Source organism: Gopherus evgoodei, chromosome 5 (genome assembly GCF_007399415.2).
Source record: "Gopherus evgoodei ecotype Sinaloan lineage chromosome 5, rGopEvg1_v1.p, whole genome shotgun sequence".
In the NCBI taxonomy this organism is placed as follows: domain Eukaryota; kingdom Metazoa; phylum Chordata; order Testudines; family Testudinidae; genus Gopherus; species Gopherus evgoodei.
The window spans coordinates 5,360,180-5,936,895 of NC_044326.1; the positions used below are offsets into that span (position 1 = coordinate 5,360,180).

At 48.3% G+C, this 576,716-nt stretch overlaps 4 protein-coding genes across 11 annotated transcripts; 2 read left to right on the forward strand and 2 right to left on the reverse strand.

Moving 5' to 3' along the window:
• Positions 1-1,668: 1,668 nt before the first annotated feature.
• Positions 1,669-56,397, reverse strand: FBXO41 (F-box protein 41). 2 transcript variants are annotated; one of them, XM_030565199.1, is made up of 13 exons: positions 55,791-56,397; positions 35,710-36,701; positions 28,290-28,500; positions 27,326-27,405; positions 24,275-24,630; positions 21,172-21,413; positions 20,274-20,389; positions 17,231-17,383; positions 12,621-12,716; positions 11,092-11,210; positions 10,473-10,631; positions 9,082-9,197; positions 1,669-7,724 (listed from the first exon to the last, which is right to left on the reverse strand). In XM_030565199.1, the coding sequence occupies exons 2-13, from the start codon at positions 36,444-36,446 to the stop codon at positions 7,662-7,664; spliced, it is 2,448 nt and encodes an 815-aa protein (XP_030421059.1). In that variant the 5' UTR covers positions 36,447-36,701; positions 55,791-56,397; the 3' UTR covers positions 1,669-7,661. The 2 variants fall into 2 exon arrangements, with proteins under 2 accessions (XP_030421059.1, XP_030421060.1); XM_030565200.1 differs by lacking the exon at positions 55,791-56,397 and having other exon boundaries at positions 35,710-36,744.
• Positions 56,398-91,455: 35,058 nt separating this feature from the next.
• Positions 91,456-94,214, reverse strand: EGR4 (early growth response 4). Its single transcript, XM_030563981.1, has 2 exons — positions 93,913-94,214; positions 91,456-93,515 (listed from the first exon to the last, which is right to left on the reverse strand). The coding sequence occupies exons 1-2, from the start codon at positions 94,067-94,069 to the stop codon at positions 92,191-92,193; spliced, it is 1,482 nt and encodes a 493-aa protein (XP_030419841.1). The 5' UTR covers positions 94,070-94,214; the 3' UTR covers positions 91,456-92,190.
• A 63,632-nt stretch (positions 94,215-157,846) lies between these two features.
• ALMS1 (ALMS1 centrosome and basal body associated protein) lies at positions 157,847-302,880 on the forward strand. Of its 7 annotated transcripts, none has more exons than XM_030563827.1 (20): positions 157,851-158,009; positions 190,491-190,625; positions 195,711-195,906; positions 203,945-204,065; positions 209,283-211,578; positions 215,686-215,845; positions 218,255-219,523; positions 226,929-227,059; positions 244,227-245,988; positions 253,763-253,888; positions 256,183-256,353; positions 258,747-259,912; positions 269,985-270,102; positions 271,693-271,941; positions 273,322-273,488; positions 274,720-274,900; positions 276,353-276,416; positions 279,091-279,177; positions 280,861-280,960; positions 302,599-302,880. In XM_030563827.1, the coding sequence occupies exons 1-20, from the start codon at positions 157,974-157,976 to the stop codon at positions 302,641-302,643; spliced, it is 8,580 nt and encodes a 2,859-aa protein (XP_030419687.1). In that variant the 5' UTR covers positions 157,851-157,973; the 3' UTR covers positions 302,644-302,880. The 7 variants fall into 7 exon arrangements, with proteins under 7 accessions (XP_030419693.1, XP_030419687.1, XP_030419692.1 ...); XM_030563832.1 differs by having other exon boundaries at positions 258,747-259,693; positions 273,241-273,488; XM_030563826.1 differs by having other exon boundaries at positions 157,852-158,009; positions 273,241-273,488.
• A 23,137-nt stretch (positions 302,881-326,017) lies between these two features.
• Positions 326,018-400,893, forward strand: ADAM33 (ADAM metallopeptidase domain 33). Its single transcript, XM_030563388.1, has 23 exons — positions 326,018-326,141; positions 330,729-330,811; positions 347,884-347,960; positions 363,272-363,347; positions 370,037-370,113; positions 373,361-373,547; positions 374,173-374,238; positions 381,040-381,111; positions 381,688-381,854; positions 381,968-382,052; positions 382,830-382,972; positions 385,124-385,301; positions 385,893-385,982; positions 386,536-386,731; positions 388,087-388,195; positions 390,002-390,206; positions 391,258-391,335; positions 392,298-392,406; positions 393,087-393,234; positions 394,129-394,231; positions 396,749-396,982; positions 397,634-397,788; positions 399,763-400,893. The coding sequence occupies exons 1-23, from the start codon at positions 326,018-326,020 to the stop codon at positions 399,812-399,814; spliced, it is 2,814 nt and encodes a 937-aa protein (XP_030419248.1). The 3' UTR covers positions 399,815-400,893.
• Positions 400,894-576,716: the final 175,823 nt, after the last annotated feature.

Consider the following 576,716-nt stretch of genomic DNA (forward strand, 5'->3'; position numbering starts at 1 on the left):
CTGAAATCATGTCGTGACTCAGGTCTGAGTTGGCCATAAACAGCCATCGCTTGGATAAGAGAACAGCAACAGGGAGAGACACATACTCCTCCAGGGTACATGGGGAGGGAGCGCGAATCCAGAACTGAGAGAAACCTGCTGGCTTCCTGGTGCTGCCTTCCATCCCCCGTCCCTTGCAGTGTTTGGGGGGCAGGGAGAAGAGAGGAAGGCAGCTGCAAATCTGAGTTTCATTGTTACAGTTTAGGGCAATTGACAAGGGTCTGTGTACTGCATAAAACAAGATTCCCTGCCCAGACCTTTAGCGGATTGGCCTGCTTGCTTCATTGTTCCTATTCCTCAGCCTCCCTGTATTTCCCAGTGCTTTCTGCAGGGGCTTTTTTTAGGGCTGGGTTGCCAAAAAAGAAACAACAAACAGAGAGAGAGAGAGTGTGTGTGTGTGTGCGTGCGCACGCGCGCACCACCATAGGATTTAAAAAATCATAAATTTCATGATTTTGATTATTTAAATCTGAAATGTCCCGGTGTTGGAACTGTAGGGGTTCTGACCCAGCAGGGAGTTCTCATGGTGGTGGGGTTTGCAAAGTTATCGTAGGGGGGTCATGGTACTGCCACTCTTACTTCTGTGCTGCTGCTGACAGCGGCGCTGCCCTCAGAACTGGGCAGCTGGAGAGCGGCAGCTGCTGGCCAGGAGTCCAGCTCTGAAGACAGCGCCGCCGCCAGCAGCAGCACAGAAGTAAGGGTGCCAGGAGATGGTATTACACCACTGGTGGTGCCAGCAGCCACCGCTCTCCGGCCACCCAGATCGGAAGGCAGTGCAGAAGTAAGGGTGGCAATACCACAACCCCCCTAAAACAACCTTGCAACCCCCCGCCGGCGACTTCCTTTTGGGTCAGGATCCCCGGTTTGAGAAACGCTGCTCTCTTCTGTGAAATCTGTCTAGTACAGGGTAAAAGTACCCAAAAGACCAGATTTCACAGTCCGTGACGCACTACACACACACGTACTCTGACCTACCTGGCGGACCAAGCACTTTGCTACACAAGCTTGGCTAGGACTCAGACCCACAGTTAGGCCATGTCTACCTAGCGAGCTTCCAGTGGCAGGACTGTACCGATGCAGCTGTGCCACAGTAAGAACGGCCGTACTGAGTCAGACCAAATATCCATCTAGCCCAGTATCCTGTCTTCTGACAGTGGCCAGTGCCAGGTGCCACACAAGGAATGAACAGAACAGGTAATCACCAAGTGATCCATTCCCTGTCGTCCATTCCCAGCTTCTGGCAAACAGAGGTAGGGACACCATCCCTTCCCATCCTGGCTGATAGCCATTGATGGACCTGTCCTCCATGAACTTATCTCGTTCTTTTTTGAACCCTGTTATAGTCTTGGCCTTCACAGCATCCTCTGGCAAAGAGTTCCACAGGTTGACTGTGCGTTGTGTGAGGAAATACTTCCTCTTGTTTGTTTTAAACCTGCTGCCTATTACTTTCATTTGGTGACTCCTAGTTCCTGTGTTCTAAGAAGAGTAAATAACATTTCCTTATTTACTTTCTCCATACCTGTCATGATTTTATAGACCTCTATCATATCCTCCATTAGCCATTAGCCATTTCTTTTCTAAGCTGAAAAGTCCCAGTCTTATTAATCTCTCTTCACATGACCCCTGATCATTTTTGTTGCCCTTCTCTGTACCTTTTCCAATTCCAATATATCTTTTTTGAGATGGGGTGACTACATCTGCAGGAACTGAAAACCACGTTCCTTGCAGGTTCCCCCAGCTTCTCCACCTTTCATCCCAACTGTGTCCGCTCCATTGAGGGAGCAGGGTGGCCACATGTTTAGGGAGAAAAACATAGCAAGTTGTAGTAGTAGGAGACAACTGATCTTCTATGTTTCCTGCCTTCCTGTAAGTGAAGCCTTGATGTAAGAAGCCAGGACCTGCCACTTGTGAAATAGGCCCTATCCCTGTAAATAAGACCCCGCCCCTCATTGCAAATAGTCCACTGTGTAGGAACTGCAGGAATCCCAGATGAACACAAATCCTCCCTTGGAATATGCAGCCAGAAGGGACCCCCTGCAGCAGGATTGCTGACAGCTCAGGAATAATGTTGCACCACGTGGCTTAAAGCTACCTTGTGTCATGAGTGTCTGGGCCTCCAATCCTGGCCCTGCAAAGCCTGAGAGGCAAAGAAGGTGCCTGCCCCACAATCCAGGGAGGTTTTTGAGTTTTAGCATCATAGAGCAGGTCTCCCCTGCCCTCACCGGGCAGCTTTCCCATGTTCCTCTGAGTCTGTGGCACCAGCTGGGGACAAAGCGCCTCCTCTTCCCCCACTCACAGGAAGGGAGGATTTTGCACCTGGGGCCTGGTACAATGGCTGCTCTGGGAAATGATGGTGGGTGAAAAGCCCTGACTGACCATAAACAACTAGAGAGCGTTCACATAAAGGGGTCTGGCTGGTCTGGAGCCCAATCCCATAACTAGATCCCTGTGCACTGCAGGTGGGCAGGGCAGTGCCCAGTTACTCTTCCCTCGTGGAGCTTCTCACCCCGAGCGCACAGACTCGGTCCGGAGAGTCACAGCCCCCAACACACCTCTCCCATTGTTGCTCAATCCAGCAACTATGTACCACTCTCCGCCCCCTCTGCTCCCACCTGTGGGCTTGTCTACACAGGGAAGCTGGGGTGTGAATTCAGTCAGTTTGCATCAACCCACAAGATCTGGGGTGGACAGGAACAGTTCCACTGCACACAATCCAGGGTTCCCTGGCCCTTTTCACACTACACACATATCCTGTGAAGCAACAGGCCCGAGAGCTGGACTTTCCCAGAAAAATCCCTTCAGCGACAAGGGAATTTACAGTGCCAGGCCGAATGTGGTGCCCACGTCTTCACAATCCAGCAGTCCTTAGCCCTTGTAGCCAATGGGGCTTTGCCTTGAGGAAGGACTGCAGGATTGGGGCTCAGACACCCAAGTGCAAGTTGCTGGGGAATTATGCTTCTGGGACAAGAACTAGCCAACACAGAGCTGATTTACCAGTTGCTTACAATGGCACCGGACAGAGGATAGTTCCACATTACCCAGCAATGTCTCCGGATGCAACAGTCCAAATCACTTCTGCATGGCGGGGGCATGGCAGCTGCCGCACTGGCGTGTCATTATGCCGGCTATGTGCCGGGAGGCACAATTGCCAAGGAAAGGCACAGGGGAGGAGCCCCTTTACTGTCTCGTTGTGGAGCCAGCAGATGGGTGAGCAACAGGATATTTGAAATGGGGGAAAAACTAATCAGTGACTGTGACCATTGACTTTACCAACCCTGTCAATGAAGACCAGCCACACCCCATGACTTCACTACACCCTATGTAGTTAGCATACCATTAAACACACAGATTGCCAGGTCGGCACAGACGGCTGCTCTGCTTAGCCCAATACCCTGTTTCTGACATTAATAAACCTACACCTAACACTTCCAAGGAGGAGGGGACTTCCCAGCCCTTGGCCTCCCCCAAACATCCCGTTCGCTTGTGCAATGCCACCATAGGGCAGGGGGGAGGTGGATTTCTTCCAGACCCCAGCGGGGGAGCCGGCTTATTTCCCGAAGTAGCCATTTGTTTGTGAAGATCCCCACGGTGGAGCCATCCAAAGCTCTCAGAGCTGCAGAGTGCACGGCAAAGGGCTTGCCATGGTGTGGTTAGCAAAGGATCCTGTAAACCATGGGAAAAAGAAAGGCGAAGAAAAATGCCTTCCCAGACAAGGAAGTGGTTACGATCAAACCTCGCATTGCTTTCCCCTCGGAGTATCAGGCCACTGACGCAGCTGCCTAAAACTGTGAGTAAAGCTAAGTTTGCGTGCAAGTCTTTGCAAGATCAGGGATTTAGTAGCCTAGACCTTAGATACCCTATTTTTGGCCTTGATGTTCAGAGCCAAGGAACAGCTCGTCAGCGCTGAAGGGAATTTCTCTGGTTTTCCCTGCCTTGGCAAATTCAGTTCAGCAGTTCCCATCCAAACTGCAGTGGGATCTCTTCGCAGGTTTAGGGCACTCAGCTTCGGGGTTCCAAACTAGGCCCCCCCTCTAACAATGGAACAGCAGAGTCGTCCTGCCACATCCCATTCTCTGACTCTCTCTCTGCCTCTGCAGCGGTGAGTCCCTCAGGCTAACTACACAAACCGTTAGAAAAAAAGTGGGCTCTCTTTGAAGTATTTGTACCATGCAACTCAGCACATGATCAGTAATGTTCCTTAGCTACTGGCTATGATGCTTTTCGACTTCAAAACACTGCAGACATTACTGTAGCTGATCAGAAGTTATATAAACGGTGTGGCTTATGTTTCATCTTCTATGCCCAAAAGAGTGGCTCATTTGGGGTGTGTGTGCGTGCGCACATGTGTTTTCTTAATTAAAGGATTGCCCCAGAACACGAAGGCACAAGTCTGAAGAAGGTCTCGAGCCCATGACCTGTTCGTTTTCTAGGTGGGGGAAGATGGCACAGCGAAGTAACAAATTCAAACCACGTTACCATGATTCACAAAAGCCAAGTGAGAGGTGGAAGGGATGTGTGTCACACACAGATGAACCACACGCCACTGTACTGTGATCCACAAGCAGAAAATACTATAAAAAAAAGTCTGGCTTTTCAAAACCAGGAAATAACATTTTCAAAGAATTTTCGGCTCCCCTCCTCCCCCCATTCCACCCAAACCAGGAAAGAAATTTGCCACAGAACCTACCTAACTCTCCCGACCTCAGATGGGCAGGCTTCCCATGTGCTATTGGAAAAAGCTTGAATAGTATTGGAGGCAGAAAAATAAATTGTGCTAGCAGCAAGAATCTTCAGTCTTCAGACGTGACTCTCAAATAGGATAGTCTTTTAGCATAGTGTATAAACATGCTGAGTATATAATTTTCCTTTAAAGTCTTTTTTGTTTTGCTTACAGAAATAAATACTTACTTTGCTTCTTTTACGGTCATTCCATAGTCTCTGCACAATGTCAGAAGGTGACATCTCAGTTTACAGGGCTTGTAGCCACTGGTCTGACTTGTGCTAAAAGGTAGCAAAATGTGGCTTTTCGGAGGCTATGTTGTTTTCCTTTCCCCTGTATTGTAGCTTCTCTCTTTTTGCTGGTTGTGGCATCCTTTTCCTCCCTCTGCCTGTGGATTTGCTTAAAAGTCCTCACTCATTCCCCCATATTCCTTCCGATGCGGAGAGGGCAGTAAAACTAGAGTTCAACAATATGGCCAATTGTTCTTTTTCAAGAGGTCCAAGGTGACTACAAATCCCAGCATGCAATGGGTCCCACTTGATGCGACTAAGGGGTGGGATAGTGCACCGCATACTGGGACTGGTAATCTCCTCTTGTTGCCTCTCTGGCTCCATTTTATGCACATTGTGCGTAGCTCCCATGCTCCTGGAAAGCTACCATCAGCTTGGGGGTCCCTGATCTAGAGCTGCATGTTACAAAAGCAAACCCTAACTAACTCACCCCGCTTTCAGAGGAGACAAATTAAATCCAGCAGTGGGCTCGAGCCCCCTAATGACAGGATCTGGATTTCAAACACCCTTAGTTAATGGGCCCCTCAATCGGGGAGTTCGGTTCAGCCCGTTACGAAGGGAAAGCCTATTTGCAAAATTCAGAGCTGGATCTAATTTTGGATTTTGAAAGCCTGCCCCTGAAGGGCGGGGGGGGGGGGGGCGTGTCGGAGTTACCAGGGGTGAGGTGGTTTGGGTTGGTCTTGGATTAACTCCTAGATTCCTCCCTCTCCACACACTTTTCTTCAGAGATTGGCACTTTCATGACACATCAGTGTATAGGAGACTGTCCTGGATCCCACCCACTGCAAGAGGGCCAGCTTGTCCTGCTGGCTCAGAAGTCCTCCGACCATCTCTTCGTTCCTATGAAGGGGAACCAGAGAAGGTGCCACACCTATTGGTCGCCTGACGAAGGGCGGATGGAGGAGGAAGGTGCCTCTGATGTTTGGAACCGCCACCTCACCCACGTCATCCTGAGAGAGACTCAACTTCAGGCGAGTCCCACACTCGGTGGCTGATGGCTTCTCGATACTGGCAACCCAGAGTGGATGATGAGTGCCACCTCCACGACCCAGGTCAGCTAGTTTCTCTGCCTCTGGAGGGCAGGCCAGGGGAAGAGCACCATGGGCACAACACGGTGCTTTCACCACTGGCTAACACACCCTCTCTCGCTGGGGCAAGGAAGCAGGCTTCTCGATCACGGCTCAAACGTTGATTGCAGTTGAGTGGGGGCTTGTTGCTTTTTAAAGATCAGAGCTATTGCATCGCCCCGGTGATGGCAGTGCTCCTACAGGCGTCACCTTGTGGCATGGAAAGCTGTTGGCTGCTCTCTCTGGAGGTGGAGTGTGAAGAAACATAAATCCTCAAGAAGCCATTTCCTTTGGAAGGAGCGAGTTCTCCTGTCCAGTAATAAGATCAACTTTTGCAAAAAGAACAGGTTTGGTTCAAACTGGTGCTCATGTGTAACAAATACATCAAGGACTGCATCACTGATCAAGGCAGGGGGCTTTGTTACCTACAGAACTGTAGATCTTTGGAGATCGGAATTTCAGCTATTTAAAGCTGATTGGGGAGAGACGTGCCATGGCAGAGGTCTGTCTGTATTCCGAACAGCAACACTGACTCTTCTCCCAGGCACTAGTCCATCTCTGTGCCAACCGCGGGCAATCTACCCCAGAACGAGCTGCCTTGAGGAAGATGGATGCCTTCCCCTGGGATGAGCCAGGGAATGCTTGTGGTGCTTGTGACGGCACAGCTGATGCCACGTGATTCCCCTGATGAAATGGTTTATTGCCTTCGCAGGAAGGGAATTTGGCTTCCTCACTGGGTGAAGAGGAGACGAGGCTGGATTGGTGTCCTAGGCGGAGGAGTTAGCTCCGTGTTGCCAGCTAGCTTCCCAAAGCACCCCAAGGGTCACGAGAAGGAGGAGCTTTGTATTTTGTGGCTGCGGTGGTTGTGCTGTTGCGGCTGCTGGCTTGAGGGAGGCACTTACCCCCGTTGGGTAAATTTAAAAAAAAGAGTGTAAAATATACAGTAATACTGGGCCTTGGTTCACCTGGTGGCACTGCCCCTGCACCCTTAAAATGGAGCTCGTATGGGAGCCTGGATTCAGTCGAGCCACACATCAAGAAAGGCCATGCAGGGAGCGCCGACTTCCCCAGCGCTGTTCACCGATCCCGAGGGCGAGACCGTCAACGTACTTAGTCTTAGACTCATCCACTCCGGTGGCAAGGAGGGGGAAGCTGTGCTTGGTTGAGTCACGTGCCGAGTCACTGAGATCCCCAGCTCCCGCTAAACGAAAGCGGGGTTCAGAGAAAGAAATGTCCCCAACGCAAAGCTCCTTGGCAACAGGGTGTCCGGCCTAGTTCCTCAGGCAGAAAGTGAGCGGCCGGGCCCTCTCCGGCAAGCCGAGAAGCTACTTTGTAGCACCGTCACGTCTGCGATATGTTACATACCTTGCCCCAGCGAGGAACCTTCCAGTCACTTCCAGTCACTAAGGCCTGCACGAGTTGTGTGCATTGGCTGGCTCTTCTGTGGCTCCGGGTTTCAAACAAAGGGCGGACGGTGGGTTTGGTTTCATGGTCTCTGTTGCTCAGGTGGACAGAGGAGGACACGTATCATTGTTCCCTGCAGGGCTAACAGCCTCCTTCCACCTTAATGTGTAAAATCTTTGAGAAGCCGGGTCTTTTCCTCAGGGCCTGGAAGAGAAGAGCGGGAGGGTTAACTGCACGGACAGCAGAACGTAGGCATGCACTTGGCTAATACTAATGCAGAGCGAATTAATTGTATGGTGCTCTTCACCTGTCGCTCTTAAAGCACTACAAAGGAAGGGGCATATCAGGCCAAATTCAGAGCGGGGGTAACTCCACTCACACCAATGCAGCTGACAGCAGCTCAGAATTTGTCCCCATGGACTTTACTATGTAAGAAATAGATTTTCAGTGGAAAGAGAATGAACTTAAACCCAATTTTCTCTCTGCAGCGTGAAGGAACCTCATCCTACCCACAACCTCTTCCATTGTATTGGGCTCTGGGCCCTGGGTGGCACCTGATAAGGACTGGACCCAAGTTGTAGCATCTCCGTTGACTTCCCCGGTGGAATGTTCAGTGTGACCGTTTGTTTGGAATGGTTACTCTGGTATTTGCCTCTGTAGCTCATTAGCACTAGAATGTAAATATTTGGACTCCCCAAGGAGAAAGAGAGAATGAAAAAATAACCTAGAAAGACAAAGAGAAAACTCCCCCAAGAACCCAGTGCGGGAGCCCACGTCTTTCACTGCGGGGTATGAATAATTCCCCTTGATTTACACAGATCAGCTAGACCCCTGCGGTACCAGAGCTGAAAGGTAAACACCTGCACCTCCAAATAAATCCTACCAGGGGAAGATCCTATCCAGCACTGGTGGCTTGCACAGGAGCAACCCTCAAACCCTGCCCTGCAATCAAACAGTCTTCCCAAAGATCAGCCAGGGGCTGAAAGGTGGAAGGAAATCCTGGTTTGCCCTCCTCACCAGCCCTTTCGTTGGATCTCATCCCGGGGCAAGCACAAAGGCCGGGGAACAAGCCTGGCCCAGCAGAACATTACCTGCCCCTCATGTGCAATACGCCAAGCCAAGGATGGGCCCAGAGTGACTCAGTTCTCTGTTCCGCATGCTCAGATCCACAAGCAAGTGCAGAGGGAAGAATGGGGCCATCTATTACACATTTCTTAACCTTGTTGCTAATAAGGCCTTAGATCGCTGCTGCTGAAATCACTCAGGAGGTAAACAGCCCGGCTCTCAATTATAGTCGCTTCCCTGTATGCTCCTAAGGCAGAGCAGAGCGGGTGGAAATGCCCCCTAAGTATCGCCCTGTGCAGGAGTCTCCCCAGCTGGTGCACAGCTGTCAGAAGGACTCTCTTCTGGCCGCGTGCCCAGCGAGTTGGGGCCATTCTGTGCTTTCCACAGCCAGGCGGGGACCTTGGGAATTGGAGCAGCCCTGAGGCCTCTGTCAATGACCTCAGTCTATCGACTTTGAGCACAGGAGTCCGTGCTCAGTCGCCCAGTCACCCTTTACCTGGAGTTTGTTCACCATCTCCTCAAACATCTTCCTGGCTTCAGGGCTGTTGGGCTCCTTGAAGTAGTCCACAATGCCCACCTGCACCACAATGGACTTGAGGTTCCGGCAGACACCTGGGGCAACAGAGAGATGGCTGGGGTGCGTGACGTGCGGGGGCAGTGCCCAGGTACCGTGCTGATCACAGCCTGTGACGGTCAGTACGGCCACAGGGATTTCCGGGGCACAGGCCCTATTCACAGTCAGTGGCGCTCGTGCTGTGTCACAAGGGAGACCGAGCCTTGTAAGAAGGAATGGCCCAGCCCATCTGTGCCTCATTAACAGCCTCTGGATAGGGCCCGATAGGGCTCTATGAAGAGCCAGAGAGGAACAGGAAGAAGCTGTGGCAGGGTGAAGCCGCAGGTGAGTCGGGGACTTCCCAAGTCCAGGGAGGGCTGGGAGTGGCTTGGCAAAAGCAGGGAAGAACCAGGTTGAAGCAGGAAGGCTGGGATCCTCTCCCGAGAGAATCCCGGGGCAAAACACTCCAGGTGGGAAGGCTGGGGACGGGTCGAGGGGAGACGAGGCTCCCTTTCTGGGAGAGGCCCCCGCACTGAGTGTTGTTGTGAATTATGTATAAAGATATTAGACCCAGGAGGGGAACGTTTTAAAGATTCTGCACTGGTGGAGTTTATTTAAGAAGCTCAGGAGAGGGTAAACTGAGGCAGGGCACCTGCTGAGCAACCGCTGGCCATGAGGGGATGGTCACGGTGTTACCTGCCTCTAACTGAGTCATGAGCATTTGAAAACCCCACCCTTGAGATAGAAAAGGCCCTCTCTTGACCTGTCCTATCCCCCTAGGTATTTATCCCAGGCCTGATCCTGCCCCCTACAAGGTTTTCGCCTGCTGTCCACTCCAGTTTACAATGACTCTAAAAATGGTGGCTCCCACCATGTCCCCAGCAGACTTTTACACCTCTCACCGTTGGGAAGCATTTCTGAATATTCCACCTACAATTTCATCCCAGGATGCTTGGCAAAACCGTTTCAACCATTCTCCCCACCGCGCTGAGCCGGCCAAGGCTGGAAGTGACACCTCGCCTGCGTAACACTGCTGGGGATCTGCAGCAGTGAAGATCTCTGGTCGAGGACCAGATTGTGACCTCCATTACAACAGGGTAAATCTGGTGTAACTCCACGGACAAATTAGTAGAATGACTCCAGATTTCTACCAGTGTAAACGGAAGCAGAATCTGGCCCATAGCCTAGGACACCAGCACGGGGCTGCAACTCTCCAGTGACTATTTAAGCAGGATGGGTTGTTTTGCCCGTTAGCTGCTCCGACAACAGTCCTGCAGCAGGGCTGTGGCTGGGAGTTAAAGCGAGGCTCTGCGGAGCCGGCAGTCGCTACTCACTGTTGAAGTGCAGCAGGGCTTTGGGGGTGACAGGCGTGGAGGTCAGCACCAGCATCTCCAGGCCCTTCAGGCCCTCCCGACACACCTCCGCCGCCACCTCCTGGTTAATTTCCGTCACGTGGTCGAGTTCCAGCACCTGCAGCCGCATGCAATTCCGAGCTGGCGAGACGAAGAATACAGAGTCGGCTCGGTCAGCGCTCCCGGGAGTGGCAGCGCTTAGCAAGGAGAAGCAGCCTGGGGGTGGGATGCGGGGTCTGGCCTGAAGCTGCCTGAACATTTTGTGGTTGGGAACATGAAGGATATGATGGGAAGGGAGGTGGGGCCTGTGTGTTGGCAAATGGGGATCGGAGACGGGACCTGTGTGGCGAGGAGGCGGGGCCTATGTAACACTCTCTCTTAAGACATAGTCCACACTATGAAATGTTTGAGACTCGCCCCGCCCCCAAGCTGAATGCAGCGAGTGGAAATTTTGTGGTGCCCAGGGGAATATCAGAGAACTCCCCCAATACGGACACATCACGCGACATACACATCAACTTTCCCCGCACGAGGCCACGTCCTGTGCCCGTATCACATTCTACCTCTGCTTCACAGCAAGAGAGCGTCGACTTGCACCTACCTAAAGAAACCAGTCCCTGGATTCCGCAGCCAGCGCCGCCAACACCCAGTGCTCTTAAATGCGGCCAGCATCGGCCGATCATCTGAAGGCAGCGGTTGCTGAAACGTGTCGGCTGCTGGCTGCAGAGGAAGGGGGAAAAAATGAGAAATTGATAAATTATTCCAGTTACTGTAAGGTCACTGAAACACAGTCCTCCAGCATCCGGAAGAGAACTCATGGCCTTCTGCTTCAGAATGCAGGCTGCTACCATTAGAACTAAGGAAGTAACACTAGTCATAGCCTGTAGCAATAGGTCTTATACCCTGTGTGTGTTTGTCACACTAGAAGGCAATGCATGTTCACAGGGCCTGGTGTCCCTTCCAGCAGAGGTACTGGGTACTTCCGTGGCCCATTTCTAAAGTTCTTGTCCACCTACCCAGCCACTGAAAAAAGTAATTTCCACTCGTCTTGACCTGGGTGTGCCATAAGTCAGGTAGCATTAGGGTACGTAATGGTAGTGCCTAACATCTACTAGGGCAAAAGAAAGGGAAGATTCTCAACTGTACGGAAAAGAGGAGGTGAATAGCCTGACCTGATTTCTACCTCCCCTGAACTGTGCTGTTATCTAAGTCATGCACCTATTAGCACTTAGAGACTTGTTCTGTACTTTGTAGAGTGGGGAGACCTCCAGAATCTTAATGCCTGAAGATCACAGGCTTTAAAAGTGAGAGAAATTACAGTCACCTATTAAACAGCGAGACTCAACACCCTTCTGGAAACACACAAGCCCTTCGGGGCTGCTATTACATAAGCAGCAAAGAGCTCTGGCAGCGGTTTGATGTTCAGGATTGCCAGGCCTTTCATCTCAGATGCATCAGGATCCTTTGCATCAGCGTTAGATGCAGTTGCAGGTGCCTAAGACTTTTTAGCCTTTATATCTAGAGACAGGGCTGAGCTTAGGGTGACCAGACATCCCGATAAAATTGGGACTGTCCTGATTTTCAGGCATTTGTCTCGCGTCCCGATCGATGTTTGGTCGGGACGCAATTTGTCCCGATATTTGGCGCTCCTGTTTTGTTTTGTTTTGTTCTGCTGGCGGGACTCTGCTTTCCCCCCACCCCCCCCATCTCTGCCAGCAGGACTCCGGGACACAATTTTTTTTTTGCTTCGCTGGTGGGACTGCCCCCCACCCCCCATGTGTCCCGATATTTTCTTCATCCCATCTGGTCACCCCAGCTGAGCTCCCCATCCCAATGTCCTCTGAGTTCGGGTCCAGGATTTTGGTTCAGCCCAGAGGGCCCAGCTATGACATTTGGATCTGGAACCCAACTTCTTCCAAGTCCTGAGGTGGAGCGGGGATGGGAAGAGGTGGGGTGGGGGCAGGGCTTGGGGTTCAGCAGGGCTTGAGCACTCCTGGGGAAAATTAGAAGCCAGCTTGGGCGTCCATGGAAAAATTTAAATCAAAATCGGGGTCCTCAGGTTGCTAACGTTTGAGAACCACTGCTCTAGACTATCCCTCTGCTGAGCGGGTGATTCGGTGTTACTCTTACCAAGGGTGCAGCGGTGCCACTTGTAGCGAGATGATGTCCCTGCAGCCTGCTCCCAATGCCCAGATGACTTCATGGCCCACAGGGTCTGTACAGCTCCTGGAACAAGACAAAGAACCTGCTTTAATATTCTCCAGCAGAGACGCAGCCCAAGAAGTTCTTTGAAATCTTATGGTGCCAAAGGGTGGAATTGCCTAATGTAGCGTCAGCTAATCTTCATAGCCCTTGCATCTGGCAGGGGGTTGTGTCTGGAAATCCAGGCCTGGAGAACAGCAGAAGGTTAATGCTCCATATTCTTTCTGGGAAAAAAAACCAACCAACCACCACCACCATCTCTTATTCTTCAGGCCATTTGCAGGAACCAAGTTCTTATCTTTTAATGGGAGAAGATGGGGGGACCATCAGGGTGACCAAAGTAAGTTTCACCTTACATTTGGCCCATGCACACGTGGCATCACCAGAAGGAAAGAAGAGGAATTTAGCCCTGGCTTGAGTGTTTCACAGACTGAGATCCCACATCCAGGCACTGAGCTGGGACAGTATGGGCAGCCATGTGCAAACTTCCTCTCCCTGTCCTAGCAGTGTGCTTCAATCCTGAGCGCTTTTGTGAGTGAGCAGGGAACTGGAGGGTGGGGTTGGGGAGGAGACCATATCCGAAGGCCCATGGGGGTGCCCAGCTCTCATTGGGAGCCAATAGGAGGTGGGCATCTCACTCCCATTTGTCTCGCCCTCCGAGTCGTACGAACTGTCACAGGTCTAGCCAAGTGTCCCTTCGTGGCTACTCACTCCCCACACTGCAGCTGCTGGATCACGTGTATTTTAAGTCTCCAGGATCTGAACAAAGTCCAGTCAATTCCCCGGGCTTGGGGTCCCTAGGCATACACTGTGTGTGCAGTTCCTCTCTCCAGCATCCGCTCCTGGAGTTAACACCTCATTGTCTCCTTGCCCAGCCCCTATAATCAGTGTCAACTCCTCAGACGCCCACCCCCTGCACCCGAGCTTAAACATCCCCTCAGCCAGAACTCCCGCCAAGGTCAAGGGGCATGTGCCATGCAATGTGCAGGCACAAGATCCCAAAACACTCTTGCTCTTTACTTAAGCTTGAGAAATATGGAGAGAATCCAGATCATGTAGAACATAACACACCTCCTGCAGTGCCCGCTCTCTAGCTCACCTGCCCCTTGGGAGACTGTCTGTATCCAGGTAGGCAGAGGTCCCCTGACTCATCAGGCTGCTCAGAAACTCCCCTCACCTTGAGCTAGTGAAATTGGCCAAAGACAAAGACCCTGAATAGATCAGTTCCTTTCCAACTGCCTGCGTCTCTCTCTCTGAGACAGTCTCCCCCCTGCGATTCCTTTTACAATCTCCTGCTTTCATCACCTTCACTTTGTCCTCCGTAGGGAATTTCCACTGTCTAACCCCCAGCCTGCAGACCAACTTGCCTAAACTGGTCTCCCCACTCAGGCATCCTCTTTAGCATAACTATTGTGTGCTCATGACAACTGTCCATTGTCAGCCCTGTGCCACTGCCCACTGGCATTTCAGTCCAATATGGAGGTTAAAAGGCAACAGAGAAGGTAACTAGCTCCCACATTGAAAATGAAGTTGGCAGCTGGGTAAAGATGTATAGAGAGTTCATAATCTCCCATGTATAATTTATGAATTCTGATTGCCCAAATCTCCATGCAATCCTTGGCTCTTTGAGCCTGCCAGCAAGGGTGTTAAGTAGTCCTAATGGGTTGGGTCTCTCTAGAGCTTACTCTAGGGTGACCATTTCCATGTTCCTGGAATACTGGACATTCTGGCACTTGCGGGAACAGTGGGGACCTGCCCCTGCCTGCACAACCTCGTACGCAGAGTGTGTGTGAGGTCATGCCAAAGGGGGTGGAGCAGTGTGCTATTCAAAATGGCGCCCTCCGGTCCAATACTGGTCAAAACTACATCCAACAAGGGATAAACGTCTCTGAGAAAGGACTGTCCAGAGTGAAGCCAGACTAGCAATCCAGACCAACAAACCAGCAGCCTCTCATGGTGTTACCAAGCCCCAGCGCCACCCAGTCCCACAGAGCAATGGGAACCCCTGAGGATCAAGCCCATCCTTCTAATTTTGAATGACCCACTTCTAAACTTCAAGCAAACCTAAAAATAAGCCAATGATGTTATCTTGAGAGCTCGTACGTCTCCACAAAGCCGCCTGCCAAGATTCCCTTACGAGTTCGGCTCGTCCTTAATTAAAACATATGAGTCATGGTGACAGGTGAACAAGCTGCCAAGCACCTCGAGTGCACATGAATATCTGAGGCTGCTGGAGCCATTAAAAGTGAGGAAGGACACATCAGCAGATAAATTAAACAACAGACCGTCATCTCGCATCCCACACTCATTCATCTGCGTGCCCAGGCTCTGAATCAGGGTCTAACGCATTTTGCACAATGGGATTGGTGCTGGAAGAGGATCCGGAGGGAATGTAGCCAGCGCTGCCATCCCAGTGGGTTGGATGTAACGTATCTCTCTCGACAGCTGCATTTTAACGCTGGAAATACTTGTAAGCTCTTCGAAGCGAGAGTCGCTGCTTGCAAGATGTATGTGCAGTGCCGAGCACAACGGGACACCCTTTCAGTGGGGCCCTTTAGGTGCTACCATAATACACAGAGATTATAACAGTACTCGAGGGCAATGGGGAAACTAGATAGATCAGGAATCGGTAATGGGTGACACAGCCTTTCGCTCCTAGCCATAGCAGTTTGTGTCTTGTGACCGAGAGGCAGCGTGATCTGGGGGTGAGGCTAAAGGGCTGAAAACTCAGACATTCTTGGCTCTGCTTGCAGCTGGCAGTGAGATAGCGCATGGTAAGGGGGGATTACCCCACAAAACACATGTGGCCATCTCCACCACAGGCCAGGTCTTCTCTTTCCTGATCCAGAGAGATGCAGTCACCTAGACCAGACGAGGAAGGAACGAGATGACATCTCCCTCTCCATGGCTACATCCTGAGCTGGGAACCCAAGGTTCCTGCTCCATGCTGTATTAATTTCCTTTCTCATTTTACTCCTCCTACTCTTTGCCTTCTGTCTAATCAGAGCCCAACTAAGCCAGCCAGGGCAGATCTAACCTCACAATTTTCTGCGACCAGCGTGGGAGACCCCTGAGCAGCCAGGTCCTGGTAAAGAAAGTGCCCTACAGACTGGGCAGACAAAAGGAAAGGAACCTGCCAGGTATATTCCAAAGCCAGTGTCCAGGACCGTGTGCTCTGTGGTGCGCTTCGCCTGCCAGCAACTGAACTGCAAACCAGAGAAAGAAGCTGCCTTTTCTCTCTTCCCTTTTCATATACATTTGACTTAAGAAGGAGACAGCATCAGATGCCAGCAACAGAGCCCAAGAGCTGCTGCTCAGAACCAATTTCCTTTGCCCTCCAAACAGGAGAGCTGATGCCGTTCAAGTGATTGTCAAGTTAGGAGGATTTTTCTCTTTAAAAGATTCTTCCCAAGTACAGGGAGATGAAGGAAGGACAGGCCTGTGGTTCAGTTGTCAGCCTGATGCTCAGAACACTTGGGTTTGATTCCTAGCTCCGCCCCAGATTTCTTATGTGACCTTGGGAAAATCACGTATTCTCTGGTTTTTAAGAGGTTTTTAAGGTCAGGCTTGACAAAGCCCTGGCTGGGATGATTTAGTTGGGGTTGGTCCTGCTTTGAGCAGGGAGTTGGACTAGATGACCTCCTGAGGTCCCTTCCAGCCCTGATATTCTGTGATTCTATGAATCTCTTGCTGGTCTAGGTGCCACTAGAGGGGAAACAGAGTGCCACAGCAAGCAGGCCTGGGTGACACCGTGTCCACCCTCCCAGGGCTCTCCCCAGTCAGGGACAATGCGTGCATGGGTAGGGTGGTGCCCTGCAATTGCCCACACCATGGATAAAGAGGCCGGGAAGCCTCTGTTGGTCTGGCACTAGACAGCACGCCTACGGTAGGAAGGACCTAGAATGCCATCCCTGTCTCTGAGACTGACCAGAGCCAGACATCCCCAATACCACCAAACCCTCAGCTCCCAACCCCCCCTGCACAATCTCTTCAGAGGCTCATTGTCTGCTGCACCAGGAAGCACCTGGCACTTGAGAGAGGAACAAGATTTGGAGGGCAACTAACAGACGGCCCGGCTTGGAGAGGTGGGGCTTCAAAGGGGGCGAGTGCCAGCTAATCCAGGGCACTGGAGCCTCCTGCCACTGACCAGAACAGGGTAAGGAAGTTTGCATCCCCAGATGTCTAGGGCTGGGTCTGTGTATCAGGGCAGGGGGCCCAGTCTGACCCAGTTATCCAGGAGTAGGTCCCACAGACTGGGCCTAGTGCTGGGGATGCTGGAAGCCTCAGGGACATCGACTGGATTCCACGTGGTCTGGGCAGGCTCAGCCTTTCCCAGCTCCTGGCTACCTCAACCCCCATCTGCACAAGAGCAGCAGGACAGACACCAAGCAGGAGCCTGAGGACAAAGCCACCAAGTCCCAAGGTCATGGCCCTTTCCACGCCCAGCTCAGTGAGATGCTCTGAGCGGCAGGCAGCCCGCCTCCCTCCAGCACATGCCCCACGGCTAGGTCCGGTGGGCCCAGGACTCGTGCACGTACCGATAGGTGACGGCTTGAAGCGCCCGGCAGTAGCAGCTGGCCAGCCAGAGGGAGCGATCTGTCAGGATGTTGGGGCAGTGTGAAATCCGCAGGATGAGCAAGTTCCCGCCCGTGGCCTTCAACAAGGACTCCAGCCCGGCTTCGAGGCAGCCCCTGAGGAGACGGAACCAGCGGGGAAGGGGGAGAGAGAGCTCAGCAGCAGCGCTCACTGCTACCCCTGCTCTCAAAGGGCAACGTGGGAAACGTAGCCCCGAAAGCCCAGTGGCCAGGCCAGAGAGCAGCTGCGGGGAGGAAAGGTCGAGCCCCATTCCCTGGGACACTTCACCCGGGACTGAGAAAAAGCCACAAGGAGCAGCCCTGCCCCGGCCAAGGGCATGGACTAGAGTCCAGAGCCTCAATGGTATTCGGGTGCTGAACTCCCAGGGATTTCAGTGGAAATTAGCTGCCAAAGTACCTTTGAGGAGCCAGGCCTGGACGACATAGCTTGCCCCCACCTGTCAGTGCAGCCATGCTGCGATGAAGGCCACCTCCTCTTCCTCAGCCTTGCTCGTCACATTTGCTTTGGGTGGCAGGGGCCCAGGCCAGGCAACCCTACGCAGGTGTTCCTTCTCCCACGCCCTGTCCGCCTGACCCAGGCTCGCGGAATACCAAGGGCAGATCCAGACCCCACAGGAAGGGTCTCAAGCACCCTGGATTAGTCTGGGTGATGGATTTTCTCCTTCTTCCTTCTCCTGCCTCATTGCAGGCTGTTTCTCTCCATCCTCACCTTTCCCACTCCTCTTCTCCCATCCCAAGACGTCCTGGAGGCAGGTCACTAGCACCCTCACCCCGGCTGGAGACAAACACCGCCGAGGTCTCATTGACCTCCGCTACACGGATCTAAGACTGGCCTTTACCGACCTTCCATCAAACCTGTCCCCCAGTCCTGCCTCCACCATCCCAGCCTGTCCCCGGCCAGCTCTGTGCCCTTCAAGCCCAGCTTTGTTCAGATAAATAGCACAGCAAACATCCCCAGCTCCTGCCAGCGGGAGTTTCAGTCCTGCCCAGCAATGGAGTGTAAGCAGAGTCAGGATGAGCTCTACCCTGACATCTGGTGGTGAATTATGGGGAGTGTGGAAAGGAATTTCAGGTATTTGCATTGGCACACCCACCCCACCCAGCATAGCCCATGCCAGCCTGGGATGGTTATTTTGACAGCTCTGGGATCCCCAATTTCTTTGTTATTGGGGCAGGAGGAATAAAGTGTTGTCACCCTGATTATGTGAATGAGGAACTATGCGACTGCTTTATGACAGAGATGTCTCAACATCAATTAAGTAGCACTTGCTAGACAAGGGACATGGGTGCCAAAACCCAGTGAACCGAGAGAGGTTGGGGATTGGTGTGTGTACCTGATAGTATGGGCCCCTTTTGAGGACCTGGAACACCAATTGCACATCCTCCTCTCTCCACTGTTAAAAAGAGTAGAGCTAATTTTGAATCCATTAGGAGTCTATCTAAAGGCTGCTGAGCTGAATTCATGTTGGGCCAATGGTGCACCAGCACCTGGGCTCCCCTACTACAAGCTGAAATCACTGAGTGCTGTGTTAACTAGTGGGGGAGCCTGAAGATCTATTGCTAAGCGGCTGGCAGAGCGGAGCAGTTTGCATCACGTTGGAGCAGCCCATGGAACAGTGAGTGGAACAGAGCGGTTTGTGGGAGTGGCTCACAGGTTGGCTGGAGGAGTGGCACAGCTGGTGGAGTAGAGCTGGTCATGGTGAAGGCTGCAGCAGAACTCCATGGACAGGCAGAGCAGTTGGCCTCCTGGCCCACGTATGGTGCCCCTTAATACCCTTTGTACGCTCCCCCATTTCCACTCAGGCTGGGGATGGAGGGGGAGGGGAACTCTGCAGATAAACTTCTGAACTCTGGGGTGGCACTAATCAGAAACAGAGTCTTTTAGGTTGTTGGACTTTGGGGTGATTGGACTTAAGATCCTAAGGGGGAAAGGACATTGCCAAACGTACTTGGAGGTGGGGTTTTTTTGCTTAGGGTTTGTGTTATAATTCTGTTTGTGGTGTTTCTTCAGCATGATGCTGCATTGTTTCCCTTCTTTATTAAAAGGATTTTGCTACACTCGGACTCCGTGCTTGCGAGTGGGGAAGTATTGCCTCCTAGAGGCGCCCGGGGGGAGGGTAGTATGTAATTGTCCTGCTCCAAACCAGTCAGTACTATCCAAATAAGGGAAACATAAGATTTTACACTTACCAATCAAGTATTAACACGCAAAAGTCTTTGTCTAAATGTGTATAAAAGGTTTGTAAAATTTGTGTAAGACAAAGTCTTTTGTACCAAGGTACAGGCTCTCCTTTTTCTGCAAAATAAAGCATTTTTCCTTATCCCTGTCAGGCTGTTAATTGGCTCTCAGCTAGGCAAACCCAATATTTTGGTAACAGTATGTGAGTGTCCCAGGTCACTGGTTGGGGGCTCAAGCCGGTTTTGCATTGTGTTACTGAAACGGAAACCCTGGATACTGAACCCGGCCCTTGTTGCTGCCAACTCAGAGGGGCAGAAGGGTTACAGGAGTATTAACAGTGGGGGGACCCTAGTATTTTGGATGAGTAGAGACTGCATTTCTGATAGCAACCAAAGCACTAAAGGGGTTCTCAACTGTGGGTGGGGACCACCCTGCCTGTTCTGTATCAGTCCATGAGAGGTGGTTCCCAGGGGTCCCACAGAGGTACTGGGATGGGAATGGGGGCTCTGGTATAGAAGAGACTGAGATGCACCAGCACTAAGCAATCCCAGGGACTGGAACCAAAGCACTGAGAACCGGAAGTCTCTTCAGGGCAGGAGCCCTTGTAGCTTGGAAGCTATTAACGTTCTCCCAGTGGAGCATTAAATGGACAAGCTAGAGATACAGCAGCAGTGATGTCACTATGGGACAACAGAAACCCAGGTATTAAAAGCTCAGCGACGCTGCCCGTGTTGGCCAATGAGCTCCTTATGGAAACCAAGAGATTGGCTATGGAGGTGGAAAGGGGAGTGTCTCGTGGGGGCTCACCGGGTGCTTTTCACATACTCCTCCTTGCTCTCCTTCTTCCCTCTCAGCCGTGGCTTGAGGTTCTGCAGCGTGAGGGAGTGCGTCTGGGTGCACCATTGCGACAGCATGCCCAGGAACTGCAGGGGAAAGCCAGACCCACACCCGGTGACAAAGTGACACGCGCCAGGACAGGAGAACCTGCAACCAGGAGAGACAGCGCCAGACTCTCCCCCTGCCCCCGGGGGGGGGATGGTGGGGCCAGAGCACCACTCACACACACACACTCAAGCACAGGGTGTGTCTACACTGCAAACAAATACCCGGTCCCCCATGGCGCCAAGTCCCAGCGCTCCGGTTGCAAGGCTAAAAATAGCAGAGTAGACATTCCCAGTCGGGCCGGAGCCTGGGCTCTGAAACCCGGCAAAGAGGGAGATTCAGTCTGAGCCGGAATATCTACACTACAGCCAGGCTGGGAGACTCAGTGCCGTGGGGTTTTCTTTGCAGCGTGGCTGTATCCATAGAGGGAGAGGTGTGCATGTTCTCAGCTGTCAACGAAGACCTTGGAGATAGCAGCCCCAAACAACACACACAAACAGCTGCCATCACAGACTGGTGCAGAGGACAACACGCACAAACACACATGTACATCTACATCGCTGTGCACACACCAACCGAAGGGGGTTTTTTGGTAAATGAAAACGTTTCAGCTACTGGAAAAACCCGGTTTTCATGTATTAAAAAATGTCCAGCCCAATTCTGACAGAAAACCGGGGCTCAGAAACGAAGGGCAGGGCTGCATTAGCCCCTAAGAAATGGGCCCCACACTGCTGCCCTCTTTGATGTTTCCATGGGCCCGGCTCTGCCTCAGGGCGTTCCCTGGGGGCCCTGGCTGGAACCCCACGGCTGACTGGCCCTTTACCTTCGATGAAACCCTGGAGTTCTCCAGCAGCACCCGGGTCCACACGGCAGGGTGGCGTGCCACGAATTTCCAGTCCTTGCAGACCTCGGCAGCCTTCAGCAGGGTCTTGGTGTCGAGGTAGGTGAAGATGCAGAAGAGAGCAGCTCGCATCTTGAGAATCTCCGGGCTGATCACCTCGTTGGAGCGGGACGGGCTGCCTCTCTCAGGCCGGACGACCTTCCCGCCGCCCCCCTCAGACCTGGCTGTGTGACAAACACCATCAGCGGGGGCATTGTGCAGGGAGGGGGGGATAATACAGGACAGTGGCTGGGGGCTAGGGGTGGCGTTTGTGGATATGGTTTTCCCAGGCGTTTAACAGCTCCTTGTGCCTCAATGTGAGTTCAAAACGATAACCCTTCACCCTCTTCTAGCACCTTCCCTCTGGGGATCCTGAAACATTTTATAAATAACAACAGATGTCCCAGGAGTTTGGTCTGTATCGTTATCCCCATTTGAACAAGGGGGAAACTGAGGCACAGAGTGGTGCAGTGACTTGCCGAAGGTCAAAGAGAACAACAGAACCCAGGAGTCCTGAATCCCAGCCCCCCTCATCACCCCGGGAATGGAACCCAGGAGTCCTGAATCCCAGTCTGTCCCCTTCTCAGGATGGAATCAAGGAGTCCTGAGTCCCAGCCCCACCCCCTTCTCAGAAATAGAACCCAGGAGTCCTGAACCTCAACAACCTCTAATCTACCCACAAATGGAATCAAGAATCCTGAATTCCAGTCAGCTCCCCGCCCCACAGGAAAGGAACCCAGGAATCTGGATTCCCAGTCGGCCCTCTCCTGCCCAAGGAATGGAACCAGGAGTCCACTTCCGTCCCTCCATGAAAGCAGCTGGGTAGGCCAGCTGGCCCCCGCACTGCCCCACCACAGGCCTCAACCTCAGCCAGGGGCATCTTCTCCCGTGCTGAGAGGCTAGTTCATTTTCCAGCTCACCCTGGGTTGCTGCGGCAGCCAACCGATGTGCCCAGGGCCGAGGGGAGGAAGGAGGCCAAATATGCAGGAGAGGGATAGCTCAGTGGTTTGAGCATTGGCCTACTAAACCCAGAGTGGTAAGTTCAATCCTTGAGGGGGCCATATAGGGATCTGGGGCAAAAATCAGTACTTGGTCCTGCTAGTGAAGGCAGGGGGCTGGACTCAATGACCTTCAAAGTCCCTTCCAGCTCTATGAGATTGGTACATCACCTGTTGAATGGAGCCAAAATGTGACCCCTACCCCTGCAACTCATCTCACTCAAGCCATGAGTGAACCAGGCTGGGGTTTAGATCTGGGATATGGCCGTGAAAATGCACCCTCTGCTTTTATCGACCACCCTGGCCCGTCCTCCTCCTCCCTGGCAGACAGGGCCTGGCTAGTGCGGGTACCGTACCAAGCACATCTCCCACTGAGGGGAGACCCCAGGCCATTTCGTAGACCTGGTGTAATCACAATTCCAGTGGCCCAAATGGAGTGACAACTGTTTACACGGGCTCTGAATCTGGCCTCGTGTCTCAGCATTAGCTCTAATGGCCTGGACCCCCCTCAATCGTCCCCTAACAGACTTTGGATGTGCAAGAAAAAACATTCCTGATGCCCCAGCTTGTTGTGTTTTAGCTGCTCCATTGCCACGGTAACCAAGTTCACCTCTCTGGCAGAATGGTGTTGAAAAAGCCAGAGCTCTGATTTACAATGCTAACACCTCCCATTCCCTCTCTCGTCCAGGAGAATCCTGCCCACGCTCTCTAGATCACTTCACTCAGCCCTGTGCAGCCAGTTCTGGGGTGGAACATAGCAGCTGCTTAGTAGCATGCCACTATCGTCTGGGACATCCTGTTTTAGGCAGGAGGACTGACTAGATGATGGGGACGGACCCTTTTGGTTTGTGAAGATGTGAAGAAGAGCATTGTGTCTTGCGGAAGCTGCAGGGGGAACTAAACGAGGCAGAACGTAATTATGGGGATTTGTGTCATTTTTATGGAAAGAGCCAGGGGACCTTTAACAACCACAAAGGGGTAGAAACATTGGGGGAAAGGAATAGCTCAGTGGTTTGAGCATTGGCCTGCTAAACCCAGCGTTGTGAGTTCAGTCCTTGAAAGGACCATTTAGGGATTGAAGGCAAAAATTTGTCTGGGGGACTGGTTCTGCTTTGAGCAGCGGGTGGGACTAGATACCTTCCAACCCTCATATTCTATGATTGCTGGTCTGGATCCAGGCCAGGGTCCATCTAGATCACCAGCTCCAGCTGCCTTAGAGGAAGGCATAAGAACCCAACACAGCTGATATGGGATAATCTGCCCCAGGAAAGGTCTTGTCCTGGTCTCTAATTGCCAGAGATCACTTTAAGCCCCAGGAGGTCTAGCATCTCTTCCAGTGTTTTTATCATTAGTTATGCAAGGTCTGGACATTCCCAATAGCCATATCCATCTTTGCAACTTGCTAAATTCTTGACTTTATATCAATCCATGGGGTGGCCTCAGCCAGAGACCATGTGCAGCCCAATCTCCCTTCTCTAGGGCAGGGATCATTTTATAGACTTTTATCTGGTCTCCTCCTATTCATCTTCTTTCTCAAGTAACAGTCCCATATTTTTCCAGGCCCTCAACCATTCTGGTCACCCTTCTCTGACCCCCTCCAACTCTGCACTATCCAGTGTGAGATGGGGTGCCCAGCCCTGCACCCAGTCTCCAGATGAGGCCGCCCCATTGATTTGGAGAAAGGCATTCGAATATTTTCCCTGTTATTCTCCACCCCACTCCTGCTTCATCCCATGGTCTTGGTTGTGATTTTTGGCTTCAGTGGCAAGTCGAGCAGAGGTTTTCACTGAGCTGCCCAGGTCCATTACAAGAGCAGACACAGTCCATCGAGTAGCTTAATGTGCATGACTTTGGAGCTCGGTTTTCCATCTCCCCAGGCGCCATTGCCTTCCCATCCTTCACCAGGCTGGAGGTGCAGCGTTCAGAGGGAAGAGCGCCACCTACTGAACTGTCACCACCACTGCGGGGGTTTCCCAGCCAACTGTGGGTCAGAGTCACCCCTATGTCCAGGCAATGGGGTTCCCCTCACCACCGGAATGGAGACTCACCCATCAGCCTGCAGCTGTTGAGGGGCCTCGCCAGGTTCGCCTCCGGTGGGATGCGGGGGTCCTGTTCCCACACCTCGGCCTCCGACTCGGTTGTCCTGGAGCCCACATCTGAGATGTCCCCCTCCTCCCCCTCGGTGCTGTTGCGGTACGGCCTGCGGTGCCAGTTCTGGATGGCCTGCCTCCGGAGCCCCGAGCTGTGGGCTGCTGCGGGCCGCTCGAAACCACTGTCCACGCCCCGGCTCTGCCCGCCATGGTAGAGGTGCCTGTCGGTGTTCTCCTCCGGCTGGTACAGCTCAGCGCCATCGCTCTCATAGCAGCCAGAGCTCTGGGAGATGGCCTTCACTCGGCTGGAGGCCCTGCGGGGATATGCAGCCATGAGCAGGGTGGCAGGGAACTGGATCCAGAGCTCCAGGAACAGTAGGGGGGCCGTGCACTCCACACCCAAAAGTCCTGCTTACAGAAGAGCCCCCTGTTTATTTCAAGGACATGGAGGGGTCTCTGCATCTCGATGGCGAAGATGTGGCTAGGGGATTGCTCATCTGGAGCACGCAGGGCTAGCAGCCGCCCGTCAGATGCTCCCAGCCTGCAACTTCCCTGAGTTTCTAGAACAGTTTGCCTAAAGCCGCTCGACATTCCCCCACCTGGCACTGGGGGAGCCCCCAGGCCTACGAGGCAGCCGGCCCTTTGCAGCAGGTGGCGAGGAGGCCAGCTGATTAGCTGTAGAGAAGTCAGGCTCGGGGCAGCCTGGGAGGCATGAACCTGGTTTAATTGGGACTTCATTAAAACAGAGGTTGTGCTGCATTTGGTTCCTCTAGCCCCCTGCCCCTGCCTCGTCTACACTGTGATCACAGGGCGTGAATGCGGCTCAGCTTTCATCTCCCTAGCCTGGAGCAGGGAAGCCGTGGCAACCTGCACTTCAGCATGGGTCACCTGGAACCCTGGATAGGTACTGGTGGGACTCACCCATGCTGAAGGCTGCGGCCAGTAGCTGGGCTAGCATCTACACAAAGGGCTGTCATGCCCTGTGGTCACAGTGCAGACAGACCCAGGGAGGGTGGGGATGGGGTCTAGATGGCACTTCCCATAAATCAGCCATTTGCAGGACAGACAACGAGGAGAAAGCGGGCACCTGGCCAGTCCATACTGTAGCTCCAGGGAATGTGAGGGGGATACCTAGGAGGCGGAGTCTAGGATAAAGGGCTAAACTCCCCTTAACACTCCCATGCTTACAATAGCCAAACGTAAAGAGCTAGTGGGCCAAACCCATCTCTGGGGTAATGCCACTAAATCAAGAGAGTTGTGTTAGCGATGAATCTACCGCCATAGGGCAAAAAGATGCACCGCCAGCTATTTGAATGTACAGTAGGTTTTGCTTAATAGCAACCCGGATATGGACAACTCCCGGTTAACAGCAGCATCCCATCCCAGTGACTTTAAAGTTCATGGGATTCGGATATCGGTATGCACTTACTAGCAGCACTTTGTGGAGGAAAGGTCCCAACTGCAGGCAGTCTTGCAAGGCTGCAGCCGGTGAAAGAAGTGCTGGGATGTGCCTTACTTGCCTGCGGCCGGTGCTCAGCATGTCCTGGAGCTTCCTCTGGGGCTGCAGCCCTGCAAACCTGCCTGCATACAGGACCACACAGGAGTTAAGGGGCTGCGAGGGGAGGCTGTGGACAAGGCAGTAGCAGGGAGAGAGGCTGCTGCAGCCTGGGTGCCAGAGCTGCATGGTATCTCTGCCTGCACTCTGCCAGGAGGCTGCACCCAGGGAAGGAAATGCTGGGACGTGCTGAGCCGTGACCCTCAGAGAGGGGGTACTGGACAGCTCTGTGGGGTCCCTAGCTCCTCTGCTTCCTCTAGAAAGCCCTGGCATCTGGCATGCAGCCCCTGTTGCTGCCCTGCCTGGATGCAGGTTGGCAAGGCGGCAGCCAGGGATGGCACAGCCCAGCACTTCTTTCCCTGGCTGCAGCCTCGCAAACCTGCCTTCACTCACTGGCGGCCGTCGGATAACGGCAACTTTCTGCTGGCAACAGAGGGGGCGGTAATGAGCGGAATCCACTGCATTTAAAACGATCTGACAGGACAGTCAGTCCTAGAGCGAGAGCCGGCAAACTGAGTGTCCTGTTCTCTCTCTCTCTCTCATTCCCAACACCTGAGACAATGGGAACCACCTCTCCTGCTGGTACCTGGGGTCACCCACTTAACAGGGCTGAAAGCCCAGATCTCAGAGACCAGCCCCAGCTGGGGTGTGAGCAGAAAAGTCTGCTCTTCCAGCTACACCGTTACATTAAACCTTTCAGAGACACCACCATGATTCAAATGCAACTTCAGCCTCACGTCTGGGGTAAATGCACCTTAGCCGCTTGGAAACACACTATCAAAAGAGGCCGGATGTCAAAACATCTCCATCCTGGTCTAGTAAAGATTTCTGACAGCCTAGTGTTACACCTTGGTGCTTCCCACAAGATCACAAGGAGAGAAGAGAAGAATCAACCCACCCAGCTATCCTGATTCCTTCAGATCTCTGACTTCAAAGCATTTATACAACTCAGGTTGGCAAACCGGTCGAGATCAGTTTTACAGACGTGTCCTGCTGTGACATTCCTCCCCACCCTACAATGGACTGGGCAGACCCACAGCCACCCAGGTCCAAGTTTGAAAGAAAATAAAGATAGATTAAAAGGAAAACAATGCCGTCCTTCATGCTACTCCGACTAGCTGTGAACCTGGGAAGGCTTAGCACGCGCAAAGAAGCTAGAAAGCAGAATTTCAGGCTGTCGCAGAAGACAGTTTCTGGGTGGACATTCACCAGCCGCCAGCAGAGAATTCCACTGGAAAGAAACCACAAGCTTCCTCCACGTCCTAGGGACCACCAATAAAAGACACTCAGCCAGCCCCACCGTCTGCTGGAGAGGATATGAGCCAGGAATTGCACATACATGGATGACATAGGCACTGATCCGGGCCCAGCCCTGTTTCATGCTGGGAAAGGCTCCCCCGTGGGAAAAGGATGCTGGGCAAAAGACAAGGCCAAGACGTATGGAGATTGCTTACCCAGTGCTAGAGGACGATCTCTGATTGGACTCCGGGTAGGAGCTGTGGAGAGCTGCCCCGGGGCCAGCGTGCCTGTCCCTCTGGAGCGAAAGGAAGGAAGAAAAGGAGACCAGACACTGAAACTCACTCAGTTAGGGAAAAGCCATCTGGCTAAAGCCTCCCCTGGGGGATAACCTGACTGACTGCGTGTGGACATGCCAGGCACTGAGAGGTGACACTGATGTAATGACGCCAATATCAGTAGATCACCAGGACGCAATGCAGCATCTCCAGCAAAATAGCTCCTTGGCCAGCTGTGCCATATGGGCAAACAGCCCTGGCACAACTCCCAGCACACCTTGGAGTCTGCTCTTCAGTCCAAAGATGCAGGATGAGACCAACAAAACCTCCCATTTATACAGCACCTTGCACTTTACAGGCTGGGCTTGACTTGCCCTTCAAATGTGGCCACTTCTGGGGTGGACTGTGCATGCTATTGTGCACCAAGAGCACTACACAGAAATGGGGACTGAAGAGCAAATTGCCCCCCCCCCAAATCCACATATTTTTTTTCTTAACATTGAAGATTGTTCCTTAGGTTGGAAATTGTGGGCAGAGCCTGGGGCTAACAGCCCTGCTCTAGCAAGAGCACTAGGGGAGCTTTTAACAGTAGCTACGTCGGGATGGAAGGGACTAGTGGTCAACTAGTCCACTGCATCAGTCTCCTCAAGTAGCGATGGGACAGAGGCCTCCCATGAACCACCACCACCACCCCCCTAGTCCCAGAACAACAATTTCCATTGTGGTCTCCCATCCAACCACTGATCTCACTCAATGTTGCTTAGCTTGCAATGCAAGCAGCCCTTACTCCACAATAGCACAGGTGGGAGAGATAAGGCTGGCAAATGCACCCAGGGAGGAGCATGGCTTCCCATAGGGCATGGCAAGCAACAGACACAATTGGCCCGACGCTAAAAGGAGATACCGGTCTGCTGGCGCCCTTGGAGCCGGGCACGCTGCACCTTCCCAGGCTGCCGTTGGGGGTGGTGCTGCAGCTGCTGCTTATGATCTGGAGCTGCTTCTCCGCCCGGTCGGCCCGGTCCAGGAGCTCCTCGATGAACTGCTGCAGCCGCACCTTGGCGTTGGCCTCGCGGGCCGCCGTCTCCTTGAGGAACTGGTCTATCTGGACGACCTCCCTGGTGCAGGAGAGACAGCAAGAGGCAGAGGTGAAAACGCAGTAAGGCCCCCCTTCCCACAGCAGATCCTGCCGCCCTCTGCCACACGGCAGCTCGCAAAGCTCTAGGAGCCCGGGAAGTATCGCCAGCCCTGTTTGAATGACCAGGAAACTGAGGCACAAAGGTTAGTGGTCTGATTTCCAGAGGTGCCAAGCCTCTGCCACCTCCAACCCTCCACCCACAAACCCACCCCAACCCTTCCCTTGGCCTACCTCATCATATAACCCTGCCCATGATCCCACCCCACCCAACCTCCTCCCACCCTGATCCCCTTCAAGCTTTGCCCCACATCCCTGCACCAGTTCTAGTTCCCTGGGGTCCAGCTGGGAGAGGAGAAGGGAAGGGAAGGGAAGGGGATAGTATACTGAGGTACATTTCCAAGGGATTTAAGCTGTACATCCCCAGTGCAGGAGTCACCCAGCTCCCTGGATTCTTCGGGCCTGAGGCTAAGAAGTACAGAGAAGTTAGGGCTCCCACTGGTGCTGGCAGGAGTCACAAGTGCTCAGCGCTTGAGTCTAAATGAACCGGCCAATCTCATTGTCTATGTGTTGTGGGAATCCTCTCCCTCTGCGCTCAGCAGCAGTCGATCGTCCAGCCAGGGATGACGAGAGGCGCCCAAGACAGATTGCGTTAAGTGGGGACGAGTTGCCCTGGCGGCGTCTCTCCTGAACTATATCCCTGTTCTCTCTCCGCTTACCCGTTTAACCCGACACCTTAATGGGGTTAATCCCACCGACTGCCATTCATCCTCTCACAGGCCGGCCTTGCTGGGCCCGGGGCACCAGGAAGATACTGGCCAGCTTTATCTTTTGTGCCAAGTTCAGACAGGCAGGGAACACGAGGTGCACGTAAACTTTGGACTCTTACCCTGGGGCCAACTCTGCCCTGCCAGTGACCTTAACCATCCCTCTTCAGGGTTTATCACTGAGGGAAGAGGTGCTGTCATGCTATTTTCCTTCTGATGCATTTAGATAGACTATTACAACCCCTGCTTTAGGGAAGGAAAGACCAAGGTACAAAGTGGTGAAATTACTTGCCCACCAAGTCTCAGTTAGACGCAGGTATCCTGGTGCCTTGTCCTGTGTTGTAGCCACGAGCTCACCCAGGAGATCTGCAACGGAGCTGGAGGTGGGATCCGGAGCTCCTAGCAGACTGGATTTCTCGGGCGGGATCATCTCGGCCAGGGTTGAAAGTAACTTAAAGGACTTACTGGTATGCAGGGCTGGGGTCCTAGGGGGGGCAGTGGCGGCGCAACCAGAAGGGGGCAGAGCCAGGAGACTTCTCTAGCCAGATCAGCTGTGTTGGGAGGGGCTGACATGGAGGACATTCAGCATCAGATAGGTCACTTCTGTCAACCAGAGGCACTTGGCTGGAACAGAGGGCTCGGAAAACGAGACCTGCTACTTCCCACTGAAGCATCTCTGGCTGCTGAGCCCTGGATCCTGCTCCGTTTAATAGCAGAGCAACAGGAATCATGGGGGTCACTTCACACCTCGCAGATGGGGCCAGGGCCACTGGGAAAGCTGTTCACAGATTCTGCCTAATAGCCCCCTATGGGCCTAATCCTGCCCCCCTGCCCTTTGGACCCTAGCTAGCGGTGTCCCTCACTCGCCAATAAACAGAGTCGGGGCTTGGATCGCCCGGGCCTCAGCTACTCCGGTAGCCTGGTGCCACCACTAATGTCACAACCCGGCAGGAGCCAAACCCATCTCTGACGCCCACTGCACGAGCCCTGGCAGGAAATTCTGGCATCAGGTAGAGGGTGAAAACAGCAGCTGGAGCAAAGGAACTCTGGAGATGCCAGTTTATAAAAATGCTACAGTCGGAGTCATCTATTGCATCCACACCCACCCAGCACGATCTCCTGCAGCAACGGCCCCCCGCACACTACAGCGACCACGGGAGGCTTTGGGGTTATGACTGGAAAAAGATCCCAGGGTTGTTTGCACATCAGGGCTGGATGGGTCAGAGGCTTCATGAAAAGCGACAGGGCGTTTCCAGGCTAGGTCACTGGGTCAAATCCAGCCTAGCTCAGCAGTGCCCAACAATTGCAGGTGGACTCTGAATTGAGTCAGTCTCGGTCCGGTTCCTAGGGGAGCTGCTTTCCCCACCTGTGGAGGCAGAGCCATGCTCCCTACCCCAGAGTGGGGCCAGCCTGGCTGTGTTGTACCGACAGCGCTATCCCGCGGTACGGCTGGGAAGCTGTCGTATTTGGGCTCTGACTACCCTGGGTATTTATATTAAAAGGAGGGTGGAGAGCCCATCTCTTTGCAAATGCCCTTTTAAATTATCTAAGCACAGACAGGAGCTGAGCAATGGGATATGTTCTCAGAGCCCCACCAGCCTCCCCGTGCCCTGTAGTATGCACCTCGCCTCTCTTTGGGGCTTGTTCCTTTTAGCTGCGCTGCAGCTGTAGGACAGCCTTCCACGGCCAGCAGCAGCCCTGCTGCAAAGGGAGCACAGAGGCTCGGTGCCAGCCCGATGGGGTCTCTCCGAGCCAGTTGCCAGGTGGGGGTGTTTGGCTTATAGCAGGGTGGGCCTGGCAAAATGCAAGTACTGGGGCAGAGGCTGTCTCTTAGTTCTGTACTTGGCTGGTGCCTAGCTCCTACGTGCTACGATCATGGATCATTACAGGGTTTGGTGACTCAGTGTTGAGCGGCCACATAGTGACACCTGCACCAGGACATCAGCCAGGAAGAAGCCTCCACCCGCGGAGGGCAACTCTCTCTCTCTCTTTCTGCTAGCAGCAAAGTGCTCCCTGCCCTGACGTGCAGCTCGTCACGCAGCCCCACACAAGTGTACTGTGATGCACGCCACAACCCAAGCAGCAGCACATCATTGTGTCGTGCCACTAATAGCTTCCCACCACGACTGCGCCTTGCGGCCTCATGGACGTGCTCCAGTGGACGTCCCCCAGGAGGAAGACTGGGAATCAGCCTTGGCGTCTGAATGGAAATTTACAATAAAATCCCAAAGCCCAGAAACAGACCAGCTTCATCTCAGTATCCAACGCAATTACCGCTGTGTGCATAGATCACTGAAAAATACACACCTGCCACCCACACGCCGCACTGCAGAATCCTGGAAAAACTCGCCTGTGACAGGAGCTTTTTGTAATAGGAAATGCACCAGCAGAAACACAGCATGTAAAGACACTTGCACCCCCTTTAGCAAAACCCATTTTTTGTCCCCTCTGAATAAATACCTTCCTGGAGTTGTCACGCTAGAACATCTGAGGGACCCTGGAGAGGAGCCTGCAGCTCAGACTTGAGCTAGATTGGATGCATTGGAGTGATGCTACACGACTGAGTAACCCCCCTGGACTTAATGGGACTCCTTAGATGTGCATTTGCAGAAACAGGGCCAAGGTGAGCAATGAGGGCTTGCCACACGCGCCAAGATTATTAGTGGTGTTATTTATGATTTACTCTGCAACAGCACCTAGGAGCCCCAGTAATGGGGTCCTGTTGCACTGCTAGGCGCTGTACATTTTAATTGCTATTAGGCAGGTGTATTACGGTAGTGCCTACGAGCCCCAGCAACGGACCGGGACCTAGTGGTGTGAGGTGCTGTACAAACACAAGCCAAAGAGATGATCTCTGTCCATTACAGTCTAAGGACAAGGCCAGAGTCCCGCAGGTTTGTATTTGGGGGTTGATGAGGTGGAATAGGGGAGAGTCAAAGGGGATGGGAGGAAGAGGGAGCAGGGCTGTCATAATTTAGATGCATCAGGTGATTATTAATTAGTATTATTTTTCTTCCCACCAAATCAAAGAACAGGGCCCCTTTGTGCTAGGTGCGGTACAAACATCAGAGAAAGAGGTTCCCTGCCCCAAGGAGCCTGCAGAGTCTCCGAAAAAGAACTAGGCAAAGAACCAATGAACTCTTCACGTGGGAGTGGACTGAAGATCTGAGGTTAAAAATGCATTCACAGTACGCCCACAGTGTAAGTGGGGAAAAAGTGTGTGTGCATGGGTGGGGGAGGCACAGCTGGCACGCACACGCAGATCAGCTGGCAGAGAAAATAGAGAAATAGGTTAAATCTAGCCAAAGGGGTTAATGGGAGTCTCAAGGCCATTCACAATCATGTTAGGGAGAAACAAGGGCCAGGGAGAACCCAGAGCCACTCAGAAACGAGGAGGAGGCTGAAATTAATGACCTGAAACTGGTGAGGGTGTCGAGCCCTTTTTGTAAATGTGTCATTCCCCAAAAAGAAGTAGGAGCAATTGGGAAGAATATTGATATTAATCGGGTCAGGAAATATTTGGAACACGGCCCATACAGTAACTTCTGGCCCAGCTGCCATGCATCTTGGGGAAGTGGCTGAGGAGCTCTCTGCACTGCTGACAATCACTGGGGGGAAATCCTGGGTGACTGAGACCAGAAGATGGGAAAATCAAATGGAGCGTTGATATTCAAACAGTGGAAGAAGAGAGACCTTGATGATTACTGCCTCATCTGTCCACATTTATTCTTAGTGAAACGATTGAACAAATAACCACAGTAAAAACAGATCCCGAGTATGCAGGATAAACAGACCGGCGAGCCATAAGCAGCATTGAGAGGTTACAAGGAATAAATCAAGCCCAACAACCTTGACTGGTGCTTTTTTTTATAGAATTATAAATTTATCAGAGTTTGGGAATGCAGCCGATGTAACATACTGGGATTTTAGTCAAACATTTTATACCTTGGCTGGGGAAATCTTACTTGAAAAATTAATTTAAACTGGCAGGGATTTGAACACTGTTGCATGGATGGAAAATTGGCTGAAAGGCCATAAACAAAGGGTAATGATATATGGCAGTGTAGCAGATGAAAGGCAGGATGTCAGAGTAAGGTAGAAGTAGTGGCTGATGTCCCATCTTATTTGACATCTCCATTAATGATGTGGAAGGGAGAGTAGATGTCACATTAGTTAAATCCACAGAGGATCCTAAATAAGAGGCATTGTGACATCCGTAAGGACAAAGAACTAACACAAAAGGACCTATCAGGTTAAGTCCTCAGCTTGTGTAAATCAATGTAGCTCCTCTGAAGTCAATGAAGTTACTTTGATTTACGCCAGCTGAGATCTGGCCCCTGGAGAAGCTGGAGATATGGACAGAAAATACAAGGGAAGACATCTGGGGGGAAATAATCCAAAGGACAGACCTTTGTTAGGAGGGTGAAATCTGGAAAGCAGCTATGCTGAAGCAGCCTTCAGGTGGGAAGGGGAAAGCAGAACAGACCTGAGTTTGTGATGCAGTACAGCAACGGCAACATCAACACAAATGGTGGACTCCCTTGGCCCTATGCACAGAGACATCTCATTTCAGCACAGGGATGTCATGACAGCTCACTGGAAACCTTTTGCCAGCATTTGTATTTCAATGAAAACTGCCTTTCGGAAGAAATGGACATAGTGCAGGAAAATGTCTAGCATCAGCAATGTTTTTTCAGGTTTTCATAGCAAACGTTTCCGATTCGGACAACTGAAAAGCAAAAGCAAATCAGGTTTGGCTTTTTGAGCTGTCCATTTTTCTCTGAAACGCTCACTGTTTTTCCACCGACGTTTCGGTGCCACCGAATATGTTTCAGAAAAATGTAGGAGTGGAAGGGGTCTCCTGGGCCATCAAGTCCAGTCCATGTTTTCCCAGGCAACCCTGTCACATCATCCCCTTCAGAAACTTACCAAGCTCCATCTTAACCCTCATTAGGTTCCCCCCACTGCCTGCTCCTATTGGGAATCTGTTCCAAAACCACCCTCCTCGCATGGCTAGAAACACTTTTCTAATTTCCAGCCTTAACCTACTCATGGCCAATTAATTCCCATTTGGTCTTGTGCCCACCACTCTCCTTTAGCTGAAATGACTCTTCTCCCTCCCTGGTATGTATCCCTCCGGATTTCATTTTCTTCTACATTATTCACAAGAAATAAAACACATTTCCCAACTAGCTCTGGAGCAGGGGTAGGCAACTTATGGCACGGGTGCCGAAGGCGGCACGCGAGCTGATTTTCAGTGGCACTCACACTGCCTGGGTCCTGGCCACCGGTCCGGGGGGCTCTGCATTTTAATTTAATTTTAAATGAAGCTTCTTATACATTTTACAAACCTTATTTACTTTACATACAACAATAGTTTAGTTATATATTATAGATGTATAGAAAGAGATCTTCTAAAAACGTTAAAATGTCTGACTGGCACGCGAAACCTTTAATTAGAGTGACTATATGAAGACTGGGCACAGCACTTCTGAAAGGCTGCCGACCCCTGCTCTAGAGGGAATACTCCTTCACTGCAGGGGGCGCTGTGACCACCTCTGGAATATTGTATTGCATGGTGGGCATCATGGTGCCCAAGCTGGGGGCGGAGGGGGGGAGAAGAGTTCAGAGAAGTGTAACAAAAACCATCATGAGGCTGGAAGGACTGACTGAAGGGAAGAGAGGAAACAGATCTAGTGCGGCTAATGATTCTGGGCAGGGGACCAGATAGCCCAGGACTTGCAAGACTCGAAACACCCAGAAGGGGAAGCAGATGCGAGGGCTAATGACGGGAGTTATGGGAGGAAAATAGGAAGGCTTCAATCAAGGAAGTCCTGCTTGTCAGGGAGACAGATCAAGCTGTGAAATAGCCTCAAAAGAGCGGAAGCCACATTGCTTGGGACATTTTAAAACTCGAGTGGACTGAACGCTAGACAACCTCCCAAAATGGACCAACCCTGGACTGGCTGCGAGGTATGGGCTGGACGATCTCTTCGGTCCTTTGCATCTCTAATGTCCGAGCATCAGAGTCTCAGTGGGTTTAAATGGGAATACAACGAGGAATGGACATTTATATGGCTAACAAAGTAGGCCCAGTTCTAACAATTAGTGCTAACAGTCTGGAAGGGGTACGACAACGTTAAGCTTGGTAAAGCCAGTCTAGATCCCAAAGGTCTAGTACGGCACGTCCTACATTCCTCGAGAGCACGGCTTATTGTCAATAGGGCGGTGCTGACGGACAGCAGCTGAGCAGCTGGCCTGTATTTCTGTGACAATCACACCCCCCCTCCCGAGAGTGGAAACATACACACACAGAATCACACGTGAGCACAGAGACATGTGCACTGCTGCGGAAACATGAGAACACACGGAAGCACGTTAGGTTAGGTTAGGTTCCCTGCATGGAAGATGGGGCAGAAACTCACTGTTCTTTGCGGGTCAGCTCCTGCTCCTTCTGCACCAGGTCCTGCTTGAGGGAAGCCAGCATCTCCACGCTGACGTCAACCTGGCGGGAGAGCTCCATCGCCCTGTCCTCCAGCTCCTGCTTCTCCCGGCTCAGCCTCACGCTCTCCTGCTTGGCCTTCTCCAGCTCTGAGCTCTTCCGGTCCAGCTCCACCTGCAGCCGGCCCACTTGTGAGGCGATCTTCTGCTCCACTTCTTCCGTTAGCTTCTCCAGCCGCTTGTCCACCTCCAGCTTCTCGAAGGCCCGAATCTTCAGGCGGGTCAGGCCTTCCTCATAGGCAGCGTCCACAGCGGCGGCGGCGGCAGCAGCGGCAGCAGCAGGAGGGGTGGTGGCTGAGCTCATGGCCTTGCGGGTGAAGATCTCAGTCAGCGGGATCTCGATCTCGTGCACGTAGCAGGACGCAGAGGAGGAGACGGGCTCCAGCTCGTCGGCCGAGATGAGGTCACAGGCAAAGCGCTGCTCCTTGCTCTGGAAGGAGGTGCTCTCGAAGATGTCCCGGCGGGCGGCTGGGGTCAGCAGGGTGGCATCGGATGCCAAGGGGAAGACGGTGGCATCGCAGATGCTGTTGGTCTTGGAGAGGATATAGAGAGTCTCATAGGTGTGGTTGTACTCCAGGTGGGCCCGCAGCGAGGAGAGGCTCCGGAAACGCTTGTGTTCCCCGCAGCGTGGACAGCGGTAAGGCAGGTCCAGAGAGGCCATCCCTCAGCCAGAGCTGCTCCGCCTGCCACACACCCCTCCGCAGGACGGAAGCAGGGCCGCTGTCATGGTGCAGGCCAGGGGGCGGCGGGGGCACAGGGAGGGGCGCCAGCGCTGGGGGGAAGAGGGCACCGTGGGGCGGGGTGCTGGCTCCTTAAGGGCATTTCCAGTTAAGGGCCGAGAGGCAGACGTGGCGAGCGGGCAGGTGGTGAGCCTGAGGGAGGTTGGTGCACCATCAGGCGACGCCGGCACTGGGCACTGAAAGAGAAAAACAACATCAGCGGTTCATGGGCAGTGCTTTCACCTTCCCTCCCCCCACAACCCATTTCCTTCACCCCCACAGCTACCACTTCTTGTTCCCTTCCCTTCCCCCAGGACCCCTTAGCTCTCCCCACCCGCCCCCACAAACACCTGTCCTTCCTATTCCCCTGCCTCGGGATCTCTCTCCTTCCCCAGCTCCAATCCTGGGTGACTTTGCCCATAGTGTGTAAAGGGACAGCTCTCTCCCCCGCACGCTGGAGGTTTTTAAGCCCCACTCTGTCTGTGAATGTTCGCCTGAGATGGTTTTCCAGAGGACCTGCTCTAGTCAAACTGGGAATTGTTCTCTGACCTGCAGGAGGTCAGACTAGCTGACTGCAATAGCCCCTTCTGCCCTCGAGTTCAGCCAGCCAAATGCTGCTCCCCACTCGGGGGCATCAAACCCCTCCCTTGCGCCTGCCTCATCAGGTGGCTGCGATGCCACTTACAGAAGGCAAAGACAGCAGGTTCAGATGTAGTCGCTAGAACCCATGAAGCCAACATCACGCTCCTATGCACATGAGACCTGGGGTATGTCTACACTACGGGATTATTCCGATTTTACATAAACCGGTTTTGTAAAACAGATTGTATAAAGTCGAGTGCACGCGGCCACACTAAGCACATTAATTTGGCGATGTGCGTCCATGGTCCGAGGCTAGCATCGATTTCTGGAGCGTTGCACTGTAGGTAGCTATCCTGTAGCTATCCCATAGTTCCCGCAGCCTCCCCCGCCCATTGGAATTCTGGGTTGAGACCCCAATGCATGATGGTGCAAAAACAGTGTCACGGGTGATTCTGAGTAAATGTCGTCACTCATTCCTTCCTCCGTGAAAGCAATGGCAGACAATCATTTCGCGCCCTTTTCCCCTGGATTGCCCTGGCAGACGCCACAGCACGGCAACCATGGAGCCCGTTCAGCTTTTTTTTTTTTTTTTTACTGTCACCGTATGTCTACTGGATGTTGCTAACAGAGCCAGTACTGCAGCGCTACACAGCAGCATTCATTTGCCTTTGCAAGATAGCAGAGACGGTAATCAGTTGTTCTGTACCGTCTGCCATGCCATTGTAAATTGGCGATGAGATGACAGTTATCAGTCGTTCTGTACCGTCTGCTGCTGTCATGGGTGCCCTTGGCTGAGGTCGGCCGGAGGCGCAAAGACAAAACTGGGAATGACTCCCCGAGTCAATCCCTCCTTTATGGTATCTAAAAATAGAGTCAGTCCTGCCGAGAATATGGGGCAAGTGTACTAGAGAACTAGTCTACCAGAGAACCAGAGAGCACAGCCGCTCCATGTCAGATCCCACAGAAAAGATGAGCTACATGCCAATCTCGGGGGTGCCCCTGCAACAACCCCAACTGTTGCTTCCCTGCTCCCCCAACCCTCCTGGGCTACCGTTGCAGCGTCCCCCCATTTGTGTGATGAAATAATAAAGAATGCAGGAATAAGAAACACTTGTTAGTGAGATAAAATGAGGGGGAGGCAGCCTCCAGCTGCTAAGATAGTCCAGGCAGGACATTAAGCGGTGCAGGGAAGAGGAGCCCAGCATCCCGCTGCTATGATAGTCCAGGCAGTACAGAATCTTTTCTTTACACATGAAAGGGAGGGGGCTGATGGAGCTCAGCCCCCAGTTGCTATGATGAAGACAGTTACCAGCCGTTCTGTACCATCTACTGGGAATGACCGGGAGTCATTCCTATTTTTACCCAGGCGCCCCAGGCCGACCTCACCTGAGGCCAGCCAGTAGCACTCACGGGATGATGACAAGCATGGCTACTAGTCGTACTGCACTGTACTGTCTGCCACCGGGGAGGGGAGGAGGGGGAGAGGATACTGCTGTTCACTGCCGCAGCATCGCGTCTACCAGCAGCATGCAGTAGACATAGGTTGACATTGAAAAAAGTCAAGAAATGATTTTTTTCCCTTTTCTTTCACAGGGGGAAGGGGGATAAATTAACGAGCTATACCCTGAACCACCCCGGACAATGTGTTTGACCCTACAGGCATTGGGAGCTCAGCCAAGAATGCAAATATTTTTCGGAGACTGCTGGGGACTGTGGGATAGCTGGAGTCCTCAGACCCCACTCCCTCCCTCCATGAGCGTCCATTTGATTCTTTGGCTTTCCGTTACGCTTGTCACGCAGCACTGGGCTGTGGACTCTGTATCATAGCCTGGAGATTTTTTTCAAATGCTTTGGCATTTCATCTTCTGTAATGCAGCTGTGAAAGACGCTTAAGGAAATTGAGGCTCAGGTGATCTTCAGTGGGATTCTGCCGGTTCCTAGAGAAGGACAACAAAGGTGTGACAAGATTATGGCGATCAACAGATGGCTCAGGCAGTGGTGCTATAAAGAGGGCTTTGGGATGTACGGCCACTAGGAAGCATTTATGGACAGAAGACTGTTCTCTCGGGATGGACTTCACCTGAGTGACGAGGGAAATAGACTTCTAGGGTGGAGGCTCGCCAAACTGATTAAGAGAGCTTTAAACTAGGAATTTGGGGGAGATGGTTGGGAGATGTCCAGGTGATCTCCACGCCGGAATTTCTTCTTGAGAGGGAAGAAAACAAAGTAAGAGGGGATACAGCCGTGGACAGAAGAATTGACATAAGGAGGAAGGGTAGTGTAGATAGCAGTCTAACAGGTGATGCTGGTGGTAGAATGTCTGTGCCTAACTAGGTAAAGAATGTCAGTGAAGCCAAACGGCAAAAATTAAGATGCCTGTAAACTAATGCGAGGAGCCTAGGTAACAAAATGGAGGAACTAGAACTACTGGTGCAGGAAGTGAAACCAGATATTGTAGGGATAACAGAAACATGGTGGAATAATAGTCATGACTGGAGTACAGGTATTGAAGGCTATGTGCTGTTTAGGAAAGACAGAAATAAAGGCAAAGGTGGTGGAGTAGTATTGTATATCAATGAGGAGGTAGACTGTAAAGAAATAAGAAGTGATGGAATGGATAAGACAGAGTCTGTCTGGGCAAAAATCACACTGGGAAAGAAAGCTACTAGAGCCTCCCTTGAGATAGTGCTTGGGGTGTGCTACAGACCACTGGGATCTGATTTGGATATGGATAGAGACCTCTTTAATGTTTTTAATGAAGTAAACACTAATGGGAATTGTGTGATCATAGGAGACTTCAACTTCCCAGATACAGACTGGAGAACAAGTGCTAGCAAGAATAATAGGGCTCAGATTTTTCTGGATGTGATAGCTGATGGATTCCTTCACCAAGTAGTTGAAGAACCAACAAGAGAGGATGCCATTTTAGATTTGGTTTTGGTGAGCAGTGAGGACCTCATAGAAGAAATGGTTGTAGGGGACAACCTTGGTTCGAGTGATCATGAGCTAATTCAGTTCAAACTAGATGGAAGGATAAACAAAAATAGATCTGGGACTAGGGTTTTTGACTTCTCAAGGGCTAACTTTAAAGAATTAAGAAAATTAGTTAGGGAAGTGGATTGGACTGAAGAACTTGTGGATCTAAATGCGGAGGAGGCCTGGAATTACTTTAAGTCGCAGCTGCAGAAACTATCGGAAGCCTACATCCCAAGAAAAGGGAAAAAAACCATAGGCAGGAGTTGTAGACCAAGCTGGATGAGCAAGCATCTCAGAGAGGAGATTAAGAAAAAGCAGAAAGCCTACAAGGAGTGGAAGAAGGGTGGGATTAGCAAGGAAAGCTACCTTACTGAGGTCAGAACATGTAGGGATAAAGTGAGAAAGGCTAAAAGCCATGTAGAGTTGGACCTTGCAAAGGGAATTAAAACCAATAGTAAAAGGTTCTATAGCCATATAAATAAGAAGAAAACAAAGAAAGAAGAAGTGGGACCGCTAAACACTGAGGATGGAATGGAAGTTAAGGATATCCTAGGCATGGCCCAATATCTAAATAAATATTTTGCCTCAGTCTTTAATAAGGCTAATGAGGAGCTTAGGGATAATGGAAGGATGACAAACGGGAATGAGGATATGGAGGTGGATATTACCACATCTGAGGTAGAAGCCAAACTTGAACAGCTTAATGGGACAAAATCAGAGGGCCCAGATAATCTTCATCCGAGAATATTAAAGGAACAGGCACATGAAATTGCAAGCCCATTAGCAAGAATTTTTAATGAAACGGTAAACTCAGGGATTGTACTGTATGACTGGAGAATTGCTAACACAGTTCCTATCTTTAAGAAAGGGAAAAAATGTGATCTGAGTAACTATAGCCCTGTTAGTTTGACATCTGTAGTATGTAAGGTCTTGGAAAAAAATTTGAAGGAGAAAGTAGTTAAGGACATTGAGGTCAATAGTAATTGGGACAAATTACAACATGGTTTTACGAAAGGTAGATCGTGCCAAACCAACCTGATCTCCTTCTTTGAGAAGGTGACAGATTATTTAGACAAAGGAAATGCAGTGGATCTAATTTACCTCGATTTCAGTAAGGCATTTGACACGGTTCCACATGGGGAATTATTAGTTAAATTGGAAAAGATGGGGATCAATATGAAAATTGAAAGGTGGATAAGGAACTGGTTAAACAGGAGACTCCAATGGGTCGTACTGAAGGGTGAACTGTCAGGCTGGAAGGAGGTTACTAGTGGAGTTCCTCAAGGATCGTTTTTGGGACCAAGCTTATTTAACCTTTTTATTACTGACCTTGGCACAAAAAGCGGGAATGTGCTAATAAAGTTTGCGGATGACACAAAGCTGGGAGGTATTGCTAACACAGAGAAGGACTGGGATATCACACAGGAAGATCTGGATGACCTTGTGAACTGGAGTAATAGTAATAGGATGAAATTTAATAGTGAAAAGTGCAAGGTCATGCACTTAGGGATTAATAATAAGAATTTTAGTTAAAAATTGGGGACACATCAGTTGGAAGCAACAGAGGAGGAGAAGGACCGTGGAGTATTGGTTGATCACAGGATGACTATGAGCTGCCAATGTGATATGGCCGTTAAAAAAGCTAACGCAGTTTTAGGATGCATCAGGGGAGGTATTTCCAGCAAAGATAAGGAGGTGTTAGTACCATTATATAAGGCACTGGTGAGACCTCATCTGGAATATTGTGTGCAGTTCTGGTCTCTCATGTTTAAGAAGGATGAATTCAAACTGGAACAGGTTCAGAGACGGGCTACTAGGATGATCTGAGGAATGGAAAACCTGCCTTATGAAAGGAGACTCAAAGAGCTTGGCTTGTTTAGCCTAACCAAAAGAAGGGTGAGGGGGGATATGCTTGCTCTTTATAAATATATCAGAGGGATTAATATTAGGGAGGGAGAGGAATTATTTAAGCTTAGTACCAGTGTAGACACAAGAACAAATGGATATAAACTGGACACTAGGAACTTTAGACTTGAAATTAGACGAAGGTTTCTAACCATTAGAGGAGTGAAGTTCTGGAACAGCCTTCCAAGGGAAGTAGTGGGGGCAAAAGACATATCTGGCTTTAAGACTAAGCTTGATAAGTTTATAGAAGGGATGGTATGATGGGATAGCTTAATTTTGGCAATTAATCTTTGATTATCAGCAGGTAAGTAAGCTCAGTGGTCTGTGATGGGATGTTAGATAGGATGGGATCTGAGTTACTGCAGAGAATTCTTTCCTGGGTGCTGGCTGGTGAGTCTTGCCCACATGCTCAGGGTTTAGCTGATCGCCATATTTGGGGTCGGGAAGGAATTTTCCTCCCGGGGCAGATTGGCAGAGGCCCTGGAGGTTTTTCGCCTTCCTCTGCAGCGTGGGGCATGGGTCACTTGCTGGTGGATTCTCTGCAGCTTGAGGTCTTCAAACCACAATTTGAAGATTTCAATAACTCAGACATAGGTTAGGGTTTGTTATAGAAGTGGATGGGTAGGATTCTGTGGCCTGCTTTGTGCAGGAGGTCAGACTAGATGATCATATTGGTCCCTTCTGACCCTAAAGTCTATGAGTCTATAAGATTTGTCTCCCCATACAGCGATCAGATCCAGTATCTCCCATACGGTCCATGCTGGAGCTCTTTTTGGATTTGGGACTGCATCACCACCCATGCTGATCAGAACTCCATGCTGGGCAAACAGGAAATGAAATTCAAAAGTTTGCGGGGCTTTTCCTGTCTACCTGGCCACTGTATCCAAGTTCAGATTGCTGTCCAGAGCGGTCACAATAGTGCACTGAGGGATACCGCCCAGAGGCCAATACCGTCGATTTGTGGCCACACTAACCCTAATCCGATACGGTAATACCAATTTCAGTGCTACTCCTCTCGTCGGGGAGGAGTACAGAAACCGGTTTAAAGAGCCCTTTATATCGATATAAAGGGCCTCGTTATGCGGACGGGTGCAGCGTTAAATCGGCTTAACCCTGCTAAAATCGGTTTAAACGTGTAGTGTAGACCAGGCCTCAGAGGAGGAACAAATGGTAGAGAAGAGAAAGATGGAACGCCTGTGACAACAGTGCCCGGGAGGAGGGGAAGTGCTGTCTCAGAGTGGGCTCTGTCTCCATCAGATTCAACGCCAAGGATGAATTTGACCGAAGGTGATCCAGGGACGACCACCAGGTACCAACAAATGGAAATCTCTGGCAATCTGCAATGGAGGGTCCAAGAGAAGGGCTTTCATAAAGTAATCTCTGTCCCTCAGCACAAAACCAGCACACAAGGTGGTACAGCTGTTGTGGGCCAAGATTGAGATGTATTGATAGAGTAAGTTGTGTGGGGAACACAGGGGCTGGAATAGCAGCTGGCTGAGAGTCAGGAGCGAGGGACATTGGAAGAGCTGAGTGGGGCCCCCATGAGGGGCTGCAAATAGGAGGAAGGGGCATTGGCAGAGTTTTGGGTGGGGAGCCCAGGGCTGGGACAGCAAGGGGCTGCAGGTTTGGATTGAGGGGCATTGGCAGAGCTGTGTGTGTGGGAAAAACACGATTTCCTGAGGATAATGAGGCAACTGTTACCACCCCTGCTGAGGATCTGTAAGGAAAACATTATTTACCAAACTAAATGCTTCTTCCCTTTCGAATGAGGGAGGAAAGGAAGGGAATTTAATCAAGTGTGAAATTGACATCTGCCTTGGGCAAACATACCAGACCCCCCCTTGATCCTCGTTAACTAACGGTAGGGAAGCCTCGGTGTAGATAGCTATCCAAAACCAGTCAGAACTGATCATGCGCCGACACCGGAAAATGCATTCGTTATTCAGCTTGGCTTCTCCTGCGCGGCTTATTATTTTGGGCACCAGAGGGATTTTCTTTGTGACGGCAGCCTTGAAATTAGTGACGGGAATGACCTCTTGGATCACCTAGTCCATCCCCTTCAGCAGGACCATCCCCTGCAATTCTACTCTGTGGTACCGTCTCCTGTGCACCTTCACCCAGGCCAGCGGCAAGTGTCCCAGACAAATGGGACTTCCGCCATTTCCACTGGGGGACCATTGCACTGTCTGATAGACACCAGAGCCAGGCTATCCAGCTTCCTGCTCTTCAGCTGAAATTTCCCTATGCTTGATTTCCCCACATGGCACTTTGCAATTGCCCGACTCCCTTTTCCCTTCCGCTGGGTGCACACAAGTCATATTTATTCTTCTGAGCCGTCTGATTCTTTAGCTAAGTGCAGGATGACAAAATACCCAATGCCCATGGTGAACACTGACCATTTATTCCTGCTGTTTGCTCATCTGTCTCAGCCCATGGTTGCATCAGCCGCAGGCCCCAACTGACAAGGTAAGTGAGGCAAACACTGCCTAGCAATAGTTGTTACATTTACCTCTTTAGAAATGGGGGAACCTTGGTTACTTATTTAGCCTATGCGATACGCTGCTTCTCCTGTACCTTAGTCTTCTCCTTCAGTGGCTAGCACCCCGACACACAAAGAGGCTGTATTTGTGCACACGGGCATTGGGGATATATCTAATATGCTGGAATGAATGGTAGCACTCCTGAAAAGCCCTGGAGTGAAAGCCCTGGAGACCAGAATCCTCCATTTCTGATATAACATGGGCAGTGACAATGCCAGCTCCCTGTGTGCACACACATAGCCCCTTACCCTGACATGGTGGGAACACCTCTAGGAGTCTGGAGAACTTAGTCTCCATGGGTCTTTGAGTCTCCTGCTGCAAGGGTCAGCGCCATGCCCCAGTTTGACCTGAGCACGAGCCAGCTGTCTCTTATATGATCCCACACCACCTTCAGCCCCAGAAAACAGCCAGAGACTGTACCGGCTGCGTCTGTGGGCAGGCTTGTTATTAGAGGCGAGGGCTGAAACGCACAGAAGCAGCAGGTTGATTTGCCCAAGCTGCACTCCGCCTGCAGGGCCCGGGAAAGCGTTAAACCATTCTGACTAGCAGAAAACAATGTGCATGGGCATGACGTGGAAATCTCAGGGGACAACGGATAGGCCCTGACAGGGAGCCAGCACAAACAGAGGGCCGCTCTCATTGTGCATCTAACACACAACTGGCATCTCTCCTCTCTGTGCGCTTCATCGTCCACCCACCAGGCTGGAGGGAATCTGGGAGTCAGGGGCTGCACAAAGGCCCGAAAGGACCATTGTCATCATCTAGTCTGACCGTCTGCATAACACAGGCCTCAAAACCTTCCCCAGAGATTCCTGTCTGAGCTATAATCACCATCGTTTCTGCTGCTAGGGCATTCCCCAGGACTCAAACCCAGGACCTCTGGCATCACAAGCAAGAGGCAGACCCCTAGGCCAGGCATTAGAAGAAGCCCATAACTCAAGCACAGTCAGGGGTATAGTGACATACGCAGCAGATGTTCTCAGGAGCTTGCTGAGGACAGGACGCAAATTCTCAGGCCTTGGGTATTGTTCAGGTTCAAGGACTGGAGCACATTGCCCTGAGCAACCTAGTGACCCTAGCAAGTTATCCACTGAAATCATTGGGACTGCCTGCCATTGAGGGTTGCCCAATCTATGTTGGCCTTTTGAGAAGTACCTTTCTAGTCATGCAACCCCACTGGAATCCAAGAAGTTTCCCTGTGATCTCATTCCAGGTTGAGCTCTTGAGAACTGACTCTTGCAGGGTAATCCCCACTCCAACTTGAGTCAGCGGAAAAACTCCCATTGACTAAAATGGAAGCAGAATCAGGCTGCAGATTAGGTTTTCACGACAGAAAGAACAGTTCTCCTCATGCCGGTTTTGCATTAGACCAAGGTCTATGGTCTTGGAGATTTTCTCCTTCTCCGACTATAACACTTGCCTGTTGGAACTCATCCCTGTGCAGGGGACTAACACACGAGTCCATTCGCAGAACTGGGCAGGGCACAGTTTACTCATCTCACAAAATTAGTTGAGATATTCCATAATATTGACAAATTTTTCCACCCTGAGTTGGGACAAAAAGTAAAAATCTCAAAATTTTGTACAAACCAACAAAAAATTGGATTCAGGGTCAATGGCAGAGGTGTCGGCTTTTGTTTTTGCCAGGGGGTGATCCTCTCCACCCACTTCCCCTGTGTGAGCAGTGGGCGGGGCCTTAGGGGGAAGAGGCCGAGCAGGGCAGGGCCTCAGGGCAGAGCATGGGCAGGGGGATGAGGTCGTGTCCAGGTGCCGGGGCCCACAAAAGATTAATCCAGCCCTGAAGGTGCTGTGCACCATCTATTTTTTTCAGGGAGCCCTGGAGCACCCACTGAGTCGGCTCCTATGGAAATGTTTCATTTTGATTTTGACCTTTTTTATATTTAAAACCATTTTTCCCGCACTCTAAATTCACTAACATCTCAAAACAAAAAGCCAGTTTGACTCAAAATCCCCACAAGTTTTTGTTTCAAAACCATTAAAGCAGGGGCGTGTTTCACCGCTTCTGAAATATTCCCCCCGTCCCTATATCTTTGTGAGTCGGGAAATTCGTTAACGGCGACCCTGTGTCACGGAGAGTGTTGGTTTTGATGAATTGGCATTTTTGGCACAATATGGTTCATCGAAAAATTGACAGTCTGCTCTCTCACATAGGCATCAACTTTCTTCTTTCCAGGTGGGTGCTCCGCATGAGATCCCTCTTCCCCCAAGGCCCCACCCTCATTCCGCCTCTTCCTGCCCTCACTCTGCCCCCTCTCATCAGCGGTTCCCACCTGCTGCCGAACAGGGGAGGGTGCTGAGTACCCACCATTGCTTTCGTGTGTTTGCGCCTGCCCTGGAGCAAGCCGAAGTCAGCGCCTATGATCTCTCAGCCCCACTTTGAACTCGAGTGGGTTTGAGGTGGAGAGTCCTGGTCTGGGATTCTCTGGCCTGTCCTAGGCACAAGCTCAGAGTAGAGGATCACAGTGGGTCCTTCTGGCCTTTGTGCATCCTTCGTTGCGAAGTGCGAGTTTCACGTTCTACCCCCTTGTACAATGCTGTATTTAGAGGGGGATTCCTGCTTGACCCCTCCCATGATCATCAGAGGCTTGACACAGGCTGATTACACTCAGCCTGCACAGCCACCAATGTTGCTGTTGACACCGAGCCATCCGGAAGGTCTCACATCTTCAAGAAGCAACCAGCCTCTTAAGATGAAGCATTATCCCTCAATGTACATTTCCAGAGCCCCTTGCTTCTCAAAAAGAAAAGCCAAAGCACTTTGCAAACTGACCAGAAATCACTCTGCCCTCCAAGGAAATGAAGCCTCATCTGGGGTGGAGCACAGCCTCTGTCGTACATAAGGGTTTAGGACAGAGTGTGAAGGAGAAACGGCCAGATTCTCTGCTGCAGCAAAGGCGTGCTTAGCACTGCAGAGAGCGTCGTCGTCAGGGAGTTGGCTACAGATTTTCTAACCAGCCTTAGGCTGGAGCAACGTGGGTACAATCGGCACAGGTATGCTCCAAAAGGAAGCAAGGCAGAGCGCTACTTTGTTTCTGTGTCCATATAACATTGCTGGATTACATGCTACTCAGTTTGGCTGGCACAGGCTTAACTAGGGAAATCCATCTCATTGAGACATCTCTCGGGAAAGCTACAATATTCGATTGCTGCTTAGTAGGGACGGTGACTCCACCTAATGGGGATGCCGTTACGTGATTTTCTGGTACTAAGATCCACGTGAGTCTCTCTTCTGTGCCTGCTCTTCCCTAACAGAAGATTTCAGACCCTACACAGTGATGACACAACCTGGAGTGGATGACCTACTGCCCCTCTGTCTAAGCTATTTCCTTCAATACTATTCTGCAGCAGGGAATTTCAGAGGGTGTGACAGCGACTGTTGGAGTTAAGGTTGCACAAGCATTTCCATCTTAACCTTTGGGACTCCTTATGACCAGGTGTTACTTATGCCCAGACCTAAATTTTGGAAAATTTTACCTTTCAAGCTGAAATTTTTGACCGGCTGTAATGCTGTCAAACCTCCAGGGCAGGGTACAAGATAGAAATCTTGGTAGGAAATCACCATCCCTGTGAATGGGCTAAGCATCCTGGTGAACGCTGGGTTTGATTGGAGGGAGTTATGACCAGGGTGTTTTCTAGACAGAGTCGGCTCACCGGGCCCATAAAACGTGCTATTCAGTAAAGCTACTCGGAGCATATTCACCTGCTCAGGCAGTACAAATATTGTGAGATGAGGAGCAGGGCAGCTGGTAAGGATTACAAGAAGAGGGGCTCCCTACTACAGAGCTTGCTGGATGTGAAAGATGGTGTCCAGCCAGAGAGCATGAAATTGCTAAATGTGGAGTTGGTTTTGGTTTTTGTTGTTGTAAACCTAGGTGAAGTAGGAAGATAGCCTGAAGATAGTTCAGGCCTCGTATCAGAGGCTTGAGGCCTGAACTAACATAGTGGTCAAAGCTTTGCTGATATAAAGCAAAGTCAGGTTGTGAGCAAGAGGCAGGCCCTGATCACAGGGGCTGATCTTACAGAAATACACATTCCTAAGTAGTGCTAGGCACAGAGCACTCCCGCAAACACATTCCAGAAGGGTGGTCCCAGAACATCTCAATACCAACTCATGCCCCAAAGAGAACAGGAATACTCTGACCTATCTTAAAGATAAGGGCAGGATGACAGCCTGATGGATGGAGATGTTTTGATCAAACCAACACGTACAAGGTAATGTTAACAATGTCAGAGGGTGGCACCTAGCCATGTCAGAGGGGCAATAGGTAACTTATTTGTATCGATGTATAAAGAGTTATCTCAGAGGGAGTGTCTTTGCCTGGCCTAGGGGGGAACAGAAAGTCCTGCCGTTCACTGAGCTGGTCCATTGTTAGGAGCATTCATGTATTAGTGGTCCGGCAGAATTTGCAAGTTACTAGCACCATGCTCAATCGACAATAAACCTGGCCATTTGCCTTCATCCCTTAATGGCTCTTGTGGTCATTGGGCAGTTCAATCAAGGTCTGCCACCTGCACAGAGCTGGGATGGCACAAAGAGAGAACACACACACACACAGCCAAACATCTGACTACACTAGGAAATTCCATGAAAAAACTCCATTAAGAGAATGCTAAGGCTGTATGGGTGAGCATTCAAAGTCAGGAAACACCATGGTGAAAGTGGTAGGCTCCCCCTTAGTGTTGCCCCCTCTTATTTTAGGGGTTTTCTCAGGTATCCATCACTCCGGTATCTAAGTTTGTGGGGGGAGTGCTGAACGAAGGGATTGAACCCATCTCTATCCCAGCCAGGACTCTTGGGTGATGTGGTGGTCAAAACCAATGGCGAAAATACCTGAGGATTGGGAGTTTCAGCAGCATTCAAATCATTCCAGGGAGGAACGGGGAAGAAGCTGGATTTGTTCCCCTTGGAACAGGCATGAGTTCTCCTCCCCCAGAAGCCACTGATCCCCCACAATCCATTTGGCTCCTGGGGAATCTGCCAGATAGCAGTGGTCGGCTCCTGGGAGCCCTTGCTTATGTCTTCCCAACAGCTCAGCTTCGCTGGAGGAGTGTGCCAAATGGATGCAACATTGCGGGGGCAAAGGTTGGAGTACAGTGTGGGTGCCTGGCCTTGCCCCAGCTCAGCCACAGACTGAGCGGATTTGCCCGCCCGGGACAAGAGCTCTGGGATGGGGTTGAAAACTGGGCTGAGGATCCCCGCAGCTTGGCAAATATTGTGGGAATGCCTGGGCACATTGGCATCTCGCCACAAACGCCAACAAAGCTCCTGCAGCAGAGCTCCAGGCTTTCTGCCTTGTGCCAGAGGCCAGGTCTTCGGAAGATGCACTCCCAGCTGCTGTCCCTCAGTCACATGGCTTTGCCTTGTTCCCCACCCCAAATATCATCCACAGAGCAGGAGCGGGGACCCGGCACCACACGCCCCGTCACTGCCAGGGCTCATTATGGCAAGAGGCACTGGTGATTGCATGGCTCACAAAGCTCTGGGAGACCGAAGGGTGCGGTGACACCCAGTTAACAGCACTGCCGGGATACGCCAATCACCGGCCCCCTGCCTACGACAAAAGGGGTCGTGAATCCACCCTGGAGGGGTTTTGTTGAGTGTTGTGTGCCCACATACGGGAAAGCAGAACACACAAAACTGAGGCCTGGTCTATACTTAAATGTAGGTGCTCAGGGGGGTGAATAATCCACACCCCTGAGTGTTGCAGCTATTCAACCTAGATGTGTGCCAGAGTAGATGCTTCCATCCACCTAGCAGCTCCCACATTGATGGAAAACCCCACCCATCGGAGTAGATTGTGTCTAAGCTATAGAGTGATGTCCTAGTTATGCTGCTATAGTCTTTGTATCATAGGCCTGGCCCGAGAGAGAGACAGTGGCAGGAAGAAAGCCAAGTAGCAATATGTATGCATGGTGTGACCCTTGGGGAGCCTCGAGGAAAGTTCTAAGTCTGGTGCTGGCTAACGAGGCTTGGGGCCATCAGCAAAGAAGCTGTCCCTTGGGTTTTTCTGGGTCCTCCTGCATTTGGAGAAGCAGGACTTTGGCCATTCCTTATAAATAACCAAGACTGCGAGAAAATACCATCCATTTCTACTTCCTGCTGCAACAACCTACTAGACCTCACATTTTTGGTTAGCCGCTCAGCTCAGGAAGGGTAACCCTCTCATCCGCTGTAGTATTTAGAGACCCCAGCTGAGATCAGGGCCCCGTTGTGCTACAGGCACAGAGTAAGAGACGCTCCCTGCCCCGAGGGCTTCACAATCTAAACAGATCAGACTGGAAAAGGGTGGGAGAAAGGAAGCATCATGACCCACTTTACAGACGGGGAACTGAGGCACAAAGAGATTCAATGAACTGGCCAAGGTCACAGCAGTGTTTTGGAGAACTAGAGAGCATTCGGAGAGGGGTAACAAGAAGAATCAAGGGCTTGAGGAAACCCTCTTGTGAGGAGCGATTGAAAACACTGGGACTTGTTACTTTGAAACAAATAAGATGGAGACATGAGAAGAGTCTATGGCTACATCTTCACTACCTGCCCTATTGGCGGGTAGCAATCGATTGCTCGAGGATTGATATATCGTGTCTCATCTAGACGCGATATATCGATCCCCGAACGCGCTTATATCGATTCCGGAACTCCACCAACCTGAATGGAGCTGCGGAGTCAACATGGGGAGCCGCGGACATCGATCCCGTGCCGTGAGGACGGTGAGTAATTTGATCTTAGATACTTCGACTTCAGCTATGTTATTCACGTAGCTGAAGTTGTGTATCTGAGATGGATTTTCCCCCGTAGTGTAGACCAGCCCTATACAATAGTTCAGAGAAGGGAGATCAGGAGCTTCTGTTCTCTCTGACATGAACAAGGGAACAGTCAAATACAATACAATAAAAGGTGGTCACATTCAAAGCCAAACATAATGTGTAATTAGACTGTGGAACTCATTGCCACAAGGTGTAACAAAATTTAACCAGATTCACAAAGGGATGGGACATTTACATGGATAACAACTCTGGACATTCTTGTTATAATTAATACTAAACATTTTGGAAGGGATATTAGACCTCATGCTTCTGGATTTAAGCCAATCTCTAGCTATTAAAGATCAGGGTGATGCCTTATGTGGGGAGCAGATTATCCTACATCTGCCACTGTGGGGTTCTTACACCTTCCTCTGAGGCATCTGGTTCTGGCCTCTATCAGAGCCAGGCTAGTGGACAGGATGGACTCGGGGCTCTGATCAAGTCAGGACATTTGTCAGGCAAAGGCAGGATGTGGACCCAGACCTTCTGTGTCCCAGTCTGGTGCCTTAACCACAGACTCATCCCTTCTACTCAGAGTCTGTTGAATATCCTCCAGATAGACCCACTGCACAGCACCTAATGTAAACCCAACCAGCAATTCGGGAATGTCTCCAATATTAAAAACAAAACAGAAGCAGAAAAACAAGCCACAGATGACAGAAAAGGCACAGGCCTAGACTATCCCCCAGATCCGAATTCCTGCAGACTTCAGAGAGTCCCAGATCCACAGCCATATTCTGTGGCTTGAGCACCTCTCAACTTAACACCATTAAGGAGAGGGAGGAGGGACTCCCCCTCCGAATACCCAGCCTAGTGAGCTGTCTTTTATGATTCACAATAAAGAAAAAAATTACAAGGAGCCAGTTTTTCATCCTACCCCATTTGGGGGCCTTTACAGGGTGTTAACAGCACTGGCTCAGTTGTTTATTATAGACAATAATACGCTGGAGCTAGACCCGAACAGCAGCCAAGAACAATCTATTCCCTTCCTCAGCCCTCCCCTAGATGGGAAGGTGAACCTACGTTAACCAACCCCCAGGCTCACCTCGTCACTGATGGGGGAGCACTCACACATCAACAGCTCCCTTCCCGCCTTACACGGAGTTACAAGAGATTTGCTTCTTCAATTCAGCGTCTGTCGCCTTGAGGCCCTGGGCCAGACACACCACCCGGTGCATGAAGGACAACCTCAGCAGGCAGAACCCAGATGGCTGAGCAGTGGAAAAGGTACCCATTCTAGAGCGGAGATATCCAGAGCCAGGGATATGGGACCCCATGGACTATGGTACCCATGGAAGACGGGTGGAAGTCAGTGGTCTCTCTCCTGTGGCAAAGCCTTGCTCAAGTACAGCTTCCTCTGTGAGTATAGGGCAGGGGGGCACAAGCTGTACCCACAGGGACAAAGGGTGTCCAGACGATTCCCTCAGGAACTCATGCAAGTTTTTAGCGTGCTGCCCAGTTCCATTGCAAGCTCCCGATCCTGGCCCCAGCACTCCGGCTGAGTAACCTGGTGGGATGCTAGAACTGGCACTGTGGCCACAGAGCAACAGCTTTGCCCCAGCCTGGCCTTCCTCCAGCATGACCACCCCCCTGGCCTCCGGTTCCAGGGTATTCAGGAGTCACAGAGCCCAAGGATGGGATGCCAGTGGCCAGCCTCCGCTTTCCCGGCCCATGGAACCGCATTAGCTCCATGGTGGATGCGAGGGTGGAGAGGGTTTTTACCACTGTGCCGTTAGTCGAAGGCACTCAGGGCACTTTGTGAATGAAGGTTTGTCCTTGATCCCTCTGTATCCTAGGATGTTCCATACTCCATACTCCTGACCAGGATTTTGAGACGACCAAAGCCTCGGACAATCCACCCCAGGTGTTACCCAGAGGCAGGGCCGGCTCCAGGCACCAGCTTAGCAAGCAGGTGCTTGGGGCGGCCACTCCGGAGACGGGCAGCAGGTCCAGGTATTTGGCGGCAATTTAGCACTCCCGCTCAGAGCGAAGGATCCCCCGCTGAATTGCTGCAGATCGCGATCTCTGCTTTTTTTTTTTTTTTTTTTTGCTGCTTGGGGCGGCAAAACCCCTGGAGCCGGCCCTGCCCAGAGGCCAGGACTTCAGGAGTTTAGCCAGGGCGACTCATCCAGTTAAGTTTCCTTATATGATGGGCAGTCAACAGACAGATTGCGGCCAAATCAGAATTGCCAGACACAGCTGAACAGACCCCAAAATCTTTTTTATTTAATTATTATCATCATTGTTATTTTATAATTATTTTCTCTGGAACCTGGACCTTGACCAAGGACTTTGGACCGCGACAAAAACTAATTGCCTATCCCTGCCTCAGATGTATTTCCCAAGAGCCTGCAAAGTCCCTCCCAGACACTGCTGACAACCCACTATTTCTAAGAAAGTCCCTGAGGTTCTGGAAAAACACCCGGCTCCATGTTTATTCCCTCTTGGTAACTCCAGATCAGATGTGTTCCCTTTCAAAGCCAGAAAAGGATCGTTCTAACTGCTGGTGCCAGCACCACCCAGCACACCAAGGCTCAGCAAATCCCACCGAGCCCTCTCCAGGGCCCACGCCAGTGCCAGCAAGGACGATTTTGCAACTGGAAATGGGCCAGCCATTATGCTGGCTTTGTTTGAGCAGGGCTGACCGGAGTGACAACCCCGCTGTGTCAGTCCAGTGAGCAGGTACGAGTGGAAGGTGCAGCTGGGGCCATGTCTTTCCAAACGTGCCAGCACTTCCACCTGGACTCTGCTCCCAGCTCACAACTTGCAGCCGGCCAAAGAGTGAGGGGTGAGATGAAAACACCCAAGGCACCAAATTCCATTCTGGATCTACACAGACTCGAAGCCCAAGGCTCCCATTTATCAGTCTTAACTGCTTTCTCCTGCCTTCATCTGCGCTGCACTTGTTTAACCAAGGGACGCCCTGGGAATTCTAGCTTGTTAAATCACCATAAGAATCTTTCACCAAAAAGCCACTCTGCTGATGTGAGCTGCCCTCTCTCTCTCAACCCCCCATTTCATTAAAGCAATTGTTTGAGAACTCCATTGATCTCAGTCTCATCTTATTTACGGACTCTCTCTCCCGTGCTGTGGACATGTCTGTCTCCCAAACAGTTTCCCATGGCGATGGACAGATACCAAGGCCGCATAAGTTTCCATGTGACAACCTGAGTTTCATCGTTAATTTTGGGAAATATGTAGCACAGCACCATTCAGACCGGATTCTGGGGATACTGCACTAAGTGATTTTACTTTGGCTCGGTGAATGCTTTGGAAAAATGGGACTGGGTCTCCCACAGAAGTCATGAGGCTTGGGAGATCCATTTTTAGTGAAAACCATCCAGGGAAAGAAATACCCCTATCATTTACGCTGGAAGAATTTATAGCACCCCGCCCCCCAGATATTTGTATTGTCCAAGTTGGACGCTTACATTCTGGTCCTTCACCAGCTTGGTTTTAGATTTTGCGGGAGTTACACAAATCAGCTATTCTACATTTTAATATAGTACTATCACAAGTTACTGCTTGCTACAGTCTGCTGATGTGACTCCATGACAAACAATAACAGTGCCTATAACTTTATTGTAATAGTGTCTTTCATACTTCCAGACGCTTTTTGGCTTTAATCTCCTCCTACATTAGGGTAGCTCCATCAGCACCAAGGGAGTTTTTACTGATTTATGCTGGTGTAACTGGAGGGCAGAATCTGGCCCTTTTTCTGTATCTTGAGAGATGACAAGATGCGGGTGCTCCCCTCCTATGGGTGACATGCACAGATGGTCATCAGCAAGTGAGATTTACATCGTGACCATAAAAGCTGTCTCTTCATAACATGAACAATGCTCCGGATTTAATAGAATCAAGACCAGAGTCATTCCTACCATTAACATCATCGACAATGCGTTACCGTGCATGCATGCAGATTGAGCTCACTACCCGGGGAAAAGCTGGTTTGAAAATGAAATTGACACCAGTATTATTCTATCAATTATTCGGTCTTACAAATCGGTTATGTTTTTAAATTAACTACCAGCGAAGCAGAGAATCATGCAAACCATCCATCTAGAAATGACTGCCTGGTTATTTATTTATTTTTTACAAGCAGAATGGGGGTGGAGGGGAAGGAAGAAAAGATCTTGCTTCATACATCCAGCATGCGATTGCTACTGGTTACCCCAGCCTCTGTTTACCTCCATTTCTTCCCACCTTCTGGAGGCTCTAGCAAAAAGCAGCAGCATCTTCGCTGTTTCATTGCAACCCAGCGCAAACCACCCCTGTGTCAGCGCACATACAGGGTGTGTGTGTGCAATAAACGTGTGTGCTGATCTAATCTGAAAATGAAATCCTCGAGCCTCAGTCTCCCTTTCCGGTGCATTTCTCCCGCACATGTAACGTGCCGATTTCCCATCCACTCCGCCAAGACATTTTAAACAAACTGGGGATCGGTGCGTTCCTTACCTGCTAGCGGGTGCGCTGCCCCCCGCCTCCGGCCACGCTCCGCTCCGAGGGGGGATGCAGCCAGGAGCCCCCCGAATTCTCCCCGGGGAGCCGGGCTCGCTGGTGCGCGGCGGCGGATGATGCCAATGCCCGGGACGCTGCTCAATCCATACCTGTCCCCGGCTCCTCCAGAGAGGGCAGCAATCCCCCAGCCGCCGGAACCGAGAGAGGGTGGGACTGGGGCCCGCCAGAGGGAGGGGACCGCTGGCTAGGGCTGTCCTGCCCCCCGCCTTTGTTGGTGGGCGCTGGAAGCCTGGCCGCATCCGAGGGGCTGCGGGGCCAGACGCGCACACACACCCCCGGGAGGAGGAGGAGGAGGAGGCGGCGTGTGATGAATTCAGCAGCGCCCAGCTCGCTGCGGAGAAACCTCCATTTCCAGGCGAGCAGCGGCAGCTGGGCGAGAGGAGCCGGGGCAGGGGAGACCCCAGGGCCGGGGAAGCAGAGCTCTGTGATTGCACCTGACTCCCAGCCGCTCCCACGCTGGACTGCGCTTGTGCCCCGGGGAGCGCCGGGGAGGAGGATGCAGCCGCCGCCGCATCCCTGCCGGTTCTGCAGCCGGAGTCTGCCTCGTGTGCTCCTCTCTCCCCCCGGCCTGCCTCTCCGAGCTCTGCCTCCGCCTGCTGCAGCGCGCTCCCGCCGCCCCTCGATCACCCCCCCGCAGGGGCGCCCTGCCTCCCTCCCTCCATCCGCCTTGACAAGCCACATGGGCCCCCAGGCGAGGGAGCGTCTGCAAACTCGCCAGGCCATGCTCGAGGAAGGTGAAATCCCCCCCCCCCCTTTGCAAGGTCCCTTGGCTCTGGGGCTGCGGGGGTGCCTGGCGAGGGGGGGGTGCAGGGGTGAGGAGGTGACACCCAAGGTGCCTGGCTGGGATCCCCTGCAACTTGGAACGGCACCTGCCGGGTTATTTTGTATTTGGTCTAGCTGCCAATCACCCTGCTTTAAATGTCTGGTTCTTATTCATTTACCCGTGTCCGCCTCCCTTGCCCACGTGCGGCTTTGCCTGATCTAAGCGAAGCCTGACCCCGGTAAAACACTGCGTGGTTAGGTCATAATGAAGGGATCAATAATGCAACACGCTCCATCTCCCAACTCAGGGAACCGCTGCCCAGGGAAGGAAAGTGCCAGGGAAGAGTTAAGTAGCTTTGTGGCCCTGCAGTGGACAGCACGGGGGTGCCCTCTGTTAGATGAAGTGTGTGTCATAGGGCCCATATTGCTCTAACTTACTGGAGATTCTCAAATTACAGTTGTCATGGGCTGCACATCACACAGTAGCCAGGGCTCAGATCCCCCTGTGCACAAGCACAGGAACCCTGCTACTTGAGCTGAGGAGAATCTCCCTTGCTCTTAATAGTGTAGGGGGCTATGGCACACTGTTCTGGTTCCCTCCAGTAGATGGCAGCGAGACAAACACAGGTCACTACAGTGATACAATTTAACCCTTCCCTCTCCAAAGCACTTCACAGACATTCATTTATTTTTGGTGCTTTTGACCCACAGAAGGGTTTTTACCACCACTCGCTCATTCACCTTCACCCACCCTGCAAAGTGTGATCAGCATGATAAACCCCTCTGGGCAAGCACCAGGGCTTTTCTAGTTCGGTATAAAGCACGGAGCACACCTGTGACACGGGATGAATCCAGAATGAGGACAATAACGGTCATTTATAATAGCCACAGTGCTCAGCATTTGAGGCCTAGGGGCCCAGGCACTGAGTTGGGTGTCAGGAGACCTGGTACCTCATCCTGGTTCTGCCGCTGTGACTTTGGTCAAGCAGGGCCGGCTCCAGGCACCAGCGTAGGAAGCAGGTGCTTGGGGTAGCCAATTTAAAGGGGTGGCACAACCAGGTCTTCGGCGGCGGGTCCCTCATTCCGTCTCTTCCTGTTTGAGCTGCCGCTTTTTTTTTTTTTTTTTTTTGCCGCTTGGGGCCTCAGAAAAGCTGGAGCTGGCCCTGTGGGCAAGTCACTTCTCCTCTCTCTGCTTTGGTGTCCCCATCCCACCCGTGTCTATTCAGACTGTGAGCTCTGTGGGGCTAAGTCTGTCTCTGACTGTGTCAGTCCAGCAGCGAGCACAAGGGGGTCCTGATCTCGGATGGGGCTTTCAGCTGCTGCTGTAATGCAAATAATCAACACCACAAACCCGCAGAGGGAGCGTGGCTTGAGCAGCCTGCATGAGAAAGCAGCGGTATAGGAGGTGTTCCAGCAGCCATAGGGAATTGAGACCACAGACAGCGGCTTCACACCCACCAAGGGGCGTCCTACATCAGGTCAGCTCTTGATTTTCAGAGGCCTCTGCTTGAGCTGAAACTCACTTGTGATGTAATTGACATGGGGGTTTATATAGAGGAGGGGATAGTCAACTCCTTTACACAATCCTTGCCTTCCATCTAAGTGGCGTATAACTTCCACACTGGGGCCATGTGGCTTTCTCCGGCTCTGCATCTCCCAGGTCTGCCGCGTCAATCGCTAAACTGCTTGCTCCGCTTGATGGCCTCAAGACCTTTGGGTGGCTCCGCGTTTTTCCTGGGATTTAGCCAATAAGCAAACCCTGTTCTGTTCCCCATGCACCTGGCAGCCAGAGAACCAGGGGTCTGCTCCTGATGCATGAGGATCTTCAGAAAGAAATGACAACAAAGCCCATTTGATTGGGGGGAAACCCCCACCCCACCTCTCTTTCTCAACGTGAAACCCTCTCGCTCTTTGCAAGAGCGCCAGACCAAATCACTGCCCGGCCTCAGGGTTCCCAACAGAAGCAGTGGCCAAGCTCCTATCGGCTTCAATATTTTCCAGCTGCCCTGATTGCTGGCTTCATACAGCATGTTGCCCCCCTGTGGATAGCTTTTGCAGTGAGGCCAAAGACAGAACCAGCAGCCAGCCCTGGAGAGAGAACTGCACAGAACCCTCCTCATCCCTAGACATGGCCCCTACGTTTCAAGGTGGTAGCAGGGTGCATTGTGGGACGCTTGTATGGCCAGGGCCGTGTTGTGCCTGTTCTGGGCATAAACAGTGATCTTTGGCTTCCAGGGCTGCCCATCATAAGGTGCAAAGCTGGAGGTGAGGGGGGTTTACCTGGGCCCTGGCCCAACCACTTTTTGGCCAGGCCAAATCTGTGTGGTGCTGTGAACCCACACATTGGGTGGGGTGTATGTGTGTGTGGCCTCTCTGCCTCCCCCTTGCCCCAACTTTAAATAGCATCCAGCAGCCCCTGCTGCCCACACATCCGCAAAGGAGCATGGTCGTGGGGTCCAAAGGATGCCCGACCTGTCTTGTTCCCCCTTAAATCAATGCACAATCTCAGTCCCGCCCCCAGCAGCACAAACCACTAGTGGCCCAGCTGTGTCTGACTCAGCAGTCGGGGTCTATATTCTTTCCACTCCAGTGAAGGATTTCTTCCCTGCTGCTTCCCAGAGTGATGAAGCAGCATCGATTTCCTTCTCTGTCACCATCGGTTCGGGATGGTGCAACATGCCAGTAATGGGCAGTGTGAAGCACTGACACCTCTCCAAATCTGCTAAGAGATATCAGCCCCATCCCTACAGCCTTTGCTAAGGCATTAGAGTGCAGCCTGATGTAGGGCTAGGAGATGTGGCCTGGTATCATGAGCCCACCTCATGATGGTGGCTAAGCCAGTGCTGTCTGCTGGGCCAGAATCCCAGGCAGGAGACGGGCACCAAGCGACAGACTAGCTCTGTAGGAGTAGCAAGCCAGAACCTGCAATGTCACTCAAACAATTCTCTGGGGCCAACTTCCTGGTTTAAATAATTGATGTGGACCAATCAGGCAGCTGCAGGTGTCTGTCACTCTGGCCTTTTCAGGTGGTACCTCCTGCCATGTCTACCCCTCCAGGAACTGGTGGGTGATGTTTTACCTAACTGCCCAGTGGCAATGAAGAGGTGTCATTTGCCTAGGGAGGGCAATAATTATCTTACATCTCTACAGTGCCTTTTATCACACAAGACGCTATCCCAAAATGCTTTGCGGTGGGGATGGATCAAGATGCCCCAGTGCAGCCACTTCTGGGGTGGTTATTCTGAGCCAGAAGCACTGCACAAGAAGCAGATTGTTTAGGAGGGTCTATGAAGGAGAACGCCTCCCTTTGAAACATTAGGAGGGAGTTTTTAGGTAGATATTTTAATGAAAACCAAGGCTCTGATCAATTGTGGTTGTTAAAAGACCTCTGGCGAGTTTTGCAACATTTCCAGCCTGGGTAATGGCATTTCACCTGCAAAAAATCCCACTCTGGTCTTAGTTTGGAGAACTTATAATTCACTACCCCAGGGTGACACTGGCCCTTTAAGAGGGAACAAGGTTCAGTGTAAATGTGACTGATCAGCACCAACCAATTAGATTTAACAGAGGGCACCTGGGCCATAGTGGGGAGGGAGACTTGGTAAAACAGAACTGGCCGGCCCATGTCAGGGAAAGGGGAGACCTGCCAGAGGCAGAAGAGGGTTCCTAGAAGAAGGCTGGAGAAGGGTTTGCTGGCTGACCTCCAAGCTGGAGAGCCAAGGCTGAAAGTGGAGAAGCAGTGCAGCTGCTGACTTCTCCATGCTGGAGACCTGCTCCCAGAAGAACAGTGAGAGGGCCTAGGGGAGAGAGAGATGCTCCCCCGGCGAGGCTGATCCCCCAGCAGGGAGGCTGTGGGGGTTTCTGCTGGGAAGCGAAGGGTGGTACCCCAGTTGGAAGGGCTGGGGGATAGCTGTCCTACCAGGAGAGGATTGAGGAAGTACCTAGAAGGCACCAGAGCATGGTTTGTGCCACATGGACTAACTAGCATAGGACTTCAAGGACTACGTGTCCTGGCATGCTAGGTGGGCTGTGGTTTGGAGCTTCGGTTATGGACTACTTGGGTCATGTTGCAATACATCGGCCCCAAGGACGGGTAGGGCTGAGACAAGACAGCTTGTATAGTGTAACTGGGTTCTCTGAAGGAGGGAAACTGAGGCAGACATATCGGTTGTGCTGCAGCCTGCTCTTCATGAGGATACCTCAGGCAGGGCTGGTGCAAGGATATTTTGCACCCTAGGCAAAACTTCCACCTTGCCCCCGCCCACTCCCGAGCATCGCTTATTAAAAACTTTAAAAATGAATGCTGCATAATGTGGCATTGTTCATTAGAATTAATATACGTTCGGCTTGAAAATGTATTAATTTAATTATTTAGTCTACATATTTAATGAAAATAAATGAATAACCTGACAGGGTTGACATTGTTATTGTTTTCACTTTGCACAATATAGCATGGATCTTAAAATAAATCACATACCTTATCCACAATGCACTGTCACAAAGTAACACGTTAGAATTTATTTTTCCGCGCTTTCAGTTTAACAAATTTAGAAACAAGTTCCTCCAAGTTAATGCTGCAAGCAATGACATGTTCTATTGACAAGGTCAAGAGCCCAGCAAGTCTTTGTTGCAACATTGATGTTCACATGTATATTTTTATCAACTTGAGCTTCGAGAAGCTTTGCCACCACTGGCCACAGAAACTGGGAGAGTCAAGAGGATGCAAAGAGCAATAACTGTGTTGGAGACACTATCTGTCAGTTTATTTGTGCATATGAAGTTCAGTACAACTTGCGGTGATGCACTCTTTTGGACTCGTCGTGCAATAGCTTGCAATTCATTGCACAAGTCAAAGGCATCGATATCTTTGGATTCACCATGTTGCAAAGCTTGCTCCAGATTCAAGCAATGTTCCATAATTTGCTTTGGTGTTGTCTTTTGCAAACTGTAAACATCATATAGGAAGCCAAATACTGAACTAATTTGCTGCATCAGTGTGAATCTTTCTTCAGCTGAAGGTATTGCTGTGTTCATGACTGCAATGTAAAAGTTCACTTTGAATTTTTCTTTCAGATTATAAATAGGTTCGTCATCTGCTTCATATGTGGACTGCTTCCTCTTTTTTCTAATATGGATTGGATCTGGTTCAAAAAGTGCCGGTACATCCAACTCCTCTGCAAGTTCACCTGCTTCTACCAGTGTTTTCTCAACGTCTGCATCACTTCTGTGGCCTGCAAGAAACTTCTTGGTTTCTCCAAGCCTCAAGTCACAGTGCAATTGCAACAGGGCAATGGGAGCGTGTCGCCGGTCCGTCCTGCGCCCAGGCTGGGGAGTTGAATGCTGGGATCTCGCTCTGGCGGGGGAGCGAGGGGCAGGCAGAACTGTGAGGCAGAGTGTGCATGGCCCTCACACCAAAGCAGGGTTCGGAGGGTAGAAAGCTGAGCCACAGGAAGGTGGGTTAAAGCGGCTTAGCCGCCCCTCCATGCAAGAGAGCCCACAGAGCTGCCAGCTGTGGCCTCCCTCCCTTCTCTCCCCAGGGAGCAGAGCCTCTGCCCTGGAAAACCTGCAGCCTGCTCTCTGAGGAGCATGCCATGCAAGCCGGCCCCAACTGCACTGCACTGGCAGCACAGCTCAGCCCCAGCTAGGGTGACCAGAGAGCAAATGTGAAAAATCGGGACAGGGGCTGGGGGTAATAGGAGCCTATATAAGAAAAAGACCCAAAAATCTCTCTCTCTCTCTCTCTCTCTCTCTCTCTCTCTCTCTCTCTCTCTCTCTCTCTCACACACACACACACACACACACACACACACACACACACACACACACACACACCCCGCAAGCTGCTCCATTCTTCTTCTGGCTCTTGCTGTGCAATCTACTACAAGACAGAGGAGCTACTACTGTAATAATGTACCTACCAACACAGCAATCTGTACAATGACTGAGTCACAGTCAAAAGACTTCACATGGCAGGAGTCAGAGAGCAATTGGGACTTCCCTGGTTTTCTAAATGGCAGGAGACAGGAGTCAGAGAGCAACTCACTGGGAGCTGGTTCTTCTCACCTCCTCCTCCCTGTGGTCTGCGATCTACTCAAAGAATTTCTCTTGTTTCCTAAATGGCAGTAGTTGGAGAGCAATTCATTGGGAGCGTCATTCTTATCACCTCCCTATAGTCTGCGATCTATTCAAAGGACTTCCCTAATCGTTGGCTTTGTAAATGGCAGGAGAGCAATTCATTGAGAGCCTAGTTCTTACCTACGTCTTCCCTACAGTCTGCGATCTGCAGCCTGAGCCTGCATCTATTTTTAGGCACGGGCTTTTTAGCGCCCCCCAGATCTCGGCGTCCTAGGCAGCTGCCTAACTTGCCTAGTGCTTCCACCGACCCTGACCTCAGGCAGTGCTACCAACGCCTCAAACTCGAAATCATGCTGTGCCACCATTAAGTAGCTGTTGCATCCCACCCCAGAAGTGGGTGCATTTCAGCAGTGGGTGCGGTGTTTCCTGCACATGCAATGACACAGAGCCAAATTCTACCTTCAGTTACACCTTGCCAGCCCCAATGAAAAGCACTGTAGAAGCAGAAGGGGCGATTGGCAATTATCATGATGTCGCATTGCAGCATTGCAACATGAAAATTCTGGCCAATGGACAAAGAGAGGAAGGCAGCATTCTTGGCATGGAGGGGGCAGCTAATGGGGGACAGAGGACGCTTGGATGAGAGAGGGGCATGCAATGCTCCTATGTGATACAGAGACACGTCACGCGCTGTACGACTGGCTGGTGGTTTTGCAGAGCTTTTCAGGTTTGGCATCAATAATGGATGGGTTTCCTGAGGGGTATTAATAAGGGCTCATGCATCATGCATGACAAACTTCGCAGGGAAAGAGTGATGATTGTTTACTGCTATGAAAGAGACGGGCGGCCTGTGGTTTTAACAGCGCAGCCATACCTGTCTCACCCACGGCTGGGATCTTGCCACCTCACTTATGTTAAGCACCAATGGGCCTGATCTGCACCTGCATGGGAGACCGGGAAAGAAAAACCAGCTGCTGCCGTGAGTGACAGAGCAGGTGGCATTCTTCTCCTGCCAGTGCTGAAGTACTGCCCCCGGGTGGTGCTAGCGGGTGCTGTGCTGCTGGAGGCACACCTTGCAGGTGAGACATTACAACTAAGATCCTGACCACTGGTGCCATGGCTCTTTCTGCAAGACCAGAGGGGTTCACTGGGATCCTGGCTGAATTCCATTCCACCCCCTCATTCTCCCGGCTGGCTGAACGGGATGCAGGATTCTTCGCTCCTGGGTTTAACCTGTGGCTGGAGGGTGACTAGTATATAAGAAGGGAAACTGGGGCAACTTCTTGAGGCTTGTCAAGGGAAGGGGGTTGGATCTCTTCTGTTCTGGGTTTTATGCTCCCCTTGGTATCTGAGCATGGTGCGTGGAGGGCCTTGGGCAGCTGGGCTTGGGCTTCGTCAGGCACGTCCCCGTGTCTGGAGAGGGGACGGGCTGGGCCCGTGGTCCATAGGAGAAGAATTGTGTAAAGCTCACACACCGCGCTGGGGTTGAGGGGACGGTTCCAGGGGTGATTGGGACACATGTAAAGATGTTGCACAGCAGTGGGGGCTGCAGGTCAGCACTGAGAGGTCCTGTCAGGGAGGTACCCAGCACAGGAATAGCAGGGAGGGGGCCTGCAGGTCAGCACTGAGAGGTCCTGTCAGGGAGGTACCCAGCACAGGAATAGCGGGGAGGGGGCCCTGCAGGTCAGCACTGAGAGGTCCTGTCAGGGAGGTACCCAGCACAGGAATAGAGGGGGGGGCCTGCAGGTCAGCACTGAGGGGTCCTTTCAGAAAGGTACCCAGCACAGGAATAGCGGGGGGAGGGGGGCTTGCAGGTCAGCACTGATGGGTCCTGGCAGGGAGGTACCCAGCACAGGAATAGCAGGGGGGGGGGGGAGCCTGCAGGTCAGCACTGATGGGTCCTGGCAGGGAGGTACCCAGCACAGGAATAGCGGGGGGTGGGGGTGGGGCTTCAGGTCAGCACTGAAGGGTCCTGGCAGAGCGGTGGGGGAGCTGTTGGACATATTTTGATGGAATAAAGGTGCCTTATGAGTCAAAGGTGTTAACGTGACCCTGTCACTGTCCAGCATTAAGCTGTGTTAATGGGGGGTTGGGATCCAGAGAGCTCAGCCTGCTGAGCACCATGGCAAACACACCATTAAACCTCCTTTAGAATCCTTCATTAAAGATAAAGCTAAAGGAGGGTGAACAGTTAAAGTCGTTTTACCAGCAACCAGCTTTCGTTTTACCGCAACCTGTGGGTCCTTCCCTTTTCCCGTCTAACCCCTGCTGGACTGGCTCGGCGGCGGTATTGAAGATGGAGTAAGTGTACTTTGGGGCGAAAAGAGAAGCAGCCGGTTGAGAGAGGCTGAAGCTGCTGCTGTTCTAGTGCAATCCTCTTTCCTAGAAGACAGACAAGATGAACACACACTAAAGGGCAAAGAACCGAACAGCAGAGAGAGAACACATCTTCCATCTCTGGCGCTGAGGTTCACTTGCAACCTCACTGCTGGAAAAACAGGCCTGACACATGGTTTTATCAGCCACGCCGAGCCCTGGCAAACTTGTACCAGTGTTGGGCTATTCAGGGCATTGTTTTTAGCTGCTTCGCTGGTCAGGGGCTTACGGTGGTGCTGTCAATAGACAGTCTTGGCTGGCTAGGCCAAAGTCTTAACCAGAAGGCAAAAGGAGAGAGAGAGAGGGAAGGGAAGAGCTAAAGTGGGAAAAGAAAAGGACACGTGGGGCTTGGGGGAAGGATGTGTGTGACAGTCTTACATCCCAGGTGATTGGGATTTAGCCCATAAGGTGGTGATGTCACCCGAGTCCCGCTCTTGGCCCGGTCTGGTCAGGATGTCACTCAGGATCAGGATGTCAAAGACCCATGGTAAATCCCAGCCATGATGGCAAAGCCTGGGGCAGCGTTGCTGGCAGACAGCTTCTCCTCTTCTTGATTTCTGCTCCCTCCTCCCCCAAAGGCCTTTTCTTTCAAGGCCTCCAAAAGGGAGCGACGGGCAGAACAGTCCATCCCCTTGTTAGTTTGTGCACCAATTAGGCCTCATTTCTGACACTAGGTTTGGTCCGTTGATTTCCAGTCCCACACGTCTCGTATTTACCAGGCGTGATCTTAACCCAGCCTTTGAGTTCTGTCAGGAGGCCTCTTTGGACCCCCTTCTGACAACAAATATTACTACATGACCCCAGGGGAGGGAGGGACTGAAGCCTGAGCCCACCTGAGCCCCACTGTCATGGGTGGCGGGGCCGGGGCCAAAGCCGAAGCCCAAGGGCTGTAGGCCCGGGGAGGGGCTTGTAATCTGAGCCCCACTGCCCAGGGCTGAAACCCTCAGGCTTCAGTCCCGGGTGATGGGGCTTGGACTTCAGCTTTGGCCCCAGGCCCCAGCAAGTCTAATGGCAGCCCCATTAAAATGGGGTCCTGACCCACAGTTTGAGAACTGCTGGACTACTTCAGTCTGTCCCTCTGTCTCCCTTTGGTAGCTTTTTCCATCAGCGTTGATGGTTACAGGCTAATGGGACACTTCACCATCCTCACAGGTGAGCTCACAATCAGGGTCAGTTTACAGGTCCGAGGATTACAACAGAGCCCAGCGCTTGACCCAGGGGCCTGGGCACAGCCACAGGGGAAGCTTGCGTGGGGCCTGCACTGGTCTGCACTGGGTGCAATACGCAGAAGCTTTTCCAGTTCCCGTGTCACGGGAAAATCCCCCATCTACATGGGTCACCTGATGGATTTGGGGCACCAGTGTGCCCAGGAATAGCTGTGATAGCTGTTCACGAGCTCCTTGCAGTCCTGGCCGGGGGTCTCGGCTCTATTATCCACATCCCTTCCTCTTCCCACAGTGTGAGATACATTAGAGTCACACCCTCTGCTGCATCGCATTGGGAAGGCATTGGGATAATGCCGACACTCGGATAATAGGGTTTTGAATCAATGGAAGAGGGTGTGCATGTGAGATACATGAATGCATCTCTCTAGAAGACAGGTGACCTCTAATGAATTCATCCGGGATCTGATCACATTCAGATGATTTGGCTTTAGGCTGTAAAGGCCAATGCTCTCCCCGGCAGCTATTTCTTTGGGGGGAATATTTTCTTTGCAAAAAAACCCGTCGTTCTGCCAGTGGCAAGAATGCCACAACCCGGGCATGACAGCCCATCGCAAGCGGTTCTCTTGCCTGGATTGGGGCATTCTTGCATGGGTAGAATGGCTTTTTTGCAGGCCCCTCCAGGCTCCCTTTGGAAAGGACTGTGGATCCCCAGCACCTCTGGGCCCTGTGGTGGGGGGAGGATTTCACCCTCTTCTGTGCTTCTGCATCACCCCGTGGCTCCAGGGAGAAGGGGAAGCACTGGCGTCTCTCCGCCAGGCTCCCTTCTAGACACAGCCTCAGGGGGCTTTCCTCGTTCCCTTTGCCTGCACAGATGAAACATTCATCTGCTGCTGTAATACACCCATGTCGCACAAGAGGGCCAGGAAGAGACTGACCTTTCAGGTTAGCAGAGCACCATGCCAAGGCCACCCCCCCCCCCGATTACTGACCCCTGTCATGTGACTGGGCCTATCCACAGACTCCAGAGGTTCCTGTCACAATCCCCAGAAGTGGGTGCTCTGGATTTATCTCCTTTACGGGGCTCTCCAGCACCGGGATTGGCACGTGGCTGCTGTTCCTGTTCTGTGTGTAGCCAGAAGAACACAGTCTCTAGGGCTGCCAGGGGCACTACAGTCAGTTTTTGAAACAGTTAAACAAATGAGATCCATTTTGCTCTGTCCTTCCTTGACTAAGCTACCAGCACATCCCCTGCATTCCCCCTAGACCGGCCGTAGGACGCACAGGCCTTGAAAATGCATCCACAAAGGGAGGAAATGGGGTGGAAATGTTTACAGGGATGCAAATAACTTAGTTGTGGCCTAGGGAGAAACTTGTATGTGTGAAAAAGGTGACAATCCAGCTGGCTTAGAGTAACTTCAAACCCACTAGAAAATCAGAGGTTTCCAAGCTGGACTTAGATTTCAACCTAATTTGCTTTGCACGTTGTAATGGAAATTGGTCTGTAGAAAATGACAGCGTCTGGTGATGAACTTGTTATGAAAATTGCTGTATCAGGGAATGACTTTATGTGGATATGGAATCTACCAATTGCTGACATGGGCTGAAGCATGTACCTAACAGTGAGGGACAATGGAGAGTCGTTGGTGTTAATGATTGTGCTTTCCACCAAACAACCGGTATGCTAAGGAGTTTGGCTGGAGCCCAAGAAGCTACTTCCTTCAGCTTGTCTGCAGGGAGATGGTGAAGTTGAGAGTGGAAAAACAGCAGCAGCAGAATAAAGGAACCAGGTGCTGGTAGAAGGAACATACATAAACTGGGAAAACTCACTGAGATAGTGTAACGAGACCTTTGTGTCACTATGGGACCCCTGCACCCACAAAATCAGCCAGAGACGACTTCTGGGTGCAATCACCAGTGCCTTCTATTTACAGACCACTCCAAACTAGCAACCTGTGGGGAACAGCTAGCTTCTCCAGCAAGCAGGAATAGGAATAAGGATCCCTGACCCTCACTGCCTGCCTGCCTGCCTGCCAGCGCTATATAGCCCCCCCGTTAATGAGGCTCGCAGGCGCTTCCCTTCTATCAGTTAGGCATGGCATACTCAGCCAGCCCCAATTAATACTTCTTAATTGGAGCAGGGCTAACAGAGAGTTGGCTTAGGACCTCCTGGCCTGCACACTGTTACAGTTGGGAAAAGGAAGTTTGGGGCAAGCGAGTGGAAGCAGGAGGTCTGGTTTAACGGCAGACCGGCCTTTGTCAGAGGAAAGCTAGCTGGGCTGGAAAGACTCCATGGTTTGCAAGAGAAGTTATGAGCTCCAGGGGAAGGACCCAGGCCATCCCAGAGGGCTCTCCAGAGTGGCAAGGAACCTGAGGCAAGGAAATACAGGTAGGTTCATTTGTTCTTTGTATAGATCTGTGTCTCTCTTGAGCTGTGAAGTAAAGAGCAATGGTGCCTTGCCTCTGTGTGTGGCCACTGGCTGTCACCACCACGTGGGAGAGTTCTGCTGTGAGCCCGGAGCCTGCACATGGCTGGAGTGCCGGGAGAAGGTGTGGGTAAGCTATGGGGACCCTAAAGGGGCAGTGCTAGTCCCAGGAGCTAGGCATTTGGACTGTGGAGTCTCTGCTTTCAGAAGGGGGTGCTAGACACAGGATCCACGCCCCGAGAGGGCACCTAGAGATCCCAAGCCAAGGGCAGTGTCTGGGCTCTCTTCCTATGCCAGAGGCTCAGAGCACACAGACACAGCAATGTGGTGAGTGTCCAGTGGCAAAGCTCGGCCAGATCCGTGACATGCATAGACTTGGGAGAACTCGATTTTTGACTGGTTTATCATTTGGACTGATAATATTCATGTTTGGTTTTAAGCATTTTTTTTTCTATTTTTATTTTCACAGTTGCAGGAAATTAGGGGATCAGAGTGTGGGGAGGCCAGGCAGTCATTATTTAATGACTGTAGATGTTGTGATTAGAAAAGTTAACCCTTTAAAACACAAACGGTCACGCTTACATATCAAATTATGCAAAGTAACTAGCCTTAACTCAATGTCTAAGTTCTCAAGCATCATGTTTCCGACTTTCCCTCTCTGTACGTTTTGATTATTATCAGTGGAGATGGTTTTTTGCCTCCGTTCACGTGTGTGCAGTGAAATCAACATTGACCAATAGAAATCTTTCCAAGCCTACGCTTTGTGTGTCCGACACCTTCTAAGGGCTCCTGCACCATCCATTGCTGTTGGCTAAGAGAGGTTTCTCTTAGCGTTAGTAGTTGGGGAGTTGGAGTTGAAAGACCAGAGTTCTAGCCCCACCTCCACAGACACATGGTACTGGGACCCAAAAGCTCTTCAGTTTTGGCCCAGGGTCTGTTACCTGTGTGGATAAATCAGTTTATCCTGTGCCTCAGTTTCCCCCAATAATACTTGCACATATCACCGGGTGTCACTAGTATTACTCAGTTATTGTTTGCAAAGCCAAAGCCCTGTATGAGGGTTAAAGGTTAATAACCATGCAGTACAACCTTACTACTAAATTCTTGGCAGCCTTTAGCTTCTCCATGCTTCTCTTTCTCCCCATTAGCTGAAATCCAAAGGTCAGTTCATAATATAAAAGCTGCTTCCTAACATTAACTGTCCTATGGCAATCAAGGTTGTATCTGGTTATATCCTCCACCCCTCACACTTTGTGTATCACTTGTCATCTTGGTTATTATAGGTGGGGCTGGTAGAACTGCCTATCATTAAAGTTGCCTGACATTGGCTGTTATAAGACCCTGTTTTCAGTTGCTTGTAACTTTGCCAAACTGTAACTGTTTGGGCTGAAATCTTCCATGCTGGGTGTCTGCCTCAGGCTGAACTTTGTTGGAAAACTTTGCCCAAAACGGTTAAGCCATTTCTGAGAAGGAGGCTATGGAAAATATGGCTTGCCCATGTTAAACTCTGGTGAACTTTTCTTTGAACAGATCTAGCGAGCTCATTCAGTGTACATCCTGTGTGCTGAATGAGGCCGAGGTCCGGGAGTAGGGGTGGGGAGTCTGTGGTCATGTAATTAACAACTGCATCATATTGTATACGCACAAGGGGGCCAAATTAAGGTTGCAACCTTAATTCTGGCTTTTCCTAACTTTTGGGTGTTTGACTTGGCCACCTTAATGTTTTTTAATGTAGTTTTTTGTGTGTGTAATAAATTGATCTAGGTAGAGATTGTGACTTATACAACACCCAGCACCCAAGGGTCCTAGACCCAAGCTTCTGGGCATTACAGAAGTATCAGTATTAAATAAGAGATGCAAAGTGATTGTTTTAAGCACTAATCTCTTTTTAATACTTAAGTGCTACTCTATTAAGCATGAAAGAATGATCTATCCCATCTACTTGGATGCTACATATAGCAGGTATAAACCATTGGCATCTGGTCAGTCTCATTAGCCACACTGGCACTGGCACAGCTCTTGGGATCGTGATTAATTCACAGAGAGATATAAGCCCTGAAAGCAGTGCAGCTGAGTTAAGGCTGTAGATGCAGTGGAGGTTTCCTGCAGCTTCGTGTACACCAGGGGTCGGCAACCTTTCAGAAGCGGTGTGCCGAGTCTTCATTTATTCACTCTGATTTAAGGTTTCATGTGCAAGTAATACATTTTAATGTTTTAGAAGGTCTCTTTCTGTAAGTCTATAATATATAACTAAACTATTGTTTTATGTAAAGTAAATAAGGTTTTTAAAATGTTTAAGAAGCTTAATTTAAAATTAAACTAAAATGCAGAGGCCCCTGCACCAGTGGCCAGGACCCAGGCAGGTAAGTGCCACTGAAAATTAGCTTGCATGCCACCTTCGGCGCCTGTGCCATAGGTTGCCTACCCCTGGTGTACACAAATATCCATAGCAGGGTGTGAAATCCCAGCTGAGGGTACCATCCATGCAGTAACTGACTTATCACTAAGATCTCAGGGCTTGAAGGGACGGGCCCTGGACATGTTGAAGGAGAGTGAATGGGCTAAACTGGGAAACTAGATTTTGCTTCTTTAAATTCCCCCAGCTGTTTCAGCTGGATACTACATTCTTCTGAGTTTCCCGTCCAAAACCGTTGTTCGGGACTGCTGTGTAGTACTAACCAGCTGCTACCTTTCACCACAGAGCAGGCTGAGTTATTGCCCTGAGTGGAGACCTCACTCCCAATCTCCATCACCTCCACTGGCTCCCTGTATAGCTCAGGTTTCAGCTCAAAATTGTTCTTCTTTGTTTTTTGTAAATCCCTGAATTCATTTACTCAATTTTATCTCCTGGCCCTTGTCCCTGACTGCTCCCCTCCATGTTCTCTCTCTTTTTCCGCTCTGGCCTCCTCCCATTACACGTTCTCATGACTTTTGGTGCAATCACCTTTTCTTCAGCTCTTGGCTTCTGGGACACCGTCCCCATATCTCTCTTGTCGAGCTTCCATCTCATTTGAAAGTAACTCTTTTCTCCGACAGTTCCTCATTTATTTCCACTAGATAGTATGACTGATGTGGGGAAAGAGTTTGCAATGAAAGAGGTTCATCATCAGCGTTGCATTGTATAGAAGAGAAACAGATTTTGGAGGCACGGTAGTGACATAGGAAGTGCTAATTTAAGCTCTTTGACTTCCCATTAGAAGCTTTGATCCTCAAACCACACACCGGTGGAAGGCAACTTGGGTGAAAGAGATCGTAGGTTTCATGATCCTAAGGAAAGGAAGAAGTGAGAGCAGCAGAATAAAGACAATTAACAAACTCCAATCTGATTGGTTAGGTTCCATGGGAAGAAAATCTAAGGAGGAAAAATGAGCTCAGGAGAGTTGGCAGTTTCTTGAAGGTGAAACTATCTCGATGTAAAGAAAAGATGGGAAGAATAGAACGAGGCCAACAGTGCTGTGTCAGCAGCTCTTTAATGATGTGAAAATCAAAAAGGAATCCTACAAGCAGTGGAAATATGGACAAATTGCTAAGGATGAGTGCAAAAGCCTAGCACAAGTATGTAGGGGCAAAATCAGAAAAGCTAAACCTTGCAACGAGTTACACCAAGTAAGAGACATAAAAGGCAATAAGAAGAGGTTCTTTAAATACATTAGGAGCAAGAGAAAGACAAAGGAAAGTGTAGGCCCTCTACTCAGCAGGGGAGAGCTAATAACGGATGGCATCCAGAAGGCTGAGGTATTTAATGCCCATTTTGTAGTCTTCACTGAAAAGGTTAATTGTGACCAGATGCATAGCACAATTAATACTAAAAACAAAGGAAAAAGCTTGCAGGCCCGAATGGAGAAGATATAGGCTAAAGATTATTTAAATAAAGTTAGGTGTATTAAATTCATCAGGGCTCGATAAAAATAAACTTAGCGTATTTAAGGAACTAGCTGAAACAATCTTGAAACCATTAGCAATTTTCTTTGAGAACTCATGGAGGACAGGTGAGATCCCAGAGAACTGGCAAACTGCAAACATACTCCCTATCTTTAAAAAGGGGAAAAAAGAGGACCTGGGGAATTACAGATCACACAGCCTAACTTTGATATGTGGAAAGATACTGGAACAAATTATCCATTTGTAAGCACCTAGAGCGGGGTGGGCAAACTGACCTATCGGGAAAGGTTAATTAAAAATTGACATGTTTAGTCTTGAGAAGAGAAGATTAGTGGGGCCTAATAACAGCCTTCAACTATATTAATGGCTGTTACAAAGAGAATAGCTATCTCTTCTTCTCCATGTCCATCAAGGATAGGAGAAGAAGGAATTGGCTTAGTTTGCAGCAGGGGAGACTTTGGTTAGATATTAGGAAAATCTTTACCTACAAGGCACTGGTGAATTGCGTCCACCTGTTGTATTGCGTCCAGTCTGGGTCCCCTGACTACAGAAGGGATGTGGAAAAATTGGACAGAGTCCAGTGAAGGGCAACAAAAATGATTAGGGGGCTGGGGCACATGACTTACAAGGAGAGGCTGAGGGAACTGGGATTATTCAGTCTGCAGAAAAGAAGAATGAGCCTCTGATAGCAGCCTTCAACTACCTGAAGGGGGGTTCCAAAGAGGATGGAGCTTGGCTGTTCTCAGTGGTGGCAGATGACAGAACAAGAAGTAATGGTCTCAAGTTGCAGTGGGGGAGGTCTAGTCTGGATATTAGGAAACACTATTTCACTAGGAGGGTGGTGGAAGCACTGGAATGGGTTACCTAGGGAGGTGGTAGAATCTTCTTCCTTAGAAGTTTTTAAGGCCCGGCTTGGCAAAGCCCTGGCTGGGATGATTTAGTTGGTGTTGGTCCTGCTTTGAGCAGGGGGTTGGACAAGATGACCTCCTGAGGTCCCTTCCAACCCTGATCCTCTATGATTAAGCACTGGAATAGGTTATCAAGGGAGGTTGTGGAGTCCCCAAAACTGGAGGTTTTTAAGAACAGAGATTGCAAGATCAGGGCCTGACTTTTGATCTGAGCATGGGATTTATTAGAAGGTTCTGGTGCACAATGTAGGGCAGAGAAGGATTTTTCCATCGCGTTTCATAACTCTAGGATGCTTGGTTTTCACATTGGTTCATCAAAAATTAGCAGTTTAATGAGTCACTGGAGCATACTTTTTTTTTTATTCTTGGCATCTGATTTTTTTCAGCGCACCATTCCCTTTCAAATGTCCCAGCTGGCCCATGTGTCGCTTTGTCCACTCACTTGATCTTAGGGTACTCTGTAAGCTACTGAGTTAAAGAGAAACAAAAATAACCATGGTTATTAACTGGATCCCTGTCAAGGGAACTAATGTGTAAAGATATGAAACCAGCATTTAACTATATGCTCACAAGTTAGCCAACAATTAAAGATCTATACACACAAGTCAACTGGTATTTAAAGTAATTAAAAATCATTAATGTATATTTAATGTTGCTAAGTAGCAGTCCAAATCATTATTCATCTGTCGAACTGGGGGGAAAACCATTTGTTTGCATTGTAGAATACCTCACAACTTCACAAGATCGCTAATGGAATTATGCACTTTTACAACTTGTCAAAGCAATTGCTGTTATCAAAACAATGAGAAGACTGGTGACACCTTAAAAACTAACAGATTTATTTGGGCATAAGTTTTCGTGGGTAAAAACTCCACTTCTTCAGATTGTTTTTGTGGATATAGACTGACATGGCTACCCCTCTGATACTTGGCTCTTTTTATAAGACACTCTTGTGCGTCGCATGGTACATTTTGTAAATTTCCTGTTTTTTATTTATCTAGAGACTTACTGCAAAGTATCTGTCTAATATCTTTGTGAAGATAAATGTGGGCACAGTATTACAAAAACTTATGCATGTGGATAAAGCGAGTACCTAGATTTTTAGCAGGGTTGGATCCTAAAAATATTGGGTGACATCCTAGCCAACTGAAATCAGTGCTGTTGGCTTCGTAGGGCCAGTATTTTACCTATTACATGCAAATATGTTAAGATGTGTTTGTTCACTTTGCTCTTCTTAAAGGGCACCTGCAAAGGAAATAAACTGGGATGGGATTGTGTCCTGTCTCCACTAAGAGCAGGATTGTGGGTGCATGGTTTATTGCAGGAGAACTGTGATTTTGATCCTCTTTTTAAGCAAAGGATTTTGACAATGGAATTTCCATGTCTGGCTCAAGGAGCATTGATGGGCTTATATGTCACTAAGCAGCATTTGAATAATTCTGGGATTAGAGCGTGTTTATAGTAAAGAATGATATTGAAGGGATTAATACCACATCACTAACCATCTTCTGCTACCTGTGTGTCATTTCTATCCCTCGTTTTTAAGGCTGGTGTTGAGTCATGCATGGAAGGTCTGGTTGGGTGACTGCTCTTCTTAAATGTGCACAAAGATTGGTCTTTTCTTTGGTTGCGGCGGCTTCCCATCAGCCAGAACGACAGACATAGGACATTGGACATAGACTATTCCACACAGATCAATGCTCGGGTGACTTCTTGATAGAACGGCCTGCAGAGGGAGCTCTACGCAGGCAGCGAGTTCAGAGTCACATGGCCTGTGCATTGAGGCTCCAACCACCAGATGACTAAGCAGACCGCTCTCCCCTTCCGAGGATTGGCAGAAGTTCAGCAGTATCTAACCTAAATCTCTCTTGCTGCAGATTAAGCCCATTGCTTCTTGTTTTACCTCCAGTGAACATAGAACAATTGATCACTGTGATGCAGGCTTCCATGGAAGTTCCTCAGGGCAGAGCCATTAGAGGTTCTTGCTCTGCATAACCTCTAGTGCCAGTGACTTCAGCCTGTCTGGGGCAAATCATAGAATTATAGAACTAGAAGAGACCTCAAGAGATCACCTAGTCCAGTCCCCTGGACTCAAGGCAGGACTAAGTATTATCTAGACCATCCCTGACAGGTGTTTGGAGTTTTTTAAGAGCAGGTTGGACAATGATGGAGATTCCACAACCTCCCCAGGCAATTTATTCCAGTGCTTAACCACCCTGACAGTTAGGAAATTTTTCCTAATGTCCAACCGAAACCGCCCTTGCTGCAATTTAAGTCCATTGTTTCTTGTCCTAGCCTCAGAGGTTAAGAAGAACCATTTTTCTCCCTCCTCCTTGTAACAACCTTTTATGTACTTGAAAACTGTTACCATGTGCCCTCTCAGTCTTCTCTTCTCCAGGCTAAACAAACCCAATTTTTTTCAGTCTTCCCTCATAGGCCATGTTTTCTGGACCTTTAATCATTTTTGTTGCTCTTCTCTGGACTTGCTCCACATCTTTCCTGAAATGTGGCTCCTGGAACGGGACACAATACTCCAGTTGAGGCCTAATCAGCACGGAGTAGAGTGGAAGAATGACTTCTCGTGTCTTGCTTACAACACTCCTGCTCATACATCCCAGAATGATGTTTGCTTTTTTTTGCAACCGTGTTACACTGTTGACTCATATTTAGCTTGCGATCCATTATGACCCCCAGATCCCTTTCCGCAGTACTCCTTCCTAGGCAGTCATTGCCCATTTTGTATGTGTGCAACTGATTGTTCCTTCCTAAGTGGAGGACTTTGCATTTGTCCTTTTTGAATTTCATCCTATTTACTTCAGACCATTTCTCCAGTTTGTCCAGATCATTTTGAATTTTAATCCTAAACTCCAAAGCACTCGCAGCCCCTCCCAGCTTAGTATCGTCCACAAACTTTATAAGTGTACTCTCTGTGCCATTATCTAAATCATTGATGAAGATATTGAACAGAACCGGACCCAGAACCAGTCCCTGTGGGACCCCACTCATTATGCCCTTCCAGCGTGACTGTGAATGAAGATCTCTAGCGTACTTCTATAGCATCAGCGGGCCCTTTACTGCCAGCGCGCTGCTCCTGAGTGTGCCATGCATAGAGAGTACAAACACCTGCAGGGATTGCCTCCTGTAATAATCCCTGCCGCAGGGAGCTGCTCCTCTGCCACACACAGGGTCATGTTGCTCTTTGTCCCTGCACTGAGAATGGTTCTGGGAGAGGTGAGACCAACTGCGTCTCCCCTCGTCAGAACCTGCCGGTGACCACCGCACCTAGGGCAGTCCTGAATTTGTGACTCTGCTGTGGTGGCCTCTATGCATCCCCCAGTTGGGATGATGATGATGTTGTTGTTGTGGTTGTTTGTATTATTGCAGCACATAGGAGCCTCAGTCAAGGACTAGTTTGCAAACTAACAACACCTGGCATTTTCCCTGTGGCCCCAGTGTTGCCAAGTCTTGCAACTTTTATCTCAAGTCTTGTGTTATTTGGTGTCTTTCTTGAAGTCCCAGCTCCTGGAGTCATGTCATTACATCAGAATCTTGGCTTTCCTTCAAAGAAAAAGAAAGGTAGTTCCTAGCCTTCTTTGTGATAGAGAGAACCATGAAATTACCCTCCCTTGCCCTTCCAGATCAAAAACCCAGAGACAAATAACCCCCCAAAACCCCCAAATTGATGTTTTTTTTAAATCTCATGCAATACTGCAGCCCTCCCACCACAAGGCACGCAGGTAATGTAATGAGCCTCATATTCTAGATGGGGAAATCAAATTACCGAGAAGCTCAGTTAAGGTCAGACAGAGGATTGGAGCTCCTAGCTTCCAAGCCTGTGCTCAGACTTCTAGACTACATCTCTTCCAAGGAGCAAGCTTCTGGGAACTATTCAGTATCACAAGTGTTCAAAACTCAGGAGTCCAGGCCCAGAAAATCATGAGTTTTTTTAGTAAAAAAAATAATCAGTGTAGGGTCTGTTTTGTGACCTTCTCGGGCCTTTAGGATTCCTGTTTTCCAGATTTTCTCTGCAAACAGGAGGGTTAGAAATGTGATGTGGTTTTTTATTTTTTTTTTTTTTACATAAAACAAAAGCTGAGATCCTCACACAGTCACATGATTCCAGGAGCTGGGGCTTTATGGAAAACATAAAATAGTATGTGACTCCATAGTGTTGGCCACGCTGGTTCCGCAGGGCTGACTCCTGGACAGGAATCCTGTGATCCTGTCTTTCTCCTGCCTCGGCAAGGAGGAATCTGTCTCTTTACCACTGGAATTTGATGGGTTTCCTTAAAGGGCTCACTGAGTGGAGGATGCTACGAACGCTGCTTCCTCTCTGCCCCTTCCCCCCCGCCCTGGGTGCCCACCCTTGGGTATGATCTCTCCTCCTGATCTCTCTTGCTAGGCGGGAGTGGATGGTGCATCATGGCCTGCAGATGGCTCTCATGCTCTGCTGGGCAACAGCTGCTCGCAACCAGACTGGGAGGCCTCTTGTGGGAATGATGCACCAAGTTAAAACAACAAAAAGATGGAGGGGGGGAAGATTTGGTCCAAGGAGAGATCAGAGCCTTGGTATGTCTCCTGAAGCACAGGCTAGATGATCATAATGGTCCTTTCTGGCCTTAACATCAATGACTCTTCCCCTTCACCCACGTTTGGGGGCTGATAGCCGGAAGGTTACTCCCTCCCTAAGCCCATGTATGGCATGGGTGGAAGGCTGGCATCCAGTTCTGGGCTATGATTAGCCCCTACCTCTGCACCCAGCGTGACTAGCATTGTATGTGGTGGACGAGATGGGAAGAGCAGGGGTTATATGTTCTAAGTCTTGAGTTTCCACCAGTCCTGATGGCACAGGCCAGTCCTGCATCCTCCCAGCGCAGCTCAGCTCGTGAGCCGATGCTGTAACGGTTGTAGGCCCTGCTCGTCAGCACGCCATGGTGATGTGGCACATGCCGTGGGGCCAGCAGAGCCCTGCTGTGGGGATGCTGAAGTCCCAGTGCTTTGTTTCCCAAAGCAACATTTGATGTTTGCCGTGGAGCAGTGACTTCTGTGTGCTGTTCATTCCTCGGTTGTCCCACCTAGGTCATGAGGTGGTGACAACATGCCCTGAAGGGGGCGACATTTCGCAACTCAGCACCACGCTGCATCGTGACAAGGTTTATCGTGTCACAGTGTCACGATGCAGTGACATTAATATTATTGCATGCTAACTTCCCTGAAGCCAAAGGCAGCTGTGTTGACAGACCTTTCCTAACCATGAGCCCCACCCACCTACCTGGTTCTCGCTACCTGTAGGGATACAGAGCTGTAAAGGCATAAGGACAATAAGCGATGATGTGACAGATTTATGTTACCAATCTGCCTGGGGCATCAGGTGATCAGGCTAAGGCCACGGGATCTTTAGGGGAGGAGATGACTAAAAACACACCAAGTGACTAAATTTTAAAGTTTTGTTAATAAAATAACAGCAGAGAGTGCTGAAGTTTCCTCACGTCTCTCAGAGGAAGGAAGAAAGCGTTCGTGCCCCAAGCCCTAACCCATTTTCATACTCACACCCGTGCTACCCGAGGCTGGCCAAGCCTGGGTGTAACGTAAGAAGAAGAGGGGGAAGGGTGGACAGGAGTTCTTGTCCCGTGCACGGGTCGCCCAGGGCCCTTTGTTGATCTCCGACTTGTTTTGGCTCTCAGGAGGGTTTTTAAGTCCTGGGTTTTTTGGGAGGTGTTTTGTTCACGGACCTCTGCTCCTGGTGCTCTTTGTACCAGTCCAGATCTGCTTTCTGTGGCCTTCTCAGCTTTCCCAAAACACACTGGCTCCAGGGACACGAAACCTTGTTTCCCCCCCGCACACACACACCTCCTGTTGGCCTTCGCTGTCTCACTTTTTTTGCACTCTTTGCAGTCCTGCTCAGCTTAGTTCTCCTTTTCTCATGGCTGGCTGGGGTTGGGTAAGATGTGAATGCAGCTGCAGAGTTATCGTCGTGACCTTGAACTGGGGCCAGCATCTTATCTTCAGACTGGGAGCTAGCTGATGTCGAGTTAACCTGTTCTCTGCTCTCTTCCTCCTTTGGCCTCTTGCAACCTTCAAAGGAATCTTCCACTCCACACTCACACCTTTAACCCTTCCCAAAATGCCTTGCGATGCTTGCAACAGCATTAGCAACGTACAATGCTGATCTGCCTCCCCAGGGGACCTGAGGGAGGGGGCCATTGGGTTGTGACAATGGTTGCCGAACAGCTTAAGGTCAACTGGAGACAGTTCTGTCAGAACTTCTAATGCTACCCTGCTTCCGCTCAGAAGCATTTCACTTCAGGAAAGCTTTGGTGGACATGGCAGATGATCCATCTCCCTGCTCTGGGAGCCAGTTAGAGAGGACCAGTGGAAGGATTTAAAGTTTTTATGGCCCCTGAGAGCAGTTGCTTGCTCTCTCTAAGGACTCTCATTGGCTGCTAGAATTACTGGGCTGGTGGGTCATCTAATCAATGTTGGCTCTTTCTAGGATCACAGAACTGGCCAGACTGGATCAGACCCAGGGTCTGTCAAGTTCAGAATCTGGTCAGTACCTGATTCTTGGACCTCCCCATGAAGCAACTTTGTATCAGAGAATTACGGAATACCATGTCCTTAGAGGAATGATGAAAAGTCATAGGAGACAGCGTGATGTGGTGGTTAGAAACTGAGTCACCAGATCTGGGTTCTCTCTCATGCTCTGCCACTGGTGCTGTGAGCTTGGGCAAGTCAGTTAACTTCGCCACCTCAGTTTGCCCAAATGGATTTGATCGTAGCTCCCCCTTTTGAGATCCTTGCATGGAAGGTACACTGAGCCTGGCTTTCATTTAAGCCAGGACCAAGCTGGCAGAATTTCCCTGCTTTCCTGAGTGTGAGTCTCTTCCTGAAAGTTATTTTTATGCCTAGAGTTTGTGTGAATGTGTGCGGCACATAATGAGCCGCGTTCGGTTGTTATGGGAACTACGGTTCTAAAAATGTAAAAAGAAAACAAGCAGGGCACATGAGGGGCGGGGGGTGGAAGAGATCTTGTAGTTAACTGCTTTAATAATACAATAATAATAATACTTAGCACATCAGCTGGGAATCACAAAGCACTTTCCGAGGCCAGGTCAGTGTCATTTCACAGAGAGGGAAAATCTAACACGTGGACTGACTCACCCAGGAAGCCAAGGACAGGGCCAGGCACTGAAGCCAGCTCATCTGACTCCCAGCCCCAACCAACCAGGCTTCAGCCAGTCGCCTTTGGCATCAGGAAAGAATTTCTTCCTCCCAATGCACAATTGGTCACATGGATTTTGGAGGGATTTTTTGCTCTCCTCTAAAGCATCAGGGACTGGCCCCATCTGGAGATGGGGCACTGGAAAGGTGAGTGTGAGGTGGTACAGAGCATCCTTTCTAGATGCCGGGCTAGAGCATCCTGCTCCTGTGCTCAGGGTCCAACTGATGGGGCTGGGAAGGAATTTGTCCCAGCTCAGATTGGCAGGGAGCTTGGAGGTTTTGCCTTTCTCTGCAGCATGGGGCATGGCTTGCCTGATGGGATCATCAGGGCTGATCTCTCACCCCCTTTGCAGGGGACTCTGGCAGTGGTGGCACCTCCGTCCTTCCTGTTCTCTGCCTGTGACTCACCTTTTTGTCCCATGGAATGGACCTGGGACTGCACAGCCTCCTCTCCCCACAGACCCAACAACTCAGGTGTCCTCCAAGCAGGAGAGTGTTGGCCGCAGGGAGCCGCCATGATCAGATGTGAACTCACAGTAGCAACAAGATTCATAGTTTCCAAGGCCAGAAGAGACCCTTGTGATCATCTAGTCTGACCTTCTGTATACACAGGCTATAGGACATCACCAAAATAATTCCTAGAGCAGATCTTTTAGAAAAACTTCCAATCTTGATTTAAAAATTGTCAGTGATGGAGAATCCACTGCAATTCTTGGTTAATTACCCTCACTGTTAAAAATATATGCCTTATTTCCAGTCTGAATGTGTCTAGCTTTGACTTCTAGCCATTGGAAGATGTTGTATCTCTCTCTGCTAGATTGAAGAGACCATTATTAAATGTTTGTTCCCCAGGTAGGTGCTTACAGACTGTGATCAAGTGACTCTTTTACATTCTCTTGGTTAAGCTCCTTGAATCTATCGCTATAAGGCAGGTTTTCTAATCCTTTAATTATTCTTGTGGCTCTTCTTTGAACCCTCTCCAATTTGTTAACATCCTTCTTGAATTGTAACACCCAGAACTGGACATAGGATTCCAAGAGCTTTTATAGATTCTAGGACTGGAAGGGACCTCATGAGGTCATCGAGTCCAGTCCTCTGTCCTCATGGTAGGACCAAATACTGTCTCGACCATCCCTGATAGACATTTATCTAACCTACTCTTAAATATCTCCAGAGATGGAGATTCCACAACCTCCCTAGGCAATTTATTCCAATGTTTAACCACCCTGACAGTTAGGAACTTTTTCCTAATGTCCAACCTAAACCTCCCTTGCTGCAGTTTAAGCCCATTGCTTCTTGTTAGAGGCTAAGGTGAACAAATTTTCTCCCTCCTCCTTATGACGCCCTTTTAGATACCTGAAAACTGCTATCAGGTCCCCTCTCAGTCTTCTCTTTTCCAGACTAAACAAACCCAATTCTTTCAGCCTTCCTTCATAGGTCATGTTCTCAAGACCTTTAATCATTCTTGTTGCTCTTCTCTGGACCCTCTCCAATTTCTCCACATCTTTCTTGAAATGCGGTGCCCAGAACTGGACACAATACTCCAGTTGAGGCCTAACCAGCGCAGAGTAGAGTGGAAGAATGACTTCTCGTGTCTTGCTCACAACATACCTGTCAATGCATCCCAGAATCACATTTGCTTTTATTTGCAACAGCATCACACTGACTCTTGTTTAGCTTATGGTCCACTATAACCCCTAGATCCCTTTCTGCCGTACTCCTTCCTAGACAGTCTCTTCCCATTCTGTATGTGTGAAACTGATTGTTCCTTCCTAAGTGGAGTACTTTGCATTCGTCTTTATTGAACTTTATCCGGTTTACCTCAGACCATTTCTCCAGTTTGGTCCAGATCATTTTGAATTTTGACCCTGTCCTCCAAAGCAGTTGCAATCCCTCCCAGTTTGGTGGTATCTGCAAACTCGATAAGCGTACTTTCTATGCCAACATCTAAGTTGTTGATGAAGATACTGAACAGAGCCAGTCCCAAAACAGACCCCTGCAGAACCCCACTTGTTATACCTTTCCAGCAGGATTGGGAGCCATTAATAACTACTCTCTGAGTACGGTTATCCAGCCAGTTATGCACCCACCTTATAGTAGCCCCATCTAAGTTGAATTTGTCTAGTTTATCGATAAGAATATCGTGCAAGACCGTATCAAATGCCTTACTAAAGTCTAGGTATAGCACATCCACCGCTTCTCCCTTATCCACAAGACTTGTCATCCTATCAAAGAAAGCTATGAAATTGGTTTGACATGATTTGTTCTTTACAAATCCGTGCTGGCTATTCCCTGTCACCTTACCACCTTCCAAGTGTTTGCAGATTATTTCCTTAATTACGTGCTCCATTATCTTCCCTGGCACAGAAGTTAAACTAATTGGCCTCCCCCGTCATACAAGGGGAGAGGGGCAGGCAAGGGGAATAGGTAGGCCTGCTTTCATAGCAGGGGGATCTGGGTTAAGTGCTGACTAGACTATGTCAGAGGAAACTAGCTGGGCTGGAAAGACTCTGTGATTTGGAAGAGAAGTCCTGAGCTGCAAGGGAAGGATCCTGGCCACCTCAGAGGACTGTGCCCAAGCCCGGAGGACTCTCTAGGCTGGTGAGGAACCTGAGGCAGGAAGACACATGTGGGGGTGTGTGGGTGTGTGATTTTGTAGAGATCTGTGGACTCCTCATGCTACTATGTAAAGAGCAGTGGTGTTTAGCATTCTATGGCAAGTCTGTCTCTGGCTGGCTTTTGTTCTCTCATGTCCCAAAGAGACAAACCATGAACCAGGAGGCTCCTCCTGTCGGTGGGATGTTGGGGACCATGCCAGAGCTGCTGGGTGGCCCGGGGGAGACCATGCCAGAGCTGCTGGGTGGCCCGGGGGAGACCGTACCAGTTTCAGGGCCTGGGCAATTAGATCATGGGCATCCCCACTGCCAAGAGTGGTGTCAGACACCAGTGCGGGCCTAGAGTCAGCGACAGTGCCTAACTCCACCCAGTCCCAGCAAGCTGAGGGCACCTGGCATTCATTGCTTGGCTCCCTCACAGCAGTCTGGAAAATGTCCAGCAGGGGGAGCTCGACCATATCTGTGACAGGGATTTTCATTTAACCCTTTCAGATACCGCCCCTCCCACATGACTCTGCCCCAAATACTCAACCTCTGCGTAAGTCTTGATGTCGGATCTACTTTCTTCTGTATCTTCTAATTGCTAATGTGCCTCAGATGCACAATACCATTAACGGTGAAGAACCGACAGGGGGTCTGGCCTGGTAAAGTACCTTATCTTTCTATGGTTTGGTACTAGGGTGACCAGAGAGCAAGTGTGAAAAATTGGGACAGAGGGTGGAGGGTAATAGGAGCATACATAAGAAAAAGACCCCCAAATTGGGACTCTTCCTATAAAATCAGGATATCTGGTCACCCTATTTGATGCTGCCATCATCCCTGGAGTAGCTGAGTGCCTTCCACGTTAGGGTGGCAACAGCAAAGCTATTCATGGACTACCTGGCTCTTCTTCCCTTTGGGGTCATTGAGAACTCTGCTGGGGGCAGGAGGTAGGGAGTTTTGGGAGGCAAGTGACAAGAATCATCCTTGCTCTGGTAGAACAGCTGTATTGAAGAGGAAGGTCTAAAGCTAATGAGATGCTGGATTCACTGACCTCTCCTATAAATTCATGCCTCAGCCAGAGCCCCTTGCCAGGGAATGTTTTGTTCCCTGCTCTCAAGTGCTCCACTCAGGGCTGTAAGACCAGTCAGGGGCCCCGTGTGCTTATGATCTAGTAGAAACAGCTAGTGGGGTGCAGCAGGAATGGTTCAGTTCTACACGTGCATCTGTTTCCTGGGTCACTTGTTTTGGGCCTCCAGGGAGGTGTGAGTCTTTGGGGCTTAGTTCCAGCACCAGCCTGTGTCAGACACATTGGTACAGAAGAACAATGAGGGGCCTAGAACAGCTTCCCTACGAGGGGAGATTAAGACTGGGACTTTTCAGCTTGGAAAAGAGACGACTAAGTGGGAGATATGATAGAGGTCTATAAAATCATGACTGGTGCTGAGAAAGTAAATCAGGAAGTGTTATTTACTCCTTCTCAGAACACAAGAAATAGAAGTCATCAAATGAAATTAATGGGCAGCAGGTTTAAAACAAACAAAAGGAAGTATTTCTTCACACAGCGCACAGTCAACTCATGGAACTCCTTGCCAGAAGATGTTATGAAGGCCAAGACTATAACAGGGTTCTAAAAAGAACTAGATAATTTCATAGAGATCAGTCCATCAATGGCTATTAGCCAGGATGGGCAGGGATGGTGTCCCTAGCCTCTGTTTGCCCGGAGCTGGGAATGGGCGACAGGGGATGAATCACTTGGTGATTGCTTGCTCTGTTCATTCCTGTGCGGCACCTGGCTTTGGAGGATCTCTGTGGAAAGGAGTGAGCCTAAGATGGGCAAAGTTAAAATCCCACTCACGTTGTGGAATCCTTCCCTAATGTGTTTGAAACCTCCTTGGCATCTATTGGAAAGTGTCTCAGAAGAGGCTTCTAAACAAGGCCCACTGCCTGGATACTGCTAGAACTTCTGTAACGCCTTGGATGCTTTCAAAGGAAGGCTAAGTGTGCACGGAAAGTCTGCTGCATCCCTTCCTATTCTCCATGGACGTGAATGAAATTGAGTGGGATTGATGCTGGATATTTGAAATTCAGGAAGAGAGAGCTCATTTCTATTCACCCTGCATCAGCTGAGAAGAAAATTGGAAGGGAAATTAAAGAGAAGGAAATAATATGAGCTGCAGACACTGAATATTTTTTTGCCCTGTTGTGATGAAGTGGGGGATTTTCTTGTTTTTCCAATGGTTTGCATGCAGTGGGGGTGGGACTCAGTTTCCCTAGGTGTTACTGTTTTAACAAGGTGAGGGGAGAGGGAGTTTGTTACAGAGGACCGGAGAGAGAACTTGGGACCGCAGCCAATGGCCTGGAAGACGGATACCTCAGCAAATGGTGTCCTGATGACCTGGTGGCCCAGCTCAGGAATCACAGCCAGCTCTGGTCACTGGGAGGACAATGAGCTGTAAAGAGAGGGCCCCAGTGACCTAACCAGCCGGTTCTAGCTAGAGGGAGCCAGAGAACAGAAGAGGGGAGAGGAGGCCCAGGTGACCCTGTTTACCTAGAGAGAAGACAATGGACAGAGGCGGGGCTTGGGACTGGAGGTGGAAGGGCCTAACCCCAAAAGAGAGAGTGGACCCCCAGGAAAAGGGCTGTCTTACTGAAAGGGGCACCACCCCCCACGGACCCCACGGGGCCAAGAGTGGGCACAATCTGTGAGTCCGTGACACCTGTGTGCCAACTCTTTGAAGGAACAATCGGCTCAGACTTTCCATCGGAGATGTAGCTATCTTCTTCAATGCCTAGGCATCTCTGTACCCACAGTACCTGGGGCTGGGACTTTGGTGGAGCTCGTAAGAAAAGCAACACTGCCCTTATGGCCGACCTTATGGTGAGCAGGTACTGCCAGTTGAATGCCAATGGGTGCTGCCTTTTGGGTGAGTTATAACACTGACATCCTTATTGTGTGTATTGCAGTAGCTCCTAGAGTCTCTAACCATGCTGGAGCGCCCAGGGTGCTGAACATAGAGCAGTATTCAGTCCCTGCCCCAAGGAGCAATCGAAACAGACAAAGCCCAGGAACTAACCCATGTGAGCAGCCCTGAGAGAGGTGAAACCACTGACAAGACGACACATCGGTTTTAACGCCAGGTAAACTCCCTCAGGCCAACCCCGGGCGGGGTCAGCACTGACCTTGTCTAGCTACTGTTGGTAAAACTCAAGTGCCTTTTCTCAGCTGTGTTTTTACCACCCGATGCCTCACAACCGTTCGTTACCCTGAAGTAAAACACACACCTGCTTTAGCCGTGAAGGCAGGACCACAGGGGGAGAGAGGAGAAGGGTGACCTGCCTTGTTTCACTCAAGCACACTGACGCTAGCAGGGCATCGATTCAAGATCTACAGTGACCTAGCCTCGCGCTTTACCATCCAGCTGTCGCCAGGCAAGAGCCCAGGGCACTCTTTGCATTGACCCAGGTGACCTAGCCAACTGGCCAATGAAATTCTGCTTGACTTAGCCCCCCCATTGATGTTCAATCACAGGTATTTTCCTTAACATCCCCCTCTGATACCCGACACAGCACGTTTTTATCTGGGTGTCCCGAGAGCTCCTCCATGGTTGAGCTGGGCCCTGTCTCTCTCTGGGATCCTGCCAGGTGAAGGGAGCTGTACAAATGCAATGCAATGTTAACTATAACCCCATCCTTTGCATATAGGGGCAAGACACTCACCCACAGCACTTGCACCAATTTATCTGCCACTATGGGGCATTGTGGGTTGACTTCTGAAAGGCAGCAACAGTCAATGTAAGCAACTCAGTCTCTACACTGACCATGCATTGACCTAACTACATCGACATTGACGCTACTGTAGTGGGTGAGTTCCATGGCTGGGAGCAACATTTTAGTGTAGACGCTTACAGAATTAGGTCGACATAAGGCAGCTTACATCAGCCTAACTCTGTAGTGTAGACCAGACCTTAGGCGCTGCAGCTGCTATTGTCTGATGATAATTAACATCTCTCCAAATCTATTTATAGGTCCTCTGGGTTAGAAAAGGACGTGAAGAAAAAGATGTCTAGTTGGAACTGAAGGGGGAATTTAACGATAACCCCTAGCTCATAGCTAGCACTCTTCATCAGCAGATTTCAAAGTATATTACAAAGGAGGTCAGTATCATTACCCCCATTTTACAGAAGAGGAAACTGAGGCACAGAGTGGGGCAGTGACTTGCAGCAAACCCATAGCAGAGCCAGGAACAGAAGCAAGGTCTCCTGAGTTCCAGGCCAGTGCTCCATCCACTAGGCCACACCACCTCCTCAGACTCACCCAAACTCACCCAATGGCAGGGGTTACAATGCTGCATGTAAAAAGTACTAGGTGATCTGTAATGGCCAAAAGTGGCCGCTCCATAAGGGTGCCCATTTTATAGGTAGATCAAAGCCTGCCTGCACTACAGATCTTTCTGATCTGTTAAGAGTGGAAACTTGGAGCATTGTTCCTGGAAAGAATCTCTAAATACAGCCAAGAATGAAATAAAACAGAATGTTAAATCCAACAAGCTTCTTGTAAGGAGGGCTCCTAGGCTGAGTCAGAATAGCCCTGAGCTTGGAGATCTGCAGACGGAAAACAAATGTAATGGCACAGGGAAATTCTTAATACTAGAAAACCCTCAAGTCAGGTACTTTGTCACTAGTTCCCTTTGCGGGGCCAAGTTCAAGGTAATCGCCTCTAGTTGGTCCCTTAGGGATGGACAGCTCCATCTCTGCAGGACGCTGATGGGGAATAGGGCTCCATGCTGCCCAGGCAATACTCCATCCCTACCCAGCACCCTCCTCCCCTTCTGCTGTACAATCACACCAGTTCTGCTGCCTAGGAGGAGGGGCTGAATTCGACCCCTTGTGCACTGAGCCAGTCTGACAGGGCCAGTTGTGGTGGTGGTTATGTGATGACGACACCTGGTGCTGGGCTAAGACATGCTTGATGGAAGAAAGATGGCTTGGGGGGTTAATGGAGCACAGACTCACCACCGTGGCGCCTCCTGCCGGTTACTCTGGGAATTAGCTTCATTCTAGCCATGGAGCACCCTCTGTGGGTGGTGTCCCACCCATTGCCTGCTCTGCTGTGTTGTCTGGGACCCACATTGCTCCCTGGCTTGTGGTGTCCTCTTTTTGACACAGCCCTCCAGGGGTGCCCCTGCTCTATTTTCCCCCCTTCCCCGAGGTATCAGCAGTCCTCAGTCTACACCTGCCTTTGTGGCCACCTGCCACCCCAAAGTCTAGTCCCTTGCCTCAGGGACAAGGCACAGTCCATCAGCCATCATCCTCCAAGGTAAGGTGTGGTGTAAGGAGTGAGGGAAGGATCCAGGCCCACCCGCTACTCTGGGTCCCAAACCAGGGACCCTATAGCAGCAACCTCCAACTGCCTTCCCTCAATCCCCTCTTCTCCCTGTGTGTCCTGGGCCACTTCCCCTTGGCCTGTGCACCTTCTTGGCCCTTTTCATCAGGGGCCACCGCCTGGCAGGTAACAGGCTGGAGCTCACTCTCTGTTCCCCTGAGCCCGCTCAGCACTGATCTAGGCTAGGTGCTCTGTCTACAGGGAACCAGTCCTTCTCTCTGCTTGTCAGGAAGAGACTGACATTGCTGCTGCTTTGTGGCCTTTATATAGGGCCCTGTCTGGCCCTGAGAGGCTGCCTTTCTGCCCTTCTCTGATTGGCCAGGTTCTGCACAGGCTCCCTCCAGCCTGCTTTAACCCCTCATCTGCCAAAGTGGGGCAACTGCCCCACTACAGGGGGCTAGGCCATTAGCCTGGGTTTTGGAGACCTGAGTTTGATTCCCTGTGGGACCTTGGGCAGTGCCTCAGTTCCCCAGCTGGGGATAACAGCCCTGCCCTCCTGGGAGGATGCTCAACTACAATGGTAACAGGTGCCATATAAAGAGCCACCAGCAGCTCCATGCATGGACCGAACTAGAGCAACCAGCCTAGAGGGGAAAGACCTTGTATCACTATGCCAGTGCCATGGGTGGGACTGCCCCATGGCTTTGGAGAATTGAAAGCCATTGGTGCCAGGGCAAAGTGCCAGGTTTTCCTCCCATTGAAGGTCTAGGGACAAAGAAGGCTGATTCACACCAAAGGGCAGGAGCTCATTGAGGACTTTGCAGGAGGCCCGGGCAGGGTGAGTGTTCACATGTCCTTCCTCTCTTGGGGAGATTTAAATCAATACGGATGATCCTGGAGCTGACAGAAGCAGGCAGCAATGCCACATGTTAAAAGAGTAAATAGGTGTTTAATCAACTTTTTTTCCAATTGTGTGAGTTCCTGACATTTCTCACCAGCCCCTCCCATCTTATTTGCTCTGGTTCCTCCTTGGCAACAAGAGGAATGGAGCCAGGCAGACCCTAGCTAATGCTGGGGCCACTCTGTTGATCAGCAACTGGAGAGGCTGCAAGCAGTGTTATCCTGGGGGTGCAGGAGGGGTTCTAAACAGAAAGCCCCACAGCAGCCTTACTGCAGCGAAATGGTCTGTGCTCATCCCCACCCCATCAATCTCAGGAGAGGCCACACCCGCTCGCTAGCGCATGGCTGTCCAAGAAAGGGGAATTCGCACTCTTCAGACTCTGCTCCCTCCCACACAGGTGAGGCAGAGCAACAAGCAGTCTATGAGGTTTTGCCCTGTGGGCAGGGCCAAGCCACCAGCAGACTATGCATTTCTGGCCCTCTGGATGGGGCTGGGTAGTAAGCAGCCTAGGGAGCTCAGACCCTCAGGCAGAGTGGAGCAACAACAGTCTACAGGGCTCTGTCCCTCTGGTAGGGTAGAGCTATAAGCCACCTATAGGGCCCCAATGCCTCTGGCAAGGCATAGCTATAAGCAGTCTAAGGCACTCAGGAAGTCAGAGGACAAATGCAGGTCTCTTGGCCTAAGGCAGGCAGCCACCTCAAGGGCAGGGTGGCCACAAGGAGGAGGGGGCCTCGGGCCCACCCTACTTCACGGGGTCCCAGCCCAGGGCCCTGACAATGGCAGAGGGCTCCCCCGCTGGGTCAGCTAGGATCCCACCACAACACACTGATCAGTGTTCTGGCTACACAACTGGACTATCATCTGGTGTCTGTGGGCTACTACACTGCAGCGGAGTTGTAGGAATCTCAGCTCACTGGGCATCCTCCATCTCCTGCTCCCATTGACTGGTCGACCCAGCAGTCCTTCAGGGTCCTCGGTGTTGCTGGGCTAGCCCTCAGGCATGGGACTTGGCAAAGCCTGGGGCATGGCTGTCTCCTTCACATCTCCCCTCCAGCTGAGCTGCAGGGCCCACCTTTTAAGCTTCCTCTCCCACCCCTCTGCTTTTGGGCAGGGCAGACACATTGGTTGTCCTGCTCCACACACCAGGGGGTGGATAGGGTTCCTCCCAGTCAGTCTTAGTGGAAGGCCACGTCCCCTCACTACATGCAGCCACTGGAGGACTTGGCAAAGATCTAGGGTCCTTTGGGAGTATGAGCCAAAGCCCACAAAATGCTATGGGAAGATACTCAGGGACTTCACTGAGCTTTAGCTCCCACTCTGGCAGGGAGCTCAGGCACCCTACTTGTGGCCATCAGAAGCAGACCTTTAATGATGTAATGTTGCCCACAGCTTACGGAGTGACCCTGGTACATTCATGCCCTTTGTGTTCAGTACTGGCTGACGGCTCGCTCATTTCATATTCCTTTCTAGGCAATCCCAAGGGGAATAACACGAGTCTCCTTGTAAAACAAGGATTTTGTTTAGAGGTTGCCTCAGGTACAGGAGACATAGCTCAGAGTTAAGCTAGGGAAACTGTTCTATTCCTGGTTCTGCCACTGACGGGATGTGTGACCATAGGCAAGTTCTTAACTCCCCTGGGGTAGATACTGCTGCCTTCAGCACGCTAATGAGTGCTCACTGATTTCAATGGGCCACTGTGAGGAGTTGGTGCAGCACAGCTATCAGAACCGAATCAGACAGGATTCGGTTCCTATCTCTGTAGGATACTGAGCCATCTTTGTAAGGTCATGGGAGATCTAGAGATCAGAAGTATTATTGACACGCAACATTATAGGATTTGTAAAGAAAAAATGCAAAGAGGATTTCTAGAGTAGAACAAACTTTAATTGCAAAAATAAACACAGCTTTGTAATAGTCCTGATGGGTCCACCCCCCGTAAATATTTTTCTCTGTAAAAAGCAGAACCTCCCACCCATAGTTCTGTACAAAACATTCTGAACCAAAGTTGGTAAAACACCTGTCTTCAATTATTAACGCGTCAGTAAATCATGTTGATCGCATCCATTTGGTTCTGCCCCCTCTGCGCCCCCCCAACAGAGACTCCTCATGTCGAAACTGCACCAGAACATTTCTTACAATGGATTGTTCAGGGAGTCCAGTAAAGTGCTTGGCAAGGTAAATCGGATTCAGTTCATTAAAAATGCAGCCTGCGTCTTGTTCTTCGTCTAAAACGTGGGCGGGGTTTCTTTCTGCACGTTTCCTTTTTCTGGAAACTGAAGTTAAAACTGCGGTTTGCAAATGTCCTTTGCCCCGCGCAGCTCCCCGGCTAGCTGGAGCTGTCCACTCGGCGTGGTGCTGAAACCGCGTGACTGCCTGGAGCGCGGATTATTCCTCTGCTTTCTCCTTCACTTCCGAGAGCTCTTGGTTTCCTCCAGCAGGGACTGTGCACATAGGAGTGTGCATCGCCCCTGGATCCCCTCGTAACAGGTGCGGTGCCTTTCACTTATGTACATCGAAAGCGCCTTCTCTCCTGGGCAGAAGGAATCGCCAGATGGAGCGATCCCTGCACGCCACCAGTTGTCATGGTCTTCGCCACTGCCACCCAGGAGCCATTTGGAGGTGGATTCTCCAGCCTGATCCCTTCAGCGAGGTGGGACCGGGCTCACCCCAGAAAACGACATCGATCGGGGCTCCCAGCTGGGCTTCAGAGGGTCCCAAATGACAGCCCCACCGCATAGAAGCCGAGGCCTTTGAGCTTCTCCTCGGCCCTCGCTTTCTGCTTCAAATGGACTTTGATGTGTCTCTTCTTCTCGTCGCTCCTGGCAAACCGGCGGCCGCAGATGTCGCAGGAGAAGGGCTTCTCGCCGGTGTGCGTCCGGATGTGGGTGGTGAGGTGGTCGCTGCGGCTGAAATTCCGCAGGCAGATGCGGCACTGGAAAGGCTTGTGGCCGGTGTGGATCCGCAGGTGCCTGTTGAGCTCGTCCGACCTGGCGAAGCTCCTGATGCAGTTCTCCACCGGGCAGGCGAAGGACTTCTCGTGCGGCTTAGGGCAGAAGCATTTGGAGGAGCATTTGGTCCTGCGGGTTCTCTTCTTTGGCTCGCTTAGGATGTTGGGGTTGGCCGAGGAGGTGGCGGGATGGGCCAGAAAGTCTGCGCTAGGGACTGACGGGGACTGGTGGCGGTGGAGGAGCTCGGCTGGGTTCATTAAGCTTGGCATGGCCTCAGGTTGGGCCAAGGAGGAGTCGAAGTCTTGCACTAACTGCGGTGGGAGGTTATGGAGCTTGGCCTCACCGAAGTCGCTGGGGATCTGCCCCTGGCTGCCGAGATTCTGGAAACTTTCTGGCTCGCAACTGAAACCTAAGTTGTTGCTATAGGTCCCCGAGGCTTCAGCCAGGCTGCTGAGCTCTGACTGGCAGCTGACGGACAACACGTTTTCCATTTTGGATCCGAGGGGGTGGAAGATGGCCTGGCTACTTTCCGGGGGCTGGAAGACCTCGGAGGACTGGTAGCCATCTGGCAAGTAGTTCTGAGGTTGAGCGAGTGGCTCCCATTGGGCGCAGGAAACCTTAAATTTGTCCAGGGCTGGAGCCATGGGGGGAATCTTAATGTCCTGCTTGTTTTCCAACAGTTTTGCCTCAAAGAGACACTGCCCGGAGCTGCCTACGCTCGGGGAGGCTGGGACTTGGGGCGCATTCTCCAGGGCGGGGAAGGCGGGGTAGCCCTGCTCAGCAAAGGGGGGCTGGACAGAGAGATTCAGTTCCGGCTGGCAGGTGGAGTAAAGGTCCAGGTGGTTCTGAATGGCTTCGGGGACCGAGTAGAGAGAGTCCAGTTGCCTCTGGTGGCCTTCGGAGCCAGGGAACGGAGAAAGGCCCAGGATGCCCGACATGAGGTTGAAGAGGGATTCTTGGGGCTGCTCCGGCATGGCCTTGATGAGAAAGCTGCCCGTGTAGCTGAGCGCGGGGGCCGGCTGGCTGCCTAGGAAGAAGTAATCCGCCGTTTCCCCATTTATTGTGGAGCCCATGAATTCTCCTGGGAATTAAAAGGGGAAACAGAAGCTGGTTAGAGACGCTGCTCGGCTGGGGGGCGGGGAATACAGAAGGGGCTGCATAAGGAGCGGGGCTAGACCGGTCCATGCAGGAGCTCACAGCCCAGCTGTATGGCCCTCCCGTGTTGTATAACAAATCGCGGCGTCTGCCCCGCGCGGCTTCCCTCCCAAAGCGGTGCCACGGCAGAGCACCGTGCCCCCAGCCCGATTCCCACCCCCCGAGAGCTCCGCGGAAGGCCCTGCCCAGGCTCTGGATCATCCCCAAGGGCCACTCTCGCGAAGCAGGAGCCCTGCTCCTCTTTCAGCGCCGGGCTTGGAAGCCGGGTTCCCCCCGCAATCCTGCTTGGCTACAATTTGAAGGTGGGGAGGGGCGTCTCTTACCTCCGAGGAAATCGGCCTCCGCCTCCCTTTGCTGCCCCGCCAGAAGTTGCTGCTCCTGCGGGGCTGAGCCCGGGTGCTCCCCCGCTGGCAGCTCGCAGCTCTCCTGGCACTTGGCATACAGCGAGTCCTGGCAGGAGAAATCCATCACGCTCAACATCTCCGGTGAGCCCAGGCTCGGGGAGGAAGGGGGGTGGGACCGGAGGGGAAGTCCCCAGCTCTGCAGCCCCTCTGCCCCGCTCCCGATCGCTGCTCCAGCCCCTGCGCGCCGCGGCGGTCTCCTTCCCAGGCCGGTGCCCGGCTGCCTCGGGGCATGTGCGCTCGGCCTGCCGCGCTGGGGCTTGGCAGGTGCTCCCGGCTCGCAGCGCTGCGGCGCCTTTTATACCTGCAGCGCGGCTGCCTCTGATCTTCCGCCGCGCCGCGCCGCTTCCTTTTCTGGAGTCCCCACTGAGGCGGGCTGTGACGTAAATGCCCATACATGGACTCAGGATGTAGGCTAGGGAGTCCCAATAAGGAAATCTCTCCTTGTGACGTTTTGCCAGCTCTTCTCCTCCCCCCTCCCCCCTTTTCTTTCCCTGCCTTTCCATAATAAGGATAACAACAGGATCCGGCAGCAGCCTGGGCGCTCTGATCAGGCCGTGCCAACCGCCCCAAAGGCTGGGAATTCTGCTCAGCCGAGCTGGGCTTGCCGCCCCCCAGGAAAGGAAAAGTGAGACCCCCCCCACAGCCTCCCCCCTGGAGACCCGGCACGTGAGTGGCAGGAGGCGCAGGGCGAATTCTTTCCCAGCTGGAACAGCTGGAGCGGGGGTTCCCTGAGGGAGGCGACGCCAAAGGCTGCTGGGGGATCCCAGCTTGGCTTTCAGCTCATTCAGAGGAGGGAGAGAGAAATGTAGGCTCGGCAGCTGTAGATGTGAATCACAGCTCCGCCAAGTGGGTGTGTTTATGGCTGGAGATAATGGAGAGCGGTATTTGTATATGGACACACACACACACTTAGAGCTTTCAGAGAATCTCAGGGCTGGCAGGGACCTCAGGAGGTATCGAGTCCAACCCCCTGCTCAAAGCAGGACCAGTCCCCAACTAAATCATAGCCACACCTCCAATGGCGGCTTTCAGACACACGTGCACATGGAACTAACCACCTATTCCGTGTACACACTGGCGGTGCATTCATACATACGGGGGTCCCCAATGTTACACGCACACAAAGGTGGTGCCATGCTTAGGATGTGATGCTCAACACCCAGTGAGTAAAGGGCTCAGCACCTCTCCGAATTGGGTCCTGAGGGAATAGACTTTCCAATGGGTAATTATGCAATTCCTTAAAGGCTTTGGCTTTCCTCCCAATGTGGGCAGCTGTTATTCCAGATATACATCACCCTGGGCTCCTATTCACCTTATGCTATTTCCCCCCTGCCATGTGTATGTATTTTGTTTCTCTTGTTCCTTGTAGAAGCATGAAAGATGTTGGGTTTGTTATCCCCTCCTTCTGCCCTTCCTGAGGGGGATTTTTGCATTAAGCTAAGCCTCTGCTGGCATTCTGCATTGGCTTTGATTTAGTGGAGGAGGGATTGTGCCTGCTGTATTGTCATTTGATTAACATCTACCAAGCAGATACCCAATGCACAAAAACATCTCAATCATTTCCCCTAATTTGCTTTCATTCCCCAGCCCAGCAAAGAGTTCATTGCTTCCCTGCTGTCTGGTTTGAAGCCTGTGTGTATCTGGGTCAGGGATCCAGATGCACAGTCAGAATATACAGTGGAAGGGGGATAGTTTAAAATAAGATCACTGGGCTAGTAGTGACTCAAGGAGCCTGATCACATTTCCATCACCTCTGGCTTCCTCTCAGTCACAGGTAATGAACAGCTCAGAGCACTGCTGCTTATCTGGGGCACTTGTTGGGCCTGAGCTGTTCGCAGTCCTTAATGGATTTAACCTCATAACACAGGGAAATGCTTTAGCTCCATTTTACAGATAGGGAAGTAGAGCAACTAGCCCAAGCCTATGGCCTAGAGCAGAGCAGGGACTTGGACTAAGGGCTATTACAGCTTGGGCAGATGCCCTAAGCCTGTAACCACTAAGCAATCAGTCCTCCCTTCGGAGCACTAGCCCCTCTAACCTGACGAGTTTTCCACCTGAGGGGAAAGAAGAAGACAGGGTGTATATTCCACCAGTTGGGTTAGATTATTTAAGGAGCCCATACAGTAATAATACCAATAATAATAATACTTAACACTTATTTTCCTCTTGATCCTGCAAATCCTTGTGCATGCAGCAGGTTGAGCAAGGTATTTGCACTCCAGTGGCAGTCTGGACGATAGGGACAGGTGGATACAAATAAGGTGAAATATTAGGTTTAAATCACTGGCATTGATCTTTAGTATATGACAGGCTCCCTGCCTGCTGTCTCCTTCACTCCCAAGGTAAATGGGACCAGGTGGGAGAAAGGATTCTGATTGGAGCTAGGCAGCCAGTAACGTGAAGGTCCCTTGCATTTCCTATCCTGCTCATATACCTGGCATTGCTCTGCATCTGCCCAGCACAGGATCAAATCCAGCCTCTCTGAGATGTTGTGTGCAGGATCCAGCCCTAAGTCTACCCCTTCCCTTCTCACACCCATCACAGCTGTTGTGTGACAGCAGGGTTCTGGGCAGGGCTGAGATTCTCTCGCCAAGCTCTGGTGTTTTACTGTGCCACTTCCCAGGCAGATGCGCCAGACACACGGGGCAGTGCAGTGGGGGAATTCGGTCACATGTGCCACATACTAAGTGGGTCAAAAAAATGCCTGTGGAAAGTTTTAAGAGATCAAATTTTAAAAGAAGAAGATAAGAACGGTCATACTGGGTCAGACCAAAGGTCCATCTAGCCCAGTATCCTGTCTCCCAACAGCGGCCAATGCCAGGTGCCCCATAATGATTTATCTTTATATAGCACAATAATCATCCCTGGCTTTTCATCAGTGGATCTCAAAGCACTTGAAAAAAGAAGTGCGTATTGTTATCCCCATTTTATAAATGAGGAAACTGAGGCACAGAGCGGTGAGGTGAATACACCTGACAAGCCAATGTCAGAGCACGTTCTCTGGGAGAGGAAGTCCCTACCTGTGCTTGATGTCTGCAGCACATGCCATAGCCAGCATTTCAGACTGGGCCATATCTGGTGCAATGCACTGCATGCAATGACGTTATCTGCAGGGTGAAGCCGTGTTGTGGAATGGTAACACTGGGCGACTGGAAACCAGGGCTCCTCAGTACCATTCCTGGCTCTTCCAGTGACTCACAGCGTGACCCTTGGGCAAGTACTTTTAAATGTGCCCGATCGCGCTTACCCCCTTTGCAGGGAGTTGGTAATGTTCACATTTGTAAAGCGCATCGAGCTCTTTGGCTGAAAGCTGCTATAAAAGTGCAGAGAAGTGTGACATTCGAGTGGTCGTTCAGCAGACGGTTGGACCTACTTCTGGATCAATTCTCCAGCCTGGTGTTAGGGGGCAAGATGGTGGAGGAGGTAACATATTTTAATTAAATGAGATGTAAAAGCAAAGTCCCAACCACTCGTGGCCATTTATATTCACACATGTAAGGCTGTCAGCTGCAGAGGCCTGGCCAATATTCTGCATCCTTAATTGTGCCCACTGCATTTACAGCTGGTCATGGCATTCTTCATCACTTCCTCTACTAAACTGCTGCTTAGTGTTGCATCACGCTGTTATATAGCTGCCATTTTCCACCCTAGCGGTGGTGAGTTCAGTGATTGCTTCTTGCAAAAGCTACATAATCATAGAATCCTAGAATATCAGGGTTGGAAGAGTCCTCAGGAGGTCATCTAGTCCAACCCCCTGCTCAAAGCAGGACCAATCCCCAACTAAATCATCCCAGCCAGGGCTTTGGCAAGCTGAGCCTTAAAAACCTCTAAGGAAGGAGATTCCACCACCTCCCTAGGGAACCCATTCCAGTGCTTCATCACCCTCCTAGTGAAATAGGGTTTCCTAATATCCAAACTAGACCTCCCCCTGCTGCAACTTGAGACCATTGCTCCTTGTTCTGTCATCTGCCACCACTGAGAACAGCCGAGCTCCATCCTCTTTGGAACCCCCTTTCAGGTAGTTGAAGGCTGCTATCAAATCCCTCCTCACTCTTCTATTCTGCTAACTAAACAATCCCAGTTCCCTCAGCCTCTTTCATAAGTCATGTGCCCCAGCCTCCTGATCATTTTCATTGCCCTCCGCTGGACTCTCTCCAATTTGTCCACATCCTTTGTGTGTGGGGGGGCCCAAAACTAGACACAATACTCCAGACGTGGCTTCATCAGTGCTGAATAAAGGGGAATAATCACTTCCCTCGATCTGCTGGCAATGCCCCTACTTATACAGCCCAAAATGCCGTTAGCCTTCTTGGGAACAAGGGTATACTGCTGACTCACATCCAGCTTCTCGTCCACTCTAATCCCCAGGTCCTCTTCTGCAGAACTGCCGCTTAGCCAGTTGATCCCCAGCCTTTAGCAGTGCATGGGATACTTCTGGCCTAAGTGCAGGACTCTGCACCTGTCCTGGTTGAACCTCATCAGATTTCTTTTGTCTAGGTCACTCTATTCCTACCCTCCAGGATATCTACCTCTTCCCTCAGCTTAATGTCATCCACAAACTTGCTGAAGGTGCAATCAGCCAGATCCCATCAGCCAGATCATTAATAAAGATGTTGAACAAAACCGGCCACGGGACCCACCCTTGGGGCACTCCGCTTGATACAGGCTGCCAACTGGACATCGAGCCATTGATCACTACCCGTTGAGTCTGACAATCAAGCCAGCTTTCTATCCACCTTATAGTCCATTCATCCAGCCCATACTTCTTTAACTTGCTGGCAAGAATACTGTGGGAGTCTGTATCAAAAGCTTTGCTAAAGTCAAGGTATATCATCATATCCACCGCTTTCCCCATATCCAAAGAGCCAGTTATCACATCATAGAAGGCAATTAGGTTGGTCAGGCATGACTTGCCCTTGGTGAATCCATGCTGACTGTTCCTGATCACCTTCCTCTCCTCCAAGTGCTTCAAAATTGATCCCTTGAGGACCTGCTCCATGATTTTTCTAGGGACTGAGGCGAGGCTGGCTGGCCTGTAGTTCCCCAGATTCTCCTTCTTCCCTTTTTTAAAAGATGGGCACTATATTTTCTTTTTTCCAAGTGTCCGGGACTTTCTCTGATTGCCACGAGTTTTCAAAGAATGAACAATGGAATGAACAATGGCTCTTCAATGACATCAGCCAACTCAATCCGTACCCTCGGATGCAGTGCATCTAGCCCCATGGACTTGTGTGTGTCCAGCATTTCTAAATAGTTCTTAACCTGTTCTTTCACTCCTGAGGCCTACTTATCTCCTCCCCATACTGTGCTGCCCAGTGCAGCAGTCTGGGAGCTGACCTTGTCTGTGAAGACCAAGGCAAAAAAAAGCATGGAGTACTTTAGCTTTTTCCACATTCTCTCTTACTAGGTTGCCTCCCCCATTCAGTAAGGGTCCCACACTTTCCCTGACCTTCTTCTTGTTCTAACATACTGTAGAAACCCTTCTTGTTACCCTTCACATCGCTTGCTAGCTGCAACTCCAGCTGTACTTTGGTCTTCTTGATTACACCCCTGCATGCTTGAGCAATATTTTTATACTCCTCCCTAGTCATCTGTCCAATTTTCCACTTCTTGTAAGCTTCCTTTTTGTGTTTAAGCTCACTGAATATTTCTCTGTTAAACTAAGCTGGTTGCCTGCCATATTTGCTATTCTTTCTGCACATCAGGGATGGTTTGTTCCTGCACCCTCAATAAGGCTTCTGTAAAATACAGCCAATTCTCCTGGCCTCCTTTCCCCCTCCTCCTCCTTTCCTGCCCATCAGATCCCTAAAGGAGTCAAAGTCTGCTTTCCAGAAGTCCAGGGTTCGTATTCTGCTGCTCTCCTTTCTTCCTTGTGTCAGGATCCTGAACTTGACCATCTCATGGTCACTGCTGTACAGGTTGCCACCCACTTTTTCTTCCCCTACCAATTCTTCCCCGTTTGTGAGCCGCAGGTCAAGAGAAGCATGACCGCTAGTTGGTTTCTTCAGTACTCGCACAAGGAAGTTGTCCCCCAAAAACTGAATTGTCTGTGAACCACTGTATTGCTCTCCCAGCAGATGTCAGGGTGATTCAAGTCCCCCATGAGAATCAGGGCCTGTGATCTAGAAACTTCTGTTAGTTGTTTGAAGAAAGCCTTGTCCACCTCATCCTCCTGGTCTGGTGGTCCATAGCAGACACCCACCACAACATCACCTGTTGCTCTCATGTCTAAACAACCTAAAGACTCTCAACTGGCTTTTCTCCAGTTTCACATTGGAGCTCTGAACAATCATACTGCTCTCTTACATACAGTGCAACTCCTCCACCATTTCTCCCCTGCCCGTTCTTCCTGAACAGTTTATACCCATCTATGACAGTGCTCCAGTCATGTGAGTTACTTCACCGAGTCTCTGTTATTCCAATCACATCATAGTTCCTTGACTGTGCCAGGACTTCCAATTCTTCCTGCTTCTTTCCCAGGCTTCTTGCATTCATATACAGGCACCTAAGATAACTAGCCCGTTGCCCTACTTTCTCAGTATGAATCAAGAGGCCTCCCCTGTTGCACCCTCCTCCTTGCATTTCCTCCCAGTATCCCACTTCCCCACTTACCTCAGAGCTTAGGTCTCCATCCCCTGGTGAACCTAATTTAAAGCCCTCCTTGCTAGGTTAGCAAGCCTGCCTGTGAAGATACTCCTCCTTCTCTTCATTAGCTGGATACCATCTCTTCCTAGCGATCCTTCTTCCTGGAACAACATCCCATGGTCGAAGAATCCAAAGCCCTCTCTCCAGCACCACCTGTGCAACCACATATTTACCTCCACAATTTGATGGTCCCTACCTGGCCTTTCCCTTCAACAGGGAGGATGGATGAGAACATGACTTGTGCTTCAAACTCCTTTATCCTTCTTCCCAAACCCACTCAAGGTCATTCTTGGCAGTATCATTGGTGCCCACATGGAGAAGTAAGAAGGGGTAGCGGTCTGAGAGCTTGATCAGTTTCTGCAGACACTCCGTCACATCCTGGATTCTAGCTCCAGGCAAGCAGCACACTTCTCAAGTTTCCCGGTGTGGATGACAGATGGATGACTCCATCTCCCTTAGGAGGGAGTCCCTGACTATCACCACCCGCCTCCTCCTCTGGGGAGAGGTGCTCGTGGAACCCCCATCCCTAGGACAAGGCATCCCATGCGTTCCATTTGATGGGGTCTCCTTCTAATCCCTTCCCTCAGATAACTCTTCTAAACCATTCTCCGCCATAGTATCTGTGCAGAGAGACTGAAAACGGTTTCTTACCTCTATCTGCATAACATTTGTGGATCCTTCAGGATGGAGGAGGCTGGAGAAACTAAGGGCCAAACCTTGCACATTCTAAAACCCAGCTATGATAAGGGAAATTTGGTGTCTTCCCTCTAAAACCGAAGTCTTCCAACCTTTCCAGCCTGGGGAGGAGTATTGCAAATCCTCGCACAGAATCTCCTCCCCGTGCATTCACCCAGTCTCCTTTATGGTGTTCTCTCTAATCTTTGATGATCTTGTGGACCAATAGCATGGACGTCCTGGGTGTCAGCAGACCATATTTTGAGAACCACTGTTCTAGGAGGAAACTGAGCAGTTTAACCCTAAGACATTCAAGAGCTTAGTGACTATCTGGTTTACCCACTTTGTTGTTATTGGGGCATTTTTACTGGGGCTCTAGCACTGTCTACATGGTGCTGGGGGTTAGTTTGGCTTAACTATGTCTGTCAGGGGTGTGGATTTTTCACACCCATGAGAGATGTAGCTGCGGTGCTGTAACTTTTCAGTGTAGCCCAGCCCTTAGGTAGGCCTTGACAGCATGGAAAATTTTACCAGACATACAGGTATAGTTACACAGGTGTAGTCATACCAGTATAGCCTTCTCATGTGGACCACTTCCCAAGCAACCTAAATTATAGCAAGGCCTTCTTATGCCAGAATAAGAGTGTCCACACAGAAGACTATACCAGTGTAACTAGATTGATTTAAATTCACACCTTAGGTTATACTAAAACAACTTTCTTATATCAGAGGGGTAGCCATGTTAGTCTGTATCCACAAAAACAAGGAGGAGTCCAGTGGCACCTTAAAGACTAACAGATTTATTTGGTAAAAAACCCACCTATTCAGACGCATGGAGTGAAAATTACAGATACAGGCATAAATATATATTGGCATATGAAGAGAAGGGAGTTACTTACAAGTGGAGACAAACTTTTCCATGTAGACAAAGCCCTAGAGGGAGGTATGCTATGAATCTGCTGCTTTCAAACCCACTTCTAGTGTTTCCATACCGCTATCAATTTCACAGCTTTAGAATAGAGCCTAGTTCAGTGGCTGAATGAGAGAGTCACCTAGATAAGGGGGTCTGTGCTTGTTTCAGTTTAGAAATCATGACCCCTTCCTTCTCATAGGGATTCAACACAGATTAACGCAATGAACTCCAAGCCTGGCTAGAAATCTCTGTCATAGGTTGCTGCGGGAGAGCAAAGGGAGCAAGAGGGAGGGAGCAGCCCCCAGCAGCCTGGAAGCCTGGAACAAACTTGCTAAAGGAGCCAACCAGAGACACCTGATGCAAGGACGGAGCCTCAAGCTGCTGGTTCCTCCTAAGAGAGCTGAAGTGGTTCCCGGTGCGTGGGGAAGGGGCTGGTTCTGAGAAGCTGTAATGGAGTTAGCTTGGGGGAAGGCACCTGCAAGCTGCCAGGAGAGGCTCTGTGAAGGGACCTTTTTCTGCTCCCCAGAGTCTGAGGTACGAGTCGGGCCCTGGGACAGATTTCTGGGGACTCTGTGAGCAATGAGGGAAGTTCCTTCTTTGGAACTTTGTAAATGAAGACAAGCAGATGCCAAGAAGGGCTGTGATTGAAGGAGAAAGGCTGTGGGGTTTGTGTAAGGAGCCCTGAAGAAGGGGAAAATAGGGGCAGGGTGCTGCAAAGACCCCCTGGCCCTGAGGGGGTGCTTGGGTGATAGTCACCCTGTTACAGTTGCCCCTGCTTTACCAGGAGCATGGACGAAGGACAGGTTCTGGTTCCTGTGGGTCACATTGCTACAAATGGCTAAAACAACGTGTGTGAGGTAATCAGAAGAAAATGTGGACAGGAGGTTTCCTGTTGATCACAGCCAGGCTCTGCTGCAGCTCAGTGGCACGTGCCCAGGTTCTCACCGAGGGCACTTGGCTTACTAATGCCTGGGATAACCTTCCCAGGAAGAAACATGTCCTGAAAAATAAGAGAGAAACTTGCACTCAGGGCTGGATTCTGCCCCCTGTTAGCCCATGAAATCCCGGAGAAGCCCAGGATTTTGCCCTGGGTTTTTTGTACTCTCCTTGCCTGTCCTTAGAACACTGCAGGTATCACTGTCACCTTTAAAAACCAAATATGGAAATATCTCTACATTAAGAGATGGCCTGGAAAACCCTGAGTACAGCTCTAGGATTTCTAATGTGCCAGGCCCTGATCCTGCAAACAGATGCATTACTGAGCAGCCAGGATTTCATAGACTCTGACGCCAGAAATGATCTTTGTGATCATTTAGGCTGACCTCCTGAGTCCAGGAATCAGGCAGGTGCCTCACCCACTTAGACTATGATTATATTGCACACTGCTGGCGGTGATGCATAGGGTAGGTGTAGCTACATGTGGTGAAAACCAGGCTGTGATCACCACACTGTGGGGTGTAGCTACACGTGGCAGTGAAAGGCTCTGGCTGGGAGAGGCAATGTGGAAAGAGTCTGGCAGCATCCTGCAGGGGGGAAAGGCACCGGCAGTGGGGAGCCGCTGGAGCCTTTTCCCGCTGCTGGAGCCTTTCCCTGTGGCAGGGAAAGACACTGTCAGCAGGACACTGCACTGCTAAAAGCAGCATTGCAGTGGAGGCACTGCGTGAGTGCATAGAGAGTCTTTTAGGTACATGCCCTAAAGGTTCAGGTGTGTCTTCACTCACCTAAGCCAGGCATCAGTATCTCACTGCAGTTTATGCCCAGGGGGCTGTGCAGTGTATGTACATTCCCTGCTGCCATAAGAAGCGTGCTGTGTAGATGTACCCATAATCCCTCTCTGGAGCAGGTCTGGGTATAGGCTGAGCAGGGCTCTGGCTCCCTTCCTCTATTTGCTAGCCAGAGTAGCTACAGCAGCAGGAAGTAATTTACTGATGTTCTAGGCACGTAGTAAATTCCTACACTCAGGAACAAGCAGGGAACAGAGACAGACTTGTGAGTTCAAGTCTTCTGCCACTACCCTAGGGTAGGTGCAGCTTACATCCCCCACTCCCCCTTGCTTGGGCCTGTGCCCAAAGTCACAATCTAGTCTCTGTGTGCATCTCTGGGACTCAAGACTGTTGCAATCATAGAATATCAGGGGTGGAAGGGACCTCAGGAAGTATCTAGTCCAACCCGCTGCTCAAAGCAGGACTAATCCCCAGACAGATTTTTGCCCCAGATTCCTAAATGGTCCCCCTCAAGGATTGAACTCACAACCCTGAGTTTAGCAGGCCAATGCTCAAACCACTGAGCTATCCCTCCCCAATCCTGAGTTAGTAGCCAGGCAGCTGTCATCTAGAATTGACTTTCAAGATCTCAGTCCCTAGGAGGTTTCCTACTTCCTCCACAGTAAGCCATGCTGTAGTAAGTGTTCACTTGGTCCACCTACTTTCTGGACACTTGCCAAACTGCCCAGCTATTCAAATTGCATTGCCAGCAACCTGCTGAAGAGGCTGGAGAAGGGCAGCCCCTGGGAAATGAGAGATTCCCACAAGCCGGGAGAATGCTGGTTAATACAGCGTATCTTCTCCATTGAAAGAAAGCATGGCATGAGTTCTGCTGAGGGTGTTTGTCGTTCGGTCTCTCTCTCTATGGAGATGCTGATGTGGCTCCCATTCCTGGAATATCTGAGCACCCCATAAACATTTCTGCCTATACCCTCATGCTCGTAGAGAAAAGGTGGGTTTGAGATTAAGGCCCTAGCCTGGGACTCGGGTGGTCTGGGTTCAGCTTTTGATTCTGCCATAGTCTCCCATGTGACCTTGGTAAATCACTCAAACTCTCCATGGTTCATTGCTTTAAAATGGAAGTGTGTGTGTGTGTGTGTGTGTGTGATTTAGAAGTATCAGCCTGTTAACAGCCTCATGGACTTCACATTAACTGGCTATTCTATTGGCTGGCAGGCCTCCATCTGTAAAATGGGCACATTAATACTCTCTTCACCCACCCTTCTTCTGTTTTGCCTGCTTAGACTGCACACTGCCAGGGCAGGGACTGTGTCTTACTCGGAGTATATACAGCCCCTAGCACAATGGGATCCCGGTCTCACTTGGCACCTGTAGCCACCACCTTACTAATAATAACAACATGGTGTTGGCAGCTCTCGCCATTTCCTCCCAAGTCGGGATTTCAGCCATGGTGGGAACCAGCCTGGCCACAGTGTGAGAACCTCCAGGCCTCTCGGGAATTTCTGTCCTGCCTGAGGGGAGGACCTCACTCTGGTTGGCTGCCTTCCTCACTGCCCCGTCTCCTATGGCAGTGTGCAGCCAATCAGGACTGCTGCAGGAGGCCAGCAGAGTGCTCCCTCCTGCCTGGGGGAACTGAGACAAAGTTTGGGAGTGGGGAGCAGGGAGGAGGGAACAGAAAGAGCCCAGCGGCTCAAGACGTCTCCTCTGCTCCTCCCTGCAGCGCCTGGCCTGAGAGGAGGGAGATGAGAGTGAGGAATCCTGGGAGCTGCTGGGATAGGCAGGTTTAATAGTTGGGCTGGGCAAATGTGAGGACTGGAAGGGGGCAGAAGTGATGTTGCGGGGGATGATAAATGAAGCGGGGGAGGGGGTAGCTCCATTTTATGGACAGCCAGCCAGCCTGTTAGCCATGAAATCTCTCTTGGTAGCTGTTCTCTACTTGCTTACCTGTAACGGGTTAAAAAGCCTGACTGCATGCATAGGTAAAAGGAAGTGAGTGTGCACCTGGCCAAAAGAGCCAATGGGAAGGCTAGAACTTGTTAAAATTGAAATAAGACTCCCCTTTTGTCTGTCTGTTGTTCTCCAGAGACAGGAGACAGAGCAGGGACTAGGCTGAACTATGCTGTAAAAAGCTTTTTGCCAGGTATGGAAATCATCAGCTCATACCTAGAAACCACTCATTTAAAACCTCAGATATGTAAGTAGATCAGGAAATGTCTAGGAAGATGTGATTTGGTTTATCTTTTTAATTTTTTTTATGGTTTGTGGGCTCCTCTGGGCTAACCCCCAAATGCTTTTGTTTTGCTTGTAACCATTAAGCTGGACCTCAAAAAAAAATTCTTGATGCTTAATTATTGTATTTGCTCTTCTTAAATCTAGCAATAGCACAAGTTCCAAATATATTTTCTTTCTTTTTGTCTTTAATAAAATTTACCTTTTTTAAGACCAGGATTGGGTTTTTGTGTGCTAAGAATTTTGTGCACATGTTGTTTAATTAGCTGGTGGCAACAGCTGATTTCCTTTGTTTTCTTTCTCAGCTCTTCCCCGAATGGGAGGAGGGGGTGAAAAGGCTTCAGGGTGCCCCCACAGGGAGGAATTCCCAAGTGTGCCTTCCTGGGTTTTTTTGCATTTGGGTGGTGGCAGCATCTACCCATCCAAGGTCAGAGAGAAGCTGTAAGCTTGGGAGTTTAATACAAGCCTGGAGTGGCCAGTATTAATTGTTAGCATTCTTGCAGGCCCCCACCTTCTGCACTAGAAGTGCCAGAGTGGGGAATCAGCATTGACAAGGGGTGTCCCATAATTAATTGCTGGGCTGGGGATGGGCCGATGCAGAATTAACGAGGGCAAAGCCAGGGCTGGGAGAGCAGTTGGAAACTCCATGCCATTGGGCAGCTGCGAGAGCCCCTGCAGCGAACTGCCCTCACTCGGGTAAATGTGGGGAGCTGTTGACTTCGTCACTCGTCTGCCCTGGGGAGGCAGAAAGGGCAGAGGGGAAGTGAAACAGCAAAAAAAAGAAAAGGGGAGAGGGGGAAAAAAAAGCAAAACACACCGTACAATTCTTGTAATAAGAAATCTCCCAGCTTTGGGGGCAATCGTGATTGTTCGGGGTCTGCCTTGTGGGTTTTGAACTTTGAGGGTAGGTCGTACTGCTAACTTCACCCCTCCTGAGTCCCAGGTCCTGACCCCCAAGACTGTCCTTCCTCACTGCTTACAACAAGCCTCCAGCACCCTAACAGCCATTTAAGAAATTAGCCCAGCCAGTGTGATGCCCAGTTATTGACTGTGTAGGCCCTGCTATAAACCACTGTTGTTAGCCTCTCCTTGCAGCACGAGTCACTGGACAGGAGTGATTGCCAGGGCCCCACAAACCTCTTCACTGTCTGAGGATTGCGGGGCAGGAGGGCTTCACTCCACACCCAGCAATGGAGCCGTGGGATGTTACTACACCCTTGCAGCACTGTGCCTCTTAAAGAGACACTAACTCTGCATGAGTTAGCTCTGAAACGAGTGTAAAAAGAGCCATAGGAGCTAAATAATAACAATACTCAGCTCTGTTATAGTCTCACCTGTAGATCCCAAAGGACTTCATCAGAGAAAGCAAGTATCGTTATCCCTGTTTCTCAGATGGAGAAACTGAGGCACAGAGCGGGGATGTAATTTGCCAAGGCCACACAGCTGACCGGACCGTGCCTCCTGGGCCATGGCCTGTCATTTTGTTCTGTGTTTGTACAAAATCTAGCCCAACAGGGTCCAAGTCCATGTCTGGGTGTGACTTTTGGGGATCACCCAGGCCACTAAGAGGTTCCGTCACCACCTACCTTGCAACGTTGGATGACTTAAAGCTACATTGTGATGGCTCGGAGCTTTGACACCAGTAGTCAGCCTACAAGCGTAAAGGTCTCACCCTGGCTTCCACCAGCCCAGTTACTCCTTGCAGGGCGACCCCAGTAGCCCTTCTGGTCCTGTCTCCCCAATTCCCTCTATCTTGAGTTCTTAAATACCAGACACTCGAATTTTTCCCCTCTAGCTCCCAGAAGGTGTGAAAACAGCCCCCTCCTTAGTTCACTTTGGCACACACACTTTGCACACTAGAGACCGCTTGGAGTAAAAATAAACACAAAGTTTATTTAATAGGAAAATCGCAGATTCAGAGATGAAATAGTGAGAGAGAGCAAACGCAGACAAGTTACACAGAAAACAAACAGACAGATGCAACCTCAGGCTCTAATTCCTTTTTCAGATATCTGTTACCTATTGCCTCTGACCAATTTCCCTGTGTGACACTGGCAACCCAGCCCAACCTGTGTCTGACCCATAACAACTTAACAAGAGGCATCACAATTGTATCAGGATAATTCTCGTGCACGTGAATTTCAGTGTACTAGCCCAGTGGCTCTCAATCTTTCAGGATGACTGTAGCCCTTTCAGGACTCTGATTTGTCTTGTGTATCCCAAGTTTCACCTCACTTAAAAATGACTGGCTTACAAAATCAGACATAACAATACAAAAATGTCCCAGCACGCTAGTACTGAAAAATTGCTGACTTTCTTATTTTTACCATATAATTATAAAATAAAATGATTGCAATATAAATATTGGACTTGTATTTCAGCATATAGTATATACAGAGCAGAATAAAAGAAGTCATTGTATGAAATTTGAGTTTGTACTGACTTCACTAGAACTTTTTATGTAGCCTGTTAATAAAACTAGGCTAATATCTAGATGAGTTGATGTAACCTCTGGAAGACCTCTGCATACCCCTGGGGAACATGCGTACATGTACCCCTGGTTGAGAACCACTGTACTATACCAGCAATCATTAACCCATTCATTTGTAGTAATAGAAATCAAGGATAGATGCTGAGTGTATTTGTCCGTGTTTACCTATCTCCTGTTAGAAGTTTTATCAGTGTAACCAAATTAGCTTTTAGATGCTAAATCCTTTTCATGTCTTAATTGCCTTATATTATGTATGTGACTGGGTTCAGTTAACCTTAAGATCAAAGATTTGAGATACTGCAGGAAACTAATAGTGTTACCTACATTGTCTTCAGCTTAACTATCTCTGTTTATAATGGAGGACCAGCTAATTGCTTTGTGTAACTAGTTTACCTGTTTCAGAGTAACAGCCGTGTTAGTCTGTATCCGCAAAAAGAACAGGAATACTTGCAGCACCTTAAAGACTAACAAATTTATTTGAGCAAAACTTAAGCTCAAATAAATTTGTTAGTCTCTAAAGTGCCACAAGTACTCCTGTTCTAGTTTACCTGTGTATGCATAGGAAATAGAAGTTTAACTTCAAAGCAAAGGTCCACAAACTATTTGCCTTGTCTATTCTTCCTCAGAGGAAAGCCCTGCTGTGACAATTCCTGTGAAGAGGCTTATCCGTCTGCTCGAGAGCTATAAATACTGAACCTTGGGCATGATCCTTTTGCCTCTAGTCTGCTGAACTTTGCACAGGGAAAGTTTAAGCGGTCGGACTGAACTCTTCCAAGTCGTTATTTGGAATACCCTGGAAAATGCATGGAAAGACTCTATCAGACTTTACTTCTAAGCTGCATTTGGATTCTGTCCTGTTGGGAGAATTCCAAAGAGACTTGTGCAAGCTGGCAGAGGTAACAGCACTGCTGTGATTCTGATCTATGAACATTGAAACTCAGTTGTTTGTATATGATTCTTTAACCATTCCATAACTCTTATCTTTTCTTTTCTTAATAAATCTTTAGTTAGTTTATTAAGGATTGGCTGGCAGCACGATATTTGGATAGGAACTGAAATCTAGATTGACCTGAGGATGAGTGTCCGATCCTTTGGGTTTGGTGAATAGGGTTTTCAGTAACCTAGCACTATCTGACCTGTTTGCCTAGATGTGAGCCAAGGGCTGGAAGGACTAAAGGAAGCAGTATTTGGCTTCTTGTTAACCAATGTGCTACAACAGCTCTTTTGTTACTGGCTTGGTGAATCTAATTATAGATTAAACCTCCGGTTTTGGGGATTTTCTATCTAGGTCATGACCTCAGTTGTCTGGGATCAGGGTACCTTAGAGACCACATTTCAACAGTTTTGGGCACTCTCTATCAGTGTTATAGAGGATGGACAATTTATGAATTTATCCTGTATAAGCTTTATATAGAGTAAAACGGATTTATTTGGGGTTTGGATCCCATTGGGAACTAGGTGTCTGGATGCTGGAGATAGGGTAACCAGCCAAGCTGTTTTCAGTTAAGTCTGCAGCTTTGGAGGCATGGGTCAGACCCTGCTGTGTTGTAGCAGGCTAGCGTGCCTGGCTCAACAAGGCAGGGTTCTGGAGTCCCAAGCTGGCAGGGAAAACAGGCTCAGAGGTAATTTCAGCGCATCAGGTGACAGTCCCAAGGAAGTCTCTATGGCCAAACCCACCATACTTGGTGCTAGTATCCTCTGGGTGGGGAGGCAGCCCCTCCTACTTGGCTGCCCACCACCCTGTTGCGAGGTAGTGCTGAAGTTGTGATGCCGCAGTTACACTTTTTTGCACACGTATACAAGCCTACATTCCTAATTAGCCTGTATACGTATCTCCTAATGACCACCACATTCATAACATTTCCAGCTTTCATAAAAGACCTACATTTATCATACATAATCACATTGTGTACAACCAGTTGATTCAATTGCTTATTCAGTAGGGGTTCAGCCCCCTTGTTTCCCCCTTGGGGTTCTAGACCTTGATTGTCACATTAGGGCTGCTAGGCATCACAGAGCCAGGACTAGAACCAGTCTCCTAGTGCCAAATTCCAGTCCCTTCTGCAATGTTTTGTTAAGAAACCTGGCAAGCACTTTTTGCCCACACTTGCCTTCACAATCATACCTTCTCTGCTATATCCAAGTTTCCAGTTTAACAAAAGCCTCAAGCAACGTGGTATGAGTGACAAACCTGAAAGCTCCCCCCATGGAGAACTATCCTGGTTTGTGCATTCTTTCCTCAGAATCATAGATACAGTAGGGAATGCAGTTCTTGATCATCCGTGCAATGTAGTTCTTGTTTCATCTGGGCATTTTGATTCCTTGTCTCAGAACATAAGCTTCCATACTTGATTTTTCAGTGTGTGGGTTATGTTTACCGCACAGTGCAATCACTGGAATGACAGGGGACATGTCCATAAAAGTCTCAATAGGCAGCACTGGGAATACTACATGAAGAAGTGAGTGTGGACGGTAGACACCTGAAGGTCTGATCATCATCCCACTTTGCATTTACATAGCACTTCTCATCCAAAGATCTCAAAGCACTTTCCAAAGGTAGGACTTACATGCCCAAAGGCCCACAGAGCCACAGAGTCATGAAGAGAACCAACTTCCCTGACTCTCAGCCTCTGTCTTCTTAATAACAGTCATTTGCAGCAGGCAAATGAGCATACATTGCAAGAGGCAGTAATGGCTGTTTGCTTGCAGACGTGCAGCTAATCTGCATGTGTATGTGGCTAGATGGGCTCCTGTCTGGCAATCTGCATGTAAACTGAGGATTGGCGTGCACACATCTGTTAGTGCATATCTAGCTGGCCCACTGAGTGCCAGTGTGCAGAAACCATAGACATGTAGGGCTTGAAGGGCCCTTTCAGAGGTTCTCTAGCCCGGCCCCCTGAGCTGAGGCAGGCACCAAATAAACCTAGACCACCTCTGACTGGTGTTTGTTTAGCCTGTTCTTAACTTCCAGTGACGGAGATTCCACAACCTTCCTTGGAAGCCTATTCCAGAGTTTAACTACCCTGAGAGTTAGAAAGTTTTCCCTAATATCCAACATGCACCTTGCTGCCAATTAAGCCCATTACTTCTTGACTTGTATTCAGGGGACAAAGTGAGCTGCTGATTCCCATCCCCTTTATAACAGTCCTTAACATATTTGAAGACTTATCCGGTCCCCCCATTGGTCTTCTCTTTGCAAGACTAAACGTGCCCCGTTTTTTAACCTTTCCTCAGAGGTGACGTTTTCTAAAACTTTTATCATTTTTGTTGCTCTCCTCTGGACTCTCTCAATTTGTCCACATCCTTCTTAAAGGGTGGCACCCAAAACTGGACACAGAACTCCAGCTGGGGTCTCACCAATGCCAAACAAGGCATAACAGTATGAATAATGGTTTTGAGCATTGGAGAACAGGTGGGGTTTGAATGCTGTTTAAAAAAGGCTAATCAATGACATGGAGAAGGAATGCACCTGAGAACTGGTGCTGCAGCATATGCTTCATAGGCCGTTGAAAACACATTTTGTTCAGATCCAAGCTGCTTTTATGGCTAGATAGGGTAGAAAACAAACGCAGCCCCAGTCTGCAGGGGCTTTTCCTCAGAGGCCAGAGCTTGGTGTGAGCTAGGAATGGAAGTTGAGATACTCCGAAGTACTCCCCAGGCTGAGGATCAACCCAATCAAAGGAGCCCATTGTGACAAGACACAGGAAGGAGTGTGGTCTCTAAGGTACCCTGATCCCAGACAACTGAGGTCATGACCTGACCAATCCAGCTAGTTCACCTGGAACTGAATTGGTGGTTGATGAAGAGCCCGAGTACATAAGTTACCTTATACAGCATCAGTCTAATGATATGCTTTATTGTAGCAGGGCTAGGGGTTAACTCCTGGGATCCTGTGACCACTGAGAATTGAGCTGTGAGGACATTAAGATTCCTTTTCCACCTTGACTACATTACTGTTATTTTAACTCTATGAGTCTCCACCAGAGAACACAGGAGAATTATATGTATAGGGTTGAATATGAGTAACTGACAAATATAAAAGGACCCAAGTTATAAAGAACAATAAAAGAAATAATCACAAGGATAGGCATAGTCGGTCCAGCGCTACTTGGCTCCAGTTGTTCCTCTCCTGCACAACTCGAGGGGGGGGAACTGCTCCTCTTCACCAAAAGCCCACATCAGTGGGGCCCCCATACTGCCCCTGTCTCTGTACATTTCTCCATGGGATCCCTGGGAGAGATGGTGAGACCTAGGTCAGGGGGCACAGCCTAGGCTAATGAGATCTTATGGGCTAGGCCAGCACTAACCAAACATGCTTGCAAGGCTTCCTCTGCCTGGATGAAGGAAGTGTAGGAAGGAAAAGTACCCATGAAGGAGGGGCTGGTAACTAGGGTGAGGCTGCTGTGCCTGGGAGACAGCAGGCTACAGGGACAGATCCATAAAGAAGAAGGCTACTCTCGCAGCCCCTGATACCCTGAGACTGTATGGACCAGGTACAGAGCAGGGGTTACCAACAGGAGGGGGCTTAGAGACACACCCTAACCCTGATCAATGACCCTAGAGCCTGCCGATAAGCTGGGCCCCAAAGGGGCCATCAAGAGACTGCTGAAGAGACTGACTATCTTTGTCTTTCTTTCCCCCTTGACTCTGATTCTCTGTCTCCTAGGAAGGGGAAGGAATCTTTTTTTGTTTCTATTGTTTGGAGAATCCTTTGTGTGCCACAAGCAGGGGAAAGACTCCGCAAGCAGCCCAAATCATGGTCTGGTGGGGACGCAAGAGAGTCCCTTCGCGCCACAACCCTGCAAAGGCTCATCAACAGGGTGCTGATAACACTCAACTATATATCTCGGTCTACTACCATGACTACTTGTAGCAGGGTGGAGTGCCCTCCCTCTGACGCTGACAGGGAGGACCCACTCCAAGCCACTGCACTACTCCAGTGTCGGAGTGTCTACAGGAAATTAGCTCTTCGATGAAGAGTATCTGGCTCAGGCTGCACCCAGGCAAGACCCAAGTGATGCTGGTTGAAAAGGGGAAACCCTTTGAAGAGTTGGCAAGGATGTTGTCTTCACCTTCTAGCTAAGTCTCACAGCCCTCATGTGTCAAAGTGGGGAGAAGCCTCAGGGACCTATTTCACTCCTCATTAAGCCTGGATAATTAGATATCTTCCATTTTCCAAAATCCCTACTTTTATCTCCAGTTCATAAAAAAGCTTTGTTCCTTCCTCCTGGATGAGGCCCTGGACCCCAGTGATCCATGCATTTGTCACCTCCACGCAGGATTACTGTATCGTATTTGAAGTTGAATAAGACAATGAACAGGCTCCAGCTAGCAAAGAATGCACCTGTCTGCCTTCTCCATGGTTCAGGCCACTTGTGCACATGAGGTCTGGGCTCAAGTCCTTCTACTGACTCCCAAACAACTTCTGATGTCAGTTTGAGGCCTTGAACCTAATTTTCAAAACAATTCACGGCTCCATCCCTGGCAAACTGTTGACAACTATGGTCATGATATTTCACTCTTTCTGCCAGTGGTCCCGTGCAGATATTGAAGAGAAGCTGAGCTAGTGGGGATCCTTGTGGGACCCTGTAGATGGAGGCCTTCGGAGAGGAGGAGCAATTACTCATCACCTCTCTCTCTGAGTTCTGCTAGACAGGAATGAATTTTGATCTAGGAACCACCGCAACACCTGTGCTTCTGAAGGGCAGTGCAGAGCACAAAGGCCACAGTGACGCTTCCGAGATCTGTGGGCAAATATTTCTGTTAACAGGCCCCAGCTATGGAACAATCTTCCAGAGATCAGGCGCACCCAGAGACTGACCATCTTTAGGAAATGTTGCAAAACCTTCCTCTTTGAGAAAACTTTTCCACCATGACAGTTGCAATCCAAACACTCCTTTTATTCCTACCCACCTCAAACTGCCCTCTCCCCAAACCCAACCAACCAACAACAACAAAAACAACTTACCCTGACCAGAGTTTTGACCCCCAAAAGGGAGAAGTGCCAGAGACTCTATAAAGTCCACTAGGGATTTGACTATTGCTATTGATTTTACATGCAAAGTGCCCAGATACCATGGTGAAGCGCAGCAGTATAAAATTCTAAGGTAGGCAGATAACAATTCTATCTCTGATAAAGCCTTTGAAATTGACTCTCAATCCCACATGTCTCTCGCCAGCCTGGGATTTCACTTCAGCTCCCAACAAATGATTCCCCCCACCTGACTGCACAACTCCTCAGGAAAACTTCCAGAATGTACATCCTGGGAGTTTCCATGACAACTGGCATGTGGCCAGCCTCGCATTCTCTGATTTCAGGGAGAAGCGAAACAGGAGAAAGTGGTAAACAAATAAACTCAGCTTTTTTGTCTGGCGCTCCAGCCCCTGTTAAAGTTAAGGAATCCGTCGTCCAGAAAACTGATGCCAGGGTAGGATTGTTTCTGAATAGAAGCTTTTCCTGAAGTTGTCCAGGAGGTGTCAGCAGATTTAAGAATCACTTGTGTCTAGATGAACTGTCTTTTTAAAAGCTATGATCTAGTTCAACCACAACTTATTGGACTTGGTGGAAAGCTCACTAGGTGAAACTCTGTGCCCTGTGTTCTGCAAAAGGTCAGCCTAGATCAGTGGTTCTCAACCTATTTACCATTGTGGGCCGCATATGCATCTTTCTATGTGTAATGCAGGCTATATCCACATACTATATATATATATATATATATATATATATATATATATATATATATATATATATATATATATATATATATATATATATACACACACTACCTGTGTGACCCTGAGGATGTCAAAGCTGTGTGCTGATTGGGCTTTCGGTTGAGAACCACTGGACTAGATGATCATCTATTTTAGAGTCATATATGGCCTCCCATCACCCTAGTATCTTAGTCCTCAGATGATTATAATCGATGGATCTGTTCTGCTGTGTCTCTTTTTTACCCCAGCTGGCAGCATGAGTCATATGCTATTCAGGGGGGAGTAGAATACACTGGATTTACACGTTCCCTCATGCTCTGATCCTTTGGCTACTACAGGGGTGGCCACCCTGAGTCTGAGAAGGAGCCAGAATTTACCAGTGTACCTTGCCAAAGAGCCACAGTAATACGTCAGCAGTCCCCCATCAACTCCCCGTTCCCAGCACCTCCCACTCACCAGCAGCCCCGCCGATCAGCACCTCTTCCTCCCTCCCCGCACCTCCTGGTCAGCTGTTTTGTGGCGTGCAGGAGGCTCTGGGGAAAGGGGGCAGGAGCGAGGGCACAACAGGCTCAGGGGCGGGGGTGGAGTGGGGGCAGGGCCTGTGGCAGAGCCAGGGGTTGAGCAGTGAGCTCCCCCTGGCCCATTGGAAAGTTGGCACCTGTAGCACCAGCCCTGGAGTCGGTGCCTATACAAGAAGCCACATATTAACTTCTGAAGAGTCGCATGTGGCTCCAGAACCACAGGTTGGCCACCCCGGGCTACTAACTGTAATTTAGCCAAGGAAAAGGACAGTCTGAAAGCCATTGCATAATAGGATGGAAGTCAGGCTTGCCTCACATCCTGGCTTGTATGACCTCATTGACCCCTAAAACTAGGCCCAACCAGAAATCTATTTCTGTGCTCTTTTCTCTCCCTCCCCCCAATAATCAAATCAATAATAAAGACAAAGTGCTAACGTAACAAGGGCTCAGAGAAGCCGACGGAGGAGAGAAGAAGCATTTCTAATCCCCCCTTAATTACCACCTCTGTTCTCAACATTTTTAGCATGTACTTTTTGCATTTAATGGGCAGAGGCAGAAAAATTAATCATGGCCATAATAAGCATAGACCTCAGCACACAATTGCCAGTACCAAAATGGTTCTGCAGTGCAGCATGTGGGCATAATTTTCTTAATGAGCTGGGCGGAGAGGTTGGTTTCCAGGGGCCGTGTGGTAGATTTCTTTTTAAAATCTATTTTCTTCTAAGGGCTATAGTTTGAAAGATTACATTTTACTTAAAGGGCCAGAGCCGATGGTACCCTCGGGCATCTCAGAGCCGCCAGTAACTCAGCTTAACCAGCCTGTTACACTGAGTCGATGGCGACTTTGCATTGCCAGCGTGCCACAAAGCAGCCGGAATGGACTGGTGATCTGGCCCAACGTGCAGGGCAGGCTAGATCCAACACTACCTGAACCCAACAGGCCCTGAGGGGGCGCACACTCTGTAAGTAACAAACTTGCGGCCCTCAGTCTCAGAACCTGGGGCAGCTGACTTGGGCTCGCGGGGCTTGGGTTGCAGGGCTATCAAATTGTAGGGTAGCCATACGGGCGGGGGCTGGAGCCCAGGCTCTGAGACCCTCCCTGCCTGCAGGGTCTCAGAGATTGAATGGCTACACTGCAATTAAATAGTTCTGCAGCCAGAGCCCTGAGAGCCCGAGTCAGCCCCTGCTTGTCACAGTTCTTGTATTGAAGGTAGACGTACCCTTACACTCTGAATGTGTCTCTGTAAGAATGGCATCCTTGGGCTCCATATTTATCATCATCTCTCCAGGGTTGCAATTCATTAGTTTATTATTTGCATGATCATAGCACTTAGGTACCCCAGTCACAGAGTCAGAATCGTAGGACTGGAAGGGCCCTCGAGAGATCATCTACTCCAGTCCCCTACACTCAGGGCAGGGTTAAGGATTATCCTGTGCCAAGACCCTGTTAGCTAGGCACTGTACAAACACAGATAAAAAAGACCACCCCTACCCCAAAGAGCTAATCATCTAAGTATAAGACAAGAGATGGCAGCAGGATACAGAGAGACGAGGGAATACAAGGAACCAAGGAGACAACGGTGGTCAGCATGATCAGCTGTGGTCTCAGCACAGCAACAGCCTGGCCATTGTGCAGGTTTTTGTAGGCCTGCCAGCATCCTGCTCAAACCTGCTCACTTTACACATAAAAAGATGGTTGTCCAGATTCTCTGGGCCAGCTTAGCTCTGCCCAGTGTAATGCCACAGGAGAAGCCAGGACTGTCTCTCCCACTCCTGGGACTGGGGGGGGGGGTAGTTTGAACCTCTCCCCACCCCCAGATACAACACAGGGCTCTTTCTTTCTTGCAACAAGTGCACCACACATGACTTTCTGATGGTTGCTGAGTCAGTGTATGTAAACAGGGGTTCCTGTTACTAAATCTAAGACACTTATCTGGTGCCGCTTACTGTAGTATCTGAGCACCTCACAATCTTTAATGCATTTATTCTCACAGTGCCTTTGTGAGGCAGGGCAGTTCTGTTATCCCCATTGTACAGATGGGGGACTGAGGCATAGAGGGCTGCATGGCCACGAGGAGTTAGGCTCCTAACGTCTATCGAAATCCTAGTGAGCATTCAGCCCAGAGAAGCTAAGGCTCAAAGGGGAGCTCAATGGAAGTTTAGAGTCTAAACACTTCTGAGGCCCTTGGCATCATGCCTTTCCCTAGGTGGCACAGGAAGCCTGTTGGAAAGCAGTGAACGGAACCAGGGTCACCCACGTCTTAAGCCACTGGATCAACTTTCCTCTCCAGTCCCATCAGGGCTGGATTAACCTTTTAAATATATATCTGTGGGCCCCCATGAGGGCAATGGAGCATAGCACGGGAAGATCGGTCCCCGGAGCGAGGGGCCGGCCAGGGACATGGTATGGCAGGGGGGCCCCACTCTGCCCAGCTCGGTGCGAGGGCGCTGGTTTTTTTGCCAGATGGACAACGTCCTGCCCGGCCCTGTGCTGCCACCTTCCTGTTGGGGGTGGGTGCTGCCACACAGCAGCCCTGCCCAACACCCCCCAACTCCCTATGGTCAGAGCCCCCCCAGACTCACTATGCCCAGCATCCCCTCCACCCAAGAACTTGCCCACAGCCCCACCACAGCTGCCCAGCACACCCCCGAGCCTCCATTCCCTAGTGCCCCAACACACACATCTTCCTTGTCCCCTCACAGCCCAGCACCTGCCCCCCAGACATCCACTCCCCCAGGCCCTGACTCCCGGCCACACTCACTGGTCCTGCTGGGAGGCAACTGTGTCTTCCGGGCTGGTCCCAGGGCGGGGAATCGCTCCAGCCCCTCGGAAGTGGCACGATCAGCCAGACCAGGACCTGCCCTGGCTGGGCTCCCTCAGGACCCACCTGCCTGGAGGAGCCCAGCCAAGCCCCAACCACGGTCCCCTTCCCCTGCCCCCCGTCCCTCCCCGACTGCTGAGACTGGCCAGGCTTCTGCATCGGTCCCAGGCGGCTCAGCCCTGGGGAGACAGGTGGGGTCCCACAGGTGGTGGGAAGCAGAGCCTGCCCGGAGCTGGGGGTACACTGGGGTCCTGCCAGAGGGCACAGAGGAGCCCGTGGCTGGCCAGTGGGCGGGCTGAGAGGAGCAAGTGGTGGGCTAGGGGAGCCAGCATGGTCTCGAGGCGCAGTGCAAGCAGAGCAGGACAGGGCCTCTTCTGAGCATGGGCCCAGTTCCATGGCACCACTGGCGCCATTGTAAACCCGGTACTGCGTCCCAGGCCTCTTCTCCACTTGTACTTGCTCACAACAACTTCATTCTGCTGCTGCAGAGGTGTCGGGAGAGGGGACTTGCAAGATCCAGGTGTTGATCAGCACCTGATCCCAGATAAAGCTATTCAATAGACTCAGTTCTGAGCATCCCCTGCTTCCTTTACCAGCTTGTGGCTTCTTTTCAGGCCTGCTTCCAAAATTCTGGAGAGACGCTCTCCAGAGCCATTCATCAGAGGAGCATGAAGATGTATTCACTCTCCTTTCATTGAAATAAAACCATCAGCCCTCAAAGTTCGTTTCTAGGCTATCAATTCTTCCTCCCCCGTGAATGTAAAGGCTATCATTGTTAGGTGCTACAGAAGGCAAATCCATCCATCAAGTTCTGATTTGTTCCATATAGTAACAGTAGTCAAGATTCAGAGCTAAAAATAAAAGTTAAATTATAGTTATTAATTCATCATTGGTATTAATAATATTAATAAAAGATAAGCATATTCATGCCTCTATGCCTTTCACCAGAGGGCTAAAGTGCATGGGAATTCATGGATCTCTTCTGGTTAAATAGTACATTTCCTTAGCACATGGTGAGACAAAAAGTTTGATTTTAATCTAAGGCTTTTGTCTACACTATGGGGGGGTTCAGTAAATTGACCTAAGTTATGCTACTCCAGTTACGTCAATAACATAGCTGCAGTCGACGTAGCTTAGGTCGACTTGCTGTGGTGTATTTACCTTAATCTTCTCATTTCGGTGGAGTACCAGAGTTGATTGGAGAATGTTCCATGGTCGATGTAGTGGATCTTCACTAGACCCACTAAATCGACCCCCACTACCTTGACTGTAGCAGTGTCAATTCCCAGATATGGCCTAAAATGTAGATATGGCCTAAAATGTAATTTAATTACGGTCCCTTTAATTCCAGATTTAGAATAGCAAAATTTGTGCTTTCAGCAGAAGGGGACGTAGTGTTATGCTTAGGTACAAACAGAAGAAGTGTTCCTTCCAAACATATGTGTTAGAAATAGTCAGGAATTTTCCAGAATGATTTTTTGATGGAAAATGCAATTTCCACGGAAAATTTGATTTTGCTGATATATTTTGTTTTTCTACTAGGAAAGTCAAAACAAAATCTTTTGTTTTGGGTTGGGTTGACCCCAAAACATCTTGGTTTGTTGATTTGAACTGAAATGTTTAGTTTTGAGTTAAGTTCAACATTAAATTCTGCATCGGCCTATGGTGCTGCAGAGGTTCATGGGAGTTGTAGTTTGGGTGCCTCATGACCCTATTCTCCCCTATGGCTCTATGGCTGGAGTACATCTCTCATGGTGTTTCCAATGTTTTGTTCTGACATTTCTGCATTATATATATATATTTTTGTTCTATGAAAAATGCTGAGATTTCAACTTTTCATCCCGAATCAAGATGAAAACATAGGTTGAAATATTGGAATTTCCCATAGGATAGAAATTCTGATTTGTGCAATTCCAGTTTTTGCTTCTTCTGTGCAATTCCGATTTTTGCTCCGTGTGTGTGTGTGTGTGTGTGTGTGTGTGTGTGTGTGTGTAAACCCTTTAGACCTAATTGGGAAATTCCTGTTGGAATGATTTTCTGATGCAACATGCCATTTTCACATACTTGAAATTTTGATTTTGTCATAAATTTTTGATTTTCCATTGGGAAAATCAAGATAAAATCTTTCTTTTTGGGTCAGTTCAACTCAAATTGGAATATTTCATTTTTTTAACTGACCAGAAACATTTAGTTTCTAATCAGTTTAAACAAAACACTAAACTGCGCTCTTTATAAGCACATTATCTTATGGGAGTTGTAGTTTGGGTCCCCAATCCGTTCTATGGATTGGGCTCCCTGGAAGACCACATATTCCTAAAATGCAATGCAGATTGCCCTCTGACCCCGCTGCATGGGAGCAGTGTGGAAATCAGATGGCTCTGGGTGCATTATGGGAGATGTAGTCAGGCCAGGGAGCCTGGCCCATGAGGAAGAATGGGGGCATCAGGCTCCTGAACTACAACTCCGATGAGACAATGCAGTGATGGAAAAATGCAGTTTAATATCGAACTGACTCAAAACGAAGCTACCCCTTCCTCTGAAGCATCTGGTGCTGGCCAATGTCCGAGTGAGAATTCTTGATCCAGCCTGACAGTATTATGTTTTGCCACACACAAAGAGCTGCCATATATACTTCCAGTCAGAATGACCTTTGTTTCACACCAGAAGAAAAGCAAGACAAATCTAGCTTTATGGAGAGAAAACTTGGTCTGTTTCTCCTCTGTAACAGGCTGCATCAATCTCTGGGCAGATGTTTCCAGTTGAACAGGAGATCCCTGGAAAAGCAAAGGTGCAGCACATAGAAAACAAAGTCTCACCAGCTCCATGCAGCACACTGTCTGAGCCTGTGTGATGAGAGTTTACTAGGATTAACTAGAGATGGGATCAGATCCTACGGTGACAGGCGGCATTTAAAAAACTTAAAATAGATGGGATTGAGTTGCAAAGGGAGGACAGGGATCTAAACTTTCAAGGATGTTCAGATACATGTCTTTGGTTTTGGCTTATCTCTGAAGTTAACCAAGTTTACATCCCTCTGCGTCTGCTAAATCAGGTATCTTATTCTATCAGGACTGGGTGACCTGTCCCTCTAAAGGCACGTGTTTGCAGGATGGTAAATTCTCAATTAACCTTTTGCAAATTCACCTGAATCCTGGAGTCCAAGTATTACTCACTAGGGGATTAGTCTCTTCCCTGACTCCTGAGGATTCTATTCACTATTGCTCTACCCTGACTCCAGTGCTCATATCCACCCTTACCTCCTTTCTTGTCTCTCTGGCCTGGCAGGTTTTTTTCAGACTTTTCAGTTGTCAGCAGTGGAGGGATCCAGAGGAGGAAGGCAGCTGTCAGTAATGCACTCCCAGCATCCCTCTTGTAAATATCAGAGTGGCTCCTAGTGGGTTGCTTGCATAAGCAGTGCTGCAATTTACTCTTCCTCCACTGTAAGCAGGCCCAGTACAATCCCTTCTCTGCAGATTTGTATGGAAAATGATCCTATGCCGGTACTCTGCATTCTAGCTTTTTGCTTTAGCCTCCAGATTATGATTATATTGCACTTCTCAGCTCTAGCAAGGCAATTTGCTCTCAGAAACCCTTGCTCCCCATCCCCCATGTTCTCTTCTGTCTCAAGATGGGCTGATATCTTCAGGTCTCTGGGTTTCCTCTGCTTCCTGTCTTACCTGACCTGCTATGTACAGTAGTTGCTCTGGCCGCGAACGCTCCCTGTGCTTTTTTCTCCTTTCTTCCCACCATCACCCAGGACTATTCCTTGACTTTAGCAAAGCTTTTGATATGGTCTCCCATAGTACTCTTGCCAGCAAGTTAAAGAAGTATGGGCTGGATGAATGGACTATAAGGTGGATAGAAAGCTGGCTAGATCGTCAGGCTCAATGGGTAGTGATCAACAGCTCCATGTCTAGTTGGCAGCCGGTTTCAAGCGGAGTGCCCCAAGGGTTGGTCCTGGGGCTGGTTTTGTTCCATATCTTCATTAATGATCTGGAGGATGGCATGGGCTGCACTCTCAGCAAGTTTGCAGATGCCACTAAACTGGGAGGAGTGGTATACACGCTGGAGGGTAGGGATAGGATACAGAGGGACCTAGACAAATTAGAGGACTGGGCCAAAAGAAACCTGATGAGGTTCAACAAGGACAAGTGCAGAGTCCTGCACTTAGGACGGAAGAATCCCAATCACTGTTACAGACTAGGGACCGAATGGCTAGGAAGCAGTTCTGCAGAAAAGGACCTAGGGGTTACAGTGGACGAGAAGCTGGATCTGAGTCAACAGCAGTATGCCCTTGTTGCCAAGAAGGCTAACGGCATTTTGGGCTGTATAAGTAGGGGCATTGCCAGCAGATCGAGGGATACGATCATTCCCCTCTATTCGACATTGGTGAGGCCTCATCTGGAGTACTGTGTCCAGTTTTGGGCCCCACACTACAAGAAGGATGTGGGAAAATTGGAAAGAGTCCAGTGGTGGGCAACAAAAATGGTTAGGGGGCTGGAGCACATGATTTATGAGGAGAAACTGAGGGAACTGGGATTATTTAGTCTGCAGAAGAGAAGAATGAGGCGGGATTTGATAGCTGCTTTCAACTACCTGAAAGGGGTTTCCAAAGAGGATGGATCTAGACTGTTCTCAGTGGTAGCAGATGACAGAACAAGGAGTAATGGTCTCAAGTTGCAGTGGGGAAGGTTTAGGTTGGATATTAGGAAACACTTTTTCACTCAGAGATTGGTGAAGTACCGGAATGTGTAACCTAGGGAGGTGGTGGAATCTCCTTCCTTATAGGTTTTTAAGGTCAGGCTTGAAAAAGCCCTGGCTGGGATGATTTAGTTGGGAATTGGTCCTGCTTTGAGCAGGGGGTTGGACTAGATACCTCCTGAGGTCCCTTCCAACTCTGATATTCTATGATTCTATGATTCTATGACTAGGGTGACCAGATGTCCTGATTTTATAGGGACAGTCCTGATATTGGGGGCTTTTTCTTATATAGGCTCCTATTACCCCCCACCCACTGTCCTGATTTTTCACACTTGCTATGTGACCACCCTACCCATGACCTTTTCTCCAGTTTCCCAAAGCTTCCCCACCCTCACATAGCTTTTGCTGCTCCTAGATCTCCTCTTGATCTGTTGGTGCTATAGCTGGCCGACTGTAGTTCTTTGTAGAAGTCAACCCTCAATTGGGGCGATAACATAAATTACTTGGCTTAAACACAGGTATAAAGAAGTATGGTAGTTTAGAAAATAATAATAATATAATCTGAGGCACATAACACTGTGGTTTGCAGGCTTCTACTAGGAATGCATAGCACTTCGCATCAGTAGAGCTCACAGTACTTCACAAAGGGGAGAATGGGTCAGTGTCCTCTTTGGAAAGATGGGGAAACTGAGGCACGGGTGCTTACCGAAACTCACAGAAAGAGTCAGTGGCATCGTGAGAAACAGAATCCAGGTCTCATGATCCCCAAGTCTATGGACTATGCACATGGCCATGCTCCCTTCATGATTCATAGCCCTGCGGTGGGTTGCTAAACAGGTTCTGGCCTCATGCCTGTTGTTATCAAAGACTGCTTGTATGGCCATCTCATTGCAGAGAGAATCCTAACAGTGGGGAAAAGTCACCTGGAGCTACAGAGAGTTAAACAAAACCCTGGAGCTGGCTGATGCAGCACTAATAGGAAACTGAAGAGCATCTTTTCCTCTATGCCCATAACTGGTTTTGAGGCGGAAACAGCAGGCCAGGGGTCAATGGGATTCCAGATTTGCACCAAAGCATAATTTGGCCCACTGTGTCTCAATGAAAAATAAAAAAAATAAAATAACTGGCATAAAGGATAAACCGCCTGCCAGGAGAGTGCACTGTTTCCATAGAAACCCCCAACAATAGAATCTGACGCTAATCCAACAATCACTAGAATAATACTGTAGCCTCTGTGTTATAAATGTGCTCAGTCTCTCCTTCTAAGAGAAGGCTGTAATAGCCTGAGACAATGCAGAACACAAGGGTCAGGGATGGCTGTCTCGTCACAGGAGGTAGGACAGTCAGCGATGACAGATGCATGTTTGGCTTTCACAGGTCTCTCCTTCACTGCACCGCTTCAGGACTAAAACAGAAAAGAGAGCTTAGGCTGGTTCAAGGCCTCCTGGGGAAAAATAGTTTGATCCTGAACTCAGATAGTTCCAAAATTAGTTAAACTCTTTCTGCCCTAGCCCTTTAAAATTCCTCCTGCCCTGCATAGGGACTTCCACTAAAATAACACAGCTCCTGCTCAAAAATGAACTCTCCCTTCCGGTATGGGCGGGAGATGTTTAAAAGGGCAAGGACAAAACCTGTATTATCAATCCCACATGTTTAAAAATCCTGGAATGAGACACCCCAAAATCATGAGATTGACTTAAAAATCACTCTATTTTTATAAACCATTTTTAGTTGCCTTCTGCTTTTTGAGCTCTTAGGATACATATTCCACTCTGAAGCCATGAGGATGAGAAAGTTACCTTTTAAATAAGTGCAGAGATTATCCTGTAATCACAGGACTCCAGGAGCTGGGACTTTATGAAAAAAATATCGTGAGACTCACCAGAAAAATCACAGGAGTTGACAAGGCAGGTATTCACCCATGAAAGCTCATGCTCCAAAACGTCTGTTAGTCTATAAGGTGCCACAAGACTCTTTGCTGCTTTTACAGATCCAGACTAACATGGCTACCCCTCTGATACTTAACAAGCAACTGAGTGATTCTCAGGAGCGGGACAGGGCTAGAGAGCCCTTCATACCTGGCTGAACGCTCAAACCCAGGCCCTCAGCTATTGCAGTTCTGGGTGTGGTATTTTGCCATCCAGACATTCATGCCCCATCCATCCCTTAGTCTGCATATTCCCTTGTACGACTGGTAGACAGATTTTATGCAATTAGTAATTTTTTAGTCCCTTATGGTGGGCCTCTGACACAAGTTTTTATGTTTCAGGGCCTCATCTTACTACACGGCGGGTGTGCCAAAGGGGGAGGAGCAAAGCGGGACACTTGGGGGAGGGGGTGGAACGGGGCGGAGCAGGGGTGGGAAGAGGTGGGGCCAGGGCTAGGGGGAAGAGATGGATTGGGGGCAGGGCCTGGGGCAGAGCAGGGGTTGAGCATCCCCCAGCAACTAAGAAAGACAGAGCCTCTGGTTCTGTGAGCCCCTGTTTGCTGTGAGTTTGGTGATCTCGGTCTATTTCCAAGTGGACAGGTAACCAGATTCCTGGAGAGAAAGGCTGACCATTAGTTAAGGCACTTGACTGGGATGCAGGACAGCCAGGTTCACTTCCCATTTTAGCCAGAGGCTTCCTACCAGCCTCTGGGCAAGTCATTTAATCTCTCTGTGCCTTAGCTCCCCCTCTCCCACCCTATGTTTGTCTCAGCTGTGTCGGCTCCAAACTCTTCTGGGCAGGGGCTGTCTCTACAGCACTCAGCCTGTTGGGGCCCTGATCTTGGTTGAGGCCTCTAGCTGCTACTGTAATACAGACAATAACATTGGTCCTGCTTTGAGCAGGGGGTTGGACTAGATGACCTTCTGAGGTCCCTTCCAATCCTGATATTCTGTGATTCTATTCCGTGGTTGTTACGGTAACACCCAAGAACCAACAGAGAATGAGCTCCATTGCGTGGAAGCCCAGGGCTGAATAGTTATGGTGATAGTGGGGAGAAGGAAGCACCAAAGGCAGTCCCCACAGAGCAGGGTGGGGGCACCTGGTGGAGATACTTGTCTCGGCCACAGGCTTTAGCAGTTCTGGTGCACACAAAGGGCTTTGGCTGAGATGGGCTGTTATCCCAGCAAAATGACTCGATGTGTGAAATGAATATGGCAGGAGTGTGTGGAAGGAGACAAACACATTGTCCTGCACTTGTTTGCAGGGTTGCTAATTATTGATTGTATTTCAGGCTGCTTCCCCTGTTGCTGTCAGACAAATGGGGTGGGGTTGGGGTTGTGGACTGTCCTTCCAGGCTGAGTTGTCTGAACGACAGATACAATACAGTACCTGGGTTTCTTTAGATGCATTTTTGCAAGGGAAGCATGAAACCAGATTGCAAATCAGATCCCTAGCCAATCACACCCAGTACCTTGACTGTGCAGGAGGCGAATAGTCAGAGGAAGGGGAAGGTTCCTTATTATGAGCTAGATCCTCAGCTGGTGTAGATTGGTATCTCTCCATTGACTTCAATACAACAAGGCCAATTTACACCAGTTGTGGGTCTGGCCTTAGGCAGTTGTGCAGTCACTGTTCAGCCATGCAAGTGATCAGTGCATAAATGTTACAAACAACTGCGAGAGGCCCTCAGTGCTCTTGTGATGCACAGCGGGAGTGGCAGTTTCCCTGGCCCCCTTCTTTTTGGCCAGCGCTTGCACAAGTATCCAGGCAGCTGCTGCCTTCCCCATCCCATCCTTGAGCAACGGCATCACCCCTCTTCCTTATCACTAGACCTCTCCCCTGGCACCTGGTGTCCCTCTTCTCAGTCTTTGAGGCAGGGCAGGTAAGGCAAGGCTGGGGGAGGGAAAGAAGACTCCAGAAGCCCAGTCACTAGCATCTGCAACATTATCACCCAGTGGTGAAAGTCTGTTGTGTTGGCGGTGGGGGAACCCTGGCCCTTCCTGCTCCACTGGATTCCAGCCCAGGGCCTTGTGACCATCAGGTCTGATATGTGGCGTGGGGTGGAAGCCCCCCAAGCCTGCTCCCTGGGTTACTCCCTACCGTGGCCTCTCCCCCTCCAGAGTCACAGCAGAGTCTGCTGATGGACTCACCAAGTGGGGGGTTCTCCCTGGCAGTGATCCGGAGGCTCTTCTCTATCCATCACGGCCCATCGTTCTCCGTCTCCATGGGGGACTTCAGCAACTTGGCAGCAAGTTCTGGTCTGGTCGGTGTGGAGCTGACACAGTCTCTCTGCAGCAGCCACCAGTGCAGGACTGCTCTCTTGCTCTATCCACTTTGACTGAACTAAGCTGTCCCCTTTTGAGCTCTGCCTCCACGGCCAGCATGCCCAGCTGGTGCAGCTGGGCAGGGCCTTCCGGGCCCAGAGCTGCTCCTTAACCCTTGGTTCTCCAGTGTGGGGCTTATACACCCCATCACAGAGGGCTTGGCCAAAGTGCAAATGCAAACAGGCTTCCTCCTGCAGCCAGAACTCAAAGGCAAAATAGGGCTCCTTGCAACCTGGATCCTTTCCCCAGGACTAATCTTGATTTGTCCAAGTTCTCAGAAAGAATGACTCAATGTCACCCTTCTCATGGAGAAACCTACTCTAGCTAAGCACTGGGAGATCTCTGCCCCAACTCCTCCTTACCCTGCTGGATCCCCTGTGATCAATATCTGAGCCTTAACCCACTTCCCCTCAACCACCAGGTGGGATCTGTATGCCTGGCCACAGTCTCACATTGTGCAAATGAATATTGACCTAAGGGGAGATCCTGTCCTACATGCTGATCTGTTCAGCAGGATTCTCTTCCATAGGGATTGGCACACAAGTCTAGACTCCCTCTGATCTCATAGAATATCATGGTTGGAAAAGCCCTCAGGAGGTCATCTAATCCAACCCCCCAACAGATTTTTTGCCCCAGATCCCTAAGTGGGCCACTCAAGGATTGAACTCACAACCCTGGGTTTAGCAGGCCAATGTGCAAACCATTGAGCTTTCCCTCCTCAGGGTACAGGGCCAGAATTTTCAAAGGAAGGTGTGAGAACCCCCAGCCAATAGTTTGCCTAAGTGGTTGTCTTCTGCTCTAAAACAGGAGGGATTAGAGCCCTAATTTTTTGAAAAGAAAAATGTAATGTAACGTGACTCTGGATGGTCTCGTTATCCACATCAACATCTCATCGTTTTCTGATTCCTCCAAAGCTCTGTGACATCCTGCACCAATGAATTCCACAGGTTAATTATGCACTGAATAAAAAAAGTGTTTTCATGGTATCAGTTGGAAATGTGCTTCCTTTCAGTGTCCCCTTGTTGTCGTATAATGGGGAGGAACGAACAGGTGTCTGTTGTCCCTCCTCTAGCCTGCCTCTATCAGTCCTCTCCTCTCTAAACAGGTTCAGTCTTTTTCAGCCTCTCTGCACTTCGTAGTTTTTCCAGGCTCACTTTGACTGGCCCACTCTGAATCCCTTCCACATCTGCTATATCTCTTTTGCACCAGGGTGAACAGAGCTGCACACAGTCTTAGAGGGAAGGCACCCTAGTGAGTTATATTTTCAGTATTGTTTCCAACACACCTTCCTTTAGACACCACATCAGACACAATGGCTTCCCAGAGTATCACGACGGGCAGCAGAGTTTTGAGCAAAGCTCTCGGTTGCCTGTCTGTCTTCCTTTGTACAGAAAGGAGGCTGCAGTTGTCCTGGATTCTTAGGCTGAGGTCCTGCAAAGAGCTCTGCATTGGCAGACCTATGCACAGCCCCACTGGTTTTTTAGTGGGCTCTGTGTGCCCAAATAGAGCTCTTGGCAGGATTGGGACTTTTGTGGAGGGCCAAGCATGGAGAAAGTGGCAGATCCAGTAGCTCCCAGGTTGGTAGCAGGGGTTAAATATTGCTGCAGCAGCACAGCCATTGGAAGTTAGACACATGGCACTTCTTGTTACAGCCAATGTAATCCACAGAGGATGTGACTCTATTTCAGCCTCAGTTAGAAAACACTGTTTCTTTAGCAGCTCTTGCTTTTAGCTCTGGAGGTCCCTAGTTCAATTCCTGGTGGACATTTGATACATATTTACAGGCCACTGCAGTAAGGAAAGTATGACCTGGTGTTCATTACAGTTTCTATGCACCTTTCCCTTATTGGGTTACAGAGGGAGGTGGTGGAATCTCCTTCCTTAGAGGTTTTTAAGGTCAAGCTTGGCAAAGCCCTGGCTGGGATGATTTAGTTGGGGATTGGTCCTATTTTGAGCAGGGGGTTGGACTAGATGACCTCCTGAGGTCCCTTCCAGTCCTGAGATTCTATTATTCTATGAGTCAATGGTGAGTGTTCACAGTTGGCTTGATGAGGTCTTGAGGTGACAGGGAGGATGTGTCATTGGCCAAGGCTCCAGTCTCTTTCTCTGGGCGTGTTGGGTGTTCTTGCTCTATTTATTATTGGAGGGATTGTGCTGTAATAGCTGGTATTATGTACAGAAGAACCTCAGAGTTACGAAAACCTCGGGAATGATAGAAAGCTTACAACTTACTACAGTTTTGAAACTTTGCAGAACAAAACTGCTGCTTTTAACCATCTTAACTGAAATGAAACTAGCAGAGAAACTGTTTCCTTACCTTGTTTAATCTTTTTTTTTGTAAACTTTCCTTTTATTTTGTAGTATTTTAGGTTTTAACACAGCAATCCACTGTATTTGCTGTCTCTTTTGCTGCCTCATTGCGTACTTCCAGTTTCAAATGAGGTGTGGTTTACTGGTGTGTTTGTAATTCTGAGGTTCTATTGTACCTGCAAACTTACAGGGTGCAAGGAAGGTCTTGTGGCTAAACCATTGAACAGGGAATTCGGAGACCTTTATCCTGTTCCTGGCTCTACCAGTGACTGCCTGCGTGACCTTTTAACCGCTGTGTGGTTCGGTTTCCCTAACTGCGGAAAGGGATAGTTATACAGCAACACAATTGCATATGGAGCTTGATCCAAAGCTCTCTGCAATCAATGAAAGACTCTCATTGGCTTCAATGGCCTGTGGCTCGGATCCAGCAAAGCACTTAAGCATGTGCTTAAAACCTAAAGGGACTTGTCATATACTTTAATGCTTTGCTGGAGCCCTCAGCACCTTGCAGGAGCAAGTCCTTACACAGCAAATGAAGGGGACAGTCCCTTCACTGAAGAACTTACCGAAGTTTAGACATACACACTGACCATAGGGAGGGTGGAGAAAGGGAGGGCAACAGACTGGGAGTGCGCGTCTAGGAACCTATCCTGTCATCCAGTCCTGTGAGGAAATGCTAAATGAGTCTTGGGAGGAGGGATAGCTCAGTGGGTTGAGCACTGGCCTGCTAAACCCAGGGTTAGGACCCCAATCCTTGAGGGGGCCATTTAGGGATCTGTGGCAAAAAATCTGTCAGGATGGTATTTGGTCCTGCTAGTGAAGGCCAGGAACTAGACTTAATGACCTTTCAAGGTCCCTTCCAGCTCTATGAGATAGGTATATCTCCATTTTTTTAACTCACTCTTTGCAGGTGAGGCTCATTAAGCCCACTAGAGCTACAACAGAAATGAAAGTAATCCTTGAGCTGGAGAGATATTGGATCAGAGGCAGAGAGGACCCAGAGCCTGGTCCTGAGTAAACCGGAGGAAGGAACTCTAAAAACCACCAAGATCATGGAGAAAGTTTAGGCTGAGCTTTGTCTGATTGTTAATTTCTTTGTTAATAAAGCCAAACCCCAGGAAGAGAGTAGGCCAGGGCTTCAACTTGGGCTCATTTTAAACCAGGTTGGAAAAGCACCTGCTCATAGTGACAAAAATAAAACTATGGTGATGATTGGGTTTGCTAGGTAAGCACCTTGAGGCTGGGGTTCAATCTGGTATTAGCATAATGACCTGATCGACAGAGACATTGTGTGGTTTAATTCATTAATGGTGAAGAAGCACTGTGAGGTGAAGTGGCGTGGCTAAGGTCACACACAGAGTTAGGGCTTGTCTACGCCAACATTTGGCTTGTGGCAAGCGGGGGTGTGAATCTACCCTGCCGCAGACAAACGTGTGGACCCTGCTGGTGCACTTTAACCGTCTGTTAATGCACTTTGATCTAGTCCTTTTTGAAACAGGACCGAATCAAAGCACATAACTAGCTGTTAATCACATCAGTAGGGTGCAGGCTGGTGGGGGGTAGATTCACTAGCACCCAAGCTTGCTGTCAACTAAATGTTCCGGTAGACAAGCCCTTAGTCATCTCCAGAGCTGACACTACAACCTAGAGGTGAAATCCTGCCTCCATTGAAGTCAATGGGCACTTTAACACTGAGTTTAACGGAGTCAGGATTTCACCCCAGGTCTCCTGTCTCCCGCTGTTGTACATTGTTGTTGTGTAAAGCTATTGTGTGGTTATTCTGACAGCTACCTAGTCTGAGAGTAGTAATCTTTATGCATCTGCCTATATCTCTATCATCTAGAGCAGTGGCTCTCAAACTTTTTTACTGGTGACTCCTTTCACATGGCAAGACTCTGAGTGCGACCCCCCCCATACATTAAAGACACTTTTTAATATATTTAACACCATTATAAATGCAGGATGCAAAGCGGGGTTTGAGGTGGAGGCTGACAGCTCGTGACCCCCCCCATGTAATAACCTCGTGACCCCCTGAGGTGTCCCGACCCCTAGTTTGAGAACTCCAGATCTAGAAGGCCACAAAAGAGCGTTGCAGGTTATAGGCTACATTCTGTGCTGCTTTGTACCCAGTGCAACCTGATTCATGATTGCCTTTCAGCCTGTGTGTGTGTGTGTGCGTGCGTGTGTGTGCGAGCTCAACCAGCTCCATTGTGGAGCATGTTAGATTTTCTTCAATCTAAACAGCACACAGTGATTTTTTTTTCTTTTGTGAAGGTCTATTCAATTGGTTATAATATAAGCTCTAATAAACACACACACACACACACACACACACACACACACACACACACACACACACACACACACACACACACACAATCTCTGCTAACGTACATTTCAGAGCACAATGACATTTACTGGAAGGAGGGAATTGGTAAATTTTTGAAGAGTGTCTGAAAGGAGATTACGTTTTGCTGGCATTGTTGTGACTTTTTAGGGTGATAATTTAGGCAATGCCCAGAACATACATTGCATCATCAAATGTGGCTCCCCACCTTCTTTTCATTCTTCTCTGTGATTATAACCCCTCATTGGAACTGCTCCAGCTTCCTCGGTATTCACTGTACACGGTGATTAATATTAGTTGATACTTTTCTGATGTGTGAGAAAACAATCAGTTTTGTAAATGCCAAACTCTTGCCCGAGCTGAGTTGGGAATATTTTCTTCCGTTTGTCAGATTTCACCATATATGTTATCAGGATCGCCACAGAGTCATTTTCTTTATTTCTGCAGCCATGAATTAAACTCTGGAGCCATGAAATAAGCTGCATTTCGTTTGCGCCTTTGACTTTCTCACCTGCACTTTGCCTCTCAATCCATCTCTCTGCTGGACTATTTTTCTTCTTGTAAAATGTTACCCCACAAAAATATGTCCTACGTATCCCCATAGTATGGGATCCTCCCACCCCCTTTCTGAAAATTATATTGACCCAATGTCTAGGGCTGACAAATTTCAACCCTAGATACTGACCTGATTTAAGATCCTATAGCCCACAAACCAGACATTTTTGTCTTATCTTACTAGAGAGCTGGGATTCCAATTTTTCTAGGGTTTTGTATTTAGTTGCGACAGGATACATCTTGCAATATCAAACCTTAAAATCTTGATGTATTCATATACAGAAAAGCTATTTCAGATCAATCTAGAAGTTTTAAAATATCGGTGTGATGTACAGGCCCCTGGGTGACATCATTGAACCAAGGAACACCTGCTTCAGATAAAGGGAGACAAAAAATAGTGCTGTTAAAATGATTTAAAATTCCAAGGGCAAAGTCCAGTTAATGGAAAGACTCCGACTGACATCAGTGGGATTTGAATCAAGCCATAAAACAAGGGCAGACATGGGCTATCATTTGTTCTGCAGGCAGCTGTATGGTAATCCTGTAGCCAGCAAGTGTAACTGGAAAAGCTGTCTTTTGCTACAACCTCAGAGGAGGCAATCCCTTCATATAACTTTGCATCTAAAAATAAAGATGTGTGTCAGCACCACAGATTTGTGCTGAATCAGCCAAAATGATTCAGAACAGTTGGCAAAAGGGAGATGTTCGTTACTATGAAAGATCAAGAAGTGAATGTTGGCATACTGTGGGCACGTCGAGGAGAAATGGAGACCATTGAGGGAAGACGGTGATGCAGTGGAAAAGCAGCAAAGAAGGGGGCGGAAGTGAATGGCAAAGCTGCTTAGATAATGATAAAGTAGAGTCTGGACTATACATGGCTGCAGGCAACACAAACAAGTCACTGGTACTGGCAGATCAGGGCATGACATTGTCTGTGCTCAGAGCACAGGGACAGGGGACAAGGACACACTGGCAAACAAGGATGCATGCTCCTGTGTGTCACAGTACCCCTACAGAGGTCATACTCTAAGAGAACTGAATCCGGGGTGTCTGGATCTAAAAGCATGAGCGTCTCACTGCTTGACTTAGAAGAAGAGCTGTGGTAGCTTTGGAGGCAGTACCATCTCATAAACCTCTGTGTCCTAGTCACTAGAGGGGGACAAAGAACCACACGGCATTAGCATGGATCACATTTGCACACCACACTTGTTGAGTTCTCTACTTAGTAGGGTGAATTGACTGCTGTGCAGAGGGCCAGCACCTGGCCAAATGGGCCCTTTAAGTCCTGTTTGAAGACTTAAGTGCTGCACAGGTATTACGCTGGCCCTCTACATGGGGCTGAATTTTACCTTCTTGACACTTCTGCCTAATAAAGAAAAACACTCAGTGGATGGCTTGGGAGACTGGCAGGACATCTGTCAATTCTAGGTTGCTGATTCATACCCAGTCCCAGATTGGGAGTGTGACCTGTAGGGCAGGTACCTTTGTGAAAAGATTTATCTTTCATAGACTACGGCCATGAATATGTGTTGGGGTTGGAGGAAGGCCTGGTGACAACAAAATACTCATGAATTGACAATAAAATGCACTTTTACTTACTCATCTTGCTGTATTTTTTCTGTAAGAGAAAGGGGAGGGGAAATGGGGGAGGAAGCAGAGCGGCTAAGAAGAAAAAAGAAAACAAAAATGAATCACTCCCCAAATGTGTGTCATTAGCTGGGGGTGGGCTCCACCTTTGCTCCTGAACTTCTCCTGACATTTTACCCAGCACCTGGTTGGGATTCTGGGGATGGCATCTTCTGGCACTTCTGGATGCTACAGCCGCAAAGGCCATGTTGTGGGGTTTTATTTTGTTCTGGCAACTAAAAACTCCGTAATGATTCATCTTTAAAACAATCAACAACAACAACATTTGAGAACAAACAGATTACAGATATTTGGCATAGCAAATAGAACAGACGAGCTGGGTTTTTTTAAAGACATAACTGGGCCAGATTCTGTGCTGATATAAATTGGCAAAGTTCCATTAAAGTCAATAGAAGTGTTACCAATACACCATCACAGAATTTGGACCAGAATTTTTTAAAGGCCTGATCCTGAAAACACTCCTTGTTATCTAGCTTCAAGAGATATAGTAGTAAGCGCTACGGCCAGTAGCCGGCATTCTCAGGGTTTAGCCCCGAATTGGTAGCAGTTAATTCTGAAATGATGGCTCAAGCCAGCTGCGTGCTATGATCCATGCAGTGTAAAACTGTTTTATATTTAATTTGGAGGGCTCTGCACGTCCTGTGCACTTATGTGGAAGGGAAAAGTGGTAAATTGCAAGAGAAGGATGATCTTGGGGTTAACCGTTATAGCCTGGCCAGCTGTGTTAGAGGACTGGGTTCTCTCCCAGGCTATGCTACAGATTTGCTGTGTGGCCTTAGACAAGTCATTTCACCTCCGTTGCTCCATCTCTGAAAAGGTGATGAGGCTAGTAATAGTCTATCTGAGTTCCTACCTGCTTCAAGGGGCTGTTAGGTTCAATTAATTCATATTTATTAAGATCTGCAGATGGAAGGTGCTAGGCACATGAAATTACAATTTTTATTAAAAGATTTTGAGAAGGTTGCTGGGTGGCACAAGAGATTGTTAACAGGCTATAGCATATTTTACTTCTAGTGTGGTAGGCTGAATCCAGCCCTAATGGATAGCATATCTGAAAGGTATATCATCCGATGGCTATCAGAGGCATAAGAAGGGGACAAAGTTTCATGGTCTCAGTGCAGACAAGAATCCATATTGCAAAACCTACCAGAACTAATTGATAACCTGGAGTGAGGAGGACTGGCTGATCTAGGACTGAATGTAAATGGAGTCTGCTTCCCCATAGTGAATGTCTTTGCAGCAGCCATTAGGCGCTTCGGTGAGGCAGTGCATGGAAAGCTTACAGGGCAGTGCTGCCTATGTCTGGACCTTTTGTGGAGAACTCTAGTCTTCAGGGCTGTCACTTGGCAGCAAAAATCACCTAACGTTTTTACAGAAAATGAGAGGCAAACTGTTTGCAAATTTCTCTGGGAAAAACACTCCAAATTTATCATGCTAGAGATTCAACAGGAAGCCCTCTTCCCTGGGTCAGTGCTGAGCCAAATCCTTCAGCCTATGGCTGGTGATCAGTAGCGCCCCAATGGCACCCTTTGCAAGGGAAGGCATGTCCCAGCCAAACTGCAACTTGGGTAATTATATTCTGCCTCCCTTAGATTGTAATGGCCTCAGGGCAGGGGATGTCTCTTTTCTGTATTTGTACAACACCAAACATAATGGGCCCTAGATCCTGACTGGGGTCTTTGAGTGTTACCAAAGTTACTGTTACTACTAAAATCCCCTTCTGTGTGTTTCAGCTGAATAAAATTTACTTTTCACTCCCTTCCATAAACTGTCCTGTTGTGTTTCTGTGCTCTGTTAAAAGGCTGCTACATTGCACTCCAGAGGTGGCTGCATTTCTGTGGCGAGGCAGGTGGAGTGATTGTCTAGTGCTTGGAAAGAACTTTGGGATAGATACAGGAGTAGAATGAAAGGATCTGCATAGAAAGCACCCATTAATAATAAAACAATCATAACCTCTCTTCAAGGAGAGTCCATTTTTCTGCTTAACAATGTGGAACTGACCAACCAGGAAAGCTGGATGCTACAAAAAAATACACCTGCTTTTGATAGTCATCTCTTGCTTTGATAATATCCTGCAATTCTTGTTGAAAATTCTTCAGATGTCTGTTATTTGCTACACACTTCAATTTAATTGCTCTGTTTAATTTATTATGCTATTACATTCTAAAATAGATAACCCATTTGGCAGAGTTTATTCCTAAAATAATCAGGCTTGGTAACATGATTAAGAGCAAAATCAATTAATGCTTCTGCTACTAGCCAGTCAACTGAAGAATGTGTGTTTAAATAGAAAGCTTCTCCTGTGTCTCTGATTTTTGCAAAGCATTAAAACATAGATCATTTAAATAAATCCATCCAAATATAGGGACATTTATAAAAAAAGTCCTTAAAATGAAGAAGAAACAGAATGTAAGAAATGCAAATTCATAGATATTCATTGCATGACTAATGCAGCAGTGATCAATTTAGACTGTTTAGAAGCCAAATATCAAGGATTCTATGTAATATCTGACTATCGGTGATCATATAATAAACATGAGTGATGGTTATGATGAGTAGGATTTTGCTTATATGCTAAACTTATATTACTAAGTTTAGATCTTTCCTTTCTTAAAATACAAAAATTGCTTAGTCCAATTAACACAGTTACCTATCCAACTCTGAAAATGGGTTACCTTGCTATGTCGTTAATCTAAGTTTGGGGCTTTTTAATTGTACCATTAAATCATGTAAGGATGCACAGTCAGCTAAAATTGAGGTTACAGGTATGGATTTTAAACCTTCCACTGCCTAGTGAAAAAGGCTTTGCAAATGGTTTTAGAATGATTATCATGATTAACACTTGCATAAGGCCCATTCACATGCTCATTGATGTCAATGGCCAGACTTTCAATTAAGTCACTGGTGCAGGATCGGGCCTTAGCGGTTTACATCTTCAGAGTGCTTTACAGACTAAAGCCTTGATCTTGAAACAGATTCCATGCAGGCGGATCCGTACACCTGCATGGAGTCCCATAGATTTTCATAGATTCCAAGGCCAGAAGGGACCATTGTGATCCTCTAGTCCAGGGGTTCTCAAACTGGGGGTCAGGACTCCTGAGAGGGTCATGAGATTATTACAAGGCGGATCGCAAGCTGTCAGCCTCCATCCCAAACCCCACTTTACCTCCAGCATTTATAATGGTGTTAAAGATATAAAAAGGTGTTTTTAATTTCTATGGGGGTTTGCACTCAGAGGCTTGCTATGAAAGGGGTCACCAGTACTTAAGTTTGAGAACCACTGCTCTAGACTGACCTCCTGTATAACAAGAGAACTGCCCCACAATAATTCCTAGACCAGAGCTTTTCGAACAACATCCAATCTTGATTTAAACATTGCCCACGATAGAGAATCCAGCATCACCCTTGGCAATTTGTTCCAGTGGTTATTTACTCTCACAGTGAACAATTTACATCTTATTTCCAGTCTGAATTTGTCTAGCTTCAATTTCCAGCCATTGGATCATATTATACCTTTCCCCATCAAATTGAACAGTCGATTATTAATTGTTTTTTCCCTATGTAGATACTTACAGATTGTGATCAAATCACCTCTTAACCTTCTCTTTGTTAAGCTAAATAGATTAAGCTCTTTGAGTCTATCATTCTAGGGCATGTTTTCCAATTCTTTAATGATTCTCATGGTTCTTCTCTGAACCCTGTCCAATTTGTTAGCATGTTTCTAGAATGATGAGCACCAGAACTAGATGTAGTATTCCAGCAGCAGTTGCACCAATGCCAAATATTGAGGTAAAACAATCCCTCTTTTCTTACTGAAGATTCCTATGTTTATAAATCCCAGGATCACATTAAGTATTTTGGTCACAGAGTCACACTGGCAGCTCATAAGAATGGCTATAATGGGTCAGACCAACTGTCCATCTAGCCCAGTGTCTTCAGAAAGTGGCCAATGCCAGCCGCTTTAGAGGGAATGAACAGAACGGGGTAACTATTAAGTGATCAGTCCCCTGTCATTCAGTCCCAGGTTCTGGCAGTCAGAGGTTTAAAGACTTTTGGGGGCACCCAGAGCACAAGGTTGCAACCCTAACTATCTTGGCAAATAACCATTGCTGGACCTATCCTCCATGAATTTATCTAATTCTTTTTGGAACCCAGTTATACTTTTGGCCTTCACAACATCTCCTACATAAGAACATAAAAATATAAGAACAGCCACACTGGGTCAGACCAAAGGTCCATCTAGCCCAGTATCCTGTCTTCCGACAGTGGCCAGTGCCAGGTGCCCCAGAGGGAAAGAACAGAACAGGTAATCAAGTGTTACATTCCCTGTTGCCCATTCCCAGCTTCTGGCAAACAGAGGCTAGGAGCATCATCCCGGGCCATCCTGGCCAATAGCCATTGATGAATTCCACAGGTCACTATGTGTTGTGTGAAGAAGTACTTTCTTATGTTTGTTTTCAAACCTTCTGTCTATAAATTTTATTGAGTGACCCCTGGTTCTTCTGTTATGTGAAGGGATAAATAACACTTTATCACTTTATCCACACCATTCATGATTGCATAGACCTCTATCATATCCCCCCTTGACTATCTCTTTTTTAAGCTGAAAAGTCCAGGTCTTTTTAATCTCTTCTTATATGGAAACTGTTCCATATCCCTCATCACTTTTGTTGCCCTTTTCTGTACCTTTCCTAATTCTTCTATTTAAAATTATACACACACACACACACACACACAAAAGAATTGGAAAAGGTACAGAAAAGGGAAATATATATATATTTATATATATTTGAGACGGGGTCCAGAACTGTATGCAGTAGTCCAGGTATGGGCATACAATGGATTTATGTACTGGCTGTATGATATGTTTGGCAGATTACCCACCACAACCTCCAAATCTTTTCCAGTGTCACTGCTTCCCAGGATAAAGTCCTCCATCGAGTAAGTATGCCCAATATTCTTTGTCCTTAGATGTATATATTTACATTTAGCTATATTAAAAACATTGTTTGCTCATGTCCAGTTTACTAAGCAATCCAGATTACACTGAACCAGTGACCTGTCCTCTTCGCTATTTACCACTCCCCTAATTTGTGTCATCTGCAAACTTTATCAGTGAAAGCTTTGTGTTTTCTTCCAGGTCATAGATAATGTTAAATGGCATAGATCCAAGAATGAATCTCCATGGGACCCCTAAAAGACATACTGTTTGATAATGATTCCCCATTTACAATTACATTGTGAAGCCTATCAGTTAGCCAATTTTTAATCCAGTTAACGTGTGCCTTGTTAATCTTATATCTGTCTAGTGTTTTAAACAAAATGTCATGTAGTACCAAGTCAAATGCCTTAGAGAAACCTAAATATGTAACATCAACACTATTATATTTACCCCCAAAAACTTGTAGTCTCATCAGAAAAAGATATCAAATTAATTATACAGGTTCTATTTTCCATACATCAATGTTGGTTTCCATTAATTACGTTACCCTCCTTTAACTCTTTATTAATGAAGTATCAGCACCTCCATTATCTTGTCTGGGCTCAATGTCAGGTTGACAGGCCTATAATTACCCAGGTGTACCAGTTTATCCTTTTTAATAATTGGCATACTAGCTTTCTTCCAGTCTTCTGGAACTTCCCCAGTACTCTAAGACTTATTGAAAATCAGCATTAATGGTTCAGTGAGCTTCTCAGCCAGCTCTTTAAAAACTCTTGGATGCAAGTTATCTGGACCTGCTGATTTAAAAATATCTAACTTTAGTTGCATCTGTTTTCCATTCTGTTAGTTTCTCTGGAATATGTTAGAGTGTTATCATCACCATACGATGAGACTATAAGATCTGTTTTTTCCTCAGATACAGAAAATAAATATTTATTTCACACTTCTGTCTTTTCTGCATTATTATTAATAATTCTGCCAATTCCATCTAGTAAAGGACCAATGCCATTGTCAGGACTCTTTTTGTTCCTAATATATTTTAAAAACTCCTTCTTATTGTTCTTAACTCTGATGGCCATATATTTCTCCTTGTGTCCTTTTGCTTCTCTTATCAATTTTCTACAATTCCTATCAACTTCCTCTTTCTTCTTTTTTTATATATATTATCTTTTTACAGGTGCCATTACTTTCCATCTAAACCAGGTCAATGCAAGGTGTGTTGTTTTAAATTAAAGTGATTTTAATCATTATTTAAATCAGCAAGGAGGAAAGCTTGATTTAAATAATTGCTTTTAATTTTGTTTTGTATTTGTACTTTTTAGCTATTTCTCTAAAGAAAGGTTTATTCTCATTGTTTGGTAACAATTAAAGCATGTTAATTTGCAACTAAATACAGGCTTTACACTAAATTTAGTTCTTTTTGCTAAGCAAGAGGATTCACTGTATCTATACACATTTATTTAAGCAATTATATAGATTAACATACCCTTATCCAGACTATTTTTTTTACATTTTGTATTATGTTAGAAAATGGTGAATGATACATTTCTTATTTACTAGATGATTCATTTTTTACTCATGATTTGTGTCAGACTGTTTGGATGGAAATTGGAATTGAATTAAAACTGCACAAAAACAGATTTTAAAATTGGTTTTTATTAGTTAAGTAACACTATTTGAAATGTGTTGGAAGCATAAGGAAAAAAGCTGTCAGCCCTGATTTACATTTAAAACAAACTGGTTTAACAGACAAATAAAGTAGTAACCGTAGTTAGTGAATTGAACTGTTGTTTCTGGTCATCATGGCCTTCAAGACATTAGAATTTGTAGATCTCATGCTCTTTCTAGTAGTTTTATTGTTAGATTGGAAGAAGAAAACAAGCATTTCCTATTTCCAATTGATTTATTAACTTTGAACTAGTTATTGAACTGAACTAGTTGAATAAACTGAAACGAACCTGCAGAATATGCTACCGCTGTCAAAAGCTAGTTTAACACTTCAACAAAGGCCATGACTACACTTACTGGGGATCGATGCAGCAGGGGTCAATGCAGCAGTCTAGTGAAGACCCACTAAATCAACCGCAGAGCACTCTTCAGTCAACTCAGGTACTCCACCAGAACAAGAAGAATAAGGTAAGTTGACAGGAAAGCATCTCCCATCAAAGCAGCGTGATGTAGACACTGAAGTAAGTCCACCTAAGCTACGCTGACTCCAGCTATGTTATTGACATAGCTGGAGTAGCATAACTTGGGTCAACTTACCGCGGCAGTGTAGACACGGCCAAACTATGGTTGCAGGTGCTTAGCTAGTGACTTCCAGCAGGTCAGTAGTTTGACTTTCTTTAAAACGTTGGCAGCAAACATTTACTTAATATAATTTTTTTATTTAATTCAAATCAAGTTTAGGCATTAGCATAGGTTGTCATAAACCTATTTAAAATTAAATTTAAAGTTTTTTAAAAAAAATATATTTCATTTCAATTTAAAAACATCCAATTTAAATAAAAATTTGATTTTTTTAATGATTTTTTTTATCCCTCGTGCTTCAAGGGCTTGCAAAGGGTTAGTCTACATGGAATCTTCTGCAGGATCAGGTCCTAACTAATGAAGGGATGAGTTCTGCAAGGTGGTAAAATCAATGGCCGTTGATTGCAGAGTAGGACATGTGGTCTTTAATTCACATAGCTTGGATGGCAGTGCCCGATGTTAGTGCCCTGCATTGGAGCATACCATTGAAGAAGACAAATTGAAAAGATAAGTACTATGCCAGCATCCATGGTCATGGCCTGAGAATTCATCCCTCTACCCATTGATTAGCAGGAAAACTTCGCAAACAGTTAAATAATTATTTCACAGACAGTTAAATCATCCCAGCACAATCAAGCCCATTGTGTTCAAAACCACCAACACAATTGGCACAAATCAGCTCTTGCTGGCAGCCTTATTCAGCCAAAGATCTAATGGGTTATGGAGACCAAACAACCCTCCTAACCTTTCGAGGTCCATGTAGTTCAAAGTTGAAGCATATTGACTGGGTATCATAGAATCACAGAACTGGAAGGGACCTTGAGAGGTCATCTAGTTTAGTCCCCTGCACTCGTGGCAGGACTAATTAGCTAGATCATCCCTGACAGGTGTTTGTCTAACTTGCTGTTAAAACATCTCCAATAATGGAGATTCCACAACCTCCCCAGGCAATTTATTTCAGTGCTTAACCACCCTGATAGTTAGGAAGTTTTTCCTAATGTCCAACCTAAACCTCCCTTGCTGCAATTTAAACCCATTGCTTCTTGTCCTAGCCTCAGAGGTTAAGAAAAACCATTTTTCTTCCTCCTCCTTGTAACAACCTTTTACATACTTGAAAAAACTACTGTCATGTCCCCTCTCAGTCTTCTCTTTTCCAGTCTAAACAAATCCAATTTTTTCAATCTTCCCTCATAAGTCATGTTTTCTAGACCTTTAATAATCTTTGTTGCTCTTTTCTGGATTCTCTTCAATTTGTTCACATCCTTCCTGAAATGTGGCTCCCAGAACTGGACACAATAGTCCCGTTTAGTCCTAATCAGCATGGAGCAGGGTGGAAGAATTACTTCTTCTGTCTTGCTTACAATACTTCTGCTAATACATCCCAGAATGACGTTTCCTTTCTTTGCAACAGTGTTACACTGTTGACTCATATTTAGCTTGTGGTCCACTAGGACCCCCAGATCTCTTTCCGCAGTACTCCTTTCTAGGCAGTCATTTCCCGTTTTGTATGTGTGCAACAGATTGTTCCTTCCAAAGTGGAGGACTTTGCATTTGTCCTTATTGAATTGCATCCTATTTACTTCAGACCATTTCTCCAGTTTGTCCAGATCATTTTGAATTGTAATCCTATCCTCCAGAGCACTTGCAACTGCTCCCAGCTTGGTATCATCCACAAACTTTATAAGTGTACTCTCTATGCCATTATGTAAATCACTGATGAAGATATTGAACAGAACCAGACCCAGAACTGATTCCTGCGGGACCCCACCCATTATGGCCTTCCAGCATGACTGTAAACCACTGATAATTACTCTCTGGGAATGGTTTTCCAACCAGTTTTGCACCCACCTTATAGTAGCTACAGCTAGATTGCATTTTCCCAGTTTGTTTATGAGGTCATGTGAGACAGTATCAAAAGCCTTACTAAAGTCAAGATATACCATGTCTACCACTTCCCCCCATCCACAAGGCTTGTTACCCTGTCAAAGAAAGCTATCAGGTTGGTTTGACAAGATTTGTTTTTGACAAATCCATGCTGACTGTTACTTATCACCTTATTATCTTCTAGATGTTTGCAAATTGATTGCTTCATTATTTGCTCCATTATCTTTCCGGGTACAGAAGTTAAGCTGACTGGTAGATCATGGCAGATGCTTGCACAGCTGTTGCTATCCTTATTCTCTGGGTAAAGGAATGACTTCATCTTCCAGATCTGCCAATCAGACAGCTTTCACACCTTCTAAATTCACTTATTTTTTCTTTTTTTAAACTTAGCACATAACCCAAAGAATGCCATGTTTTAGCTTAACAGGAGGTTTAGTAAGGCAACTGATTTACCAATTCACAGGCTATTCCCTAGAGACGCTTGCCAGAAATGTCAGTTTTGAGTTGTGAACCTCTGGTTTCATTATGGAAAAACGTATACCTTTACACATTATCTCAGCAGGAAAATCCACAATTAGTTTTACATTTTCCATAAGGAACTTTCCCCAATTCATGTGAAATCTAGAGAAAAGCTCTATAAATCCATCATAATTTCCTAACACTTTCTGCTTAAGCATTAGACATGTTGTGTGGGCAGATTTAATAGGCTTTTACAAGCATCCTGCTGAGGATAAGGATTGCATAACGTGTGACTCAAGATATCTGTCACTGGAACACTCACTGGAGCTGTGTTATCAGATGTTTGTTGGAATGCCAAAGAAGGCAAGGCTTTGGAGCCAGCAGATCGGTATGCACACTTGGTCACTGGGAAAAATCTCTATAGAATCTCTTTTGCATGCAGTCGGGCGTTAATATTTTCAATTCCCAGTGCTTGCATGAGGCCTCACCTGATTTCTAGCCATTAAAATCCAATATTTTGCCTTTTTATAACACCTGTTACCCATGAAGAAATCCAAAGCTTTGCAAATGTTAATTCTCACAATATGAATGTGAGGGAGAGATTAGACCTCCCTACATACAGTAAACTGAGACACAGAGTAATGAAGTGAATGACTTAATTCCCCATAGTGAATCATTAATAAAGCTCAGAATAGAACCTAGGGGATTTGGCCCCTGCCCTGTGCTGTGATCACTAGGCTACACTACTGCAGTACATTTTCATTTATACTGGACAATGCTTTTTCGTTCATGTCTGAGAATAAAGGAAAACTCTTCAGAGAGCAAATTGTCTGTCATGATTTGTAAATACTGGAGATGCTTTGACCAATTTTAAGATGGAAGGTAACTTTACTTCTCAGACATTCTGCTAAATTCCCGCATGAGGTTTTTATTTTATTTTTTTATGAGCACAATAAAAGCAAGAAAATGTCTGAGAATCAAGTGTCTGGCATTCGAGTCCTCCCTTTTGTCTTGACAGGTATCTCTGATCACTGTTAAAACTGTAAGTCGGTATTCTATAGTAATGTCCCAAAATAATTACCTCTTGGATGCATACCTCACATGAACATACAAGGCCTTTGTCACCCTCAGACTGGATTGCTGTGATGTGCTCAAGATCATTCAGAAACTTCAGCTTGTGCTCACTAAAGTTGTCTGCTTGCTTACCATGTTTTTTCTCATATGGAGCATATTATGCCTGGGCTCTGATCATTGCATTGGCTTCCAGTTTGTTTATAGCTGTAATTTAAGGTGTTGACAATGCTCTATTAAGCCCTATATGGGTGTTGGGTCTGGCTATCTAGTGCCTTGAGCTCCATCTTTCATAGATTCAAGGCCATTGTGATCATCTAGTCTGACCTGCTGCATAACACAGACCATAGAAGTTCACCAAAATAATTCCTAGGAGGAGATCTTTTAGAATGATAATCAATCTTGATTTGTAAATTGTCCATGATGGAGAATCCACCTCAACCCTTGGTAAGTTGTTCCAACTGTTAATTGTTCTCACCATTAAAAATATATGCCATAGTTCTAGTCTGATTTGTCTAGCTTCAACTTCTAGCCACTGGATTGTGTTAGATCTGTCTCTGCTAGATTGAAGAGCCTGTTATTAAATATTTGTTCTCCTTGTAGGGGTACTTATAGATTGTGATCAAGTCACATTTTAACCTTCTCTTTAAGTTAAATAGTTTGAGCTCCTTGAGTCTATCACTATAAGGCATGTTTTCTAATCTTTTAATCATTCTCATGGACTTTTCTTGAATACTTTCCAATTTATCAACATCCTTCTTGAACTGTGGACACAGTATTCCAGCAGTGGTCACACTGGTGACAAATACAGACGTAAAACAGTCTTTCTGCTCCTATTTGAGGTTCCCCTTGTGACATACTATACCTTGGGGGAGTGTCTTGTCACCTCCATATTCCTCATTTGTATATAATTGTGATATTGCATATAAAGCATGCCATGTGAGGTATCAGGGGAAAGGTTATGATCAGCTGAAAGTCACTGTTCTATCTAAATATGTGTATCATTAATGTATATGAAGTTATGAGAATTATGTTGCATGGATGTCACTAGAACATGCTGTAAGTTGGGGAATCAGGCAGATATTAGCTCCCCAGAGACAACAGCAAGGAAAGTAACCAATGCCTAGGCAGGGTGTCAAACCACCCATCAACTGCCATTGTCCAGCAAAGGAGCTAAAATTCAATGACTCACCTGCATGGGGCCACACCAGAGGAATTGCTCAACCTTGCCTTGGGATTCAGCAATGGCTACCAGACCTGCCTGGACTTGTGTTCTCCAAGCACATGGTACTGAGGATATAAAACAGAACACAGGGGGGCCATGCTTGGCCTTTCTCGTGCCCCGACCTGTGCTGCAAGCAACAAGAACACTCTGAAAACTCCAACAGAGGGAACTGGCCTAGGTTTCAGGGATGAAACCTGTGTACTATGGACTGCAATATCCAGCGGGGTGAGAAAAACTGCTTCATCTAGATGTTGCCCAGTCTAATAGGCTTATATTTTCTTTTCTTTTGGTGACTGACTTTTTGCCTATCACTTATAACCACATAAAATCTATCTTTTGTAGTCAATAAATTTGTTTAACTGTTTATCTTTAGCGGTGAGTTTGACTGAAGTGTTTGGTAAGGGTGCTTGCTCAAGTTTCCAAAAGCTAGTGTATATCCACTTTCCACTGATGAAGTGGTGAACCAATTAATTAATTTGCACTATTCATCTTGAGCTCATCACATCAGCCACACCATCAGAGGCTCGCTCAGCTGCACGTCTACCAATGTGATATATGCCATCATGTGCCAGCAATGCCCCTCTGCCATGTACATTGGCCAAACCGGACAATCTCTACGCAAAAGAATAAACGGACACAAATCAGACGTGAAGAATTATAACATTCAAAAGCCAGTCGGAGAACACTTCAACCTCCCTGGTCACTCAATTACAGACCCAAAAGTCACAATACTTTAACAAAAACACTTCAAAAACAAACTCCAATGAGAAACTGCTGAATTGGAATTAATTTGCAAAAAGGAAATCATTAAATTAAGCTTGAATAAAGACTGGGAGTGGATGGGTCATTACACAAAGTAAAACTATTTCCCCATGCTAATTTTCCCCCTAGTTACTCACATCTTCTTGTCAACTCTTGGAAATGGGCCATCCCGATTATCACTACAAAAGGTTTTTTTCCTCCTGCTGATAATCGCCCACCTTAATTGATTAGTCTCATTATAGTTGGTATGGCAACACCCATTTTTTCATGTTCTCTGTGTATATATATATATCTTCCTACTGTATTTTCCATTGCATGCATCCGATGAAATGGGTTTTAGCCCATGACAGCTTATGCTCAAATAAATGTGTTAGTCTCTAAGGTGCCACAAGTACTCCTTGTTCTTAAAAGCAAAAGGTTTATTTATTAAAAAAAAAAGAAAGAAAGAAAGGTGAAAGTTAAAATTGGTTAAAGGAATCAAATACATACAACAATTGCAAAATTCTTGGATCAGACTTGTAGCAATGATGGGATAAATTGCTGGTTTGTTAGTCTCTGGTTGCTTCCAAATCACTGCAAGGTCCTCACTCCCTTGGTTAGAATGTTCTCAGGGAAAGTTCATAGTCCATAGGTTTGAGCAGGAAAGAGGCAAAATGGAGATGTTTCAAGGGCCTTTTATAGCTTCTGACAAGTGAAGGGAATCCCATTGTTCTCATTGTGGAAAATTACAGGCAACAAGATGGTGTTTGGAATGACATGGCCAAGTCACATGTTTAGGAATGATTTCGCTTAGTCATAGCAGAAGCCATTACCCATACTCCAGTTAGAACATTCACAGGAAAGTCAATTAAATGCCGATTTCAGTAAGACATTTGATGCGGTTCCACATGGGGAATTATTAGTTAAATTGGAAAAAATGGGGATCAATATGAAAATTGAAAGGTGGATAAGGAACTGGTTAAAGGGGAGACTACAAGGAGTCGTACTGAAAGGTGAACTGTCAGGCTGGAAGGAGGTTACTAGTGGAGTTCCTCAGGGATCAGTTTTGGGACCAATCTTATTTAACCTTTTTATTACTGACCTTGGCACAAAAAGTGGGAATGTGCTAATAAAGTTTGCGGATGACACAAAGCTGGGGGTATTGCTAACACAGAGAAGGTCCGGGATATCCTACAGGAAGATCTGGATGACCTTGTAAACTGGAGTAATAGTAATAGGATGAAATTTAATAATAAAAAGTGCAAGGTCATGCATTTAGGGAGTAATAGCAAGAATTTTAGTTATAAATTGGGGACACATCAGCTGGAAGTAACGGAGGAGGAGAAGGACCTCGGGGTATTGGTTGATCACAGAATGACTATGAGCCGCCAATGTGATATGGCCATTAGAAAAGCTAATGGAGTTTTAGGATGCATCAGGTGAGGTGTTTCCAGCAAAGATAAGGAGGTGTTAGTACCGTTATATAAGGCGTTGGTGAGACCCCATCTGGAATACTGTGTGCAGTTCTGGTCTCCCATGTTTATGAAGAATGAATTCAAACTGGAACAGGTTCAGAGACGGGCTACTAGGATGATCCAAGGAATGGAAAACCTGCCTTATGAAAGGAGACTCAAAGAGCTTGGCTTGTTTAGTCTAGCCAAAAGAAGGCTGAGGGGGGATATGACTGCTCTTTATAAATATATCAGAGGGATAAATATTAGGGAGGAAGAGGAATTATTTAAGCTTAGTACCAATGTGGACACAAAAACAAATGGATATAAACTGGACATTAGGAAGTTTAGACTTGAAATTAGCAAAGTTTTCTAACCATTAGAGGAGTGAAGTTCTGGAACAGCCTTCCAAGGGGAGTAGTGGGGGCAAAAGACCTATCTGGCTTTAAGACTAAGCTTGATAAATTTATGGAGGGGATGGTATGATGGGATAGCCTAATTTTGGCAATTAATTTGGCAATTTACCTTTGAGTATCAGCAGGTAAGTATGCCCAGTGGTCTGTGATGGGATGTTAGATGGGATGGGATCTGAGTTACTACAGAGAATTCTTTCCTGGGTGTTGGCTGGTGAGTCTTGCCCACATGCTCAGGGTTTAACGGATTGCCATATTTGGGGTCGGGAAGGAATTTTCCTCCAGGGCAGATTGGCAGAGGCCCTGGAGGTTTTTTGCCTTCCTCTGCAGCATGGGGCACAGGTCACTTGCTGGAGGATTCTCTGCAGCTTAGGGTATTCAAACCACAATTTGAGGACTTCAATAACTCAGACATAGGTTAGGGGTTTGTTATTGAAGTGGATGGGTGAGATTCTGTGGCCTGCATTGTGCAGGAGGTCAGACTAGATGATAACAATGGTCTCTTCTGACCTTAAAGTCTATGAGTCTATGAGTCTAAGTGTAGATAGACATATTCCATGGTCCATTGTGAGTTAAGTGTTCTTTGATGGGCCATTTTCTTGAATAGTTCCTTCACAATGTGCTGGCTAAACACCTTGTTGGTGTTTCCACATGAGCAAAAAAAGTGGAATACAGGTACATAATTAATACTCATAATGTCAGATACAAAAATGATACATGCATACAAATAGCATAATCATATTCAGCAAATCATAACCTTTCCATAGACACCTTACGTGACACATTTTGTATAAGATTTGTTGCAGTTATATAACAGTGGTTGCAGCAATGATCTACATGGCCATATTTTAATCACATAACGTCACACTGATTTTTATTGAAAATCCGGTTTATAGTCTGGTTGGAGTAGGGCTGGCAGGCTTCCTACCTGGCTCCATGTGGCTCCCTGGGCAGAGGAGCGGACACCAAGGTTTCAGAGTGTGGGAGCGGGTGCGGGGCACGGGCTCTGGGAGAGAGTTTGGGTGTGGGAGGGGGCTTGAGTCAAGGGGTTGAGGTCTGGGAGGGGGTGTGGGCTGTTGGCTCTGGGAGAGAGTTGGGGTATGGGAAGGGGCTCGGGGAAGACAGTTGGGGTGTGGGAGCGGGTATGGGATGCCAGATCCGGGAGACGCTCACCTCAGGACTTTAAATAGGTTATTTAATTTACCTAATTTTCACTAATTATGTCAATGAAAAGTTTTGCTTCAAAATCATTGGCACAGTAAGGAGACCCATTTCAAATGACAGTAAAACCTTTGTTATCTGGGATGTTTGGGGAATGCGGGTGCCGGTAAGTAAAAAATTCCGGTTTACTAAAATGGAGGGAGTTTGGGCATGGGAGAGGGCTCAGGGCTGGGGTGCAGGAGGGGATGCAGGGTGCGGGCTCTGGGAGGGAGTTTGGGAGCAAAGTGGGCTCAGTGGATGATCCCAATAAAATACACGATGATGTCTCCTGCAGACAGAGCTGTGGTCCCAATGTCTGCAATGACTTTGCCAGTCTCTTGCACCCAGCAGCACAGCCCCCGGGTCCCCGCAGGATCAAGCCCTTAATACTGTGCATGATCTATTGTGCCGCATTTATTAAGCTTGATCTCAAAAATTAGATTTTACCCTGATTCTTTCTTTATATAGAAAAGCAGCCTTTAACTCAAGGTTTTTGATAGCAGCTCATGGATTCACCATATGTATATTTTTTATTTAAATATTTTAAAGGATTACAATATCAAGACCCCAAAAAAGGATGTTACAGTAAGTGAGACACAAGAGGATGAGAGCCTGGATGAAAATTTTAGCTGTGGGGTTGGAGACGAAAGGCCAAATTTTAGGGATGCTATGCAGAAAGAATCTGCAAGATGTAGGCCTGGTCTACATTATACAGTTAGGTCGATGTAAGGCAGCTTACATTGACCCTAATAATGTCTGTGTCCACGCTACCAGGTCTATTCTGCTAATGTAACTCATCTGCTACGTCGACTTAATTACTCCACCTTTGCGAGAGGCATAGCTCTTAAATCAAAGTTGTTAGGTTGACGAAGAGGCAGTGTAGATGGTGTGTTGCTTATGTTGACTTTACTGGCTTCCACAATGCGCCACTGTGACCGCTATGGTGGACGTTTTCAACCCTGCTGCTCAGCAGCCAGGTACACAGGAAACAGCCCCTCCCGTTAAAGCCCCAGGAACATTTGAATTCCCCTTTCCTGTTTGTTCAGTATGGAGCGGTCACCAGCATGGCTGATCATGGAAACTCAACGTTCCAATATGCAGCCATGGTGACTGAGTGATTAAGGTGTTGGACTTGAAATCCCGTGGGGTTTCCCTGCACAGGTTCAAATTCTGCTCACCGTAAAGGCTGGATTTCAAACACACTCAACGTCCTAAAAATGCTTTGACCTGGAATACAGAGGAGGTGGTGGATCTTATTGGTCTGTGGGGAGAAAAGTCTGTGCAGGCACAGCTCCAGTCCAGCCGTAGTAATGTAGTCATTTATGAAAAGATTGCATGGATTGGGGGCACAAGAGCTACAGCAGGGACACTCAGCAGTGCCACATGAAAATCAAATAGCTTTGGCAGGCATACCAGCAGACCAGGGAGGTGAACAGTTGTTCTGGTTCCTTGCTGCAGATATGCCACTTCTACAATGAGCCTCAGTGATGACCTCACGACCCCCAAGAGCATGGACACCTATGAGGAGTGGGAGTCCCTAGCCATCACAGTCAACACTGAGGAGGAACTCTTGGATGAGGAAGAGGAGAAGGGAAGACAGGTGGGCCAGCAGTGGGCCGGCTCCTGCCAGCCGGGGTCCCAGCTGCCAGCCCCGCTCAGGTCCGAGCCATAGAAACACTGTCCCCTAGACCTGATTATCAGTGATTTCAGCTGTAGTCAAGTATCAGAGGGTAGCCGTGTTAGTCTGGATTTGTAAAAAGCAACAAAGAGTCCCGTGGCACTTTATAGACTAACAGATGTATTGGAGCATAAGCTTTCGTGGATGAATACCCACTTCGTCAGACGCATGTAGTGGTCACTTTACAAAACAAAAGACTATCTATGGAGCCTAATCAGCTCTGTCTTTTAACAGTGGAGAGGGGCAAGCACATATAGTGCTTGTGACTCAGGCAGACCATCAAGCAAAATACCTGTCCCCACTCTCTCTCTTGATGCCCTCAATCAGCACAAGCTAAGTACAGTTCTACTGCCCTTTACGCATACAATAAGAACAACAACATCCCCCCCATCCAAGTGATTTGTAACTAATTCCAGCCAAAATCTATCACTTGGGCAACACAGCTCTGTTTGCAGGATTCCTAAGTTGATTAGGTGTGAATGTAAATACAATCTGGTCCTGAAGCCTTTCCCCCAGCCCTACCTAATCACTAGCTGCCAGGGAGAGCTAATTTAGATTTTGCTTACGAATCATCATTTGACATTAGTAGGCTGGCCAACATCACCAAAATGAATGCACTGACATTGTCATAAAAAACAACAGCTGTATAAGGAAGCTAGTCTATGTTCATACTTTTCAAATCACCAGTAACTGCACACCACACCATAATAACTCTAGCTCAGGAACCAATACATGCAACAAACCTCGATGCCAACTCTGCCCACATATCTACACCAGCGACACCATCACAGGGCCTAACCAGATCAGCCACACCATCACTGGTTCATTCACCTGCACATCCACCAATGTAATATACGCCATCATATGCCAGCAATGCCCCTCTGCTATGTACATCGGCCAAACTGGACAGTCTCTACGGAAAAGGATAAATGGACATAAATCAGACATTAGGAATGGCAATATACAAAAACCTGTAGGAGAGCACTTCAACCTCCCTGGCCACACTACTGCAGACCTTAAGGTGGCCATCCTGCAGCAAAAAAACTTCAGGAACAGACTTCAAAGAGAAACTGCTGAGCTTCAGTTCATCTGCAAATTTGACACCATCAGCTCAGGATTGAACAAAGACTGTGAATGGCTTGCCAACTACAGAACCAGTTTCTCCTCTCTTGGTTTTCACACCTCAACTGCTAGAACAGGGCCTCATCCTCCCTGATTGAACTGACCTCGTTATCTCTAGCTTGCTTGCTAGCATATATATACCTGCCCCTGGAAATTTCCACCACATGCATCTGAAGAAGTGGGTATTCCACGAAAGCTCATGCTCCAAAACATCTGTTAGTCTATAAGGTGCCACAGGATTCTTTGCTGTTTTTACAGATCCAGACTAACATGGCTACCCCTCTGATACTTCCAATCTATTATACTTTTTCAGACACACATATTTTATAATCACTAAATTGTCAACACTGCATGTAACTAGTTCACAAAACTGGGGAGGGGGAGTGTTGGGGAAATTCGGGGTGGGTGGGTGTAGGGATATCCCTGACGGTTACGTTCTTCTGCGATTTTTTGTAAAAATTTTCTGTGGAGAAAAAAAATTGACATTTAATAAAATTTAAAAAATAGTTGCCCCCCCTTGGATTCATCCTGTTAAGAAGTGCCGCCCTGTGGCACCATCATAACACAGGGCGAAGGCAGGCACAGTGTCACTGCCAGGGTGACACTGGGCATTACACAGCCCCCAGGCCGGGTGCACCAAGGCTTTGCAAAGGGGACAGATGCTCATTGGCAAGCACCTGGAAAGGCCGACGCAGGGCCGTCCTTAGGCACAGGCAGAATAGGCAGCCGCGTAGGGCCTCACTCTGCCTGGGGGCACCACTCTGCAGGCAGCCCAGACAGTGTAGAACAGGGCTGCTGGGTCCTAGAGAGAGCCCAATGCAGCACAGTCTGAGGAATGGGATTGGCTGCTGGGGTCTCTGGGAAGGGGAGGGGGTGGGGGTTGGGGAAGGAGCTCACCTGTGAGTGTGACTCTCCCCCCGGCTGAGGTCAGGTGAGGCAGGCTCTGTGGCTCTGGAACCAGTATCCTTTGTTGTCCCCCATAACATCCATTCTTCTCCCCCTGCCCCATGGAACATCCCCTCCTTTCTCCCTCCTCCCCAGGAGCAGCCCTCTCTCTCTCCTCCCTCCCCTCCATCAGGGCTGGGTTGGGTGAGTGTGACGAACTGGGAATGTTCCTAATGTTTTCTCTGAGTACTGTGTTGGTGCCTCAGTGTCCCCATGGCAGTTCTTAAGTATCTGGCAGAGCAAAGGGCCAGTGCACCTAAATGCCTGTCACTCTGTCTCCTAGCAATTGATGGCCTGGGCCCCTCCTCTGCAAAGGTGCCAGCTGAAGGTGTTGGAGACAAAGGGATCAGGTGACCTCATGGCCCGGGAAAGGGGCTGAGCAGAGAGGAGGGACTGGAAGGGGTTGTTAGGCTGGAGCTGGCTGAGGGGAGATGTGCGGGTCTGGCTCACTGCCCCCAGAATGGACCCGGCAGAGGGGTCCGGTTCGCTGTATCTACAAGCTCTGTTTTAGACCCTGTTCCTGTCATCGAATAAACCTCTGTTCTACTGGCTGGCTGAGAGTCACGTCTGACTGCAAAGTGGGGGTGCAGGACCCTGTGGTTTCCCCAGGACCCCGCCTGGGTGGGCTCGCTGTGGGAAGAGCCTGGAGGGGCAGAGGATGCTGAATGCTCCAAGGAGAGACCCAGGAGGTGAAGATAAATGAGCTTCTTGCCCTGAACAAGTCTGCTCCAAGGGAGAGGAGGCTCCCCAAAGTTCTGACTGGCTTGGTGGGGAGCAGTTCCAGAGCATCGCCCGGGGACTCCGTGACAGTGAGGTGCTGCGGGGGAGGGGAGGCTGGCTGCCTGCTGAGGAATGAAAGTGAAAGTAACTCACTTCCTGGGCAGCGAGCCAGGATTGGAGTGTCACACAGGGCTGGGTTGGGGTTAGCCAGATGTGTGAAAAATCAGGACAAGGGGTTGGGGTAGATATCCCTATTTTATAGGGCCATTCCTGATATTTGGGGTCTTTTTCTTATATAGGCTCCTTTTAACACCCCCCCCCCCCGCTTGTCCTGATTTTTCACACTTGCTGTCTGGTCACTCTAAGTGGGGGTAGTTGGTGCCTATATAAGACAAAGCCCCAAATATCAGGACTGGCCCTATAAAGTCAGGACATCTGGATCTGGCCACCCTAGCTGGGGAGCGCCTCTCCCCGGGCTGGCAGCTGCCAGCGATTCGTCTCATCCGGGGGGAGCTGCACAGGGCAAGATGAGCTGCTGTGGCTCCATGGGTGACCTGTCTGAGATCAGATGCTGTGCTAACTTCACCATGGTCCGTAAGGCTGGTGGTGGTGCCCATTGGCGTGTGATTGCACCTGAGGGTTTGCTGCTGCTGTTGCCACTCTGCACCCCAAGAGGTGGATTTTGGGGTCTATTGCAGCTGTTGGACCAGCAGGCTGGGGGGTGAACCAAGCATCAAAGCAGTACTGTGTTGCCATTTAGATTGTCATTTAACAACTTTGTTTGCCAAAAATTCTTGCTAACAATCCTGAATCCAATTTCTATATATATATATATATATATATATTTAAAAATCAATATCTTAGCCAAAAACAGAAAATTAAGTTGTTGACAATTATTAGTGACAGGTTTTGTTTGAGGCAGGGAGTGGGCCAGTTTTCATCAGAGAAACAAAAAATGTTGACTGACTTTCCTATAGCCTGTTACTCCTGATAAGAAGCCTCCAACAACTGTAATATGCTCATCTCCTTACTAGTGTATAAAGCAGGGGTCGGCAACCTATGGCACACGTGTCAAAGGTGGCAGGTGAGCTGATTTTTGATGGTATGCAGCAGCAGGCTGAGCGGCTCAGCCCATCACTGCTCTGGGGTTCCAGCTGCTGCCCTACTGTCAGCTGGGATACCAGCCATCGGCCCCACTCAGCACCTGCTGCTGGCCTGGGGACCCCCAAGGAACCCCAGGCTGGCAGTGGACTGAGCAGGCCAGCTGAACCACTCAACCTGCTGTCAGCCTGGGGTTCCATTCACTCAGCTGGCAGCGGGCTGAGTGGGCTGGTGGCGGGCTGAACAGGGCCGGTGGGGGGTTGTGTGGCTCAGTCTGCTGCCAGTCTGGGGTGCCAGCAGCACTCAGCCTACTGCTACTCCGGGGTTCCGGCTGCCGGCCCCTTGCCAGTCAGGAGCTCAGCTGCCAGCCCCACTCTGCCTCCTGCCAGCCTGGGTGAGCAGAATCCCAGGCTGGTAGCAGGCTGTGGGGGGGTTGGTGGCCGGGATCCTGGCTGGCAGGAGTTGGTGGTCAGAACCCCAGACCAGCAGCGGGCTGAGCAGGGCCTGGGATCCTTGTCTAGGGTTCCAGCCACCAGTTCACTGCTGGTTTGGGGTTTCATTTACTCAGCTGGCAGTGGCCTGAGCAGCACCGGTGGCCAAGACCTCAGATAATAACAATAGTTTATTTATATAATATAGACATAGAGAGAAACCTTCTACAAACATTAAAATGTATTACTGGCACGAGAAACCGTAAATTACAGTGAACTTGGCACACCACTTCTGAAAGGTTGCCGACCCCTGGTATAGAGTGACCATATGTTGTACTAAGATTCTCCTGCTTTTTTTTTTTCCCTGTGAGTCAGTATAACTTTTGCCAGCCCAGAATTTGGGCAGCCAATGTTTTACGTTTTCACAATGTTTTCTCCAACTTTCATAAAGTAAATGAGTTAAAAAGGCCAGAGACACTTCTTTGTGAAGAATCTGTACAGCAGATCATGCCCATAGACGATCCAGAAAAGAAATTTGAGGTTGAATTTTTTAATGTTGTGATGGATAAAGCAGTATCTGCTGTTGATGAAAGGTTTAATACCTTGCAAGTACACCATGAACAGTTTGGATTTTTGTATGACATAACTAAATTCAACGAAATAGGAAAACAAGAGCAACTAATGACAAAGTGCAAGAACCTAGAGAGCCTCCTTAAGCACGGTGATAGTTTTGATTTAAATGGACTTGAAATGTACGAAGAATTGAGTACACTGTCATCAATGTTGCCACATGCAAAATCGGTGATGGACATTGTACAGTTTATTCATACCTGCAAACTTGTTGACATATATCCTAATGTGTACATTGCCACTCGTATTCTCCTGACAATTCCTGTAACAGTAGCATCAGGAGAACGGAGTTTCTCAAAACTAAAGCTCATTAAAAACTATCTCCGCTCTACCATGAGTCAGGAACGCTTAACTGGTCTTGCTATTCTTGCAATCGAACAAGACACGACTTTGTCTTTGTCATACGATGACGTTATTACTGATTTTGCAGCCAAAAAAGCCAGAAAGATTGCTTTTAATTAAAAACAAATATTTGTTTCAATACGTCATATAAATTTCCAATAAATTTTTGATAAATTAAAAAAATATATTATTTGCATCAGTCATATCAGAATTTTTTCTATAGTGCTGCTTCTTTAGTGCTAGTCCATCAGCATTAGTGTGCTTAATTAAGTTAAACTGGTTTTAATAACGTGAATGTGGCAAGTTTTCCAATACTGTAAGCTTATGTTTGTGTTTGTGTTGCTAAGAGCAGATCAGGCACAGGGGCACCAGTTTAATAATCTCGCCTAGGGCAACATAAATCCTAAGGCCGGCTCTGGGCCGACGAGGCTAGCGCCCTGCGCGCAGGACCATCAGCAGGCAAGTAAGACATGGGCACTGCTACTGGATGCTGCTGCCTTTCTTGACATCCGGGCATTTCAACAGCAGCAGCACCAGCCACCGCCGCCTAAGCACCTAGATTGTCTCAGCAGCGCGCGCGCACGCTCAGTCCTTCCTCGGGGAAGGAACCCTCTCGCGCCCTCGCGCGCGCGCCCAACGGCTCTTCCTCGCTCTCTTTCCTCAACGGCCGCCGCCGCCGCTCGCGCCGCTAGTCCCCGCCCTTCCCTTCCTCCGAGCGAGTCCCTAACAACGGGCTGGGGAGGTGGCTGCGCATGCGCAGCTGGTTGCCGCCTCCTTGCCTCTGTGTGGCCCTAGCAGCGGGCCGCTGCGTGAGGGGAGACGGAGCAGCATGGAGCTGGACGAGGAGCGGCCGGGACAGGCTCCTGTGAGTACCCGGGGTGCCAGGCTTGGCCACCTCAGGGCCCTGCTGGCCTGGGGCAGGGCAGTGGTCTCTGGGCTGGGGGCCGTGGCTTGGGGGGGGGCTGCACACAACACAACACAACACAACACACATCCGCCAGCGTCGCTGCCGTCCATCACCTGGAAGCGCTTGTCTCCCCTCCCCCCCCCATTCCTATGTGACAGGGCATCCTATAGCGCCTCTGACCTGAGCACTGGCCTCATGCTGCCCCCCGCTCAGCGAGGCTGCTGGGAGCTGGGCCGCTGTGGGGGCGTGGCGCCTCCCGGCCCAGCACGAGGCGGCGGGCTCCCTGGTGGTGCCCAGATGCCCTGCTGATGGGCCTGTGGGAAGTGTGGCACCCGCAGCCTTAAGGCGGGTGGATCAGGGAGGCCGTCCTTGCAACAGCATTATAACCAGTAGTCGCAGCATGGCCAAAATGCAACTGCTGGTTTTGGGCACCTCCGTCTTTGGGCACCCAACTTGCGATTTCGGAGGCCTGGTTTCCAGAGGTGCAGAGCACCCACGACTCAAGCTGAAGTCAGTGGGGTTCAGAACTGCAGCAAATTGGGCCTGAGGTGTCTCAGATTGGGCACCCATAATCAATAGGTGCTGTTGGAAACTTCAGCGTGTATGTATGTGGATGGGTACATCCACTTTTATTACTGTATGAGATTGTTATTGGATAGAAACTTACACTGCAAAGAAAAAATTTAAATGACACCTTAGGTTGCTGCAACCCAAAAAACTTTTAAAAATCTAATTTGCTTTTGACTGTCATGGTATTTTACATTTGATGTTCCTTTCAGCTTGGTCAAGGAAAATAGATATGTGAATTTCACTTTCTGTCTCTCGTGCACTTAAAAGGAACACGTAGGGCCCTGTTCTGCAAAGCAGTCAAAAATTTATGCACCCGAGTAGTTGCATGCCTGTGGATTCTGCAGGGTGATGTTTAAGTAGAGTGACCAGATGTCCCGATTTTATGGGGATAGTCCCGATTTTGGGGACTTTTTCTTATTTAGGGTCCTATTACCCTCCACCCCATCCCAATTTTTCACATTTGCTGTCTGGTCACCCTATGTTTAAGTTCTGAAGAAAACATTTTTCTCTTAATATTTGGTTTTGTAACTTTTTAAAAACAGAATCCAAATTTGGATCCTAAGGTATCTGACCAATGTCCCTTTAATTTTAATCCCAGTGTAAACTTTGGGTCTGGGGGAGAGAGGAATGAGCATTTGCCTAAAGAAAGAGGACAACTAGGGTAGGATGCAAAGCATTATTTTTTAATTTAAGTGTGAGTGATATAAATAAACTGAATAAGTTATAGGCTTGTTTGATTGTGTAAAAAGGACAATGAACTCCAGGCATGTCAGTATTTATTGTTGGAGTTATGATTTGAAAGACAAGCAATTGGAGGCTCTTTGAATGGGAGTAAAAATAACCAGCTATATCGGTCTGTCTGAAACAGGTAGTTTTAAAGTTGTAGGCAGTTTCTTTTATTGTTTGCTTGTATCTGGAACAAGCAGAGATAAAATAGGTAAATTATTGGTTCTGGTTACCCACTGTTAACTGCCACAGTCCTACAGTATATACCAGTGATTAGCAGTAAGTTTCTAGAAAACTATAGGTAATCTTCTAAAAGTAGAGATCAGAATGCTTCAGCTTGGATTAATACAGCAGCAGTCCATTTTCTAGAGTGAGAGCTCAGTGCTAAACCTAGAGTGAAATGCAGGGTCCATTTATTCAGAACTCCTTATTCAGTCAACGTGGTTTTTTTTTTTTTCTCTCTTTTAAAGTTAGTACGTTTGGAAATCAGTGAGTATGGAGCACTGAATAAACCTTCTGGTCATACTTTGAGCATCAGTGTATTAAAGCAGTCAGCCATAGACAACCACAGAGTGAAGTAGATCGGGGTCTGGCAAAGAACACAGGCCAGTAAAGATAGGCAAAATTGTTGTGGGGCAGAAATATGTAACTTTTCACCTGTTACTTTGGGAGCCTTCCCTAAACTATTCCTCCTAGAATGCACAGTGGGTTGTAATCTTAACTGTGGAAGTACTGCTGCCACATATTTTTCTTTTAAGACGTGAAATGATGCTCTTACAGCAGTTAGAGCAGGGTTTGTCAAACGGGGTTGCCGCTTGTGGAGGGAAAGCGCCGGGCGGGCCCGGCCGCTGTGTTTACCTTCCCCGTCCGCAGGTCCGGCCGATCGTGGCTCCCACTGGCTGTGGATCGCTGCTCCGGGCCAATGGGAGCTGCTGGAAGCGGCAGCCAGTAAGTTCCTCGGCCCGCGTCGCTTCCAACAGCTCCCACTGGCCCGGAGCAGCGATCCGCGGCCAGTGGGAGCCACGATCGGCCAGACCTGTGGACGGGGCAGGTAAACACACTGGCCCGGCCCGCCGGGGGCTTTCCCTACACAAGCGGTGACCCCTGTTTGAGAAACCCTGAGTTAGAATGTCAGTGTATATTGTGTATATTTCTGGCACTGAATAAATATTTAGTATATGTGTTAAGGGCATGCTGACTGTGGCTTAATACATTACGAATTATCTGTTTCACTTGAGACATGATACAGGGACCTTGAGTTAATTGATTAATTGACAGCTCTAATAATAATATTTCACAATTTATGTAATGCTTAAGCCACTTGTTGGCCATAGTCTTCAGGCCATAAACAAAGGGGAAAGAGAACTAACTCATATACATAAATACTTAATAAAAAAACAACAACCTTGTTTAAGCAGTGTCTCCTAACATCTCTGAGTATAAAGAACAGTGTTCACTATGATTCTGTTTGCTGCTTTGTGAAGTTACTGTATCAAGAGGTTAGGAGCTGTGCTGATGGGTTATTTAGAGCAGCAGTTCTCAAATTTTGGGGCGGACCACTCAAGAAAGGTGCAGGAATGTGTGAAGGGAGATGTGAGCTGTGTGCCTTTCTTTTTTTTTTTTTTTTTTTTAAAAGCTCTGGTTGTCAGCCCTGGATGACTGGGGCTCATGCAGAATGGCCATGCACACCCAGGAGGTGGGGATAAAGGCGACAGCCAACGACCCACTGCCTTGGGGCTGACAGCCGGAGCCCCGCCACCCAGGCTACCCCCATGCCCAGTCCATTACCTGGAGGCAGCAGGGCTCTGGCTGTCAGCCCCAGGGGGCAGCAGCAGCACAGAAGTATGGGTGGCAATGGGGCACTAAGTCGTCTGTGAAAAGTGATATTGACAAATATCACTTTTCACATTACCACCCTTATTTTTGTACTGCTGCGTTACACTGCAGTGCAGCCATGTAGGTGGAAGCAAAGTAATTTCTCTGCATGTGTATATAATCTGCATAATTTTGGATGAAAGGTATCCCTGGGAAGCTGACTGCTAGCAGGCCTTTAGCACCTATTACCAGAGAGGATAGGTAAAGCACTTTTGTAAAGATTTGATTTAAACATTTATTTTAAGTTTAATTATAAATATATATAAATTCATAACATATTACCATAACCTATAACAAATTTAAAAAAAAGTCAAGCTATTTTCAGTAATAAATGGTATAAAAGTGCAACTAACTTCTTCTTTTACCCCAAAGGACAGTTATTAGCATAGAATCATAGAATATTAGGGTTGGAAGAGACCTCAGGAGGTCATCTAGTCCAATCCCCTGCTCAAAGCAGGACCAATACCAACTAAATCATCCCAGCCAAGGCTTTGTCAAGCCGGACCTTAAAAACCTCTAAGGATGGAGATTCCACCACTTCCCTAGGTAACCCATTCCAGTGCTTCACCACTCTCTTAGTGAAACAGTATTTCCTAGTATTCAGCCTAGACCTCCTCCACTGCAACTTGAGACCACTGCTTCTTGTTCTGTCATCTGCCACCACTGAGAACAGCCTAGCTCCATCCTTTTTGGACCCCCTCTTCAGATAGTTGAAGGCTGCCATCAAGAGACTGCCAAACAAGGTTTTTTCCCCCCTTCTAAATATTCTCTCCAGCTAAAGGGAAACACTATCTTTGTAGTCTTCTGGAAGAGGAGAGATGACTCCTGACAAACTGCCTGCAACTTGATGAGGGCCCTCATCCTTCCTCAGTCTTCTGAGGCCTGTTTGCCACCCCTATATTTTCTTGAGTTAACAGTTGCCTGCTCCTTCATGTTCATTCTTCAGAAAGGGGCTGTTCTCCCCTATCCACAAAGATCTTTTTCCTATAGCAGTGGGATTCTGACCTAGTCTACTACTTAAATTAGATCCATGCTCAAGGGTGTGAAAACTTTTGCACCCTGAGTGCTGTGGTTAGGTTGACCTAACCCCTGATGTAGATGCAGCTTCTGTTGATCTAGCTCAGGGGTTGGCAACCTATGGCATGCGTGCCACAGACGGCACGTAAGCCAATTTTTAATGGCATGCTGGAGCCTGCCCGGACTCCAGCATGCCATTAAAAATCCTGCCCAGCCTCACCCGCTCTCCTCTGCTCTCTGCTCCCTGTGTGGGAGCAGGGAGCAGAAGCATAGCCGTGCGCACGGGGTGGGCAAATGGCCCCACTCTCCCGGCATGGCAAGCTGCAGGGTCCGTGCTTCCGGGTCGGATTGCCGGCCGAGCGCAGCAAGCTGCCGGCCCCACCCCCACCTTCTCTCCTCCCCTGGAGTCCTGCTTCCGCGTGCAGCACTCTGGGGGTTGGGGCTGTGTATTCCCACGGGGCAGAGTTTGACTCTGCAGGGAGGCAGACATGCTCCCTGCTCAATCGGAGCTCTGCCGCCGCCGTGCGCAGCGCTCTGAGGGGCGGGGCTGTGCTCTCCGGTGGAGCAGTGTGTCTGGCTCTGCGTGGAGCCTAAAGGTAAAGGACCCAGGGCTGGGAGGGTTGGATGGGGGCAGTCAGGGGGCAGGGAGCAGGGTGGGTTGGATGGGGAGGTGGGGTCCCGGGGGGGGTTAGGGGCGGGGGTCTCTGGAGGGGGCAGTCAGGGAACAGGGGGAGTTGGATGGGGCATGGGAGTCCTGGGGTTTGTGAGGGGGCAGGGGGTGGATAGGGGTCAGGGCAGTCAGGGGAGGGAGCAAGGAGGGTCCAAGGGGGGCAGTTAGGCTGGGGGGGTCTCTGGAGGGGGTGGTCAGGGGACAAGGAGCTGGGGGGGTTGTATGAGTTGGGAGTTCTGGGGGTCTTGTCAGGGGGCGGGGAGTGGTTGGATAGGCATGGGAGCCCCGGGGGTCTGGCTGGGGACGGGGGTGTCGATAAGGGTCGGGGCAGTCAGGGGCCAGGTAGGGGATAGGGTCCAGTCTGAGGACAAGGAACAGGGAGGCTTAGATAATGGGTGGGGTCCTGGGGGGCAGTTGAGGGCAGAGGTCCCAGGACAGGATAGTCAGTGGACAAGGAGCAGTGGGGTTGGGAGTTCTTAGGGGGGCAGTCACCCAGCCCTCTCCCCTGAGCCCTGACCCCCCCACACACCACGCCCTCTGCCCTGAGCCCCGCACAATCCCCAGGCCCCTGCCCTGAGCCCTGTACCTTTCTCATACACACCCAGCCCTCTGTTTGACTCCTTCATTTCCCCCCCCCCACAACCCTAGTCCTAACACCGGCACCCGCACCCATACCCAGCCCCCCCTTTGCCCTGACACCTATACCCCCCCACATACCCAGCGCCCAGCCCTCACTCCAGCCCCTGGGTCCCGGCCCCACACAGCCTGCTGTTGGTCTTGGGTTCTGGCTGACGGATCTTTGCCAGCCAGGGTCCTGGCCGCAGGCCTTGCTCAGCCCTCCGTCAGCCTAGGTGAACAGAAACCCAGACCAGCAGCGGGCTGAGTGGGTTGGCAGCGTAAGATCAACATTTTAATTTCATTTTAAAGGAAGCTTCTTAAACATTTTGAAAGCCTTGTTTATTTTACAATACAACACTGGTTTAGTTATATAATACACAGACTTATAGAGAGAGACCTTCTAAAAAACATTAAAATGTATTACCGGCATCCAAAGCCATAAATTAGAGTGAATAAATGAAGACTCGGCACACCACTTCTGAAAGGTTGCCAACCCCTGATCTAGCTATTGCCTCTTGGAGAAGTGAGTTTATTAAAGTGAGAGAAAAATCCCTTTCGTTGATGTAGGATGTGTCTACAGTATAACCCTGTGGCAGCACAGATGCACTGCTGTGCTGTAGTGTAGACATACCGTCTGACTCCATGTGGTGTGAGTTCTGTACTGCACTACTATATATATGCAGGTTTTCCCAGATCACTGCCTATCTGCTCTTCCCTATTGAGCAGGATTTTCCACAGCCTAGCCATAGCTGAAGCATATTTAGAAAGTTTACTCAAATTCTTGATTATGTCAACTTTTAATTTTTTTTTAAAGCATTAAATAGAGTTAGTAGTTTTATGCTCAGATCTAAATGGGCTTCTTTTTAAACTGCAAACTTCTGATAGGTTTAGTCCTCATTGAGGACAAGTTTATGATGTGTACTACAAATTGAAATCATATAAATGGAAATGAAACACATTGATTCAGTGATCACACATTCAAAAAACATACATGCAGGGTGTCTATTTGAATTGAATTAAACATGAAAAGATATGGGCATGTGTAGGGATTGCAGGATTGGTCCCTCCCTGTATTTGTGTTCAAATCTGACACTGTACATACATATATATTTGCAGTAAATGCTCAAAATTTGCATTTATCTGAATGTGATTGTGTTTGTGGTTTCACAATTAATATGTCCTTACATAGTACATGAATTCATTCTTTTCTCCCTCCCCCAGGCCTAAGGAAATAAAACACAAAATATTACATGAATGCATTATTTCATTATAATAAAGCATAAAATTAATCCCATCTGCAGTAATGCAATATTTTACCTAAATCAAGGGACATACTTCCATAATTTATAGGAATGATAACTTTGGATTTTTAGATGTATGTGGTTTAAAAATCCAACCATAGCACTATGCATTTAATAAAGGCAAACTAAATTGAGTTCTTTTAGAGTCTTTCCTGATTTTTTTGATGTTCTGGGAGATGCACTTGTTTACTGTTTGAAATTTGAACACTTCACCTGGGAACTGCATTCTGGCTAGGTCCCTATAGCTTTCTCTCTTTGTTGTGCTCATTTCTGTTTGTGATTCATTCAGTAGACTCTGATTCAGGACAAGGATATATACAGTTTGTTTTATTACCTAACCTAATTTAAATTGTTTCCCTGGTGCTATTTTTCCTTTTACAAATCTAGTGGACACTAAAGATTTCCAACAGAAGTTACTCTCCTTAGCGTTGCATCCGAGGGTGCTAATGGAGTTGGCGGATGTGATTGCAGAGCCATTGGCCATTATCTTTGAAAACTCATGGTGATCGGGGGAGGTCCCAGATGACTGGAAAAAGGCAAATGTAGTGCCCATCTTTAAAAAAAAGGAAGGAGGAGGATCCGGGGAACTACAGGCCAGTCAGCCACACCTCAGTCCCTGGAAAAATCATGGAGCAGGTCCTCAAGGAATCAATTCTGAAGCATTTAGAGGAGAGGAAAGTGATCAGGAACAGTCAGCATGGATTCACCAAGGGCAGATCATGCCTGACTAATCTAATTGCCTTCTATGAAGAGATTACAGGCCTCCGTGCCCCTTCACCATGAGCCAGCTGGACGACTGCGCCAAGAAAACACCTATACATGCTCGTGCTCTACACCCTTCACTTCCTCACACTCGCATCCTGACCCAACAGAAAGTGGCGGGACCTCCTGCCACCTTTCGAGGGTGAGGCACCCTAGTGGGCCAGCCTATATTATCCCCTGTGAGCCTCAGGACCAGGGTAGATCAGTTGGCAGCTCCTTCATGGGGGCATGAGCATGGGCATGTATCTGGCGCGGTTTACTCGTGTCCCAGACACCTACCCCTTCTGTGGCGTGAGGGAGACCCCGGCACACGTTTACCTGGAGTGCGCCAGGTTGCAGCCCCTATTCTGGCTCCTCTTAGACATCCTGTTACGTTTTTGGTTGCACTTTTCCCATCACCTTCTTATTTATGCACTCCCTATTCATGGCCCCACGAAGTCACAGGACCTCCTAGTCAGCCTCCTCCTAGCCCTGGCTAAAATGGCCATCTATAAAACCAGGGCGAGTAGGTTGGCCGATGGGGTCTCCTGTGACTGTGGTACTTATTTCCAATCCTCCGTCCAGAGTTCCTCTGGGCGGCATCCACTGGTTCCCTTGACGCCTTCGAGGAGCAGTGGGTGCTGTCCGGGGTTCTCTGCTCGGTGTACCAGTCAGGTTCCCTTAGTTTGATCCTTTGACCACACTCCTGTTGCTGGTATTTCATTAGTTGTCTCCTGGAATCATTTGGTTTCCAGGCCCAGGCAGTAAGCGGGCACTTCCTGGGTCCCAGTAGGATGAGGCAATAACTGGGTCTGTGGAGGAGGGGAAAGCAGTGGATGTGTTGTTCCTTGACTTTAGCAAAGCTTTTGTTACGGTCTCCCACAGTATTCTTGCCTGCAAGTTTAAAGTAGTATGGGCTGGATGAATGGACTATAAGGTGGATAGAAAGCTGGTTAGGTCATCGCACTCAATGCATAGTGATCAATGGTTCCATGTCTAGTTGGCAGCCGATATCAAGCGGAGTGCCCCAAGGGTCGGTCCTGGGGCCGGTTTTGTTCAATATCTTCATTAATGATCTGGAGGATGGTGTGAACTGCAGTCTCAGCAAGTTTGCAGATGACACTACACTGGGAGGAGGGGTAGATACACTGGAGGGTAGGGATAGGATACAGAAGGACCTAGACAAATTAGAGGATTGGGCCAAAAGAAGCCTGATGAGGTTCAGCAAGGACAAGTGCAGAGTCCCACACTTAGGATGGAAGAATCCCATGCACTGCTACAGACTGGGGACCGAATGGCTAAGCCGCAGTGCTGCAGAAAAGGACCGAGGGGTTACAGTGGATGAGAAGCTGGATATGAGTTGACAGTGTGCCCTTGTTACCAAGAAGGCTAGTGGCATTTTGGTGTGTATAAGTAGGGGCATTGCCAGCAGATCAAGGGATGTGATCATTCCCCTCTATTTGACAGTGGTGAGGCCTCTTCTGGAGTACTGTGTCCAATTTTGGGCCCCACACTACAAGAAGGATGTGGAAAAATTGGAAAGAGTCCAGCGTAGGACAACAAAAATGATTAGGGGGCTGCAGCACATGACTTATGAGGAAAGGCTGAAGGAACTGGGATGGTTTAGTCTGCAGAAGAGAGGAATGAGGGGGGATTTAATGGCTGCTTTCAACTACCTGAAAGAGGTTTCCAAAGAGGATGGATCTAGACTTTTCTCAGTGGTACCAGATGATAGAAGGAGGAATAATGGTCTCAAGTTGCAATGGGGGAGGTTTAGGTTGGATATTAGGGAAACCTTTTTCACTAGGAGGGTGGTGAAAAACTGGAATGGGTTACCTAGGGAAGTGGTGGAATCTCCTTCCTTATAGGTTTTTAAGGTCAGGCTTGACAAAGCCCTGGCTGGGATGATTTAGTTGGGAATTGTTCTTGCTTTGAGCAGGGGGTTGGACTAGATAATCTCCTGAGGTCCCTTCCAACCCTGATATTCTATGATTCTAATCATCACAGATGTGATGAGGTAGTTAAGTTACTCAGCCCTTGCTTTTTTTCCTCAATGTATATTTAGTGGAGAGAACTGGAAATCATGAAAACTTGACAGTTTTTCTTCTCCACACTTGATCTGAACGAACCCTCAGATGATTATTCTAGTCTAAATTTATTTTCTGCCTGTAATTGTTTTGTGCATCACAGCTAAGATGACATTAGCTTTACACACTACTGGTATCAAATGGTAGAGCTTCTTGATCACTTATATTACTTTAGTGTTGCTCTCTGGTATCTTTTGAAACAACCAGAATGTTATCTTGCCTGTTTCTTTTGATTTCTCCAGCTGCTACCCTATGAGATTCTAGTTAATTAGCCTACTAGGGTGGGAGGCTTCTCAGGAAAAGCCTAATGCTTCAGAAAGAAGTAGTGATTCAGTAGGTGGCGCTCTTCTCTCTGAGTCAGTATTAATTCAATTTCCCAAACTTGATTACTCTCATTTTTTTAAAGCATCCCTGTCTCAGTGTGATGTGGCTTTATTCTCTTCTCATTCGAGTCCTTCTTTAAAGCACATTTTTCAAAAAGGGCTCTGGTTTATGAGCCTTCTACAGAAAAGCGTTACCAAACAGGTAACTAGAAATCATAAACATTGAAGTTAAAGTGAAAGGGGATGGGAGCAGGAAATCCAAACAGAAACTGTGGTATTAGCAAGATCGGTGGAGGATGGCATTGTTCTGTCAAATTAGTTTTTGCTCCTCCCTCCCCTCCCCTTAGGGTGACCAGATAACAAATGTAAAAAATCGGGATGGGGTGGGGAGTAATAGGTGCCTATATAAGAAAAAGCCCCCCAAAATCTATAAAATATGGACATCTAGTCACCCTACCTCCCCTCCCCTTCCCTACTTTCTTTGTATGTTTTGTATTTAAATTGGGGATTTTCAAATTGTTTCACAGTGTGGATCATATCTTAATCGAGAATCACAGAGTCACAGAATTGTGGGACTGGAAGAGATTTCTAGAGGTCATCTAGACCAGTCCCCTGCACTGATGGCAGGGCTAAGTATTATCTAGACCAGTGCTTCTCAAGCTATCTTTTTTTCCAGTGTGCCAGGGATCGGTGCCCTATTATTATCCTATTTGACCCTCCTATGAGGGAAGTTGCTGCGGACCGGCAGCCAATGGCTTGCGGGCTGGCACCAGTCCATGGACCACCACTTTGAGAAGCACTGATCTAGACCATCCCTGACAGGTGTTTGTCTAACCTGCTCTTAAAAATCTCCAAAGATGGAGATTCCACAACCCCCCTAGGCAATTTATTCCAGTGCTTAACTACCCTGACAGTTAGTACATTTTTCCTAATATCCAACCTACACCGCCCTTGCTGCAATTTAAGCCCATTACTTCTTGTCCTAGCCTCAGAGATTAAGGGGAACAATTTTTCTTCCTCCTCGTAACAACCTTTTCTGTACATGAAAATGGTTAGCATGTCCCCTCTCTGTCTTCTCTTCTCCAGAGTAAACAAACTCAGTTCCTACATAGGCCATGTTTTCAAGACCTTTAATCATTTTTGTTTCTCTTCTCTGGACTTTCTCCAGTTTGTCCACATATTTCTTGAAATATGATGCCAAGAACTGGATGCAGTACCAGAACCAGAACTGATCCCTGTGTGACTCCACTTGATATGCCCTTCCAGCTTGACTGTGAACCACTGATAATTACTCTCTGGGAACACTTTTCCAACCAGTTATGCACCCACCTTATAGTAGCTCCATCTAGCTTGTATTTCCCTAGTTTGTTTATGAGAAAGTCATGAGAGACAGTATCAAAAGCCTTACTGAAGTCAAGATATACCACATCTACTGCTTCCCCCTATCCACAAGGCTTGTTAACCTTTCAAAGAAAGTTATTAGGTTGGTTTGATGTGATTTGTTCTAGAGAAATCCATACTTACTGTTACTTATCACCTTATTATCTTCTAGGTGTTTGCAAATGGATTGTGTAATTATTTGCTCCATTATCTTTCCAGGGACTGAAGTTAAGCTGATGGGTGTGTGTTTCCCCGGGCTCTCCTTATTTCCCTTTTTATAGATTGGCACTATATTTGCCATTTTCCAGTCTTATGGAATCTCTTGCATCTTCCATGAGTTTTTGAAGATAATCGCTAATGGCTCAGATATCTACTCAGTCACCTCCTTGAGTATTCTAGGATGTATTTCATCAGGCCCCGGTGACTTGGAGACATCTAACTTGTCTATGTAATTTTTAACTTGTTCTTTCCCAACTTTAACCTCTAATCCTACCTCATTTTCACTGTTATTCACTGTGTTTAATGTCCAATGAAAAACTGACTTGTGAACACCTTTTCTCTTATTCATCATTGAGCAGTCCGCTTCTCCCATTCATAATCATATAACATCACTTACGTAAACAGTTATATATACAGCAATTGGTACATGCAATATTAAAGTTAAGGAACTCTTTTGTACACTTCAGCTATCTTTAATGCAGTAAGTAATTTTGTTCTTTTTGAAAAAAGTTAATCACTTTATTGTCTTCTGCTCCTTTGATCTCCCCTTCCCATCTTATACTTTCATCTCTGTTTGCCTGCTCCCAGGCTTTTCTACTGGCTTGTCCCCCTCACCTGCACTTCTATGGCAAAAAGACAGACTGCTTTTTAGAAATGCAAATAAGGAATACAGTAGTATCTAGTAGTTAGTTCTGTTGACTTTCAGTACCCAGATCTAAGTTCTAATGCTGGCTCTCACATAGTGTCACATTAGGCAAGTCATTTAACTTCCTTGTGCCTCAGTTTCCTGATCTGTAAGATAAGGATAATACTCATTCATACCCCACAAAGTGTATTGTGAAGCCTAATGTCTGTGAAACACTTTGAGATCCTTGGATGTAAGGCTCTGTGTAAGTATTCTTTAATAATACATTAAGACAAGACATTAATAATAATCTCATTCCTCAAGTTAAAGCAGGGGTCTCAAACTCAATTTGCCTTAGGGCCAGTGCCAGTCCTCAAATCCTCCCAGTGGACCAATAATGTCACTGAAGATAGTGTTCAGAAAAGAAAACATTTATATTGTATTTTTTATTTTGATTTTCTTAGAAATAATAAAGCTGTCATACAACTTCATATAATTCTTTGCCTACTAGAGAGTTTTTGGTGTTTGCCAGACACCTGGTAATGTTTCAGTTCTGTCAGTTTGTTGATGTTTGGCCTCCGTGATTGAGCAATTGAAATTTTCAGGATTGGAGCAAGGTGTGCATCAGATAGTTGTGTTCGGTATTTTAACTTGTTTATATTCATTGTGGAAAAAAGTGATGCTGCCTCCATGGCTGACTCTGCCCCGGCAATTAATAATGCTGCCTTCATGGCTGACTCTGTCTGGCAACTAATGATATCATCTCTGTCCCTCTCCCCCACCCAATGGGAGCCACGGAGGGCGTTGTCTACAGCAGACATTGTCTGCGGCATGTCTGCCTGCCCTCTGCAGGCTGCAGTGGGGAGGTTCTTGGGCCACAGATGGCCCACAGGCTGGGAGTTTGAGACCCCCGAGTTAAAGCTTCTAAAATTATCACCTTCTTTAGTTTTGGGCCTCTTATAGGCTACTATGGGTATTTGTAGTAAGCAAATAATAATTCACTGAGCTTTCTCCTCAGTTTCCACTTCCATGAGGAAGCAGCATGTATAAAATTCTAAGCATCAAAGTAAACAATACAATATCTGATATTAGCTGACAAACATGTCAGTTTTCTGTGGTGCATCTATCTCTGATTAAGCTTCACTCTATTTTTTTTTCCGCACTGTACAGGATCAGATTATCCTATTCCAAGTTTCATACCATTTCTTTGAGATTAGTGTGTTTTGAGGGAATAATGTACCTGGGGAATAAAAATTTCAGTTACTTCAGTTTTTGCACCAAAGGGAGAACTCAGATATGCTTCATCTTTCTATATTCTCTTTGTTTTTTATGTTGGTTTTGTTTTTGCATTATTTTGGGGCTGTCAGAGTTTTGGGGTAATTGTACCTTTGATCCTCCTATTGTCCCCTGGTTTGGTCTGCACAAAGAATGCCCTTTCAGGCTCCTACCCATATCCCTCTCTCTCCTGACCACAAATTTAGGCTTGAAGTCCCTTTGCATGTTGCTGTGATTCTCCCAGCAGGTCTGACTGAGGCCTGATCTACACTAATGAGATAAGTTGATGTAAGTTACGCTAGTCAAGTTACATAAGATACATAACTTAAGTCAACCTAGCTTACAGCTGTGTCTGCACTGTGCTATGTTGATGGAAGATGCTCTCCCATTGACTTACTGCGTCTTCACCAGACCTGCTACATTGATGCCTGCTGCATCGATCACAGCAGCGCTGATTTAGCCTGTAGTGAAGACAAACCCCAAAGTCCAGCACCTGTGCTTTGTTTTTTGTCCAAGGGCTATGAACAGTGTGCCAGCAGTTACAAATAACCAAACAGCTCTTTCAGAACAGAGTACATTTATTTTAGGATAAAAGCCTTACAGAGAAAACATATACAAAAATAAAAGGTCTAATCATGTATTTGAACTTACCAGTGGCATACGCTGCCAGGTTTAATTCATTTAAATCATGACTGAAATCACCAAGTGGAAAACCTTGATTTTTTTTTTTAAAATCAACTTTTCCATTAGTACTTCAGTTATTTTCTCTGAAAGATGCATTCTCATTGGTTGATCTAATCATTAAAACTTGTTGATTTACTAAATATAGCCTGTATACAAGATTTGGTAATCTTTTTGCTACATAGGTGGGCACATTGTAACTAATATATATTTATATAAGCAATTATATATCTTAATATTTTCAGATTCTTACTGTACATTTTTAGTGGGTTAGAAAATGGTGAATGATACATTGCTTATTCATTAATTTGTGTCAAGCTACATTAGGATAGTTACTGGAATTTAATTAAACACACAAAACAGCATATAACATTTAAGGTTTTGTTTTATATAAATAAATGTTTTGAATACATAAACTTCTCTTATCAAAACATGTTTCCTATTTGCAACTAAATATTTTCTTAAAGGAACAAAGTAGTCAATTGCAGTCCATGAATTAAACTGATTATTTCAAGTCAGCGTGGAAAAATTTTCAAATATGACTAAGTGAAAGTAACTGGAGCTTACTACGATTCCACTCGCCTCAGTCTCTTGAAAATGAGACAGTATTCTAAGTTACTTAGGCTGTTCTTCAAATTTTTAAACCTAGTAGATCTCATCCTCTCCTTCTTCCTTTCTATTCATAGACTGGAAGAGAGAGACAAGTTCTTCTTTGAGTGCTGGTCCCTATGTGTATTACACTGTGGGTATGCATGTGCTCCACACACCCTGAGGCCTTGTCTACACTACAAAGTTGCAGCGCTGGTGAGGGGGTTACAGCGCTGCAACCTAGGATGTGTACACACCTGCAGGGCATTACCAGTGCTGCAACTCCCTGTTTGCAGTGCTGGCCGTACACCCAGTCGTGCCTCGGGTGTAGAGGACCCAGTGCTGGATCACCAGCGCTGGTCATCAGGTGTAGACACCAGCGTTTTTGTTGACCTCCGTGGAATAAGCACGTATCCCAGCATACCTGAGGAAGCCTCTCTGGTAATTAAGCAAACTCCACTGCCCTCCAAGCAGGTCTCCTTCCCCGTGGTGTGCTCTGGCGTTCCCCGACCCCCCCTCTAAGCAGGTCTCCTTCCCTGCGGTGTGCTCTGGCGTTCCCCGACCCCCCCTCCAAGCAGGTCTCCTTCCCCACGGTGTGCAACAGCGCTGCAGCGTGGCCACATCTAACACCACTTGCAGCGCTGGTTGCTGTAAGTGTGGCCACTCTGCAGCGCTGGCCCTATACAGCTGTACTAATACAGCTGTAACAACCAGCGATGCAAAATTGTAGATGTAGAGATACCCTGAGTGAGAGAATTCCTGAAAGCCGTGTATGTTGGTCTGCACATTTGCCCCTACTCTCCTCATGCCCCTAATTGAGGAAATAAAGGGTGGAGTGGACTGACTACCTGTCCAGTTCTTTCTTACCACTGCATGGTCTGTGTCAGAGCTTTGTCTTCATTTATTCTTCTGTCTTTAAATACATGTGTACCTATTTTGTAAATAGTTTTAGAATTTTATCTGGTAATTTTTAGCTACGTTTTTATGGATGGATGGATCGATAAATAGTTTACCTCTCATGGGGAATCCCCATGTTCCTCCTCCTACTTCCCTCAGTACCCTGTTATGGGTACTGGAATATGCCCAGGACTAGGCTTCAAAATCTGTGCTTCCTGTCCATGCTCCTTGATCAGCAGCCATCAGCGCTGCCTGTACTGCCTCGGGGAAGCGTATGTCATATCAAGGTGCATGTTCTTTCCCCAGCCATACCTGTGAAGGGTGGGAACTTTGCCTCAAGAAGCACTTGATAAGACTATGATGCTGCATTTGGCTCCAGGTCAGGGGACAACTCCTTCCCTCCTCTGTCCACCACCCCCAATACATCAGTCTGACTCAGTAAGGAATGTATCTCCTGCCATGAGGTCCAGCTTAGGAGTGAGGGAACCTACACCCATAAATCCCCCTTTGGGGTTTCGTTGGGAGGGTAGGGAGCATTTTCATAAACATGATAGCAAATCCTCCTCTAAATCCACTTCAATAAAGTTGTATTTAGTTCTGCCTAAGTTAAACAAGTCTTCCTGCTCAGCCCATGAGGACTTAGACCGTCCCAAGTCTCAGGGTCGCAACAAGAAAACCCACAAATCCAGGGCTCTATCAGTACTATGCTGTGCTCTGGTGGCAGCACTACCTGCGGCACTCACTAAGCCTAAGCTCCAAGAACCAACAGCACTGACAAAAAGGCAACTATCGAGAGCCTCAGCCACCGACGGTACCAGCTCTGCCTTGCCCTAGTGTGGTACAAACAATAACTGCTCCAGTCCCTTTGGTTAGGGCAAAGAGGATCTCTTGCACGCCATGGAGAATAGAATGTGATGCTCCACCTGATGACATTTTTGCTGTCCTGGATCCTCAATCTCCACCTTCATCAGGTCCATCCCTTGCAAGACAGATCCTGACCACACCAGAAGATGCAGCTTATGGAAGGAGTCTGGCTTCTAGTCCATTATCGAGCATTGGTTTCCCTCCAGTGTAGCCACTGGTATGGTCGATGGATACAGCATTGGGGACTGTGGGAACCGAACCACCTTGCAGAGTTGGCATGATCTACTAGGGGGTCAGCCCTCCTTTCCTCTCCAGGAGGTCAGCCAGAGCTTCCTCCTGACCCCATGGAAGATGAAGAGTTTGAGTCAGATCCGGCAGTTCCGCTAGCACTGATGAGATTGTCTTTGTCATCTCCTGATGAAGCAGTTGTCTCAGTGTCTCCATCTCCCCCTGATGACCCAAGGCAATTCCAGGAACTGTTACATGGGATTGCAGGAGAGCTACAGATTTCCCTTGAGGAAGTTCAGGATCCCAAAAACAAACACACAGACGTCCGCTATTCCTTTGTTTCCAGCCAAGTAGCACTTCTTGCTAGTGATGCTATTTTGGAACTAGCTAGAACAGTCTGTCATACCCCTGCTACTTGTGCCACTACCCATGCTATTTTGTCTCAGCCAAAGGGGTGGAATTTCTTTTTTCTCATCTTGCTCCTAATTCTTTGGTCATGCAGGCTGTTGTTGAAAGATTTAGACAGCAGCACCCTAGTTCTACTCAATAAAGAGTGTAAATGACTCGACTTATTGGGCAGGAAGATATTCACTTCTACTTTCCTTCATAGAATAGAATCATAGAATATCAGGGTTGGAAGGGACCTTAGGAGGTCATCTAGTCCAACCCGCTGCTCAAAGCAGGACCAATCCCCAACTGAATCATCCCAGCCAGGGCTTTGTCAAGCCTGACTTTAAAAACCTCTAAGGAAGGAGATTCCACCACCTCCATAGGTAACCCATTCCAGTGTTTCACCACCCTCCTAGTGAAACAGTTTTTTCCTAATATCCAATCTAAACCTCCCCCACTGGAGTTTGAGACCATTACTCCTTGTTCTGTCATCTGCTACCACTGAGAACAGTCTAGATCAATCCTCTTTGGAACCCCTTTTCAGATAGTTGAAAGCAGATATCAAATCTCCCCTAATTCTTCTCTTCTGCAGACTAAACAATCCCAGTTCCCTCAGCCTCTCCTCATAAGTCATGTGCTGCAGCCCCCTAATCATTTTTGTTGTCCTCCGCTGGACTCTTTCCAATTTTTCCATGCCATTCTCCAAATCATTAACGAAGATATTGAACAAAACCAGCCCCAGGACCGACCCTTGGGGCACTCTGCCTGATTTTTGGGGCACTCCGCTTCAGTTTTGAATTGCCAGTCACCAAGCACTGATGGCTAGACATGACTGCCTGAACTATTCTAAATTCACAGACTTCATTCCGCAAGAGGAGAGCCCAGTTTCAGGCTCTCATTGAGAAAGGCAAGTTGGTTGCCAAGAGTGCTTTTCAATCAGTGGTGGATACAGTAAGTACATCTTCTAGGGCAATGTCTGCTGCTATTGTGCTGTGAATCATTTCTTTATGCTTCAGGGTTTCTCAGGGAGGTCAAGAACTACTCTGGAGGACCTGTCTTTTGATGAAACTGATCTGCCCAACCAGAAAAGAGAGATGAGTCTGTACATACTTTAAAGGACTCCAGGGCCGCTTTCTGCTCCCTGGAAATATATACACCTGCACTGAAGAGAGATTCCCACAGCAACCATACAAACCTAGGCCAATGGCTCAACAATTTTACCATCAATGATCTTATGAGGCACCTCATAAAAGGCAAAGCGTTCAGAAGTCCCATTTCCCTGTACCTTCTGTGGCAACATTAGCATCCTGATTCCAACCTCCATCAAAATGATCATGCCAGTACCTTCCAATTTGCACACAACCTTTGAGTCATCTAGCACTCTCTTTTTTTTCCCACCTCTGGAAGTAACAGCAGACAAGTGGATACTAATCATCATCTATTCTGGCTATGCAATCGAATTTATCTCCCTTGCCCCTCTAAACTCCTAACTCCGCTCCTTTTCAGAGGCTATTCTCACGAGTAGATTCTCAAACAAGAAGTAGAATCCCTCTTGCAGGAAGGAACAATAGAACAGATACCCCTTCAGTGCCAACCTTCGATATGAGAGATGAGTATTTTTCATGTGGACATTCACCTCATTCGCAAACACTTCCTCAGATTCATGGTGGGCCCAGACCATTTTCAATACAGAGTTCTCCCATTCAGCCTTGCTCCTGCCCCCCTCCCCCTAGTCTTTACGTGGTGGCTTCACAGTCTTTCCCTATCTTGGTGAGTGGCTTCTTGTTGCCAGGATACATCAAGAAACGCACAAAGCCATTTTGTCAGCGTTCCAAATTCTCTCTTTTCTAGGTGCCAGCATAAATCTGGAAAAGTTTGTTCTCACTCCAGTGCAGACTTTAGAATTTATGATGTATCCCTAAATTAAATCATGGCAAGGGCCTGTCTGCCCAGGAACAGATTCCACATGATGAATGCCTTCATAGATCAGATCATGAGCCCTCGAACATCAATTAGAATTTTTCTCTCTTCTGGGACATATGGCTTCAAGTACTTATGTCATGCTATTTGCCAGACTGTCTTTGTTGTCTGAAAGCATAGCTTCAGGCAGTGTACTCACCAGGCAAGCAATCCAGGAATGCCGTAGTAACTGTGTCCAGCAAAGTAACTTCATCTCTACTATGGTATGCAATCATTATGGATTTGTCTCGTTTAGCACAGGGCATTTGGACTTCCTGAGAGACCAGAATGCACATCAACATTCTGGAATGATAGGCTTTGCAAGCTTCCTGGACTGCCTTTCTCCCATTCATTCAAAGTCACCATGTCTTCATCATATTGGATAGTATGACGACTGTCTTTTACATCAACAAGGACAGAGGAGCAAGATCCATTTCCCTGTGTGCACAAGCAATCACTCTGTGGAACTGGTGCATCAGCAATTAAATCACCCTCTTGGAAACTTATTTTCCAGGGAATCAGAAAATGCTGTACGACTCTCAGGAGACGCTTTGCTATCGACCACGAGTGAGAATTGCACAATTCAGTAGTAGACAGTATTTTTGCTCTCTGGGGAATCCCCACAAGAGATCTGTTTGCCTAGCCGAAGAAAAAAGTTTAACATATCCTGCTCCAGAAAGATTCTGAAGTCTTCACTCTCAGGGCAGCACTTTCTTCCTCCTGTGGTCAGACCATCTGAACTATGCTTTCCCCCCTTTACCACTCCTACCTCAGGTCTTACAGAAAATTCGTCAAGATAAGGCACGAGTCATCCTCATCACCCCCAACTGGCCCAGATAGTTTTGGCACCCAAATTCTACTCATGTCATCTTGGTTGCTGATCAACATGCAGTCCACACAGCTGAAGAAGAAAGGAGATCTCATTCCCTCGACATGCGATAAGTCCTAGCCTTTTGCTTACAAAGCCAATCCGAAAATCTCTGATTGTTTATTGCCATAGCGGAAAGAGTTTGAGGTCAAGCTATAGTCTCTCAGAGGATCTCTAAATGGATATTGGACTGTATACTCGGCTGTAAGCTGTCTAACATTCTTCCCCCTCATGGGGCAAGAGCTCATTCCACAAGGGCACCAGCGATGTCAGTGGCTTTGCTCTAAGAAGTACTTCTGCTTGACATTTGCAGAGGAGCTAAGTGGAGTTCCATTCAAACGTTTTGGAAGGCACTATGCTTTAGTGAAGACTAAATGCTGATGCATACTCTGGTATGGCAGTCCTTCAAATGGCTCTGCCACCTGCATCCTCGCACTTACCTCCTACTTGAGTACAGCTTGTTGGTCACCCCCAGAGGAATACATATAAAGGACCAGCACTTGAAGAAGAAGGAGAGAAAGTTACTTACCTTTGTAACTGGTGGCAATTCAAGATATGTGGTCCCTATCTGCATTCCACTACCCACCATCCTTTTCCTCTGCTTTGGATCATTCTTTGATTTGCTGTTTAGAAGGAAATGGAGAGGTGGTCAGTCCACTATGCCCTTTGTCTTCTCTGTTGGAAGTACAAAGAGAGCAGACCAATGGACATTGCTGTCAAGAATTCTCCAACTCTGGAATGTATTCATATCTATAGTAGAATTCCAATAGAGACCACACATCTCAAAGAACTTCCAGTTACAAAGTAAGTAATTTCTATTTTCCTGCTTTTTCAACTCCCAATCGATTTCTCAACTTTGAGTGAATTAATCCACATGAAGAAAATGTTTGTTCTGTGCCTGCAGAAGAGGCTACTGCTGTCAAAAGCTGGTTTAGCATTTCATCAAATTCTGATTCCAGGTGCTTAGTTAGTGACTTCCACCAAATCAGTGGTGTGACTTTCTTTAAAATATCATCAATAAACGTGCTGCTTGAATGGTTCACCTCTAGCCCTGAAATTTATTATGGTTAGCATGATTGATGAGTTATTTAGATGTCCATTAGTCATAGCAGCAACATCTTCTTTAGCAATTGAGCATTTGCCCTGGTACTTTGGGTTGGAAATATTGGCAAAAATATGTGATGGTGTAAGTGCTTCTTTTCTTCCTGCAATTTACCTTATTGTTGGGCATTTTGTTCTTCAATATCTCTTGAAGTTCTTTCCAGATTTCAGTGGCTTCAGCAGTACAGCAGCAATCTCTGTGCAGTTTGTCCAAGGCTATGGAAATAAGTTTCAGTATATTCAGCATGTCTTCTACATTTCTCTTCAGTCCCATGTTGACTACTTTGGCTCTGATAGTTCATCTATTTTGTCATGGTTTTCTTCAAAAATTTTCATCAGAATAGACCAGTTCTTCATAAATATCAAAACAGTCAGCCACTAAATTCGATTGTACATCTTAGGGGAGAAATAGTTTGGATCCTCCGGCTTTCTTCAGTGATGCTGAAGCACAGTGGTTGTTTACAGAAGTTTTAACAATTTCAACATTTTTCTTGATTTCTGGAGTTTTACTTAAGCCTTTGACTAAAAGATGCAGCAAATGAGCACTGCACATGTAAGTTTCAGGTTCCCTCCATTATCATAGTCTAGATTGTTTCTCTTTGCTACATTTGCAATATTGTCTGTGACAAAGCTATGCACTTGACACTTGAATTTTGCTCAGTTTGTTCGAGCTTTTATTGCTGCTATTTTAAGTATTCTGCTGTATAGGCATTTCCTGATTTGTCAGTTGTTTCTGTATGATTGACAACCCCATCTTCCGTTGTCACACTAGCGTCCATTACTGAACTGGATCATTGTGTACATTGCTCCATTCATCAAGATTCAGATTAACGAATTTCCCCTTGTGTGTTTTGCACTGTCACAGGGTAGGTCCTCCCTATCAAGGAGGTGTTGAGTTGTGGGGGAATTGAAGTAGAACAGGGGTGGAGCCAAAATAGCATAGTCTTCCTATCCACCACAGCAGCCCTGGCTCCTAAGGTGATGTGGCCTAATGGTGAAGGTCAGTGCAGTAGACCTGTGGTAAGGGTTCATGGACCAATGGCCTGAGTCGCTGGGGCTATCCTTCTAGGTAGGGCAGTGCAGCCTAACGGCTGGAATCAATAGAACTACCTTTTGTAGCAGGGCAGTGCTGCCTAGTGGCCAGAGTCAATAAAGCCACTGTTTGTACCAGAGCAGTGTGGTCTAGTGGCCAGAGCGGGGTGGGCGGCAGCTGGGGCAGGGATATCTGCCACCAACTCAGTGGGGATCCTTCTGAAACCCACTGAGTCAATGCCCGGTATCTCAACTAGAGCAATGCTTAGTCCCACTGGGCTACTTCTTCCCCTTCTTCTGTGGCTGGTAGTCTCGGAGTTTCTGCAGTCTCTCCTCTATCTGTGGCATTGGGTGGCTGGGGTTCAACTGGAGCTGCAGCGTGGATGGCCTCTGAGTCCTAGAGTGCCGGCAGTCTCTCTGCAGGAGCCTGCAATGCACCTCTGCTTCCTTTGGCGGTCAGCCCAGACTGAGCTGAGCTGCTCCCTTTGATATCCTGGTTCCAGGTGCAGTATGCCCAGCGGGGACAAGGGGTATGGCCTCCTTGGTCCACAGAGTGTGATTAACCCTGGCAGAACCAGTGCGTGTTAGGTACGCCTGATCACATGCACACTTTCCTTCTCATAAACTGTATCCAGCACCCTTCTAGCAGTGTCTGCTCTGTCAGGTGGAATGTAGCCTTGTTGTAAGGATTGAACTATATAAATGAAATGTTTGTTCTGAACAAGATGAAAGGGAGTATTTTTTGCATAAACGAACTGATAAATCTGTTTGTCTATGGAATCTTGCTGAAATTTACTGGTTCTGATTACGAACTCATCCATGGCTTTATTGGATGATGATGAAGAAGAAAATCTTTTTTTTTTTTTTTTTTTTTTTTTTTTTTTTTTTGGTACAGGTAATTTACTGTAATATTTATAAAGCTTGACCTCAAAAGTAAGATGTTTTCCCCCTGATTCTTTCTTTATATAGAAAAGCAGCCTTTCACTCAAGGTTTTTGATAGAGGCTCATGGATTCAGCATACATATTTTTTTTATTTAAATATTTTAAGGGTTTGTAACAAGTTTAGTCCCTTAACATATTTTGTTTAAATTCAGATTTGCTTTTACAAAGAAAAATGTATTATTTAAATACCAGTTAAAAAATCTGATTAAAAAAGAAATCATAAATTTTAACCACTCTGCTTTAGTTGTGTTGAACTGGAATGTTTCCATTTTCAAAACTTTTCCAATGGGGATGGATGAAAAAATGAATTGATGATCTCGGTCCAATTCTTAATGGACAGTTCTCCCAAAAGGAGGAGAAGAAACAAAAAAAAAAAGGATGAAGAGGGGAACTTACTCCCACTTGTTGGAAGAAGGCAATGAATGAGTAGGCTTTGGAGACTCCTACCTTGCATTGATTTCAGTGGAAGTTAGGAGCCCATCTACCTTTGTGGATCTGGCCCTGAATTCTCTTTTTTCCTACAGTTGATTCTTCCCTGGTTATGGGTGGGGGGAATGTGGAGGAAAGAAATCTGCAGTGTCACTACTTAATCTATAGACAAAGGACCCCAGTCTTCAAGGCTGGCAGGCTGACACACTTATAAATAATAAAATAATTTCAAAAAGTAACAAATTTCACTAGAGGCATAGGACGTTTAAACTAAACGGAGCATCACAACCACTGCTCTTTTGTTCCATCTTACTCTATTCATTACATGCATCTTTAACACATGCCTTGTTACTGATCTGTTCTAGTACCATTCAGAACACCCAGCTAATTAGCTATACTTAACATATCTAAATAAAATCAATATCTATCACATTTAATCCTTCGTTAATTTGTACTATTTTGCTCATGTCTCATTACACATTTTTGATTAGCCTCCTAAGGGCAGTGTGTGTCCCATACTCAAGACTGTTCATTTCAAGTGGGATTAATAAAACTCCCCTGTACTGAAGATGTATATTATAATACCAAATTGTAACCTTTTCAGAATCTAAATTTTAAGTAAAAGGCCCCTTATTTAATTATCAGACAGCTGCTGAAATGTGTTTTTATTCAAAACCATTGTCAAGTACCCTAGTGTTCCTTCTTCTAATGCAGGGGTAGGCAACCTATGGCATGCGTGCCGAAGGCGGCACACAAGCTGATTTTCAGTGGCACTCACATTGCCCAGGTCCTGGCCACCGGTCCTGGGGGGCTCTGCATTTTAATTTAATTTTAAACATTTTAAAAACTTTATTTACTTTACATAAACCAATAGTTTAGTTATATATTATAGGCTTATAGAAAGAGTTCTTCAAAAAATGTAAAAAATGTATTACTGGTACGCAAAACCTTAAATTAGAGTGAATAAATGAAGACTCGGCACACCACTTCTGAAAGGTTGCTGACCCCTGTTCTAATGACTGATTAATATGAATAATGGAACATATACATACAGGATGAAATTAATTTCCTCTGCCCTAGCACAAATCCCAAGCAAACTGCGATGTAGGGGTGTTTGGAATGGACTTCAGCCCCAACTAATAGTAGCCAAAGCATGGAGCAGATTCTCATTGTATCTGTTGCTATGCTTCCGGCATCTGGACTGAACAGGAGCTGTGACCATTGCACACCCTGCCATGCAGAGATTCATGGCCACCGGTCTATTTAATTGTGGATTCAGTGGCCTTGTCCTGGTCTACCCCTGAAGTCCTTATGCGTGGGTTACACAGAATAATCACTCCACTGGTTTCAGAGGGTAGAGAGTCACCCTGTTCACCTGCTTTGTAGCTGCCCTTCCCTGTGCCGCAGAACAGCTGCTGCAACAACTGTTCTGCTGTGTTACCAGTTTTAAGTGGCCCCTGTTGTTATGAGTGAATTTCATCCACACTGCAGTAATGCTTTAGAGAATGATTTTATTGCATAGATTGCCTGCTGTCAGTTGAGCATATGAAAGTTTGATTTAAAAAAACTGTTCAATAATGTCTATGAATGCTTAAAAGTTTAAATAAACATTTTCATCTTGTTTTGAGTGACCTGAATAATTTTCGTAGAAGCTGTATGCCTTTATTTGAGCAACATTGTTCCATGCACAAGCAATAGGTAGCACAGCACAGGTTTTCAAAATGATACTATTAGCCTTTTACAAATACTGATGCTTTTAAACTGGTTTCAATCAACAGCTTTGGAACAGCTATTTTCAAGGGGGAGACCCCTGTGTTGTACACCCACAGTTGTTCAGTACCAAGGAACAACCATGTCATGTATATATTTCAGTGATCTGATTTCCTGGAAGACTGGAGGAAGGCAAACTGTGTGGAAATTTTGGCTCTATTGTTATGCCTCCAGAGATAAGATTTCTGAAATTAATTTGTGAAGTGGCTTTTTTTTTAACTGGTGCTGAAGAAATGTGGGTGTATGGTGCTGGTGGCATCTCTCTTTAAAATTAGCCATTTGGGCAAGCTGGCTTTTGTTAAAGGGGCCACTGAGCACTTAAAGACCCAAATTAAATTTGCCATTCTTAAAAGTGAAGTGGGTTGTGATTTACATCCCAGGAGAGTGAACTCTTCCATTTATTCACAGACAGGATGTGGGGTGTAGATGCTCAAGTTTCCCAATGTTGTTTGCCATTGTGTCTCAACACTAACCTGAGGCAAACACCATTAAGGGCGAGAGGGGAATTCACTCTTTATGATCCATTCAGACTTCATTGTGTCAGTTGAAACTATGGCCAACGATGTAATGAGAGTCTAATGTATTGGTGGCTTTTGTGATACAGATCTCTGTCCATTGGGATCTAGTCTGAGACGCTAAACTCATTTCATGTAGACCAGCAGACAGCCACTGGATAGCTACAAACTTAATTTGTTAGCAGTTTGAGGCATATCTGAATGTGTGATCTACAGTTGAAAGGATCTTTATGCCATTATTGATCCCTGAATGCCTTTCATCAAGGTTGCCTCATCTTTATGCCTGAATCGATGGCTTGCCAGGAGCATGAGAATCATATAACTTGTGTATGCACTTACATATTTTTATTAAAAATAAACAGAACCGTCAAATGTGTTTGAACTTGAAATTCTTTTTTAGATGAACTGAAAATACTTGTTATGAATGCCAATTTGAGAGAAATTAAAATGTAAACAAACAATGTAAGTGAAAAATAGATTCCACTTTAAAGTTTTTCCAGATCTAATAAATATAAGATGCAATTAGTTATGTAAGTAAGAACATGTTTATTTAATGAGTTCCAACCTAAGTCTCCTTTTAAGCTTGATTTTTGTTCTACTGCATTTATTACATGAAAATCAGTTTATTTTTTTTTTCATTTTAAGCATCAGTTAGGGTAAATTCTCAACCTTTGTATTAGATTAACTCTTATTTTATAACTATAGAATCTAAATTATTGAATTTCATGTATTTGTCTTTGATGACAAATCTTCATTCTGGAGTGGGGTCTGCCAAGATTAAATGCCTTATCTCACATGTTGGGGTACAGAGACCCTCTGTGAAATTGCCGTCGCATTCTTTGCCATTCATATGGAGTGGAAATGGCGAATACCCCACAGTGTGTGCAGATCTATGCAACTAAGTACAACTTTCCAAGTGAAGACCAGGAATAGATTATGTATGACTATAGAAATGTCTATAAAAATGATTCACTGGAAGATTTTTAGTTATATTGTGCCCCTAAAAAAATTATTGTAATTCTTCTACAAGGAAGGATCTCGTATGTAGTAGTTTTCGTGTCTCATTGGTTCTACTCCTTTACCAATGTATTCCCTGTTTCAGTAAAACCTGAGTTATGAACACCCTGAATGGATGTTGTTCGTAACTCTGAACAAAATGTTATGGTGGTTCTTTCAAAAGTCTACAACTGAACATAGACTTAATACAGCTTTGAAACTTTGCTATTTAAAGAAGAATGCTGCTTTTAATGATCTTAATTTAAATGAAACAAGCACAGAAATAGTTTCCTTACTTTGTCAGTTCTGTGTTTTATACTTTCCCTTTATTTTTTTTAGTAGTTTACATTTAATACCGTCTCTGCTGCTGCCTGATTGCATACGTCTAGTTCCAAACGAGGTGTGTGGTTAACTGGTCAGTTCATAACTCTGGTGTTCGTAACTCTGAGGTTCTACTTTACTTCATTATTAAATATTCCCTGACACACACACTTTATTAAAGGCCAATTAAGTGTGAAGCAGGTTAGAAAAGCTGTATGTAAGCAGGCCCTGGCAGTGCCACTCTGCAGGCAGTTTCAGACAGAGGTACTCCTTTACCTGGTCTGTCTCAACATGTCATGTGTCATGGAGTAGGTGGGTGGGAGAGAGAGGACTTCTCCCTGAAGCTGCCTGAGGAATGGAGCTAGGAGACCTGCTCTACAGCTATCTTCTTTAGACAGCAAAGCACAGGTGGAGAGAATGAGCATAGACCTGACAATCCAAAGATGGCGTGGGGGTATGGCATTATTACAAGGTTTATGGTTGAGGGTGGGGTGATGGGCAGAGATGACCTCCTTGAAATACTCTGGTGGTGGTGTGAAATATGGAATGAGCAGTGATCGGTGGTTAAGGAGGATGGCAACGCCATGCATAATTCCCTGTTGCTGCACTCCCTCGAACCCTCAGTTAGTACTTCTAACACTCAATCGGGGTGCTCCATGCTATGCTGAAGCTGTGAAGTATGGGTTCTCTCTTTTTTTGAAGATCATTGCCTGCTGCCGAGGAGGCCTGTATCTGATGGAGCTGAGGAGTTACATCACTGAAGTCAGAGTGAGGAGATGGGAATGGCTGTGGCAGGCTATGGAGAAGAGAAAATAGGGGAATATTGGGAATTTGGAAAGACATCCCTTCACTGACCCCAAGTGTGGATAGGGGACATGTTTCATCTTCCACAAGCAGGAATCTCATTCCTGCAAGTTTTTTTGGAGCTTTTGTTCCTCAGAAAACAGCCAAAGGGGGTTGTTGGAGGGGAAATCTGCTTCAGTAGTGGAGTTCATGGTGTCACTCTAGAGTTGTGTTCGGTTGCTGCTGTTCCCATCTCTGCAGGTACAGTCAGAGGAGCCAGGGCGAAGAGAAGAACAGCATCTGAATATGGCTCCAGAGCAAAGCTGTGAACTCCACTGCAGAGTCATTTACAAGCCTTTTCTCCTTGGTTATAACTGACTGTCTTAGTGTGGAGGTGTTTATCCTCCTCATCTTCCCCTAGCCTATTTACCATAAATTTTAATTAAGAGACTAGGTCTGTTTCATCCCTGGAATAATTCTTTACTGGGGTTACTCCAGAGGTGAATTTGGCCCTGAATGTTTACATAAAGTATAAGGTTCTGTAGGAGTTGCAATTTTCCCCATCTTTCTGGGACTTTCTTTAGAGGTTTTTTCACAAGGGTACTTTGTAAGATTCCACAAGGTCATTGAGAGCTTGTATTTGTATTTTTGTCTTACCAATATGAAGCATCTGCTCTTCTGTCCCCTGATATATCAAGTGACTTTTTTTGTTCCTACTGTCAGTTGCAGAGAAAAGTCAGGCTTGCTCGAACCTGAATAAGTTAGTAAATGCTACTACAGAGCTTCACTGTCCCTCCCTACCTTTAGGCTGAAATGTTATGTGGCAGACTTACTTACCTCTTCAGAAGCAAAGACAGTCACTTCAGATATTGAAAGAGAAATTGAAGCCACAAAAGAACACGCAAGTCATCCCTGTCCATATGACCAGTAGCTCTAAATTAACGTTGTTTTTGAGAACTGTTTCACAGACATTTAATGTAAATGAACTGCTCTCAGAATCGGTGCAACATATCTGCATTATCTTTTCCAGGACTTAGGTCAGCCAGAACTCCTGCTTTGAGATTGAGCTTACTAGCGAGAGAATCAGATTCAAACAGTACTATTTCCTTTTTGTTTTGGGAACATAGATAGTCTACATGGCGTGCTGCATCAGAAACAATTTATATTGCATCTTTTCACGGTAGCTCACACTCATTCAGCTAGTGCCAGGGGTTTGGTGGCATGGTGCTGTTGGTGAACAGTTTCTTCTCCTACTCTTGAGGATGGGATGAATTCTTGTTTCACTGCTGAGCCTTGAAATGACCACTTTACATTTTGCGGTTTCTTTGCAGCCCTGGGTACCAGTTGTCACTCATCTGGCAGCCCTATTACTCAAGCCCTGGCTCAGCCTGAATATCACACATTTGGCTAAATCCAGCAGTTCTCAAGCTGTGGATTGGGACCCCATTTTAATGGGATCTCCAGGGCAGGCATTAGACTTGCTGAGCCCTGGGTCCGAAGCCTGAGCCCTACTGCCTGGGGCCAAAGCCCGAGGGGCTTCAGCCCTGGGTGGCGGGGCTTAGGCTTAGGCTTCGGCTTCAGCCCCGGGCAGTGGGGCTCAGTTTACAGGCTCACTGCTTGGAGCTGAAGCCCTTGAGCTATGGCTTTGGCCACCTCCTGCCCGTGCTGTGGGGCTCTGGAGGGCTCAAGCTTTGATTCCCCCTTCTGGGGTTGTGTAATAACTTTTTGTTGTCAGAAGGGGATCACGGTGCAATGAAGTTTGAGAACCGCTGGGCTAAGCAATGGGCAGGAGCTGCATTTGTGCATTCTGGAAACTAGAGACCACCGGGGCATAGGGCATTTGGACAGCCTTGGATGCATGTGTGCTTCCTCTCTGGTTACTGACACTGATGGATTGAAGCAGCAGCAGCAACAAAAGGAGTTGCTGGCAGTGTCTGGTGGGGACAGTAGGTGAGGGATCTCTGTACTAACCCCAAGTTTCTGTCTCCCAGCTAAACCTCAAATCCCTTATCTTAGTCCCAGAGAGACCTCAGCCAGACTTTAAACCCCCAGAGACATCCCCTGCTCCTCCACTGGGAGTGCCTTCTTCTAATCCCCAGTCCTTCAAAGAGATCCCAGCTGGACCCCAAACAACTGGTGTCCAGGCAGAATCTTGCTTCCCAGACAGACCCTAGCTCCCCTCCCAGATGTCTTCTATCAACCAACACTAGTTCTCCCAGATGTCTCAGCCCCTCCCTAACCTAGAAAGAACTCAGCAACACCTAGTCAGCCGACATGCACTTCAGCTACCACTCTCCAGCAGCACTTCTCCTATCCTACCTGAGCAGCCCAATACACTCTGTCTGGATCGGCTTGGGTTTGATGCTTCTCTTCTGGACTAGTGCTTTTCTTGTTTTAGGGAGCAATTTTGTTTCAGTTGAATCTCTGTATAATACTGTCATAAACAGATGGTTAAGGGTTAATGCCTCTTTTACTTGTAAATGGTTAAAAAGTTCACCTAGCCTAGCTAACACCTGATCAGAGGAACCAATGGGGGAACAAGATGTTTCAAAAGGAAGGAGGGAAGTTTTCCTCCTGAGAGTTTCAACTGGAGTGAAAAAGATCCAGGAACCTGCCTCTTATCAGAGTAGTAAGTTTTAGAAAGGAATAAATAGGTTTATGTTTATTTCTTTGTAACCTGTCTTATGAAAAAGAGGTAGAATCAAATTGGGTATTTTTTTGTGTGTGTATCTAAATTTGTGCCCGGGGGAACATCCTCTGTGTTTTGAATCTGTTGTCTGTGAGAGTAGCTGGTATGCTAATCTCTCCCAAAGGGTTTTCTTTTACCTTTCTTTTCTTTAATTAAAAGCCTTTTCTTAATACCTGATTGATTTTTCCTTGTTTTAAGATCCAAGGGATTGGATCTGGACTCACCAGGGAATTGGTGAAGGAGTCTCTCAAGGCTACCCAGGGAGGGGAAGGTTTTGGGGGGACAGGGAATGATCCAGACACTGAAATTCTGGATGGGAGCAGTGGTACCAGATCTAAGCTAGTAATTAAGCTTAGAAGTGTCCATGCCGGTCCCCACATCTGTACCCTAAAGTTCAGAGTGGGGAAGGAACCTTGACATGTTTCCCTGCTCTGCCTGAGCTATCTTGGTTTGCGAGGTTAAAAAAAACCACCCACAGCTTTTAACTGGACTTCTCAGAATGAGAAGAAACCAGAAAAACTGGTTTGTAACTTGTTGTTTGCAAACTGTTAATTACCCTCCAGCTGAGCCCAGCTGGAAATCCTTTCTAACAAAGCCTTGTTAAAAAAACTTTTATCTGTTTGCCTTCAGGGTCTCTCTTCTTCACTGCTTCCCCAGCATCTTAAAGGAGGAAAAAAAAAATCTGGCTTTTGGTTCCTAAAAAATCCCTCACTGCTGCTCACCTTGGATCTAAAAACAAGGGAAAAAATCAATCAGGTATTAAGAAAAGGCTTTTAATTAAAGAAAAGAAAGGTAAAAGAAAACCCTTTGGGAGAGATTAGCATACCAGCTACTCTCACAGACAACAGATTCAAAACACAGAGGATGTTCCCCTGGGCACAAATTTAGATACACACAAAAAAAAATACCCAATATGATTCTACCTCTATTTGCATAAGACAGGTTACAAAGAAATAAATATAAACTTATTTATTCCTTTCTAAAACTTACTACTCTGATAAGAGGTAGGTTCCTGGATCTTTTTCACTCTGGCTGAAACTCTCAGACAGAAAACTTCCCTCCTTCCTTTTGAAACATCTTGTTCCCCCATTGGTTCCTCTGGTCAGGTGTTAGCTAGGCTAGGTGAACTTTTTAACCCTTTACAAGTAAAAGAGGCATTAACCCTTAACCATCTGTTTGACAAATACACTGCAGGTTTCATTTTACACTTTCATGCTGGTGTGATTGGAACTGGCTGCCTTGCCTGTGAAGCTGGCTCCAGGATTCGCTAGGAGCTTAGACAACTGCAGAGATTCCCTCTTTATGCTCGGTATACTGTAGAGAAAAAATGTCACTCCTACCACAAAATAGCTTCATCTGGTGCCTCATTAAGGCAAAAGCCCTGTGACAGCCATTTTTGCAGGTGCAAGTCAAACTTATTTTTCCCCAAGAAATACCATAAACATTTTTCAGGGTCCGAAGTTACATATATAAACTGATCTGCAGTCACTTGATGGATTTATATAGCTCCTTTCTTTAATTTTTTTTAATTTGACTTACACCATTGGTATAAATCCAAAGAATAACACTTAACATTCAATTCATCCAGCATATCTGTTACCCTGACTCTGGCAGGGCCCAGTACCTGATGCTGCTGAGAAAGGAGAGTGCTCCCTGTGAATTGCACAATGCTGCATGAATGGGGAAAAAGAAACTCCTGACTCATGCAAGTGATCATCTTATGCACAGAACATGATATTTCACTACTATTTTAGCATGTAAAATTAGAAGTGTTATGCGCAAATTAACTTCCCCCTTTTCACCTCCAGCTACAGCATGTGATTCTTATCTCATTAATTTGGGCCAGCAACTATCTGTTTTTACTGATATTGCATAGTACATTAAAACTTAAATGGCTCTGTATCTTGGAGGATCATGAAAATCAATTTTTACTTCTTTCTTTTAAAAAATGATTTTAGCCTATTGCTACAACACCACCACGTCCTGGATGGAAGGAGGAGTTGTTAAGCCAAAGCAGCAGTGGAACCCAGATTTCAGCTGCCAGCGGGATCTCCTTGGGAGAAGCAATACGACAGAGATCTGCCATTAATCAGGTATTTCAAATATACATTTAGTAGATTCTTGTTTATCCAGATAGAATCAGACAAGGAGTTCACTTACCTGAAATTCAGTGTATCAAAGTGAGAGATTTGTAATGCAATTGATACATGTTGGGAATACAGCCAAAGGCTGTGATTCTGCAAACATTTATGCATGTTTTTAATTTCACATAATGTTAGTGATCCCATTGAAACATGGTCCTTTTCATTGTGTAAAATGTAGCACATGCATAAATATTTGCAGGATAGAGACCCAGTTTTGGCTATTGGGGGTTTTCTGATGAGAAAATGGTTGATTTTTAGTTGTCTTAAATTAGTTTGTACGTCAAGCACAATGGTTTTTAAGTGTTTGTTGAGTGCCTAGTATAATCTTGATTGATGCCTCCAGATGTTCCACAGTACAAATAATGAGAATATTAGTTTCCTTACTTACAGCTTTTATTTCTCACAAAGGGGGGGCATCCACTGGTCTAAATATTACTTTAGGGTTAGACTTACTCGTTCTACCACAGTTTGTTACATTAACAGTTCAAACACAGCACTGGCTTGATGAGATTAAAGATAAAACAAGTTTATTAACAAAAGAAGATAGGATTTTAAGTGAATTCAAGTATAATCAAGATAGAAATGGCTACAAGCAGGGCCGGCTCTAGTTTTTTTGCCGCCTCAAGCAAAAAAAAAAAAAAAAATTGGCCGCCCCCCCCCCTTTTTTTGTTTTGGTGGCTTTTACACATGTGTGCACAGCCTCTGATTTGCGTTGTTTTCCACTCTGCTCAGCAATGGCTGCTGATGGCTCTGTAACCTCATCCCAAGGGCATCTCTTAGACTCAAAAGAAAGATGGGGCTTGTATTCATCACTTGGTTTATTGGGGGCAACTTGTCTCGTTATAGGAGAATTTCTTTTGCATTTGCTCTTCTTTCAGCGCGTGCCCCTCCAACTTCAACTTCACTTCCCACCCACACTGGAAGCGAGATCAGAGAGTTTCACTCCTTAAAGTCTAAAAACCACCAGTCTCTCTTTCCCCGCTTCTCCCTCCTTTTGGTAAAAGGCTCCTGGTGTCTTTCCCTTTCACCTTAATTGGAAGGAATGTCCCCTGACCCCCTGGTTCCCGCTTTCCCATCACCACCCTCCTTCCAGTGACCTGCTCCTGTAGCAAATGCCTCACATGTCTAGGGTTGGGAAATATCCTACGGATCAAAAGGGAAGTAGATGTGTGGGGGGGGGGGGGCGGGCGGGGAGGAAATTAGGACAACAGGGTTTGGGGGCGCCACTCGATCTATCCCAGAGCATTGCAAAAACCTCACCTGGACAGCTCAGCTCCTGAATCTCTCTCTCCTCTTCCCCAACACTAGCAGGGTTTGCATCCAAGCAGCTGTGAATTACACTTACTGCTGGGGATGGTTTTCTGTTTGTTGTTTTTACCCCAGATAGACAATAATCCACACGAGTTACTGGATCATCCTTTGCTAGCAGGGCTGCACTTAAAGGCGCTTGGGTTTGGGACCCCCCCTTCCCCTCTGTGGCTCGGATCGCTCTGCACAAAGACCAGAGGAAAGCAGCGGCAGATCCTCAGCTGGTGTGAATTGACATTGACTTCAGCTCTGACCATTCCCACCACCTGAGGAGCTGCCCCCAAAGGTGTTTCTCAGCTACACCTAGCACGTGTGACACGGGTCCGGGACTATCTCCATCCAGGACTGGCTCTACAGTTTTCGCCGCCCCAAGCAGCGCACCGAATTGCCGCTCTTGGGCTGCGGGGGCAGTCCGTGTGCCCTTAGGGCGGCAGGTGCGTTTCCGCGGTGGCAATTCGGCGCACTGCTCGGGGCAAAACAACAGAGATTGCCGCCCCTTGAAAATTGCCGCCCCAGGCACCAGCTTGGAATGCTGGTGCCTGGAGCAGGCCCTGGCTACAAGCAGATGAAAGGGAAAAACACGCATCTAGCAAGATTTGGTCCAAGGCTTTGTTAAGATGGCCCTTCTCACCCACAGTCTTCCAGCAAGATGGTGACTGACCCTTTCCTTGGTTAGGATAGCTACCAGAGGCTCAGAGGTGCTGGTGCCTTTGTCTTCATGGGTGAAAGCGAGAGAGAGAGCTGGGTGTATTATGCCCCTTTCTTTTGTAGTCTAGTGAATCTTTGAAGTGGATTCTTCGGAAGATGACCTCTCAAAGCCAAGTTCATTCAAACAGTGAGGAAGGCAACATGGAGTCTGGTGATTAAGGAGGCACCATGCTCTTTCTCCCCACTTGTGTTTGCTAAAATGCAAATTTGATCTGCTGTGCTTCCCCTGCTGTCTTACTGGCCCTGTTTCCTACTTATATGTAAATTGAGGTAAATACACAGTACTTTGTTTAGTACAGATCTGATTAACAACCTTTGGCTATGTAGTGTAGTTGTAGCTATGCAGGGCTGTGTGGTTTTGAACATGTGCTAATAACATCATACAGGGGGATTTAATAACTTTACATATAACGTTGCCATATATATATAATCATATTATTGACCAGTGAGTTATTAATTTTGAAATGATATCTCACAAGGCGTATTTTGTACAAAGATGATTACAGTAGTCTGTAGGATGTGAATACAGGGATGTTTTCAATCACATGGGAACTTTAACTAGCCTCTAACAAGAAAGAATCCAGGTAGTTCCCCAAGGCCATATAATCTTGCATCACTTACTGCCGTCCTACCTGATTTACACTGCAAACTTAACATTGCTTTCAAATAAAATATATCCAAAACTATATGCAAGGGTCAGTAACAAATGATTAGAAATTGATCTCTTGAATAAGAACAAAGATTTATAATCCCCTAGTAATTTATTTTGACCTTTTGCATATATTTTTTTCAAATTTTATTTGGAGGCAGAGTTCAGCTTGTGTGGGTGATATTGAGTGATGAGAGACTTGTGGTAATGGAGGAAATGACTGGATACTTCAACTGTTCATTTGCAGATTTTGTAACTTAAAAAAAAAGTATTTTTGTGTAGAAAGTATATTTTGAGGGGAGAATTAGCTGGACTTCTTTGAAAGAAATTTTCAACCTTAAATTTTTTTTTGGCAAAAGTTTTTGGTTTACAAAATTCCCTGAATTCTTAAAATAAAAAGTGCCAATGTTGCTTAAATTGGGTTGGCATACAAGATTTGCTGGAGGGGACCTTTGCTTGGTCAGGTAATATGTTGCCCAACAAAGCAGGGTGCTGTCCTCTAAATGTTTGCAAATCTATAAGAGGTATGCAGGTGGAGGGAATTGAACCTTAGTGGAATATGGAGATGTTGGACATTGGAGAGGATTGGAGGCTTTTATCCAGATGGAAAACTTTAAGAAAACTTCTTGTTCCTCTCTCCCTTGTATCCTCAGGGTCCCTGTGCACACTCAATATTTTGCTCCTCCCACTTTTCTTAAACAGTGGACCTGGCAGTAAGGGGTTGAAGGCTAAGTTCCCTGTAAGCTGTGTGGCCAAGCAGCAGACTATCAAGGGCCATACAGGCAGAGAGAGAGGTGCCTCTTCCCTTGGCCCCAGCCCTGGAGCTGCTGCGGCTGGGGAGAGGCACCTCTTCCCCCGGCCCTGGGCTGCTGCAGCGAGAGATGGCTGGGGGGAGTCCTCTCTCCCCGCTGCAGCCCCAGGGCAGCCTGCCCCCAAACCCCTCATCTCTTGCCCTGCCCCAGAGCCCCTCAGCCCCAGCTGGAGCCCTCTCCCTCCCCATCCCAACCCTCTGCCTCAGCTCTGAGCCCCCTCTGACACCCCAAACCCCTCATCCCCAGCCCCACCCCAGAGCTTGCACTCCCAGCCAGAGCCCTCACCCCCCCACACCCCAACCCTCTGCCTCAGCCGTGAGCTCCCCCCACACACTCCAAACCTCTCGACCCCAGCCCTGCCACACATCAACTCCTTATTGGTGCGCATAACAACATTCATTCTGCACATGAATGCAAAAAATTAGAAGGAACATTAGTTGAAAGCCTGCCTTAACCCCTTTCCCTCCTCTGCAATTCATGTTGCCTTCAGTCTTAGCCCTATGGAGGGTCTGTCTTCTACCAAGTACAATGCTCACTGCATGCTTTAGTAATTATGAATACACATTGTTGTGACTTTTTGTCAAAGACTTTTGGTGCCTTCTCTTACCCACACTTGAAGAGTAGGACATTCACCTTGTAATCCTTGATTGTGCTGTTGGGAGATCCTTTTGAAAATGTGACATCCCAAAAGGGATTTCCTTCTATTAAAGAATCATCCTGAAAGGGACTTGATCAGCCTTGACTGGTACAAGGGCCATATTTGTGTAATGCTGTTGAATCACATTCAAAGTTTATATCCAAGTGAAGTCTGTTTTTAATGCACTAGTGATATTGCATACTTCTGTTTACCACATTTGGATTTAACTGTCGTACTTTGGTTGGGGCCTTTATTTATACTTGAGTAGATAGGATTATATTCAAGACATTTAAACAGAAGAACAGTCTGTTTATACTATAAAATACATTTTAATGCAATAATAATGTAAGCAGAGTCAGAATGAGCTCTACCCTGACATCTGATGGTGAGCTGTGGAAAAGGACTTCAGAGGCTGATTGCATTTGCCTGGGCACACTCATCCTGTCTAGCGAGATGGGTTTGCTTACCCAAATGGTCACTTTGGCTGCTGTAGGATCCCCAGCCTCTCTCAATTCACTGGGCTTTGGAACCCATGTCCCTTGCCTAGTGAGTGCTACTGAGTTGAGGGCGAGTCCCTCTATCATAAAATGCCAAGTACAGTTCTACTGTCCTTGATTCACATAACCAGGATAACAACACTTTATTATTCCTGCGCCAATAACAAAGAGACTGGGGATCCCACAGCAGCCAAAGTGACCATTTGGGCAAGCAGTCCCATCATGCTAGGCGGAGTGGGTGTGCCCAGGCAAATGAGATCAGCCACTGAGGTCCTTTTCCACAGCTCACCTCCAGATGTTAGGGTAGAGCTCATTCTGACTCTGCTTACAATAATACAAATAGCTTATTATTAAACTTTTGATTTTGGAAACAAAAGTAAGACTAATTTAAAATTAAAGAGTTTTTCTTCCACATTGTTTTAGGGAATGGAGTCATGGTATCAACTTCCAGCAGAAATGGATGTCAGCCATCTAGCGACAACATCAGGGATGAGGCTGGGCCTGACTGGTGGTGGAAATGACTTGACAGAGTTCCCTACTCTGGAGGAAGGCTTGTTGACTCCGACAGAAGAGCTTGGAAGGCGGCATACAGGCGACATGACACACACTCCGCTATTGGGTATGTTGAATAATCATTTAACAAGATAAGCTTAGTTGCTTACTGAGCATTCACAGTCCTTAGCATGGATTTAATTTATTACAGTTCTGATCAATGGTTTTTCAAAACACGTCCTATGTAGTTTTGTAGTCAAGGTCCGTCTTTGGAATGAGGAACCTGACCACTTGTATCTTACTTTTAGCTAGAGAACCTGTTTTCTTTAGTGTTTGAGCACAGTTCCAGTCTTGGTAACTATAATTAGAAAGGCAGGAATAGCATAGTTCAGTGAACTCAAAGTTGGTGGTTCCTGACTAGATGATATAATGGTTCCTGCAAGCCTTAAAAACGTATGAGTTGTAATCCTGCTTCTGCAAGCGGCTTGCACTGTGACGTTGGGCAAGTCACTTAATCTCTTTGCCTCACTGTCTCCACTTGCAAAGGGGGAGTAATACTTAGCAAGGTTGAAGATGAAGTAGTCCAGTTTGTATAGTGTTTTGATAATGTAAACCACTAAGTGATAAGTGTATATAATCACCTATGTAAAAAATCCTTCTCTTCTGAAGTGGATATAGTATTCTTCATTTTCTCTGAAGCTGTCGTGCAGTGTTGTAATACGTTTCGCTGGTGGGAAAAATAATCTCCATGTATAGTTTGTAAAGTGTTTTTGAAACTTTTGCTGAAAGGTGCTGTATAAACATAGGTCGTTATCATGCTTCAGCAAGGTCAATGACTTAATGTTGCACAATAATTTTATTTTCAGTTATAAAAGTCATCTGAATAATACTTATTTCTGAAGAATTTTAGCTAGAAATACCTTATCATGGTAAGACTTACTCAAATCTTTTTATTTGAATATATTTTTCAATTATATGAGATTCCTCTTGGATTTACAGTGAAAGCTTTGTTATCTGGCATGTCAGGGGAATGGGGAGTGCCAGTAAGTCAAAAATTCCAGTTAACTAAGAGGGAGGGAGTTTGAGTGTGGGAGGGGGCTTGGGGCAGAGGGTTGGGGCGTGGGAGGGGTTTTGGGGTGCTGGATCCAGGCAGCACTCACCTCTAGTGACCAAGGCATATCCTATTGCTAGTAACTCAGTCAGTGCACGCATGCAATCAGAGAGGCTACTGTGGTAGAAGAATGCATTCAAATGAATTACTTAAATGAATTAAACCTGTTTAGGGGGCAGCGTCCCATCAGAAATCATGCAGTGATTATGAAGGATGTAAAGGAGTACATTCAATGAAAAAAATATATTGTGCTAGTGGGTAGAGGGACATTTATCATGATTGGGTGATGTTAAAAGAATCCACTTTTGTGATATTCCAAGGATCTAAAAGTGCTTAGTTCAGTAAAATTAGCTCTCATGGTGCAAACTCAGCCTGCCCTTGCATACATGGAGAGGTTGTCTACACTGAGAAAATGCATCATCTTAGACTATGACCTTGAGGAGCGGTGGTAAATAATGCAATGATGAACACAACTTAGCACTCATTGTCAACAAGTACAGTTTTGTTTAACATTGTATCTGTTGGTCTTGCTTAACTGTAGAGTACAGAGCTCAATTTTGATGTGATATTGAGGACTCTAGAGGTACTTTAGGAAGCAGAGAATGAAAAACTGTGTAGAGAATGATACAGTACACGTTAAGCGGTAGCTCAACACACAAGCTTGAATTTTCTAAATTGTTTTATTACGGGGAAATATTGGTTCTAACAACATTGGCTTTCTCTTTTTTAAAACTATTTTGAATCTGTAACTCTGCTTTGCAGCTTCCTTTTAAATTCCATATTGAAATTTGTATTGAGATCACTGGATCTACATATAGAACAAAGTGACAAAGCCAAGAAAGTTCTGTTTTGTTTTTGCCTTTCTCTTTAATCTTCCATGAACAGCAATTTTAATTATGGCATTCAGATTTGTCAGTAGACTGTAAGATAAAGTAGCATGCCCATGTTTGCTTGCTCGGTAAATTCAACTGTGAGAAGGCTTTTGACCTTTAGAGTGACAGCAGGAAGAATTACTGTTTTGACACAAGATGCTCAAAGAGTGTTGCGCTGACGTCACTTGCTGCTTTGAGCATCATGCACCTGCTTTTCTGCCCACAAAGCCTAGGGTACATCTTGGTGTAATGATCCCTTAAGTCATCATAAGCAGCCAGAATATGATAGTGATGATTCTTCTGTTCCTGATGTAAGTAAGTGATCAAAAATGTGATGTTTCAGGCAGCATAAAATTAGAAAACCTTAAAAAATGCTGAAGGGAGAGGAAGGTGCATTTTCTAAAACTGATAGGACTGTATTTGTGTAAGGAATTAGTTCTGTATCCTTAAACCCTTAGAACACTGGCTTAATGCAACATTTGGGGAGTGTTTAGCTGGCCAGCTTCTTTGGTTTCCAGTTAGCCTCTAGGGGGCACTATATTGAGGAAGGAAGGGTTTGGGCTGCTGCAAGATGGGTCTAAGATCAGTCTAGAGTAAATTTAACTGGCTCCTCTTCCTTTTTGCTGAGAATTTCTCCTTCCTTTGCCACTTGTTCTCCAGCTTGCCTCCCTGACCCACTCAGTTGTTTGCTGCTGGTCACTGACCGCTGCCACCACTCCTCTAAGACTGGACACCTAGGGGGGAAATGGGGCGCATTGGTCAATCAGCCCAGGAAAGAACTGACATGGAGTGAAGAGTCACTCCATGCCAGGAGCAGGCCAGTAGCTCAGAGTTGGCAGATTGTGTGAGTGTGTGGGGGAGAGGCAGGAGGGAGAGAGAGAGAGAGAGAGAGAGGGGGAAGTTGAGGATTTAGAGGTAGGGAGAACAAGACAGAGTTTACTCCTCTGTTTAAAACAACTGTTTAGATAGAGTAGTTCATTTTCTCCACTGCCGATCTCTTGCTCCTCTCATAATAATAAATGGAGATGCCTCAAGGTAAAGCCAATTTAAAGAAAATGAAAGGTTATTCCTGTTGGTAGAGTTAATAATTGGTCACAATAACTGTAAAGCCAGGGAAACAGACATGTACAGTGTGATGCTTTGGGACATTTCTTGTGTTCCCCACACACTGATCCTCTGCTGTCATTACATGCCCTTTGCCGTTTTCCACTGCCATTTATTCCACATCACCTCCCCCTTCTCACATACTTGTCTTGCCTTCTTTCATGCTACCTTTTACACCTGGCATTCTATGCTATCAAAGAGCCCCAAGCACATACCCACTGTACTTCTAAATGCTATCTCAAAAACTCCTACATTCACACACAGCAAACCATGGTAGAAAAATTGGTATTTCCTAACATTATACTGAAAATTAGGGTGAGAGAGAGAATGGAGGGGGCAGGGGATAGAACTTTGCTCTGAGGCATGGACTGAGGTGTTCAGTGTCTTGTACCATTGTAGAGACAGCTGCAGAGATAGAATGAATTCTTTGAAATTGCTTTGTGATCACATTATTATTCTGGCTGATGGGAAGAATGACCCATATTCCGTGCCGCCTTTGGTCTACGATTTTGTGGCTGTGGAATTATGTCAGTCCGTGTAATAATCTCCCCACTGCATAATGGAGCCACGCTCGCTTCCACTTCCTCCGTCCCCAAAATTGAAATCCCTGCATCAATTCTAAAATGTATTGTGATGGATTGTAACCCCCAGGGTGCAGTCTGGGAGCTGGGGGAACTACTGTGGGCTGTAACCCTCCAGCTGGGCTTCCCCTTTTCTCACACTGCTGGAGACTGAGCCAGCCTCACCATGCCCTTTTATCATAAGAACATAAGAACGGCCATACTGGGTCAGACCAAAGGTCCATCTAGCCAAGTATCCTGTCTTCCGACTGGCCAATGCCAGATGCCCCAGAGCGAATGAACAGAACAGGTACTCATTAAACACCCTATACCGAAAACCCACCGACCGCTATGCCTACCTTCATGCCTCCAGCTTCCATCCTGTACACACCACATGATCCATCGTCTACAGCCAAGCGCTGAGATATAACCGCATTTGCTCCAACTCCTCAGACCGAGACCAACACCTACAAGATCTTCACCAAGCATTCTCAAAGCTACAATACCCACATGAGGAAATATGGAAACAAATCAACAGAGCCAAACATGTACCCAGAAGCCTCCTGCTGCAAGACAAGCCCAAGAAAGAAACCAACAGAACTCCACTGGCCATCACCTACAGTCCTCAGCTAAAACCTCTCCAATGCATCATCAGTGATCTACAGCCCATCCTGGACAACGACCCTCGCTTTCACAGGCCTTGGGAGGCAGGCCAGTCCTCGCCCACAGACAACCCGCCAACCTTAAGCATATTCTCACCAACAACCACACACCGCACCATAGTAACTCTAACTCAGGAACCAATACATGCAACAAACCTTGATGCCAACTCTGTTCTCACATTTACACTAGTGACACTATCACAGGACCTAACCAGATCAGCCACGACATCACCGGTTCATTCACCTGCACGTCCACCAATGTAATATACGCCATCATGTGCCAGCAGTGCCACTCTGCTATGTACATTGGCCAAACTGGACAATCCCTACGTAAGAGGATTAATGGACACAAGTCAGATATTAGGAATGGCAATATACAAAAACCCTGTAGGAAAACACTTCAGCCTCCCTGGACACACAATAACAGATTTAAAGGTAGACATCCTGCAACAAAAAAATGTCAGGACCAGACTCCAGAGAGAAACTACTGAACTTCAGTTCATTTGCAGATTTGACACCATTAGCTCAGGGTTAAACAAAGACTGTGAATGGCTAGCCAACTACAAAAGCAGTTTCTCCTCCCTTGGTTTTCACACCTCAGCTGCTAGAAGAGGGCCTCATCCTCCCTGATTGAACTGACCTAGTTATCTCCAGACTGATTCTGGCCTGCATATTTATACCTGCCTCTGGAAATTTCCACCACATGTGTCTGATGAAGTGAGTATTCACACACGAAAGCTTATGCTCCAATACGTCTGTTAGTCTATAATGTGCCACAGGACTCTTTGTTGCTTTTTACAAACCCAGGCTAACATGGCTACCCCTCTGATAGGAAATCATCAAGTGATCCATCCTCTGTCACCCATTCCCAGCTTCTGGCAAAAAACCCAACACTACAGCAGGTGGCGCCACACACCCAACTGAGCTACCTGAGTGCTTTACCTAAGCCACTCAAAGACAGCCAGCCAATTTCCCAGCTCCCCAGGTTTGCACTCCCTGCTGTAGTATAACCCAGAATTATACTGTCTTACGCTGCACAGGAATCTGGACAATGTAAGATCATTAATATAGTTCACCTTCCCCTCTCTGAGAAAGATACGCACAGCAAGCTTGTGTTAACCAAGCTGAGATTTTCCCAGACATTTCACTCAAAATACACTGGTTAAGATAAAGCATAAAACAAGTTTAACAACTACAGAAAGATAGATTTTAAGTGATAATACGTGATAGCAAACAGATCAAAGCAGATTATCTAGCAAATAAACAAAACTGCAAACTAAGCCTAAAATACTAGATAGGATTTGAATCAGTAATCTCTCACCCTGACTGATGATACAAGCATCAGCCTGACTGATGATACAATCAGGTTCGTAATGTTTTTATTTTTTGTTTTTTTTTTCCAGGTGGATTTTTATAATTTAATACTTTGGAAATGCCAGAGGTCTGCTCACCTATCGTAATATTAGATGGTCGATATTGCCTGTATCAAAGTGGGTGTGTGCTTGTAAAAGGCCCCTGCTGATATACTGTATAAATAAGTAATCTTTGTGAAATTTCTGTTTTGCTTCTTGTGATATAAAACATCCATACCTACTTTTGTTGATAATTAATGAAAAATAATTTATAAGTGCAATGTGTTTTTTCATACTGGGTAAACTGACCCTTGGCATATCATGTAAAGCAAGGAACTGTGCCAGAGAAATCAACACTTACTGCTACAGAGTATAACCGTGCTTGGCACAGTAACAGATGTTAACGCTAGCACATTCTGTGGGCTCTGATTATTTTATGCTATTACACAGAGGTTCAGAGATCCCATTTCTTGTACAAAGGGATCAAGATGCAAATAAGTCTAAAACTCAACATCATAAAGGTTAGAGATGGAGAAGATCTATTAGGTCACTTGGCTTTAAATACAAGTAGAGAGACAACTAACCCAGATAGCACTCTATGGCCAGATGTGTTCTGATTGAGAGGGGAAGGGAAACCAGCAGTCTACTAAGTCCATCTAAAAATATGTGATTTGGTACTATTTTTTATAAACTCACTATTGTGTTAGTCCAAAGAGTTGCCTTTACTCATGGTGATGTCTACATGGCAGGTGGGAGGTGTGATTCACAGCCCGGGTAGACAGACTTGTGGTAGCTCAGCTAGAGCTAGTGCACTAAAAATAACAGTGTGGATATTGCAGCGCTGGTGGTGACTGATGCTAGCTGCCCAAGCTCCGACCTAGGTAGCTAGTATGAACTCCTGTCAGTGGCATAACCTCCATGCTGCTGTTTTTAGGACATTGGTTTGAGTTGAGCTAGCACAAGTCTGTCTACCTATGTTGAGAATCACACTTCCCAGCTGCTGTTGAAACATAGCCTCAGTGGCCCTCTTCCCATTAAATCAATATTGGGGTAACTGGACTGCTGTAGCTGCTGCCTCTATTTAACATTTATAATTTATTTTCAGTAGCTGCTTTGATGTACTAGGTACTTTCCAAACACTTAAGGGATGATCTTTACAGAGCTCATAATCTAAGGACAGACAGGGATTAGGGAAAGGGGAATAAATGGTAATTTACATACAACTCAGCTCAGTCCGCTAAGTGGTATGGCATAAGTGGATATTTTAAAATGATTCAAATGTGGATTGTACAGAGTCTTTGTAGATAAGCTCAGGGAATTCATACATACCATGGGGCTTCCTGGACATAATTATATGAGAAGCTGGCAAATGGGTGAACAAGGCTGGGGAGTGTTGGAGCTGAGATGATGGGGGAAACGTGAAGCTTGACAATGGAGGACAAATAGGAGGAGTCAAAATATATAGCACTTTGAACTTGGTGACAAAAAGCTTAAATTTGATGCAAGAGTGGACTGGTACCAGTAGAATGAGTCAGATGGGAGTGACCATATAGTCAAATCAACAGTCAAGGAAGATGACTTTTTGAATGAGGTATACAGTCTGGGTCCACACATGATCATTGACAATCCCATGGCACTTTTACAATTGTAAGGGCATTAGCTTTGCTGTCTGAGCCAAATTCCAGTATGAGTAATTATACTCTTCTCTAATTAATTCCCCCTGCAATTGTAGCCATGGTTTACTTTCCTTTCCAAAAATGTATTATTGTGATGGTGTGCTCTGTCAAGCCAGAGTTTCTCCAGAAGTGGGTGCATATTAGTTTTGGGTGAGTGATCTGATCCTTTGGTGTGCAATATGTACAGCATTTTGAAATCTTTCAAATTGAAGACTGTATCAATATAAGTTTAAATATTGTTTGTCAAACTCGGTTTTTTCTTGTAATTTAGGTCCTAAAACAGAGACATAGGTGCTATTTTTCTGCAGGTTAGTGGGATCTTGACTGTCCTGTGTTGCTCAGTAAAGCAAAGCATCAGCCTTCCATAGGGACTGATCTGGTAAAGTGCTGAGCCCTTTCACCAGGAATTGAGGGGGCTTGGCAATTAGCTGAATTGGACCTTTGACCAGGATATTGAAGCTGCATTGACAATTGGGCATGCTGGGTGGGTAGGTAGATTGATTTATGAGTACTTTTCTAGCTCTGCTTTCTAAGATTCTAAACATCTGATTTCTGAAATTCCATCATCTACATAGCTGGATGTCTGTATAAAGAATCATAATGTGATCTTCCATACCAGCTTCTTTGAAATGTGTATTATTTCTTTTTGATTCACCTACTTCAGTCACTAGAATTGCTGGATTTATGTAATTTTTTTACCATAATTGGCATTTTTTAGCCTTGCAAACTATGCCAGATGGCAGGGCAGTTGGTTTAGTAAGGGGTTGCTTAGCAAGCCATGACTATTGCATTATTACCACATCATCATGATATTTTTACTCTTAACAGAAATTCAGGATAGTCGCTTCTCTCCCTGTCTCCCACTACTGATGACGTATTCAGCGCAAGGTCAGAAGTTTTTGGACGATACCCTGTGTCAGCAAACTGAGCTGGATTTTGCTCCTCTAAGGTTGGTTGAAGTTACTGTGTGTTGTTTGAATTCTCTGCATTATATGTTCTCTGTGTGCCTGTGATTCAAAGAATTTCCAGGTACAGTAGAATCTACTTATTAGCAACCCCTCTGTTGCTAGCAAAAAGATGCCATTATCTGGAGATTGCCAATAAGTGGAAGGCAGGTTTGTGAGGTTGCAGCTGGGGAAGGAAGTGCTGGGCTGTGCCATCCCTGCCTACTAGCCAGTGGTAGGGTAAGAGGCTGCAGCCCAGATGTTAGGGCTTTCTACAGGAAGTGGGGGTGCTAAGGACCCCACAGAGCAGGGGTGCCATTTCAGATTTTTTTGGGGGGGTGAGGGGGAGAGGCAACTTTAACTGTGATTCCAGGGGCTATTTAGGCACCTGAAAACTCTCATGTTTTTGCAGATAACAGCTTAGAAATGATCTCACAGGAGAGCTGTATCTAATTCCTATATAAAGAACATTAAATAAATATTAGACTCTAATACTAACATGTTCTGACATCTTGTGTGAACTCACTTAAGGGACATTGATTAGGTTTAAAATTTTAATGTATATTCTTACTTTGTTACTAACTCTTGAATACAACCATTGTAGAAAAATCTAGCTTACTTTCTATCACTTTTTTGCAGTTCACCAAGTTTGGAATAGATCATTTAATTTTTGGAAACATTCTACTAGGGCAAGGCCCCATGAGTTGAAATTGCACCTAGCAGGGGTATTACCCTACTACAAATAATAGACTAGAAACAGGAGTGAAACTGACACTTTCAACTCACTTTTACACTATTGCGAATCCCAAATATTAAAAAATCATGAATCAGGCTCACCAAAAATCATGAGATTGGCTTTAAAATCATCATATTATGTAAAAATAATAGATTTGGTGTTATTTTTATTTGCCTGCTGCTTTTTGAGCCTTTTGGGTGCACTGGGGTCACATTTTTGAAGCTTTCTCCACAGTCATGAGGGCTAGAAACTTCATTTTTCTTACAAATGGTGGCTGAAATCATCACATATCCACTTGACTTTATGGTAAATAGTAATGATTATGAAACATGTAACAAAATCATGAGAGGTGGCAACACTACTTTCACTTCAGTTTAAAGGTTAGTTACTTTCCGGAAGGCTCTTAAACACAACACTACAGTGATTTAGTTGCAGTTCTCACAGGAGAATATTTAAAATCAAACCCCAAGAAAATTCCATGTTTTAAAGTTGAGAAAAAAATTGAGACTTCTGAGATATGTCAAGGCCACTGCAGGCAGGAAAATAAAATAAATAGGCACAGATCTTCTGGGTGATTCTTCCTCTGAAGTAAAGTTAGATGGTCACATCTTCTAGTTCTTAAGTAAAATTTCAATTGCCATCAGCGCCACCACTCACAGATATTAGCATCAAAGTGAACATGTGATAACGTGTTCAATAACTATACACTTCAAACTTAAATATTTGAGCCATCTTATCCAGAGTTACACATCCTATACACACTGACCCAGAGACTACATTTTCTGGCATATTCTGAACAGTGCTGAGCACACAGATGGTGCCCAGTGAATAATACAAATCATGACAATAATCGTCAACTTTATGGACTGTGAATGCAATTTCTGTTCTTTGTTCTGGAATTGGCCTGGATACAGCTGAAACCTTAAGAATTTGAGGCATAAACATATCTGATCCTCATACAACACTTGCTCATTCCTTTCTTTTCTCGAACCTAGAACAAAAAATGACAAAACAAAATAGTTTTCAGTTAAAATCTAAAATTGCACAGCATGCATTGCTCTACAACCCAGCATGGGGCAGAACCTGCCCCCCCTTGACAGTTAAGTTCTTTCCTCTCATCTGACTCTCATTCTCTGTCTTTTCTTCATCCTTCCTATCCGCTGTGCTGCTTTTCATGTGGTCAACCATGCCATCCTCCCCAATTGCCTGAGACCAGTTGCTGGAGTCTCAGAGAACTATCCTTCTTGCTTTCGTTCCCATCTATCAGAGTTCTCTTTTTTTGCAGCATGCAGCAGAGAGAGAGGCTGGTCCAGTGGATAGGGAGTTAGCCCTGAGATACCTGGGTTCTAATCCCCCCATGGACTTCTTGTATGACCTCAGGCCAGTGCACTATGGACAGAGTTTCAAAGATTTTTAGGAACCCAAAGATGCAACTAGGCATCTGTGGGGTTTTTAAAGCGCTTAACCCGCTAGGCGCTTTTGAAAATCCCACTAGGTGCCTAAATACCTATGAAAATCTGTCTTTTTGTCAATGTGCCTCAGTGCCCCGTCTGTACAATGGTAATAACAGCACTACTCTACCTCACTGAGGGGTTGTGATGTGAGGCTCTCAGATACTATAATGATGGGGCCACATAAGTACCACAGGTAGAGTGGGAACTTCTCTATACCACTTCTGGCCCCTTCTTTTCACCTATGCCCCTCACATCTCCCTCTTTTCTTAATGTAAACTTGGCTCAGAGGGCTTGGCTGTATTTCTTCTGAGTCCCCTGCAGACTCAGGGTGGCAACACCCCACAGCCCCTGCAGTAGGATTCCTAACGACTTCCAGATCTTTAATTACCAGCCCTTACTCGTCTTAATCACCCTGTCTCTGTTTGGCTTTCTGTCCCAGGCGCACAAGCTGGGAGAAGCACCTCTCTGCAGAGCTCACATTCCACACTAACGCTGTGCAGTTAAGAGCTCTGCCTGGGAGCACACCCTATAGGAAACTCAGAGGTGGGCAGGAGCACCCCCATATTCCGCCCCTAAATAGTGCCCCTGCCACAGTTCTACCTGGTACCTCTCCCTGCACTCTCCAGGGATTGGGAGTCAGCATGACCCAGTGCTTCCTTCCCTATGTACAGTCCTTCATCAGGGTGCAACCTGGAGAGGGCAGAGAGAGATCCTGTGCAACTCTGGCACATGGGCTGCAGTCCCACTTCCACCATTGTCCTGCCCACAGCATCTCCTTGCAGCCCACATCTCCTTACCTCCTGTGCAGTCCTGTGCACAGACTGGTTTGCAGGGCTGCAGCACCAGAAGGAAGCTCCGGGAGGTGCTGAGCACTGGTTGCGGGCAAGTTTGTGGGACTGCAGGCCAGGGAGACACATCCCAGTGTTTCTTTTGCTGGGTGCAGCCTTGCAAATCTGCCTATAGTTTGGGGCCTATAGTTTCTTCCACAAAGTGTTGTTAATAAACACATGCTGTTGCCAATAACTGAATCCCATGAACATTAAAGTCAATGGGACAGGACTAGTTCCTTGCAAAATGTTGCTATTAACCAGAAGTTGTTAGTATCCAGGTTGCTATTAAGTAGAATTTGCTGCAGATAGTTTGTATTAATGGCATAATGAATTAAAGTGATAACATTAGTAGGTGGACAGGACAGAAATTGGATAAAAGCTGATTAAATATCCTTAAGTTCTTCTTTGAGTAGTTGTTCATATCGATTCCAATCACGTGTGTGCGTGCATGTGCATGTTGGCTGGAAGATTTTTCCCTTAGCAGTATCTGTCGGATTGGCCAGGGTGCCCCCTGGAGTGGCGCCCTCATGGCTCCTAATATATAGCCCTGCCAACCCACCACCCCTTCAGTTCCTTCTTACCACCAGTGACAATGGCTGGAACTTCCCTTGGCTCTTGCTCAGCAAGTTCTCTTCGCTTTTCTGTGTCTATAGTTCTCAGTTAGTTTGTAGTACCAGTTAAAAGATTAGTACAGTATAGCTGTTGGGGTTTTATTCCCTGCCTCTTCGGCCCAGCTCCGTGGCATGCCATGGTCCCTGGGTTTTAAGAATTGCGTGGCTTGTGGCAAGCGCATGCCTAAGAGTGACCTGCACTCATCGTGTCTTAGGTGCCTGGGGAAGACCCATTAGAAAGATCGCTGTAAGATCTGCCGCGAGTTCCTCCCAGGAACACGTAAAGAATGGCAACAGCGCCTGAAGGCGATCCTCATGGAGGCAGCTTTGTGCCCCCAGCCCGATTCGGGCACGAGAGATCCGACTCTCTTGGCGTCGTCCTTGATGCGGAGCGCCATGGCGCCATCTACATCTTCGGCGCCAAAGAAGGACACCAGAGGCACCTGGCACTGTCATGGCTCCTTTTGGCACCTGTCAGACAGTAGGTACCGCTCCCATTCGCCAGTGCCTCAAAAGAAGAGAAAGCTGGATGACCGCTCTGCTCCGGCTAAACCTCGAGAAGTGAAATCCCAGGTGGGCCACTCCTTGGCATCTCCTTCCAGATCGACTCCTGCCCGGGTGAGGTAGTTGAGTCCAGCCCTACCTCAATCCCCAGCACTTACTTGGCAACTTCAGCTCCTGTCCATGCCGGAAGCCTATCAAGCTGCCAGAGATCTCCTCCACCTGACGGCACTGTTTTCGCCTGCTAGGGAGGAATCCTCCTTGCCGATGGAGCCCCATCCTCCGGTGCATTCCAAAGGGAAGCCTTCGCTCCCCTTTGCCTTGCCCGTTGTCTTCTACACCCTCCGATAGAGAGCTTTCCTGCTCCCTGAGCTCTCGATGTTGGAGGAATTGTCCTTGCAATGTTGTCAATATTTAGGTTACATGATACGAGAATCCAGGCATCAAGAAGAAAAAAGTATGTTGTATCCCAGTGTCACGTGTTACTGTTTCACTACTGGTTAATAACATGTGAGTTTAGACTTTGTGGATTCAGCTGGAATTGATCTTCCAATGAATTTTGAATAACTATTGTATGCCCAGTGGAGTGAAGCTCATAGAAGAATGATTATCAAAAGCAAATAAGGCATCTAATAATTCAGGGTGAAGACAAAAATGTAAGAAATCTGCAGAAGTCCCTTACTATTGCACCCTGGCGTTCATTTCAGGCCTGGCCTATTTTATATCCTTGTTTAAAAAAACATTTGAAATCCTAAATTGGATGATTTTTAAAACAAATACTGTGTAGGGTATTCATTTTTTTAAAAATATGGTTTAAAAAAAGTAGTTATCTTTCCAGACCGTTATTTATGGAGATATAGTAATCATTTTTTAATGTAAATTATCCTGTCTTTAAGTATTTAAAATATCTGCTTGATCTATTTGGGTAATACCTTCAGATGTATGTGTTGCTAAATCCTAGTTGTTTGCTCTCATGTAGAAGTCCTGCCTTTTAGTTTGTTTCTTTTAGGCAGAAAATGTGGGTGTTGAAAATAAATGTTACCAGAGAAACATTTACTTTTTTTCTTTTTCTTTTTCTTTTCTCTTCCAGAGGAACCCCTGATGTTTCTGATGCTTCTGAGCAGCATGCAGAGCCACTGCAGATCAGTGAAGCTGTGCAGTTGGCAGATACTGAAATACCTTCAGACTTAGTCAGTGGCTGCTTCACCCTGTCTGAGCACCCACTTGCAGTCAGCACTGTAGAACCTTGTGATGTCAGCTGCACCAGCTATCTGTCTCAGCACCCCATGTGTTTTTCTGGACAGATACCTGTGGAGAGGAAGGAGAAGGCTGAAGAACAAAATTATAAACTTGATATTAACAATAAGTCTTTCATCCCTAATAGAGATGAAAATGTAACAGATCCAAGTAGAAAAATGCTGCTAAACAAGCCAGAAACACTACAGCATCTAGAAGTATTTACTACAAAGGAAGCTACTAGTGGTTTTGTAAATAATGATCCCTTCTTTTTAGACAGCAATGTGCCAGCTCCTCTCCTCCTTGATCTTCTGGAAAAAGAAATAGGATTATCGAGCCATGGTGGGTTCTCATCTTCAGAAAGCTCTTCATGCAAGAGTATATCAGCTAGGGACCCAGGGAAAAATGAAACATTGCAGCGAGTAGGAAATGTTGAGCTTTCTGACAGGGAGTCAGAAATGTTTGTAAGAGAATCACATCAGAAACTGGAAGAAGAAAAGTGTGTTCCTGAGCTTGGCTCCTCCAAGATGTTTTCTGATGTTTCAAGGAGAGACCCTTTTAAAAATTCCAATGCCCCAGATGTGTTTTCTGCAAACCCTTCAGAAATGTTCATGTTGTCCGAGGGACATAGTTCAGATTTGAATGACTCTGGCAGATCGTGGTTCTCTGGTGTTACCATGAAGCCCCGGGGAGCCATTCTAGATGAGCAGCAAAAACAACTGTTTTCTAAAATGTCCGGGAAACAGAAAGAGGAGCCTCTCTCTGCTATGTCCAAAACTAGTGTCAAGGACAGCGCATCTGACCAGCCAGTCACAGCTAGTGTAGAATCTGGTGGAACATGCAGTGAGAAAAATACTGTTGTGGAAATCCCGTCTGGAGTTAACGGAAGTGAATTAACTCTTTCAGACTTCACCATAGAAAGGGGACATAAAAATACAGGCATTTCACCTTTATTTAATCTTCCTGTAGACAATGGTTCATTCTTTGGACAATTAGCTCAACCAATCTATCAGTCCACCCCAGGGATATATGTAAGCGGAAGTGAGAAGCAGGAAGTACCTGGTAAGCCCCTTCCAATCAGATCAAATCTTCAGGCTTCTCTTACTTGTTTAAATGAAGAAACTTCTAGGAACTCATCTACAAATACACTTGTTTCTTCTGCTGAGAAGCATCATGCATCTCAGAGTGGACAGGAAATTAGCAGTGAAAGTTGTGAGTCTTTAAGAATAATGTATCCTCGTGCTGGAAGAATCCAGTCTCTCCCTACCCTTAATTTCATGGAAAAGGTAGGAGCTTGGAATGTGAACCAGCCGATGGAGAAGATACCTGATACTTTGGCTTTATGTGGCTTGAGTGGAGTTTCTCCAAGGAAGAAAGCCTACAGTGCAATTGCTGATTCCTTAAACCGTATTTTATCAAAGCAGAGCAGCAGCAGTGGTAACCTCAAGAGCGGTTTAGCCTTTGGAGGGACAAGCTCAATGACCAGTTTGCATTCCTGTGATAAAAAGTCAGCACATGCTTCACCACTTGCCAGGTCTCAGTCTGACAATTCAGTACATATAATCGGCAGAGAGGCCTCACAGATAAAAGTTGTTCAGGCAACAAACCCAGATGAAGTTGTTCAGTCCACGGAAGAAAAGAGCAGAGTTTCTGGAATGCCTGAAATCAGAAAAAGTAGTGCTCAGTTAGAAGACTCCACAACCTCACAGTTTACAGCTGTTCTTGTCACTACTGAGTCCAGTAGTGGTGGTGATGATGACGACAATAATAGCATAGGTCAAAATTCAGATCAAAATGTCTTCATTTCCAGTGAAAGAGTTGCTCAACTTCTCAGAGAGGAGGAATGCTCTCCAAGTGATGGGCAAGAGAAACACAATGGTCTTGAAAATAATACCAGACAGTCACGCGATCCAGAACTCTCTACTAGCCAGATCAGTATGGATCATTTCAATGACATTTCTCCAGATAGCTTAAACCTCCTGGCTAGTTCACAGGCAAGTAGCCATGTTGACTTGACCGCTGCAAGCTCCTCTTTAATAGTTGCCAGGGATTTTTTCACCAGTTTAGATGGGGATAATGTCATTCCTTTGTGGGCTCCTGCTTTGAAAACTCCAGATAAAAAAGAGAGAAATATTGAAGAAAGAATACCGGTAAGAGATTGCTTGTAATTTTGCCACTTCTCTTTAGGTTTAATCATAGGATGACTGAGCAGCCTCAACTTATGTTAAAAGCAATAGAAGTTGAAGGTGCTTGGAACATCATAAGAAAGGGCGCATTGTATGGAGAGACTGGTGTAGTTATAGAAGCTTTTATTATCCTGTGTGTGGTAAGAATATTTGGTGCCACAGCTACAGACTTCTTCAGCTTAGATCTTAGCTAATATGATGAAGATTCTATATAAGGTAACTGAACCAAGTAATTTTAAAGGGCTCCTTCACTGAAGATACCTTTAAAATATATACTGCTAAAATCCTCTAAACCCACTTTCGGCTACACTGTTTTCTTATACTCTTTCTGCAGTCGGGGTAAAATGTATTACTGACGAAGATGGCCGTGGCACCATTGAAATAGAGTTGTGCCTGTTAATGACAGTAGTGAATTTGTCCCATAATGTTGAATTAGTATTTTAATTACTCATTGTTGATATGGAAGTAGTACACTTTTAGGATGTATTTCAAGACAGTGGAAATGCCTGGGCAATGGGTTTAGAGTGAATGTTCCATGCGTAGAGGGTAACATGAAGGCAGGAGTGGGAAAAGGATATGTATGGCATGTAAAGACTTGTGACAGTGTCTGAATGTAGAAGGTAAGGATAAAAGCAAAAGGAGACAAGGTCAGTGATCTCGGCTGGGGCTAAGTGAAGCAGAGCCTTGAAATAAAGGACAAGGTGCTAGAATTTTTGTTTGCAGTGCATCGGCAAGCCATTTCTGACCTTCCAGTCTCTTCCATGTAAGCAGACTATGATGTCCCAAATGTCAGGTTTTGATTCCACCACAGACTCTGGGGGGAAGCTAGGCTGCAAGAGAGAACTTTTCACACACCCGCACATCTTCAATAAGAGCAAAAGCAACACAGAAAATTCCTGGCGAAGCAGATGGCTTCTTCTATAAATATTCTTTCCTTTTAAGTTTGCCCCAGTGTAAAAGTCTTAAACAGCTGATGATTAACAAACACATATATATATAAAAAAAAAGATTCTTACATAAAAACCAATGGGATCTTATTTTGCTAATCCATTCTTTCCTCCCTCTCTTTTCAGAGTGGCTAGATATAGGATGGCTGCCAGATTAGGTGGGAGCCATGTTAACACTTGCCTTTGGTGCTAGCTGATGAGTGTTAGTGAAAATTAAATGCAGATGTATGTTAATAATGGACTTTAATTCAGAATAAGGGGCTTTTCCTCTTGCAAAATTATTTCTCTAATAACAGTTTAGTCTTTGGAATCAGACTTTGACTTTTATTTTCCTTGAAAATTCTTGACATTTACACCGCAAAAATAATCTTAGAACAGCTTTTGTGTGCATATAAGGCTATTCTCAGTTGCCTAGGAAGATAAAGATTGAAAGAAAGATTTGTGAAATTCATTAAAGGTAAGAATCAGAGACTACAAACTATCTCTGTTATAAACAGAATTAGCTTTTCCCCTTTAATATTAGTTTTGAGGAATTCTCTTCTCGTAAATCACTGACAGGACTCAGGAGATTTGATCATGCATTTGGCTATTAATATGTACGTCTATAATACAATAATAGAAATAGAGATGGAAAAGTCATTTAGTTCATTCCCCAGCCAGTGCAGAATGTATAATACAGATGAGGTGAAATTTAAACCATTCTTATGAGAAGGAATCAGATAAGGCTTTGCTTAACTAGCAAGTATCTTCATTGGTGTTGCAGACTTAGTGAGAGAGGGGGAATCATTTTCCTAACTGATCTGGGGAGGTCCCTTGAATTTATGTTATAGTAGCACATTCAGAATGATTGTTTTTTCTTTTTTCCCTTCATTTGGGGTAGGAGCTGGAATGACAAGGCAACTTGATTTCTCCACTAATCTTTAGGTTGAATAGGGAAGAAAATTGGTCAGTTCCTCTTCAATTTGAATTCAGTGTGAGAAGGGAAAGAGTCACTGATCTGATAAAACCACTTGGAACGGTGTAGAGCTGCAGACAAGAGATTAGACCTTGGGTGTTCACAAAATGTTATAGGGGGTTCTTGGGGGAAAAAAATCCCTAATGGCGGACAGGGCTGTCCCTAGGGACCTCGGGCAGCACAGGGCCAGCAGCCCGGAATCCCAGGGACTTCCAAGAGCTATGCAGATCAAAGCAAGCATATCCATCCAACTTCAAGACTCCTTAAAAGAAATGGAAAGTGAAGTGGATATTTTCTGCTGTTTTTAAAATTAAATAGGCTGCTAGTGTTGTTTTTAAATTTATTATGAAGTTTAAGCTTTGTTTTAACGTGTGTTGTTTGCCTGGATGGCTCAAAACCCAAATGTTTGTGTAGGAGGAACTCTGTATTTGAGTTGGCTTCTTAAATACCTTCATACTGTGTCACATCTGATACTCCTTGATGAAACATAGGAGCCTTGTCTTATAACCGACTTAGTCAAAGTGATAAAAGCTACTTAAGTGAGATCTTGGAAGAATGTTGCCATTTTCATAATGTAATAAAATTAATCTGTAATGATAATAATTAATAAATAGTGTGTAATAAGCATGTCATTAAAAAATTGTATTTCCAAGAATACTGCTTTGATAATTTATGCTCAGGTGAGGGAGTAAATCCCTAGACATATTCATTTTTAGGAGGGGGTTCGTGAGGCGTGACATTTTAGGGAAAGCAGTTCATGTGTTGTTAAAGTTTTTGGGAACCACTGGATTAGACAAACGTGAAATATCAAGCCAACAGATATACAAAAAGGTTTATTAAAAAAACCCCAACGCAGTTTCTTCAAAAAGCTTTTATATGTTCTAAAGAACAGATCTAAGTGATGCTTTTGAAGAAACTTTTCAGGAATCACAACAGGCATGCTGCTGGTTCGATGTAAAAATGGGGTTATCTCAAGTGCTCTCTTTAGATTTAAACTGTTCTTGTTTAGTAGGGACAGAACATAAGACATCATGAAGAAAGAGATAGATAAGAAGACAGAAAATATCATATTGCCTCTATATAAATCCATGGTACGCCCACATCTTGAATACTACATGCAGATGTGGTCTCCCCGTCTCAAAAGAGATATTTTGGAAAAGGTACAGAAAGGGGCAACAGAAATGATTACGGGTATGGAACAGCTTCCATGTGATGGGAGATTAATAAGACTGGGATTTTTCTGCTTGGAAAAGAGATGAGTAAGGGGGGGATATGATAGAGGTCTATAAAATCATGACTGGTGTGGAGAAAGTAAATAAGGAAGTGTTAGTTACTCCTCACAACACACAAGAACTAGGGGGGTCACCAAATGAAATTAATAGGCAGTAGGCTTTAAAAAACCCAAAAGGAAGTATTTCCTTGCTAGTACAAGCTTGTACCATGTAATGCTTTCACAACTGCTTTGTCCAATAAGACATTTAAACAGTTCCAGCAATGGGGCTTCCATCACTTTCCTTTAGAGACAGTCCCATGGTATAATTGGCCTTAAATGTTAAGGAATTTTTCCTGATGCCCTGCCCAAGTTTTATGGTATTTTTTGGACAGGAGAAGGGTATGTTCCCCTGTGCCATGTTCTCATTTTGGTAGAAAGGGCTATTAAACCAAAGCCTCATTTTTTCCTTCCAAATTTTAATTAGTGACCATTTTAAAGGAATACACCTCTACCCCGATATAACGTGACCTGATATAACACAAATGTGGATATAATGCGGTAAAGCAGTGCTCCAGGGGGGTGGAGCTGCTTGCTCTGGCACATCAAAGCAAGTTCGATATAGCACAGTTTCACCTAAAATGCGATAAGATTTTTTGGCTCCCAAGGACAGCGTTATATCGGGGTAGAGGTGTACTATCAAGGGAAGGAGGCCTAAAGTTAAGGCCAAGTGGAAGGATGACTTGACATGTAATAAATCCAATGGTCTGGGTTTGTTGTTGGTACATCCACTGGAGAATAGGTTGAAACAAACTTTTCAAGGGCAGGGGAATGTTTAAAATGAAAACTTTGTGTGTTTTGGAGATGCTGGTTGGGGTAAGTTTAAAATCTGAGTTCCTTTGTAATAGTACCATATATATTCATTGCGTTCTTTGTTCCATGTCCCCCCTTTGTGTCAGATGTATCTTCGTAATCTTGGAATTGATCAGTCACCTTCAGCTATACTGACTCCATTTGTACCCAGAGGACCAATCAGAGAGGTTGAATTTTCCCCATCAGAGCTCAGAACATTGAAGGAATCAACTGACACCTTAACAAAGCATGTCCAGCTATCTGAAGGTATGGGGAAAGGTGGAGGCATGTTGCAAGAATCTTAGAGAACAGAACACTTCATGCACTTGGTTATTTCTCCTCAGTGAGGGATGTTTCCATTGCAATTACCAGCTTTCTGCCTCCAGTAGTTTTGAAATAAGAGCTGTTCACAAAAATGTTATAATGATATTTTCATAATGAGAAAAGTGTGTGACGAGTTGGATCACAGAACCCCCTTGGGAGCTGCCACCCAATGTGCCAAGACTACCTGTATCCCTGCTTTCCCTGCCAGCTCGGACCCCAGCACCCTGTCTTGCTGAGCCAGACACTTCCATCTGCTCCAACAAAGACCCAGAGTCTGAATTACTTGCCCCAAAGCTGCAGGCTTTATCTGAAAGCAGCTAACAGAAGTGTTCCTGTCTTTAACACTCAGATGCCCAACTCCCAGTGGGGTCTAAACACAAATAAATCCATTTTACCTTGTATAAAGCTTATACAGGGTAAACTCATAAATTGTACACCCTCTGTAACACTGATAGAGAGATATGCACAGTTGTTTGCTCCCCCAGGTATTAATACATACTCTGGGTTAATTAATAAGTAAAAAGTGATTTTATTAAATACAGAAAGTAGGATTTAAGTGGTTCCAAGTAGTAACAGACAGAACAAAGTAAGTCACCAAGCAAAATAAAATAAAATGCGCAAATCTATGTCTAATCAAACTGAATACAGATAATCTCACCCTCAGAGATGCTTCAGTACGTTTTTTTTTTCCCCTCAGACTGGTCCTCTTCCAGGCCTGGGCACAATTCTTTCCCCTGGTACAGCTCTTGTTCCACCTCAGGTGGTAGCTAGAGGATTCTTCATGATGGCTCCTCTCTTCCCTTTGTTCTGTTCCACTCCTTTATGTATCTTTTGCATAAGGCGGGAATCCTTTGTCGCTCTCTGGGTTCCCACTCCCTCCTTCTCAATGGAAAGACACCAGGTTAAAGATGGATTCCAGTCACTGTCACCCTGATTCCATCAGACATGATGATCACATGTCACTGCAAGATTTCATTGCCGACTTGCCAGAACACACACATACAGGAAGACTTACAGGTAGACATAGCCCATCTGCAGACAATTGTCCTGGTTAATGGGAGTCATAAAGATTCCAAGCCACCATTAGTGTCCCACACTTTGCATAATTACAATAGGCCCTCTGAGTTATATTTCATATTTCTAGTTTCAGATACAAGAGTGGTACATTTATACAAATAGGATGGTCACACTCTGTAGATTATAAGCTTTGTAATGATACTATACAAGAGACCTTTTTCGTGAAGCATATTCCAGTTACATTATATTCACTCATTAGCATATTTTTATAAAACCGTATAGATTGCAACATCACAAAGTGTATCTTTGTTTTTCTCTTTCTCAAGTTTCTCTGGTGCAATATGTGACCAGGGTACAGGTAGACAGTCAGACTGAGTTATCTAAATACAACCAATTCAGAGGCCCAAAATTGGGGATATAGCCAGGAGTGAGTCTACCTCAACACACAAATTGTTCAGAATTAATAAATACATGATTCTATGACCTAGCAGGCAGAGATTTGGCGCAATCAAATTTTTCAATTGCTCTGCTCTGGCTCCACTCCTGCTCTGGGCACAAACCTACTGTTCCGCACTCCAGCTCTGGCCTCCGCTCCAAAGCCCTGCTAGCAGGTGGGACAAATGAAAGCACATTCAGCTAGATCTAAGGCAACTTCCGTAGCATGCTTTCACAGTGAATTGTTTGTTGAAATATACATTGCTGCTGGTTAGAGAACTGTATAAGTCTTCATGCAACATTTCCTCCTTGATCTGGCATCCAGATCTCATACCCAATTCAGGAGAGCAGTCTTACAATCTCTCAGACCAACTCCTTGAAGGTCACTACTGCTTATCTTCCCAGGAGGTTCTGCATTGAGTTGATTTGTCTTTCTGAGCCAAGGTGGCTGGATGCAACTCTCTCCCATGCATATATCAACCAGGCACTCTGTTTTTATTTTACTTTATTATTTTTTAAAGTATCATGAGTGTTTTTCTACATATCCATGGGATGTCAAATCCGATGAGTACTTTCACTTTATTGCTGTACAAAGAATATACATCAAATTAGAATATCTCAGCATTATGAACATCAATGTCCAGTTATTTGAAACAGTTTCCTGAGTGTACATAAATCCTAGAAGTTTGTACAAAAGGATCAAAAGGCTGTATTTCAATAAACAGTGATCATAAACAGTTTTTATAGAAGCCATATTCTTGTATATTTTCTTATATAGGTTCTTATATATTTTCTGGAATAATCATTTTTTTAGAAGGCCTTTGGAACAAGGCAGATATTCTACACTGAGGTGAATGTTTCCCATAACCCTTAATTAATCTTCTTCTTCTTTTTTGGTAGGTTCTCTGTCTGCAATTGACATTACACAGATAAGCTTTAATTCTGATGGTTCCACGCTCAGCATGTCTATACCAATGGGTTCAGATGCTGACCCTGATACTCCATTATCCACCGAGCTCTCACCTCAGCTCTCAAGATCTTCCAAAGACAGACCAATGAGTCAATGCAGTATTGCCTACCAACAGCTGGAGCTACCTGGCCCACACCCGACCAAAGGCAGCTCAGAATCTTCAGCTGTCTCAAAATCTGTTGAACTGAGCCAGATGCTCCATGCAGTTCCAGCTGGCTCTGACTTTGAAGAGGGTAACACACTTGTTTCAAAACATGTTCAAAAGCTGATAGATAAATTTGAGTCTAGGGATATTGGCCTCAACCTAGAGAAGTTGTCCGCTAGTCCTTTCGCTGGAGATGCAGATGTAATGGATGTCAGTGGAGAACCACTGTCTTCAAATGTAGATGCCTCTGTTAATTATTTAAACAAGGATCAAGGAAGTGATTCCTTCATTGGATCCAACACATTGAAAGAGATCCAGAAGCTTTTAGCAGAGGCAGAAAATATAGCTCCGACTCAGTTTGACCCTGTCCCTTCCGTTACCCCTTTCCAAGAAGTCAGCCACTCTTTGTCAGTGCCAATTGAAAAAGATGGTTCTGAAGATTCCAGATTACTAAAGGACATCAGTCCAGCACTTCAGAGAATATTATCATGGGATGAGTCCTTGACCAGAAGAAGCATGCAAGAAGATAGTTCACTAATGAAGACCATGAATTCCTGCAGGCACAGTTTAAAATGGGAAAGTTCTCTTGCTATTGATTTACCCACTAAGGAAGAAATTGTGGAAGAGACGACTAGACCAACACAGCAGGGAGCTATGGAAGTATGTGGGGTAGCAAAATCCATAGGGAGGTCAGAACCAGAGGGTTGCAGTAGTGCAACAGTAGATATAAACCTGCCTGCTCTCATGGCTGTTACAAAGAGTAATACAAGTAGTGAATCAAGCATTGAAAGGGTTTTAGAATTGCAGAATCCTTCTGCCATGGAGCCCTTAGGCAGCATCACCAGTGACCTTGGGGATTTTCAGCATGCCTTGGCTAAAACTAAATCTAGTGTGGCTGGCAACAAAGAGAGAGATGGCAATCGAGAGAGCGATGACAGTAGCAGTGTAGATTCACTGGCTGCCCGTGTCAAAAGTCTTCTGAAAAATGAATCCCCTGTGCTACATGCAACACAAATACTAAAAAGTGCAGAGGAAGAGGAGAGAAAAGCTCGTGGTAAGAAGCAAATCACTATCTAAACTGACTTGAGGGGTTTTATGCAAGATATGAGAACACTGAAACCTACTTTGATGCAGAGCTGCCCCGGGGGAGGGAGGGTGGCAAGTGGGGCAATTTGCCCCAGACCCCGGGCTCCGCAGGAGCCCCCACGAGAATGGCTGAGGCTCCCTCCCTGGCCCCAGCCCGACCTGACCCCGCCTCCGCCCCCTCCCCCTCCCAAAGCCTCAACTCATTCAGGAGCGTCCCTGGACAGCTGCAGCGTGGCTCCAGCAGGGCCTGAGCTTCTCGCTCAGAGCTGCATGGTAAGGGGGCGGGGCTACGAGCTCCAGGCTGAGCGGAGGGAGCTCAGGCCCCACCGGAGCCATGCTGCAGCTGTCCAGTGACGTTCCTGGATGTGCTGAGGCTCCAGGTGGGAGGGGAACGAGGGGGTGGGATAAGGGGCAGGGAGTCCTGGGGACAATCAGGGGACAAAGAGAGGGCAGAGGTTGGGAGAGGCGGCCAGGGACAGGGAGTAGGGGAGGGGTTGGACTGTGGACGTTTGGTGGCTCTGTCAGGACTCAGCGGGGAGGGATGGATAGGGGTCGGGCCAGTCAGGGGACAGGAAGCAGGGGTGGGGTCCCGGGGTGTTGGTTGGTGGGGTCTCTGGGGGACGATGAGGGGACAAGGAGCAGGATGGGTCGGGGATTCTGAGGGGGAGCGGGCAGTCGAGGCAGGAAGTGGGTGGGAGTTGGATAGGGGGCAGGGCCAGGCTGTTTGGGAGGCACAGCCTTCCCTACCCTAAAGCTCATTTAGCAGTTTGAGGCTTGCAGAAGAGCCAAGCTGTTAATTTTTCCATTAGGGCTACCATCCCCTTCACTTCTCAAATGCCAAATTATAGTCTATATTTAATTTCAGTGCCATAGGGAGATTCATGTCAGGGGAGGGTAGCTTCATTTAAAATTAGCCACTGGGGGAGGGATCACATGAGAAGAGCAATATCCTTCCCAACCCGACTCATAGACTCTAGGACTGGAAGGGACCTCGAGAGGTCATCGAGTCCAGTCCCCTGCCCTCATGGCAGGACCAAATACTGTCTAGACCATCCCTAACAGACATTTATCTAACCTACTCTTAAATATCTCCAGAGATGGAGATTCCACAACCTCCCTAGGCAATTTATTCCAGTGTTTAACTACCCTGACAGTTAGGAACTTTTTCCTAATGTCCAACCTAAATCTCCCTTGCTGCAGTTTAAGCCCATTGCTTCTTGTTCTATCATTGGAGGCTAAGGTGAACAAGCTTTCTCCCTCCTCCTGATGACACCCTTTTAGATACCTGAAAACTGCTATCATGTCCCCTCTCAGTCTTCTCTTTTCCAAACTAAACAAACCCAGTTCCTTCAGCCTTCCTTCATAGGTCATGTTCTCAAGACCTTTAATCATTCTTGTTGCTCTTCTCTGGACCCTCTCCAATTTCTCCACATCTTTCTTGAAATGCGGTGCCCAGAAGTGGACACAGTACTCCAGTTGAGGCCTAACCAGCGCAGAGTAAAGCGGAAGAATGACTTCTCGTGTCTTGTTTACAACACACCTGTTAATGCATCCCAGAATCATGTTTGCTTTTTTTGCAACAGTATCACACTGTTGACTCATATTAAGCTTGTGGTCTACTATGACCCCTAGATCTCTTTCTGCCATACTCCTTCTTAGACAATCTCTTCCCATTCTGTATGTGTGAAACTGATTGTTCCTTCCTAGGTGGAGCACTTTGCATTTATCTTTATTGAACTTCATCCTGTTTACCTCAGACCATTTCTCCAATTTGTCCAGATCATTTTGAATTTTGACCCTGTCCTCCAAAGCAGTTGCAATCCCTCCCAGTTTGGTATCGTCCGCAAACTTAATAAGCGTACTTTCTATGCCAACATCTAAATTGTTGATGAAGATATTGAACAGAACCGGTCCCAAAACAGACCCCTGCGGAACCCCACTTGTTATACCTTTCCAGCAGGATTGAGAGCCATTAACAACTACTCTCTGAGTACGGTTATCCTGCCAGTTATGCACCCACCTTATAGTAGCCCCATCTAAATTGTACTTTCCTAGTTTATAAGAATATCATGCGAGACTGTATCAAATGCCTTACTAAAGTCTAGGTATATCACATCCACCGCTTCTCCCTTATCCACAAGGCTCGTTATCCTATCAAAGAACGCTATCAGATTAGTTTGACACGATTTGTTCTTTACAAATCCATGCTGGCTATTCCCTATCACCTTACCACCTTCCAAGTGTTTGCAGATGATTTCTTGGATTACCTGCTCCATTATCTTCCCTGGCACAGAAGTTAAACTAACTGGTCTGTAGTTTCCTGGGTTGTTTTTATTTCCCTTTTTATAGATGGGCACTATATTTGCCCCCTTCCAGTCTTCTGGAATCTCCCTCGTCTCCCATGATTTCCCAAAGATAATAGCTAGAGGCTCAGATACCTCTTCTATTAACTCCTTGAGTATTCTAGGATACATTTCATCAGGCCCTGGTGACTTGCAGGCATCTAACTTTTCTAAGTGATTTTTTACTTGCTCTTTTTTTATTTTCTCTTCTAAACCTACCCTCTTCCCGTAAGCATTCACTATACTAGATATTCCTTCAGACTTCTCAGTGAAGACTGAAACAAAGAAGTCATTAAGCATCTCTGCCATTTCCAAGTCTCCCGTTACTGTTTCCCCCTCCTCATTGAGCAGTGGGCCTACCCTGTCCTTAGTCTTCCTCTTGCTTCTAATGTATTGATAAAAAGTCTTCTTGTTTCCCTTTATTCCCATAGCTAGTTTTAGCTCATTTTGTGCCTTTGCCTTTCTAATCTTGCCTCTGCATTCCTGTGTTATTTGCTTATATTCATCCTTTGTGATCTGACCTAGTTTCCATTTTTTATATGACGCCTTTTTATTTTGTAGGTCACGCAAGATCTCAAGGGTAAGCCAAGGTGGTCTTTTGCCACATTTTCTATCTTTCCTAACCATCGGAATAACTTGCTTTTGGGCCCTTAATAGCGTCCCTTTGAAAAACTGCCAACTTTCCTCAGTTGTTTTTCCCCTTAGTCTTAATTCCCATGGGACCTTACCTATCAGCTCTCTGAGCTTACCAAAATCCGCCTTCCTGAAATCCATTGTCTCTATTTTGCTGTACTCCCTTCTACCCTTCCTTAGAATTGCAAATTCTATGATTTCATGATCACTTTCACCCAAGCTTCCTTCTACTTTCAAATTCTCAACAAGTTCCTCCCTATTTGTTAAAATCAAGTCTAGAACAGCTTCCCCCCTAGTAGCTTTTTCAACTTTCTGAAACAAAAAGTTGTCTGCAATGCAGTCCAGGAACTTATTGGATAGTCTGTGCCCCGCGGTGTTATTTTCCCAACATATGTCTGGATAGTTGAAGTCCCCCATCACCACCAAATCTTGGGTTTTGGATGATTTTGTTAGTTGTTTGAATAAAGCCCCATCCACCTCTTCCACCTGATTAGGTGGCCTGTAGTAGACTCCGAGCATGACATCACCCGTGTTTTTTACCCCTTTTTAGCCTAACCCAGAGACTCTCAACACTTCCGTCTCCTATGTCCATCTCCACCTCAGTCCAAGTGTGTGCATTTTTAATATATAAGGCAATACCTCCTCCCTTTTTCCCCTGTCTATCCTTCCTGAGCAAACTATACCCATCCACACCAACATTCCAGTCATGTGTATTATCCCACCAAGTTTCAGTAATGCCAATAATGTCATAGTTGTATTTATTTATTAGCACTTCCAGTTCTTCCTGCTTATTACCCATACTTCTTGCATTTGTATATAGGCATCTAAGATACTGGTTTGATCTTGCCTCCCAGCTTCGCCCTGACCCTCCTTTCTCTCTGCCATTATAGCCCATGCTCCTTCCTGTTTCCAACCCATCTCCCAGGTCTTGTTCCCCACTTACCTGTGGGCTTTGCTCACCTGTCCCCGTCGAACCTAGTTTAAAGCCCTCCTTACTAGGTTAGCCAGTCTGTGCGCAAATAAGGCCTTTCCCCTCTTCGAAAGGTGAACGCCATCTGTTCCTAGCAGTCCTTCCTCGAATAGCATCCCGTGGTCGAGGAAGCCAAAGCCCTCCTGGCGACACCATCTTCGCAGCCAGGCATTCACCTCCACGATGCATCTGTCTCTGCCCGGACCCCTACCTTCGACAGGAAGAATCGAAGAGAATACCACCTGCGCTCCAAACTCCTTAACCCGTGCTCCCAGAGCCCTGTAGTCACTCTTGATCTGCTCAGTGTCACACCTCGGGAGGGCCCTCCCCCTGCATTCCCTGAGGCTTCAGAGGGGTTAATTCAGTGGTTCTCAAACCTTTGTACTGGTGACCCCTTTCACATAGCAAACCTTTGAGTGCGACCCCCCGCCCTTATAAATTAAAAACACTTTTTTATATATTTAACACTATTATAAATGCTGGAGGCAAAGCGGGGTTTGAGGTTGGAGGCTGACAGCTCGCGACCCCCAGTAATAACCTCGTGACCCTCTGTGGGGTCACAACCCCCAGTTTGAGAACCCCTGGGTTATTTAATTTTAGCACCCTGTGTCCATTCACATACATGTGCTATTTTGAGCATTTCAGTTTTCACAACATAGGCTCATCCCAGATTCTGGAACAAGCTCTGATGCTCAGTTCGTGGATTATGTACATAAGAACAGGAGTACTTGTGGCACCTTAGAGACTAACCAATTTATTTCAGCATAAGCCTTCGTGGGCTACCGAAGAAGTGAGCTGTAGCGCATGAAAGCTTATGCTGAAATAAGTTGGCTAGTCTCTAAGGTGCCACAAGTACTCCTGTTCTTTTTGCGGATACAGACTAACATGGTTGCTACTCTGAAATATGTACATAAGCTATCCTAAAGACAAACCCACAGTAACCGTCTCCAGTTTATGAGGGACCCCATGGAGCCAGTCTCTAGGAAACAGATAAATGCATGGAGGTTAAGTCCATTAATGGCTATTAGCCAAGATGGGTAAGGAATGGTGTCCCTAGCCTCTGTTTGTCAGAGAGTGGAGATGGATGGCAGGAGAGAGATCACTTGTTAGGTTTACTCCCTCTGGGGCACTTGGCATTGGCCATTGTCAGTAGACAGGATACTGGACTGGATGGACCTTTGGTTTAACCCAGTATGGCTGTTCTTATATTCTAACCTAAATGAACCCAAAGTTATGGAGACAGATATGAGTCAAGAAAGCCAGCAGAGTATCAGAAACCTGGAAAAATCTCTGACTGGATGGGTTCAGGCGTTTGATCACAAGCTGAGATGGTTCAAAAGCTTTGGATTTTTTTTAAGCAGAATTTTTTTTATTGTTTCTTTAAACAATCAAACTCAGCAAGCAGCAAATATTTGGCCACACATTTCTGAAACCCCAAACCATATTCAGGTTTTGGCAGACTAATTTCAGCTTTGCAATTAAAAAAAACCACAACAAATTTTGAAGGAAAGCAGACATTGTCCGTGATTTTTTTCTGCTTTTTAAAAACCCTTAGTTTTCGATCCAAAAAAAGTTTTGATGGAAAATATTTGTCCAACCCCTTTAAGGAGCTTTAGTGCCTTTTAGCACTAGCTAATTCTGAGTACCAGTGATACCTTGTAAAGAAGTTTTCTCAAAATTGGGTTTGTGCCGAGATGCAGAAGGTTTATTTTTCCCAGGGCCGCACGTGGAGGGGAGCAAGTGGGGCAATTTGCCACCAGGAGAATATAGTATTGTATAGTATTGCAATTTTTTTTATGGAAGGGCCCCTTGAATCCTCTGGGTGGCCCTACTTTGATGAATATAATAGAGGCTGCTTTAAAAATTCTTTTGGGATGCAGCAAATGGGTAATGGGATATATGGAGCCTTCCATTTTGGTGTCACTATTTTAAATTAGGCATTGGTGATGGTGAGCAAATCTTTACCCTCTGAGATTCAAGTATCCTTATCGCAATTTGCACTAATTGGCACCTTGGTTGACTGTCTGGTCAGAGCGGCCAAAGACTGAATGGCTATGAAAACTATTACTTTTTCATACCTAGAAAGGCCATTCCAGGTCAGGATTGAGTTACACAGGCACAGTGATGTGGGGAAGCTTGAATCAACTCTGTCCTGTGGGTATGTGAGACTTGTGTCCAGAGTTGTTGATCCTGCAGTCTTCTTACAGATTAATAGCTTTGGACTCTGTCCCGTCGTAGAATAAACTATAGTATTACGTAGATTTAAAATTATATGCCAAACTCCATGTAATTAAAACACTGAATTTGCCAGGTAAAACTGCCATATTAGTAACCTATAGAGGAAGAAGGTCTTCCAAAACCAGTTGAAAATAGTCATGCATTTGCTATTGAGGTTACTTTTCATGTAGTTTAAAGTTGAAGGAGACTTCCCCCTCTTCCCGGAAATTGAGGTAATTAACCTTGAATATATAAGTGTCAAAATAATTCATAAACAGCACCAAATTGTTGATACTAGACCATCGGGCTTGATCAATGTAACTTGTGATTGGAACTCTTAACATGGTTATTGATTCTGTATAGCTTTAAATGAAACTATCTCATATGCCTGTTTTCTGTTTGTATAGATAGATATTCTTGGTATCTTAGGTTAAAAGACATTTGGGAGGAAAATGTTACTTGATTTAGGATCTAGAGATGGTTGGGATATGAGGAGTAGGCAGTGGGTGCATGTGAAAGTGTATGGGAAAAAGAGTGATATCCCTTAAAGGGATAGACAGGAGCCTGCAGCCTGGGGATAAATAACAAGACCCTGCCTTGGCCTATGGGCTGAGTTATGTAAACAGGAAGCAGAGCTAGGGGGAAAGAAGGGAGAAGGGTGAAGAAGCCAGGCAGGCTGCACTGGGTGGCAGTTGCTCCTTTAGGTGTCTAGAGACAAACTTGGCCTGAGTCTGAGACTTGGGTGTGTACTGTGAGTTTGGGAGCCCAGAACCTGGGCTTGATGAATTTATTGTTGTGATTGCTGGACTGAGAACTGTTAGATGTAATGATACCTGGGCTGAAGCCTTATTAAAATGTAGTTAATGTGTGTTGGATTCTTCTTGCTCTGGGTTGTTAAAGTGGAAGCTATTGCTGCTCCACTTGGGAAAATTACAGCTGGGGCCAACTTGCAGTGTCACATTAAGTTGCAAGGGTGTGCTCAGAGAGTACCTGCACCTTTTCAGTGCATCATTCAGGTAAGTTCTCACTTACTGTCATTAGAAGGTGTCATAATAGTCAATTTAAATTTAGTCCTATTCCTAGTCATTGTATGATATTTCTGATACTAATGTATGTTCCCACCCAATCCTGATAATTAGTGTATAGCACACTTCTGTCTGTAAATTAAAATGGCAGCATAAAGGGATTGGCTTTCTGTTTTATGTTCTCAGCATGGGTGAAGCTGAAGCTGACTAGCCAGCCTCAGGGTTCTGTGCCTGATCTGAACGAAGAGGACAGGCAGAGAATAGACGAGATCAAGACGGAGCTGCTTCTGAGCGCCAGGAAGTCTGTGTTAGCCAAGGTATAAAGGAGATAAGAAATCTAATCTAGGGGAAATTTTGGAAAGGGACAAATGCTACAGATTTTTTATTTTGGTGTGGTGATTGTCTTATATCCACTGATTCAGTGTATTTTACAGTGATATCTCACCACCAGTGATGATTTACCATATAAGTGGTGGTGACATTTAAGGAAATGTAATTCTCCATGTAGCTTGAAATGTACAGGAAATACTGTGATAAATTTGATGATAACTTGCCATTTACTGAATTGTCACTGCCGTATATTCTGTTTAGAAAATTTCTGATTCATATATTTCAGTATACTGCATCCTGACTGGAATTTGAGTAAGCTTGACAGAATATATTGTCTCCAATCTGTCCTTGAATTTCTATTTGTTTGTCTGAACTAGTGTTAGCCATTCCATGAGTAACTTGGAACCATGAGTGGCTGCCTCCGTGTCCGAGATCTTGATGGATCATTTAATGGAAAGTTTGCAAGCAAAAACGGCAGAATGGGTGAAAGTATGGAGATGTTTGTCTGAAAAGCTAACAAATGGGTTGATAAGGTTTGCTTGTTGACAGAATGGAGGAGGCCAAGTTGATATGAGAATGGACAAGAAATGACAAGTAGGGAGGGGCAGAATTGGAGACAGCCTTTGAGGTGAGCACAAGAAACTTTAATAAAAATCTGTGCTGATGACTTGTCCCTCACCTGCTGTCTCCCCCAGAAAAGCTCACATCTTTCAATAGGCAATAAAGGAGCATAGCTACAGTTACCTTTTTCTGCTTTCTGATAAATGTTCCTGGGCCTGAGATCTCCAGTGGAAAAGGGAGCCATGGTGGGGGGAAAAAACACACAGCTGATATAAAAATAATTGTGTCCTAAACTAAAGAATGTGTTGGGTAATATTATCTGTGTGTGTTTTATAGTTCATTAACTGTTAACAGTGGGGATGATGCAGGGAACATTAACCTGGAAAAACTTGTTTTTCTGGTAACTCTTGAAGTTTTTCTGATTTTGATATAAACTTTATATGAAGAAACTGAAGAAATAAAATTCCAGACTTTCTCATAAATATAGAGGAAAGAGTCCTCTGTGCCTCAAACTAAAGGTCAAGAGGGGAATCGTGCAGCTGTACAAAATAATTAGAGGGGACATATGGATGGATGATAAAAGATCTGTTTACTACCATACGCAAGTCCAAAACTAGAGGTATTAGGTTGATTTCTTCAAGGCACTGATTCAGCAAAGTACTTAAATAACAAAGTGCTTTGTTAAAATGTGGCTTAAAACACTGGCATAGAATAACAGTGTAGTTTTTTTGTTGTTTTTGTTTTTGTTTTTTAAATCACAATTCTCTCTGAAAAATTTTATCTGGTATTTCACGTAACACCTAAGTCTACTGTAACTAACAGATCCAAAAGACCAAATATTTTCTGTACTTAATGCATTTGGCTGCACTCTGCACAATCAGTTTCAGTGCTTTCACTTATATTCAGTTAGTTTATTCTCACTATTGTCTATGTGGATCCTTCATACAGCAGCAGATGAGAGAGAAATAGTTTGTTTAAAAAAAAAAAAGATGACAGTGTGATTGTAAAACACAAAAATTGTCATGGAGAGTCAGGCAGGTGTCGCCTACAACTTTCAGCTTACTTTGTGAAATTTACGAGATTTCATATTAGCAGTGTTCTCGCTGGATATATGCATGCCTCCATAAGGTCATGAGTAAGGGAGGGAATGTGCAATGAATTTCTCTCTTATATTTTCTTCAGACTCATCTTGCCAAGATGTAAATCTGACTGGGCAAGGGGGCTCACAAGCAGTTTACAAGCAGTTTTTAAGTGTGAAAATGTTGGTGAAAATAGTAGATGGGGGAAGGTTGCTTTTTGCAATTCTAGAGGAGTGATGTTTCCTCACTGGCTTCAACAATGCTGCAGTTTGCGTGTGTGGTGTTTTTTTGTTTTTGTTTTTTTTTGCACAGCTCTATATTTGATCTATACATCTAATGATGTGATATTCACTCCAGAGACAGTACTGGAAGTAGCCACCTTGTTCCCTGCACTCTGAACCTCTGCTACTTTGTCAGAGTACTGTTGCTCTGTTCTACACTGAGAAATACATACAGGTTGGTTTTGAAACAGAGAAACCAGTCTAGAGAGAAGATTATGAAAGAGAAGTAGAAACAGGTTCTTTAAAAAGATATTGGTTATTATAGGAAAAACTGAAGGTTTGCAGAAAGGGTATATGGAACCTAGAAAGCATAAAATATCTAGAGATAGCAGAACAGACAGATTCTTTTATTCTTCTGGATTTACTTTCGTTATATTAATATTCCCATTGCAAAGCTCTGTAAGTGGATGTTTACAATTCAGCAATAAATATTCATTACAGCTAAAACGTCTCTTGCTAGGCCAGGTTGTGCTTTAAAAGCAAGGCCCTGAGTTGAGGATGGTACAGAGCTTCCCTGTGCTAGGGAGAGCTCAGAGAGTCATAAAGCAACCTGGAGCTCCCCAGCATGCAGGGAGAGTGTACATACTTGTACTACCCTTTGAGTATTATGTGCATCCAACTGCGACCAAGGCGGGGAGAGATCCTAGAAGGGAGACCATGGCCTTGCATCCTCCCAAACATTTTGGTGTGGCTTGTGCCCCAAGCGATGGTAATAGCACACAGTCTCTGTGTTTAGGAGAAGGCTGGCACTGCAATTGTTGCTGGTCCCTGTGACGCTTCCTGGGGGTACCCAGGGTTTTAAGGCATAGACTCATAGACTCTAGGACTGGAAGGGACCTCGAGAGGTCATCGAGTCCAGTCCCCTGTCCTCATGGCAGGACCACATACTGTCTAGACCATCCCTAATAGACATTTATCTAACCTACTCTTAAATATCTCCAGAGATGGAGATTCCACAACTTCCCTAGGCAATCTATTCCAGTGTTTAACTACCCTGACAGTTAGGAACTTTTTCCTAATGTCCAACCTAAATCTCCCTTGCTGCAGTTTAAGCCCATTGCTTCTTGTTCTATCATTGGAGGCTAAGGTGAACAAGTTTTCTCCCTCCTCCTGATGACGCCCTTTTAGATACCTGAAAACTGCTATCATGTCCCCTCTCAGTCTTCTCTTTTCCAAACTAAACAAACCCAATTGTTTCAGCCTTCCTTCATAGGTCATGTTCTCAAGACCTTTAATCATTCTTGCTGCTCTTCTCTGGACCCTCTCCAATTTCTCCACATCTTTCTTGAAATGCGGTGCCCAGAACTGGACACAATACTCCAGTTGAGGCCTAACCAGCGCAGAGTAAAGCGGAAGAATGACTTCTCGTGTCTTGTTTACAACACACCTGTTAATGCATCCCAGAATCATGTTTGCTTTTTTTGCAACAGTATCACACTGTTGACTCATATTAAGCTTGTGGTCCACTATGACCCCTAGATCTCTTTCTGCCATACTCCTTCCTAGACAGTCTCTTCCCATTCTGTATGTGTGAAACTGATTGTTCCTTCCTAAGTGGAGCACTTTGCATTTATCTTTATTGAACTTCATCCTGTTTACCTCAGACCATCTTGTTACCACCTGCCTTTAGAGTGAGGAAGCTTTGCCCATGCCTTCTGGGGTCAGCTCCCCAACTCCATGGGCCAGCCTTAGGTCTACGAAGGCCCTGCTGCTTCTCTACAGATTAGCACACTTCAAACACCCGAGTCTTCCAAGCATCGCCCTCAAGTGTCCAGCCCCTGTTCCACTGGACGCTCTCAGTATTCACAGATCAGCTGCTTCCAAAGAAACAGTACACCTGTGCTTACCAGGTACACCTCAGATCACTGCTCTGCTTAACACGCACCACTTATACTTTATTTCTCAGTAAACGTATATAAGCTTATGTACAAATCAGAGATTCAAGTATTATCAAGTAGTAGTATTGGAAACATATATGGCTACATATGAAATAAAATTATAACATGCATTCTAGAACCTAGACTTAATTAACAAGATATTTTCATGTCTAAACTATTGCTCACCAGTGCTTTACACCTAGGCTTGTTGTGACCCTTCTTTCATGAGATACAATATGCTGTCAGTTTGCCTCCTCGGTGAAGGATCATGTGCTTCTTTGCATTCCCTGACATACCAGTTTAATCCTTTTGGGTGTCCTGTTTATGACTAAAATCATTTTCCCCCACACTCCGTTTTTTTTTTTTCCCTGTAGATTTTCTCTTGTAGATTGTGAAATCTTTTGACTGGTATTTGGCTCAGTATGCGAAAGGCATCCTTTTTTGAGGCATACAATACTCTCGTGTCTAGACAGAGAGAGAAGCGTCTGTTATCTCCTGTTGGAAGAGAACATGTAATGTCAGGTGGTGACATGCCTCAGACAGGTTCTGTTCAGGCATCTGTTCAGGTAGATGTCTGTCTCTCTGTTTGGTCATTGTGTGTTGCACAAGGTATGTCTGTTTACATACAGAGTCAGCAGCTAACCAAGACTGCAAAATCGACAAGTAGATCGATGTGCAGGAAGGAATACGGTGCAGGAGTGTGTCCAGTTTATGAATGAAGATAAGAGACTGTTTTGATATATCTGGGGTTTCAAAGAGATGCCCAGTATTCTTTACCTACATGACAAGCTGGAAGCACATTCTGTCTCATGAAAAAAGGATCATAGCCAGGCCAGGCTGAAAAATGTTGGAAGGCCTTTAGAGTGAAGTTTGCTTGATACGACATAGAAGTATCTAGTTAAATAAGTATAGGTTATAGAATGCATGTTATGATTTTATTTTATATGTAACCATTTGTTTTCAATATTTGTATTTGCTATCATTTGAATCTCTTCTCTTTATTAAATAAACTTTTGCTTGTTTTCACTATGAACATATCTAAGTGCTGTGTGTAAAATGGAGCAGTGATCTGACATGAAACTAGTAGCTGGAGTGTACTCCTTCTTTGGAAGCAGTGAATCTGTGAATACTGTGAGTGTCCAGTGGAGCCGAGTCTGGATACTCCAGGGAGATGCTCAGGGATTGGAGTGTGCCTATCGCTAACCTGCAGAGGGATATTGGAGCCTGCATATGTTGAGAGTGGAGTATATGTCAGGGGTAGGCAACCTATGGCATGCGTGACAAAGGTGGCACACGAGCTGATTTTGCGTGGCACTCATGCTGCCTGGGTCCTGGCCACCGGTCCAGGGGGCTCTGCATTTTAATTTAATTTTAAATGAAGTCTTCTTAAACATTTTAAAAACCTTATTTACTTTGCATACAACAATCGTTTAGTTATATATTATAGACTTCTAGAAAGAGACCTTCTAAAAACGTTAAAATAATACTGGCATGTGAAACCTTAAATTTATTAGAGTGAATAAATGAAGACTCGGTACCCCACTTCTGAAAGGTTGCCAAACCCTGATATATGTGTTGCCCATGGATGATGGAGTTAGGGAGCTGATCTCCAGTAGGCACAAACAAGGCTTCTTCACGCTGAGGGCAGGTAGTAACAAAGTGCCTCACAATCCTGGGTACCCTGGGAAATGTCACAACAGTGGATTCCACTTTCAGCAGATTCTGGCAAATTTGGCCCCATCCTATGCAATGACCTAGGTAAGGGACTTCGGCTGTACCTATGTTACATTTTGACTGTAAGATTTGCATCTTTGACCTTCTTCAGGACAATCCCAAGTGGTTTTTATGATCTGTCCAGAAGATGGCGCTGTCATCTATGTAGGCTAAAGCAAAATCCTGGACCTAGCTAACATCTGGTTAACAAGCCTCTGAAATATGGCTCCTGCATTAATTAACCAAAAGGGCAACACTTGGGACTCTTTTTAAGTTCAGAATCAGTCATGGAGGCGTGTGTTTTTTTTCTGCTCTTCACTGTCTAAGGGAATATTATAGCACCCTTTTGTTAATCCATGGTGCTCAGGAACTTTGCCCTGCTAGAGTGTCTAGCATGTCATTGATTTTGGGCCTAGAGTATGCATCAGGAATAGTGATAGCATGAAGCTTTCTATAACCAACAAAAATCTTAGACCCATTTATTTTTAGGAACCATAACAACTGGAGATGCCCAGGGATTGTTTGACTCTGCAATTATTTCCATTTCCAGCATGCTTGCTATCTCCTTACTTACCTGCTCCTGCATTTTACCAATCATCCAGCATGCTCTGGTGAGTGCAGGCTGTGCTCCTACAGTGTTAATCTTATAGACCATCTTGTGAGTCAGGCCTGGCCTGCTGGAAAATATCTGCTGATGACTTTGCTGCACAGCCTTAATCTCTTGATTTTTTTCAGTCCTGGTTAACCCTTTATATAGATTAGTGCTCTCTAGTGCAGTGTCACTATGGCATTCAGTCACCAAAGCAATAAGAGGAGCTGTCTTAAAGTCCTTCTCTACACTGCTTATCATGTTTACAATGGCTTCATGTTTGTGATACACAGTTAACTGGTTTATATGCACAGTTTGAGGTGCAACCCTGCTTTGGGCCCTTTGTATGTTTTAAGTAACATCTTTAACCCTTTATACCATCTCAAGTTCTGCAAGGTGTACTTTATTACAAGGAGTAACACCAGTACTAAATCCCCCACATGAAATGATCACAGGTATTGCGATCGTAGCATTCTTTCTGAGCTGCCTGTCTTTTTGTGAGGTTTTGCTGCGCTATCCCCTTCATGGATTTTAAATCTTCCCATAACCACTGCACATACTGAGCCACCAATTCCCCTTCTGTTTCCGTGCTATCTTCCTAGGAGTCTCTAATGAGACCCAGGGCATCTCTGACATTTCTCCCACACTGGAGGTCAAATGGGGCGTGTGATGGGTTCGGTCACAGAGACCTCCTTGGGACTATCACCTGATGTGCTGAAATTACCTCTGATCCCATTTTCCCTGCCAGCCTGGGACTCCAGAACCCTGCCCTGTTGAGCCAGGCACGCTAGCCTACTGCAACACAGACCCAGGGTCTGAACCACACCCCCAAAGCTGCAGATTTAACTGAAAACATCTTAGCAAGTACTCCTGTCTCCAGCACCCAGACTCCAATGGGATCCAAACACCAAATGAATCCGTTTTACTCTGTATAAAGCTTATATGGGGTAAACTCATAAATTGTCTGCCCTCTATAATACTGATAGAGAGACATGCACAACTGTTTGCGCCCCTCCCCCCCCCGTATTAATCACTTACTTTGAGTTACCTAATAAACAAAAGTGACTTTATTAAGTATAAAAAGTAGGATTTAAGTGGTTCCAAGTAATAACAGACAGAACAAAGTAAAGTTACCAAGCAAAATAAAACAAAACATGCAGATCTAAGCCTAATTAAGAAACTGAATACAGGTAAATCTCACCCTCAGAGATGTTCCAATAAGTTTTTCCACAGACTCGACTTCTTCCTAGTTTGGGCCCAGTCCTTTCCCCTGGTACAGACCTTGTTAGTTCCAGCAGGCGTCTTAGGTGAAAAGCAGGGGATTCCACATGACTGGGACCCCTTTGTTTTGTTCCACCCCCATTTATAGCTTTAGCACAAGGCAGGAATCCTTTGTCTCTCTCTGGGTTCTCACTCCTCCTTCTAAATGGAAAAGCACCAGGTTAAAGATGGATTACAGTGTCATGTGACATGTTCACGTGTCATGTGACATGTTCACATGTCCTGTGAGACCCCAGCCTTCATTCTTCCAGTGCTGGCCTGCACGTACCCAAGAAGTTTTGCAAGTATACAGAGTCATTCACAACCAGTTGTTAATGGCCTACACTTTGCATAATTACAATAGGACTTCAGAGTAATACTTTATATTTCTAGTTTTAGATACAAGAGTGATACATACATACAAATAGGATGAACACCTTCAGTAGATTATAAGCTTTGTAATGATACCTTACAAGAGACCTTTTGCATGAGCAGTGTTCCAATTACATTATATTCACACTCATTAGCATATTTTTATAAAGCATTATGAAGTGCATTGTCACAGGGCGAATGCTGTGGATTCTTGGGGTACCTTCTGGTAAGTAAATAGGGTAACGTATCCCAGTCACTTGCCTTTTTGTTTACATACATTCTCAGCATAGATTTTAGGGTCCTGTTGAACTTATCAACTAAACAATTTGTTTTTGGGTGATATGGGACAGATGTCAGCTGTTTTACCCTTCCATAATTCACCAAATAGCTGGGACATGAAATGTAATGCCTGATCTGATAAGATCTGTTTTGGGAAACCCACGCTGCTGAATATAAAGAACAGTGCTTCAGCAGCTGTTAATAGATTCTAAAGCCAGAAAGGACCATTATGATCATCTAGCCTGACTTGTATAATGCAGGCAATAGACCTTCACCAAAATAATTCCTAGAACATATCTTTTCAAAAACCATCCAATCCTGATTTTAAAATTGTCAGTGACGGAGAATCCACCATGACCCTTGGTAAATTGTTCCACTGATTAATTATTCTTGCTGTTTCAGATTCCATATTAGACAGAGTAACTGCTTCTGGATACCTGGTTGCAAAATCAACCCCAGTAATATCAATCTTTGTCCATTATGGGTTGGCCTGCGTCTGAGCCGTGTGATATCCATAGCAACTCTGAAAAATGCTGCTTTGATCACTGGTAAAGGATGCACAGGAGCCTTGCAGAGACCTACAGGCTCTCTCCACTTTGACATAAATCTTGCAGTATCCCTTATCTCATTTTGAATATTGGGCAAATAGAAATTTTTCTTTTGTCTTTCCCAAGTAACCTGCAGATGGTTAGTCTTGAGCTAGTAACATTGACTTCACATGATGCTTTGAAGGCATGATCAATTGTCCTGGAGAGCCCTACAAACTGCTTTTTATTGCCCACTATGGCCTCCCTATAAATCCTCCCCTCTTCTATAAAGAACCTCACCTTGGTTTTTTTTTCTGAGGCATTATTGAGCATGGCCTCCCTTATGCTCTCCATGGAGGTGTCTGCACTGTGTTCTGCAGCAACCTCCATTTGTTTTTTTTCTTGCACAGAGAGATGTTTTAGGCAAGGAGGGGAGTGACTCCTGCCTCCCCTCTCCTGGAGAGACATCGTTACCTTCTGCTAATAAAACTGTTGAAGACTCCTCTTCCCTCTCAACTATCTATTCTTCTTCAGGCTTACCTTTGGAAACTTAGGGACATATTCCTCTTGCTCTGAGTCACAATATTAACAGCTTTGGGTAGTGATAGTATGTCATTTCCCACCAATAAATCAGCTGGTAACATTTTAAGAATCCCCATAGTCAGAGTACGTTGTAAGCCTTCCCATTCTAATTCAATGTGAGCTAAAGGCGCTGTGGTTCTAAAGTGCCCTAAGGCAAGGAGTTTTACCTCCTCCCTTGGGGGCATATCATCCTCCTTAATCACATCCCTCCTGACTAGAGATCTGGCTACCAGTGTCTCCACCCTGGCACACTTTACTGTTTGCTTTGTCCTCTTTAATGAACTCATTGTCTACCACCAGGAGGTCAGATCAGATAAAATTAACTAGAACCTCCTCTGAGACCACTTAAGTCTCTGACTCGAGCGTAGCCGCATTAACCTGCATGGACTAAGCATTGTCTTGGACTCCCAAGCCTTGGGGCATTGTTTCTTCTTGTGTTCAAGGGACCCACGTAAGAAGCACTTTCTTGGGCCAGTACCTTGGGCTGGGGTCCAATAATTAGGGCTACAAGGAGGGAACCTGTGGTGGGGTGATGTGTGTTTAGTGCCCTCTCCTCCCTCCTTTTCACCTTGAACAAACTAGGGACCCCCTTTTATGCCAGGCGTTTGGCCTTCCCTTTGGGACCTGTGCACTGTGAATGGTCTTGTATGCAAAAGTCACCTGCTCTGGTTACCTCTTCCACAGTTATTAGGGATTTTTCCCATACTTCTGCCCTCATCTCATCAAAGCAGATTTCAAATAACTGTTCCTGAGCAAACAGATCTACCAATTTGTGATTAGTTTCTGTCCCTTTTCTCAAATAATCACCCATTTATGAAACACATTCCCTGTGACTTAATTTATCAAATAGTTGATGTTTGTAAACTTTAGGCGATATGCCTCTGCAGTAATTTGAAAACTTTTTAAACACAAGGCCCTTAAACAGATTGTACAGCATAGCTTCATTTACATCATTATATCATTAATCACTTTTAAGGCTTTACCAGTCAGTTTGGGAGGTAAGATGGTCATTCTTTGAGGTTATTGGGGAATTTGTGTATCCTGTGTATCCTTCTGAAGGCAGTTCAATAGTCTTCAATGCTATCCGTCTCCCTGTTGTTCGGGCACAGTCTCTCCCAGCTGTGAGATCCCTTGGGATGCGTACCTGTGGGCTGAAGTTTCTGTCCTTGTATTTCCAGCTTTTTAAACTTGTGCTGCCTTTCCATCTCCCTTTCTTGGGCAGCTGCTACCTGCCTTAGATTATCTGCTACCCACTGTTGCTTCTCTGATTTTCTTGGGCATTGTGCTTCCCGTCTTCCAGTTCTAGTAGTCTGTGATGGGCCTCCTCTGGTGCTACTTTCTCTGCCTCCTGCTACTGCTTCTCTGCTAGTATCTCCCTTTCCTGTGCTCTCTCCTTGGCTTCCTGCTCTCTGTCCCCTCTGCTATTTCCAGTTTTTGAGTTCTGTTCTGGCCAACTCTAACTTTGAGGCTTCTGCCCAGTTGGGAACTGTGCTAGGCTAGTTTCCTGAGCCTGCACCCTGCTAAACAGTTCTACCTGATGCTTATCATATTCCATGAGTAAAGCTCTCATCCCCTGTCCTGTTTTCCCTGTAGTTTCCAAGCCACAGTCTGCAAAGAGTTTTTCCAGCTGCGAATTAGTATGTTTAGCATATGTCTCTGACTTACTCATCATGTCCTTTCCTTTGTTCTATTTCCCCTACCCAAAATAAACAAATGGAAGATGATAGGTAAAGAAAAAGGTTATAGATTGTTTCCAACCTTCTCAGTATTAATATAATCTGACATATGTGCCTGGACTGTGACCTTTGGCTAAACAGCAAACGAGATGTAGATCCTGCGACTCCCCCACTGTGATGCTTCCCAGAGGTAGCTAGAATTGAGGCACCTCACTGCCATCTGCCCGTAGCGTGATGAAGCCATGTCTGTGCCTGCTGGGGGTTAGCACCTCAGCCCCATCGGCCACTGGCAACACAAACATTCACCTCTAGATGTACGCAGGCCCTGCTGTCTCTCTACAGGTTAGCAATAGACACGCCACAATCTCTGAGCGTCTCCCTGGAGATTCCAGCATCTGTTTCACTGAACACTCTTAGTATTCACCAATCCTCTACTTCCAAAGAAACAGTACATCTCAAAAACAATGAGGAGTCCGGCAGCACCTTAAAGACTAACGGATTTATTTGGGCATAAGTTTTTGTGGGTAAAAAACCCACCATGCATCTGAAGAAATGGGTTTTTTACCCACGAGAGCTTATGCCCAACTAAATCTGTTAGTCTTTAAGATGCCACTAGACTCCTCTTTGTTTTTGTGGATATAGACTAACACGGCCACCCCTCTGATATGGTACACCTCAACTCATCACTTCCACCACAGATCACCGCTCCCCTTAAAACATCGCACTTGTATGTTTATAGAGAAACCAAATATGAAGTTTATTTAACAAAGCACAGAGATTGAAGGATTAGTAAGTAGAAGTAATGGAAACAAATGATCACGTATAAAATAAAATCATAACATGCATTCTAGAATCTTGCCTTAATTAACTAGATATTCTCATGTTTAATAAAATATTGCTCTCCAGCGCTTTACAACAGGCTGGCTGTGGTGACTCCCTTTCATGAGATGCAACACGCTGTCAGCATGCCTCCGCAGTGAAGCGTCCTGAGTGTTTCTTTGCATCCTGATATATCAGGCTAATCCTTTGATCTTAGCCATAAACAGGACACTCCTGCTGGTTCCCATCACCCTCATAGATGTTCTCTTGTAGATTTTTTATTTATTTATTTTTTTACTGTTATCTGACTCAGTATGCAAATAAGCATCCCTTGTGAGGCATGCAGTACACAGCACTCTTGTGGTCAGACAGAGAAAAGTGTCTGTTACCTGGGACATGTTCCTTTCAGAGAGGAGGTATGTCACCTCCTAGGGACCTTCCTTAGTTCCCAGACTTTAAGAACATGCTTTTTAGTATACATACCTAATTCCTTAAATATTATCCATGCATACGTTTCACAATGATTATGATGATCAGTGGCCTCTTGGCTCTCACCAGGTACCTCACACACCACCCTTTGGTGAACTATTACACATATATCTGACCCATGGGATCTCTCTGAAACCCTGTGCATCCCCAGTATCCTCTGCCAGTTGGTACTATGGCATCCCTGGGTCACACCACCCTTGTGCACCCACAATCCGGTTTATAGTGTGAGAGATTATTTTATAATTAAAAAAAAATCAATATAGCAGTTTTAGATTTACCCTAGAAGAGTTTCTGAAACAGTTTTCAAAATTTGTCACCATTAAAAAGGTTTGAAAAAGACTTATGAAAATGTGATTTAAGGTCCTGATTCTGTAAAGCACGTAAGCATGTACTTATGTGTCGTTGTCTTCTGTGGGGCTTAAGCATGTACTTAGGCCCAGATTCATCAAAGGGTTTATATTGCCTTTGTTTTTCAAAATACACAATCGTTGAGATTTAACTTTGAAAAGTGGCTGTTTCCTTTACAAAGATAGTTTGGAACACATTAAATTTTATATGGATTTTTATGGCGTGCGTTTGTGTATGCTATAGGAATATGCATTTTGTTTAGGACCCAATCCTGCTGTCCCTTGTTGGCAAAAGCTCCCCTTGGGCATTTAAAACGAGCAAATTCCAGGACATTTAGAGATAAGGTGGAAGTTCTGGGTTGTGGAGTAAATTCAAATTTTGCTCTCCATAAACTCAACCCTCTGAGATTAGGTTTGGTATGGTAAGTTTACTCACTACTCAGATTTTTGGATATTTAGGCACAGTGGGGAAGAGTTTATGCATTTCTGCTTTTAACTATTTTTTTGCCTTTACTAGTTTAAGCTGGGCAGTCATGGTGCTTTAATGTATTTTTAAAGGAATATCGTTAACATAAAATTAAAAAAACCCTTTATTTGTTACTAATAGCACTTCAAATTACCCAAATGGAAAATTTTTTTAAATCTGATTTATATTTGAGCTAGTTTGTTGGTAGTACTGTGTTAATCACCATAGTATCCGAGGTCCTATTTTTCACCATATTTGCTGTTTGTTTACTTTTTTGCATTTTGCTTAATTTGGGCAATGAAACTATACTGCCGGTCAGTTTATTTCTGGTTCTCATGCTCTAGCATATGTTTGGCTTCACAGTACTGTAAGATGTTATATAATTGGAGATAAAAAACCTTTGTTAATTTAAAATACTTCTATGAAAAGATTTAATAAAACCGTTTGTATTTATATTAGATTAGACATTTTGTAAATGAAGAGAGCAAGATAAATTTTGGGCTGAATTAGTTCACATTATCTTTTATTTATTCATTTGAAGAGCATGCATGCATTCTAACATATTCTTATATTTTGTCTTTGATTAGTCAGTTAAAAATAACAGCAAAAACTTACTGTGGTTAACCTGATTAATTTTTCTGATAGGTAAGATGATTTGCTGTGTAGGAAAAACCTGTCCAGACATGCCACCTTATAATTGCATTTTTATTAAGGACAGTAAGAGGAAATTTAAAATGGTCATATGAATTTTTGGTGCCTGGAGCTGTAGCAGAACTCCTGTTCAAGGGAAGAGTTGGGAGTTTAAGACCTTTTCTCTTCTAGAAAAGTACACCAGTTTAACTAAACAGATTTTTAAATTTCTCTGGTTAAACTGGTGTAAACCCTTTTAATATGACACACTTAAATTGATTTATTCCTTTCTTAAGTTGATTTAGTCTTGGTAAGTTACTGACTGTAGCTAAATTGATGTAGGTAAAGGTTAAACTGATTTAAATGCATATGTTGGGGCTTTTTATCAGTTTAACTTGACTGACTTTTAAATCAACTTTAGTTAATTGCTTGTACTTTTCTAGCACAGATAACACCTCAAAAGGCATGGTTTGGAAGAATGAACCTAATGCTTATCTTGAAGGTTTTCTTGATCAAATGATCAAAGTATTTCATTTCCAATGACATTTTGGACATCCAAACAAATTGTCCAGGATTATCTATTTAATTCATGGTTTACACAAGACCATTTCCAGTTCTACTGTGGCTGGCTTTATTTGCCCATTCTTTTACTCTAGCTGTTGGAGGAGTACTTGTTCAGACATCAACATGGCCTTCTACTAATGAAATGTAAGATTACATTTTCCCCAGCTTTACAGATCAGAAGATAAATTAACAAACTACATAGATTTTCTAGGCCAGAACAGGACTATCTAAACTTTGTCCAGGTCAATATAATTTCTTTCATGTTAGCTCTTCACAGCATCAGTGGAAAGTCCATCAATTTTGAATTAATCTGAATTAAAGGAATGCAAAGACTGGTATCTTAAAAATAATACACTTTTGTCCTTGTCAATTAAATTCTCTATTTCTAAAGAAATTGGACAGGGATTAAGGTTTTATGGAGCAAATATGGGCTCCAGTGACATTGATGTAAAATTTGCTGATCAAAAATGTTTCTTGTCTATTTCCAGTATGTGGTGATAATGGCACTGCTTCTGATGCTAATTTGTAACTAAAGGTGATGGGATGAAGTGATGTAAGAGAGAGTGGTTTTCTAGCATGTTGTGTGGAATGTGATTGATGCATCTCAGTGCTATCTGCAGTGGGGTTAAACAGTGTGGCCTCTCTTTAGTTAGCATACCCCTTTGACTGAGGGAATTTTAGACTGCTAGCTGAGAATATTCTGCATGCATCTGAGAGTCTGGTGTTTGTTTACTTACCTATCGACTTGTTTGCAGTGTGACCTGCTCTGTAGAGGCGTGTTTTATTTCTAGTTTTTCTTATAAAGATGCCACCTGTTATATCTATCAGGTAAGCTGCTGCAGAGAAAAACTGTTCAGGTTTGGTGCGCCTTCCCTAATAAGGATATTCTCGGGAACCTAGGTTCTATTCTCTTCTATTAAACAAAACAAATCAACAAACCAGCCAGAGAGGCATCTAAAAACAAAAAGCCTTTTTTGAGTGATCATCATCCTTGGTAAGTCTGCACGTTCACTACAATATAGGTGTAAATGTAACACTTTAAAATGTCCATTATTTATCATGAAAGCTTGAAAGAGAGCAGAGAGCCTGGTATGTTGAAACCTTATATTGGCATACTTGTATGTGCGTTATTTAGTTCTGCATTACAGTAAACAAATTTGGCACAGTAACCAGAGCTGGCTAAAGTACCTCTCAGATCTGTGTCAGCATATAGTGTACTTGTTGGTATGCAACTGTCTGCAGAAGACTGTTCAGAGACACCAAGCTTCAGTTTTCTGTTTAGAAATTAAAGAGCTGAATATAGAGGAAGATATAGTCTGTACCCAAGGAGTTTACAACTGAAGGGCAAACTCCTGCCATTTAAATTGATGGGAGTTTTGCCATTTACTTCAGCTGCCCATGTTAGCAAGATAGCATGCCAATAGATGAAAGACACGAGATCTGACCAACAGAACATTGTGTGACCAGGAGAAGGAATCGTCAGAAAGTAGGGCAGCACTTATTTTCTGATTAATTGATGGGCTTTACCATGTTTTATTTAGTTTTTGCTTTATATACCTGCCAAGGCAAGTCTGTTTTTATTTATCTGTCCTAAATTATTGTGCTGTTGCACATTTCATACTAGAGATGCCTGTGTTTCAGTGGTGGATTAAGTAATTCTTGTGTAGTTTCAATGTTAATTTTACATTTGTAAAAGCTTTGGGATTAAAGGTGTTCTGTAAATGTAGGATCATTATCACAATTAACATCAACTTTTATACATGATTGAAAACGTTAAAAAGATGAGATTTTTACCTGGTGGCTTTACTGGTAAGTAACTGGTCGGGTTTTAGAAATCTAAAGATTTCTCCCCTACCCTTCCACCCTTACTTCGAGCACAGTTGCAAGCAGTCTTACCAGTTTTTGTAAAACAAAAGAATGTTCCTATGGAATACATGCATATTTTAACAGGAAAAAGATGACGTATATCTGGAGAGGGAAAAGTTATTGCTAGTTAATAGTGGCTTTTTAAGCTCTGGATATTTTTTTGAATTCTGTTTTAATTTTCTTGTCAGTATGACATTGGCTTGCAGAAAGAGCACTGTTGCAGATGTAATGCTTAGATTGCTGTTGGAAGATTTGTTTCCTAGTGGGGAAAAAAGAGAACTATTGAATGTGAGAATTAAAATCACCAAACTTTAATTGAAGACTTTTCTCAGGTATCAGTTTAAAGAATGGCTTTTTGCTTTGCTTTTATCAGTAATTGAATCTTTCTTTGATTTGTGTGTGACGCATATGTGCACTTAGAATCATAGAATATCTGGGTTAGAAAGGACCTCAGGAGGTCATCTGCTCCACCCCCTGCTCAAAGCAGGACCAGTCCCCAACTAAATCATCCACTTGGGTTCTTAAACTCTGTTGGAGTGGAACAAGGTAGAATTTTTATGTGCCCAGTTTTATTTCTTAAAGTGACAGCTATGGCATCGCAAAATGTCTGACAGCAATAGTGTCCTATAGTATCCAGTCAGGTCCTAAGTAGCTAGTGGCTTAACTATATTAATATTTGTTATTTATTAATGTCTGGAGGCCCCAGTTGGGGATCTGAGTTCCGCTGTGCTGGACACAGTACAAATGAGAAGTAAGAAAACAGTCTCTGTTCCAAACACTTTATAATCTAGGCTTATAACAAAATGGGACAGGATGGATGAAACAAACGGCTGGTGGGGTAGGGAAGTGGGAGAGCACTCCTCTCTATCTTAAGAAAATCTAGATATTGTCTATTTTATTACAAACCAAACCCTGAAGAATACTATCAGAAAGGTAAATTACAGTGGTGGTATTGTATACTGTGGCATTGAAACTGAACAGACTGCTTTTCTGGCATACATGAAGGCCAGTCTTGTTATGTTTACAGTCATATTAGCAGTTGTTGTCCAGAATGTATTTTCTGTGTGATGGCAAAAATAGGGTTATTGTCAACTTTAGTCCTTACTTCAATTGTTAAATTCTTATTGCACAACTTATTTTTTTTCCAAGAATCTTTATGGTTTTTTTGCATTTACAGGATCCGCGGCGAAACAATTCAGAGACTACATCGAGTCACAGCCATAGTCAGAGGCAGAACACAGGACACTTCAAATCCCCAGCTGGCAAACAGTTGCAAATTGACAGCCAGACACAAGATTTCAAACTTAATGAGTCTCTAGAGTCAAACACAAGACAGGTCACACCAATATATAGAAGTGACCCTGCTGATTGTTCACCACTAGACGATGCACAGTTTAAAGCTTTGAATACTATCCAAAAACATACCCACCATCAACTGCAGATGCTCAGAGCTAATTCCTTTGATGCTAGCATTGAGCTCCACTCACCCTTGTGTAAAAATATGGACAAATGTTCAATGGGATTGGTGGATGCCTCCAGTGCACCAACAGAAGAGGACGTGATTCTTTCATCTCAGAAGAAGCTGTCTACAGAAAAACCTTCTGTAGAAGTTGCCAAGCAGATTACTTCCATCACTTTTGCATCCCGTAAACTTTCCCAGTCTCCGGTAGCTTCTACTGTCCTTAGTGCCAGTCTCAGTGAAGATACTCTTCATGGTATAATGCCTTTTGAAATTGCATCTGTTAGTGCTAAAGAGCAGAGACCTGGCAAGCAACAAGTGGAAAGTCCTAAATCATGTCTTTCATCAAGCCCAACAGCCACTCACTCACTTGATAATGATTTTAAATTTAGTGCAGATAAAGACAGGTTTCAGCATATGCCCATTCCTGTTGGCAAACTTGGAACTTCTCAAGAAAAAGACATTTTTTCAGGTCAGGGTTCTAAAACCACATACACTGACCAAGGACTTACTCTAGTTGCAGATAGTGTTGAGGAAGCTGAATCTTCCACTCACAATATGCTTGGGTTGGGCAGACATAGTGCCAGATTTTCTGGGGTTGATCATGATATGAAATTTGATCAAGAAGTAAATAGATGTTATCAACCTCTTTCTGTGAGTCCTCATCAGCAAGGAAAGATGAATCTGTACAGCCAGGTTCCATTTGCAGATAGCTCAGAAGGTCCAGTTCATAGCCTACGAACCCTTTTGCTTAAAGACCATGATAATTTGTTGAAAAAGGAGGATAAACTGTCCTCTGATATGTTCTCTGTCAGCCAGAGAGATGTTGAGACCGGACATGCCAATGTGGTACATTGTTCCTTCCCAGATAAAACTTTAACCGCCATGCCTGAATCTCCTTCATCTCCAACCAGGAAAGCACTGTCTTGTGTCCACATAACTCTCTCCCCAAAACGCAATACTTCAGAACCGTTCAGTATATTGGACACTGAAGCTGAAATAAGAGCTAATGACAGACTTAAGACTGATGCTCAACAAATGCTTTCAAGCTCTCCCCCCAAAATTTTGTTAGAATCTGCCTCTAAATTATTAACTACTAAATCTATCCCAAAGGATCAAGGTTCTTCATATTTCCTAAAACCCTTATCTTCACAAGATTTAAGATATATGCCTCTGGAAAGTAGCCAGAGGGTACCATTCTCAGTGCAGGCTCACACCAGAGTTTTGGATTCATGTGGACATAATCTGCAGGATAATTTCAAAACCACAGTTTCTGCACAAACTGGAAAGGCAACATCTGATGCCATAACTCAGATAACAACAGAAAGTCCTGAAAAGACAACATTTTCAGCAGAGATATACGTTAGTACTGAAGATGGTGAAACCGGTACCTTTGGGTCCTCTCACCAGAGGGTATCTGAAATTGCTAACCTAGCAACTTCATCTCTGAACCACATTTTGCCTGCCCACAGGCCAGCTGGTGAGAAAATCAAAGTGTCTTCCATGAATCTACAATCTTTCCTCTTCCACACGTCACGTCAAATGTTTTGATTCTTGTGCACTTAGTGGGAGAAACACAAAGGGTTGTTTTTTTTAAATGCACTTATTTTTAATATTGATATTTAAAATGATGCATATTAGAAATCATAAGGGTGCTCACAGACTTATGAGTTGGCAGGTAACTAATTGGATATTACTCTGTGGGCAAAATAATTTATTTACACAGCTACTGAGAGACAATGTGGTAGTGATGGTATATACCCCAATAAAATCTGAACTAATGTGGCAGATTAACTCACATTGGTGCAGGCAGTGCAAATTGTACCTCTTTGCACCAGTGATTGTTGCTACACAATACAGGTGTATGTAGACTCATTCAGTTTCTATAATATTTCCTCTGTTCCAAACTCTGGGTCTGTACTCCTCTTTGAGATGTTGTGTAAAGTGACATCAGTCAATTGTGTGCATATGGAGTGAGAAGAGATCAGATGCCTTCAATATGTTTAAATGGGAATACAAAGATATCTTTTCAGCTACACCTCTGCCTCGGTATAACGTGACCTGATATAACACAAATTCGGATATAACGTGGTAAAGCAGTGCTCTGGGGGTGGGGTGAGGCGGGGCTGTGCACTCTGGTAGATCAAAGCAAATTCAATATAACACGGTTTCACCTATAACATGGTAAGATTTGTTGGCTCCTGAGGACAGCGTTACATCGAGGTAGAAGGGTACTTGAACAATTGTTTATCTTCACTGTTAAGATGCACTAAGTGCTCCAGCGCTTGCCACCTGCAGCAAACAGACTCTTCCAGTGGAGTTGCACCATAGTCACACGTTCTTCTTCGAGTGATTGCTCACATCCATTCCAGTTAGGTGTGCGCGCCGCGCGTGCACGTTCGTCGGAAACTTTTTACCCTAGCAACTCCAGTGGGCCGGCAGGTCGCCCCCTGGAGTGGCGCCGCCATGGCGCCCAATATATATCCCTGCCGGCCCGCCCGCTCCTCAGTTCCTTCTTACCGCCGTGTCGGTCGTTGGAACTGTGGAGCGCGGCATAGCTGTCCTCCACGTCCCTAGCTCTCCTAGTTCTCTATCGTTTATCTATCGTTCATCTCTAGTCCATTATAGTTGTTAATTAGTTGGTTAAGTAGATAGTTAAGTTAAATAGTTGTTAAGTAGTTCTTCGCCGGGGGCTTAGCCCTTCCCGGCACCCGGCGCCAGGCTCATGCCTGTTTCGCCGGGCTTCAAACAGTGTGCGGCCTGCAAGAAGCCCATGCCTACCAGCGATCCCCACGAAGTGTGCCTGAAGTGCCTCGGGGAATCGCACAGATCTGACAAGTGCCGCATCTGTAAGGCTTTTAAGCCAAGGACAAAGAAGGAGAGGGATCAAAGGCTCCGGACTCTCCTCATGGAGGCGGCACTTGACCCGACGGCTTCACAGGCCGTGATCTCGGCGCCGGCACCGGATCGCACCGGCACAGAGAAGACTCCCCGGCACCGACCCTCTCCGGCACCGGAGTCAGAACCAAGGCCGTCGAAGTCCAATACTCCGGCCAGGCAGACCCGGCTAGAGCGCCCGGCCTCGACATCGGCCGCGGCGCCGCCGGCACCGTCGACTCCGGGCCCAGCGGGTCCGTCGAGTCCGGTACCGCCGAGCTCCCCATGAGATCTGGGGTTGAGATAATGGTCCCATCCACACCGGAGACCTTCGCCTCGGCTCGGGACCTCATCGCCCTGACTGAGCCCACTCGGCTGCCACCCCCGGTACCTCCGGTGCGGGTTGTGTCCAGAGGCAAGCCCATGATGTCGGCACCGCCCAGAAGATCTCGTTTACGATCCAGGTCCCGACGTCTTGGGCGCTCCAGGTCCCGCCGCCGCTCGCAGTCCCGGCACCGCTCCCCTCAGCGGTACCGGTCGCACTCGCGGCACCGGTCGACATCGAGACGATCGCGGTCAGGTTCCAGTCGCCGAGACCGGCACCGCGATTCCAGGAGCAGGTCCCGACGCTACTCGCCGCACCGGTCGACCTCCCGGCACCGAGCCGGTGGCAGGTCCCGGTCTCGGTCGACCTCCCGGCACCGAGCCGGTGGCAGGTCTCGGTCGACCTCCCGGCACCGAGCCGGTGGCAGGTCCCGGCACCGAAGCGGCGCCCGGTACCGATCAGGATCCCGACACCGCGACAGAACCCGGTCCCGATCCCGATCCCGGCACCGATATGACTCCCGGCACCGGTCCCCGGCACCGAGACGATCCTCCGTGCCGGCCCGCGCAGACCCTTACCATCCAGGGTCGGCCCCTCCATGGCCCTCTAGACAGCCGTCCGTATCCTCCCAGACGGACAGCGGGTATGCGCTGGGCACCGACCGGCAGACGGCGCTGTTCGGTGATCCGCCGCTGCAGGACCAAGGCCCACAACAGTGGGGATTCTGGACACCCTGGGCATACCATCAGGCCCAGGGCCCCCAGCAGCTCCCTGCTAGGCCGGCGACTGCGGAGCGTAGGGCTCCTGAAGCCTCGTTGTCTCGCCCCCCTCCCTCCCCGGAAGGGGAGGAAGGGTCCAAGCAGCAAGACTCCGCTGTGGCTCCTGAGGCAGAGGCGAGGGCTGAGGAAGACCCTCAGTTAGACACTCTCGTGCCTGGGGTCTCCTCATCCTCCTCCCCGGATGAGGCGGTGGCGGGTACTTCCTCCAACAGTCCCCCCCCGCTGGATCTCAGGGCGCACCAAGACCTCCTCAGGCGATTGGCTCAAAATCTGAGTCTGCAGGCAGAGGAGGTCTCGGAGATAGAGGATCCAATTGTAACCATCCTCTCTTCTGATGCTCCCACCAGGGTCGCCCTGCCCTTTATACGGACCATCCAGGCCAACGCCAACACCATCTGGCAGTCCCCGGCCTCCATCCCTCCGACAGCGAAAGGCGTCGAGAGGAAGTACATGGCCCCTTCTAGGGGATACGAATATCTCCATGTACACCCGACTCCGGGTTCACTGGTGGTGCAATCAGTGAACGATAGGGAGCGTCATGGCCAGGAGGCTCCAGCCCCCAAATCCAGAGAAGCCAGGCGGATGGACCTCCTTGGCCGTAAGGTGTATTCGGCTGGGGCGCTGCAGCTCAGGGTCTCCAACCAGCAGGCCCTGCTGAGCAGATATGCCTTTAATTCCTGGGTGGCAGTGGACAAATTTAAGGAGCTGCTGCCACAGGATGCTCGCCAAGAGTTTGCGGCCATCTTGGACGAAGGCAAGAAGGTCGCACGCACGGCCTTGCAAGCCTCCTTGGACGCTGCGGACCCGGCTGCCCGTACCCTCGCGTCAGGAGTTACGATGCGTCGCATCTCCTGGCTGCAGGTTTCCGGCCTTCCGCCGGAGCTCCAGCATACTATACAGGACCTTCCTTTCGAAGGCCAGGGCTTGTTCTCTGACAAGACAGACCCCAGACTCAAGAGTCTGAAAGACAACCGGGTCATTATGCGGTCCCTCGGGATGCATACCCCCGTGACGCAGCGTAGACCCTTTAGGTCGCAGCAACAACAACAGCGCAGGCCGTTTTCCCAGTTCCGCCAGCGGCAGGACCTTAACAGGCGCCGCGGCAGGAACAGAAGGCGCAGGCACTCGGGGAACCAAGGGGGGCAGAACCAAGGCTCCTCAAAACCCCCGCCTGGACCTAAGCCTTCATTTTGAAGGTGCACCCGAGGGCGCAGTAACAGTTTCCCCTATGGATCCTTCCCCCCTGTTTTCCAACCGCCTTTCGTTTTTCCTCCCGGCGTGGTCCCAAATAACATCGGACCGCTGGGTCTTAAGCATGGTGCAGACGGGATACCGCCTGCAGTTTGTTTCATTTCCTCCTTCCTGCTCTCCTTCCTCGTCCCTCTTCAGGGACCCCTCTCACGAGCAATTCCTTCGGCAGGAGGTGCAGACGCTCCTCAGCAAAGGAGCTATAGAGGCGGTTCCGGAAAGCGAGAAAGGCAAGGGGTTTTATTCCCGCTACTTTCTGATCCCCAAGGCCAAGGGGGGCCTCAGGCCTATCCTCGACCTGCGAGAGCTCAACAAATACCTCGTGAAGTTGAAGTTCCGCATGGTATCCCTGGGGACCATTATTCCATCCCTGGATCCGGGAGACTGGTACGCCGCCCTCGACATGCAGGACGCGTATTTCCACATTGCCATTTGGCCGCGCCACAGACGCTTCCTCCGCTTCGTTGTGGGGGCTCTTCATTATCAATTTGCAGTCCTCCCATTTGGCCTGTCCACGGCCCCGAGGGTGTTTACAAAATGCATGGCAGTTGTCGTGGCGCATCTTCGGCGCAACCGTGTCCACGTGTTCCCTTATCTGGACGACTGGTTGATTCGGGGCACGTCGGAACAACAAGTCAACAGCCATGTCCGCGTGATCACCGGCATGTTTGCAAGTCTGGGCCTCTTGATAAACACAGACAAGTCCACCCTGAGGCCCACTCAGAAGGTGGAATTTATCGGGGCCGTCCTGGACGCCACTGTGGGCAGGGCCTCGCTGCCTCTGCAACGGTTCCAGACCATGGTGGCGATCGTTCAACGTTTGCGGTCAGCCCCATTGACGTCAGTGAGGACATGTCTAACCCTGTTAGGCCACATGGCGGCTTGCACCTTTGTGACCGACTACGCTCGGCTCCGCATGAGGCCTCTCCAGCTGTGGCTTATCAGTCATTACAGGCTGGCAAGGCAACCGTTAGACATGTTAGTCACAATCCCCCAGAAGGTCTTAGATTCTCTCGGCTGGTGGCTAGACCAGTCCGTATTATGTGCGGGTCTTCCCTTCCACCCCTCTCAGCCTTCGGTATCCCTGACAACGGATGCCTCAGATCTAGGCTGGGGGGCCCACCTAGGGACCCTGCGGACACAGGGCCTGTGGTCTCAGGAGGAGGTGGGGCTACACATCAACATGCGGGAGTTGAGAGCGGTCCGCCTTGCTTGTCAAGCGTTCTGTCATCAGCTTCAGGGTCGTTGTGTCGCCGTGTTCACGGACAACACGACGACCATGTACTATATCAACAAGCAGGGCGGCACCAGGTCCTCCTCCCTGTGCCTCGAGGCGATACGACTCTGGGACTTTTGCGTAGCCCACTCCATTCACCTCAGGGCTTCTTTCCTCCCTGGAGTACGGAACACGCTGGCGGATCGATTGAGCAGATCCTTCCTGTCACACGAGTGGTCCCTTCGCCCGGACGTCGCTCTCTCCATTTTCCGGAGGTGGGGTTATCCCCGGGTGGACCTCTTCGCGTCCAAGGGGAACAGGAAGTGCCAAGCGTTCTGCTCCTTTCAGGGCAGGGAGCCGGGGTCGATAGCGGATGCCTTCCTCATCCAGTGGTCAACCCACCTGTACTATGCATTTCCCCCGTTCCCTCTGGTCCACAAGGTCCTCCTGAAGGTGCGCAGAGACAGGGCTCTCGTGATCATGGTGGCCCCGGCATGGCCCAGGCAGCACTGGTACACCATGCTGCTGGACTTGGCCATAGCCGACCCAGTTCCCCTGCCCCTTCATCCGGACCTGATCACCCAGGACCGCGGGGCCCTCTGTCACCCAGACCTGCAGTCGCTGCACCTAGCGGCGTGACTCCTGCGTGGCTGACTGGTTCCGAGCTGCGCTGCTCCACGCCTGTGAGGGAGGTGCTCTTGAGCAGCAGGAAACCGTCCACAAGAGCCACATATTCAGCGAAATGGAAACGCTTCTCCTGTTGGTGCGTAGAGAGAAATCTCCGCCCTATGGAAGTTTCGGTAACCGAAATCTTAGACTATGTTTGGTCCCTCAAAGGGCAAGGTCTGGCCTTATCGTCGTTGCGAGTCCACCTAGCAGCTATCTCCACCTTTCACCCGGGTGCGGACGGTCGCTCCGTTTTTTCTCACCCGACGGTGTCGAGATTCCTTAAAGGGCTGGAACGTTTATTCCCTAACGTCCGTCCCCCTGCTCCGACCTGGGATCTTAACCTGGTGTTGTCCCGGCTCATGGGGCCCCCCTTTGAGCCGTTAGCTACTTGCTCCCTGCTCTACCTCTCTTGGAAGACTGCCTTTCTAGTAGCTATCACCTCAGCTAGACGGGTGTCGGAACTCCGAGCTCTTGTGGTAGACCCCCCATATACGGTCTTCCACAAAGACAAGGTGCAGCTGAGACCACACCCTGCTTTTCTGCCCAAGGTGGTCTCAGCCTTCCACGTCAACCAAGAGATTTTCCTTCCGGTTTTTTTCCCAAAACCTCACTCCTCAGGCAGGGAGCAGCAGCTCCACTCGCTGGATGTCCGTAGGGCTCTCGCGTTCTACATAGAGAGGACCAAACCCTTCCGAAAATCCCCCCAGCTTTTCGTGGCGGTAGCAGATCGTATGAAAGGGCTTCCTATCTCCTCCCAGAGGGTATCCTCTTGGGTTACGTCCTGTATCAGGACCTGTTATGACTTGGCCCATGTCCCTACGGGCCGTGTGACTGCGCATTCTACCAGGGCGCAGGCGTCGTCGCTGGCTTTCCTCGCCCGTGTGCCCATCCAGGAAATCTGTCGGGCAGCGACCTGGTCATCGGTCCACACCTTTGCTTCCCACTACGCCCTGGTCCAGCAGTCGAGGGAGGATGTGGCCTTCGGAACTGCAGTGCTCCGTGCCGCGACTTCTCACTCCGACCCCACCGCCTAGGTATGGCTTGGGAGTCACCTAACTGGAATGGATGTGAGCAATCACTCGAAGAAGAAAAGACGGTTACTCACCTTTGTAACTGTTGTTCTTCGAGATGTGTTGCTCACATCCATTCCACACCCACCCTCCTTCCCCACTGTCGGAGTAGCCGGCAAGAAGGAACTGAGGAGCGGACGGGCCGGCAGGGATATATATTGGGCGCCATGGCGGCGCCACTCCAGGGGGCGACCTGCCGGCCCACTGGAGTTGCTAGGGTAAAAAGTTTCCGACGAACGTGCACGCGCGGCGCGCACACCTAACTGGAATGGATGTGAGCAACACATCTCGAAGAACAACAGTTACAAAGGTGAGTAACCATCTTTTATATTTGTTGACCTAAACGCAGGCAGGTGATTTCATTATGCATTGTGAGCAATAGTGTATGTGAATGAGCATTTTTAATTTATTACAGGTCTCCCTAGTCACACATTTTATTAATCTTTAAGGACTGTTATAAATGATTAAGCCATCCTTTCTAGCTATTAGCAGGTCAGCTTTCTAACTGGCAGGTAGACTCCTTTCTGATAATTCTTTTAAATGAGCGTATTCTCTAGGGCAGAGGTTCTCAAGCTTTTTCTTTCTGAGGCCCACCCCTACATGCTGTAAAAACTCCACAGCCCACCTGTGCTACAACAACAGTTTTGCTGCATATAAAAGCCCAGGCCAGTGTTAGGGAGCAGCAAGCAGGGCGATTAGCTGGGGTCCCATGCCACACAGAGCCCCACGAAGCTAAGTTGCTCAGGTTTTGGCTTCAGCCCTGGGTGATGGGATTTGGGGCCCCAGGCTTCAGCACTGTGCATCATGGCTTTGGCTGTCTGCCCTGGACTCCAGAGTGTCTAACACCTGCCCTGTTTGGTGGACCCCTGTAAACCTGCTCACGGTCCCCCAGGGGACCCCAGACCCCTGGCTGAGAACCGCTGCTCTAAGGAAATAGTAAACTGCAAATTGAACATAATCTATGCAGCACATCTTCAGAATCTCTTTGGGTCCTTATCTTTGATCTCTGCTTTATTACAGTATTAGGCTTTGCTGATTTCTGTTAATTGCACTGCTCTCCATTTCTGCAGATCAGCCTCTGTTGCTGCCATATAAGCCTTCTGGAAGTTCTGACATGTACTATGTTCCCCATCCAATGAAAGGACCCAAAATATCTCCTGTCAGGTCAGAGACCACTATTGAGAGCTCTCACTCAGGTATTTACATTTCTCAAAACTTTTACAAAACTGAGCCAAATTCTATCCTGCATTTGAATGCATAGTTCTGAGCTCTTGCTGTAGTCAATGGGGCCAAGTATGCATAATCCAATTGCAGAATGTCCCAATGAGTTAAATTCAGCTCTGTTACAACATGCAGATCTTGAGTAACTCCACTGATTTTTAATAGTTACTTTATCCAGATTTACTCTGTATAACTATAAGTAGAATCTTGTCCCAGTATATTTATGCCACTTGTGTTTTTTAGCTTTGTAACATAAAGATGTGACATCCTGGATTTGAAAGATGTGGTCTAGACTTCTCTAGTCAGAGACTTCATTACCTCTGTCTGTTGGGACTGAAAGGAGAAATGTGTATGTGTTTCACACAACCTGACAGATTTTCCTTTAGTTCTCTTTCCACTTGGAATTGCTTCTTCATTGGGCCTGTTCAATTTCTTCAGCGGTCCTCCCATCCATCCTGATCTAGTTCCCAGCTTTAAATCTCCCCTTGAAATGTTCCTTTTCTCTTTAGCTTGTTATGGATGCTTTCTGAAGTGTAAGGTGATACCATGTATTAAGGAAGGTATATCATAGTTTTTAAGGTAGCCCCAAGTTAGGTGAGTTCAGATTAGAAACTTGTTTTTTCTTTAAAGTGTTTAATGGTTGTGTTTCAAAACCTGCTAGTGGTGTGGAAGAAAGAGAATGATTCATCAACATATTTTGCCCTGCTTCTCTCTAAATACGGTTGCTATGTATAGCATATGCTGCTGATAACAGATAATAGGCCTGATTTTCCGGTTTACTTCAACCTGGTCTCCCTTTTGGCACCCACAGAAATTTTCAGCCACAGTTAATGTTCTGAAGATGTTGTCTTAAATCCCTGATATACAGGTACACTGGATAATAAATACAGATACAACTATGTCCACAGTTATTTTATCTGAAAAATTACAGAAGTAAAAGCAAAGGTCAGGCTTTCAGATCCATCTCCACATGTTTCCTAATCTTCACCCATTCTGTCTGCTGTAATGTAAGGGAGAAGGGAGAGGTAGATGTGATGTGTGTGCTTTTTAGGAACAAAGGTGCTAACAGTGCAAATGCAATGTAGACACGACACAGCTCAGGTTCTAGGAAACGCACAACAGTATTTTTAAAAATCTGATTTTAAATTCCCTACTGCAGTCAGGACTCGTAGTTCATGAGAAATATCTGAAGAAAATTGAGTTTAATAAGGCCACTGAATGTAACTGGATAGTGTTGCAAAGAATATAAGTCAGTTAACTGTGTCTTTAGGCTTTCAAACTCGTATGATGCAGAAATGTGGTGCTATGGGAACTCTGCTGGAAAAATGTATTGTTTGAGCTATTGTTTAGAGGCTGTGCAGACCTAGTTATGTAGCTAAACCAGCATGCTAGGACTAGAAAAAAATCCCTCTAACTGCTGTTGCATACTTCTGTCAACTTGCTTCATCACTTCTCTGTACAGATCCCAGAAAATGACTGTTTGCATCAGTCAATGCAAATATTTAAATATGAAGTGCAAATATTGAATATGAAGATCAGCAGGAGGGAGTCTGGACTCCAGAGTGTGTGACCTTAATCTCTGTGTGCCTATCAGTAGTAAAATGGGTATAATACTTGCCTACCTCAGAGGGAAGCATCTTTTGATCATGGGATCAGAGGCGCTATAGAAAAAATTACATACTGATAAGCTGCTGGTTTTATTTCACTAGAACTATGTTGTTCATTAGTTGAATGCACTACTAATAATTCCTTACTCAGGCAATAAATTAAACTCCCTATGTTAGCTGCCTTTCAGTGATTTGCTTCAACGTGAAAGCTCTAGGTCAGTGGTGGGCAACGTGCAGCCTGTCAGAGTAATCCGCTTGTGAGCCGTGAGACAGTTTGTTTACATTGACCGTCCACAGGCACAGCCGCCAGCAGCTCCCAGTGGCCATGGTTTGCTGTACCTGGCCAATGGAAACTGCATGAAGCAGCGGCCAGCATGTCCCTGTGGTCTGCGCTGCTTCCCGCAGCTCCCATTGGCTGGGATTGGGGAACTGTGGCCACTGGGAGCTGCCAGCGGCCGTGCCTGTGGACGGTCAATGTAAACAAACTTGTCTTGCCGCCCGCCAGTGGATTACCCTGACAGGCCGCAGGTTGCCCACCGCTGCTCTAGGTTGTGGCCTGGTTTGGCCTGTTCTTAAAACTGTACCCTCTTCGTGCTGCTTTCCTTTAACCTCTTACTCGTTATCATAAACTACTGTGAACATGTTGCTTGTTTTCTTTATAGGATCAAATGATGCTGTTCCTCCAAATTTTCCAGCAAAGGTACTTGGCTCCATGGATGAGAATCCTCTAGACATTGTAGCTATTAAACATAAAGAGGGTATCTACAGTAAGAGGTCTGAGCCTAAGGTGGCGTGGGCAAAAGAAAAAAAGACACCACAGGAAGCTACTACAGGTAATTAGATTGCCCATGTGCATTTCTCTTTTCTGTATCTCTTACTGGTATAGCCTTTTGTTTTATTTAAAGTGAATTTAGTGATGTATTATACTATCAGGGGCTCAGCTCTGGTTGCTACAGTTTCAAGTTCAACAGAGTGAAAGTCACCTCTGTTACTTGTTTCACATTTAGAGCCTTTAGGAACACATGAAGACTGAGGATAGTAACCACACACGTTCACAAGTACAAGATCTAATCTGTTTCACAAGTTTTATTAAAACAATAAGTAAACCTACAATCACCTATGCATATAGGAAGCCCATAACAAACTATGCAATTATAACTGTAGTGATACTCACATCCTCAACGATATTCTGAGGGTCTAATGGATGGCTTGCCAATTGATCATCAGGAGAGAGGTGGTTCCTGTTGGAGTTTTCCTGTAGGTAACTCATTTTACCCAATCTAGGCACCCTCTCTTATCATGTGATTCTGTCTACATCTAATACTGTGTGCATCTGCATGAAGGTGTCAACACTTGTTTTCCTTATTTGTGTTATCAGCAGAGTCCTGTGGCACCTTGTAGACTAACAGATGTATTGGAGCATGAGTTTTCGTGGGTGAATACCGACTTCGTCAGATGCATCACCCACGAAATCTCATGCTCCAATACGTCTGTTAGTCTATAAGATGTCACAGGACTCTTTGCTGCTTTTATAGATCCAGATTAACACGGCTACCCCTCTGATACTTATCTGTGTTGTGCCCCCCAATAATATTGGGGTGCCCCGTTTTTCATAGGTTGTTTTATTCTCATTAGCATCTACACAAAACATGTACCCTGATGTCAGGACATATTTTGGAAGAGATATTACAACAGGGTATGAATACCTCATGGTCTTGAACAGTACCTTGTTGTCAATTTTTGTAACACCATCTGTTGGCACATCTTTCTCATGATCCTGTGGCATAGGGTCAGACTTTGGTCACTTACTTATGTCAAGCAGTTCTTAAACATATATGGCCTAGAATGACTAAGCTAAAATCTTACAGGCCTCAGCCTGTAGGCCTTGAGTTTCAGCCCTGTTTTACTTAGATACCTAATGCATTCTTATCACTTCTAAATACTTACCAGTCTTATAGTTCTATAATCCTGCAACTTAAATCTATTAATTATATGTAACATAGTATATGAGTTAATCATAACATCATACAGTACAACAATATATGATAAAATGAACTAATTGGCTACACAGGAGAGTGTGTGGTTAGCACAGGACTAGGAGTTGTTCTCTTACTGATTCTCATGATCATGTTATTTATCTCTCTCTGTCCCTCAGATCCCCCAGTAGCACAATAGATATAATTACAGTTAACAACGCACAAGGGGTGCTGAAGCTCAGTTAAGGTTTAGTAAAATGCCTTGAGGTCATCCAATAAAAGGCACACTTAGTGCAAAGTATTCTCAGTCAAGTGTGGAAAATGATCCTGAGGTTGCTGAATAGCAATTTCTTGGTAACTAAAATGTGACAGGATGGCTCAATAGACTAATTAGACTTTTTGTCTATGTCCAAGGATACCTGATGTCACATTGCCAGGTATTGATTTATCTCTATAAGTGTTGAATATTAATATCTATTGGGTTAACTGTGTCTTTTTTCCTCTCTTTCTCCCTCCGCCCCGCTTGGGTTGGCTAATATTAAAACTAGAAACTGATTTCTAGAGGCAGAAGCTCAAGTTTATCATTGCAGCACTGTGCTACAGGGGACACTGCACCATTGGAAACATTATTCTTTGATGAAATTAAATGCATTTTTTTTTATATATTGATATAATGTATGAAGTGTCAATTATCCCATGGCAGTAGCTAAAATTAGTCTTGCTCGACATTACAGATCTTGCTCCTATTTGAGTTGTTGGGAGTTTACCAACAGTACGAGTAGGATCAGGGCTTTCATTGACGTCAGTGGAAACTGCTCTTCCTTGTTCCTGGGCAAAATTTCTCCTATGCTTTTTACTCTAAGTGAAAAAATTGCTGAGTGACTGCCATTTCCACTGCATGCAGATATCCATTCCACTAGAGTTATACTTAGTGCTCTGTACAGCATTTTGAAATACTCTTTGTAGCAAACAAGAACAGAAAAAGTTACAATGAGGTAATGTAATTATGTCCATTAATGAGGGATGAGACCAGAAACACATGAGCGCAAAGTGGGTTCTGAATTACGTGTCTGATTTCTCTGGAGCCTGTTTTTTCCTCTTAATATCACATAAACTTGTTAAATGAAGATCTTCAATGCAGTGGATGTTTATGGAGTACTTCAGTGTAATTTATTGTATTCCTGAGCAAAGAAGCCAGTAGCCCTCATTGTAGGGGGGGAAATAAAACAGCAGTTTTCTTTCTGTTTCAGAGTCTGTGAATCATTTGGAATCTGTAAAAACAACTCATTCAGTTTTCAAGTCAGCCCAGTTTTACCTTCACCACCCAGTGCCCCTGCAACATGAGAGTTACTTCCTCTCTAATGATGAGCCTTCAGATGAGTGCACTGATATTGGACACACTAGACCTTCTTCAAGAGATTTCTTCCAAAACTGGAGAGCTGCAAAGAAAGATAAACACTCCTTCTCTGTTTACCCTCAAATGCATGAGGAGGATGAATTCTCCCCACTGACTGCAGAAGTGGATTATAGCAAGGTGGAGGACTTGAGATTCAACGCATCTTTGGGGAATGAAGCTTCAGGGAAAGAACTTGTACAAGAGGACCAAAAGAAGGTCAGAGATTATCTGCTATCAAGCAGCCAAAGGACTGACTTAGTCAGGAGACAGAAGACGGATCTGCCACTAAAACAGAGTACCTACTCCACTGGCAGTTTGGATGAGCTTTGGACTAAGTTTTTAGAGCGTCAGAAGAAGCACCACTTCCATAATCTTAAGAGCAGCAATGAGCTATCCCTAGTGGAACGCCTTGATCGACTGGCCAGAGTCCTCCAGAATCCAGTTAGGCATTCACTAATGCCTACAGAGAATGGCAAGAGCAATGTTGGAGAGAAAACTAGGGGAGGAGAGCAGAAGAAAATAAGACGTCAGGACAAGAAGGTATATGAAAGTAACCTAGAATCTTATAGAAACTTATTGAATGATGAAGAAAGATCAGGTACCAGTTATGATGAAAAAAGACAAGTTGCGTCTAGACAACAAAGGGCAGGAGAGAGAACTATCAATCACATGAAGAGATTCTTGAAACAGAAATATTTAGATCCCCTGAGTGACACCTCTTTAGTAGGCATGGTAGAATCTACCACCTCTGAACTGGACACCGTGACCCAAACAGAGATGGAAACAACTTCTCAGACTGAGGTGAGCAGTTCCATTTCCACCATTGACACTGCCAGGCTGATCAGGGCTTTTGGGCATGAAAGAGTGTGCTTGTCACCAAGACTGTCCGAACTGTATTGCACCATCAGTCTGCAGAAAAGTCGCTCTGAAAAGTGGGACAAGGGAAGAAGTAAAGTAGTGGGCTTGAAATATCCTAAAATGACTTTTGCTGAGCGACACAGAAAAAGAAAAGATACCCAGGTATGTGATCATTTAAACAAAGAGGCAATCTAACCGTTTTTTTAAAATTGCTTTGTTGATGCAATATCATAAACAGAGTGGAAAAAGTAGTAATCGTTCCTTATTTGGAGAATGGTTGACACTGGCCTAGGGAGAGGATTGTCATAGGATAGGCTTCCCTCACCAGTGAGAAAAGTAGCCCACAGAACAAACCAAGTTCTTCTCCCTTTTCCCAGGGCAGCAAAATCAAGTTGTTTTTTCTCTCACCTTGTCAAGATGCATCCTTGCCTCTAGATACCTTTCTTCCTGGACATAGCTTTGCAGGGGACTTGTACCCTCTTGTACCCCATGTGGTGGCCATTTTCTCTGACACAGTGACCACTCCCATTTGGACCTCCAGCCAAGTCATATAACAGTTCAGTCCTGTTCTTTGGTTTGGCATTTGGTTTCACAAACAAAAAGGTCCTTTGCCCCTCCTGGGCTCAACTTCAATTCTTTTCCCTAGTCAGCTTACTGGCCCCGCACCAGGCTTTTCTCTGCTGGGAGTGCCCTCTGCCCCCCACAGACCCTAGCTGAGGGCTTCTGTACACTCTAGAGCCCCAACACAGGAATTAAGCCTACTCCTGTAGCTCTGCTTCCTGGCCCTAGCCTCTCCCAAACTAGTGGATCTTCTTCCAGATCCTTCTCAGGAAAAGAGAACTCTCCCTAGCTCCTCTCTCTTGGGTTTCTTCCTCTCTGTTGAGCTGTCTCAGCTCCTTATACAGCTGAGCTTCACCTCCTCTGGCCAGGAGGAAATTAGTTAATCACTTCCCAGGTATGGAGTGTAACTAATTAGGTTCTTGCCCTTGTCTTACAGGCAATGGGGAATTAAGCCCCATCACACCCCTTCGTTCACTTCCTTCCTTTGCCTCCTGTTTATGTCTGTCAGAGACCCTGTAGAGCAACAAGCTACAAATATATCCGCTCTCCAAACACTTTAATATTCCCTGCCATTTTCCATATTTCTGCAGATGAAACTGGGAAAGCAGGGTTGTGGAATTTGGCTCTAACTGGTGACCCTTGCTATGCTGCCTGCGCAACTTCTGGGAGCCATCAATCCTATTTTGCACAATTGGAATTGATATTGTGTTTAATAATGTAGATGTATTTAGATGAGAAATCTGAACTTTTTACTTTTCTGATTTATTTTTTGTATCAGTAGAACTGTGGATGTAGATGGCACTTCAGACTGTAAGATTCTCAGGACCATCATCTGTCAATCTGTCCAAAGGCCTGATTCAGAATTCATTGAAATCAATGGAATCTTTCAGTTGATGTCAGTGGACTTTAGATCTGGCCCATAGTTAGGAAGAGAAATAGATAACTATCAAAAATGTGGCATGATCTTAGGTTTGACGAAGATTACAGCATAGACAGTGATATGTTCTGGTGTTTGTATAGTATATCTTTCTGGTTCCTGCATTTTGTTAATGTTAGAATATACTATTTAATTTTTGAGGGAACAAAATGGTGGTGTATCAATGCTATCTATATTTCCATTTTATTAGGATATACTGTCGACTTTTGATGAAAGCAGTTAATAAATCAAAAGTATTTAATGTGTCTCTAGCAGGTTCTTGGGTATTGTCTGGGAAGAAGTGAGCCTTTCAAGGCTCTAGCTTGTTTAAAAAAAAAAAAAAATTTACCCCAAATAATCCTGAAGTTACAGTGATAGTCAGAAAAAGGACTCTCTAAAAGTGACATTCAGATCCTATATTTTCTGACACTCAATAACTTTTAGATCAGATGTGCTTGGTTTACAGGTCAGAAACTGATTCCCTCCTTTGCCCCTCTCAACTAGCATCTTAGCAAAGTCCACCCAGGCTTTCTGTTCTTTTTGGTTATTAAACATCACCAGAGAGATAGCTTTGGCGGAATGAACATGGGATTAGGAGCTGGGAAGTCTTGAGTTTTAATTCTAACTCTGATACTATGGTTTTGGGAAAGTAACTTGATCTCTTTGATGGAGTATGCCTATGTATAAAATAGGGATAAGAATACTGATCAACATCAAATGAGGTTAAGAGAAAGTTGGTTCAGCTATGTACAGTACTTAAAAAAAATTAGACTGTTTTATAACATTTGGCATTTATCATACTTTCAACACTACTTTATAGTGCAGAATGCTGGGGAATGATAAAATATGACATGTCCAAATGGTCTTCATTCCATACAACCTGCCTCAGAAAAACCCTCCATATTTTTTTGGCCCAGAAAATCTCAAACCAAGATCTATTGACAGTGCAGCCAAGAGAATCTGAGCACCATCATTGCAAGGAGGTGTTGGAGATGGATCGGTCATGTGCTTTGGATGGAAACTGATTCCATCACCAGAGTAGCAATAAGATGGACACCTGAAGGCAAGCGAAAAAGAGGCCGCCCGAAAACAACATGGTGAAGAGCTGTGGAAGCCAAGTTGAAAAACCTGGGGCACAGCTGGGGAACCATTGAAAGACTTGCAAGGAACAGACAGGAGTGGAGGAGCTTTGTCACTTCCCTAAATGTCAGCGGTGTAATAGGAACATGATGATAACCAAAACCTGAGGCACAGTTTATTTGAATCTTTAGGTAGAATAGAAATCCAGCTTGCCTTTCTATAGCTATATTGGCTATTTAGTGCCAACAGTAGCTAACTTTTGTTTGTTGTAATTAAGATATGCAGGATTCAAAGGCAGACAGGCAGTAGACTATAACCATCATTCTCCTACAGGGGATTGTCCGTATGCGCATTCCACTAATGGTGTGCATGCGACCTGTGCACTTGAGTTTGGAGTCTTTTGGCCAGCACTGTTCGTAGGTTGTACATAAATTCTCAGTGTCTTTTATGCCCTCAAATCAAGGTACAAAGAGTTGAGCACACTAACTGCCATTCAGTTCCTCTCACTGTCTCCTGGCTTCAAGACGGAGCAGCCTGCTGTCAGTGGTTAATGAGCTGCTAGTACCTTTTTCAAACTTGTGTGTAGCGTAGTTAGAAATAGTAATTGCCTTGCTGGCATTTAGTTGATTTTATTAGCTTTGTTTTACCAGACCAAAAGTTTTTCTGCTATGAGATTGGACTCAACCAAATCTCCTGGATTCTGCCCCTCCTGTGAGGATACTGTGCCCTTTAATGTTAGGCACTTAAAATGTTTATTTTGCTTCGAGGAAATTGCACAGTCTTGGAAATTGTGCCATTTGCAGGTGCTTCACAAGTAGTACTTGCAAAGAATAGGGAAGTGTAGCTGCAGATCTACGTTATGAGCAAGCCCATTAAGTTGTTACTGGGCATTGGGTTATATGACCCACCTGTACATGATCTCTCATCACTGAAGAGTGTGAGTGTTGGATCTCTGGCCTGATAGGCTTCATCAGTTTTAGCACCAAGATCAACCTAATTTGATACAAAATCATTGTCAGAAAAGATATGGGACACAGATTCTAGAGGCATATCTCCTCTTCTTAAGATCTCCTAAAAGAAGAAAAAAGTGTCCCCTCCTGATCACTCTATTTGTGTGGCTCCCAGCAAAGTTCAAGCTCATCATGGTGCCAGTGCATCAGCGCCGAGAAGAGGTTTCGCAAACAGCACTGCCAAAAGCTCCTATATAGAGGAGCTTGGTTCTTTCAACTTCCCACTCTTCAGCATTGGCACCACCTAAGACTGATGCGGCACCGCATACTCTGGTGCTACAGACTGTGGCACTGCAGCTTCCAGCACTGGCAATGTTGGTACTCAATGTGCAGGCACCATTGATGGGGCATATCTCAGAACCATTCCTATTGTCAACTCCCTGACAGCATGTGGCACCACCAATGTTGACAGCTCTGACAGATCTTGCTGTGCTACAGTAAAGGGAAGATCCTGCATCCAGATCTGTGATAATTGGGCCTACAATTTATCCTGATTGTAAGCTCAATTGTGAAAAGTGAGTGAAAGTTCATAAAATGTCACAATAACCTGTAACAATAAATGTTGATAGGAAAAGGTATAAAAGGGAGATAGAGTGAATGAGTCAAAACAAAAAGGTCTGTTGATATAGCTCAAGGACTGTTAAGATCATGCCTGGTAAACAAGAGGAATGCGAGACTGGAAATCAATGGACCAAAATTTATCTGTTGAAAATTAGCTCTAATTGGTGGACACAATAAGGAGGGGATGGCCTATTCCAACCATCACTCCCCTAGAGGGTCGTTAAAAGAAGAGACTTGGGACAAAAGTTGTCTAGGAGCAGACACAACTCTTCCAGTTGCAGACAGAAAGAGGGGAAAGGAACAAACTTTACCATTATGGCTGCCACCCCCACAGTCTCCTGGGATCCCTGGATCCATCATGACACCATTTGGCCTTTGTTGTCGTGATTCTGTGAGATGTCCTGACCAGACCCTGCCAGAGAGATGGTACAGATGACATTGCCACCTCCATTGGCTCTGGCTTAGTGGTTCCCAAACTGGGGTTCACAAAATGTTACAGGAGGTTCTCGGGAAAAAATTCCCTAATGGCATACAGAGCTGTCCCTCGGGACCCCGGGCAGCATGGGGCCAGCAGCCTGGAGCCCCTGGACTTCCAAGGTCTAAGCAGATCAAAACAAGCATATCTATCACACTGTGGAGATTTAAACTTCAAGACTCCTTTTAAGAAATGGGAGGTGGATATTTTTTGCTGTTTTTTAAATTAAATAGGTAACTAGTATTGTTTTTAAAATTATTATGAAGAACCAGTTTAAGCTTTGTACTGTGCGTTGTTTGCATGGACTGTTCAAGACCTGAATGCTTGTGTAGGAGGAACTCTTTGAGCTGGCTTCTTAAATACCTTCATGCTGTGCCACATCTGATACTCCTTGATGAAACATAGGAGCCTTGTCTTATAACAGGCTTACTCAAAGTGATACAAGCTATGAAAGTGAGATCTTGGAAGAGTTTTGCCATTTTCATACTGTAATAAAAATACTGTAATGATAAATAATAATAAATAGTGTGTAATAAGCATGTCATAAAACAAATTTTGTATTTCCAAGGTCACTGCTTTTATAATTTACACTCAGGTAAAGGAGAAAATCTCTGGAAATATTCAATTTTAGGAGGGGGTCGTGAGACTTGACATTTTAGTGAAAGGGGTTCATGGGTTGTTAAAGTTTGGGAACCACTGGTTCTGGCTGAATCCTGAGCACCACCTAGAATGTGAGACTCCTCCCCCACCATGTGTCCTTTTTCTTCCCCACCTTATTCTCTTTCTTATCCCTATCTTTTCCCCTTTTGTCTCCTTTCTGGATTAGTTGGCCAAGACTGTATATTTTGCAACACATTTGTAAGCCTGTGACCAGAGAGGCAGCTAAATAAAAACAATACCTTAATCAGTCCAATGCTAGTAAGTTTGCCAGGTCTCAGAGTGGTGGAGAAGACCATGTGCTGTGAGGTCACAAGTGAAAATAAATACCAGAGACAAAGCTGCATTTTCTATCTTTGCTGGGTTTTTTTTCTCCCCCCTCTTGTGTGTGTTTGTTTTGCTTTGTCTTTTAGGAAACAGAATCTGACTTTAACAACAGTAATTACAACAGCTCCAACCCATCTCAGCCAACTTTTTCTCTCTTTTCACCCAAACAGACAGTTATTATCATCTTTGATACCATCTAAACGTGTTTGAAAAAAAAAAGTCTCCCTCCTCCCCCTTCTAAAGACTCATTAAAGCAAAGGGAAAGGGAACAATGTATAATGTTAGAATGAAAACTTTTCTTAATACTTTGTGTTTCAGATGCTTTAAGGCTTTTTTCTTTTTTCTGTATCTTTAATCAAAGGTTAAAAATAATTTTCAGTTGTGTTTTTGCCATGGTACAAAGCAGGCTGAGGTCTCTGCATATCAAACCCCAAACATTGCTTAACACTGCTTAGTGTGTTGTACAGTCCCAGGGTTGTGTTAACACCGTTGACCCTTTGTCTCCATTATGTCCCACAAAATTAAAACAAAAATCCTTTCTTCTCATGGCTTTGCTTCTGGATGAATGGCAAAGGTACAGAACTCATGATCTTCACCTTCTGAAATATCTTCGTGTACCATAGAAGAGATTCAGTGAGACAGACTTACCTGACAAAATGGACAAGGTTTTCTTGTTGGTGTCTCCAGAAGCCCCTGTATTCACAAGCAACCTCTGTGCCAGAAATCTTAAGACTGCTTGAATTGAAACAGTGTGATCTGTCACTTAGCTCAATCAGAATTGACCTTGTGGCTATTTTTGCTCATCATCCTTCAGTGGATAGACACACAATGTTATCTCATCCAACTGTGATCAGATTTTGAAAGGTCCTAAGGTGTTTCCACTTGTTAAAGAACCAATTCTACTGTGGGACCTTAATTTAGTTCTTTCAGCGGTGATTGGCCCAGCTTTTAAGCCAATAGTGGTATATTCCTTGTTACACTTATCAGTTAAAACACCATTCTTAGTCACTTAACCTCTGTAAGGAGGATAGGAGAAATCTAAGGATTAGTGGCTGACACTCCTTGTACTCTCTTATCCAGACAATGTACATCTGAGGACACATCCTAAGTTCTTGTTGAAGATGATCAGAGTTTCATCTGAACCAGCAAATTCACCAACATATATTTCTTCTTAGGCCTCACTCTTTTAAAGTGAAGGTTGTGCTGCTGCACACTCTAGATGTCAGGCATGCCTTGGCATTTTATCTGCAAAGAATGAAAATCTTTAGATCTTTGCCCAGACTCTTTGGCTCCATTGTAGAGAAGGTGAAAATCAAAACCATCTCATCTCAGACTACCAAGATGGATTTCTCATTGTGTGAGAACTTATGAGGTAACCAAAATGAATTCTCTTATTACTAATCAGAACTTACTTCACCAGAGTTTAGGCAGTCTGAGCAGCGTCATTGAAAAATGTGTCTATTTTGGACATTATGTAAAGCAGCCACCTGGGGTTCTGGCCACTCATTAAACATTATGCTATCACTGATGCAGCTCAGTCAGACGCTGCATTTGGCAAGGCCGTCTTACAGTTTTTATGCTCTTAAGACTAAGCTCCTTCCATTACAGTTGTACACTGCTTGGGAGTCACCATTAGTGGAGTATGCATGTGTATATTTGCTTAAAGGAGAAAGGAAAGTTACTTAGCTGTACAGTAACTGGAGTTCTTTGAGCATTTGTTGTACATACAGACATTTCTCAACCTGCTTTCCATCCCCCCCTGCCTCAGAGTCCTTTACCAACCAGGATTCTGCTGCAGTGGAAAGGAAACTGAGAGGCAGTTGGTGTGCTCTGTCCTCTTATGCCCTTGACTAAGGGTGCTCCAAGTGTAAGCATGTCCACATGGACACTTCTTGCCAAAGATTTAGAACTCAAGTGGATGGGATGTGTGTACATCATTAGTAGAATGTACATATGGACAACAGATCTTTAAGAACTCCAGTTACTGTACAGATAAGTAATTTCCTTTTTGCTTATAAAAACCATTACTCCAAGACAAAGTACTGCACAATGTTTAAATTATAGAATATATATGTTGTATAAGAAAGTGACACCCTTTTTATAAGCAGTTTTTATTATATCTGCTTTGAGTAATATTGTCAACTCTTCTTCCACAGAACGCTGTTTTGGATAAAAAAAATTATTAATCATTTCAATGCCAATTTTATGCTCAACAATATACAAACTCTGGACCCTTCCTCAGGGTGTTTGCTATCTAATATAATTTATCTCATTCCTAAGGCACCCCTCAAAGTTACATCTGCACCAGCCGCAAAACCAAGGTTTGAATTGAAGTTAGTCTGAATGGAAATAAGCATGTATATATTCATTGCTGAATGACTGCATAGATCTAATCCTTCTTGAATGCTGAAATGCTTGTTTGGATGGGAGGGAAATCATGTTGGTCTTCATATAGAATAAGGATTCTGTTTTCCCAGAACATATATCTGCATTTTGATTCTGTTCTGTGATATGCAGGTGTGTATCTGCCACATCTGTCTTGTAAAATCTGCCAGAGCAGTAATTAATTTTATAAAATGCAAAGTGACACATCCCTGTATGTGTGAGAATAAAAACCAGGCCCTTTAAATGTGGTGATTGAAATTATGCATTGTGTCCATTTGGTGACGATGAAGGTACACTAGTTCCTGAGCAATAAAATATAGCTCCTGTCGTTCCCATCATATTTAGTATTATCAGTTATTAATAGAATACTGATTACTGTGATAGGTGTGAAAAATCTGTTTCCTAATTAAAAATGAAGCACAACTAACTTCGTTGTAACAGCTGTTTGACGGCACATTGTCAAAATTGATGGCTATAGAAGCATTGTCAATAACTGCTGTGCTATTTAAGTACCAGCATATCCCTATTTACATAATCAGATTACAAAGCTTGCGTAACTAGGTGCATTATATTCACAGACAAAAGACCCTACATTTTGAAGGGCAATAAGATCATTATACAAACTTTCAAAACCATCTCATTCAATATTATATCTCTGAGTGCAGCTAGTTCTATTTTTATATTGAATTAAAAGGTACCTAGTGCCTGTGCAACCTCCCACTCTTGGCACTTAATTCCTTGTTTCTTGCTTCTTATAAATTACTATTTTCTGGACAGGTTTCACCTCAGTAAAGAACATTGATTTTGAGGGATACAGAAAAGTGGGGAAACCTTTAGTGATGCCTTTTTGAAAGCCCTTTGCTTTCTCTTTGGTACTATAGAACCAGAAATCATTACTGAGCAGTAAGAGAACACATCAACATTCCAGGATAGTCCCTTCCCCTAACAGGCCCTGCAACATTCAGGTACCCTTGGTCCAGAGGGTGGGAATGTGTGGCTCACTTTAGAGCAGGGGTTCTCACAATAAATTTTTTGGTGGCCTAAGAGTGCTGTCACCAACTTCTGCTTTTGCCAGCCAGGAGCTCCTCTGGGCAGGTGTGTGTGTGTGTTGGGGGCGAGTCTTGAGGCTTCAGCCAGCCCGGGGCTCCTGTGGCCGAGGGTGCAGGGGTGCTTGTGACCCCATCTGCAGCGGGGGACAGGGGGTCCCGGTGCTTTGGCTGCCAGGGGGTGGGGGATGCAGGCAGAATGGTTAGAGTTGGGGGGCTAACCTCCCCAAAGGGGGGTTCCACCTACTGCCCATCCACCCCTGCTTGCCTCCTGTGTCCCTCCTCAGTCCCTCACCCACTGCTCGCCTCCTCTCACCCCCCACACCTGCCACTCGCCTCCTCACTCCCCTGCCACAGACACCCTCCTGCCTGCCGTGTGAACCCCTGCTCACTGGTGGCTCACCACTCACCTCCTCACTCCCCAACTCACAGCCAGACCTACTTGCCCGCCTCCTCACCGTGCTACTGGCTTGCTGCTCACCTGCTTACTCCCCTGCCAGGCCCCCCTGTTCCGCCCTCGCCACTCGCCTCACCGCTTACCTCCTTGCCCACCCAAAATGTTAGTACAATATTTATATTCCAGTTGATATTTTTATAATTGTATGATAAAAGTGAGAAAGTCAGCAATTTTTCAGTACTAGTGTGGCTGTGACACTTTTTTGTATTTTTATGTCTGATTTTGTAAGCAAGTAGTTTTTAAGTGAGATGAAACTTTGGGGTTCACAAGACAAATCAGACTCCTGAAAGAGGTACAGTAGTCTGGAAAGGTTGAGAGCCACTGTGCTAGTGCATGAAGTTAAAGATTTAAAAAAATGTAATTTCTAAAACCGTTTTCATTTTAAGAAAGCATATAATATAAATGTTTGAATGGATGTGCATTAGGATTTCATGGCTGATGGCGTTAGTTACTGGTGGCAGAGCTGTTAAAGCATTGCCATTTTCTCACCTGTAGAATTGGCTGAGTGAAGCTCCTAGTTAATCAGGTTGGATGCCAGCACTGCACGTCCGTTCTTCTAAACAAAAGGAAGCCAAGGTTGGCTGAATTGTGTAGAATGTTGTGGAAAGGTGTTTGTAGGCCTGTGCTCGATTGTTAATTGAATCATTTTAGGAACTGAACTTGTGACTATTGTTCCCTTCCAGCTTGACCCCTCACCCCTGCCCCCATACTGACTTGAGTCAAATAGCGATCCCCAAGAGCCTGTTATGTTTTTTCTAGATGGCAGACTCTGTTATTTCGTCAGATTCTGTTGCTACAATCAGCAGTTCCTGGGGACCAAGTTCTGCCCTCAGTAACAAGCGACACACACGGATGTTAAACAAGGGCATCCAAGCAGGTGAGTTTCTTCGGTCCGAACTTCACCTCTGCTTATTCACTTCTGGCTTTCGTCTCTTCACAACCATTGTAGAGGGCTGCTTCAGAGTCTAATCCATGTCTTTGCAGACAGGTATGTATACTGGGCATTCACTGCCCACAAATTGCACTGCTTAGATCCTTTCACAATAAAGTATTCTGTTAAGATCAGACACTTCCATTTGCTGGTTCCTGCTGTGCTACTGGCTAATATTGTTGTTGCTCGTCTGAGTTCTGTTAACCCAGACCTTTAATCTCTCTCAGTGATTTAGCTCTAGCTTCCATGTTATTTTTCTCTTGCAAGAGTTCTAAAGTTCCTGAGATCCTTTGTCTGTATGTATGTCACTGAATGTCTTTTTAAGCACTTGCTATTTTATCAGTCTAGTCAGCATGCCAACAGCACCCTTTATCCCTGTTCGCAGTATTGTCCCTTTGAACATCTCTTGTCCTCTGCTTAAGATATGATTTATCCATTGACTGGTATGATTCCTGTGTTTGGGCTTCCCCCACACCCCCAATGGCAATTTTCAATTACATCATTCCTTGAAAGCTGGCTTGCAAAATCCTACTTTAAGGAATGAGTGATTGTTTTCGATGGGCAAACAAAATACCTGTTTTTCGTTATCATTATTTTGTAAGTAAACTTTGCATCTGGGCTGGTAAATGTTCATGATATTTTTCCAGGGTTGCTTACAGTTTCTTAAGCCTTGGTTAACACCTTCAGTTTTACACATTCTTAATTCTCCCTTGCATCCCAACTATTTAAAAACCTTTGCAAATAAAATTTAGCATACGTGGAAAGTGCTGGACTGACCACGCTGAGCAAAGGATTCTGTTTATCCAGTATAACGTAAGCTGCACAAACATACGCTGACTTACCTTTGTGCCTCAAACTGGATACAGGAATCTTCCTCTAGCAGAGAGATGGTAGTTCACTCCCTCATCCCATTCAGTGCTTGACCTTTGCTGTAACTGCCAACAAGGGAACCAGTTAGTTCCAGTTGTATTAATGTTGTTGTGATGTAGACACTTTTTGCCCTGGGAGCTAGACTGATGCTACAAAATGAATTTCATGTGGATCGTCACATAGTAACAATCCTTGGTCACTGAACTTGAGCTGGATTTGGAGTGATAATTTAAAAGGTGAGAGTCTGTTTTTACCAACCCTTAGAGTCCTCCAGCCCCATATTTAAGATTACAGTAAAATGGCAAAAGCAGCAAAGAATCCTGTGGCACCTTATAGATTAACAGACGTTTTGGAGCATGAGCTTTTGTGGGTGAATACGAGTAAAATGGCAAAAAACTCTGACAAAACCTGCACAAGTACTATCTTCTGAATCACTAGCACCACATTCTGAAGCTTGTAGATGTTCCTTGGAAGTCTTCCATCAATCTTCTGGTCTGATTCAACCCAGCTTAGCTTATGAGATCTGACATGGTTATAGTACATGGGGGTATGGCAGTAGGCCACTTACTTAGTTTGAAGGACCGGAGAGGGCTTTCCAACATCGTAGCGTATTGTGTCACTGCTGCTCCAGAGTAATGTGTTCCTTTTTCTTTCTTTTGACTACAGGAGATTTGGAGATTGTGAACAGTGCAACTAAGAAAAACACTCGGGATGTTGGTATGACTTTCCCCACCCCAAGATATAGCCAAGTGAGACCACAGAAACCCTCAAGTTGTGCCGATGGTGGTTTTGGGCAGTTGGATGGTGCGTGTTCAGATTTTCGAAATCCAGCAAGCAAGGGGAAACAGGAGGGACAGCCAGGCAATTTTCTCATGGACAAAAAGACAGGAAGCAACAGGCCACAGCTACCACAAGGTCAGTCCCAAGTATTGCATGTTTGTGAATGGGAAAGTGCTCACATTTCACATCAGCCAGCATGTATTACCAGTACACAATGTATACAATCATGAGGTCTCTAACTGGCCCCATAAGAACAGTCTCTAACAATGGCACAACTATATATTTTTCTTAAAAGGCAATGGAATCAGTAACATTTATCAAGTATTTATAGTTGATTATTTTTAGTGCCCCGAAGTGTTAGCGCTCACAATCTAAATTTTCATGATATATCAAATGATGGTGACAAATATAGGGAGTGAATGTAGCAAGAAAAGACAAATCAAGTATACACTCACGTGAATATTTTGTTTAGGCATGTGAACATTTTAGCATTTCTGTGAAGTTGCATATATTAAAATGACAATATTCAGTATTTCATGTCTTTACTGATTCATTTATTGAGGGCTTCGTGGAATAAGTGAGTTTTCAGATGAAGAGAAGGTCATAATATTGGAAAGAAGTGTTCTTGTCTCCCTCTTCAGCTGTGGTTGTATTTTGGGGAAGGACAGGGTCCAGGCTCCTAATTTGAATTTCCCATCAACACTCAGCTGCATAGCTGTTGAAATGTTCTAAAATACGTTATTTTCCATCCCTTGATGCAATTTTTCATCATCTTTTGGTTAGGATCAGATAATCCTACTCATCACAGTCTTGTGTCTGCTTCACTTGAAAACTTCTAAAGGGTATCTTCTAGTTGTATTTAAATTCCAGAAGGCTATAAACTCAGGAGGGCCTGGCACTCACATGAACCTAATGGCTTTGGAGGATGAAAGGCGTGTGCCCTCAGAAACATCTTTAAAGAGCCATAGGACTCTTTGGGATCACAGGTGCTTTAGAAGTGTGAAATAATTAGTAAATGAGTGTATAAGTAAAGAGAAATTTCTTAGCTGAGCCATTTCAAAGAGTATTTTATCCATGTTCGTTGATAGAGACTCAAGGTCATTCTCTAGTGTTTGGCAAATGCACTTGTTTACGTGAATAGTCTCATTGAAGTCAGTGGAACTATTGACAAGCAATGACAGTAAGATCAGGCCTCTAATTGTGTTTAGTGACACTGTGTAACAAGCCCCCAAGACCTGTGTCTGACAAAGTGGGTACTCACCCACAAAAGCCTATGCTCCAATACATCTGTTAGTCTATAAGGTATCATAGGACTCTTTGTTGCTGTGTATACAGAGAGGCTCAAAGGGAGATGGAAAATGAAAAATTATATATTCTTTACAATACATTTTTCTCTAATTTTTCCTTTTTGGCTCTAAAAAATATTGTCAATAGGAGTTTCCTGGTTTGTTCCTGCTGATGATTTAAAGTCCGACTCTAGGAAGGAGAACAAATCTAGCTCCTTTTCTGGTCCAGGTCCATCCTGGTTTGAGCCACTTACCAACACAAAGCCGTGGAGAGAGCCACTCCGAGAAAGGAACTGGAAAGAGCAGCAAAACAGCATCAAGATTCAGCCAGTAGTAGTCCCAGTAAGAGACGTTGAGAACAAACCCCCAAGACCATTTGTGAAAATGACGCTGCAGGTAAGAACACTTCACTGTAGAGGTTCTTGTTTTGCTGTAAGTTTTGGAGGAGAGAGGGGAAAAGATGGAGAAAATGAAGCCATGTGTAGGTGCTCATAGAAACAAAACTCGTGGCCCTGATTTTCACCACTTTGCTTTCACTGCTGTAGGTAATCAACAAGTACAACACTACTGCTGTTTTTAAAAAAAGGATTGGATAATTTTATACTTTCTATTACACCTATGGCTATACAAGCTAAGATAATCAGGATGATCAAATCTCATGTTTCAGAGCTTCAGAAGAAATGTAGCAGCAGCAGTAGCAAGTTAAATTTTTTTAATTGCTGCCTTGCAGAAGTTTCATGGATGCTTAGTAATAAAGATTAAAGAGTATGATGCATTTTAAACAGTGAATACAATAAAAACAGGAAACTTACCTATGAAATGGAAAGTAAAATGGAGATTTCATGAACGTACACAGCAAATTATAAAGACATTCAAGGTCAAGTGTGAAAAATACAGTTTTATGGTGATAATCAAAAGTGAGGAGGGTTGAACAGAAGTTGACGTTAAGGGGCCGTGAGTTTCACACCCAGAGGGCCTACTTCAGCCAGGGAATAATCGCCTGCTACCTTGAGATACAGGAGTAGAGCAGAGTGAAGGCAGTTATGTCAGCACAAGCATACACCAGGAAGAAGTTCAAGGAAGGTTTCTCAGATGCAGCCAAGTCATAGTACTCATTGGTTTTCCATATTGAAAGCTTCTTATTACCATTAAACCTTGGGATTAAGATGGATATGAAATGCTGAGACCCCATTTTAAAGCTTTCCTTAGAAGCCAACATAATATGGACACTAATGAACATATACTATTTAAAAAAATAGCTATAATAGACTTTAGTTTTATTTTGATGGAGGTGTCTAATTCTATGGTTACCAGTATCTTGTCCTGTGTGTGTGGCTGCCTGATCTTTGACCTGCTTGTTTAAACCTTTTTGCAAATTATTGCAGCTACTCTTTTCCTCAGTCAGTTAGCTTTCACGTTGTTTAATACCAAAGTACTTGTTAACAAGACCCCCAGAGAATTGCTCAGCGTAATGGATGCAACGCTCTGTTTCATGTGAGGATGACTGTTTGAAAGGAATGCTCGCCATGGTTCACTCATGGGATTAGATATTTTGATCATCCCCTCTCAGTTTGGAGGAACGTTCTGAAACTACTTTATACTCTGAGGTTTTTTTTAACCCTCTTAGGAGGCTCTTGCATTGCACCGCCCTGATTTCATCTCCCGCGCTGGGGAGCGTGTGAAGCGCCTGAAGCTCATCATGGAAGAAAGGAAGATACAGAGTGTGTTGCAGAGCGAGCGAGAGGAGCTGTTCAATCCCCCTGAGAAGAAGGGTTATAAGAATGCTAATTACCTGCTCTATAACAGAGGTGCCTCATGTTTATGCCTTTTCATGCTCTATAGGAAATACTGAATTTACACTGTTTGCCTAAAGAGTATTATTTTAAGTGTACATATTTCTGATTAGATTCTTTAACATTATTATTCATTTTATATATGTATCATGAGATTCTTATGATAGGATAATTATCCATTTTATATAAATTAATTGTACATATGAATAATGAGATTGTGACGGGTTGGGTCACAAAAACCCCCTTGGGACTGCCACCTGTTGTGCTGAGATTACCTCGGAGCAGCTTGGGATTTCAGTACCCTGTCTTGTTGAGCAGACACACTAGCCTACTGCAAACACAGACCCAGGTCTGATCCATGTCCCCCAAAAGCTGCATACTTAACTGAAAACAGCTTAAGAAGTGCTTCTGTCTCCAGCACCCAGAAACCCAATTCCCAGTCGGGCCCAAACCCCAAATACATCCTTTTTAGTCTGTATAAATCTTATACAGGGTAAACTCATATATTGTCCGCCCTCTATAACACTGATAGAGGGAGATGCGCAGCTGTTTGCTCCCCCAGGTATTAATATTTGCTCTGAGTTAATTAATAAGCAAAAAGTGTTTTTATTAAATATAAAAAGTAGGGTTTAAGTGGTTCCAAGTAATAACAGACAGAACAAAGTAAATTACCAAGCAAAATAAAACAAAAACACGCAAGTCTAAGCCTAATACAGTAAGAAACTGATTACAAATGAAACATCACCTTCAGAGATGTTCCAAAACACTTCTTTCACAGACTAGACTCCTTTCTAGTCTGAGCCCAATCCTTTCCCCTGGTACAGCCCTTGTTCCAGCTGAGGTGGTAGCTAGGGGATTTCTCATGACTGCAACCTCCTTTGTTCTGTTCCACCCCCTTGTATATGTTTTGCACAAGGTGGGAATCCTTTGTCCTTCTCTGGGTTCCCACCCCTCCTTCTAAATGGAAAAGCACCAGGTTAAAGATGGATTCCAGTTCAGGTGACATAATCACTTCACTGTAAGACATCATTACCCACTTGCCAGCACACACATATACAGGAAGACTTAAAAGTAAACGGAGTCATTTACAACAAATTGTCCTGGTTAATGGGAGCCATCGAGATTCAGAGCCACCGTTAATGGACCACACTTTGCATAATTACAATAGGACCTCTGAGTTATATTTCATATTTCTAGTTTCAGATACAAGAGTGATACATTTATATAAATTGAATGACGACACTCAGTAGATTATAAGCTTTGTAATGATACCTTACAAGAGACCTTTTGCATGAAGCTTATTCCAGTTACATTATAGTCACACTCATTAGCATATTTTCATAAAATCAGGTAGACTGCAACTTTCAGAGATTATAATAGAACAGTTCTCTGGTCTAAACAAACTTGTTCACTGTTTTTGTAAGCTTTAGAGTTTTCTCAGGCTCAAAACTTTGCCTTTCCATTTAGACTACCTGGTTAAACAGAAGAGAAGGACAATTCTAAAGAGTGAAATGGTTCAGAGATCAAAACGGTAAGGCCAAGAAAGACTTGTTCCAAATATACTGTAATCAGGTGACCTTAATGGGGTGGTGAGGATAGATAAATCACTCTTACAAGTGACGGTTTTGGACGTTTGGGATACATCATGTGCTTTAGGTACAAAATGGAAGGTTTTCTGTCAGAAAGTGAGCATGACTGGTTATTTATAGTTTTTTTCCCATGTTTTTTTAATGTTGGGAAATTCATTTCTTTTAGCTACCTCTGAACATTTAAATTTGAATTGTGTATGTGACCACTAGAACTGAAACAGACTAGGAACATAAGGCTTTGGTTAGTGAATAGCCTAGCCCTTGGACAAACCCAGTGAAATGCAAGAAGTAATCAAGCACCACAAATAGTGAAAAGTTAATCAGAGATCTAAAATTTTTACGGGTGTAGAACGTAGCAGATGTCTAACCACACATACCACTACATGATCATTTGGGACAAATATTTATATATAAGATATGAAATTGGGTAGACATTGGGGGGCGGGAAGTACATAATATTTGGATAATGAATTAAGAATACACAAATAAATGGAGAGATAGTGACAGTAAGTGAAAGGTAGATATGAAGAATGTGATATCTTTTAGTTGGGTCTTGAAATGGTAGAGGAGGCAAGAGGTGAGAAAAGAAGGGAGGGTATTACATCTGCATGATAGTATGTAAAGTATTTAAAGTCTTTTGGCATAAAAAGTGCCACAGAAGCATAAGATACTGAAAGAATCAAAACAGCAGCAACAGGGATATTGGTGTCAATGGGACTTAAATGTATGGCTAATTCCTTTGCTGAAGTGGGACTTTAGAATGTAACACTATATCTAGGGCAAATATATGCTAGAAAGAATAAGTAATATACAAAATAAGCCCTGTGATTTAATATGAAGGCTGGGAGACACTGAGCAAGATGATAAATTTGATTTCAGTGCTGTCTGGCATTTCAAAAATTGTTTTAAAGGCCATAAATTGAAAGTTCATAGTAACTTTGAAAGTTGCCGCTTGTCCCAGGAATGCAGATGCAAAAATCTTAAAATACTCTGTTACTTTGGGAAAACTCTAATCACAGGTCAGTAGCACTACTTGATCTGTGCCATTAACTGCAGCATCTTCATGAACTCGGAGTTCATAAATATCTGAATTCATAGCATTTCTGCTGATTCACCCAACCTGGATCCAGTTGTGATATTTTTATTGCCATTTACTTGTTCATGCTACTCATGACTTTTCTCTCAGTTGATGTTGGAAAGTAATTTATCACTGTCACTGGCCTTTTAAAATCTGCTCGTTTAATGAGCACAATTTTTTGTGGATGATTCCCATGAGGAGAATATTCTGTTTCTCCTTACACCTTGAATTACAAATCAGCTATGGAACAGGGTGCTGAGTTTAGCTACAGTTGTGTATTCCCTGTGTAAATTAAATATCTCCAGGAATGAGTGAGCCAGTGGCCAAATACCTAAACAGCAGATTACTTTCTAGTTAATGAGGCACCTCCAACCATCCTGGATGGAGCCTTGGCGAGTAAGTGGGATAGTAGTCTGAAGGAGTCCTATTAGACCTTCCCACCCCCATCCAGTAGATCATTGTAGGTCTGAAGAGACTTTGATCCCCTTTCCAGTGGAGAACTTGTATGGCCTGAGGTTAGAAACTTCAAAACGGAGTATGTGCTAATGTCTAATAGGGCATCACGGATGGTGATAACTCTAACAGATATGCCTTGAACTGATTGTTTTGCGCAGAAAAGCTCCCTCATATGGAATATATGTTGTTATAGAATGAAGGTAATACAAAATCTAAGCAGTGGGTCTTAGTAGGCGAATGCTTTTGCTCTTCCTGAAAATACATGGCAGGCGTGGCAGTTTTGTCTCTGGGTGAATGTTTCAGTGCGCAGTGAGGAGCTGAGTATACTGGCCAGAGGTAAGGCAGTGTTGCTGGCGAGTGCTCTGCAATCTCTTTATGCGTCTGAGCCATTGCACCTCAGCTCTGACCTGCAAGACAGTCATCTATGGTTTTGGAGCTCTCCTCAGCAAAGACAGCTAGTTGTGCTGTTACAAGCCAGATTGGGCCATGGTTTTATGAGGTGGGATTTTCAGAAGTGCTCAGCATCAGCCTAGTTCTACTTCCGCTGAAATCATATGGAAGTCTTACCTTTGACTTCAGTGGAAGCAGAGTTTGGCCTGTGCCAAAAGCTTTTGAAAATCCCATCCATGATCATAGTACCTTTCTGTTGTACACCATTTTTGATTAGAAAGTCTCAAAGTTCTTTAATGTATTTATCCTCACAACAGCCCTGTGAAGTAGGTTATTGCTTTTATCCCAATTTTCTAGATGATGAACTAAGGCACAGAAAAGCTAAGTAACTTGCCCAAGGTCACACAGGAAGTTTGTGTCAGAGTAAAGAATCAAACCCAGATCTCCTTAAGTAGTAGGCTAACACACTAACCACTTCAGGCCACTCTTCCTGATGAAGTGGATGAAGCATCCAATCAGAGAATGAAATCACCAGTAACCTTTTTACTTATGAACTGATGCAATTCTATACCGGTGACTTCAGAGGTGAAAGACCAGTATATTAATTCAAGTACCGCCTAACTCCTTCAGTTTAAGTCTTATTAGAAGTAAAACTAAGAATCCAAATGTTATTCATTTTGTCTTCTCTATAGAGGTAATGCTGCTAGTGAAGTTTTTAGAAAGGTTGAGCTTCTGGGAGCAGCCACAAACAGAGTAGGAAAACAGGGACAAAAGAGAAGGTATGTCTGTGAAAAGGTAGTAGCAAAGAGCTCTGTGCTGGAGGAACTGTTAATACTGTAGTGGCCATGTTCTTATTTTTATAATGGAGTTCTCTCTCTAAGTGTCATATTTTAATTTGCATATGCCTACTCCCACAAAATCAGCTTCATAGGGTATATCTACTCTAGAGTTTAACTCAAGTTAACTGATCACTAATTCAAACATGTTAACTGACATGTTTATATATGGTAGTCTGGACTCTCTACAAATGTGTGTGGTTTATCCTAGTCTGAGCTTTAGGATATTGCATAGGAATCAGGTTCAGCGTTGGTCAAATTCATTCCCTGGGACCGCTGGGGATGGTGGAAGGGTACTTTAAAGTAGGGAGAGTCTGCTTTATCTAGTACCCTGCCATTTCTTTTCCTGCTAACCTCCCTCCCTTCCATACCCTGTGATGTATTTTACAGACCTGCTATATGTCAAATTGGTGCAAATTACACAACTTTGCCACTTGCTCGTTTTCTGACCATCTTATGTCCTTGCTGAAATTAGCACAGAGGCTTCTATGGGAGATGCACCCTCTTACTCTCAGCTACATTTGATCCTATGTATCCTTCATCCTCAAAACAGAATCCACTGAAGCCATTTCAAATGAGTACCAGTTGAAGGAATAAATGTTTAAAAGAAAATCTGTTTCCAATTCCCTCTGGCACTGTAGGCCGTGATCTGATTAAATATATTGCAAGAAAGAGCAAAGCAATAAATCTCTTAAAAGAATATGTTGTAGGTACAACACGGTGTGTGTAGAAAGTTTCTCAATCTCAAATCTGTGTGAGAAAAGAAGCAAAGTAAAGTTTCTCTTGTTTAAGTATTTTACAAGGCTGACCATTCAGAATATGGTGTCTCTGCTCCAATTTTTTTTTTTTCATTATTGGAGGCATGCAGTCCTACATGAGCTTGGCAGCCATTTTCATGAAATTAGCTGAGTTGTCAGTCTTAAAGCAGACACAAGACTCAGAGCTTTGGGGAGTATGGGCTGAGCACAGCTGTGCCACCCTGTCAGTTGCCTTCTGTGCCTAGTCAGTGTGTAGAAGGGAGACTAAGATCCTGACCACTGTACAGAACTGGCAACAGCAGCACTGGCCTTGCAGAGGTCCTAGTCCTTATGCTTCCTACATTCAAGGCTTTCCATTATTCCTGGGTCCTGCCTGCGGGAGGCTCAACAGGAGGAGAGGGCAAAATCTGGCCCTCTTTGGATCTCACAGATGATTCTGCCAAATTTGACCCATTTCAAGTGTTTTCTCAACACAGAAATATCTACCATTTACAGATAAACTTGGTATTTGGAACCCAACATGCCCATCCATTGGTGGTACCATTCCCTGCTGCTGATCCTAAAAGTTGCACTTTTTGGAGAGTGCTGCCATATCATTGACATTACTCCCAAAAATTCTCTTTTAGGGGGTGATACTTCAATGAATAGCATTGTGGGATGTGGAAACTTCCAGTATCATGGCTGGCTGTGTTTGTGTATTCCACGTTTGGCATCCATGACACCAGCAACCCCAAAAGATAATCTTTCTGTGCTATATATTTGGCCAGAAGCCTTTCAGGGAACATGAAGATAAAAAACAGGACGCTTTTTTCACTAACAAGGTCCTTTATTCCCAAGTAACTTTGTTTGTCTTTGTATTTACACTAAGAATCTATGAACAGCTGCCTGAGGTGCAGAAGAGGCGAGAGGAAGAGAAAAGAAAATCTGAATATACGTCATACCGGCTGAAAGCACAGCTTTACAAAACGGTAGGTGTTCTGTCTCACAAGCCGGCCTTCTATAGGTCACCAAGGAAAAGAGATTTCTAGGCAAACAAGTTAGACTAGGATATTCAGGATCTCTTACTTTCGGTCAGATTCAAATCACTATAAAGTGAGTGCAGAACTGGTTGAAAAACTATTTTTTTAGCATAATTATCAATGATTCACGGTCAAACTGGAATGCTGTATCTAGTGGGGTCCTTCATGGGTCTGTCTTGGGTCCAGTACTGTTCAAGATTTTCATTAATGTCTTAGATAAAGGAGTGGAGAGTGTGCTTATAAAATTTGCTGATGACACCAAGTGTTTTGGAGGACAGGATTTGAATTCAAAATGACCTTGACAAATGGGAGAATTAGACTGAAAATAACAAGATAAAATCCAGGAAAGACAAATGCAAAGTACTACCACTTAGAAATGTCTGGCTACAACATGTCTGGCTACAACATGAGGAATAACTGAGTAGACCGTAATACTTCAGAAAAGGATCTGGGGATTATAGTGGATCACAAATTGACTATGAATCAACAATGTGATGCAGGTGCAATAAAGATGGATATATTAGCAGGAATTTGTGTGTAAGACACAGGAGGTAATTGTTTTGCACTACTCGGCACTGGAGCAGTGTTCCAGTTCTGGGCACCACATTTTAGGAAAGTTGTAGATAAATTGGAGAGAGTTCAGAGGAGAGCAACAAAAGTGGTAGAAGGTTTAGAAAACCTGACATATGAGGAAGGATTTTTTTAAAAATACAGCATGTTTAGTCTAGAGAAGACTGAGGTGGGGACCTGATAAGTCTTCAGATATTTTAAGGACAGTTGTAAAGAAGGTGGTGATCAGTTGTTCATGTAATCAGCTTAGTTTGCAGCAAGGGAGATTTAGGTCAGATATTAAGAAAAACTTTCTAAGGATAGTTAAATACTGGAATAGGTTACCAAGGGAGGTTGCGGAACCCCTGTCATTGGAGGTTTTTAAGAACGAGTTAAACAAACATCTGTTAGGGATTATCTAGGTTTACTTGGTCCTGCCTCAGCGTCAGGGGGGATGGACTAGATGACTTCTCAAGGTCCCTTCCTAGCCCTCCATTTATATGGTTCTATTATATTTATATATTTTCTACAGTATGCATCTCTGTTTGTGGATGCTTCACAAAATATATATAACATTTAAACTAGTCTGCTGTGATCCAACTTAGCCACACTTCAACAGACCAACCTCTGCTCTGCTCTGTTTTCTACCCCAACGTGCAGACTCAGTATATAAAAATGAAAAATAAAGTCTGTTAAAAAGGGAGGAAAAATGGTCCCAAATAAATAAATATGACTAGAAAGGCCTTGCCTCAATCCCTGAAGACAGAACAGAGAGATTCTGGTGGGCATACTGAAAATGTTACAATGATAATGCCTTTGAATTCTGGTGTTTAGCCCTGATGTATATTATAAACACAAGAGCTTTCAGAATTCACAGTGGGATTTGCAAAGCATGTTTGACAAGTTTAATAAGGAATCACTGTCCTTGTTATAGCTTTGGTTGTAGGATTTGGGAGGACTTTGAAAAAATGACTTCTTAACCCTCTGGAGACTGGACAGTAGATTCTTAAGTGTTCATTTAGCTAACAGGTTGGCTAACATTAATGTACTAAAGGTTAATACTCAGAATTCCTTATGCAGTTAAGTTGTGACTTAGAGGCAGCTATAGTAAAAGATAGAATCATAGAATATCAGGAGGTCATCTAGTCCAACCCACTGCTCAAAGCAGGACCACTCCCCATCTAAATCATCCCAGCTGGGGATTTTTCAAGCCTGACCTCAAAAACCTCTAAGGAAGGAGATTCCACCACCTCCCGAGGGAACCCATTCCAGTATTTCACCACCCTTCTAGTGAAAAAGGTTTTCTAATATCCAACCTAAACTTCCCCCACTGCAGTTTGAGACTATTACTCCTTGTTCTGTCATCTGGTACCACTGAGAACAGTCTAGATCTATCCTCTTTGGAACCCCCTTTCAGGTAGTTGAAAGCAGCTATCAGATCCCCCCTCATTCTTCTCTTCTGCAGACTAAACAATCCCAGTTCCCTCAGCTTCTCCTCATAAGTCATGTGCTGCAGCCCCCTAATCATTTTTGTTGCCCTCCGCTGGACTCTTTCCAATTTTTCCACATCCTTCTTGTAGCGTAGGGCCCAAGACTAGACACAGTACTCCAGATGTGGCCTCACCAATGTCGAATAGAGGGGAATGATCATGTCCCTCAATCTGCTGGCAATACCCCTACTTATACAGCCCAAAATGCCATTAGCCTTCTTGGCAACAAGGGCACACTGTCAACTCATATCCAGCTTTTTGTCCACTGTAATCACTGGGTCCTTTTCTACAGAACTGCTGCCTAACTATTTGGTTCCTAGCCTGTAGCAGTGCATGAGATTCTTCTGTCCTAAGTGCAGGACTTTGCACTTGTCCTTGTTGAACCTCATCAGATTTCTTTTAGCCCAATCCTCTAATTTGTCTAGGTCCCCCTGTATCCGATCCCTACCCTCCAGTGTATCTACCACTCCTCCCAGTATAGTGTCATTTGCAAACTTGCTGAGAGTGCAGTCCACACCATCCTCCAGATCATTAATGAAGATATTGAACAAAACCGGCCCCAGGACGGACACCTGGGGCACTCATGTTTGATACCGGCTGCCAACTAGACATTGAGCCATTGATCACTACCCGTTGAGCCTGATGATCTAGCCAGCTTTCTATCCACCTTACAGTCCATTCATCCAGCCCATACTTCTTAAACTTGCTGTCAAGAATACTGTGGGAGACCATATCAAAATCTTTGCTAAAGTCAAGGAATAGTACGTCCACTGCTTTCCCCTCATCCATAGAGCAAGTTATCTCCTCATAGAAGGCAATTAGGTTGGTCAGGCATGACTTGCCCTTGGTGAATCCATGCTGACTGTTCCTGATCACTTTCCTCTCCTCTAAGTGCTTCAGAATTGAGGACCTGCTCCATCATATTTCCAGGGACTGAGGTGAGACTGACTGACCTGTAGTTCCCCAGATTCTCCTTCCCTTTTTTAAAGATGAGCACTACATTAGCCTTTTTCCAGTCATCCAGGATCTGCCCCAGTCGCCATGAGTTTTCAAAGATAATGGCCAATGGCTCTGCAATCACATCCGCCCACTCCTTTAGCACCCTCGGATGCAGCGCATCCGGCCCCATGGACTTGTGCTTGTCCAGTTTTTCTAAATCGTCCTGAACCACTTTTCTCCACAGAGGGCTGGTCACCTTCTCCCCATGCTGTGCTGCCCAGTGCAGCAGTCTGGGAGCTGACCTTTTTTTTGAAAACAGAGGCAAAAAAAGCATTGAGTACATTAGCTTTTTCTACATCCTCTGTCACTAGGTTGCCTCCCTCATTCAATAAGGGGCCCACACTTTCCTTGACCACTTTCTTGTTGCTAACATACCTGAAGAAATCCTTCTTGTTACTCTTAACATCTCTTGCTAGCTGCAACTCCCAAGTGTGATTTGGCCTTCTTGATTTCAGTCCTGCATGCCTGAGCAATATTTTTATACTTCTCCCTGGCCATTTGTCTAATCTTCCACTTCTTGTAGGCTTCTTTTTTGTGTTTAAGATCAGCAAGGATTTCACTGTTAAGCCAAACTGGTCACCTGACATATTTACTATTCTTTCTACCCATCGGGATGGTTTGTTCCTGCAACCTCAATAACGATTCTTTAAAATACAGCCAACTCTCCTGGACTCCCTTCCCTCTTATGTTATTCTCCTAGGGGATCCTAACCATCAGTTCCCTGAGGGAGTCAAAGTCTGCTTTTCTGATGTCCAGTATCCATACTCTGCTGCTCTCCTTTCTTCCTTGTGTCAGGATCCTGAACTCGATCATCTCATGGTCACTGCCTCCTAGGTTCCCATCCACTTTTGCTTCCCCTACTAATTCTTCCCTGTTTGCGAGCAGCAGGTCAAGAAGAACTCTGCCCCTAGTTGGTTCCTCCAACACTTGCATCAGGAAAGTGTCCCCTACACTTTCCAAAAGCTTCCTGGATTGTCTGTTCACCGCTGTATTGCTCTCCCAGCAGATATTAGGGTGATTGAAGTCTCCCATGAGAATGAGGGCCTGCGATCTAGTAACTTCTATTAGTTGCCAGAAGAAAGCCTCGTCCACCTCATTCCCCTGGTCTGGTGGTCTATAGCAGACTCCCACCACAACATCACTCATGTTGCTCACACTTCTAATCTTAATCCAGAGACTCTCAGGTTTTTCTGTAGCTTCATACCAGAGCTCTGAGGAGTCATACTGCTCTCTTACATACAATGCAACTCCCCCACCTTTTCTGCCCTGCCTGTCCTTCCTGAACAGTTTATATCCATCGATGTTAGTACTCCAGTCATGTGAGTTATCCCACCAAATCTCTGTTATTCAGTGGAGACAGGGTGTTTTTCTGGGTCATGGCATCTAGTGACATATAACAAGGTGATTGCAATTATATATAATATACTGTGACATGATTTAAAAATATATTTATATCACAGAAGTGCTCCATAAATTCTCTTAATAAACATATCTCTGAAACTGACAATTTATCACTTTTATATCAGTGTTCTAGACATCCATATATTTAGTTCTTACATTGTGACTTAATAAAAAATAGAAATTGCTGCTTGTGACCTTCAACTGGTGTCACAACACTGAAGTCCCAGACGTTCTTATCAAAACTAGCTCAGCTTCTCACTTCCTTAATACCTCCACCCTCTACCCTATAAATCAGTCTTCAGAGAACACTAGATTCAGGGAATAATCCATCGTATAACAGAGACAAAAATGGGTGAGGTAATAGCTTTCGCTGGACCAACTTCTGTTGGTGAGAGAGAGAAGCTTTAGAGTTTATACAGAGCTCTTCCTCAGGTCTGGGAAATGTACCGAGTGTCACAGCCATACAAGGTGGAACAGATTGTTTAGCATAAGTAGTTAACACACATTTCAAGGGACCATTCAAGGTGAAGTGGCTTGTTAACATCTCTCCAATCACGGGCAAGTGGGGAGTTGAGGGGATGTTTAGTGGATTATAGATTGTTGTAATAAATGATAAATCCAGTGTCTCTGTTCAGTCCATGATTTTTAGTGTCTACCAAAGTTATGAATTTAACGTCCCAGGCTTGTCTTTTGAAGGTTTTGTACTGGTTTCCTTTGAGGATGAGGACAGAGAGATCAGATATAGAATGATACGGTCTCCCACAGTATTCTTGCCAGGAAGTTAAAGTATGGGCTGGATGAATGGACTGTAAGGTGGATAGAAAGCTGGCTAGATCGGGTAGTGATCAATGGCTCCATGTCTAGTTGGCAGCCGGTATCAAACAGAGTGCCCCAAGGGTCGGTCCTGGGACTGGTTTTGTTCGATATCTTCATTAATGATCTGGAGGATGATGTGGATTTCACCCTCAGCAAGTTTGCAGATGACGCTAAACTGGGAGGAGTGGCAGATATGTTGGAGGTTAGGGATAGTGTACAGAGAGACCTAGACAAATTAGAGGATTGGGCCAAAAGAAATCTGATGAGGTTCAACAAGGACAAGTGCAAAGTCCTGCACTTAGAACAGAAGAATCCCATGCACTGCTGCAGACTAGGGACCGAGTGGCTAGGTAGCAGTTCTGCAGAATAGGACTTAGTGGTTACGGTGGACGAGAAGCTGGATATGAGTCAAAAGTGTACCCTTGTTGCCAAGAAGGCTAACAGCATTTTGGACTGTATAAGTAAGAGCATTGCCAGCAGATCGAGGGACATGATCATTCCCCTCTATTCGACATTGGTGAGGCCTCATCTGGAGTACTGTGTCCAGTTTTGGGCCCCACACTACAAGAAGGATGTGGAGAAATTGGAAAGAGTCCAGCGGAGGACAACAAAAATGATTAGGGGGCTGGAGCACATGATTTATGAGGAAAGGCTGAGGGAACTGGGATTATTTAGTCTGCAGAAGAGAAGAATGAGGGGGGATTTGATGGTTGCTTTCAACTACCTGAAAGGTTTCCACAGAGGATGGATCTAGATTGTTCTCAGTGGTACCAGATGATAGAATGAGGAGTAATGGTCTCAAGTTGCAGTGGGGGAGGTTTAGGTTGGATATTAGGAAAACCTTTTTCACTGAGAGGATGGTGAAACACTAGAATGGGTTCCCTAGGGAGGTGGTGGAATCTCCTTCCTTAGAGGTTTTTAAGCTAAGGCTTGACAAAGCCCTGGCTGGGATGATTTAGTTGGGGATTGTCCTGCTTTGAGCAGAGGGTTGGACTAGATGACCTTCTGAGGTCCCTTCCAACCCTGATATTCTATGATTGCTCTGTGAAAAGTGTTCACCCATAGGGGATATGGAATTTATCTTTTATCATTTTTCTGAGAGAGTTCATTTTGAGAATGCAATGAATGGTTTTACTCACTTAGTTGTTTTTGGGGCATTTAGTGCACTTGATGAAGTACACCACATGTTGATAGGCATATGTACGACCCATTGATCTTGAAATGTGAGTTCTGGAGGGTGTTGAACATCATAGCAGGGGAGGTATGTTTTGCATCTGTTGTTCTAGCAGGGTCAGGTGCCACTTTGAGTTGAAGTGTCCCTGGTCTGTGAGGAGCTTGCTTCTGATGATGATGTTGGGGAGTTGTCTGAAGGCCAGAAGAGTGGGTCCAGGAAAGATTTCTTTCAGGATGTGGTCCCATTCACTGACCAACACTGTTACAACAACACTACATACACTGTATAGTAAACAGTCCCTTCGGGTATACCCTGAAATTGCAAACTGGGCTCATGTCTCCATACTGCAATGTTCCAAGTTTTGGTATAATGGCCCATTGCATGCTGGGGCATCACACCGAAGCAGGAGCTGGCCAACCACAACAGAAATTGTCTAAAAATAAGGTTATGGTTAAGGTTTGTTTATTTGTTTAAATGTGGTACCATTCTAAATGCCCTCTTAAACAACTTGCATCCATCAGAAAGGTTAAGTTGCTGGAATTTGGTACTATCCTTTTTGCTGGGCACCTTCAGAATATTTTACCAGTCTGAAAGATGCTTCATAAAGAATATTTTGGATATGTTTGATTTTCTGTCACTTTTTTGTTTCTGTCAGCGCAGTTGCTTCTGACATGCCTGGTTCTCCAGGTTTAAGCGCTGCGCTAACTGTAATGGTGCCATCCCTCTTTCAGATGGCCACTCTAAATGTATTAAATGTTCAGGGGAGTCCCATATCCCCCCAAAATGTGCCCACTGTAGCAAATTGAAATCCAGGCATGCAAAGACAAGGAGCTGCAGTTAAAACTACTCCTGCTGTAAAAATCTCTCAGACCAGCGTCAGACCCGGGCTCTGACTCTGCTGTACACTGCAGCTCCCCTGCTTCAAAGAGACAAAAGAAAACTTCAAAAAAAATCAGTCTCTCTCACCCGCAAAGGGTATTCGCAGGGACAAGACTTTGCCGGGTACTGCTTCCCTTCCGGTGCTCCCCTGGCTGAGTACCTTTGATGCACCGGGCTCCTCCGGCTGTGGTGGTCACGCTAACTTCCAGTGTCAAGGCTTCAGGCTTTCAGTTGCTTGCCTCTCATATGGCACAGTTTGGCACTGCAGTGGAAGTGGTGCGGATGCATACTAGCCTGCCTGACCCGCTGCAGGCCCCTCTCACTCTCCCAGCACGGTCAGCCTTTGAGCTAGCCAACAGTGACAGAACGCTCAGGACACCGGTGCGGAGGAATCCCTCCTCACAACAAATTCCTCTTGCGCAGCCATCCCCTCACAGAGGCACTGCGGCACCACAATTTGCACAGTCAAGGATCTGCTGATGTCACGTATCTTACGGTCACCGCTACTTAACACGTACTTCTCTCCAGACACTCAGGCAAGATCCACATAGCTTTCCTCCATTGATGAGGAATCTGGGCTGCAGGGAGAATTTTCACCTTATTAGATCCCCCGTCCACAGACTCCAATCAAAAGAGATCAGAGGAAAGCTACCTTGTCCTACTCCGAGGGTCCTGCCCCATGGTGCATGAACCCCTGGATGGCACCACCCATGCGCTTCCCACCACAGTGGCAATATTGGACTCCATGGGCTCCCTATACTTGGGACCACACTTATACCACTGCAGTGAGGCATGAGACCTGCTCAGTACCACCAGCTGACGACCCTGCCACTGACTCCAGACACCAGGCAGCCCTGTCACAACCGCAGGAGCAAGCACGGCCTGCCTTTAACCCGGTAGAACCAGATGTTCCGCCTGATGAAGCATTGCTTCCTCCTCCCCTGACATCTTGGGACGACTTCTCAAAATTTCAAGACCTCTTTAAAAGAGTTGCCAGTGAGTTACGAATTAACCTAGAGGAAGTTCCTGAACAGCAGCATGAACTAACCGACATCCTGCAGCCCTCTTCTTCTTCTAGAATTGCATTACCCATCAACGCAGCCCTTTTAGACCCAGCCAAGGCCATTTGGCAAACCCTGGTTGCAAGCTTGCCTACCTGTAACCAAGCGGACTGGAAGTCCTTTATTCTTTCTAAGGGCTCGGAATTCCTTTTTAATCACCCAGTGCCAAACTCGCTGATAGTAGACGCAGTTAACCAAAAGAACAAACACCAGTTTCTCCACTCTACCCCTTCCAACAAGAACAGTAAGCGATTAGATCTGCTCAGAGGTAAGGTATACGCTTCAGCCATGTTGCAATTTTGCATTGCTAATTATACAGCTGTTCTTGCAAAATACGACCACAAAAATTACAATAAATTCATGGACTTCATTGATCACATTCCAGAAGAAAAGAAACTACAATTTACAGCTGTAGTTTCTGAAGGACAGATCATCTCCCGCGCTGCTCTTCAAGCTGCCCTTGATATGGCCAATACATCATAGAATATCAGGGTTGGAAGGGACCTCAGGAGGTCATCTAGTCCAACCCCTGCTCAAAGCAGGACCAATTCCCAGACAGATTTTTGCCCCAGATCCCTAAGTGGCCCCCTTAAGGATTGAATTCGCAACCGGGTTTAGCAGGCCAATGCTCAAACCACTGTAGCTATCCCTCCCCCCTGTGGCATGATCCACTGCGACAGCAGTTGTGATGTGCCAAGGGTCACGGCTCTTGTCCTCTTCCTTTCCCCAGGAGCTCCAGAGTACCACTGAGGATCTCCCCTTCGACAGTGACAAACTATTCGCTTCCACTACGAATGACATACTCCACTCCATGAAGGACTCCAGGATAACTCTCTGGTCTCTAGGAATTCAAACCCCTATGACCAGAAGGCGACAATATAGATACTAACCTTACCAGCGACCACGCTCCGCCACATACACCCAGCAATTCCATAGATCTCATGAGCAACAACAGAGGCCCAGATACCAAGGCCGCCATCCCAACTCCTTGGCAGCGTCTCAACCCCCTCTTACCAATAAGCAAATTTGAAGTCTTGGTTAATGGTACAGAAAACAATATTCCCACTTCAGCGCTTACACCATCTGCCCCTGTTTTTGGTCACTGCCTACGCCCATTCTCCCATCAATGGCGAAATATTATCACCGAGAAGTGGGCTTTAGAGGTTGTCACAGTTGACTATTCTGTCCCTTTCCTCTCCCCGCCTCCCAACCAGCCACCCTCCCTGTACCTCTTCAGGAACCCCTCTCACGAGCAACTGGTCCTCCAGGAAGTACATCTCCTCCAACTGCGGTCAGTGTAAATCATGCCCGAATAACACAGAGGGAAAGGTTTCTATTCCCATTACTTCTTAATAGAAAAGAAAATCGGGGGATGGCGACCAATCCTTGACCTCAGGCGGCTAAACAAATTTATCAAAAAGCAAAAGTTCAAAATGGTTACCCTCACCACCATAATCCCAGCACTGGAACAGGGTGATTGGTTTTCAGCCCTCAACCTACAGGAATCCTATTTTCATGTGACTATTCACCCAGCCCACAGATGTTTTCTTTGTTTTACCCTCGGTTCAACACATTTTCAATACAGAGTGTTGCCCTTTGGCCTGTCTACTGCCTCCCGAGTTTTCTCCAAACTCCTAGCCATGGTTACTGCCCACCTCAGGAAACGGGGTTATAATATTTCCTTAACTCGACGATTGTCTCCTCAAAGCCTCAACGCTCGACAAAGCTCTTTGATCCATGCAGCTTACCATCACTTGCTTCCTTTCCCTTGGCCTACAAATATACAAAAACAATTCCACCTTATCTCCTACCCAACGACTGGAGTTCATAAGTGTGCACCTTGATTCCCGAACAGGAATAGCCTCTTTCCTGCTCAATCATTTTCACACATTAAAACTCCTGGTTACAAAACTTCGCAACAGTCCCCAGTTCTGCATGAGACTGCCTGCAACTATTAGACCACATGGCCTCATGTACTTTCATGGTAAAAAATCCATGCCTATTCATGAAGTGCTTCCAAGCTTGGTTGGCCACAGTTTACAGACCAAACCTACACGTTCTAAACAAGCCTCTATCCATACCCTTCAGAGTCAAATACTCCCTCCAATGGTGGACAGCTCCCTCCAACCTCTGCTCAGTTGTCCCTTTTCTCCAGGACTCTCCATCACTCATAAGGACTACCAATGCATCCCTCATGGGATGGGGAGCACATATGTCCCATGATACAGCCCATGGTCTTCCACCGAAGCCTCCCTACACATAAATGTCCTAGAACTGCGAGCTGTATGCAATGCCTGCTGTCACTTCCTCCCATTCATTCGGAACCAACGTGTTCGGATAATGACAGACAACATTGCATGCATGTTATATGTCAACAGGCAGGGAGGGCCTTGATCTCACTTGCCTTGCACAGAATCCATGAAGCTCTGGAATTGGTGCCTCACAAACAACATCTAGATATCAGCAGCCTATCTTCCCAGGGCCCTGAATACTACCGCAGACGAACTAAGCAGACATTTTCCCTGGGATCATGAACGGGAGATAAATGACACGATCATATGCAATATATTCCGTCTTTGGGGCTATCCAACCCTGGACCTCTTTGCGACTGTGAAGAATAAGAACTGTCCCGAATTTTGCTCCAGACCGGGATTGGGCAAACATTCATTAGGAAATGTGTTCCTGATCTCATGGGCTCAACACTTAATGTATGCTTTTCCCCCAATACCAGTTCTCCACAGACAAAGATATGAACAGATTGTGCCACGCTAATTTTGATTGCCTCGTCCTGGTCCAGACAACCATGGTATCTGTTCCTCACCAGAATGTCAGTTTGTCCACCAATTTCATTGCCTCTCACTCTGAACCTCCTATTGCAGCAACACTGCCGATTTCTTCACCCCAACCTATCCATGGTTCTCACAAAGCGAACTAGCATGTTCTGAACAGGTTCAAAGAGTACTCTTATATAGAAGAACTTAGTTTACTCGCACCACATATCTCCAAAAGTGGAAACAGTTCATACATTGGTGCTCAAACAACCAAATTCTTCCCACTTCTGCACCTCTTCCACCATACTTGATTACCTACTACACCTAAAGCAATCCGGCTTTTCTTTCACCTCCATCAAAGTCCAGTTAGCTGCTATTACAACCTTTCACAACAAGATCGATTGTACTTCTGTTTTTGCTCATCCAATCACCAAGCCCTTTCTTAAAGGGCTCCAATCCCTATACCCAGACATTAAACCTCCTACCCCTCCGTGGGACCTTCACTTAGTGTTAACCTGTTTAACGCAACAACTTTTCGAGCCCCTAGTCACTTGCTCCCTCTTACACCTCTCTGTGGGTATGTCTACACTATTAAAATAGGTTGATTTTATAGAAGTCGATTTTTTTAGAATTCAGTTTTGTACAGTCTATTGCATATGTCCACACTAAACGCATTAAGTCGGCGGAGTGCATCCTCACTACCGCGGCTGGCATCGACTTACAGAGCGGTGCATTGTGGGCAGCTATCCCACAGTCTCCACTGCCCATTGGAATACTGGGTTAAGCTCCCAGTGCTTTGCTGTGGGTGGTTTTGGGTACATGTCGTCAGCCCCCCCACCTCCCCTTCCATGCAAGCAATGGCAGACAATTGTTTCACAATTTTTTTCCAGGGTCCCGTCTTCCCGACCTGCTCAGCCTGCTGCCTGCCTGGATGATCAGCCCGCTGCCTGTCTGGGGTTCTGAGCAGGGCCGACGGATGGAGCCCCAGACTGGCAGCGGGCTGAGCGGCTCCATCTGCCAGCTCCTGCCAGCCGGGGGTCCTGCTCAGCTGGCAGACCTCAGTGAGGTCAATCAGGAGTGCCTGGACAGATATGACTATCCTCCTCTTAGAGCACTGAATAGGAGTGACTCCAGGTCATTCTCTTTAAATTTCATCTCATGGAGATTCAGTCCTGCCTGGAATGTCATGTGAGCTGGAGGCTTCTGCCTCAGGCTGCTTTCCCAGCATTACTGTGCGGTCGCACCTACCCCAGCTTGCCCTTTGCTCCCATGGCTCATGAAACCTGAGCAGTAGTAAGGAGCAGTTCAACTTGAGGAATGACAAATCCAGAACAAAGGATTGCACTCTGTGGGCCACACTAAGATTATTTCAGAGTCCTAGATAGCATTTAGTCCCTATAAAAGGCTTCATGAAAATTTTCCCCTGCCCATAACAAAAATGTTAATTTATCAGAGCAGCTGAAAGGGTAAGGAACCCGGGACTATAACTTAAAGAGAGCTTCCATATTATTTAACTCATAATTGGTATAATTCACGGTGAAATTTCATAGGGCCGTCTGTTCTAAAATTGCAGGAGGGGAGTCAGAAAAAGGAACAGTGACCTGTTTCCGCCGGTTTCGAACCGGAGACGTTTCACATTTTAGGTGAACGTGATAACCGCTACACTACTGGGCTTCTCTTTTTTTGCCACAGACTTTACCGAATGCACAGGAATGTTTTCTCTAGCTACAGAAGCTACCTAATGCAGTGTCTATATCTATGGCCTTCCGGCTCACAAAGCAGTCATGTCCCCGCCCAAGGCTGACACAGCGTGGAGTGCATGTGACACAGCAACCTGTCTCAGGCAGGATTGCTAGTGAGACATGCAACTTTTGCTGTTAAGCAAACACAGCAGTTCTTTCCTGGCCTCTGCCACTGAATGCCTCCATGCATTACGCTGTGCCCTGTCAGTGCGGGAGGACTGCATGAGCTCGGAAAACATGTCATCATGAGTGCGTTTTTTTCCGCCTTCTAATCTCATAGACTCAGACTCTAGGACTGGAAGGGATCTTGAGAGATCATCGAGTCCAGTCCCCTGCCCTCATGGCAGGACCAAATACTGTCTAGACCATCCATAATAGACATTTATCTAACCTACTCTTAAATATCTCCAGAGATGGAGATTCCACAACCTCCATAGGCAATTTATTCCAGTGTTTAACTACCCTGACAGTTAGGAACTTTTTCCTAATGTCCAACCTAAATCTCCCTTGCTGCAGTTTAAGCCCATTGCTTCTTGTTCTATCAATGGAGGCGAAGGTGAACAAGTTTTCTCCCTCCTCCTGATGACACCCTTTTAGATACCTGAAAACTGCTATCAGGTCCCCTCTCAGTCTTCTCTTTTTCAAACTAAACAAACCCAATTCCTTCAGCCTTCCTTCATAGGTCATGTTCTCAAGACCTTTAATCATTCTTGTTGCTCTTCTCTGGACCCTCTCCATTTTCTCCACATCTTTCTTGAAATGCAGTGCCCAGAACTGGACACAATACTCCAGTTGAGGCCTAACCAGCGCAGAGTAAAGCGGAAGAATGACTTCTCGTGTCTTGTTTACAACACACCTGTTAATGCATCCCAGAATCATGTTTGCTTTTTTTTGCAACAGTATCACACTGTTGACTCATATTAAGCTTGTGGTCTACTATGACCCCTAGATCTCTTTCTGCCATACTCCTTCCTAGACAGTCTCTTCCCATTCTGTATGTGTGAAACTGATTGTTCCTTCCTAGGTGGAGCACTTTGCATTTATCTTTATTGAACTTCATCCTGTTTACCTCAGACCATTTCTCCAATTTGTCCAGATCATTTTGAATTTTGACCCTGTCCTGCAAAGCAGTTGCAATCCCTCCCAGTTTGGTATCGTCCGCAAACTTAATAAGCGTACTTTCTATGCCAACATCTAAATTGTTGATGAAGATATTGAACAGAACCGGTCCCAAAACAGACCCCTGCAGAACCCCACTTGTTATACCTTTCCAGCAGGATTGGGAGCCATTAACAACTACTCTCTGAGTACGGTTATCCAGCCAGTTATGCACCCACCTTATGGTAGCCCCATCTAAATTGTACTTTCTTCGTTTATCTATAAGAATATCATGCGAGACTGTATCAAATGCCTTACTAAAGTCTAGGTATATCACATCCACCGCTTCTCCCTTATCCACAAGGCTCGTTATCCTATCAAAGAACGCTATCAGATTAGTTTGACACGATTTGTTCTTTACAAATCCATGCTGGCTGTTCCCTATCACCGTACCACCTTCCAAGTGTTTGCAGATGATTTCTTTGATTACCTGCTCCATTATCTTCCCTGGCACAGAAGTTAAACTAACTGGTCTGTAGTTTCCTGGTTTGTTTTTATTTCCCTTTTTATAGATGGGCACTATATTCGCCCCCTTCCAGTCTTCTGGAATCTCCCCCGTCTCCCATGATTTCCCAAAGATAATAGCTAGAGGCTCAGATACCTCTTCTATTAACTCCTTGAGTATTCTAGGATGCATTTCATCAGGCCCTGGTGACTTGCAGGCATCTAACTTTTCTAAATGATTTTTTACTTGCTCTTTTCTTATTTTCTCTTCTAAACCTACCCTCTTCCCGTAAGCATTCACTATACTAGACATTCCTTCAGACTTCTCAGTGAAGACTGAAACAAAGAAGTCATTAAGCATCTCTGCCATTTCCAAGTCTCCCGTTACTGTTTCCCCCTCCTCATTGAGCAGTGGGCCTACCCTGTTCTTAGTCTTCCTCTTGCTTCAAATGTATTTGTAAAAAGTCTTCTTGTTTCCCTTTATTCCCATAGCTAGTTTGAGTTCATTTTGTGCCTTTGCTTTTCTAATCTTGCCTCTGCATTCCTGTGTTATTTGCCTATATTCATCCTTCGTGGTCTTTTGCCATATTTTCTATCTTTCCTAACCATTGGAATAACTTGCTTTTGGGCCCTTAATAGCGTCCCTTTGAAAAACTGCCAACTTTCCTCAGTTGTTTTTCCCCTCAGTCTTAATTCCCATGGGACCTTACCTATCAGCTCTCTGAGTTTACCAAAATCCGCCTTCCTGAAATCCATTGTCTCTATTCTGCTGTACTCCCTTCTACCCTTCCTTAGGATTGCAAATTCTATGATTTCATGATCACTTTCACCCAAGCTTCCTTCTACTTTCAAATTCTCAACAAGTTCCTCCCTATTTGTTAAAATCAAGTCTAGAACAGCTTCCCCCCTAGTAGCTTTTTCAACTTTCTGAAATAAAAAGTTGTCTGCAGTGCAGTCCAGGAACTTATTGGATAGTCTGTGCCCCGCGGTGTTATTTTCCCAACATATATCTGGAGAGTTGAAGTCCCCCATCACCACCAAATCTTGGGCTTTGGATGATTTTGTTAGTTGTTTGAAAAAAGCCTCATCCACCTCTTCCACCTGATTAGGTGGCCTGTAGTAGACTCCCAGCACGACATCAGAGACTCTCCACACTTCCGTCTCCTATGTCCATCTCCACCTCAGTCCAAGTGTGTACATTTTTAATATATAAGGCAACACCTCCTCCCTTTTTCCCCTATCTATCCTTCCTGAGCAAACTATACCCATCCACACCAACATTCCAGTCGTGTGTATTATCCCACCAAGTTTCAGTAATGCCAATAATGTCATAGTTGTATTTATTTATTAGCACTTCCAGTTCTTCCTGCTTATTACCCATACTTCTTGCATTTGTATATAGGCATCTAAGATACTGGTTTGATCTTGCCTCCCAGCTTCGCCCTGACCCTCCTTCCTCTCTGCCATTATAGCCCGTGCTCCCTCCTGTTTCCAACCCATCTCCCAGGCCTTGTTCCCCACTTACCTGTGGGCTTTGCTCACCTGTCCCCGTCGAACCTAGTTTAAAGCCCTCCTTAGTAGGTTAGCCAGTCTGTGCGCAAATAATGCCTTTCCCCTCTTCGAAAGGTGAACGCCATCTGTTCCTAGCAGTCCTTCCTCGAATAGCATCCCGTGGTCGAGGAAGCCAAAGCCCTCCTGGCGACACCATCTTCGCAGCCAGGCATTCACCTCCACGATGCATCTGTCTCTGCCCGGACCCCTACCTTCAACAGGAAAAATCGAAGAGAATACCACCTGCGCGCCAAACTCCTTAACCCGTACTCCCAGAGCCCTGTAGTCACTCTTGATCTGCTCAGTGTCACACCTCGCAGTATCATTTGTGCCCACATGGATGAGTAGCATGGGGTAGTAGTCAGAAGGCCGGATAATCCTCGACAATGCCTCTGTAACATCTCGGATACGGGCCCCTGGCAGGCAGCATACCTCCCGGGATGAACGGTCAGGGCGACAGATGGGTGTCTCCGTCCCCCTCAGCAGAGAGTCTCCAACCACCACTACCCTACGTTTCTTATCAGTGGTGGCAGCAGACCTCCCAGCCTTAGGGTTACGAGGCTTCACCCCCTTAACTGTTGGGGGTGATTCCTTCTCTCCTGTATCAAGAAGAGCATAACAGTTATCTTTTAGCACAGCAGGAGGGTTCGCAGCAGCGGTGGAGCACTGCCTGCTGCTAGAAGTAACCAGCTGGCTGTGTCCACCCTGAGCCTCCTCCTCCACTGGAGTGTCAGATACACCCTGAGGCATCTCCTCCTTCACTGGAGTGTCAGTAGTCCTGTCAACTGGGACAGCACCGTTAGCTGTCTCCACATGGATACTGTCCAGGAATTGCTCATGGATATGGATGTTCCTCAGCCTAGCCACCTCCTCCTGTAGCTCTCCCACCTGCTGCCTGAGAGACTCCACCAGTAGGCACCTTTCACATTGGATGCCACCCCCAGCCTGGATATCAGTAAGTGGAAATTGCAAATTACAGTCTTTGCAAGCCCACACCAGAATCTGGGTAAAAGCATCCATGCTTTGGTGCTCTGTCTGGCTACAGGCACAGGTGGAGGAGACAGAAGCAGTGCTGGCACAGGTGTTGCGGGTCCTCCTCACCATTGTAAGCCTCCCTCTGTCAAACTCTCTCAAATTCCCGTCTACAGCTCCCTGTCCGCTCTGCTCTGCTGTAAACAGAAAGGTTTTGGATGTGGCTCAGTTTATAGGTTCAGGGGACCAATGGGTCACAGTTGAGACCGACAAGGGACCCCCCCTCCCTTCCTACTCCCCTTCCGAACTCCCTTGCAAAACTCCCTGTTAGCTGCTCCTGTTCGCTATCTGCAATAACCTCAGAGATGGAGATGATAGGGGGAGCTTAGAAACATTCTAGGGGGACTGCATGGTCATCTGTGCTGCTGAATGCTGCTGAGTTCGCCACACTGGCCAGGTAGGAAATGAAATTCAAAAGTACCCTGGGCTTTTCCTGTGTACCAGGCTAGTGCATCTGAGTTCAAAGTGCTGTCCAGAGTAGTCACAATGGAGCACTCTGGGATAGCTCCTGGAGGCCAGTACCGTCGAATTGCATCCACACTACCCCAAATTTGACCTAGTGATGTCGATTTCAGCGCAAGTCCCCTCATCAGGGAGGAGTACAGAAATCGATTTTAAGAGCCCTTTAAGTCAACAAAAATGGTTTCGTCGTGTGTACGGTTGCATGGTTAAATCAATCTAACGCTGCTAAATTTGACCTAAACTCATAGTGTAGACCAGGGCTATGAAAACAACATTCTTATTGGCAATCACCTCCGCCAGATGGGCAGGAGAAATAGCAGCTCTCATGGCGGACCCATCTGATGCAATATTTTTTAAGGACATGGTTACCCTCTGACTGGTCCTGCTAGTGAAGGCAGGGGGCTGGACTTGATGACCTTTCAGGGTCCCTTCCAGTTCTATGAGAGAGGTATATCTCCATATATTTATTTTTTATTTTTTTATTTAATAGGATGAAATTTAATAGTGAAAAGTGCAACTTCATGCATTTAGGGATTAATAACAAGAACTATTGTTATAAGCTGGGGAGGCATCAGTTAGAAGTAACAGAGGAGGAGAAGGACCTCGGAGTATTGGTTGATCACAGGATGGCTATGAGCTGCCAATGTGATATGGCCGAGAAAAAAGCTAATGCGGTCTTGGGATGCATCAGAGAAGGTATTTCCAGTAGAGATAAGGAGGTGTTAGTACCGTTATACAAGGCACTGGTGAGACCTCATCTGGAATACTGTATGCAATTCTGGTCTCCCATGTTTAAGAAGGATGAATTCAAACTGGAACAGGTTCAGAGAAGGGCTTCTAGGATGATCCGAGGAATGGAAACCCTGTCATATGGAAGGAGACTCCAAGAGCTTGGCTTGTTTAGCCTAATCAAAAGAAGGCTGAGGGGAGATATGATTGCTCTCTATAAATTTATCAGAGGAATAAATACCAGGGAGGGAGAGAGATTATTTAAACTTAGTACCAATGTGTACACAAGAACAAATGGATATAAACTGGCTATCAGGAAGTTTAGACTTGAAATTAGATGAAGGTTTCTAACCATTAGGGGAGTGAAGTTCTGGAACAGCCTTCCAAGGGGAGTAGTGGGGGCAAAAGACATATCTGGCTTCAAGACTAAGCTTGATAAGTTTATGGAGGGGATGGAATAATGGGATAGCCTAATTTTGTCAATTAATTCATCTTTGACTACTAGCGGTAAATATGCCCAGTGGCTTGTGATGGGATGTTAGATGGGATAGGATCTGAGTTACTGCAGATAATTCTTTCCTGGGTGCTGGCTGGTGAGTCTTGCGCATGTGCTCAGGGTTTAGCCCATCGCCATATTTGGAGTCGGGAAGGAATTTTCCTCCGGGGCAGATTGGCAGAGGCCCAGGGGGGGTTTCGCCTTCCTCTGCAGCAGTGGGCATGGGTCACTTGCTGGAAGGTTCTCTGCACCTTGAAATCTTTAAACCATGATTTGAGGACTTCAATGGCTCAGACACAGGTTTGATACAGGAGTGGGTGGGTGAGATTCTGTGGACTGCATTGTGCAGGAGGTCAGACTAGATGATCATAATGGTCCTTTCTGATCTTAAAGTCTATGATTCTATGATACACACCAAATTTCTTCCAAAGGTACATTCGTCATTCCACATTAACGAATCTATACACTTACCAACCAACCTTTCCTAAACCGCATGCAAATAAACACCTTTGAATCCACAGTGCATACATTGGATGTACGCAGGGCTTTGTCCTTTTATTCGGATGGAACCAGACCCTTTAGGAACTCTTCCAGACTCTGTCTCCATTGCAGAACAATCCAAGGGGACATCTATTTCCACCCAGAGACTTTCCAGCTGGATCTCTGCTTATATCCGCCTGTGCTATCAATTAAAGGAGACAGTTCCTCCAGCCTGCATCAGGACTCACTCCGCTAGATCTGTAGCTACCCCTGTGGCTTTTCTACACAGAATTCCTCTGGCTGACATGTGTGAAGCGGCCCCTTGGACTTCTGAACACACATTTGTTAAGCATTATGCCCTTACTCAAGGCCCTCTCACTGATACACGATTGGGCAGAGCTGTACTGTCTACCACGTTTGTTCCAGATCCAAAGTCCCTACCTCCTTGAGATACACTGCTTTTAAGTCACCTGGAGTGGAGCACCCACAGGGGCATCTCTCGAAGAAGAGAAGGTTACTCACCTTTGCAGTAACTGGCCTTCTTCAAGATGAGTGTCCCTCTGGGTGCTCCGCTACCCACCCTCCTCCCCTCTACTTCGGAGCTGGGGTAGCCTCCGTTGTAGAGAAGAAACTGAGGAGACCAGTCGGGCACATGTACTATTAAGGCACAGTCAGTGTGTGGGACAGGTTCTGTGCGTGCTGTCAAAATCTCCGAGCGAAGGCGCAGGGACACACCAACACCTGGAGTGGAGCACTCACAGGGACACTCATCTCGAAGAACCTCAGTTACTGCGCGGGTGAGTAACCTCTTCTTACTGGACAAATATTCTGGGACCTTCCCAGCTACTACAACACTTCAAACACTGATGGAAGATATTGAATTTTGCCATTTAAAATGGAAACTTCCCCTATGAAGAAGGAAGCCAGACTGTATAGCCTGTGGCTGAGCAGGAATTTCCCTGCATTGCAGTTCTGAGCTGCTGTAGACTCTGTCAGAGCTGGGTTGTGGGTGCAATAACTGAGAGCAGGGAACGTATCTGCTGTGTTCTCAATGATGACTCCCTTCTTGGCCCAGAAAGCCTGGAGGAGGAAGCTGTCTGATTTGAATGCAGACGGGACACGTGCCAGACCTGCTGGGTCAGTAGATTGGAACAAGGAGCATTGAGTATGTGGCGGGAGACTGGAACTGGAGGCTGGCTCAGGGAGAAAGGAGAAAATAGGAGTTTGGCTAGGTCAGACTGGGAGTGGCTGGGCAAGAAGACTGGAACTGGGGGAGAATTCCAGGTTGACTAACTCTGATTGGACCCTCTTGTGTGTATGCATTATGATACCGTCTTTAATTACATGATCACTTACTGTTTTTTTCCACGGGCCCTCTTTCTCGTTCAGGACACAGGATCGATGTTGCTCTGCTGATGCATCAGAGTTGGGTAGCATAGGAAAAAAATCCCACAGGTGTTGGACAAATTAATTTGATTACATATTTTCCCTTTTAAAGATCTGAGCATCCATGCATGCATTAAAAATCAGAAACAATGAGCCAGTTTTTGAGATTACATGTTACTTTAAGGGTGGGGCGGGGAGGGAGGGAGGCTGTAGGTAAGATATTGGCCACTAGGTGTCATTACACCAATTGGAAAGGAAGAATGTTGTTTCCAGAGGCATATTAGCAAATAATAAACTTCTCAGAGCTGTGATTCCCACTTGCTGCTTTAGCGAATCTGTTAATCTGATTTTTGACCTTGTTGCCTCCCACCAGTGACTTTTAAACAGTTTTTTTTTCTTAATTTTTAAGGGAGAGGTCATTAAAGTTCTTATCATTCATCTTTGGGACCAGAGATCAGTTCAGTCTGGAGCAGCATTTTGAATCCATAGTAGTCAGAGATCATCAGATAGATAGACTTTTAACTCTGCCAGCTTTCTACAAAACTGCCATTTAGAAAACAGCAAGGCATAACCTCTGGCAACTAAAACAGTGGAGTAACAACTGTTGCTTTCATCACCCAGTTAAGTCCATTATATCAATCAAAACAGGTTTGTGAGTTCATAATTGAAATATCAACCATTATTTGGAAAATTATAGTTACACATTATTCCTCCATTTGCTTGTGTAATAACAGGAACTTGTGCCTCTCTGGTTCTCTGCTTGTGCCATTCCACCAGCAGGAAGTGTGTCATTCTTGTCTGCCTATACCTCTAAGGGGGAAAGCACAGTTGGTGTAAGATTATGTTAAGGGATTTATCAGTATTTACTTATTGGTGACAGTGTTTTGAACAGTTTAATGCTAGGTAGTAGCATTGTTAGAGAAATAGTACTAATTAATCTGTCATTTATCTTCATATTTCCCCACAGAAAATCACCAATCACATCTTAGGGAGAAAAGTACCTTGGAACTGATCGGAAAAAGAGTCTTCTGTTTCAATAAGGTGTATTGCATGTAGTGAGTTTCCAGCATCTTTCCTATGTACATCAATTTATGATGTGAGAATAGAATACACAGTAAATATTCCAATGTGCAGAGTATGTTTGGTGTAATTCAATAATGTCGTATTCCCTTCACATACTGAAAATCTGGATGTATTTATAATTAAGGATCAATGATTTTATGTGGATGGTAGATTTTTACATTTTTTTTTAAATAAATGACTGGTTTCAGTAGCATTGTTATGCCCTTCCCAGATTAATTTAGTTTTGTAGTATTTATAAATACTTAAGAATCCATGATCTCATGTGGACAGCAGATTTTAAATATTTATTTTTAATAACTATTTTAACAATGATTTTTTAAATTTTTATTTCATAGTTCACTGTTTGTAATTATTTTGTACTGCTGAAAAAATTAAATAGCTTCAGATTGATTTGCAGTAACTGTCACTTTACCGTAGTCCTTTTTCTACAGTTTTGGTATGTGTGGCATCCACAAAAGTGAGTTAAACAGCCACGAAAGGTTTCTATTGGATAGGATAAGCCTGCAGACTAACTGATACCATCTTTAAGGTGGGACAATTTTAGCACTCTATGGAGTGGATTAGATTTGTGCCTTCCATTAATAATGACTGTACCATTATACAATCCTGTTGTAATCACCAGTAAAGACCGATGGAAAATGTATTTTTCCATTTTGTTGGGAATTCACTGTTTCCATTCCCAAAGTGTTCTCCCATTCCCAAACTATATCCATAGAGAATAAAAGTGTTAAATTTTTTGGCACTCAAATCCTGAAGGCCTAAAATGCCTCAACTCAAAAATTCAAGGTTCCAGTTACACATACATGCTAACCAGTGTCGTCAGACGTCACCTGTGTGGTGCTCTGCTCTGTTGATAAAAGTAGGCTGTGTGCGTGTGTGCTGTCCCAGCTCTGCGCAGATAGCTGGCACAGCAGATTTTGAGTGGACCACCCAATGACCACAAACTTTGATAAGGTATGATGGCACCCGGCCAGGTTTATTGCCAAATGAAACACAGTCTTTAGCTCCCCAGATCAGATATCTGCAGTTTTGCTAGTACATATGTGCTCTCTGACAATGGACCGGCTCAGTCAGTGGCAGGATTTTCCAACTCCACCAGTTCAGACAAAGACATCCACTCAGGGATGTATTCTTATACACAAGTACAAACAAGTTACACATCACTCCTGACACATTGAGTACAACCCCTCTACGTGTTAGGGTGCTACCTCTCTCCTGGTACATGTTGGTTCGAACAAACAAGTCTATCCATCATGTTATCCTTTTGACTGTGTCTTTAGGATGGGTCAGCCTGTTCCTTATCTCTGTGAAATGTGTTTGTACCAGAATGTTCTGGTGCCATCCTGGCACATATTCATCCTACTACTACTTGATATCTTTTAGCAGCCGCCTTCTTGCCAACTTCTGTGAGCAGGTCCTGCTTCTGGCTCACAGCTTAACTTTGCTTTATGTTAGCAAAGTCTTGACCATTACTTTAGCTCAGGCCTTAGGCCTCTGATACAAGGGTTTATGTTTCAGGACCTCATCTTACCACATTCAGCATGAAAAAAAATCCCTGTCCCCACCATCCCAACAATGTTGAATTTTCATTAACGAGCACAAATTATACACATCAATTGTGGAGATGATTTCTTAGACTCATGCCCTTTGAAGAGAATGCCTTGCCCTCCCATCCACGAGGGAGTCTATCTTGAGATGATCAGCAAGTCCATTCTCAAGTGTCATAAGAGCAGGTAAGGCAGCAAACTGTCCCCATGGTACATTGGACTTGTGTTACAGGAAGATGATAAAGAAGTGTAATCTGGTAAGTGTTCAGTGGACAGAAAATTGTTGATACAAAATTTTCAGCCCAGTTCTGGTTGAACTGATCTTTCTTTCTGTTTCTAATCCACCTTCCGTTAGCTAGATGCCCTCTCCAGGATGTTTGGTTATACACATAACTGATGTCCCAGTGATAGAAGACAAATTGTAAAGGCTGTGATTCTCAATTTACACCTGATACCCAGAGTAGGCTTTTGTTCTTCTTCGAGTGATTGCCCATATCCATTCCAGTTAGGTGTGCGCGCTGCACATGCACGCTCGTCGGAAGATTTTTACCCTAGCAACTCCGGTGGGTTGGCAGGTCGCCCCCTGGAGTGGCGCCGCCATGGCACTGGATATATACCTCTGCTGACTCAACCGCTCCTCAGTTCCTTCTTACTGCCCGTGTCGGTCGTTGGAACAGTGGAGCGCGGCTTAGCTGTCCTCCACTTCCCTAGCTTCTCCTTATTCATTTGATCTCTTGTTGTATATAGTTGACTTAGTCTATAGTGTAATTAGTTTTATAGTTATTAGTTAGTTATTGTATATAGTTTAGCGGGACTTGGGCTTTAGCCCTTCCCCGCACCCGGTGCCGGGGCCCATGCCCAGTTCACTGGGGTTTAAACCATGCTCGGCCTGTAAAAAGCCAATGCCCATTAGTGATCCCCACGACTCTTGCCTAAAGTGCCTCAGGGAATTGCACATCTCCGACAAGTGCCACATTTGCAAGGCCTTTAAGCCGCGGACTAAAAAGGAGAGGGACTTTCGCTTAAAGACTCTCCTTATGGAGGCAGCCCTCAACCCTCCGTCCTCGGCACCAAGCGCTGAGAGCGCTCCTCCGGCACCGGACCGCGCCGGCTCCGCCAAGACACCTCGGCACTGGCCTTCTCCGGCACAGGGACCTGATCGGAGGCCCTCAGCTTCCTCCACACCTTCGATGCAGACTCGTTCGGATCGCCCGGCACCTACTCCTGCTGCGGCACTGACAACTGTGGTGCCATCGACTCCGGTCCTGAGAGGGCCGTCGAGTCCGGTCCTTGAGAGCTCCCCGGTGAGACCTGTGGTCGAGCTTACGGTCCTCTCCACGCTGTAAACATTCTCCTCGGCCAGGGACCTTATCGCAATGTCTGAGTCTGCCCTGCCTCAATCCCCGGCACCGCCGGTGCAGGTTCTGCATTCTAGAGGCAAGCCTGCCACTATGAGACCTCCTTCACTAGAATCGATGAGCCGGCACCGATCTCGATCCAGGTCCCGGCACCGCTCACGGTCTCATGGACGGTCCCGGTCTCGACGCCGCTTGCAGTCCCGGCACCGCTCACCTACGCAGTACCAGCCGTACTCATGGCACAGATCCACCTCTCGTCCTGCCCGGTACTCTCGGTACCGCTCTGGCTCTAGGCACCGCTCCCAGCACCGAGACTCTCGCAGCGAGTCCCGCCGCAGACGTTCGAGATCCAGGTCGACCTCCCGGCACCGCGTTGGTTGCAGGTCCCGGTCTCGATCTCAGCACTGGTATGATTCCTGGTACCGATCCCTGGCACCGAGGAGATCTCCAGCGATGGGGGTGAAGGACTCATACCAGCCTCGTTTGGCTCCTCCATGGCCGTCCTGACACCTGTCCGTGTCTTCTCAGGCGGATAGTGCATACTCCCCAGACACCGACGTGCCTGCTGCGTTATTCCATGAGCCCCAGCCTCAAGATCATGGACCGCAGCAGTGGAGGTTCTGGACGCCTTGGGCATACCATAAGGCCCAAGGCCCTCACCCAAGTCCATCGCGCTCGACCGCCTCTGAACACAGGGTGCCGGAGGCCACAATTACCCGGCCTCCTCCTCTTCCTATGGAGGAAGGGTTGACCCAGCCTCAGGACTCCGAGCTCCCCAGGGAGACAGACACGATCCACCAGGCGGAGCCCTCATCAGACCCGCTCAGTCCAGGTCTCTCCTCTTCATCCTCCCCGATGAGGCTGTAGCTGGAACCTCATCTGCCAGCCCTCCACCAATTGACCTCAGGGCCCACCAGGACCTCCTCAGGCGTGTTGCACAGAACATGAACTTGCAGGCTGAGGAGGTCCCGGAGGTACAAGACCCAGTGGCGGACATATTGTCATCGGATGCCCCCACTAGAGTGGCCCTTCCATTCATTAAGACCATACAAGCCAATGCCACTACAATCTGGCAGTCTCCAGCCTCTGTTTCGCCTGCTGCACAAGGTGTAGAGCGCAAATACATGGTGCCCTCCAAGGGTTATGAATATCTGTATGTCCACCCTCCTCTTTGCTCCCTCGTTGTCCAGTCGGTTAACAAGAGGGAGCGCCATGGCCAGCAGGCTCCAGCCCCTAAATCAAAGGACGCAAGGCACATGGACTTGCTAGGGCGAAAAGTCTACTCTGCGAGGGCCCTCCCAACTCCGCATGTCCAATCAGCAAGCCCTCCTTAGCTGCTATAGTTACAACACCTGGGCGGCAGCGGACAAATTTAAGGAGTTGCTTCCACAGGACGCACGACAGGAGTTCTCGGCGATCCTCAACGAAGGGAAAAAGATGGCGAGAACTTCCTTCCAGGCTTCCCTGGATGCCGCAGACTCAGCCGCCAGGATTCTGGCTTCTGGCGTGACTATGCGCCATATCTCATGGCTGCAGGTCTCCGGCCTTCCCCAGAGCTCCAACACATTATTCAGGACCTTCCATTTGAGGGCCAAGGGCTGTTTTCGGATAAAACTGACCTTAGGCTGCAAAGCCTAAAAGACAACAGGGTCATTATGCACTCATTAGGAATGCACACGCCGGTAACTCAGCGCAGGCCCTTCCGACCCCAACCGCACCACCCTTACCCTCAGCCCCGGCAGAGACAAGACTTCGCCAGACGGCGAGGCAGAAGCGGTTGCCGAAGGCAATCGGGCAACCAAGGGGGCCAGAACCAAAGCTCCTCCAAGCCTTCCTCTGGGCCAAAACCTTCCTTTTGAAGGTGCGCCCGAGGGCGTTGTACCAGTTTCTTTAAAGGATCCGTCCCCTCCTTTTTCCAGCCGTCTTTCCTTTTTCCTCCCTGCGTGGTCCCAGCTAACATCAGATCATTGGGTCTTACGCACGCTGGAACTTGGATACCACCTCCAATTTATTTCAATCCCGCCCTTCCACCCTCGTCTCTCTTCAGGGACCCCTCTCACGAGCAACTCCTCCTACAGGAGGTGCAAATGCTCCTCGCCAAAGGGGTCATAGAGGAGGTGTACCGGAGCACGAGCGGGGCAAGGGGTTTTACTCCCGCTACTTCCTAATCCCCAAGGCAAAGGGAGGTCTCAGACCTATCCTCGATCTGCGGGAACTCAACAGATACATGATAAAGTTGAAGTTCCGTATGGTATCCCTGGGGACCATTATCCCATCCCTGGATCCTGGAGACTGGTATGCCGCCCTCGACAGCAAGATGCCTACTTCCACATAGCCATCTTCCCACCTCACAGGAGGTTCCTCCGGTTCGTGGCCAACCGCCAACATTTTCAGTTCGCGGTCCTCCCGTTCGGCCTCTCTACAGTCCCAAGAGTATTCACCAAAGGTATGGCTGTAGTCGCCGCCCACATTTGCCGCAGTCAGATACACGTGTTTCCATATCTAGACGACTGGCTCATCCGTGGGACCTCCGAGGCGTGAGTCGTCAGTCACGTCCGCATTGTCAAGGACCATTTCCTACATCTAGGTCTAATGATCAATGTGGAAAAATCGACTCTGATCCCCACTCAGAGGATAGAATTTATTGGCGCCACCCTGGACTCCACTCTTACCAAAACCTATCTACCACTGTCACGGTTCCAAACTATGGCAGCCATCATCCAGAGGCTGCAAGTGGCGCCGTTGACTTTGGTGTGCACTTACCTCGCTCTCTTGGGCCACATGGCAGCCTGTACGTTCGTAACAAACTACGCAGGGCTGCGCCTCCGGCCCCTCCAGTCCTGGTTCAACTCACAATACTGTCCAGCCAGGGATCCTATGGACATGGTTGTCACCATTCCCCCGACCGTCCTAGACTCCTTCGAGTGGTGGCTGGATCCCTCCATGGGGTGTGCGGGGCTCCCGTTCCATCCGCCCCAGCCCTCGGCGTCCCTGACAACGGACGCATCATCCCTGGGTTGGGGGGCTCACCTCGGGCACCTACGCATCCAGGGCCTTTGGTCATCTCAAGAGCTGACCCTCCACATCAACGTCTGGGAGCTGAGAGCGGTCCGCCTCGCTTGCCAGATGTTCCGACAACACTTACAGGGCCGTTGTGTGTCAGTATTCACCGACAACACAACGGCCATGCACTGTATAAACAAGCAGGGCGGCACGAGATCTTCACCTGTGTCAAGAGACCTTACGACTCTGGGACTTCTGCATAGCCCATTCTATACACCTCATCGCGTCCTTTCTCCCGGGAGTTCAGAACATGCTGGTGGATCGCCTCAGCAGATCCTTCCTTTCCCACGAATGGTCCCTTCGCCCAGACGTTGCTCTTTCGCTCTTCCGGAGGTGGGGGTTTCCCCGGATGGACCTCTTTGCTTCCCACAGAAACAGGAAATGCCAGATGTTCTGTTCCTTTCAAGGCCTCTCACCGGGTTCAGTGGCAGACACCTTCCTTGTACCGTGGATGACACACCTGCTCTACGCCTTTCCACCATTTCTGCTTGTCCACAAGGTCCTACTGAAAGTACGCAGGGACAAAGCCCACTTGATCATGATAGCTCCAGCGTGGCCTCGGCACCACTGGTACACCATGCTGCTAGACCTATCCATAGCCGACCGTGTCCCCCTGCCTCTTCACCTGAACCTGATCACCCAGGACCACGGCAAGCTGCGTCACCCGGACCTTCAGTCGCTCCACCTCACAGCATGGCTCCTGCGTGGCTGACCCAGTCTGAGCTGCGTTGCTCTACCCCAGTGCAACAGGTGCTCCTGGGTAGCAGAAAGCCTTCCACTAGAGCGACATATTTGGCCAAGTGGAAGCGTTCCTAACTGTCAGGGTAGTTAAACACTGGAATAGGTTGCCTAGGGAAGTTGTGGAATCTCCATCGCTGGAGATATTTAAGAGTAGGTTAGATAAATGTCTATCAGGGATGGTCTAGACAGTATTTGGTCCTGCCATGATGGCAGGGGACTGGACTCGATGACCTCTCGAGGTCCCTTCCAGTCCTAGAGTCTGAGTCTGAGTTTCACATGCTGGTGCGTGGAGCGGAACTTCCTTCCCACTGAGATCTCCATTTCCAACATCTTGGATTACCTCTGGTCCCTTAAACAATAGGGCCTGGTGGTATCATCTCTGAGGGTCCATTTGGCGGCCATCTCTACCTTTCACCCAGGGGAAGATGGTCGCTCGGTATTCTCTCACCCGATGGTGTCTAGGTTCCTTAAGGGCCTGAAGTGCCTCTACCCCCAAGTACGCCGCCCTGCCCCTACATGGGATCTTAACCTGGTTTTTGCCAGACTCATGTCCGCTCCATTCGAACCGTTAGCAACTTGCTCCCTTCTCTACCTCTCCTGGAAAACCGTTTTCCTGGTGGCCATCACATCCGCGAGACGAGTCTTGGAGCTTTGGGCCCTCACAGTAGATCCCCCATATACTGTGTTCCACAGGGACAAGGTGCAGTTGCGACCACATCCAGCCTTTCTCCCCAAAGTGGTATCGGCCTTCCATGTTAACCAGGAGATCTTCCTACCTGTCTTCTTCCCAAAGCCACATTCATCTCGCAGGGAGCAGCAACTACACTCCCTAGACGTCCGTAGAGCGCTCGCTTTTTATATCGAGCGAACTAAGCCATTTCGCAGAACCCCCCAACTCTTTGTCGCAGTGGCTGAGCGTATCAAGGGCCTACTCGTCTCCTCGCAGCGGATTTCCTCCTGGGTAACGTCGTGCATCTGCGCCTGTTACAACTTGGCTCACGTCCCCTCAGGCCACGTGACTGCGTGCTCCACCAGGGCTCAGGCCTCATCGGCTGCTTTCCTCGCTCACATGCCCATTCATGAAATCTGTTGCGCAGCGACCTGGTCCTCGGTCCACACCTTTGCCTCCCACTATGCCCTGGTTCAGCCGTCTAGGGATGACGCAGCCTTCGACTCCGCAGTGTTGCACTCTGCGACATCTCACTTCGACCCCACCGCCTAGGTAAGGCTTGGGAATCACCTAACTGGAATGGATATGAGCAATCACTCGAAGAAGAAAAGACGGTTACTCACCTTTGTAACTGTTTGTTGTTCTTCGAGATGTGTTGCTCATATCCATTCCACACCCGCCCTCCTTCCCCACTGTCGGAGTAGCCGGCAAGAAGGAACTGAGTAGCGGTCGGGTTGGCAGGGGTATATATCTAGCGCCATGGCGGCGCCACTCCAGGGGGCGACCTGCCGACCCACCGGAGTTGTTAGGGTAAAAATCTTCCAACGAGCATGCACGCACGGCGCGCACACCTAACTGGAATGGATATGAACAACACATCTCGAACAACAACAGTTACAAAGGTGAGTAACCGTCTTTTGCTTACCACAGATGAGGCTGTATGAATGCATAAACAGGAAAGGCATCTGAGTAAAACAAGTACATGCAAACTGAGAGTTGTTATAATTGCAATATTTCCTGCTTCACTATAGTTAAGGCGGAGATATTATTTATTAAATACAAAGAATTCTCTTGGGTATAAAGCTTTACTGTATAATTCTGTATTCATTTCATCTAGAAGGGTGAAATATAAAAGGGGCCTCAAATTCTTGTGATCATTAAAAATTTCGCAGCGCTTTTCATAAAAGTTAGAGATGAAAGCTCCAGTGTCCTGACTAATTAGACTGCCCAGCTGAATGCCCCCTGAAGCTTCCATTGCATATGATGGACCAGATCCTCAGCTGATGTAAATTGATGTAGTTTCAGTGAAGTCAGTGGAGCTACACTGAATTACCCCATGTGAGGATCCAGTTCAAGAGTTTTCACCTCTGCTAAACTAGTGGTATCGTGCTCTTAAGCAGCTGTCATGTTCTACCGCAGAGTCAAGAGGAAATGAGACAGAGTGACAGCATCTCCTTATGTAGTTTAGAAAGGGCTTTTATTATTACTTGTTTGTCACAGTAGCATCCAAAGTGTGGTAAACGCTGTAATGGTGTACAGGAAGACACAATCCCCGGACGAAGAGTTTACAGTCTAAAAAAACATAGTCAAAGGGTGGGGAATGTGAAATAGCATGCAAGGATGGAGGGTCAAGGTGGTGACTAGCAGGGCCGGCTCCAGGGGTTTTGCCACCCCAAGCAGCGAAAAAAAAAAGCCACGATTGCGATCAGCTGTACCGCCGCTGTTTCAGTCTTCGGCGGGAATTCAGCGGCTGGTCCTTCGCTCCGAGAGGGAGTGAGGGACCTGCTGCTGAAGAGCCAGATGTGCCGCCCCTCTCTGTTGGCTGCCCCAAGCACCTGCTTGCTGGGCTGGTGCCTGGAGCTGGCCCTGGTGACTAGCAATCTCTTTAGACCCTTCCTCTTTTAAAAAACTATGTTAATGGACTATCCCTCACTGCCCATCTGACTAATCATTGTTACTTGGGATCCTCTGGGATGAAAGTTCCTGTTAATGACTTTTCAAGTGTCCATTTGGAACAATGTAACCATCTCCAAATGCTGCAGAAGAGTCTACAAGTGCTTGCTAAAGCTTTTGCCTTATTTATTGGACCCATTCCTGTGGTATACATTTGGCTGACCTGTTCCCGCAGGAAAAGGAATATAGCTGTATGGAATCTGCTTAGTTTTGTGTTATCTCGCCATAGATGCTAATTAAAAAGTCAGTTAGCTTCATTGTTCAAGTTTTTTAAAGTTTTCAGCTGATGAAAAGCACATGTCCACAGTGACCTTTAATGGCCTGTTAATGCCCAATGGTAAGCTTTGGGGACCTTCCTATTTTCAGTTAGTTCTGCTTGGTTTGATTACATTTAGATTTCTGCATTATACCTGTCTAGCTGCCCAGGAAACTACAAGAGTCAAACATCAATCAAATATATTGCAAGTCAGAAGGACATTAGAGGCTGTCCATTAAACTGTTTGAGGCTTTCCTAGGTGCTACCACAATAGAAATAATAAACAATGAGCAGGTAGTTACACGTTGCACCATCTGTAAAGAAGTGGATGACTTAGACATCATCTCTTTCTGAAAGAGACACTCACAGTCTGGTTCTTAAATGCTCTGGGCTGTCACTGCCACTTGGACTTCCAGAAGCTGCTGGAGCTGCAGGTTTGAAGCCTTAGCAACAAACAGCCATAACCCCTCAATTGGTGGAGGGTCAATCTAATTTGGTAAAAACAATCCTGCTGGTGGAAATACTTAATGTTCAAGGAGTCTACAATACAGTTTGTGCTGTATCTGGAATTTATACTTGGTCCTTTTACAGCATCATTCATCAAGGAATTTGAGCAGCTTAACCGTTGTTTAATATTTACAATACTCCAGGGAAAAAAAGGAATATTATCTCTATTTTCCAGATGAAAGAGTAAAGGCATGCTTTACCCAGGTTCTGAGAACCTGCAACTTCACCTGAAGTCAACATAAACTGCAAGTTCTCAGCACCTATAGAAATTGGGTCCAAGTGATTTATAAGTCACACAGCAAGTGTGTAGTTAGAACATAGGTTTCCTGTCCCCTCAATCCTGTGGCCATCCATCTGTCTTCTTGCTTCCTCCTGGAGAGCAGTGGTGGATTCAACACATACTCACTGTTCTGTTCCATATTGTGACAAATAAGGTGGAATGCATGCTTGCTGCAGAGAATCTGAGGTTCATAGTTCTTTACAATAGTCTTGTTCCAATTTTGTAACCACATATGGGGGAGTGGAACCCACAACTCCCAGCACCAAAACCACATGTGTTTCCAGAGAATTTGTTTTAATTATCAGTTCTTGTGTGAGATCCATGTTCCCCTTTTTTCTATCTTGTTTGATTTACGAGGTAAATTATTACTCTTATTTTAATGGTCTGTACAGCACCCTGATGGGAAAGGCAGGCACTCTAGTAGATAAAATAATTACTCAGTGAGGTAGAGGAGCAACTCCTTTGGTTTGAGCAGTAGGGGGAATTTATGATCAAGAGTCGGGCCCAAACTGCAAAGTTCAGAGCCAGCCTTTCCAAACACTCCGATCTGTTTGAATTCAGGATTTTATTGGGCCCACCTCTCTTATGAACCTTCTTTCTGCTGTTTGTACTTTCTTCTGTGCTGCCTCCTACGCATGGAACTCCCTTCCACCTCCCAATCCACCGGGCCTCTCTTCTCTCAGATCCTTGGAGCAGAGATAATGTCTCCCCCTCGCTTTGTACAGAACCGGGTACACTGAACAATCAATGAATAATAATAGACTATCTTGTCTCCAGCTAAGGGGGAAAATGCTGAAGAGCCAGGAAACCCAATGAGTCCCACTGTGCAGTGTCCTTCAGATCATTTCCTCAGGGAAATTGTAATTGCCTGTGAAAACAGCAGGGGACACGATTTTCCTAACTCCCTGCCATGCTGCATTATGAGAGGAATTCCCACAGATCTCTGAACATTAATAGAGGGCAGAGGCATTTGTGTGGAGGCCCAGAGACTGTGCACAGTTTCTCTGGTCTCTTATTTTGTCTGAGATGCTTCGCTGTCTGCTTTTTTTGGAAAATCCATGAATAGGGTGGAGAAAATGAATAAGGAAATGTTATTTGCCCCTTCCCATAACACAAGAACCAGGGGCCACCCAATGAAATTAATGAGATTTAAAATAAATGAAAGGAAGTACTTCACAGAATGCAGAGTCAACCAGCGGGTTCAAAAAAGAATTAGATAAGTTCCTGGAGGATAGATCCGTCAATGTCTATTAGCCAAGATAGTCAGGAATGCAATCCCGTTCTCTGGGTGTCCCAAGCCTCTGACTGCTAGAAGCTGGGACTGGATGACAGAGGATGGATCACTTGATAATTGCTCTGTTCTGTTCATTCCTTCTGAAGCATTTGGCACTGCTCGCTGTCTGAAGACAGGATACTGGGCTAGATAGACCATTGATCTGACCCAGTATGGCTGTTCTTATGTTTTGCCACAACTGCTACGACCAATGTGCAGAGAGGGAATATGTGTAAACATCAGTGAGACCTTGGGTATCATGGTCATCTATCTCAACATACTGGGCAGCAGCTCTGTCTTGTGATTTTGAGTCCTGTCTCCAGAGTCTGAGAGAAGCCTTGAGTTTTACTGTTATCACTTGGTGTATATTTGCTACCATATGCATTGCTGAGGGGATAGTATGGGAACTGGCACCTTGCATTAGATACCTAGCAAATTTGGATTGGGTTTGCTGTCTTATCCCCCTTTGGAGGATAAAACATGTATAAGGCTGGAATAGAGGTGATAGGAAACTGCATGTGGTGTGTGGGGGGGGATGATTGGGGGTGGGAACCAGGTTTTGAGGAAGCCACTTATGCTTGGAAGGGTGCCCTTTTCCTGTATCAAACAGCTTTCTTTTCCTTTGTTTCCTCCATGCAGTCTTTGAAGGCTGATCTTCTCCTAGTTACCACCACTGCTAGAAACAGCATCGTATGGGAGCTGTTATGTCTCTGGTGTCAAATTCTGAGTTGCTTACTCAACTTTTGAAAGGCTTTTCTAAGGAAAAACCCTTGTGAAGTCAGTGACAGTTTTGCCCGAGGAAAGGATTAGTAAAAACTGAGTAAGGAAGGACTTTAGGATTTGGCCCCTGGTCTATACTCTTTGAGCCAGATTATCCCTTTAGAGTAGTATATATTGGGAGAAACACTACTGAAGCTAGTGGAGTCACACGAACATAAGAATAGTATGAGTGAGAAGAGAATTAGGGCCTCTGAATCTGAATTAGACTGTAAGGTCCTTGGGACAGGGCCTGTCTCCTCTGCAGTGTTGAGCGTGATATCCTCACTCCATGGTAATGCTATTATATTCTGTGGAGTTCATCTAGGAGTTTTAAGGTTGTTGGTAGGAGTCAGTCTCTTATGATGAATGGGCAATCTTAGGAGGGAATCTTTCGGGGGTATTGTTGTTGAAAAGCCATCTCACTAAATGATTTATTGAGAACTGTCAAAGAGGAAGGGGAGTGGTGCCTCCTGCATCTCAGATTCTAGGAAAACCCTAGAATTTCTAACCTCCCCAGATCCCAGGCCTTTTTAACCACTACTTCCTTTTTTCCAATGGATAATTGTCTTGTAGCGTGCTTTCCTACAGGTGTGTTCCGCATAACACACCTTGTCAACTACAATGCTACATATAAGCAGCAAAGAATCCTGTGGCACCTTATAGACTAACAGACGTTTTGGAGCATGAGCTTTCGTGGGTGAATACCCACTTCATCTGATGAAGTGGGTATTCACCCACGAAAGCTCATGCTCCAAAACGTCTGTTAGTCTATAAGGTGCCACAGGATTGTTTGCTGCTTTTTCAGATCCAGACTAACATAGCTACCCCTCTGATAAATGCTACATATATGCTCTCTAAAGAGCTGTGCCTGGTGGGCATAGAACAAAAGATTGGTGGATTAAATACTGGCCCTATTGAAGTCAACAGTAAAACTCCCATTGACTTCACTGGAGCCAGTATCTAACCCAGTACACCTCTACCCCGATATAATGTGACCCGATATAACACTAATTTGGATATAATGCAGTAAAGCAGTGCTCCAGGGGGGCGGGACTGTGCACTCCTGCGGATCAAAGCAAGTTTGATATAATGCGGTTTCACCTATAATGCCGTAAGAATTTCTGACTCCTGAGGACACCGTTATATCGGGGTAGAGGTGTATATGCAAATCATTTTAGCGCCTTTCAACATTACCAGCTTTAAGAGGCGCTAAGGAGCCCAGAATAATACAGCTGCCCCTATTAAAAATAACCATGGTTTACATGTGGTTGTGGCCATACCATATTGTAACCCTAGTCTACAATGCAATTAAACACCTGCAGCTGGCCTGTGCCAGTTGACTTAAGCTCATGGGGCTGTAAAATTGCAGTGTGGATATTCGGGCGTGGGTTTGAGCCTGGGCTCTGAGAACTTTCCCCTCATGGGGTCCTAGAACTCAGACTTCAGCCTGAGCGTGAACATCTACATTGCAATGTTACAGTTCCGCAGCCTGCGCCAGCCGACATGGGCCAGCCAGGGGTGTTCAGTTGCAGTGTAGACATACCCTGAGAGACTTGGGCTCAGCTTGGCCTCTGCCTAGTTGACTGCCTCCCCATTGATTTTTTTTGAGGCTAGGGATGAGGTAATCGCCTGAACACCACCTGAGTCTTAGTAATCCAGGCTTCTAATAGGAGGGAAACTGTTCAGTTAGATGAGACACACCTGCAGGAGGTCCAGGGTCTAAGAAGACCTGGGAAGAGGTTCTCCACACCAGCTAGTTGGAAAATGCTGGCTGGAACTACTATAATGAAGGACGGAAGAGGACTGGGACAGAGGCAGCAGGCCCTGGATTTCAGGGGAGAAACTGTGGGGTCTGGTAAGGAGCTGAATGAACTGTACTGTCTGGAAGAGCCTGGTTTTCATTTGAGTTGAACTGAACTGACATTTTAATAAGCCACACTCCCAAGAAGGAGCCAATGATCTGGCTGTGCTGTTTGTTACTGGAGAACTCAATAAGGGGAAACTGCAGCAACTGATCTTCCTGATGTCAGACCAGGTAAACTCACCCTTCTACAAGACCTTAAATGCATCCTGGCTTTTGTAGCTGTTAAAATGCTGTTCTGTCCCGAAAAGAGATTCCAGCAAGAATGGCATGATGATTCCATGTATATTGATTCTTAGTCCAGATTAACCATGCTCCATTTGTGAATACAAAGGTGGATCTTCTGCGTGCCAGCCTTGCACACCTAAATGTGAGGCATTTGATCCTAGCAAGCCCCTGCCAGGTGTGTGCCATGCAGGTGCTTGTAGCGCTGCACAAGTATTGCCAGCACAGATGCAAATGCACTTGCTTGGGGCAACAGTGGCCACTGTTGAATCCTGGTTCAGATGTGTGACCACTGGGTGTAATGTTTTCCTGTACTGTGTACTTTCTTGTTTTGAGCTATTTGCAGCTTCTGTAATTTGAGGCATATGAGTTTTCTGCCCAATAAGGTGTAAATGCAGCAATATTAAGACTTAAAAATAGACTGCTTGTATGTGCTACGGAGGCCATGTAATTTTGTGAAATACCTACTACTATATACACTGGAAATTGCTTATCTATAACGAATAATGCAGTCCCCTTTCCAGGTGTGGAATGCTATTTCCCCACATCCCAGACTGTAGGATAGGAACTCACAGCACTGTAGGGAGTGCTCAGTGGGAGCATGCTGAACAGGTTCAGCTGAGCTGCTGTAAGTTGGAAAAGTGCAATTTCTTAATGCAGACAAAATCTGAGAATCAAGCTGGTTTCCTTTCTCCTCATACGTTGCCAGTTCAATAAAAAGGCTAAGTGAGGCCCTGGGGAGGGAGGTGGGGGGAGAAAGGAACAAATAAATGCCACATGAGAAATGCTAGTCACATTGATTAGTATACCTCTGCAACCCTATTACTTTCCATAGCTAGCACCAGTGTCACTGATTGGAACTTGATGATAGGTTATTTTAGATGATGCAAAAAAGGAAACAGAATCTAGCTCCCTCCTCTGTAGCTGTGTTGGCTCCTACAGGGCTATGGGGTCCAAAGCAGTAATGTTTTGTTGGAGTTCCCAAAGTTAGCAGATCTGGCCCTGAATACAACAGAGAGCAGAGCTGTTCTGTGAGAGTGTCAGTTCTATATTCCCACTTTTTGGATGGTCCCCTTAGGGCTTTTTGTAGAAGTCAGCCCTGGTGTGTCTGGCCGAAGTTTCCATTCCAGTCCTACAGCAGGCTACTGGCCTCCCCTGTGGCTGCATTAACATGGTGTTGTGTAGCCTGTTTGAAAAGTGCTTTGTGATGAAAAGTTTGGTACACAACATCACAGAAAGTTTAGATTCTGGGGATAAGTATCAGAGGGTAGCCGTGTTAGTCTGGATCTGTAAAAGCAGCAAAGAATCCTGTGGCACCTTATAGACTAACAGACATTTTGGAGCATGAGCTTTCGTGGGTGAATACCCACTTCCTCAGATGCATGTAATGGAAATATCCAGGGGCAGGTATGTTAGGAATCAGAACCAGATCAGCCACACCATCACTGGTTCATTCACCTGCACATCCACCAATGTAATATACGCCATCATATGCCAGCAATGCCCCTCTGCTATGTACATCGGCCAAACTGGACAGTCTCTACGGAAAAGGATAAATGGACACAAATCAGACATTAGGAATGGCAATATACAAAAACCTGTAGGAGAGCACTTCAACCTCCCTGGCCACACTATAGCAGACCTTAAGGTGGCCATCCTGCAGCAAAAAAACTTCAGGACCAGACTTCAAAGAGAAACTGCTGAGCTTCAGTTCATCTGCAAATTTGACACCATCAGCTCAGGATTGAACAAAGACTGTGAATGGCTTGCCAATTACAGAACCAGTTTCTCCTCTCTTGGTTTTCACACCTCAACTGCTAGAACAGGGCCTCATCCTCCCTGATTGAACTGACCTCGTTATCTCTAGCTTGCTTGCTAGCACACATATATATACCTGCCCCTGGATATTTCCATTACATGCATCTGAGGAAGTGGGTATTCACCCACGAAAGCTCATGCTCCAAAATGTCTGTTAGTCTATAAGGTGCCACAGGATTCTTTGCTGCTTATTCTGGGGATAGTTTGTGGGCAGACACTATATCTGCTGAGCCTGTGGATTTCCCCTACAAGAAAATTCCCCTTGTTCCACCATGGCCAGTGACTTCTGCCTGCATATTCAGCCACAGATTGTTGCAAGTGACTGAGTAAACCATACACCTAGTACCACATAAAGAGTTTTCTCCAGATCGTTTCCAGAACAAGCTGCTAAAGGACCAAAAGTGCTGCTGGAGATGTGCTGAGGGCCAAGGAAGTGGCAGCCTGTGTCAAAATGGGGGTGCAAGGAGTATCTTCCTAATATCACTGCCTGAAAATTGCCTCCTGCGTGATTACAAAGAGTGAGTGACCTGCAGGACTGGGAAGGTGTTAGGTCCATCACTGAGTGTTGTGGGGAAAAATTAGCACCAAGGGAGCTACATTTGTGTGCAACATTTGTTAATAATCCCTCCTTCCACTGCCCATGTGCTACTGTTGGCCCATGCATGGATATGTTGGCTCATGTACGGATATGTGAATCTGCTGCACAGCTGCCTGGCAGCGTGATCCAGCTGCAGAATGCACTTGGTGGCAGTAGTTTTTGTAGGTTTATATCAGTACTGATGTCACCCAGTCCTTAAAGCCAAGAGATTAATGGGACATGGATGTAGAGGGCTTGGTTCTCTTTTATGCAAAGGCCGTTTATGCTGCTCTGGCAACATAAAGGGGCAGGGCTGGATTAAGCTTTTGTGGGCCTGGTGCATAACATATTTGTGGGCCTTCTTGGGAGCAATGGAGCATGGCGTGGGGAGATCAGTCCCCGGAGTGAGGAGCCGGCCAGGGTCATGTCATGGCTGGGGTGGCCCCGCTCCGCCCAGCCAAGTGCGAGGTCACTATTTACAAACTGGCAGTTGCCAGATGCACAATGGTCTGCCCAGCCCTGTGCTGCCAGCCTGCCCCTTCCCCTCAGGGGTGGGCCCATGCCGTGCCACACATCCCGCCCACACACACACCATAACCCTGCCCCCAATTCCCTATGGCCAGAGGCCCCCCCTGGACCCACTATGCCCAGCACCCCCCCACACACACACACCCACCCACAAATGCACAGCACCCTGTACAACACCACCCCTGCTCAGTGCCTTCCTGCCCACAGCACCACCACAACTGCCCAGCACCCCACACAGAACCCCCACTCTCTAGTGCCCCAACACACACTGATCTTCCCCACCCCCCTCAGAGCCCAGCACCCCCCACTCAGATCCTCCAGAGAGATACTCCCCCATGCCCTGCCTCCTGGCTGCACTCACTGGCCCTGCTGGGAGGCGACTGTGTCTGCTGGGCTGATCCGGAAGTGCAGCCAGAGCTGGTCCCGGGACAGAGAATCGCTCCAGCCTCTTGGGAGTGGCACAATCAGCCAGGCCAGGGCCTGCCCCAGCCGGGCTCCTTCAGGACCCACTTGCCTGGAGGAACCCAGCCAAGGTCCCACTCTCCCCTCCCCTGGTCCCATCCCACCCTGCAACTGGCTGAGACTGGCCGGGCTTCTTCACCTGTCCCAGGCGGCTCAGCTCTGGGGAGGCAGGTGTGGCCCCCACAGAGACTGCCCGGAGCTGGAGGTGCACTGGGGTCCGGCCAGGGGGCAGAGGGAAGCCAGTGAGTGGGGCCAGGGGGTGGAGAGGAGCACCCAGCCAGCTGGTGGGCAGGTTGAGAGGAGTAAGTGGGAGTGGGGGAGCCAGTGGGGTCTTGGGGCGCAGGGCAAGCAGAGCAGGCCGGGGCCCCTTCTGAGCATGGGCCCAGCTCCATGGCACCACTGGCGCCATTGTAAACCTGCCACTGTAAAGGGGTCTTAAAGTAGGTGGAAATGCCCTGAGAATGCCCTCGGTATAGATGACTTCCCTGGCCTAACACATACCAGAGCCAGGCAGTGCCCTGCACAGCTCGAATATCGACCCATGGCCTGGCCATGGCTGGCTCAAGTCAGCTGACTCAGGCTGCAGGGCTAAAAATTGCTGTGTAAATGCTAGGGCTCGGGCTGGAGTCCTAGTTCTGGGACCCTCCACCCTCACTGGGTCTAGCCTGGGCATCTACACACAGATTATTTTTTCCAGCCCCTAACCCAAGCCCCATGAGCCTGACTCAGTTGAGCCGGGCCAGCTGTGGGTATTTTATCCCAGGGTAGACATAGCTAAAGCCATCTTTGCCCTTTGCTGTCCCTGCCCCAAGTGCTGGCGCAGAGTGACTGAAAATTAGGCAGTGGTGTAGCCAGGTAGTGGTGTGGCTTGGCCGGCAATGTGCATGAATAGCGCTGCGGGCTGTTTCTGAGGCTTTGTGATGGTCTCCTAGAGGCTGCTGGAGACTGGAGTGGGAAGTCAGAGAGGCTTTGCAGCCCTGAGGTGAATGCCTGCAGTGAGTCTTGCGTGCCCCCGCCCCCCAATCTCTGGCCTGCGATCCTTATTTATTTAAACTCCACCTCATAGCGTCCCCAGACCCATCCAATCCGTTGCCTGAGTGGGAACCTCTTGAGTTGGTAAGGCCTACTCTCCCCACACCGATCTTCACCATGCACTCTGCTGTTTCTTGTTTGTGTGTGTGTATGCAACAACGACAGGAGGAGGAGTGTGTGTGTAGATATATATATCTACACACACACTCCTCCTCCTGTCATTTGTTGCATTGTGTATTTCTCCAGTGGGTGGAATGGGAAAATCCTTCTCATCTGTTTGAAACTGTGACTTATTGCTGATTTACAGCAGCATTATATTGGATTTTCCATGCTTATGTCCGGGAATTAATTATGTGAGATGGGAAGCTATTTCCCGCCTTCTTCTTAGAAGATTCCCATGACGTTTACACAGGTTTATTGCTTAGGATAACTTTTATGCCAATGAAGAGAGTGTGTGTGTGTGTTCGTTCACAACACTGCCCCATACTGGAGAGGATTTGAACTGCACACCTTTGTTTTATGGTCCCTGTACTGTACTGTAAAGTGCTAATGAAGATTTTCCTTTAGCTCAAGTGATAGGGGCCTGTGCTTTTTAGAGTAGGGGGGTCTGAGTTCTATCCCTGACACAAATGTGACAGCCATGTTGTCATAAACTGATAGCTAAGGGTTAATGTCTCTTTCATCTGTAAAGGGTTAACAAACAGTGACCTGCAACACCTGACCAGAGGACCAATCAGGAGACAAGATACTTTCAAATCTCGTGTGGAGGGAAGCCTTTGTGTGTGTTTTGGGGTTTGGCTTTGTTCTCTCTGGGTCCTGGACGGGACTAGAGGTGCAACCAGGTTTCTGCCAATCTCCCTGCTACAGCCTCTTATCTATTCAGAATAGTAAGTACCAAAGGCGGTTATAGTCTTTTAACTTGTTTTTTTTTCCATTTGCAGATGTGTACTTGCTGGAAGCAGCTTAAATTGTGTTTCTGCTGGAGATAGTTTCTTTCTATTGCCAGTAAGCTAAAAAACCCTGTATATTTACCATCTTGATTACAGAGACAATTTTTATGTTTTTCCTTCTTTATTAAAGTTTTCCTCTTTTTTTTAGAATCTAATTGATTTTTTTTTGGTTATCTTTTGTAAGACTCCAGGGAAGGGAGTCTGCACTCACCAGGGAATTGGTGGGAGAAAAGAAAGAGAGGAGGGAAGAAAAACCTGCTCTCTGCGTTGTCTCTGTATCTCTCTCCGGGGAAGAAGGGAGGGGGAGGGGTTGATTCAAGGAGTTGAATCACGGTGGTCTCCTAGTGTACCCAGGGCGGGAAAGAGCTGGGAGAAAGAAAGGAGGGGGAAGGGAAATGGTTTATTCCCCTTTGTTTTGAGATTCAAGGAATCTGGGTCTTGGGGGTCCCCAGGGAAGGGTAGGCGGGGGACCAGGGTGTATCAGGCCCCGAAATTCCTGATTGGTGGCAGCGCTACAGAATCTAAGCTGGTAATTAAGCTTAGGGGAATTCATGCTAGTACCCATATTTTGGACGCTAAGGTTCAGATTTGGGAATTATACTATGACACGTGCTGCTAAGTGGCATCCCATTTATCAAATAAGAATCTCAAACAAATTGACTGTCTCTTAATCCTCCTAACCATCCACCTGAAGTAGGTAAGAATTATGAGACCCAATTTACAGATGGGGAGGCACAGAGATGAAGTGAATTGCCAAAGGTCACCTGTGAGTAGCAGATTGAGGACTGGAATCCAGGAATCCTGGCTCCCCATCCCCATCTCTAACTTGTAGAGCATATTGCCTTTTGTGGAGGCAGGGGTGCTGGAACACTGTGTATAGTGGGGGTGCTGAGAGCCATTGAACCAAACCATAAACCCTGGATATGACTGAAACCATTTCAAGCCAGGGAGTGAGGCAGTCTCCCTAGCCCCAGCACATGTGTGGAGGTAGTTGCAGTGATTCCCAGGAAGGAGGTCACCTTTGCTGACATCTTGTGTGTAGTATCCTCTCTCTGAATGGGACTAGGTACTTCAACCTGTTTTTATTTGTAAAGGTTGGGAACACTTTAATAATGAGGATTGGGATTAACGGTTGATTTAAACTCTCTCCCCCTTCTGTCAAGAGGCCAGAGCGTCCTCAGAGAGCAGGATGTGGTGGGGATTGGGGATGACCTTTTCTAGAGCAGGCTGTTGCTTCCTTTAGCCTCTTCTCATGCCACTTTACTCGGAGGGCCGGTTTGCATACTGATTTAGCTAAATCTATGCAGCCCTCCGCTGTGGACACTCTTATTTTGGATGAAGAGTGACCTGTTTTTGGTTGGTTACAGCACTGATTTAAACAAAAAATAGTGTTCGGAAAAGTGCCGTGGGAGCTCTCTGGTTTTACATCTCAGCAATGTGTAGGGGACATTGCTCCCTCTTTCTCTGCTAACACCCAGCTGGGGTATTAGGTTCAGGAAAGGGGGGGGAGGGGCCAGGAAGCTAAAGAAAAATACATTCCCTTCATCCTGAGAAAAGTCCTGACATCAGCTGAACCCCAGGGGAGGAATATCTGTGACCTTTGGAAAATGGTCAAGTCATTTGTGGCAATGAACAAGACTCCCGTGTATTTTTTTTGGCAGGCACATTTGGAAAGGAAGGTGAGAGGCACTCAGTTTGAATGTTTGCTGCAAGCCATTCATGCTTTTGCTCCACCCTGGAGAAGAGCTGTGAGCTAGTGAAAGGCAGGAAAAGGAGTACTAGGTACACAATGGGAACCGTGTGTGTAGAGCAGGGGTGGGCAAACTTTTTGGCCCAACAGCCACATCTGGGTATGGAAATTGTATGGTGGGCCAGGAATGCCCATGAAATTGGGGTTGGGGTGCAGGAGGGGGTACAGGCTCGGGGTGTGGGCTCTGGGGTGAGGCCAAAAATGAGTTCAGGATGCAGGAGGGGGCTCTGGGCTGGGGCTGGGGCAGGGGGTTGGGGTGGGGGGAGGTCTCATTTGGGGTATAGGAGGGTGCTCCAGGCTGGAACCAAGAGGGTGGGAGGGGGATCAGGGCTGGAGCAGAGGGTTGGGGCACGGGGGCGGGGGGAAGGGCTCTGGCAGGGAGTGCGGGCTCTGGGGTGGGGCCAGATATGAGGAGTTCAGGGTGTGGGAGGGGGCTCTGGGCTGGGATAGGGGGTTGGGGTGGGGGGAGGGCTCATTTGGGGTATAGGAGGGTGCTCCAGGCTGGAACCAAGAGGGTGGGAGGGGGATCAGGGCTGGAGCAGAGGGTTGGGGCATGGGGGCGGGGGGAAGGGCTCTGGCAGGGGGTGCAGGCTCTGGGGTGGGGCCAGATATGAGAAGTTCAGGGTGTGGGAGGGGGTTCTGGGCTGGGGTAGGGGGTTAGGGTGCAGGAGAGGGATCAAGGCTGGGGCAGGAGGTTGAGGCACGGTGGGAGGAGGTCAGGAGTGCAAGCTCTGGGTGGCATTTACTTCAAGCAGCTCCTGGAAGCAGCGGCATGTCGCTTTTCCACCTGCTATGCAGAGGTGAAGCCAGGCGGCTCTGCACACTACCCTGTCCGCAGGTGCCACCTCTGCAGCTCCCACTGGCCAAGGTTCCTGGGCCTGGCCAATGGCAGCTGCAGGGGTGGCACGTGGAGGCCCCTGGCTGCCCCTAAACGTAGAAGGCAGAGTGCGCAGAGCGGCCTCGGCCCCCATTCCCCGGCTGGAGTGGGGCAAGCCTCAGACCCCACTCCCCAGCAGGAGCGCGAGGCCAGATTAAACTTCCTGGAGGGCTGGATGTGGCCTGTGGGCCCAAGTTTGCCCACCCCGGAATAGAGAGAAAATCTCTAGCAATAGATCTACCCCTATAAACCTATGACTACCTGAAACTGACACCACCGTTAGTGTCAAAAGTGAGACTAAAGCGAGCCAGCCTCCGCTCTCTCCTGGCCTATCCCCGCACGAGCCGAAGCTTTTTATTTGTTCCTCTTTTTGTAGGTTGAAATGTGCAGCAAAAAGAAAGTTACAGCCGTTCACCTTGGGCCCCAGCCAACCACTGTCGCATCTGGGCCACTTGGAGCCAGGAAAAAGTGCGGGGCGGGGGCCAGTGCATGGTATGTAGGGGGGTGTGTGCATGCGGGGGACTTTGTGTTCCTGGCCTGCGTTTATCCCCAAGCCCAGGCGGAGGCTCTTGCCGTGCGAGGAGCTGGGTGGACCCTGGGAGCTGCAGCCAAGGGGGGCGCTTAGCAGAGCGGCTGTTTCTCATTACACAAGCACCACGCCAAGCCCGAGCCCAGCCTCGGCCCGCTGCCTACAAGCCCCAGGATGCAGCGGGGCCCCAGCTGGCGGCGAAGAGGCGGGGCGGGGGGAGCCCGGGCTGTATAAGAGACCGGGCAGAGGCAGCGGCGCCGGCAGGCGGAGGGCAGCGCGCCGCGGGGATGGAGACGGGCGACCCCCGCAAGCCCTGCTGCCGGAGCACGCTCGGGGGGCCGCTTGCGGGGCGCTTCCTTCTCCTCCTGCTGCTGCTCCCCCCCAGCCCCGCGGCCGCCTCCGAGGCACCAGGTAAGGGAGAGCGGGGCGGTCGCAAGGGCAGATCCCCCAGGGCCCCCTGGCCTGGGAGAGGGGCCCGGGCCACGCCAGGGGGATGTTCCCATAGGGCCCCCCCGGGTCTGGCTGGCGGGGAGGGAGGTGGGTGCAGCCCGCTGGGGGGAGGGAGGTGGGGTGAGGGCTGCCCCTGCGGCGGGGAGTGGAGCCCTCCAGGGTCTGGCTGGCGGGGAGGGTGCTCCTGGGTGCACATGGGGTGCAGCCCCCTGGGTGTGGCTGGGGGGAGGGTTGCTCCTGCGGGGGGTGGGGTGAGCCCTCCAGGGTCTGGCTGGCGGGGAGGGTGCTCCTGGGTGCACATGGGGTGCAGCCCCCTGGGTGTGGCTGGGGGGAGGGTGCACATGAGGTGCAGCCCCCTGGGTGCGGCTGGGAGGGTGGGAGCCCTCCTAGGTCTGACTGGTGGGGAGGTGGACGTGCCTGGGTGCACATGGGTGCTGGGACTTTGAATGGAGCCGGCAGATGTCTGGGCAGGAGCGCCGGCCGAGGGGGCTGTGGCTGGCGATGTGAGTGGAGCTGGGGTCCCCCTGCCCAACCCAGCCAGGCGGTGCTGCCCCAGCGGAGAGCCTCCCGCTTTGCGGCCCCTGGCCAGGCAGACTCCGCTCCATGCCTCTATATGGTCGTGCTGGGGGATCAGGAGGCGGCTTGCTGCTCGCAGCCAACTTCCCTCAGCCCTGGGCTGGGCTAGCGAGTCCTCGCCTTGCAGACATCGGCTCCGGGGGCACATCCGTAGAGGGCCCCTGTCAGACATCGCAGCCAGTGGCCCCTTGCGCCTCTACAGGGTCCCCACCCCAGTGAGGTGGAGGGGCTCCCAGCCTGCACTCAAGCCACAGCTCTCCCAGCCACCACTCCCCAGGGGCAGGAGCCAGGTTTCCTTGTGCACCCTCTTTAAGATGAAAACCAGCGTTTTGGAAGGACAGGAACATTTTCTGGGGAAGTTTTTGTTACCTTTGACCTTTTCTGCTATTGACAAAACCGAAATGTTCGGTGTGGTCTCCATTTCTGGTGTGTGCAGGGTGGGTTCCCTCCAGAAAAATGAAATGAGATTTTTCTGTTTGAAATGAAATGAAAACAGTTCTGTATCCTTAGGATTTTTTTTTTCTTTCTGAGCACACTGCGTGGTGTGGGCAGCCACGTGTTAAAAGGACCCTCAGAGATGGGTGCGGGGGGGGGGGGGGGGAATCCTGGCTTGGCAGAAATAATTGATCAAGTTTGGGGGCAGGCGGGAGCTGTGAACGGGGAGCGGAATGCTTACTTCCAGCGGGACAGGGACTGCCTCTAAGTGTTCGTACAGCACCTTGCGGTGGGCCCTGGTCTGTGACTGGAGATTCTAGGCGCTACCCCAGTGCAAATATAGAATGACAGCTATGACAGCTATATCAACTGCAGGCAAGAGGCGCTCCTGGAGAGCATGTTTGCAGAATGGGAGGGGGGGCGGGGCTTGTAAGTAATTCCCTGAAAAACAGGGAGATGGATTGGAAAAAACATCCTATTGTAATTTATTTGATTTAGATTTTAACAGGCTCCTGTGTCAGGATCTAAGCCCCTCCCATTCCCTGCAGTGACAGTTTTCAGCACAGCAAGGATCTTAGCAAGGGTCTTAGCATAATAAAAGGCCGCAGGCCTTCCCCAAGTAATCATTATAAACAACTCCCCATGTCCCATCCTATCTCCAGACACCCCTGGAGAAAGGTGGGCTTTGCAGCACATCCAGCAAGGTTAGGACTCCTGCTCAGTTAGATGGATGGAAAAGCCCTGATCCTCAAAGGTAATCAATTTGAAATCAGTCCATTATCCTGGAGGATCTGGGCCTCAGAGCCTGTCTGTAGGTTCCTGGAAGCTTCCCTAAACAGCTGGAGGTTTCAAACTTGGGTATTGAACTTGTTCTTTCTTTAAACGGTTGATTGGCCTTTTCAGTGTAAAGATTATTTCTGCCTCCATCAAAAATCTGAAGCCACAGATTGTCCCCAGCTGTGTCAGGAATCCGGATTCTCTGAGCAAGGGCAGGAGCAGTAGAGCAGCAGTTAGTTCTGCTTTCCCTCTTCCTTCCCTTTCTGAGTATCTTGTAATGAGACCTTAAAAAAAACCACAAAGGGAAATGATTCCTAGGGGTTGGGATGCTGGCCTATAGTTCTAATCTGAGCTCTGGCAGCAGCTCCTTTTGTGATTTGAGAGTAAATCTTCACTGCTCTGTGCCTCAGTTTCCCTGCCTGGGAAGTAGTCATTTACCTCCAGGGCTTGAAGCTTAATTAGTGTTTTGTAAAAGCTCTGAGATCCTCCCACCAAAGCTGCTCATAAATTTGCTGACATATTTTAGCTCTTCAAGCAGTCTGTTAAACTACCATTTGAGAAAACAAAATCAATCTCAGGCCCACCCAGTGTCATATTCGTGTTACAGAACAAGACTTCAGGGCTCTTCAGTCTGAGGCTTGGCTTACGCTTAAAAGTTCAGGAGACATAGATACAGCGTTTGGGGGTGGGTGGGTGAAAAATTCATACCCCCGAGTGCCGTAGCCATTCTGATCTAAACCCAGTGGCGACGTGGCTAGATTGATGGAATAATGCGTCCATCAACCTAGCTACTGCTGCTCGGGGGCAGGGTGTGTGTGGATTACCTGCAGGGAGAGGAAAAACCCCTTCTGTTGCTGTAGGAAGCGTCTGCACTATGGCAGTACTGTGTCATAGGAAGGGCACTATAGCTGTGCCATTTCGCCTAAGAGACAAAGATCAAACAAGAGCCATTGGCTGGAAGCTGAAGCTGGACCAATTCACACCGGAAATAAGATGCAAATTTTTAACAGTGGGGATAACTAACCCTCAGAACAGTTGGCCAAGAATCACCATCACTGGCAATCAAGATGGGATGTTTTCTCTAAAAGGTCTGCTCTAGTTCGAACAGGAATTAGCTCAGGGAAGTTGTGTGTGATGGGGAGGGCAGACAAGCTGGCCTAACAAGCTGTGAATCTGTGTGACATTGACACAGCTACGCTTTTGATACTCCTGTTGTTGTAACCTTGGTTTTAATGTGCATGTGGTTTCTGACCAGATCTTTAGCTGGTTTTAGACCGAACCCACGTTTTCAGAAACTCCATCCTTCACATCTCCCTCAGCGCAGTCTGCTTTCAGCTCTTCGCACCAAGGAACTGAAACAAGCAGGGGCCCTGTTGTTCCGATCAATAACCCTCCACTTGGGGCTGTGACTAAATCCAAACTTTGACTGAACATGTGTTCGTTTGTACAGCGTCCCTGTCACTTGAGGTTTTGGAGAATCTTGTGCTGTTTTGCAAGTTTCCCATATTCCTTCAGCAATAACAGATTTGTTTGTTTATCAAATTGAGTCATCAGTTGCTGTTCCTTATTCTGCAGTCAAATGCAACAGAATTGTTATGAAAACTCGGGGTACTCTCATGTCTCGAATGAGGCAAGGGAGCTCCACGCATTGCCTTGTCTTGGGGAGTTGTGATGGGTCAGAGGGAGGGATGATGGGTTGCAGGTCCGTTCACTGCTAGGCCGCAGGCTCTAATACCGGTTGGAAATCAGTTAAAGTTGTTACTTATGGCGGTTTGGTGACCTGTGTGAAATGAAGTGGAGAGACTCACTCCGTGGGCCAAATTCCTTGCTGGTGTATAGAAGCCAAGAATTTAACTGGGTCATGGTGAAGGAGCTCCCCTCTGGCCTCTAGATGTGGCCCCAGCATAGGGCTACAGCAAACTAATGCAGCGGGGTCAGCGCTGTGCCTGCTGGGTGCTTTGCGGTCTCCAGGGGGGCAGTCTGGCATCTTTCACCAGCAATATGTTTGTATTCAGGGTGCAGACGTTGTGCCGGGAGTAGGCACAAGCTGTGAGTTGGGATCTGGAACAGCGCTCCAACAGATCATTATATTGTAATGATTGTTACATTCCTGTAGCACTTGTCTGGGTGGGGAGGGGCCTCTGCCTGAGAGGAAGGATGGGCCAGTGGCTAGAATGGTTGCTTGAGAATTGGAGGACCTGTGTTCAATCCCCTTTTTCACATACATTTCCCATGTGACCTCAGGCAAGTCACTTTAGTCTCTATGTGCCTCCATTCCTGTAATCTACAGAACAGCACTTCCCTATTTCACAGGGAGAATAAATGCACACATTCATAGGTCCCAAGGCCAGAAGGGACCAGCTTGATCATTTAATGTGACCTCTTGAATAATACCTGCTAGAGACCTTGTCAAAGTAATTCCTGTTTGAAGCAGAGCAGTTCTTTTAGAAAAAACACCCAGTCTTGATTTTAAAATTGCCAGAGATGGAGAAACCACCAGGACCCATTAAATATTGCAAGACACTCAGTCGTTATGGCCTGTGTTGTCACATAAGTGCCTGAAATAGACAGGAGAGTTCTCAAAGGGCTTGGCCAGCCTGGATTCCTCAGCCGCATTCTGCCAGGGCAGTCGGAGGGGAGTTCTGCCATCAGCACGTCAATGAGAAATGTTCCGATCTCTGGATTTGGTTCTCTTGCGGGGCGGGGAAAACCCCTGCCCGTGTTCTCTGCACCTGTTCACCTTGACGTTCTCACTTGCAGGGCTGCCACTGCACGGAGAACTGGTCACCCCTTACTGGCTTCTGAGAGGACGCAGCAGGCGAGCTGTCAGCGTGGCCGAAAAGGTGGGTGAGATTGAAAGTGTGCAGGTTTCTTGGTTCCCCCTCCACCTATACCCTGAGTGGTCTGGGACATGAAGGGTTAAGCCAGGGTTTGAGTAACAGGTTTTGTATTGCGAATGGGAAGTTCTCCTTACCCAGTGTCCACATATGGGGCTAAAGTCAATATCTGCACAATCTGAGCTGTGAGATGTATTTTTTGAAGAGATCTTTTGGTCCTGTAGGTTGCTGAAATAACCTTCTTCCCACAGTGCAGTGTAAGGCTGTCCCCCTGCCCTTACAGGCCAGCAGCCCCAGTGCCTCTGCTGTTGCTCAGAGTTTTGGTCAAGGCCAGTGTTTTTATTTAGGGTGTGAATTTCCTGCTGGCAATAGGTACCAGCTGTGAATTTGGATCTGGAACAGAACTCCACCAGATTATTAGGTCAGTTTTCACAGCTGCTGTTCAGCCAGGAAACGGACGCGATTTCTGTATCTTTCACTCTGCTGCTCCTTGCGGAAAAGGGCTACTCTGAGGAGAAGGGCACCTCCAACACAAGAGGCTGGGTGAGGGACAGAGTAGCAGACTCCTGGCTATCTGGGGATTCTGCAGTGGCAGGGGAAAAGACTTCTCTCCTGTTCCACCAGGCAAGTGGCAGTGCAGATCTGGCTCTCATGCAGTTGTGTCTCTGGTGAGGAAACCCCCGGAAAGCATCTGTTGTCTCAGTAAGATTGTGTCTGTCATGTTACTGGAATCTTTGTGGCGAAGCTGCCCGCTGCTCCTGCAATGCAAGGAAGCAGTTGTGAGGAGATGGCCTTGGGTTTCAGACGGATGTGCACGTAGCCTGGAGGGGCTGGGTGAGGCCGCCATTGTGTAAATAGCCTCCTTAATGTAGGGCCTTTCATCCCAAAGGATCCCAAAGCATTAGAGACCTTTTGTTCAGGGAGCAGTGAAATGCATGTGGGATCTGTTCTGTAGTGGCTACGTGGTGGTCTGTAGGGGGGAAGGAGGAGATGACATCTTTGAATGCAATCCCAGGCGGACTCAGGAGGATGGAATGTAACTTTTGTTTGGAGTTTGGCCAGGACACTAGGGGGGCACCCTTACAGACCACAATGGTTCAGGTCCCCTTGGAGAGGTGGACACAGGGCCGAGCAGTGCCTGGGGCAGCCCCACCTGGCTGGCGTGTGCTGCCTTGCATGGTCGGTGCAGGCTTCATTTGCAAGGCCACCTTTACAGTCACCAATTTTTTCCCTTTTTCAGAAACGTGTTTTGTGTGATGTTGCTCTGGGACCTTCCCTAGTTCTGCCCGGGCTTGGCCTGGATCGCAGATCTTGGGTGCTGCTAGTCTTCTCAAACAGCCGGGCTCTCTGCTGCTTGGTATATTCTGTGCTCACCATCTTGGTTCATCCCCTTCCCCTGCCGGCTCCTGGGTACAGGGGTCAATAGTCTTATGTCCCCTCCACGTACCTCAGTTTACCCCTCTGTAAAATGGAGGTAATGTTACCGACTCGCCTCCCTGGTGAGGCTGTGAGGACTCATTGATGTCTCGTAAAGCACTCTGAGGCCTTGGAATGTTAGCCCCCAGGTGGAACACAGAGTTTTAGTGGCCATTGAATGATTGAATTCCATGGTGAGACATTTTTCATCCAGCAGCTGCGTCCCACAGCCGGCTCCTCTCCCTCCCTGTAGCAAGAGGGATCAGCACCAGGCGCCCTCCCACCTCAGCCTGTGAGGTTGCTATGGCTCCCATGGTCTGTTCATAGGAAGGGATTGCTCCATTCCCAGCGGATTACAGCAGCCAGGGAGAGAGGGCCCAGGTCTATATATAGGCCAGAGGGCAGTCGAGGCGGGGAATGCGGGATAGCCTGGAAGTTTATTTATATTGCTGCTTGCATCCCTGTGCCAGGAATCCACTTGAAGATGCTGGGACTGGGGGATGAGGGAAGATTGCGGGGGGGGGGGGGGGGGGCTGGCTTTGCATGGGCCATTGGAGGCAATGTTAAAACATCACTTACCAGCGGGATTACAACGAGGGAGGGGCAAGACCCCTGTTCATTTCCTGGCATCTGTTCTGCCTCAACTGTCTCTAGCCAGTGCAAGACAAGAAGGCGGCTGCCCTGGCGGGGAGGGAGGAAGAGCAGGAAGAGTGTGTGTAGGCGGGGGGTGGATTGTGGGAACCAGACTCGGGCTGGGGGAGGGCAGATCTGATCCCCCGAGATACTAAGAATGCAGAATTTCCAAGCCCTAGCTCTAACGTGGACATTAGCACTGTGCCCATCACCATGGGATCTTGGCGCTGAATGACAGTTGTTTCGAGGCAACCCCCTGCTTACACCAAGGACAGGGCTCTGCATATCCTGTCTTTTTCCCCCCCGCTCCCCTTAATCAAATAGCCTGCTTACACTCAGCAAGGCCATGTGAATGGTCAGAACCCGCCTGTTTGATGAAGGACCCCTTTGGCGCTGGCATGCCCCCAGCCCGCCAGGGCACGGCACAGCCTGGGTCGTAGGCAGTGAAGCCAGAAGCCCAGTGCGGCTACTGGCGTGTCTGGTCTGGTTACTATTCATGCTGTGAGATCAGGCTCTGACCGCAGCATCTGAGATGGGAGGGTGTGGGGCTAGTGCAGGGTGCCCACTACCCAGAGGGGAGGCTGGATCTGAGCAGGGGTGGTAACATCCAGGCTGCTAATGAGATTTGTGGCTCAGAGAGGTGAGGAATCTAATCTCGTGCTGCCAGCCTCCGGCTGGTCACCCCTGAGGCACAAAGTCATCTCCTCCTCCCTGCCCGTGGGTATGTCTGTGCACATCTGGCTAGGTACCTTCCTCCAAAGCATCAGAGGTTAGCACCTTCCAGGCATGGGGATAGGTGGGCCCAGGCAAGGATTCAGGACCCCAAATTCTGTGCAGATAACATTCTGCTTTTCCCTAACACCCACCCCACGAGGGTCTCTGAGTGCCGTGGGGACATGAGTGAATGCAGATTTGCAACCCTGCCGTAAGCTGGGAAAACAGTGTCCCTGTTTTAGAGATAAGGAAACTGAGGCATGGAGTAGGGGGAGATGACGTGGCCAAGGTCATGAGGCAAATCAGTGGCAGAGCTGGCACTAGGCGATCGGGTACCATCTTGATGAGTGCTTTACAAGTTCTGAGTTAGGTTCTTTCTAGCCCGGATAGCCTGGTTCCCAAAGTTTTGCCTTCCTGCCTCAGTGGTGACTTGGATCCGCTCTCCCTAGAGGTCTGGAGACATATCATGGAACAATCCCCTTTGTCTCCTCAGCAGACTTGATCAGGAGGCATAGCAAGATCCAATGGCTGGAAGTTGAAGACAGCCAAATTTAAACCTTGATTAGACGTTGGAATAGCATCCCCGGTGGGTGGGTGACTCATCGTGGCTTGGAGTCATTAAGCCAAGATTCGCTATTTTTCTAAAAGATCAGCTTTAAGCCAGCTCCTGGGGGCAGCTCCACAGCCTGTGTGTGCAGGGGGAGAGGGGTGTCAGGCTGGATGGTCAGGGTGGTCCATTCTGACTGGGAGTCTGTCAATCTATAAATCCCCCTGTTCATCCCCTTCCTGTGCCCTGGGGAGAACAGGTCACCTGCCTGCCTTCAACCTGCTCATCTTGACAATTGCAATTCTGCATTAACACTGTGCCTATAATCAAATCTCCATTTTCAGCTGGTCACCTGAAAGGGTCAGGAAGGAATAGTTTTTTCTCCCCAGTGCACAAATGATCTGATGCATTGTCTCCCCCTGCCACCTCACCCACAGCCTCAGGGTCTTCTGAAGCATCAGAGATTAGCTGGTCTGGAGACAGGACACCAGAACGGGTGGGGCCCACTGCTCTGAGGTGGGGCAGAGAATCCACTTATAAGATGCCGGCTGCTGTGTTTTGCTCAGGGTGATGCTGGTGGCCAGATGTGGGACTGGGAAGGGATTTCTCCCCAGGGACCTTGGGGTGGATCATCTGGGCACCGCTCACCTCATCAGTTCCCTGCCATTGCACAGGTGACACCTCAGTCTCCCCTGGTCTCTCTTGGTGGCATGCAGCACTAATCTGCTAGGTCTGAAATGTTTTGGGCTAACTAGCGTCACTGGCTCAATGCAGGGGGGTCTGGGTGACGTTTAACGGTCTGGCACACCCGGGAGGTCAGACGAGAGGAGCCAACTTGGACCAGCTTGTGATGATCCCCCATCGCTGGGGGTTGGCCTATCTAGGCAGGAAGATCCACTGTCGTCCAGCCAGAGCGAGGGGCCTCGGGGAGTTAATTCGGGGGAGGGTTATGACCTGTGCTGTACAGGGAGGTGAGGCCGGATGATCACAGCGCTTCCCCTCTGGCTTGAAGCTCCATCCCAGGAGCACAGGGATGGGATCTGCCCAAGGCCAGGAGACTTTGCTCCGTTCCTCACGTAGCAGCTTGGGCAGGATCCTGGGGGTTGGGGAGAGTAGAGGCAGGGAGAAGCACTAACCCCGCCTTGGAGCAGGTGCGTGGGTGGCCTCATGTTTGCTGTTGTCTCGCTGGGTGGGGGGTGCTCCCCGCAGACAGCAGGGCGGATGTCTCTTGTATCTTGTTTCCTTTCTCTCCCCCTCGCTCTGCGTGCATCACCGAGCCAGCTAACCTGCTGGCTGCTCTTGCCAGCTGCCGCCCTTCTGCTGTGGGGATGACACGAGGAGAGAGGCCGTAGGTTGCTGTGACTGTCTGTCCCGGTGGCTCTGATCAGATACTTCTGTGTCAACCACCACGCTCCCCCTAGACCACGCGTGCTTTTTGCTCCCACCGTGGCTCTGGGGAGAGCATGGCAGGCTGGGACAGCGAGAGCCCTGGCGGGAGGAGCGTGGGGCAGCTGGATTGCCTGGGCCCTAGGAGGGTTCTATGTCTCAGGCCGGCGTGGGCTGTGTGTGTGTGGCCGAACAGCTGAGGGGGCAGCTAAGAGGCAGCATGGCCCCACAGATGAGGCACTGGGCTGGGACTCCAGAGACCTTGGTTCAGTTCCCTGCTTAGCTGCGGCTGTCTTTGTGGGTCTTTGGCAAGTCCTTTCCTCTCTCTATGCCTCAGTTTCCCTCCCACTCATTGACTGTGCAGACAGTAATCTCTGTGGGACAGGGACTCTCTTGCTGCGTGTCCGCACAGCACCCCATGTAATGGGGCCCTGATCTCAGGTGGGGCCGCTGGGTGCCACACCTGATGACAATGTTATCCCAGGCTGTGTGGCTTCACAGGAACCAGCCTGGACCTCCTCTTGCTGACAGTGTAAAGCAAGAGCAGCCTGCATGACCATCCAGGCCTACGCCCTAGTACCAACCACGCAGGCAGAGCTGGGGGCTTGGTTGTCGTGTGATTGTCTCCAAGGAAACCAGACCCGGCCTCGTTCTGAAGCATCACACAGTCGTTGGGCTGACGAAGCCAGAACTGGCTGGGATCCTGCCTGTGGCGCCAGCTACTCTGCCTCAGTTTCCCCATCTATACAACATGGTGAGAGAATCCCTTCCTGTAGTGAGGGTGGGAAGGATTACTTAGTGCTTTGACTAGGAAAGCCCTCTAGAAGGACTAAAGGTTATGAAGACCTGTGGCCTGAGCAGGATTTTAGAGCGAAGTCCTAGTTTGTTTGAACTTTGGGGGCCAAACGCCCAGAGGAGAAATCTAAGGTGGTGAAATTTATGCTGGGGTTGGAGGGAGGATATAAATCTCATCCTTTTAGACTTAGATCCCCTTTGACTGACACCCTCTTACCTGTTCTGTGTACTCCAGCAGCAACCAGATGCCCTGATCAGAATCAGGCCCTGTTGTGTGGGGTGCCAGGCAGCCCCATAGTAAGAAACAGTCCTGCCTTAAAGGATTCGTTGTTGGTTCTGAGTCATTTTAAGAGGTGCTGAGCTGTTTTTCCCCCAAACACAACAGCAGGGTCGGCCCTCCTGTGCCCCAGCAACCCAGCTCTCTCCCGGCCCCTTGGGCCCAAGTGCTGCACCAGCCAAGACACCTGTCAACCCAAGGAGACGAGCTCCAGAAACATTCTGTAAGGGAGGACGTCAATTGCATGTCAGCGCATCTGAGGCGGGTGGATTTTACAGGCAGCCTTTTCCAGATCCTCCCTGGGCAGGTTCCCTTGGCACAGGTTGCCGAATCCAGTCTCCCCTGTACCCGGCACTGCTGGGAAGGCTGGTGCCCAGCCAGTGGGACGTGGTGCCATTGTGACTGGGAAGGGGTCAGGCCCTGGACTAGGCACAAGGCAATGCACAATCAGGCGCCGGAGTTTTGTCCTGCTTCTGTCTTGGATATAGATACTTACTGCGGCACTGGGGGAGGGTGGGTACCTGAGCACCCCCTAAACCTTAATGTATTTACCCTCCCCACGCCCTTGTGAGGTAGGGCAGTACCATTGTTCCCATGGAACAGGGAGGCTAACACCCCCATCATCATTTCATTGAAATCAATGAAATACCTCCATGACTTGGAGGAGCTGGGCCTGAATGACTTCCTGACTGTGGGCCTGCGGTCGAGCAGGGAATTGTGCGAGGCTTTCAGACTAGTGCCCCAATCGCTGGGCTATCCTTTTTGGGAGCGTGTGGGAGGGTGGATCCATGTTACGGGGAACCATACAACGATCTCTCTCATCTGCGTGACGTTCCAGCTGAGAATTCCAGCTTGCAACCAGCAGGATTGTCTCTGCGGAGCTTGCCTTGATAGCTCTGAGTTCCAGACTGCAGAGGGGTCCCAGGAACTAGACCCACCCATCTTGCCATGCATTATCACTTCCACATGCCCTCCATGCAGGCAGAAGGGGGTTGATTTCTCCATAGCTCCCACGGCACCCAGCAGCCACTGAGCTCACTGGCACTTTGGCGCTGCCTGAGCTGGTGCCTCTGGTCAGGGTCGCCAGTTGCTCTTAAATTTGGTGTTGTGAGCCGTGCAGCGATGGTGCAGGCGGCCTGGGCGAGGCCATGGACTGCAGAGAACCGAAGATCATTTCCCCTCAAAGGAAAACAAAAGGCTTTGGCCTTGGCTCCTCTAGCAACAGCCCTGCGGTTTTTCTGATCAGCAGACTGAAAAAGAAAAATGATCTCAAATTCCACCCGCCGGGGCTGGGTTTCAGCCACCGTGACTCCTTCCCCAGCTGCTGTGAACTTCGCCGCCACTGATGGATTTTGGATGGGCTGTTGGAGCCTGGAGCTGGAGTCTTGCGCAGAGAGTGTCCCCAGACAGGACCCCTTGCAGGCGCCATGGGCAGAGAGAATTCCCCTGTTTGCTTCTAGCCTCTGCAGTGATGGAAACGCCAGTGTCTCCTCAAGCCCCTCCGGCTACATGCTGGGAAGTGTCTTGTAGCAGATGACAGCTGGTGGGAGGGGCTCACTGCTCTAAGGTATGCTGGAGGCGAATGACTTTGCTGTGATGCAGAGGAGCATCCACCTGCCGCTAGCTGAGATACGGGCTGTCAATCCTCATGCTCCAGGGCACGCGCCCAGTTCAGCGAGGAATTCCCAGAGTGGCGCAGTTATGCTCATTATGGGTGGGAACCTTAGCGCTCCCTTGGTTTCTGAGCTTTGACCACTGTTGGAGAAGCCCCAGGACTAGAAACCTAGCAGCGGAGACTGGTTCTGTCTGCTCCTGGGGCTGCTGGGGGAGGATCTGTGGTCTGTTACACTCTGGCACCGTGAAGGGGGTGGAAGTGAGACCCCAGACATAGCCACCCCCTGGCTCTGTACCAGTCAGGCCCCCAGTGTCGGGTGTGCCAAGAGTGGGGGTGGCTAACTGGTGTGCAGGGCGCTTGGGCTATTTCTCTGCCTCCAGGGAGAGTGGAGTGTAAATTACTGGGGCCTGGGCAGGGGTGTGTGGGGCTGAAAGCCACCTTTGCTCCCCTAGCCCTCGGTCTGTGCCAGGTGCAGGAGCTGTGAATTGGGCCCAGGACTCTGAGCTGCAGCTGTTGCGGACAGCAGCTTCCTGGGCAACCCGCCCAGGAAGGGGACGGTGCCCTCGGCTGGTTGCTTAAAGGCAGATGCCACCTCTATTTCTCATGGATAAGCCGGTGCGCTGGGTTGTGGGGCTCTGGGGCTGCCAGCAGAGCCCGCCACGCCCTCCTCTCTGTTGGGCGATGCTGCCTGCCCAAGACCCCTTGCGAGCCAGCCCTGTGGCCCCTGCAACACATGGATGGACCCCGCTGCTGCCTCCACTACTCAGTCCCGTCCTGCCATTTCCATGGGCGTTTTGTGATAACCATCTCCCGGGTGAACTAAAAATCCTGGGGGGGAGTTGACATCTGCTGGGCTTGAATCTGTCGCCTCCCGCAGGGACCTGCAAGTCCATCTGGCTGGCCGGGGGGCCTGCCTGGGTCCTCTTCTCACTCCACACCAGACGTGCAGGGGCAGTTGGCTTTAAAGGGGCCACCTCAGTGTTGGAGGGCTCCCTGCTGACCTCCCCGTGTTCTTTCTCAATATCTCTCTCTATTCAGCAAGGGTTTGGGGAAGCCCTTCAAAGGCTGTTTGACAGCCAGGGCTGGCTGGCTGCGGCAGGCAGCGGATAAGGGCCCAGTCCTGCTCCACTGCGGGTAACGAGAGCTCTTCTGTCGGTTTCCCAGGAGCAGACTCCAGCCCCACATGACTAGATGGATTGAGCAGGCAGAGAGTGGTTCTCTGTGTGCCGCCAGCGACTGTAATCTTCCTCTGCGAGTGCCCCTTGGCCCTTCTCATCCCAATACCTCCAAGCTCATCAGTCCCAAGGCCCAGAAGAGGAAACTGAGACCCAGAGAGAGGAATTCCCTTCCCCGTGCTCACACGGGGAGTTTGGCATCACCAGCATACTAGCTCCAGGCCTTAACCACCTTCTCTGCCAAGGGCTTTGAGTCTGAGGGGTGGGTGGGTGTTTGTAGGGGAGGGAGGCAGCTTTATGAGCATGGCCCTTTAAGCGTTCAGTTTGACAAGAGCATCCTGCCAACAATGTGCTTATGCAAACACACAATGTAACTGCTGGGGAATTTGAAGGATTCAAACTCCACTGAGGGCGCTGGGGAAGGGGAAAGTAAAGGGGTATTTGAGGGGGAGGAAGGTAGGAAGAAGAGGGGGAGAACTGGGACCCAACTGGGGAGTAAAAAGGAATTGAACGGAAAAACGCACAGACTATATTTGGCCAAGGCAGCGCTGTTTGTATAAGATCGCGTTCTAAAAATACAGCCCCTTCCCAGCATCGCCAAGGGAAAGGGACCCTCTGCTTCCCTGCCCCCCCACCCCCTGTGAAATCACCACAGCGCTGCGCTCAGCTGGCGCAGGGGGCTGAGCAGCCGTGTTTTGGGAATGACTAAGGGACTCCCAGGGAAATGGATTTTATTTTTTTCCTGTCTGCCCTGGTCTCTCCTTTTTTGGAGCTGGGAAGATCTTCTGGTGGCGGGAGCGGGACTGGTGCGACATCCCACCTAGCAGTTTCAAGCCCCCCACCCCCATGTCCCCATGCTGTCACCATTGGTGTGTATAGAGGCCAAGCCCCTCCGTCTTTCATGTATTTCTCCTGCCGGCTCCCCTGCGAGGCAGGGCAGTGTTGGGATCCCCACTGTGCAGATCAGAGCTGAGGCGGGGAGAAGGCGGGGGCACCATTTTCACAAGTGCTTAGCATGGCGGTCCAGATCCTCAATGGTTCCTGAGTTCTGTGGTTTTGGTGCCTAAATACCTTGGACGCCTCATTTTCACAAGGAATTCAGGCACTTGAGGGAGAGGTTTTTCAGAGATACAAATGGAAGCCGAGCGCCCAACTGCCCCTGGTGTTCACGGGGAGTCTGGCACCCAGTCGCCGCTTGTGCCTTTGCAGATTCCCCCTTGGCAGCCTGAGTGCCTCTGACTTTCAGTGAGACAAAGTGGGAGAGGGAATCTCTTATTGGACCAACTTCTGGTGGTGAGAGACACCAGCTTTTGAGCCACACACAGCGCATCAGGCTCCTAAATCACTTAGGCCAGGGCTGATGAGGTGAGAGGAGACAATTGTACCAGAACCCCAAGCTCAGTCCCCGCCCCCCGACCCCGCAAATGTCTGTAACTGAGGTGAAATGGGAGGGGGTGGGGCCTTAGCAAACATGATGTACCAGGGGCCCAGTCCCCGGGGTGCCTGAACTTCCACAGCTTCTTTCTTTAGTGTTTTGTCTCTGGATTGGGCTACTCAGAGCATATTTGTGCCTTCCATGAGGAGAGCCCTGTCCCTACCCAGCCGGCCTGGAGCCCTGCAGGCAACACCGAAAGCTGCATAATAAGGAACAAACTGCAGCCTCGCTAGGGAGGTGGAGCCTGCAGATCCCACCGCTGCCTCTTGGGTGTGTGGCCTATGGGTTTAGCATTGCTGGTCTGGCAGCCTGGAGCCCTCTGCTGTGGCAGCACCAGCTTCCTTGCCCTGGCATAGAGACCACGGCCAGTTTGCTTCGTTATCTCCCTGTTGGGGCTGCTCGTAATTAGCCCCACTTGTGGGTGTGCCTTTTTCACTTCCCAGGCCACCAAAGAGCCCTCAGCTGGTGACCATTCCTAGTCACTGCTGGCCTGGATTTGAACCCAGGGCTTTGCGAGTTCCCGAATCAGTCTGAGGTCTCGGGCTCCAGAGCAGCATCTGTGGGCTTCCCAGAGCAATGTGCTGGGACTTGAGCTTCCCAAGGGCAAGGCTGGAGGTCTGCTTTATCCCGGGAGCTGGGGCTGTCTGTGATCGAGAGGTGCTGGCTGATTAAAGAGGGGAACGGTTGTCACTGGACATGGGTGGGCCTTTGAATTGGGGCAAAGATGTGGCAGTTCCTCTCACTCGTCTTGCCTCCTGAGTTTCAACCAGCATGCGTGGCGACCAAAGAGATGGGAAGGCAAAGCCCTTCGTCGGCGGTGGATTTTGCTCTGATGGCTGGTTCTTCCTTGTCCAGGCAAAGTCCCTCCTGGCTGTGGCGCTGCCTGCGTCTTGTGTGAGGTGGGACCCATTATGAGCAAAGCAGGGGTGGGAACGGCTCTGTACCGATGGGGCAATTCTCAGAGGGATATGCAGTGTCGTGGGAGAGCTGTGTTTGCTTGTCTAAGTCTTGCTGTCACGAGAGCCTCCTCATACCAAGTGTCACTGCAGTCCGGCCCGGCAGCCAGCTCTGAACAGCGGCTTGGGAATGGAAGCTATGTGGATCTCTGAATCTCACACCACCCTGCTTGGCACCCAGGACTTCGTTGCAAATGCTCTAGACTGCCTAGGAAGGAGCACGGCAGAAAGGGATCTGGAAGTCCTAGTGGACCACAAGCTAAATATGCATTAACAGTGTAATACTGCTGCAAAAAAGCAAACATTCTGGGATGTATTAGCTGGACTATTGTATGCAACACACGAGAAGTAATTCTTCCACTCTACTCTGCGCTGATTAGGCCTCACCTGGAGTATTGTGTCCATTTCTGGGTGTCATATTTCAGGAAAGATGTGGACAAATTGGAGGAATTCCAGAGAAGAGCAACACAAATGATTAATGATCTAGAAAACATGACCTGTGAGGGAAGACTGAAAAAAGTTGGGGTTGTTTAGTGTGGAGAAGAGAAGACTGAGAAAGGACATAGTAACAATTTTCAAGTATATAAAAGGTTTTTGTTAATTTCTGAGGGTAGGACAAGAAGTGATGAGTTTAAATTGCAGCAAGGGAGGTTTAGTTGGACATTAGGAGAAACTTCCTAACTATCAGGGTGGTTAAGCACTGGAATAAATTGCCTAGGGAGGTGGTGGAATCTCCATCATTGGGGATTTTTAAGAGCGGGTTAGACAAACACCTGTCAGGGATGGTCTAGATAATACTTAGTTCTGCCATGAGTACAGGGGACGGCACTAGATGACTTCTCGAGGTCCCTTCCAGTCCTGTGATTCTATGATTCTCCACCCACAGGCAGTTCTCCCAAAGGAGACAAAGCTTCTCCTCTCCTCCTTTGTGAGGACCTCTCACTGGCAGGGTGAGAGGCCAAGGGACCTTGCCGGTCCCAGAAGAGGAATCTAGAAGTGGCTGCCTGGCAGTAGGTGGTGGGCTGCAGCTGACTTCCTCGTGCACAGGTGCTCCAGTGAGCTCTGCCACTTGGGAGCAGTCTCCGCAGAGGTCAGAGATGGCATGAGCCACGGAGACTGAGAAGGGCCAAAAGCTTTACCTTTGCAAACTCCAGAAACTCCTTCCCATGAAGCAGCTGGTTGGGATCCCCCTGGGCTGGGATCTCTGGGTGCCTTTCTCAGGCCTGGCTTGTGAGGGAGGTTGCACCAGATGATCAGGATGGTCCTGTTAATCCATGTGTCTAAACAATGACAAAACACCACGCCTCGCAATGGTCCCTGGAAGGACGTTCTGGCTGGAGGGGCTGGCAGCCCGCCCAGGGCTCTCCCTCTGCTCTGCTGATAAGCACATGGCTCTGGAATGACAGCAGTTTCACTGGGAAACAGGAGACTGACTCAATGTGTCATTTGGCTTGCAAGGGCCTTGTTTGCCGAAGGGAAATGTTAAACCGTTGTCTGTTGGGAGGAGCAGAAAGGAGGGGCGGATTGCAAGAGAGACATAAACAGAGTCAGTAACTTCAGGGAGAGACCTTAAGAGAGATCGAAACCCACACCCAGAGAGAGAGACAGAGAAAAGGATCTAGCTTTCCGGGCCTTGTGCGCACACCGTGAAGCTCTGGCTGATGTAATCCTGCCGACTGGGGGCACTCGCAGTGGTGCTCGGCTTGGTGTGAGTCGCATTGTCTTTGGGGCCATGGCTCTGCCCAGCACCGTGCTGCATCATGGGTGGGTATCCCAGGGTACCTTGCACTGCCTCTGGGCTTATTCCCTTCAGCAGTTTTGGGTGCAGATTGTAGGATGCTGCCTGGAACCCTGAGGAATTGTGGGAGAAGTGGGGCCAAGCTCCCATAATCCCCCCTGTTAGATTCACTTGGTGCCCAGATAGGGTGACCACTTGCACCTTAGCGCACCCCCCACCCCCACCCCGCCATGAGACCTTGCCCCTGCTCCTTCTCTTCTCCCGAGACCTCCCCTCCAGCCAGCCTGGAAGCCAGAGCTGGGCAGGGAGCCCAAATCCTCCACTGGCCCTGGATGGCATGCCATGGGAGGCAGGGATGTGGGCTGGGGGCTGCTCTCAGGCACCCTGCTCCCCAACCCAGGGCAGGTGGAGGGGTCTGCATATCTTCCGTGACCCCGGCTCCCTCTGATTTCAGGGGAGGGGGGCTTCAGGGGTAAGAGGTGGAGTAGGGAGGGGCCTTGGGAAGAGGTGGAGTCAAGGGTTTGGCCAGTGAGGGGGCGGAGCATGCATCTTGCTTTTGCCTTTTGAAAAGGTGGTCGCCCTATGCCTGCGGCCAGTTCCCGGCTCCCCTCTGGCTGCGTAGTGGAGGCCTGGAGAAATGCTGCACTCTTCTCTGTTACTCGCTGCCACCAGGGAGAGGAGCACTTTAGAGCGGAGACAGAATGTGGGAGCCCGTGACAGGTCCTCCCCTGGCGTCTCTGCCCCTGGCCCAGGCGGTAGGAGTTTTTGGAGTCACTTCAGCACTCGACAATGGAGTTTGCATGGGATATTTCTTTCTGATCTGTTCGGTGAGCAGCTCCACCTTGCAGAGCGCTGGCCAATCAGACAAATGCATGACGCAGGGACACGACAGGCGAACGCAAGCTCTTCATTCCCGCCCCGGGTCTCTGTCAGAGACTCCGCGTTTGGCTGCTTTTCCCAGCAGATGAGCTGAATCTTCCCCATTGCCTGGACACTTTCCTGCAGCACTGTGATCCCGGGGCCTCGGTGTTTGGGTAGGAATTGCTGGTTCTAGCAAGAGGCAGGAGCCGTATGGGCAGCTTGAAATCCCAGGAACTGCCCCGGTTGGAGTCCAAGGCACTCTGTTGAAGTATTGGTCCCACGGAGTGGGGTACTGGACACAAGTCTGTGCCACTGGGTTGCTGTGCATGAGGCTTAGCAGAACCTTGTTTCAAAGAGAGTTTTGTTTTTAGCCACTGGCTCCAGCCCACAGAGCATGGGGGGGAAGGGCTGCTCCTAGCCAGGCAGAGCTGCTGTTATGTCAAGGATTTGTACCCTAGTGCCAAGCCCCTGTGGAGATGGGGCCACCCTGGTGTGAAGCAGGGCTGGCTCCGATGGGATCTGTGCCAGGTCCTCTCGTGTGGACAAGGCCCTGAACTGCGGGGCCCAGCCCAGGAGTCTGTAGCATCCTGGGGAAGCTGAATCAATAATTTCCTCCCCTTGCACCCAGTATTTTAACAGCTGTGTGTTATGCAGTGCCCGGAAGTTGAGATTTCTATTTATTCCCCTGCCCTGGCATGACAAACCTTGCAGTCGCCCGAGTGCAGGGCTTGGAGACCGGGACGCTGGGCCCTGCCTGGACAGCTGGCAGACCAGCTGGAGGGAGCTGTCAGGGTGCAGAGAAAGGGAAGGAAATGCAGAGCAAGGGTCCAGTTCTCCATTGTGCCATGCAGCTGTTTACACAAGTGCAGAGCGCTAGGGGCTGTTTCACGATCACTTTGCACTGGTGTCGGTGGCTGTGCAATGCAAAATCAAGCCCCCCCTGGGCACAGGACTCAAGGTGTCGGAGGCTGAGCTGGTGGGGAGGAGGGAAGTGGCAGGGCTTGGAGGTCTGGGTGATTTAAAAGCAAGAACTATGGGTTAAGAGGAAGAGCTCCTTATGGAGTGGGGAGGGGAGGTTGTCCTCCCTACTCTCCAGCTGTAGCAGGGCCCAGGGAGCAGAGCTGCTGGCTCCCACGCTGGCTGCAGGAAGTCTCCTCTGGTGTGAGCTTACCACTTGGATTCCTCTCCTGCTTGTAAAAATTGCCAAGGTCCCCTGGGTTCTTACTCTGTGGGCTGACATGGGATGGAATGGGGCCAGCCCCAAGGCATTGCTGGCTGGGTTGTAGCTGTGAAGTCTTGTCCCACCCCAGGATGGGCGTCTTAGCTCCTGGGGACAGGGGATGCCTTACTCAGGGCTGGAATTCAGTTTTCAGGGAGGAAGGCTGGCCTAGTGGTTAGGGAGTTGGACTGTGACTTTTAGAAACTGGGGTCAATTCTCTGCTCTGCAACAGATTCCCTGTGCAACTTTAGACAGGCCCTTAGTATCTCTGCCTTGGGTCCCCATCTGCTTGGAGGGATAATAACCCTGGCCGCTTTCAGTTCAGTTCTTTGGGGCAGGGGTGGTCTCTTCCTAGCACAGCTGGGCCTGGATCGTGGTTGGTGTTACTTCAGGGCAAACACCAAGAACTATTTTTGTCCGTGGGGAAGAGATGCCCCTTTTCCGATCTGGGGCGGGGATCCCGTCTCGTTCTGCTGTGTATTCCCTGGGATGTTTCCAATTCATTCTTGCGCACATGCGTATCTCTGCTCCACCTCTCAGATGTTCTTTGTGTCTCTCATTTTCCACTGGTGTGAAAATTTCATGTTCCCTCGGTGCTGCTGTTGAATTCAGGGCCCCCAGAGCTCCCTCTGAGCCCCAGCCCTGGAGGGGTGTCTGGCTGCCTTTGGATAGTTAAGATCTCCCAGCTAAACCCAATAGGGTGGTTTTATTCCTGGAGGGAGGAGCTGGACTTAGGCATCAGTGGAAGGCCCCTCAAGACCAATAATGCCCCGGGCGGGGACAATGACTTAAACCTTCCTTTATAGCCTGAGGCTGGAGCGTGGTATCGACCCCCCCATCAGGCCGCAGTCTGGGGGGCTCTGTGAAAGGAGGTGGCAGGTTTCCGTCCCATTCCCAGGGCACCTCCTTGAGAGCTGGCAGACTTAGAGATCCCGGAGCCGGGAGTCTCCCTTCACCCAGAGAACTGGTCCCTCCAGGGCAGCTTGGGCTGCCCCTACTCCGTGACTACGCTGAGGGCCTCATTCGCTGGGACTTTCTGGGCAACACCTTGCACCAGCTCTGGATCCACTTCACCGGCCTGTCTACACAGTCCATCAGCATGTGGCAAGCCTGGGCGTGAGCATCCTGCGCACCTCCCGGCAATGTGCTAACGGCCGTGTGGACCTGGCTCCCTGGGCTCCCTACTGCGATGTGATGGGCCCCTGTTGGGAGCCGTGAGAGGGAGGGCAGCCAGAATAGGAGGTGCAGAGCGAGGGGCAGGGGTGAGGTCAGAGGTCCAGTGGGTGAGGCATATCCATAAGGGGCTGGATTTGGGCTAGGGGAGTCAGGGGAGTCGAGTGATGGCCTGAGAACAGGCTTCCCTGGCCTGAGGGAGCAGGCGCTGGAGAGTGATGTCGGGGAGGGGGTTTCAGGTGTCCAGGTGGGAAGCGGCAAGGACCCAAGGAGGGATTTCAGGGGCGCCAGAGTCCAGATCCTGACAGCGTTACGGAGGTAGAGCTGTGTTAAGGACAAGTTTGGCGTCTGGGCTGGGATGAGGAGCAGTGTCACCGGAATGGAGGCATGGAGAGGGTATCTCAGCCTTTCCCCTGCTTTCTGGAGGCCATGGCATGCTGCCCATCTGGGCTAGGGGCAGAGAGGAGCCAGCAGAGGCAGTGTGTACAGGCAATCAGAGAGCGGGTGCTGCCAAACACCAGAGCGGGGCCAGCCCAGCCTGGGGGTTCAGAGGCGTGAGGGGAAGGCCTGTGAAGTCAGCCAGCCCATCCCTGGGGAACACAGGATGGCGGGGTGGGGTGGGCAGTCGTGATCCCCTGGGCTGAGACCCATCCCTTGTCCAGTGCTTGTAACACTCCCAGCACCAGAGCCTCCTCCCCTTCCCGGGAGAGGCCAGGCCGCTGTCTGGGACCCTGGCGACTGGCCATGCTCCGGGAGGAACCCACGTTAGAGGGCAGTGTATGTGATCAGATCCTTGTCTCAGGGTACGCCCGGAGAGGCTACGGGGCCTAATACTGCTGCCAGCGCTCCACTTGGGGAGATCTCTGTTTGCCCGGAGCGGCGGGGCCTGCATTTTTTGCAGCAGATGGAGCAGGGTTCTAGTCCTACCTCCCCAGGTGCAGGGCTGATCTGCTCATTGGCTGTTGCAGGAGGGTTTGTTACACGAGGGGGGCTGGCTGTGGCCCATTCGCTGATTCCCCGCTCTGCAGATCTCCTGGCCTGGGAGGAGCGGGCAGTAGAGGCAGAGCTGTGCAGCGGTTTGCCATGTCTCCCCCGCTTTCCCTTGTGACCCGATTCCTCCCTTGATCTCCTTCCACAGGTACCAGCGCCCGCCAGGGGGGATGTGGCCGTGACTGCTGAGGGCAGGGAGCTCATCCTGGCACTGGAAAGGAACCAGTAAGTATCCACCCTAGGGCGCGGGGGCTCTGCAGGTACTGGATGCATGCAGCAGGTGTCCAGGGGTGTCCGGGGTGGGGGTGTCTGCATGGACCACCTGGCCGTGCAAGGCATCGTCTGTGATGCTCTCATGGATTGTCATGCCCTTGTGTCGCCGCTCAGCCACGAACACTGTCGACTGTCTGGTCCCTGGTTCACCTGCCCATCAGCTCCCTCCCTCCTTCCCTTGCCAGCCTGGAACGTGCCTCTTGCCTGGCGCGCTCCCTCCCTGCAGTGCCAGTGCAAACACTTGCCAGGGGCATCTTTTCCCAGTCCCTGGCACAGGCATTCGCACAGTGGGAGCCGGTGGGAGCTGGATTCGGTGGCATGTTACGCGCCGTTGGCGCTGGGTGTGCACGACAACATGCTGCAGGGGGTCTAGGTGATTCAGGACACCTCCTCTCCCGGGGGCCGCTCAGACACGCGGGCACGTGACCACTCTCAGGCAAGCTGCACTCGCCCAGTAGACAGTGGGCCACTTGCGTGTGTTGGGCTAGGGAGCCACTGCCGGCTCGCCGTGGTTTCTCGGTGAATCACAGCCGAATGCAGTGGTTCCTAAGCGGTGGGTTGCTTTGGTAGTGCCGGGGTGTGTGTGAGGGCTGGCCTGTCGGTTCTTCTCAGGGTGTTTGTGGGGGCTGGTCCGTGTGCTGTCCATTGTTGCTGCAGGGTTGTTCATCCGTCCACACTGGTTTGTTTTTACAGGATTGTTTGCAGGGACAGGGCTGAGCACCATGGCTTGTTATTGTAGGGTGTCTCAGAAGCCATCTGCTTTGACTTCCTTCCCTGTGCTGTTTTGGAATTCAAAAAAGCTGTGAAACCATTAACCCCTTGCTGGGTGCACCCCGGAAATCGCTGTAGTGTCTGCGGCCCTGCTTGTCCCAGTGAAGTTTGCCTCCCAGTGGGGGAGGGCAGTGCTAGTAGCCCTAGTGCACCACTGGGGGAACTGAGGCACAGGGAGGCTAAGGGACTGACTTGCGGAGGGGGAGCAGGGACCGCTATGTGGCGGAGCAGGGACTTGAACTGGGGTCCCCAGAGTCCCAGTCAGTGCCGTAGCCACACACCCCTTCTTCCTTCTGTGCAGAGCTGGCTTCCCCTGCCAGGCTATGGCCCTGAGAGCGTCCCAGTGTCTGTTCCCTGTCCCCCTCTGACCCAGTGCTCCCCTGTGCCGGCTGAGGAACTGGTGCAGGGCGGTCCTGACGAGTTGCCCGCTGATGAAAGCTGAGCTCTTTGGACTCTGCATGGAGCTCAGCGGGGGAGAGTCGGCCAAACTGTTTGGGTTTCAGCAGCTAGAAGCTGCCAGGCTCCTGGGGCTCTCGCTGGCGGGCAGGGGGGTCAGTGGTGCCGGGGGTCCCGCTGGGACAGGGATTTGTTTGCAGATGGGCTGTGCCCTGGCGGGGCGTTAAACCAGTGAAAGTTCAGGCCAGAGAGACCGTTTTCAGCTTCCCTCCTGAATGCAGCAGCAAAGCCGTGAAAAATCAGTCAGATCAGGCGGTGAAAGAGGCCCAGGGGAGAGGGGTCTGGGGTGAGAGACGGTGGGAGGAGAAGCCCAGAGAGAAGGATGTCGAGGAACAGGGGCTGGTGAGCAGGAAAGGAGTGAGAGAAGCGGAGTGGTGAAGGGAGCAGAGAAGCAGTAAGAACAGCTGTGCTGAATTGGGCCATCTGGTTCCATATCCCGACGCCCGAACCGGCCTGTCCCCCCCACCATCAGCCTGTCCCCTCCCCGACGCCCGAACCGGGCTGGTCCTGCCACCTCCCCGGGCACTGGATCTGATCCCTGGGCCAAGGAGTCCTGTGTTATCTTTGCCCCATCCTGAGCCCTAACGTGTGGTATTCAACTACCTGCTGCACTAACCATTCGTCCATCTGGCCTCCCTCTTACTGCCTACCTGGTCCAGACCCTGCATCCACCTGTGTGGGTCCAGGATCCACCTGCAACAGTGGCCAATACCTATGGCTTCAATGGAGGGCAGACTGATCCCCTGTCAAATACAATTTGTTGCTCTACATGGAGCGGGGTGGGCTGAAGGAGGCATTCCTTCCTGACCCTGCAGGCCATCAGCCTGTGCTCTGAAGCATGAAGTTTGCTGATGCCCGGTGGTATCTTGGCCTGGGAAGAGGGCAAGGGACATGCTGTGGCAGCAGAAGTAGCCCATGTGAGGTGAAATACAGTGGAATAAGAGGGAGAGTAAGACATAACATTTAGGGATGGGGCGGGAAGACTGAGCTGGGGGATGGGGAGAGGGATGTTGTGAAAAATTGTGGTCCAATGGTTCGAGACCACGGGCCTGGGCATGCAGGGGTCTGGAGTCTCATCCTGGCAGGAGTCCAGCTGGCGCGGGTACAAGAGCAGTGGAAGCAGCACAGCGCAGGTTTCCGAGTGGGCAGCTCTGACCTGGCACAGAGCCCGAGTACGTACTCGGCTCACTAGCCTGCTCTCTCTTTGCTGCCGCTGCCGCCTGTGCTAGCTGGAGTCCAGCTCCCTCCGGCTGCAGGACATACCGGGTGATCTAAGCCACGGCCCCTGCGTCCGCCTTTCCCGAGCTGTAAAAGGGGATGGGAAGCCACTTATTCCCTGCAATGGCCTCCGGGCAAAAGCTCAAGTGATGCTTTTCACTAGCTAGTATAAGAGCAGTAGGGAGGATAAGACCCCGCTGGGGGTCCGATGGGCACCTAGATAGAGAGGGTGCCTGGGCGCTTTCCTTTGCAGCTCTCTGGCTGCTCCTGGGGTCGTGGGGGCGGCCGCAGTGCACACTGAGCAGAGTGAGCGGGGGCGTTGCTTGAGGGCGTAATTAACCAAAGGAAGTTCTGACCTCGTGTGCAGTGCAGTCTCGGTGTGGATCCGAGCGCTCCGGGAGAGCATGTTCTGTCCCAGCACCACAAACCGCTTGCCTGCTAGGCTGGGAGACAGCCTGCCCGAGGGCCGTGACAGACACTCCTTCGTTGGGAGTGTTTAAAACTACACCAGCCAAACGCGGGACGCCAGACTATGAGGAATCACCCGCATTGCTCCACAGCCTGACCAGGGCTTTTCCTTCTCTGGTTTCCATCAGGAGCTGCTCTCAGGGCTTAGCGCTTGGCTGATGTTCTCTCCTGCCTCTGACACCCAGAGAGGGGCGAGTCACCGCCAGCGTCCCCACCACTGGTGTGAGGTGCTCCCGAGGCGTCTCCCCACGGCGGACTTCCAGGACCTGTCACCCTGGGTCCCCGTGGAAGAGGCCGCAGGACTTTGGTTCCAGGCCTCCCACCCGATTGCCATGAAGCGGGTAGAACGTTCTCCCTGAAGAGTGAGTCGGCCCCCGTTTGGGCCGTGGGAGCGAGGCGGGCGTTTCCCAAGGCGGGGTCCCGGGCCGGCTGCGGCGCTGTTGTCTCCTGGGCCCTGTGCGTGTGAATGGGGTGATTTCATCTTCCCCTACTGAGTCACTAGTACCCTGCCCTGGCTCTTCTCTCCTGCAAGGGAAGTACCAACCCTGTGAGCTTCCTGCTGATAGCAACCTCCCCGAGCCAGCTGGGGAATTGTGCATCTCGCGCTAGGATCTGATCTCTCTCTTTTCCATGTCCCACACCCACCCCTCCCTCGGCCCCCATCCCTTAGCTAACGCAAGACTTTCCATCACCCTCTGATCCTAAATAGCGATGGACGCAGATCTGGAGGGTCCTTGCAGCTAGACACCCAGGAATCTGCGCAGCAGCTGAAGTGTATTGCATTGATGTGCAGGCCTTTCCCCGGCATCTCTGAGCATTCGCTCAGGCTGTTAGGTCTGGATATTGGACTAGAAATCTCCCGGGAAAAGGCTTTTCCTCTGGGATTTCTGGCTCTCTTTGGAAATGCTGCCACAGTAGCCTTTCCTGTGCATCATCTCGTTCCTCTGCACTGGATCCCAGCTGGATTGGGCAGGCGCGGGATGTGTAATGAGCAGACCAGACTAAGGATGTTTTTGGCACGTTCAGCAGGACGGCAGGGAAGGGTGGAGTTAGTGGTTTGTGGCACGGCCGAGCAGCATGGACTCGTCGCCGCGTTGCGCTGTCAGCCAGCCATGAGGCCAGTTCGCCAGAGTGGCAGCGTGCAGGCCCCGGGCAGAGTTTCAAGATGCCATGTGGTGGGATTTTCAGAAGTGCCTCCCTGGGCCCCCAGTGGAGTGGGACTGTTAGACCAGCGCTAGGTGTTTAGAAGCCCCGCCCCCCACTGCTGTTCTGGGGCCCCTCCTGGTTTGGGTGAGATCGCACCAGCAAAGGCAGGACCACGCGGGGAAAATCCTGTTGATGCTCCCAGTAGCCAGCGTCTGCCTGACATGACATGACTCTCCTGTGTGCTTGTTTGCACTCAGCTCCAGTGCTAATGGGGCCGGTCCATCTGTATCGCTGCATCTCCTCTGCTCAGAGCTAGTTTGGATTTGTGCTGGTGCTAGCAGCATCATTTCTCCGTAGCCTGTGCCTCGCCCTCTGGCCCGAAACCCTCCTCGTGCCAGGGATCTGGAATGTTATTTCTTCTACACGCTGTGTCCGCGCGGATCAAAAAAACAGCAAGAGAAGAGACTGCAGCCCTCTCCCACCAGCAGCCCTGCTACACATCGTATTTAGCTTGGAGCCAGACCTAGGCAGGAAGTATTTGGAGGTAGACTTGATTTTGGAAACCAAATGAAATGAAGAAACACACGCTCTCCAAAGTAACCAAGGAGAGAGAGAGACAGGGAGCAGCGGGGAGAGAATGCTTCAGGCATAATAATCTTAGCAGGGGCCTGTGCTCATTTCTTTGTCTCTTCTTAATCTCTGGGTTTGATCTGGGCGAGGACTCCTGGGGCGGCACCTTCGCCCTGGACAGGGCGGGCGCAGGAGGCATTCATGCCCCTGTACCTGGTCGCAGTCTGGCCTTGTCGTCGGCCAGGAAGGCACGACGTCGTACCAAGGCCTGTACCTCCCCTTGCGCTATGCAGCAAGCCAGATCCCCAGCTGCTGTGAATTGGTCTGTCTGTCCCTCTTAGCGTTCTGCGCGACTGCCCATCATGGTGTTCTCCGAGCTCCTTCCATGTTAAATCAATAGCAACTTCCCAGTGGTTTTCAGGGAGTCTCTGGCTCTTCTCTCTTTGCTCTGGAGTCAGTGGATCTTTGCTGATTCACACCAGCAGAGGGTCTGGCTCACCCTTAGCCCTGATTCTCCTCTCTCTGGTTCTGCTCTTCCACGGGCATGTATCCTCTGACCTCAGTGGAGCTGCTCCGATTTACACTGGTATCAGCGGCAGGAGGAGCAGGCCCAGTTCCTATGTAGCAGCCTTTGTCCGGGTCACCTCCCATCTAACTGCCTGGCCGAAAGTCCAGGAAAGCCATTTGCAGGCCCATTCATGAAATCTGCGCCTGGCCCAGCTGGGTCCTTTGTTCTGTGGCCCCTTCGTTAGTGTGTTGGATCCTCAGGCCTGGCTGGGGAGGGGAGGGCCTGTTGTGATCCTCTCACCCGACCTGCGTAACCCAAACTCATCAGCCTTTGATTGGTGCTGATGTGAGTAGCCAGGTGCGAGCGTCCGCTGAAGTGCTCTCCCAGCATCCCCGCCTGTGCTGGCTCTAGGCCCTGGGGTGGGAGGGTCACAAAGGGCAACAAATGAAGAAGAGAGCGAGAGAGACCCGCTGACCCATGTGGCCCAGAGCTCGCTCAGCGCCCGAACGACAGCCCAGCTCAGGTGCTGAAAGTCCTAGGTTCCATCCCTGCTGCTGGCCAGGGCTAGTGCTGTTACAGCGAAGGAGAGTTAACCACAGAAATACCGACTGAAGGGGCCCTGGGGATGACCCAGCAGGTTGAGAAGGGTCACGTGTCCTCCCCTTCCCAGTCACCGGTTCCGATCATGCGTGGTTTGTAGCTAGATAGGGCTTGAAATCTGCAGGGTTTTCACTAGCACCACGTGCAGCTGGGCTCTTCTCTCTCTGCACTCTGCCTAGGCGGGGACCTCGGCACAGCCAGGCGGCTGGCTTGGGTTTCTCTCTGTCAGCTCCCGAACAGCCTGAGGCTGGCCTGGGGGTTTGCTGTGGTTGCACCTGTGTTGGCACGTCACTGCCACCAGGAAGCAGCAGGGCATTGAGGCAGCTTGTGGGGCCCCCACTGATGGAGGGTTCTCACCTGCGGGACGATGCCTTCTGGGGCAGTGAGTGCAGGGGGAGTTTATTCTTAGTTCTGTGCGGGGTGGGGTCGCCCTTGCCTGCATCCAATACTGGCTTCTGGGCTAAACTCAGGCTTCATGCTAGCTTTGCGCGTGTAGCACTGACAGTGGAACACCAGAGTTGAGTTTCTTGGCACCTTGTCCCTTGCAGGCCAACCCCTAAACTGGGTCAGGAGCTCTGCCCAAGAGGTTAGAGGGGACACAGTGGGGAAGCAAGGCAAGAGGAGGCCCCGGGGAGACTGAGTGAATGTGGGGTGTTGTGCAAGCTGTGTTTGGTTATTGGATATTAAGGTCAGTAAAACTCCAGTTTTAACACAGGTCTCCACTCCCGTAGCCCGATGCAGTACGAGGCATGTGACACAAACCAGGGTACATTTATGTATATAACTGGGGTGCTGGGAGGCAGTGAGTACTGGCCTTGGTTCTGACATGGAGTGTACCCTTTGTAACCCTGACCCATGTCTGTGATGTGGTAGGGGATAAAAAGCAGTCTCTTCCCAACCTTCCCATGCATCTCTCCCACTCCTCTGCTTACAAACTGTGCATGCTGTAATAAGAGAGAGCGAGCAGTGCTTGGAGACCAGTTTAAATTTCATTCTGGCTTAATTTGATGAACCCTGTTTGTCAGCCCTCCCATTCTTCCCTTGTTAGCATCGGGCCATAAACGTTTGGAAGCCAGGCTCGTTTGCGGCCGTCTGGCTGCTTTGGGTAACGAGGGACAAGCCAGAAGGAAACCAGAGCTCGCTTTTGTTGAAAAATGCTGACCGCTGAAGAAGTCCGTTGAGTAATGATGCCGGCTCTGAGCAGAGAGCAGCGGAGTTTCCCTGCAGGGAAGAAAGCATGGCTGTGCGAGCGGGGAGTTGGGTGCGCAAGAGAGTGTGCGCTCACACACCTAAGGTGTGTGAAAAGGTGCTGGCATCCCTGGGAGCAGGGAGGGAGGAGCATGAGACCATGCATTTGTTTGCATTCGCGAAGGGGCAATGGCACAGCACTCTGGGAAGGGGTGTGTCACTTCTCCTTCTGCCACTGGTCCTATAGGCGATAACAACTTACTGCTGCTGCTGGCTAAAGGAACTGTTCCTTTAGCTCAAGTGGTGGAGGTCTGTGCTGTGGGGGTGGACATCCCAGGTTTCGGACCTTGCTGACATTGTATGCAGAAGGTGTTACAGAGAGCTGAGCATGGGGGTGAGGGGTTTGTCTATCCAAAACACTACAAAGGTTTGTGTGTGCCCTCCCTCCCTCCTCCCCCCTTTAAGGGCTTCTCATAACACCATGGGAACCATGGGTCCGATCGGAAGTCAGTGGAAAGGCTCCTATTGACTTCCAAGTGCTTTAGATCAGACCCGGTAAGAGCAAGGAGGAGCTGGCTTGGGGCTGTTGGCTTGTAACGTGTAGCCTCATTTTCCCCCATCCAGCCCCCTCGTTTTCTATATCCAGAGATAGTAAAAGTGACCCCAGGGCGTCCCTCTTGACTTGAGTTCCTGGATCTGCATCTCTGCTACCAAACCTGCCAGCTTCCGTTCCTCTTCAAACCACAGAGGAAGCTGTGACCTCATCAGCGAGCGAAAGGGAGATGCTGAGCCCTGACGGGGGAAGTAGAAGACGGACGGACTTTGCCAGCTTGTTTTAAGCGTGGGTGCAGTTCTTGGGCCATGCAGGTTTAAATCAACACAATGTCAGTGACTTTGATGGATCAAGGTCAATTTACACTAGCTGGGGATCATCATTGTACACATTCCTGATCTGGAGTTGTAAACCTTTTAATTAAAATTTTTTAAAATAGTTTTGATTCTCCTTGAGCAAGGGAAAAGAAGAGGATTGAATCCCATCCTAAATAGCCCTCTCACCTCCCCAGTTTTATTTTTCTAAGATACAGTTTGCCAGAACAACGAGAGAGAGCTCGCGGGAGAGTTCTTCAGGCTTTCTTTGCTTGAAGCTTCCCATTTTGATTGCAATGGGAAAAGGTCTCTTTGCAGAGGCAGGACCCTGTTGGAGGTAATTCAGCCAGTCCTCTGGCAGCCCAGTTTGCACACTGAAACCCAGTGGCTAAACGCTATGGAAGTTGTTGTGGAAACAATCTCTCATTTGCACCAGTGCAGCCACGCCCCTCGTTCAGGAGCCCAGAGGTCAAATCCTCTCAGGAGCTGGCCTCAGATAAATTACTTCATTGTGAACAGATCACCCTGTCCCTTCTCTCTCAGGGCTGCCAGGCCATAGAGAGAGATGGATGTCTGTATTGCATCGACTTTTCAAAGAAGCTTTCGTAGCATTTGGCCATTAGCGTTATAATAGGTGAATGAATTAAAGCCTATTAATGATTTATACACCTTGTATAGCTCACTTGCTTAGTGTACTAACAGCTTTCTACTGCTACAGGCTAATGGAGGTACTCCTTTAGCTTGGGAGGTCGAGGCCTCAGGTGCTGAAGGCCCTAGATTCGGTCTGTAGTGCGGACCTGGGGTAGGCGCTGTTGCAATCGCAGGCAGTATTATCCAGTGGCTAGAGCAGACCGCTGGAAAGTGAGAATTCTGAGTTCTCTTCCTGGCCTTTGCCACCGAGTCACTTTGTGCCCTTAGCTTCATGTGTTCTCGTGTGTCTGTGCAGTGGATAATCATGCTACCTCCGAGTCCCTGAGCCTTCATTCGTTGTACCGTGGCTTGAGAGCTTTGCAGGACAGGTGATGTCAGAGGCTACAGGATAATTACCCCATAGAGCTTGAAGGGCCTTTCAAGGACCATGTGTCCAGGGGAAAGAGCTCAAGCGACGTTGCTCGTGATCAGAGTGGCTTGGACTGTCTGATGGGATAATGGGCGGCTGGTGGCAGCTGTAGCTGTGGAGTTCTTACTGGGAACTCCAGAGCTAAGCACTGTCCAGCCATGGTCACTGGTGCTGCTTTCCCAGGGCTAGGACAAGGGATCGCCATACATCTAGCAATCTCTTGCGCTGGGCAGAGGTGCCGAGGAGTGGGATCCTGACAGTGGTGGTTCTTAATTATTTCCCTGCTGAATGGGATTGTGACCCTGAGCGATCTTGGTAGTGGGGGCTTGGCTTTAAGTGCCAGGCACCCGCCGAGCACTGCATGTACCAGCTCGTTCCCCCTGGAGTGCTCAGTGTTGTGATATCCAGCAGGAGTCTGGGACTGTTTAATTGTCCTGCGAGTCAGAGGGACAGGAAGTGGGATGGATCCAAGGAGGTCGGACATCTCCATGATTTTGGGGATGGGCCCTGGCTCCCATGGGTGAAAGGGAAGGGAGAGTAAAGGTCCTAAAGAATATCAGGTAGGTCTTGGGGGCATTAAAGATCTCAAGGAACTTTCATAACCATAGGGGTTTGCTTTGCTGTACTCGGCCAAAATGCCCCCCATCTCTGATGCCCTCAGCCCCAGAGGTGGCTGCATTTTGGTGGGGCTCTCGTGGCCAGTTTGTGAAGAACGTCACATCCTTTTTGATGGTAGACGTCCTGTTGCCATGAAATAGTCTTTGTTCAGATCTCGCCCCCGCGCTCTGCACTGACCTCTGCTCCAGTTACACCGGGGTAAAGCTGCAGTAACCGAAGCCAGTGGAGTTACTCCAGTGCTCTACCAACGAGAGCAGAGCATGGCCCCGCTCTCAACACATGGGGCACTAAAGGTCAAGCTGCCCGATTGTTTTAGCTCCTTTTTAATTGCCAGGAGGTGGGAAACCACAGCTTGGTCAGTGCCAGCGGATTGGCCCAGGCAGGGGTGGGGCGGGCAAGGAGTGGGTGGTCCCAGAACCCACAAATACATGTTACGGCTCAGCTGGTTGCAAAATAAGAAACCAGAAGAGAGGGAAAGCGTTGGCTGCTATTTTTTGCTGCTGTTTGTTTTTTTTCTCCATCTGCTTTTCCCTCTTTTCCTGTGGTGTAAAATAGACCAGGTGGGGCCCATGGGCCTGGAAGTAACCTACATATTTAGGGCCTGGTCTTTAGCTGATGTAAATCGGTGCAGCTCCCTTGACTTCAGTGGAACCGCGCTGCTTTACACCCGCTAGGGATCTAGCCATCAGGGTCTGATCCTGCAAGGTGCTGGGTCCCCTCAGCTACTACTGAACTCACTTTGTGGGATTGGGTCCTTAAATAACATCATCCTCATTAGGATGTGTCCCAGATGCCCAGCACCATGGTATCTGGGCACAGTACTGTCTGGATGGGAACTCATCATGGATTGCCCTTCGTTTGGGGATGTGGCCTCATGGTTGTGACTCGTGAGAGCTTAGCTCCCTGCCATCCTTGGGGAGCCCTGGTGCGTTGGTCCCAGCCTGTCAGAGCAGAGGGAAGGGCCCAGGACGAAGGTAGGAGAGGCAGGGGCTGGTGGAGGAAGGGGGGGGGCAGAAGCGAAGAAGAGGAGTGGATGCTACGGGGGGATGGGGATGAATGGAGCAGGCCAGGAGAAGCGCGCTCTGGGTTCACGTTTCCCACCACAACGTGATGTCGCCTCTTGTCTTCTGTCCTGTTACTGTACAATGTTCGCTGCTCACAGCACTGCCCGTGGGCTGATGGCTGTCACCACACACACACAGGACCCCCCAGGAGGAAAGGAATACTCGGGCCAGACCCCGGCACTGCGGAGTGCTGCTCCATGCCTCTCCCCCTGCTCTCCAGCCTCCATAGCCGGGGCTCCTCCGCTGCCTTCCCTGAGGAGCCTGCCCAATTGCTCTTGCATGTTGGAGCCTTTTCCTAGCATATGCCTCAATTCCAGCCTGCTGCCCTTTGCCCTGTCTGTTGCTCGAGAGGTTGAGTCTCTGCTGCCCTGGAGGAGTTTCCAGACCGTGTCCTCCTGCATCTTCCGGATGGGTACAGCGAGCGTCCTCCTGCCAGCACGCCTAGGAGAGGACGGGCATCCACTGGCATCTTGCATCTGAATCGCAGGCCTGGAGAGGGCTCTCTCCCCCATTCCAGCCAGTGCATGAAAGTTCCCTCTGAGCCAGAGGGAATGACTCATTGGCCAAAGCAGGAGATTCCAGCTCCGTGGATTCCTGGGAAACATACATTCAGCCCCCTGAAGAGCCATCTCTGACCTCCTAGGCAAGCACAGTTCTGTGCCAACAGCTCTGCGTGGCTCTTTCAGAGGAGATCTTAACCATGGCCGTTCTCGCTGCACGCTGGAAATCCTGCAGGGCTTCCGGCAAGCTGCCCCCTGTCTGTCTGACTATGTCCCGGCTCCCCCAGAAGTGGCTGCATTTCAGAGGTGATTAATGTAATTTCTGTGTGTTTTGGGGCCAGGCCAAGGCCCCATGTACTCAGCAGCAAGCTGAATTCTGTGGCAAGAGCCCTCAATTCTGCAGCGGTTTTGTTTCAATGCAAATCCAGATGTTTGAGATATGAAAATTCACATTGTGATCAGCACAGCAGCTCTTGGGTCATTTATCCTGCTGAATTCAGCTCATTGATTGTCCCCACAGCTGCAGCTTGGGATGCCAGAGACTTTTTCATGGGCCATGAATGGCTGCATCCCAGAAATGGCTGGAGAGATGCTGGAGGTTTGGGTCACTAGCTGAGAGGCAGATGGGGCTTTTGGCACTTGGAGAGGCAGTTTGGGATTGTGGGTGAAGCACAGTAACTAGATGTTTCTGCCAAACTGATCGGTGGTGAAATAGCTCACAAGGTTAATATTCAGACTGCCCTCTTCGGCTCTCAGTTCACACCTCTGTTTCAGGCTCTCTGCACACTCAGGCAGGCATCACTGCATTGGGTTACATTGCCAAGGTTTCCTTCAAAGCCAGGAGGGCCAGAGGGCGTTTCTGGAACAGAAGCAGAGACTATAGCGCTCAGGGGACGGATTCCACTGCTTGAGTATGTGGGTCCACATGTGCAGAGCTTGTGTAGCCCTTGGGGGTCCTGCAGGATGGCAGTGCTGTGGCCAGAGCAGTGTGGCGCATCAGAGCATATTCTGAAGCCTCGTCTAAGTGCCCTATGAGATGGAGCCATCATGTCCTGGAGAGATGATTCCCCAGGCTAATATGCTGCACCACTAGCAATTTTGCTCAAGCTCATCCCCTTCCTCCGACCGCGCTGCCCCTTGGACTACCCTGGCTGGCCCCGCTCCAGGTTCGGAGCTCTGGCTTACAGGCTGCAAGGGGAGGAACTTGGAGAGCAAAGATGGCCAACTTCCAGTGGGGGTCATTGTAGTCTAACCCCCCTCACTTTGCTCCCGGAGCCCCCCGAAGGAGGCAAACGCTGCCTTCGCGTTGGGTTTTAGACACGTTCTGTCGGTTACCGAGACTTTTTGTCCGTCCAAACAGCAGGAAGCCATTTGTCAGCACTGGGCTGGGAGGTGGCAGTTGCAGAGCTTCGTAGCAGGGCTGCTGAGAGATCACAGACAGCTGTGGGAAAGTGACTCACTGGGGCGGGGGTTGCTGCTTCTCAGAACCAGCGTCTTCTGGCTTAGGGGCTTAGAAGGCCGCTGTCACTGTAGTATCTCAGGGCCTCAGTCTTTACAGGCTTTATCCTCACGCCTCCCTTTGCAGGTGAGGCGAGGTGACTTGCCCAGGGTCACCCGGGAAGTCTGTGGCGAAGCTGGGCACTGAACCCACATCTCCCAGGGCCTAGCTAGTGCTCTAAGCACTGGACCATCCTTCTGCCTGGATCATCCTGCCACTCCTGCAGGCTTCTTTGTCAGCGTGGGGCTGGGTCTTGCACACATGCCCCTCCCTCTGCCCTGCCAGAACAGAGATGGGCAGTGAGCCGACCCCCAGGCCCCCTTCCCCCACCCAAAACTAGGATCCCGGTTTTGTTCTGAGGCTCTGACAAGTTTGTTGGTCTTCTTCCCCCTACTCCCTTCGGTGCTATGTAATTTTTTTGCTCCCTCTGCACGTTGAGGTTGTGGTGGTGGTTTGATTCCCACCCCTCTGCAGTGCAGAGCATGTTTGCAGGGACCAACACAGCGTGCTGCCCTATTGCAAACTTTGCAGTGTGATGCTGCTGCCTCAGTGATCTGGCAGCGGATCCATGGCAATCAAGGGGTTAACTCCAGCACAGCTTCTCCCCTCTGCTCCTTGGCAGGGCTGTAAATGGGCTATTTGTGTCAGAGGCCTGTAAAGCATAGGCTGCATCCCCCTCACAGAGAGGGTAATAGCCTACTTCTGCTGCCAGCTAAGGGCATTGTTCCTTTAACTTAAGTAGTAGAGGTTTGCACTTTGGTGCTGGGTTCAAACTCCGCCCAGGCCCTGTGGTGGAGATCATGCCCCTGGAGGAGACTAAGGGAGGCCTGACAATGTGGGGGGTGGGATTCACACCCCAGGCCGTGGCATTGGAGAGTTTTCTTGTTGCGATCTCTTCCTTGAGGAATAGCATTTAGAGAGAGATCTTGCTGACTGACTGTGTTTTAGGTTTATTTCTCCTAAGTCCTTGCACCTGGCCCCTGGCTTGAGCCTATCTGCGTCTGTCGTGCCCCAGGTCCAGCAGCTCCCAAAGGAGGGGGGCAAGCAGATTTGGATTTAGGCATCCCTGACAGTCTTCAACCCTGGCCTTCACTGGTCAGGGACGGGTGGCGGGTATGTGGGTGGATGGGTGGGATTGTAGGAAGTCCAGCTTCCCCTGGAGTTAGATCTGAAATCCCCTCAGGTCTGAGAAGCCCCTTCTCTGCACCTCCCTCTGAGTTCCTGCCCTACTTCCCCAGCTCTGTGGGGGTCACCTGCTCCAGCAGCAGGACCCAGCTGCTTCCCCACTGCCCTCCCGCCTCAGATCTGGCCCGGATCTCCGTTCCTCTTGCCTCCATCCCCCCAAAGACGTTACAGGAGTGTCCCATAAGCGGACAGCTGAGATGGGAGCCAAAGGGGAGGTCAGAAGGGGGCAAAGCACTTCTGGCTCAAAGGCCTTTTGGGAAGAAGCTAGAGGTGGTGATTCGTGCTCAGTCTGTGTCTCCTACTCCCAGAGCCAGAGAGGTAGGGGAGTGGGGTCCAGGCAGCAGCCAACCCTACTGGCTGAGCCGTGCTCCTTTCCCCGCCAGGGATCTCTGTGAGCAGGCCCTGGGTCCACGCTTTTCTCCAGGCTGAAATCCCTTCACTCCACAGCCCCTGACTGCTCAGCACTGGGGACTGGGGCAGAGCCGAGCAGCTCTCCGCCCCGTGGCCCCTGACTGCTCAGTGCTGGTGAGTGGGGCAGAGCCGAGCAGCTCTCTGCCCCATGGCCTGATGAGGTGAGCCACAGCCACCCTGTGGGGCAAATCACCATGAAAGCCGAGCATAGGCCCCAGCTGGGGCTACGCAATGCACCGAGTAACACCGATGGAGAGGGGACAGACAGGGAACAGGGTCTTGGGGCTGGGAAAGGCCGCAGCCTTGGTTTTTAATGGCTCCCTCTGTGGGGCTGCACTGGGGGAGCTGGTTAGGGGCTCTGGGTTTGGCATATGCGCTCTTGGCTCCCCTAGCCCTATCCCCTTCCCCAGGCATGGCTCTTCTCTACCACCACCCTCCCTGCCCACCCCCCTACTCCCCGATCGACCCCTCCCAGTTCCCCTCCTGTTTCCTGGGTGTGCCTAGTTGTGCAAACGCTTAGTGAGGTGTGCGCACGCACAGGGGTGTGTGTCTGTGTGTACGGATGCGGTTGTGGCGGTGTTTGCGTGGCCTCGGTGTGTTGTGTGTGTGTCCAGGGACACGTCTGTGTGTGTGCAGTCCATTGCGGTGTCTGCCTGCGGGGATGGCTGGCGTCTGTGCTGTGATTCGGCGGGAGGGGCGTGATGCTAACGCCACGTGCCGAGCGAGAGGGGCCTGCAGGGAAGGCATCTGCATTGAGGCTCTCGGTAGATCTGCAGAACCGGTGCAGCGAGAGCACTCTGCTCCCACGGCCTAGCCTGTAGCAGGTGCGGCCACCACCGGGCTGAGCAGCCAGCCCAGTCTGACTGGCAGGGTGGCGATCAGTGCCAGGGACCACGGGGTTTTCTGTGCCATGGATGCAGGTTGGCTGCCAAGCAGCCATCAGGTGGCCCTGGCTGTCGGTCACTACTGGCCTGGTCTGCACTCGGTGTAGATGCCTGGAGCAGAAAGGCCCCAGATGTAATCCTCCAGCCCCCATCTTTTACTGGGCTAGTCCTTGCCCCTCTTAAGCAGTAAAATAAGGAGGGACTAGGAAGACTTGGGGTGCTCACTGGGTTCTCTTGTTCTCTCCCAGCAGGCTGCTGTCGCCAGACTACACCGAGACGCACTATGCAGCCGGCGGGCAGCCGGTGACGCTGTCTCCCAACTACACCGTGAGTAGGGTGCCCGGCATTGCCAAGGGCAGAGATTTTGCAAAGGTGCTGGTGACTCTCTTTTGTCTGAGTCAATGCTAAACTGGTGCCTGGCTCGGGGTGCTGTGCTCCTGGCCACGCTGTCCCTTGAATGACCTGGAAAGCTCAGGATCTGCTGCGGGCGTTATGGGTCCGGTGGCACTTCTTGGAAGCCTGGGAGTGTTTTGTCCCAAGCAAATTCCACCCAGTGCAGGTTATTGCATTCTACCTATTTATAACCCCCTTCACTTCCTGTCCCAAACTATCATGTGGTGCCACTGTTGAACGGCTGCCATGTTCCACCGCAGAGGTGGCTGCATTTCAATGGTGGGCAAAGTGATACTTGTGTAGTGCTTGTACCTAATCTGGGAAGAGGGGATGGGAAAGAGAGGTTTTACAATGTGTGCCTAGACAGCCCAGCTGGACTCTGGGGATGTTGGGAGGTGCTCAGATATCATAAGTCCCTAGAGAGCTAGCTAGACAGCTTCATGCTTTGTACAGTGCTTTGGGGTCTTGTGGGATGAGAGAAGGTGGGTAAATGTAGAGGTCAGGTAGTTGTCATGTCTGTCCAGTCAGTCATGGAAGAGACTGTCAGGTGTAAATCAGGCTCATTCCATTGAAATCACCAGAGCTTGCTGATTTACACCAGCTGAGAATCTGGCCTCTCTTTCTCTCTAGGCTCCCTGCTGCCAGCATCTTTCACCAATCGGTGACGCTCCACCACTTGCATCTCCTCCCTCTCACCAGCCTGTATCCTATCGCCTCCAGATTGGAGGTGGTGACCCTCCAGGGGTGCAGGCTGGTAAGAACGGAGGATAGTACTGGCCGTGAGGGTCACCTCTTCTTCAATATAAGTCACAGCCTATAAGTCACAATACAAGCCAAACCAGAGAGAAGAAGGATGGTCCAATAGCCAGAGCTCTAACCCAACATGTGGGAAACATGGGTTCCATTCCTTGCTCCCCCACAGCCTTCATACTGGGTGACTCACTTAGCCGCTCTGTGCCTCAGTTTCCCCCTCTGTACCTTGGGGATAATAGCACTGCCTCCCAGGCGTATTGGGAGGATACTCCAGCAAGGCCTGGGAGGCACTCAGATTTGGGGGTGATATGAGGGCCAGATAGATCCCATAGATGCATAGACAGGCTTCCATCAGGACCACAGTGCAGGGGTGTGTATTGTTTGTGGAGATTTCTATGGGATGGGACTGTTGCTGTTCGCTTGCAGGCTCTCTGAGGAGCCACCGTATGTCTCTGGTTTCAGGAGTCCTGCTTTATTGGGGGTTGCTTATGGCACCCAGAAGCTAGGGGGACCCCCGCAGAGTAGTAATATAAACCCTTCCCAGCCGGGTTCTTGGGCACTGAATGGTCATTCATGACTTCAGGGCGGCTCACTCTCCCCATCTGACTGTGTTCCTGTGGGGAGCAGCTTGGCTTCTGCCCTGAGGGAGTGGCCATGGAAACACCCATAAACCAACACGCGCTGCGGGAGTGGAAACTGAGGCACTCTGCAGTCAAGCGACTTGAAGCAAAGCCAGCGAGTGTAGCCGCAGGAATGGAACCCAGGAGTCCTGACTCCCAGGCACCTGCTGTGACCACCGGACAGCGCACCCTGCCTGTGTAGTTCCAGAGGGCTGACATGGCTGTTCTGTTGGGGGGCCTCCAAGTGCTGTGGCTGGTTTATGGCACGGATTCTCAAAGAGAGTGAGCACTCCAGCTGACTTCACCCCCGCACAGGGGTGTTGTGAGGATAAACACATTAGAATGTCAGGTATGACTGTCACGGGGGCCATCCAAGCCCCTTAGACGGGCAGTCTCCTTACCCAGAGCTGCTCTTTTCATGTCTTGTCCACATAGTGCTGGGAACTCTGCGCTCCTGGCTAGATTCCCTTTTCCTTCTGTCTGCCGAACCCCCAGATCGTCGGCGCAATCTTCTTCTGCATGTGGCTTTCGGTGGCTTTCAAACCTAAACATTTCCATTGCATTTCAAACTTTGTAATTCAAACAATGCAGGGGAAATGCTGACAAATTTTATGACATTTTCCCCCTGTTTTTTAACCAACTCTAAGGGTATGTCTACACTACGGGATTATTCCGATTTTACATAAACCGGTTTTGTACAACAGATTGTATAAAGTTGAGTGCACGCGGCCACACTAAGCACATTAATTCGGCGGTGTGCGTCCATGTACCGAGGCTAGCATCGATTTCTGGAGCGTTGCACTGTGGGTAGCTATCCCATAGTTCCCGCAGTCTCCCCCACCCGTTGGAATTCTGGATTGAGATCCCAATGCAAGAACAGTGTCGTGGGTGATTCTGGGTAAATGTCGTCACTCAATCCTTCCTCCATGAAAGCAGCAGCAGACAATCATTTTGCCCCCTTTTTCCCTGGATTGCCCTCGCAGACGCCATAGCACGGCAACTATGGAGCCCGTTTTGCCTTTTGTCACTGTCACCGTATGTGTACTGGATGCTGCTGACAAAGGTGGTACTGCAGTGCTACACAGCAGCATTCATTTGCCTTTGCAAGGTAGCAGAGATGGTTACCATCCCTATTGCACTGTGCGCCATTGTAAATTGGCGATGAGATGACGGTTATCAGTCTTTCTGTACCATCTGCTGCTGTCATGGGGGCTCCTGGCTGGCCTCGCTGAGGTTGGCCGGGGGCGCATGGACAAAAATGGGAATGACTCCCTGGATCATTCCCTCCTTTGTTTTGTCTAAAAATAGTCAGTCCTGCCTAGAATATGGGGCAAGTCTACTAGAGAACCAGAGAGCACAGCCGCTCCGTGTCAGAGCCCCAGAAATCCCACAGAAATGATGAGCCGCATGCCATTCTAGGGGGTGCCCCTGCAACAACCTCACCTGTTGCTTCCCTCCTCCCCCAACCCTCCTGGGCTACCGTGGCAGTGTCCTCCCATTTGTGTGATGAAGTAATAAAGAATGCAGGAATAAGAAACACTGACTTTTTAGTGAGATAAAATGTCCTGCTATGATAGTCCAGGCAGGACATTAAAGGTGCCGGGGGTGGAGAAGCCCAGCATCCCGCTGCTATGATAGTCCAGGGAGTACAGAATCTTTTCTTTAGACATGAAAAGGGGGGTAGGGGCCTGATGTAGCTCAGGCTCCAGTTGCTATGATGAAGATGGTTACCAGCCGTTCTGTACCATCTGCCGGGAATGACCAGGAGTCATTCCCATTTTCACCGAGGCCAGCCAGGAGCACTCACGGGCTGATGATGACGATGCCAGACAGTACAATATGACTGCTATCCACCGGGAAGGGGATGCTGGTGTTGAGCGCTGCAGCACCCTGTTTACCAGCAGCATGCAGTAGACATAGGGTGACATTGAAAAAAGGCGAGAAACATTTTTTTTCCCTTTTCTTTCGGGCGGGGGGGGGAGGGTGTAAATTGATGACATATACCCTGAAACACCCAGGAAAATGTTTTTGACCCTTCAGGCATTGGGAGCTCAGCCAAGAATGCAAATACTTTTCGGAGACTGCGGGGACTGTGGGATAGCTGGAGTCCTCAGTCCCCCCTCCCTCCCTCCATGAGTGTCCATTTGATTCTTTGGCTTTCCGTTACGCTTGACACACAGCACTGTGCTGTGGCCTCTGTCTATCACAGCCTGGAGATTTTTTTCAAATACAGAAGACGGAATGACAAAGCAACGGAGCTCTGATAGAACAGATTTGTCTCCCCATACAGTGATCAGATCCAGTATCTCCCATACGGTCCATGCTGGAGCTCTTTTTGGATTTGGGACTGCATCACCACCTGTGCTGATCAGAGCTCCACGCTGGGCAAACAGGAAATGAAATTCAAAAGTTCGCAGGGCTTTTCCTGTCTACCTGGCCAGTGCATGCGAGTTCAGATTGCTTTCCAGAGCGGTCACAGTGGTGCACTGTGGGATACCGCCCGGAGGCCAATACCGTCGATTTGCGGCCACACTAACCCTAGTTCGACATGGCAATACCAATTTCAGCGCTACTCCCTTTGTCGGGGAGGAGTGCAGAAACCAGTTTAAAGAGCCCTTTATATCAATATCAAGGGCTTTGTTGTGTGGGCGGGTGCAGGGTTAAATCGGTTTAACGCTGCTAAATTCGGTTTAAACGCATAGTTTAGACCAGGCCTAAATGTAAAAAAGAGAGAGAGAAACATGCCACATTTTGTAAAGCAGAGGAAACACTGAGGGGAAAAAATCACCAAATTCCCTCTTCCATTTGTTTTGCTTTTTGACCAGCTCTCTGCTTTTCAGATCCTGTCCTCAATTTGCAGGTTGTTTCTGGGCTCTGTGGATTAGCAGCCCCGTTCCACCCCAGAGGTGGGCACAGTGTCTTTGCCAGGTATCCCTTACCCCAACTCTGGCATGGCACTGTGAGGGTCGCCTGTCAGCTGACCTTGCCCGAACTGGGGAAGAGGTGGGTGTAGGAAAAAGTTGGATTTAACAGTCGGCATTCCTCTCTTAAGGCTCCCACCAGACAGGCAGGGCAAACAGCCCTGAAGTGGAGCTGTCATAGCGGAAGGAAGCGGGTGGATGGATGGAGCCAGGGGGAAATTCAATCCCTCACAGAAAGCCTGCTGCACTGATTCTGCCTTCCCTCAGGACCACACTGCCTCCTAAACACAGTTGGAGCAAAACTGGATTCTGTTACAAGGCCGGATCCTGCTGTCTGGTTTCAAGCCCCATTAGTTTCAGTGGCGAGCTCTGTTTAGCAACCGATAGCATGAAGCCGTTGCTGTCTGGCCAGGCAGTGTTAGTAGGGGCCATGCTGTGCTAAAGATATTTAAAAACCACGCTGGAGCCCCAGTGCACCTCACGTCCAATGTATTCGGGTCTGTTTCTCTGCAGGCAGAGGTGATCCTAAATCTCTCACACACCCCGAGTGGCTGAACAGGGTGTTAGAAACCAGCTTGTCTGGCACCAGACTTGAATTGTGGTTACAGCCACAGTCCTGTGGCCTGGGGAGATGGGGCCTCAGGCTGCCGAGGAGCCCACGGGTTTGCCCCACCCATCACACCCTTGCTGTCATTGCTAGAGCCTCAATATTACGTGTGTCTCTCTGTGTCTCTCTCTCTCTCTCTCTCTCTCTTTTTTTTCTTTTTTCTTTTTCTTTATGATATTCTGTCACCAGGGCATCATCCCTCTGTCTCTAACGTGTGATAGTCTAGTCTAAGCAGCCTGTCCTCAGGGTATCTGTCTCCCACTCATCTCCCACACCCCAAATCACAAAGCTGGCCCAGAGCCTGGTTTCTCCAGACCCATGGAGCCCTGCTTCTCCTCCCTTCCCTGGGCCAGGCTGCTGGGGGCCATCTCCTCCAGGCTGGGGCTGTGGTGTGATGACATTGGGATGCCAGGCTGGCTGAAAGCGCATTTCCCGAAGCTCAGGTTTGCTTGGTCAGGCCCGTGCAGATCCCGCTGAGCTCGTTTTCCCTCCGCTGTGGGTGCAGCTGTCTCAGGGGCAGCTCTGCCCCGTTGTCCCGAGCCCCCCGCGAGTGGGCACAGTTCAGCCCCCAGCCAGCTTTGCCCTGAGGCTGCCTGCTTTGAAACCATGGGTCCCGATGTACAGACGTAGGCCTCCGATGTACAGACGAGGCGATAACTGGACACCCTCCCCTCCTAACGCGGCTCACCGTGGGCCTGCTTGTGTGAGGAGCCGGGGTGACCTGTTGTCCCTGGCAGCGGGGCTGATGCATGTAGCGTTAGGAATGCGAGCAGCACGCGGCTGCCTGTGTCTCTTGGACGGGATACAGCACCTCCCATCCCAGGGAAAGAGAAACACCCAGCAGAAGGCAGTTGCTTTCCTCCGGCCCCCTGTTCTGCTCCCGCCTCCCCCATCTGGTCTTTCCACACGGCCCGCCTCAGGCCTGCCTGCCCTTCTGACAGCGTCTCACTCAGTCCCTCGTGGGTCTCGGAGACCTCGTGGGTCTCTTCCTTCCCTGCATCACACAATGGCCCGCCTTTGAATTGTCCTCACTGGCTGTGCTGCAGCTTGCGGGGAGATGGTGGTTAAAGCGAGGGACAAGAGTCAGAAGCCCCTGGTTCTGTTCCCGACTCTGCCGCTGACCTGCTAAGTGACCTTGGGCAAATCACTGTCCTGCCACATGCCTCAGTTTCCCCATCTGCTGAGCAGGCATAATGATACTCATGCACTTTCATAAAGTGAAGTGAGAATTTGGTCCAGGAGGCTCAAGTCAGTGACCTTTGGGAACCAGACTCCTGGTCAGTCTGGCTTTGTTCTTACAGCTGGGTGGGGTTTATTCTCTGGTGTGGGGATTGTTTGCCCTTCGGGCTGCCTGGCGTATGGCCCAGAGCTGCAGGAGCTGTGATCACCTGGGCAGAGGGACTACGGGGTCCCCGGTCCAGCTCACGTGGAAGTCAGTGGCGAAACGCTCATTGCCTTTGATGGGAGTGCAATTGGCCCTGGACAGGACAGGTGGCTGAATTTGGTGCAGGCCATCACATGGCCTGAGGGGGCACAGACAAGGTGTGTTGAATTCCTCACCCTTAGATGCAGTGGGTTGGCGAGTGACGTGATTTAGTCTTGGCTTGGGGCCACAGCAGGTTGGTTTGTCTCTGAGCCGGGGGTGGGAATAGCAAGCGGCAGGGTCTGTTTGTCTGATGGCCAATGGTGGCCAATCACTGCTGTCTGTTGTCCTTTTCCCAGGATCACTGTTATTACCATGGCCACGTGCGAGGGTACCAGGGCTCCTGGGTGGTTCTCAGCACCTGCTCGGGGATCAGGTAAGGAGGAGAGTCTGGCATGCGGGTGGAGGGGGAACTGGGGCAGGGTGTGGGCTCGGTCTGTGCCGCACAATGGAGGAGGGAACTCCCAGCAGGGAAAGCACAGTTCATACATCATAGTCAAGACCCTTGTTCCTTCTGGCCAAGCCGATGAGTATCCGCATGGCCTGCAAAGCCTGGACCCCCAGCCTGCCGACGGGACCACTGCTCTTCGCGTTCACCCAGGGAGGTTCTCTGGCCCGTGTGGTGCAGCATGTCGCACTAGGTGATCCCAGTGGTCCCTTCTGACTGAAACTATAAAACATCCTGCTTTCAAACTCCGTTCGACCAGGGGGCCAATCAACCCCCCGAGCCCTCCCCAACCCACGGCAGCCACGACAGAACCAACAAGGAAAACTCCAAATGAAGCCAACGCACCTAACCTCCGAGGGTGTTCGCCGCTGTTTGTCTGTGACAGACGCACCACTAGAAGCGAGCGAGGCACTTCGCTGCACTTGACTTTTTCATCACTTCAGGTGCACTGGTGCAGAGGATGCTGCTGTGGTCAGGACTGCGAGGCCATCTGGACGCAGTTGCCCTGATGACACAGTGATGGGCACAGCATAAGAGGACGGATGGCTGGCTAGAGACTTTGGCCCCGTTTCTCCTTCGGGCACCATTCTGACCTGGGAGTCTGTTACAGGTGCTCTACCCTGATGTAATTGACTATGCAACGTGCAGGGCAGTTGAAAAGGGGGCTCTGTCTGTAACATGCCTGACGCACCCTAAACACTCTCCTCTAGCAACAGCTGATGGGATGGTTCTGGAATCTCCTATGGAACTGGCTCGCTTTGCGATTTAACTCCCCTCTGCCTTTTGATGTAAAAGGCCAATGCGCCAGGCATGGCCCCTAATGGCAGAATCCGTGTGACTGGCTAGAGGTGAGGATGGAGCTGTCTCCTGAGGCTGGAGCCGTGTGGAAATTTACCAGCAGATTGAATCGCAATGGCTGATGTTGGTAGCACTTCAGATGAAGTGAGGAGGGTTGAGGGGGAGGCTGTCTAAACAGTTGGTCTGTCTGTCTAGGTCTTTGCCTCTCTCTCTCTCTCATCACTAGGCGCATGAGGGCAGTGTGTCCTAGTGGATAGAGCTCTGGACTGGGGCTTAGGAGACCTGGCTATTCCTATAACCTATTTCTCTTGCTGGCTCTTCCACTGGCCTATAGGGTGACCTTGGGCGGGTCACTGTCCCAGTCCGTGCCTCAGTTTCCCTATCGGTACGATGGAGCTAATGATACCGACTTCCTTTGAAAGCACTGTGGAAGAGCTGGGGATCAGTGTCTGAATGCCTAGCTGGTTAAATAATGAAATCTGGTGGGGCTGCCAGCCTTCATGGCTCGCGAGGAGGAGGAGAAACTGTACCTTATTGTTGAGCGCTGCCCTCAGCTCTCTGGTGACAGCAGGAGGATTAAGGACATGGCAGATTCTGAGCCACATCTTAAACAATCCAAGCAGGTGAAGTAATCGCCCAGCTATGTGCACATGTGATTTCAATTTGATGGGGGAATGTTATGGACGTTTGGGGCCAGCCCCTCAGCTGGACGGCCTGGGTGTCGGCTTTCATCTGACACAGGATTCCTGCCAGAGGCTGCAACTGACCGAGACAGCGGTGGAGGATTCGTCAGCTGGGGATTTCATTTGATGTTTGTTCTCCTTTGTACCATAAAGATGCCAAGGTCTCTGCTGACTGCAGAGGTCTGTTTTCCAGCACTCTGGGCCCGCTCTCTTGCTTAGGCACGCGACCTGGCTTGCTGTGGTTGCTTGGGGTAAATGGCTTTGCATGAGCACCAGATTCCTGGTTCGGGCCCTGCATTGTCTGCAGCTCAGAGTTTGCACGATCTAGCTGGTTGTGCAGTTTCCCTGGTGGGGAGTGCTGGGGCAGGGCAGGGGACAAGCTAGCGTGAGTCCTTTGTTACTGCCAGTGGGCCAGAACGGTTCAGATCAAATCAGTAAGGAGTGAGCAAGGCCCCTAGCCACAGAGTGAGCTGATCCTTTCCAAGGCATGAAATTTCTGGATCCATTTATTCACAGCTGTTCATTCATTCTCTGGTCCGTCAGCATCTCTTCCCACATCTGTCTGTCCCACCTCTCCAAATGCCTGCCACTCGCCCTAACCCTCCATCTGAATTTCTCTCACCCGCTTGCATTGTCTCCCACACCCACTTCTGACTCGTGCCACCCTTTTCCCTAGGCATTTTGGGCTGTATAAGTAGGGGCACTGCCATCAGATCAAGGGACGTGATCCTTCCCCTCTATTCAACATTGGTGAGGCCTCATCTGGTGTACTGTGTCCAGTTTTGAGCCCCACACTACAAGAAGGATGTGGGAAAATTTGGAAAGAGTCCAGTGGAGGGCAACAAAAAGGATTAGGGGGCTGCAGCACATGACTTATGAGGAGAGGCTGTGGGAACTGGGATTGTTTAGTCTGCAGTAGAGAAGAATGAAGGAGGATTTTGATAGCTGCTCTCAACTACCTGAAAGGGGGTTCCAAAGAGGATGGCTCTAGACTGTTCTCAGTGGTAGCAGATGACAGAACAAGGAGTAATGGTCTCAAGTTGCAGTGGGGCAGGTTTAGGTTGGATCTTAGGAAAAACTTTTTCACTAGGAGGGCGATGAAGCACTGGAATGGGTTACCTAGGGAGGTGGTAGAATCTCCTTCCTTAGAGGGTTTTTAAGGTCAGGCTTGACAAAGCCCTGGCTGGGATGATTTAGTTGGGGTTGGTCCTCTTTGAGCAAGGAGTGGGACTAGATGACATCCTGAGATCTCTTCTAGCCCTGAGATTCCATGATTCTAACAGCCCCTAGGGAACGCTTGCCAAGCAGCTCCTGCCTTCCCTTTCAAAGTCCACCCTGATGCCCCCAGCTGTAAAGCGCACAGGCTACTCTGTGCCTGATCTGTACTAATCCAGCGAGTGCCCACAGACTGCACACCAACAGGCTGTTGTGTTGGGCCCCGATCCAGCATAGCATTTCAGTGACACGCATGACATTAACATGTAATTAGAAGTCACTGGAACTGCTCACGTTCTAAAGCTAGGCCCACACCCAAGTGCTTTGCTGGGTCAGAACCCTCGTGCATGTTCTCCGGGCGCGTGGCTCTGCTCTGCTCCCCTGGTTAACTTGATCAGAGTTGCCCTTGAACTTTTCGTGTGCAGAAAGTCACCAGCCTGTTCTCTTTCCATTCATGTCTCTCCTCTCTTCATTGCCAGCGGCCTCATCGTGCTGAGTGTCAATGACAGCTACTACTTGAAACCCCTGGGGACCCCGGAACCTGAGCATCACATCCTCTATAGGGCAGAGCACTTGCCAGTCGAAGGCGGGACTTGCGGGCATAGCGGCCTGTTAGGAAGCAGCATAGCTGACATCGCCAGACTCATCAAGCCGGTACATTGGCGGGTAAGTCTTTGCTTTCCTTTCGCTGCCCTGTTAAATGGTCCTTAGCTGTGCAGAGGCAGGCGAGAGTGGTGGGCAGCTCCCCATGTGTGTCCGTCTAAAGCAGGGTCTGATAACTGCTCCCTCCTGTGTTCCTGTCACCATGGGCAGTGGGCTTGTAGAAGCTAACTGTGGTCAGACCTAGTTTGTGCTCGGATGGGAGCTCTCTAAGAGGGAAAGAGATGTATCAGGAAGCAGTGCTGGTGGCTCAGCAGGTGGCATTCTTCCCTCTGGGCTGGGATGGAGCCCAGTGCACTAGCACGGTGTTAAAGGTTGCCCTGCTTTGGACGAAACGTGAAACTGAACACTGGTTAATAAAGATCCCATAACGGGTTCCATGAGATACGGGGGGTTAATGTTGGTGTCACGGTCCTGTTACAGATCAGCAAATTGCATCTGAGCCGCTAAGATTTTTTTTTGCTGCTCTGTGTGCCTCAGTTTCCCTCTCTCTGAACGTTTCTCCATCACTGTTCAATGCACATGATCTTGAATGTCAAGGCTGGGGTTGCTGAGAATTTGGACTGAGTCCTGTCTGTTGCACTTGCTTCCTTTTCCTCCTTTTTGGTGATGCTTGTGATTTGTTGTGCAGGCAAAGAGAGACACCTGGAGGACCCTGAAGTACATGGAGCTGTTCATTGTCGCTGATTACACCCTGGTGAGCACTTAACTCTCAGAAACTGGCTCCAATTGATCATCAGCTGGAGGAACACGGACGACTGTCAGGGAGGGAGGCTGGATGCTGGGACAGCGTGGTCTTTGTCAGTCGTTCAGAAGAGCCAGGATCTCTGTCTTTCTGTCAGGTTTTTATTTTTTCTCTGTCCTTTGGAATAGCCAAGATTGATCATATCTATCCATCCATCCATCCATCCAGTAGAATTATATCCATTCTTAATCTTCCAGTGGTACCCAGAAGGTACCCTCATTATTACGTTATAGGGCCCACAAGTGACAGGCAGAGAAAACAGGTCTCTGCTCCCAAGGAGCTGAGATGTAACCGAAATGTCTGACCAATGAGTGGGGCAAAGGAGAGGAAACAGGTGCCCTTTGGATTAAAGGTTCCTTTTATAAAGGGTTAATAAATGCTTAATAGATATTGTAATAGACAATGGAAACTCAGAACAAACGGGAAAACAAAATGGGGAACTGGAGAAAAGAATGATGGATTGGAAAAAAATGAAAGTAGACGAAGATAGATTAGACTACTAAGTAACAGAAATGAAACAGTTAGTTCGAGGTTTGACTAAGAAACAGGAAGAGAAAATCACAAGTTTCTCACAGCTAGTGCCAGAAAACTGTAGCAGCATTAAAAAAAGTAAGTGAAAATACAGGACTTGTGTGTCAAAAAGAAAAAAAATTTGAATTTGGATTTCAATGATATTTGCTCTGAAGAAAATCTGCAGAGGGGTCGAAAGAAAAGGGAATTTGGCCAACCTCGAGAGGGGCTTTATACTAAGTTAAGAAAAAAAAATTAAGAAATTGGCTGGAAGAGCCTAAGCCAGAAAAGTCTGACAGTGCTAGAACGGAGATCAACCATTAAGACCGGGGGAGATACGGTCAGAGCAGACACAAACAATTTCTGCAAGTTCATCAGACTTACAGTTGATGGTAAAGTCATTGGGCCTGGTGAATATACAAAAATTAGCTACATGGCTGGTAAAGTTGGCAGAATTAGGAGGAACAAAATTTAAATATGAATTAATTTTATAGGTTAATCAGGGCAGCTACCACTGGAAAAATTGGACAGGCAGTAAATAAGAGAAAAATGCTTTGGACAGGCAGTCAGGAGGACACCAACTGATACATCTCTACCCCGATATGACACGAATTTGGATATAATGGGGTAAAGCAGTGCTCCAGGCGGGCGGGTCTGCACACTCTGGTGGATCAAAGCAAGTTCAATATAACATGGTTTCACCTATAACGCGGTAAGATTTTTTGGCTCCCGAGGACAGTGTTATATTAGGGTAGAAGCGTACTATGATTTATTATGCTGTTAGTTCAAAAACCAATGAAGGTGTTACCCAGTGCAGATTACGTGAAGCCTGGAAATTCACCCAGGGATTACCTGGTAAGGAAAATAACAGTGGGGTTATTGTTTGAAGAAATACAACTGGTGACTAATCCCAGGGTAGAGGTCACCAGACCTGTCACAGCTGAATCTTTAATGGCAGTTGATTTGAATCAAAGGAAATTCTGAAATGTGTTTAAAGGATTGAACAAAAATGTATTAGCAGTGTCTACTAATCTGGTAAAACCAGGCAGGCCAGGATGAGGGATTAAGAGTTATGGATGCACTGGATAGTATGCCAACAAGTGATGGAAGGGGGAAGCCAGGTTAAAGAATTGAAACCTAGGGTACCTTTTGTTAAAGCAATAACATATTCAGATAAGTGTGCTTATAAATCAGGATACCGGGAGGGAGGAAGAGGCTGTGGTAGATGACAAAGCACCCCACCCCAAAGTGATAGAGGGTGAAATAATCAAAATGAGCCCCAAAAGGACTAAATATAATTCAAAATATGGCTTGGAGGTATTGAAAATTAAGGAAAGTACAAAGGAAAATATACTAATGACTTAATCAAAAAAATGCAAAGAATAAAAAAAAATTATTTTAAGGAGCAAAACAAAGTTGCAGCTATGGAAGCTGAGGGTTCAAAAATACCTGCTCTATAGGGAGCCCCTATGACAAGTTGCTCCCACTGGAAATGGGTCCTCAGGAGTGGAAAATGGAATTCAAACGGGAGGCCCAGGACAACTATCACTGTAAAAGCTAATGACTCGAAAGATGCCCTATTGAATAGCCGGGCTGGTGTAAGTATTGTAACTATAAAAGTTGTAATTTAACTTAGTACGTGTCAGAAATTATTACAGCCACCTCCTTGATTGGGGAAGGAGTGACCAAAAAAATGTATCATTCAGTAAAAATAGCTCTACCCAGGGTGGAGATTTTTGTTGTAAAAAACAAATGTCAGATTGATCAGGCGCCTGAGCCAGTAATACCGGGGACTCCTTTTCTTAACAACAATAATAATAATAAAAAAAAAAAAAAAAGAGAGAAGAAATCAGTTAGTTTTGAATGTAACCAATGCAGTTCTGTGGCGTGTGCCCGGCTGGACGGAAGCATCCTGACAGCAGGGTACGTTCCAGGAATATGTGTTGCAGAAGTAGTGGAAAAAGATGATCCTGGATCAGCCGAATGTGTGGGCGAAGGAGTTTCCCAATGTGCCAGTTAAAAATAAAGCAAAATGTGGTCAAATCGAAGCCCGTGTTAAAGTCGTGGGGAATAACCTGCCGCCACAGAAACACTGTAAATATCCTGTGCAAGCAGAGGCAGGAATTAAAAAAATAATTAGAACAGGTAGTAATTAACAAGGGAAATTCTGCATACAAGAGCCCAATTTGGCCTTAAAGCCTCAAAAAAATAAAAATGGACAGTGGATTTTAGACCAATTAATAAAGCTCCCCCCCACACTCCCATCCCCTGGCAGCATTAGTAACAGATCTACTTCAAGTAACGGCAAAAATACGGGGGCCCCCTAAATGGCTCTGTGTTATAAATTTGGCAAATTGTTTTTTCACTGTCCCATTGTGTCCCGATTCTTGGGCCTGCTTTGCGTTCACTTTTAAGGGCCAACTGTACTTATTTAAAAACATTCCCCAGGGCCCACCCCGCACTCTGGCTATTGCGCACCAACGTGTGGTGCAAATGCCAGATCAATTCTCCTAAAAGAATTAAAAAAAAAAAATAAAAAAATCATCTCTAATGTAAATAACATATTAGTGTGGGGAGGACACACTAAAAAGGAGGTCACTTAGCGAACTAAAAAGGGGTTAAAACTCGTTCCGAAAAGGCGTTTCAAGTAGGGTGACCGGAAAGCAAGTGTGAAAAATCGGGACAGGGGATGGGGGGTAATAGGAGCCTATATAAGAAAAAGCCCCAAATATCAGGACTGTCCCTATAAAATAGGGACATCTGATCACCCTAGTTTCAAGGCTAATTAAAAAAATGCACGAGTGCAAAAAAAAAAATTAAAAATAAATTATTTGGGGGTGAGTCTAGTGAAAGAGAAAATTCAGGTAAATCAACAAGAGGTAAAATCATTAATTTCCCAAGGCCAAAGAATTCTCATGCATTGAGAGTAATGTTAGGAGGGTTTAACTAGTTAAAAAGACACATCTGGAATTTTGCTGCTATAATGGACCCTTGTGGTGTTTACCAAAAAAAAAAGGTAGAATGAAAGTGGGGGCCTAAACCAAAAAGAGCTTTCTGTCATTTAAAACAAGCCGTTTGTAATTAAGTTGGCAGCAATCCAATGCAGTCTAGCGCTGGTACTGATGCAAAAAGCTAATAAAAAGTTAATACCGGTAGCATACAAGTCTAAAAACTTAACCCTTACGAAGCAGCAGTTTGGAATCTGTGGAAAAAAATGTTTAGCTGCTTTGCCCCTACAAACACCTCCCTCTCCCCAAAGTACTTTTTTTCCTTGCAGTTTTTCTGATAAAATATGTCAAATACCAGAATGGCCAAATGGACCTTAATGTTAACTAGCAAAAAAGTTACTTAGAAAAATAACAAACAAGCAGTAACGTTACCATATGCCCTCCTGACAGGAGGAAAGAGGCGTAAATGCCCACTTCCAAAAACTGAACCAAAGTTAGTTAAAAAAGCATCCCTGGTAAATAAAGTCCTATGCCTCGGGGGGAATAGAGGGGGGAAGGTTTGGTTTACAAATTAATGGGGAAACTATTTCTGATTCTATAACTTCGGCACAGGGAGCAAAGGTCAATTTAAAAAAAAATCATTGGAAAACAGCTAAGGAAAAAAAATTGGTCCAACCCCCCCCCCCCAACAATGTACAATGCAGTATTTAGTCTCTAATGGCACAAAAGTATTTAATTTAGGCCATGGGTGTATTTGTGTATTTTTAAAAAGTATAACAAAAAATGCCCAAATAACTCATGTAAATGTAACGTCATAAAGGTCATTATTAATACAATTATTTACCAAGGTCCTCTATTTAAAAAAAAAAAAAAAAAAATTAAAAACCAGAAAATGTAAACTGGTCCTTTAATTTAAAAATACATTAAAAACAATTAAAAAAAATTATTGTTAAAGGCAACAAAATCAGGCAACATGCAAAAAATTTATCTGTCTGCTCAGCTAAAAAATAAAGATTTTAATCCACAATGGTCAAATATTAAAATTAAAAAAAAAAATCGGTAATTTCTCACTGGTATGTTTTTTTTAAAATGCTCTCCCAGTGTCACAGCTCTTCTAAATGTAATGCTACCTCCTATTGTAATAATATTTGCATTAATAATTTTAACCTATGTTTATACTGCCAAATAAAAAAGCAACAAAGTTTTAAAGCAAGTAATATAGACAGTTAAATTGCCTGCAAAAGTATAAAGTGATACAATAATGAGTGGCATTAATCATGTGTCAAGAAGGGAGAATGTTGGGAGATTTATATATAATATAAAAATCATTATAGATTGTGATTCATGTGTATCCATGTAATAGGTTATAGGTCATTGAGGCCTGGTATGAATGACGAATGCTTGACATGAATGTGTGCATTGCAAGTTAGCAACTGAAGCAAGAACTTAAGGTCAAGGACTATTAGAACTCTTTGTGCAAAAACAATCTTATGTTCTGAGAAAAATATGAGGGGGAAAAAGCATTCAAAGTACCGTATCCCAAAACTTTCTGGTATCTGCTTGCACCCCATCCTGTAGAAAAACTTTTCTTGTGGGTCTAACTCTCCTATGATCAGGCTCACAAATTAGTCTGGGGGGCGGGTATGTTAAAGTCAGCGTCAAAGGACGGGTGCCTGGCTCAATGAAGCACGGCTGTCGGTGCCCTGTTCCTAAGTCACTGCCTTGAAAGACCTCAGAGGGGTGGTTTTTATGTAGGACTTTCCATATACAAAGCACATGACAGACATGAGCAAATGAATCCTAATCCCAAGGTGAGGCTTTAATCCCTTCCACATCACAGGCGGGGAAACTGAGGCACAGAGCGGGCCAGTGACTGCGCAAGGACACACAGCATGTCAGGGTGGAGTCTGAATTCACGCTCGGGAGTTCCTAGCCCCCAGTTCTGTTGTGCTGAGAGCACAGGACCTCAGAGCTCGTTTGTACCAGGTCCCCATTGCGTGCCATGCGTATGCTGGCGCCATCCCTTTAAACAAGGTGCAGTCGTAGCTAACTCCTCCTATGCCTCATTTGTGTGGGAGCTGAGAATGGGACACCCAGCGACTGATTCTTATCTGGCTGCGAGTGGCCAGCAGGGAATTCCCCTGGCTTCTGTAGGGGACATGTTGGAGATTGGGAATGGCAGAGCAAGCCTCTGTCCTCTGCTGGCTTAGAGTCCATTAGAGACCCAGTGCCAGTAGCATGTTAGAGCAGCTCCTTGGGTACTCAAGCCTTCGCCAGGCCCGTGCAGACTAGTCCTTGGGATCAGGGAGCTGTAACCGGTTCTCTTCCCCTTCCCCTCTCCTCTCATCCTGAGCCAAGAATTGGGCCCAGAGACAGGGCTGGCTCTGGCTCCAGGCACCAGCCCAGCAAGCAGGTTCTTGGGGCGGCCCATGGAGATGGGCGGCATGTCCGGTTTTTCTGCGTCAATTCAGCAGCGGGTCCCTTGGTTCCTCTCGGAGCAAAGCACCTGCTGCCAAATTGCTGCCGAAGAATGAAGCGGCAGCGGTAGAGCTCCCATGGATCACAATCGCGGCTTTGCAGCTTGGGGCAGCAAAAACCGTGGAGCTGGCTGTGCCCAGAGATTTAGATCACTGGTTCTCAAGCTGCAGTGTGCAGAGGTCAGCTGGCCTTATGCCTCTGGCTCCTCACTCTGGCTTTCCATGGCTAAGTCCCATGGCAAGCCAGCTAAAAACGCATGGACTCCTGTCCTGGCAGCGCGTTGCCAGCCTGAGCAATGGCGGCAGCGTTGGCCGGCAGTTACGGGAGCAGAAGTGGGCAGTCGGTCCCCAGCGTGGCCCCCGAGATGCTAATCTGGGGCTCCTGCTGTGCAGTAGATCCAGACGCTGACATGGGTGATGTACAAGAGGAAATCTCCTGGCAGTTCAGCTCTCCACAAAGGAGGTAGGCCTGGGAACACACACCCCTTGTCTGGAGGAGGCGTTGGCGCAGCTAAGGATCTGCTGCAGTGTCATGTGTCTGGGCGGGGCACTGAATAACGGGACGCTCCGCTAACAGGCAGGAACCCCTCCCTTCCAGCTGCACAAACTGGAGGTGCTAGATTGGCGTCGGTCTAGGTGCATTGCTGCTGCTTTGCAGTCAGAGTTCATTTGGGCCAGTGGCTGCTGAGGTCGATAGAATTAGCTGTACCCTCATGTTCCGTGCGCAGAGCCCTTCAAGCCTGAATGCTTGGCTTAAGAAAGGACTTAAATACGCCCTCCAGCCTAGCCTAATCCCTCTTTTGTTCTCCTCTCTCCAGTTCCTCAAACAGAATCGCAACCTGGGCCAAACGAAGCAGCGGATCTTGGAGATTGCCAACTACGTGGACAAGGTAATGCCCGGTTGCCCTTGGCGGAGCAGGTTGCTCTCTATCTGCGTGGCACTGCGTGTGTACAGCACCTTGCGTCCCCAGGCACCAGCCTCACAGTGCTGAGACTTGAGTTGACCTGCTCCGGACAGGCAAGCCTTTGCCTTAGACAGCACCACTGGCCTGTCCCCAAGGTTCACAGTGTTGTTGCATCTCAATTTAGTCACAGGGCCGCTGAGTCTGAATCCTTCCTGCGCTGTCCAGCATGATTTAGGGCAGGGCTGTGGCACACCTGCTCTTCATCTGGTCCCTGCCATTTGGCCTGTCCCGTTTTGGGTGGCTCCCACTGGCACAAGCCTTGTCACCGTCTCGAGGGGGCATACCACTAGGGAACTAAGGTTCAGCTCTTCCCTTACGGGATCACTGCAGATTAGGACTCACAGTACCAGTGTGTCGTCTAGCAACATGAGACCTGACCGCATGCTGCCCTCTGCCCCACAGAGTGGGGAGGGAAGTGCAGCAGAGAGGGTCTGAATCCAGAAGAGTCCACCGGAGGCCCACCTGTGAAGCACTGTTTGGTCATCTTCCCCCCTTGCTCAGTTTTACAGGTCTCTGAATATCAAAGTGGCCCTCGTTGGCCTGGAAGTGTGGACGGAGAGGGACCAGTGCACGGTCACCAGCGATGCTAATGCCACCCTGTGGTCCTTCCTGCAGTGGAAGAAGGCGCTGAGGTCTCGGAAGAAGCATGACAATGCCCAGCTGCTGACGTGAGTCCCCTGGTTTCTCTGTGGGTGTCTCCCCAGGCGAGCGCTCTGCCTCCAGGGCGCATTAACGCGACCCCCCCCCCATCCCTTCTCGTTTCCGGTGTGCGTCTGGACAGCGGTGGGACCTTCCGAGGGACGACCATTGGGATGGCCCCGCTGGAGGGGATGTGCAGCGCAGAGAACTCGGGAGGTGTGAGCGCGGTAAGGAGAGGAGGGTTCCCATTATCCCCTCAGTCTCTGGGGCACCCCCCCCCCGGCCTCCTCCCACCTGCTGGGGTTATGTCATTGCTGCTCTCTCTTCTCCTAGGCCAAGTCACCAGCCTCCAGAGCTGGTGCCCGTGGAATCTGTAGGCAAGAACTGCCCGGCCTTGGGTTTCCTGAGCGTCTCGCTCCTCCGCTAGCCCAGGCCTTCTTGAGCAGCGTCAGGAGCTGTAGGCCCCAGGGTCAGAGCATAGTAGCGCTCCCTCCTCTGTCAGCTGGAGCTCTTTCCCTCTGTGGTCCAAGGCCTTGGCGCTTGTTCACGGGGGGGGGGCGAGGCAGACCCTGGGGTTCCCTTTGTGCTGTATGACACAATCCTGCCATTGGAGCCTTAGCCCTGCACCCAAATGTCCCGGAAATTTGGGGAACTCAGAACTGGGGTTGAATTTTACAGGGGGCTGAATCATGATTCTGGATCTACACCTCCCCATGGGAAGCTCTGAGTCCAAATCGAGACACAGGAGCACAGGCCCTGATCTCTGACTCTGACTTTGCCTCCATTCTGCATCTCGGTTCCCCGTGCCCCTCGGAGCTGGGACTCCAGGCGGAGATTAGCCTTGAGGTGCCATGGGCATCCTCTGCTTTCCTCACCACCTGGGAAACAATCCCAGCCCTTCTGAGCCAGGTGGCACCAGCTCCCTTACCAGGCCGAGCTGCTCTCCCCGGCCCGGATGGCGGAGGCCCTGATGCTGTCTTCGTCTCTCCCCCTCTCTGCACCAGGACCACTCGGACCTGCCGATTGGAGCTGCCGCCACCATGGCTCACGAAATCGGGCACAACTTTGGCATGAGCCATGACAGCGAGGGCTGCTGCGTGGAGGCCACCCCGGCTCAAGGAGGCTGTGTCATGGCCGCTGCCACTGGGTGAGAGGGTGTCGGCCAAGGGAGCGGCTGGCCGCGTCTGCCCCGAGGGCCTTGTTCATTGCAGGCCCCAGGGGTGCTGCCCTTCCCGGAGTCCGGCGTAGCGATGGGCACCATGTCTAAGTTATCCTGAAGTAGCTGTTGCATGTTTTATCGCTACCCTCCATTCAGACCGGCGCACGCGTGTGGTCACATCTCTTTCCAGCTGCTGAAGGGTATTTAACAGGAGCGCTGCGGTCTCTCTTAGCTCCTGTGGACGAGACCTGTGTTTCTGTGGTGAGGCGGGGCACACTTGCACCGCACCTACCTCGGGTGGTTTCGCTCGCACCGAGGATTTCTGTACAGACCCAGCCACAGATTCACCGAACAGGCAAACTCACTAGCTGTTCCCCTCTGAAGAGCCAAGTTCCTGCTACACGAGTCTCATCTGAAAGGGGTTTCTATCTATCTGCTCCCCCGAGGCAGTTCTGCACCAAAACATTCAAAATTCTGCCCACAATATTTGCTTTGTCAAAATAGCACAATACAATCACATCGTTTTCAGTCATTATTTCTCAAACTGGGTTCCATGGACCCATGGGGTCTGCGAGGGCGGTCCAGGGGCCCCGCTGATAACCTCCTCCCCCTCTCTCCCAGTGCCTCCTGCACACTGGGGAACAGCTGTTCAGCGGCGTGCAGGAGGCACGGGGGCGGGGGAGAGCAGGGGTGGGAAGAGATGGGGTGGGGCTTTGGGGGAAGGGGTGGAGTGGGGGCAGGGCCTGGGGCTGAGTGGGGTCCTTGAGGAGCTGCAAAATTTTTTAAAATCAAAATGGGGCCCCTTTACCAAAATGGGCTGGTAAAGTTTGAGAACAGCTGATTTAGGTAACTTATGTCAAAATGCCTGTATTAAGACAGACAACAAAGATTCCGGCAATGGTTTTTGATGAATAGGTTCCTTACTAGACATATTAGCACATCTCTATGGCTCCATAGTGAGCGAGAGGGACAGAATCTCGCACGCACACCCGGCCTTGCCCCCCGATTCAGGCGTGGGCAGGCAGGCTCAGCCCGGCAGGAGCCACATGCCGAGGGGCTGTGTGTGTGTGGGGTCTGTGTGGCGCAATCTGGGTGCGGGCAGTGTGGGGCGGGGGGGGAGGTGTTTTGGAAGCACAGTGGCTCTTTGTGGGGTTCTGGGTGCAGGGGATGGGACTCTGCAGGGGATCCAGGTGAAAGTGGTTGGGGCTCAGCGGGGGGGCGGTCTGGGTGCTGGGGAGGTGGGGTGGGGGTCTGGTTGCAGCTGGTTGGGGTCCAGTGGGGGAGGAGTCTGGATGTAGGGGGCTTGGTGGGGTGGTCCAGGTGCGGGGGTGGGATGGTGGAGCCTGGGAGGGATTCTGAGTGTGGGGTGATCCAGATGTATGGGGGCTGGGAAGAAGAGGGGGCAGTTCCTCATACAGTGACCCCTTCACCCTGCAGCTGGGGAGCTATTGGGGGAGGAAGCGGGGGGTCATTGGAGAGCTTCCTGTAGCCAGGGAACATTTCCAGAGGCAGGTATGACTCTGCCCCGGCCCCAGAGCGCACAGTAGGAGCCACCAGCGATGGCATCCCTAGCTCAGCCCCTCCACAGCTCTAGGCGCAGCACGATAGTGAGTGAGGGGGTGGAGAGAGCCCAGCTCCGTCCCCCGAGGCAGCGATTTACATCTCCCCTGGCTGCTCCCGACACTCAAACCAGACCCACGTCCCGCTGCCCAGTGAGGGGCGTATGAATCAGTTTTTCTGTGGGGAAATAGTAAAATCTGCGGGGGACATTAATTCTGTGCTTGTGCAGTGGCGCACAATTCCCCCAAGAGTAATCTAGTTAGGAACTTCTCTGGCCCCAGCACTGCAATACCTGAGCACTTCACAGGCTGCTTGCCAAAGTGACCCTGCTCCGGAGGACGCTTCAGTCATTACTCTCCAGTACGATGCAGTCTGGCTTCAGGGCCTGTTTCAAGACAGAGATTAGTGGTGCCTCGGGCTGGATATCGCTGCATGTGCATTGAAGACCCCGTGCTCTCTAATTCCCAGGCATTCAGGCTGCCAGGCCCAGGTGTGTCTGTGCCTTTCCTTCTCCCCTTCGGAACTGGTTGCTCCGATTTAAATATCTCCCCATCTCTCTCTCTCTCTCCCACTCCACAGCCACCCGTTCCCCCGCGTGTTCAGCTTCTGTAGCAAGAGACAGCTGGAGAGTTACTTCCACAAGGGAGGCGGGATGTGTCTCTTCAACATGCCCAGCACCAAAGACCTGGTGATTGGCAAGAAGTGTGGAAATGGCTTCCTGGAGGACGGGGAGGAGTGCGACTGTGGGGAGCTGGGGGTAGGTGCCTCGGCTCTGCAAGGAGAACTGAGCCGTGCCCATGGGGGCGCTTTGCTCTCCGTTATCTGCTGTGCCCCAGGCGGGGCAGAGCAGGGGCAGAACCCCCCCCTGGATGGAGGGGGAGTGAACTGGGGACAAAGCGGGGAGGGATTCGGTTCAGTTCAGTGGGCTTTAGATCAGATCCCCTGACTCTGAGCGCTTACAATGTGTTTGTGCTGCACCTAGCACAGTGGGGCCCTGATCTTAATGGGGCCTCTGGGCGCTACCCTATATTGTGTCGTCAGTGAGAAATCAGTGTGAACTGGGACGAGGTTCAGGCCAAAGGCTGTTAGCCTGGGGGTCCTGCTGCTCGTTTGGGTGGGCAAGTTGTGCCCCACCTTGTGCCTCAGTTTCCCCATCTGCAACATAAGGGTAATGATACCGACCTTGGTGAAGTGTTTCAACCCCTAAGGAGGGCTGAAGAGCTATCTTGGGGAGGGTCCTCGGAAGCCAGCCCTGAGCAGGGTGAGGGGGTGGGAAGGGAATGACCGGGGTCAGCTTGAGAGAGGCCAAGTAGCCAACTGACCCCCGTGGCTGGCTCTCCCCGTACAGGAGTGCACCAACCCCTGCTGCAACGCACACAACTGCACGCTGAAGGCCGGAGCCCAGTGCGCCCATGGGGACTGCTGTGAGAGCTGCCAGGTAACCTTGCCAGGCCGGGGGAGGGAGGTGGGAGCAGATGGATCTGTGTAGAATCGGGTTTGAGGAAGGGAGCCCACTGTTGGGTGTGCCGTGACCCCGCTGGGCCTGATCCTCAGCAGGGGGCTGCTGGATCCCAGCTTAATCCTCTAGCTCAACCTGCCCTTGTGTTGGCTCTGGAGGGCTTGGGTTCAGTTCCCCTGGCTACCATGACGATGGCTGTTGCCCATTAGCCCTCGGGAATCCCTGCTGGCTGCTCTTGTGGCTACCGCAGGGGCTGGGAGTCAGGAGGCCTGGATTTCCTGTCCTCGCTGGCTGTGAGGAGCAGCATTCGGGCCCCAGGCGGGAGGATCAGGAAGGAGCAGAGCCAATCCCAGTGCTGATGGAGTGGCCAATCCAGCTGCCAGTCAGCCTCCAACCCACCGCACTGGGGGGCTCAGGAGTGACGGTGGGGACCAGGCTAACAGTTGTGGCTGGGGGTGGGCACGGCTAACGGGCTTTTTGTGGCTGCTGGGACCAAGGTGCAAACGTCTCTGTTCTCCTCTGGCTCTGGCAGCTGAAGACAGCTGGGACCATGTGCAGGGAGCCGGCTGGATCCTGCGACCTCCCTGAATACTGCACGGGGGCCTCACCCTACTGCCCCGGCAACGTGTACCTGCTGGATGGCTCGGCCTGTGCCGGCGGGGAGGCGTACTGCAGCCATGGCATGTGCCTGACTCATCACCAGCAGTGTGTGCAGCTCTGGGGCCCAGGTGAGCCCAGCTCCCTCCCCTCCATCCCTCGCTCTCGCTGTGGGTACAGGGCTCACACCTGTCTTCTGCAGGGGGGGTGGGACACCCCGAACGGCTCTGAATTGGCCCAGCCTTTGGCCCAGCCAGTGCGTCCGACGACATTCCCCTGCAGTCGGGATGAGCCTGCGGTGTTCAGGCCCAAGGGGTGGCATGTTTCCAGGCTGGGGCTGCTGCTTCCCAGGGCAGTTCTGGCTGCGTTCGGCCTGGGGTGGGTATTTGGGCGGCCCCCTCCCGCTGTACGGAGGTTCTGTAGCTCTTGTGTCACTGGGACAGGTGTTAAACTCACTCAGCTATGCTCCAGCTCTTCTGCTTGCACAGCAGCCGTAGCCCAGTGGTCCCTGAACTTTTTACTTCCTGCCCCCTTTACCCCTGTCTGCCCTCCCTGCCCCCCGAGCAGGGGCTGAGAGTGAGGCCGCAGCTCCGGGGGAGGGGAGCAGAACACTGGACATGGGGATGGCAGCTGGGGCCATGAGGTGGCACTCTCACCCCACCCCCTGTGGGGTCTGACCCAGGCCCCAGTCGCATCCCCCAGGGGTGTGTGGGCAGCTCTGCTGTATCCCCCGCCCCCTTTCGCCAGTCCTCAGTGCACACACGGCACCCCCCAGGCAAGACCCACTGCACACAGGACACCTGCGTGTTGCATTACACTTCCATGGGACACGCACCCTTCCATCCCAGTGCACGCTGCATATGCACACCAGGTGCACACTGCATGCACACGTGCGCTGCCCATGCACACCGGCTCCGCACGCCCATGCAGACACGCAGCCAGTGCACCCTGGTCATTCAGGTATGGGCAGAGCAGAGAGCCTTCCTGGCTGCAGATTAGCAGGCGTGAGACTTGGCTCTTGGCCTGTCTCGTTTTCCCACAGGGATGGAGAATCTTCCCGTTAGTGTGTTGTTAGTGCCACCTACTGGGGTGGGCTGTGTACTGCGGCAGGGGTAAGTCTTGCAGTGCAGCAGGGGAAATGGCTCTGGAGACTGAATTCCACTGCGAAGCCGCAGAGCAAAAGCGGATCCTCCTCCCCTCCCTGCCCCCCCTAGTCTCCATGCTGCCTCTGTGCAGCCAGGGTGCAATCGTTGCCTGACGCTGGAGCTGCAAGCGTCTCCGGGGAGACCCCACCCCCCTGGGCATTTCCAGCCCCGCATTGCAAACCCAAGGGTCTTTGTGAGCAGCTGGACCTCCAGAGGCTGCTCCACACAGCTCCAACCTCTGAGCCTCCCACCCTCTCTCTGGCTTTGCACCCCCGCCATCCCCACGGTGTGGGATCTGCACGCAGGATTGCTCAGGCTGCCTTGATTCTTTTCCCCTCCAGGTGCCTGGCCGGCTCCCGATGCCTGTTTCCAAGATGTCAACACAGCCGGTGACACGTATGGGAACTGCGGCAAGGACAGCCAGGGGCATTACGTGAAATGTGACCGGAGGTGGGCGCTGGGGATTCACACCCACATGTGTAACACACCAGCTTAGTGAGTGTGATAACGGCTCCCGCTAGCAGCTGGCTCCTGTGGTAACAGGCTGCTGCTCAGTCCTAGCTCCTGGAGATCCCCGGCAGCTCAGAGGGTGGCCCCATGTGCTCCCGGTGCAAAGAGCCTGAGTTCGATCCTCACGCCAGCAGCATCAGTGTTGGGGCTTCCCTTAGCCAGAACGTGGTTTCTCCTTCCCTCCCTCCTGATGGTCAGGCTCCATTCCTTCTCCTAGCAGGTAGCACAGTGTCTGATTTCCAGTTAGGCAGGAACAATCTGTTGCGCACACACACAAACTGGGAAATACTGCCCAGGAAGGAGCACTGCGGAAAGGGATCTGGGGGTCATAGTGGAACACAAGCTAAATATGAGACAATAGGGTAACACTGTTGCAAAAAAAAAAAAGCAAATGTCATTCTGGGCTGTATAGGCAGGAGTGTTGTAAGCAAGACACAAGAATCAGAGGGGTAGCCGTGTTAGTCTGGATCTGTAAAAGCGGCAAAGAATCCTGTGGCACCTTATAGACTAACAGACGTTTTGGAGCATGAGCTTTCGTGGGTGAATACATGCATCTGAGGAAGTGGGTATTCACCCACGAAAGCTCATGCTCCAAAATGTCTGTTAGTCTATAAGAAGACACAAGAAGTAATTCTGCTGCTCTACTCCGTGCTGGTTAGACCTCACCTGGAGTATTATGTCCAGTTCTAGGCACCACATTTCAGGAAAGATGTGGACAAATTGGAGAAATTCCAGAGAAGAGAAACAAAAATGATTAAAGGTCTAGAAAACATGACCTACTAGGGAAGATTGAAAAAATTTGGTTTGTTTAGTCTGGAGAAAACAAGACTGAGAGGGGACATGGTAACAGTTTTCAAGTACATAAAAGGTTGTTACAAGGAGGAGGGTGATACATTGTTCTTCTTAACCTCTGAGGACAGGACAAGAAGCAATGGGCAGCAAGGGTGGTTTCGGTTGGACCTTAGGAAAATATTCCTAACTCTGAGTGGTTAAGCACTGGAACAAATTGCCTAGGGAGGTTGTGGAATCTCCATCACTGGAGATGGTTAAGAGCAGGTTAGACAAACACCTGTCTGGGATGGTCTACATAATTAATCCTGCCTTGAGTGCAGGGGACTGGACTAGATGATCTCTCGAGGTCCCTTCCAGTCCTACAATTCTGTGATTTAGCAGCTGTAGGTTTGTCATCCTCCTGTGCCTGCCAGTCAGTGGGCGAGAGGCCAGTGACAGTATCGGAGCGTGAAACGGGTGACGGGAGAGGAACTGTTCTGCCTTGATCCATTAGTAGCACGCACCCTCTTCACGAAGACTTTCCTGCCTCCCCGGAGCAGTGTCTGGTGCAGAGAGAGAATCATTTGTGGTCCATCCCCTCAGCTCCCTGGCAGGGCTGGTTGACTCATCCCTGGCAGACAGATGCTGGAGGTGGCACTTTGGAAAGTGAGGGGTCTCTCAACACTGCAGGGAGATATGTTCAAATGAAATATCTCTGGGGCCTGAGCGTTTCTGGGGAATGGGCAATCGACTTCTCTGGAATCAGGGGCCTTGGGCCTAGCAGGTGGTGTCATGTGACACAACAGATGCCAGGTGCTTAAGCAGACAACTCGTGAATTACCCAGAATCCCAGCTTTGTTAAGCTCCTCCTACAGCACGTCCCGATCCTCTCTGATACCGTGGGGGGGCCAATAACTCGACGAGTTCAGCAACAAGCGAGGGCCCGTTTGGTAACTTCGGTGCCTCTCTTCCTAGAGACGCCAAGTGCGGAAAGATCCAGTGCCAGAGCTCGGCCAGGAAACCCAAGGGAACCAACACTGTCTCCATGGACACCACCATCCGCTTTAATGGGCGGGAGGTGAAATGCAGAGGCACCTTCATGTACGCCACCAAGGACGATGAGGGGGACCTGTCGGACCCCGGCCTGGTGATGACAGGGACCAAGTGTGGGGATGGGATGGTAAGTGCCCTCTCCTCCCTCTGAATGGTCGGAGGATGCTGTGGCCTTTGGTTCATGCTGAGTCACCCAGCAGAGCCTTGGGCAGGACGATGCAAGACACAGAGGGGCTCCTGACTCCCTTCGCCACTGCAGCTGAAGGGAATTGGCCTGAGTACAGGCTTCAGAGATACGGTGCCCCCACAGAGGGCATGAGTTAGCCTCCTGCTTGGCAGACAGGACTGGCTGGGCCAAGGGGCCAGCTTCCTCCAGGCCCCGAGAGATGGTCCCTGCAGGTCAGGGTGCAGGCCCAGTGGTGGGAGAGATCAAGGCTGGTGGGGGGCCCGAAACAGAGAGGGCTCCAGTCTCTGGCAGTCAGTGTGATCCCATCCCTCCAGTGCTGAAGTCACCTCAGAACATCACGGCAGGACCCCGACATCTGTTTGTGCGGGGAGCAGGCAGCCAGACATGGCAGCAGCCATGGTCCTCGTCGGAAAGCTCCATAGCAAAAGGAAGATTGGGAGAGCCAAAGGGCTGGCCTGAGAGAAAGGGTTAAGAGCAATAGAGCCAGGATATTGGGGAGGGCAAAGGGGTGATGCACTAACAGGGCGTATGGCATTATTAAGCATAAGGTTTGCGGAAGGGGCAGAAGTCTTGACCCCAACAGTGAGTGATCACTTGCCCCTGTGCAGCACTGCTCACCCTGCATCTCCACACGCTTCACAAAGGAAGTCAGCCAGGTCAGACTAGGAATGAGTTTCCATAGTGGAGCCGTGGATCCTTGCCACTGGCATGCTGGGAATATCGCCCTGGCTGAACCCTTGGGGAATGCTCTGGGGACCCAGCTGGTGCTTGTGGCAAAGGGAGAAGGCAGTGCGGAATGGACTCAGGTCTGAAGAGTCTGAGATATTATTAGGGTTTGCACGTTATAGCTGCGGAGGGGCTGGGGTTGGAGGCTCCATCTCCCAAGTTGTCTAGGTCCCCATAGTCCTAGCTGAGGAGTGCAAGGTTACATTTTCATATCTGAACTCCTAGGTCCTTCCCCACTAACTCCCCTCTTGCTCATTTCACTCAGGTCTGCAAGGATCGCAGGTGCCAGAACGCTTCCTTCTTTGAGCTGGAGAAGTGCATTTCCCAGTGCCATGGCCATGGGGTGAGTAACCATCCCAGAGCTTTGGTTGAGTCCTGAGTTTGGCTCAGGTTCTCCTGTTAGGTGAGCGTCTCACAGCCAAGTGGCCACCTGCCCTTTCCATGCGGGTCCAGTAGAGAAGGGGCTGAGTTCGAGGGGGGCAGGTTGGGTGACCTGGGTTCTAGATCTGAACTTTGCTTCAGTTTGGGAGTGGTCAGGGCGTGGTTCAGATGCCTGTCTTAGCTTAGCACCACGCCAAGCTCAGAATCCCGGTTGAGACCTTTGAGCAGGAGGAAGATTCATAGGCCAGAAGGAGCCATTCTGATGAAAAGTTCAAAGGGGATGAAGGTTTGGTCTCTGAGGCAGGGCTCCCCGGGATATGAATCCAGAACTTCTGGCATCGTAAGCCAATATCTTCTCAGCAGGGCTCCCACGGGCTCCTTGATGAGAAGAGGGTGAGTGAACTTGGAGCGATTTGAGTGGAGTGCAAAGTTCTGCAGGCGAAAATCCCCCCTCCAGAGCGTGGGTAGAGAAAAGGGCTTCCAGGGCACAGCTGGTTGAGTGATGCGACATCAGAGCATTGCCTCAGCGAAGTCCATGGGACTGACCTGCAGATGTCCGGGTGGGCGGCTAGATGGCTGAAGCACTTCACCCTGCTGGGAGGGGGAAAGGGACAGCCAACGAGGATCTTGGTTTGATCCTATGATTACAGACTGGCCTGGCCCAAACCGTGAACACCTAGACAGATGGCCCAGAGCTCTTCCAGTTCTGCTGTCACTGCTCTGCCGCTCTCCTGGGGAGGTGGAGCCTGGGATAGCTGAAGCTAACTGTGGTTATGCCTCCTTCCCCACTTGGGCCCCCTCTGATGTGTGTTTGCCTGTGGGAGCTCGTCACCGGCTTTTCATCTCCTTGTGCTTTGTCCTCCTCCCAGTCTGCTATTGACCCTTACTCTGCCCTGGCCCTGACCCCCTCCCCCGCACCTGTAGGTTTGTAACAGCAACAAAAACTGCCACTGCAGTGCCGGATGGGCCCCCCCGTACTGCGAGAAGCCAGGCCTGGGGGGTAGCGTGGACAGCGGCCCCGTGCAGCACGACAGTGAGTTCTGATGTCAAGCCCGAGGTGGAGGGGGGTGGGGAGATGGCCCCAGAGCTTCCACACACACCCCTCAGCTCAAAGCCGAGCCACTCCCTGGGATGGGAGGTGGGAGTGAAGGAAGTGTGGAGCTGCTCTCTGTGCCCCAAGAACAGCGAGGCGGAGAGAGAAAGCAGCTGATGGGACAGCACCCAAGTGGGGAGGTTCATTCGGTATCTCCGGCTGATCTCCCCATACACAGGGAAAGCTGTTGGTATTGCTACCCCACAGCTGCCTCTTCAGCAGCTTCTCTGGTCCCTGGTGGCTGGGCAGGTGCTACAGGTTGTTCGCAGAGATGTGGCTGCAGCCCCAGCTTGCCCAGGGGGTGGGTGGGAGGGGCGTACATTGGGCATGCCGTTTTGCGTGTGCAGGTTAGGCCCACAGCAGAGGTATCGGGGTCTGTGTTTATGGCGCTGGCGGTCAGAGAAGGTGGCTCTGTACTGGTCTGCGGTGAGCCCCTACGAGGCGCAGTGAATGGAAGGGGATAGACACAGATCGCGGTGTTTCTATGCAGCCATGCTGTGGAGCCGAACTGCTCTGAGGTCTGCCTGTCAAATGGGAGCGGGTGTTTTCCACCCCCTATGTAAGGGGCTGATGCAACTTTGAGCCCCCTCCTCATCTCTCCACTTCCTCCGCCTCCCCAGACCATGAAGCCATCTTGATAGCCCTGCTGGTCGTCTTCCTGCTGATCCTCCCCGCCACAGCTTTGGGGATCTACTGGTGCTACAGACGGAAGAACTCGCTCCTGAGCAAATGGATAAAGAGCACAAGGAAAAGCCAGGAGACGGGGAGGTGAGTGACTGATGGAGTCAGAGACCGTCTTCCCCCTTGAGGACCCAGCAGCACCCACAATGATTTGATTCTACTCCTCGACTCACTGGGGGAGAGAATAGGTGGGGTTAGCGGTATAGAGCAGAGGGCCCAGATTGTTAAAGGCATTTAGGCACTGTGGTGCTCAGCATTGCAACACCTACCTGATTTAGGAGCCTAAATCTCATTGTTAGAAGGGATTTAGACACTTAGGAGCCAAAATCCCATTGACAGTCACCTGCAACACCTCAAAATCTGGGTCTGCTTCTGATCTGATCTAATGCCAGTTTCACATGGAGTCACTTTGGGGGAGTTACTTCCAATATAGGCTGATGTGAGATCAGAGTGTGTGATTCTTGCTTGCATGCATGGGGTTAAACTGATAGCCAGATTTGAGGCTGGGAAGGGATTTTCACCTGGCTGAATTGGAGTTTGCATCTCCCTCCAAAACACTGAATGATCCATTAGACTTAGGTGCACCCTACGCGAATACTGGCTACCTCCATCCAGGTGTCATCTTCTGTTTCTAGGGGACTGCAAAAGTTTTCTGTGTCAAACCAGATCAGTTCAGCATTTCATGTGTTCTGTTTGGTCCCCTCCTCCTCCTCTCTGAGCCCCACTCAGATATTTAAAAACATAGTTAACAGCAAAGGAAAACAGCCCCATCTGTCGATTTACATCCTGGGCACATTCAGAATATGCCTAGTGAAAGTGCTACCTTCCCTCGGGTATTAAAAGTAGCCATGTAACCATACTCGTTTCCCCTTCTGGTTCATGTGTCCGTTCCGGGGACTGACAGCCAACACCGGTGAGGGCAGCAACTGCAAAGCATTTGACTCTTTCTGTGCTGTGTTTTCTGTTTTTGATTGGGGGCAGGAACAGAGCCATCCAGCAGAAGGGAAACGGGGGCCATTCAAATGCGGCTTTCACCTTGCAGGATGTTTCCTCCTCTCGTAAAGCTGCCAACAGCACTAACAAAGTAAGTGGGGGTCTCACATCTTTGCGGGACCGATTACTCCAAGTTTGTCTCCTCTGCCTAGAGTGGTGCTGCAGCTTCGCGTGTATGTGCTCACATCTCTCTCTAGCAGCTGACTCCAACGCCTCCAAATCTGCGACCCGGCAGATGCTAGCAATGATTCCTGGAGCTCAAGTAGGAAGGGCTTGTGGTTTTATTGGTACTGGAGGTCCTGGGTTCCGCACCCGTTGACAACTTCCATGGCTGGATGTATGTGGCCATGGTTTATTTCATTAGCATGATGGCCGAAGGGCCAGATTCTGCTCTGCATTTCACTTCTGTAAATCCAGAATAACCCCACCGAAGCCAGGAGTCACTCCAGATTTACACCACAGACTCCAGGCCAGAAGGGACCGTTGTGATCATCTAGTCTGGCCTCCTGTGTAACGCAGGCTGGGGAACTGCCCCACCATAACTCCTAGAGCAGAGCTTTGAGAAAGGAAGCAGCATAACACAGACCAGACGTGGGTCAAGAATCTGCAACCTGGCTGGTGCTTGACTGACTATTCCATTCAGTGAAGACTTCGAGCTACTCGTAACTCAGCTAAAACGTGTTACGCTCCCGTAAATCATGACAAGACCCTTGTCATTCGATCACATGGCTACTTTTCCCACCAAGGCCTCTTCCTCCTGATTTGCTTCTCACCACTGCCCTTTTGAACAGTGGTTCACTTTTTGAACCATTCTCTCAAGTCCCATCTTCTCCGGGACAACCTGGCAAAGGTGAGGGGTGGGCAGTTGCGGCAGGTTAGAACGACATCCCAAAGGTGCCGCTTTTCAGAGGTTGCAAATGATTCTCCTTTAATGGCTAAAAGCCAGGACTTTGCGCTGAATCTCGGCGACTGTGGACAGTTTTACTGCTTGTCGTTCTGCTCCAGTGCTGGCACTTGGAATCAGTACGGTGGAAGGATGCCTTGAGTTTAGTGAGCATGTTCGCTCTGGCTGGACAGCTGCTTGGAGCCTGCAACTCTCCTGTCCTGTGTGCCCTCTAAGCTGCACACCTGGGCAGCCGCCCAGGAGTGATTCACGTGCCATGCAGCTGATTAGCAGAGCCCACACATCTGGCAGCATGTGTTCAGGTGCCCCTCCTCCCACTGCTTTCCAGCTGTGTTGCTCCTGCGGCTGCTCCCGGGACCCTCCTCCTGGCTGTGCCAAGTGTGGGGAGGTGGGGGGGGAGATGCTGACGTCAGGGTGTTCCCCCTCCTCCCATCCCTGTACCCCATCTCCGCAGAGCAGGAGAGGGGACAGTTTGGCTCAGGACTTGGAGCTGCTGCGATCTGAGGTCTGAACTATGGTGGGTGAGTGAGTGTGCCTTTCTTAAAGAGACAGCGCCCAGTCGCTGAGCCTTCCCCATCAGCCAGATCATAGACTCATAGACTCTAGGACTGGAAGGGACCTCGAGAGGTCATCGAGTCCAGTCCCCTGCCCTCGTGGCAGGACCAAATACTGTCTAGACCATCCCTGATAGACATTTATCTAACTTACTCTTAAATATCTCCAGCGATGGAGATTCCACAACTTCCCTAGGCAATCTATTCCAGTGTTTAACCACCCTGACAGTTAGGAACTTTTTCCTAATGTCCAACCTAAATCTCCCTTGCTGCAGTTTAAGTCCATTCATCATCACACAGTCTGTCTGTCTCTTCCCCCCCCCCACCCATGTACCCCATCTCTGACAGGGGAGACAGGGCTCAGGACAGAGCAGGAGAACTTTCAGTGGGTGCCTTAAAGAGACAACACAGGGTGTCTCTCAGATACTTCCCCAGCAGCCCCCCATGTACACACACAGTGTCTCTGGGTCTCCCTCTCTCTCACTCACTCACCTCCCAACACATACTTGGTGGTGGTGGTGGTGGTGCTTCCTGCAGTGCACATATATTCTCTGTCATTTTATTCTCTCAAGATGTGTTATTTTAGTGTTTTACTGGTCTATTTGCATTTCATAATATTGTATTTATCTTACACTTAAATTTAATTCTTTGAGTAGTGAGTTCTATAATGCCTAACCCGTCCTGGCTGGAGTAATTCTCCCTATGGCAACTTTTTAAAATATATATTATATCTAAGGTGTTTCGTTTCTCCTGGTGGCGCACATCCGCACAAACCTTGGTGCACATAACATTTATTTCGCACATGGATGGAAAAAATTAGGGGGAGCATTGCTCCTGTCCTGTCCCAGAATGCACTGGGTCTGGTGGAAAATCTGAGCTGGACACTTCCAAGGTAGTGCCCGTTCCTAGTTCCTCTCCCGGGGTGACAGTCCCATGGCCTTATTTCTACTCTGCTTGCAAAGGTTGAGCGTGGCCTTCAGTCATGTGAGGGAGAAGGCAAGGAGAAGAGGCGGGATCAGTTGAGCACCGACCCGCAGAGGAACACTTAGGCACTGAACTGCTGGATGCCTGCTGAGGGTAGTCCCTTGCCAGTGACCGGAGACCAGGGCCTTAGGTTTGACTTCATTTGTTTGTTCTTCCGGCCTTGCAGGCAGCCAGGGGCATCTTCCCCCTCAAACCGAATGGTTCCCAGCCTGTCAGCATTGTCCACCCTCTTCGCCCAGCTCCCAGCCCAGCCGCTCCGCCCCACCGAGACCTCAGGCCGTCCAGGCCACCGCCTCCTGGCGGCAAATCCCCCGTCGTTCCGGCCAAAGCGATCAGCTCCCAACCCAAGCTGCTGCCTCCAAAGAAGCCTCTTCCCAGCACCCCCGTGAGGACCCCTGTGGTGAGTTTTTCTGGTCGCTCCCCAACGCACAAGGGTTTGGTTGCTGTGTCGGTCCCTGTTGGAGTACGCTGAGGTGTCCTTTCCCATCTCAGTCAGCCAGGACCCATTCAATGCTGCTAGGACCCAGGCTAAATCTGGGTGTCTCTTTGTCCCTCTCTAGGGCTGAGGCCAGGCATTGCCTCTGAGCTGACCCTACCTCCAGTGGTAGAGCTTTTAGATCGCAAGGGCCTGGGTTCAGACCCCGCCTTGTGCAGCCAGGGCTAGTGGCTGACAGCCCCAGAGGCTGTCATGCCGACGGCCTGTTTGTCCACCGAACAGGACTCTGCCCCGGGGCCTTCACCCCTAGCCGCCTCGAGAAGGGATTTCTGCCTCCTGTGGTTCTTTCCAATGAGATGCTGTGCCGAGATAAGCAGCTGCTAGGTCTCCCCAAAGAGGTGGCTGTGGTGGGCAGAGCTAGCCACATACAGCAGCAAGAGGCTTCGAAGTCCGCCTGGGTCCCCTGGGCCACAGCCTCTACACCAATACCCCATGTCTAGTTCCCAGCAGCCCCAGCTCTGTCCTGGGAGAGGCCGTGTTGCGAGCAGCTGGGGACTGTTCCTAGGACAGAGAATCAGCTGGATTGACACCTGCTTGTACCGTGGTCTCCTCTAGATCATCCCAAAGCACAGACCCCCTCGCCGGCCTCTGCCTGGGAGCCCTCTCCTGGCCAAAACACCTCCCTCGGCACCGGGACGGACCCTGCTGGTCACGGTCCCTCCCACCAACTTCAAGGCGGCAGGGGCCAGCTCTACCAGGTACCTAACCAGGTAAGTCCAGAGTAAAGCTTGAAGCTTGGCTGCCCTCTCACCTGGCTGTGTCCTGGCAGGATCCCGTGGTTCAGCGTGCTGGGGCTGAGGCCACCAGGAGAGGTCTCCCCCGCCCCGCAGCTGTAGAGAGCAGGGTCCCGGTGCGGCGGACATGCCCCATTCCCTTGCTACGGCAGTAACAGAGGAGCTGCAGGCAGCCTCTAAAGCATTGAGCTTGACAAGTGTGTAACAGCAGTGAGCCGGCGGCCGGCACCTCCTGGGCCCAGGCAAATGGTCCGTGGAGCTTGAGAGGGCCCAAGTCAGAGAGCCTCCTGGGCTGAGGGCTGCCAGTGACTAGCCAAAGAGGCAGCACTTGGTGGTGATGGGGGAAGTCTGGGCAAAGAGAGCCTGATGGAGTGCCCAAGGGGGCGGTTGGGTTGCTGGTTGGAAGGGGGCAGGGGCTGAGCAGGGGCCAGGGGAATGGTCCGGGGGTCAATCTTGGGGAGGAAGCTGGATGGCTTAGGAAGCACTACGCAGGGGTAGTAAATGCTCTGTGCGGCTGGAGGGGCACCGTGGGGCATGGGTGAGTGAGTTCTCGCTGACTGAGAGGCCCCTGGCAGGGAAGGGGCTGTGCTCAGAGGCCCGGGCAAAGGGGCTGTGGCATGGGAAATTTCTGTACAGTCAGATGGCATCTTCCTTCAGCCTGAGCTGCCCACAATCTGCCAGGCTCTGCCCAGAGACCCAAGGGCTGGGGAAGCAGGGGGGCACGTGCAGGATTTCCCTGCAGGGTTGGGGCCTGTTCCCTGCCATGTGCCCAGAGCGCAGCGAGCCGGCAGCAGCAGCAGTAACAAGGGAACCAGGCTGTGACCGGCCTGTTTCTCCTTTTCCTCCCTGCCCACGCCCTCCGCCTTCCAGCCATCCCGCCAATGCTGCACTCTGTGGCAGGAGCTTGATTTGCCAGCAAGAAGGACGGCCTTGTGGTTAACGGGCCAGCTTGGGGAGGGGAACTGCAGGTTCAGTCCTCTGCTCTGCTGCAGACCTTGGGCACATCACTTTCCATATGTCTGCACTCGAAACGCTACCGCTGCAGTGACGGGAGGGGTCTCCTGTTGGCGTAGATAATCCACCCCGCCAGGAGCCAGTAGCTCGCTCGGAAGAATTCTTCCATCATTGCCCCAGAGCTGTCTAAACTGCAGGGGTCAGGTTGGCTTAACTTTGTCGCACATGGGTGTGGGTTTTTCATGCCCCTGAGTGATGTGGTTGGGTCAACTTCAGTTTTGAGTGTAGACCTGGCCTAAGCCTGGGCTCTGATTCAGGTTTGAGCCAAGCCCCCCCGTCTGTCCACACACAAATCAGTCTGACTCGGGGAGATGTCCCAGGACATGACTAGAGGGGTGATTCTTGCTGTGGCTTGGGTCCCAGCCCTGGTCGTTGTGCAGCGCAGTGTGGACAGATTAGCATGGCCGGGAGACCTGGGTCCACCCACTGTAAGCTCAGGTTTTCAATGTGGTGTGGACATTCAAGTGTGGGCTTGGAAACACTGAGTCCACAAGCCCGGCTCCCACAGACCCAGGTTTACAATGCAGTGCACACATCCTCTTAGTCACTCTGGGCCTTATTCCCATGCAGTACGTCAAATGGGACCCCAGTAACATTGCCCTTCCTGGCAACACCATGGGGTCCATATCAGAGAGCTGGCGTCTCACTGGTAATCATGTTTTTTATGGCAGTGCCTCAGGGCCAGCCAGGAATGTGGCCCCATGCTGCTAGGGGCTGCACAAACACAAGGTGATGCCCTGAAGGGTTACAGTCTCGACGCACAAGCCAGACTCCGGCACCAGCAGGATTTGGGTGGTGCCTGGGCCACAAGCAGTCTCTCTGCACAGGCGTGAGTTGGAGCTTGATGTTTATGAAGCCCCTTGAATGCCGAGAGCTGCACAATTGCCGGCTGGTTTCTGCTCTGTCAAAAGTGGTGTTTTTCTCCTTCTCTCTTAGGCCTGTCCCGGGGTTCAAAGTCCAGTCCACCTCCTTCCCCTTAAAGAAATGACAAACGTGGACAAAGCAAGAGGAATCCTCGCATGTGCTCCCCGAACTGGATCTCCTCATTTGCACTACTGTGGGCAATGAGGCTCTTTCGGATACCAAAGGACTATTTTTATACGAGAGGAAATGTTTCTTCACGTAGAGGAGGAGGATGTGGGGGAGAGGAAGGTGGTACAGTGCTATACCGGTGAGGTGGACAGCTTGCGGGATTAACCGCGATGCATCAGCTGCCTGCCAGGGGAATCACCCTGACTCGGCTCCTTCCCGGCTATGCCTGTTGGGCTGGGAAGGAGCAGATCTGGGTCTCCTAAGCGCCAGCACTGATGGAAGAGGCTGGTGACCAGCCGGAAGGCAGCACCTAGCTGCCTTCTCCTCCATGGTGCGCCTCTCTCGCCACCAGAATCCAATGCTGGACGTTGTTACTGCAGCTGGCGCCGGCGATCCACGCGGCCCGGGGGACCATGCAATTGCCGACTCAAACAGAGCCACCTAGTGGTGGGATGTCTGACTGGCGTGTCCCTGGAGGATCCTTGTTGTCACTCTCCCTGGCCGCCTCCGTGACAATCGTGGAGAACCCAGCAGAATAAGTTGCTCTGAAGAGGAGGCTGCTGGGAGTGCTTCTCACGTGTGGCAACGGGGTTCCTGCTGCACGGCTATTTCAGGGAGCCGGGGGGTTCCCCAGCCGCATGCTTTGTGCCCATCATATGGTGTAAGCCATGTGATTGCTTTCTGAGCTGCTAATGTTTTATTATGAAAATGGGGAAGAAGTGGGGACCAGGGGTGAGAGCAGGGGACCGGGGAGACCTATTCCCAACTCTGTCACTGACTCACTGTGTGGCCTTGGCCAACTCACTGCACCGCTCTGTGCCTCAGTTTCCCCATCTGTAAAATGGGGGTAATAATACCTACCTCACAGGGGTGTTGTGAGGTTTGACAAACTGATGTCTCTCAAGGGCTTTACGATCCTCAGATGGAAGGTGCTACAACGTATAGCAATGTGGTTAATGTCTGAGTCACTTTCCTATGACATGACACCTGACGTCGTCAGTGTCTCTGAAGTGAGAACAATGCCTTTCTCTAGTCTCCTTGTGTTCTTTCGTTTTGCTTGATCTGAATCACTGCCATCCCCGGGCACTTCCCAGTCACAAAGTGCTGTTGTCAAGGCTCTCGTTTCTCAACTTGCTCACAGATTCCTAGGCCAGAAGGGACCCACTGTGATCAGCTAATCTGACTTCCTGTATATCACAGGCCAGAGAACTAGATCCTCTCCTTTAGAAAAATATCCCCTTTGATTTAAAGATTGTCAGTGATGGAGACTCCACCCCAACGTTTGGTAAGTTGTTCCGGTAGTTAAATACCCTGGCTGTGGCACCTTTATTTCTGGTCTGAATTCATCTAGCTGGAGCATCCAGCCTTTGCATTGTCAGATTTCTGTTTCCCAGAGGTAATTACAGACTGTGATCAAGTCACCCCGTAACCTTCTCTTTGTTAAGCTAAATGGATTAAGCCCTTTCAGTCTATCACTACAAGGCAGGTTTTCTAATCTTTTCATCATTCTCATAGCTCTTCTCTGACCCCTGTTCAGTGTCACAGTGTTCCAGTAGCAGTCACACCAGTGCCAAATAGAGGTGAAATGACCTTTGGGCTTCTATTTGAGACTTTCCTGTTTGTGTAGCCAAGGATTGCACTAACCCTTGTGGCCACAGCATCACCGTGGGAGCTCACGTTCAGGCAATCATCTACCACAACCCACTTGACAAGTGGAAATCTGTAGGAGAGCAGGGCTGAGCTGGGGACCAGAGCCTGGGGGAGATGGCAGGGAGCAGCTGGAGCGTGAGGACAGTACAATCTTTGCTGTTGAAATATTGTAACAAGAAGAGTCCACTGACTGTGGGGACTAGAGGGCAGGGGCTGACAGAGGGAAGCTGACTGAGTCTATGAGAAGACCCAGCAGTGTCTGATGAGCTAAGGTGTGTATTTTCACCACTGCTCTCTCTGTCTCTCTCAGGCCCCACTAGTGGCCCAGCTCTGCATACAGTATACAGCTCCTGCCCTTGCTTCTGTATTGCAGACAACGGCCGGCTGTGTTCATGAGCCACCCGGGCTATAGTGGATGAGAGGGCTGGCCCCCTGCTAGGCCTTGCGGGCTGGGTTCCTGTGACTCGGGAACGTAAGAACAAAACATGAGACTGGCCATACTGGGTCAGACCAACAGTCCATCTAGCTCAGTATCCTATCTTCCGACAGTGATCCATTCCCAGCTTCCAGCAAACAGAGGCTAGGGATACCATCCCTGCCCATCCTGGCTGATAGCCATTGATGGCCCCATCCTCTATGAATTTATCTAGTGTTTTTTTTTAAACCCTGTTACAGTCTTGGCCTTCACAAGATCCTCTGGCAAGGAGTTCCACAGGTTGACAGTGCGTTGTGTGAAGAAATACTTCCCTTTGTTGTTTTAAACCTGCTGCCTGTTAATTTCATTGAGTGACCCCTAGTTCTTGTGTTATGAGAAGGAGCAAATAACACTTCCTGATTAACTTTCTCCACACCAGTCATGATTTTACAGACCTCTGTCATATCCCCTTATTGATGCAAAGACTCTTTCAGCCAGCTGTGGACAGGTGATTTGCTCCTTTAGTCTGAAGACACAAAACCCAACTCATCTTCCTCCTCAAATAAAAGTCCTAAAGCTATAAAGGGCCACCCCCACCCCGCAGCTGTTTTAAAACTGGATCGCCAAATTTATTTGATTTTTCTGGGGAATGGGTACAATCACCTGCATGGGGCAGAGCCTCTGTATCCGGTCCCCCAGCATCTGAGGGTCAGGTCCAAAATCCACTGTGCTTTCACTGCACACAGTTGCCTCTGCCTCTCAGCACACATGGCATTGAACGTCCAGCCAAGGCTCAGGCTGCTGCTGCCTGCTCTGGACAGGAAGAAGATTATCAGTGAAAGACAGAACAAGATCCAAGGGCTGGATGTTAAAGCTAGACAAATCCAGGCACAGTTTTGAGCAAGGAGAGTAATTTGCCATTAATGATCCAGGGAAGTGGTGGACACTCCGTTTCTTGGTGGCTTCAAATCCAGGTTTTGTGAAGGATGCTTTAGTCAAACCCACGTAACTGGGCTCATTAAAGGGGTGTGCCAGGGAAACGTCAGGGCCTGTGAACTACAGGCGGGCAGGCTACATGGTCTAAGGGTCCTGGCCTTAAAACTGAGAAAGCAGCTCCAAAATAACTGGAGAGAAAAAAGGGTGACCAATGCCAGGCTGCTCAGATAGCAAGGTGGCTCAGTGGTCTTGACGCCCCGTACGAGCTGCCTGGTAGACCGGGTTCAAATCTGCCCAGAGGTGAAAGTAAGCTGGTACGGACTGGACCAGCTCTCCCAGGCTGGTGATTTAAAGGGCCCGGGAATTCCTGCAGTGGCTGGAGCCCAGGGCCCTTTTAAATCGCCTCCTGAACCCCGCTGCCAGAGCCCTGGAGTAGTGGCGGCAGGGATCCAGCGGTGATTTTAAAGGGTCCAGAGCACCTCTGCAGGAGCGGCAGCCAGAGCCCCAGACCCTTAAAATTGCCCCTGAGCCCCAGGGCTCCTAGCCGCTTCTGCAGCTGGTAGCTCCAGGGGTGATTTAAAGGCCCTGGGGCTCACAGCCAGAGCCCCGGAGCCTTTAAATCTTGATTTAAAGCCCCCCCTCTTCCGGCCGAGGCCACGCCCCTGCTCAGGACTCCGGCGTACCAGTAAATCCTTTAACTTACTTTCACCCCTGAATCGACTCCATCTTCAGCACTGGTGGGTGTGGGGGATGGAAGACAATACAAGGGCTGCATTCTGTTCAGCTGTCTCCCCGCGGCTCTGGAGCTGCCCACTCTGAGCAGAGAATAACTGTCTGCAAGGCCCCCATTGCCCATCTGGCTTCTTCCAGTCCCTCCCAATCTCAGAGAAGGACAGAGCAAGCGGCCGCCCTCTCCAAAGGGAAGGCAACCCAGCCCAAGGTTCCAGCAAAGGAAACCTTCAGCCAGGGAGGTGCGGCTGGAGGAGCCGGTGTCCGTCCGAGTAAGCTGCAGCACCTCTCGCTGAGCCCAGGGGCTGATTCTCTCCTGCATTTGGCCGGTGGGGGGGTCGTATGGAGCTGGCTCCAGCTTCCTCATTCTGTGGCCTGATCTGTGCTGGTCCCAGGATTAGCTGGAAAAACCTAATCACGGCTCTAATTTATGCCACGTGAGGACTGGACTGGTGTGAGCACTGCCCTCCTCTGCAGTGGTGGATTAGCGACTGGGCCAAAGGGGCCTCAGCCAATTAGGGGCACCCCTGCATCCTGACCCTGCTCCCTGGCAGGAGGGGGAAGCAGGGTTGGGAGCAGACAGAAGGGGTGGGGAGTAGCTCCCCACTTGCTCTGGCCCAGGGCCCCCACAAAACCATAATCCGCCTCTGCTCCTCTGACATACCCCATCTGCCAGGCCGGGGAAGGGGCAGACAGCACTGGAGCCAGCTCTGCCAACATTATGCCACCCTCCCCAGAGGACTCTAGCTAGCCAGGACCCAGCTCCTTTATGCCCCTTGAGCAAGGCAAAGGGATGGGATTGCCTTTGAGAACCTGGCCCACTTCAGTCCTGATGGAGCAGGCCTGAGAGTTTTCTTCCCTCTGTTGCTTATAAATCCTAGTCAGTATCGGTGTTTAGCAGTAGCTCAAAGAGCTAAATGTTTGCTGCTGTGCGTAAGTCTTAATGACAAAGGCTGAGATGTTAGAAACAGACAAACCCTGTTGGTTCTCCAGCAGCCAGCGGCTGTATCTCCTTGCCAAAGCTCTGTTTGTCAGAACTAACTATTACAACTGTGGCTATTCTTATTATCCAGATAAGCATCCAATCCTTTTAAAAACCTTGCTACATTCTTGGACTCAATGACATCTTGTGGCAGAGAGTTCCGCAGGCCAATAATGCCTTTCACGGAGAAGTGCTTCCTTGGATCAGTTGTGAATTTGCCACCTTTCGGTTTCCTTGAATAGCCCCTTGATTTTATATGATGACACAGGGAGAACAAGAGCTCCAAATATCCCTTCTCTCGGCCATTCATTTCTGGGTTAAATGTCCCAAACAATGACTCTTCCACCCCTTCCTCTGGGAGAGCATTCCTCAGCTGGATGGATCTCCATGCTAGGTGAGCTGCCATGGCCCAGAGAGTGCTGCAACCATCAGATTCATCTTTCCTTGCTGTGCAATGGGGAAGAATAGCAACTTCTTCCTGGGGAGCTTGGCACACCATTCTGCTTTTCTGTCCCGTGCTGGAAACCTGTCTCACTCTGTTCTCCATCACTTGATGGAGGCCACACTGGGGAGCCACATTGAACCCTGAATGGGCATAGTGCATTCCAAGGTGCTGGGAGCTCCCCCCAAATCCAGGATAACAGCACCAAAGTTTAGCCCCACTTCAGAAAAGTACTTGAGTGGGGGCTTAACTGGAATCACATGCCTGCCAGTGAAAGAATTTAACTCGGAACAGTTCAATAAACTGGATCATTTTTCACAAACCATCCACTTGGTGGCGGCAGACGACTGCAAAAAGAAACATACTGCTGGCCCTGTGTCTGAAGAGCATCTAGAATTCTGCAGGGACCATCCTCCTAAGTGGCTTTTCCCTCCCATCTCTAATTCTATTCTGCATTATAGGTGATCATGAAGCATGCTGAACATCTGAGACTGAAGTACTCTCCAGCCAAGTTCTCCCTTTAAGCAGGGGGTCTGCTGTGAGCTCTGATACCTCAGAAGCTCGTGGTGAAAGCTCCAAAAAGCACAGCACTTGCCTGGCCGGCAGCCCAAGATTCAGAGGAGCCTCCCGGGTTGATGAAACCTCTGCCGAGCAGCACATGCTCAGCTCTGTGTAAAGAGGAGGCACCCCATGTTTACTCACTTAAATGCCCAGGAACGTAAAGCAGGAAGCCGTGTGACACTCATGAGAAGTTGTTCTGCTGATCAAACTTTGAACCTCCTAAAGGCTAACAGAGCAGGGGAGTTGGCAAAGGTTCTCTTTCCAGCCAATCCGGTTATCTCTCTGTGTCTCCTTCCTCCCCCCGCCCCGTATAAACTGAGACTGGTGCTCATCCCACAGGAAGCTTAATTAAGGTTTTCAGAGCCCTTTGAGATGTCCAGAGGGAAGTCTCTCTAAGTACAGGGAATTCAGCTGAGTCTCCCATCCATCACACGGATTTGATGATCATGGCTCTTCTTTGCAGTCACTGATATTCCACCAGCACGGCGTGAAGGGAATAAGATGGCCCGTAATTCCCAAAAGTGCCTTGGAAAGGCAGGACGTACTGGAGCAGGCATTGCTAGATCGGATCAGATCCATGGGCCATCTACCCCAGCATCCTGTCTCAGATGTGGGTCAGCACCAGAGGCTTCAGAAGAAAGAACCCCAAAATAGGCAGCTATGGGATAATCTGCTCCCCGTGAAGAAGATCTCCTATGGAAATTGGTTTAAACCCTGAACCTCCTGTCTGCCTTCCAACATTTTTATCACCGCTCATAACTCTGGCCATTCTTGTAATCCATAAAAATTTCCCTCTGAATCTTGCTAAATACTTGACCTCAAAAACATTCTGTAGCAGTGCATTCTGCACACTAACCACACTTTGCACGAAAAAAAAATCCTTTGATTAGTTTTGAATTTGCCACATTTCCATTCCATTGAATGTCCCTTTTTTCTTGTGCTGTGAGACAGGGGAAACAGAAGCTCCCAATCTTCGCTCTCTAGACTATAATTCTCTAGACTATAATTGGCCTTAAAACCGGGGATTCTTAGGGTTTTAGCCTGTTGCCTATTGCTATGGTATCTGGGCCCTCCCACATAATAGCAAGAGCAACAGCCAAGTCCCTAGTGGTCTCCATGGAATCTCTGGCTCGTTTCCCTTTTTGGGGTCTGAACTCTGGTTGGGGATTTTAGGGGAAGTAGGGGGGCTTGGAAGAGATCTGGCAATAGGAGGTGTCACAGATGGTGGAAAGGCCTTTTCAAAAAAGAGAGCTTTGCAGTGTTTCCTAAAGTTGGTCAAACTCTGGATTCACCCGATCTCCTTGAGAAGTTTGATCCCCTTGACAGAAATTGCTTTGTCCCTGGTTCTCAGATGCTTTGGGGTCTGTATTGTCCACTAGTTGCCAGTGCATGCGGATAAGGTAGATGTTTTTGGCATGAGCCCAACAGGAGTAGGATGGAGCAGCTGAGGGGACAGGGTGGATAACAGAATAGCTTCAGAGGGACCAGGCGAAGATAAGATGCCAAGCACAAGGTGGTCTGGGATCACTGAGGAAAGGTGATCAAAGCTCTCTGGAAGAGCTGGAGAGGAAATGTTTTGGAGAGGGCTAGCTGAGCAGTTATATTTTTGATGATAAATGGGTTTTTCAACCAAACTGACACTCTCCAAAGAAAAATGTAAAGTTTGGGTTGAGATTTTTCATTTTTTTCGATTAAAATTGTTGGGTTTTTCTTTCAAGATTTTTGAATTTTTTTTCCTTTCCTCTTTTTCTCCTTGTGACGATGCTGCCCCGGGAGCCAGCTGAGGTCACTCAATTAGGGTGAACTCAAACAGAACGGGGCAGACAAACCCCAAAAGCTGGTGCATATTCGAATACTTAGATTTACCAACCAGCACAAAACAGCCTCTATATTACCTCACTGGTTACTCAGAAGTCCAAACAATGCAGTTCCCTTAAAATCCCCACCCTCAGGCCTCCGTCCAGACACACGTCAGATATGATGATGATTACTGAAAATCCTATATCATATAAAAGAGAAGGTGGTTCTAATCCCAAAGGATCAGCCACATATTCAGGTCTGATTATAACTTAGATCTTACCCAAAATACACGCTTATCGCCAATTCTTATTAAATAAGCTAAAATTTATTAAAAAAGAAAAGTGTGTGTGTTGTGTGACAAAGTTCCTCCTTTACCTTGGTGGGTCCTGCGCTTATTGCCAGATTTGCTCACCTCAGTGATCTCCCCCACAGTCTGGATCAACTCCTCCTGTGTTTGATCAGGAGTTGGGAGGAACCCGGGCGCGCCCTCTGCTCCGGGTTCCAGCCCAGGGCCCTGTGGATTGCAGCTGTCTATAGTGCCTCTTGTAACAGCTGCATGACAGCTACAACTCCCTGGGCTACTTCCCCATGGCCTCCTCCAAACACCTTCTTTATCCTCACCACAGGACCTTCCTCCTGGTGTCCGATAACGCTTGTACTCCTTAGTCTCTGGCAGCACAGCCTCTCAGTCTCAGCTCCTCACACACGCTTCCTCTCCAGCTGACTGTAGAGAGCTCCTTTTAAAACCCAGGTGCCCTGATTAGCCTGCCTTGATTGGCTGCAGGTGTTCTAATCAGCCTGTCTGCCTTAATTGGTTCTAGCAAGTTCCTGATTACTCTAGTGCAGACCCTGCTCTGGTCACTCAGGGAACAGAAAACTACTCACTCAGTGACCAGTATATTTGCCCTCTACCAGACTCCTGCACCCCACTGGCCTGGGTCTGTCACAGTTGGTTAAAAGATCAATATACAGACAAACTTGAATTCAATTCTTGAGGTTCAGATACACAGCAGAGATGAGCTTGTAGTTTCCAAAAGTCCTTCTAGAAATAGTCCAGAGGTTATAGTCCAATGTCCATATTCAGGGTGACTCCAGTCCGTGACTGGGGATCTCAATCCTTATGGCTTAAGGTTTCCCCCTCTTGAAACCCAAAGCAAATCTGAGATGAAGGAGGATCGTGTCCCTAGGTTTTTTTATATTTCCAGCAGCCTTTTGGCCTGAGAAAACAATAGGCTTAACTCTCCTTCTAAACATCATGGCAATTAGTACAGGGTAATTTATCCATTAAACATTTCAGCTGCAGGTTACCACAACCTTCAAAGAGACATATAGACAATAATACTATTTCACTCAAGTGTCTTCCTAACTGTTAATGCTCCTTTTTTGAGCTTTGAATCAAAGCTATAGCAATAGACAAAATTTGTTTGCTTATATCACAAGACCTGAGCAAACATCTCCCCTTCGATTTCTAACAATGCAGGCTGCATTTCAAAGCTCTATTCATTTACAGATCTTCCTAACCAGTCGCTAAAGTTTGGCCCTGGGTCAGGTCAGTCTGTGAGTTAATTAACTCTTTCTGGCCCTGTCACCTTTTGATGAGATATTAAATTACACTCATAATGTCACACTCCTTCCCCTGAGGAAATGCTAGGGCAGATGAAGTCTGAATAGCTCAGCCACAGACAGAGCTAGGAGAGTCCAATGGAATAGCCTGAGAGCTGCTATCTTATCCAAAGCACCAGGGATGTCCAGAGCTCTGAGCATGAGTTTCCACAGCTTGAATTAAAGAGCCGTGCTGAACAAATGCTGCCCCTCTGGAGATGAGGCACAGAGTAGGACAGGTAAAACACACTGGCCAGTGGGTGACATACTTCCTGGGATCGTCCTATGTACCTTAGAGAGACAGCGGCTCAGACCAGAGCAGAGGCCTGATCTACACTAGAAAATTAGGTCGTTTTAACTCCATTGGTCAGCGGGGTGGATTTTTAAGTCAATAAGCTGACCTCAGTCCCTGTGTAGACAGCACTAGGTCAACGGAAAAATTCTGTTGACTGAGCTACCATCTCTCAGGGAGATGGGTTACCTACGCTGACAGGAGAACCCCTCCTGTTGCTGTAGTAAGTGTCTACACTGAAGCCTGGTAGCGTTTTAAGTGTACACAAGCCCTTAGTCACCCCCAGGGACTGACCTGGGGAACGCGAGCACTGAGCATATGAGTCTTTTCTAGCTCTGGGCAGGAAATGGTTTTCTTATCCTGTGAATATTTTTGAGAGTTCAGTATTTTTTCTCATTGCAAATCGGAATGAAATGTCAAAATCTCAAAATTGTTCATGAACCAAAAAGTGATTTTTTCCCCCTTTATTTTATGTACATTTCAAAACAAAAAGTCTGTGGGAACTGGACACCTGGCATTTTTGTTTAGAAACTGTCGAAACTGTCCCCAGCCTCAGCCCCAGGCCGGGAATGAAGTTGCAGCCAGCAGCTGAGGCTGGAGGCGGGGCTGGGAGCCGGGGACACGGCTGGGGCGGGGCTGGAGCAGAGCTTGGGTAGGGAGGGGCAGGGTGCATAGGTGCCAACTTTGTGGGTGCTCCGTGGCTGCTTTGCACCCACTGGCAGCTTCCCCGCCTCATCCCTCCCTACCCCAGCTCCCCTCCATCTCCACTCCACCTCCTCCCCTGAGCGTGCTGCCAAGTCCTGCTTCTCCCCACTCCCTCCCAGCGCTTGCGCCATGAAACAGCTGTTACGCGCTGCAAGCCTGGGAGAGGGAACGCGGCGGGTCCGGGGTGGGGATTTGGGGAGGAATCTAATAGGGGCACGGAGGGGCAGAGTTAGGGCAGGGACTTTGGGGCAGAGGTGGAGTCGGGGGGGCGCAGAAAAAAGTTGGCACCTGTGGCTGGGTGGTGCTCCATCCCTGCCCTCGTGGGGGCTGGCCTGGACCCGCTGCACCCCCAGACATTCCTCCATACTCCCCTAGGGCTGTGTGCCCCACAGTTTGGGGACCTCTAGTGTAGACATACCCTGGCAGGCCTGCAGTCTCTCCAGTTCAGGCATAGAGCAGGATGTGTAACTCGCTGACCAGTGCATTACGGTGGCACTGGAATCTGGGCACACCGGGAATCGAAGAGGGAGGCTGGCGTCCTTATGAACTGAGGCTCAAGAGGAGAGGGCTCAGGCAGGCTGACTGCGGCCAGAGGCGGGAGTAGAATGGGCGAGAAGCCGGCTGGATTGAGGGGCAGGGAGGGAGAAGGAAGGTGAGCCAAGGGTTAAGAAACCGGACTGGAAAGCTGAAGCTCTGGGTTTGTTTCCCTGCTCTGTCACAGTCTGCCTGTGCGAGTCACTCAGTCTCTCTGGGCCTCCATGCCCAACTGTGGAACGGGGCTACTAATCCCACCGTTCTCCCACCCTTTGTCTGTCGGTACCGCAAGCTCTTTGGGACAGGGTGTCTTACTTTGTGTCTGAACAGCGCCCAGCCCAGAGGGGCTGCAATCTCACTTGGGCACGCCACGCCGCCCCCCTCCCCCAGCTGCTACCATAACAATCTGGGAAACGGAGGAGAAATGAAGTAGAAAAACAATGGGACCCAAAATGTCCCAGTGGCTCTGGGCGAGTGTGGTGGGGTGGACTTTCCACACTGGCTCTGAGAGGGCTGAGGTAGGCCAGGCACACCTAGTCAGCCAGTTAGGCTGCAAACGGGGGGAATTAAGGGTGAGGAAAGCCTAATTAGGAGGGAGCTCCCATGGGCAGAGGTGGGCCGGGCTAGCATAAACCCTGGAAGCTGCTGGGAAGAAGTTTGCAGTCACCCTCTGTAGTAGAGAGGGAAGGATTAACCCAGAGAAGGAGTAGACCCCTGGGGGTCTGGCCTAGGGGCAGGGCATACACAGAGGAGAGCCTGTGGGACATGGGATAGGAAGCAGCCCATGGAGCCAGCAGCAAGGTTGGGGACTGAACAGACCTTGGCTGGGTGGCGTAGGGTGCCTTGCCTGGAACCTGGAGTAGAGGACAGGGTTGGGTTCCCCTGCCCACCAGTGGCACCGGCAGGGCAGTGAACTGTCAGGAAGACTGCCTGAGTCACCATGGGCATGAGGACTACCGGAGGCCCCTGGGGCAGAAGAGACGTTGAAGGACTTTACCCCGGAAGTGTGGGACACTGAGTGACCTGGCCGGAGGGCCAAGTCGCAAGGAGGCAGCAGCAGCTCATGGAGCGAGAGAGGGGCTGTGAACTGAGAGCGGGAGACCGCACCCAAGCACAGGAAGGAAGATCGGCCTCACAAAGCTAATCACCAGAGCAGCCAGGAAGAGGCGCCATTTCAGCAGTGAGCAGAGCACCCCCGTCACAGCAAGACTTTGGGGGCTTTTCTGGACCAACCCCCCAGCAAATCTCTTTGTTGGCGGATCACCCATCATGCACCTCCTTAACATTCCACCCGGGGAATACCCAGGCCAAGCCGTGCAGCAGCCACGCGGTTAATGGCCCAACTCTGGCAGCAGGAAAAGTTGAATCATCCGTCGTTTTCTCTCCCTTCTTGCTTTTTCTTCTTCATTCGCAGAACACAATCACTCTCTGCCCATTACAGACGTTCCGGGGCTTGCTACTCTATGCCCACAGTAGTCCTATTAAAAATGAAAGTATGAAGCACAGCTTGATTTTAATTCACTCCATCAAAGTGAGAAATGTATACGTTTATTTTATAAATATATTTGCACATCCCTGCCCCTGGAGAACGCAGCGCTGGGAACCCTGTCGAGTGTTGTCACTGATGTGTTGCCTAAAGCCTGTCTCTTATCTCCCTAATTTCAAAATGTTTCTAAAGAAATACGTGTCTTTCAAGTCCCTGTCCTGTGAAGTAAAAAACAAGCCTGGCACTGGAACACTTTGTGGGCCGGGTGTCAAAGGAAAAGGCAGCTTTCCAAACGGAGGAGTCCCTGTTCCTTTCTATGGTAAAGCCCAGCTCTGAGTGCGAGGCAGGCATAAGAAGCCAGCCTGAGGCTCTGTTTTCCGTTGGGAAGAGAAGAAATCTTTGCCCTTCAGTCTTTGTGAAAAATGGGCCATTTAACCATTGTGGCGTTTGTCACTTAAGTTAGCCTGGGCTACGTTCTGAGCCTGCCACTATGTCGCTGGGCATATGGCAGGCAGTGCCTGGTGGCTGGGGGGCTGCCTTGTAGCAGGTTTTGCAAGCTGAGCAGTGGGAAACCAGGTCAGAATGCGGAGGGACGACCTCTGGGAAATGACCCAGGGTGGATAATGCCCCAGCGCGGTTGCTTGGGGGAGGTCACTCTATAGGGGGTGCTGTCCCCTATGAAGCCCGTGCTGACCCAGTCTTGCAGCGCAGGGAGTTGTGTTGGGGCGAGGGCTTGCTGTGAAGCCCAGAGCAATGCAGGTGACTCAGTAAGGCGGAGCTGCCCCACACCGTTTGCAAGACCTAGTGCGGTGCTGGAGGGTGACTACTGCAGGGAGTAATGTGTGACTTAGAAGGGGATGCTTCCCCCTCTGCCCATACGGACCCCACCCCAGGCAGGTGGTAGGGTGAGCTGTGGTGGACGGGCTGTCTATTGAATCAGATGTAAACGGGGAGGTGGGAAGGTGCAAAACTAAACACTGAAGAGGTCATGTCAGCTCAGTAACAAGCCAGGATCATTTTCTGCAGGAAGTAGACCCAGCAGTTAACCCCGGGGTCCTGACACATGGATAATTATATTCTCTCTGTCTAAATTCACCTCCACGGTTTCAGTTGGACATGGCATTGGTCCCTTCCTGTCCCATGGTGCTGGAAGGTTTTGCAATGCACTGGTAAAGCGCAGCTGCTTTTTGCACCAGATGCAGCTAAATTTGGGTGTGTGAGAGAGACTGCATGATGGTTTGACCAACAAGCACCTTGGCAGGGAAGGGGAAGGGGAACGGCATCTGCCTTCCAGGCCAAAAAAAAAAAAAAAAAAAAGTTTGTCTCTTTTTAAAAATCATCTTCAAACACAGAGAGAACCTGTGGCTTCAGAGGTTCTGGTTATCAAGGAAACCTTGCTGTCCAATGAGCTACTCGTGCAACGGGTGTGAATGGGGAAGCAGACGGCTGGTCTGCAGAGCTTGGTGAGGTGTGAGTAACTGCACCTGCAAGTCACGGCGGAGGCCAGGAAAGGGCAGCCCAAGCCGGGAGATGTTCCCGTCTAGGATCAGCTGCCAACCAGCTGGGGACGAAGGGAGTGCGAGGCTCAAAGCAACCGGTGGTGCTAGTAACAGATACAAGCTGCAGCCCCACCTTGGGAGATAATGATTGACAAGGCCTTTGCTAGGTTTCAAAGCCAGTGAGCAGCCAGCAACACAAGATGATCCAGACAGTTCAGGTGGGGCCTGCATGAGAAACGGGGTTGGCCACAAAGCTGCAGTGCCGTGCTTCCGTTAGAGATGGGCCCAGCGGGAACATCCAATCCATGTCCTTTGAGCTCTGGGGAGTGTGGGTCTGGATCAGGCCTGAGCCAGAAAGTCCAATCTCCAGAGATGGAGGAGAACCATAGTGCTGAATGCAATCCGCCTTCGAACCCTGGGGAGGTTTGGATCTGAACTTGTTTCACAGACGGGGCCACTCTTGTTTCTATGAAGCAGAAAGGAGTCGGACCTGTCCTTCTGGGTGCGAGATCTTGTTTTAGTCCTGTCCAAGGAGGAGGCAGGGCAGAGGGTAACAGTTGGTGTGTGCTGGGGAGCCCAGAGCATTGGCTCACCACGGCTAGTCTCCTGCCGCCAGCAGCGGCCATTGACACACACCTCAGTGAAAGGTGAATGCTCCTATGACGCACCAGGCTAACGGTGCAGTGTAGTAGATGCAGGAGGAGGTCCCCTCCTTACCTCTGCAGTGATCAGTTGACATCCTGCACGAGGCCACATTGCACTCATCTGAGCAAGCCTGAGCTCAGGGACTGTCTCTGGGTGACATGCGCAGGGCCACCTCTAGGGAAAGAAAGGGGAACTGAGTCTCCATGGGTCCTCTAGTTCTTGGGGGAGCTGCCCATGTGACCAGGAGCTTCTGAGGTGACGCAGTTGCAGAAGGGGACCTCCCAGTTGACATCGCCCAAGCTGGGGGTCACTGATCCAGCTGAAATGAGGTTCTGGAGTGTCACAGGCATCCAAGAAGCACAGAGGCAGCACTCTTCCCAACCCTAGAGCTGTTTGAGTGCCCATCAAACCCTGTGGAATTGGCACAGCCTGTGCTGGCCCCAGTGGAAAGCTGCTCGAAGGAAATGAGCCCCAGACATGCCCCCCTGTAAACGGGCCGACTCATCCCCACGGCGCCTCCTGCTGGTTACTTCTGCGAATTAGCTCGGTTCCAGCTCCGGAGCACCCTCTGCAGGCCAGTGATCCACCTGTCCTCTGGCCCCGTGTCCCTCCTTGGACCCGGTGCCCTTTGACATGGAGTGCAGCCCCCAAGCAGTCACCCCTTTCTCTGAGGGTTTCCCCTTCCCCGGGGGACCCCCACCCTCTATCCCCACTTTGCCTCAGTATAGGCTACTGCCCAATCTCCACTTAGCCCCTGTTCACTGGGGCAGACTGCCGTATGAGCCACTCATCATCAGCAAAGGGGTTTGGACCTGCTGCCTTTGCCTACCCCTGAGCTGCCCCCTGCAACCCCCAGTACCTCTTGGCCTAATGCTAGGCTGCAGCCTGGGGCTTTCCAGGCAGGAGCTCCCCAGCTCCTCTGCCTTTCCCCAGCCCTGCTCCACTCAAGATACCTTGTGTAGCTCCCTGCAGCCAGGCCCTTCTCCCTCTACAGCCAGAGAGAGACTGTCTGCTTCTAGCTCCCCTGGCCTTCTTATGAGGACCCGTTGCTCAGTTTGGGGCGTGGCCCCAGCTGCAGCCACTTCCCCAATCAGCCCAGCCTAAGGGCTGCTTTCTCCAGCCACAGCCCCTTCCCAGGGCTGGTTTTAACCCCTTCAGGACAGGAGCAGGGATCCACCTTGCTACACCCCCGTTTCCCAGTGACATTACTACGAAGCAAATTCTTGCAGGGGGAAACCCGGCAAAGCTCTCTAGAAGTTGCAAAGTGCTACACCCAACCACATAGCGCTCTTCAAAAATGCTCCCTCGGTGTCTCCTTGGAAAGGCAGACTGATGTGTTTGAAGTCACTCCCCAAAGGCCAGGCAAGTCCATTTCCATACTGTCATAAACAGATAGTTAAGGGTTAATAGAACAGGAGTACTTCATGTCTCTTTTGACTGTAAAGGGTTAACAAGTTCAGTGAGCCTGGCTGTCACCTGACCAGAGGACCAATCAGGGGACAGGATACTTTCAAATCTTGAGGGAGGGAAGTTTTTGTGCTGTGCTGTTAGTGTTTGGTGGTGGTTCTCTCTGGGGGCTCAGAGTGACCCAACGTGCAATGAGGTTTCTCTCCAATCTCCCTGATACAGGTTCTTATATGTCCAGAATAGTGAGTACTAGGTAGATAAAGCGAGTTAGGCTTATGTTTGTTTTCTTTATTTGCAAATGTGTATTTGGCTGGAAGGAATTCAAATTTGTATTTTGCTGAAAGGATTTTAATTTGTACTTGTATACTTAGGCTGGGAGGGTATTCCCAGTGTCTATAGCTGAAAGACCCTGTAACATATTCCATCTTAAACTTACAAAGATAATTTTTACTGTTTTTCCCTCTTTAATTAAAAGCTTTTCTTGTTTAAGAACCTGATTGTTTTTTTTTTATTCTGGTGAGACCCCAGGGGACTGGGTCTGGATCCACCAGGGAATTGGTGGGGAGAAAGAAGGGAAGGGGGAGAGAAAGGTTAATTTCTCTCTGTGTTAGGATTACTTTCTCTTCAGGGAGAGTCTGGGAGGGGAAGAGAGAAGAAGGGGGGAAGGTGAATTTTCCTCTCTGTTTTAAGATTCAAGGAGTTTGAATCACAGTGATCTTCCAGGGTAATCCAGGGAGGGGAAGCCTGGGAGAGGCAATGGTGAGGGAAAGGGTTTACTTTCCTTGTGTTAAGATCCAGAGGGACTGGGTCTTGGGGGTCCTGGGCAAGGTTTTGGGGGGACCAGAGTGTACCAGGCACTGGAATTCCTGGTTGGTGGCAGCGCTACAGGTTCTAAGCTGGTAATTGAGCTTACAGGAATTCATGCTGGTACCCCATCTTTTGGACGCTAAGGTTCGGAGTGGGGAATTATACCAATGTGTTGCTGTAGATCTGCCAGCTATGCTGTGACGATAGCCTGGGACCTCACTGAAACAGGTGGTGAATAATTTCTTTTAAGGGAAAAAAAGAGAAAAAAAAAAAGCCCTCTTTCAAACAGGAATGATTCTGGGGAAGTTCTATGGCCCGTGTTGTGCACGTCAGACCAGATGATCACACCTGGAATCTGTGGGGCTGCCCAGTGCAGGAGAGACGCACTTTGAAAAGATTTTTGTACGTTAGCTGTAAGTATGCTCAGTGTGGGACAGGACATGGAGGAAAACAACAAGGAGTCCAGTGGCACCTTAAAGACTAACAGATTTATTTGGGCATAAGCTTTCGTGGGTAAAACCCCACTTCTTCAGGTGCAACTTGACACGGAGGAAGACACAGTCTCTGCAACTTACGATGTTTTGACCCGTACGGTGTGTGTTTACAGCTGTAGTATCTAGGAATTGGGGTAATATCCCTTGAAATAGTGTGTGGGCCCTCTGGTGGTGCTCTCTGGGCTCTACGTTGCAGAGCAGCTGGGTGTCCATAGCCAGGCCTAGGCTGTTGCAGACCGCCAGTAAGCTTGGTTCTCTGGACCCCGCTATGTGTCTGTGGTTTCCTCATCTCATTCTCATGAAAAGAGCAACAATTGCCTTGAAGGCTACCAAAGCTAAGAGTGTGGTCTCTCTTCAACCCATATGTTCAGACTTGGAGATCCTGTGTCCAGTCCCTCCTGCTGACAACCCGCCCAGGAGCGCAGTGTCACAAGGGAACCTGTGAGCTAGTCACCCATAGAGGGAAGGGGGGCGAAGTGCTGCATGGGGATGTGGACACTTAGCTGCTGTTATCTGTCCTGTGGCTGTGAAACTCATTTCACAGAGATGAGCACTGAACTGCCCGCCACTATGGGGTTCATTATACCTGCCAGCTGCTGCTGCTGCTGGCCACTGTCAGAAACAGGACACTAGCTCTCAGAAAGTGCTTTTTCAGCAGTAGGGCCCAGTGATTTACAAAGGAAGTCGGTATCATTATCCCCACTTTACAGATGGGGAAACTGAGGCACAGGGCCAGGACATGATTTGCCCAAGGTCAATCAGCAGAGCAGTGGCAGGCACAAGAATAGAACCTAGCTCTCCTGAATCCCACTCCAGTGTGCTCTCTTCATATGGTCATTGGTTTCATTTGCTATTGCGTTTCCTCTGTCAGAGGCTAGCATCCTGTGATGACCAATGCAGGGCCGGGTATAAACCCCAAGCCTCTTGATGAATGGTTATGTATTCGATTAGCCGTCCACTGCCTCCCAGGAACTAGAGCTACTGGTGCAGGAAGTGAAACCGGATATTATAGGGATAACAGAAACATGGTGGAATAGTAGTCATGACTGGAGTACAGGTATTGAAGGCTGTGTGCTGTTTAGGAAAGATAGAAATAAAGGCAAAGGTGGTGGAGTAGCATTGTACGTTAATGAGGAGGTTAACTGTAAAGAAATAAGAAGTGATGGAATGGACAAGACAGAGTCTGTCTGGGCAAAAATCACACTGGGAAAGAAAGCTACTAGAGCCTCCCCTGAGATAGTGCTTGGGGTGTGCTACAGACCGCCGGGATCTGATCTGGATATGGATAGAGACCTCTTTAATGTTTTTAAGGAAGTAAACACTAATGGGAAATGTGTGATCATGGGAGACTTTAACTTCCCAGATATAGACTGGAGAACAAGTGCTAGCAAGAATAATAGGGCTCAGATTTTTCTGGATGTGATAGCTGATGGATTCCTTCACCAAGTAGTTGAAGAACCGACAAGAGGGGATGCCATCTTAGATTTGGTTTTGGTGAGCAGTGAGGACCTCATAGAAGAAATGGTTATAGGGGACAACCTTGGTTCGAGTGATCATGAGCTAATTCAGTTCAAACTAGATGGAAGGATAAACAAAAATAGATCTGGGACTAGGGTTTTTGATTTCAAAAGGGCTAACTTTAAAGAATTAAGGAAATTAGTTAGGGAAGTGGACTGGACTGAAGAACTTGTGGATCTAAATGCGAAGGAGGCCTGGAATTACTTTAAGTCGCAGCTGCAGAAACTATCAGAAGCCTGCATCCCAAGAAAGGGGAAAAAAACCATAGGCAGGAGTTGTAGACCAAGCTGGATGAGCAAGCATCTCAGAGAGGTGATTAAGAAAAAGCAGAAAGCCTACAAGGAGTGGAAGAAGGGTGGGATTAGCAAGGAAAGCTACCTTAGTGAGGTCAGAACATGTAGGGATAAAGTGTGAGAGGCTAAAAGCCAAGTAGAGTTGAACCTTGCAAAGGGAATTAAAACCAATAGTAAAAAGTTCTATAGCCATATAAATAAGGAGAAAACAAAGAAAGAACCGCTACACACTGAGGATGGAATGGAGGTTAAGGATAACCTAGGCATGGCCCAATATCTAAATAAGTACTTTGCCTCAGTCTTTAATAAGGCTAACAGGGAGCTTAGGGGTAATGGAAAGATGATAAATGGGAATGAGGTTATGGAGGTGGATATTACCACATCTGAGGTAGAAGCCATACTTGAACAGCTTAATGGGACAAAATCGGAGGGCCCAGATAATCTTCATCCGAGAATATTAAAGGAACTGGCGCATGAAATAGCAAGCCTGTTAGCGAGAATTTTTAATGAATCAGTAAACTCGGGTTGTACCGTATGACTGGAGAATTGCTAATGTAGTTCCTATCTTTAAGAAAGGGAGAAAGAGTGATCTGAGTAACTATAGGCCTGTTAGTTTGACATCTGTAGTATGTAAGGTCTTGGAAAAATTTTTGAAGGAGAACGTAGTTAAGGACATTGAGGTCAATGGTAATTGGGACAAAGTACAACATGGTTTTACTAAAGGTAGATCGTACCAAACCAACCTGATCTCCTTCTTTGAGAAGGTGACAGACTATTTAGACAAAGGAAATGCAGTAGACCTAATTTACCTAGATTTCAGTAAGGCATTTGACACGGTTCCACATGCGGAATTATTAGTTAAATTGGAAAAGATGGGGATCAATATGAGAATTGAAAGGTGGATAAGGAACTGGTTAAAGGGGAGACTGCAACGGGTCGTACTGAAGGGTGAACTAGTGAAGTTCCTCAAGGATCGGTTCTGGGACCAATCTTATTTAACCTTTTTATTACCGACCTTGGCACAAAAAGCGGGAATGTGCTAATAAAGTTTGCAGATGACACGAAGCTGGGGGGTATTGCTAACACAGAGAAGGACCGGGATATCATACAGGAAGATCTGGATGACCTTGTAAACTGGAGTAATAGTAATAGGATGAAATTTAATAGTGAAAAGTGCAAGGTCATGCACTTAGGGATTAATAATAAGAACTTTAGATATACATTGGGGACGCATCAGTTGGAAGCAACAGAGGAGGAGAAGGACCTTGGGGTATTGGTAGATCACAGGATGACTATAAGCCGCCAATGTGATATGGCCGTTAAAAAAGCTAATGCGGTTTTAGGATGCATTAGGCAAGGTATTTCCAGCAAAGATAAGGAGGTGTTAGTACTGTTATATAAGGCGCTGGTGAGACCCCACCTGGAATACTGTGTGCAGTTCTGGTCTCCCATGTTTAAGAAGGATGAATTCAAACTGGAACAGGTTCAGAGACAGGCTACTAGGATGATCCGAGGAATGGAAAACCTGTCATATGAAAGGAGACTCAAAGAGCTTGGCTTGTTTAGTCTAGCCAAAAGAAGGCTTAGGGGGGATATGCTTGCTCTTTATAAATATATCAGAGGGATTAATATTAGGGAGAGAGAGGAATTATTTAAGCTTAGTACCAATGTAGACACAAGAACGAATGGGTATAAACCGGACACCAGGAAGTTTAGACTTGAAATTAGATGAAGGTTTCTAACCATTAGAGGAGTGAAGTTCTGGAACAGCCTTCCAAGGGGAGTAGTGGGGGCAAAAGACATATCTGGCTTTAAGATTAAGCTTGATAAGTTTATGGAAGGGATGGTATGATGGGAGAGCCTAATTTTGGCAATTGATCTTTGATTATCGCCAGATAAGTATGCCCAGTGGTTGGTGATGGGGTGTTGGATGGGATGAGATCTGAGTTACTGCAGAGAATTCTTTCCTGAGTGCTGGCTGGTGAGTCTTGCCCACATGCTCAGGGTTTAGCTGATCACCATATTTGGGGTCGGGAAGGAATTTTCCTCCAGGGCAAATTGTCAGAGGCCCTGGAGGTTTTTCGCCTTCCCCTGCAGTGTGGGGCATGGGTCACTTGCTGGTGGATTCTTTGCAGCTTGAGGTCTTCAGACCACAATTTGAAGACTTCAATAACTCAGGCATAGGTTAGGGGTTTGTTATAGAAGTGGATGGGTAGGGTTCTGTGGCCTGCTTTGTGCAGGGGGTCAGACTAGATGATCACATTGGTCCCTGCTGACCCTAGAACCTATGAATCTATGAATCTTTCTTTCTGTAGTTATGGTTGGGGTCAGACTTTGCATGTACAAAGAGCAATCAATGTGAAACTGACCAGATGGCCCTTATTATAAATAATTATAATTCCTGCACCCAAAGGGACTCCAAAGAGACAAATGAAATGACGCAAAGAGATGGTGTATTGATTTATGTGGCTGTACACCATAATAAAAAGGAGGTGTCTTTTTCCACACCCCACCTCCCAGAGCAGCCCCGGCAAAAGATGCACTTTGTACTGTGCCCTATGGCAGGGGTCGGCAACCTTTCAGAAGTGGTGTGCCGAGTCTTCATTTATTCACTCTAATTTAAGGTTTCACATGCCAGTCAGACATTTTAACATTTTTAGAAGATCTCTTTCTATAAGTCTATAATATATAACTAAACTATTGTTGTATGTAAAGTAAATAAGGTTTTTAAAATGTTTAAGAAGCTTCAATTAAAATTAAATCAAATGCAGAGGCCCCCGGACCGGTGGCCAGGACCCGGGCAGTGTGGGTACCACTGAAAATCAGTTTGCATGCCGCCTTCAGCACCCACGCCATAGGTTGCCTACTTCTGCCCTACGGGGAGCCCCGTTGTCATCAGTGAGACTCTGCGGGAATTAAGTGTCTGCTAGGGCACATCCTGTTGCAGGACTGGGGTTTGTATGATAAGATGATATGTATGATATGGCAGGGTGAGGGGGGAAAACAGGCTGACTAGATGGTGGCCCAGTTTAAGCCAGTGCACGGCTAGTTGTCGTTAGCAGGAACACACTGGGCCTGTAAATCAGAGCTTGAGAGATCAAAGACATTCTCTGCCAGCGACTGCCTCCTTGGGAAGCTGGTGATCCAGCAGGACTTGGGAGCCTGGGGTTTTCTTCCTGGTTCTGGCCATGAACAGCAGTGTGACCTTGAGCAATTCACTTCATCTCTCCATCCCTGCTTCCCATCCTGTCTGTCGTCTCTCAAGGCAGAAAGCTCTTTGGGCCAGGAGCTGTCTTTTCTTGTGTATTTGCACTGGGCCCGGCTCAACAGGGCAACGTAATCCAGATAATGTTGGTTCCATTAAGAGTGTTCTTTTCAGTTGTCACCTGTTTAACCTCTTTGTAATTAACCTGGAAGAAGTGAGTCTTAAGAAAGGTTTGAGGAGCTGTCAGCAAACACTTGACAGGATGAGCCTGGTCTCCAGTGGCTCTTGACACACAGCTGCAGCTCAAAGCTGGCAAACTATTGTGCGTTTCCAAGGTGCAGGGGGCTCTTCAGGACAAGAACTCAACCTGCTGGGCCAATCTGCATCTGGCTTTGCTTAATGGACACAAAATGACCTGTAATTTGGATAAAAGGGCTAATTTTCTGCTGGGTGCAAATGTTTCCAAAGGAGCTTCATTTTTCCTCCCCCGACCCCCAGCATAAAAACCATTGCGGCAAGATGAAAGTCTAGTCATTGTCTGAGCTTGGGGGTACTCAGCGTTACTTTCCCCACACTGCCGAGTTGCGGCCCAAGGGTTTGCATTCATGTTGCTTTTGTATCCCCACGTCCCACGGCTCCTAGCTGCACAAGAAAACTATTACAATCACACCTGGCGTGCTTGTTCCCCATCTCTGGAGATGGAGAGCAGGACTCTCCATTAGTGCTGGTCTTGCAATTTGGGCTTCTTTTTCGTGGCTCTGAAAACAGCTCAGCTGCCTTTGATGTTCACTTGCATGTGGCTGGGGGTTGTTCTTTGTGGATTTTTTGCCTTCCACTTTTAGAGCAAAGCAGAAGTAAATCAATTTAAGCGAGATGCAGAAAGGTTTCAAATCAGCGTCGTAATTGACAGAGCTTTGCCTGGGATCGTCATCCAGCTCAGCTCTGGAAGCCTGACAGATAATGACAAAGGAAAATCAACAATGCGGTGCCATGAAATCCAGGCGTCGTGCAGCCAGCACAATGGTTTTAAATAAAAACCTCCTTGCAAAACAATCAGCTGAAGAAGTTTCTTCATTGATCTTCAAAAGCCTGGTTTTCTCTAGCTTGAATGGCTGCCTCGTTCTGTGCTGTATTAGAGAAGCGTCCATCGAGTGCAACTAGAAGGGGATCAAAAGTTCTTTGGGGGAGGTCAGATCTGGAACTGGGCCTTTTTAAACACCCAGAAATCTTCCCTTAGTCTCGCATGACATCTGGAGTGTCTGCTGCATGAAGACAGACGGGCAGGCAAGGTCTAGCCATTCTGGTCAGTTTCCTGTCAGATCTCAAAGCACATTACGATCTAGAGGTCAAATCAATCTCTGTCAGGAAGCGTGGAGCACCAAACCCTGGCACGTTGCAGTTAGATGCTCCCACCAGCATTGTGGCCTGTCTAGGCTCAGTTGGTACGGGGGTCTGCTAACCTCGAGAGGATGGAGCTTCTTGTGAGACAGGGACAAGAAGTCTCTCCCTGGGACAGAGCCCAAGGCTCCACACCTACTTGTTGTGAGTGACAATCAAGGTGCAGTGTGTGTGTGTGTGTGTGTGTGTGTGTGTGTGTGTGTGTGTGTGTGTGTGAACAACAGGGAAGGCAGCGTATCCCTAAGTGGTATTCACCAGGAGTCAAAGCCTCGGCTTGCAACTGCTGCAGCTCAGTTTGCAAAACTCTCTGCACCTTTTGTCTGGGTCAAGTAAGTATTTTTAGTAACCGAGCACAGGCCTGTTCCTTTTCTCACTGTCCTGGAAAAGAGGGTCAGGTAGATTTAGTGTCTGAGCTACTCCGATTTCAGTGACACAAGGCTGGTCTTCTCTGTGCACTGCTGGTGTGCCCATGGCTACGCTGGAGGACTGGCTCAGTGCCGATGGAAGAGCACCACCTGCTGAATCACTGCGGTTCTTTTATGGTCTCCCTTCAAAGCATAACCTACCAATACACAGTGTGGGTCTACAACTGCCTTGCTCTCCTAGCTCAGCCGCCTCAGGCTTTTGCATCCAGAGGTCCCAGTCTGCACAGGTGACATTCTTACACATGCACTGACTTGGCTTGATGCTGCTTAGCGTTAAGATCTAGTCCAATCACAGACTGAGCTGTTCCAGCTGCAGGCTCGAACAGCAGATCAGAGCGAGTGTCTCGTTGATTGTGGGTCTGGCTCATGCAAAGTCCACTCCTGATTCCCCGCCCAGAGAGATTGCTAGTTACTGTGTCCTCACCATCAGGAATGACTCGCAACAGCTGGGCGTGTCTGTTCTACCTGGGGGTTCCTTCTCTCCGAGGCCGGATAAGCTGTGCACAGGAACACAGGACAACGCCTGGCCGAGTCCACCAGTCCATCTTTTCTCCTTGGTTCCCAGTGTCCAACAACGTGCAGTCTCTGGCACGAAAGAGAGAAGGCTGATGATTTGTAGTGGAACGCCAATTTGGATGATTATATGCTGCGCCTACGTGACATCCGAATAATGGGGGCAGCTGATGGGTTTGGGATTGCCTAGGCGCTTAACTCTCTATATTATTTTCCCCGTCATTTACATGGTGTTAATGGCTCCTGCGTGATTTGCTTGATTACATGACCCTCAGGGACACGGCACTCCCCCCCCCCCCCGCTTAATGGAAGGCTTTATTTTAATAGAATCTAGATGACACCTCTCTGCTTTCCACAGAGTTCAGAAAAACAGATACAAGGAGACAGAAGCAGGGTGGAACCATTTTCAGAGCCCCGTGGATAAGAGGGTGACCTCTTCCCTGCTGGGCTGGCTTCTCCTTGTGGGCTGAGATGCTAAGACAGTGATGCCTCCAGAGATGAAGCCAGGACATTTAGAGTTACTGATTTGACACAGGACAGTTGCTGGACGCTGAAGATTGCTTGTGAGTTTGCTGAATTTGTTCTGTACACTGGCCAAAATGGCTACATACCTGTCTGATGCTGAAATATGGGGTGGCTGCATAAAGAACAGTTGGAGGGACAAGTAAGGTACACACTCCTGAACCTCCTTGCGCCTGAGCTTACAGAATCCTATGCAACCCAAGCTCCTGTTGCGGGAAGGGATAACTCAGTGGTTTGAGCATTGGCCTATTAAACCCAGGGTTGTGAGTTCAATCCTTGAGGGGATCATTTAGGGATCTGAGGCAAAAATCTGTCTGGGGATTGGGCCTGCTTTGAGCAGGGGATTGGACTAGATGACCTCCTCAGGTCCCTTCCAACTCTGATATTCTATGATTCTCCTGTTGACCTTTGCCTGTAGGATGAAGCTCTTTATTCAAAGGTGGGTATTTTGGTATAACTCCACTGAAGTCACTGGGCAAAATTCTCTGCTCACATGACTACATGGAAGTGAATGCAGTTATGCCAGGGGGAATTTGGCCTACTGAATTTAAACTGGTGTAAAAGCAGTGTCATATCAGAATCACTCACAACTCAGTTCCCTATGGGAGGGGTTTATAGGGAGAGAGTCAAAATAAACTTAAACATGGGCCGAATGTACTGTTGAGGTGCCATGGCTTGGTGGGCCATGTCTTCAAAGGTATTCAGGAGGCTAAAGATGCAGCTAAGGTCTAATGCCCGTTGAAAGCATCACTCAGGAGCTGTATTCCTGTCAATTGGATTTGGGCTCCTAAGTGTCTAAATCCCTCTTTAAAAATGAAATTTAAGCTCCTAAATCAGTCAGGCATTGCAACGCTGAGTGCAGCAACGCCAAACCACCTTTAGGTGCCTACCTCTGAAAATCAGTGTTAAGAGCCTGAATCCCTTTGAAAATCTGGCTGTCTGTATAACAGGTATCCGCATCTCTCAGTTACCTAACACCACCTTGGAGTATTAGAGCTGTGAGAGACTATTATCATGTATTATCTCTATTGTGGTAGCACCTATAAGCCCCAGTCATGGATCAGACAGACCCCTTTGTGCTAAGTTCAGTAATGAGCCCCTTTGCCAGTGCGGTGCCCCAATGAAATCAGTGTTATGAGACTCCAGTTTAAGTCCTTTCCAGCCTTGCGAAATTCCTTGGTGCTCAGCATAGGGATCCACTGGCCCAGAGCTAATGACAGGATCACGATGCTGAGAGTCCAACTTTGCTTTTTGTTATCGTAGGGCAGCTGTTTAGTTCCTGCACTTCACTCAGTTCGGACAATGAAATCAGACTGGTATGATCTCACGTCCCATTAATCAGTTTCACTTCCTGTTTCTCCTGGGTTCAGCCTGATGCAATGATTTTTGGGTTCCTAGCTCTGCCGGAACTACGTGGCAGTGCCCTCTTTAAGGCATTTATGATCATTTATGAATGCGAGGTAATGGCAGGCGCTTTATTGGTTCTTTGGGGTTTGGGGATGGAACCCTTCTGAGCTGTCAGCCCCCCACTCTAAACTGGTTCCGGAGAAGACCCTTGATTATCCTCCTGTCCATGACAGTGGTTCATCCAGGACTAGCTGGGGTTAAAGAAGTGGGCTGTGTTTGGCAAGGGGGCCTGGTTAGGGTTAATTAGGGCCGTTCAACCTACTGGCTTTGCCTTTGGGGCAGCCAGAGAGGAAGCTGTTGTTACTTGCATTGCAATGGCATGTAAAGCAATGCTGGGCGCTGCACAGACACCTGGGGAGAAGCCAGTCCCTGCCCCAAAGTGCTCGTAAAACAGGACAAAAGCAACTCTGTTCTTTCCCTTGCGTAGATGAGGAACTGAGGCACATTACAGCTTCCAGAACTTACTGGGGTGTCGCAATTTCCCTGGTCGTGCCCTTTTCTAGCAGCCGTCCTCTTTATACTGGAGAGGAAGGACAGCCTAGTGGTTAGGACACTTGCCTAGGAGACAGACGGACGAGGAAGAAGCTGTGTTTTCCGTGGACTGAAGTGTGTGTGTTTTTGCCAGGCCACAGAGGTGAACGTTGCAACTGCACATTTAAGCGTTCTGGTATTGTTTGCTAACGCATCCCATGTACTGGGAAGGAATGCAACATGGCTAAGTTTAGTGATGCAGCAGAAACCGTGGGCCAGATTTCTCTCTGGTGGCACCTTTCCAATCTCCACCCTGTGGTGTAAACTTACAGGCTGGATTTCCCCTCTTTGGTTCCTTCCCACCCCTGGAACACGCTATTATTTTGCGATGATTTTAATTCCTGCTCTCGCGAAGCACTTTTCAAATGCATAAAACTCAGTCAGGAACAGTAGCTTCCCCCTTTGGCTGGCAACGGGCTTGTCTATTTCTCACTCCCACCATGTGGGTGGGTTTTCTTCCTTTTCTTTTCCTGCTTTTTGTCTTCAATTTGCAGATTCCTCTTAAACTTCAAAGTTGAAGGATCCCTGTTCGGTGTCCTTATCTACAAGGTGAAAGAAGAGAGAAATTCTCTTCTGGCGTTGGGAAGATAAATCACATTGGGCTCCTCTTCTTTAAGAAATTCTGTAATGCCGTTTATCAATTAATTACTGGATTGCATTTATGCTCATTAATTCCCCCCGCTGTCTTTCATTTTGGAAAGATCTGTGTTGCTTAGTATCTAATTGTCCTTTTCTTCGAGTTCTTTTTTTGAAGTGAAGTGGATTCTTTCATCTTCTAAGGCTACACTTGTGTTTCCCTAACAGATTTCCTCCAACGGATGGTCTGGCCCAGAGATGATTTTGCTAGGTTAGGGGAAGGTACATTCATCACTGAAGCCCCAGACCTTAAATCTTAATCCGGATCCCCTAGATGCTTGCCATTAAAACACTAATTCAGCAGCAAGGTGCTTATTTTTTACCATTTCTATTGTGGTGACTTCTAAAGACCTGATCAAAGTCAGGGCTGTCACGGAGTGTGGGGGAGTCCGTCCCTGCACCCCTCTTCCTGGGACCCACAGTGACTCTTAGCCAGCCAGTAAAAAAGAAGGTTTATTGGACAACAGGAACACCGGTTACAGCAGAGCTTGTAGGCACAGTCAGGAGCCCTCCACCGAGTCCTTCTGGGCTTTCAGGGTGCTTGGATCCTAGCTAGGATACCCTGAATTCGCCCACACAGCCCCAAGCCCAAACTCAAACTGCTTCCCTCCTGCCGCTCCCTTCCTTTGTCCCTTTCCCGGGTAAAGGTGTTGACCTTTTCCCTCCCTTACCTAGCTCAGGTTACAGGCCTTGGCATCGTCCATCCCCTAAAGTCCTTCCCTGCTCTCCCACTCCCCACACAGACAGTACCTACTGCATCACAAGGGCCTCCCTGTGCTAGGAGCTGTACAACACGCAGGTAAAATGGGCATCTGGATCCTGACCTCCTTTGTAACTATAGTGAGCCCGGAGCTCTGAAGATGACGAGCGTTATGCAAGTGTAATATAGGAGTGGTAAAAGTAGGATTAAAGCTTTCCATGCATAGAACACCCCCTCAGGCCAGTGGGGATTCTGTGCATGGGGGTTAGCAGGATCAGGCCCGTTATCCAGGAACTACTGCAACCACTGGTGAAATGCTAGATCCCACTGTAGCGGGGCTTCACTTACTGCTAGGATGCCTCCTCCTGGCTGCTCTGGAGATTAGCTCTTTTCAGGTCCAATGCCCCCTTCTGCAGCTCATTGTGCACCCTGCCGCCCCTCTCTCTCTCACTCTCTCTGACTCTGGGTACTCTCTCTTCATGGCTTGGCCCTCCGGTGAGGTCACTATAGTCCTTTCCTTCTTCCAGGGTATCAGTCTTTCCATACAAACAGTCTCAGGCAGTCTTCCCATTCACTGGTGGATGTTAGGAGGGGAACCTGAGAGCACCCTCTACTCTGGGTTCCAGCTCAGTGAACCCTCTAATCAACAGACAAGGTCTGTACCATCTTAAACTCTTCTGCCTTTTCCTACAATCTCTCCGCTAAGTTTCCTTCCTTCCTTCTCTAATATCCAGAGAGTGGCTACTGGCTCCCTCCCTGCAGCCCCTTTCTGCTGCCAGCTTTCTGGCTTTATCCTAGCCCTGCCGGTTCCTTCTCAGCTGGCTCCATCATCATTCAGGGGATCACTTAGGCCACCTAATTCCCTTCAGCTGTGACCTATCTGGTTAACCTGCCCCTACTCAGCATCACTAACCCCTTCTAGGCTAGTGTGGGGTGAACACGCCAATCCAGTGTCTGTTTAACAGCACACTCCAGGCCTATGCAATGGTTCAGGAGAGGAAGTGGAGCAGAACTGCAGACCCAGCTGATATTGCAGGAAGGATTTTAAGTAAGCAGAACAAGAGAATAATGAGGGGGGAATTCCTTTCCACACGAGAAGCTGATGCACCACTTATATCCTCAAAGTAAGGCTTATGTAGTGATTAAATGGTGCATGGATTATGTGTTGACTCTCTGGGTCAGGGTCAATTTCACCCTCGGAGAGCAGACAGGAGGGTTGGACAGAGCAGAACGGTGAAGGGCTTTGAGCTAACTGTATTTCTAATTAGAGAAAGTAATTCCCCGTTTCCCACTGGGTACTGGTAGGTCTTTAAAGGAGCTGCCGTTGACTTATGCTTTGTGTCTGCCACTTCAGCGTTCAGCCTGGAGGTAACAGCAACCCAGGGAGATGAAAAACTAACCTTTATTTTCCCTGGCTAATGAAAAATGTGCCATTTAAAAAAGTTACCAAATCCTCAGAGGAGGTGATGGAATCGCAAAATACCGTCTTCATTTCTTAGAGCTAATCTCTGACCCACCAAAGACAGCTTTGCCTCTGAAATGAATTCTTCAGGAGTTGGAGCAGGGAAAGAAGGCTTGGCAAGGATCTGGGTGTTATGGTTAACCCTCTAGTTGCTGTCCTGCGTCATCTACTGCCACAGCTCACTTTAGGGAACAGTAATACCACATGGCAAAAATCTTTGCCTTGGTGGCATCTAGCTGTGGTGACTTGCGTTAGTCTGTTGCCCTTCATCTAGAAGAACCCCAAAGTATTTACAAACTGGATTAAATAATAGATTAGATTAGAAGGAGAGAGATCAGGGCTGTTTCCCCCCCCCATAGCTGTAACCTAGAAGTGCGGTGACTGATGGGTGATACCCCACAGGCTCAGAGCGGCTAAATAAATGGGTCTCTGAGATGCAGCAGGAGCCTGGACATCTGACCCTGCTCTGCACTCTCTCACTCACTGTCCAATTTCATGGTAGTTGTTCAGACACTCCTTCCCCCACGTCTGGGGCATAACTCCAGAGCAGAGGGATGCTTCAAGGGCTCTGGAGCTGGCTTCACAGCCTGTTAGAGTAACCTCCAGTACTTCCAGCTGGCTCTGGCCAGTGGGAGGACAAAGTGCTGAGGAGAGAGGACCCCAGTGACCTGACCAGCCCGTTCCAGCCAGAGGGGAACAAAGGATGGAAGAGAGAGGGCCCCAGCGACCTGTTTACCTAGGACGGAAGACAAAGGGCAGGGAAGGAGCTGTGGGGGCCAGTGATATCTGCCCGGCTGGAAAGTGTGGGGTCTCTGGACTGGAAAGAGAGAGCAGGCGGAGTCTACCAGGATGCAGGGGAGACTTAGATGTACTGTGCTTAGGAAGGCAGGCCTGAGGGCTCTGAGAGTTTCCTATGCTGTGTTCAGACCCTCAGTAAACCTTCCTGTTTTACACTGGCTGAGAGTCGCTCCAGTCTAGAGAACAGGGTTGCATTATTCCCTCTGGGAGTTGAGGCCCCGGGGTTCCAGTGCAAGTGGACTCGCTGAGGGGGGCCATGGCAAGAGACAGGCGTGCTAAGGCTCAGAGAGGTGCGGTTCCAGGAGTCGAAGGGGCCTACGGCTTAACCCCCGAGAGAGAGTGGACCTCTGAGAAGGGCTGTCGCACTGAAGGGGGTTCCCCCCAGGAACTGTACGGAGCTGAGAGGGAGCACGAGTCCCGTGAGTTCGTGACAGACGCTCAGTAGATCTGCTTGTAACATTCTCCTCATCCACTCACACGGGGTGAGTAATATATAGATAATGGGACAGCAATAGCTCATTCCTTAGCATTAAGCATTGGCGTTATGGAAGCATCCAAAGGCCCTCAGCTGGATAAACTGGGTGCAAGCAAACAATACGTGTTTTATTATGGCTAAGGCTTTGTCCACACTGGACTTTCATCGGCAAAACTCTTGTCATTCAGGGGTGTGAAAAAACAACTCCTCTCCCCCCCGAACAACAAAAGTTTTGCTGACGAAAAGCACCAGTGTGAACAGTGCTTTGTCAGCAGGAGCAACAAACCTACCACTGCTCATTGGGGGTGGAAGATTTTTGTTGGCGGGAGAGCTCTCTCCTGCTGACAAACAGCCGCTACACTGTGTGCCTTTTGGCAGCATGGCTGTGGCAGCACGGCCGTGTCTCTAAAAGCTGTGTAGTGTAGACAAAGCCTCTGTAAATGTACTCATTGAGAAACAAAGAATAGAGCCCATACTTACAGAATGGGGGGGCTCTCCCTTGGGAAGTGGGGACTGTGAAAAAGATTGGGGGGGTTGTGATGGCTGATCAGCTGAACATGAGCCCCCAGTGTGATGCTGTGGCCAAAAGAATTAATGTGATCTTGGAGGTGCGTAGACAGGAGGGGACGCTCAAGTAGGAGCAGAGAGGCTGTTTTAACTCTGTATTTGGCATTGGTGCGATGGCTGCTGGAATCCTGTGTCCAGTTCTGGTGTCTAAAGTTCAAGAAGGACATTGATAAATTGGAGAGGGGTCAGCGCAGAGCAATGAGAATAATTAAAGGATTAAAATAGGTGCCTGATAGTGATTGACTGAAGGAGCTCCATCTATTTATCTTAACAAACAGAAGGTTTCAAGGGTAACTTGATGACCGTCTATAAATATCTACGGGGGGATGAATATTTAATAATGGGCTCTTCAGTCTAGCAGAGGAAGGTCTAACACGATCCAGTGGCTGGAAGTTGAAGCTAGACCAGGGGTTAACCATAACACCCAGATCCTTGCCGATCCTTGCTGGGACAGGAAAGAGGGTGTACATTTTTGATGGTGAGGGTAATGAACCATTGGAACAATTTACCCAGGGTGGATTCTCCATCACAAACAGTTTTCAAATCCAGGTTGGATGTTTTTCTGAAAGATCTGCCCTAGGGATTGTTTTGGGGAAGTTCTCTGCCTGTGCTGCACTGCAGATGAGACTAGGTGATCACAATGGTCCTCCTTGGAATCTCTGCATGTGTGACTCTGCTCCAGTGTCATTCATGATCTTCAGGCGTGAAGAGCAGTGTGTAGATTTTGTGCCTATATTTGTGTAAATGGCCAAGCTGCAGGAGGATAGCTATTCCCTTGGCTCTTCTCCGGGGAATCCCCAGTAGGGTTTAAACACTCCTCTGCCTGCTCCCCAGGTGACAGGGAAGTGGAGTGAATAATCCTTCCTGCAGCTGGTGCTGGCATCCCTGTGGACTCCCAAAGAGAAGTGGCCATAGAGGCAATTAGCTGCCCCCGATGAGATGCACCTGACACTAGCTCAGATGGGGCATTGTGGATTTAGCAGTCTTTAAGCTGTGTTTCCCTCCCTTGGCTTCACTTCGGAGCATTTGCAGATTATTGTGACACAGCCAGGGGCGGCTCTAGACATTTCGCCACCCCAAGCACAGCGGCATGCCATGGGGGGCACTCTGCCGGTTGCTGGTCCCGCAGCTTCGGTGGACCTCCCACAGGGAGGACCTCCTAGTGACCGGCAGAGCGCCCCCTGCGGCATGCCACCCCAAGCATGCGCTTGGCATGCTGGGACCTGGAGCCGCCCCTGGACACAGCTGCTGTTGCTTATCAGTTTAATACACCCAGTGTTTCCATGCAACATGCACTGGTTGAGCTGCTCTGGTCTTTCCTCCAGACCTGCCTGTAGTAACTTCAGCCCCTGCTTGTGTGCTGAGCAATCCCAAACTGTTGCTCGCTTATTGTGCAGACCTCTCCAGGGCCAAAGGTGGGCCACAGTGTGTGATGAATACACAAAATAAGGGTGCACTAGAATGGATAGTTCCTCTTTACATAGTTTGCAAGCCCTTTAGTGATGCCACAGTGCTCTGTGTTTAGAAGCTTGCTAGAATAGCCATGTGTATATGGAACTGGACCCTGCACATTGTATATAGTTAGTAAGTTTTACTAAGTAAGGTATAGAGTTATTTGCTTGCAGAGTTCCTTCATCATATGTGTGTGTGTGCAAAGAGCGAAAGACAGAGGAACACAAACAAATGACTCATGCCAGGATGGTAACAAGCTGCAGGTCCTTCCTTTGGTACAAGCCACTCCTTCTGTAACCTCTGATGCATCGTTCTTTGTTTCTGATGCAAATAATTGTCCAGAGGGAAAGGGAAAGGGAAGGCACCAAATTTGTGTGGTACGTGGGCCTCTTTGGGACTGAAATGAGCAACATTCCTGGACGAGAGGCCTGGGGAGATTAGACCTGGTGTGCCTCACTGGAGTGAGGGAATGCTCTAGTCTCTGTGACCCATGTCAGCAACGGTGAGCCGATACGGCGATTCCGATTGTGTCGGCTTTCTGTAATGCCAAATGCTCAGGGAGGCCTGTGAGGAGCCCAGTATAAACACCGAGATTAGATCAGACAGCATCCCACTAGCTCTTGGGAACAATCTGACTGTGAGGTAGGATCAGTGGGACTCAGCTGAGACAAGCCTCACTCATTTCATAAGAACAGTCATCCTGGCTCAGACCAAAGGTCCATCTAGCCTAGTCTCCTGTCTTCCGGCAGTGGCCGGTGCCAGGAGTGAACAGAAGAGGGCGGTTAGTGAGTGATCCATCCCGTCATCCTGGCCCAGCTTCTGGCAATCAGAGGTGTAGAGACACGAGAGCAGGGGGTTGTGTCCCTGACCATCTTGGCGAATAGCCATTGATGGACCTATAGCCCCTGACCTACTCTCTGACCTCCACACTGCCAACCCTAAGCCATCAAAAATCATGAGCCAGGCCTCCTAGAATCATGAGACTGGCTTAACAATCATGGGGTTTAGAATAAAATAGATTAGAGGTTTAGTTTTAACTTCCCGGTTTCTGAGCAGTTGGCACAGATTTTCCAGTTTCACTCCTCAACCAGGCCAGACACTTGCTTTAAAAAAAAGAAAGCAAGTTGAGTTTCTCACATATTCACGTCTCCAGGAGCTGAGGCTTTAAGAAACATACCAAATATTGCAAGAGTTAGAAACACCACGACCTGCACACAGGCAGACCCTTATGTCCACAATGAGTCCCATGGAGGCATCTCCCAGGCTCAAGGCTCTTCCTGCATGGACCAGCTCACAGGATCAAATTTTTATATGGAAGTGCCAAAGTGCCAGGCAATAACTATGCGGCACAATAGCAGTGGTGCTCTGACTATCTGACGTGATTATTTAAGCTGTGGTTTAACTGAACTAACGCCCATTGCCTGTACCAATTAGTAACCCTGAATTTGGTGGCTCAGTGTGAGACATACGTTTGTTTCCCTTTCCGTTTCAGGGCCATGATACTGTTTAAAACAAAAAATTGCATTGATTTTACTGATATTTTGTTAGCTGCCTGGAGGCTTTAGATGTGGGGCATTCTATAAATAACATCCGTTTGTTATTAGGAGGCCGATACGGTAAGAGAAATGAGTCAATGCTAAAGATATTTCAAGCCTCCCTGCTTTATCGCTGGATGATGGAGTGTGCTTCGGTTTTGTTTTGACAATCCTTGTATTGAATTTTTGGCAGATTAGGTAAGAGGTAGCTTAGTTCAGTGCCACAGATGGCTGCAATTCTGAGACTAAAAGCAAGCCAAGAAAAGAGGAGCCAAGGGGCAAATGTGTATCAGGCAGGAGCAGGTGCCCTTGAAAACAAGATTCTGGTCTCAGAGGCCGAAATCTGTAAAATTCAGATTTGTTTGAAACACCAAATAGTTTGAACCAGTGGACCCCAAATAGTGGAGCGTGCTCCTCAAGGGGGTGCGGAGGAACATTCGGGTGGGGGGCAGCAGGGCTTGTGGCAGCCCCCATGTGGAGGGAAGGGAGGGAATGCTACTCAGCCGCACTCCGCCCCCAGCTCTGCTCCGTTCTCACCCCCAGCTGGGGCCATGGCTCCTGGCCATGGTTCTGCATCCAGCCGCGGACACGGCTCCCATCCCCCACTGTGACTCCGCACTGGGCCCCGCCCCCAGCCTCAGCCCTCCAGCCCCAGCCTCAGCCCCCAGCTGCAGCTCCGCTCCCGTCCCCAGCCCTGCGCCCAGCCTCAGCCCCGTGGCTGTGGCTCCACCTCTGGAGATGGCTCCATTCCTGACCCTGCTCCCAACCCCAGCCCCGCCCCTAGCTGTGGCCCCAGCCTCTGTCAGGGTGCATCCCCCCCCACGAGCTGTGGGTCTGGTTCTGGCTCAGCTCATGGGGGGGAACAGACAGGGGTAAGGACATGGCGTGACCGTTAGAAGTTTGGGGGCCATGTGGTTTGAGCACAAGTAGCTAGCTCCAGCTCTGTAGACGAGGGCTTGGGCCCAGTTTGAAGGCTTTTGTGAGACTTCAGCTGGGCACCCAGTTCCCATTGGAGAACTCAGTTTGTGGCACCTGGCTAAATAATGACCAGAGGGAACGGGCTGGTAACCGCCTGTGTAACCCACTGGCGAGGGTGTGTTAAAAGTTCCCCTGGCTGCCGGATATGAGTTGTTATAGCTCCACTCTACTGAGCTTTAGCCCAAGCTATAGCAACTTGTTTGTGTGGCTCTGAGGGCCTCCGTTCAGTCCCAGTGTTGGCCACTCTTGGCTGCCCTACTGACAAGTAGGTGTAAGATGCCAATGCCAAGGAGAGAGAGGAGTCATTGAGGGTGGGCCACAGGGATATAATTAGTAGAAACGGAATGATCTTAAGGGTACTTCTACATCAGTGGTTTTCAACCTGTGGTCTGCTGACCCCGGGGATCCACAGGCCATGCTGAAGGTTTCCAAAGGGGTCTGCACCTCCAGTTGACATTTTTTAGGCGTCTGCACATGAAAAAAGGTTGAAAACCACTGGTCTACATAGCCAAACAAGACCCGCAGCAAATGAGTCTGAGAGCCCCAGGCAACTGACTCCGGTGCATGGCACTTAGGCTACAGGGCTAAAAATAGCAGTGATTCCCCGAAGCCCTCTCCCCCTGGCTAGGTCTCAGAGTCCGGGCTCCAGCTCAAGCCCCAGTGTCCACACTGCTATCTTTAGCTCTCCAGTGCAAGCCAGAGTCACTTGATCTGGGCTCTGAAATTCACTGCCACCTTTCTTTTGTTGTGTGGATGTACCCGAAGAAGACAACTGAGACTGAATTATCAATTATCTTTCTAAGAGTGACGCCAGAGCTCTTACAGAAATGAGGGGCTTGATTCAGGAATTACTATGGCCTGGGTTATGCAGCAGGTCAGAGGAGATAATCGTAATCATAGAAGTGTCAGACTGGAAGGGACCCGAGAGATCATCTAGTCCAGTCCCCTGCACTCAAGACAAGACTAAGTAATAACTAGACCATCCCTGACAGGTATTTGTCTAACCTGCTCTTAAAACCGTCCAGTGATGGAGATTCCACAACCTCCCCAGGCAATTTATTCCAGTGCTTAACCGCCCTGACACTTAGGAAGTTTTTCCTAATGTCCAACCAAAAATTCTCTTGCTGCAATTTGATCCCATTGCTTCTTGTCCTATAATGGTCCCTTCTGGTGTTAAAATCAAAGAAAAACATACTGATGGCAAAATCTACTAGGCTGTAGAACAGGGGTCCCCAACACAGGGGCATCTAAATGTGCCCGTGTCCTGGCTGGTGGTCGAGCTTCTGCTGAAATGCCTCCAAATTTCTGCGGCGTTTCGGCGACGACGCCTCTCGATGATGTCACTTGTCGGCGGCAAGTGGCATCATCGAGAGGTGCTGCTGCAGAAATTCAGTGGCGACACCTCTCGATGACGTCGCTTGTCGGCGGCAAGTTGCGTCATCGAGAGGCGTCGCCGCCGAAATTCAGCAGCAGTTTGTTGGATGCTCCACCGCCGCCACGGTCCTTTGTCTGGCGCCCACCAGACGAAAAGGTTGGGGACCACTGCTGTGGAATAATCTTCCCCAGGAGAAGTGGTGGGAACCCCACTGCTCGGGATTTAAAACCGGAATGGACAAAGCACTAGATAATGTACTGTAGGGAGTAATCTTATCTTGGCTGGAGGGATGGCCCATCTCCTAGGACCTAAGTACTCAGATACTATGGTGGTGAGGCTGAATCAGCACTGAGAGGGGGAATGGTTGGATGAAGTTCCAGTGGAGTCCTGGTCTTTTGGGAGTATGTGAAAGAAGACAAGTAAGAAAAGCTTGTAAGGAGGGACGTGCAATAGTTTATAAGGAGAAAGATGGGCCATGGAGTGTGTATTGTTGGCTAAACTCCTCAGTGTCCTTGGTTGTGAGAGCTTTTCTAAGCTGCTCCCTGGAGGATATGGCCTAAGAGCCAGCTCTGCGTAACTAGTGGAGTGACAGACGCTCACCTAAATCAGCCTGATGGCAGGAGACAAGTGAGAGGCCGTTGGGCCTCACCCTGGGGGAGATTGATGGGATGTGGAGGAGGACACCTGGCTGGCGGCTAATGCCACTTGCTTAGTGAGTCAAGGAGCTCTCAATCCAAACAGTGCAGAGAGCCGCTACCCACCAGCTGGCCATACGGAAACTCACCGTGACACTGGAGAAGCCCCTTTGGGAGGCATAAATCTCCAGGGTGGAAGGACAGATGCCTCAGTCCAAACAAGCCAAGGCTGAGTGGGTGACACTCTGAGTGATTTGTGTGTTTGTCTCTTCCTGTGCGTGGGATCCCAGGATGCTCACTTGAGACGGGCGGTCGTTTCGAAGGGTCGTCTTCCGGCTTTCACAAAGTCACAGCTGCTTGTCCAAGGTCATGAATGGGGCCAGCCGGCCCCATATGGCCTGTCCAGCTCCCAAGCTGTGGACGTGATCCCTACTTCTTTGTTTACATTGACCCTGGATGATAAGGCCAGTTATTTCATTATTTGCACAGTGCCAGCTGGGAGGGTGGCGCTTTGCAGACAGCTCTGGCGAGAAGGCCCCAGCCCTGGAGCATTACAAACAAGGGCCAGGAAGCAAAACTCAAAGCAGCGGGTGTGAGCAGAGACAGAGGGCCAGTCTCTCGCCTGCTCCCATGTACTAGGAGTGGAGGCTGCCTGTTCCCCCTCCCCGCACTGGCTTACATCCCCATGCCAGCTTCTAGGTCCTGACATGAATCTCATCCTTAGCACTTAACAACATAGCGGTCAGGTCTGGGCCTACAGTGTAAACATCAGCCCCTTCCATGACTACAAAATCCAGGCCAGGACTCCATGGTGACACTAGACAGCCGAGGAGTTAGGGAGGGCCACAGCGTCTGTCTGGGTCCAGCAACCTCAGTGAAGATTCCTTTTTAGACTGACCACAGCCCCGTCGTCCATCTTCTCTGCCACTTGCAGAGCACGAGCCCCTGCCCCTTTCACAGACCCCGGGGGGAATGCCTGCGAGCTCAATTCCTCCTCCTCTCTGGCTGCCTGCCACTCACATTTTGCGGCACCAGCTGCCGCCCAATTTACTGCAAAAAACCTCCCTTCGCTCTTCTCAGCCTTCCCCCGTCCCAGCAGACCCCTCCTTTGCTGTCCCCGAGCCAGAAGCCTCAAAACTAGCATTGGCTACTGTAATCACGTCGCTGGCAAGGTTCTGGCAGAGATGAGTCCAGCTGGTTTTCCTCTCCGGAGCAGGGGATCCCTTTGCTCGGCGCACAGGGGATGGACTTGCTAAGGCCAACTGGATCAGCTCTGCAGGCAAGTGGTTCATTGATGGGGAGAATCCCATCATTCATTTCAGGGCCCCTCGCATCACCCGAGGCAGTTGGAGACTGGTGGATGTGTAAGGCTACGTGACCTTCGTGACTTCAGTCTGTGGCACTTGGGAGCTGCAGGGTCCCCTGCCACCCATGGGGGCCAGGAGTCATGGGGTACCCCTGTTGCCTCTGGTAGCCCCCCGGAGCTCCAAGCTGCCGCAGTTGATGGCGATGCCCCATAGTTCCTGGCCACCATGGGCAGCGGGGGAACCCTTGAGCTCCCGGCTGTGGTGGGGGCCCCTGGAGCTGCAGGCAGTGGGGGAAGCCCCGAGCTCCTAGCCATGGCAGTGGTGAGGACCCCTGGAGCTGTGGGCAATGGGGGAACCCTCTGACCTTCTGGCTGCCATGGGCGGCAGGTGAACCCCTGATCTCCAGGCCACCCCTGGCCAGCGATGGTACCCCACAGCTCCCAGACACCACGGGTGATGGGGCCCCCGGAGCTGCAGGCAGCAGGGGTACCCCGCAGCCCCCAGCTGCTGCAGGTGGTGGTGGGACCCCTCAGCTGCGGGATGCAGGGGACCCGGGGGCCCCCAGAGTTCCTAGCCGCTGCGCAGCTGCCCCAATGCTGGCAGTGTGGGGACCCGCAGATCCCCATTTTGTCACAGATATTTTTAGTAAAAGTCGTGGGCAGGTCACGGGCTTCTTTGAATTTTTCTTTGTTGCCCATGACCTGTCCCTGATTTTTACTAAAAATATCCATGAACAAATCTTAGCCTTATGGATGAGTCAGGTAGGGGATGAATACACGTCACTCACCGGAGATCCAGCAGCAATGATTGATTGGTGGCTGAGCCTACCTGAGGGGGAGTTTGACTGTGTGTGTGGGTGGATGGGGGGCTACCCTTTGGAATACAATAGCATTGGTTTATGAGACCCGCTTTCTTCCTCCAGCTAGTGAGGAGTCATCTGATTGCTGCAGGTCTCTCATGAGACAAAAGAAATGTGCAGCCCTTGAGAGTTCAGGCTGGGGAGCAGATGTTGATGGGAAAATTTGGAGACAATAAATGGGTGGATATACAGCATACACTAGGCTAGTTAAGGCACTGGAATGTCCCATTTTAATCAGATATTCTTGTACCCAATAACCCCCACCCCATCTTTGGGAAAGTCTGGACCCAGGCTCCTCTGTGATCACTGTCATGGGCTGAACCAAGGCCCCAGATCCAAACCCTCCTGAACTTTGGGAACATTGGGATCAGGATCTGAACTCAAAACCTCGTCCTTCTCTCTGGCTTTAATTCTAATCTGGAGAACCAGGAAGGTTTAAGCTCCAGGAATGTGGTCATGTTTCAATATGCAGCAGATACTGAGGTTCTAATGACCCTTTATTTCTACATCCAAAGAGACCCTTAGAGTCCAGCCTCTGGCCTTAACCCGCATGTCCTGATTCTTCTTTCATGGGAAGTCAATGCAATTCCACTGGTGCAGGGAGACGCGTATGTGGGAGGAGGGGGGTGAAGGGCCACATGCCCCTCCCCAATTGGGGGGGTAAGGGTCCAGTGCTGTGAAATGTGAAGAGTTCTGTGCATGCAAGTGAGGGGAGAACTGATTCCTACCATTTAAATTCAGCTTCCTATTTCCTCTCCTTTTTTATAGGGTGCTTCCTCTTGGGTCAGTAGGGACCATAGAGATTTAACCATAGATGCCCCATTTTCATCTCTGGACAGATTTTCTGCTGGGCATGGAGGGGGAGCCATGAGTGTTCCTCTTCAGCCTGTCTCCAGTGCAAGTCAGAGCAGCCTAGGAGCTGCTCTAATCTGTATCAGCAGGCAGCAGTCCCCAAGGGACCGTTTTAGTAGCTGCAGATGGCTGTCATGTATGTGGAACACCATGCCCTGGGGTGCATCATCAGCAAATGGGATTGAATCTGGGATATCTGAATCCTGACACATGACCTTCTACTGCTTGATCTGGACTATCCCTGCTTTGTTAGCAATGACAGTAGCAGGCTTGTCAACCTGGGTAAGAGACCTGGTCACCACTAGAGGGGGCTAAAGCTCCACAGTGGGTGGGTTCCACACCCGGACCCTGCTCCACCTTCTCCCAACCCACAGCAATGCAGAGAACATTAGGCTGCTTCCCGCTTCATTGCACCACCAGAGCCACGCAAAAGACCCTGAGCATGGCAGAGAAACCTGCCCCAATACCTAGCTCTCCCCAATGCAATGGGTTGGGCAGTGTTCTGAAGGCCAAAGCCCCGAATGAGCACAGCTCCCAGCCTGGGCTTGCTGCCTCTTAGGAAGGTTTGAATTCCCGTAGAGCTCTGCTCTCAACCTGTCTAGACAAAATAATAATAATCCATCCTGACTTGTAGCATCCGTCTCCATTTCACGTGAACCGTATTCATTTGCGTTTAGCGTCTCTCTTAAATAACTTGCAGGGCAGCTCTGTCATTTTGACGAAGGCGGCATCTGTCTGCGTAAATGGGGAAGAAGCACCGAACGTGTAATTGGGCATAATCTCTCCATACTCAAGGAAGCAACAACGCATCTCTCTTGGTCTATTTAGTCAAAACACCACAGCATCATTGCTCTACTGCTCAGGAACAATAAAGATGCAAATAATGGCAACATCTCCCAGACTTTGTCAGGGTGGTTACCAGGGAGAATATTATTGCATTTTGATTACTTTTTATGAAATCCGCTATCAACCTGCATGCCCGGCTCTGCTTCTCAAGGGTGTTGCGCTCAATTGGAATGAAAATCACAGGCATCGTCTCGGCCGCTTGCCTTCACTCTCTAACTTACCTATTATCTGCATTTGAAGGGCAAGTTCTCGAAGCATGTGTATGTGTTGGATTGTGTGTGCGCGTTGTGTACAGTGTGTGTGTTTCTGAGGAGCTGTGTGAGCATGAGGCTGTGGCGTGTGCATTTCTGAGGCTTGTGTAGGTGAGTTGTGTCTCACCGAGCTGTTGTGTGGGTGTGTGTGGCACATGTGTCTGCATACGTACAGGGTTAGTAGTGTCATCGTCATGCATATGGGCAAGAAATACATCCAATTAACAGTTGCTAATTTCAGCTTCCTGTCCTAAAGCATTGTTGGACGGAGTCAAGAAACCTGGGTTCTGTTTCCGGCTCTGCCATTGGCCTGCTGGGTGAAGTCACTTCCCCTCCCTGTGCCTGGGTTTCCCAACCACTAAAATGCAGATACTGACGCTGATCTTTGTACAGGGCTTTCTGATCTGCTGCATAAGAGCTGGGTATTCTTGTTGCTCCATGTCGCATACAACTGGGCCATGGGAGCTGGTGAGAACACAGCCGTCCCTGGGCATAGTTAAAGCGCAGTTCCGTTTTGTAGTGTAGACAGGGCCTGTCCAAGGCCTTACTATGATTTGAGGACACAGCCAAAGGTCCTGTCTGCACTACAAAATGGAACTGTGCTTTAACTGTGCCCGGAAACAGCTGTGTTCTCACCAGGTCCCGTGGCCCAGTTGTATGCGACATATTGGCAGGATCCGTGGAAGTTTTGCCATCAACTTCAGTGGGCCCAGGCAAGGAAAGAGACTCGCATCCCTATTTGAACCTGCACAGGGGATTTTAGATTTGCATGTATCCTTGGGGGGATCTCAAATGTAAATGTGGTCCTTTTTGGAGACAGTAGAACTTCAGAGTTACAGACACCTCAGGAGTGGGGTGTGTGTGTGTGTGTGTGTGTGTGTGTGTGCGTGTGTGTGTGTGTAAAGCCTTGCAGATCCCAGCACCACTCCTGCTCCTCTGGCTGGCAGCCCTAGAGTCTTGGTGTAAGTGGCTGCCCCACACAAGGTGTGTGGGGTGGGGACAGGCAGCCTGATGTGCCTACCTTTAAGATGCAATACAGGCACAGTACAGTATTTGATTTTTTTTTTTGTCTTTGCTGTTGCCTGATTGGTTGCTTCCAGGTTCCCATGGTGTCCGGTTGACCGGTGAGTCCGTAACTCTGGTGCTCGTCTCTTGAGGTTCTGCTGCGCTGCGACAGCAACCTGCCAATGTTTTAAAATTTGATTCAGTTTTTCCTTCGGTGGAATGAGCTTGGGCTTAGTTTTCTTTAGCACTAATACAGCCTGTGTGATGCACCGGCTCTCCAGGGATTCGTGAAGATGTAAGATGAAGTCACAAGCTTAACAAACAAAAAAGTCCTGAGCCAGCTTTCTATAGGATGAAATGTCGCCGGATGCAAGAACCATGTGTTAGGCAAGAGGTCAGATGCGATGGCCACAATGGGTTTCAGATCTCTGACTCTGAGCTCTAAATGATGTGTAAATGTAGAGACATACTGTAACTCCTTATCTGCTAGTTAACATGCCAGGCAAATGTACCTCCAGTCTGCACTGAGGAGATCCGGTGAGAGGAGGAAAAGGGGGATAATTGTACCAGGGCCCCATGTTTAGGGGCCTCCCCAATTATCTGTAACTGGGGTGAAATGATGTATGGGGGACCCATATTTCTCTCGATGTGGCTGCCCCCAATGCATCTCCATATACCATAGATGCATAGGTTATAAGGCCAGCAGAGACCATTGTGATCATCTAATCTGACCGCCTGCCCAGCAAAGGCCAGAGATTTTCCCTGAATTAGTTCCTGTGTCATGAGGTTCCAGTGGGATCTCGATGGCATGTCAGAATGTCACGGAAATGCTCCCACACGCTGCCGCCACCCAGAGATGCTGGAGAGAGGGCCCAACTGGCTAGTAATGCACAGCTGATTGCAGATGGTTTTGCAGGTTTTAAGCTCCTCAGGATAGGAAGCTTGAGCTAGATCAGCACTTGACACCGGCTGAGGATCTGGCCACTTGTCTATGCAGTGTGTCTGTGAAGTGGCAGGTGTGACTAGGGTGATGCACTGTCCCTATAAAATCGGGACAGAGCTGATTTTTGGGTCTTTTTCTTATATAGGCTTCTCCACCCCCTGTCCGGATTTTTCACATTTGCTGTCTGGTCATCCTACGTGTGACACTGTGGAATATGGGTGAGCATTTATATTATTAATACCAATGTTATAAAATTGCCCTGTATCTTACCAGATATGCCATGTAATGTATCTGAGAAAAGGCTGTGACTTGCCAAGTATGATCATCTTGTTCCTGTGTTTGTATCACCTTTGCATTGTGAGTTATAGATACGTAGAGTATATCTGTATTTCTAAACTTGTGCTGTGTTTCTGGGTGACACCTCCAGGCAGATTGGCATCAGACCTGCCTAACCTGTTTGATGGCCCATCAAGGGTCATCAGCAGTACAATGAACCCATGGAAAGGAGCCTGGGGATACACCTTATGAGTCAGCAAGACATATAGGGGCATGCCTGTGGACAGAGAACTCTATGGCTTTTCCATGCCATGTGCTGTGAAATTTGTGTTTGGGACAAAGGAATTACAAGCCACATGGCAAAAGACTATAAAAGGCAGCTGCCCATCATCTCTATTTTGTCTTCGGTCCTGCTTCTTATCTCTGGAGTGACTTTTCTACAAACTGAAGCTCTGAACAAAGGCCTGAATGATCTATCCAAGCTGTGGATGTGTTCCAGAGAGACTTTCAAGCCAGCAAACTCACCAATACTGCTAAGAACCTGATATATGGACTTAGAAGTCTTGGTATGTATCTGAGTTCTTTATTGTTTAACGTCTCTCTTGTTCTTTCTTTTTTCTTTATAATAAACTTTAGTTTTAGACACTAAAGGACTGGCTGGCAGCATGATATTTTGGTTAAAATCCAAACTCATATTGACCTGGTGACATGGGTGACCCTTTGGGGTCAGAAGAACATTTTGTATATGTGAGCAGAGTTTTTAAATAACTTCTCACTGTACTGCGCCCAGGTGCTGATTGGGAGCCAGACAACTGGAATGCAATAAAGGGGGCTGTGTGACTGATTGATGAGTTTAATTTCATTGTTAATCACCAGTTTTGGGAGTATCTGCTCTCCCTTTTTAAGCCTGCCCTGACCTTGGCATTTTCAGTGAGGGCTGCCCCAGGTCTCAGCATGTTCACCCCTGGTGCTGTATGGATAATAATGAACATGACATAATCCTTCAGGTTAATAAATTCACCTTTCCCTCGCACAGATAACTGAGGAGCACCATCCAGTTTTTAGAGCCAGTATGTGATTAACCTGAGGATTGTCATTGAGAGAGGATGATCTGGTGGATAAAGCAATGGGTAGGGACTCAGGAGATGTGAGTGCATTCCCCAGCTGTACCACATGCTCCCTGAGTGAGCTTGGCCCAGTCACTTCATCTGTCTGCACCACAGTTCCCCATCTGTAAATTGGGCATAACAGAACTTCTGTCTGTCTTGTCTACTGAGGAAGGGACGATCTCATCCCATGTGTCTGTACAGTGCCTTGCACAATGGGACCTTGACCTTGGCTGGGGCCTCGAGATTCTATTGTAATGCAAACAGAGAACCAGGGAAGCTGGAGACCTTCACTCCTAGCTAAGTGTCCTAATCTGGCCCAGCTTGGTAGTGACCAAACACCATCATGGTCTGATGGCTGCTTGGTGGGCAGCCCAGGATGGTTTCTGCCCAGCTCCTGAAGGACAGACAGACATCCACACTATCAAAATCCTCATTACAATGAGCCCTGTGCTGCTGGCAGTTTCATCTGAGAACTGCATGATCCAAGGGGTGAACTGTCCTCTCTGAGCTTCAGAGCTGGTCGCTGATGCCAGACTGAGTTACTTTGTGTAGGGCAGTGGTGCCCAAACGTTTCTTGTCACGCCCCCCGTTCCCAGTGATGGAATCTGTTCATGCCCCCTCTCCATCAGCCAAGGCTTCCTCAGCGGAGGAGCTTGGGCTGAAGGTAGAGTTGGGGGTGGAACTGGGGTTGGGGGGGGAGCTGGGGCTGTGGGTGGAGCAGGGGTTGGAGCGGAGCCATGGCATGGACTGGAGCTGGGCTGGGGGCAGAGCAGAGCTGGGGCTGTGGGCGGAGCAGGGGATGGAGCGGAGCCGTGGCATGGACCAGAGCCGGGCTGGGGGCAAAGCAGAGCTGGGGCTGTGGGCAGAGAAGGGGGTGGAGCAGAGCCGTGGCATGGACTGGAGCTGGGCTGGGGGCAAAGCAGAGCTGGGGCTGTGAGCAGAGCAGGGGGTGGAGCAGAGCCGTGGCATGGACCAGAGCCGGGCTGGGGGTGGAGAAGGGGGTGGAGCAGAGCCGTGGCATGGACTGGAGCTGGGCTGGGGGCAGAGCAGAGCTGGGGCTGTGGGCAGAGCAGGGGGTGGAGCGGAGCCGTGGCATGGACCAGAGCCGGGCTGGGGGCAAAGCAGAGCTGGGGCTGTGGGCAGAGCAGGGGGTGGAGCAGAGCCGTGGCATGGACCAGAGCCGGGCTGGGGGTGGAGCAGGGGGTGGAGCAGAGCCGTGGCATGGACTGGAGCTGGGCTGGGGGCAGAGCACAGCTGGGGCTGCGGGCAGAGCAGGGGGTGGAGCGGAGCCATGGCATGGACTGGAGCTGGGCTGGGGGCAGAGCAGAGCTGGGGCTATGGGCAGAGCAGGGGGTGGAGTGGAGCCGTGGCATTGACTGGAGCTGGGCTGGGGGCAGAGCAGAGCTGGGGCTGTGGCCGGAGCAGGAGGTGGAGCGGAGCCGTGGCATGGACTAGAGCTGGGCTGGGGGCAGAGCTGGGACTGTGGGCGGAGCAGGGGGTGGATCGGAGCCGTGGCATGGACTGGAGCTGGGCTGGGGGCAGAGCGGAGCTGGGGCTGTGGGCGGAGCAGGGGGCAGATCGGAGCCGTGGCACAGAGCAGAGCTGGGGCTGTGGGCGGAGCAGGGGGTGGAGCGGAGCCGTGGCACAGAGCAGAGCTGGGGCTTTGGCCGGAGCAGGGGGTGGAGCGGAGCCGTGGCATGGACTAGAGCTGGGCTGGCAGAGGAGCAGAGCTGCAGCTGGGGGGCGGAGCAGGGCTGAGTGGCATTCCCTCCCAGCCCCCCATGGGGACTGGCCTTGGCCTTGCCAGGCGCCCCACCAAACATTCCTCCATGCCCCAGTAGGGGGGCGTGTCCCACAGTTTGGGGACCACTGGTCTAGGGGAACATATGGCTGAAAACGGCTCAGTCTGTGGGGTACTCAATCTGGCACCTTCAGCAGCGCTGTGTGCACTTAGCAACATAAACAGTCATTTCAAACTGGGAATACAGGGAAGACGATGTCTGAGAGGCCTAACCCAGGGTACTCAGACCCACTCTGTGGTTCAGACTCAGGGAGCCTATGTGAAATCACTAACAGTCATCATCAGACTTTTCTGCTCCTGGAGAGCTCGGGTAACAGCTAGTCTGGTGTCAGAACAGGCGCTAGCAAGTTCGCCCCTCCAAAATGAATTTGTTGCAAGCCGGTAACGGACACAAACCGTTGTCAGCATGGTGCTGAAGGGTGTCAGATGTCTTTAATTACTGCTGATCAGCTGCAGCAGTGGGATGTAGCCAAAAAGAAGCCAGAGCCCATGAATGAAACATTAAGTCAAGAAGCGGATTCCACCCCTGATAGAGAAACTGGGAAACACAAAGAGAGGTAAAATTATTAGGGTTAACTAGCTCATAAGTCTACTAGCATGGAGCTGCTTTGTCTATCTGATCTATCTACATTACAATAAGGATTTCTAAAGAGCCAGACAGCCATTCCAAATGTACTTAGGGGACAATTTCCTAACAGTGCAGCTGGTTGGGGAAAAAATGGCTGGTTTATTCCCTGCAAACATTTTGCACAAAAACTTTTAATTTGAAAATGTTCATTTCTCCCCCAGAGACAAGGTGAGGGAAGTAATTTCCTTTCTGCTGGCGAGAGAGACAAGCTTTCGGACTTGCACAGAAAGTCTGGGAAAGTAACGGAGGCCAGGTCAACCGTACAGACCTATCTTGGTACAACGGTGTCGCTCGGGGGTGTGAAAAATCCACATCCCCGAGTGACATAGTTATGCCAACCTACCCCCGGGGTAGACAGCGCTGTGTCGGCGGGAGTGCTTCTCCCATCTTCTCGGGGAGGTGGATTAACTATGCTGATCGGAGAAGTTCTCCTGTCAGTGTAGGAGTGTCTTCACTTCTGGGACTCTCCCACCTTGCAGGGTCCTAGAGCCTGGGCTCCAGCTTGAGCCTGTGTGGAAGTCTACACAGCAATGAAACAACTCCACAGCCTGATCTCCGCGAGCCCAAGTCATCTGGGTCAGCCATGGGGTTTTCTTTGCTGTTCAGCCACACCCTCAGTGCACTGCATGAGGTACAGCACATGTAGTGGTAGGTCTGTGTAGGATAGTGGTAGGTCTGTGTAGGACCCATGGATTTTGAAACGTGTGTTGCGGGGAGTGGTGATCATTGTAGTAGTGGAGACATGGCTGCAGGTGTTGCATGCGTTGTTCTGGTGCTGCTTTGAGCTGGTGTGTCCTGGTGTGTGGGGAGCTTGCTTGGAGAAGAAGAGTAGTGTTGAGACCTCAGCTGGAGTATTGGCCTCAGAGCTGGATACCTTGGGCCAGATTCTCCCTTGCTCAGCATCTTGTGCACCTCTTACACCAGTGTAAATTACTACCATTATGATCTGGTGTCTTTAGCCAGACTAGGCCTTTCTTCCCAAAGATGGTTTCTTCGGACTTTCTACCCAGCCATCATTAAACTGATTGAACATGCTTTACAGACACGAACTACTTCAAGCTTGGCCAGGCCCACGTGAGCTGGGCAAAAGATGTACACAAAGGAACCACTACACCCACCATTGAAAATGCAGCCACCTCTGGGGTGCAGCACAGAAACTGTTTAACAGTGCACAGCAACACCATGCAAGAGTTTAAGGCAGGAAGTGAAGAAAAAATGCAGTCTGCAATTGAAAGAACAGGCTGAATGTGTTTCACTGAGTTGGGATTTTGCAAATACCATCCTTGATTATGATTATGAAAAGTGCCCTGGGTTAGTTAAAGAACTGAACAGTATTAGTGCTGCACCAAGGCCTGGGAAGAAGGAGCTGTTCCACTCAGTCTCTGAAGCACTTCCCAGCATGCAGTTCAGCTGCATTGCACTGGGAGCAGTATTTGAGCTCTAAACACCTGACCTTGCACCAGGGAGGTCAAGTCCTGATTCAGGAAAACACATAAGTAGATGCCTAACTTTAAGCACATGGTTAAATCTCATTAACTTCAATGGCACGTGCTTCAAATTAACAAGTGCTTTCCTTAAACCATTCACATGCAAAAGGATTTGGATAACATGCAATACCCCTGGAAAATGGATCCCCACGATGGTCGGCTTTCTGACCTCCCTCCCTTTGGGAGGACAGATGCCAAGAACAACACCTGCTCTGTTTGTTTGCCCCCCCCGAATGGAGACCACCCCCCTGACGTTTTTAAGAGGCTGTTTGTCTCCTTTGTCGATTGTGTGCCTATCGGAACAGAATCCTGGCTACTAATTGCCAATGTTTCCTGCAATTTGCTGCTCATGATTCCTTTTGGCCTCTTAAATTATCCATTCCCTTTGACTTTGCAGCTCTCGCAGTCCTTCCCTGTCGCTGTTTCTTTGTCATGTTTCTTTTTTTTAAATGCCGTCCGCTTGGTCTCTTCAGCGGTTTTTTACTTTCCCACTTAACCGCCCTGGATTCTGTTTTTTCTTTTGTTTGTTGATCTCTTGATTGCATTCTGCCCAACTGTTCCTTAAAAGCTTCCTCCACTTCCACACTTGGATTGCTCAGAAATGCTTGAATCACATCCAATTTGAACTCAGTTTCACATTTCTGCAATTCAGGCTCCGCTTTCTGTGTTAATTCCCTTTATACAATCGCCAGCTGTCCAGGGTCTTCCAGACTCATAGGCCATAGACTCATAGGCCAGAAGGGACCGTTGAGATAATCTAACCTGACCTCCTGCATATCACAGGCCACAGAACCTCAGCCACCCACTCCCGTAATAGACCCCAACCTCTGGCTGAGTTACTGAAGTCCTCAAATCATGATTTAAAGGCTTCAAGTTGCAGAGAATCCACCATTTCATTTAGTTCAAACCAGCAAGTGACCCGGGCCCCACGCTGCTGAGGAAGGCGAAAAATCCCCAGGGTCTCTGCCAATCTGACTTTGGGGGGAAGTTCCTTCTTGACCTTATATTCGGTGATGAATTGGACCCTGAGCATATCGGTAAGACCTACTAGCCAGACATCTGGGAAAAAATTCTCCTTAGTAACTCAGAGGCCTGCCCATCTAGCGTCTGGTCTCTGATCATTGGAGATATTTGCTACTAGCAGTTGCAGCTGGGTTATGTGCCATTGTAGGCAGTCTCATCCTACCATCCCCTTCATTCACTTGTCAAACTCAGTGTTGAACCCAATTAGTCTTTTTGCTCCCCTTGGGAGGCTGTTCCAGAACTTCACTCCTCTGATGGTTAGAAACCTTTGTTTAAATTCAAGCCTAAACTTGTTGATGGCCAGTTTATAGCCATTTGTTCTTGTACCAACATTGGCTTTTAACTTAAATAGCTCCTCTTCCACTCTAGTGTTTATCCCTCTGATGTATTTATAGAGAGCAATCAGATCACCCCTCAGCCTTCTTTTGGCTAGTTCTAGTTTGATTTATACTTTGGATGTGGTAATTTCTACTTCCATATCTTCATTTCCATTAGCCACCCTGGCACTACCCCTAAGCTCCCCAGCACCCTTATTAAAAACTGAGGCAAAGGCCAGGCGTAGGTTATCTTTAATCTTCATCCCATCCTCAGTGCTTAGAGGTCCCACTTCTTTCCTTGTATTCGTTTGATTTATATGGCTAAAGAACCTTTTACTAATGGTTTTAATTTCCTGTGCCAGAACCAACTCTGCTTGGCTTTTGGCAGTTCTTTCTGACCTCCCAGAGGAAACTTTCCTTCCTGATCTCTCCCATCGTCCATGCCTTGTAGGTTTTCTGCTTTCCCTTAATCAGTTGTGTGAGATGCTTGTTCATCCAGTTTGGTCTGCAACCCTTCCCTATGAATGTTTTTCCCTTGCTTAGGATTCAGTCTTCAGATAGTTGTTGCAACTTTTATTTAAAATAATTCCAAGCCTCCTCCACATTCAGATCCTTGAGTTCCTCAGTTCAGTCCAACTCTCTAACTACTTCTTTTAATTTTTTTAGTTTGTCCTTTTGAAATCGAGGATTCTATTTTTTGTTAAGCCTTCCATTGAGTTTAAACTGAATTAGCTCATGATCACTCAAACCAAGGTTGGTCCCTACAGCCAGTTCTTCTATGAAGTCCTTGCTACTTACCAATACTCAATCTACAACGGTTGACCACTGTTTGGTGAAGAAATTTGTCAGCTGTCACATCTGGCAATATCTGGGTCCTACCATTATTTGTAGCACTTGTCCTTCAGTCTATAGCTGGGAAAATAGATAATCCCATAATCACACAATTCCAAGTAGTATTTATTGCATTAAAATATTAGAGATCTGTCCATATCCAGATCAGATCCTGGGGGTGTGTAGCAAATCCCAAGCACTAACCCAGTGGAGCCACTGTTAGCTTTCTTCCCCAAAGTGATTTTGACCCAGACAGGTTCGGTTTTATCCATTCCAGCACTTCTAATTTCTTTACAATCTACCTCCTCATAAATATTCAGTGCTACCCCACCACCTTCACCTTTATTTCTGTCTTTCCTGAACAGCACAGACCCTTCAATCCCTGTACTCCAGCCATGATGACTATCCCACCGTGTTTCTGTTAGCCCCATAATATCTGGTTTCACTTCCTGCACCAGTAGTTCTAGTTCCCCCATTTTGTTACACGGGCTCCTTGCATTTTGGGCATTTCCTTAACACCTTTCAGCTGAAGACCTCAAAGCGCTTTAGGTCACCCTTCTGCCAGGTTTAGTCAGTGGCAACGAGGGCTGGGTTCAATATCTAGGGGCTCCTCTTAATAATACAAAACAGAACTGGCTTGAGCCCCCCCCAGTAATCTGGGAAATTTTAACACCCGCCCCTCACAAGCACTGAGTCGGTGTACAGCAAAAGAGAACTTTCATTGGAAGGGAGAGGGAACCCAGCCTTAATTTGGGAAAATACCACCACCATGTTCACGAGCATGTGATCACAAGCAAACTTGGTCCCACAGTGCACTGGGCAGTGTCCTTTGCCTTGCCACGGGAAAGACTGATGAACAAATATCCCTGTGACACATCACTCCCCATTTCCTCTGCTGCAGCCCACTCACAGTTGGTTCTTCTTGGCTAGCGAAGACCCAGAGTTCAGAGTGGTATTTATGGGGGCCACCTCCTACCCCTGCCTCTGCTGCTGCCTCTGCAGCTGGCTCACAGCTGCTGCTGCTTCTCTGCCATCACTGGCCATCCCTGGCCACTGCTAGCCACCTCCTTCTGCTCCCACAACGTCATGTTCTGAGGTTCCACCGCTTAACTCGTCTCTTAGTGATTTCAGCCAGTAGTGGGGAACCTCGCAGCCAGTGCAGTCTCTGAGTTCTCTGCGCCCACATGAGGACTAAGGCTCAGCAGTGATGTCTCCTCTAGGACTCACCAACCAGAAACAAGGACTTTCAATGGAGGCCAATCAGCTCTGTTATTAAATGCTAAAAAGGAACCAATCAACTGTCCACGAGGCTTTAGGCAGACTTCACACCACCACATAGGAACACCCATTCCTCCCTCCAACTCTTCTCTTCACAGGGATTTGGCATCCCTACACCCTGCTTAGCAAGTGAGGGTCCATTTAGGGTGACCTCCCTCAGTCAAACCAGTTCTGCTGCGCTTTGCTCATACAGTGAGGATAACAACATTTCATTACCTCTGTGTTCAAAGACCAGAGTGATTCGTAACCCCAAACCAGCCAAAAAGGATCGTTTTGGCAAAGCAGCTGCATCTGCTGCACACCTCGGTGTGAATATGCAAACACAGGCTGCCCCCAAGACTTCTCCCCCAGTGAATCACTAGATGTCAGCGGAGAGCTCATTCACACCCTGCTTACATTTACAAAGCTTAATAAGACCCTACTATGCCCATCCGAGAGAAAGATCATGGCCTTCCTTTTCCAGGGGAGGTCGAGTGACTTGTTCACACAGCAAGTCGGGGACTGAGTTTCAGAAGAGAACCCAAGGGTCATGATGTCTAGTCTGCTGAACTGATTACTGATAGTACCTAGTTTCTCTATAGCACTTGTCCCCTAGGCATCACAAAACATTTTACAAAGAAAACATCATGATCCCTGTTTTACAGGCAGAGAAACTGAGTGACAGAGCAGTGAAGGGACTTTCACCCAGCAGAGCAGGGATGAGACCCCCCAGGGCTGGAGCACACTTATCCTGAGGCTGGGATACTGACCCTTTCTGACAGAATGCCTCAGTCTGAGCCAGTAGACACTGCCTAATTCTCTGTATGGGAGGTAACTCACACTTTAGGTTAAGAGTCCATGTGCAAATACACTTCTACCCCGATATAACGCAACCCAATAAACACAAATTCAGATATAATGTGGTAAAGCAGTGCTCTGGAGGGGCGGGGGCTGCACACTACCATGGATCAAAGCGCATTCGATATAACATGGTTTCACCTGTAGAGCAGTAAGATTTTTTGGCTCTCGAGGACAGCGTTCTGTCGGGGTAGAGGTGTAGTTTATGAAAGGATAATGATGCTTACCTGGTGTTTTAACAAATGGCTAGTCGGTTGTTACAGAGGCCAGCTGGTCAATAGGTTGCTTATAACCTCCTCTGACACTGATATGCCTACAGCATCTTTAACACCCATTTGTCAGGTAGCTGTCTCACAGCTATTAATCGGTTATTAACAATCAGTAGCACCTCACTATAATGCCTGACCCCCCCCATCTGCTCTGTTAACTGAGGGGTTAAGATGTTTGTTTCTTTAGTGCAGCACAGTACCCAGGGATGGTTCTTGACCTGAGGCTTCGGCTTGCTAATGGAAGCCATTAGGTCTCCAGCGCTGTTGGCTGGCAGCCATAATGAAGCATGGTAATATAAGTGGCCTGTTTTCCCTGGGTAAATGTTTAGCATTCCCCATCTGCTCCTTAAAAACAATGTAATTTAGCTTAATTTTTTGTGTCAAGGGCTGTTAAGGCATTTGGTTAAGGAAATTATTTTCTGTCACTGAGGTGTCAGGCTTGTCTGAGTGTTAATAAATTTATGACACCCGATGCCAGGCAGGAAATGAGTTGTTTCTGCATTTGCCCACCTCGGCTAACCTGCCTGGCTGGCATCCTGTTTTTCTGCAGCACCAGAGTAAACGCTGGATGACAGTCCCGGCAGAGAAAGTAAATGCTTTGTGACTAAAGAATCATCCGCCACGTGACAGGAACAATGGGATGCAAATGTGATCTGGCAACAGCATCCGGGTCCACTTGGAAACCCTTTTTGGGAGCAGCTTGGGTGGCTTTGGTATTCATTTTTTTAACCCCTTCAAGGGAGGGAAAAATTGGGAGGAATTTCAGAGATTCTGAGAAATGAACAGAGTAGACACTACAGAGTTGGGTTAAAGAGGGATAAGGTAACTAACCACCTGCTAGTGTCTGAAAGGTATGAATCCGTAAGAGGGAGAGGGTTGGTTTAGGGTGACCCAAGGGGCAGCAGGTTGAAACCAAGAAATAGAAAACATAGGTTGAGTATGAGGATGCATTTGCTAGTGGTGAAATGTTTTGGGGTATGGATTAGTCTCCCCAGAGGCATGGAAACACCATTGTATGGTCCTTGAAACCTGCCACTAGACTGGAAAAAACCTCTGAAAAATGTGCTGCATGGAATAACCATGGAAGAGATTGCTTGGGAGTCCATGCCAACCAGAATCTAAATGACATTTGTCTGGCAGTACAGGATCAGGATTTCAGTCACCTAGAAGAAGTCCTGAGAGATGGCCCACTCTTGTGAAAGATGGAGGCTTAAACCTAGTACCAAAAAGATAGTTTCCAGCTGCTCCCATCCATACCAAATAAAGGCCAACAAATAGCTCAACATCTTCCTGGATGGACACGCTGGATGTTATCCTGGGTCATAACTAAGGAACCACCTTACCAAGACCTTTCTGAAAATAAAGACGAGAAGAACCTGAACACTGAACCACCTAGTTCCAAATGGGGAGACAATGCGCAGAGACTAAGGGTACGTTGCACTGCAAGGAAAGACCTGTGGCATGGCTGCAGTTGGCCCTGGTCAGCTGACTTGGCTTCACGGGGCTTGGGCTGCAGGGCTATAAAATTGTCGTGTAGATGTCTGAGTTTGGGTTGCTGAGACCCCATGACAGGGGAGGCTGTGAGCCTCAGTGTAGCAGGTTTCTTATCATAGTGTGGACACACCCCGAAATGCTGGCCTTGCCTTCTGTAGCAGAACATTGCTGCATGAGGTAGCTCAGCTGTTCTCACACAGGACTACTAGACACTCTGCTGAATGAAACCACGCGTCTGATAACAGGTACTGTGACACCAACCGACCTGGCCTGGCTGCAAGTCCTGTCCACCGTCGCCCCTCCTGGCATTAGGTGACACGACATCCTGCAGAATTTGCTCCCTAAGGTGCAAGACATACACACCTACCCGTCTTTAGAGATGTGTTTAATCTACCCAGTTATCTCAGCTCAGGTCTCCCCATCTGGACAATCCCCCTATGGAGCCTTGATATCACCTCCAGTTTGTGTACGAGGTGGCAGGAGCAAATGTCAAACAGCCTGTCTTGTGACCGACCCAACAGTCCAGCCCTTGGCTTTGGCTGGCCATCTTGGGTAAATCTCAGTCGCTATAGGTGTGGAGTGGCCCGATGTGCCGCTAATGACTATAAGTGGGGCCTTCGTGACTCCCTCCTTTGCCACTGTGGCAAGTTAGAAGATGTCGGCCATGTATTTGTAGACTACACCCATTGGCAAGGAGTCCCTGGTTCCTCATGGCCTTGCACAATGCCCTTCCTTTAGCTAGTCAAGGGTTAAGATGCTCTGACTAACATGCTTGACCTGACTGTTTTATGTAAATGCAATCCCGGTGTCTGTCTATCTAGTTCTCGGAGGAGGGTCAGGGGTGAACTGCATGAGACTCCAATTTCCATGGGCTGTAGTCGGATACACAGACTCATCTTGAATAGTACCCTTACCCCAGGATTAGCTCCACTGAAGTCAATGAGCCGGAAATTAAAAAGAACATTCATAAGGGTAAAATGCCTGCATGCAGCATGGAGACCACATAATAACACCATCGTAGAGGCTCAGACTAAATGTATATCCCAAATCAAAAAAGACAGCAGGAGGACCAACAGCATGGCAGCATGGAGTAAAAAGGCATCCTTTACACTTTGGATGTGAAATCCTACTAAGGAAAATAGGAAACAGCCAACTCCAGCAAGTGAAATATAAACATATAAGAAGGCAGGCTGAGAGAATTTGAGAAGCAACTTGCTAAAGATGCTAAAACTAGCAACACATTAAAAAAAAAAGTAGATCAGAAGCAGGAAGTATGCCAAACAGAGGAAGGGCCACTAGATGAAAAAGGTATTAAAGGCACACTCAAGAAAGATAAGGACATTGCAGAGATGCTAACTGAGTTCTCTGCATTGATTTTTCACTGCAGAGGATGGGGATGGTGGCGAGGGGGGAGAAATACCCATATCAGAGCCATTCTTTTTCGGCAACAAATCTGAAGTGCTGTCCCAAATTGATGTGAACAGAAGAGATTTTGGAACAAATTGATAAATTAAACAGGAGTAAGTCACTAGGACCAGATGGGATTCACCCAAGAGTTCTGTGGGAACGCAAATATGAAATTGCAGAACTACTAACTGTAGGATGTAACCTATCACTGAAATCAGCCTCTGTACCAGGTGACCAGAAGGTAACTAATGCAATTACAGGCCAGTAAACCTAACTTCTGTACCAGGCAAAGTGGTAGAAACTATAATGAAGAAGAGAAATATGAGACTTATCAGACACCTAGATAAAAATGATCTGTTGGGGAAGAGCCAACATGGCTTTTGTAAGATGAAATTGTGCTTCACCCATTCTTTGAGGGGTCAGCAAGCATGCTATACCCAGTTGATATAGCATAGTTGGATTTTCAGAAAGCCTTTGTCAAGGTCGCTCATGAAGACTCTTATAGAAACCAGCTAGCCATGGTATGAGAGTGAAGATCTTTTCATGGATCAGTAACTGGTTGAAAGATAGAAAACAAAGGGTAGGAATAAATGGTCAGTTTTCACAATGAAGAGAACAGCGGGGTCCCCCAAGGATCTGTACTGGGACCTGTGCTGTTCAACATAGTCATTAACGATTTGGAAAAGAGGGTGAAGAATGAAGTGGCAAAGTTTGCAGACGATACAAAATTATTCAAGGTAGGTAAGTCCAAAGCTGACTGCAAGGAGTTTGAAAGGAATCTCCCAAAGCTGAGTGACTGGGCAACAAAATGGAGGATGAAATTCAACATTGATAAGGGCAAAGTAATGTGCACTGGAAAAAATAATCCCAACTCTACATAGACAGTGATGGGTTCTAAACTAGCTGCTACTACCCAAGAAAGACATCTGGGAGTCTCTGTGGATAGTTCTCTGAAAGTTTCCATTTAACATACAGCAGCTGTCAAAAAGGCTAGTACTATGTTAGGAAGTATTAGGAAAGGCATAGAAAATAAGACAGAAAATGTCATATTGCCTCTGTATAAATCCATGGCACGCCTGCATCTTATGTGCAGATGTGGTTGCCCCATCTCAAGAAAAGATATAGTGGAACTGGAAAAGTTTCAGAGAAGGGCAACAATGATGATCAAGGATACAAACAGCTTCCGTATGAGGAGAAACTAAAAGAGATTAGGGCTGTTCAGTTAGAAAAGTGATGACTAAGGGGGATATGATAGAGGTCTATAAAATCATGAATCATGTGGATGCAGTGAATAAAGTTAGTGCTATTTTACCCTTTCAAACAATACAAAAATCAGGGACCACCCAATGACAAGGGAGGAAAAGTCACCTTTGTAGTGGTAATGAGGCCAATGTAAACAGGGTGGCCCATTTCAAACAACTGACAAGAAGGTATGAGTAACAGGAGGGGGAAATTAGTTTTTGTAGTGTCCCAGCCACTCCCAGTCTTTATTCAGGCCTAATCTGATGGTGTCTAGTTTGCAAATTAATTCCAGTCCTGCAGTTTCTCGTTGGAGTCTGTTTTTGAAGTTTTTATTATTGAAGAATTGCCACTTTTAGGTCTGTTATTGAGTGTCCAGGGAGATTGAAGTGTTCTCCGACTGGTTTTTGAATGTTATAATTTTTCACATCTGATTTGTGTCCATTTATTCTTTTGCGTAGAGACTGTCTGGTTTGGCATGTACATGGCAGAGGGGCATGGCTGGCACATAATGGAATATATCATGTGTGTAGATGTGCAGTTGAACGAGCCCCTGAAGGCGTGGCTGATGTGGTTAGGTCCTATGATGGTGTGCCTTGAATCGATATGTGGACAGGGTTGGTAACGGGGTTTGTTGCAGGGATTGGTTCCTGGGTTAGTGATTTTGTTGTATGGTGTGTAATTGCTGGTGAGTATTTGCTTCAGTTTGGGGGGCTGTCTGTAAGTGAGGTCTGGCCATTTTCCCAAGGTCTATGAGAGTGAGGGATCACAATTTTTCCTCCCTTGGTATTCTACTGCTGAGAATAGCCCACTTCCACTTTAATTGAATTGTCTCGTTAGCACTGACCCCCGCACTTGGTAAGACAACTCCTATCTTTTCATATACTGTGTATATATATCTGCCTACTGTTTTTCTTCCACTCCATGCATGTGCTGAAGTGGGCTGTAGCCCACGAAAGCTTATGCCCAAATAAATGTATCAGTCTCTAAGGTGCCACAAGTACTCCTCGTTGTTTTCACTCAAAGTACTTCACTTAGGAAGTTAAAAATCAAATGAACTACAAAATGGGGAATAACTGGCTAGGCAGTAGTATTGCTGAAGAGGATCTGGGGGTTATAATGGATCTGAGACTGGATGTGAGTCAACAATGTGATGCAGTTGTGAAAAAGGCTAATATAAGTCTGGGGTGTATGAGCCGAGTGTTGTATGTAAGACATGGGAGGGAAGGGTCCCACTTTACTCAGCTCTGCTGAGGCCCCAGCTAGGCCTCCATGCTTGAGGAAAGATGTGAACAAATTGAAGAGAGTCCAGAGGAGAGCAACACACATGATACAAGATTTAGAGAACCTCTCCTATAAGGAAAGATTTAAAAAACACTAGATAAGTTTTGTCTTGAGAATAGAAGACTGAGAGTGGATCTGATAGGTCTTCAAATACGTCACGGGCAATTATGAAGAAGATGGTGACCAATTGTTCACTATGTCCACTGAAGTTAAGATAATGAGCTTAATCTGCTTCAAGAGAAATTTAAGTTAAAGTTAGAAATTTTTTCCTAATATCTAAGGCTAGTTAAGCTCTGGGACAGGTTACTAAGACAGATTGTGGAATCCCCACCATTGGAGGTGTTTAAGAACAGGTTGGACAAACACCTGGCAGGGATAGTCTGTGTTTACTTGGTCCTGCCTCAGTGTAGAGGGGTGGACTTGATGACCTCTTGTAATCTCTTCCAACCCTTCATTTCTATGATTCTGTTGGAACCTGGCCTGCTTTCCCGCCAGTTCATCTGTCTAGCTCCTGCACCCTTGCCATCTTGCCTGGTGGATCTGGGTTCCCCGACTCCACAGCTCCTCAGCAGCCTGGAGTCCCAGGTTCTCCATCGCTGGGGCAGGACTGTCCCAGAATTGGGGCTCCCAGAGCTCCCTCTTTTTCTAAACCAAATTTGGGGGTTCCCCTTTCCATGGGAATTTTCATTTTTGTTCCATTTCCAAATGAGTTTTTGGGTTAATATTTTGGAATTTCCAGCAAAACAGGAATCCCATTCTCTGGCCAGCTCAATTGTATCCCAGTGTTGCTTCTGTGGTTTTGATTGGCAACCCCCTAAAATGTAGAACAGCAGAGGATGCTGGTGATTTAAACAGGATTACAGAGGAGGCAACTCTAACAGAAACTGCAAGTGTCTTTCTTTTTTTCCCTTCTGACTATTTTAATACATGCCCCTGAGGAACGGCAGAATAAAGCATATGTACGGTACCAGGGCTTGTTGTATTGCTGGGTGCTTAAGCTTGTTCAATTAACTGGAAAATTCAGAATTCACATGCAATTTCGCCATTGACGGGGAAAAAAACTCTCACCAAGAGAGCAATATTGGTTTAATACTCAGGTCTAAAATAAGACCGGTAAACAAATAGATGCTGCTGCTGCATGGGGGAGGCATTTAATGGAGAAAGAGGATTTTCTAGCACAAATACTCCAGTCCTTTGGAAAAAGCAAGTGGATGAAAACAACTCCCAAGGGAACCCAGACAGCAATGTTCAGTTCTATTTTGAGATGCCTGAACTGCCTGGGACACAAAAGGGAAGGACCTGGACCAAACCCCCAAATGGGAACATCTCCAACATGCATCCACGAAAGTTCATGCTCCAATACGTCTGTTAGTTTATGAGGTGCCACAGGACTCTTTGCTGCTTTTACAGATCCAGACTAACACGGCTACCCCTCTGATACATGCAAATCTGAGTCAGAGTTCAGCTTTATGAATGGGACCAGGCTGAGCCACAATCCAAATGCCCCTGAACTTTGCATCTGCACATAGACTTTGTGACCATTTCAATATCATGATCCCCATGCCTGGGACTTCTACTACTTGACCTAAAGACAAGCTGCTATTAGTAATGATAGGCTGTGATCTTCTTTTGGGACAGACATTAGAAGGGGACATAGAACAGATTTTAGTCGCATGCTACAGCTAGATTCAAGAACTGACTCGGAGCTCCAGCCAACACACCGATCAAATTTGAGCCAGTGAGTAACCTCCTGAGGTTAGAAAAAACCTGGTTGGCTCTTTCCAGCCCCATCTCCAGTTTCATGCATCTCTGTGCTCGCTTGAGTCCTGCCAGGATCTGCAGCAGAAGGAGCGAAATGAAATGACAGAAGTATCCTGAGCCCAGCTGGAATCCTTAAAATAGAACCTCAGCAAATGAGTCTGTTTGCACAACCTCTCCCATCAGCCCGTAGGTTCGAATGGTTTCTAATCTTTTGGGTGCACTTAAAGACCCATCCTCCAGATTTTTCTAAGGTTTGCCCATCACTGATCTCTGAGTGGAGGAAATGAGGCTAAGGTAAGGGTGTGTGCGTGTGCATGCCTGATTCATGACGCATCCTCGTACATTGTGGGCCTCCTTTCCTCTTCGGGAGACAAGACATTTTGAACAAATGGCTGGTTTTTAGCACTCTTCAATTCTATTCCTGTTACATTATGATAAATGATTATTTTATTTATGGCCAAGCAATCCAGATGGGTCAAAACATCTCCACATGTACTGGATACTTTTCTGAAGAGCACAGAGATCTGTGGACAGATTCACACCTGGCATAACCTGGCAAGCAGATGTCCTGGCCCGACCCCCGATGCTGGCTGGCAAAACAGCCAGAGATGGTGCAGAACCTCCGAGGCTGCTCAGAGGTTCCACGGTAGCTCCTTAAGTGGGCCGGTGTGTCCATCACACAATCACGCTTCAAGAAACATGGACCAGAATGGGAAAGGCAACTAATGCAAAGCGCTAGCCTGTTTCTGGGGAAGGGGACTAAGGGGCTCATTGATTGTCAGCTCTTCAGGGGCAGGGATTGTCTTAACCCTGGCCACATGGGTTTTTATTGTGCTAAGCCCTGTACATAGGGGGACAACCCCGGCCTAAAGATCTTACAGACTCAGTAAAAAGGCACTGCTTTCCCCTCCTCTGACTGGCTCTAGCCAGCAGGCTTCTGGGTGTGACTTGATCCTCCAAGGTGCTAGGCATTGCCAGTTCCAGGGTTCATTGGAGCCAATGGGGCAGAGGCATCTGTCCGTTACCCCATAAATCCAGAGTAACCACATGGACTGTGGCTGATAGACACCCATGAGGGGAACATCAGAGCCAGGCTTTTTAATGGCACTGTCAGTCGGTCCCTTGGAGCTCCAACAGCGTTACAGGAATTACCGCTGGCTGTTACTGACCTAAGAGGGAGGGTGTCAGGGTTTAGAACCAGGCCCTGCACAGTGTTTTGGTGTCAGGATGCAGCGTGCTATGAACTCTTCCGCGGCTTTGACCAATAAGTGCTCCTTGAGCGGAGCGCAACGTGCAGTGCTGATTGACGACAATGCCGGGATCGGAAACCAACGGGGTCTCGGCAGGAGAAACTCCCCGTCCTGCAATGTTCTCCTCCTGGAACTCCATTGGCTAGTGGGATTTGCAGGGGGGGGGGAAACAGTGGGACTTTGAGCTATATTAACCACTAGGGAGGCGCTCAGGGACTGTTCAGCCTTGGATGGAAGCTGAGCTGTGACAAAGAGCAGGTCTTATCCCAGCCTATTGCAAGAAACAGATTCACTACCATGCCACAGCTTTATGACAGAAGCTAGGAACCAAGGCCAGCTCAGTTTGAAGTTGTGTTGATCTGAGTTCAAGTCCCTGGCTTCCTAGGTCAGTACTGGCTGGTCTGTGTGCGAGGTCTGACCGGGCCTAGTACTGGTGTTGAATTCAGGGGCAGCCTAAGATCCACAAACCAGGTTCCTCTCTGTCCTGCTTCCTTCTTTCACAGACCTATAGTATAGAAAAGGGGAGATGGGTTATTAACGCCTATTGTCCATCCGCATCCACTGTGGGATTGTCCCCTACAGCATGTTCCCAAGCAGTTAGCAGGTCCACCTGGAAAGCTGTCAGGTTTCTTTAAAAGGACTGAGATCTCGGTTAGAGAGACCCAGGACAGAGGAGGTTGGGAGTCCCTGCTTGAGGAATGATCTGACTCTCAGGAGAGAGAACTGAGAAAAGTCCCAGGAGGAGAGTTAGCTGCCCGGGGGGAGGCAGGTGCCTCAAAAGAGAGGCAGGACTCCAAGAAGGTAGTCCTGGGTGTCAGCGTTCAGCTGAGGAGCAGAATGTCAGGGCTGACTGGTGAAGACATTCAAGCCCTGGAAGGGCGGAAGCGATTTAAAGCTGCCCTTTTGGTTTGGAATTTGTTCGAGAGTTCCTGTGAGCTCGGCCCTGAGAGAAGGATGAAGCATGAGGTCTCAGGGCACCTGAGGAATGCAGTGAGCCTAGGAAGGGTCTGTGGGAATGGTCTGTGGATTGGCTGAGGGAGGCAGAACCCCATGGAGAAAGCTGGGGGCCAGAATAGACTGACCAGAATAGGCTGCTCACTACAGGGCCCCTGGGCTGGAATGCAGAGGAGAGAGAAGGCCTGGGTTCCCCTGCTGTCCTCTGGAAAAAGGTGGTGTGAAGACCTCAGAGACCACAGGTGGAAGGATGTGTGAACTGTGACTTGGGCCAAAGACTTGGCCTGAAGCTGTGGGACTATTGTTTGCTGGACTTTCGGCTACCCTGGAAGGGATAAGACTTTAAAGAAGGCTGAAACATGAGAAGAGGCAGGCCGGAGTGGCTGTCTGTAGGTGTGCTAGAGGAAAAGACCCTGCAATTCCACACCCATCCACAAGGGGGCAGGCCAGTGGCGAGTCCACTACACTACAGCTCTGCCATTTTTAAGTGGTGTGTCTAGCATGATGCCCACCCCTAGTGCTACATGGCAAATAATACCAGTACCCAAGCATGTCTGCCTGTCCTGCACCGGCCTTCTGCCAAGGGTTGTCAGTGGCAAAATGGACCAGGTTCAAATATTTAGGGGAGTCCTCTTAAAACTAACAAACCCTACCATTGGGAGCCCCCGGTCATAAACTTGGGAAAAACTAAATCCCTTCCCTAGGCACCCTTAACAGACCATCCCACCCCTCTCGCAAGCACTGAGTGTGTGTGAGAAACAAGGGAAACTTCATGAAGGGAACACAGGAATGTGGAGGAACACAGCAGCACTAAATCAGCGATGTATTTATATAGCTATTCATTCCAATGCCCGCTCCTTGGTGTCTTTGACCGTGTCCTTTTCCCTCAGTTCCCCACCAGCTGGTGTGAGTGTCTGCCAAACAACCGTCCCGTTAATGCATCACTTCCTCCTCCCCACTCGCGGTGTGTCATCAGTGGACAGGAAAGGCCGAGAGTCCAGCAGTGCGCTTGTGCAGGTCCAGCTCCATCCTCTAGGGGGCAGTGCTGCTGGTTCCACCCCTGAGGCTTCACCAGCTACTGTGGTTTCCACTTTATTGGTGCCGGGCGTGGGCGGCTCGGCAGAGTTCACTCAGCTCTCCTGCTGCTTCAGTGAAAAGCTACCTTGCTGCTGTCCCCTCCTGGCAAGGGGTGTGTCTGCACTGGTGCTAGAGGGTGAAATTCCCAGCATGAGGAGACATACCCACGCTCACCCTGACCGAGCTGAAAGGTGTGAGCTGTGGGAGGGGCTAGCTGCAGCCTCGGACAGGCTCATACCTGGGACAGCTAGCCCCTGTGGGAGGGATAACTTAGACATTTGAGCATTGGCCTGCTAAACCCAAGGTTGTGAGTTCAGTCCTTGAGGGGGCTACTTAGGGATCTGGGGCAAAATCAGTACTTGGTCCTGCTGGTGAAGGCAGGGGGCTGGACTCAATGACCTTTCAGTGTCACTTCCAGCTCTATGAGATAGGTATATCTCCGTATATATTATAATGCTCTTATTTTTAACACGCTAGCACAAAGGAAATACATACCCAAAGTGTCAAGTATCAGAGGGGTAGCCGTGTTAGTCTGGATCTGTAAAAGCAGCAAAGAATCCTGTGGCACCTTATAGACTAAGACTTTGGCTACACTCACACTTTACAGCGCTGCAACTGGGGTGTGAAAAAACACCCCCCTGAGCGCTGCAAGATACAGCGCTGTAAAGCGTCAGTGTAATCAGGGCAGCAGCGCTGGGAGCGCGGCTCCCAGCGCTGCACGCTATACTCGTAAGGGATGTGGTTTACATGCAGCGCTGGGAGAGCTCTCTCCCAGCGCTGGCGCTCTGACTACATTCACACTTCAAAGCGCTGCCGTGGCAGCGCTCCCGCAGTGCTGCCGCCGCAGCGCTTTGAAATTCCAAATGTAGCCATACCCTAACAGACGTTTTGGAGCATGAGCTTTCGTGGGTGAATACCACTTTCGTTTGTTAGTCTATAAGGTGCCAAAGGATTCTTTGCTGCTTTTACAGATCCAGACTAACACGGCTACCCCTCTGATACTTGACACCATGCAAGGCACTGCATTTAGCCGTATGGAGTGGATACCCAAAGTGTTCAGTGGAGAGGGACTGAAGGCATGTGGGAGCCTTGAGCTGTCTGCTACCTGGGAAATCCTTCTTGCTGGAAGGTAAAACCTCTGCCCTCCTCTTTCTAGCGTGTGTCCAAGCTCCACTACCTAGCAGTGCAAGACGGAGGCCTTAGTTCTAGTGACCCCCTCACCCAGAGCCTGTAAAGCATGGTTCTGTTGTCACTCAATCAGGATAACACCACTTCATTCCCCCCACCCCCAAACTTACATGAATTTTACTAAAATGTTCACACTGGATTGGTGGGAAACAAACCTTGGCTCATGCTGTCTCTTCCTCCAGTTCACTGATAAATGGTGGTGGCAACTTTGCTTCCTTCTCATGCTTCAAACTGCAGGGTTCACATCTGTAATGGTTTCTGCAGCATGTCATTCAACCACGGGCTGTCTCTGTTTGCTCTACAGAATTCCAGGCAGGGTGTGGCCTTGGTGAACAGAGGAAAGAAAGCTGGCACTCAGGCTGTGTGGAAGCCTGTGTGTCTATCATTGTAGCTGTTTTATTTAATACATGCCCTGTGTTTGAGATGGACTGTGATTCCACGCACCATGGTGTCAGCAGAGAGATCTGAACCCATCCTTCATGCTGGTAGACAACTTTTCCTGCACGACCCTCTCAATGAATATTTTTTCATGAGGGGCCCATTGTGTTATATTTTTCTATAAACAAGGAAACAAAGATAAGACTGTCAAATCTGTGGCTTAGTAAACACATTACTACAGCAGGGAAATTAAGTCCTACAGACAGGACCTGGGACTGCTCCAGTAAGCTATTGCTAATTCATCAGCGTGCTCTCGCCTCTGTAAGAACAATTAGCAGATTCTGGAAATGAGTTTACTAGTTAATCAGTCCCAGTGATTACATTTATCTTCTGAGTGCACATGCACATATAGGCAAAGTTGCTTTTTAATATGGCCCTTTCAGCCCTGGCTGATAAGGGATGAAAATGAGTTCTGAGGAAAGATTAGGTTGATCACGCATGCCGCGGCGATGTGACGGGGTTAGTGACACCGGCTACGCTGGTGGAGAGATGTAAAAACAACCTTAAATTCCGGTTAGGACCGGGACTGCTTGATGGCTGCTCCTGTCACTCTTAGCAGATTTCTAGCAAGGTCACCCATGGCCAGTTCCTCTCACACCTTGCCTGTGTGTGTTGATCAGCTCTGGGCATGCATTTAATGCCGCAGGGCACTGGCTGGAACTGATGCATTGCATCACTGTGCTCACAAAAGGCTATTTATGCCATGGCCAGTGAATCTTGATTTCTGGCTCACCTAGCTATGGGCCATGAGAGTCGCAGCTCAAGACTCAGCCAGGAGAATACGCTGGGCTTTTCACAAAAATTGCGGGGGGAGGGTTAACGCTGGTATCCTAGCCTAATTACAGCATGGCTGATCGCAATCTGCTTCCCAAGAACTTCCTGCCGCTTCTGCATATTCTCCTTCTCTTCCTAGCCTAAGCAGCTCTGTAGCGTTGCTTCACGTTATTAAAATAAGCAGTTGAATTCCATCCATGAGGTGGATGGATTTCACTGGCGGATATGGTGTTCCATAGGGACAGTATAATTGTGCATCATTCTTGGAACTGCTCTGGAAGCCTTCAGAATGAAAGGAACTGTATGTGTGTGAGTGTAGTATACGCTGGTCCAGTGGCTGTTCATGGCTTGGTGGCTGAGCCACAGGGGTGGGTAGGAGTTGAAGCATGGAGCTTTGTTACTCAGATCAGGCCCCTCTGAACATGTTTCTTGTGGCAGAGGTTCCTCTGAAGAGAGTTCATGGTCCCGAAGATTAACTCATATCCAGGTTTTTGACAGTGTGGGGAATGTTCATGGGTCAATGTTTGGACAGAAGAGAAGCATCCAGACAGAGAGAGATTAAAGCCCCATAGATAAATTTATGGCCATTCCCTCAACTGGTGTAAACTGAGGTAGTTCCACTGAGGCCAATGAAGCTACCTTTCTTCTTAGCATATGTGCAATGTGCCTTAGGTGGCACATGATCAGGATTCATCACCGAATTTTGTCCGCTGGTTGGATCATTAGCTTCCCTGGCCTGGGCTGGGTACTGATGGGGACAGTGATGTGATCGCTGATCCACATTAGGAGCCATGTGGCTGGACAGACACAAACAGGAGTGAGAAGATGATAATCTTCTTCAAGGCTTAGCCGAACGGTGGGCTGTAGCGATCATTCGCCATTTGGTTCGTTCCTGTGCAGCCGCAAGGGTTTGACAGCCTGAGAGTCCAACATCAGAACAGACTTGATGAACCCATGTTTGATAGCAGCCTGCAGCTACCTGAAGGGAGATTCCAAAGAGGATGGAGCTCGGCTGTTCTCAGTGGTGGCAGATGACAGAACAAGGAGCAATGGTCACAAGTTGCAGTGGGGGAGGTCTAGCTTGGATATTAGGAAACACTATTTCACTAGGAGGGTGGTGAAGCACTGGAATGGGTTACCTAGGGAGCTGGTGGAATCTCCTTCCTTAGAGGTTTTTAAGACTCAGCTTGACAAAGTCCTGGCTGGGATGATTTAGTTGGTGCTGGTTCTGCTTTGAGCAGGGGGTTGGACCTCATGAAGTCTCTTCCAACCCTAATCTTCTATGATTCTATGTAATAGGGGGTCTGCCTCTGGGCTGCCTCCACCCCTCAGCTGGTGGAATTTTATCCCAGATGTTACAAGCCACCCAGAGAACAGCGTTTGCCAAAATGGTTTGTGGCATTCTCACATGTCCGAAAAGCATAGGATGTTATCTGCGGACAATGGCCCTGATAGTCTGTAGACTGGAGCGACTGTAAACATCTGCATTACAAATGAAGTAAATCCACTTTATGCACAATATATAATGTTGGCATTTTGCATGGAAAGCCTCCAACTTTGCCCAGTCTGGGCAGTGTAGTGTCCATGTTTCAGAGCCATAGAACAATATGGGAAGGATACAGCTCGAATAGATCCTGAACTTGTTTGTCATGCTGAGATGATGTTGATTCCATATTCACTGTAAACAATCCAGGGCAGATGCTGCGATGCCAATCCGATGGAGAACCTCTGTGTGAGAGTTGAAGGAACTAGTGAGTATATTGCCTAAAAAGAAACAAAGCATTAACCCGCCATTTCTGAAGCATTAACGGGCTTAGGGTGTGAACACCATTAGTTAGGAAGGGACGAAGCATTGGCAATGGAGCTGGTCATCATTTATTGGTTGACACATTTTTTGAAGCAAATGGCTTTTTTAATCAAAATGGAAATTTCTGTGGGTAATGCCTGTTTCTGATGATTTTTTCACCTTTTAGTCAACAAATCAATTACTCCCCTCTCCCCCCCAAAAAACTCCTGAAAATAAAATCAGTTTTGCGGTTTTTAGATAAAACTCTAAAAAAAATTCTGAAGAAAATTTTTGATTAAAAAATGAAACCTTTTTTCATTCTTGTTGAACTATTTCCCAGGAAGATAAAACATGTTTCCTGATTAGCTTTAATTGGCAATATGCTTTTAAAAGCAGCATTATGCTGCTCTGAGAGCGTGGCCGAGCTAATCCACATGTGTCCGTGTATGACGGACAGGGATACAAACTAATTGTGGGAGCTTTGAACAATTCACCCAAGGAGGAAAGTGTTAAGAAAGCTATAAGCATCTCTCCATGAAGAATGGCTTGGGGAATTTTTTTGTTGGGCATATACTCAGTTATGAATCAGTGTTGGTCCATTGACTTCAGTCATAGAGTTGACTTCAGTGGAGCAATGCCAACTGATACGAGCTGATGATCTGGATTTGATGGAATTTTGATGGACTGTATAAGGGTGTTAACATGACCTTGTCGCTGTCCAACATTAACCAGTGTTAGACAAGGTTCGGGGTTTGGTATACAGAGACCTCAGCCTGCTTAGCACCACGGCAAACATGCCATTAAAAAGCTTTATTTTTTATTAAAGATACAGAAAAGGAGGAAAAAAGCTTAAAGCATTTGAGAGGGTAAGTATTAAGGGAGACTTTCATTTTAACAACATCCCTTGTACCCATTTCCTCCAGCAGGAGAGAGTTTTTAGAAGGATTCTCCTCTTTTCCCCCCATTTGGCAGTCTTTTACTTGGTATTAAAGATGGCAATAACTGGCCTTTTGGGGGACATGAGAAGTTATCTGCGATGGACTGGAGTCATTGTTCTTGCTGTTGTTGTTAGTCTGATCCTGTTTCCTGGAAGACACATCCACACAAGAGTGGGAAGAAAAAGAACAGCAAAGATAGAAAATGCAGCTTCGGTCTTTGTTGTTGATGTCCTACTTGCAACCTCACCACTGGATAAACTAAGGCATGGCCAATGGATTTATTAGCCACTCTGAGACCTGGCAAACTCATACCGGCATTCAGCTGTTTAGGGCAATGCTTTTAAGTACCTCTTTTTGGTCACAGGCTTAAAGCAGTGTTGTGAAATACACCGTCTTTGCTACCTAAGCCAAAGTCTTATTAGACAAGGAAAAAGGAGAGTATGATGGGTTGTCACCCCTGGGGTGCAGCCTGGGAGCCATTGGAAGCACTGTGCCCCCTTAACCATCCAGCTGGGCTGGCCTTTCTCACACTGCTTTGCTGGTGACTAAGCCAGCCTCACCAAGCCCTGCTCTCACCCAGCACGACAGCAGGTGGCGCCACACACCGGTTACCTGAATGCTCTACCTAAGCCACTCATGGACAAACAGGAGACCCCCCCAGCCAACTTCCAGCTCCCCAGCCTTGCACCTCTACTGGAGTATAAACCCAGAATTATACCATCTTGTACTACCAGGGATCTGTACAACACAATATAGTTCGTTTCCCCCTCGATGTGGGGAAGATATGCAACGAGCCTGTGTTAACCAAGCTGAGATTTTCCCAACTACTTCACTTAAAGACACACTGGTTAAGATAAAACATAAAATAAGTTTATTAACTATAGAAAGATGGATTTTAAGTGACTATAAGTGATAGCAAACAGATCAAAGCAGATTATCTGCAAATAAACAAAAACACAAACTAAGCCTAATATACTAGTTAGGATTTGAATCAACAATATCTTATCCTGACTGATGATCATAGAATCATAGAATATCAGGGTTGGAAGGGACTTCAGGAGGTCATCTAGTCCAACCCCCTGCTCAAAGCGGGACCAATCCCCAACTAAATCATCCCAGCCAGGGCTTTGGCAAGCTGAGCCTTAAAAGCCTCTAAGAAAGGAGATTCCACCACCTCCCTAGGTAACCCATTCCAGTGTTTCACCACTCTCTGAGTGAAAAAGTTTTTCCTAATATCCAACCTAAACCTCCCCCACTGCAACTTGAGACTATTGCTCCTTGTTCTGTCATCTGCTACCACTGAGAACAGTCTAGAGCCATCCTCTTTGGAACCCCCTTTCAGGTAGTTGGAGGCTGCTATCAAATCCCCCCTCACTCTTCTCTTCTGCAGACTAAACAAGCCCAGTTCCCTCAGCCTCTCCTCATAAGTCATGTGCTCCAGCCCCCTAATCATTTTTGTTGCCCTCCACTGGACTCTTTCCAATTTTCCCACATCCTTCTTGTAGTGTGGGGCCCAAAATGGACACAGTACTCCAGATGAGGCCTCACTAGTGTCGAATAGAGGGGAATGATCACATCCCTCGATCTGCTGGCAATGCCCCTACTTATACAGTCCAAAATGCCATTAGCCTTCTTGGCAACAAGGACACACTGTGGACTGATATCCAGCTTCTCATCCACTGTAACCCCTATGTCCTTTTCTGCAGAACTGCTTCCTAGCCATTCGGTCCCTAGTCTGTAACAGTGAATGGGATTCTTCCATCCTAAGTGCAGGACTTTGCACTTGTCCTTGCTGAACCTCATCAGGTTTCTTTTGGGACAGTCCTCTAATTTGTCTAGGTCCCTCTGTATCCTATCCCTACCCTCCAGTGTATCTACTACTCCTTCAAGTTTAGTGTCATCTGCAAACTTGCTGAGAGTGCAGTCCACACCATCCTCCAGTTCATTAATGAAGATATTGAACAAAACCAGCCCCAGGACCGACCCTTGGAGCACTCCACTTGAAACCAGCTGCTAACTAGACATGGAGCCGTTGATTACTACCCGTTGAGCCCGACGATCTAGCCAGCTTTCTACCCACCTTATAGTCCAATCATCCAGCCCATACTTCTTTAACTTGCTGGCAAGAATACTGTGGAAGACCATATCAAAAGCTTTGCTAAAGTCAAGGAATAACACATCCACTGCTTTCCCCTCATCCACAGACCCAGTTATCTCCTCATAGAAGGCAATTAGGTTAGTCAGGCATGACTTGCCCTTGGTGAATCCATGCTGACTGTTCCTGATCACTTTCCTCTCCTCTAAGTGCTTCAGAATTGATTCCTTGAGGACCTGCTCCATGATTTTACAAGGGACTGAGGTGAGGCTGACTGGCCTGTAGTTCCCCGGATCCTCCTCCTTCCCTTATTTAAAGATGGGCACTACAGTAGCCTTTTTCCAGTCATCCGGGACCTCCCCCATTTGCCATGAGTTTTCAAAGATAAACTCATGATAAATGATAAAGATAAACTCAAAGATACATGATACAAGCAGGCTTACAGATCCTTGAGACACAAGCTGCATCTGCCTTGCAGCTTGGATCTCCCTCCCCTGTTCAGAGTGCTTTGTCTGCCAGAGCTTCTTTAAGGTGTGGGGGAGTGAAGGCAAACCATGATGTTTCTCCATATGGCGGGAACCTTTTGTTTCAGGCTAAGTTCCCAGCCCAGTTTGTGAAAAAAAAACACGTACCAAAATGGAGTTTGGTGTCATGTGATCTGGTCACATGCCTTGCTGAGTTATAGCAGCCATCACTCATAAGCTGGCTGAAATGTTCCCAGGTGAGGACAAACCTTTTCTATGGTTCATTGTCTTTGCTGATGGGCCATTAGTACTGTCTAGCTTCTTCACCGTTGTACCTGAAAGGGCTAGCTGTGGATGTTTCCAACTTCGCAACTTCTTTCAGTAACACATACACAGCAAAACTTCCTAACTTCACATACAATGATAACACATACAACCCAACAGGATATTAATGTTCAACAGATCAAAACTCTTAGAATGATACCTTACAAGGCATATTTTGTACAAGATGCCACATAATTATATCATAATCATATTACTATGGTGAATGTGGAGTGCAGAGTGTCACAGAGAGTGATAGGAAACATAAGAAATATGGTGGAGAAGGAGAAGAACATACATGTGTGTGTTTGTGTGTGTGGGGTGAAGGTAAAATTTCATGTTCCAGGCGGTGTTTGGGATTTTAGCCAGAGCTAGTGGAGATGGTGAGGTCATCTGGGTCTTTCTCTCTGGCCTGGTCTGGTCAGGACATTTCTCAGGATCAGGATGACAAAGGCTTGAGGGTTTTACGCTAAAGCCCAGGGTCCCAGGAGAGAGTTGGAGTGGCAGCCATGATGCTCCTTCCTCTTCTCTGAGCCAGTGTCTACCACTCCTCTGTCCAATTCTCTCATTTTTAGAAGGGCCCCAAATGGGAGTGGTGGGCAGAATAGCTCATCCCTTTATTTGTCTACCAGTTAGGCCCAATTTCTGACACACCAATTCTGGTCCATTGATTTCCAGTCCCACACTTCTCTTGTTGGCCAGGCATGATCTTAACATAGCCCTTGAGATATATCAGGAAGCCTTTTTGTTTGGACTAATTGAGTCTTTCTGTCCCTTTCGCAACTTTTCTCATCACTATTTATTTTAATAGGTTCTTGTGACACTTTATGAACTTTTATCCACTTCTCCATTCTTAGCATCTCAAGAGGGATAGCCTTCCTCAACCCAACTTATCTCCACCCAGGATCTTTGTCTGCATTTCCTTTGCTCACCTGACCTTGAAACTCAAGGTCCTTCAGAGATACTTAGCAAGAGAATATGAAGATTTAGCTATAAACCAGGACATGGTTCTGTCCTGACGGGCTGGCTTAGCAGAAGCTTTGGCTTCCAAAAAGAGGAAAAGCTACAATGCCCATGTAATAAGGACAGAATGGGGGAGCATCAGTATGAGATGAGCAGGGTTCAGTGCCCTCTGACATGAGCCTGGTGGAGGTTGAGGCATTGGCCAATCTCAGTGGGTGAATTCAGGGTAGGCGAGTGGAAGCTGGTCCAACTTACACATTGTGAGGCTGAAAGAGAAAGGATGGGACAGGAAAATCAGCATGGGAAGGGGTGAGCTGAAAACTACCCCCTACTTAAATGTACACTGGTTTACGTCCTCTCAGCATTGAAGTTACTCATACACGAACTGTGGCCAGAATTTCATGAGATCCTCCTCCATTGCCCTGTCACTAATGCCGTTGCACTGATGGTAGAGGGGGCAGTATTGTAGACGTGGTATTGGCAATTTACTACTGTGTCATGTCGCCTTGTTGAGAGGAGGTCTTGAAAACACAGTGAATGGAATGCTGGCAGCAATCTGAGCTTAACTGCTATCACCATCACTAGCAGATTGCACTGGTGCTAGTGCAATGGTCTGGAGACTTCCTCAAACGGTCAAGTGTAGACATGGTCACCTGGGGCCAGATTCTGACCTCAGTTATGTCTGTAAAAACAACGAGGAGTCTTGTGGCACCTTAAAGGCTAACAAATTTATTAGAGCACAAGCTTTTGTGGGCTCTGATCCACTTCTGCAGATGTATGGTGAAAATTACAAGAGGCAGGCATAAATATACAGCACAAGAAAAGATGGGAGTTGCCTTATCAAGTGGGGGGGGGTCAATGATTCAATCAGGCTGGATGTGTCCCATTCCCAACACTTGACAAGAAGGTGTAAATGTTGACAGAGTAAAAATTACTTTTTGTAGTGCTAACAATGCCAATTCCATGAGGGTGGATGGCCCATACTCAACAGTTGAAGAGAGATTACTTCTTGTAGTGACCCAACGATTCCTAGTCTTTATTCAGGCCTAATCTGATGGCATCAAGTTTGCAAATGAATTCCAGTTCTGCAGTTTTTTGTTGAAGTCTGTTTCTGAAGTTTTTCTGTTGAAGAATGGCCACTTTTAAGTCTGAAATTCAGTGTTCAGGGAGGTTAAAACGCCCTTTCACTGGTTTTGGAATGTTATAATTCTTGATTTCTGCTTTGTGTCCATTTATTCTTTTGCGTAGAGACTGTCCAGTTTGGCTAATGTACATGGCAGAGGGGCATTGCTGGCAAATTATGGCATATATCACATTGGTAGATGTGCAGGTGAACGAGCCCCTTATGGCATGGCTGATGTGAGTAGGTCTTGTGATGTTGTCACTTGATTAGATATGTGGACAGAGTTGGCAACGGGGTTTGTTGCAGAGGATGGTTCCTGGGTTGAGTGTTTCTGTTGTGTGGTGTGTGGTTGCTGGTGAGTATTTGCCTCAGGATGGGTAGTTGTCTGTAAGTGAGGAGTGGTCTGCCTTCCAAGGGTTGTGAGAGTGAGGGATTATCTTCTAGGATAGGCTGTAGATCCTTGATGATGCGCTGGAGAGGTTTCAGTTGGGTGCTGTAGGTGATGGCTACTGGCGTTCTGTTACTTTCTTTGTTGGGCCTGTCCTGGAGTAAGTGATTTCTGGGTACTCGTCTGGCTCTGTCAAGCTGTTTCTTCACTTCCCCAGATGGATGTTGTAGTTTTAGGAATGCTTGAAAGAGATCCTGAAGGTGTCTGTCTGTGTCAGTCAGGGGTGCTGGAACTAGAGGAGCTGGAGGGTGTGGTAGCACCCCTGGCTTGAAGTGGTTTGCATCAGATACAGGATTTACAGTTTGGTCCAGCACCCCCAATATACAAATTGCTCCAGCCCCACTGGTGTCAATCCATATAGCTCAGTGGGTTGACGATAGTTCATCTGAGGTCAGAATCTGGGCCTTTGATCAAGGTTCCTTAAACCCTCCCACTGGTGTGTGATTTACACCAATGTTCACATTACCTCTGAATTTAGCCTGTTGATTTTTCATGCAAATAGCCAAAGTCTCTCTCTCTCTCCAAACAACAACGGAGTGTGTTGGGTAGGGGAGTGGGGGGGAGGGCGAGTCTGATGAATTTTTGAAAAAGCCCAAACTTTACAAATCACTACCCTTTGCAATCTGGGGGTTTTATGGCTCAGGAAACATTCTGAGTATATCATCCTAGCAGTTATATTGCCAAGGAAATGTCACATAAAACCAGAAGAGGCATAGCTTAGACTAGGGAAGATAAAAAAGGACAATGCAACCTAATCAGATGTGACAGATGCTGCCCCATACAACATAACAGCTGGAGTCAATGGGAATTTGCTACTGAGAATATACCCATCTCCCACCCGACTCCCATAACCAAAATTGTGCTCGTTTGAAAAATCTTGCTTTTTAAGGCTCTCCTGGGAAGTTTGTGAAGGGGAAGAGAAGTGTGACTTGGGGGCTGGGAATGGGCCAGGGAATCTTCCATCCACAGGCCCTGATTTCACTTGTGCTGGAGTCAAACTGTCCATGACTGAAGGCTGAGCAGGATTGTCAGGCAGCTGTTGCGAGCGGGACCCAGGCTGGCATCAGTGGAAGTCATCACCATGCACGGGTGGGTCTCAGTTCGTTTCCTCGTGGGCACTTGCCCGTCCCTGCCCTTGTCAGCAGCCTGTGGTTCTTAATCCGCATCCTGGTTTCAACAGACCTCAGACAGGGCATAAAACAATACCCAGAAAACCAGGCAATGCGCATCATGGAAATCAAGGCACCTCTCAGCCTCTGGGGGATCAGCAAGTGCCGCCAGAAATGCCGTTTGCTGGCACTTGTTAGCGGCTAGATATGCTCAGAGCTACACCCAAAGTCAGAGGCCTGGCACAGAAAGTGCATCAACCCACGGGTAGCACCAGGAAGGACTGAACCCCCTGCACAGAGATACCCCTCTGAGTCACAGCTCTCTCTCTGAGGGCTCCTTGGGGGTAGTCACTTCCTGCTGGCCTACAACGGGAGGAAAGTACTGCCCCCTTGCCAGATGGGCTCAGAGAGCAGGAGGAGTGGGGCTGTCCAGGCAACACCCACTAGCCCCAAGGAGGCGGAAGTGGGAGAGTAGCTCTGTTTGCTCCCAAGGTAGCCAGTGTAAGGGGTAGACTCTCACTCCCTTGAAGAGGTGCATAGTCAGAGTCACAGCTCTGAGCTCAGTTTGAGCAGATATAGGAGAAAAGCCAACCTTGCCAACGGCAAATGGATCTGGCTGGATTCTGAGAGCCTTGGCCCCAGCCAGGGGCAGGGGGCTAAAAGTGGCTTTAGTTCATCATTGCACTGTCTGGATTCCTGGCTGCTGCAGGGACGAAAGCAGGAGTAAAGGAGAGCAGCCCCAGGGGTTTACAGCAGCCTTAGCCAGGCTCCCTCTGCTCAGTAGCCCAGAATCCTCATAGGACTGAGCACATGTCCCCCTGGTCATGGTCCCTGCCCACATCCCCAGTACCCCTCATGTCAGACTTACCCTGCCACTACATGGGGGCTGTTCTCCCCTGGCCTGTGTGTGATTTTTATGCGCCACTGCAGCAGTGTAGAGAAGCTGGGGTGGGGATCCCAAATCAGGCCCACGTTTTTTTTAATTCTGAGATTTGTTTTCCTTTAAACCATTCCCCCCCGTCCTTTGGCTGCTCATGATACTTTGAATCCAGATGGCATTTTATTTTACATTATTCTTTTAGTTTGTGCTAATTAAATATCCTCACTTCTCCGGAGATGACTGTCACTTATTTAATGGGTCATTGGCTTTAGGGGCTGCATTAATTTCTTCTTTTCTTTCCATTTCACTGTACATTTCCATCACAATCATTATAGACATGTCGAGCCATAAATATCTGAGAATATGCTATGCTGATGACAGAGCATCTGGGCCATAGACAGTGTATATCTGAGCCTGGGTTTTCTTTGACACCTCCCTTCATGCATGTTCTGATTCCCTGTGATGGGGTGTAGACCCCCACTTGGGTTAACAAGAGGTGGAGCCCAATTAAACCACGGGGCATCAGGCGTAATTGGTGATCGAACGCAGCTGGTGAGGAGCTGGGTCTCCTCAAGGAAGGCACACAGAGCAAAGGCTGCAGGAGGAGAGGAAAAGGGACCCTGCAGGCTCTTTCTGGGTAGCGGAGAGCAGAGGAGCTACAGGAGAGAGCTGGGCCTGATAGGAGAGGGCAGCAGTGGTGAAAGAGACTCCTGGAGCGGGCTGGGAGAAGGCCAACCCACAGGCTGATGGGGGTGGGGATAGACTGGAGTTGAGGATCCAGACTGGGGCAGAGTCCAGGAGGGTGCGGAGCAGAGTCCTGGAGAGGCAGAAGAACAGAGTTGGGGAGGTCCTGGGCTGGATTGAAAGCTCAAGCCCAGGGAAGGGGCAGAAGTTGCTTTTGGTCTGTTTGGCTCAGCATTTAAGTTTGGTGGCGAGACCCCCTGGGGCCTCTGCTCTGGCTGGTGGGCTGGACAAGGCGCCCTGGTGGGGTGGAAAGTGCCAGACTGCGACGAGCATTGTGTGTGACACTGTGTGTAGGGGACGGCTAAGTCACAAGAAGGGACAGACCACTGCAGGACTGGCACTGGAGTGGCTGTTTGCTGGGGGAGCTGGAGAAAGAGCTACAGCTGGCCAACGGGGGGACGGGGAGGATGTGCCAGCGATGAATACACATGGCCACATGCTCCTTGGCTAAACTTGGCCTGGAAACGCCAGGACCAACCCTGGGGAAGTCTGTTGGATTCTCCTCCTCCTCCCCAGTCAGCACTGCAGCACACCTCCCGAAACCCCAGCGCATGTCCGGCCTGTGAACATCCGTACAGAAAGGCAGGATAGGTGGCAATTGTTCCGCCATTGGTGATGTTCCACAGGCTGACCACTAGGGTGCAGAGAACAAAGTGCAGCATTTCCCGCTGCAGCGCTTGTAATCCCCAGGGCCAGGGCACCGCAGGGAGGGTTACAAGCATCGGTGCCGACTCCCTGGGTGCTCAGGGGCTGGCGCACCCACAGGGAAAAATTGGTGGGTTCTCTGCACTCACCAGCACCTCCCCGGTCCGCCACCCAGCTCACCTCCGCCTCCTCCCCTGAGTGCGCCACATCCCTGCTTCTCCTCCCAGCACTTATGTAACAAGCTGGGGGTGGGGGGGCGGGAACAGTGGGAATGCAGCGTGCTCTGGAGAGGAGGCAGGGAAGAGGCGAGACCAGGACAGGAATTTGGGGAAGTGGGTCCAAAAGGGGCAGGGAGAGGGCAGAGTTGGGGCTGGGACTTTGGGGCAGGGGCAGGAGGGAGTGGGGCAGGGAGGCGCAAGCACCCTCCGCTGCCAGGAAATTTGCACCTATGGTTACGAGCTCTGCCAGAGGCTGGAGCTGCCAGGAGTAAGGGCTTGCGGAGGCTACAGGCTCCTCTGGCAACTGACAAAAGCTGGAACGTCTCCTGGGAGACTTGGCATTGAGGGATCCGAGCACTGCTAACGCACACGAGTCCGTGCACTGATCTGCCGGGGGCCAAGAGGAGCAGCTGTGCAAATCTTTACTCGTGTGAGCAAACCGTACTGGGAAGAGGAGGCTCTTTGGTGTCAGTAAAGCTGCTCGTGGGAGTAAGAATTTTCTGCAGTGCTTATAAAAAACAACTTGGTACCGGCTAGGCAGCTGGCGTGCTGAGATCACTCTGCTGCCTCCTCGGTTCCTCGTATTTCCCTGTCTATCTCCATCTGCTGTCTCTTGTCTAATACTCAGATTGGAAGCTCTTTGGGGCAGTGTGATAGGGTGCGCACACCAGCACTGAGGGGGTTAAGGAGGCCCAGAAGAGGCCAGTCAACCTCCCCAGTTGCACCTGAAGAGAGGCCCTGGGATTTATAAGTAGTAATTGCTGATGGAGCCTAGCTGGGGGAGAAGCTGGGTGAGGAAGATAGAGAGGAAGCTGGTAGTAGCAGGGGGCTGCCGGGTGTGGGGGAGATTCTGCAGTCACTCGCTGGAAGCAGAGAGGAGGGGAGAAAACCCAGGAGGAAGAATAAAGCCTGGGATCCTAACCCTGGAAGCGGAGTTGTGAAGGCAGGGTCGGAAGACGCCCAGGGAAACCGTAGCAGGGAAGGAGACTGTATAGGTCATAGGGTCCCTGGGCTGGAGCCCAGTGTAGAGGGAGGGCCTGGGTTCCTCTACTAGCCCCTGGTAAGCGGTAAAGGACCATTGGAGGTGCCATCCGAACAGCTGGTCCCGAGTGACTATATAGTGACCTAGCCAGAGGGCTGAATCGTGAAGATGGAGCACTGTGAATTATGGGAAGAGAGGTCCCCACAACGATGGAGTGACCATCGACAGGGGACACCATAAAGGAAAGAAGTCGATATGCCACGCCTGGCCAGGAGGAGGTGTTCCTGCAGTCAGTGGACCCTGTCACAGGCAGGGATTTCTTCATGTTATGTGTTTGTACAGTGCCTCACACAATGGGATCCTGTCCATGGCTGGGGCTTCTCAGCCCAATAAGAACTAACAATAGAACATTGTCCCGTGACGGCTCATCCTTTGCTTCTGTCTAGTACCTTACAAGTGAGGCCCTCCCAGCCTTTTATAATCCTCAGCAGCACCCATTTCACAGCAGGGCCGTGGAGATGGCAGGCGACTTTCATAAGTCTGGAAGAAAGCCCAGACTTTCCGATCCTGTCATTCAACAGGCCAGTGCCTGAAACACTAGACCGAACTTCCTCTGCTTTCGAACCACTCCTTTCTCTAACTGCACCAACATGAAAATGGCTAAGTAGAACTAATCCAAACTTTCCCCAAAAATTCACCTCCGGCCTCTGGCCAGCTGTGAGAAATCTCAGACAAGAGGCATTTTGGAACCAATGTTAGAAAGGGCTCAAAAATTGGCCTTATCACAGCAAATATTACAACTGTCACTAGAGTCTCCACTGCAGCTCCAGATGGCAGGCCCTGGTGTTTAGATAACAAGAGTGCCCCCATTGCACTGGGCACAGACAGTCCCTGCCCACAGAGCGTGCTGGCTACACAGACAGGACAGGGAAGCATGGGAGGGGAATCAGGCACACACACAGGGAAGTGACTGGCCCAAGGTCACACAATGGGTCAGTGGCAGAGAGGGGAACACAGCCCAGGTCTCCTGAGTCATGGAATTCAGTGCAGCTTCGTGTGGGCTCAGGGCATCCGATTGCAGGTTGTGGGCTGCCGGGGGTCAGAGCCCGCAGCAGAGCAGTAGTCGTCTGCCGGATTGGCTATGGAAGAGGCAGCAGATCAGCTCTGAAGTGCAGCAGCACCAGCAGTTTAGCGGCTGCACCTGCTTGTTCCCAGCCCTGCCCCTGCCTTGGTTGGACCCAGCCTTACCTCACTCAGGTAACCCAGTTCTAACGCTCAGCTTTGATTCCTGACCTCTGACTTCAGCACTGATCCTTGGCTCTGGCATGTGCCCTGACTCCGGTTCTGACCGTCAGCTCCAGCTCCTGGCTCCAGCTGTGACCCTTGGCTCTGGCACGTGGCTACCGACTTCTCTTCGGACTACTAAGCCTGACTCCTGCTCCAACCACTAGGCACTCCCACCCACTTCCTGGTCACGTGACGAGGGCCATAGTGTGTGAAAGTGTTTCGGGGTCTTTGGGTGAAAAACACTCTCCACCTGTGTCTTATTGATGATGACAATGATGATGCTGGGACTATCTCACATCCTGCCTTTGAAATGACTGTATATGAAAACCCTGCTTTGAGGTCTACTGTTGGAATGCACTATATAAGAGCTACATATTATTGATAATAAATAAATTGCTTAAAAACCATTTAACTGACTGTTCTTGAAAATTCCCTTTCCAGTTGGATGAAGGGGTGAATTTCCATGTGGCAAGACTTTCCTTCTCTCTGTTATGCTGGAAGTTGTCAAGAACAGTTTCACTATATCAAGCACAAGGGATGTTTATTCTATTCCCTTTGAGAGGATTTGAATAATCAGGAGTGAGAGTTGTTAAGCTATCCTGATATGTGCTGATAAGAGGGGTAACAAATATCCTTTCCATCTACCAGCCACCCCAGTTAGACCTTTCATTTAAAAGCTTTAAATCCTTAATAATGGAAAACCCAAGGACACATTCAACACTTGCTTTGCCTCATGGTAATCTCCAGCTGAGTTACTTGTTTTCAATGCCCTTCCTATAAAATAAGCAGATCAGATAGGAAGGACAAAAGGTTCCCAAAGCAGGGAACACAGGTGAGTGCCACAAGAAGAAGAACAAAATAATTATAGAGGTTTAACTTGAGCTGAAGTTCCTTTACAGATGAAGGGAGGAATGCAGAAGCTTTCATGATGTTCATGAAGACTATCTTACTTATAGGTGCTTAGATACTATGATAATGGATGGTACTGGAAACCCGGAGACAGACGAAGAGATTTGTGTGAGGAATTTGCTGTGCAATTTTTAATGACTACAGTAACACTAAGCAATTACGGGGCTTGATTGACATCAATGGGAGTGGACATGGCCAAAACCTAGAATCTCTGTGTCATGGGCAATGCTAACATTTTCTTCATTCCAAATCAAAAGGCAAAGCGGTGGTTAAAGTAAGATCCCAAGGGACCAAAAGCCAGCTGGGGCCTGCCATTGCACAGCATACTCTAGTCACAGACTCTCCACACCCCTCACATGCAAGGTGGTGATGGCTGGTTACATGGAAATTATTTTGGTATATGTGAATTATACTAAATTTGCATGAAGTGTCATGCACCAGGCTTCACAACCCTTGGCAGCTTGGCAGCAATGGTAGTGTCCCATACACAAAGAACAGCTGCTCAATGCCAGTTGGAATAGCCCCTTTTTTTCCATATTAAGAGAACAACAAAATGAAGATGTGCTATCCTGGAGAGAGCACATTGTGTGCCGCTCATCTAGCACTGGCTGCTTCTGACCCCAAAATGGCAGGGGGAGAAGCATCTCCATTTAAAGGTGCAGTGCACAGAGTAATGCACCCTAAGCGATATAGGCTGCATATGTGATGGCCACCATCTTGGCCAATGCACCGGGGATCTCTCTAGGGCGAAGGGCTTGAGCCAAAGAGCCAAGGCTACCTAGCTGGAGGCTGTACAGACTCCTCTCCTCTGTGGATTGGGCACAGAGTGGCCCCTGCAATGCACTCGCCAGTGTGTTACACATGCAATAGCAGAAACTTTTGTGGCTCAGTGTTTGACTGCTCCTGTCCTGTGAAGCCAGCAGGAAAGCTGGCTTTCTGGCTTCTTCTGTCTCCATATAGTGCTTGCCTCCCCTTTTCCATCCCGCTGCTTTGTTGAGCAGAAGAAAGTGAGCAGAGACCTCTATCTGAGCTGTGAATGCTCCAGGGTAGCAAACCACAGGGCAGGCCTGCTTGAATAGCTGATATCGCACCCCAAGAGCACGGCAACAGGAGGAACGCAGACATTAAATGTCTTCTCCCTAGGCTCCGGAGGGTGGCATAAATTCCTGCAACGGGAAAACAAAGGTACCTCTTGCCTCTGGAGAACGATTGGTCACCTCAGCAGCTGCAGCCGAATCTGTTTGCAGAGACTCATCTGTCCCTTTGTCCAAGGTGACTCTCTTCCTGGCAATATACTTAAGCAAACCATGCAAACATGAGAGAGAGGACAACCAGAGCTGTTCCAGTCTCTTCGGTGGGACCCAAGTCACCAAACTGCTGTCTCCACCACCAGTAGCACTGAGCAAGAGAGGCATGCTTTGGAAGTGGGATAAGCTAAATCAAGGAAAGACCTTCTTCTGGTCTGAGAGTGTCCACTTGGGAAGTTATTCTGGAATAGATGTGGCAGATCTCCAAGTGTAGACATACCATTAGTCTCTTAGCTGTTCTGTGCCTTCATCTCAGCTGGTGCTAATGCAGATGCTATTTTAAATGCTGTTAATTATTTTACTGTTCAAAAGAAAGGAAGCGAGAGATCATATTGTGAAGCTCTGCGAAGAGCGTGTTTTCAAATACAATTTAATTTCACGTCATTAGAATCCTAGGCGAAGGGAAGGGCCTTTGCAATGCATTGTGGGATTCAGGAGGGGCAATTGGCTTCATTTTGCTGAAAGAGGAGGCCTCTGCTTTCATAAGTCTGGGACAGGATGGCTGTACCCTGCCAGATCCTCAGCTTCTTTAAATAGACACAGCTATGTGGAAGTCCATGGAGCTCCACTGTTAAGCCCATTAAACAGTGTTGCCAGCTCCTGAGTCTTGTGAAATTTTGTGCCTTTTCTTAAAGCCCCAGCTCCTGGAATCACGAGGTTACAGGAGAATCTCAACTTTTTTTAAAAAGTCAATTTCTAGCTCACTTGGTTGCAGGGAAGAACTTGAAAAAGTGACCTCTAAATGCTCAAAAGCCAGAAAGCAAAGCAAAAGAGCCCAACATTTTATTTTATGTTTAAATATTATAATTTGGCTTTGAAAAATCTCAGGATTGTTTGGAGCCTGACTCATGATTTTTTTTTTTGGACACTTGGCATTGGTGAGACCGTTCACACCAGTGGAAGATCTGGGCTGCAGAATTTTATGTAGACTTAACTATATTGGTTTAGAAAGCAACAAAATTAAAGTGCTCCAGTTCCCTTGTGCAGATGCAGTTACACCACTATATGGGTGGCTTACACTGGCACAGCTTATTCCTGTGCATTTGGAAGCACTGTTCTAATGGTCTAACTGCCTGCACGGGAGAAGTTGTGCTAATTTATCCATATCAGTGTAAAATGACAAGAAATAGCAATAATGCTTTTCAGCCAGAGATCCCTCACAAAGGAGGGTGGCATCATTTTATAGCTGGGGAAACTGAGGCATAGGGCAGGCCATGCCTTGCCCAAAGTCAGCCGGTAAATCAGTGGAGGAGCTGGGAATCGAACCCTGCTCTCCCAAGGTATCTTTCTAGCTACTGGGCACACTCTCATCCATAAAGCTCAGCCTTGACATAGTTAAATTGCAACAAAAACTGCATAGACCAGACCTGAGAAAAAACAAGGTAAAAATACCAACCAACCAGCAAGTTCCCTGAACATGGCATGACTGTGCAAGCACAGGATGCTCCTTGCTACATGAGATAATAGTAGCAGATGCTAAGCTCTTAAGCGCACTTCACAAAACCCAGTATGGTCCCTTCACAAAATTGGTCTTTTGAAAAACAGTGTGAGAGCAGCTTAAGCTGTTTCTATAAAACCTCCCCACCAACATGCAATTAAATCCTCTCTGGGCCTTGGTCGGGTACCACAGGCATGAAAATGGCGAGAAATGTCACAGGAAATCACTCTGGTCCTGCAAGAGGAATGCAATCCCCCCAACCCTTTCAATGGATGCAAACGAAATGGGAGCATTTGCCGAATCCCACCTGCTTGAAGCTCCTGAAGAGGATCATCGGAATAAGTGGCACTGGTTTCTAAATGGGGGCAGCCAGAGAAATGGGATCTCCTCGTGGCCCCGTCTCTGCCCTGCTGAGGGCTCTGCAGCTGACGGACTACACGGAGATCGGATCAGCACATTGAGAACAGCCTAGGGACCCTTTCATTTGTAGGTCACCAGCTGGGTCAGCTGTGATGGGGCGATCGTTACTGTCTGACAGCTGCTCGGTGGCCAGAGTAAACTGAGGGGCTTGTCTGGATTCATTCCCTGCTGGGGGGAGGTTAATGTGTCAGAGACCAACCATGTGATCAGCATAGGGCAGGGCATAAAGTCGCAGGGCCAGACGCTGTGTGGTTGAGTCCCATGGACTTCGCTGGGTGTGAGGAGGCTCAGCTCCCTACAGGCCCCACACATGGTGTTACCTGTTACTTTGGGGTATGCTCATTTATTAGGGTTACTCTTTGGGGGGTGGAGTTTCTCTGCTTTTATCAATGTGCTGCTTGTGTCACTTGTGTTCTCACACAGAGCTCTACTTCTCCCTGCTGCAAGTTCACTCTCAATGGAGCTGTCCTGCAGGACCTCGGTTCCCCAGGGCTGGGTTCCTACACACGCGCACACTAACAGAGCACGTCTGAGAGGACCGGGTTAATCAGCTGACCCTTTATATGTCCCTGGACGCAGCAGGCTGGGTTGAGCAGCACCTCTAAGCTGTCACCCTCATATGCCATGGGCACTGCATCAGAACAGAGCCCGCCTGAGCAGGCTGGGTTGAGCAGCACTTCCGAGCTGCCACCCTCATATGTCCCAGGCTCAGCATGTCTCTATCCCCACTTTCACGTTACAATTGTTCTGGTAGTAACCCACTTGATGAGAAAACCCCACAGGATTTTTGGGTGCTGCAGGGATCTTTAGCTTAGGTACGAGGAGCTTTGCTGCAGAGCGAATGAGGAAACCAAAAGACACCCATGGGGTTGAGGGGTCGGGGGGGGAGAAGCAACCAGCTTAATCATGAAAGTTATTTATTGCCAGGTAATAACATAGGGGAGCCAAACAAACAAAACAGTTATATATTAACTCTAACTTCAGTTTGATTATAAAAGTCAGGTTTAGAAAACTATAATTGATCACACAAGTCAGGGTCAGAAGGCTGTACCTAGAGAGAGCGCTGGGTCCTCACCACTCCGTGAAGCCTGCATCAATCAGGGTTCCCAGGTGCTGGAGGCAGCTGAGGGTCCGGAGTGCTGGAGATAGGCAGAGCCTCGAGCACGATCAATCAGGAGAAGATGAAGTCCCAGTGGAACTGATGCAGATTTTGGATCCAGGCACCAGAGCACTTACTTGAGCGTGGGTGGGGGTTTTGTAGAGAAACAACAATGGTTCAAGGGAGAACACTAGATTTGTTTATGTGTAAACAAGGGAATATACCAAAGTTGTTTTGTTCACGCTAGACAATGGGAGCCGATCATCCCTGGCTGTGGGTGGTGTTCCTTGGAGGGAGCTCACAAAGCAGTTAGGCAGCTTCACTATTTTGGATATCAATGAAGGATTTATCACTAGAATTGGTCTGATAACTCCTGAGCTGGGGTGTGCAGGTGTGAGTTCATTAACATGTGGAGCAGAGATCCCCCATCATGCAGTGCTTCCCTGCTTCCCTGGTCCCAGAGTTCCATGAGGTTCTTGCCTTGGAATCTCTGTTCTCCATTCTGTATGCTATTGTAGCTGCCTCCCTGTCCCATCTTCAATGCAAATGAGGCTAGGGGAGTTTCCTTAATCCTGTCACCCTTATCCTAGGGGTTTAGGTGTGTCTCCCATGGCCTTTTCATTGCTTTATGTCAGTCTTTCTTCTGATCGGTTTTGGTTCAAGCAGAGGCTGGGTGGTGGAGGGTGGAGGAAGGTCTTTCGTGATTCAGACAGGCTGGGTACTGTGCCCTGGGGAACAATGGAAAGAGGCTAGGGAGACAGGTAACCTCTCGCCTATCAGCGTGGCCTCTCTGGGACGGGGTGGACAGCACAGAGGAACTTTGCACTGTTGCTTCCTGCACTGGGCCAGCTACGCAAAGTCATGGAGGCCTCCAGGCAGTGGGTGAGTCAGAGGCGTTGGCCCAGCGGAGTGAATGGAATGAACAGGCCCACCCCAACGTGATGCCCACCAAGGACACGCTGACAGTTTGCAGCTTTGCTCGCTTGGCCCCGGGAAGGCAGCTGGCTCACAGACCCCAGACGTTCAGGGCTGGGTGCACACGCAGTGTAACCAGTCCAGCCTCCTTTCTGGGGTTCAGGCAGCTCTTGGGCAAGAGACACTTAGCTTGGCAGCCAGCTCTAGGCGATCTCCTGCCCTACAGGATTTCCTGCTCCCTCTCCGCTAGAACTAGAGCATGGGGTTGCCCAGTGCAGGGCAGTTTTTGCTACACTGTGATCCATCCGTTGAACAGCAAACCCACTGCTCTTCTCCTCAGGCTGGCATGCAGGGGCAGGGTCTGCCTCAGGACGGGCGCTCTCTCCAGGGAATCCAGCTGCAGCAGAGGAAAAGCAGCGAGAAGAGCAGAAAGCTGAGCGGGGAAGCAGGCTGCAGGGGGAACTGGAGAGCAGCAATTTGTACCTGATCCTCCTTGAGGAAGACTTGGGCAGCTTGATAACAGCAAAGGGAAGTTTCCTTCCCTTCACTCTTTCATAGAGCTCACAGTCTTCCTTTTCTTCTCCTCCCATCCCCTCTTGCATCCTGGGAATTGTAGTTCTTGGATGCAAAGTGACAGGAACAAACTTACACACACAAATTGGAGTAGCCCTCTGCAGCTAGCTAGATACAACACACCATTCCCTTTAGAATAACCCTTGTAAAATCTTGAACTATCACTTCCAAACTATCACTTGAGTCCAGTAACAAAGTCTTCCAATCTTTTAGGCCGTCTCCTTTGTCTCACACTTCTACCAATACCTGGAGAGGCAGGAACAAGACTAGGCGCTGGAACAATTCCTACTGCTATAGATTGTCCGTCACTATCGGTGTAATCAATGTTCTCTGGTCCCAGGTGGAAATCAGCAATCTCTTCTTCAGCTGCTGGCTGAGGCGCTGCAGCTCAGTCTTGGATGTTCCATGTCTTTGCAACTATGAACAAAGCAGAATCTCCTCAGATGAATATCTTTATCTTGAACGTCCTTTTTTGATTCTGTATGGCAGCTTTACATGAATAAAATCTCCAATTTAAAACTTGTGAGGTTCTGTATTTCTCCTGTTTGTTCTTGACAGATTCACAAACAGTTTCGTCAGAAGATTTGGCTGAAAAAGGAGAACGTGCAAGCCCTTGACAAGTGGTAAGTTATGTACTGGACTTGCATCTGCTTAACAAGTCAAAGGGTTGTTGTTACTCCTGTTGTTGAATGTGGAGTGGACCTGTAAGCAAACAGTATTTCACGTAAAGCTTTTTTCTATGGTCTTGTTTGCAAACTGGTAAATTGCAAACTTTCTTTCACCTGCCTGTTCATTCTGTCAACTAGATCACGCACTCTCGGCTGGCATAAAGAAACTCTTTCATGCTTGATATCATTGCCACTAAGAGAGCGTTGCATTTCAGCAGAGGTCAATTGCATTACATTGTCAGTTACTGATTCCTCGGGAAAGCCTTCTCAGGTGAAGACTGATGACATGAACTTAATCCCTATTTCAGTGGTCACCTTCCCAGTGAATGGAACTTCTGATCATTTGAAATGATAGTCTACCATTACTATGGCAAACTTTTCTGTAGTAGGCTGATCTTCAAATGGTCCCACTATTGCGGGAGCCTATTTCTCCCAGGGACAGTTGGGATAGTCAACCGGCGTGAGAGGAATGCTGAAGGTTTTCTGTGACTTATCTCTACTAGCACAAGCTATGCAGTTCTGGATTATTCCCTCAACTTGTTTGTCCATCCCTGGCCACCAGAAGTCTAGTCGCAGTTGTCTTTTGGTTAGACACATCCCCAGATATCTTTCATGTGCCAGGTGTATCATTCTCTGGGAAGTGTAGGCACAACCAGATGGGCAAGTCTCAAAATCCATTCATTTACAAGGGACAGCTCATGTGATACACGTCTGTACAGTTGCAAGTATTCTGGTGTCATCATCGTGTAAGGCCATCCATTGACTATGCAAGTCTTTTGGTCCTGAAGCACCTTGGCTTCTCTCATGGCTGTGGCTGCTGTGAGATTGTGATCACTTCTTGAGTTGTAGCAGAAATTTGTGCAATGACAATCTCTTCCTCTATCACCTCCTCATGATAAGGTATGGCAGGTGAGACAGACAATCTGCAGTGGCGTTCTTGGCACCTGGAAGGCACCCTGTCTGGAAATCGAAGTCCTTTGGTTTGGTGGCCCATCTAGCAATTCATGGAGTTGCTCATTCAGAACCTTGCATGGTGTATGTAGCTGAAAGAGGTCTGCGATCAGTTCTTAAGATAAATCCCCTACCCACAGGAAGGTTCTGAAGTGTCTTGCTGCTCAGAACCATGCCAGATCTTCTTGTTCAATCATGCAATAGGATTTTTCTGGATCAGCCAGGGTTCTGGAGGTGAAGGCAGTCGTGACATCTTGTTCATTTTTCAGCAGAGTCAAGACAGCACCAAGACCATACTCACTAGCAGCTGTTGTGACAATTGTTCACTTCTCAGAATCAAAAGGGCTAAGAGCTGAGCTGGTGGATATTTCATGTTTTATATCACTAATGCTGTTCTTTCATGCATCAGCCCATTCAAACCATATATCCGTTTTTAGGAGATGACTAAAAGGAACTACTTTCATAGCAAATTGCTGTACAAAACTGAATAGTATTAGAGTCTAGAGTGTCATGCATGGCTTTCACCAGGTCTGGTTTCAGTTGTATGCCTTTCCAAGGGATCACATGTCCTAGATAAGTCACTGAGTCATAGAATCATAGACTTTAAGGTCAGAAAAGACCATGATGATCTAGTCTGACCTCCTGCAGAATTGACATCTCGTCTTGCTGATGCTAACTCCATGTTGTCGAAGTTCTTCTAGAACCCTTTATAGGATGATGACATGTTCAGATTCATCTTTGCCGTAACGTAGAATGTCATCTTGAAAGCAAGTAACACTGATGCATCACTCTTTGGAATACAGGCACTGCAGATGCTAACCCAAGCACAATCTGCTTGAATTGAAACAAACCTTCTGGAGTGATGACAGCTGTGGACTTGCGGGATTCTTCCGTTAAGGGAATCTGGTGGTAAGCAGAGGATAAATCAAGGGTCGTAAATGTAAGCAGGGTCTGAATGAGCCTTCCCCTGACATCTAGTGATGACCTGGGGGAAAAGACTTCAAGAGATGTTTTTATAGACACACCTACACTGCATAGATGCGCAGCAGATGGAGCTGCTTTGCCACAATGATCAATGTTGTCTGGTTTTGAGTTACAAGTCACTATAGTCTTTGAATGCAGAGGTAATGAAATATTGTTATTCTCACTGTACAAGTAAAGGGCTCCTTCGAGGTGAGCAGCATTTCATTGAGCTAGGGTAGAGGATGACAAAGTAGCACAATGTTGGAGTTTAGATCTCTCAAATCCACACACATGCGGATGGTTGTATTACGTTTCCTGGTAAGAGCAATAGGAGAGCCCCGTTCTGATAAATCAGCTGGTTCAATGTTAACTGCTTTTCATAGTTTCAGAATCTCCTCCTTAAGGGCTGACTCAGTGCAGCTGGGACATTTTGCTCTTTATGCCATCCAGGAACTGCACTGTTTTTAGCTGGATCTTGTGCCTGAACTTTTTTTGCAAGGCCTTAGGTATCGGTGAAAACATCTGGAAAGTCGGAGATGATTCCTGATGGTAGCCTATCCTTAGTTTGCAGGGCAGGTTCTATACTATTTGGATCTAACGTCATCTGAAGATCCCTGTGGAGGTTCCATCCCAAACTAGAAACTCCTTCTTGGGCTACATAGATTTTCCCTTGGGCATTATGACCTTTGCACTTGAGGATAGCTGTAAAGTAGCCATTGATGGGGATCGGAGATCCACCATCCCCTCTGGGGTATATATGTGGAGGAGGCAACTCAGGTTGGGAGCTGGCAAACAGAACAGTGTTAAGTTGGTTGGGAATTATAGCGTAAGTCAAACCCAAATCCACCAACATCCGCATCTCATGGCCGTTGACTTGCACTTGGCAGTGTGAGGTGGCGTGGTGATCTCCTAGCCCATTCAGTTCACCATCATCCTCATTTGTGAGAACTCCAGACACATTGCTGGCAGACTTTTATAGACTTCAGCAAAATGTCTTTTTTTTTGTTGCTCTTCTTGGATGCTGATTTCTTGGCAGGACAGTCTTGAAAGTCTACTTTCTGTCCAGAGTAACCACCTCTGTAGCATTGGTAGCAATGTAGTGTGTGGGAGGAAAATGCACCATGGATGTAAACTTAGGAACTTTATGGGTTGCAAACTCGTTTCGGACTAAATTAACCTCTGTAGGCTGGGAGATGTCTGGTGGTGCGGAAAGTGACCTAGCATGGTAGATGGTGCTTCCCACTCGGGCAGTTTCCATGGTGTTCTCCAGGTTAATTTTATCATGACAATTCATTCATGAATCCCAGATGTGCCATTCAGAGTAGTGAAGGGGGAAAAAAGACTCTTGTTTTTAATCTGCCGACAGCGAGCGAAGCTGAGGCAGAAATCGGGGTGGGGTGAGCAGGATGCTGTTGGAGTTCTGGGTGTATTGCTGGTGCTGCAGTCACCGACGTCCCCTGGAATTGGTTTATAGCTCCCATTGGGTCTCTTCGGATTCCGCAATGTTCTCATTCCTAATAGTGCTGCTTGTCCACCCAGTACTAGTGGCCGGGTGCAGGCTGACATTTGCAGGGTAGGATTAGAGAGGAGGAGCCAGATTCGAAGTCTTGGTGCTTCAAGGCGCCTATGGCCTGGGATTCACGTATCTAAAGGATTCTCAAGCTGGGGGGATGAGGACAGTGGTCAATAACTCCACTCCTTAGGCACCACGGGACTTCCTACCATAGACGTATCGCTCCTCAGGGCAGGGAACAGAGCTTTCTTGGGGACTGGTCTGAGACTGTGGATTGACCTCCCCCAGGAACTGAGGCCCCTCCCAAACCTTGCCACCATCGACTTTAAGTGCCAGGCTCCAACCTGCCTTCTCTGACACAAACACAGAGCAACATCTGTATTCAAACCCAATCCAAACTAAAACACTGCACAGCACACCCCATCCTCCCTCTAGGGAGGGGACGGGAGCGAACGCCACACAACAGGTGTGTGTCCTCTCACTGTTATACAGAAGACAATTAGCAGGTCCCCCCTCTGTCTTCTTTTCTCAAGACTAACCAAGACTAAATGATGTTCTGGCACCACATAGTCTGAAAAAAAGCCCAGGAGAATTCTCCCAGCCCAGGCCCAGCAGAGGCCTAGTGTGCTGAAATCACTGATCCCTGTGCCAACCAGTACAGTCTCATGGTTTCCTTGTGCTCGCCCCATCGGTCAGTCTGGATCCCTCAGTTGTCTCTTGGCTTATGCTTAGGTTGTAACCTCTTTGGGGCAGGGACTAAGCGATGAGGATGACGAACCCACGCTGAGTCAGTGAGGCTTAATGAGTTGCGTAGGCCCACTCAGCCGTGCCCTGCTACGCTGGCACTCGCTGTCGGGCAAGGAAAGGGCAGGTCAAAGTGGTGGAGGACAGCTTAGTTGCTGACTGACCAGGGAGGAGAACAGCCATTGTTCCGTGAGGAAAAGGACCAGCCCAGAATTACTGCCTGAGCCCTGCCCAAGGAAGATAGTCCCCAAAAGAAACTCAATAGTCCTATGCCAGGCCTATTTTTCTTTGCTTGTTTATAAAAGGTCTATTGGCCCAGGCTGGACTGCCTGGGTGAGGCCTAAGGGGCCTCTCAAGTCTATTGCTGGGAAGCCCTGCCCAGGAGGGGTGTGGGCACTGCCTCAGTAAACTATGGATTTCTTGCTCCCTACTTGTGCCTGGCCTGTAGTGTGTCTGGGACCCGGAAGCGTGTGCAGTCACAGACTGGCTTTGTACAGCACTTAGCACAGTGGGCCTGACAGATAATCAACCTTATGCTTTCCCCTTTGCAAGTGCTGGTGTAGCAGGCATCCCAGAAGTGGGGCTTGTGCAGGAGAGGGGGAGAAGCTGGACCTGTAGTTCTGTAAGAATTCTGGATTGCATTGCAGGCTCTAGGATGGGCTTCTGTAATGTAGAGCCTCAGGGAGCTGCTCTAGATTACACCAAGGGTTGCTTTGGGGCCTTAGGGTAACTGAGATTCAGGCCCAGAGAGTCTCTGGCACCATTCACCACTGCCCTGCCTCCTGCATAGCCTTCTACACCAAGATATTGTGAGTGACAGTTTTGCACTCCTGTTGCCCTGTTAGAAATGACAGCAGGAGGATTGGGCCCCAGGTGCTGGACAACACTGAATCGAGCCCCTCGGTCCGTGTCTCTCTCACCATTCCAGTATATTAAAAAAATCTCCAGCAGCAGCAGCTCAATCCCTTCCCCAGTTCTTGGGCTCTGGCTCCGAGTGACTAACTCACGCTGACAACTATTGTCAGTTCTTATTACGAAGACGATCAGGACTTTATCAGGCGAATTTAGTGTGGACGAAGCTGCCCTCATGTTATTTTAAGTGACCGCCTCTCCAATGCAGACATATTTACAGGAGATGGGTGCCGCAATTTTTCAGCCTAGCCACTGGGGTTTAGGCAACCTGCTGCTAATCCGGTGCTTGCAAAAAACCCTCCCTCTGCGTTTGAAGCGTGTTCTGCTTCTCAATGGTGGGCTGATTATTGCATTTCCTTTCAGCGTACAGCATGTTTCAGCACTTAGCTCATTGCCGTTTTTCTCAGCAGGTTCCGTGCTGCTCCATCACATTCAGAGAAACATAAACCTCTTCTCTGTGCCGGTGAGGGTTGGTATCTGATCAATGACAACACAATCTTCTGCCCTGAGTTTTAAAGGCATCAGGCCAGACCATCAGCTGGTGTACGTCAGCCTAGCTCAACTGATTCAAGAGAGCGACACTGACTTTTGCCAGTTAAGGATCTAGCCCAGGATCTAGCCTCAATCTTTTAGAAGTGATGTGCCTAGTCTTCATGTATTCACTCTGATTTAAGGTTTCGCGTGCCAGTCATACATTTTAATGTTTTTAGAAGGTCTCTTTCTATAAGCCTATAATACATAACTAAACTATTGTTGTATGTAAAGTAAATAAGGTTTTTCAAATGTTGAAGAAGCTTCATTTAAAATTAAATTAAAATGCAGAGCCCCCTGGACCGGTGGCCAGGACCTAGGCAGTGTGAGCGCCACTGAAAATCAGCTCACGTGCTGCCTTTGGCAGCCGAGCCATAGGTTTCCTACCCCAGATCTAGCCCATTCCCTTGTCCTACTTTGTACAGTAAGACATTCATTTACCAGCAGTGAAAGTGCAGAATTTCAAAACATTTGGGTTGAGGTATTTTGTTTTTGTTGCTGTTTTCATAGGGGCTTCATAGGAAAATGAAACAGCTGTAAATTGTGACGTGCACTACTGCCCTCTTCTGGAGAGAAGGAGAACTCCTCACCAAGCAGAGATGCTATACTACTGATAGCTGATGAAGACTCTCCCTTCGATCAGGTGGCTGGGGCGCCCTCTGGCTGTGAAGTTTGGAGTGGCCATGTTACGTAGGATAGCGATTACTGCAAGTTGGAGATAGCTGCAGATTGGGTACAGCAGGTTGGTCTAGACTAGATTGCTTCCACCCTTTCTGCTTTTATTTCCTGGGTCACAGCAGCAATCTTTGGTAGGTTGGCTTCTGTGAAAGAAGGCAAGGGGTGGCAAAAGCTGTGGGGCAGTCTCTAGCCTTCTTTATGTCGTTTAACAGCTTGTGGAGGAATGCGGCGCTCTTGAAAAGTGAGGGACTGGTGCAAAGCCCATTCAAGCCATTAGGACCCTCAGTTAACTTCACTGGGCTTTGGATCAGATCCTAGTTAGAGCCAGGCAAGGGCCGTGCAATTGTCCCTCCCATATAACGTAACAATCCTGTCTTATAGCAACCCTTATAACTGGATCCTAGGCCCAGCCATAATGCTCGGAATGCACCTGAATCCCGACCCAATGTACAGCACCCTCAGGGGTTAAGTTCTAGATCTATCTCCCCACAGCTCTGCCAATGCACCTCCCTCTTCACCTGTAAAACCTTCTGCTGCTATTCCAGTCCTGATCGCTCACCCTACTCCCAGCTCAGACAGGACTGGGTTAAAGAAGAGCTGGGGCTCAGGCACCCCCACCCTGCCCTGAATGTCAGACGGGAGAGGCCTGAAAAGGGAGGAGCCCAGCTCAGATGGGGGAAGCCCTGGGAGGCAGACAGATCTCTTCTCCTCAGTCCCCAGAGGGGAGCACAGGGCAAGACAAGGCTGCCTGAGGATTCCCATGGACGCTGTGCGGCAGTATGGCTGGCAAGAGGCCCCCTGGCAGGAGGGAAAAGCTTTTGCCAGTCTCTGGTTCTATTCGTTTGGTTTTCTTTCCTTTGCCGAACTGGGACCAGGAGAGGAAGGAGGACTGACCCCCACTTACCCAGAATCCCTCAAGCCACTCCAGGGTAGCTCATCTGAGGACATTAAGTTGGCCTACGGTTTGCCAGACATTTCCAGAAGGGAAATAGGGCTGGTGACATATCCAGACTTGTCAGGAATCGTGGCTTTCCTTTGAGATGGATGAAGGCTGGGGAAAAGCGCTAGAGAGAGGCACTACAGAAAGTAGTCTGGGGGCTACCAGAATATAAAGCAATGGTAATACATTAAACCTGCAATTACAGGGAGAGATTGGGCCATCATTGAACTTGGTCATAGTATGTTACTGCTGTAGGAGTGGCAGTTACCAGTCCGGTAAGATTTGCATAGTGGTTTCCATTCTAATCCTGTTTTCCATTGCTCAGAACTTTCTGAAATCTTCCTCCTTGAGGCTGATTTTTTTCCAGGCCTGGGCTCCATTTGAAAGTGACATTTTTCTTCTCTCTGTAAAGCCAAAATGGTTGTGTAGTTTTTGAATGCAAGGGTGGGGATAAACTCTGCCTTCCACACCAAGGTCACAGAGGTAGCCTGTGGCAGATCCAGCAATTGAATCCAGGTCTCTTGAGAACAAGCCCAGTGTTTTAAGAAGACAAGACCATGCATCCTCCATAAGTGAATATTAGTTGCCTGGTAATTTAATCTACTGGGATCTACAATGGTAGGAGAAGTGAAATGAGTGCAACCCTAGTAAGGAGTGAAGTTGAGAAGTGGTAATTACTGCATTGCAAGAAAGGAATGCTAAAAAGATTTCCCACTGGTTCTGCCTTTCCCGTGCTTTAGCTGAATCACAGTGTTTGATACTAACTAGGATTTGGTAAAATTTCAGTGGGATTGGATTTGAAACCACAAAAAATGCAAAAAGTCTGACGTCTTTCTTAGCTGATATTTTGCACTTTAGTTCACTGGAGTGGAATTGCAGAGAGTTTGAAGGGGTTGTTCAGTAGCAGTGAATGGCTGTTATCCTATAGCTTATATAAATACATAGTTTATATAAATCAGCAAGTTCAGATAAGTCACTTCCAAGAGTTTTAAAAGAGCTGGCTGAGGAGTAATCTAGACTATTAATCTTGGAACACTGGAGAAGTTCCAGAAAACGAGAAGAAAGGTAATGTATGCCAATAATTAAAAAGAGTAAATGGAACGACCCTGGTAATTATAGGCTTGTCAGCTTGACATCCATCCTGGGCAAAATAATAGAATGGCTGTTATGGGACTCAATAAAGAATTAAAGGTGGTTAATATAATTAATGCCAGTCAACACAGGTTTATGGAAAATAGATCTTGTTACACTAAATTGATGAAGTAGCAGCAGTGATGTAATAGACTTAGACTTCTCTAAGACATTTGATTTGGTCCCGCATGACATCTTAATTAAGAAACTAGAACAATAAAAAAATCAACATGGGACATATTAAATGGATTAAAAATAGGTTAATCGATAGGTCTCAAAATGTAACTGTAAATGGAGAATCATCGCCATGTGGGTGGTCTTGGACGGGCTCCTGCACACGCTGGATTTTGGCCTTATGCTATTTAGCATTTTTAATCAATAACAGAAAGATTGGGGAAGTGGTAAATAAGTAAGAGGACATGTCACTGGTACAGAGCAAGCTGGATTGCCTGGTAGTCTGGGTGCAGGCAAGCAATATGGCCAAATGTAAATGCAATACATGTAAAGAACAAAGAACGCAGACCACATTTACAGGATGGGGTATTCTACACTGGGAAGCAGCAACTCCGGAAAGGACTGGGTGGGGGCATGGTAGATAATCCTGCTGAACGTGAGGCCCCCAGTGTAATGCTGTGGCTAAAAGGACTAATGAGATACTTGGATGCAGGGGAATTTCAAGTGGGAGCAAGGAGTTATATTACCTCTGTATTTTGGATGGGTGCAACTGCTTCTGCAATATTGTGTCCAGTGCTGGCATCCGTAATTCAAGAAGAGTATTGAAAAATTGGAGAGGGTTCAGGGAAGAGCCATGAGAATGATTAAAGGATTAGAAAACCTGCCTTATAGTGAATGGCTCAAGGAGCTCAATCTATTTAGAGGGGAAGGATGACCCAGTGGTTAGGGCAGTGCCTGGTAACATGGGAGATCTGGGTCCAAGTCTCTGCTCAGCCACAGACTTCCTGTGTGACCTTGGGCAAGTCACTTAGCCTCTCTGTGCGTCAATTCCCCATCTGTGCAATAGGGATAAAGGCATTAAAAGAATTGGAAGCCCTTTGAGATCTCCTGATGAAAATATAAGAAATAGGCATTTTATTATTATGCAGTTAATCAAAAAGAAGGTCAAGGGGTGACTTGGTCGCAGCCTATAAGTACCAATCTGGGGAACAGAAATGTGAGAATAGCGGGCTCTTCATGCTAGTGCAAAAGTAAAACACAGTCCAATGGCTGGAAGTTGAAGCAGACAAATTCAGACTAGACATTGCTGACTCCTGTTGAGGTTGTGATCCATCACAACTCCCAGATCCTTCTCAGCTGTGCTGCTGCCAAGCCAGTTATCTCCCATTCTGTATTTATGAGTTTGTTTTTTCTTCCCTAAGTGCAGCACCGTACATGTAATAGGGCTGGATTTATTGGGGGTCCCACTGGCCTTCCCTGGCATGGGCAAGGATGGCAATTGGTCTTTGGTGAACACAGTGCTCGTTAGAGGTGCCTGACTGACAGCCTTGGAAACTGCTGTCCTCTCTTTAGCCACGGGACTTGGACAGCATAGGCAGCGACAGGGCAAGCTTCTTCCAATCCACCCTACCAACATGTCTCAGCCCTGACCCCGTGGGACCACTCACGGCAGTGGAGAGACCAATTCGCTTGCTGGGCCCATTCACTCCTTGGCTTCTCTTCTGAGACTGCTAGCAAGGGCGTTGGCATTAATTCCAATCCTGGCGCAGGTTTCTCTCCAGCAGGGGCTGGACTGAGGTCAAACACATGTCACACAGGGCATTGAAGAGTTCCCAGACTGTGATGACTTCCAGGTGCTACTGACTTCTCTTTTGTCTGGATTACTGCCAAGGCCTAGGTACTTGTTACTGAACCCGATCTAGGAGCATTGCAATGAGAGCCACATCCTGCCCTGTGCCCGAAGGGTGGTAGATAACTCTACACTGCCATGGGGGAACAAAGCAGTGTGTGTGTTCTTGACTGGCCAGGAGATGGCAGGGATGGAGGAGCGCGGGCACCTGGCTTAGTGCAATTTAGAGCAAGAGAGATAATCATAACGACTAGTATTTCTATAACACACTGTGCATGGATGGGCCAATACCAAAGCGCTCTACGTAGGTAAATAACTGGTTATCCCCATTTTACAGACAAGGAAACTGAGGCACAGGGAGATGCAGTGATGTGCCAAGGTCACCCGCATGGGGCAGCATGAATCACACAGTACCTCTGAGGAGAACGGGTTGTGTTTGCCAGACTCCCAGACTCACCTCCAGTGCCTTGTCTGGGGAAGCTGAGGGTGGAAAGGAGGTTTAGGATTTCTGGCCTGGAGACGGAGAGTGAGTTAGAAGATGCCAATTCAACAGAACTGAAACCTTCTGTGCAGGCGCGTCAGTGGGAACCAGGCAGGCAGCCCATCTCGCTCTCCGGGATTCCCATCTCCCCTGCAGCCTGCCTGGCCGGCTAACCCCCGCCCCTCAATTTCACACAGCTCATCTGCTCCATTCTCTGGGTTGGCTGCCTCCCCAGTGTCGCCGTCTCCCCATTGCACCACTGGCTTAGTTCTGACACTGCTAACCTCTGAGTTCTCGATTCTGCCCCCCCACGTGGTGTTCTTTTAACGTGTTTTTTGTGGGAAGTGCTGGGGCAGGGAAGGGGTAAGAGACGAGTCTCCCCCAGGAGTGGAAGGGTAGACAGGGAAGGGAGCGCGGGCAACGCCAGTGTCTTGCCTGAGGCGCCCGAGAAGAACTGAGCCCATCTGGCACTGCCAGCCGCACTTGGATCAAGCAGAGTGAGAAGAGCCGTCTCCGGTCAGAGGAAAAGGACAGGCCACTCGCTCCCCAGAGGCTTGACACTCCAACTGAAACAGGCCAGCGGGTTTGGGCTGGCACAGAAGATCAGTCCCCTCCTTGTCTAGCCCTTAGTGACAGAGTGAGCCCAGTGCTTAGCCAGGGAACAGGGACCGCAGAAGGGAAGTGGTGGCATTGGGCCTGTGTGAGACAGTGCTGGATCCAAAGGAGCTGGTTGAAGGCAAGACAGCAAAGCTTGTCAGGTTGTGTGTCGATCCAGGCAGCATGAGCCACTTGGGCTCGAGGCAGCAGGAGGCCATCCCTAGCGCATCGACCTTCACAGGGGGAACCGCAGAAAGATCAGGGGGTCGCTGGAGAAACTGCTAGGGATGGAGAGAAATGTGACCCGGAACGGGTGCTGTGAATCTGGTTCTGGGATCCTGAAGAAACAGCTTGGTGATGTCTAGTGCACACACCCGCTCCCTGCCCCGGAAATTATGGAAGCGGCTTTTTGTCTGAGGAATCCTAAAGAAAAGCATCTCAGGCTCTTCTGTTATGTGAGGCGACTTAAAATACCACAGCTGCTGATTTCGTCCTCTTTGTTTTCTTCACAGATTTTCTATGCCCGTCCCCTGCAGCACACAAGCCCCTTTTAATCCTCACCGCACCCCCGCCTCACTACAATTATCCCCAATTTACAGAGGGGAAACTGAAGCACAGAGCAACCCTGTGACTTGCCCAAGACTGCAGCAGAGCCAGGCATTGCACCAGAACCTCCAGTGTCCCATGGCAGCAGGCTGCCCACAAGCATGTACTTCCTCATCCGTCAGGTAGCCCCGGATCTGCATCAGATGGTTCCTCTTGCGTCTGAGGTGACTGCATCCCTCAGTTGTCACCTTGTCAAGGCTTTTCAGTGAAGCGGCATGGGGTTGGAATGAGATGACTCATCCTCTCAGACGTTCCAGTGATACTTATCTCCTGTTTGACAGAAGCTGGCAGGTAGGGAGCATGTGAGAAAAAAAAATCAATAAGTCTTTTGTTTAATTTGCCACAGATCACCTGGTTTCCTGGCTCTTGCCTCACGCTGGAGCTCAGCTGAGGGAGATAAGGTAATTTTCTCAGTGGTAATACTTGTGTCCTTTTAGTCTATAATGCGCATCTTCATTCATTAGCAGGAGCACAACCTGAGCAAATGATAGACCAGGAATAGGTTGGGTTTTTTTGTCTTTAGCATATTCTGGGGCAGTCTTTTAATAGCATCACGTCACGTAGCAATAAATGAATTGCCCCCACTGCCTTTATTTGAAATAATGGCCCGTTAATTTTCAATGTAATCTTCAAAAATGTCAATTACCATTAATGAGCACCAGGTGATAGAACCCATCACGTCACACACTACACACCTGGGTCGAGCAAGAATGACCACCCCTCCCATGCAGCCACTTCTAATTCAGCCTGGTTACAAGGTGGTAGGTGGCATTGGCACAAAAGCAGCCCATTTCTTGGGGCAGAGGATAGCTGGGATGTTGTCAGTCAGGCAGTTGGTCTATCACAGCTTTAATTTGCTTCAGATCTATTAAACAGTGGATCCAGAGACTTAATCGAATTAAAAGTCCTGATGCTGCAAACTCTTTCTCATGCGAGCAGTTCTGCTGAAATCAATCAATAGGCCAGATCCTCGGCTGGAATTAATGGAGCAATGCTGACTTTACACCAGGTGAGAGTCTGACCCCATGGCTTTGAAGCTAGATCACCCCTGTATTTCCCTTGCCTTCAGTCTTACTGAATTTGACCCCTGGACAGCATTACAGTCCTCTTGGGCTGGTTGCATATTGTTGTGGTGGGTAGCCCTGGGCATCAAACCAGGCACCTCCAGAGCTAAAAAGCCTGGGTCACTCACTACAGCTTGATCTAACCAGTCAGGCTGTGCCCATGTGGCCTGTACCAGCCTCACCTCTTCTGTGGATCAGGCATAGCTGGTGACGCAACGCACGCTGACGCTGTATGCAGTGGTGATTGTGGCCACATGGCTGTTGCACTCTGAGGTATTCCACGTAGTGAAACCTCAGCTCGGACCATTCTTCCAGTTGTTTCCTCGGGGTGGGGAGAGGTGTTCTCAGTGTAGTCAATACCAGAGTTGGTATTAATAACTGTTGTTTTAAAAGTGTCACTTTTCGTGGCACAGCCAGGCTGTGATCCTTGTATGCTGGGCCCCTGATCTGACCACACCCTGCCTACTGTTTGCTACTCCCACTAGCAAGACTGTGTCTAATAATTGGGGTGGGGGGACTGGAGTCCCCAATCCCAAGCCATGTGCCAGAGGGAACCCTGCTGCGTCCCCCTTGGCCCACAGCCATTGGGGAGGTGGGAATTAACCCTCGAAACAAGCGCTGTGCTCATCTATAAACCCACAAACCCATCCCTGGGACCAAGGGCCTCTGCCCAGCAATAACATGATGTGCTAGGTAGGTCCCCAGTGACAGGAGATGCTCTCTAACCCGACTGAATGTCCAAATAACCCAGCCTCTCAGTCCAATTGAGGTACCTCCTGCTCCTTGTGATGCAAGCCCAGAGGGGTGAGACCCAGCCTCTGCTGCATTGCACATGTCTGTCGCCATGCTGGTCTGGGTTCTTCTGTGCCCAAGCCGCCCCCACCCCCATCTGCTCCCTGAGCCCACGGGTCCAGGCTCCATTTAGCAGCAACATGTGCTCTCCCCTGAGCCGCGTGGCCTGCAGTCCAGGGCCCTGTCTCTTCCGGGGCAGGACTGAGCTTCCATCCTGGTGGGGCATTCGCCTCCTGCAGCAGAGGCATCATGGCAGCAGGGGTGAGATTTCCTCCCACTCCTGGAATCCATCAGGAATCTGGGGCCAGCCCCGCTCTCTGTCCACCCTCAGGGTGGGGAACCTCCCTGATAGCACAGAGCCGCCCGGGGGGGGCAAATGAGGCAATTTGCCCCACGAGAGTTTTTCAGGGCCCCTGGAGCAGAGTCCTTCACTCACTCCAGGGACCCCGGAAAACTCTTGCTGGGCCCGGGCCCCCAGAGCTTCTTCCGCTCCGGGTCTTCGGTGACAATCTGGCGGCGGGGGGCCCTTCTGCTCCGGGACCTGCCGCCGAAGTGCCGGGTCTTTGGTGGCAATTTGGTGGCTGGGGCTCCCTGCTGCCGAAGACCCCAGGCCCCCTGAATCCTTTGTGCGGCCCTGTGATAGCATGTGAGCTCTCTGGGGACATTACACATGAGCAGCACTTCTGGGTCCTGCAGAACTAAATGATCATTTACCAGCTCTTCTTTCCAGTTGGCGAGAGCCTGTCTGGGGTGAGAGAGCCACACGTGTAATACTGATTGCCTAGTGATCAGGACAGAAACACGGTAACAACCTATCCACAATGACAGGCTTTTACTAGAAAGCAACAGACAGGTTAAGGGTCAATTGGAGAGAAGGCCTTCGCACAATCGAAGGGAAGACCTTTGCACAAAATCTCATTAGCATTTTAATTGTTCACCCAACAGCCCCGAAGCCCCTGGCTGTTGGAGCTGGGCTTTTCCCTGCATCTGCTCCAACAGGAAGCAGACCCCCACCTTGCTCCCATGGCATTCTGCGGCTGCCATTTCCCATTAAGCTGTGCATCCCCACGGGCGAATGTGCCTCAGCAAGTGCCCCATTGCATTTATCATGCCGAGAGGCTGCTGGCCCAGCTGCGGTGGCTAGAGAGGAGAGGTTGCAGGAGCGGGTAGCAGTAAATGGAATGTGAATGCTGGACAGAGTGTAACATGCATTTCCCTGGCACCTTTTATCCATGGGGACGTTACACATTGTCAGAAGTGATTTCATTCCTGTATTGATCTACAGCTGGGCCTGCAATTTGCACCATATTTGAGGAAACAAGAAAAAAAGGATAGCAAACAAGAGAGAAGTTGGGTGGTCTTGTGGTTAAGATACTATAGGGTTCAGGCCATTGGAATTCAGTGCTGGGCTTTCACACACATTTGTGATGTGATCTCCTCTTGCAGGCGTAAGCCAAACACTAGCTGATGGGCTGGCGCATTTGTTGGTGACACGATACCAGACCGGCGCTTCGATCTAGCATGGGTGATCCCTACCTGGCCTTCCTGTATCTAAAAGAAAATGTTGATTTGCTTCTCTTGGAGAGAATTTTACTGATCTTCATTTTTATTATTTTAATTTAAAAAAAGAGAGAGTTTTGATGCGTTTGTATGAATGTGAAGGGCTCACTGCTGTCTCCTGCTGTGTTTAGAACCTTATTAGCTGGGACTGTGCATAAAAGACGAGGCATTTCTGGGGCACTATAGCATGGATCTGAAGGAATGGTGGCTGTTCAGAAATGCTGTTCGTTTGGGAGGTGTGGGTTCTGAGACCTGTCGTGCATTTGTTCGGCTCAAAGGGGCAGCCTTGGCTGATGAAGAAACTTGGCCCCCTTGGAAAACCAGCAGAGATGTCTTAAAAGCTGGGAGAAGTCTGGTAACTTCAGAAGACTGATTCTCACCCAGGCATTTTATCTCAGAGAGGGATGGGAGAGGATGCAGAGTGTCTGTGAGGGGAACCACACCGCCTCATTTTCTTTTAGTAAGTAGACCACCATTGACCTGGCAGAAGTTGCTGGGACATTTACAAATGGGAGCGGGGATACTGTGGGGGGAGAGGTGCTGTATGAATGTCAGAGGTGAATGTGATGAGGTTGTGGCCTTTGGGAAATGAGGTGGTGGATCTCTTAGCCCAGTTCTTAGCGGGTAAGTCTCCACGTTATGAAAACTGCCATCACTACTGCCAACAATGGTGGCATCTTAGCAAAGCAACCGACCAGAGAATGGTTTGAAAAGTGGGATCATGCTTTGGCTTGTAGGAAGGTGTAACCCCCTGCCAGGGCTGAGACATGTTGGCCAGAGAGAGGTAATGTTGATAAAGAGGGAAGCTCCCACTGTCACTATATGTGCAGTCCTTGGGCTTTGGATTAGCAGAAGGGTACAGGCTCCAGGGCTGTCCAAACAGAAAACATTGTCTCTCCAGGAGCCTGATCCAAATCCCACTGAAGTGAATAGAAAGGCCCATGGCCTTCAGTCTCAATGAATTACTCACTATGCATTATATTATACCCTTTGCAGGGTCACTGTGCTACAGCCACTATCAAGTACTTACTATACATCACATTGTATCTTCTATAGGGTACTTACTAGCACATGATAGTAGTCCTCTGCAGGATTACTATGCTTTGTATTATGCAATACCCTCTGTAAGCATGTACTAGGCACGCTCAGTCTCCTCGGTCTGTGGGGCTACTCACGGGCTTAGGTATTTTGTTGGATTGGGGCTTAGCTCTGTGCAATACATTTTCTTTTCCCAGACTTTCTAGGGCTGTTTTCTGCAGAGAAGTTAACGCTGATCCTGACTGGGACAAGGAGGCACTCGTGGGTGCACAGTCCAAAGGGACACTTGATAGACTACGACATTAATTTGCCCAGCAATATTCACAGCAGCTGTGCAAGGTCTGCCCAAGGCACAACCAGCGAGCTCTGCTGACTGCCGACAGAGCGAGGTTGCGTTGCAGCTTCAAGGGGCATGTCCCTTTCCCACCTGCAGCCCACCCTGTCATCCATTCTCTGCTAAGAGATGTCAGGTTCAGTAGCCATGTGCTTTGCTAGCAGGCTATCGACAAGATTACTTTATTCCCTCCTCTTCAGTGGCATCAGTCCATCCATTTCATTAAATTAATCCAAGTGTCCATAAATGCGGCTGCTCGAAGGAGTTTGTAAATAGATAAATTTAACCCCTGGAGTACTGGGACCCATGACCACATGTGAGCATTCCTTGCTGCACAGCATGAAGAGTTTGGAAAGCATAGGGGAGTAAACAGGTTTGTGTCTCATGCAGGAGAATGTTTACTGCACCAATGGCCAACTAAATTTGTGGAAAGATCTCCATTGGCTTTGATGGGAGCAGGACTGGGTCCCAGGGAAGGATTGTTATGGCAAAAGTCTCTAGATGAATCAGTTACACATTGTCTTACATGTTCTTTTTCTCAAAGGGTGAGCAAGTTTTTTCTTTGAAGAAAGGTTGTATTTTTGTTGGTTTGGTTCTCCACGGCTCAGTGCAGAGGGAGCTATTGCCAGAAAGAGGGGGAAGGTTTGCTCTCTGTTACCATCAATTCTTGGTGCAGAGTACTGGGACCCGAGCACTGGGTCAGGGCTGAAATTCATAGGAGAAGGGATTGCCCTGCATGCTGTTTTACCATCTCTGCTCCAGGACTGAGGTATGTGTGTAAATACAGCAAGTTACACTCAGACATCACTGATGTCTCAAGGGCACAGTATTTACATAAGAACATAAGAATGGCCATACTGGACAAGACCAATGGTCCTGTAGCCCAGTATCCTGTCTTCTGGCAATGACCAGTGCCTGATGCTTCCCCTGTCATCCAGTCCCAGCTTCTGGCAGTTGGAGATTTAGGGACACCCGGAGCATGGGATTGTGCCCCACACCAGCTTGGCTAATAGCCATTGATGGACCTAGGCTACATGAACTTATCTAATTCCTTTTTGAATCCAGTTATAGTGCTGGCCTTTACAACATCCCCTGGCAATGAGTTTCACAGCTTGACTGTGCCTTATGTGATGAAGTACTTCCTTATGTTAGTTTTAAACCTGCTGCCTATTCATTTAATTGGGTGAGCCCTGGTTCTTGTGTTATGTGAAGGGGTAAATTAACATCTCTTTATTCATGTTCTCCCCAGTGTTCCTGATTTTATAGACCACTGCCATATCCCGCCTCGGTAGTCATCTCTTTTCTAAGGTGGAAGGTACCAATCTTTTTAATCTCTCTTCATATGGAAGCTGTTCTATACGCTAACCATTTTTGTTGCCCTTTGTATCTTTCCAGTTCTAATATATCTTTTCTGAGCGGGTGGGGGGTGGTGACCAGAATGGCACACAGTAGTCAAGGTATGGACATACCATGGATTTATATAGAGGCAATATGATATTTTCTGTCTTATTGTCTATCCCTTTCCTAATAGCCTTGAGCAGATGTTTTCCCATTGAGCAGATGTTTTCAGAGAACTATCCACTGACTCCGAAATCTTTCTTGAGTGCTAATAGTTCATTTAGACCCCATCATTTTGTATGTAGAGTTGGAATTTTGTTTTCCAATGTGCATTACTTTGCATTTATCAACACTGAATTTCATCTGCCATTTTGTTGCTCAGTCACCCAGTTTTGTGAGATCTCTTTGTAGCTCTTTGCAGTCTGTGTTGGGCTTAACTATCTTGAGTAGTTGATTTTGCCACCTCACTGTTCACCCCCTTTTCCAGATCATTTATGGACATGTTGAACATGGGGGACCTGGCTATTTTCCCTCTCTCCATTCTGAAAACTGATCATTTATTCCTCCCTATCTTTTTCCCAATTACTGATCCATGAGAGAACTTTCCCTTTATCCCATGACTGCTTACTTTGCTTAGGAGCCTTTGTCAAGAAACATCGTCAAAGGCTTTCTGAAAGTCTAAATACACTGTATCAGCTGGATTACTCTTGTTCACATGCCTATTGACACCCATGAAGAATTCTAATAGATTGCTGAGGCATGATTTCCCTTTACAAAAGCCATGCTGAGTGACTCTTCCCCAACAAATCATGTTCATCTACGTTTCTGATAATTCTAGTGTTTAGTATAGTTCCAACACATTTGCCTGGTAGTGAAGCTAGGCTTGATGGCCTGTAATTGTTGGGATCGCCTCTGTAGCCTTTTTTAAAAACCAGCATTATCTTAGCTACCCTCCAGCCATATGGTACAGAGGCTGATTTAAGCGAGAGGTTAAATATCACAGCTAGAAGTTCTGCAATTTCACATGTGAGTTCCTTCAGAACTCTTGGGTGAATAGCATCTGGTCCTGGTGATTTATTTCTGTTTATTTTATCAGTTTGTTTCAAAACCTCTTTTACTGTCACCTCAGCCTGGGACTTACCAAAGTTGGTGCTCCTTTCTATTTTCCTCAGTGGAATTTGCCTTCCAGTTTTTAAAGGATGCCTTTTTGCCTCTAACCATGTGTTTTACTCCATTGTTTAGTCATAGTGGCATTTTTCTGGTCCTCTTTGGTTGTTTGATTTGGGATATACATTTAGTTTGAACCGCTATTCTGGTGTTTTTAAATAGTTTCCATGCAGCTTGGAGGCGTTTCACTCCTGTGACTGTTCCTTTTAATTTCCATTTAAGTAGCTTCCTCGTTTTTGTGTAGTTCCCCTTTTTGAAGTTAAATGCTGCTCTGATGGGTTTCTTTGGTGTTTCCCCCTTACAAATATGTTAAATTTAATTACATTATGGTCACTGAACCAATCTTTGGATTCAGGTCCCCTGGTACCCAGGAGGTGTGCATACAACTCCAAGTACCTTCACTAGGACTTGGATGCATGCATCTCCCAGGAAGACTGAATCGCTGCTCAACTTTAGGGATGTTCCGATGCAAACTCTGCAGCCTGTGTCCATCTCCCGATGTCCCCGGCACATTGTGAGGCTCAGTTCCTTAATGCATGGAAAGCACCTTCGAACTCCAGAGATGAACGGAGCTATCGCCATGCAAAGGAGGATTGATACTGTTGCCATGACAAGTGGTTGCAGGAATGAAATACTTCACCGGGTGGACAATGGATGACTCGCTGCATTACAGTGTGTGAAGGGGCACCAGTCAAACAGGCCAATCACAGCCCCAGCTGATCTCTCGCTATGCTTTCACAGCTGTAGGTGGTGCTATTTTGCCTGTGCAGCTTGGAACAACAGCTCAGCAGACCATAGGGCTTGGGATCACCCCTCTCTCCCGCTCCCCACTTCTCCTGCTTTTTAGGCCATAAATGGAGGAGAGTAAATTATGATAAATAGCGATCGGCCCTCTGAGATTTGCAGTGACCGTGAATCTAAATAGAAGGCAGAGACTATTAAAGTATGCAACATCTGGACCTAGCTGCAAGGGAGGCTACAGGAAAAAGAAGCCACCTGTTTCCGCCAAAATAGGATGCTCTGAAATGCTGCAGCAGCACTGAATTTGAACTGGGAAGCAACAGAGATCTGAGGTCTGCCTAGCGTGAGCACAGCCTGTGAGAGGGGCTAAAAGCTATTTGGAAACACCAGCCTGCCCTTTGTGCTCCAGCTCTCAGAGCTCTCCAAGAAAACTTTCCAGAGAGCTGAACATAAAGCACTGTTGACTTGAGATATGGCAGTGGTTGGAGGGTCGTACCATGGCCCCAGGCTGCGCCTCCACCTCCCTCCAAAATCTGAGCGGTACAGAATCCAGACCTGGATTGAAATTCTATGTCTCGGGCCCTGCTCTACTAATTAGAACAACGTGACCAGTCCAAGGACAGCTCCCCAGGCTTGGCTGCTTGTGGTCTTGTGTTTAAGAGGGTACGTCTACACTACAGGATTATTCCGATTTTACATAAACCGGTTTTGTAAAACAGATTGTATAAAGTCAAGTGCATGCTGCCACACAAAGCACAATAATTCGACGGTGTGCGTCCATGTACTAAGGCTAGCATTGATTTCTGGAGCATTGCACTGTGGGTAGCTATCCCATAGCTATTCCATAGTTCCCGCAGTCTCCCCCGCCTCTTGGAATTCTGGGTTGAGATCCCAGTGCCTGATGGGGCAAAAAACATTGTCTCGGGTGGTTCTGGGTACAGCCTCACCCCTCCCTCCGTGAAAGCAGCAGACAACCATTTCGTGCCTCTGTCCCTGGGTGAACTGTTCAGACGTCATAGCACAGCAAGCATGGACCCTGCTAGGATCAAGACCGCAATCATGGATGTTGTAAACACCTCGCGCATTCTCATGCAGTCTATGCTGAACCAGGACCTGCAAAGCCAGGCGAGGAGGAGGCGGCTACGGCAATGCAGCGACGAGAGTGATGAGGACATGGACACAGAATTCTCTCAAACTGCAGGCCCCTGTACTTTGGAGATTCTGCTGGTAATGGGGCAGGTTCTAGCCATTGAATGCCGATTTTGGGCCTGGGAAACAAGCACAGACTGGGACCGCATAGTTTTGCAGGTTTGGGACGATTCCCAGTGCTGCGAAACTTTCGCATGTGTAAGGGCACTTTCATGAAACTTTGTGACTTGCTTTCCCCTGCCCTGAAACGCCAGAATACCAAGATGAGAGCAGCCATCACAGTTGAGAAGTGAGTGGCAATAGCCCTCTGGAAGCTTGCAATGCCAGACAGCTACAGGTCAGTCGGGAATCAATTTGGAGTGGGCAAATCTACTGTGGGGGCTGCTGTGATGCAAGTAGCCAAAGCAATCATTAAGCTGCTGCTACGAAAGATTGTGATTCTGGGAAATGTGCAGGTCATAGTGGATGGCTTTGCTGCAATGGGATTCCCTAACTGTGTGGGGGGCGATAGATGGAACCCATATCCCTATCTTGGCACCGGAGCACCAGGGCACCCAGTACATAAACCGCAAGGGGTACTTTTCAATGGTGCTGCAAGCACTGGTGGATCACAAGGGACGTTTCACCAACATCCACGTGGGATGGCCAGGAAGGGTTCATGATGCTCGTGTCTTCAGGAACACTACAGGAACACTTCAGGCAGGTGCACAAAGCCTTCCCCCACGCGTTCTTACACGTCTGGGTGAGGAAGATATGGAACATGGTGAGCGGTGAGGGTGGTTACACAGGGGCTGCAGCGGCACTCTGTGACCCTGATGCTGTTCCTGAAGCTCCACCAGACGTCATAGGATGTCAGTTTGATCGCGCAGCAGCCCCAGCGTTGCATCCCGCCACCGCTGATCTTCCTGCCTACACCTCTGATCTTCCTGCCGCCACCTCTTATCTCGAGTGAGTCTCCTGTCCTCATGTTCATCCCTCCTATCCTCATGTTGGTCCCTCCTGTCCTCACGTTCACTGGCATCTTTCCTGTAATTTGATACCACGTCCTTTCACTCATTCAGATGAGCTCTTTCATTGCGGGTCAACGTCATGATTTCCGAGAACATTTCATCTTGTGTCTTTTTTTTCGGCCGCCTTATCTGAGCTAGCCTTCGGGATGGAGTAGGGAGGCTTGAAAAATTTGCAGCTGCATGAGAGAGGGAAAAAAGGGAGAGAAGTATTTAAAAAGATACATTTTACAGAACAATGCGTATACTCTTTCACAGTGAACAACACTATTCACCTTACATAGCACATGTGATTTTCATTACAAGGTTGCATTTTGCATCTTAATATTGAGTGCCTGTGGCTCTTGTGTTAGAGATCTCACAGATGCAGGTCCGGGCAGCAGAATTCAGCTTGCATGCGGCCATGGTAAGCCATTGTCTTTGGGCTTCTGCAGCCTTCATATACACAGTGCCCTCCTTTCCCAAATACCAAGCAAATTGCATACAGTTCTGCTTCTGTCCTGTTAACATGCAGCCGCAGAAACCACCACCCCCACCCATCCAATTCTCTGGGATGATCGCTTTACACCTCCCCCTACCGCGTGTCTGGTATCATGGAAGATCACTGCTAAATACCCCCTTCCTCCCCCACCGCGTGGCTGGTAGCAGGGAAGATCCCTGCTAGCCAAACGTGAAAAAGCTCAGCGCCATTCCTCCCCCATCCCCTTCCCTTGCTTGGCTACCTGCAATAAAGGATTTCTTTTAAGCAACAGGCAAACAGCCCAGTAGGAATGGCCATCTCTGTCCCCTTAATTAAATTCCTGAATTTCAACCAGGTTACCACAAACAATATCACTCTCCTGAGGATAACACAGCGAGATAAAGAACGGATGTTGCTTGAATGCCAGCAATCACCGGGACCATACGCAGCTAGGCTTTGTCATGCAATGATACCCGATTACTTGCTACATGCATGGTGTGGTAAAGTGTCCTACCATGGAGGACGGAATAAGGCTGCCCTGCCCAGAAACCTTCTGCAAAGGCTTTTGGAGTACCTCCAGGAGCGCTTCATGGAGATGTCCCTGGAGGATTTCCGCTCCATCCCCAGACACGTTAACAGACTTTTCCAATAACTGTACTGGCCGCGAATGCATCCCAAGTCCTCAGGGCAAATCAATCATTAAAAAACGCTTGCTTTTAAACCATGTTTTATATTTACAAAAGTACACTCACCAGAGGTTGCTTCCATGGCTTCATTGTCTGGGCTAGTGGCTTGGGAGGGCTGGGAGGGTAATTCCGTCTGGGTGAGAAAAAGCTCCTGGCTGCTGGGGAGAACGGAGTGCTGTGTGATCTCTGCAAGCTCGTCGTCCTCTTCCTCCTCCTCATCTTCCCCGTCCGCAGAATCCTCAGCCGTGGCTGCGATTACCACCCCCACCTCGGAATCCATGGAGGGGGTTGGGAACTGGTGGCAGACCCCCTAGAATTGCATGCAGCTCAGTGTAGAAGCGGCATGTTTTCAGCCCTGCCCCGGACCTTCCGTTTGCTTCTTTGGTTTTCTGGTAGGCTTGTCTGAGCTCCTTAACTTTCACTCTGCACTGCACTGAGTCCCTGCTGTGGCCTTTCTCCATCATGGCCTTGGAAATTTTTTCAAATGTTTTTTCATTTCGCCTTTTGGAACGGAGTTCTGTTAGCACAGAATCCTCCCCCCATACAGCGATCAGATCCAGTACCTCCCATGTGGTCCATGCTGGAGCTCTTTTTCGATTCTCAGGAGACTGCATTGTTACCTGTGCTGATGAGCTCTGCGTGATCACCTGTGCTGATCAGAGCTCCACGCTGGCCAAACCGGAAATGCAATTCAAAAGTTCGCGGGGCTTTTTCTGTCTACCTGGCCAGTTCATCCGAGTTCAGATCGCTTTCCAGAGCGGTCACAATGGTGCACTGTGGGATACCGCCCAGAGGCCAATACCGTCGATTTGCAGCCACACTAACTCTAATCCGACATGGCAATACCGATTTCAGCGCTACTCCTCTCGTCGGGGAGGAGTACAGAAACCGGTTTAAAGAGCCCTTTATATCAATATTAAGGGCTTCGTTGTGTGGACGGGTGCAGCGTTAAATCAGTTTAATGCTGCTAAATTCGGTTTAAACGTGTAGTGTAGACCAGACCAGATATGTGCTGGGGCTCAGAACTTCCAGTCTTGGCTCTGCTAGAGACTTTCAGCACGTGGTTGGGGGCAAGTCACTTGGGCCTGATCCTCAAAGGTATGTCCACTTGGGCCGGATCCTCGAAGGTATTTCAGCTCCTAACTCCCACTGGTTTCAGTGGGAGTTAGGAGCCGAAATACCTTTGAGGATGTGAGCCTCAATATCTGTCACTCCATCTGTGAAATGCAGGGATAATAAGAATGCCTAGCTCTCAGCAGCTGCATCTCTAAGTGCTTTGCAGAGGAAGTCTCATTACTCCCATTTTGTGGCTGAGGTGCAGAGAACTCTTCAAGAGCAGGGCAGATCGAGGATGAGAACCCAGGCCTCCCAACGGCTAGTCTAGCATCTAGCCCCTGCACTACGCTAACACAGAGCATGCTACCTCAGAGGAGTTCTGTGAGGCTTAATTCTTGCCACGTGTCTCTCGAGGTTGGTCAGGGGCTGCAAGTCAGAAATCCTGTGGTCTGTTCCCACCTCTGTCACTGACCTGCTGCAGACCTTGTGCACATGCTTCGTCACTCTTTGCCTCCCCTAGGGCCGGCTCCAGCTTTCTTGCCACCCCAAGTGGTGAAAGGGGGAAAAAAAAAAAGGAAAAAGAAGAAAAACCCGATTGATCTGCCGCTGAAGAGGAAGAGACGAAGTGAAGGACCCGCCGCCGAATTGCCTCTGAAGACTACAGTGGAGCACTTCAGCCGCCGCCAAAGTGCTGCCGGAGACCCGGATGTGCTGCCCCCAATAACGGACGGAGTGCCGCCTCTTTCTGTTGGCCGTCCCAAGCACCTGCTTCCTTCGCTGCTGCCTGGAGCCAGCCCTGGCCTCCCCCCACTTTCTGTCTGCTTCAACGACAGTTTCTTGTCTCCGAACATGTGTCAGCCCAGTGCCTAACGCATGGGGCCCGGTCTGGCTGGAGGCCCCTTGCCTAGTGCACTGCAGATAATACAGCCCTAGTTCCTGAAGTGACTGGCCACCCAGCTGACATTCATGACTTCATCCTCTTCCCCCCATTTCACTGCCAAAGGGGCAGCCAGCTTCAATCCCCTCCCCAGGGCGAGTAGCCCAAGGGTGGCGCTGCTGTGAGGCTGGCTGCTCTGAGTTGTGTACGGACGCGAGGGGAGGTGCAGACGAGCTCAGCCCTCCAGGAGCCCTGTGGGTATCAGCTCTATTGCAGCAGGCCGCAGGCAACCTCGGACCACAGCCCAAGAGCCAAGTTGGGCCTCCGGATGGCAGCACAATCTGGGGCTGCAATGGCATCGCCCATGCCCTGCTTGGCATCACTTGTAACAAATTATAGAGACTTCGTGCAAGGGTTATCAATAGTTTCTGGATTTAGCTAACTATTTCTCTTATCAGCTGCTGCCATCTGTTAGATTCTAGGCTTCAGAACCCTGTTAGAGTCTCCCCAAACTACCTACCTAGCCACGCACCCTCTTAATGAAAGCTCTGGGGATGACTTTAGCACTGTAAGTACGGCCAAGCAGATGGATTTTGCTATAACATCCTTAACACACTGTGTCAGGGACTTAATTTTGTCTCTGCTTCTCCTCATCCCACAGGCTCAAGACTTTAAAGAGAATCTTTGGAATGAGATGGGAAAACGAAGACCCTGGCCTTGTGGTCACTGAAGATCCTGTGTCACTTGTCACAAGAGTAGGGGCATGAGCCCTGGTCTCCTGAGGAAATTCCACTTGGGTGAAGTTCACCATGGGTGTGTGTCAGGGCATCCCCCATCCTGGTGCTGAAAGGGTTATGGTGGGCCTGAGAAGTCATTTAACCCACCTGGTGGGTGGACCAGGTTTAATTAAAGATGAAGCTCGCACTAGGAAAGGAGCTGGGTGATGACTATGAGGAAGGGAAGTCTGGAACAGAAGCAGGCTGCAAGGGAGACATTCTGCAGTTGCCATTGGGGACTAGAGCGTGGTGCTCTCTGCCGGATCCAGAAGGAAGCTCATGTAGGTGGTTGGCTCTGGGATCCACAGCTGAGCAGAGAAGTCTGTGGTGGAGCTGGCTCTGGCAGCAAGGCGCATGGCAGGATCAGGACTTCCAGGGAGAGAAGGAACTCTGGGAGACATGCCCCTGAGGAAGGCAAAGGTAAGAGGGATGGAAAGGTTAAGTCTGAGGGGGGGCAGAACTGAGTTATTTTTAGCTTGGGATTTTGTGGGGAGATCCCTGAGAGAAGGGTGAATTTGGAAAGGCTGTTGCTAGGAAGAAGTCCAGGGCGATAACGACAAGCAGTCTGACAGAGCAGACCTTGGCTGCTGGTTATAGTGTCTCTTGACTGCCATCCAGTGCAGGGAGAGGGCCTAGGTTCCCTTACCAGCCACTGGGATGGTGGGGTGAAGTCCCCAAGAAGGGGACACTTGTGACTGAGAGAAGGGAGTGAGGACCACGGGGCCCAGAGTTGGGGCTGCAGACCTTTTATAAAGCTATTGGACTGTTATTTGTTGTGTTACCCCAGAAGGGGTGGCACTAAAACGTGACTTGGCTGGAGGGCTGAGTCATGAGAGGAGGCATACCGCCATGGGACCAGAGTGACCATCAGCTGGGGGCGCTAGAAAGGAAAGAGTGGCTACACCACAGACAACCATGAGGGGGCCCTCCAGCAGTGAGTCCACTCTTCTACCGGGTGAAATTCCACTTGGGGGCAATTGACCCCTGTGCAGAGAACTCCCACATGGTCTCTGCATAGAGCTGGCTGCACCATTTGTCATCCAAACTTTTTTTCAGCTAAAAATGGCTTTCGAACAAAATGGATATTTTTGCAAGAAAAATTCCATTTTTATCAACATTTGTTTAATTTTCTGATTAAAAAAAACTCTTTTTTTTTTTTTTTTTTACACCCCCAAGCAAAGGTTCAGGTTGGGCTTTTTGAGAAAAAACTGACATTCTGCCAAAAGGTGGGGGGCAAATCAGATAGAAACAAACCCTTTGTTTGCCAGCCTTTTCAGATCTACTCAGGCTCTAGTTATGCATCACTTAAGTCCCACGTATGCCCTAGTGTGTTTTACACATACACGCTAATTCGTTTTAGAACCCATTAGGAAACACCTGGACCTTTTACATTGCTATTTCCCAAAGGAAAGAGAGCTGGAAAAACAATTAGGTCACTGAGACCTTCTTCTCGTCAGGAAAGGAGTATTCCCAGTTGTCTATCGACTAGTGTTTTGTTCAATCTAGTTTTAAATGTGCAAAATGCTGGGGCTTCGACCTTTGGGTTGCCACAGAGAAAGAGAGAGAGCGAGGGAGACACACATGCACACACACACCACAAAATTCAGGGGTGTGTTTTGTAAAACCCTTCTATCTGATCTGCACTGCACCCAAGTTTTCATAGAGTTGTATATTTTAAGGGACCACTGTGTTGATCTTGTTGACCTCTTGTGTAGAACAGGCTGCAGAATGTCCTGTTTCAGCCAGAGCAGATCTTTTAGAAAAACATCCTGTTTTGATGTAGCAATTGCCGGGGTGGAGAAACCATCCCAACCCTTGGTAAATTGTTTCAATGGGTTATTTGGAAACCAGTTCTCCTTAACATGTTTTAATCTCCGATGAAGCAAGGTCCCCCCCTTGCCACCTCCACCCCCCGAGCAACATAAGTTACACCGACCTTAGTGGCAGTGTGGACAGCGCTATGTCAGTGGGAGAGCATCTGCAACCGCTTCCTGGAGTAATTATGCCGATGGGAGAGCTCTCTCCCATTGGCTTACTGCAGCTACACTAGAGAGCTTCCAGCTGCATTGCTACAGCCGTGCCACTGCAAGCTCTGTGGTGGAGCCGAAGTCTCTTTATCAATCAGAGCTACATGGATGACTCCCATTACTATAGGGCCTGAGTGCCTCTCAATCTTGATAGCCAGCCCGTGAGGAAAGGCAAGTCTATTAAGCCCATTGTACAGGGGAATTAAGTGAGTCACCCAAGGTCCCATAGGCAGTCTGTGGCAGAGCTGGGAATTGAATCCAGGTGTCCCAAGTTAGTCTCCTAACCACTGGGTCATCCTTGTCTGAAGGTTATTTTGAGCATGGAAAATACTTAAAGGAAGGCAACTGCTCCTGGAGACACCCCGATCGGCCTCCCCAAGCACAGTCATGTCAGTTAAATACAATCCACAGAACCAGCTGCGGCTGCAAGAAACATCGAAACTCATCAGCAGAAAGCTCGTGTCTCTCTGACTGGACAAACTGTCTTCAGCTCTGCTCTCAGGGCTAAGTCCTTTTCCCAGCCTGAGTCCCAAGGCAGTGCATTAGCCGCTGGCCCATGCTGTTTCACTGCGATTTGGGTCCTTTAGTGTTGTGTATCATTTACTGGCATGCCCCTGTGAGCTGTGAGGAAAGGGGCTTTTATTCAGAGAGCAGAGGGACCCGAGTTCTAATCCCTATGCTGCACACCCATCAGACCTTTGCCACCATAGATCCAGTAGCATAGCCACCCGCTGGCCCCACATCTGTCTGTTCACTGGTTGAAAGGCCAAGATTGTGCTGCTCTTGCCTAACGGCAGTCACTTGCTGCAAGGTACACGTAACACAGGCTGCCCCTAGGAGCAAGCAGTCCCTGCTTAGCCTCTGTAAGCTGGGCACAGAGCTGGTTCCTGGCCTCGGCTCCCTAAAAGAGCCATTGGCAGTGACTCAAGTGAGTGGCTGCCTCTTGCCTGGCATGTTACAATTTGTTTTTACACTTTCAAGCGAAGGAGCGAATCTCAGCTGGCGGCCCCTTGAAACGCAGATGGATTGAAAGGCAGCAGCAGAGCAAACCACCACATGCCCGTCACCGCTCCCCCTCGTGTCTAATTAAGAGTGACCTGGCAGCAGTGCTGGCCCATGACATCAAATGCCATCGCAGTCATTGCTGGAGACAAGCCGTGATCAGAAGAGAGGCAGTGTTTAATTAGCCTGTTCCAGCATCTGCAGGACTTGGATGGAAACAGCTGATGAAAAGGAGAAGTCAGGTGGGCTTGAGCGATATTTGCTCTTCTACGTGAAGTCCCGCTCGACAGTTCAGGCTGGCAAAGGACGGGTTGAGCCTGCAGGGAAATCGGGCTGACAGGCTAATAAGTTGCCTGGCATCGTGCATGGAGACAGTCTGACAGATCTGTGATGAACTGGTAGGAAATGTTGCCAGGCAGCCGGGGCAGTGGCAGCAAGGGACGGCTTCCTCTGGCCTTCATCCACTCCCAGGCACGCTCCGGGTGCCAGGCCAAAGGCTGCTCACGGGTGTGCTAGTGTAAGTCCAGCACCACGCTGCTGAAGCACAGCAAGCTGCACCGATGTTGAACCAACGTGAGATCAGAATCAGGCCCAATGTCTCAGCTTGAGCCCGTCTCTTATGTTACCCCAGTTTTGCACTGGTGTAAATGAACTGATTTCCAGGGTGTTCTCCCTGATCCACCCTAGTGCAGTGGTTCCCAAACTTTAACAACCTGTGAACCCCTTTCACTAAAATGTCAAGTCTCGCGACCCCCTCCTAAAAATGAATATTTCCAGGGATTTTCTCCTTTACCTGAGTATAAATTACAAAAGCAGTGATCTTGGAAATGTAGAATTTGTTTTTATGACATGCTTATTACACAATATTTATTATTAATGACTATCTATCATTACAGTTTTTTTATTACATTATGAAAACGGCAACACTCTTCCAAGATCTCACTTTTGTAGCTTGTATCACTTTGAAGAAGCCTGTTTTAAGACAAGGCTCTTATGTTTCATCAAGGAGTATCAGATGTGACACAGCATGAAGGGATTTAAGAAGCCAAATCAGAGTTCCTCCTACACAAGCATTCAGGTTTTGAGCAGTCCAGGCAAGCAACGCATGTTACAACAAAGCTTAAACTTGTTTAATAGATTCTAGGACTGGAAGGGACCTCAGGAGGTCATCGAGTCCAGTCCCCTGCCCTCATGGCAGGACCAAATACTGTCTAGATCATCGCGGATAGACATTTATCTAACCTACTCTTAAATATCTCCAGAGATGGGGATTTCACAACTTCCCTAGGCAATTTATTCCAGTGTTTAACCACCCTGACAGTTAGGACTTTTTTTCCTAATGTCCAACCTAAACCTCCCTTGCTGTTCTTCATAATAATTTTAAAAACAACACTAGCAGCCTATTTAATTTTAAAAGCAGCAAAAAATGTCCACCTCCCTTTCCATTTCTTATAAGGAGTCTTGAAGTTTCAATCTCCACAGTGTGATAGATATGCTTGCTTTGATTTGCTTAGCTCTTGGAAGTCCAGGGGCTCCAGGCTGCCGAGAACCCCCTGTAAAATTTTGTCACCCCCCAGGGGTTCACAAACCCCAGTTTGGGAACCTCTGCCCTAGTGTAAGTGAGCTCGGAAGTGGGTCCATTGTTATTACCTGGTGGTTGGGTTTTAGCTTCCGTGGAGTTGGGTGCTGGTTCTGCGCCATCTCAGATTGTCGTAGAGCAGTGGGGGGTCCCAAACTTTAATAACCTGCGAACCCCTTTTACTAAAATGTCAAGCCTCGTGAATCCCCTCCTAAAAATGTCACTTCGATCCCCATCTGTCCAAAAGGGACAACAGACTCCCTTTGCCTGGCCAGTCACTTTAGAGTAGAGGTGGCCAACCTGTGGCTCTGGAGCCATCTGCATGCCACAAAACAGCTGATCGGGAGGTGTGGGAAGGGAGGGGAGCTGCTGATCGACAGGGCTGCCGGTGGGTGGGAGGTGCTGGGAGCGGGGGGCGGGGAAGGGGGAGCTGATGGGGGGCTGCTGACGTATTACTGTGGCTCTGTGACAATGTACATTGGTCAATTCTGGCTCTTTCTCAGGCTCGGGTTGGCCACCCTGGTTTAGAGCGTGAACTCTTCAGATCAGGGCTGTGTGTGCACAGGACCTAATGCGAGGGGGGCCTGGTCTTGGCTGGGCTTTCTAGGCGCTGCCATGATAGGACATGTTGGTCTTATAGCCCCACACAAAAAGATTTTGCAAATCTGATCATGAAAACATTGTTGTGATTCTTTTAAATGTGAGCATGAACTGATTGGAAAGGAATAGTCCCCAGTCATCGCCACCTGGTGCTAATGCATGAGAGGCAACAGGGGAAACTGACCACCAGTGGAAAGGAACCCTGTCTCTGTGTCAGTCTGATTGCACTGTCCAACCTGAGTAGGATTTTAAGTCCCTATGTTGTTATTACTAATAGAGACAAAATATGGTGTATGTTGACAGCGTCCTAATGACAATTTCAGTATATTCCTCCAGGTGTAGCGTTTGGGGGGCTGGTTGCTTTCCTACATCATCATTGTCCTAAGACTGATTTTGGTAGCCCCTCAAAGCCTCAAGCAGAGATTGTGGCCCTATTGCAGTAGGCAACGTGCATGTGCGTAATGAAGAGAGGATTGGTTCCTGCCCTGAAGAGTTTATAAGGTAAGTAACCTTCCAGATCCACATACAGCATCTACTTTGTCTTAACAAATGCAACAACCGTAATCATAGTCTGGCCTTTTCTTACCCTGCCCGAATCTGTCAAAGCAGTCTACAGGCGAATTAATCCTCTGAACCTTCGCCCACATGTTGCTAAGTATTAGCATCCCTGCTTTGCAAAGAGGGAAACGGGCAGAGAGAAGGTTCAAGTGATGGGTCAATAGCCCATTTGGGAAAAGAACCTGTATCAGCTAACTGCTGCCCAGCTGTGGGCTCTAATTAGAGCTGACTGAATAATTAACAGGCGTTTTGGTGCGGTGACTGCACTATAAAATTCTCCTCAAATTCTGGATTGATGCCAATCAAAGCAAAACGTTTAGTTAAAGTAAAACCAGTGGCAGATTAACAAATTTGCTACCCCTAGGCCTTCAAAAAATTGCCTCCCCCACGCCAGCTCACCTCTTCTCCCTCGCGGCAAGCCTGGGAGGGAGGAGAAGGGGAGTTGCGGTACGCTCTGGGGATGGCAGCGGTGGAGTGGAGGTGAGCTGGGGCAGGGAGCGGTTCCCGGCCCCCAGGTTACTCCCTGTGCTCGCGGGCCCCAGCTCACTTCTGCTCTGCCTCCTCTGAGTGCACTGCTACTCTCTTCTTCCTCCCTCCCAGCGCTTTTGCGCAGCAAGCCGGGGAGGGAGGTGAAAGGAGGGAAGCGCGATGCGCCTGGGGGAGGAAGCAAGTGGGGGATTTGGGGAAGGGGCGGAGTTGGGGAGGGGGCGCGAACAAATTTGTCGCCCCTGCAAATTTGCCACCCTAGGCCTAGGCCTTGTTGGCCTAGGCGATAATACGCCACTGATCAAAACATTTGAACAATTTGGTGTTGGATTGACCAAAATGCTTCGAGTTGATTCAAAACCATTTTTTGTCAAGATTTTGGTTTCAATTTGGCTGTTTCAGGTGTTTCACCCTTTTTTCTTTCTTTTTTATTGACTGAATTAGAAATTGAAACGCAATTTCAAATGGCAATGTCAAAACCAAAACAGTTAGGCTCTTTCTAATAATTTTTTTTAACCAAAACTATTTATCCAATTTGACCCGGATTCAACAAATAATTCCGGGTTCCCCCAAAATACATCTTGAAATGAAAAAAATGGTTTGTTGAAATTTTTTTGCCCAATTCTAGCTCCAGTCAAATCAACCCCTAAGTGCTCTGTGAGCATAGCAAGGGCATCGAGCCAAATTGCTGCACCCCTTGCTGGGTGCCATCCTCAAACACCTGACGGCGGTTCCTGAAATACGTTGCCTGAGATCTCACCGAGTAGCCACAGCAAACTCATCTCATTACCCCTTTCCCCTGATTGGCCTGGTCAGTCTGATTAGGGCTGGCTCCCCCAAAAGGAGCAGGGTGCCAAGTATCTAAACACCCTGCTCTACTTTGCCTTCCCTCCCCCCACCCTCCGCCCCTGTATGCTGTCAGAAGCCATGAGGGCTTGTACACCATTCTCTGCAGTGATTTTGTGTGACAACTTGGCCGGCCGGCTGCTGAAATGGAATCCCAGCAGTAAACACACACACACAAATTAATAGTCTGGGGCTTCACATGGTCTCTGCAATGACATGCAGCAGATGCATTCGGTCTTAGTTAGATTCTGATTGATTTCAGCAGCAGTGCAAAGCAGGGACTCGGAGGTCAACAATAACAGCACCTGGTGCCTTTTACCCCCTAGGACCAGGTATACCAAAAAGGAGGGTATCGTTATCTCCATGCTACACTGGAGGAAACTGCGGCATGGAATGATGCAAGCCCCAGTCCATCCTTTTGGCTGGAGCCCTCCCTGCAGAGGACTCTCCTGTCCAGGTGCAGGAGACCGTGTCACCAGGTGGACACTGCTCCCAGCACTGGGAGTGTTCCAGACTGGTGATGGGAGGAGGCATAGCTGGGATGGAATAGCCTGGCAGTTCTGCACCAGCCCACAGGAACCATTGCAGCAGCAAGGCTGCATAGGGCAAAACCGGAGCCCCGAATAGGCAAGGAACAGGCTGTCTCCTCTCTATCCCTGTGCTGACACCTGCAGCGATGGGCGGGTGAGCCAGGGACAGAGCCCAGGCATGCCCTGAAGTCCAGTCCACCCTGCCTTCTCAAGATGCGAGAAGGCTCAGGCTAACGCCGCTCCACCTGGCCAAGAACCTGAAGGTCTGATTTTAAGGTTTGGCTCAGCCCATTATCAAAAGAAAAAGAGGAAGGGAGGGATCTGTGCAAAATTCCCACAATGCACATTTCAGAGGTGCCCGGGGCACATTTGAGGGATGCCCAGATCCAAAGTAACTGCTTTGGGCTCATCCTGTCTCTAGAGCAGAGGCCCCTGCAAGAGTATCTCTCCATTTCTCTTCCCACACTCATATTTTCCTCTCCAGATCACACCCTTCTACCAGCGGAGGCCATTTCTACATTGGAGCTGGCAGGTGTGATTCCCAGCGCATGGAGACACTCCCACACTAGCTGTGCCTGAGCTAACACCTACCATAGCAGCATGTCCGTGGTGGCACAGGCTAGTTGTCCCGACAACAATCCTGCATGACCCCTGGATGTGTGCGTGGGCAGCTTCCTGGAACAGCCGCCAGCGTGACCATTGACACTGCTATAGCTAGCTCAAGGGCAGCTAACATGAGTGTTTCTATGCGGGTTGGGAATCACATGTCTAGCACAAGTGTAGACCTACCTTTCGAGGGATTTTGGCTCTGCCCTACCAAGTCAGACCATCAGTCTACCGAGTCTAGCATCCTGGCTCCAGCGCTGGCAGAAGCCAGACAGAATTGAGCACAGGTTTATTTGGCCCAGCGCCTCCCACATGGAGCTGTGTCCTAGAACACGTTGCTGAGCTAAATAGCAGAAGAGGGGCAGAGATGATGCAAGGGGAGAAACATCTCTTCAGCTGAGATTCACCAACAGGAACAAAGGAGCAATTCATCTAACAATAATGAATAATAATTTATTTGTATGGCAATAGCATCTAAGAGCCTCAGTCCTGGCCAGGTGCTGGACAAACACAGAACAAACAGATGGTCCCTGAAGCCCCAAAGAGCTTCCCAATCTATGTGGAAGACCAGAGGCAACAGGTGGAGACAGACAGACAGGGGAGCACAAGGAGACATTGAGACAATTATTAATTTGCTTAGCTCTAGTCACTACCCTCTCGGGTTAGCTTTGGATCAAAAACGTAAAGACCAAAGTGGTTCCATTACGAGTCCCTGGAACAATCTGATTTTCCCCCAAATCTCTTGTTTCTCTAGTTTATGGTACATGTTATGGTATCAATATAATGCCAGTCTCTGTTATCTAGGAGCAGTAACCTTGGATCTACTGCATCTCACATGATCAGCAGATACCTGCCACAGACATTTCATTCTTCTCCGTGGGGCCGTTTTCACAGTTCACAGAAAGATCTCTTCTGTATCAAAGAGAGGGCTGCTTAACCGAATCACTAAGTCGTGGTGCATTCAGACGCAGCGCTTTCTCCCTAGCAAATCCTTAATTACATCCAGAGTTTCACTGCAGTCATTATCATTATCCAGCTCTTCTTAATTGATTTTTGTTTGTGTGTGCATGTATCTTCTGTGCCTTGGAAATAGCAATCCGTGTTAACCAGCTGCCTAGACAGCGATCGGATCTAAGGTGAAATTCGCCCCTGGGCAGGCGGCCAGCTGCTTAAGTAGATATGTGGTGCACAGAGGCTGGTATGAACCCCATGCACTGGGGTGCATTTCACCGCCCACCCTGTGAGTATTGAAGATTATTGACTTTGGGGAAAGGCAGCCTAGCTACTACGGCGATGGGCACATTAGAAATCTCAGAGCCAACTACATTTATCTTTCAAATGTAGGTTTTTATGACTCCCCACCCATGTGGTTTGCTTTGGTTTTTGCTCTGCATTTAGAAGCCCAGAGCCTGACTTCCAGCACTAGATAATGCAGAGTAACTGCAGGACTGATTCCGCCCCCCCGCCGCCCCTTCGGCTGTAGCTCTGAACTGCTGTCCTGTGCAGAGCACAGAGGCTCAGCTGCCTTTGAACGTACGCTGGCCATTGCAGGTTGCCCAGAGGCAGAGCTGCCGGTTGGCATTGAACTCTGCCAGCCAAGCTCACCTTAGAGACTGCAGATGACTTGCTCCCTGCACTGGAAGGTGGTTCTCCCCCTAGCTAGAATCTGCTCAGCTTTAACGCTCGCGGCAAAGATGAAGCCTGAAAACAGAAAAGGGAAGAAAACTGTCCCACTGAGTTACCTCATGCAAGCTGAGATACAGCTTTCCCACCCACCTACCTTCAGTGCTGTTAGGGTCTGGAAAGGGGGCCAAATCCTGCCAGTTGCACTCATGAATGCAGGCTAGCATGCAGCTGGGGTGCCACTTTGTCATAACCTTAGTCCCAGATTTGGACCTTAGCGTCCAAAATATGGGTGTTAGCATGAAAACCTCCAAGCTTAGTTACCAGCTTGGACCTGGTACTTGCTGCCACCACCCAAAAAATTAGAGTGTTTTGGGGCACTCTGGTCCCCCTGAAAACCTTCCCTGGGGACCCCAAGACCCAAATCCCTTGAGTCTCACAACAAAGGGAAATAATTCTTTTTCCCTTCCCCCCTCCAGGTGCTCCTGGAGAGATACACAGACACAAGCTTTGTGAATCCAAACAGAGTGACTCCCCCTCTCCGTTCCCAGTCCTGGAAACAAAAAGCACTTTCCTATTCCCCCAGAGGGAATGCAAAATCAGGCTAGCAAATCCAACACACACACAGATCTCCCCTGATTTCTTCCTCCCACCAATTCCCTGGTGAGTACAGACTCAATTTCCCTGAAGTAAAGAAAAACTCCAACAGGTCTTAAAAGAAAGCTTTATATAAAAAGAAAGAAAAAATACATACAAATGGTCTCTCTGTATTAAGGTGACAAAATACAGGGTCGATTGCTTAAAATAATATTGAATAAACAGCCTTATTCAAAAAGAATACAAATCAAAGCACTCCAGTACTTATATTCATGCAAATACCAAAGAAAAGAAACCATATAACTTACTATCTGATCTCTTTGTCCTTACACTTAGAAACAGAAGATTAGAAAACAGAACTACTTCTCCAAAGCTCAGAGAAAGCAGGCAGACAGAAAACAAAGACTCAGACACAAACTTCCCTCCACCCAGGGTTGAAAAAAATCCGGTTTCCTGATTGGTCCTCTGGTCAGGTGCTTCAGGTGAAAGACAGTAACCCTTAGCTATCTGTTTATGACACACTTAGACCCAGGTTAATGGAAGTTAGGAGCCCAAATACCTTTGAGGATCTGGGCCTTAAATCCTGCAGACATCAATGTCCCCCTCGCTGCTCCGTTGTGGAAGGAAGACAGCGTTTTCTTTCACATTATTATTTGAGGGGAAAAGGGAAACTGATTCAGTTGGAAGGCTCAGAGCTGTTAACTGGGAACTGAGGGCCCAGAAGAAAGCACAGGCTGGAAAGTGAGAGATGTGAACGTTAGGACACTTGGGCAAGACACAAAGGAGACCCACGTAGGGAACAGGTACATCTGTTCTACCTTTATGGTCCATAAGTGCTGAGTCCATGGGTGCTCCAGGGCTCAAGCACCCAGGGAAAAAAAGTAGGGGGTGCTCAGCACCCACCAGTCACAGCTGTTGGGCTGGGCTGCCGTTCAGCTGTTCAGCAGCTGACGGGAGGCGCACAGGGGAGCAGCAAGTGGCGGCCGGGCAGGGGGCCATAGGGGAGGGAGCAGAGTGGGCACAGGAAGAGGTGGAGTGAGGGTGAGGCCTAGGGGAGGGCGCAGAACAGGGGCAGGGCCTCAGGGTGGAGTTGGGGGGAGTGCCTCTGGGGAAGAATAAAAGTCAGCGCCTGTGTTGTGGTCGCCTGTAAATTCTCCTGGGCAAAGGCGGGTAACAGGGTGCCCTGCTCCTTTAAAGCCAGGAGGCCTTGGGCTAGCTACCCTGTTCAATTAGGCCATAGTCAGCTGGCTCCCAGCCTGAGGAGGCTGGACTAATGACAGGCTGAGAGAACTCAGTTGGAAGGACGGGGGGCAGGCTCTTGCGGGAGGCCTCAGGGTCTGCAGGAAGCTGGGAACTCCGGTGAATGGCAGACAGTGAGAGGGACTCCAGGGTCAACAGCTGGGAGTCAGCGCACAGTAACAGAGCAGGGAAAGACTCAAAGGAAGCCCAGAAGGGGCTGAGAGCTGAGCCCAGAGGCTGGCTGAAGAGTGGCCCAACAGAGGCAGAAGAGCCGTTCGTATGTTCAGATTTTGAGTTGGACTTTTGTTACCCCAGAAGGGGTTCAATCTGTTTAACCGTTTGGCCAGAGGACTAAGCCACATCACCAGCGCCAGCTCTTGTGGGGAAGATGCACCTCAGAGGAGGAAACTGAGGCACGTAATGCCTCCAGTGACACGTTTGACCAGAAAGGGGGTGTAAAGGGGCAGCCACAGACTGTGATAGGGACCACTTTCTTGTTTGGAATGTGTACAGTGCTTAGCTCTGATCTCTGACGGAAGTGTCCGTCTGCTACCACCATACAAACCAACAGTAAAATAAACAATACCCAGGTAGCTGGAGGCTCCATTTGAAGGCCGTAAGTTTTATGAACCGTTAAGCTCCAGTTAGAAATTACTGGGCTTGCTGCAGGAATTACTCGGTGAAATTCTCTGTTCTGTGATGTGCTGGAGCTCAGGCTAAATGATTACAGTCGCCCCTTCTGATTGGACAGATTCTTTGTTACTTGACAGAGTTAACATCTCAGCGCAGGGTTTTCAATATAATCCTGTTGTTGTTGGGTTTTTTTAAAAAATAAAAAGCTACCAATTGTAAAAGCTGTTAATCAAGCCAGATAAAATTCCAGGTGCAGTCATCCATGAACACACCTGACTACAAACTATTACTGACGTTCCCTCTCCCTAGATGCCAAATGTACGAATGTACCAATAGGTTCAGAATTCGAATCCCACAGCTGCCTTGTGTCTGCCACATCAACTACAACGTGATTTTGGGGGAGTGGCGGGAAGAGAGAGAAAAAGAGAGAGAGAAAATCATAAAAATATAAGAGTTGAACAGGACCTTGAGCGCTCATCAAATCCAGCCCCCAGCACAGGGACAGGACAAGTAGACCTAAACCCTCTCTGACAGGTGTTTGTCTAATCTGTCCTTAAACCCTACCAGTGACGGGGATCCCACAAGCCCCTAGCTAACGTGAGCTAGTGATCTGCCTAATATTTAACCTAAATCTCCCTTGCTGCAAACTGATTCAATGACTTGTTCTACCTTTGGTGCACCCAGACAGCAGTTGATCACCCCCCTCTTTATAACCACCTTTGACATCTTTGAGGACTGTTATCACATCCCCTCTTGGCCAAATGTGTCCAGGTCTTTCAACCTTTCCTCACTGGTCATGGTTTTTCAAACCTTTTATCATTGGTGTGGCTCTCCTCAGGACTCTCTATTTTGTTCACAGCTTTCCTAAAGTGTGATGCCCCCAGCAGGATGCAGTACATTGCTCTCCAGGGCAGTTGGGACTGGTTAGGCCCTTAGCATAAAGTAGAGCAGCCTCAGGGCTCTAAACACCATTGTCTTTTAAGAGCTACGACATGAGCTGGGGCTTGCTGAAGTGCAGCATCTCTGAACACATCCATTATTTTTATTTGTGTTGCAGTAGCATCTAGGCACCTCAGTCTTGGACCAGGACCCCATTGTGTTAGGAGCTGTACAAACACAGCCCCATTCCTCCCTGGTGCATCCTTAACACAGCTCTATGGCCAGGGATGATAATGCATGATTGTGATGGGGCACATATACCCCACACAGGCCGAGAAGAGGCTAACTAGAGTCTGAGAACTCTATTAGCCCCACCTTGTTACACCCGGCGGGTGTGTCAGGCTCAGGGAGGTGTTACAAGGAAGAAGTTCAGTACAGTTGGAGGAGGTGCAGGAGAGAGATGGTCTGGAATGCCTGATCTTGGGAAGGGCCTGATGGGACCCAGGTGGAAGAACTGTGGGGAAAACAACGGGAGCGGAGTAAGTACTTGTGGTGAGCCTTGGAAAAGGGGTCAGGCTCCAGCGAGGCAGCCCTGTGGGTCGGTACTTTGTAGAGAACCACGGAGAACTTACGAGGGGCTAAAAGCTCAGCCCTGGGGTGAGGGGAAGGGGATTAGTCTGTATTTTTGCTGCGGGACTCCACAGGGGCTCTGGTGAGGCCTTGTCCTGGCAGAAGAGTGAGGCTGATGGGGAGCCCAGGAGTGGTGGAAGATGTTGTATTGACTGCCATTATTTTGTTGGGCAGTATTTGGCTAGGGCATTGATGCCGGGAAAGGGTGGAACTCCACTGTGAACTGGCCAAATGGCCAAGCCACCACCATGGCAGACCACTGGAAGTCCTGAGAAGAGCAAGACAATTGCTGAAACGCCATGTCATGCCACTAGGGGGGCACACTGAGCTGGTGAGTTGATGACACTGGTGCATTATTATTCCTTATTTATGTATCTATTTATTTATTAATTAATAATAACCTAGCCATGCCACTATGGAGAAGACAATGGAAGGACAAAGAAGGGAAACACTAAAAGAAGAAGGTGTGATGGGCCTTCTCGGCAGCCTCCTATAGAGCAAGGAGAAATATTGTCAAGTATCAGAGGGTAGCCGTGTTAGTCTGGATCTGTAAAAGCAGCAAAGAATCCTGTGGCATCTTATAGACTAACAGACGATTTGGAGCATGAGCTTTCGTGGGTGAATACATGCATCTGAGGAAGTGGGTATTCACCCACGAAAGCTCATGCTCCAAATCGTCTGTTAGTCTATAAGGTGCCACAGGAGAAATATTGGCCACTTGTAGGCCCTTGATTTACATCACGTTGTTGGGGTTTTTATTATGGGAGGGATGAGAGCAGAAGCTCAGAGTCTACGTAATGGGCACCTAAGAAGAGCTTAGAAAGATTTCACCCAAAGAAAATTCTTTTCCTTATTTGACAAGCCCTTATAAATAGCTAGCGAGGGGAGGTTCGACAGACTGCACTCTGGAGTGTACAGGGATAGGGTAGTATCGCTTTAAACAGTTGTGAGCCCTCTGGGCAATTATTTAAAGGGTCATTACTCTATTCCTATACATTACACACGTGCTCTGCAGCAGCGGTTCTCAGCCTGTGGTCTGTGGACCTCCTGGGAACCCATGGACTATATCTAAGACTTAGACTGAAAACTGGCTGAACAGGATTGGACAATATATGCAGACAGTAGATTTCCAAAGGGGGCTGCATCTCCATTTGAACGTTTTTAGGCTTTGCTCTACAGCACTACATGAAGAAACAGCCTGGGGAGAGGAGCAGTGAATCCCAGGAATCAGAATGTGAGGAAACAGGAGAGCAACAGCGACCGAGGAGAGGCCAGGTTTTAATTTGTAGATTTCGAGCACCCTGGGTGCTGTGTGGCTGGCTGCAGGTGCACTTTCCACACTATGATGTTTAAAGCTGAGCCGCCGCAATCCAGCCTGCACTGCAAACCAGACACTTCGGGGATTGACGCCTCCAGGGAACAAAAGGCCAGGAGCTCAAGACCCAGTTTTTCGGTCAGCTGAGGTGTATGCTTTAAACATGGCTGGTAAAAATGCACACGGCTTTCACGGGCATCCATTGCCCTGTGGGAGTAAGGCCCTGCTCTGAGCACAACAAGCCTCAGGATCGGGACTGTTAGCGGCCGACCCACTGGTTTGGATTAAATACGAAGTCATCACTTGGCCTCTAGGAGTCTCAAAAGGTAGAGGCGGGTCCAATCCCCAGTATCAGATCCAAATACAGAGGTGTCTCCGAACGTTGAAGAGAATAGGCCAGTAATGTCTTTACGGGTAAGTCTACATGGCACACTCCTTCCTGTGGTGTACTGTGTATAGACACGGCACACACCGCTTGCACGAGTATAAATAGCACTGTAGATGGCGGGGCATTGCTTAGGCAACGAACTACATGCCTGAACCCCAGAGGTTTGGACCCTATATGGTTCTCTGCACGTCAATCCTTCCCCATTGACACTGCTAGTTTTAGCAGCCTAGTGTCCCACTGCCTGCCCACTGCTAGAGTCTTTCCCTGCTGTAGTTAGCGGGGAAAGGCTCTGGTTGAAGGAAGGTAGTGGGAAAAGGCTCCGGCAAAGGCTTTCACTGATGCATGCAGCCAAAGCCTTTCACTGGTGCATGTAGCTACACAGTTCAGTGTGGACGCAACTTGCTTTTCACTCCAGCATGTAGCTACACATACCCTACATGCCGCCGGCAGTGGTGTGCAGCGTCGACGTAGCCTGACTGGCTGAGCCAACCCCGATCTGAGCTTTGGGGCACACAAATCTGGATCAAAGGCTGATCGGGAGCTTTTCTGCAGTAGGAGGAAGCTTGTACCTCCTTGCTCTTCATTTCCACTCCCCTGTGGGTTTCTGGCTTCGCTTGGGCCAGGTAAGGAGGCTCTTCATGCTCCTTCACCCTCTATATCTCTCCACACTCTGCTTTCTGCCTCCTTAAATTCATTCCTGGGTTAGATTCCAAGGACCTCACTCATGCCAATGTCAATCAAGAGTGACTTCACTGAAGTCAATGGGTCTAATTCCAATTGCATTTACACTGTCATAAATCAGGAGTGATTCCGCTGAAGACAACAGAGTTTAAAAAAGTGAAATCAGAATTAGGTGCACAAAATTTCCTAGCACAATGCAGCTGGAGCATAGGGATAGATAGAGTTGGTTTCAGACACCAGGTCCCAGGCAAGCCAGTGCTTCGCAGATGCTAGCTTAGCTGACCTCTTGGAATGCACCTGGAAGTGGAGTGGGAGAGTCCGGAACACAGGACTCGTGTGCCATCACCAGCACGTACCACTTGTAAGGGGAGCAACAGAATTCTGAAGGGTGTTGAGGCGTGAAGCAGAACACGTTACACTGGGCTACCCTGGATGTGACAGAGGAATGGAAAACTGGCAAGGCCTGTACTGGAGAGGAAATAGCCTTGTCCAGAGCTCACCATTGAACTATTTGGGGATGGCCAATCTCTAGTGTGCAGTGTGTCCTGATCGGATTTCGGGAAGATTTGTTCACCTCGCCTAAGTTCTTTCACAATGAGCTCAGAATCACGGGGCATTGTTTCCTGGTAATACCTCTGAACAGTGCTTATCAAGATAACCGGCCCAGCAAGCATCACCAATGCCTCAGAATAAAATTAATGCTGGAGTTTAGCGAAGGCATCATCTTGAAAAATTAAAAATTAATTCACCCTCTGAGAGAGTTGTGCTGGGTTTGTGTGTGCATGTGCATACCAGTGCCCTCTACTGGATGGAATTGGAACATCTCGACTGTATATCATTGTCCCAGTATTGCTAACAGATTCTCCTTTAGTTTGTGTTTTTGCAGCAAGAGGAGCTCAGCCCATTCAAAGGGGCTATTAAATTGCCTTGCATGAACAAGAGATCCTCTATACCATCTTCTCCACCCCTCATCAGGTATCATGGATGTTGCTGGAGCTGTGTTGGAGAGGCAGGGGGCAGAGCACACTGCACTTTGATGATTCCTAGCTGGAATAATAATCCCTTGGGGGTTGTTACAAGCCCATGCTGAGTAGAATAGCCCCGAGGCTGCTCTACTTTTATGCCAAGGACCAGCATGCAATGGTGGCATCCAGTCACTGTATCCTGCGCTGAGCAGCTCTCAGATGTACCCAAGAGTCAGGGCCCGAAATATTTAAAATGGTATTTATCATCCATTTGATTACATTTCCCTGGCGGGAAGGAGCTGAGTTTGTGCCAGTTAGGTAGGGGATTTCAGACTGATTACGGAGGGCAAAGGGGGGATATGGTGTATGTGCATAGGCTGGATGTAACCTCACTTTGCAACCGGAGCACCAAACACAAACAATGAGGTTTTAGAAGGAGGAGCCCCAGTCTTTCACCTCTCTTCCACCATCCCAGAGCCGTGTCTCTATCACCACTTGAACTCTCTACGCTCAGATGAGGAGAGCTTTGCTGCAAGCCCTGTACCAGAAAAAGATATTTTCTTGGTAATAACAGATTCCAAAGGGTAATTTTATTGATTTATTAAAGCTATGGCATGCTCATTATGCTAACGGGCCATCCCAGGATGATTCCTGCCGCGATTGTTCCCCGTAGTCAGCCAGATCAAATTTCAGCCAGCCGTGGAGCGTCTCCAGCATGGCTGCATTATCATATGGATGCAATCTCCGGACAGATTGCCCCATCTGGGAGGAAGTAATGATTGCCATGAGTGGAGTCACAGCAGGGATCTAACAATGGATTAAGCAAAACAAACTTCAGCGCAATGGAAAACATGGGCTGGGGGGAGGAGGAATCCAGGAGGATGGAGACTGCTCCTATGTCTCCTCCAGGGCCTGCTTTGACCTTGGCGTCATCGATTCCAAGGCCAGAAGGGACCTCTGCGATCAGGTGGTCTGACCATCTGCTCTGACACTGCTCCCTTCCCCAGACCTGGAGAAGAGCGCCGAGTAGCTTGAAAGCACGTACCTTCCACCAGTTGAAGGAAGTTGGTCCATTAAAAGTTATGACCTCACCCGCCTTCTCTCTCTCAGAACACAGGCCATGTCATTGCGCCCTGTAATCCCTGCATCAAACCAATAACTTCTGCTTGAGCTAGTGTGAATGTAAAGGCTCCAAGTGATGGGGCATCCACCATGTACCTTGGTATGTGCTCCAAGTGTTTCTTCAATGTCCATGACACCAGGATGTTCAGCACACGGAGAGGAGCTGGTGGAGAAGCATAAACGAGGGGGAGCCTAGGGCTTACCTCAGCTGGCTAACACATAAAAGCTACAACTTGCTTTGTCCACACTAGGCTATTAATGTGGTTCTGATTTATGCCACATGGGCTGACACACCAGGGATTGAACCAGGGACCATCAGAGCTATAAGCACAAATGAGCTAAATCTTTATAATTTGGGATGACTTAGTTGGGGTTGGCCCTGCTTTGAGCAGGGGGTTGGACTAGATACCTCCTGAGGTCCCTTCCAACCCTGATATTCTCTGATTCTATAACTGTAGCAACACATATCTCCTGTAGCGCACCCCCAGGAGGCGAAGGGGCCGCAGTACTCCCTCACCAATGGGGTACATTGACATGACTCACTAGTCAACTATCCTGGAGTTCTTAACTCTATGCAGATTGTTTACACAGAGGGCAGAATCTGACCCTACACACTGTGAACGCTAATGTAGATCTAGAGCTTGTCTACATGGGAGAGTTATACCAGTATAACTATACTGTATAGATACTCAATATAGTGATAGCAGTATAAATTCCCATGTGGACACACTTTGTCTGGTGTGGCTCCTTTTGTTTGTTGCTTAAACCCCTTTCAAAGTGGCACAAGCTAAACAAAAAAAGGCCCTCTTATTTCAGAATAAGGGTGTCCACCTGGGGAGTGAGATGGGGTATAGAAATCCCCCATTGTCCAGGAAAGGGTTCACGAGCTGCTGTGGGCTCAGCCAGCCCTGCTCCCGCTACCTCTGCAGTAGATGTCAGACTTGCAGGGAGGGCTGAAAAGGAGGAGAGGCCAGCTCAGCGAGGGGCAGAGGGGAGCAGATCTCCAGCGCTCGCTGCCAGACCCTCCCGGTGAGGTAGGTCTGATGTGGGACTTTTGTTTCATGACACCTGACCAAGGACTTGGTGGCGGTTTGTCCCAAGCTCAGGAGCGACCCAAGTCACAGGGCGTTATATTGCATAATGATATTGGTTTAAATTCACCTCTTAGCCTATACTGGTGCAACTTTTCTGAGTGGATCCATAGATTGGAAGCCCAGAAGGGCCCACTGTGACTATGTAGCCGACCAGCATAACACAGGCCAAAGAGAGATAAAACCGCACATTGATGGCTCTTTGGCAGGGCTTCTCAAACTGGGAGTCGGGACCCCTCAGGGGGTCGTGAGGTTATTACATGGGGAGTTGCGAGCTGTCAGACTCCACCCCAAACCCTGCTCTGCCTCCAGCATTTATAATGGTGTTAAATATATTAAAAAGTGTTTTTAATTTATGGCGGGGGGGAGTCGCACGCAGAGGATTGCTATGTGAAAGGGGTCACCAGTACAGAAGTTTGAGAACCACTGCTCGACGGCATGCTTCCCATTTGCAAGTGTCCATCTTCTCCAGTAAATGCTCCTAGAACTTACTTCAGGGGCTTGGACAATCACAGTGCTAGGAAAAGGAACCCTCTCTCCATGTATGTCACAGGGTGAGACTAGACTGAATCAGGACTTGTGTGTTGCAGCTCTCTGCCTTCATCCACCTTTCAGCCCCCGAAAAGCATCACAACCGTACAAGCAAATAACATCCTCTGTAGTCATAACTGTCACAGGTAGAGTAAGATGAAATAAAATGATGTGAGGATTCTCCCCTCCCCCAGAGCGTGCACATTTTCACTGTTGTTAAGTTGCTTGAATTCCATTTGCACAGCGGGATATATCCCCATTCCCACCAGAGAGCCAGTGATATGATCGAGCTGAAATCGGGGATGCTGACTTCAAAGCATGCCATTTAGCCGTGCAGAACAGCAGTATCTAGCCAGGATAAATGTATTTCTGTATCTCCCAGCCATGAATGACAGATTTCCTCGCCCCGTTTCAGACAGATGTGTAAATAAACCGAAGTGATAATCAACAACATACCTAGGGAGCCGGCAATCGAATAAGGCATAGCCCATGAGGACCCCGAGGAAAATTGAAAGCTGCTTTGCTTATAATTTTTGTTGAGATCAGCTAATACTTCAGCTGTTGTCTGGCTTCTAGCGCCAGGTCAGTCTGGTCTTTGCATCGATTTTCAGACCTGTGCATCCCAAAGTATTTAGGGGTTTTCTCCCCATGCCAGTAAACACCAACCCAGATCTTCCTGCAAAGACTTCCTGATCCTTGTCAACATGGGGAGAAGCAGTGGAACTCACCTTTAAGATGCTGCAAATCTGGACTAACTCCCCTGATTTCAATGTAGACTTTTTAGGAAATGGTGTAGTAATCAGAGATGAGGAAGCCCAGAGCTGGTGAAATGATTAAGTGCAGACAATTTGTTCGCAGAACTTGGCCTTTTAGTCTTGCTATGAAGCGATGAGGATTTCGCGTGAAGCCATTTCTATTGGAACCTCTGGGATATTCTGTGTAGCATTGGTGGTAGCAATCTCCGTGTGCTTGATGTTTGTAATTCCTCATTCAACTCGTGAGAGGGGTTACCCAAGCCACATGGTATGCTTGCTCGTCTTTTATTGGATGTCCCACTTCCTGACTTTACAAATATATGTTGATGTGATCTATGACATGTTTGAGAGGCAGAATGGTATCCAATGGTTAGAGCCCAGCCTAGGTGTTTTGTGTGACCTCAGGCAAGTTACTTAGCCTCTCTGTGCCTCAGTTTCCCATCAAGCCAATGGAGATAATAGCATTTCTCTGCCTCACAGGGGTGTTGTGAGGTTAAATACATTAAAGATTGTGAGGTGCTCAGATACTCTGGTGATGGGAGTCATACAGGCACCTAAGATAGTGAATGAGGCTGGGCTTCATAACAGCCCTGCCTCATTTAAGGCTCAAAACTACACACTCAAAGAGGCAGCGCTTTAGAGGAGCCTTTGCCTCAGTAAGGCATCGAGCTCGATGCCCTTTTTTCTTTTGGCCCAAAACTGTTTTCAGTGAGAAACGCAGATTTGGTGACACTGAAATATTTCACAGATTTGTGCTGATTTCAACAAATTGTTTTGACTGGAAAAATAAAAAAAATTCTGAAAAAAATCAAAATGTTTTGTTTTAGCATTTTCAGAGCAAAACACTTCAATTTCTTTGGTTCAGCATGACCCCGCATTTAGAAATTTCCTTTAATTTTACTTAAAAAAAATTAAAAATGTTAAAGAATGCTCAAAATCTAAACCAAATGTTTTTTCCTGATTTTTTTCAGAACTTCCAGTCAATCAAAAAAATCGATTATTCACACAGCTGCTACAGAAGACCCCTTGTCTCAGTGAGTGTATATGTTGTGCAGAGCAATCTACCACTGTAGAACAAATCGTGCCAAGGACAGAATGTCTTTGTGTTTGTTTTTTGCAAGCCCAACCTAGGAATGCCATGCGAAAACACTATGTTAAAAGAACATTAAGCCTGAGATTTTCAATGGGGATTTATTTCTCCTGGGTACTGGACTGCCCGTCCCCTTAGGCAGCTTTGAAAATCTTATTCCAAGTTTGCAAACCGAAGCACTGAAAAGTCAGGTGACATTTAACTCTGTTCCTTGTGCCTGTACAATAGACAACCTTTAATGACATGATCGCATGCTGGTTTTAACTGCAGGGCCCCTGCCGAATTCAGTGCGCAGTTTGGATGGAATACAGGGAGTAAGGCAGCACTTCAATGGTTTTCATTCTCCCTATCGAAAATGTCAAGCCTTGTGGCATTCATTACACACTGCCACGTCCTTCATCATGTGCCATCCAACTTCTGCCACCAGGCAGTGGTCCATAATTGAAGCCAGTGGGCCTCATTCTGCACTCTTGGGCACCAGTTTTATACTCGCTCAACTCCACTGATCACAATGGCTTTACTTCTGATTACCACTAGTGTAAGTGAGAGGAGAATCCAACCCTGTGTCCTAATACATATGCAGTAGTGGGCAGAGTTCAGGTTGCGTGGGCATTACCTGGGCCTTGGGGTGACATTTCCTGACGTGGGAATGCTTCACTGTCTAAACATAGTATACTTTCCATGTCGTCTTTTTGTACAGAACACGAAGAGACCATGGAACAGGCATGGACACACACACACACACGACAATGGACCAGGTCCTCAGCTGGTGTGAATCTGACCACACTCCAATGGCACTCCACTGACTTATACCCATGAGAATCTGGACCAGCGACTCTTCAGAGACTGGGGTCCCCGTATGTTTCTGTCCATTGTGTGTTCTGTGGTATGGCAGACTGTGCCTTTAAGGGTTGACAGAGAGTGTGGGCAGGGCTCCAGGAAGCTCTTATTGTGCTCCGGTGGTTGGAGCCAGACAGAACAGAGCAGAGTTCTTGTGAGCTCCCTACACACTGAGTGATCACTGAGAACAACGTCCTCTGCCCATCCTCCCTGCTTCCCCCCCCCCCCCCGAAAGTGCAGAAGATTGCCTTTTCCTTTAGGGCCTTGTCTCCCCTCCCTCCACTATTTCTCCTCGCCCTCCACTTTTTATCTTCTGCCTCCTGCCAATCAGCAGGCGTTTAATCCCCTCTTTCCACCAGCCCTGGGGTCATCCTGGGAAGTGTTATCTGATGACCTTGAGACAAGGACTTCTCACCATCCCCCTGCGATTCTCCACCCTCTCCAATTACAGAGAAGGGCACACACTTTTCCAGCTGAGCGCAGCTCCCTTAGCATAACCACGCTGCCATGCTTTTTAGGCTTTTCCCCCTCCAGCTGACCTGAGGGTGCATGCTACATAACAATGTAAACTGCAGGGAAGCCGCTGTGCAAAGAGTACAGGCCTCCAGTGCTGGTGCTAGCCCACCGGGGGCCCTAAGAAGGAATATTTTGGGGTCCCTCCAACACATACTAATAATTAATAGGCACCCCCCCTTGAGCTGCTCGGGGCCCTAAGCAATCGCTTCGTCTGCTTACGCCTAGTGCCTTGTGGATCAGCCGCAGCTGGTTCAGCTGGTGGCTCTGGAAATGCCAAACAGCTCCAGCGTCGCCCCTTTGCCCTCCGAAATTCCAGGCCACTCCCAGCCCGCCGGGGATTTTGGGTTTCTTGGCTGAAGAAGGTGTAGAGAAAAGCGGGTCCTGTGTTTCCTGGAGGGTTGTTTGCGGGGCGGTGAATCTGGTTCAGGATGTCAACCAAGTGCTAGAGCTATTGCTGGGGCAGTTTGATGGAAAGCAGAGTTTGGGCACCTAGGGGGTGACAGCCATATAGAAGGCTGTGCTGTCTTGCCCAACCCTGCCCCACTCAGAATGGGATGCTCAAAGTGGAGAGCTCGCTGTTGGAGAGATTCCCATGGAAGGAACCAAGCTGGGAAAGAAATGGACCTTCTACTCACCAGCACTAGCTAGACTTAAATAACCAAGAGCACAGTAGGCTGGGCTAACTCAGAGGGCGGCTTTGTGTGAGAAAGCGTGTGCCTGGTGGACAGATCCCTCCAGGGATCCATCTCACTCATCTTTGACAGCACTCAGATTGCTTGGCAGGCCGATAAACTCTCATTGAAATGAAGGAAAGCACCAGTCTGCAAGTCATTGGGAAGAACAGATGAAACCCAGCATGGAGCTAGACCCCAGACCTGTCTCTTGTGCAGGTACCTCGCTGCAGGAAATTGTGCAAAGCTAAGGCAGGCTCTTGCCAGATCCAGGATCAGTGAGCATCAACTAGAGATGGACACCAGGATGCACAAAGAGCACAGTTCAAACCCAGAGGGGAGTCCCAAGGCAACAGGAGAGACAGAGAGGCATTACCTCTCCCAGCAGCTCTGGGAGACTCCATAAGTACATGAGAACAGCCATACTGGGTCAGACCAAAGGACCAATGTCTTGTCTTCCGACAGTGGCTGGTGCCAGATGTTTCAGAGGGAATGAACAGAACAGAGCAATTATTGAGTGATCCATCCCCTGTCACCCAGGATCAGCTTCTGGCAATTGGAAATTTAGGGACACCCAGAACATGGGATTGCATTCCTGACCATCTTGGCTAATAGCCATTGGTGGACCTGTCCTCCATGAACTTTTATCATTCTTTTTTTAACCATGTTATAGTTTGGCCTTCACAGCATCCCCTGGCAATGAGTTCCACAGGTTGACTCTGTGTTGTGTGAAGTAGCACTTCCTTATGCTCAGAGATGGCCCATGCCTGCAGATAGTTTTGGGGAGGAGCGGGGGGAGGGCAGAGTGAGGGCAGCCAGCTCCAGCAGTGTTACTGAGCATGCTCAGTACAAGTCAAGCAGCAAATCTGGAGGGGGGGGCACATGATCTCCCCCATGCAACACCTCTGCTTATGTTTGTTCTAAATCTGCTGCCTATTAATTTCATTGAATGCCCCCTGGTTCCTGTGTTATGTGAAGGGATGGATGATGCTTCCCTTCTTCACACCATTCCTGATTTTATAGGCCTCTATCAGATCCTCTTTAGTCCTCTCTTTTCTGTGGACAGTCCTAATCTTTTTAATCACATGGAAGCTGTTCCATCCCCTTAATTATTTTTGTTGCCCTTCTCTGTACTTTTTCCAGTTCCAGTAAATCATTTTTAAGATGCGGTGACCAGAACTGCATGCAAAGCTCAAGGTGTGGGTGTACCATGGACTCCATGAGCTGGGGCTTTGCAAAAAGCACCAGATCTCCTGAGAGGCACCATCAAATCACGAGAAAGTGCCTCAGACTGTCAGGAATCATAAAAGACGCCATATTGAACAGCGAGAGATGGCAAATATGGCACCGCACTGCGTAGCAGCTAGCCTGCGGATTGAGAGCGGACAAATGGGCCCAGAGGATCAGGCTCAAATAGAGCGTGTAATCCTCTCCCGGGCTGGTACAGTGATCGCTGACAGATACCCGGGGGGGGTGTCTGGTACTCAATTACAAGTATTGCCAAGGCGTCTCGCTTGGCACGCCATCGACGTCTCATTGCACTGAATTGTCTCAATGTGCGTGATGGAGGCATGCGTGTGAGCATGTCTGTGCATGTGAGGGGCGGACGCATCTGCATGGAAGTGCACCCATGAGTGTGTGTAACTAGGGGTGAGTGCATGGACTTGTGCATGTGGGTGTGAAACGCGGCACACTGTGTGAGCGTGACTGGGCGTGCGTGGGTCGGTGTGCATGCATAAGCCTGTACTTGCATGTGCAAAAGCAGGTGTATGAAGGAGGGGGGCATAGGCCAATACCAAGCGGCTCTTCACTTTGCTTGGCCCCCAGAGCTGAGGGCAGTGAGTTCAGAGGGGGAAGGAAGTGCCCCTTGGCCACCAGGGTACCTGTCAATATGGAGGTAAGAGTGGGAAGCAATCGCCTCTGATCTGATACAGGCCATCTCCTAGGAGAGATGAACTGCGACACTTCATAGCGGGGACGATAATTCATGCTGAATTACGATGGTTCCCTATGAAATTACCCATTACGTCCATCCCAGGAAGCGCAGGTGATTGATGTTATTACAGAGCCGAGTCAGAGCAATTGGGCTTGTCTCTGGTGCTGTAAAATGCAGCCTGTTAACTTGCCCTGTGCAGCTGAGAGATTCAGGGAGATGCCCCTAGCCCCCTCCCATCCTGCCAACCCCTCCAGACCTGTTCTGGCTGCCTTCTCTAAGCCTTCCCCCAATCACCTGGCTTCCTTCTGGGCCTGGCCCTCCTTCTCCAGCCCCTCCGTTGCACCTGGGGCTCTCCAGGCCCCAGAAATCCAGGTGGTTGCGCCTATGACATTGCTGACTCAGCCGCATCCCCACCAAGTGTTATCCCTGCCTGACACCTCTTCTCTTAGAAAGGGGCTGCCTGAGACCAGACCCCAGCATCCTCCTCCTCCTGCTCGTGACCTTCCTCCCACATGCGCCTTCTCTGAGCTCTGTTCCCTGTCAGTTTGTCCCTCCCCTCCCCCAAATGTCACAGCTCTGCCTCCCCACTAGCATCTAAAAAACCAACAACTTCCATTTAGGCTGGGTGTGTCACAAGGCTGAGAGAGCAGCAAAGAGCCCTGTGGCACCTTATAGACTAACAGATGTATTGGAGCATGAGAGGACACAGAATGATGAGTCCAAAGGTTTGTGGGGTAAGAAGTGCCTGAAAAATGGCCATGGTGTATTGTTATGGGTGTTACAGAAGTGCTCAGAGGCCCCAATCATGATCCCATTGTGCAGGGTGCTGTACAAACTCATGCAGTGCTTAATTTGTAATGAAAGAGGGGTCGGGGCTCAAGCAATTTTTTTACTATCATAATTGATGCAGCAAGCCCAGAGGTGCCGGGGCTGTGAATTGCCAAGCCCAGAGGTGCTGGGGCTGTGAACTGCCAAGCCCAGAGGTGCCAGGGTTCAGCCCTGGCACACCCTGGCAGAAATTAAGCACTGAAAGCATAGTAAGAGACAGCCCCTGTGCTGAAGAGTTTGTGAGAAGAAAATATTAAGCCAGTTTCACAGACTGGGAAAATAAGGCACAGAGAAATTAAGTGACTTGTCCAAGATCACAGAGGAAACCGTCAGTGGAACGGAACCCAAATCTCAGCATAATGCAGGGGTCGGCAACCTTTCAGAAGTGGGGTGCCGAGTCTTCATTTATTCACTCTAATTTAAGGTTTTGCGTGCCAGTCAGACATTTTAACATTTTTAGAAGGTCTCTTTCTATAAGTCTGTAATATATAACTAAACTATTGTTGTATGTACAGTAAATAAGGTTTTTAAAATGTTTAAGAAGCTTCATTTAAAAGTAAATTAAAATGCAGAGCCCCCTGGAGTGATGTCCAGGACCCAGGCAGTGTGAGTGCCACTGAAAAGCAGCTTGCGTGCCGCCTTTGACATGCGTGATGCGTGCCATAGGTTGCCTATCCCTAGCCTAATGTTTTCACCTAAAGCCCACCCTTCACTGCTGGGACTATGTCTCTGTGTAATGTAAGGGAGCAGAGAGAAGAGTGTTCTGCTCTCTGCACCTTTAAATGTCTGGTGGCTCCCTGACTTTCTGCTGCAGAGGTGCGGGGAGGGGAAGGCTCTGTGCCCATCAGTTTGTGGTTATGAACGTGGCATGACGGTCGAGATGGATGGGTGTGTATGGGCAGAGATAGCTGAGTGTGCATGAAGGTAGATAGATAGATGGTTACTGAGCCACACTTTAGTCTTCTTCACATGCAACCTTTTTGTTGGTTCTTTTGAGGGTTCCCTAATTTGGTAACTGCTGCCCACAATGGATGTGCATAGCTTGCTCTGGGAGGAAGAGACTCAGAGCAGACACAAAGAAACGCTGATGGCTAATCTTTGCAAGTATCTTTCCCATGCTATTTTTCCCCTACTTTTACTCACACCTGCTTGTCAACTGTTGGAATTGAGCCATCCTGATTATCTCTACAAATTTTTTTTTCTCCTACTGATAATAGCCCACCTTAATTGATTAGTCTCGTTATAGTTGGTATGGCAACACCCATTTTTTCATGTTCTCTGCGTATATATATCTTCCTACTGTATTTTCCACTCCATGCATCCGATGAAGTGGATTTTAGCCCATGAAAGCTTATGCCCAAATAAATTTGTTAGTCTCTAAGATGCCACAAGTACCCCTTGTTCTTTCCAAGAAGGTTTTAGTTACCGTCGATATTTCTGAGCCCAGCTCCACGGATGGCAGTCATTTTGTCATCAGAGCCAGGGTCAAGCTAGCCCTATGCCTTGTCACTGAGTGTGGCCAGCAGCAGATCCTACCTAGGAAGGTGTAACAACCCCGGGCCAGGCAGATGCGGGAGAACCCCTCTCCTCTGACGCTGTCTCAGGAACTAGGAGAAATGGCTGAATGTTTGCCTTTCAGCCAAGCAAAACGTGCAACATAGCAAAGTTCCCCGGAGGTAGGGTTATGTTACAAGCTCTGGAGTATATGCAGCTTCATCAAACAGTCTGTGAGCCTCCCAGATTTCTCAAGCATGTCTGGGGACCGAATCACAAGTGGGCCTGGGTCAGTCACGTAATTGAATGAAGTGTTGGAAGGCACTCAGGTACTAAGGTGGTGAGCGCGGTATAAGAACCTATATGGAAACAACCCAGGGTGTATATGGACCACTGTCCTCTAGTGGATGGAATGAGAACTATGCAACTACCCCGCTGTTCTGCATAGCTCTCATGTGGTAACCACAACTAGACTCATCGATTATAAGGCGGGAAGGGACCACTGTGCTGATCTAGTCTGATTTCCTGTACAGCACAGGCCCTAGGACTCCCCTGCATTAACTCCTGATTGAGCTAGAGCAGATCTTTTAGAAAAACATCCAACCTTGATTTCAAAATTGCCAGTGATGGAGAATCTACCACAACTCTTGGTAAATTGCTCCAGTGGTTAATTATCCTCACTGTTAGGTCCATCCCAGCAAGTTTACCTACCACTTTGACCTCCTGGATGCTAGGCGCTCTGGCAGGTAGGATTTGCCCTCTGCTCTGCACTCCTGCATTTTGGATCTTCTACACACAGGCCAGAACGGGGAAGAGTTTGCACACGTCCATCTGCCAATACCTGGGGACCACAGCCCCTCTGCTCTGGTGCTTCTGCCACACCAGGGGGAAAGCTCTGGGAAAGAATGAATGAGAAGCTAGGTGCCTCATACCCAACTATTTAATTCAAGGGAAAGGAGTGAAGTGGGGAATAAGCCCTGGAAGTAAAGCAAATAAAAATTCACCACAGCGCTGCCTTTTCATTTGACGATTTTGAGGCCGTTCATAAATTTGCATATTTAATTAAATGCCATGAGCAAATGACTTTCCATTAGACACCGAGTTAGTTATCACACATCACAAGGCTCCTGCGCTCCTGCTTTGTGGGCAAGGCCAGATAACGCTCCCTTGACATTCAAGAAGGCAATGGAAGCACATTTCCGAGGCTTTCAATTTTGTGTTGAGCGAGCAAAGCATTGAGCTTTTAGAATGTATTTATTTTTAAAAAAGGCTTCTGTAGCCTTCCCCTTCTCCTCCCAGGGATGTCTTTGAAAGCTCACATCTGAAAAGGGGGAAGGAACAAAAAATAACCAAAGAGATAAAGGAAAGAGAGGAAAAAAGGTGGAGGGTAGGGACCACAAAAGGCCAGTGCAATACACCCTTCACTTTCACCTGGTCCAACCTGAGAGCTGATCTCAGGTTGGTTTGGGGATTACAGATCTACTTGTGAGAGGGATTCCTGGCAACATGTTCCCTCCACCGTACCCAGTGTGGTCCCTTTATAGGGAAATTAGCATTCAGGCGCGGGAGTGAGATGCTGTTTTATGGAAATTGAGGTCACCCAGAGGGAAGGCATTACAGCACTTTACCAGCCTTCTACAGCGCTAACCAGAGCACACGTCATTTCTAATTTTAGTCTTCGTCTTGTTCCTGTGGATCAGCTTCACTGCATTAAGTGAACTGGGGAAGTCACGTTTGATTCCAGCTGTGACCTTTCCCCTCCTGATAGCCTAGAAAAATCCACTCTTCTCTTTCATCTCCTGTTAAGGAAAGTGCATTGTAGTTTCTTCAAATCAGTTGCATTAGAGTGGAAGCGATGTGTTTCGGCTAGAGCTGGAGGGAGTTGTGTAACATAACTTAGCTATTGGCATACAAAGTACGCTTATTAAATTTGCAGATGATACCAAACTGGGAGGGATTGCAACTGCTTTGGAGGACAGGATCATAATTCAAAATGATCTGGACAAATTGGAGAAATGGTCTGAGGTAAACCAGATGAAGTTTAATAAAGACAAATGCAAAGTGCTCCACTTAGGAAGGAACAATCAGTTTCACACATACAGAATGGGAAGACAAAGTCTAGGAAGGAGTATGGCAGAAAGGGATCTAGGGGTTATAATGGATCACAAGCTAAATATGAGTCAACAGTGTGATGCTGTTGCAAAAAAAGCAAACGTGATTCTGGGATGCATTAACAGGTGTGTTGTGAGCAAGACACGAGAAGTCATTCTTCTGCTCTACTCTGCGCTGGTTAGGCCTCAGCTGGAGTATTGTGTCCAGTTCTGGGCACCGCATTTCAAGAAAGATGTGGAGAAATTGGAGAGGGTCCAGAGAAGAACAACAAGAATGATTAAAGTTCTAGAGAACATAACCTATGAAGGAAGACTGAAAGAACTGGGTTTGTTTAGTTTGGAAAAGAGAAGACTGAGAGGAGACATGATAGCAGTTTTCAGGTATCTAAAAGGGTTTTATAAGGAGGAGGGAGAGAACAAGAAGCAATGGGCTTAAACTGCAGCAAGGGAGATTTAGGTTGGACATTAGGAAAAAGTTCCTAACTGTCAGGGTGGTTCAACACTGGAATAAATTGCCTAGGGAGGTTGTAGAATCCCCATCTCTGGAGATATTTAAGAGTAGATTAGATAAATGTCTATCCAGGATGGTCTAGACAGTATTTGGTCCTGCCACAAGAGCAGAGGACTGGACTCGATGACCTCTCAAGGTCCCTTCCAGCCCTAGAATCTATGAAACTTTGAATAAACATCCTTGGGGTCCTGTGTATAAATGAGGATGGGGCGCTGCCCTCTAGTGGCTGGAGTGACAAACAGGCTCTGGAACCTACAACTACTAGCAGGAAAAGTAATTCTCTGTAGCCTTTGCTTCTGGAGGTGAATATGGTCCATGGATTGGGCCTCTGGAGAGCTGGGGGTTGTATTCTCAGCTCTGCCATGGCCCTGTTGAGTGAACATGGGCAAGTCACTTCTCTGGTTTTCCCTCCCACCCTCTGTCTGTTTAGATTGTAAGCTGGGCAGGGGCAGCTGTATGTGTATGTACAGCACCTGGCACAGTGGGACTCCAGTCTAACTGGAGGGTAAGGGGGCTCACAATGCTACTGTAATGCAAATAATTAAGAACAAGAAATGAGCTGTAGTTCTAACTGTGTTTGTGACTTTCATAGTCATTGTGTCTGCAGCGGGTAGATTTTGTTACAGCTGGACTCCTGGGTCCCTAAGGCTGCCTCTGCCACAAAACCACAGCACCTAAAGATGTGATGCCAAAGCAAAAAGCATTTAAGCGTGGTAATGTGCCTTTGGGATACATAAGGATAGACTCAAATCCCTTCCCCCCAAACACTTTGGCTGCTTATTTTTTCCATTTGAAATATCTGGTTCTTGATTCTCACCTCCTGTTGGTGAGGTCTTTGAAAGACCTGAACAACGATGGTACAAGAGGCTGTAACTAGCACTGGGAGAAAAAGACCAATTCTTTTTGGTGGGAAATTTTTTTCTACCCCAAAAAAGTTTCCCACAGAAATTGTTCATTTTGTACTCAAGTAACAGAGTTCACAGATGTCTGGAAAGTTATAAGAACGACGTCTCGGGTTTGTGGCTGTGCTTGGTGACTGAATCCTGGTTACACTGGTAATGGATAGAGAACAGGAAGCTTGGACCTCGGGCTCAGTGTGGGGTTAGGTTGTTCTGTTTTCCTTGGAAACCTCAGTCATTGGCTACCAAGTCAGAAGAGGGGAGGATGGACTTTGTGGGCTGAGCTGGGATCAGAACAATATGAGCTCGTGCACTAGGCCTAACAACTAGAGCTGATTGGAAAATGGGGTTTTCTTCATGCAGAAAAAATTGAGTTTATCAAAACATCAAAATTTAAAATATTTTGGCTGAAAACCAAAATATTTTTATTCAAAATGCTGCTGCGGTGCCTCATGGGAGTTATAGTCTGGATGTCTCATTCTCCACTCCGAGTCAGACTCCCTGGTCGGATGCATCTCCCCCAGATTCACTACTTGGTGAAGGGTGGCGGTGCATGGCCACGGTGGATCCTGACTGAATTGTTGACCAGCCCTCATAACAACATGTCCCACTAATGTGATAGTGATTAACTGGGCAGTTAGCATTTCACAGGGCTCTCTGTGCATCCTTGTCTAGATTACAAACGATGCTAGTGTAGAGTGCAAGAACCTGCAGTGGTCGAGAAATCTGGCAAGTTCCCCGTGGCTTAGTAGTTGCATGAGCCCTTCACCATAGAGAGGAGCTGAGCTGCTTTTCAGGAACTCCCAGGAGTCTTTGTAACAATGGGTTGTGGTTCTTACCAGCACCCTCCATAGCACACACAGGCATATGTGTGAGTGTGCCTGATCCCCCTTTGTTGAGTCTGGGATTCACACAGCATTGTCCATTGTTGTCACCAGCAGCTACTGAAAGCATTCGTATTTCAACTGGGGCCCCACTGACGCTGGGTTCTATTCCTGCTGGGTGACTGCGGGCACATCCCCTCTCTGCGCCTCCATTTCCCCATCTCTAAAATGAGGGCATAGTACTGAGCTTCTGTGCAGACTACGTGGGGATGTGCTGCTGTAAAGTGCTCTAGAAGAGCTAGGGATTATTATTAATGGACAATACGAGTTGTGAAGAGAGGCCGATGGACTCAGGAGATGGTGGCTGCTCCGTGAAATATCTCCGCCTCTGAGCTGAACAGGGTTGGGAATGACCCAGACACTGTTACCGATCCATGGCTGTTCGGTGGCCTGTGAGGAATGAACTGATGGTCACTGCCCTTGGCTAGCAGGAGTCCCCCTATTACAGCTGGCTGTCTTATTCATCTGAGTGCAGAAGCCAAGGGTTGAATGGGACATGGAGACCGAATGCTGATAGAAGGCCCCTCCGGATCAAGGAGGCTACTGTAGGAGGAAGTTGTGGCTAAATCTAGGGCTTCAGAGATGTCCAACAGATTTGCCCACTTAAGCAATAACCAAAGGAATAACAGTTACTGGTCAAGACAGCAGCAGACCAGCATGTTTGTTCACTCAATCCTTGTAATGGATCGGCCCTAGCTGCAAGCAGCCTCACTACTCCTTTGCTCTTTGAATAGTCCATCCAAACATCTCTCCTCCTCACTGTTTCCTGCAATGCTCCAGAGCTGCCTCTGAGTGTCTCGTCACCACTGAGGTGCGGATCAGGTAAACGAGAGGAGATCTATTTGAGTCTGCCCTTGACTTAGAGGGGAACCAGCTCTGATCACTTTGGTGATGTTCTGAAGGCTTTTGGATCTCTAACACTCACCTGGTTTGTGGGGCATGGCTGATCTCGACGGGCTGCCTTTGGAAGGAGAAATGAGCAAGACTAGGGAGCATTACATTTTAGAGGTCCCCAACGTCCAACACTAAGACACTTCTTCCCAGCCTGGCATCTCTTCTCCAGAGAGACTTTCTCCCCTACCCCTGGATGAACTTTTCTACCCACAACTTTCAGGTCCTTGATCTTCCTCCCGCGGTAGCCAGTTAGTCCCATTGAACAAGGAAGGCATGCCACCCTTGGAGAAGGCCTCTCCTGCCTTCTCCTGTTCAGGCTGCTTGGCAGCAACAGCAGTAGGTCAAAATGTTTCATCCAGCCATGTTTGCTGGCCTCCCAGCAGCTGGCCTTTGTCTGTCACTGTTCATGCGCTCCTATCACAGTGAGTGTCGAGCCGGCGATAGGGCGAAGTGTCCTGGAACTGATAACGCTGCAATAGGATTGCTGTCCCGACAATGACCCAGTGTCACGGCTGCTTTGTGATAGCTCTTTCTGAGTGCAGAAAACAATCCTGTCCGTTGTGGTTTCAACCCAGATGTATAGGGCTTTTGCCATGGCTGCTGTGTCCCTCTTCCTCCCCCGTCTCAGCCCCTGTCCTACCATCACTGTGGGAGATCGACGTGGTGGGATGCATGCACCTCGAACTACTGTTGAATGGACATCACCCTGCCCTGCGACATCCCCTCAGACGGAAAACAACCTCATTTGTCAGTACTTCTTTCTCTCCCTCTTCCACAGTCTGCCCCTCAGGGCCCAGAGTGGAAGGCTCCCAGGGGAACGTGTCACACCATGCAATGCTTTTATGTTATCTCCTGCAGATTGTGGCCAACTGGTTTTTGCATTGGCTACTCCAGAGTTCAGGGATTTTCAAAGCTCAAGAGAAACGGCAAGGACATGTTTCATTGATCAGTGAGTGTGAGCAATGGAAAAGACAGATCATCCTCTCAGCTGACGTCCTGCCTGCATCCTCAGGTTCCTTTCTGGACAGTCTTAAAGCTGTCCTGGGCAGGCTTCTCTTTGCGTTTGCAAACCCTGCCCTAGCTGTGTGTGCACAAGAGCTCACCAGATGTGCTGTCTGCAGATGTGGCACCTCTGGGAGCCAGGACTGTGGCAATGCCCAGCAGCCTGTGACTTTGGAGAGCCTGAAGGTCTTGAAGCCCAAGTCTCAGGTCCCCCTAAATGATCACCACCAGGAACAGATGTGTCTTGCAGACAGCTCTGCGGATTAACAGATGCAGGCTCTGGAGGAACAAGGTGGAAGGCAGCTCTGGGGTAATAGACCCCTCCCAGCAGCACTCCAGTCCTTTGCATCCTCCCTTGTCAACCCTGGACTGCCCGCATGAAGCCTCTTCCACAGGAGCTGTTGGGGGGTCTCAGCTGGATAAAGAAGCATTCAGCCTCTCAGGCAATCCTGGCCCAGCCCATAAGGCTTAAAGGGCTTTCCATTAATGTTTGATATCACGTGGAAACAAAAGCCATTTGAACTGGTTCCAAGGCAAGTGACAAAAATGCTTGTCCTAGCAGATGCTCAGATCTCACATGTCTTATATGAGCCTTGGGCCCCAAATGGCGCTAACCAAATGTTTACTGAAGAAATAACAGCCAAGAATGTGGAATGATATTTACAAGTTGTTCTTTTCCTAATGCTGCTGGAGAGACACGTATTAAATTGGTTCTTAGGATGCGTATGACACTACAGGGAGCCGGGTATAATAAGACACTGTGATCATAAAAACCAGCTTCACATGCTATAAAGGAATCTGACTCTCTCTAGAGTTTGTCACCAGGGACTATGCATTGGATTTTTTTTTTAATCCATTACTATACTATTTCATGAGATGGCTGCATCTGAAGGAGGTCTCTTAGTTACAGTCAAAACTGAAGAAAAATCGTCAGCCCAGACTCTGAGCTGAGCCGCTCGGGCATGGGGAGTAAAGGTCTTTGCATGCCATCTTTGCAGCCCCCCTACATTTGGTAGGTGGCTGGGTACTTTCTGTTTGAACCATCCCAAGGATTTTACAAACATCAATGAAGTAAGAGTCAAAACCTGCCTGTGAGGTCGGCAATGTTATCTCCATTTTATAGCTGGGGAAATTGAGGCACAATTGCCCCACAAGTCATGCAGTATGTCTGTGTTGAGGCTGGGAATAGGACCCAAAGGCCAATGGAGGCAGTGGGGAGTCTTTCCACTCATATATCACTGGGCTGTGGATCAGGTACTAAGTCCCCTGGCTCCCAGCACTTGCCATAGCAATATGCCCATCTGCCCTCTCTTAACCTTTGTGCCTTGAATAGACTGAAACAGACAGAGCTTGACAGACAGACTGAAACAGACAGAGTATCGCTCACTGTGTCTCATTGGTGAGCAGGATATCAGAACTGGAGGAGGACCTAAAATAACGTCAGTGAATATGCTCTCTTTGTGCTCCTTTTGGGTCTGTACCCTCTCCCCTCAAGACTCTAGTGAATTAGTTTTCCAGCAAGCATGTTGGGAAAAGCAAAGAAATCCAAGTGAGTGAACGAGAATCTTCATGGAAAGGATTTGCCTTTGATCCTGATTGGCTGAACTTAATTTACAATCAAGGAACAAAAACAAATACCATGGGATCTGTGTGTCCAATAGGAATAACCGCATCCGCATGTATTTTGAATACTGGCCTCTACGGGCTTTTAAAATCTATAGCTCAAGGAGTATTTGAATAACAAGCAAAGGCAAGAAAACTCTAAGATGCTCCTGGATAAATTCATCAATGGAAAAAGAGGCGACATTGATCAAAATAGGGCAGTTGTAATGCATTATGGGCATGACTCCCATTGGCTTCATGGAACAGGCCCTACTCACTTAGCTTGAGTCTGTATGTAGAATGTTAGTATGTAGGCCTGTTTGTTAGCCTGAGATAGAATTATGAGTTTGATTTTTGATACTTTTATATTTTTACTAATATGTGAGAACAAAGACCCTGTGTTGCATTTCCCACAGCCAGAAGGGGTTTTTAGCACAATGGGAAAAGATAAGTTTGATGCCTCGCCTGCCTCACACTGGGCTCTCAGAGGTTAATAGAGCCCTAGGGAGGTTGCGCATGAGGCAGCCAATCAAAGAAGGGCTGAAGGGAGCAGCCAATCAGGGCTAAGCAGGTCCATATGAAAAGGGAGCTGCAGGGTGAAGGAAGGCACTTCTCTACTGGGAGCCCAGGGAGGAAGGACTGTGTCTCTGGAGGGCTGAGAGAACTGTCAGCACCCTGGACAGAGCAGTGCTGCTAGCAGAGACCGGGGAAGCAAGAGACAGCTCTTGGCTGGCTGCCGGGGTTTGCAGACTGAGGCCCTGAGGCAAGGGCAAAGAGGATGCTGGAGTCATGAGGAAGTGGCCAGAGAATTTGGTCCAGTAGGCACTAAGGGAAGTGGCTGAACAGCAGATTGCAGGTCCCCCGGTATTGTGGAAGTTAATATTCGAGTGTACACTTGAAGACTCTCAAGCAACCAGCTGGGAGGGGTAAGGGGGGATGGGCGGGATCCATAAGAAACATGAAAAGCCTGGCCTTGGCCAGGACACAAAATCACTCCCTACCCCTCCCATGGGATACAAGAGAGATGGTACCAAAGCCCCCAGATCCAAGACCCTGCAAAATGGAACATGACCATAAATTGTAAGAGGCGGTGCCAATGGCATGCACTACAGGTATAATTATGCCTGCTAAGAAAGAGGAGGGGGAACAGGGAGATGGGTAAAGCTTTGTGGCATAAAGTGCTATGGATATGTTTGCTTGATCAACCCTGATAAACATGGCTTTGCCTGCACTTTGGACTTCTGGTCTTCTGCTTTCTGTCTGCGTGACAAAAACCAGGGGAAGGGTGAAGGGAAAGCCCTTAACATAGAATCCTAGACTAACAGAATCATTGGAGTTAGAGAAGGAGACCTACAGAATTAGATCATCTGGTCCCTTTGCCCACTAGTGCAGGATTGTTCCCCTGGGAGATATTTCTAGGATCATGCCCAGTCTAGTTTTAGACATTTCAAATCTTGGAAGATTATTCCACAATGGGTTTTATCTCAGGCTCGGGAAGTTCTACCTAGCCTAAATTGTCTTTTCCTTCCCTCATTCCATTTCTGATAGTTCCACTGCCCCCCTGCTTGCCACTAAATGTTACTCTAGATGAATCCTGTTCCTCCGTGGACCCTACACCATTCGGATATTGGTTGACTGACCTTGTCCTGCCTTTTCAGTGGGACTTTCACAAGCTCTGAGTCTTTGCCAAGCTCCGCTCCCATTGGAGTCTGTGAGGGCTTTTGGAACAATCCCATTCTCATCACTCAGCTGAGCTCTATAGAGACAGCTCTCTGGTTCCAGAGTTCCCTCTGGCTGCCTGATCAGCTCAAGCTTTTCTGAAACTCTCGCTCATCCATTGAGCTCTTCAGTCTTGTTGCTCCAAGTCTGCGTCCCAGCTTAGATTGAAGTTGGGAATTGCCTGGCCATGGGGCTCTTGGATGATTTAGAGGGGGAAGCTTCCTGTGCCTTACCTCTTTCTGATTCTTTCACCCTCTCCCATCTCAACCGGCAAACAAGCCTATTTCCCAATAATACCATAAACCTATTCAAATTACGCAATGGTGGATGAATAATTTCATTCTATTACCATTAGCGGGGATTGATTCTGCACCATCTGCCATGGCATATGCTGTTCACATAACAGACCACCCGCATTGATGAGTGGCTGAAATTAAATCCATGGGTAAACGAGCTCCATTAAGAAACCATCATCAGAAGCCCTGGGATCCCATGGGACATGTGAAGATGCCCATCACCCTCTTGGCATTTGGCAGACCATGGAGAGGACTCAAAAGAGCATCCTGGTGCAGCTAGTCAGACTTTGGAAACTGACGAATCTAGGGATGGGTGATGTTCGACAGAACGAGCCTGGAATGCAGCAGATTGCAGCGCACGGTGATGAGAAGATGGTCCGGAGCTGAAAATCCTGCTCCCTAATGGCTGCAATCAGAATGGAGCTCACATGAAAGGAACATGTGTCACTGTGCACACAGGCAGGAAAGAGTAACTACTCATCACTGACTTTAGCCCTTGCTCCAAATGTGAGCAAGGAAAGGATTATCGGCACATTCACTGGCTTACTGTATCTCTTGCACATGGGCGGCGGGTGTAATAGGCCAGGGGAGGCTTAGCCTCCCCTGGTGCAGCTGCCGCCTACATGCTGCTGGACACCTGGGCTGTGGAGGCCCCACCTGTGCTCCGCCTCTTCCCTGAGGCCCCCACCACCCACTGCTGCCTGGTGAGTCCCTCCTTGCTCCTCTCCTCCACTCCATCCCTGATGCTCGCTGTGTCCCTCCTCTCCTCACTCTGTACCTCACCAGGCCCCCACCGCCCCGCATCCCTCCTTCTCTCCGCTCCTTCACCAACCCTCCGACCTCCTCACATGCCTCCCCCACCAAGCCCCCAGCGCCCTGCATTCCTCCTTCCCTCCGCTCCTCCACCAACCGCCCAACCTCCTCACATGCCTCCCCCACCAAGCCCCCACCGCCTCGCATTCCTCCTTCCCTCTGTTCCTCCACCAACCCTCTGACCTCCTCATATGCCTCCCCCACCAGGCCCTCACCACCCTGTGTCCCTCCTATCTTTCCACCCCTTTCCCATGAGGCTTCCACTGCCCCATGTCCTTCTCAACCCCCTACTCTGTGAGGCGCCACGTACCTCCTATCCTCCCCCTGCCCCCACCAGGAATCCACCACCCCACATCCTTCCTCTTCTCCACCCCATCCTCCACCAGGCCCCCACTGCCCTGTGTCCTTCCTATCCTTCCCCCTTCCAAGCAAGGCCCCTACCGCCCCATGTCCCTCCTCACGCCACACCCTCCTGGAGGCCCCCACCTCCCGCCATGTTCCTCCTATCCTCTCACCCCCCCACAAGACCCCGACCGCCCCTTGTCCCTCCTATCCTTCCCCCCCCTTTCCTGTGAGGCTTCCACTGCCCCATGTCCCTCCTCAACCCCCCTTCTCTGTGAGGCCTCCACCACCTGCCACATCCCTCCTATCCTCCTCTCTCCCCTGCCAGGCCCCCACTGCCCCTCATCCCTCCTCACCCCCCCTCCTCCATTCAACATGCAGCGGCAGCCAAAAAAAACGAACAGAATGTTCAGAGCCATTAGGAAAGGGATAGATAATAAGACAGAAAATATAATAATGCCATGATATAAACCCATGGTACGCCCACACCTTGAATACTGCAGGCAGTTCTGGTCACCCCATCTCAAAAAAGATGGGTTAGAAATGGAAAAGGTATAGAGAAGGGCAACAAAAATGGTTAAGGGTATGGAACAGCTTCCATATGAGGAAAGATTAAAAGGACTGGGACTGTTTAGCTCGGAAAAGTGATGATGAAGGGGGGATATGATAGAGGTCTACAAAATCATGATGGGTGTGGAGAAAGTGAATAAAAGAGTGTGATTTATCCAGGCACATAACACAAGAATCAGGGGGTCAGTCAATGAAATTAATAGGCAGCAGGTTTAAAACAAAGAAAAGGACGTATTTCTTCACACAATGCACAGGCAACCTGTGGAACTCAATGCCAGGGGATGCTGTGAAGGCCAAGAGTATAACTGAGTTCAAACAAGAATTAGATCAGTTCATGGAGGATAGGTCCATCAGTGGCTATTAGCCAGGATGGACAGGGATGGTGTCCCTAGCCTCTGACTCCCAGATACTGGGAATGGGTGACAGGAATGGATCACTTGGTGATTCCCTGTTCTGTTCATTCCTTCTGAAGCACCTGGAAGTGGCCACTGTCAGAAGACAAGATACTGGGCTAGATGGACCATCGGTCTGACTCAGTATGGCCATCCTTATGTTCTTTGCCACAGTGAAACACAAAGTGGAGTCACACCAAGCAGCATTTCAGTACTAGACCCAGCACACTCCGCAGCACCGGCTCAATGCTATCTCTGCCAACAGACAGCAAGCGCTCAGGGAAGTCACAGCAAGAGCAAAAAACCCCTGAAGCAGCCCCCATCCCGCTTCATCTGACGTCGAGAGCAAGGCAAACCTGGGGCTGTCGCTGTGTGCTGTGATCAGTGGCGCAGCGTGTGGTTTGCTGGGAAGTGATGCTGTTGCAGGAAGCGCCTGCTGCTTCTGATTTGCAGGCGTTTTCGGCGGGGATCATCTCTCCGCTGTACACAGGATCACCAGCGAGCACTCTTGTAATGAACTGGAGATACAGCTATTGTTTTCAGAGCTCAGCCCTGGGAGGAAAGCTCTTGGAAATGTCTGGACCTAAACACAGAACCAAGTTAGCAAGGAAACGCATTGGGCTTAGTTCTGAATGGACCCCAAAACGCTGAGGTTAAAAAGTTTGACGCAAGTGCAAATATCGGTGTGAAAAATGGGGATGCAGAGCTTGGTCTCCTGAGCAGCACAGAGCTGCTGAAATGGCTCTACGCCCCTTCCTGTGTCACCTCTGCGGGGCGGCCTATCGGGGCCTGTCGCAGCTGCAGCATAAACCAGAGCGGCTGCAATTTATAACCAGGGCCAGGCAGTCTCCTTGGCTGCCTGAGAATTAGGTGTGTTCCTCAGAGCTGAGTCCTGTCTCTCTTCTAGCACGAAGGAAACCAGGAATTGAACTATCCACTCAGCATTACACTGAGAACCACCCAGTTCATTTCACACATGCCACCGAAGGACCCATCTGAGCTCATTAAAGGCTTCTGGTCACTGCTGGATTGGAAGTGGCCACCTATCTTTGGTATTTCTCTGGCTCCATTACCCTAGTAGCCAAATGTCTAACCATCTTTACTATATTTCTCCTCCTAGCACCCTAGTGAGGCAGGGCAGTGCTATTGTCCTCATTTTGTAGTTGGGGAAACTGAGCCACAGAGCGACTAAGGACTAGATTTACAAAGGGACTGTCACTTTAGGCGCTTCCATCCTAGATTTAGGCAGTCAGTATTCACAACCTCCCCAGTCAGCTGCTGCGTCATGCTGTAGGCCCCTCACTCACTCACTCAGCGCCTAAATTTTTGCAGGAAAAAGTTCCTTAGGTGCCTATGTCTTTACCTGTGAGCACATGCGGGCGCTGCTGTCTTCCTCAAGTCGTCCAGATGCCTAAGCCTGGTGCAATGCATGAACTGCAGGAAGATAAGTGTTCCTCCATGCAGCTTGCCTGCAGGGCCTGATCCAGTGGGCCTGCTCTGAGCATACCTAATGCTACACAAAATGGCTTGGGACGGGGGTGGAAAAGGAGGTGCTCCCTCATAGTGTATAGCTTAGTGGTTAGGGTACTCACCCAGAATGAGGGAGACCCCCCAGTTCAAATCCCTGCTCTGCCTGCTGCACAGAAGGGATTTGAACAGGGATCTGCTACCTCCTAGGGTGTCTCCCTCTCCCCCATCCCCGGTTTCTTGCAGGAGCTGCCTAACTCCAAAAGAGGATTCACAGCTGAGAATCCTAAGTGGAGATTGATGCCTCCCTCCAGCCTGGAGTTTGGTGCCCAACTCCCATGGGACATGTCTGTCTCCTCGGCATCTCCCATTGGTGAGCAGCCACCTAGCGTGCTGCGTTTTGAGAACCGCATTCTTAAGCGCCTGTCTCCTTCCATTCATCATCTAGGAAGCCTGAGCACCTGACTCCAGCTTCATGACTCCCAGTGATTTGCTAGGCCCCTCCCAGCTAGGGGTGGTGACGCTCAGCATTGGAATACCTAAGTCCCTTTGTGAATGGAGCCCTAAGTAACTCACCCAAGGTCACACTGGAAGTCTGTGTCAGAGCTGGAACTTGAACTGAGGGTTCCCCAGTGCTCTAACTAGTGGGCCACCCACCTCTTCCTAGAGGTGAAAGTCTCCCTGTCCCATTGCAGACCCCTGTAAGAGGCTGTTCCTGCCATTCCACTTTGCTTCCTTTCTCCTCTCCGACCCCGTTATTGTTCAGCAATGAAAAGCCCTTAGCTCGGACACTCATGCAGTGTTAATTTTGACTAATAAATGCTTTCCAGCCTCAGAAGTAACAGCTGCTGCGTGTGCAGAGCTGGTACAGCATCATCTTCCTACAGCTCCACTATTCTAGAGACTGGAGGGAGGACGTTCAAAAAACAGATATGTAGTCCATGTAGCAAGTCCGCTCCTGGGATAGTAATCCAGGCCAGAGTTTACATTGGTATTAGCCCTGCACTCTGCTAAAGGCTACAGAATACAGCAGAAACCAAGTCTAAGCAGCATTAGTGGTCCTGAAGACCTGGAATGTAGATCTGAGATGGGCTGGAGGTGTAAGGTCTGGAACCAGACTCATCAGGATCTGGATTTTAAACCCCATGAAGGCTGGGGATGTTCAGATCTGGAGTTTCTGCTCCATCCTTTACAGAGGGATGACCTGCAAAGTTTGGGGCTGGACTTCGCTACTGTTGGAGGGTGTTTGGGTGAAGGGATTTGGGTCAGACCCATCTCTAATGACGAAGAGAATATACTGTTGCTGAGGACCAAATGGTCTACTCAGGGGGGACTGGATCATGTGTGTGCACACACACACAGACACACGCACACACTGCCCATTCCTGGATGGAATCCACTGTGTGTCACAGCCGCTATACTGTTACTAGCTGATGGAGATTCTCCTTTAGCTCACTTGTCAAGGGGATGGGCTTTCTAGTCTCTGTTTCCTGTTGCTGTGAAGCAAATCAAGGCCATAGTATACTGCAAATCATCCACTGGGAAATGCTATTATTATTTATCTTCCAGTAGCACCAAGTGGTCCCAACTGCAATCAGGGCCTCATTGTGCAGGTGCTGTACAGACACACAGTAAGAAACAGTCCCTCCCCTAAAGAGCCCGCAATCTAAATAGATCAAGACAAAGAGAGGGGAACACAAGCAAAGTGACTTTCTTGCATTCGTACTGCAGAGCTGGGGACGCAAGCTAGGGCTCCTGGATCTTTCTCCAAGGCCATGTCTGTAGGCTCAAACTGCCTCTCTGCTACAAGCGCTAGCTGGCCTGTGATGTGTCATTCTACATGTGTGTTTTTTGTTCATAGACATGATTTTAAAATAACAATTTTTGCAAAGAACTGAAAACAAGCCCCAAAGAGTCTAAAGGCTGGTGGGAGGGACACTAGCTTTGAAGGGTAAAAGGGGATAATACATGGATATACTGCCTGCTCTTTCTTCCCTGAGGGTGTGGGGCAGGCGGGGAATCTTCCTCCGGTGCCAGGAGCCAGGCTGAGGTAGCAAATTGTAATTTGCTTCCCCTGGCACCAGTTCCCGCAAATCAATCAACCAAGTCTAATCCTATCTGTTTCCAATCTATTGATCTAGCTGTTTCGCCTCTGCCTAGTTTACTGAGGTATGGTCGACACCATAGCATCTGGTGTATTTTCTCAGCACATTTCGTACCGGAGGGGTTGGGGCCTCTCATTAGGGGAACTGGCCTGGGAAGATGCAGCTGGATGCGTGAAATGCAGCATCTCTTCCCCTAGTTTTGGGCAGCTCTCCGTTGTGAGAAGGAGTGGAGCATCCCATCCCATTTCTTTTTCTAGTAGAGGTTCGCGCTGTCTTCACCGTCTCCTGGGGTTATCACAGGGGAGCACAGAAAACATCGAGCTGGCAGAGAGAGCATGGAGGAGTCACCTTGGCAGACAATGGGCCGGGGGCAACACGGGTGAAAGGCCAAGTAGCCTGCTGACACTCACGCCGAACACAAAGGGTGGCCCAGGCCAATCTACACTAATTGATTATGTAAATTGTACCAGCCATCTGGATGTCAAGAATGCTGAAAGCCCGGAGATAAATTTGCTTGGTTCATTTTATGCTGTGAATCCAAAGGCTTAGACTAGCTAATTAATAACAACAAAGAGAAAGATCATCAAAGAAATACCCTTAATTAACTAATTCCTAATCAGCTGGGATTAGGGATTGAATGGTGGGAACCACACTGCATGAGGTACCTCCTCATGTGCAATGCCATCCTCCGTGCGCAATGCCATCCTCCGGGGATCCTTCCATTTGCCTCCACTCTCTGTGACCCTGAGCTGCACCTCCATGTCCCCTGGTCTCCTGCTCAGGAGCTTGCCCCGCACCTCAACCCTCCCTGGTCGGGGTGCAGGCAGGAGCACAGAGAGAGGCTCATGTGGTCATCACAGGGTGAGCACTTTTCATTCGCACCGCCAAACCCCTCTTACCTGGCCATCAGTCACTTGCTTCCTCCAGGCAGGGATGTTCTTCTCATGAAGACATGGAGAGCTTGTATTGACATGATTGGTATTTATCAGCCTGCCGTTCCCTGGCTGTCCTTGCAGGTCAAAGCCCTGCTTTCCAAGATGGAGGGTGAACTTCAGGGTACAGCAGCGAATCTCAGAGCTGGGCCAACTGAGTCAGGCTTGCAGTACAGGGCTAAAAACAGCAACATAGCCACTTGGGCTGGGGCTCGGAGACACTCCCCCCTCGCTGGGTTTTAGAGTTCGGGCAGGAATGTCTACACAGCTGTTTTTAGCCCTGTAGTGAGTCAGTCGAGCTGGGCTCTGATACTTGCTCTAAATCTCTGCAGCAACACTTCTCGTTCTTACACAACAGCATCTGCTCTGCACGCTGGCTTCCCTACACCCCAGCTCTTCACACCAGGCCTCCAAGGGCCAGTCCAGCAAACACCCTCAAACAAAACAAAACTAAGCAGCAGCAGCGGCAGATTGTCTCTTTGCATAAAGGTTCCTATTTTTGCCTGGGCCACATGACGGAGGGCTGCCTAGGAGCACAGTGGGGGAGTTATGAGGGGCGGACAAGGCCTGCTGGCCAAGGGAGGAGAGAGTCAGGGCAGGGGAGAGTTGCTGGAGTGGAAAAGCTGAAGGTGAGCAGTGACTGAGCTGCTGATGACAAGGGCTGTGGGGTGCTGTTAGGAGCTTGCTAGAGTGGGAAACCCCTGCCAACCTGCAGGGAGGCTTGAGTAGGGGACCCTGGGAACAAGGGGAAGAAGCAATGTAGTCAGTATAAGCTAGGCCCAGCAGCAAGAGGCTGATTCTGGAGGGAGTCCCCCAGGCGCAGGGGTAGGGCTAGCAGGTCAGGAGGCCTGGAAGGGTGGAATTCTGCAGGGGACCCACTGGCAGAAGACCTGAGTGTGTTTGTGAGGATGGCCCACCCGGGAGTAAGGTGCTGATCCTGGAAGGATGTTCCCTTGAGCAGGGGTAGGTGAAGCGACCTGGCTGAGTGAGATTATGGGGAACCCTCTCCTGGGAAACCTGGCTTGGGGCTACAGGAGATGGCTAGTGGGAGAGACATGGGGCTTGGAACTCTCTGGCAGGAGGCTGGGAGAAGGGGGCCTGGGACTGAGGGGCTAATGAGGCTTGGGTGGGTGACCTCTGAAGGGGCTTGCAGAGCTGCTGCATTGTAACCCTTGCCTAGTTTTGGGGGGTGGGGATGGGGGATGGACAGTTTCTACTATGAGAAGTCTGCAGATTGTGACTAAAAGAGTTTAAATTGTCTGCTAAGAGGGACAATATTCCTTTGCCTGGATGGATGAAGGGGAAACTGAGGCAGGCATGCCTGTTGTGCTGAATCCTGGGCACTCAGGCAAGGGCTTCCTTATGAAGTTTGCCCTCAAAGGTTGACTGTCCATGACAGCCACTCCTCTCGTCAGCCACCAGGATAGGGGTAGGGTGTCCTGGCAGCCCGTGGGGCCATAACTGTAGAACTCACTGCTGTAAAGGATTGGAATGAGCATGAACCTTGGTGCCTTCAGGCTGTGTCTACCCTTGAGGGTCGGAGGAGGGATGTTTTTACAAGACAGTGAACACAAGCTATCTCTGTCCTTATAACGTGATAGTGTGGACAAGGCAGGTGGGAATGTTACCCCAGTGTCTCTGATGGAAGTGAACTCAGCCCCTCCCTCGGGATTCACCTCGGCCAAGGGACAACTCCATCCGGGTTGCTTTGCCTGCATTATGGTTTTACAGCATGAGAACTATCATGCGATTTGGAGTACATGCGTGTGTGCAGAGAGCGGGGAAATGCAGCTCTTTCTGAATGATGAGACCACCCCCGCCAGGCTTAGGGTGACCAGATGTCCTGATTTTATAGGGACAGTCCCGATGCTGGGGTCTTTTTCTTATATATGTTCCTATCACCCCCCACCCCCGTCCCGATTTTTCACACTTGCTTTCTGGTCACCCTACCCAGGTTAAAGGCAAAGCAGTTCTCTCTCTCACACACACATACACAGACAGAGAGAGAGAGCTGGGAGGTGTTGTGGAGTGCACCCTGCACAAAAAACAGCTCAGGGAACTTTGCAATTTGAAGGTGATCGTGGGGGGAGGGGGGAAAGGAAGCAGCTTCAATCATATCATAGATGTTTCCCATTCAGATGTAGAGGGGCTAGATTCTGGCTTTGCCACATGCCCTAGGGAGGGGAATGTACCACGTTCAGAGCAGTGCAGGGAAGGAATCGTGTGTAATTCCCTGCCTGCTGCCCCTTTGCTGATGGTCTATACTAGCAGCAGTTAAGACTCAACTGTGCTGGCTGGCATGGTCCTAGGGTGCAGCTAAGTTCCATCCACTCCCCACCCTTCCTGCATACGTCTCATCCATTTGGATGGGGGTGTGACAGGCGCACCCTGCTCACCTAGTCCAATTTTCTGGGTAGCCTATGAAGGGCTTAATGGGATCCTGACTCCCTGTATGTCCCTCTGTGGACGTACCAGCCTGGGAACAGTCCAGCCCAAAGGATGGAGTTCAGAATCACAGCACCTGACAATAGGTGCCTCCTCTGAGAGTGCGGCAGGGGTGAGGCTGGCAGCACCCTGCTGCTAGGAAGGCATCGAGCCGGCTAGCATTTTCTGAAAATGCAACCACCAAAGCACATGTGGAAAATCACCATTTCTGCTGGAAAATAGCACAGAGCAAGGGAACACGCCTGCTTGTGTCTTCAGGCACAGGTCTACAAGTTCACACGTCTGGGCAGAAGGAAGCGAAATCAGCAGCGAGATCTCCAAGGACAAGAACTGGAAGGAAAAAAACCCAAACTATTAACTGAGTTATTTTGGTCCTGAGCTCACCCGGTGCATCTTGCAAGCAACAGCTGAATCCCACATGAAAATGCCAGTGGTTTTCATCCTGTTTTCCCTCCCTCACTTTGATTCTCAGTGGCTAAAAACAACTGGCAGCCTCCTGCTTTCCCGCATGAGGGTTGGCGTGGCTTTGTTATCTGGATTCTGAATTTGCAGCAGCCAGCTCTCTGCACCCATGGAAGCATTCAAAAATCACCCTCCTCCCTCTGCTCTTGTGTCAGTGCTGTCACGAGGATACTTGGCCATAACAAAAGCAAAGCACCATCCGCCCTCCACCCCACTCATTTTCGCCTCCGACAATGTAGGGCTGCACTTTATCACTACTGCAGGCTAAAAATCAAAGCTTGTTTGACATCGATGGGCTAAATCGGCCCATTATAACGGTAGCACTGCGCTGGCCAGCTGTAGAGCTGGTTTCAGTAGACACGTCTCCCGACGTATTAGCAGTTGTTTTAAATACTAATGGGCTGTAACCACATTTGAGCGGAATAATGGCCATAATAATAGAAGCCATAAAAAAAATAGCAGCACCCAGGATATACTTGGGAAGGGCTTCAGTCTCGCTCCCACTTAGATATTAACCCTCTTAGTAGTGGCCTTATTTAGGATCGGAAGGCTTGGGGGCAGCAAACATGCTGCCCAGACAGATACTGAGCAAAGGCATTGAAAGAGACGATGGCATTTAAATGGACAATCGTGGTGATTAATTATTTCTATGATCATAGGTGCCTTTGAAGATTTGGGCCTAACCACCATGAAAATGACCTACACACCTTTGGGGATCTGGGCCTGAGCACCCAGAAACCCTATGAGAGTCCCTCATCTCCTGGAGCTCCTCCTTCCCCAAACGCCTCTCTGTACCAGCTGTTAGCAATGACTGTTACAAGGAAGGGAATGGAACCCAGTCAGGAAGGGATTTTCAAAGGGAATTAGGTGCCTTCCTGCCCTTTGTAAATCCGCCTCCTATTGTCTTTCTTTTTCCCACCGCTGTTATTCCTCTCTCGCCGCCTTTCACCCAATATCCGCCGGTTCCACTCTCTGGTTCAAAGGTCTCCTGCTCATTTCGATGGACTTTGGTTCTCGTGCACAAAGGGCGATATTCACCCCTAAGCGGAGGGCTCGCACAAGGCCCCCATGTCACTCGTATCTCAGATATGAATATGACCCTCATTGCTGCAGTATTTGAGCACTTCACAATCTGCCATGCCTCTGTTCTCACAGCACCAGGAGGTGCTATTGTCTCCATTGTACAGATGGGGACCTGAGGCACCAATGGTCTAAGGGTAGGGTCCAGGAAGGGACGCAGGCTTTGCCATGCCACATGTCACAACATCTAGCAAATCCAGGAACAGCTTCCACAGGAGAGACCAAGGGAGCCCTCATCAGAATATTCTATCATAAAATCATAGAATATCAGGGTTGGAATGGACCTCAGGAGGTCATCTAGTCCAACCCCATGCTCAAAGCAGGACCAATTCCCAACTAAATCATCCCAGCCAGGGCTTTGTCAAGCCTGACCTTAAAAACCTGTAAGGAAGGAGAATCCACCACCTCCTTAGGGAACCCATTCCAGTGCTTCACCACCCTCCTAGTGAAATAGTGTTTCCTGATGTCCAGCCTAGACGTCCCCCACTGCAACTTGAGACCATCGCTCCTTGTCCTGTCATCTGCTACCACTGAGAACAGCCGAGCTCCATCCTCTTTGGAACCCCCCTTCAGCTAGTTGAAGGCTGCTATCAAATCCCCCTCACTCTTCTCTTCTGTGGACTAAACAATCTCAGTTCCCTCAGCCTCTCCTCATAAGTCATGTGCTCCAGCCCCCTAATCGTTTTTATTGCCCTCTGCTGGACTCTTTCCAATTTTTCCACATCCTTCTTGTAGTGTGGGGCCAGATGAGGCCTCACCAATGTCGAATAGAGGGGAATGATCATGTCCCTCGATCTGCTGGCAATGCCCCTACTTACACAGCCCAAAATGCCGTTAGCCTTCTTGGCAACAAGGGCACACCGTTGACTCATATCCAGTTTCTTGCCCACTGTAACCCTTAAGTCCTTTTCTGGAGAACTGCTGCCTAGCCGCCCGGTCCCTAGTCTGTAGCAGTGCATGGAATTCTTCTGTCCCAAATGCAGGACTCTGCATTTGTCCTTGTTGAACCTCATCAGATTTCTTTTGGCCCAATCCTAAAACCCTCTCTGGAGATGTGGAAGGATTTGAACAAGGGGCTTTCTCCCCCTGTGGCAGAGACAGGGAGTGAACCCATGTCTCCCAGATCCCGAATGAGTGTTCTAACCATTGGGCTGAAAGCTATAAGATGGGCAGCACCACCCTCTCCTCTTCCTGGATTTTGAATGGGAACTAATCCGGTAGGCAGCCTCTGAGCACACCTATCAGATGAGCCCTAAATGTGACTTACGCAGCTAAATGGCAGGTGTCTTCCCCCCGGCTGGTGGATTGCTCTGGGGCTTAGGTGGCAGATGGGCATCTGGACCCTAAACATGAGGCAGCAGTGTATGTGCCCAGAGGCAGACACAGAAACATAGGTGCAGCAGGAATTCTTACCTGGAGAAAAGTCGGTGCTGAATGAGTATAGGCACCTGTGGAGCTCGGTGGGAATCTTGTGGATTGCAGTGGAGCCAAAACTGGAACTTTTACTAAAAATACGTGCCCTCACTAAAACTTGGGCGGGGAGCCACGGGTGCTAGGGGAGGTGCCCCGGGACCAGGGCCAGCTTTAAGCCGATTCACCAGATTCCCCAGAATCGGGCCCCGCACCGAAGAGGGCCCCACACCCACGCCTAAGGGGGCCCCACTCCTGAGGTCTTCGGCGGCATTTTGGCAGTAGTGGGGCCACTCTGGGGGTCTTTGGCGGCATTTCAGCGGCATTTTGGCGGCAGAGGGTCCTTTGGTGCCGCGGAAAACTCAAAGTGGAGGCCCTGCCACCGAGTATTCTAATTGGGCCCTGCGGGTCATAAAGCCGGCCCTGCCCAGGACTCCCGCTGGTACTGGGGAAGGGGAGGCTGGGCTGCAGCACATGGCCCGGGACCCCCGCTGGTGCTAGGGGAGGGGAGGCTGGGCTGCAGCGCATGGCCCGGGACCCCCGCTGGTGCTGGGGGAGGGGCTGGAAGGGCTGGCAGAGGCTTTCTACCTAGCTCCATGTCCCTGCAACTCCTAGACGGCAGAGGCGGGGGCCAGGACAGGGGCTCAGCTGCTCCCGCCACAAGCGCCGGCTGCCATGGCCCCCATTGGCCAGGAACCACAGTCAGTGGGAACTGTGGGAGCGGGGCCAGTGGGCAGCACACGATGTGGAGAACCCCCGCCTAGGACCTGCATGGGGACCATGCCAGTGGGAACCAGGGAGACTCCACCCCAAGGTAAGTGCCCCCCGCCTTCCCCAAACCTCTGCCCCTAGCCCTGAGCCCCCTCCCACAAACTGCTGCTGCTGGCCCAGGGGCTGCCCGAGCGCCACTGCAGAAGTCACGGAAAGTCACGGATTCCGTGACTTCCTGGCAGACTCGCAGCCTTAGGCACAGGGGTTCAGGCTTACACAGGCTTGGGCCTCTGATCACAAACTCTGGGACAAGTGGCATGTTACATTTTACAAACCACGGTGCTTGCACCACGTAAGTGTTTATTGCTAATGATGATGCATGAATTTAATGAACATCCATTAGGATCTCTGTCCTCTCCCACAATTTAATTCCACCTCTCCCTCCCCTCCCCCCGCATTTTCATATGATTTTTGTTTTCCTTTCCTGGCCTATGAAACCCACTTACGAGCAAGAGATTGGAAATGAAGATTCACTCTGGGGTAACATCAGAGGGGCAGCGCAGGAAATGAATTTGAAATGAAGTGTAGCAATAATATGAATTGTTCAAAAAACACACCTATGCCTGTGTTGTTTGATCAATTAGTGCTCTTATATTAAGGCTGTAATTTATTGCAAGGGAAGAAGAGAATTAAAACTGAAACCAACACAGGGATAGGAAATAATTTGGAGAGGAATACAAACAAGGACAAAATGAGTGAGATGTTAGAGGGGGGGAAAACGCTTGACTAATGTAGATTACTCTGTCTGCTGCCTGCGCCTGCTCACCGAATCTAGCCCTGCATTCCAGGTACATAAATTTGCTACATGAGGGCAAATGTTGGCCTGTGATTACAGTACTGGCCTGAGGCTTGGGAGACCTAGATTCAAGTCTTGCCTCTATCACATACTTCTCTCACTGGGTAAATCAACTGATCTCTGCCTGTCAAATGAAGATAATACTAGCCCCCTTCCAGGGGCATGAGAGTAAGTATATGACATTTGAGAGATGGTCTGATATTATAAGAAAGGCTATACTGGGTCAGACTGTCTCTTCCAACAGTGGCCAATGCCACTTCAGAGGGAATGAACAGAACAGGGATTCATCAAGTGATCCATCTCCTGCTGCCCATTTCCAGCTTCTGGCAAACAGAGGCTAGGGACACTTCAGAGTGTGGTTTTGCATCCCTGCCCATCCTGGCTAATAGCCATTGATGTACTGATCCTCCGTGTATTTATCTAGTTCTTTTTTGAACCCTGTTATAGTCTTTTTCTTCACAACATCATCTGGCAAGGAGTTCCACAGGCTGACTGTGTGTTGTGTGAAGTGCTTATCATTCTATGATGGCCATGCCTAAAAGCTGCCACTGAGATGAAAGCCCCAGGTTGCTACATGCTGTATAGATACATTGTAAGAAATGGGCGGCCCCTGTTCCACGACGTACAGATTAAGCAGATGGGGTGGAAATGGGAAACTGATTAAGTGACTTGCTCAAGGTTGTGCAGTAGGTCAGTGCCAGCACTTGGAATAGATACCAGATGCCTGATTCCCAATGTGACACCTTAGTCATGAGAGCATGCTGTGTCTCTAATCTCATCTAGCAAACTATCGTGATACAGGGGCAGCATTCAGAAGAAGAAAGCAAGCAAAGGAAGCTTTTCTATCTAAGCAGGAAGGATCTCTCCTGAGATACACAGACACAAATGTTCACAGTGAGCCCTCCGGCCCCTGTGAGGATGTGAGTGGTGAGGAGATGCCTGATCTTCCAGTTAGTCACAGTGCAGGTGACCTGGCAGCTATTGCAGCATCCGTATCTCCATCTCCAATGGATGTAACCATGCACATTCCTGAAGAAAAGTGTAGATCAGAGAAGAGTGTTGTGGAGGCGCAAGAAACAGCAGCTGCTGAGTTTAGTTCCTTAAGTCTAGATGATCCAGGGCTGTGGACCCACTTGAGCAGTAGCCTGAGGGACTTCCTTGTACTGCACGGGCCACAGCAAGTGAAAAACTTCCTGTTCCCCAAAGACAATGAAAATAGAAGTTTCCATCTAGCACATTACTGGTGTGAAATCCCCAATGGTGACAAAGTGGAGAGGCCAGGGCTTATGTACTCAAAAACCCAGAATGCTGCATACTGTTTTTGTTGAAAATTCTTCCAGTCTAATGTTCCAGCCACCTTGGGTTCTACAGGAACAAAGGACTGGAAAAATCTGGCTAGAAATCTGGCTTGCCATGAGAAGGCAGCAAATCACCAGAGAGCATTCCATAGGCAGAAAGAGCTTGAGATGAGACTAAGGTTAAAGACCACCATAGATGGTGAGCATCAAGAGGAGATTGCATCAGAGTCTCTTTACTGGCAAAATATTCTGAAAAGGTTCATTGCCATTGTGAGAATGCTTGCTACTCAAAACCTAGCATTGTGTGGCACTTCAGATCAGCTGTATGTGCCAAACAATGGAAACTTCCTTAAAATTGTGGAGCTGATGGCTGAGTTTGATGCTGTACTCCAGGAGCATCTAAGAAGAGTCATCATCCAAGAAACGTACACACACCACTACCTTGGAAAAAACAATTCAAAATGATATTATATGGTTACTGGCAAAAAAAGTCAAACAGAAGATTGTGGCAGATCTGAAGTCAGCAAGGTATTACTCTGTTATTCTGAACTGCACACCTGACATCAGCCATACAGAACAAATGACTTTAATGGGGTGTGTTTTGTAACAACAACAAAACCTAGTGAAAATGTACCTGCAATGGTGACTGTCAGAGAGAATTTTCTAGAATTTATTGACACTGATGATATTACAGGAGCTGGAAGATACGGGAATTGCAATAGCTGACATGAGAGGTCAGGGCTACAATAATGATGCCAACATGAGAGGAAAGAACAGAGGAGTGGAGACACGGATCCGAGAGTTAAACCCTCGAGCTTTTTTTGTTCCATGCAGTTCTCCTTCACTGAACTCAATGGTCAATGATGCAGCTTCAGCTTCTAGTGAGGCTGCTGAATTTTTTAATGTAATTCAAAGCATCTATGTATTTTTCTCTGCATCAACTCATCGATGGCAAATTTTGAAGCAACATCTGGGAACATCTCTGACACTGAAACCTCTGTGTGTCACACAATGGGAAAGTTGAGTGCAGGCGATAAAGCCTATCAAACAGGAAATTGGTAAGATAGATGATGCCATAGTTGCCATTCTGGAGGATAATGCTATGACGGAACTGTTCTTGGGAGAACAGTGACAGAGGGAAGTGGAATCACCAGAAACATACAAAACTTCAAATTTCTGTGTGGCTTAGTGTGCAGCATGATATACTGTTTGAAATAAATGTTGTAAACAAGAGACTCCAAGATGCTGACTTTGATATATCTGGAGCAATGGAACAAGTGGACAAAGCAAAGTCATACACCTACAGTCTTACCAGTCAGATAAGGGACTTCAAAATGTTCTGAAGAGTGCACAGAAGCTATTTTCCCACTCATTCAAGAATACAAGAGTCACCAAAAAAGAAGACATTTTGATGACGAGGCACGGGATAATCCCATAAGAGACCCCAAACAACAATTCAAAGTTGAACTCTTTAACCAGGTGCTAGATTGTGCAATACAGTCAGTTGAAGAACATTTCATGCAGCTCAAGGAACTCTGCAGTATATTTGGGATGTTGTATGATATTCCAAAACACCAGCAATGCAGGGCACTAGAGACAGTGTTGACACGTGATGACATGCGTGATATTGATGTGAGTGATTTAGGTGATGAACTGAAAGCTCTTTCAAGATACATTTCAGCAGGATCAACTCCAAAGGCTGTTCTGGAATATATGTGCACAAATAAGATGACCACCCTCTTTCCAACTGCTTTTGTTGCTCTGTGCATACTTCTAACACTTCCTGTAACAGTTGCCACTGGAGAATGCAGCTTCTCCAAGCTGAAATTAATAAAAACACATCTATGCCCCACAATGACACAGGAGAAGCTGGTCAGCCTTGCAACCATCTCAATAGAGCATAAGCTGGCCCAGACAGTGGACTTTCAGCAGGAAGCAGTTCAAATCTTTGCGACCAAGAAGACACCACTTTGAATAATCAAACTGATAAAAATGCCAGTGTTTACCATGCAGACAAGAAAAATTACATTTGCTGTTCAGGCGTTTGAAAGTTAAGTGTTACTTAAATTTTTTGACCAAGGCATTTAAAGTTGTTAGTTCTCTTTTATTGGGGTAGGTAGCAGAGCAGTACCATGAGAGGAGTAGAACAGGAAGAAGGCAGAATTGAGACCTTTCAATGTTTTGGCCCAAGCAAGGGGGCATGGGGGGTCATTTGAGCTCCCCGCCTCATGTGCCAAAATGTTGTGGGCTGGCCCTGGTCCTGCCCTCCTTGAGGTGACAGCAGCTACTGACTCAACCTCATCTCTTTGTCCAGGAGGCCCCCCTGCTCCCTACCTTCAGTGAGGATGGGGTCCATCCTGGACAAGGGAGGACTTGGCTCCCTCCCACCACTGTGTCCCTCTCTTCCCATGCCAGTTCTATGTGGCATTAGCAAGGGCCCAGCATGCAGAGTCCTCTGCTGGGATGCTGTTGCTGGGAACCCCCTGAGCAGCAGTGCTGAGAGTCAACAAGCCAGTCAGGTGAACAAGACTGTTCCTCCCTCTCAGAGCTCTTGGCTCAGGCTTTCTGCAAGCTCAGGCAGATGTCACTGCATCGTTTACACTCCGGTCACATTTATGGATATTTCTTTACATCCACAAGGGCTAGGAACACCATTTGTTTTCACAGGCAGGGGCTCAGAGGTCATAGTGACGGGAAGAAAAAAGAATAGAAAGCCGATATTTTGACATCATCAGGTGGATCCAAGAGCCCTTGGCATAAGCCTATAGTGTCTATGCCTTATTTCAGCCCCGATTCGATTACAGTGATATTATTGGTAGCCTGAATGAACTGCACAGCATCGACACCAGGAAGACCTCCCCAAGCCCAGCGCAAATTTCAAGCCCCTGCTCCAAAGCACTGGGCTTTCTCAAGAAAACTTTTAACATGGGCAAAATAGTGTAACTTTCCTGAATCTCCTTCTCGGAAAAGGCTGAACCATTTCGGCTGAAACTTTGCAAAACAATTCAGCCCCAGGCAGACACGGGGCGTGGAAAACTTCACCCTGAAGGGTTAACTTTTGACACAGTTATAAGACCTTGAAAACAGGACCTTTCAATGAGAAATGCTGGGAATCCTTATCTATAGGGGGGACTCCCAGTTCTGCCTGTAATGTGTATCATGGCCAGGTGGATGACACAGCAGAAATGATTTCCCAAAAGGGATCTGAGCAACAGGGTGATGGCTTATTGAATGAGGATTGGAAAGGTCAGAGGCAGCGTGGAAAAATCAGGTTGTTAACAGTAATAACATTACTGTTATTAATGAGATTCAAAGAATATGCAAATACCCTTGTTTAAAATCGACACTGAATTAGCTGAACTTTGGTCCGGCGTGCGGCAAATAGAAACTGTCTCCAAGGAATCTGTTTGTACAAAGCGTCGTGTCTGTGTCTAGACTGAGGTGAAGGTGTATTATGATAACCATGGAGAATGCCTTCCTTTCACCGAGAAGGTGTGCGGTTATCAGAGATTTCAGTAATGGAGAGTGTCTGTGGCCCACAGAACGTGCTTATCGTGAAACAGCATGCTGTTAAACTTTAATTCACTGTGGAAAGTTTCTTTTTAAGCTGGTTGGAGTAAGGAGCCGATAAGTAGATAGAAGGAGCCCAGTTCGTTAGATGGTGACCTTTAGAAAGAATATTATTGGATTTCACTGTCAAAGCTGCTTCGTGTTGCAGACATCTGTTTGCTGGAGGCTCAAGTGCTGTGGAATGAGACCCTGGAGAGAGTTGGTGGTGGGTGGGGAGACTGGGACTTCCTTTCCCCACCACTCTCCTTGGGCTCACCTGATATCTGCCTTGCTTCTGAAGGCCAGGAGCCAGATTCCACGCCCTTGGTCCTGATCCTGCAGCATCTTTTGTTGTCACTTCCTTGGCACGGGGTGTAAATGGCAATGGTGTTGTGCTTATAAGAAGCACATGAAATTTTTATCCCTGTCCAGGTCAGCGGCTAGTCACCGCAGCTCCCAGGAATAAAGTTCTTTGGCTAAGAAACTGATCATGTGGGAGCTGGTTGCCTTGAGGCCATGGCATGTTCAGCTCCAGGCATCAAAGGAGAGATTTTACATGTGCATAAATCTAGCTACAAGCCTAACCAAATGTAACTGAGCATATGTGAGGGGTGGATGGGTGAGGAGCTCCTTCACTCAAGACATGTAGACAGGTCAAAGCACTAGAAAATAGGGTTGGCTGCAGAACAAGAAATCTGTTTTGTGAGAAATTTGGAGGTGTTGAGATTTGTTTTTGTTTGGCATTGGAATGAAATCTAGAACTTCTGAATGTTTTTGAGGTCCACCCCAGCGGTCTGGGGACTCCCCTAGGAGGTGCAAGGAGCCAGGTTCAAGCCCCTGCCCTGCCCAATTTGGAGTAGACTCAAGGGGTTGGCAACTTTTCAGAAGTGGTGTGCCGAGGCTTCATTTATTCACTCTAATTTAAGGTTTGGCGTGCCAGTAATACATTTGAATGTTTTTAGAAGGTCTCTTTCTATACGTCTATAATATATAACTAAACTATTTTTGTATGTAAAGTAAATAAAGTTTTTAAAATGTTTTAGAAGCTTTATTTAAAATTAAATTAAAATGCAGAGCCCCCCGACTGGTGGCCAGGACCTGGGCAGTGTGAGTGCCACTGAAAATCAGCTTGCGTGCCGCCTTCGCCACACGTGCGATAGGTTGCCTACTCCTGGAGTAGAGACTTGACCTTGTGTCTTCCACTTTCCATGGAAGGGCCCAAAACCCTGGGCGATTGGCTATTCTAGAGTCAGTCTGTCTTGCTCTCCTGTTGACCAGAAATCCCATCCTGGACCCGAGAAAGTTTAATCAAAACTGACACATTTCCAGAAAAAGTTTTAATTTCTGACAAACAAGTTTTGCTGAAAAATACCCAACCAGCCCTACAAGAAAACATATGGTAGGGGACAAACCTGTGCTAGCAGCAAGATGAAGTAGATACTCTAATAAGATCTTTCTTTTCCCCCATCTCTAATTTCTTTGAGTCTAACTGCTCATGCAGAAAGCAGGCGGGAAGAGACTTGGAAAGCTATTTCTGTGGGTAATTGCTGTTATTTTCTCCGCTAGACAGTGTGCCCAACTTCCAGTGCTAATGTGAACCCTTTTTTAATGATAGTTTGTGCATCATGTGTGCAGGAAGTAGCATTTATATTTGCAACCAAAAACTTTCCTTCTAGTGCAGAAGGCGATTGGCTGCACTGACATTAACCCTTCCCCCTCCCCAGCAATGTGTGTGTGTTACAGGTGAACAAAAGGGAAAAACTGGCTTCATGCTCCTCTTCTGGCATCTTATGGTGCATACAGAAAAAAGCTGAACCATTTGATTCAAAAGTTATTTCTTATTTGTATTGTGGTAGCACCCAGAGGCTTCAGCTGAGATCAGAGCCCCATTGTGGCTGGGTGCTGTACAGACACATAATTAGGGAGTGTTTCTGCCCTGAAGATCTAACAATTGCTATAGACAACTGGTGCAGAGCAGTGCCGCAGTTTGTCCAAGGTTACATAGCGGAACCAGAATTAGAACCCAGGTATCCTAACTCTGTCTCCACTGCCCTATTTACTAGAGCAGGGGGTTCTCAGACTTTTTTTAGTTTTTGCTGGTCACCCCTTTGAAAATATTTCAGAGCGTGATGACCCCCCTACAAGAAAGTGATAGCAAATTACCGTGCATATTCATTGGAGCACTAAATGAACCATATAATCGTTAGCCCTGCTGTCAAAGATGCTGAAGCCTTTCAAAAAGTGTAAAGCAACAGTTTTCAGGAATAAATATGTGGACATTCAAGAAACACATTTTCTGGGGGAAAAAATAGACAACGGGATAGAGTTTGGGGAACTGGAAGCCTTCTCCAGTGATTGTGGCAATAACCATAATATTGTCCAATTTGTGGTAATAATCTTAATGTTGTCCAAGGATTGTGGCTTTATACAGAGCTACATGCAAACAAGTTTCTGGACACTTAATGCCGGGGGTGCTGCTATTTTGAAGCATGCATTCTTTTTGGTTGTGGCTCCAGGGAACTGAGGCAGACCCTTACATCCTTCTCCACACTCACCCTCCGGCAACCCAGCTCTGAAGGCAGTGCAGAAGTAAAGGTGGCAATACCAAATCACAGACATTTGTTCATATTTCAGAAATCCACCTGGATGGAGATTGGAAGACCAAAAAGGAGGTCATGTCTGGGAAAATCTGGATGTATGGTAACCCTAATCTCATGACCCCCTCACAGTAGCCTTGCGATCCCCTTTTGGGTTGGGACCCCCAGTTTGAGAAACATTATACTGGAGCATATTGTCTTATATCTTCATTCTCCTATGTCTTCACTTTTTGTCCTACGCTGTCACATAGTGCTTTGGGATGCTGCATTTCTTCGACATGAATGTATCTGAACAGGACATGACACATCCTTATGGCACCTGGTGGATCCGGGCTGGGCCTCCCTTCCACAATGAGACAACACTGGGGCCATGAGATTAGATGCTTCTCAAATTACAGGAAGGGGTAGGGATGAGTGAAAACAGACAGCCCGAATGGAAGGACTGTATAAACTACCTCGATACAGTTTTCCTCATCAAGCTTTGACTGCAGCCCTCTGCAGCCTAAGGGGAAGAGTAACAGTTACAGCCAGGCTAGCAGGTCATATAACCCAGGAAGGACTAGAGACAAATCATCTTTACAGCTGTCGTACCACGGCCTTGTTCTCCCACCTCAGCCCTGCACATGGCAAGCGTGATGAAAACTAGCTTTCATGTTCGCTGGTTTCACAGTGCTCCCCGTGCCCATTCGGAGCAGCGGAAGCCACGGTTAATGGCCACTATCCATCTTGTTTCCAGGAAAAACAAGAGCCGAGGACCTGACAGTGGACTGGGCTGTTTGAAACAGGAAAGAAGCACAAGATGCACGCCCCAGAACCCCAGCTGGTGTCAGTGAGTGGGCCTGCACTGACTGCAGTGGAACGGTGCTGATTTGCGCCAGCTGAGGAGCTGGCCAGTGGACTTTTATATTTGCCGTGTAGTGTTAGGAAACTAGGTTGGTCCCCCAGCGATGTCTGAAGGGTGTAAACACCAAGCGTGGGGGGGTACGTTAACCTGCCTTTATGCTATGTATCATCACAGGGGTGGAAGCCCCGTCCAGCAGACTGGCCAAATAACCCAGAACACTCTAGATGGGACAGTCTAGATGACCAAACAGGTCTTCTTTTCTATCTCTGGTTTCTGGGCATTTGTGGCCATTGTTGTCCATGCAATAACAATGGCATGACGAAACCACACGGGCACAGCAGGGGCTAACGACCACTTTTGTTAGGCACATGCGCCATCCAAGGTCTAGCTCCATATGTACACTGCTTCTCCAGCTGCTTTCTAGGACCGAGCGCATTGAGGACCTCTAGGGAGTTCACAGACTGTTTAAAGCAGTAGTGCAGTTAAGGGTAAACTGAGTTTACCCACTTCTCATTTTGGGAATATGGAGTTTAGTGTGGGTTAGTTTACCCACTTCTTTTTTTTGCCACTTCCCTACCGGTTGATAGAGATATTACCCAATGCCTGGGAATATCGCAACAGAAGGCAGTCTGGATCAAGCCTGGTGGGGGAGAGGTCTTCCACATCCCAGTTCGCAAGGCCGCCTCTCTTCTCGCTATACTTTAGATGTTTAACTACTTTACACAGTTTTATTTGAACAAATAAGCCTCAGCGACTGGGCCTCTGTGCTGCCCATCTTTGGGCTCTTTGGGGTCCAGATTCAGTTCTGAACCTCTTGAGCAGGGCCGGCTTTAGGCTGATTCGCCCGATTCCCAAGAATCGGGCCCCGCGCCTAAGAGGGCCCCGTGCCTTAGACACTTTTTTTTTTTAAACTTACCCCAGGTCCCTGGCTGTGATCTGCTCTGGGGTCTTCCGGGTGGTCCCGCTCCCTTGAGCGAAGCGCAGGCGGGAGCACGGCAAGCCCCGCTCTCCCAGCTGGAGCCCCGGCTGGAGCGCAGCAAGCCCCGCGGCCCCGCTCTCCTGGCCGGAGCTCTGGCCGGAGCGCTGCAAGCCCTGAGGCCCCTCTCTCCCAACTGAAGCCCCAGCTGGAGCGCAGCAAGCCCCGTGGCCCCGCTCTCCTGGCTGGAGTCCCAGCCAGAGTGCAACAAGCCCCATGGCCCCACTCTCCTGGCTGGAGCCCTGGCCGGAGTGCGACAAGCCCTGTGGCCCTGCTCTCCCGGCTGGAGCCCCGGCCAAAGCGCAGCAAGCCCCGTGGCCCCACTCTCCTGGCTGGAGCCCCGGCCGGAGTGCGACAAGCCCTGTGGCCCTGCTCTCCTAGCTGGAGCTCCGGGCTTTTAAATAGCCTCCAGAGCCCTGGGGTAGTGAGGGGCTCCGGGAGCTATTTAAAGGGTCAGGGCTCCAGCTGCCTCTGCCACCCCGGTCCTTTAAATAACAGCCAGAGCCCCGCTACCCCCATGCATTCCCCAGGGCTCCCGCAGCTATTTAAAAGGTCCAGGGTGGGGTAGAAGCTGGGGAGCCCCGGGCCCTTTAAATAGCCCCCAAAGCCCTGGGATAGCAGGGAGCTTGGGGGCTATTTAAAGGGCTGGGCCTCTGCTGCACCCCCTGCCCTGCCCACACCAGCCCCGCTCCCCCTGCCTGCACTCTGTGCCCACAGCCAGTCCCTGTCAACCCCCCTGCCATGTCTCTAGTCAACCCCTGCCACACACCCCTGTGGCCCTGTCCAAAGCCAGCCAGCCCCCCACACACTGCTGCCCACACCAGCCCTGCACACCCTGCCCTGTCTCCAGCCAACCCCTGCTGCACCCCCCTGCCTGAAGCCAGCCAGTCTCACACTCCTCTGTCTCCAGCCCTGCCAACCCCTGCTGCATCCCCCTGCGGCCCTGCCTGAAGCCAGCCCGCCCCACACACCCCCATCTCCAACCAGCCCCGCACCCCTTGCCCTGCCTGCAGCCAGACCCTACCTCCAGTCAGCCCCTGCCCTGCCTCCAGCCAGCCCCATGTCCACTGCTGCCCTGCAGTTCCCAGGGCAGTAACCCTGCACACCTGCTTCAATGAGGGGGGCAGGGAGCAGCTGGGACCCACACATGTGAAACGGCAGTCATTAATAACCAATCAACAGCATATATGATGCAATGTACATAATATATAATTTTATTATTTATATAGTTATGGAAAGTAAATAACACATGAAAGAAATAAAAGGCTTTTTTTTCCACCTTTTTTTTTAAGTCATCCCTGCCAGGGCCCCGCCGAAAATGTTCGAATTGGGCCCCGCACTTCCTAAAGCCGGCCCTGCTCTTGAGTGCACCTGACCTGGGGATCTCATACAAATAGGGCCTGCTTTTCATGCCCAGCTCTTCTTGGCTGTGCATAGATGGACTGGGACAAGGTGACTTTAAGTTATCTTTGTGCATGCCTGATTCTGGGAGGGCGGTGTGCCTGTCTAGTTCCCTGGTATAATTTAGAATGCGCCGGCTGCCGCTGCTCCGTGTTCCAGCAGCGCAGTTCACCAGCATACGAGGCAGGTGATTCCAGCTTCATGAAAACTTGACCTCCTTTGGAGGAGTTTAACAGGCTGGGTTTGCAGCTGGGCATCATTGTCTATTTTTATCTGAATGTGCTGGAAATTCCCTTCCTTGTAGTCTGTTGCTGTAAGAAGTTATTTTAACTTTATTTGCCACCTTTGCGCAGCTTGGTAGCAGTTCCTGAGGGGAGGGGTTGAAAGAAGACATGCACTGCTGCTCTAAAACTTCAGAATTTAAAGTAAAAAAACCAAACACTTTGGTGGATTCTTTCCTAGGGGCTAATCATTCCTACGGCACAATCATTGTCTGCTTCTTCTGATCCTTTCACAAAATAAGACACAAGGTGGAATTTAGTCACTGTAGATTTAAAAATCCATTTCAGACGTTTGCATCTCAGTGTCAAAAATCAGTTATTAGAGAGATACAATTGTTATTAACTACTCATGGATCTGGGGCCCCATTGTGCCAGGTGCTGGCCTGTCACCCAGTTAGTTGTGCCATCAACCAGTGCACCACAGTCAGTGACTAACATACACAAAGTGACAGATGTTTCTGGACACTAGTTGTGTTGTATATTTCATGGTAAGATTTCAGATTGTCTTTCTGCATATAGTTGCTTCTTGAAACCCAGTGAGTTACAGAACATGGCTTCTTTTTATTCACACCAGTGTTATTCAGGAGCAATATCACTGATGTAAGGGAGGGATTTTGTTTCATCAGCATTGACTGCAGATGTTTCAAAGAGGCACCTTTAACATTTTAGGTGTTTAGATTACTATAGTGAGAAGGGGCATATAAGAACTTAGACAGGCACGCTCTTTGCTTTACTACTGACTTCAATGCTCAAAGCCTTCTTCTGATATAAAATATGGGATTTATCATCTTAAATCCAGAGAATCCTAGGGTCCTCTATGTTAACAAAGAAAAGTCTGTGGGTAAATGGCTCCCTGCTGGGACCGGACAAGTATGAGATCATTGTTTCTCTCTGGAAAGGTTTCAGGTGAAACCTGGACTTCATTAT

Excerpts from the sequence above, each read along its gene's own strand:
- ALMS1 (XM_030563826.1), top strand. The coding sequence starts at position 157,974 with ATGGAGCTGGACGAGGAGCGGCCGGGACAGGCTCCT. Across the intron at positions 204,066-209,282 it reads CTGGATTTTGCTCCTCTAAG|AGGAACCCCTGATGTTTCTG; the intron begins GTTGGTTGAAGT and ends TTTCTCTTCCAG. Across the intron at positions 274,901-276,352 it reads TTACCTGCTCTATAACAGAG|ACTACCTGGTTAAACAGAAG; the intron begins GTGCCTCATGTT and ends CTTTCCATTTAG.
- EGR4 (XM_030563981.1), bottom strand. The coding sequence starts at position 94,069 with ATGTTGAGCGTGATGGATTTCTCCTGCCAGGACTCGCTGTATGCCAAG. Across the intron at positions 93,516-93,912 it reads GGAGGCCGATTTCCTCGGAG|GAGAATTCATGGGCTCCACA; the intron begins GTAAGAGACGCC and ends TTTAATTCCCAG.
- ADAM33 (XM_030563388.1), top strand. The coding sequence starts at position 326,018 with ATGGAGACGGGCGACCCCCGCAAGCCCTGCTGCCGGAGCACGCTCGGG. Across the intron at positions 370,114-373,360 it reads AGCACCTGCTCGGGGATCAG|CGGCCTCATCGTGCTGAGTG; the intron begins GTAAGGAGGAGA and ends CTTCATTGCCAG. Across the intron at positions 397,789-399,762 it reads TCTACCAGGTACCTAACCAG|GCCTGTCCCGGGGTTCAAAG; the intron begins GTAAGTCCAGAG and ends CTTCTCTCTTAG.
- FBXO41 (XM_030565199.1), bottom strand. The coding sequence starts at position 36,446 with ATGGCCTCTCTGGACCTGCCTTACCGCTGTCCACGCTGCGGGGAACAC. Across the intron at positions 12,717-17,230 it reads CTTCAAGCCGTCACCTATCG|GAGCTGTACAGACCCTGTGG; the intron begins GTACGTGCACGA and ends GTCTTGTTCCAG. Across the intron at positions 7,725-9,081 it reads AGATGGTGAACAAACTCCAG|GCCCTGAGGAAAAGACCCGG; the intron begins GTAAAGGGTGAC and ends CTTCTCTTCCAG.